General features: G+C 39.1%; 2 protein-coding genes and 1 long non-coding RNA gene across 12 annotated transcripts; 1 reads left to right on the top strand and 2 right to left on the bottom strand.

Annotated features, from left to right (window-relative positions):
• The first annotated feature begins 7,560 nt into the window (after positions 1-7,560).
• LOC135231563 (putative serine protease K12H4.7) lies at positions 7,561-84,675 on the top strand. Its single transcript, XM_064287390.1, has 9 exons — positions 7,561-7,766; positions 13,408-13,592; positions 38,536-38,768; positions 46,568-46,703; positions 64,448-64,562; positions 73,292-73,490; positions 74,678-74,768; positions 76,245-76,453; positions 84,534-84,675. The coding sequence occupies exons 1-9, from the start codon at positions 7,596-7,598 to the stop codon at positions 84,638-84,640; spliced, it is 1,446 nt and encodes a 481-aa protein (XP_064143460.1). The 5' UTR covers positions 7,561-7,595; the 3' UTR covers positions 84,641-84,675.
• Positions 84,676-159,684: 75,009 nt separating this feature from the next.
• LOC135231521 (uncharacterized) lies at positions 159,685-196,412 on the bottom strand. 2 transcript variants are annotated; one of them, XR_010322220.1, is made up of 3 exons: positions 195,871-196,412; positions 189,014-194,593; positions 159,685-162,001 (listed from the first exon to the last, which is right to left on the bottom strand). It is a non-coding gene; the product is annotated as an uncharacterized LOC135231521 (long non-coding RNA). The 2 variants fall into 2 exon arrangements; XR_010322219.1 differs by lacking the exon at positions 159,685-162,001 and adding an exon at positions 185,804-188,396.
• A 7,778-nt stretch (positions 196,413-204,190) lies between these two features.
• On the bottom strand, positions 204,191-509,674 carry DOCK10 (dedicator of cytokinesis 10). 9 transcript variants are annotated; one of them, XM_064286624.1, is made up of 56 exons: positions 509,537-509,674; positions 380,413-380,532; positions 365,597-365,686; positions 330,245-330,327; positions 318,026-318,098; positions 317,627-317,749; positions 317,235-317,369; positions 306,819-307,002; positions 304,928-305,037; positions 304,321-304,404; positions 304,047-304,202; positions 293,720-293,941; positions 293,410-293,532; positions 290,440-290,522; positions 284,709-284,831; positions 283,211-283,290; positions 281,158-281,345; positions 280,590-280,655; positions 278,241-278,333; positions 276,480-276,603; positions 276,168-276,289; positions 275,337-275,423; positions 274,846-274,938; positions 274,076-274,194; positions 271,736-271,805; positions 267,265-267,378; positions 264,426-264,497; positions 260,525-260,671; positions 255,104-255,187; positions 251,722-251,818; positions 250,130-250,174; positions 247,545-247,720; positions 247,302-247,418; positions 246,170-246,281; positions 244,838-244,959; positions 244,633-244,747; positions 244,473-244,539; positions 244,200-244,247; positions 243,556-243,657; positions 239,979-240,103; positions 238,040-238,152; positions 236,092-236,229; positions 235,045-235,227; positions 234,372-234,482; positions 232,935-233,150; positions 230,986-231,043; positions 230,566-230,664; positions 227,476-227,582; positions 225,310-225,432; positions 225,058-225,171; positions 216,746-216,892; positions 214,180-214,390; positions 211,589-211,779; positions 208,650-208,750; positions 208,336-208,474; positions 204,191-204,943 (listed from the first exon to the last, which is right to left on the bottom strand). In XM_064286624.1, exons 1-56 carry the CDS (start codon positions 509,657-509,659, stop codon positions 204,800-204,802), a joined length of 6,612 nt encoding a protein of 2,203 aa, XP_064142694.1. In that variant the 5' UTR covers positions 509,660-509,674; the 3' UTR covers positions 204,191-204,799. The 9 variants fall into 9 exon arrangements, with proteins under 9 accessions (XP_064142694.1, XP_064142697.1, XP_064142695.1 ...); XM_064286627.1 differs by having other exon boundaries at positions 304,952-305,037; XM_064286625.1 differs by having other exon boundaries at positions 380,413-380,529.
• Between the last annotated feature and the right edge of the window lie 27,970 nt (positions 509,675-537,644).

The following is a 537,644-nucleotide window of genomic DNA, read 5'->3' as shown; positions in this document are numbered from 1 at the left end:
TTTGAAGTTTGGCTGTCATGGACTTGTTCTAATTTTCTTCAGTTTCCACTTGAACTTGCATACGAGCAATTGATGGTCTTTTCTGAAGTCTTCCCCGGCCTTGTTTTGACCAATGACCTTTTCCATTGTCTCTTTTCACACGTATAGAACATTTGATTCCTATGTATTCTATCTGGTGAGGATGACATCTGTATTCAATATTTATGTTGTTTAACAAAGATATTTGTGGAGGCGGAGCCAAGATGGTGGAGTAGTCAGAAGCTTCCTGTGTTCCCATTAAAAACAAAGATCAAAAGAAAACAAGTTAATCTCTTGTATATGACAAGCTAGGAGCCCTGAACATCAAAGGCAAAGTTGAGGAATTGGACTGAGTGGCCGGGGCGGGAGAACCGGTTCAGAGGTAGAGAGGAGTTACCAGACCTGACTCAGAGGTAACCAGTACTCTGTAGGCCAATCCCACTGCAGCTGCAAGTGTGGTGAGGCAAGCAGAGGCATTCAGGACTTTTTTCCACATTGGCAGAGGCCAAATGGCAGAAGGTCTGCTCAACCCTCCAGAACAAGCCAGAAGCAGCCCACAATCAGCAAATAAGTACCTGGCTTTCCCTACCATGATCCAAAATACCCCTTCAGGAAAATCCTCTCACCCATTTACCTGCTTCCTTTCTGCTCTGCACTGGGTCAAAGCAGGCTGCATCATCTGGGCCAGGAAAAGAACCCTGCACTCACCCTGAGAAATTCTCCCAGCCTTGGAGGGGGAACGAATTGACAAACAGGGGAAAAAAAAATCTGTTGGCTCCCCTAATCTGGGAACTGAGGGCAGAAACAGCACTTTTGCCTAGGCACAGGAATAAGGGGTCTATGGACTTTGAATGTGTTCACCCCTGCATAGACTTGCTTGGGGCCATTACAACAACATAGGCCCTCACTAGCACAGAACAACAGGGTATATAAACGAAGTTCATCTGTTTTAGCTACAAGGTGGAAAGACAAATTCATGTCATTTGACACCACTCTGCCAATTAAGAAGGGTGCTCATCTACCCACATCAGGGGCCTGAGGACTGGTGGCTCCACACAAGGCACCTAGTTACCAGTGATTGGGGTCCAAGAATAAGTGGTGCCTCCAGGACCTTACAGCCACCAGCATTGGGTGCTCATAGTCTGGATGCAAAACATACTCACTACACAATATAGAGAACATGGATATACTTTCCTCACAGACACTCAGGGGTGGTTGTCAGCCACCAGCTCTGATCAGCGTGTGACCTCCCTACTGATCCCAAATACCTGTGCCTATACCAATTACTCCTGCTCATGTAGGGCTGTAGGTGAGAGCTTGAACCACACACATGGTGACTAGATACCTGAGATGAATTCATACAAGAAAAATAAATGTACTTCTGGGCTCACAGACCAAGTAATAGCAATAACAACCTGGTGACAAGAAGTTAGAGCTTCAAAGGCACCAAAAATCGAACTAGTTCACTCAGCATCCTATTTAGATATTTAAAAACAAAACAAAAGCTAGGACACAGTAAGCGAACATAAAATGAATAAATACAATAACTAACTGAAGCCTCAGAGAAAATAGTCGAAATCACATAAACAGGCAGGCCACAATGGCTTCAGAAACCTCCCAAAACAAAGAATCAAGAAATCTTCTGGACGAAGATACTTCCAGTTACCAGAGGTGGAATACAACAGATTAATATACAGAACTCTTCAAGAGATCAGGAAGGAGATGAGGCAAACCGCAGACCAGACAAGGAAGCACAGACAAACCATTACAGGAACTTAACAGATTAGACAAAAGCAAAATGAAAAATTTCATAGGCTGCAAGAATCAACAGGGACATCAAACAGACATGTGGCAGATTAAAAATAAAATTAGAGAATTAGACAATTGAGTAGAAAGTCATAAGAGCAGAACTGAGGCAATGGAACTCAGAATTAGTGAGATTGAAGATAAAGCACTTGACATCAACATATTTGAGGAAAGATCAGATAAAAGAATTTTAAAAAATGAAGAGACTCTAACAATTATTTGGGACTGTATCAAGAGGAATAACATATAAGTGATTGGGGTACCAGAATGGGAAAATAACAGAAAATACAGAGAAAAACGTTGAAGATTTCTTGACAGAAAACTTCCCCAAGATCCTGAAAGATGTGAAGATATCTGTTCAAGATGCTCACTGAAATCCACACAAGGTAGATGCCAAAAGAAAGTCACCAAGACAAGTTATAACCCAACTTGCCAAAAACAAAGATAAAGAGATAATTTTAAGAGCAAGTGGGGATAAACAAAAAGTCACCTACAAAGGAGAGTCAATAAGACTAAGCTGGGATTACTCAGCAGAAACCATGCAGGCAAGAAGGCAATGGGACGACATACATAAAGCCTTGAGGAAAAAAAAAAAATTCCAGGCAAAAATTATATATCCACCAAAACAGCCTCTGAAATATGATAGCAAAATTATGACATTTCCGGGCAAACAGAATCTCCTATAGCAATCTATAGACACAAAACAATCCAGATTCAAATTTCAATGGCATTTTTTTAATGAGATTGAGAAGTAAATCACCAACTTTATATGGAAAGGGAGGAGACCTTAGTTAAGCAATGCATTACTGAAGAAGAATAACAAAGTGGGGAACCTCAAATTACCTGATTTTAGAATCTATTGTACCTCCATAGTAGTCAAAACAGCCTGGTACTGGTACAACAACAGATACTCAGATCAGTGGAACAGAGTTGAAAATCCAGATGAAAATTTATCCACCTATGAGCAACAGATATTTGACAAAGGCTCAAAATCCTTAACTGGGGAAAAGACGGTCTCTTCAACAAATGGTGATGGAATAAAGGGATATCCATCTGCATAAAAATGAATCAAGACCCATACCGTACACCATGCAAAAAAAACTAACTCAAAATGGATTAAAGACCTAAACATAGAGTCTAAAATGATAAAGATCATGGAAGAAAAAAATAGGGACCGTGCTAGGAGCCCTAATGGAAATATAAAACCTTTGCTAATAATGCACAAACACCAAAAAAGAAACTAGACAACTGGGAGCTTCTAAACATCAAACACTTAAGACTTATCCAAAGATTTCACCAAAAGAGTAAAAACACAACCTACAGACTGGAAAAAAAAATTGTGGCTATGACAAATCCAACCAGTGTCTAATCTCTAAAATCTACAAGATATTGCAAAACCTCAACAACAAAAAAACAAATAACACAATTAAAAAGTAGGCAAAGATATGAACAAAGAAGACATTAAGGCGGCTAACAGATACATGAGGAAATGCTTATGATCATGAGCTATTAGAGAAAAGCAAATCAAGACTACAATATGACACCATCTCACCCGAACCCCAACAAGGCTGGCATTAATCCAAAAAAAACAAAATAATAAATTTTGGAGAGACTGCAGAGAGACTGGAACACTTATACACTACCGGTGGGAATGTAAAATGGTACAACCACATAGGAAATTGATTTTGAGCTTCCTTAAAAAGCTAGAAATAGAAGCACCATAGGATCCAACAATCCCACTCCTTGGAATATATCCGAGACAAATAAGAGCTGTCACAAGAATAGATATATGCAAACCCATGTTCATTGCAGCACTGTTCGCAATAGCAAAAAGATGGAAACAATCTAAGTTTCCATCAACGGGTGAATGGATAAACAAACTGTGGTATATTCACCTAAGGGAATGCTATGTAACAACGAAAAACAGTGATGAAACTGTGAAACCTCTGGGTAACATGGAGGAACCTGGAATGCATTATGCTGAGAGAAATTATTCAGTTGCAAAAGGACAAATATTCTATGAGATCACTTCTATAAGAACTCAAAAACAGGTTTTAAAACAGAAAAAAAACATTCTTTGGTGGTTACTAGTATAGGGAGGGAGGGTGAGGGGTATTCACTAACTAGATAGTAGACAAGAATTATTTTAGGTGAAGGGAAGAACAACAGAGTTCAGCCGAAGTAAGGACAACTGGACTAAACAAAAGCTAAGGCATTTCCTGAATACGAATAAACACTTTTAAGGACAAAGTAACAGAGGCAGGAGTCTGGGGACCATAGTTTCAGGGGACATCTAGGTCATTTAGCATAATAAAGTTTATTCAAAAAAAATGTTCTGCATCCCACAATGGTAAGCAGCATCTGGGGTCTTAAAAGCTAGTAAGCAGCCATGCAAGACGCATCAGTTGGTCCCAACGCACTTGGAGCAAAGTAGAAAGGTGAATACCAAAGACATAAGGAAAATATGAGCCTTAGAGACAGAGAGGGACGAATAAACCAGAGATTCCATCACCCTGAGACTGGAAGAACTAGATGGTGCGTGGGTACCACCAATGATCACCCTGACAGGGAACACAACAGAGAGTCCCAGATGGAGCAGTCTATAAGTGGGGTTCAGAACTCAATTTCTACTAAAATGACCAGGCTTGATGGTATCACTGAGACTGGAGGGAACCCAGGGGTCGTCGCCCCAGACTTTCTGTTATCCCAAAACTAAAACCATTCCAGAGGTCAATTCTTTGGACAAAGATTAGACTGTATTACTCAGTGCCGTCGAGACTGTATTATAAGACACTAAATGATACTGTTGAACAGTGTGCTTCTTGGCTCAAGTAGATGCATGAAACTAAACGGGTAGGTGCTGACTGGAGGTAAGATGAGAAGGCAGAAGGGGACAGGAGCTGGTTGAATGGACGAGGAAAATACAGGGTGGAAAGGTGAAGTGTGCTATCTCATAGTAGGGAGAGCAACTAGTGGAAACCCCAATCAACACTCCTTCCCCTCTTTCTTTGTCTTGCTAACTACAAGCTTGTTTTGAGCAGCATTTTTCAGGAAGTCGCAGCAGGTAGCGGCTCCATCCACTGAACTGGCCCAAGCTACACCTTGAAGCATGCGCAGATTGAAGAAATCACATCCTTCAACTGACCCCCCCCCCCTTTCCTGGACCGATTATCACCAGAAGAAATGCTATTTCCCAGTCTATGACTTTGCCCGATTTCATTTTAGAAGCGAGAGGTCCCACTACATGCACATCCAGCAGAAGATGATTTAGCATCCGGACCCCCAAATATGGGCATGGGAGGGCTAAGGGCGGGAAGTTCCTGGTACCAAACCCAACCCCTGATGCCACTGGAAACAAAAAGCTCCCCAGCCCCCTTAGTCAGCAAGCACGTGGCCTTATGGTTACTAGAACCCATGCGCTCCTTGTACGCGCAGACAATAAACTTGCCACTTTCTGTTTCCCTTGCAATCAGTGTCTGTCTTATTTAAATGCACAAATAAGGCAGGACAAGAACCCGAGTGGTGTTCGGTTGCAGTAGGGTCACATAACAATATGTGTATAAGTTTTTGTATGAGAAACTGACTTAAATTTTAAACTTTCGGTTAAAGCACAATAAAAAATAATAATGGATATACAAACTTGAGATTTTGAATAGAAAGAACTAAAAGACTTGAACATAAAGTTTCTTACTAGCAGTTCTCAAATGCTTCTGTGAGTCTATGAGCTTGTATGGAAACAGGACCAAAAAAATGCAAAGTATTTACTGCCCCATGATACAATCCAATACTAGAAGGGTCAGGGATCCTTAAGGAGAAAGAATTTACTGATGCTCTTAATTTACATATTTCCCTGCAGGGATCCACAGTAAACACACGTGGAAGCAGCAGTCAAGAAATCCAACAATGTATTGCAGTGGACAATTATGTTGCAAAAGCACTCGGTAATGCTTTGAAAATCAAAGCTGTCGTTTTGAGGACAAAGGTATGCCTGATTCAAGCCATAGTATTTTCAGTTACCTCATATATGTGCAAAAACTGGATAATGAATAAGGAAGACTAATGAAGAATTGATGCTTTTGAATTGTTGTGTTGGCCAAGAATACCAAATATACTATGGAATTCCAAAAGAACTAACAAGTCTGTCTTGCAATAAACACATCCTTAGGGCTCCTTGGAAGTGAGGATGGTGAAACTTCATCTCAGGTACTTTGAACATTTTATCAGGAGAGACCAGTTCCTGGAGAAGGACATCATGATTGGTAATGAAGAAGGGTGAGTGAAAATGTGGAAGACTCTCGACAGGCTGAACTGAACCAGAGGTTGCAACGATGGGCTCAAATAAAGCAAAGGCTGTGAGGATGGCTCAGAACGGAGCAGTGTTTCCTTCTGTTACATCTAGGATGGTTATGAGTCAGAAATGATCTGATGGCACCTAATAACAACAACAACTGCAAGGGTGTCTTTAAGTTCAGTTTCATTTCTAGGAGGTCTTCATTAAGTGGCAAAAGGACTGAAGCTTGTAATGTAAGGACTACTCTTCCATATAATTAAAATAATAGCGAACTTGTAAAACATAAGTCACAGGTAGCTTGCTCCTCAGAAGTCACAGGGGATGACAAGATTTTCTCATGCTACAGTAGACACATAATCAGGAAAGACCAATTTCTAGAAAAGGACTGCATCTTTGGTAAAGTAGAAAGTCAGCAAAATTAAGTTGAAACCCTCCATGAGATAGAGTGACATGTGACAGCAACAATGAACGCAAAGACACCAACAATTATGAGAATGGTGCAGGACCAGGCACTGATTTGTTCTGTTATACCTAAGGTCACAATGAGATAAAGCTTCAAACCCATCCAAGCCAATGGTGTTAATTATTCTTTGGGCTCTAGGCATATAAGAATGCCATTGAGAACTAAAGACACCATCTAAGATCCCACCTTTATGCAAATCCTTGCTCCATTTAAAACACTTCAGTTCTAAACTGGCATAGACATATGTTTACTTAAAGCCCTCCCAGACCATTACTCCTACGCCTTTCTCTCTTCTCTGACTTTCCTGTGCTAATGTCCCATTCTTAACTCTACTACAAGACATTCCAAGGCAGAAAAGCCATGGTGACTCTTATTTCTCCAGGAGGTCAGCAGGGTTTGGGAATCTCAGAACATGTTTATGTCAGTGGTGACATTGAAAAAGGGGAGGTGATGGTGGTGTTGATGAAGATTAAGATGAGGCAGCAATAGCAATACAAAGAAGTAGAGGGAACAGGAGAGTGAAAATGTAACCAGAGCTTCAAATGCTTACGTTTCTGCACAAGAATGTCCCACCATTTGGAATTCGGACTTTCCTCTGGTCATTCTATGTGTGTGGTCTTGGAGTCCTACCAGAAGACCCCACAAGCAACAAGGAAGAAAAAACAAGGAAATCATTCAATACAGGATGAGTTTCTCAACATCTCTCACTATCACCCTGTGCTCTCATATTTGGTGGATCTTGCAGCCCTGGGCACCACTTGCCCAGGGTCTTCACCCAAGTATATGGGGTGAAAAGTCACTAGTAGGCATCATTTCCCTTCCCCCATTTGACATTTTCTACATGAATGTCCCCATAACTTCTGAAGGTGGAGAAGATTGTACTACCGACATTTTTAGAGAGAGAGATCATCAGATAGCCCCAGGGAACTACTGATGCCTGTCATTCTGGCACTAGGGCGGGGAGCAATTGCAGTAGAAATAGTCCAAACTGTGGAAACTTCTTCCCACAGCACAACCATGGCCCAAGCTCTTGGGTGGCTGCTGCTGCTATTCTTCTGTTGCTCTGCTCATAGTTTTCTCTGGAGACGGACTCGTGGTGCCCATCAGACCAAAGGGATGCACCCAACTCGTTCCTTCCTGCAAAAGTTGGACCATTTTAGCAAAAATTCTTCACAGCTATGGCCACAGGTAAAAAATAATGACGAGCGTACGTGATGACAGGTAGGGGATAGTATTAGCTTGAGTCTTGACGTGGGTGCTGCAGAAGTCTGGAAGCTATAGAAAAGATGGGGAAGGTTTTCAGTTGCTGGGTCATGCAAATGGTTAAGTACTGAACTACTAACATGAAAGTTGGTGGTCCAAACCCAGCTAGAGGCACCTTGGAAGAAAGAACTGATGATTTCCTTCTGAAACATCACAGCCTTGAAAGCTCTATGGAGCCTACTACTTCTCTGACACTCATGGACTCCCCATGAATCAGAATTGATTTTATGACAACAGGTTTGGTTTTTTGATTTCAGGACCTTTCACTGAAGTAACACACCATCAATGAAGTTATGAAGGAAAATTTTCTGTTATTTTTGTTTGCTTTTGAGGTTGTATAGATTTTCTACAGAACTATTGCTGGATCTATAGAATTGATCAAAACCTAAATGAGCAAATTTACCTTCTACTGGCAAGTTCTTTCATGTAGAGACATGAAATGCCTGAATTTTATATTTTTTTAAATTCTTATTATGGTAGAAATTGTTGATGCCCAATGCTTAGATCTAATTATTCATATGGGGGTGGGTTGCAAAATAAGAATATTAATTTTCTTCATTCTTCATTTATTAGCTGAATATGAGTACAAAAGAAATTTCCATTATATATTATTTGGCTCCATGGTGACACAATTTGTATTGCAAAGACAGTATAAATGCTTGACTCATTCTCTTTATTTACTGGGTATTAAAAGGACATTAAGATTCTTGAATTTAGAAAATTACACAATCACTTATTTTCTATACCTTATATTACACAGCAGTCTCAGAATAATAATACCAGCACTGCCACCAACAATATAATTACTAAAAAAAAACAAAAATTAAAAATTTACTTTGCAGTGTATTTGTCTATGAGATTGATTCTATCTAAGATATACAGTTAAATTACTGACTTCTCAGTCACTCAGAGTTGGTCCTTTCTGTGTGGTTATGTGCTAATCACATACCATTTTTGCCCATTTATTTCACTTTATTATTTTTAAAATTTGTGTTTTAAATTCGATATTGTTTCATAATTATGTATTTATATGGTCCAAAATTCAAATGGACAGAAAAAGATATTTCAGTAAACTCGATTATGACTGGTTGTATGGAGGAAGACTCATTAACAACCTGAAGATGACACAAGCTTGCCTATAAAAAGCAAAGAGGACTTGCAGCAAATACTGGTAAGAGCAAAGACTACAGCCTTCAGTGTGGATTATACCTTGATATAAAGAAAACAAAAATCTACAACTGGACCAATAAGCAGCATCATGATAAACGGAGAAAAGATTGGAGTTGTCAAGGATTTCGTTTTACTAGGATCCACAGTCAACAGCCATGGAAGCAGCAGTCAAGACATCAAAGTATGTATTGCATGGAGCAAATCAGCTGCAAAAGACCACTTTAAAATGTTATAAAGCAAAGAAGAAGGAACAAATGTGTCTTGGAAAAAGTAGAGCCAGAAGACTCCTTAGAAGCAAGGATGGGGAGACTTTGGCACAGGTGCTTTGGATATGTTATTGGCAGGGACAAGTCCCTGGAGAAGGACATCATGCTTGTTAAAGGGTCAGAGGAAGAATGAAAGATCCTCAACACGACGGATTGACACAGGGACTGCAACAATGGGTTCAAACATAGCAATGATTGTGAGGGTGACACAGGAAAGGGCTGTGTTTTGTTCTCTAGTACATGGGGTCACTAGGAGTCAAAACTAACTCCACAGCACCTAGGAACAACAACACAAACAACAAGGCAGTATTAATCTTAGTGCATCTCTTTAAGATTTTAGAAAAGATGAAGTCCTTTTTGCATGTACCTTCCCACCTTTGCTCCCTTGCTTTCTTTTTTGTTGGCTATATTATAGCCATATGTTTCTTGTTTTGTTTGTAATTTATTTTATGTACCTTGCTGTGGTTCAGAGTATAAACAGTCAAACATACTCCAGTTCAGCAGTTTCTACAGGTCTAATTTAGCGACATTGATTCCATTCTTTGAGTTGTGCAACCATTCCCACCCTCCTTTTCTGGTTTGTTCCTCCTCCGTTAACATAAATTTACTGCCCCCAAGCTTCCTATCTAATCTTTAGGGTTTCTTTTGTAAGTTTGCTTCCAGGTATATAGACCTTAAAAAAGCATAACATTCAAGGCACACATACTTTAGTAGTAAAGCTAAATTATTATTTGTTTTTAGGAAGACTTCAGGGGATATTTTTGTTTTGAGGATTATATCAGGGCAAATATTTCAAGAGTTCATCCAGCCTCCATGAATCCAGCAATTCTGCATTCCACATGAATTTGAAATCCTGTTCTGCATTTTTCTGCTTTTGATTAGCATATGTTTTGAATTTTTGTGTTTTCTAACATTTCATTCTATTCAATAACAAAAACCTTTTGGTTGTTTTATGCTTAGTGTTGTTTGTAAACAGATAAATTTTTCACTCCCAATTCCTTTGTTAAAAACGATTATTAAAGACGGACTTACAATAATTATACCCTGGGAATTTTAATACTTGTGTGATATCTGAATGTTTAAATATACAATTCTTGCTTGTCAGTTTTCTTCCCTGAGTTAAACTCTCATCTAGCATTGCATGTTGCTATGTAGAACGTAGAAAAAAAAATGTTTTTTTTTTTTTTTTTTAGAGCCCAGCGGAATATATACCTTCTTACTTGGGACTTTTTACCTCAATGCTTGAGGGATTCTTTCTTTTTCTTTGCAGTAAATAAAATTTCCTGGGACTCATCTGGAGCTATGGTGGCACACGGTTAAGAGCTTCCAGCTTGAATCCACCATCTACTCCTTGGAAACCCTTTAGGGAGGTTCTACTCTGTCCTGTAGGGTCACTGTGGGTTGGAATCAAGTCGCTGGGAATGGGTTTGGGTTTTTGCGTCTTGGGAAACATGTTGGTACTGACAAATTGATACCAGTTTTTCCTGAGACACAGTCTATTTATTCTGTAACTTTTTTTAATAATGTATTTTTCCGAGCCTATATATTTACTTTTCTTCTTTAAAGTCACCTATTACACATACATGTTCAGTGTCTGTAGTCAATTACACTCAGCTAGTTTTAATTTTCTCTCTAATTCATTTTAAATACTTTCCCATTTATTTCTACTAGTTCTTCTCTAGCTTGACTTCCAGAGTCTTCATTTCTGTGAATAATTGTTATTTCTATAATAAGTTTATTTTTCCTTCTACTTATATTTTGAGCATGACCACTGTAGTTTTCAGCTCTTTATGTTATTTTTTTTCATTAAGTGTTCTGATCTCTTTTACAGAGAGTTGATTTTGCTTTAAATTCTCGAATTCTTAGGAAAAACATTGGTCACAGTTATGAACTGCTTGTCTATACTATTTTTCTTGCCTGAGAACCTTCTCTGTTGACTAGGCTTTTGGTTAACAGCCACTCTCATGCATAGTAGTTAGGAATGGCTAAAACATGCAACATTTATAGAGGGAATTTAGCAATATTTAATAAAATTACAGCCTATTTCGGAAACCCTGGTGCCATAGTTGTTAAGAGTTATAACTGCTAACCAAAATGTCAGCAGTTCAAATCCACCAGGCACCCTTTGGAAACTCTATGGGGCAGTTCTACTCTATCCTATAGGGTTGCTATGAGGAGGATTCAACCTGACGGCAATATATATGGTTTTTTTTTCAGGAATCTGTCTCAAGGATACACTAACAAAACTATGAAAAGATATATGCACAAACTATGGATTTCAGCAACATTTAGAATAAGAGCAGATGGGAAATAAACCAAATATTCATCAATAGAATACTAGTTTAATTATTAGGATATGTCTACACTTGAAAATAAAATGTAGTTGTAAACGAGAATAAGGAATATTTCAAAATCTTAATATATTGCTTTGTAATGATCTCCATGATATGATATTGAGTGAGAATAGCAGAATGGCACCTTAAGAAATGGCAGAAAAATTATATATATATGTGTGTGTGTTTTACAAAATAATGAACAAATATATAAAAAGGAAAAACGGTTACATACATGAGACAGAGATAAAAGCTTCTGGAAATAAAATGACCCCAGTTTTTCTGAATATTTTTTGCTTTGCAGATAAAGCTTTGGAACCATGTTAATATTTCCAATGAAACAATTAAAAATTCAATATAAAGTGAAAAAAAGTGTTAATTGTCTATTATGTCTGTGGCTTAGCTAGAAAGATTATCTTAAATGAACAGAGAGCTCAGTACTTTGACTTTGTATCTCTTGTAAATTCTAAGTATATATAACTCACTGCCGTCGAGTCGGTTCCGACTCATAGCGACCCTATAGGACAGAGTAGAACTGCCCCATAGAGTTTCCAAGGAGCGTCTGGTGGAGTTGAATTGCCGACCTCTTGGTTAGCAGTTGTAGCACTTAACCACTACGCCACCATACATACATGTAAAGAAATCAGTTTTCAATTATGATGCTGTCACTCTTTTTATTAATTGTATTTCAGGTGAAAGTTTAGAGAGAAAATTAGTTTTTCATTCAAAAATTTATGCACAAATTGTTTTGTGACATTGGATTCAATCCCCTCAATCTGTAAGCACTCTTGCTTTCCACTGCAGGCTCCCTTTCTAACTCAGCACTGAAGCCACCCATACTCTCTCAATACTGTTCTTTCCGCCTACCGTCATTTTGATTCCAACTCATAGCAACCATATGGGACAGAGAAGGACTGCCCCTCTGCGTTTCCTAGACTGTAATATTTATGGGAAGAAGCCCTGGTGGTATAGAGGTTAAGGGCGAGCCTGCTAACTGAAAGGTCAGTGGTTCAAATCCAGCAGCCACTCCTTGGGAGAAAGATCTGCCAGTTGGCTTCCATTTATCCCCAGGGGAAGTTGGTGGGTTTGAAACACCAACCATTCAGTTAGCAGCCTTGCACTTAACCACTGCAACACCAGAGTTCTTTTTAAGATTGCTCTTGTTATGCTAATGTGTATTACTATATATTATTATCATAAAGCAAATAAATAATTATGTTAATATTAGAACCCAAACTTCCAGAGTAAAATAGCTACAAGCATAAAATCAAACAGGAATCTCACATTCTAAATTTGAATTTGAAATATTAGCTTGAAATATAAAAAATGGTAGTGATGGTTGCACTTTGTGGATGCAATTTATACCACTGGATTGTGCACTTGAAAATGGTTGAAATGGCCGATTTGGTGTTGGGTGTATTTTACCACCAAACGTAAAAAATAAATTTGTCCAGCATGTAGGCAGAGACTTGAGCAATGACACTGATTTAAACAGGACCCCAGAATCATGGAAACCCTGGTGTAATGGCGATTAAGAACTAAGGCAGATAACCGAAAGGTCAGCAGTTTGAATCCACCAGCCACTCCTTGGAAACCCCATAGGTCAGTTCTTCTCTGCCCTATAGGGTGGCTATGAGTTGGAATTGTTTCAACGGCAGTGGGTTGGCTTTGTTGTTCTCAGAATCATAATTCAAATCTGACAAATGAAATTATGCTGCCATCTAGTTATCAGAAGCCACAAACAAGCTGCAAGGCCTGGTGAGTTAGTGACTTAGAAGAATATTTTTACTTTCACAGAGATATTTCATTAATGATGCCTTCTACAAACCTGGAGGGCCAGTATTTCTGAACATTGGAGGGTCAGAGACTGTCTGTGAATACTGGATATCAACGCATACTACCTGGGTTCCATATGCTGAGAGATTGGGCGCCCTCTTCATACTTCTGGAACACAGGTTTTACGGACACAGCCAACCAACAGGGTAAGTCTAAGCTTGTCTTTTTTTGTGCTTGTTCTCATTGTGGCTGTTCTCTCTTTTTCATTTAGGCAATGTTAACTCTAAATATGCTCCTCTTTGAAGAAGCTGAATATTTGAAAATTCAAATGATAAGAAAGAAAAACTGCACGTACAGGTTGGGGCTAGGAACAATGTTCTTGATAAAAAGATTCACATGAAATTTCCTTTAAAAAATGCACTCCTCATATTGTATAAATTCATTTTAAAACTTTTATTTTCCTGAACATGTTTAAACGAAATGGCATACTTCTTTTTTTTTCTTCTTCAATAAAATTTTATACCATGAAAAATATCCTCCTCGTGGAAAAGTGGTGACCATTTTGTTAAAAACACTCATCAAACATAATTGGATATTACATTAAATTTCAGCCTGCAGCGGCAGAGCAAGAAAGAAGAATGAGAACTGTTTTTGCCTCAAAAGCTTATTCTTGACACCTACTATTTTTCTCCCAGTCGAAAGATGTATTTTTAACTTACTTGCTTAAAATTGTAAACTATTCATTACATGAAGTTAAGCAAATAGAATGAAGATTAAAAAGTTCTTGAAAGGTTCTGAAAAATCCAATTTAATGTCAGAATCTTTTGTTGTCATTAAAATAAGGATTGCCTCTTATAAGCCTGAGAATGAGATTAATGTCAGTAATGTGATACTTTTTTTTATGAGTCAAAGTGGTAACTTTTATCATGACAGATTAACAATTACTGAAGGTTTCATAGGCTTCTATCTAACAATGACTCCACAAATGTGATTTTTGAATTGCATGTCAACTTAACTTTTGGTAATGAGGTGACCCTCCAATAATTCCAGCAGTTCGACATTTCTTCATTAGAAACTTTCATCTGAACATGTGCGTTAATGACTGTGTAATAGTCTACAAATACTTTTAAATCAAAGGTTTATTTACTAATTCGTCAAAGGAAGAAAACTACTGTTCAAGAATGGAATAACTTGTGTTTTAGCAAATAACTATAGCAAATAAATTGGTTGCTATCCAAGTTAACTTCATGTGGTATATTTCAGTAAGATGGTCATTAGAAAGAACGTACAATAGAATTTGGACATTGAGTGAGCAAATTCTGGGAGAGCCTAAGGATCTGAGAATTTGCTTTTAGAAATTGGAGTGAAATCCATGAGAGTATTCCCATAAATCTTATCTACATGTTTCCAGTTATATCGCATTGGCTTGATCTTAAACAGCAAGTCCACATCTTGCTGGAAGGGTGGCTAGGACACATAGTGTTTATTCTGGGCAGCCATGTGCCTAGCTGAAATCCAGGCTCTGATTACATAAAGATAAAAGGGAAAGTAAATATAAGGAGAAAATAAACAGGTTCTGCTGTAGCTTCTTAGTAGAAATGCTGAGCCAAGGTAAATGTTTTACCTCTTTATATACTTATTACACCAGGACAAATTGCTTTCTGAATGATTCTATCAGTCCATACTTCCACAGGTGGTTCAGGATAGAGCCTGCCTCATGACATCCATGCCAACAGTGAGTACTAAAATAAATCTTGCCAGTTTTGATAGGAGGGGAAAAATACTCATATTTGGGTTACTTTGATAATAAAAAGATAATAAGAAAAGGCTAATCATTTTCAAATATTTGCTGACTGTGTTTCTTTTTGTGAATATTCTATGTCCTTTGTCTAGTTTTAAATTGATAATCAGCTAGTTATAGCATCATGCAGGGGGTGGGGAGAGGGAGAATTTTTTCCTTAGCAATAAGAATTAAAAACATCGGAGACAGACCGAAGATGGTGGAATACTCAGAGGCTTCCAGCGAGCCCTCTTTACAACAAAGACACGAAAAAAAAAACAAGTAAAACTAGTATATTTGTGACAAGCTGGGATCCCTGAGCATCACAGGCAAGCACAGAAGAAAAACTGAGGGGCAGGGGGAAGAAGAGACCATTCAGAAGTAGAGAGAAGTTACTGGACCTGAATCGCAGGTAGCTCTCAGGCACCATTCCCAGAGTGGCAGCGGCGGGATGGTACAGGAGTTCGGCCGCAGTTTCCTCAGGGAGAAGCAGCCAGCCACACAGCCTACTCACAATTCCAGAACATGAGAAGAATGGCTCTCTCGGCAAAAGCTACATACGTCTGTATATTTTACAGCGCCCCACACCCCCAAGCTGGCTTCAGTGGCAGAATCCCTGGGCCTTAGATAGGCCCTGTTGAGCACCTGGAGCCATCCTCCCAGCCTTGGGGAAGGAAAAAAAAATTGCAATTGGGGGGAAAAGATAATTTGCTAGCTCCATTAACTGGGGGAGCTCAGGATAGAAGTGGCTCCTGTCCAGGCATAAACCTTCTGTGAACCTTGAGCAACTTTCCCTTCTGCATGGACCTGTGTGGGCCTATTTCAGGAGAAACGGCCCTTGTTGGCAAACTCCAACCATATCAGCTGTGTGGTGGAGAGGTGGGTGTTTGATATTTGACATGGCTTTGCCTATAAACAAGGTCCTCACCTACCCACATCAGGAACCTAAGGACTGGTAGCTCCATTCAGGTCGCCCAGCCACCTGCAACAGGGATTCAAAGAGAACTGGTACCTCCCAGTCCTTACAAACAAAAACTTTGGGTGCCCATGGTCCCTCTACAGAAGCCACCCACCTCCATGCTCTAGGGAACAGGGACACATTTTCCTCAGAGACACCTGGGGGTCAGTTCTCAGCCCCCTGCCTTGTTCAGAGCGGGACCCCCTGCTGCAATCAGATACTGGTATATAAGCCAATCACCCCCGGCCCTCTAAGACTGTAGGACAGAGCCTGTACCACACAATTGATGATCAGCTGCCTGGAAACCCGAGCTGAATTCATACAAGAAAACTGAATGGACTCCTAGACTGATATACCCGATAACTGCTCTAGCCAACTAGGGAAAGGACATCAGAGCACCAAAGGCAAAAATAATCAGGCTGGCTCACTTAAGCAACCCATGGGGGTATAAAAAAAAAAAATTTTTTTTTTTTTTTACCAAAACAAAATTAAGCAAGCGGCTATGATACAGTAAGCAAGCACAAACTAATACTATAACTTATAGATGGCTCAGAAACAACAGTCAATATCAAGTCACATAAAGAAACAGACCATGATTACCTCAACAGGCTCTCAAAACAAAGAATCCAGGGATCTTCTAGATGAAAGTGCATTCCTGGAATTACCAGAGCCAGAATACAAAAGTTTAATATACAGAGCTCTTCAAGATATCAGGAAAGAAATGAGGCAATACACAGAACAAGCCAAGTAACACACAGACAATGCAATTAAAGAAATTAGAAAGATTGTTCAGTAACATAATGAAAAGTTTAATAAGCTGGAAAAATCTGTAGACATGACAATCAGAAATTCAGAAGATTAACAATAAAATTACAGAATTAGACAACTCAATAGAAAGTGAGAGAAGCAGAATTGAGCAAGTAGAAGCTAGAATTTCTAAACTTGAAGATAAATCACTTGGAACTAATATATTTGAAGAAAAATCAGATAAAAGAATTTAAAAAAATGAAGAAAACTTAAGAATCATGTGGGACTCTATCAAGAGAAATAACCTACAAGTGATTGCAGCACAAGAAGAGGGAGGGATAACCGAAAACACAGAGAAAATTGTTGAAGATTTGTTGGCAGGAAATTTCCCTGATATTGTGAAAGATGAGAAGATATCTATCCAAGATCCTCATCGAACTTCACATGAGGTAGATCTTAAAAGAAAGTCACCAAGACATATTATAATCAAACTCGCCAAAACCAAAGCTAAAGAGAGAATTAAAGGAGCAGTGAGGGATAAACAAAAAGTCACCTGCAAAGGACAGCCAATAAGAATAAGCTCAGACTACTCGGCAGAAACCACGCAGGCAAGAAGACAATGGGATGACATATTTAAAAAACTGAAGGAAAAATTTGCCTGTCGAGAATCATATATCCAGCAAAACTGTCTCTTAAATATGAAAGTGAACTTAAGACATTTCCAGATAAATACAAGTTGAGGGAATTCATAAAAACCAAACGAAAACTACAAGAAATACTAAAGGGAGTTCTTTGGTTAGAAAATCAATAATATCAGGTATCAACCCAAAACTAGAATGCTGGGCAGAGCAAACAGAAGTCAACCCAGACAGGGAAAACCAAAAAAAAAAAGCAAGATATATATATATATATATATATATATATATATATATATATATATATATATATATATATATAAAGCTCAAAGCAAGGTAAGAGCGATGTTATTATATAAAACAAGACAACATTAAAACAGTAAAAAGCATTCATATGATTTTATCAATTGATGCAGAAAAGGCATTGGACAAAGTTCTACACTCATTCATGATAAAAACTCTCAGCCAAATAGGAAGAGAAGGAAAATTTCTCAACATAATAAAGCGCATTTATACAAAGCCAACAGCCAACATCACCAAAAATGGAGGGAGCCTGAAAACATTCCCATCGAGATCAGGAATCAGACAAGGATGCCCTTTATCACCACTCTTATTCAACATTGTGCTAGAAGTCCTAGCCAGAGCAATTAGGCTAGATAAAGAAATAAAGGGCATCCAGATTGGCAAGGAAGAAGTCAAAGTATCTCTATTTGCAGATGACATGATCTTATACACAGAAAACCCTAACGAATCCTCCAGAAAACTACTGAAACTAATAGAAGAGTTCAACAGAGTATCAGGATACAAGATAAACATACAAAAATCAGTTGGATTCCTCTACACCAACAAAAAGAACATCTAAGAGGAAATCACTAAATCAATGCCATTTACTGTAGCCCCCAAGAAGATAAAATACTTAGGAATAAATCTTACCAGAGATGTAAACCCAAAAAACCCAATGCCGCTGAAAAGACTTATAAAAAGAAAACTACAGTACACTTCTGCAAGAAACCAAAAGAGACTTACCTAAGTGGAAGAACATACCTTGCTCGTGGATAGGAAGACTTAACATTATAAAAATGAATGTTCTACCAAAAGCGATATATACATTTAATGTAATTCCGATCCAAATCTCAATAACATTCTTTAATGAGATGGAGAAACAACTCACCAATTTCATATGGAAGCGAAAGAGGCCCTGGATAAATAAGGCATTACTGAAAAAGAAGAACAAAGTGGGAGGCCTTACTTTACCTGATTTTAGAACCTATTATATACCGCAACAGTAGTCAAAACAGTCTGGTACTGGTACAACAACAGATGCATGTACAATGGAACAGAATTGAGAATCCAGACATAAATCCATCCACATAGGAGCAGTTGATATTTGCCAAGGCCCCAAAACAGTTAAATGGGGGAAAAGACAGTCTTTTTAACAAACGCTGCTGGCATAACTGGATATCCATCTGCAAAAAAATGAAACGAGACCCATACCTCACTCCATGCACAAAAACTAACTCAAAATGGAACAAAGATCTAAATATAAAACCTAAAATGATAAAGATCATGGAAGAAAAAGTAGGGACAACTTTAGGAGCCCTAATACATGGCGTAAACAGTATAGAAAACATTATAAAGAATGCAGAAGAAAAACTAGATAACTGGGAGCTCCTAAAAATCAAACACTTATGCTCATCCAAAGACTTCACCAAAAGAGTAAAAAGACTACCTACAGACTGGGAAAAAGTTTTTAGCTATGACATTTCTGATCAGCACCTGATCTCTAAAATCTACAGAATACTGAAAAATCTCAATTGCAAAAAGACAAATAACCTAGTTAAAAAATGGGCAAAAGATATGAATAGACACTTCACTAAAGAAGACATTCAGGAGGAGGAGGCCAAGATGCCTGACTACGTAGAAGCTACCTCGGATCCCTCTTGCAACAGAGTCAGAAAAACAAGTGAATCGATCCCATACATGACAATCTACAAACCCTGACCACCAAACACAGATTTAAAGAGTTGACCTGAGTGACAGAGACTGAGAACGAACAACCACGGGGAAGCAACGACTGCTTTCCAAGCCTGGAGCCAGCGTCCCCGTCAGAAAACCTTGGCGCCAGGCTTTGGACTGGGCACAGGAGAGCTGAACACGGCATCCTGAGATGGCGCAAACACGGGACGCAGCCCTAGACCCCAGAAGTGACCTCGGGGGAAGCCTAGCCAGTGCACGCAGGCGGCGCAGTGATGCAGCTCACAGGAAGAGAAGTCACCGGGAGGCAGCGACTGATTTTGGAGCCTGGAGTGTGGCGTCCCAGGCGGGGAACCTTGGCGCTGGGCTTTGGACTGGGAGCGGAGGAACTGACCACGGCTTCTGAGACAGCACAAGCACAGGACGCCAGCCTGACCCTCGGGGGCAATCTCAACCCAGCCAATGCACACAGGGTACACACCCCTCGGGAATCTCAGATAAAACAGTCATCGCCAAACAAGATAAGCAACTTTGTCTATATTCCGGGGTGCTACTCTCTCCTATTTATCTGATCCCTCCACTCCCGTTCCCAGGTGGCTTCATTAACATTGGAATTTCCTGGGCCCAGGGAGTGAAATGCTCTGCGTTTTTTTGTTATTGTTTTTGTTTTGTCTTTTCCTAACCCATTCTCCTGGCCTGAGAGAAGCAGCTACAAAAAACACAGGGACCAAAAATCCTTCCCTAATTGGAATAAAAATACAGAACCAAAAGAACATCGAAGAGGAAATCACCAAATAAATACCAATCACAGTAGCCCCCAAGAAGATAAAATACTTAGGAATAAATCTTACCAAAGATGTAAAAGACCTGTACAAAGAAAACTAAAAAGTACTAGTGAAAGAAACTAAAAAGGACCTACATAAGTGGAAAAACATACCTTGCTCATGGATAGGAAGACTTAACATAGTAAAAATATGTATTCTACAAAAGCCATCTATACATACAATGCACCTCTGATCCAAATTCCAATGACATTTTTTAAAGTGATGGAGAAACAAATCACCAACTTCATACGGAAGGGAAAGAAGCCCCAGAGAAGTAAAGCATTACTGAAAAAGAAGGAGAAAGTGGGAGGCCTTACTTTACCTGATTTTAGAACCTATTATACCTCCACAGTAGTCAAAACAGCCTGGTATTGGTACAACAACGGGTGCATAGACCAATGGAACAGAATTGAGAACCCAGATATAAATCCATCCACATATGAGCAGCTGATATTTGACAAAGGCCCAGTGTCAGTTAATTGGGGAAAAGATGGTCTTTTTAACAAATGGTGTTGGCATAGCTGGATATCCATTTGCAAAAAAAGGAAACAGGACCCATACCTCACACCATGCACAAAAACTAACTCCAAGTGGATCAAAGACCTAAACATAAAGACTAAAACAATAAAAATCACGGAAGAAAAAATAGGGACAACGTTAAGAGCCCTAATGCAAGGCATAAACAGAATACAAAACATTACCAAAAATGATGAAGAGAAACCAGATAACTGGTAGCTCCTAAAAATCAAACACCTATGCTCATCTAAAGGCTTCACCAAAAGAGTGAAAAAAAGCATTCTACAGATTGGGAAAAAATTTCAGCTATGACATCTCCAACCAGCACCTGATCTCTAAAATCTATATAATTCTGTTAAAATTCAACCACAAAAAACCAAACAACCCAATCAAAAAGTGGGCGAAGGATATGAACACACACTTCACTAAAGAAGATATTCAGGCAGCTAACAGATACAGGAGAAAATGCTCTCGATCATTAGCCATTAGAGAAATGCAAATTGAAACTACGATGAGATTCCATCTCACTCCAACAAGGATGGCATTAATCCAAAAAACACAAAATAATAAATGTTGGAGAGGCTGAGGAGAGATTGGAACTCTTATACACTGCTGGTGGGAATGTAAAATGGTACAACCACTTTGGAAATCTATCTGGCGTTTTCTTAAAAAGTTAGAAATAGAACTACCATACAACCCAGAAATCCCACTCCTTGGAATATACCCTAGAGAAATGAGAGCCTTCACACAAACAGATATATGCACACCCATGTTTATTGCAGCTCTGTTTACAATAGTGAAAAGCAGGAAGCAACCAAGATGTCCATCAACAGATGAATGGTTAAAAAAATTATGGTATATTCACACAATGGAATACTATGCATCGATAAAGAACAGTGAGGAATTTGTGAAACATTTCATAACATGGAGGAACCTGGAAGGCATTATGCTGAGTGAAATTAGTTAGAGGCAAAAGGACAAATATTGTATAAGACCACTATTATAAGATCTTGAGAAATAGTATAAACTGAGAAGAACACATACTTTTGTGGTTATGAGGGGGGGAGGGAGGTAGGGTGGGAGACGGTTATTTACTGATTAGTTAGTAAATAAGAACTACTTTAGGTGAAGGGAAGGACAATACTCAATACACGGAAGGTCAGCTCAACTGGACTGGACCAAAAGCAAAGAAGTTGTCGGGATAAACTGAATGCTTCGAAGGTCAGCGGAGCAAGGGCGGGGGTTTGGGGACCATGGCTTAAGGGGACTTCTAAGTCAATTGGCAAAATAATTCTATTATGAAAACATTCTGCATCCCACTTTGAAATGTGGCATCTGGTGTCTTAAATGCTAACAAGTGGCCATCTAAGATGCATCAATTGGTCTCAACCCACCTGGATCAAAGGAGAATGAAGAACACCAAAGTCACACAATAACTAAGAGCGCAAGAGACAGAAAGGGCCACATGAACCAGAGACTTACATCATCCTGAGACCAGAAGAACTAGATGGTGCCAGGCCACAACCGATGACTGCCCTGACAGGGAGCATAACAGAGAACCCCTGAGGGAGCAGGAGATCAGTGGGATGCAGACCCCAAATTCTCATAAAAAGGCCGGACTTAATGGTCTGAATGAGACTGGAAGAATCCTGGCGTCATGGTCCCCAAACCTTCTGTTGGCCCAGGACAGGAAACATTCCCAAAGACAACTCATCAGACATGGATTGGACTGGACCATGGGTTGGAGAGAGATGCTGATGAAGAGTGAGCTACTTGTATCAGGTGGACACTTGAGACTGTGTTGGTATCTCCTGTCTGGAGGGGAGATAGGAGGGTAGAGAGGGTTAGAAACTGGCAAAATCATCACAAAAGGAGAGACTGGAAGGAGGGAGTGGGCTGACTCATTAGGGGGAGAGTTAGTGGGAGTATGGAGTAAGGTGTATATAAGCTTATATGTGACAGCGTGACTTGATTTGTAAACTTTCACTTAAAGCACAATAAAAACTATTTATTTTTTAAAAAAGAAGACATTCATGTAGCTAACAGATATATAAGGAAATGTTCACAATCATTAGCCATTAGAGAAATGCAGATCAAAACTACAGTAAGATTTCATCTCACTCCAACAAGGCTGGCATTAATCCAAAAAACACAAAATAATAAATGTTGGAGAGGCTGTGGAGAGATTGGAACACTTTCACACTGCTGGTGGGAATGTCAAATGGTACAACCACTTTGGAAATTGATTTGGTACTTCCTGAAAAAGCTAGAAATACAACTACTATACAATCCAGCAATACCACTCCTTGGAATATATCCTAGAGAAATAAGAGCCTTTACATGGTCTTTTTTTATATATATGCACACCCATGTTTATTGCAGCATTGTTTACAAGAACAAAAAGATGGAAGCAATCAAGGTGTCCATGAAAGGATGAATGGATAAATAAATTATGGTATATTCACACCATGGAATACTATGCATCGAAAGAGAACAGTGAGGAATCTGTGAAACAATTCATAACATGGAAGAACCTGGAAGGCATTATGCTGAGTGAAATTAGTCAGTTGCAATAGGAAAAACATTGTATAAGACCACTATTATAAGAACTTGAGAAATAGTTTCAACTGAGAAGAAAACATTCTTTTGTAGTTGGGAGAGGGTGAAGGAAGGGAGTATTCACTAATTAGATAGTAGATAAAACTATTTAGTTGAAGGGAAAGCACACACAATACAGGGGAGATCCGCACAACTGGACTAAACCAAAAACAAAGAAGCTTCTGGAATAAACTGAATGTTTCGAAGGCCAGCGTACCAGGGGCAGAGGTCTAGGGACTATGGTTTCAAGGGTCATCTAAGCCTATTGGCATAATAAAATCTATTAAGAAAACATTCTGCATCCCTCTTTGAAGAGTGGCGTCTGGGGTCTTAAATGCTAACAAGCAGCCATCTAAGATGCATCTACTGGCCTCAAGCCACCTGGATCAAAGGAGAACGAAAAAACCAAGGACACAAAGCAATTACGAGCCCAAGAGGCCGAAAGGGCCACGTGAACCAGAGACTACATCATCCTGAGAGCAGAAGAACTAGATTGTGCCCGGCTACAACCGAAGACTGCCCTGACAGGGAACACAACAGAGAACCCCTGAGGGAGCAGGAGGGCAGTGGGAAGCAGACCCCAAATTCTCATAAGACCAGACTTAATGGTCTTACTGAGACTAGAAGGACCTGGGTGGTCATGGGCCACAGAACTTCTGTTGGCCCAGGACAAGAACCTTTCCCGAAGGCAACTCTTTAGGCGTGGATTGGATTGGACAATGGGTTGGAGAGGGATGCTGGTGAGGAGTGAGCTTCTTGGATCAGGTGGACTCTTGAGACTATGTTGGCATCTCCTGCCTGGAGGGGAGATGAGAGGGTGGAGGGGGTTAGAAGCTGGCGAAATGGACACAAAAAGAGAGAGTGGAGAGAGAGAGCGGGCTGTCTCATTAGGGGGAGAGTAATTGGGAGTATGTAGTAAGGTGTATATAAGTTTTTGTGTGAGAGATTGACTTGATTTGTAAACTTTCACTTAAAAGAGAATAAAAATTAAAAAAAAAGAATTAAAAACATCCCAGGTTTATAGGAAACCATACTATGAAGGACACACAACTGAAAAATAAATTTCAAAAGTTTTACTTAGTTTTCTTATGACTGAGAAACTTAGGATTAAATAGTGCGTTGTCTACATGTAGCAGAAGAGAAGAGAGGGTGGAAAAGAGCATCAGTGCAATTTAATTAATACGTGTTTTTGTAAAGTTTAGCAAACAATTAAATCACTGTCATTTTAGCCCTTTCAAAAATGGGCTCCTCTCTGAGTCTGGGTGATAATGTGATAGTTGTGGTTCAGTTTGGTGGATGAAGAAATGAGATCATATGGGTATTTGGTGTTATTAGGTGCCAATTAGTTGGTTCCAACTCATATTGACCCTTTATACAACAGAAGCAAACACCAACCAGTCCTATATCTTCCTCACAGTCATTATTATGCTTGAGCCTATTGTTCGAGCCACTGTGTGAATCCATCTCGTTGAGGGTCTTCCCTTTTCTGCTGGTCCTGTATTTTACAAAGCATGATGTCCTTCTCTAGGAATTATTTGCTCCTGATAACATGTCCAAAGTATAGGAGACATAGTCTTTCCATCATTTCTTCTAAGAATCACTCTAGTTGTACTTCCTCCAAGACAGATTTGTTCATTTTTTTGGTAGTCCCTGGTATAGTCAATATTCTTCGCCAACACCACAATTCAAAGGTGTCAATTCTTCGGCCTTACTTATTCATTTTCCAGGTTTCACATGCATATGAGGGTATTGAAAATACCACGGCTTGGGTCAGGCATAAATTATCACTGGTTCCAAGTCCTCTTCTATATCTGGCTTGAATTTCTGCCAGTTCCATATTGATATACTGCTAAAGCCACCTTTGAATGATCTTCAGCAAAAGTTTACTTGCATGTGATGTTAGTAATATTGTTCGATAATTTCCACATTCAGTTGGATCACCTTTCTTGGAAATAGGTATAAATATGGATCACTCCTAGTTGGTTGACCAGGTAACTGTCTTCTAATTTTCTTGCTATGGGCAAGTGAGCAATTCCAGTACTGTACCCGTTTGTTGAAATATCTCAGTTGGTGTTCTCTCAATTCCTGGAGACTTATTTTTCACAAATGCTCTTGGTGAAGCAAGAACCTCTTCCTAAGTACCATTGTTCCTGATCATATGCTATCTTCTGATATGGTTGAAGGTCAACCACTTCTTTTCAGTATACTGACTCCGTGTTTTCCTTCCATCTTCTTTTGATGGTTCTTGTGTTTTTTAATATTTTCCTCCTAGACGCCTTCAGTAATCCAACTCAAGCCTTGAATTTTTTTTTCAGTTCTTTCATCTTGAGAAATGCTGAGTTTGTTCTTTCCTTTGGTTTTCTATGTCCAGGGCTTTGCACATGTCATTATAATACTTTACTGTGTCTTTTTGAGTCTTTCGAATTTTTTTTCCCCCTATGACCACCTTTCCTGTTCCCTATGCCTTCTAGTCCTTGCTCCTGGGCTATTGTGCCTCTTTAGTCTCTCTCTTTTTTTCTTTTTTTAAATTTTATTGTGTTTTAAGTGAAAGTTTACAAATCAAGTCAGTCTCTCACACACAATACTTATACAGACCTTTCTACATACTCCCAATTGTTCTCCCTCTAATGAGACAGCCCGCTGCCTCCTTCCACTCTCTCTTTTCGTGTCTATTTCACCAGGTTCTAACCCCATCTACCCTCTCATTTTCCCTCCATGGCGGAGATGCCAACATAGTCTCAAGTGTCCACCTGATCCAAGACGCTTCCTCTTCACTAGCATCCCTCTCTAACACATTGTCCTGTACTATCTCTGTCTGAAGAGTTGGCTTTGGGAATGGATCTTGTCCTGGGCCAACAGAAGGTCTGGGGGAAATGACCACCGGGGTCCTTCTAGTCTCAGTCAGACCATTAAATCTGGTCGTTTTATGAGAATTTGGGGTCTGCATTTTTTTTTATCCCACTGCTCTCCTTCTCCCTCAGGATTTCTCTGTTGTGTTCCCTGTCAGGGAATTCATCATATGTAGCCAGGTGCAATCTAGCTCTTCTGGTCTCAGGCTCATAGAGTATCTGGTTTATGTGGCCCTTTCTATCTCTTGGGCTCGTAATTACCTTGTGTCCTTGGTTTCTTCATTCTCCTTTGATCCAGGGGCGTTGAGACCAATCGATGCATCTTAGATGGCCGCTTGCTACTGTTTATGACCCCAGATGCAGTGGGGTCTTAAACAGTGGGATGCAGAATGTTTTCTTAATAGATTTTATTATGCCAATTGACTTAGATGTCCCCGGAAACCACGGTCCCCAAACACCTGCCCCTGCTATGCTGGCCTTTGAAGCATTCAGTTTATTCAGGAAACTTCTTTAATTTTGGTTTTGTGCAGTTGCGCTGACCTTGCCTGTAGTGTGTGTTGTCTTTCCTGTCACCTGACGTATTTCTTATCTACTATCTAATTAGTGAATACCACTCTCCCACCCTTCCCCCTCTCGTAACCATCAAAGAATATTTTCTTCTCTGTTTAATCTATTTCTCGAGTTTTTGTGATAGTGGTCTTATACAATATTTGTCCTTTTGCAACTCACTAATCTCATTCAGCATAGTGCCTTCCAGATTCCTCCATGTTATGAAATGTTTCAGATTCCTCATTGTTCTTTATCAATGTGTAGTATTCCATTGTGTGACTATGCCATAATTTATTTATCCTTTTATCCTTTAATGGGCACTTTGGTTGTGTCCATCTTTCTGCTATTATAAACAGTGCTACAGTGAACGTGGGTGTATAAAGGCTCTTATGTCTCTAAGATATATTCCAAGGAATGGGTTTGCTGGATCCTATGGTAGTTCTGTTTCTAGCTTTTTAAGGAAGCACCAAATTGATTTCCAATGTGGTTGTACCATTTTACATTGCCACCAGCACAACCTCTCTGACATTTATTATTTTGTGGTTTTTGGATTAATGCCAGTCTCCTTGGAGTGAGATGGAATCTCGTTGAAGTTTTGATTTCCATTTCTCTAATGGCTAATTTATAGGGTCGCTATAAGTTGGAAAAAAAAATTTTTTTTATAAGTCGGAGTCGACTCGACGGCAGTGGGTACCAGGTGGAATGGCTAATGATTGTGAGCATTTCCTAATGTATCTGCTGTTGTTCTTGTTAGGTGCCGTCGAGTCAGTTCCAACTCACAGCGACCCTATGCACAACAGAACAAAACACTGCCCAGTCCTACGCCATCCTTACAATCGTTATTATACTTGAGTTCATTGTTGCAGCCACTGTGTCAGTCCACCTCGTTGAGGGTCTTCCTCTTTTCCGCTGACCCTGTACTCTGCCAAACATGATGTCCTTCTCCAGGGACTCATCCCTCCTGACAACATGACCAAAGTATGTAAGACGCCGTTTTGCCATCCTTGCCTCTAAGGAGCATTCTGGCCCCACTTCTTCCAAGACAGATTTGTTCATTCTTTTAGCAGTCCATAGTATATTCAATATTCTTCGCCAACACCACAATTCAAAGGTGTCAACTCTTCTTCGGTCCTCCTTATTCATTGTTCAGCTTTCACATGCATATGATGTGATCGAAAATATCATGGCTTCCATCAGGTGCACCTTAGTCTTCAGGGTGACATCTTTGCTCTTCAACACTTTGTAGAGGTCCTTTGCAGCAGATTTGCCCAACGCAATGCATCTTTTGATGTCTTGACTGCTGCTTCCATGGCTGTTGATTGTGGATCCAAGTAAAATGAAATCCTTGACAACTTCAATCTTTTCTCCGTTTATCATGATGTTGCTCATTGGTCCAGTTGTGAGGATTTTTGTTTGCTTTATGTTGAGATGTAATTCATACTGAAGGCTGTGGTCTTTGATCTTCATTAGTAAGTGCTTCAAGTCCTCTTCACTTTCAGCAAGCAAGGTTGTGTCATCGGCATAATGCAGGTTGTTAATGAGCCTTCCTCCAATCCTGATGCCCCGTTCTTCTTCATGTAGTCCTGCTTCTCGTATTATTTGTTCAGCATAGAGATTAAATAGGTATGGTGAAAGAATACAACCCTGGTGCACACCTTTCCTGACTTTAAACCAATCAGTATCCCCTTGTTCTGTCTGAACAACTGCCTCTTGATCTATGTACAGATTCCTCATGAGCACAATTAAGTGTTCTGGAATTCCCATTCTTTGCAGTGTTATCCATAGTTTGTTACGATCCGCACAGTTGAATGCCTTTGCATAGTCAATAAAACACAGGTAAACTTCCTTCTGGTATTCTCTGCTTTCAGCCAGGATCCATCTGACATCAGCAGTGATATTCCTGGTTTCACGTCCTCTTCTGAAACCGGCCTGAAATTCTGGCAGTTCCCTGTCGATATACTGCTGCAGCCGTTTTTGAATGATCTTCAGCAAAATTTTGCTTGCCTGTGATATTAATATTGTTCTATAATTTCCACATTCGGTTGGATCGCCTTTCTTGGGACTAGGCATAAATATGGATCTCTTCCAGTCAGTTGGCCAGGAAGCTGTCTTCCGTATTTCTTGGCACAGAAGAGTGAGCACCTCCAGCACTGCATCCATTTGTTGAAATATCTCAATTGATATTCCATCGATTCCTGGAGCCTTGTTTTTCACCAATACCTTCAGAGCAGCTTGGACTTCTTCCTTCAGTACCATCGGTTCCTGATCATATGCCACCTCTTGAAATGGTTGCATATCGACTAATCGTTTTTGGTATAATGACTCTGTGTATTCCTTCCATCTTCTTTTGATGCTTCCTGCATCATTTAATATTTTCCCCATGGAATCCTTCACTATTGCAACTTGAGGCTTGAATTTTTTCTTCAGTTGTTTCAGCTTGAGAAACTGCGAGCGTGTTCTTCCCTTTTGTTTTTCCATCTCCAGCTCTTTGCACATGTCATTATAATACTTTGTCTTCTGGAGAGGCCCTTTAAAATCTTCTGTTCAGTTCTTTTACTTCATCAATTCTTTCTTTTGCTTTAGCTGCTTGACGCTCAAGAGCAAGTTTCAGAGTCTCCTCTCACACCGACCTTGGTCTTTTCTTTCCTTCCTGTCTTTTCAGTGACCTCTTGCTTTCTTCATGGATGATGTCCTTGATGTCATTCCACAACTCGTCTGGTCTTCGGTCACTAGTGTGCAATGCGTTAAATCTATTCTTGAGATGGTCTCTAAATTCAGGTGGGATATATTCAAGGCCATATTTTATCTCGTGGGCTTGCTCTGATTTTCTTCAGTTTCAGCTTGAACTTGCATATGAGCAACTGATGGTCTATTCCACAGTCAGCCCCTGGCCTTGTTCTGACTGACGATATTGAGCTTTTCCATCGTCTCTTTCCACAGATGTAGTCAATTTGATTTCTGTGTGTTCCATCTGGCAAGGTCCATGTGTATAGTTGCCGTTTATGTTGGTGAAAGAAGGTATTTGCAGCAAAGAAGTCGTTGGTCTTGCAAAACTCTATCATTCGATCTCTGGTGTTGTTTCCATCACCAAGGCCATATTTTCCAACTATTGATCATTCTTCTTTGTTTCCAACTTTTGTGTTCCATTTACCAGTAATTATCAATGCATCTTGATTTCATGTTCAATCAATTTCAGACCATAGCAGCTGGTAAGAATCTTCTATTTCTTCGTCTTTGGCCCTAGTGGTTGGTACGTAAATTTGAGTAATAGTCGTATTAACTGGTCTTCCTTGCAGGCGTATGGATATTTTCACTGACAGTGTTGTACTTCAGGATAGATTTTGAAACCTTCTTTTTGATGATGAATGCAACACCATTCCTCTTCAAGTTGCCATTCCCAGCATAGTAGACTATATGATTGTCCGATTCAAAATGGCCAATACCAGTCCATTTCAGCTCACTAATGCCTAGGATATAGATGTTTATGCATTCCATTTCATTTTTGACAATTTCTAATTTTCCTAGATTCATACTTCTTAGATTCCAGGTTCTGGTTATTAATGGATGTTTGCAGCTGTTTCTTCTCATTTTGAGTTGTGCCACATCAGCAAATGAAGGTCCCAGAAGCTTTACTCCATCCACGTCATTAAGGTCGACTCTATTTTGAGGAGGCAGCTCTTCCCCAGTCATCTTTTGAGTGCCTAACAACCTGGGGGGCTCATCTTCCAGTACTATATCAAACAATGTTCCACTGCTATTCATAAGGTTTTCACTGGCTAATGCTTTTCAGAAGTATACTGCCGGGTCCTTCTTCCTAGTCTGGCTTCGTCTGGAAGCTCAGCTGAAGCCTGTCCTCCGTGGGTGACCCTGCTGTTATCTGAATACCGGTGGCATAGCTTCCAGCATCACAGCAACACACAAGCCCCCTCAGTACGACAAACTGACAGACACATGTGGGAATGTATCTGTTAACTCCCTGAAAGTTTTCATTCATGAGCTCTCTGTTCATGTATTTCCCCATTCTTTAATTGGGTAATTCGACTTTTTGTAGCTGAGTTTTTGCAGTATCATGTAGATTTTAGAGATCAGGCACTGATCGGAAATGTCATAGCTAAAAACTTCTTCCCATTCTGGAGGTAATCCTTCCACTCTTTCGGTGAAGTCTTTGGATGAGTATAGGTGTTTGAGTTTTAGGACCTCCCAGATATCTAGTTTTTTTTTTTTTTTTCCTGCATTGTTAGTAATGTTTTGAATACAGTTTAAGCCATTTATTAGGGCTCCTACCATTGTCCGTATTTTTTCTTCCATGATCTTTATCCGTTTTAGTTTTTATGTTTAGGTCTTTAATCCACTTTGAGCTCATTTTTTGCATGGAGTGAGGTATGGGTCTTGTTTCATTTTTTTTTTTTTGCAGATAGATGTCCAATTATGCCAGCACCATTTGTTAAAGAGACTGTCTCTTCCCCCATTTAACTGTTTTGGGGCCTTTGTCAAATACCAGCTGCTCATATGTGGATGGATTCTCAATTCTGTTCCATTGGGCCATGTATCTTTTGTTGTACCAGTACCAGGCTGTTTTGACTACAGTGGCGGTATAATAGGTTCTAAAATCAGGTAAAGTAAGGCCTCCCACTTTGTCCTTCTTTTTCAGTAATGTTTACTTATCAGGTGCCTCTTTCTCTTCCATATGAAGTTAGTGATTTGTTTCTCCATCTCATTAAAGAATGTCCTTGGAATTTGGATCACAATTGCACTAAATCTATAGATCACTTTTAGTAAGATAGACATTTTTATAATATTAAGTCTTCCTATCCATGAGCAAGGTATTTTTTTCCACTTACATAGATCTCTTTGGGTTTCTAGCTGAAGTGTATTGTAATTTTCTTTGTATAAGCCTTTTACATCTCTGGTAAGATTTATTCCTAAGTATTTTATCTTCTTTGGGGCTACTGTAAATGGTATTGATTTGATGATTTCTTCTTTGATGTTGTTTTTGTTGATGTAGAGGAATCCAACTGATTTTTGCATGTTTGTCTTGTATCCCGATACTCTGCTGAACTCTTCTATTAGTCTCAGTAGTTTTCTTGAGGATTCCTTAGGGTTGTCTGTGTATAAGATCATGTCATCTTCAAATAGAGATAGTTTTAATTCTTTCTTGCCAATCTGGATGCTCTTTATTTATTTATCTTGCCTAATTGCTCTGGCTAGGACCTCCAAAACAATGTTGAATAAGAGCAGTGATAAAGGGCATCCTTGTCTGGTTCCTGATCTCCAGGGAAGTGATTTTAGGCCATCTCCATTTGGGATGATGTTGGCTGTCGGCTTTGTATAAATGCCCTTTATTATGTTGAGGTGTTTCCCTTCTATTCCTAATTTGCTGGGAGTTTTTATCATGAATGGGTGTTGAACTTTGTCAAATACCTTTTCTGCATCAATTGATAAAATCATGTAATTCTTGTCTTTTGTTTTATTTATATGATGGATGACATTAATAGTTTTTCTAATGTTGAACCATCCCTGCATACCTGGTATGAATCCCACTTGGTCATGGTGAATTATTTTTTTGATATGTCGTTGAATTCTATTGGCTAGAATTTTGTTGAGGATTTTTCATCTAAGTTCGTGAGAGATATAGGCCTGTAATTTTCTTTTTTAGTGGTGTCTTTACTTTTTTTTTTTTTTTTTTTTTACCTGGTTTTGGTATGAGGGACATGGTGGCTTCATGGAATGAGTTTGGGAATATTCCGTCCTTTTCTATACCCTGAATTACCTTTAGTAGCAGTGGTGTTAACTCTTCTCTGAAAGTGTGGTAGACTCTGCAGTGAAACCGTCCATGCCAGGGCTTTTTGTTGTTGTTGTTGTTGGGAGTTTTTTGATTACCTTTTCAATCTCTTCTTTTGCTATAGGTCTACTTAGTTGTTCTACCTCTGTTTGTGTTAGTTTAGGTAGGTAGTGCGTTTCTAGGAATTCATCCATTTCTTCTAGGTTTTCAAATTTGTTAGAGTGCAATTTTTCATAGTAATCTGATATTCTTTTCGTTTCTGTTGGGTCTGTTGTAATTCCACCCATCTCATTTCTTATTCGGGTTATTTGTTTTGTCTCCTGATTTTCTTTTGTCAGTTTGACCAATGGTTTATCAATTTTGATGATCTTTTCAAAGAACCAGCTTTTGGTCTTGTTAATTCTTTCAATTGTTTTTCTGTTTTCTATTTTTTTTTTTTTATTTTATTTAGTTCAGCTCTAATTTTTATTATTTGTTTTCTTCTGGTGCCTGTGGGTTTCTTTTGTTGTTCTCTTTCTATTTGTTCAAGTTGTAGGGATAATCCCGATTTTGTCCCTTCCTTCTTTTTGTATATGTGCACTTATTGATATAAATTGGCCTCTGAGCACTGCTTTCTCTGTGTCCCAAAAGGTATTTATAGGAAGGGTTTTCATTCTCATTGGAGTCTACGAATTTCTTTATTCCATCTTTAATGTCTTGTATAATCCAGTTTTTTTTTTTTTTTTTAGCAAGTTATTGTTCAGTTTCCAAGTGTTTGATTTCTCTTTCCTGCTTTTTCTGTTATTGATTTCCACTTTTATGGCCTTATGGTCAAAGAAGATGCTTTGTAACATTTCAGTGTTTTGGATTCTGCTAAGGCTTGCTTTATGACCTAATAAGTGGTCTATTCTGGAGAATGTTCCATGTGCACTAGAAAAGAAAGTATACCTGGTTGCTTTTGGGTAGAGTGTCCTGTATATGTCTCTGAGGTCAAGTTGGTTGATTGTGGCATTTAGATCTTCCATGTCTTTATTGAGCTTCTTTCTGGTTGTCCTGTCCTGAAAGTGGTGTGTTGGTGTCTCCTATCATTGTGGAGCTGTCTATCTTACTTTTCAATTCTGATAGAGTTTGTTTTATGTATCTTGCAGCCCTGTCATTGGGTGCATAAATATTTAATATGCTTATATCTCCTTGGTATATTGTCCCTTTAATCATTATATAGTGTCCTTCCTTATCTTTTCTGATGGATTTAACTTTAAAGTCTATTTAAAATTAGTATTGAAATTGATATTGCCACTCCTTCTCTATTTTGATTGTTATTTGTGTGATATATCTTCTTCCATCCTTTTTTGGTTTGTTTTTGTCTCTAAGTCTCTTGTAAGCAGCATATAGATGGATCGTGTTTTCTAATCCATTATGCCACACTTTGTGTCTTTATTGGTGCATATAGTCCATTTACATACATAGTAATTATGGATAGGTATGAGTTTAGCGCTATCATTTTGATGTCTTTTTTTGTGTGTTGTTGACAGTTTCTTTTTCCCACTTAATTTTATGTGTTGAGTAGATTATCTTTATATATTACCCTTTCCTCATATTCATTGTTGTTGATTTTGTTTCAACCAAGTCTCTACTTTTTTCTTGTATTTTGTTTTGGTGTGTTACCTTAGTATTTACTCCTATTTTTTCAAAATTTAAACCTAACTTTTATTTCTTTATATCTCCTTACCTTCCTCTCCATATGGAAGATCTATCACTACATTTCTTAGTCCCTCTTTATTGTTTTAATGCTGTCTTCTTTGACATAATAACATCGCTGTTACCCTGTTTTGAACATTTTTTTTAGCTTGCTTTTTTTTGTTTGTTTGTTTTCCCTGTCTGGGTTGACTTCTGATTGCTCTGCCCAGTGTTCCAGTCTTGGGTTTATATCTGATGTTATTGATTTTCTAATCAAAGAACTCACTTTAGTACTTCTTGTAGTTTTGGTTTCATTTTTACGAATTCCCTAAACTTGTTTTTATCTGGAAATATCCTAATTTCATCTTCTTATTTAAGAGACAGTTTTGCTGGATATATGATTCTTGACAGGCAATTTTTTTCCTTCAATTTTTTAAATAAGTCATCCCATTGCCTTCTTGCCTGCATGGTTTCTGCCGAGTAGTCCGAGCTTATTCTTATTGGCTCTCCTTTGTAGGTGGCTTTTCGTTTATCCCAAGCTGCTCTTAAAATTCTCTCTTTATCTTTGGATTTGGCAAGTTTGATTATAATATGCCTTGGTGACTTTCTTTTGAGATCTACCTTATGTGGAGTTCGATGAGCATCTTGGATAGATATCTTCTCATCTTTCACAATACCAGGGAAGTTTTCTGCAAACAAATCTGCACCAATTCTCTCTGTATTTTCTGTTATCCCTCCCTCTTCTGGTTCTCCAATCACTCTTAGATTATTTTTCTTTATAGAGTCCCACATGATTCTTAAGGTTCTTCATTTTTTTTTAATTCTTTTATCTGATTTTTCTTCAAACATACTAGTCCCAATTGCTTTATCTTCAAGATAAGAAATTCTGGCTTCCACTTGCTCAAATCTGCTTCTCTGACTTTCTATTGAGTTGTCTACTTCTGTAATTTTATTGTTAATCTTCTGAATTTCTGATTGCTCTCTGTCTATGGATTTTTCCATACTATTAAATTTTTCATTACGTTTTTGAATAATCTTTTTTAATTTCTTCAACTGCTTTATCTGTGTGTTCCTTGGCTTGTTCTGCGTGTTGTCTCATTTCCTTCCTGATGCCTTGAAAGGTTCTGTATATTAATCTTTTGTATTCTGCCTCTGGTAATTCCAGAAAAGCACTTTCACCTAGAAGATCCCTTGATTCTTTGTTCTGAGAGCTTGTTGAGGAGATCATCGTGTGTTTCTTTATGGGACTTGAAACTGACTCTTGTCTCCAAGCCATCTATAAGTTACTGTATTAGTTTATTTTATATTCGCTTACTGTGTCGTAGCTTCTTGCTTTGTTTTGTTTTGATATGCCCAAATGGGTTACTTGAGTGAACTAGTTTGATTATTATCACCTTTGGAGCTCTGACCTCCTGTCCCCAGATGGCTAGAGCTGTTATCAGGTATATCGGTCTAGGAGTCCATTCACTTTCTTGAATGAATTCAGCTCAGATGTCCAGGCAGCTGATCATCAAGTGTGTGGTACAGCTCTGTCCTTTGGTCTTAGAGGACCAGGTATGATTGGTGTAGGTACTGGTATCTAGTTGCAGCAGGGGGTCACACTCTGAACAAGACAGGTGGCTGAGAATGATCCCCCACATGTCTCTGAGGAAAGTGTGTCCCTCTTCCCTAGAGTGTACAGGTGGGTAGGTTCTGTAGATGGATCATGAGCACCCAATGTTTTTCGTTGTAAGGGCTGGGAGGTACAGGCTATCCTTGGACCCTGTCGTGGGTGGCTGGGTGACCTGAGTGGAGATACCAGTTCTTAGGCCCCTGATGTGGGTAGGTGAGGATACTCTTTAACAGACAAAGCAATGTCAAACATCAAACACCCAACTCTCTGCTGCACAGCTGAAATGGTTGTAGTCTGCCAGCAAGGGCTTATTCTCCTGAAATAGGCCCACACGGGTCCATGCAGAGGAAAAGTACTCAAAGTCCACGGACTGTTTATGCCTGGACAGTAACTGCTTCTGTCCTGAGCTCTCCCGGTTAGTGGAGCTGGCAAATTATCTATTCCCCCAATTGCAAATTTTTTCCTTCTTCAAGGCTGGGGGTACGACCCTAGGTGCTGAAAAGGGTGTATCTCAGGCCCAGGGAATTCAGCCACTGAAGCGGTCCTGGGGGGGGGTGTGGTACAATATATGCAAATACTTAGCTTTTGCTGTAAGCATTGTTCTTTTCTGGTTCCGAAGCACGCTGTGTGGCTGGCAGCATCTCCCTGAGGAAACTGCAGCCAAAAGCTATTACCCACCCACCACCGTTGATCCAGGAATGGTGCCTGAGGGGTTCCTGCAATTCAGGTCCAGTAACTCCTCTCCTCTTCTGAACCGTCTCTTCCTCCCTCGCCCCTCAATTTGTTTTCTAAGCTTGCTTTTGATGTTCAGGGCTCCTAGCTTGTCATAAATATATTCATTTCACTTGATTTTTTGGCTCTTTGCTGTAAAGAGGGCTCCCTGTGAGTGTCTGTCTATTCCGCCATTGTGGCTCCACCTCTGGTTTTGTTTTATGGGACTGTCCAATCTTTGGCTGAATGGTAAACCTCAGGAATGACTTCATTACTCAGCTGAAAAGGTGTCCGGGTGCCATACTATAAGGGTTTCTCCATTTTCTGTCAGGCCAGCAAGTCTGGTCTTTCTTTTCGAGTTAGAATTTTTTCTACATTTTTTTCCAGCTCTGTCCAGTACCCTCTATTGTGATCCCTATCACAGCAGTCACTGATGGTAGCTGATAACCATCTAGCTCTAATGGACTCGTTCTGGTGAAGGCCATGGTAGATGTGGTCCATTAGTCCTTTGGATTAATATTTCCCTTGTGTCTTTAGTTTTCTTCGTTATTCCTTGATCCTGAAAGAGTGAGAACAGGGGAGCATCCTAGATGGCCACTCACAGGCTTTTAAGACCTCTGAGGCTGCACATCAATGTAGACTGTAGTACATTTTCTTTATAAACTATGTTTTGTCGGTTGAGCTAGATGTTCCCAGAGACCGTGGTCCCCATATCGTTCAGCCCAGCAATTCGGTCCCTCAGGGGGTTTGGATGTGTCTGTGGTTGAATGTCGACCAATTCTTTTTGGTATACTGACTCTGTGTATTCCTTCCATCTTCTTTTGATGCTTCCTCCATCATTCAATATTTTCCCTGTAGAATTCTTCAGTATTGTAACTTGAGGCTTGTATTTTTTCTTCACTTCTTTCAGCTTGAGAAATGCTGAGGGTGTTCTTTCTCTTTGTTTTCTAACTCCAGGCCTTTGCACATGTCATGATAATACTTTGACTTCTCAAGCATTTTGAAATTTTCTGCTCAGTTCTTTTATTTCATCATTTCTTCCCTTTGCTTTAGCTACTTGATATTAAAGAACAGATTTCAGAATCTCTCTGACATCAATTTTGGTCTTTCCTTTGTTTTCTTTTTAATTACCTCTTGCTTTCTTCATGCATGATGTCCCCGATGTCATTCCATAACTAGTCTGGTCTTTGGTCATCAGTGTTCAACATGTGAAATGTATCCTTGAGATGGTCCCTAAATTCAAGTGGGATATACTCAAGATTATACTTTGGCTTTTGTGGACTTTTTCTCAGTTCTCTCAGTTTCAAATTGAACTTGCACATGAGCAATTCATGGTCTGATTCGCAGGCAGCTCCTCGCCTTGTTCTGACTGATGGAATTGAGTTTTTCCATTGTCTCTTTCCACAGATGGAGTTAATTTGATTCCTGTGTATTCCGTTTGACATGGTCCACATATAAAGCCACCATTTGTGTTGGTGGAAACAGATATTTGCAATGAAGAAGTCATTTGTCTTGCAAAATCCTATTATGAAATCTCCAGCTTTGTTTCTATTACCAAGGTCATATTTTCCAACTATGGGTCCTTCAGCTTTGTTTCCAATTTTCACGTTCCAAAAGTGATCAAACGTGCATTCAAGCAGCATTGATAAATACTGGTGACTGGAATGCAAAAGTTAGAAATGATATGAGTAGTAACAGGCATTTGAAGCTCCTTCAGAGTGGTGACAAGAAGAAATTAAATAACTAAAATGAGACAAATGATAGCAATTATTGCTAGTTCCTGCATTTCTTTCTCACCGTCGACCAGATTATGCTAACTGAAATTTCAAGTTGGACCTGATATAAATATTCAACTTCTTTTCATAATATTCATTTTTTTTTACTTTATAGTAAAGCTGATATTAAGCCACACATTCTCTGCTTTGTTGTCACAGAGTGTTTTTATGCTTTCATTGTAGAGATCTGAGTACTGCCAGCCTCCGCTACCTCAGCAGCAGGCAAGCCTTGGCTGACATTGTGAACTTCCGAATTAAAATAGCAGAAAAGATGGGACTCACCAAAAATAAATGGGTTGCATTTGGCTGCTCTTACGGTGGCTCCCTTGCAGTGTGGTCGAGAATAAAACACCCTGACCTGTTTGCTGCAGCAGTGGGCAGCAGTGCACCGATCCAAGCAAAAGCTAATTTTTATGGTAAGTCCATCTATATATGGGAGTCCCCGAGTGGCAAAAATGGTTAACAACCTGGGCTGATAATCAACAGTTCAGATGTTCAAGTCCATGCAGAGGCACCTTGGAAGCAAAGTCTGGCAATCTCCTTCTGAAAAATCAGTCATTGAGAACCCTATGGGACACAGTTCTACTTTGATACATATGAGGTCACCATGAGTTGAAATCAACATGGCAGTAACAGGTTTGGTTTTTATGGCACATATATGCACATATAGTCTATATATGTACTATGCATATTTTATGTATATATATATTTATATATATATATATAAAAAATAGGAAAAACATCTGTAAGTTAGTGATTACTTAATCAAGCATGGCCCCATAACATAGCATCACTCAACTAGACTTGAGTCTATCTTCCTCCGCATATGATAGGGTCCATGAAAGATTCCTATGCTACCTACCATTGGTAGTTGGTATCCATATTTGCAACTATATGATTGGTGAAAGCTTCTTAATTGGTGGAAATGATGTGATAATTCATAGATTTTGATTTAATAGTGAAAGAATTCATGATTTAGCTTTTTCCAAAAAAGTTAACAAAAAGTTCTTTTTTTAAATGACAAAACTTACCTATTCTTTTTTATATTTTGACTTTTTTTTTAACCTTAAATGAAGTTTTAGAGAACAAACTAGTTTCTCATTAAACAGTTAGTACACATATTGTTTTATAGCATTCTTTACCAACCCCATGATATGTCAACACTCTCGCGACTCCACCTTGGGTTCCCTCCTAGGAGTTTTCCTATCCCTTCCTGCCTTCTCATCCTTGCCCCTGGGCTGTTGTGCCCCTTTAGTCTCATTTTGTTTTATGGACCTGTCTAAACTTTGGCTGAAGGGTGAACCTCAGGAGTGATTTCATTACTGAGCTTAAAGGGTGTCCAGGGACCATACTCTCGAAGTTTCTCTAGTCTGTACAGGCCAGTAAGTCTGGTCTTTTTTTGTGAGTTAGAATTTTGTTTTACATTTTTTGCCAGCTCTGTCCCAGACCCTTTATTGTGACCCCAGTCAGAGCAGCCAGTGGTGGTAGCCAGGAACCAGACATTTGTACTGAACTCAGTCTGGTGGAGGCCATGGCATATATGGTCCATTAGTCCTTTGGACTAATATTTCCTTTATATCTTTAGATTTCTTCATTCTCCCTTGCTCATGAAGGGGTGATACCAGTGGAGTATCTTAGATGGCTGCTCGCAGGGTTTAAGACTCCAGATGCTACTCACAAAGTAGAATGTAGAACATTTTCTTTATAAACTGTTATGCCAATTAAGCTGGATATTCCCTGAGACCCTGGTGCCCACAGCCCTCACTTTGGAAGTTAGATCCCTCAGGGAGTTTTGATGCGTCTGTGGAGCTTCCATGATCTTGTCTTCTTTAAAAGTTGTTCTGGCTTCCCCTTTATTGGGCACTGTTTTACCCTTTACCAAAGTTACCACTTATCTATTGCCTATTTAATGTTTTTCCATCCCCACTCCCTTGTAACCATAAAAGATTGCTTCTTTTTGTCTGTAAAATTTTCATGAGTTTTTGCAGTAGTGGTCTCCTACAATATTTGTCCTTTTGTGATTGAACTTATTTCACTCAGCATAGAGCCCTACAGATTCATCCATGTTATGAGATGATTCACAGATTCATCATTGTTCTTTATCATTCCATAATACTCCATTGTGTGTATGTACCATAGTTCATTTATCCATCCCTCTGTCGATGGGCGTCTAGGGTGTTTCCATCTTTTTACTATTGTGATCAATGCTGTAATGAACATGGTTGTGCATCTGTCTCTTCGTGTGATGGCTCTTATTTCTCTAGGATGTATTCTAGGAGTGGGATTGCTGGATTATATGGTATTTCTATTTCTATCTCTCTAAGGAAGCACCATATTATTTAGCAAAATGATTGTATCATTTTGCTTTCCTACCGGCAGTGCATAAGAGTTTCAATATTACTGCATCCTTTCCAAAATCTGTTATTTCCTGTTTTTTTTTTTTTTTGGTTTGTGCCAGTAATGTTAGGGTGAGATGTTATCTCAATGTGCTTTGATTTTCATTTCTCTACAGGCTAGTGGTCACAAGCATTTCCTGTTTTCCCCTCAAATGTCTTTTTTTTGGTGAAGTATCCGTTCATTTCCTTTGCCTATTTTTTAATTGGATTGTCTTTTTTTTTTGTAGAGATGTTGGATTTTCTTTTATATTTTAGAGATTAGACCTTTGATTTGTAATAGTCAAAAACTGTTTCCCAATCTGTAGGTTCTTGTTTTACAATTTTGAAGTCTTTTGATGAGCATTAAGTTTTTGATTTTTAGAAGAACCCAGTAATCTAGCTGATATTCTGAAGTTTCTTTGTTGTTGGTTATGATTTGTATCCTGTTAATGCCATCTATTAGGGCCTCTAGTGTTGATTCTATTTTTTCTTCTCTGAACTTTATAGTTTTTGGCTTTACGTTTAGGTCATTGATCCATTTTGAATTTGTGTGTGTGTGCGTGTGTGCATGTGTGTATAGTGTGAGGTATGGATACTGTTTCAGTGTTTTTGCAGATGGACATCAGTTTTGCCAGCACCATTTGTTAAAAAGACTGTCTTTTCCCCCATTCGATGGATTTGGGGCTCTTGTTGCAGATCAGTTGACCATAGGTGGATGGATTTACAAATGGGTTCTCAATTCTGTTCCAAAATGGCCAATGTACCTGTTTTCATACCAGTACCAAGCTGTTTTGACTACTGTAGCTGTATAATAGATTCTGAGGTCCGGTAGTGAGAGTCCTCCTATGTCATTCTTCATCTTCAATAGTGCTTTATTTATCCAGGGCTTCTTCCCTTTCCATATAAAGTTAATGATTCGTTTTTTGTCTCTTTAAATAACGTTGCTGGTATTTGCTTTAGGATTGCTTTGTATTTGTAAATCACTTTGTATAAAATTGTCATTTTCACAATGCTAAGCCTACCTATCCATAAGCATGGTATGTTTTTCCATTTATGTATATCTCTTTTGGTCTCTTGGTGTAGTGTTTTGTAGTTTTCTTTGTATAGGTCTTTTCCATCTCTGGTTAGATTTATTCCTAATTATTGTATTTTTTAGGGTTACCATAGAAGGTATTGTTTTCCGGATTTCCTTTGCATCATTCTCTTTATTGGTGTATAGGAATCCAACTGATTTTTGTATGTTTATCTTGTATCCTGTTACTCTGCTTAATCTTGCTACTAGATCCAGTGGCTGTCCCGTGGAGTCTTTTGGGTTTTCTATGTATAGTCTCAAAACATCCACAAAGAGGGACAGTTTAACTTCTTCATTGCCAATTTGGATGCACTTTACATCTTTTTTCTTGCCTTACTGCTCTAGCTAGGACTTCCAACACGATACTAAATTGGAGTAGTGATAAAGGCCATCCTTGTTCCTGTTCTCAAGGTGAGTGTTTTCACCTTTTCTCCATTAGGAATGATGTTGACCGTTTTGCATAGATGCTCTGTATTATGTTGAGTAATTTCCCTTCTATACCCATTTTTTAATTTTTTATTGTAATTTAGATGAAGGTTTACAGAACAAACTAGTTTCTCATCACACAGCTAGTACACACATTGTTGTATGACATTGCTTAACTATACCTATTTTATTGAGTGTGTTTACCAGGAACTGGTGTTGGACTTCGTCAAATGCCTTTTGTGGGTCGATTGAGAAAATCATGTGATACTTTCCTTTTATTTATATGGTGGATAATACTGATTGATTTTCTAATGTTGAATCATCCTTGTACAACTGGTATGAATCCTACTTGGTTGTGATGTATTATTATTATTTTTTTTATATGATCCTGAATTCTATTGGCTAGAATTGTGTTGAGAAGTTTTGCATCTATATTTATGAGAGATATTAGTCTGTAATATTCTTTTTTTTTTGCCTGGTTTTGGTATCAGGGTTATCTGGCGTCATAGAATAAATTTGATAGTGTCTCTTCCTTTTCTATGTTCTGAAATAGTCTGAGTAGTACTGGTGTAAGCTGCTCTCCGAATGTTTGCTATAATTCTCCAGTGAAACCGTCTGGGCCAGGACTTTTTATTTGTTGGATTTTTTTTTGTTGCTTTTTCAATCTCTTCTCTGTTATGGGTCTCTTCTGATTTTCAACATCATTTTGTGTTATTTTGGTTAGGTAGTAGTTTTCTAGGAATTTGTCCATTTCTTCTAGGTTTTCAAATTTGTTGGAGTATAGTTTTTCATAATACCCTGTCATGACCCTTTTAATTTCATTTGGCTCTATTGTAATATCACCCATTTCATTTCTTATTTGAGTTCTCTCTTGTTTTTCTTTTTTCAGTTTGGCAAGTGGTTTGCCAATTTTGTTGATCCATTCAAAGAGCCAGCTTTTGGGTTTGTTTCTTGTCCTCTATGTTTTTCTCTTCTCTATTTCATTTATTTCTGCTGTGATCTTTATTACTTCCTTTCTTCTGGTGGCTGTGGGCTTCTTTTCTGTTCTCTTTCTGATTGTTCGAGTTGGGTAGCTAATGTTTTAATTTTGTCCCTTCCTCCTTTTTTGATTTGTGCATATATTGTTATAAATTGACCTCAGATGACTGCTTTTGCTGTGTCCTAAAAGTTTTGGTATGATGTGTTTTCATTCTTGATTGATATTAGGAATTTTTGGATCCATCTCTGATTTCTTCTATTACTGAGTGGTTTTTAAGCAGGGTGTTATTCAGTTTACATGTAATCACCTTTTTTCCTTGCTCTTGTTGTTAATTTTTACCTAGATAGCATTGTGGTCATCATAAATTGTCCCTTTTATCATTTATATAGTGCCGTTCTTTGTCTTTTATAGTGGATTTTGTTTTAAATGCTATTTTATGTGAGATTAGTATTGCCATTACTGCTCTTTTTTTGGTAATTGTTTGCTTGATATTTCCATCCTTTGGTTTTTAATAAATTTACATCTTTCTAAACTGTGCCTCTTGTAGACAGCATATTGATGGGTCCTGTTTTTTATTTTATTATTGTTTTTTTAATCTCTCCTATCACTCTTTGCCTCTTTATGGGTGTGTTTAGGACTTTTATATTCATTATACTTATTGATAGGTGTGAGTTTATTGCTGTCATTTTGCAGTTTTTTTTTTTTTTTTTATGTGTGTGGTGTTGAAGTTTTCTTTGTTCCTCTTCCTCTCCTGTACTAAAGTCCTTTTGTTTGTGGATTTTTTTTTTTCCATTTCTTCTGTTTTTGTAGATTTGGTTTTTGTGAGAGTTTATGTTTTCTTCTTTATATTGGTGACTAGGTTTGTTAACTTTCTTTGTGGTTACCTTGAAATTTACCCTTACATTCTCAGGTTTGAACCAGTCTATACCTTGCCTTCCTCTCCATTACCAAGTTCTATACTTACACTGTTTATTCCCTCTTTATTGTTCTGACATTGTGGTCATTACAGATTGAACTCTCTGGTCTGCTGTTGTAATTCTTTTGGTTTAAGATAGTCCTTAAGAGTATATTTCCTAGGTTGGTATCTGACTGGTACAATCTTTGTTTTTGGTTTAAGTTATAGTCATTACTATATGACTTGGTGATTTCTTTTGGGGCTCTACCCTATATGGGGTTCATTGAGCTTCTTGAGAGTCAGCTTTTCATCTTTCATGATATTAGAGAAATTTTCTGTCAGCAATTATTGAATAATCCTCTCTGTTTCTTCCATTTTCTTCCCCTGTACTGGATCTTTGATCACTTGCAAATTTTTGCTCTAGGTTGGATCCCACATAATTCTTGGAGTTTCTTCATTTTCATTCATACTTTCTTCTGATTTTTCCTCAGAGTTGTAACCAAGTGTTTGTCTTCAATTTCACTGATCCTGTCTTCCATGATTTCAAACCTGCTCCTCAGTCCTTCTATGACACTGTCCGTTTCTGAAATCTTGTAGTTTATCTTTTGGTTCTAATTGTTGTTTTTGTATGATTTCTAGTTGTGAATTTATTCTGGCATTTTGTTCCTTTATTATTTTACTGAATTCTATTTTTTGGTCTGTATTTTCCTTTAATTTGTCTGCCTTTCCCATAAATTTGTTAATTTTTTCCCTCATTTTGGTCTGCTTTTTACTTCAACTATTGTATAGCTCAAACATTAAAGATTTGAATTCCCTGTCAGGTTGTTCTAGTGCCTTTTCTTCTACTGGAAAGTCATCTGGTGTTTTATCTTGGACACCTATTGGAATAATCCTGTTCTTTTTTTTTTTTTTTAACATGTTTTGATATTGTCTGCAGTCTTCAGGTCATTTGGTACTGATGTTTTTTCATTTATTGATTGTAGATTTGTTTGTTTCATCCTGGATTTTTGTTTTATTTGGTTATGTCTGAGCAGGCAGGTTGTGCATTCTTTGTTGTTTGCTCCTCTGTGGGTGTGATAATTTTCACCTCCTTGTCCAATGGGCATGGCCATTAGCTCAACTATGATGCAGCAGGACAGGTCCAGCTGAAGGGGAAGGGCTGAAATTGTTTTTTTGTGGCACATAATAGGGCTGACAGGGCAGGCTGGGAAGCAATCCAGGGAAGTTTCTGGTGGGCAGTGCCTGTGCTGCTCAGGTTTGTGCTGTTCAGTGCACCGTTCAGGTAGGCAGCAAGGAAGTGGGAGGTTGTGATGTCTGGAGCTAAGATGGGTATGGGAAAGGGGAGAGAGAGAAGAGAGAAACAGGAGGAAAAAAAAGTGCTAAGGGAGCTTGCCATTGCAGTGGAGAGATGAGCATTAAATTGATTATTAGAAATAAAAAAGCAAAGCCCCCAGGGTCTCCAGTGGTGTGTTTGGGAGGTCAGGGAAGTACCTCCCAGGAAATGCAGTATGGCTTTACTAGAAGGGGTAGAGGTGTCACATAATGACAGATATTCGGGGGACAGGAAAAGAATGTAAATATAGAGAGATGGGGAACTGAGAAATGAAGAAAGATAAAAAGAGAAAAGAAATTCCCCTAGTGATTCCACTGACACGGCTTACCTGACCAGGGAAGTGGCTCCCTAGTCACACAGTACAGCCTAGCTAGAAAGGGCTCCCAAGCCACAAAAAAAAAAGAAAGAAAGAAAGAAAGAAAAGAAACAAACAAAACATAAAAAAAAAAAAAAAACCGAGAATCCCACCAGCATTGCAGTGCGGCCTGGGGAAGAAGCTCCCCGGTCAAGCAGCCCTTCACGGGTTTTAAGAAGAAGCAAAGATTGCACATGGAACCAGGTTTTAGAGAGAAAGGAGGGGAAGGTGGTGAGAGATTTTATGATAATGGCATTAGGATTTTTCCAATGGATAAAAACTCTTCAGTGGCGATTTGGGATTCTGTAGGCATGGTCCCATTAAAATGAATAAAGTGTAAAATTTCTATTGAATTTCTCTTTCAAAAATAAAACAACCCACCTCACCAAAAACAGAGATACATTCCAGATAATTTTCCTTAAATATTTGAACTTTTCAAATATAAACAGTTCAGGATTCTGCATCCTTGATAGAATATCATCTGGTCCAACGAATCTGAAATGTGTAAATTTGAAGCATCTTTCTACCTACCTAGTTTAAAGAGTAAAACCATGTCCAGTTCATTAGTAGATCAGGATTTACAGAGAGTGGTTATAAGTCTCTGTTTACTAGTGACTTTTCTTGGCATTCTGACAAAATCTGCTAATTTTGCAGTTTCTTAACATTGTCATAAATGGAGGTAATTGAAAACTCGAAAGAACCCTATTTTATAGTTACAGTTAAATTTTTATAGTTAAATATTACTGAATGTCTTTTTTTTTTTTTTTTTCTTATTCTTAGAGTACCTTGAAGTTGTTCAAAGATCTCTAACCACTCATAACAACAAATGTTTTCAGGCAGTGAAAGAGGCTTTTGATGAAATTACAAAGATGCTGAGACTTCGAAAATACTATAGTAAGCTTGAATATGATTTCAGGTAAGTGGATTGATTTGCCTGCAAGGGAGTCTGTGTCTAAATATAGTCTGGTATTTACTTGAAGATACATCATTTATGTCATTTTCTAACATGCTGTCGTGGATTGAATTATGTCCCCCAAAAATGTGTCCATCAACTTGTTTAGGCCGTGATTCCCAGTATTCCGCAGTTGTCCTCAATTTTGTGATTTTAATTTTATATTAAAAGATTAGGGTGGGATTGTAACACCAACATTACCCAGGTCACCTCCTTGATCCAAGGTAAAGGGAGTTTTCCTGGGGCCCGTCCTGCACTTCCTTTTATCTCTCAAGAGAAAGGAAGCAGAGAGTTGGGGGTTTCATACCACCAAGAAAGCAGCACCAAGAGCAATGTCCTCTGGACCTGGAGTCTCTGTTCCTGAGCAGCTCCTCGATCATGGGGAGATGGAGGATGAAGAACTTCTTCCAGTGCCTATAGAAAGAGAAACTGTTCCCTTGGAGCTGATGCCTTGAATTTGGACTTTCAGCCTACTTTGCTATGAGAAAATAAATTTTTCTTTGTGAAAGCCATCCACTTGTGTTATTCTGTTATGGGAGCATAGACACATGCATTGCATTGCATTTAATATGGCAAATTACCTAAAAAGATTTCTTCAGAATGTTAAAAAGCAAAGATGTCACATTAAAGACTAAGGTGCTCCTGACCCAAGATGTGGTGTTTTCAAAAGCCTCATAGACACGCGAGAGGTGAACAATGAGGAAGAAAAATCGAAAATGAATTGATGCCTTTGAATGTTGATGTTGGCAAAGAATATTGATTATACCATGGACTTCCAAAAGAATGAACCAATCAGTCTTGGAAGAAGTACAGCCAGAATGCTCCTCTCACATACTTTGTACATGTCATCAGGAGCTACCAGTCCCTGGAGAAGGACATCATGCTTGGGTAAGTAGAGGGTCAGTGAAAAAAGGAAGACCTTCAACAATTTAGGATGACCAGAATTGCAACAGTTGGCTCAAGCATAACAACAATTTTGAGGATGGCTCAGGAATGGGCAGCTTTTCCTTCTGTTGTAAGGGTAGAAATTGTTCAGAACCAACTGGATCTAACAGCAACAAAAACAAGAATTAAGGAAACCGTTGTTGTTTAAGATCTGGAGTAGAGATTTCCATGGTAGTGGTGGAAGTATTTTTTGAGTTTGTTTGCACAACAGAACAAAACTCTGCCCGGTCCTGTGCCATCCTTACAATCATTGTTACGCTGGAGCTCACTGTTGGAGCCACTGTGTCAATCCACCTTGTTGAAGATCTTCCTCTTTTCCATTGACCCTGTACTCTGCCAAGCATGATGTCCTTCTCTGGGGACTGATCCTTCCTGACGACATGTCCAAAGTATGTAAGACGCAGTCTCGCCATCCTTGCCTCTAAAGAGCATTCTGGTTGTACTTCTTCTAAGGCAGATTTGTTCATTCTTTTGGCAGTCCATGGTATATTCAAAATTCTTCGCCAACAACACAATTCAAAGGCTTCAACTCTCCTTCGGTCTTCCTTATTCATTGTCCAGCTTTCACATGCCTATGATGTGATTGAAAATACCATGGCTTGGTCAGGCACACCTTAGTCTTCAGGGTGACATCTTTGCTCTTCAACACTTTGAAGAGGTCTTTTGCAGCAGAATTGCCCAATGCAATGCGTCTTTTGGTGTCTTGACTGCTGCTTCCATGGCTGTTGATTGTGGATCCAAGTAAAATGAAATCCTTGACAACTTCAATCTTTTCTCTGTTTATCATGATGTTGCTCATTGGTCCAGTTGTGAGGATTTTTGTTTTCTTTATTTTGAGATGTAATCCATACTGAAGGCTGTGGTCTTTGATCTTCATTAGTAAGTGCTTCAAGTCCTCTTCACTTTCAGCAAGCAAGGTTGTATCATCTGCATAACGCGGTTGTTAATGAGTCTTCCTCCAATCTTGATGCCAAGTTCTTCTTCATATAGTCCAGCTTCTTGTATTATTTGTTCAGCATACAGATTAAATAGGCCTGGTGAAAGAATACAACCCTGACACACACCTTTCCTGACTTTAAACCAATCAGTATTCCCTTGTTCTGTCCAAACAACTGCCTCTTGATCTATGTAAATGTTCCTCATCAGCACAATTAAGCGTTCTGGAATTCCCATTCTTCACAGTGTTATCCACAGTTTGTTATGATCCATACAGTCAAATGCCTTTGCATAATCAATAAAACACAGGTAAACATCCTCCTAGTATTCTCTGCTTTCGGCCAGGATCCATCTGACATCAGCACTGGTATGCCTCGTTCCATGTCCTCTTCTGAAACCATCCTGAATTTCTGGCCGTTCCCTGTCGATATACTGCTGCAGCCGTTTTTTAATGATCTTCAGCAGAATTTTGTTTGCATGCGATAGTAATGATATTGTTCTATAATTTCCACAATTGGTTGGATCACCTTTCTTGGGAATAGGCATAAATAAGGATGTCTTTTAGACAGTTGGCCAGGAAGTTGTTTTACATATTTCTTGGCATAGAAGGGTGAGCACCTCCAGTGCTGCATCTCTTTGTTGAAACATCTCAATTGATATTCCATCAATTCCTGGAGCCTTGTTTTTCGCTAATGCCTTCAGAGCACCTTGGACTTCTTCTTTCAGTACCATCAGTTCCTGATCATATTCCACCTCTTGAAATGGTTGAATATCAACTAATTCTTTTTGGTATAATGACTCTGTGTATTCCTTCCATCTTCTTTTGATGCTTCCTGCATCATTTAATAGTTTCCCCATGGAATCCTTCACTATTGCACCTCGAGGCTTGAATTTTTTCTTCAGTTGTTTCAGCTTGAGAAACACCGAGCGTGTTCTTCCCTTTTGGTTTTCCACCTCCAGCTCTTTGCACATGTCATTATAATACTTTATTTTGTCTTCTAGAGAGGTCATTTGAAATCTTCTGTTCAGTTCTTTTACTTCATGAATTCTTCCTTTTGCTTTAGCTGCTCGACATTCAAGAACAAATTTCAGAGTCTCCTCTGACATCCACCTTGGACTTTTCTTTCTTTCCTGTCTTTTCAGTGACCTCTTGCTTTCTTCATGGATGATGTCCTTGATGTCATTCCACAAATCATCCGGTCTTCGATCACTAATGTTCAACGCATCAAATCTATTCCTGAGATGGTCTCTAAATTCAGGTGGGATAGACTAAAGGTCATATTTTGGCTCTCGTGGACTTGCTCTGATTCTCTTCAGTTTCAGCTTGAACTTGCATATGAGCAATTGATGGTCTGTTCCACAGTCGGCCCCTGCCCTTTTTCTGACTGATGATATTGAGCTTTTCCATCGTCTCTTTCCACAGATGTAGTCAATTTGATTTCTGTGTGTTCCATCTGGCGAGGTCCATGTGTATAGTCGCCGTTTATGTTGGTGAAAGAAGGTATTTGCAATGAAGAAGACGTTGGTCTTGCAAAATTGTATCATTCGATCCGGCATTGTTTCTATCACCAAGTCCATATTTTCCAACTACTGATCCTTCTCTTTGTTTCCAACTTTTGCATTCCAATCTCCAGTAATTATCAATGCACCTCGATTGCATGTTTGATCAATTTCAGACTGTAGCAGCTGATACGAACTTTTTGAGTCACTTAACTTAAAAAAGTGAGGGTCAAACAAATATGTTAAAATATGTTTTCATAGAGTCATAGAATAACTAGAGTGTTATGAATAGTAGGCATACTGTAACCTACATGACCCACAAATGTATAGTGTTTTTTCATATGCAGGTTCTGAGTCTCTCCTTGTTGTTATTATTAGGTGCCTAGAATCGGTTCTGACCCAGAGTGACCCTATGTATGACAGAAGAAAACATTGTCTGGTCCTGTGCCATATTCACTATCATTGCTACAGTCCCTGTATCCGTCCATCTTCTTGAAAGTCTTCCTTTTTGTCATTGATCCTCTTCTTTACCAAACATAATGTTCTTCTCTAGAGATTGGTCGCTCCTGATGACATGTCTACTAAGCAAGATGAAGCCTCATCACTCTCAAATCTGAGGAACATTCCGGCTATCTTTCTCTAAACTCATTGCCATGAAGTCAATCCAGACTCATATCCAACCTATAGGTCTCTCTCTAGACATACTGATTAAGAATCTCAAAGGGAACAGATTGAGAATCTGTATTCTTCCTCTGGTTAAATACACAAAATATTCATCATATAAGTTTCGTATCTTAGTGCAATTGGTAAAAAGATTGAAAATTTTGGTAGAGGTATTCTCTACACTGCATCTCATGTCTGCCTCTGGGTTTGTTCACATGTTGCTCCCCATTCTGGAACCTTCTTTCTTTTCATCCTACCAAGATTCTATCTCCTGATTAAATTCTACCTCCTGACTAAAGTAATAGTGGACATCTATGTGCCTAACACTGTGCTAATGTGAGGGAGCTCTTATTCTCCTCCCTGTTATAAAGCCAAGGTCAGGAAGGCTTGGAGAAATGAGGTGGTTGTTTTTCTTGTTAGCTGTTGTTATTATGCCCCTAATTCCTGGCAATCTTCTGCACAAAGGAATGCAAAGCTGCCTGTTGCTCTGCCTGTTGCTCAGCCGTCCCTTTGTTATACATGAGCCCTGTTGTTGTAGTACTGGAACAATCCATCTCCCTGAGGGTTTTACTACTAACCCCCTACTTTTACAAGCATGATGTACTTCTCCAGAGATTGATTCCTCCTAATAACAGGTCCAAAATATGTGAGACGGGGTCTCACCTTTCTTGCTTCTAAGGAGCAATTTGGCTATATATTTTTCAAGACAAATATGTTCTTTTTTTTTTTTTGGCATTTCATGGTATATTCAATATTCTTCATCAACACCATAATTCAAAGGTATCAAATCTTCTTTGATGTTCCTCATGCTTTGCTCAGCTCTCACATGCATATGAGGCGATTGAAAACACCATGGCTTTGTTCAGGTGGACCTTAGTCTTCAAGGTGACATCTTTGCTTTTCAAAACTTTAAAGAGATCTTTTGCATCAGATTTGCCCAATTCAATGTGTCCTTTGATTTCTTGACTGTTGCTTCTATGGGTGTTGATTGTGCATCCAAGTAAAATGAAATTCTTGGACAACTCCAATCTTTTCTCCATTTATCAAGATGTTGCTTATTTTTCCAGTTGTGAGAATTTTTGTTTTCTTTATGTTAAGGTGTAATCCATACTGAGGCTGTAGTCTTTGGTATTTGTCTGTAAGTGCTTCAAGGTCTTTTCACTTTCAGCAAGCAAGGTTATGTCATCTGCGTAACGCAGGTTGTTAATGAGTCTTCCTCCAATCCTGATGCCCCATTCTTCTTCATATAGTCCAGTTTCTCAGATTATTTGCTCAGCATACAGACTGAACAAGTATATTGAAAGAATACAACCTTAAGAAACTCCTTTCCTGATTTTAAACCGTGAAGCATCCAATTGTTCTGTTCAAACCACTGTCTCTTGGTCAATGTACAGGTTCCACATGAGCTCCACTGAGTGCTCAGGAACTCCCATTCTTTGCAATGTTATTTGTAATTTGTTATGATCCACAGGGTGGAAATCCTTTGCATAACATATAAAACACAAGTAAACATCTTTATGGTATTGGCTGCTTTCAGCCAGGATCCATCTAACATCAACAATGATATCCCTGATTCCATGTCTTTTTCTGAATCCAGCTTGAGTTTCAGACAGTTCCCTGTCATTGTGTTGCTGTAGCTCCTTTTGAATGATCTTCAGTAAAATTTTACTTATGTGTGATGTTAATGATATTGTTCAATAATTTCTGCATTTGGTTGGAGCCCCTTCCTTGGGAATAGGCATAAATATGGATCTCTTTCAATCGATTGTCCAAATAGCTGTCTTCCAAATTTCTTGGCATAGATGAGTGGACACTTCCAACACTGCATCCATTTGTTGAAACATCTATATTGGTTTTCTGTTAATTCCTGGAACTTTGTTTTTTGCCAATTCCTTCAATGCAATTGGTATTCCATCAATTTCTGGAGCCTTGTTTTTCACCAATGCCTTCAGTGCAGCTTGAACCACTTCCTTCAGTGCCATTCCATCCTGATCATATGCTACCTCCTGAAATGGTTGACCATCCACCAATTCTTTTTGGTATATCGTGATTCTGTGTTTTTCTTCCATCTTCTTTTGATGCTTCCCGTATCATATAATATTTTCCTCATAGAATCTTACAATATTTCAACTCAAGGCTTGAACATTTTTCTTCAGTTCTTTCAGGTTCAGAAATGCCGAGCATCTTCTTCTGTTTGTTTGCTAACTCCGGGTCTTTCCATGTGTCATTATAATACTTTACTTTGTCCCACAGATCTGTTCTTGGAAATTTTCTGTTCACCTTTTTTACTTTATCATTTCTCCCATTTGCTTTAGCTCCTTAACTTTCAAAAGTATGTTTCAGTCTCTTTTGACATCCATTTTAGTCTTTTCTTTCTTTTCTATCTTTTTAATGTCCTCTTGCTTTCATCATGTATAATGTCCTTACTTATTCCAAAACTCGTTTGGTTTTCAGTCATTACTGTTAAATTTGTCAAATCTATTCTTGAGATGGTCTCTAAATTTAGGTGGGATGTACTCAAGGTCACACTTTGGCTCTTGTGGGCTTTTTCTAATTTTCTTCAGCTTCAATTTGAACTTGCAAATAAGCTATTGATGGTCTGTTCCGCCGTTAGCCCCTGACCTCGTTCTGATTGATGATATTGAGCTTTTCCAGTGTCTCTTTCCACAGACATAGTTGATTTGATTTATGTATATCCCACCTGGTGAGGTCCACATGTACAGCTGCCATTTATTTTCTTGAAAAAAACGTATTTCCAATGAAGAAGTCACTGGTCTTGCGAAGTTCTATCATGTGATCTCTGACATCATTTCTATCACCAAAGTCATGTTTTCTAACTACAGATCCTTCTTTTTTGATTCCAACTCTTGGATTAGAATGCCCAATAACTATCAGTGTATCTCGATTACATGTTCCATAAATTTCAGACTGTTTAAGCTCTGAAAATCTTCAATTTAATTGGCCTTAGTTGTTGTCATGTAACTGGTATTAACTCTTCTTCCTAATAGGCTTATGGATATTATCCTATCACTGACAATGTTGTATTTCAGAATAGATTTTGAAATATTCTTTTTGATGATGAATGCTATGCCATTCCTCTTCAAGTTGTCATACCCTGCATAGTAGACAATATGATTGTCTGATTAAAACAGTTAAATTTAGAGAAATATTTGTAGTTGGCTTCTGATCTGATATGAATTCTATTTGAGAGCTTTTAAATTCTCCTAAGTGGAAGTTGGAGCCTGATTGTGCAGTGGTTAAGAGCTACTGCTACAGTGGGAATTAAATACCTTGGCCAGACAAAATGTGTGAATTGTCAAGTATTCTTGAGAGATTTCTGCTAATGATAAGATGTGGTCATTTTAATTGTCCTCTTTTCTTTCTTTCCATTTAACTGATTTTTATATGAGTTCTAATTTACCTCAGCCCACATATAGATTCAGAAAAAAGTTAGCTGTAATGTATATTACCAGTTTTATGGTCCAAACATCTGATGCTTTTAAAATCATCCAGAAACTTTTTGTTTCACATTGACCTTTGAATATTTCATAAATAAGTTGGCAAATCTAGGAGACTTAAATATCTAATTTTTATTATATTTAAAAAAACTGAAAACTAGTGAGTTCCTTGGAATTTTTATTAGAGTGAATTAAATTGACCAAGTCTCTTTTCTCCCAAGTGCATAAATGTATTATTAGCTAAAGTAGGAATTGAATAATATTAATTAAATTGTAGATTAATGGCAGCAAACATGCAGAAAAGACACACAACTAAAATTGGCAGCACACATGCAGAAAAGACACACAACTAGATTTCTTAAATTCTTATACATATTTTATTTGGGGTTGAGAGGTAATAAGAATTTGTGGGTTATTGAAAGTGGTCTCTCTTAAATAACAATTTAGGAAACTTTTCTGATCCCTTATACATTTTTTTATACATAGAATGGAAAACCCTGGTAGTGGTTAAGAGTTTGGCTGCTAATGAAAAGTTCAGCAGTTCGAATCCACCAGGCGCTCCATGGTAATCATATGGGGGAAGTTCTATTCTTTCCTGTAGGGTCATTATGACTTGGAATCTACTCAACAGCAACGGATTTGGTTTTGGCTTTTTATACATGGAATATATTTAGTTAGATCCCGTTATTTTTACAAAATCTTTTCATGAATTAAGTTTTATTTCCAGAAAGATCAATCTCTCTAGTCTTGTCTTTGTAAACTGTTGTCAATATATATTGCTAGATGGTCTCTATAAGTTTTTGGTGTTGTTGTTGTTAGGTGCCATCAAGTCAGTTCGGACTCATAGCAAACCTATGCACAAAAGAAGAAATGCTGCCTAGTAGTGGACCATGCCTAACATCATTGTTGTTCTTGAGCCCATTGTTGCAACCACTGTGTCAATCCATCTTGTTGAGGGCCCTCCTTTTTTTCGTTGACCCTATACTTTACCAAGTATGCTGTCATTCTCCAGGGACAGACGTCTCCTGATAATACGTCCAAAGTATGTAAGAGTCACTCCATCCTTGCTTCTAAGGAGCATTCTGGTTGTACATCTTCCAAGACAGATTTGTTGCGTTTTTGAAAGTCCATGGTATGTTCTATACTCTTTGTCAATACCACAATTCAAAGATATCAATTCTCTTTCTGTCTTCCTTACTCATCATCCAGCTTTTGCATGCCTATGATGTAATTGAAAATACCACGACTTGGGTTGGGTGCACCTTAGTCTTCAAGGTGTCATCTTTGCTTTTCTACACTCTAAAGATGTCCTTTGCAGTAGATTTGCACAATGCAATAGGTCTTTTGATTTCTTCAGTATTGCTTACATGGGTGTTGCTTGTGGATCCAAGTGAAACGAAATCTTTGACAAATTCAACGTTTTATCCATTTACCATGATGTTGCTTACTGGTCCAGTTATGAGGTTTTTTTTTTTTTTTTTTTTTTTTTTTTATGTTGAAGTGTAATCCTTACTGAAGGCTGTGGTCTTTGACCTTCATTAGTAAGTGCTTCTTGTCCTCTTCACTTTCAGCAAGCATCATTGTGTCATTTGCATAATGCAGGCTGTTAATGAGCATTCCACCAATCCTGATGCCCCATTCTTCTTCATAGAGTCCACCTTCTCAGATTATTTGCTGAGCATACAGATTGAATAGGTAAGGTGAAAGGATAGAGCCCAGACACAAAACTTTTCTGACTTTAAACCACGCAGTATCCCCTCGTTCTGTCCAAACAACTTTCTCTTCATCTCTGTAGAGGTTCCTCCTGAGCACAATTAAGTGTTCTGGAATCCCCATTCTTCCTAATGTTATCCATAATTTGTTTTGACCCATAAAGTCTCATACTTCTGTGTAATCAATAAAATGCACATAAACATCTTTCTGTGATTCTCTGCTTTCAGCTAAGATCCATCTGATATCAGCAATGGTTCTATGTCCTCTTGTGAATCAGGCCTGAATTTCTGGCAGTTCTCTGTTGATGTACTGCTGCAGCCACTTTTGAATGATAGTCAGCAAAATTTTACTTCTGTGTTATATGAATTATGTTGTTCAATAATTTCCACATTCTGGTTGGATCACCTTTCTTGGGGTTAATAATAAATATGAATCTTTTCCAGTTATTGGCCAGGTAGCTGTCTTCCAATTTTTTGGGCATAGACAAGTGAGCACTTCCAGTGCTGTATCCATTTGTTGAAACATCTCAATCGATATTCTGTCAATTCCTGGACACTTGTTTTTTGCCAATGCCTTCAGAGCACCTTGGACTTCTTCCTTCGGCACCCTCAGCACCTGATCATATGCTACCACTTGAAAATATTGAATGTCGAAGAATTCTTTTTGGTATAATGACTCTGTGTATTCTTTCCATCTTCTTTTGATGTTTCCTGAATCATTTAATATTTTATCCATAGAAACCTTCACTATTGCAACTAAAGGCTTGCATTTTTTCTTCAGTGCTTTCTGCTTGGGAAATACTGAGCATGTTCTTCCTTTTGGTTTTCTATCTCCAGCTCTTTTCGCTTGTCATTATAATACTTTGTCTTCTCAAGCTGCCCTTTGAAATCTTCTGTTCAATTATTTACACCATCAGTCTTCTTTTGCTTTAGCTACTCAACATGCAAGAACAAGTTTCAGAGTCTCTTCTGACCTCTGTTTTAGTCTTTCTTTCCTGCCTTTTTAATGACCTCTTGCCTTTTTCGTGTCATTCCATAAATCTGGTCTTCAGTCATTAGTGTTCAACATGTAAAACCTATTCTTGAGATGATCTATAAACTAAGGTGGGATATACTCAAGGTCATACTTTGGCTTTTGTCGACTTCTTCTAATTTTCTTCAGCTTCAACTTGAACTTGCATATGAACAAAATGAAAATAAACAGCTGCAAACTTACTTTAATAATCAGAATATGAAATGCATGAGCAATGAGACTATGAAAACTGGAAATTGTCAATAATGAAATGGAACATATACACATCAATATCCTAGGCATTAGTGAGCCGAAAAGGAATGCTATTGGCCATTTTGAATTAGGCAATCATATGGTCTACTACGCTGGGAATGACAGTTGAAGAGGAATTGTATTGCATTCATCATTAAAAAGAACATTTCGAGATCTGTCCTGAAGTACTACCTTGTCAGTGATAGGATAATACCCATACTTCTATAAGAAAGCCCAGTTAATATGACTATTATTCAAATTTACACATCAACTACTAAGGCCAAAAATGAAGAAAATGAAGATTTTTACCAACTTCTGCAGTCTGAAATTGATTGAACATGCAATGAGAATGCATTGATAGTTACTGGTGATTGGAATGAGAAAGTTGGAAACGAAGAAGGATCTGTAGTTGGAAAATAGGGCCTTGGTGATAGAAATGATGCTGGAGATTGCATGATAGAATTTTGCAAGACCAAGGACTTCTTCACTGCAAATACCTTTTTTCACCAACATAAACAGTGACTCCATACATGACCCTCACCGGACGGAATACACAGGAATCAAATCAACTACGTCTGTGGAAAGGGACAATGGAAAAGCTCAATATCATTGGCCAGAATAAGGCCAGGGGTTTACTTCAGAACAGGCCATCAATTTGCAAGTTCAAGGTGAAACAAGGTCTCTATATAGGGCTCCATAATAAAAATGTAATGTCAAGGATTGGCTCAATTCCTTATTTACTTCTGCCCTTCTTTAGTTTCTTTATTATTAGCAGTTGTATTTTTCTCTGAGTACCCATTATGCTTAGAGCAAAGTGGAGGGCTCTTGAGAGAGGCTTCACAATATTTTGGAATGATGAATTCAAAGAGAAGTACTAGAATCGCTGTCAATTTTAATCCTCAGATATATTCAATTCAGTATATTTGATAACTAAAAATTATCACTAAGAACAGAGTGTGTGTATTTGAACAGTCCACCTAACAGACTACTCTTTTACTCTCATTATACTGTCCTTATTTAAAGCTGATTTTTTAGGTCTTATTTGGACGTGGGATAACCCCTGAATCCACCACCTTAACTTAGTAGTGTGATGTCTTTACTGCCTTAGTCATGGTCAGGAGACATTCCAGAAACTAAGAGTAGATGTAATCTCTCCTGAACCACATGGGTTAAAAGTAGAATGAGAATGATTTCCAAAAATAAAAAAAGTGGTTCTCTTCCCAGAATTGGGGGAATGGATGCTGTATAAGCAGAAATCTCTGATAACAATCAAAACATTAACAGATAATATTTATGAAGTACTTTATGTGGATTTTTTTTTAATGTGGATTGACAATTTAAGATGCCCACTAAAATACTAGACAATTACTGCTGAAGCGAAGAATGAATGAATGAATACAAAATTTCACGATCAGGCCATTGAACATTATAATGACATATTAGCAATATTACAACTATTATTATCGTTATTGTTAAAATCGACTGCTAAGAAATTTTAAATCTCTGTCCTCATTCAGTTGTAAGTTTTTATGGGATTTTTCTTGCCATTTATCCCAATAGTTTGTCTTTCATTCTTTGTGTATTTAAATAACTTAGCACATGCCTCTGTTTGTCCTGCAATTTGCATCTTATTTCTGGTTTTATTTTTCTGATTTTATCACAATTACCTGCTATCTCCATGTGCTCTCTTGGGTAAAGTGCCCAAGATTCTTCTTGCAATTTTAATTTGTATTTTGGTTGTTTGCACAGTCAATGGAGCTTTTTCACATGTATTCTGTATTTATTTCATAAAGGATAGCTTTCCACTACCACCCCACCCCACCGTTTGGAGTCTTTCTATTGCTTCTTAGAGTACCATTTAACTTTCCAAGATTACTTTTTCATTTAAAGTGGGGTCCAATGTAATTTTGCTATTTTACTAAAACTATTATACTTGGCTTTCATTTTTTTAATTAATTTTTCCTATTTTCACTTTCAATTAAACCATTTTTTTTTAAGTATCCTAAAATTTACAGCAAGGATTTCCTGTTTTTCTACTGAATTTTAACCTTTTTTCAAGGCAATTTAGTTATTCAAAAAATTCTCAAACTACTTTCCTGAAATCCTGAAGCTATATAAACTTCTATGTAAATAAACAGGCTCATTTTCCTGGGGAAATGTGATAGTTCTCATTAGAGTTCAGGTTTATAACCCATGAATGTTTCACAGCATTGATCTCCAAAACAATACTTGCTGAAGATTTGTGAACTGGTGTTTGGCTTGTCTGAGAGAAGGTGAAAGAGAAGTTTTTTTTCCATTAATGTGTCTTGATCTTTGGCATAATTCTGTGTGTACACTGGGGAGGGTTTCAGAAGATGGGGAAACAGACTGTGGACAAACTAATCATCTGTCCTGGGTCTGTCAGTGGTCACAAAATGATACAATTCTCATCAGGAGACACATAGTCTCTGAGGATTTCTGCTACTTGGGAACGTTATCATCTTAGGATGCGTGACCTCTCATCCCTCCCTCCCAATGCTTTGTTTACAAAGGCAGCACCCGCTCCTTTTCCAGATTTCCCCTATTTGGGAGATTGTTGTTGTAGTCTATCAAATCAATTCCTACTCATGCTAATCCTGTAAGACAGAGAGCACTGGATAGGAGCTACCCATTTCGTCTCATGTATCTACTTGAGCTAAGAAGCACACTCTTTGCGAGTGTCATTTTATGTGTTATGGTCAAGTCTAATCTTTGTCTGAAGCGTTGGCTTAGGGAATGGTTTTAGTTCTGGGCTAACAAAGAGCCTGGGGGCCATACCTACTGGTGTTCCTCCAGTCCTAGTCAGACCATTAAGTCTGGTCTTTTTAATAGAATTTGAGTTCTGTACCCTAGTTTTCTCTTGCTCCCTCAGTGACAGTCTGTTGTGTTCCCTGTCAGGTCTGTCATTGGTGGTAGCCGGGCACTATCTAGTTCTTCTGGTCTTAGGCTGATGGATTCTCTGGTTTATGTGGCCCTTTCTGTCTCTTGGGCTAATATTTTCCTTGTGTCTTTGATATTCTTCATTGTCCTTTGCTGGGATGCAATCTTTAAGAGAGCAAATTGCTGGGGCTTTTCTCCTGAAGAGCAGCTGGTGAGTTTGAACCTTTAAATTTTTCAGTTAGCAGTCCTGATCTTGAACATTGTGCCACAGGCCTACTTTTGGGACATGAGTGACACATTATGAATGTTGTCTTCCTCTTTCCCTTTGCTCAAGGAGAACTATAAATCTCCCTTTAATTTTTAGATTGAAATTTGTTTGTATTGAATCAGGATGTACAAAACCCTCATCAGGCAGCCACCTCTTCCTGTTCCTTCTTCTTTGGCATAAATTGTCTGACATAAAAAATAAGTCATTGAGATTTGATTCATCCCCTGTCCACTGTATGTTTACTAGGTTTCTGACACTTAGATTTTTCTTCTTCCTTCACAATTTACCCACACTGCTGTGTACTGCGTCTCCAGCTATCACTAACAGAAGTTATGGGCTTAGACATATGGCTCTTTTCCAAAGGCTGGAGCTGGGGGAGGAATTCCTTCTGAACTCTGTGCCATGGTAATAACTGCAGGGAAAGGCCAAGGTTCAGACACAATACGCTACTTGTAAACAGCAAGTCTTTGGATTAGAGATTGATGGAGGCCAGTGCTATGAAGCCAAAGGTTCTCAGAGAGGCAAAGAAGAGTTCAAAGGACTAGGGCCAGGATGTAATGGGTTAGCAGGCTTGAGATGTATGACTGGGTTAGATAGAATAAAGTGTCAGAGGCAAAATGGACAATCCTTGTGATTCTTCCCTATAATCTTAGAATTCTTCTGCATCTCTATTTCAAAGTTAGTTACTTGCTAATGTATTCTGTGAGCGTGCATATGTGTGTGCAGTAGTGTAGAAATGGGATCAATATATGTATATTGTTAGTGTGATTGGGAAGAGCATCAAATATCATTTTAATCTCAAATTACTATATATTATAGAGACATATTCCTATAAAAAATGAGTCTTCTGCGGTGGTTTCAGGGGACATCTAAGTCAATTGGCATAATAAAATCTATTAAGAAAACATTTTGCATCTCACTTCGGAGAGTGGCACCTGGGGTCTTAAACTCTATAGCAAGCAGCCATCTAAGATGCATCAATTGGTCTCAACGTACCTGGAGCAAGGAAGAATGAAGAACACCGAAGACACAAGGTAAACTATGAGCCTAAGAGACAGAAAGGACCACTTAAACCAGAGACTACATCAGCCTGAGACTGGAAGAACTAGATGGTGCCCAGCCACAACAAATGACTGCCATGACAGGGAACTAAACAGAGAAACCCTGACGGAACAGGAGAGCAGGGGGATGTAGACCCCAAATTCTAATAAAAAGACCAGACTTAATGGTCTGACTGGGACTGGAGGGACCCTGGAAGCCATGGCCCCCAGGCCCGTTAGCCCAGGACAAGAACCGTTACCAAAGCCAACTCTTCAGGCAGGAATTGGACTGGAATATTGTTGTTGTTGTTAGGGGCCATCGAGTCAGTTCTGACTCATAGCGACTCTATGCATAACAGAACGAAACACTGCCCAGACGTGCACCACACTTACAATCATTGTTATGCTTGAGCTCATTGTTGCAGCCACTGTATCAATCCCCCTCTCTGAGGGTCTTCCTCTTTTCTGCTGACCCTGTACATTGCCAAGCATGATGTCCTTCTCCAAGGACTGATCTCTCCTGACAACATGTCCAAAGTACGTAAGACACAGTCTCGCCATCCTTGCCTCTAAGGAACATTCTGTCTGTACTTCTTCTAAGACAGATTTGTTCATTCTTTTGACAGTCCATGGTATATTCAATATTCTTTGCCAACACCAAAATTCAAAGGCATCAATTATTCTTCGTTCTTCCTTATTCATTGTCCAACTTTCACATGCATATGATGTGATTGAAAATACCATGGCTTGGGTCAGGTGCACCTTAGTCTTCAAGGTGACGTCTTTGCTCTTCAACACTTTGAAGAGGTTCTTTACAGCAGATTTACCCAATGCAATGCGTCTCTTAATTTCTTGACTGCTGCTTCCATGGCTGTTGATTGTGGATACAAGTAAAATGAAATCTTTGACAACTTCAATCTTTTTCTCCATTTATCGTGATGTTGCTCATTGGTCCAGTTGTGAGGATTTTTGTTTCCTTTATGTTGAGGTGCAATTCATACTGAAGACTGTGGTCTTCAATCTTCACTAGTAAGTGCTTCAAGTCCTCTTCACTTTCAGCAAGGAAGGTTGTGTCATCTGTATAATGCAGGTTGTTAAGGAGCCTTCCTCCAATCCTGATGCCCCACTCTTCTTCATATAGTCCAGCTTCTCGGATTATTTGCTCAGCATACAGTTGAATAGGCCTGGTGAAAGAATACAACCCTGACGCCCACCTTTCCTGACTTTAAACCAATCAGGATCCCCTTGTTCTGTCTTAACAACTGCCTCTTGATCTATGTAAATGTTTCTCATGAGCACAATTAATTGTTCTGGAATTCCTATTCTTCGCAATGTTATCCATAATTTGTTATGATCCCCACAGTTGAATGCCTTTGCATAGTTAATAAATCACAGGGAAACATCCTCCTGGTATTCTCTGTTCTTGGCCAGGATCCATCTGACATCAGCAATGATATCCCTGGTTCCACGTCCTCTTCTGAAACCGGCCTGAATTTCTGGCAGTTTCCTTTCGATATAGTGTTACGGCCATTTCTAAAAGATCTTCAGCAAAATTATGCCTATGTGTGGTATTAATGATATTGTTCTATAATTTCTGCATTTGCTTGGATCACCCTTCTTGGGAATAGGCATAAATATGTTTTTTTTTTTTCCAGTCGGTTGGCCAGGAAGCTGTCTTCTGTATTTCTTGGCATAGACTAGTGAGCACCTCCAGTGCTGCATCTGTTTGTTGAAACATCTCAATTGATATTCCATCAATTCCTGGAACCTTGTTTTTTTTGCCTTCAGAGCAGCTTGGACTTCTTCCTCCAGTACCATCAGTTCCTGATCCTATGCTACCTCTTTAAATGGTTGAACATCAACTAATTCTTTTTGGTATAATGACTCTGTGTATTCCTTCCATCTTCTTTTGATGTTTCCTGCATCATTTAATATTTTCCCCATAGAAGACTTCGCTATTGCAACTCGAGGCTTGAATTTTTTCTTCAGTTTTTTCTACTGAGAAACACTGAGCATGTTCTTCCCTTTTGGTTTTTCATGTCCAGCTCTTTGCACATGTCATTATAATACTTTGTCTTCTCGAGCACAATACAAATTAATTAATTAAAAAAAAAAAAAGAACACCAAAGACACAGGGTAATTATGAGCCCAAGAGACAGAAAGAACCATATAAACCCAAGACTACACCAGCCTGATACCAGAAGAACTAGATGGTGCCCGGGTATAACCCATGACCACCCTGACAGGGAACACAACAAGGATCCCCTGAGGGAGCTGGAGAGCAGTAGGTTGTAGAACCCAAATTCTCGTAAAAAGACCAGAATTAATGGTCTGACTGAGATTAGCGTGACTCTGGAGGTCATGGTCTCCAGACCTTCTTTTAGCCCCAAACAGGAACCATTCCTAAAGCTAACTTTTCAGACAGGGATTGGACTAGACTATGGGATAGATAATGATACTGGTGAAAACTGAGCTTCTTGGTTCAAGTAGACATATTAGGCTATGTTGACATCTCCTGTCTGAAGGGGAGATGAGAGGGTAGACAGGGCCAGAAGCTGGCCAAATGGACATGAAAAGAAATAGAAGAGGGAAGGAGTGTGCTGTCTTATTAGGGGGAGAGCAATTAGGCGTATATAGCAAGGTGTTTACAAATTTTTGTATGAAAGTCTGACTCGATTTGGAAACTTTCACTTAAAGCACAATAAAATTAAAAATAAAAGAGTCTTCTGCAATCTTAGATTTTCAAAGAAAACCACTATCTCAGAATGCTCTCAGGATTTTTGTGATCCAATGCGCTGATTTAAATGAAAGCATTTTGATAACAGTAGTGCTACCTAAATGTTGGTTGGAATTATTTTCATAGACATAGTTTGAAAACTTAAAGTAGGAACCATAATTTATTTCTCCTTCCACAGTATAAATGTTCTGAAGAAATCTAGTATTAATTCATTTTGAATTATTTTCTGCATTTGGGTTTTGATGTTGAAGTAAAATGGAACTTCCTTTCTGTTTTCTTTCCCCTAGATTATGTAAACCTCTTAAACTTTACTCAGCAATGGACAAAGCCTATCTTGTAGAACATTTGATCATTCCTGTTGAGATCGCTGTTCAGCTTAATAGGAATGAAAAGAACGATAAGGTAAAAAAATGAAGAAAGAAGGGGGGGAGAACATACAGAGAAAGAAATAAAAGCTCACATAGGTATTCACTAGTTGTCTAACCAAAAAACCCAGTGCTGTTGAGTTGATTCTGACTCATAGGACAGAGTAGGACTGCCCCACAGAGTTTCCAAGGAGCGCCTGGCAGATTCAAACTGCCTACCCTTTGGTTAGCAGCTCTAGCACTTAACCACTACGCCACCACGGTTTCCACTACTTGTCTAGGTGTCATAAATTAGTTGTAGAGAAAGACACACATGGTGTGGGTATATTTTTAGACATTCAAACAATACATACAAGCTTCCATTCTGAGAATCAAACTAAATGGTAATACATGTCAGCTATCGGATTATTAATATGCTACAACTTCCTCTTCTTACTCATCTTTTACTCTACATACACTTGGAAACTCTTTAAAAAATGCAATAATGGATACACTGTAGGACAGAATACAACTATTTCAATAAATTATTTCATTTCCAAAATTTTAGAAGGCTGTCCCATTAAGTAGGATTATTCTGAGTCTGCCTATTTCATAGCAACAATTATAAGCAAATAGAAAAAAAAATGAAATTAAGCCTTATGTGGACTGAAGAAAAAGATATGGTGAATTTCAATACTTTGAATAACTCTCAGGAGCAGGAAATTTAAAAGAAAATTTGAATACGAAGATGATAACATTTCTAACTCTTTTGATCCAATGGATCACGGAATAAGGCAGATTTTGAAATGGAAAACTTGCAAACTTTGATATATCTAGAAAAAAATCACAACTTTTTTCGGAGGTTAGGGAAAGTTTTTTTTCTTTTTCTTTTTTTTTTCTGAGGAATGCCAGAGATTAAGGAACATGTCCAGAGACTGGGGTACCTAACGAAGGCAGCCTCACCTCACAGGTCACCCTGTTCTAACCCAGCATGGTTAACTGCCAAAAGTAGTAAGCAAGGACAGACTTCTGGTAGAAAAAGGGGATAAATTGGTTCATGACTTCCACTGATTTTTTTATACCTTCTTATTTTGAACTAAGTATGGACTCACAAGGAATTACAAAAAGTATACTGAGAAGTCTCATGTTTCTTTCATCCACCTTTGTCCAATATTAGCATTTTACTTAAATATAGTACATTATAAAAACCAATTGATATTGGCATAATACACTCAGCTAGATTACAGATCTTACTTGGATCTCACCAGATTTGCATACACTTTTTTGCTTTTTTTTTTTTTTTTTTGAGGGTGGTGGGGCTTGATAATTATAAGTTGAGAACATTGCACACAAGTTTCCAAAGTCAAAATAAAAATGTCTCTCTTATTTTTCCTTCTTCCCTCACAGTCCCTCTACCTCCTTCTAACAATGTTTCTTTCTTCTTCCCTTGCTTCCATCCTCCCACACTGAGTACCAGTGTAGTGCCAGCACTGTGCTATGTGTCTGGAAAGACTGGCAAAGACAGACAGCTGTGGCCATGCCCTCCTTCACTATTATCCCTCCCTTATTCTCATTCAGATTCGTGATAGTTTCCGGTCTGTCTTCCAGCCTTCTGTCTGCCCCCCAGTCCAGTTGTTTGTATACCAAACTCTAGGTTAATCTTCCTAAAACACACCTCTTATCTCACTACCTCTCTTGCTGAACAACTCTTAGGAAACTCTTTATCACGAACAGAATGAACTACTACAAAAGTGTTTAGTCTGCTATTATAGCAAGTCCCATTCTTCTAAAGTTCATGACTTATGTTCCAGCCAAATTCTACAATTTGCTGTTCTTGTATTCACATGAACATTTCCCCTCATGTTACTCTAGTCTTCTGGAATGCCCCCCCCCATTCCTCTTCCCATCAAAATACATTAAGTGCATTTCAAAAAGCACCCCCATGAAATCTCTCCTGATTACTTCAAACTGATGCAAACTCTTCTTTTTTTAACCACTGCTCCCCACTCCCAGCATTTTATGTGTGATCTTGTTGTATACGTGTTTTTTTCCATCTCATTTGGTGCTTTATGGGGACATTCCTGCTACTAGATCATACCCTTCTTTAGAACAGAGACTCCGTCTGGCTCCCATTCAGCTTTTCTTTTTTTCAGAGAAGGAACATTGGTTTGGGTCAAGATTTGATCTGCATGTCCCTCCTCCACAGTCTCTTTTTCTTGTTATCTATGTGACTCGTAGCAGAATATCACATGAAGTGGATATTACTAACTCCAAAGCTCTTGGGCCTAATGCATCTACATCATGGGGTATTGTAGTAGTTTCCTTGTACTACCTTAACAAAGTATCACAAACTAGGTGGCTATAAACCAAATAAACTTAATGTCTCACTGTTCTGTAGGCTAGAAGCCCTAATTCAAGGTGTCAGCTGGGCCATGAACTCTATGAAGGCTCTAGGGGAGATTCTTTCTAGTCTCTCTCAGCTTCGGGTAACCTTAGGCGTCCCTTGGATTTCAGCCTCATCATAACACCATCATTACATGCCTCTTTTCCCTTCATTTTTATATGTCTGTCTATCTCTGCCTAGTCCCATCTTTTATAAGACACCACCCATATTGGATCAGGACTCACCTACTTAGGCAGGACATCAAGTTAACTTATCTGATAACATCTTCTAAGATCCTGTTTCCAAACAAGCTCACATTCACAGAAATTAAAGGTTAGGGCTACAACCTGACATTTGGAGGGATACAATTCAACCCATATTAGGCATTCAATAATAGCATATGTGGAATGTCTAGGAAAGGAAATATTTGTAAAATTAAACCTTAAATTCTTGGTAGAAAATCATCTTTCTAAGAAGTGAAAAATAGAAATTATAATTATCGCTGACTTTGAATGAATTAGGAGTTTTTTGTTTGTTTGTTTTTTGGTTTAGTGATTATTTTAAGAAACCTAAAGCCATTTGGGTTCAGAATCCACTGAAAGCTGATGTCGTTGTTGGAAAAGAACTGCCCCTAAATCTTGGGAACACATGTTGGGAATAACAAGGCCAGGCTGGGGAGCAGAAATTCCCACTCCCTTTTCTCCCCCAAAACAATTATTAAGATCCTGAAATAATAGAAACATCCACGTCTACTTTCCTGCACCCATCTTCCTCCGCACCTGGATATTTTGGTTACACAGAAGAGAAGATGAGGCTCACACTTTCTTCCCTATTCTACTGGAAGTAGTTTGTGGAGAAAATTCTTGATTATTTCTAAAGGGTCATTCAAGGAAATGTTTGGCTAGTGATTTGTGATTTGTATGTATATCTGTTTTCTAATTTGGATATCATGCATGAGTTCTTTTTATTACTTAATAATTAATACTTATTTAGTAATTGACTCTATTTTTTTTTATGAGGGTATGCTATGCCCACTTTACACCAGAATTAAATTAATACTTCAAGTATAGTTAATTCCCTGTGATTTAATGTGTGAGTGTTAATTTCCTGCCCACCTTTCTACTCAACACAATGTAGAATTTCCTGACTTTGTAGCTGGTGTTCTTGGTCTCCAATTTGGGTGTCAGGAACTCTCAGCAAAGATAACAAACATTCCAGGACTTAGAAGTCAAGTATGATAGGCTAGCCTCCAATGGCCTGGAAAAGAGTTTAGAGGTTACTTTTGAGGCTGATAGTTGCTTTGTCAGGCCAAGATCATGGAATTTGATTGTTTGCAAATGTAAGGACTTGTATAAAAATCAGTTTGCCTAGAAATGAGCATCCAAGGGCCATGACCTATTCTATACTGTTAAAGAATAACCATAATAATGAGATAATGATATTAATAACAACTTCCACAGGCCAAGGGCTTATTCTGCCCCAGAATTTATACTAAGTAGTTTATATTTTTTCTGCTAGAAATTCTTACAGTATCTCTATGCTAGTCCTATATTACAACTGAGGAGCCCAGGCTTGAAATCACTTGCCCAAAGGCACAAGTCTACTGAGAGGCTGTATCAGAATTTCAGTGTGAGTTTCTCTGAACAAAACCTATATGTTGACTACTGTAATAATATATATGTTACATTTTCTTAACTTCTTTTTAAAAAGATTACAAATTAAGTTAACAAATTTATCATCATGGTTTTTCTTTTTTTTTTTTTCTCCTCTTCCTACATTTTCTCTTTCTTCTTCCTTTTTTTTCCTAAATGAAATGTTCATTCTATCATGAATAATATCAGATTTAATGATCAAAACTATGATCCAGCACTCTATAGGACAGGTACGTGTGTTTTATCTCATTTACTCTGATATACTCCCGTAAGTGAGCATTATTACATACACTTTTAAAGTTATGGACCCTGAACCTCAGAGAGGCCAAGTGACTGGCCTGTAGTCACATAGCCAAAATGAGGCAAAACCAAGATGCAAGACTGTTCTGCAGGTGATGGCAGGATAGTGTCTTCCTCAAAGAACATTTAAAGGAAGCTCACATGCTCATTAAAATTGAAAATTTAGTCTTCACAAGGCAGGTTCTTTCCCTCAGTACCTGTTGGCTTCATGATTTTAATGAATAAGACCCAGTAATTTCTTGAGGTGTGTTTTGGAGTTAGGAAGTGACTGGAAAGGCCTTGGTCGAGGGTAGATTTTCCTCTTAATGGTTTATTTTATTTTTTCTTTTTACAATTCCAAGATTTTTGTTGTTTATAAGAGACTTCATTCTACCTTTTGCTTCATGACTGAAATATCAAAATATACTTAGGAATATGTGGACTGGCAACTACACACTTAAAACCTTTACAGCATAGAATTTTCTTATGTAAAGATCTAGCTTTTTTTCCTGATAATACATTAAACTTAGATTTGGTAATATTTTATGTGCTATGCGGGAAGGTGAGTGGATTGAAATTCATGCATTTTTTGTTTTTTTTTTTCCTGGACTAACATACAACTCTAGTAAAAAAAAATTGATATTTAGATTTGCCTTTTGTAGAGCCTAGTAGAAAAGAGGAATATGTATTAATCCCTTGCTATCTAATGTGAGGCCGTGCACACAGATGATGCTCAGACAATTGTGGATTTTTCAAGGCTTTTTCCCTCACTCAAGCAAATGCTGCAAATCTATTCCTTGTTTTACCAGGGCTTTAGCTATGCCAAATCAAGCCAAATCCCCTGGAACGCCACTATATAGACCACATAGTGAGAGTAGGTTTTTCTTTCAATACCAGCATCTAAGAGAGTTCAGCTCTACTAGAATTTCTAAAATTGTGATGACCAATTTGCAGCACAGTTACCTGAAAGTCATGTTAACAATGCAGATTTCTTGGCCTCACTGCCAAACCAGGCATCAGGTCTTTAGGTGGTTTTTATGGAATTTAAACAGAATTTAAGACTCTATCTTCTTTACTAAGTGCTAATGTCCATCCTTTCAAAAAAGACAAAAAGCCAATTCCATTGACGTTGAATCAGTTCCGGCTCATAGCCACCCTATAAGACAGAGTGGAACGCTTGGCAGGAGAGCTCTTAGCCACTGCACCACCAGGGATCTCCGTGCCCCTCCCCATAATCTCACAATAGGGAAGTCCTATTAAACATGAGAAAAATGAGTTAAAAAAGAATAAATATTTTTCCTTTCTCACACTCATTTTCTCTAGCAACCCTTTCTGTGTTGGTATTCAGCTTCGTATTTTCTGTGCAAATGTAGGGTTTAATTAACTAGTTTCTGTGATGTTGATCTAACTCATAGTGTCTCCATGTGTGTCACAGCAGGATTGTACCCACAGAATTTCCATTACATGGTTGTTTGGAAGTACATTGCTAGACCCTTTTTCTGAGACACCTCTGGGTGGTCTTGAATCTCTAGCCTTTTAATTAGCAGTTGAGCTTGTTAACCATTTGCACTGCTCAGGAACTCCAAGTATGGCAATATATCCACTAAATCCCACTGCTGTCGAGTCGATTCCGACTCATAGTGACCGTATATGACAGAGTAGAACTGCCCCATACAGTTTCCGAGGAGCAACTGGGAGGTTTGAACTGCCGACCTCTTGGTAAGCAGCCATAGCACTTAACGCCACCAGGGTTCCCAGTATGGCAATAGTGAGAAAGGGGTTCCTAAATCCACAATTCACTACGTGTAAATCAGCATGCATATTTCTGCCAACAGATTTGACCTTCATCTACATTAAAACTTTTGTGGTTCTTAATAGGTAGCATATTTGAAATAAAAATGTTATTATTCCTTTAAAAACTTTTCTACACAGACCTTTAACCCTCTGAAAATGATAATCAACAAAAATGTAAGAGTTCCATACCTGACCACATTCTAAGATTAATAGATATTTCCAGTTTTTTTTTTTTTTGGTTGTTCGCTTGATTAAAAAAAATATGTATGTATATATACAAGGTGTTTATTGAACAACATGATAATCGTGATTAATACCATTGAACTGTATACGCAGATGGTAGAAATGGCAAGTGTTCTAATTTGTATACCCTTCCCACAATAAAAAAAAAGTGGAAGAAGAAATATGATAATTATAGTGAAAATAACGCTGCTTCTTATTGAAAGACCTTTGTTCCAGGCATTATCCTAAGGACTGCTTTCATTTAACCCTCACGGGAAACTTATGAGTTATTCTGATTAGCTTATTTTTATTGTCCACATGGGGCATATGAGCAAACTAACATCCAGAAAGTTAAGTAGCTAATTCAATGGCACACACCCAGGCTTATTGACCATCCTCTTAGACATTGCACATCCTTGCCACCACTTCTTCAGACATGTTTTTCCCCGGCCTACAATGCACTCTAATTTTTTATTTTTTAATATTTATTGTATGAACATAAAAACCTAACATGTGCCTCTCAACATTTTTCACATGTACAATTCAATAAAAAAAATAACATAAATATGTTGTGTAATCATCCCCAATATCATTGCCAAATTTTCCATCCCCATACGCAAAAACTCTGTATTACCTAAAAAATTATTCTCCCCTTTCTCTTTCCCTCTTTGCCCTGCAACCACTATTAAACACTTATCTCTATACCTTTTTCTGTTCTAGATACTTCATATTAATGAAATAACACAAATGCATTCTACTTCTATTTATTTAAACCTTATACCATCTTCCAGGTCCACCTCAATTCCTGCCTCCTCAAGAAGCTTTTCTCATGATCCTAGTCCTTACAAAACTCTCTCAGAATTCCCAGAGTGGCTCATTACTGTTTCCATGTTTTACGTACCTTGTCTTCTACTAGATCCTTAGTTCTAGTACACCTGGTACACCTTTTACACCTCTGACAGGTTCTCACTTTGCTCTGGCAAGTTACTGCATGCTTAATCAAAGCTTGTTTATTTGTTAACTCTTCCAAACCAAATGTCAACCTGAATACCAAAAGTCTTTGTTAAAGCAAGTGCTTCATGAGCTATGTGTCTTGCACAAGGGAGGTTGACTCACTTCTAAAAGACTGTGCAACCCATATAAGTGAGCTGATAGTTTTCAGGAGTTGATCTTCAGGCCAAGCCACCAAAGTCTATTTGTAACTTATTTGAACTGAAAGCAATCACTTAAAGCATTGAAAATAATTTTGGAGAGTTTGATTTTTCTTGCCAAGACCGCGGTTCAGCATAATAAGAATAAAAAGATGATAAGGTAAAAAATTAAGAAAGGGGAGGAGAACATATGGAGAAAGAAAGAAAAGCCCAAGTAGGTATTCACTAGTTGTCTAGGTGTCATAAATTAGTTGTAGAGAAAGACACACATGGTGTGAGTGTATTTTTAGAAATTCAAACAATACATACAACCTTCCATTCTGAAAATCAGACTAAATGATGATATCTGTCAGCTATCGAATTGTTAACATGCTACAACTCCTCATCTTACTCATCTTTTATTCTAAATACACTTGGAAATTCTTTAAAAAATAGAATAATGGATACACCGTAGGATAGAACACAACTATTTCAATAAATTATTTCATTTCCAAAATTTTAGAAAGCTGTCTCATTAAGTAGGAGTACTCTGGGTCTGACCTATTTCATAGTAACAATTATAAGCAAATAGAAAAAAATGAAATTATGTCTGGTGTGGGCTGAAGAAAAAGACATAGTGAATTTTAACACTTTGAATAACCCTCAGAAGCAGAAAATTTAAAAGAAAATTTGAATATGAAGATGATAATATTTCTAACTCTTTTGATCCAATGGGTCATGTAATAAGATTTCCATTTTGAAATGGAAAACTTATGAACTTTGATATATCTAGAAAAAATCACAACTTTTTTGGGAGATTAGGGAAAGTTTTTTGTTTTTTGAAGGGTGCCAGAGATTAAGGAACATGTCCAGAGACTGGAGTACCTAACCAAGGTAGCCTTACCCCTCAGGTCACCCTGTTCTAACCCAGCCAGATTAACTGCCAAAAAGAGTGAGTAAGGACAGACATCTGGTACAACAAGGGGTAAACTGGTCATGACTTGCATTGATTTTTTTATACCTTTTTATTTTGAACTAATTATGGACTCACAAGGAATTTCGAAAAGTAAACTGAGAAGTCTCATGTTCCTTTCATCCACATTTATCAAATATTAGCATCTTACTTAAATACAGTACATTATAAAAACCAACTGATATTGGTTCAGCAGTTAGCCAGACCAAGTCAACAAAGATCTTTTGTAACTTATTTGAATTGAAAACAATCACTTAAAGCACTGAAAATAATTTTGGAGCTCAATTCCATTTGGAGCTGACACCCATCCCATATTTATTGTCTTAAAGATAATCGGAATCTTGATTTTTGCAGGGAGAAAAGGTTTCATTCAGCATGGATGAAATTTGTGACATGATGGCTAACACCTCACTGGGTTCACCATACTATAGATATGTTGGAATTATACATTTCATATTCAAGACTAAACATTTGCCTTGCTTTGCTGCACATTACAGAAAGAAACTGGAATTCCTCTTGGACTCTTCCTTCAACCACCACAATCCTACAAAAGGTAAAGCGTTATCTGGTGAAAATGAAAAGTGACAAAATAACCAGAGCTAAGGGGTTACCTCAAGGATGGGAACAAAGAGTGAATGAGTCCAGGAGCTGGACATACACAGATTAAATCACTTTAGTAAAAGATTCAGAAATACCAAATCTTTAGGCTTGCAAGAAGCAGAAAACAGAAAAGTGACACTTAGTACTTTTCAACACTAATCTAGCATCACTGGAGCCAATGAAATACTTCACTCCACTTCAAATTCTATGTACAGCAGTTCTCCAAATGTGGTTGCACTCTGAAATGACCTTAACTGTTGCCGTCCAGTCAATTTCGTTTCATGGCAACCAATACATTACAGAACAGAGATGTACCAAGGTTGTCTTGGCTGTAATCTTTATAGGACCAGATCACCAGGTCTTTCTTGTGTGACATTGCTGGGTGGGTTCAAATTCCCAACCTTTAAGTTAATAGTCTAGTGAAAATCGTTTCCACCACCAAGGACCCTCTCTCTAACATTAGCCTGTTTGACATCCAATATAACTACAACTTCAAGCTATTTGTAGTATGAATAGTTCTTAATATGTTGAAGTAAATTGATCAAGGACGTGTGAATCCTTGACATAGCTGCTAGACTTTAAATGAACTGAACATCTCAGTTATTATCCACAAATTGATGAATTGATCTGTATCATCGACCAATATTGGTGACCTCTGGGGGAGAAGTTGTAGTTATAGCGTGACTGAAGAGGTGGAGATGGTGAGGCACAGGGGCATTGAGTGTGCATCTTTCCTTCAAGAAACTTCGTGGAGAAAGCATGTGACATCCTGAAGGGGAGTTAACTAGAGGGAGATACAGATAGAATGGAGTGTGCTCCAGTAGAAGCTGGAAACCGAGGGCGTAAAGAAGGACAGAATCGAGACGCTCATAGAGATGGTCCTGAGGGAATGAGATAAGATTACTTTAGGAGCATGTGTGGGGGGACCTTGCCAGAATCTCCTTCTCATTGGATGTAGTTTCCAGTCTTGCTCTGGTAATGTTGGATATGACTAAAAATATTAATAATGACATGATCAAATTTGTTTTGGAAAGTCACAAGCATCATGTAAATTAGTGTACTGAAAACTTTTAAACTTTTTATTTGGTAATTGACAAAAATTTCATTTCTGGTTAAATCAATTGTCATTCTGCTTTCCAGGCAGGCAATTCTTCTATCAGTCTTGCACTGAATTTGGGTTCTTTCAGACCACGGATTCAAAGAACCAGCCCTTCACTGGGTTGCCTCTCCGGTAAAAATTCTATTTTTAATTCTGTTTGTCACTACAACCATGATTGCAGGTTTTTCTTTCTTTCTTCCCCCCCCCCACCCACACTTGAATTGTTCAAATTGGCCAATTTCAAACTGGTAAAACTTGAGGTAGAAGTCTTTTGGATGGAAGTTTGAGGAATCAAAAATAATTCCAATAAGATATAGAATCTCAGATTTCCAAATCTAACTTAACTATTAGCTGCCAGGAAACACTCTACAGGTTTTAGAGAATGAATAAGAATAAATAAACTAGGAGCCTCAGTCTTACTTGCTGGCAATAGAAGCTCATTTTGTCTAATACTCTTTAACCAAGAATGTACTTTGTGTGTTTATTGAAAAATCCAATGAAGGAACATGGGTGACAGCCAAGTTGCAACTAAAGAAAGCAAGTTCTCCATCTCTTTTGAATTTTGGTTAGTGGAGGTTTGCTAGTTGTATGAAGCAAGACAGAAGACCCTTAGTAAACTTTATTCTCATTGTTTTGTGATCTTTTGTTCATATTTACTGGGTCTGTAGAGCAAGATATGATTCCTCACATGGAGCCTATATTTTCTCCTATCAAAGTCCAAAGGCTCGAATTCTCTAATGAGGCAAGGAGCTAGGACTTATTCTATGTCAAGTATATTAATTGAACCCCAATTTTTAAGAGTGATGTCTATGGCGAAGGTACCTGTATTGGGGCAAACACCTACTTTAGCCTCACTTCTTTTGGTGTCTATTTCACCAGTGGGGAGAGAAGGCCATCTACATTTTCAGCCCTTTGTTCTTTTGCATATCACTTTTGCTTCTAGGACACAGGAGGAGAAATCTTCCTTTTGATAGCTTCCCTTCTTTAGTCTCTTTTTGATGTTCTAAACCCTCAGGCTGGAACAACTAGAACTGGGTGGGTTCAAGTAGCCCTGGGGCCTGACTCTCTGCATTGGAGGTAGTCTCTCACTTTCACTTCCTCTGTGGTCTCTTCTTCTTTATCAGGCTGGCAGGCTACGCCTTCAGTTTTCTTCCTTCCACAGTGGTTACCAGTCCAAGTTCAAGTATGGACTTGGGAAGACAAAGAACAGGGTTTTCTGCTTTTTTGTTTTGAAGTCCTGGATGGAATCCAGAAAACAGCAGTCTGCGGTGTCTATAGTCTCCTCGCTAAGGTGGTACATGGCATTGACCAAGGTCCAATAGACATATACTCCGTTGGCCACATTCCTCTGTGTTTACTGAATCGAGGACCACATAGGAGGAAAGAAAGGCTGGACTTGGACAGATAGCTAGATAGCTAGCTAGATAAATAGATACATTTCCTTCTTAAACTGAAGAAACTCTTCTTTAGCTATTTTAAGTAACTCAGATTCTCAGGGGAAAACAAAACAACTAAATAAATAACACCACACTTTTTCCATAGATGTCTTTCCTACATTCCTCAGCCCTGATCTCCAGCACCTAAAATTTTGTCTCATTTTCTTTGCAGTTATTTTCTTCAACAATGTTCTGATTTCTTTGGCCCTAAGTTCAATAATGATTCACTGAACACGGGTATTATGTCCACCAATGCGTACTATGGTGGCTTCAACGTGACGGGAAGTAAAATCATCTTTCCCAATGGTTCGTTTGATCCTTGGCATGTTTTGGGAATCACAAAGGATATCAATAAAGATTTGCCTGCTGTCTTCATTAAAGGTAACACATTGTGAATAGTCAAAGGCCTATAAATAGGATGAAATATGTCAGAATACCATAAGAAATGAAAGAAGCTAAAGTGTTGCAGTGGTTGAGTTCTTGCCTTCAATGTGGGAAAACAGGTTCGGATTCCCTGACAATACACATTATGTACAGCCACTACCAGTTCGTCATTAGAGGCTTCTGTGTATTATGATGTACACGTTTGAAAGGATCTTCCAGATTAAAATAATCTCTTTATAGAAATCAGCCAATGAATACCCTAGGGATCACTATGGTTTGATCCGCAACCAATCACAGGAATGGCACAGGACCAGGAAGCATTTAGTTCTGTTGTGTATGGGGTCTCCAAGAGTTTGGGGCAGGCTTGACTACAGCTATCAATAACGTTAAGAAATTGCTTTTGATGTTGTTATTGACAAAAAGCACAAAATACTTCTAAGCAGGTGATAAGTAGTTCATTTAGTCTTCACTAGTTTTTCAACTTCTGCCTGGCATCCAAAATAGAACACATTAAAAAGTACTAATTAGCATAGACATCTAATGTACCTATAAAATTAACCATTTGAGTACTATTGGCCTTGTGTTTTTTTTTTTTTAATAAGAAGTGTATGTGGTTTCATATAATCAAGTGATATGAGGGCATTTTCTTTTGTGAATTTAATTGATCATTAAAAGAAGTTTTGTCTAAGGTCTCTGAACACTAAATAAATCAGTGACCACCAGCACAACAGCTTGGTTCTTAGAGTAGTAACCTTACTTGGATCACACCATCTTTTCATGTGATCCATTTTACCTGCTGAGGTAACTGAAATTAATTTTAAGATAATCTCAATAATCTATATATAGTACTGGATAAAATGTGTATTTTCATTGCAAAATAAAATCTGCTATTTATTATGCTAATATGACATTTACAGAAGCCTTCACCATGAATTTCAGCTTAAAAACTCTCAAACTTTAATATGAGAATATCAAAAATGCCTTTGGATTTAGTGATCTTGACCTCTCTCATTGAGTGTTATTCTGGATGAGTCAGTAGAAGTAAGGATAAAGCACACTGAAATAGAGGAGATGAAGAAACAGAAACAGGAAGCTTAAACACCTTGACTGTGAGGAGTGGAAGAAAAAAAAAAAAAAACCTGCTGTTGAATGGAATAGGATTAAGGAGAAAGATGTCACACTGAAGGAAAGTCAGGAAAGGAAAGCATCCAGAAACACATGGAGGACCTGTATTCACATGTGGCTCTGCTTTAAATGGAGCAAACACCTTAAGTACGAGGGAAAACACAGTAGGTTTATAGTCTTAGTGGCAGGAATTTGAGAAAGTTCCTGGGTTGGAGTTACCTTTCTTACAATTATCCAACCCAAATCAAGAATACTGTCAAATTCCTGCTACCTGGCTCTTAAGCTTCTCTGTAACTTTTCCTGGAATAGTTCAAAAGACATCTAAGCAGTATCTATCTATTCCCACTCCAGCTAACCCAAAGTTCTCTCATTCACATTGTGTGTGTATGTATGAGTGTATATGACGCTAGTAATCAATTTTTGCCCAAAAGTCTAACTTACAAGAAGGTGGATGAGGTCATTTTGGTTTTCTAATGAAAACAGAAGGCACTATCGCTATGGTATCTCCTAGAGATGAGATCCTAACACCCATTCTGGGTGGGGAGGCTAATGCCTTACCCAAAACTCCTAATAGTTTTGCTCCTTTTGTTTTGGTGACTACAAATTGAGTACCAAGACAGTCTCATGCCCCTTCTTGTTATTGTAAAGAGGACACAGCATGAATATGATCCCAACAGGGACAAGACTGATACTTTGTTCTTGTTTTCTTGTTTCTTAATAGATATCAAGGATGAGATCCTAGCTTAATGGAAAATTACAGTTCTTTTAGAGATTAATTAAAATGTCAAGGAGATAGGTGGTAGGATATTTTCAATACCTTAATTAAGACAAATGAGAAGAAACATGATTTAAGCAAGTTCTTATTCCATGAGAGCAGGTCAGGGAGATTTAAGGGTTAAAGGGTCAGTGTTGCTTCCAGGATCATCAAACTTTAGAAGATTTTCCAGTTTTCTGATCTCTTCCTGAAAGTATCCTTGCCCTTTCCCCACCAAGACCTATCAGGTAATGTTCAGATCTGAGTCACAATCCCATGGATATACCCAGGCAGGAGGTGCTCACTGTAGCTGTGACATGGGCACATATATTTCCTGCATACTTGCTTTGACTGCCATTTCTTTCGTGTTTAAGAGTGGGTGATGTATAATGTAGTAATAGAAACCATGAAGTTTGTCTTGAAATAAAGTATATTATGTATCACACATTATATATGTTAATCACAAACTTTATGGCTAATTGCCATTGAATAGGCTCCAATTCATAGCAATGCCATGTAGAAAAGAACCATTACGATTGCTAGCATATTCGAGGCTAGTGTTGCCTTCCTATCCGGGGGGCTCATCTTCCAGTACTGTATCAGACAATAACTCTATTGTGATCCATACAGATTTCATTTGCTACTTTTTAGAAGTAGATCATCAGGCCTTTCTTTCTAGTCATACTCTGGAAGCTCCATCGAAACCTGTCCTGCATGGGTGACCCTGCTAGCGTTTTAAATACCTCTGGCATAACTTCCAGAATCTTAATAATATGTAAGCCACCACAGTATGATAAACTGACTGACAGGTGGTGGATTCTGTATTTGTAGGGCTATATTATTCAATAAGATGGTAAGTATAAAATATTTAGTATACAGCCTGACATGTAAAAATTGCTCACTGATTGGTAACTCTAAGAAAGAACACTTAAATAACTTGGAATAGGCAACCATAGCATATAAAGGGCACTAGATGCCCTTTCTTACGCGTAGAATTATTTTACCACACGAACACAGAACTTTTGTATTCTACTTCTGAATTAATGCAGAACACTAAATTTTACAATGATTCTACTTATTTTTAAATGAATCTAATGTTATTTGTACCTACCAAAAACCAAACAAACCCATTGCATCAAGTTGATTCTGACTTATGGCAACCACACAGGACTGAGTAAAACTGCCCTAGAGAGTTTTCAAGGCTGTAAATCTTTACGGAACCAGACTTCCATGTCTTTCATGCATGGTGCCACTGGTAGTTCAAACCTCTGACCATTTGGTTAACAGCCAAGCGCTTTAATCACTGCACCTCCAGTGCTAGCCACCATTTTTTCCAATGCTATTTAATAAAAGCATAACTTGAGCTATACATCTGAAGACCGTATAAAAGTTTCAAGTAAATACAAACACACACACAAATGAAATTAACTTTGAAAATATATTTTATTTAACACAATATATTCAAAATATTTTCATTTCAACATATAATTAATTTAAGAGGATAGTTAACATGATTTTTACTTTTTTTTATACTAGAAAAAAAATCCAGTGTGTATTTTATGTAAGGCACAAGTCAATTTGGATGCACCATATTTCAATTAATCTATACCCACACGGAGTCTGTGTGAAGAATGGGGCATAAGGATTGGGGAAAGACTTCTTAACAAATTGCGATATGCAGATGATACAACCTTGCTTGCTGAAAGTGAAGAGAATTTGAAGCACTTACTGATAAAGATCAAAGATTATACCTCAACATAAAGAAAATTCAGACTTGAACCACTAAGCAACATCCTGACAAGTGGAGTAAAGACTGAAGTTGCAAAGGATTTCATTATACTTGGATCCACTATCACCATCCGTGGTAGTAGAAGCCAAGAACTCAAAAGGTGCATTCCACTGGACAAATCTGCTACAAAATCTCTCTAAAGTGTTAAAAAGCATAGCTTTCTCTTTAAGGGCTAAGGCGTGTCTGACCCAAGCTATGGTGTTTTCACTTGCCTCGTATGAATGTGAAAGCTGGGCAATGAATAAAGAAGACCTAAGAAGAATCCATGCCTTTGAATTATGTTGTTGTCAAATAGTGTTGAATATACCTTGGATTGCCAGAAGAATGAGCAAATCTGTCTTGGAGAAGTATAGCCCCAATTCTAATTAGAAGCGAATGTGGTGGGACTTTGTGTTACATACTTTGGACATGTTATCAGGAGGGTCCAGTCTCTAGAAGGGACATCATGCTTGCTAGAGGGTCAGCAAAAAAGAGGCAGACCCTCAACAAGATGGACTGACACAGTGGCTGCTACAGTGGGATAAAACATTACAACACTTGTGAAGATGGCACAGGACAGGGCAGTGTTTCTTTCTGTTGTGCATAGTGTCACTACAAGTCAAAAGTTTGTCAGCGGCACGTAACAACAACAAGATAGCCACATGTAGCTCATGCTGGCTACCTTATTGAAGAGTGTAGGTCACACTTTACATATGGAATCTCATTATATCCTCCTAACAATCAAGGGTAATTGTTAACACATTTCACATTTTATAGATGAGAAAATGGATCATAAAACTAATAAATCTGTTGCTGTCTAGTTGGCCCCGACTCCTTATCATTCCATGTGTGTCAGAGTAGAATTATGCTCCATAGAGTTTTAAATCACTGATTTATTTTGAAGAGATAGTCAGGCCTTCCTTCTGAGTCACCTATGGGTGAATTCGAATTTCCAACCTTTCTGATGCTACCATACAAGAACTCATACAGACGTTAAGACAACCAGACTAACACTCCCATTGTAATAAGTAGTAGGACCAGTATTCAAAGCCAAGGAGTCTCACTAGAAGTTTTGTTCTTTAACCATCGTGCCACCTACCTTCCAAGTTTTTTGGAGATATAAGTTCTTATGATTTCAAAAAGACCTCGGAAACCTGACAAAGCTATAGCAAATCCTTATTTTTCAAGGAACTTAGTAAGATGGAGTGCTCAGATTCATTCATTTAAAAGCATTTATGGAGGGTCTACTTGTGCCAGATGCTGTGCTGGACATTAGGGGTTTCAGGGTATACACAGTCACTGCTCCTAAGAGCTACTTATCACACATGTTTACAGACATTGATCAAATACCTACACAGTAATCTTTCCCAGGTCACAGATATCTAGACAGAATTGAGAAAGCAAAGGGGAAGTTTAGATTCACCCTCTAGGAAACAATCTCTCTGATCGCTGTGACTGGATCTTATTCATTTTTGAATCCATGGTGCCTGCTATATGGCTGATGTTCAGAGACTATGTGCTGATTGAAAAATTATAAAACTGAAGTTTAGAGAACCCAGCAAGAAGGTCAAAGTCTTATCTTCAGTTTCTTCACATTAGTGGGAAAAAAAAAAAAAAGCTCACTTCTCTATAACTAGAAAAGAATTTGAAGTACTGAGTCAAATTTTGTAGATAAATATGCCTTTTCCACTTTACTTCCATTTCCACATCTCTTATCATCCCATTTCTAATTGGTCTTGTATTCACTTAGTGTTTTGTGCTCATTGAAAATACAGTTTTATGACTCATTATATTAGATAATAAAATCAAGTTGGTATAATAACCTACTTTTTTTAGAATGTCATTATTTATTCTTAGAGATTCATTATTTCAGTAAGCATCAGAACTATCTTCTCATATTTTGGCATGTTCGAATTTGGCCATTGGTCAAAATTAAATGCTGTAAGTCAGTTGAGGCAACTGAATGATTGAGAATCATTATAATTTTTATTCAGGAGGCAGGAGGAACAAAGTGGGGCTGTCATGGTAGAACAGTAGTAGCTACGCATGTCAGCCTGGAGAAAGGTTGTTCCTTTCGTTGTTGTATAATAATAACCAGTTCTGGCTTCCACTCATGTCACCCCCGTGTGTTTCAGAGTGCTGCTGTGCTGCAGAGGGTTTTCAATGGCTGTGATCTTCTGGAAGTAGATCACCATATCTTTCTTCCAAGGCATTTCTGGGTGGACCTGAACTGCCAATCTCTCAGTTAGTAGCCCAGCACTTAACGGTTTGCATCACCCAGAACTCCTATGGTTGCAGGGTGTCATTGTTTTTGTCTATGTTCACACATGATTACAGTGTGTCTTATTTCTGCCTGATCTCATCACAGTCATGGTGTCACCTCATCTGAACTTGAAATTCTGTGAAATTGTATATGTTTATAGGAAACCCTGTAACCATCTGTCAGTTGTGAGGGGCTTTGCTTATTTCTCTACAGACAAAAGTCTTACCTTTCCTGCACTGTTTCCCTCCTAACCTGCTAGGGAGCCACCTCTATTAGTTTCTTGTTCATCTTTCTGGTATTTCTTTTTTCGGCAAATTAAAAAAAGAAAAAAAAAAAAACTCACTGCCAATAATTTGATTCCAACTCATAATGACCTTTAGGACAGAGTAGGACTTTCTCAAAATGTTTTCAAGACTGTAAATCTTTATGGGAGCAGACTGCCACATCATTTTCCAGCAGAATGGCTGGTAGTTTCAAACTTCCCACATTTCGTTAGCAGATGAGTGATTTAACCACGGTGCCACCAGGGCTTCTGCTTTTGGCAAATACAATCAAATATATTCTTATCCCTTTGTAAAAAAAGGGTATATACACTGTCCTGCACTTTCCTTGTTTCTCTTGCCAATATACACTGGAGACCTTATCATCTAAGTATATAGAAGTCTTCCTTATTATTTTTTTTTTTTTTTAGTGAGTGAATAGTACTCCACTGTCTGGATGTGCCATAGTTATTATATAATTTTACCTTCTTAAAAGAAAATAAGGAGTTCTGGTGGTGCAGTGGTTAAACACTCAGCTGCTAACCAAACGGCCAGCATTCAAACCCACCAGCTGCTCAGCAGGCAAAGATGTGGTGGTCTGTTTCCTTAAAGGTTTCAGCCTTGGGAAGCCTATGGGGCAGTTCTACTCTTTCCAAAAGGATTACAATTAATGGGAATCGCCTTGGCAGCAAGGAAATTTGTGGGTAGTAGCAAATACATCTTGCCCCTAAAATAAATAATGCCGAATGGATGGATGCTTGGAATCCCTGAGTGGGGCACATGGTTATGTGTTCGGCTACTAACTGACAAGTTGGCGGTGCCTCAGAAGAAAGACCTGGCCATCTGCTTTCCAAAGATCATGACACTGAAAACCTTATGAAGCACAGTTCTGCTCTGAAACATATGGGGTCACCATGAGTTGGACTCTAAGGCAAATGTTTTGTTCCGTTTTGTTATGTTTTTGTTTTGTTTGGATGCTTATTCATGAAACCCTGAGCTTATATTTAACAGCATTTGCTACATAATCCAGCGTGTAACAGACCTTCTGGTGATCTGGGTTCAATCCTTAGCAATGTTCTTGACAAGTCACTTAAGCTCTCTGAGGCGTACATTCCGTATCTGCAAAATGAAAGGTTTGGCAAATACTTAAGTCCCCATCAAATTTTGTCTGTTTGATCTTGTGCTTAAGTGTTATATGTTTACCAATCCATTCTTCTAAAGGAAAAAAAAAAAAGCCCTGATTTTTTAACATCTGCTTATTTATGTGGTGGAAATACTCCCATCAAGCCCAGTTTCAAGCTCACTGTGTAACAACTAGCTTGCAGAATATCTGAAAATGGAACAATTGGCTCTTGGACTATACACTGCAGCTCCAGTAGACTGCTGGGAGAACTCCCTAAAAAGAAACTCACTGAGATTCAGGCAGTGTAACTTCTTCAGATGGAACTTAAGTTATATCACACTTGGATTGAACAAAAAGGAGACTAAAAGCATTATTCTCTAAATCTACTACCTTAATCATTCCCAAACACATTCATTAATTTGTATCACAAGAAGATTCTATACACTTAAACAGTAACTCACTTTAATAAATATCTTATATTTACCATTTCTTAATCTACAAAAAAGCTTATGTCTTTGATTCAAAGCCCATTATATTAGTAAACTAATTCTCTTTCTTAATTATGGCTGCACATTTTAATCACCACTTAACCAGCTTTTGAAAGTTACTGATACCCGCCCCAGTCCCAGACTAATTAAATTAGGACCTCTGAAGGATGGGGGTCTGGTGCCGGTTTGTTTGAACAGCGTTCAAATTGGTTCTAGTGTGTAACTGGGGTTTAAGAACATTTGGTCTTTGGATGCTTGGCATGTACATATTCTGACATTTATCTTTCTCTTTTTAGGTGCAGGACATTGTGCAGACATGTTCAAACAAGATATTGATTCACCTGAACTACTTGAAGCACGAGAAAAAATCTTCCAGATTCTACAACAATGGCTAAAGCAATAGATTTCTCTGAAAAATAAATACAACAGAACCTGAAATCTGGACTCCCATTTTATTGCTCAAATGTAAAATGTCCTACAAGGGTAAAATTAGAGCAGACCATCTCTGTAGGATTTAAGTTAGTTTTGTTTTCATGGAAGGCCATCTTGTTCCTCCTTTCTTGGTGACCTTGAGAAGGAGCAGATCATTCAGCACGCAAGAAATAATTACCCTGGAGTGCCAGGTGCAAAAATTCAGTTGGTTGCCGTGGGGATGGAAGCTGTACAATCTATGTTTTCCAGGACAATCTCTATTTCATCAACTCTTATTCTTTTTCGTAAAGGCTATTCATAACATGCAAATTTAAATGTTTTGATTCCTTTTAGATACCTATTAATACATAAACAAGACAAAATACTTTCCCACATAATGAATTTTTATCTTTGTTTTAAAAAATTTAGGGATAGACACAACTTGAATGAATTTGGAAATTAAAAAAAAAAATTCTTGAGGCAGATGCAAATCTCTTTGGAAAAACTGGCTCCACCAACCAACCTTTCCTGAAGTCCCCTAGTGCTTAAAAAATGGTTCTGCTGTGCCTAATATAAATTAAAGTTAATCTCAACATGGAAATTACTATAGCTCTCATCTGAGATTTCATTATAACTTCTGTCCAAATTAGCTTATTTTCAATTCATCTGAGGAGAACTTCATATAGCGTTACATGTCTAAAACTTATTTCAAAGGTATTATTATTCAGTCAAGATGGTATCTTTTTTTTTTTCCTTAAAAAGAACATGAGATGCTCTTTTTTTAGTATTTTTTTTATTGTGCTTTAGATGGAGGTTTACAGAGCAAATCAGTTTCTCATTAAACAAATACTATACATATTGTTTTGTAACATTGGTTGTGAACTCCTTGAAAGGTCAGCACTCTCCCATTCTCAACCTTGTATTCCCCATTACCAGCTTTCTTGTCCCCTCCTGCCTTCATGTCTTTGTCCCTGGGATGGTGTGTCCATTTAGTCTCATTTTGTTTTATGGGTCTATCTAATCTTTGACTGAATGATGAACTTCAGGAGTGACTTAAGTTCTGAGTTAAAAGGGTATCCAGGGGCCATACTCTTGAGGTTTCTCCATTCTCTGTCACACTAGTAAGTCTGTTTGTGTGTGTGTGTGTGTGTGTGAGTTAGAATTTTGTTCTACGTTTTTCTCCAGCTCTGTTCAGGATCCTCTATTGTGACCCCTGGTGGTAGCTGGGCACCACCTAGCTCTGCTGGACTCAGTCTGGTGGAGACTGTGGTACTTGTGCCCCACTAGTCCTTTGGACTAATCTTTCCCTTTTGCCATTGATTTTCTTCATTCTTCTTTGCTCCAGATGGGGTGAGACCCGTGGAGTATCTTAGATGGCCACTCACAGGCTTTTTAGACCCCAGATGCTACTCACCAAAGTAGAATGTAGGACAATTTCTTTATACACTATGTTATGCCAATTGAGATAGATGTTCCCTGAGACCATGATCCCCACCCCTCAGCCTAGTAATACAGTCCCTCAGGGAGTTTGGATGTGTCTATGGAGCTTCCATGACCTTGTGTTGGTCGAGTTGTTCTGGCTTCCCCCCCCCATTGTGTATTGTCTTACATTTCACCAAAGTTACCACTTATCTACTGTCTGTTTAGTGAGATGTTATTGATCTCATTATATGAGTAGCTCTTTATTAACTCCATAAATTGAAGTTTAGTTATTAGTAATATTAATGTGATAATATTGGTTTCTTAGTTTGGTGAATGTATTATCAGTTATTAATATTAGGGGGAGCTATGTGAGGAGTCTCCCGCATGTCAATCAGTTTCTCCTACTGTGGAGGCTTGTGTGTTGCTGTGATGCTGGAAGCTATGCCACTGGTATTCAGATACCAGCAGGGTCAACCATAAAGGACAGATTTTAGCTAAGATGGACTAGGAAGAAGGACCCAGCAGTTTACTTCTGAAAAGAATTAGCCAGGGAAAGGCTTATGAATATCAGTTGAACATTGTCTGATATAGTACTGAAAGATGAGCCCCCCCTAGGTTGGAAGGCACTCAAAAGACGACTAGGGAAGAGCCGCCTCCTCAAAGTAGAGTCGATCTTAGTGATGTGGATGGAGTAAAGCTTTAGAGACCTTCATTTGCTGATGTGGCACGACTCAAAATGAGAAGAAACAGCTGCAAACATTCATTAATAATCAGAACATGGAATGTATAAAGTATAAATCTGGGAAAATTGGAAATTTTCAAAATGAAATGGAATGCATAAACATCAATATTCTAGGCATTAGTAAACTTAAATGGACTCGTATTGGCTATTTTGAATCGGACTATCATAGAATCTACTGTGCCAGGAATGACAACTTGAAGAACATTTCGAGATCTATCCTGAAGGACAACAATGTCAGTGATAAGATAATATCCGTACGTCTACAAGGAAGACCATTTAATAGGACTATAATTCAAATTTGCGCGCCAACTACTAAGGCCAAATATGAAGAAACTGAAGATTTTACCAACTTCTGCAGTCTGAAATTGATCAAACATGCAATAACAATGTATTGATAATTACTGGTGATTGCAATGCAAAAGTTGGAAACAAAGAAGAAGGATGGGTAGTAGGAAAATATGGCCTTTGTGATGGAAAAAATGCCAGAGATTGAATGACAGAATTTTGTAAGACCAATGACTTCTTCATTGCAAATACCTTTTTTCACCAACAGAAAAATGACTATACAATGGACATCACCAGATGGAATATACAAGAGTCAAATCAACTACATCTGTGGAAATAGAAGATGGAAAATCTCAATAGCATCAGTCAAAACAAGGCCAGTTGCTGTCTCCAGAACAGACCATCAATTGCTCATATGCAAGTTCAAGTTGAAACTTAAGAAAATCAGAACAAGTCCCCGAGAGCCAAAATATGACCTTGAGTAAATCCCACCTGAATTTAGAGACCATCTCTAGAATAGATATGACGCACTCAACACTAGTGACCTAAGACCAGAGGAGTTGAAGAATGTCATCAAGGACATCATACATAAAGAAAGCAAGAGGTCATTGAAAAGGCAGGAAAGAAAGAAAAGGCCAAGATGGATGTCAGAGGAGATTCTGAAACTTCCTCTCAAATTCCTCAAAGCAGCTAAAGCAAAAGGAAGAAATGATGAAATAAAAGAACTGAACAGAAGATTTCAAAGGTTGGCTCGAGAAGACAAAATAAAGTACCATAATGACATGTGCAAAGAGCTGGAGATAGAAAACCAAAAGGGAAGAACACACTGGGCATTTCTCAATCTTAAAAAACTGAAGAAAAATTTCAACCCTGGAGTTGTGATAGTGAACGATTCTATGGGGAAAATAGTAAACAACACAGGAAGAATTAAAAGAAGATGGAAGAAATACACAGAGCCATTATACCAAAAAGAATTAATCTATGGTCAGCCATTTCAACAGGTGCCATATGAATCGATGGTACTGAGTAAAGAAGCCCAAGCTGCACTAAAGGCATTTGCAAAAAAACAAGGCTCCAGGAACTGATGGAATATCAGTTGAGATGTTTCAACAGATGGATGCAGTGCTGGAAGTGCTCGCTTGTCTGCAAAAAGAAATTTGGAAGACAGCTACTTGACCAACCTACTGGAAGAGATCTGGTTTATACCTATTCTCAAGAAAGATGGTCCAACTAAGTGCGGAAATTATCGAACAATATCATTAATATCACATGAAGGTAAAATTTTGCTGAATATCATTCAAAAGTGGCTGCAGCAGTATATCGTCAGGGAACTTCCTGTAATTCAGGCCAGATTCAGAAGAGATATTATTGCTGATGTCAGATGGATCCTGGCTGAAAGCAGAGAATATCAGAAGGATGTTTACCTGTGTTTTATTGGCTAAGCAAAGACATTCAACTGTGTGGATCATAACAAATTATGAATAACATTGCAAACAATGGGAATTCCAGAACACATAATTGTGCTCATGAAGAAACTGTACATAGATCAAGAGGCAGTTTTTCAAACATTACGAGGGGATACTGAGTGGTTTATAGTCAGGAAAGGTGTCTGTCAGGGTTGTATCCTTTCACCATACCTATTCAATCTGTTTGCTGAGCAAATAACCCAAGAAGCTGAACTACATGAAGAATTGGACACCAGGATTGGAGAAAAACTCATTAACAACTGGAGTTATGCTTGCTGAAAGTCTAGAAGCCTTGGAAAAAAAAAAAAAGGAAGCACTTACTAATGAAGATCAAAGACCACAGCCTTCAATATGGATTACACCTTAACATAAAGAATACAAAAATCCTCATAGCTAGACCAAAAAGCCCCATCGGGATAAACCGAGAAAAGATTGAAGTCGTCAAGGAACCGTTTTACTTGGATCCACAATCAACACCCATGGAAACAGCAGTCAAGAGATCAAAATACACATTGCATTGGGTGAATCTGCTGCAAAGGACCTCTTTAAAATGTTGAAAGACAAAGATGTCACTTTGAAGACTAAGGTGCACCTGACCAAGGCATGGTATTTTCAAATGCATCATAAGCATGCAAAAGCTGGAAAATGAATAAGGAAGACAGGAGAATTGACACCTTTGAATTGTGATGTTGGAAAAGAATATTGAATATACCATGGACTGCTAAAACAACGAACAAATCTGCCTTAGAAGAAGTACAACCAGAATGCTCCTTAGAAGCAGGGATGGTGAGGCTGCGTCTTACATGCTTTGGACGTGTTGTTGGGGGGATCAGTTCCTGGAGACGGACATCATGCTTGGTAAAGTACAGGGTCAGAGGAAAAGAGGAAGACCCTCAACCAGATGGATTGACACACTGGCTTCAACAAGGGGCTCAAACATAACTACAATTATAAGGATGGTGTAGGACCGGGCAGTGTTTCATACTGCAGTACATAGGGCCACTATGATTCAGGACCAACTTGACAGCACCTAAAACAACAACATGAGAGAAGTATATGGAGTATCTCTGTATTATCTTTGCAAATTGTATGTAAACCTAAAATTATTTTAAAATAGTTTGTTAACAAATAAGTTGTGGTCATTAATTTTAATGGATTAATTTCTTAATTGTAGTGGATATTAAGATGTATTATACTGATTGTGTTACATTGTCAATGAAAATGTTTTGGTGAACTTTTGCAATTCTGCCTTTGCTTTGGAATTTCATACTGGATTTTAAGCACATTCTAATAAATAATGAAAACTGACACATTCTGGACTGTTTTTACCCACTCATTACATCATCTATAAAATCTAGAAATGTCACAATTTTTTATTTTGAACAAACCAATATGGAGATTTAAATGGCAGCATTAACCATCTTTGAAGCATTAAATTTATTAATTTCAAATGTCTGATACACTAATATTGCATATGATTTACTAGAAGTCAAATATTTCACTTTTTTTGTTTTGTTTGTTTTTAAGATAATCTCATTGAGTTTAGGGTGACATATTTGCAGTAAACTCTTATTTATCCTCATTTGAAGCAAAACTTCCTTTTCTTTTGTTCCAAATTCTCAGGGCAAAGAGTCCTAAAAGTTAATCTGTGTTGCAAAGGGATAGACTATAACTTGGTATTTAAACCCATGGCCATCGAGTAGATTTTGACTCACAGAGACACTGTAGGACACAGTAAATAGGCCCCATAGGGTTTCCAATGCTATACTCTTTATAGAAAACTATTTGTCACATCTTTCTACCTGGGAGCAGCTGGTGGATTTGAATTGCTGACCTTTCATTTAGCAGACAAATCCTGAATCGCTATACAGCAAGGCTTCTTCCTTAAATATATAGAAATGGCCTATATCTAGTGAATTTATATATGTGTATATATATCCACTACATGTTTGTAAGTTTGCTCTGTGGTGGCTTGTATGTTGCTTTGTCACCAGTATTTCAAATGCCAGCAGGGTCAACATTGGTAGACAACTTTCAGTTAAGCTTCCAGATTAAGACAGAGTAGGAAGAAGGACCTGACAGCCTACTTCTGAAAACATTGGCTAGTGAAAACCTTATGAATAGCAGCAGAACACTGTTTCACATAGTGCCAGATGATGAGCCCCTCAGGTGAGAAGCACTCAAAAGATGACTGGGGAAGGGGTGCTTCCTTAAAGTAGACTTGACCTTAATGACATGAAGGGAGTCCAGGTTTTGGGATCTTCGTTTACTGGTGTTTCATTACTTAAAATGGGAAGAAACAGCTGCAAACATCCATTAATAATAGGAACGTGGAATGCACAAAGTATGAATGAAAAGCTTCAAGTCATCAAAACTGAAAAGGAACACATAAACGTAGGTATCCTAAGCATTAGTGAGCTGAAATGCATTTGTACTTGCCATGTCGAATCAATCATGTGATCTACTATGCCAGGAATTTTAATCGAAGAGGAATGGTGTCTCATTCATCATCAAAAAGACCATTTCAAGATCTATCCTGAAGTACAATGTGGTCAGTGATAGGATAATATCCATACACCTACAAACAAGAACAGTTAGCACTACTGTTATACAAATACACACCAACCAATAAAGTTAAATATGAAGAAATTTTTCCCGACTTCTGAAGTCTGAAATTGACCAAAAATGCAATCAAGATGCATTAATTACTGGGGATAGGAATGCAGAAAAAGGATCAGTAGTTCAAAAACATGGCCACGCTGATGGAAATCATGCTGGAGATTGCATGATGGAATTTTGCAAGACTAATGACTTTTTCATTGAAAATACCTTTTTGAACAACAAAAACAGTGGCTATACACATGGATCTTCCCGGAAGGAATACACAGGAATCAAATTGACTGCATCAGTGGAAAGAGATGATGGAAAAGCTCAATTTCATCAGTCAGATCAAGGCCAGGGGCCACCTGTGGAACAAATCATCAATTGCTCACATGGAAGTTCAAGTTGTACGTGAATAAAATTAGGACAAGTCCACAGAAGCCAAATACAGCCTTGAGTGTAACCCAACTGAATTTAAAGACCATCTCAAAAGCAGATTAGATACATTGAACACTGATGAACAACAACCTCATGAGTTGTGAAACGATATCAAGGACATCGTACATGGAAAAAGCAAAAGTTCATTAAAAAGAAAACAAAGAAAGAAAAGACCAAAATGGATGTCGGAAAAGACTCTGAAAGATTCTCTTGAACTTAGCATAGGTAAATCTAAGGGAACAAATGATGAAGGAAAAGCTGAACAGAAGATTTCAAAGGGCAGCTCAAGAAAACAAAGTATTATAAAGAAATGTACAAAGACCTGGAGATAGAAAACCAAAAGGAAGAACAACATTGGCATTTCTCAAGCCGAAAAAAATGAAGAAAAAATTCAGGCCTTGAGTTGGAATATTAAAGGATTCTACAGGGAAATGTTAAATAATGCAGGAAACATCAAAAGAAGATGGAAAGAATACACAAAATGCACTGTACCAAATATAGAGAATACATTGTACCAAAAATAATTGGTTGACCTTCATCCATTTCAGGAGGTAGTATGTGATCAAGAACCAATAAAGGAAGATATCCAAGCTGTAGTGAAAGCACTGGTGAAAAACAAGGCTCCGGGAGTTGAGAGAATACCAACTGAGATATTTCAACAAAAAGATGCTGCACTGGAAGTGCTCACTTGTCTATGCCTAGAAATTTGAAAGACGTCTACCTGGCCAACTAACTGGAAAATATCCACATTTGTATCCATTCCATACAAAGGGGATCCAACAAAATGTGGAAATTATTGAATGATATTATTAATGTCACACACAAGTTAAGTTTTGCTGAAGATCATAGGAAGTCGCTTACAGTAGTACATCAGCCCGGAACTGCCAGAAATTCAAGCTGGGTTCAGGAGAAGAGGGAACGAGGGATATCATTGCTGATGTCAGATTGATCTTGGCTGAAAGCAGAGAGTACCAGAAAGATGTTTACCTGTGTTTTATTGACTATGCAAAGGCATTTGACTGTGTAGATCATGACAAGTCATGGATAATGTTGTCAAGAATGGGAATTCCAGAACACTTAATTGTGCTCATGAGGAGCCCCTACTCAAAGCAAGAGGCAATCGTTTCAACAGAACACGGGAATACTATATTGTTTAAAGTGCGGACAGTTTTGGGTCAGGGTTCTATCATTTCACCATACTTATTCAGTCTGTATGCTGAACAAATAATTCCCAAAGCTGGATGATATTAAGGAGAATGGGGCATCAAGATTGTAGGAAGACTCATTAACAACCTGAGATATGTAGATGACACAGCCTTGCTTGCTGAAAGTGAAAAAGACTCGAAGCTCGTACTTCAGTATCAATTACAGCTCAAATGAAGAAAATAATAATTCTCACAACTAGACCAGTAAGCAATATCTTGATAAACAGAAAAGATTGAAGTTTTCAGGGATTTCATTTGACTATTCCCACAGTCAATGCCAATGGAGGCAGCAGTCAAGAAATCAAAGGACACATTGCATTGTGCAAATCTGCTGCAAAAGTTCTCTTTGAAGTGATAAAAAGCATAGATGTCACCATAAGGACTAAGGCGCACCTGACACAAGCCATGGTATTTTCAATTGCCTAATATTTAATATTCAAGCGAAAGTTGGACAATTAATAAGGAAGACTGAAGAAGAATTGATGACTTTGAATTGTGGTGTTGGCAAAGAATATTGAATATAACATGGGCAAAATAAAATTTTTTAAATCTGCCTTGGAAGAAGTACAACCAGAATGTTTCTTAGAAGCAAGTATGGCAAGACTTTGTCTCAGATATTTTGGACATTTTATCAGGAGGGAACTGTCAATGGAGAAGGACATTATGCTTGCTACAATACAGGGTCAATGAAAAAGAGGAAGACCCTCAATGAGGTTTATACAGAGCCTGCAACAACGAGCTCAACCACAGCAATGACTGTGAGGGTGGCACAGGACCAAGGAGTTTAGTTCTGTCGTACCTAGGTTTGCTATGAATCCAAATCCACTTGATGGCAACTAACAAAAACATATATGCACACACATATATATGTCTATTAATTAACCTAAGGTTTAATTTTATGTTATTTGTTTTGTTTAACCTAATATATCTAAAACTGGACCTATAAACAATGTCATGTTAAATGGAGAAAATAATGAAGTTGTGACAGTTAAGACTGTGTCAACTTGGCTGGGCCTTGATTTTCAGTGTTTTGGCAGTTGTATTATATTGTAATCACTTCCCTGTTGAAATTTGATATGTGATCACCCAGTAATAGAACCTGCTGAGTGGTACCAGCGGGGCTGGGCCTGTGGTGGCTCACTGCCACCTCAGCCTTCATCTCTCCACCCTCCATCACCTACTTACTTCCTGCCCCCCTTGCCAAGGATTTTGGCTTGCTCTGGATTCAGCAGCTGCCTTTTGTCGTCTGACCTCTGGTCCTTGGGACTTGAGCTAGCAGCTTACCTGTCAATCTTGGGATTCGTGGATCTTCACAGCCTGTGAGCAAGAGTCCAGCTCCCTGATCTTCCAATCTTAGTTTTGCCAGCCCCCGAAGCTAAGTGAAACAGGAGAAACCTTGCGATCTTGCTTGCCCATCTTGGGATTTGACGGCCTTCACAGCGTGTGAGCAGGAGCCCTGCTCTCCTGCCTGTGGATCTTGGGTTAGCCAGCTTCTGCAGCTTTGTGAATTGATAAAGGCCTCCATCCTGATGCGCGGACTTGGAGCGTTCAAGCCTCTACAATCACGTGAGCTGTTTCCTTGATATAAATCTCTCTCTATATACATTTACACGCGTTACTGGTTTTGCTTCTCTAGAGAACCCAGCCAAAGACAGAAGTTGTCAAGGTTTACTTGGATCCACCATCAATACCCAGGGAAGCAGCAGTCAAGAAACCAAATGATATATTGCTTTGGGGAAATCTGCTACAAAAGACAACTTTAAAATATTAAAAAGCAAAGATGTCACTTTCAGAACTAAGGTATGCCTGACCAAGCCATAGTATCTGAAATCATCTCGTAGGTGTGCAAAAGCTGGGCAATGAATAAGGAAGACAGAAGAGGAATTGATGCCTTTGAATTATGGTGTTGATGAAGAATATTGTATATACCATGGACTGGCAGAAGAACAAACAAATCTGTCTTGGAAGAAGTACAGCAAGAATGCTTCTTACAAGGGAAGATGGTTAAGACTTCATCTCACGTACTTTGTGCTTGTTACCAGGACTGCCCAGTCCCTGGAGAAAGGCATCATGTTTGGTAAAGTAAAGGGTTAGTGAAAAAAATGAAGAACCTCAAGGAAGTGCACTGACACAGTGGCTGCAACAATGGGGCTCAAACATAGCAGCGATTTTGGGAATGGCTGAGGACCAGGCAGTGTTTTCGTTCTCTTGTATATATGGTCTAGATGACTCAGAAATATCTCCATAGAACCTAATAACAACAACAAACATATCTAAAACCTCCATTTCGACATATAAACATATATAGTTAATACAAAATTATTGAGGTATTTTACTTTTCTTTTTCTTAATAGTAAGACTTTGATACGGTATGGGTTTTACATTTAAAGCACATCTCAGTTCAGATTAGCCACGTCTCAAGCCCTTCATAGCTAGTGGCTACTGTACTGGATAGTACCACTCTAGGAATAGATAGGAACGTTCATTCTTTACTAGCTTAGGAGACAGAAAACTCATATTGAGACAATTCAAGAGCATTGCACTGAATTGAAATTAAGAGGAAATCCATGTTCTGAAATATCTTTGTATGTCCTTAAAAAAAATCCATATGTACACGTATAAAACTGATTTTTTCATGAAAGTTTACATGGCAAATTAGTTTCCCATTTTCCCATTTAACAATTTGTATACATATTGTTCAGTGACATTGGTTAGATTTTTCACATTGTTATCAATCTTTTCAATATTTTCGTTCAGGTTATTCCACTTCCATTAATCCTGCTTCTCTGCCCTTCTAACTTTCTCACCTCTGCTTTAGGGTAACAGTTGACTGGTCTCATCGAGTTTTTTTTTTTTAATAGAAGGGCAGTTATCACTGGTGATATTGATTATTTTCTGACCTGATCTGTTTTGCTGAAAAGTGACCTCTGGGAGTTGTTACAGTTCATCATCTAAAGGTTGTCTTAGGGTGAATATCTCAGAGGTTCCTCTAATTTCTACCAGTTCAGTAATCTGGACTTTTTTATTTTTTAAGAATTAGAAATTTCTTCTACAGTTTTCTTCCCTTCTATTTGGAACCATCTATTGTGTCCCTGGTCAGAATGGTCAGTAGTGGTAGCTGGGCACCATTTAGTTCTGTTCTCAGAGAGATGAGGCCCTGATTCATGTATGCAATTTATCCTGTAGACTAGTTTCTCCTTTAAGTCTTTAGTTGTCATCTTTCTCTTTTACTCCAGACAAATAAAGACCAATAGCTGTAACTTAGGTGGCCGCTCACGAGCTTTTAAGAGCCCAGACACTATTTACTATACTTGGATGTAGGCCATAAACTTCATGAACCATGTTGTGCTCATGGAGAGTATAGCCCTAAAATTTCAAATCCCTATAAATCATTCCTGCCAGGTGTTTGGTTATATACGGGAGGTATCTGTGGCCTGTGCCCCCATGTGCTTTATTATATATATTTAATCTACATGCAGCACACACAGTCATATTTATATCTATGCCTACCATTACCAAGAAAACCAAACCCGTCATCACTGAGTGAATTCCAACTCACAACAACCATATAGGACAGAGTAGATCTGCCTCAAAGGGTTTCAAGGAGCAGCTGGTTCATTCAAACTGCAGATCTTTTGGTTAGCAGCCAAATGCTTAACCAATGTGCCACCAGGGTTCCCTGGATGCCTACAGATACAGCTAAATATGCACACGTATATATAGACATATATCTTGCTGTATGCATATATGGATATATATCTACCTATGTAACCACTTGGAAACCCTGGTGGGGTAGTGGTTTAAGCGCTACAGCTACTAACCAAAGGGCTGGCAGTTCAAATCCACCAGGCGCTCCTTGGAAACTCTATGGGGCAGTTCTTCTCTGTCCTATAGGGTCACTATGAGTCAGAATCGACTCAACACCTCTGGGTTTAGTTTTTGGTTTGGTATGTTTATATTCATATATATTTATGTTTATATTTAATTTTTTTGGTTGTTAAAGCTGTTCTTGCCAAATCATATACGTTACAGCATTTACTAATAAGGCCCCTTAATTTTGTCTATTTCTTATTGCCACCTTTTACCTTGATTAAGTTGTGCACACATCACACACATTCAGAATTGCCTTTCCCATCACCAAAAGTAACAGGTGTCTTTGAATTTTGTTCAACATTTTTGTCTAGCTCTGTCCTGGATCCTCTATTGTGATCCCTTCCAGAGCAGTTGGCAGTGATAACCTAGCACTATCTAGTTGTTCTGGGCTCAGTCTGGTGGACTTTGTGGTAGTTGTGGTCCATAAGTCTTTTAGACTTACCTTTCCCTTGTGTCTTTCATCTTCTTCATATTCCTTTGCCCCAGCAGGGATGGGACCAGTAGAGGTACACTAGATGCTGGTCACAGGCTTTTAAGACATCAGTTGCTACTGACCACATTCAGATGTAGAACATTTTCTTTATAGACTATGTTATGCCAACTGAGCTAGCCCCAGGTCACCCTTATAACTCAGTACTGAAGTCACTCTAGTGGTTGATTTTCAAACAAAAATAAGACATGACTATAGGGCCAACAGTAACACATATGAGGGATGTGCTTCATAGTTCAAAGATGTATAAGAGACTAAAGGGCACATTAGCCAAAACCCAAAGACAAGAAGGCATGAAACTACAGGGAAACTGAAGGAATGGATGCTGGGAATCTGGGGTGGAGAAGGGGAGAGTGTTGGCATATTACAGGGTTGGCAACCAGTGTCACAAAACAATTTCTGTATTAATTGTTTAATGAGTAACTAATTTGTTCTGTATGTTGCTGTTATTGTTGTTAGGTGCTCTTGAGTCAGTTCCGACTGATAATAACCCTTTGTAAAACAGAAGGAAACACTACCCAGTCATGTGCCATCCTTACAATCGTTTCTATGCTTGAGTCCATTGTTGAAGCCACTGTGTCAATTCATTTTGTTGAGGGTCTTCCTCTTTTTCTCTGGCCTTCTACTTTACCAAGCAACATGTCCTTCTCCAGGGGCTGATCCTTCCTGATAACATGTCCAAAGTATGTGAGACTTAGTCTCGCCATCCCTGTTTCTAAGGTTCATTCTGGTTGTACTTTCTCCAAGACAGGCTTGACCCTTCTTTTGGGAGCCCATGATATATTCAAAATTCTTCACCAACACAATTCTAAGGTGTCAGTTTTTCTGCAGTATTCCTTATCCATCATCCAGCTTTCCCATGCACATGAGCTGATTGAAAACACCATGGCTTGTGTCAGGAGTACCTTAATCTTCAAGATGATATCTTTGCATTTCAACAAATTAAAGAAGTCTTCTGCAGCAGATTTGCAGAACGTTAAGCCTGTTTTGATTTCTTGACTCCTGCTTCCATGGGAGCTAATTATGGATACAAGTAAAATGAAATCCATGACAACTTCAATCTTTTCTCCATTTATCAGACTGTTGCTTATTAGTCCATTTGTGCAGATTATTGTTGTTTTTTTTTTATGCTGAGGAATAATCCATACTGTAGGCCACGGTCTTTGATTTTCCTCAGTAAGTCCTTCACGTCCTCTTCAATTTCAGCAAGAAAGGTTGTGCCATCTGCATATAGAAGGTTATTAATAAGTCTTCCTCCAATCCCGATGCCCCCATCTTCTTCATATACTCCAGCTTCTCAGATTATTTGTTCAGCATACAGATTGAATATGTGTGATGAAAGGATACAACTCTGACGTACACCTTTCCCGACTTTGGAGTACAAATTATCCACTTGTTCTTTTGGAATCATGGCTTCTTAATCTATATACTGGTTCTTCATAAGCACAAGCAAGTGTTCGAGAATTCCCACTCTTTGAGATGTTATCCATAATGTGCTGTGATACACACAGTTGAGTGTTTTTGCATAGTCTCCACTAAATCACTATAAAAAGTGTCTGCTGTCTAGAGAGTGATCCCCTCTCCCTATTGTTCCCATCCCTAGTAACCACCAAAGAATATTTATTTCTATGTATAAAGATTGTTATCATTTTATACAAGTGATATCATCCAATATTTATCCTTTTGTGCTTGACTTATTTAACTTAGCATAAAGTCCTTAAGATACTTCCATGCTATAAGATGTTTTGGACTCATTATACTTTATGGCTGCATATATCCCATTGTAAGTACACAGCACACATTTTTTATCCATTCTTTCATTGATGGGGGTTTAGAGTGTCTCCAGCTTTCTCTTTTCTTTTTTTAATTGTACTTTAGATGAAGGTTTACAGAACAAAATAGTTTTTCATTAAGCAATTAGTATGCATATTGTCTTAAGATATTGGTTGTCGACCCCATGACATGGCAACCCTCTCCCTTTTCAACCTTGTGTTCCTTATTACCAGCTTTCCTGTCCGTTCCTGCCTTTCAGTCCATGCCCCTGGTTGTTTTGCCCCTTGAGCCTTGTTTTGTTTTATGGGCCTGTCTGATCTTTGGCTGAAGGGTAAACCTCGGGAGTGACTTCATTACTGAGCTAAAATGGTGTCTGGAGGCAATACTCTCAGGGTTTCTCAAGTCTCTGTCAGGCCAGTGAGTCTGATCTTTTTTTGCCAGTTGGAATTTTGTTCTACATTTTTCTCCAGGTCTGTCTGGGAACCTCTATGGTGATCCCTGTCAGAACAGTCAGTGGTGGTAGCCTGGAACCATCTAGTTGCACTAGACTCAGTCTGGTATAAGCCCTTGTAGATGTGGTCCATTAGTCTTTTGGACTAATCTTTCCCTTGTGTCTTTAGCTTCCTTCATTCTCCCTTGCTCCCGAAGGGGTGAGACCAGTGGAGTATCTTAGATGGCCAGTCACAGAATTTTAAGACCCCAGAAGCTATTCACCAAAGTAGAATGTAGAACATTTTCTGTATAAACTCTGTTATGCCAGTTGAGCTAGATGTTCCCTGAGACCATGGTCCCCACAGCCCTTGGCCCACTAATTTGGTCCCTCAGGGAGTTTGGATGTGTCTATGGAGCTACTATGACCTTGCCTTGTGCAAATTGTGCTGGCTTCCCCAGAATTGAGTACTGGCTTACTCTTCACCAAAGTTAAAAGAAAACCCAGTGCTGTCGAGTCAGCACTTATCTATTGTCTATTTAGTGTTTTTCCATCCTCACCTCTCCCCTCCCTCATAACCATCAAAGATTGTTTCCTTTTACGTGTAAACATTTTCATGTGTTTTTATGATAATGGTCTCATACAATAGTTGTCCTTTAGTGATAGACTAATTTCACTCAGCAGAATGTCCTCCAGATTCATCCATGTCATGAAATGCTTCACAGATTCATCATTGTTCTTTATCATGTAGTACCCCATTGTGTGTATGCACCATAGTTTGTTTATCCATTCTTCTGTTGATGGGCATCTAGGTTGTTTCCATTTTTTGCTAATCTGAACAATGCTACAATGAACGTGGGTGTGCATATTTCTATTCTTCTGATGACTCATATCTCTAGGATATATTCCTAGCAGTGGTGTTGCTGGATCGTATGATATTTCTATTTCTAGCTTTCTAAGGAAACACCATATCGTTTTCCAAAATGGTTATATCATTTTACACTCCCTCCAGAAGCACATAAGAGTTCCGATGTCCCCGCAGACTCTCCATCATTTGTTATTTTCTGTTGTTTTTCTCTTTTTTTAAATTTTCTGATCCCTGCCAGTAATACAGAGGTACATGTTATCACATTGTGGTTTTGATTTTCATTTCACTAAAGACTACCAGGAAACCTTTGTGGCTGTGGTTAAGAGTTACAGCTGGTAACCAAAAGGTCACCCATTCAAGTTCCCCAGATGCTCCTTGGAAGTCCTATGGGGCAGATCTACTCTGTTCTTTAGGATCACTGTGAGTTAGAATCTATTGGATGGCAATGGGTTTAATGGCTTATGATCATGAGCATTTCTTCATGTGTCTGTTGGCCTCTTGTAAATCTTTGTTGAAGTGTCTGATCATTTCCTCTGCCCATTTTTTAATTGGATGTTTTGTCTTTGTTGTAGAGGTGTTGGAATTTCTTATAAGTTTTAGAGATTAGACCTTTGTCCTTATTTGTAATAGCCCCAAATTTTTTCTAAGTCTGTAGTTTCTCTTTTTACTCTTTTGATGAAGTCTTTTAATGAGCATATGTGTTTAATTTTTAGAAGGTCCTTTTTTTAGTTATCTAGCTTATCTTCTGGAGTTTGTCTGTTGTTGACTATGGTTAGTATCCTGTTAATGCATGTATTAGGGCCTCTAGCACTGATCCTATTTTTTCTTCTATTAACTTTACAGTTTTTGGCTTTACATTTAGCTCTTTGACCCATTTAGAATTAGTTTTTGTATATGGTGTGAGGTATGGGTCCTGTTTCATTTGTTTGCAGATGCACATCCAGTTTTGCAAGCACCCATTGTTAAAAAGGCTGTCTTTTTTTTTTTTTTTTCCCATTTGATGGACTTTGGGCCCTTCTGAAAGATCAGGTGACCATAGGCGGATGGATTTATATTTAGGTTCTCTATTCTGTTCCATTTGTCAAAGTATCTGTCCTTCTAACAGTACCAGACTGTCTTGACTACTGTAGCTGTATAGTAGGTTGTGAGGTCAGGTAGTGTGAGTGCTCCTACTTTTTTTTATCTTTAATAGTGCTTTACTTATCCGAGGTTTCTTCCTTTCCATATAAAGTTAATGATTAATTTCTCCATCTCTTTAAAGAATGTTGTTGGTATTTGGATAGAGACTGCCTTGTAGTTGTAAATTGCTTTAAGTAGAATTGTCATTGTCACAACGTAGAGTCTACCTATCCATGAGCATGGTATGTTTTTCCATTTATGTAGAAGTCTTTTGGTTTCTTGCAGTAATGTTTTGTTGTTTTCTTTGTATAAGTCTTTTGCATCCCTGGTTATATTTACTCCTAAATATTTTATTCTTAATGGACTATTTTAACTGATATTGTTATTCTGATTTCCTTTTCATTGTTTATTGGTGTATAGGAATCCAGTTGATTTTTGTACACTTGTCTTATATCTTGCGATTTTGCACAATCTTTTTATTAGTTCCAGTAGTTGTCTCAAACAGTCTTTTGGGTTGTCTGTGTATGGTATCCTCTCATCCGCACATAAGGGCAGTTTAACTTCTTCATTACCAATTTGGATGCCCTTTATTTATTTATTTGTGTGTGTGTGTGTGTGTGTGTTATTGCTCTAGCTGGGACTTAATGTTGCATAGAGTGGTAATAAAGAAACCCTTGTCTTGTTTCTGTTCTCAAGGGGAATGTTTTCAGCCTCTCTCCGTTAAGAATCATATTGCCCAATGGTTTTGCATAGATGCCATTTACTATGCTGAGGAATTTCTCTTCTATCTTTATTTTATTCCTTGAATACCTGGTATGAGTCCTACTTGGTTGTGGTGTATTTTTTATTTTTTTTGATAAGATGGTGAATTCTATTGGCTAGAATTTTGTTGAGAATTTTTTTCATCTATGTTCATGAGCGATATTGATCTGTAACTTTCTTTTTTTTCTTGTCTTTTTGTCCTCTCCTGTTTTTCTTTTGTTAGTTTTGGCCAGTGGTTTGTTGATTTTGTTGATCCTTTCAAAGAACCAGCTTTTTAAATTTTTTTTATTCTTTCTATTGTTTTTCTATTCTCTATTTCATTTACTTCTTCTCTGATCTTTATTATTTCCTTTTTCTGCTGGCTGTGGGCTTTTTTGTTGTTGTTGTCTTTCTATATGTTTGAGTTGTGTAGCTAATATTTGATTTTGTTTCTTTCTTGTTTTTTTGATGTATGCATCTATTGCTATAAATCGACTTCTGAGGACTGCCTTTGCTATGTCCCAAAGGTTTTGGTATGATGAGTTTTCATTCTCATTTGATTCTAGGAATTGTTTAATTCCATCTCTGATTTCTTCTACTACCCAGTGGTTTTTAAGCAGGGAGTTATTCAGTTTCTGTGCAATTGATTTTTTTTTTCCTTGCTCTTCCTGTTGTTAATTTCTACCCTGATGGTATTGTGGTCAGAGAAGATACTTTTTGTTATCTGTATGTTTTGTATTTTGTTGAGTGTTGCTCTGTGGCCTAAAATGTAGTCTATTCTGGAGAATGTTCCATGTGCATTGAAAAGAATGCATAGTTTGTAGCTGTTGGGTGCAATGTTCTTTATATGTCTACAAGGTCAAGTTGACTGATTGTGCCCTTTAGCTCTTCTGTACCTTTGTTGAGCTTCTTTCTAGATGTTCTGTCTTTAATCAAGAGTGGTGCGTTGAAGTCTCCTACTATTATTGCGGAACTGTCAGTTTCTCTTTTCAGTGCTGTTAGAGTTTGTTTTATGTACGTTGGAGCCTTGTCATTGCATATATAGATGTTTGTTATGGTAGTGTCTTCATGATGGATCATCCCTTTAATCATAATATAGTGCCCTTCTGTCTTTTATGGTGGATTTTTTTTTAAAGGCTATTCTATCTGAGATTAGTATTGCCACTCCTACTTTTTCCTGATCACTGTCTCCTTGATATATTTTTTCTGCCCTTTGATTTTTATACATTGATGTGTTTGTTTCTAAGGTGTGTCTTTTGTAGACAGCATATTGATGGATCCTGTTTTTTTTATCCATGCTGCCACTCTCTGTCTCTTTATGAGTTCATTTAGGCCGTTTGCATTCAATGGAATTATTAATAGGAGTCAGTTTATTGATGTTGTTTGTAGTGCTTTTATTTGTTTGTTTGTTTATTTATTTATTTATTTTGTGGTGCTGACATATTCTTTGTTCATCATACTCTCCTGAGCTGAATTCCTTTTATTCATGTTTTTTTTTTCATTTCTTTTGTTTTTAGAGATTTTCTTTTTACTGAGACTTCTTGTTTTTCTTCTTCATTTTGAAGGGTCGATTTGTTAACATTCTTTGTGTTTACCTTAAAATTTAGCTTCGTCTTCATAGGTTTAAACTTGGTATCGCCTTTCCTTCCTCTCCCTTAGAAAATTCTATACCTACACCATTTATCCCCTCTTTTATTTTTCTGACATTGCTGTCATTTACAGACTAACCTCCTTGGTTCTCTGATGTAATTGTTTTAATTTGGGATAGTTCTTGAGAGTTCATTTCCTAAGTTCATATCTCTCTGGTACACTCTTGCATCCTAGATTTAGGCTGTAGTCTTAGGTTATTTGTTCTCAGACATTAGGACTCCCTCTAATAGTTCTCGAAATTTTTGTTTGGTTTTTCCATGTTACCTTACTTTCTGTTCATCTGGAAATGTCCACATTTTGCCATCATATTGGAATGAGACTTTTGCAAGGCACATAATTCTTGGTTTGAATATACATATATATATTTTTTTTAATTTCAAGATTTTATATATGGCATCTCATTGCCTTATTACCCGTATGGTTTCTGCCCAATAATCAGATCTTAGTCTTATTGTTTCTCTTCTGTATGTAACTTTTTGTTTGTCTTGAGCTGCTGTCAGGATTCTTTCTTTGTCTTTGATTTTAGCATGTCTGATTATGATATGCCTTGGTGATTTTCTTTTTGGATCTATTCTATACAGGGTTTGTTGAGCTCCTTGGATGTCCAACTTTTGATTTTTCATAATATTAGGGGAGTTTTCTGTCAGCAACTCTTTAATGACCTTCTCTGTACTGTCTGTTTTCTCCCCCTGTTCTGGAACTCCAATCACTCACACACTTTTGCTTTGGATTGTATCCCACACAATTTCAGGGTTTCTTCATCCTTTTTCCTGATTTTTCCTCAAACACAGTTGTATCCAACAGTTTATCTTCAATTTCTCTGTTCTTGTCTTCTATCATTTCAAACCTGCTCCTCAGCCCTTCTCTGACACTGTCCATTTCAAAAATGTTGTTTATCTTTCTAGTTTGTAATTGCTCTTTTTGTATGATTTCTAGATCTGAATTTATTTTGTCATTTTGTTTCTGTATTATTTTCCTCAATCGTTTCAAATTTTTGTTGTATTTTCTGTGAGTTTGTGTGCCTTTTCCATAAATTTGTCTACTTTTCCTCATGTTTGGTTTTAACTTCAACTCTTGGCTGATTCTCAATATTAGAAGTTTGAATTCTGTATCAGGTAGTTCTTGTGCTTTTTCTTCTACTGGAAAGTCATCTGGTATTTTATTTTAGATGTTTACTGGAAATTTCCTATCTTTGATTTTTTTCTTTTAAAGTTTAGATATTGTCTGCTGTCTTCAGGACAATCAGTTATTTTCTTCATTAATTCGTTGTAAATTTGTTTCTTTTTTGTTTTATTTGGTTGCAAGCAAGCGGGCTGTGTGTTCTCTGTTGTTTGTTCCTCTATGGCACAATATTTTTTCACCTCCTTTTCCAAAGGGCAGGGCCAGTTCCTCAGGTATGGTGCAGGAGGGCAGGTCCAGTGGTTGTTCTGTCTCCTGCTGGGAGATCCAAGAAGGTGCTTTCCCATAATCTCTGGCCGCCCATTTCCAATGTGGGCAGGGTGAATCCAAGCAGCACAGACCTGCACTTCCCAGACAGCTGAGCTACCACTGCCAGCTAGGAAGTGCAGAGGTAGAGCAAGTGGAGGAGAAGGATGGAGTGTGGGAAAGCATATATCAGTGTTTACTGGGTGCTCTGTCTCCTGCTTGTAGCTCTATGAAGCTGCTTTCCCATACTCCCTGTCAGCTGTTCTCTGACAGGAGTCCAAGATGGTGAATCTGGTACTTCACTGAGTTCTTTATCTCTTCATTTGACTCATAAGGTTCCAGGATTGACATTTGTCTCTGTTTTATTTAGTTTTTTGTGTCTTTGCTGGGGAGGGACAGTGTTGGGTTTCTGACTATAGTGCTATTTTGGCTCTGCCTCTTAAACTTTTTCTGTCGTGATGCTGTCCTATTTATTACAGGATGTTGTCTGATGTAGATTTCCTTTCTAAAGGATTCCCTTTAATATTTCTTGTATAGCTGGTCTAGTGGTGACAAATTCTCTAATTTCTGCTTGTCTTGAATGTCTTAGTTTTGCCCTCATTTTTGAAAGACAATCTTGCTGGATATATGATTATCTGTTGGCAGTTGTTTCTTTTTAAGTTTTGTATATGTCATCCGATTGCTTTCTTGTTTAAATGGTTTCTGATGAGAAATTGGTCCTTAGTCTTATTCAGGGCCCTTTATATGTGATATTTTGCTCTTTTAGAGCTGCTTTCAAAATTCTTTATCTTTGGTTTGGGAAAGATTTCTTATGGTATGCCTTGCTGAATTTCTTTTGAAGTCTATCCTTTATGACATCCATTGAGCTGCTTGAATGGAAATTGTCTTATCTTTTATGATATGTGGGAAGTTTTCTGCAATTATGTCTTCAAAAATTTGACTGTGTGGATCATAACAAATTATGGTTAAAATTGTGAAGAATGAGAATTCCCAGGAACACTTAATTGTGCTCATGAGGAAACTGTACATAGATCGAGGCAGTTGTTCGAACATTACAAGGGGATACTGAGTGCTTTAAAGCCGGGAAATGTGTGCATCAGGGTTGTATCTTTCACCATACCTATTCAATCTGTAGGCTGGGCAAATAAAGAAGCTGGACTATATGAATAAGAACAGGACATCACATTTGGAGGAAGACTTATTAACAACCTACATTATGCAGATGAGACAACCTTGATTGCTGAAAGTGAAAAAGGCTTGAAATACTTACTAATGAAGATCAAAGACCACAGCCTTCAGTATGGATTACACCTCAACGTAAAGAAAATAAAACTCTTCACAGCTGGACCAATGAGCAACATCATGATAAATGGAGAGAAGATTGAAGTTGTCAAGGATTTCATTTCACCTGGATCCACAATCAACAGCCAGGCAAACACCAGTGAAGAAATCAAATGACACCTTGCTTTGGGTAAATAAGCTGGAAAAGACCTCTTTAATGTATTAAAAAGTAAATATGTCACCTTTAAGACTAAGATGCGCCTGACCCAATGCATTGCATTTTCAATTACATCATATACATGGGAAAGCTGGACAATGAATAAGGAAGACTGAAGAAAAATTGATAGCTTCGAAATGTGGTGTTGGTGAAGAATATTGACTATACCATGGAGTGCCAAAAGAAAGAACAAATTTGTATTGGAATAAGTACCGCCAGAATGCTCCTGAGAAGTAAGGATGTCGAGACTGCTTCTTACATAGTTTGAACATGTTGTCACGAGAGATCATTCCCTGGAGAAGGACAACATGCTTGGCACAGTATGCAGTCAGCAGAAAAGAGAGAGGTCTTCAAAAAATTGGATTGACACAGTGGCTGCAACAATAGCTTAATCATAACAATAATTGTAAGGATGGTTCAGGACCAGGCAGTATTTTGTTCTATTGTGCATAGTGTTGCTATAAATCAGAACCAACTAGATGGCACCTAACAACAACAACAACAACAAGGTTCTCTCTTTACTCTTTTGGTGAAGTATTTTGATGAGCATAAGTGTTGCATTTTTAGGAGCTCCCAGGTATTCAGTTTCTTTTCTGGTGTTTCTGTACCACTAGTTACGGTTTGTATACTGTTTATGCCATGTATTGTTGTTGTTGTTGTTAGATGCTATCGAGTCGGTTCCAACTCATACCGACAGTATGTACCACGGAACAAAAAATTGCCCTGTCCTTCGACATGCTTACAATCGTTGTTATGCTTAAGTCCATTGTTGCAGCCACTGTATCAATCCATCTCATTGAGGGTCTTTCTCTTTTTCACTGACCCTGTACTCTCCAAGGATAATGCCCCTCTCCAGGGACTGATCCCTTCTGAGACCATGTCCAAAATGTGTAAGACACGGTCTCGCCATCCTTGCTTCTAAGGAGCATTCTGGTTGTACTTCTTCAAAGACAGATTTGTTCATTCTTGGCAGTCCATGGTATATTCAATATTCTTCGTCAACACCATAATTCAAAGGCGTCAATTCTTCAGTATTCCTTATTCATTGTCCAGCTTTCCCATGCATGAGATATGATTGAAAACCCCAAAGCTTCGGACAGGCGCACATTAGTCTTCAAGGAAACATCTTTACTTTTTGACATCTTAAAGACGTCTTTTCCAGCCAAATGCATCTCTTGATACCTTGACTGCTGTTCCCATGGGTGATGATTGTGGATCCAAGTCAAATGAAATCCTTGACGACTTCAATCTTTTCTCCCTTTATCATGATGTTGCTTATTGGTTCATTTGTGAGATTTTTGTTTTTCTTTATATTGAGGTGCAATCCATACTGAAGGCTGTGGTCTTTGATCTTCCTCAGTAAGTGCTTCAAGTCCTCTTCACTTTCAGCAAACAAGGTTGTGTCACCTGTATAACCAGGTTGTTAATGAGTCTTCCTCCAATCCTGATGCAGCATTCTTCCTCATACAGTCCAGCCTCTCAGATTATATGCTCAGGATAAAGATTGAACAGGCATGGTGAAAGGATACAACCCTGACAAACACCTTTACTGACTTTATACCACGCAGTACCCCCTTGTTCTGTTCGAACAACTGCCTCTTGATGTATATACAGATTTCTTATGGGCAAAACTAAGTGTTCTGGAATTCCCATCCTTTGCAATGCTATCCATAATTTATTATGATCTACACAGTCAAATACCTTTGCATTGTCAATAAAACACAGGTGAACATCTTTCCAGTATTCTCTGCTTTCAGCCAGGATCCACCTGACATCAACAACAATATCCCTGGCTCCACATCCTCTTCTGAATCCAACCTGAATTTCTGGCAGTTCCCTGTCGATATACAGCTGCAGCCATTTCTGAAAGATCTCCAGCAAAATTTTACTTTCATGTAATATTAATGATATTGTTTGATAATTTCTGCATTTGTTTGGATCATCTTTTTTGGGTATAGGCATAAATATGGATCTCTTCCAGTCGGTTGGCCAGGTAGCTGTCTTCCAAATCTCCTGGCATAGACAAGTGAGCACTTCCAGTGCTACATCCAGTGTTGAAACAACTCGGTTGATATTCTGTCAACTCCTGGAGCTTTGTTTTTCTCCAGTGCCTTCAGTGCAGCTTGGACTTCTTCCTTCAGTACCATGGGTTTCCGATCACATGCTACCTAATAAAATGGTTGAACATTGACCAATTTTTTTTTGGTATAATGACTGTGTGTATTCTTTCCATCTTTTTCATGCTTCCTGCATCATTTAATATTTTTCCCATGGAATCCTTCACTATTCCAACTCGAGGCTTGAATTTTTTGTTCAGTTTTAGAAATGCTGAGTGTGTTCTTCCTTTTTTGTTTTCTATCTCCAGCTCTTTGCACATGTCACTATAATACTTTACTTTGTCTTCTTGAGCCACCCTTTGAAACCTTCTGTTCACTTCATCATTTTTTTCTTTTGCTTTAACTACTCAACATTTAATAGTGAGTTTCAGAATCTCTTCTGACATCCATTTTTGTCTCTTCTTTCTTTCCTGTCTTTTCATTGACTTCTTGCTTTCTTTATGTATGATGTCCTTGATGAAAGAACTATAAGGTAAAAAAAAATGAAGAAAGAAAAGGAGGGAGAACATACGGAGAAAGAAAGAAAAGCTCAAGTAGGTATTCACTAGTTGTCTAAGTGTCATAAATTAGTTGTATAGAAAGACACCCATGGTGTGGGTGTATTTTTAAAAATTCAAATAATACATACAAGTTTCTGTTCTGAGAATCAAAGTAAATGATGAAACATGTCACCTATCGAATTATTAATTGCTACAACTTCCTTGTCTTACTCATCTTTTATTCTGAGTACACTTGGAAACTCTTTAAAAAACAGAATAATGGATACACTGTAAGAAAGAATACAACTATTTAGAAAACTTTTTCATTTCCAAAATTTTAGAAAGCTGTCCCATTAAGTAGGAGTACTCTGAGTTTGAACTATTTCATAGTAACAACTATAAGCAAATAGAAAAAAATGAAATTATATCTTGTGTGAACTGAAGAAAAAGACAAGGTGAATTTCAATACTATGAATAACTCTCAGAAGCAGGAAATTTAAAAGAAAGCTTGAATATGAAGATGATAACTTTTCTAACTCAATCCACTGGGTCATGGAATAAGAGAGATTTTGAAATGGAAAACTTGTGAACTTTGATGTATCTAGAAAAAATCACTTTTTTGGGAAATTAGGGAAAGTTTTCTTTTTTTTTTTTTTTTGTGAGGAATGCCAGAGATTAAGGAACATATCCAGAGACCGGGGTACCTAACCAAGGCAGCCTCACCCCACAGGTCACTCTGTTCTAACCCTGCCAGGTTAACTGCCAAAAAGAGCAAGCAAGGACAGATATCTCGTAGAACAAGGGGATAAATTGGTTCATGAATTGCATTGCATTTTTTATATCTTTTTATTTTGAACTAATTATGGACTCACAGCAAATTACAAAAAGTATACTGAGAAGTCTCATGTTCCTTTCATCCACTTTTATCCAATATTGGCATCTTACATAGGATCATTATGAGTCAGAATCCCCTCGAAGGCAATGGGTTTAGCATCTTACACAACTATAGTCCATTATAAAAACCAATTGATATTGGCACAATACAGTTAGCTAGGCTACAGATCTTACCTGGATCTCCCCGGATTTGCATGCACTTTTTTGGTGCAGCGGGGGTTGATAATTAAGAGTTGAGAATATTGCACACAAGTTTCCAAAGTCAAAATGGAAGTGTCTCTCATATTTTTCCTCCTTCCCGCACCATCTCCCTAACTCCTTGTAACACTCTGTTTCTGTCTTCCTCCCTTGCTACCATCCTCCCACACTGAGTACCAATTTAGTGCCAGCACTGTGCTATGTGGCTAGAAAGATTGGTAAAGACAGAAAGCTGTGGCCATGCCCTCCTTCGCTTTTATCCCTCCCTTACTCTCAATGAAATTCTTAATGGTTTCTGCTCTGTCTTCCAGCCTTCTGTCTACCCCCCAATCCAGTAGTTTGTATACCAAATTTTAGGTTAATCTTCCTAAAACACACCTCTTATCTCGCTGCCTCTCTTGCTAAACAACACTTAGGAAACTCTTTTTCATCAACAGAATGAACCTCTACAAAAAGTGTTCAGCCTGCTATTATAGCAAGTCCCATTCTTCTGAAGTTCATGACTTACGTTCTAGCCAACCAAAAAAAAAAAAACTACACCCACTGCCATGGAGTCCATTCCAACTCATAGTAACCCTACAGGACAGAGTAGAACTGCCCCATAGAGTTTCCAAGGAGAGCCTGGCGGATTTGAACTGCCGACCTCTTGGTTAGCAGCTGTAGCATTTAACCACTACGCCACCAGAGTTTCCATGTTCTAGCCAAATTCTACAATTTGCTGTTCTTGTATTTGCATGAACATTTCCACTCATGTTACCCTAGTTTTCTGGAATGCCCCCCTTCCTTGATCCCCTCAAAATACATTAAGTGTATTTCAAAAGCCACCCCCCATGAAATCTCTCCTGATTACTTCAAGTTGATGCAAACTTTTTTTTTTTAACCACTGCTCTCCACTCCCAGCATTTTATGTGTGATCTTGTTGTACATGTACTTTTTTTCCACCTCTTTTGGTGCTCTATTGGGACATTCCCACTGCTAGTTCATACGCTTCTTTAGAACAGAGACTTTGCCTGGCTTCCATTCAGTGTTTCTTTTTTATCCAGAGGAGGAACATTGGTTTGGGTCAAGATTGATCTGCATGTCCCTCCACCACAGTTTCTTTTTCTTGTTATCTATGTGACTTGTAGCAGGATATCACATGAAGTGGATATTTCTAGCTCCAAAGCTCTTGGACCTAATACATCTACATCATGGGGTATTGAAGTAATTTCCTTGTACTACCTGAAAAAAGTATCACAGAGTGGGTGCCTATAAACCACATAAACTTAGTATCTCACTGTTCTGTAGGCTAGAAGCCCTAATTCAAGGTGTCAGCTGGGCCATGTACTCTCTGAAGGTTCTAGAGGAGATCCTTTCTAGTCTCTCTCAGCTTCTGGTAACCTTAGGCATTCCTTGGATTGCAGCCTCATCATAAAGCCATCATTACATTTCTCTTTTCCCTTCATTATTACATGTCTGTCTGTCTGTGGCTATTCCTCTCTTTTATAAGACACCACCCATCCTGGATTAGGACTCATCTACTTAGGCAGGACATCATGTTAACTTATCTGATAACATCTTATAAGACCCTACTTCCAAATGAGCTCACATTCACAGAAATCACAGGTTAGGACTGCAACCTGACATTTGGAGGGACAAAATTCAACCCATAATAGGCATGCAATAATAGTATGTGTGGAATGTCTAGCAAAGAAAATCTTGGTAGAAAATCATCTTTCTATGAAGGGAAAAATAGAAATTGTAACTATGGCTGACTTTTAATGAATTAGAGGTTTTTTGTTTTTTTTTTTTTTTTTTTTGGTTTAGTGATTAAGAAACCTAAGACCATTTGGGTTCAGAATCCACTGAAAGCTGAAGTCATTAGTGGAAAGGAGCTGCCCCTAATTCTTGGCAAACATGTTGGGAATAACAAGTTCAGGATGGGGAGCACAAACTTCCAATGGCTTATCTCCCCAAAAACAATGGCTAAGGGCCTAAAATAACAGAACCATCCACATCTACTTTCTTGTATCCATCCTCCTCCACATCTGGATATTTTAGTTACACAGAAGAGACGAGGGCCACACTTTCTTCCCTATTTGGACTTAGTTTGTGCAGAAAATTCTTGATTATTTCTAAAGAGTCATTCAAGGGAAGGTTTGGCTTGTGATTTGTACATCTCTTTTCTAATTTGGATTTCATGCATGAGTTTTTTTTATTACTTAATAATTAAAACTTATTTAATAATTGACTTTACATACATTCTTTTAATCTTTATAAGGGAATGCTATGTCCATTTTTCACCAGAATTAAAATAATATGTCAGGTACAGATAATTCTCTGTGATTTCATGTGTAAATGTTAATTTCCTGCTCACATTTCTTCTCAACTCAATGGAGAATTTTCTGACTTTGTAACTGGTGTGCTCGGTCTCCAATTTGGGTGTCAGGAACTCTCAGCAAAGATAATAAACATTCCAGGACTTAGAAGCCAAATATTATGTGTCTAGCCTCTAATGGTCAGGAAAACAGCTTAGAGGTTACTTTTGAGGCTGATAGTTGTTTTGTCAGGCTGTGATCATGCAATTTGATGGTTTGCAAATGTAAGGGACATGTACCAAAATAAGTTTGCCTAGAAATGAGCCTCCCAGGGCCATGACTTATTCCATATTGTTAATGATTAATAACAATAATAATGACGTAATGATATTAATAACAACTTCCACAGGCCAAGGGCTTATTCTGCCCCAGACCTTATACTAAGTGATTTATATTTTTTCTGCTAGAAATTCTTGCAGTATCTCTGTGTTAGTCCTATATTTCAAATGAGGAGCCCACTCTTGAAATCACTTGCCCAGAGATAGAAGTCTATTAAGGGGCAGTATCAGAATTTCAGTGTGAGTTTCTCTGAATAAAACCTATATATTGACTACTGTAATAATATATACATTACATTTTCTAACTTCTTTTTAAAAAAGATTACAAATTAAGTTAACAAATTTATATTTGTGGCTTTTCTTTCTTCTTTTTTTTTTTCCTTCCTCCCTACCTACTTTTTCCCTTTCTTATTACTTTATATTTTTTTTTCTAAATTAATTGTTCACTCTATCATGGAAAATGTCAGAATTAATGATCACACCTATGATGCAGCTCTCTATAGGACAGGTGCATGGACTTTATCTCTTTTTCTCTAATATTCTCTTGTAGGTGGGCATTGTTGTATCCACATTTAAAGACATGGACCCTGATCCTCAGAGAGGCCAAGTGACTAGCCTATAGTCACACAGCCAAAATGAGGCCGAGCCAAGATGCAGGACTGTTCTGCAGGTGATGGCAGGATAGTGTCTTCCTCAAAGAACCTTTAAAGGAAGCTCACATGCTCATTAAAATTGAAAATTTAATCTTCACAAGGCAGGTTCTTTCCCTCAGTACCTGTTGGCTTGGTGATTTTAATGAATAACACAGAATGATTTCTTGGGGTGTGCTTTGGACTTAGGAAGTGACTGGAAAGGGCTTGGTCAAGGATAGATTTTACTCTTAAAGTTTTTTTTTTTTTCTTTTTACATTTACAAGACTATTGTTGTTTATAAGAGACTTTATTCTACCTTTTGTTTCATGACTGAAATATCAGAATATACTTAGGAATATGTGGATTGGCAACTACACACTTAAAAACTTTACAGCATAGAATTTTCTTATGCAAAAATCTAGCTTTTTTTTCTGATAATACACTAAACTTAGATTTCGAAAAATTTTATATGCTATAGGGGAAGGTGAGTGGAATGAAATTCCTTTTGTTTTCTTTCTGCTGAACTAACATACAACTCTAGTAAGAAAACTGATATTTATTTTTGCCCCTTGAAGAGCCTAGTAGAAAAGAGGGATATGTATTAATTCCCTGCTATCGGCTGTGCACACAGATGATGCTCAGACAATTATGGATTTTTCAAGGCTTTTTCCCTCACTCAAGCAAACACTGCAAATCTGTTCCTTCTGTTAACAGGGCTTTAGCTATGCCAGATCAAACTAAATCCCCTGAAATGCCACTACGTACACCAGGTGGTGAGGGTAGTTTTTTGTTTCAATATCAGCATCCAAGAGCGTTCAGATCTACTAGAATTTCTAAAATTCTAAACAATGCAGATTCCTTGGCCTCACTGCCAAACCTCTAGAGTGGGAATCAAGCATCAGGTCCTTAGGTGATTCTTATGCAATTTAAGTAGAATTTAAGACTCTGTCTTCTATACTAACTGCTCATGTCCATCCTTAAAAAAACAGACAGAAAGTCAAACTCATTGATGTTGAATCAGTTCCAACTCATAATGACCCTATAGGAGAAAGTAGAATGACCAAAAGGGTTTCCAAAGAACGGCTGGTGGATTTGAAATGCAGACATTTCATTTGGCAGCAGAGCTCTTAACCACTGCACCACCAGGGCTCTCCTTACCCCTCCCCATAATTCCACAGTAGGAAAGTCCTATTAAAGGTGAGAAAAGTGATTTAATAAAGGGTAAATATGTTTGCTTTCTCACACTCATTTTCACTAGCAACCCTCTCTGTGTTGGTACCCAGCTTCAGATTTCCTGTGCAAACATAGGGTTTACTCAACTAGTTGCTGTCATGTCGATCCAACTCATAGTGTCTCCGTGTGTGTCACAGTAGGACTGTACACGCAGGGTTTCCATTAAATGATTGTTTGGAAGTACACTGCTAAACCCTTCTTCTGAGACACCTCTGGGTGGACTTGAATCTCTAGCCTTTTAATTAGCAATTGAGCTCATTAAACATTTGCACTACCCAGGAACTCCAAGTATGGCATGGGATTCCTAAATCCACAGACAATTCACTAAGTGTAATTCAGGAAGTATAATTCTGCCAACAGATTTGACCTTCATCCACGTTAAAACTTTTGTGGTTCTTAATAGGTAGCATATTTGAACTAAAAAATGTTATTGTTCCTTTAAAAAACTTTTCTACACGGGCCTTTAACTCTCTGAAAATGATAATCAACAAAAATGTAAGAGTTGTATATCTGACCACATTCTATGGTTATAGATATTTCCAGTTTTGTTTTATTTTTTTAGTTTTCTTGCCAAAAAAAAAAAAAAATGGTGTTTATTGAACATGATAATCATAACAAATATTAATTACATGTATATGTAGGTGGTAGAAATGGCAAATGTTCTAATTTCATACCCTTACCACAATTAAAAAAAGAAAAATGGAAAAAGAAATATAATAATTATAATGAAAGTAATGCTGCTTCTTATTGAAAGACCTTTGTTCCAGACATTATCCTAAGGACTGCTTTCATTTAATCCTCCCAGCAACCTTATCAGTTACTCTGAGTAGCTTTTTCTTATTGTCTACATGGAACACATGAGCATACTAAGGCTCAGACAGTTAAGTAGCTAATTCAGTGTCACGCATCCAAGCTTACCGGTCATCCTTATAGACAGTGCACATTCTTGCCACCATGTCTTGAGACATGTTGTTCCCCTTGCCCAAAATGCACTCTAGTTTTTTAATTTTTATTGTTGTAAAAATATAAAAACCTTACATTTGCCTCTGAACATTTTTCACATGTACAATTCAATAAAAAAAAACAAGAACATTAACCATGTTGTGCAACCATCACCAATATCCATTGCCCAAATTTCCATCCCCATAAACAAGAACTCCATGTTACCTAAAAAATGATTCTCCCCTTTTCCTTTCCCTTCTTGCCTATAAACGCTATTAAACACTAATCTCTATACCTTTGTCTATTCTAGATACTTCATATTAATAAAATCATACAAGTGCACTCTACTTCTATTTATTTGAACGTTACACCATCTTCCTTACACATCAATTCCTACCTCCTCAAGAAACTTTTCTCATGATTCTAGTCCTCACAAAACTCTCTCAGAATTCCCAGAGTTGCTCATTACTGTTTTCATATTGTACGTACCTTGTCTTCTTAGACTAGATTCTTGACACTCACCTTTTACACCTCCCACAGTTTCTAGCACTCATCTGGCAAGATACTGCATGCTAATCAAAGCTTGCTTATTTGTTAACAATTACAACCAAATACAGATCTGAATACCAAAAGTCTTTGTTAAAGCAAGTGCTTTTATGAGCTATGTGTCTTGCACACGGGGGGTTGATTAGCTTCTAGTATACTCTGCAACCCATACAAGTGAGCTGATAGTTTTCAGTTTCAGAGTTGATCTTCAAGCAAAGTCACCAAAGACTATTTGTAACTTATTTGAATTGAAAGCAATCACTTAAAGCATTGAAAATAACTTTGAAGCTCAATTCCATTTGGACCGGAAAGCCTTCCCATTTATATCTCTTTAACGATAATTGGAATCTTGGTTTTTGCAGGGAGAACAGGTTTCATTCAGCATGGATGAAATTTGTGACATGATGGCTAACACCTCACTGGGTTCACCATACTATAGATACATTAGAATTATAAATTTAATATTCAAGCATGAATATTCTAATTGTTTTCCTGCACATTACAGAAGGAAACTGGAAGTTCACTTGTACTCTTCCATCGACCACCACAATCCTACAACAAGTAAAGCATTATCTGGTAAAAATGAGAAGTGACAAAACAACCAGAGCTAAGGGGTATCCTCAAGGATGGGAACAGAGAGTGAATGATTCAAGGAGCTGGACATACACAGATTAAACTACTTTAGTAAAAGATTCAGAAATACCAAATGCTTAGGATTCTAAGAAGAAGAACACAGAAAGGTGGCCTTAGTACTTTTCAACACTAGTCTAGCATCATCAGTGCCAACGAAATACTTCACTCCACTTCAGATTCTGTAGAGAATAGTTCTCTAAATGTGGTTGCACTCTGAAATGACCTAATCTGTTGCCGTCCAATTTCAATTCATGGCAACCCCATGTGTTACAGAACAGAAACGTACCATATGATTTCTCGGCAGTAATCTTTATAGGACAAAATCACCAGTCCTTTCTTGAGTGGCACTGCTGGGTAAGTTCAAATTGCCAACCTTTAAGTTAGTAGTTGAATAAAAATCATTTACACTGCCCAGGGACGCTCTCTCTACCATTAGCCTGTTTGGCATCCAATATAACTACAACTTCAAGCTATTTGTAATATGAGTAGTTCTGAATATGCTTAACAAAATTGATCAAAGAAGTGTGGATCCTTGACATAGTTGATAGACTTTAAATGAACTGAACATCTCAGTTATTACCCACAAATTGATGAATTGATCTATATCATCCCACCAATATTGGTGACCTTACTTGCTGGCATTAGAAGGTCATTTTATCTAATACTCTTTAACCAAGAATGTACTTAGTGTGTTTATTGAAAAATCCAATTAAAGATCATGGGTAACAGCAAAGTTGCAACTAAAGAAAGCAAGTTCTCTATCTCTTTTAAATTTTGGTTAATGAAGGTTTGAGAGTTGTATGAAGCAAGATAGACAACCCTTAGTAAACTTTATTCTCATCGTTTTACGATCCTTTGTTCATATTTACTGGGTTTGTAAAGCAAGATATGATTCCTGACATGGGGCCTATATTTTCTCCTATCAAAGCCCAAAAGCTCAAATTCCCTAATGAGGAAAGGAGCTAGGACTTAGTCTATGCCATGTGTATTAAGTTGAACCACAATTTTTAAGAATGATGTCTATGGTGAAGGTACCTGTATTGAGGCAAACACCTACTGTAGCCTCGCTTCTTTTGGTGTCTATTCCACCAGTGTGGAGAGAAGGCCATCTACATTTTCAGCCCTTTGATGCTTTGCATATCACTTTTGTTCCTAGGACACAGGAGGAGAAATCTTACTTTTGATTGCTTCCCTTCTTTAGTCTCTCTGATGTTCTAAACCCTCAGGCTCAAACAACTAGAACTGGGTGGGTTCAAGTAGCTCTGGGGCCTAACTCTCTGCATTGGAGGTAGTCTCTCACTTTCACTGCCTCTCTGCTCTCTTCTTCTTTATCAGGCTGGCAAGCTGTGCCTTCAGTTTTCTTCCGTCCACGGTGGTTACTAGTCCAAGTTCAAGCATGCACTTGGGAAGGCAAAGTACAGGGTTTTCTGCTTTTTTGTTTTGAAGCCCTGAGTAGAGTCCAGAAAACAGCAGCCTGTGGTTTCTATACCCTCCTCGCTAAGGTGATACATTGCGTTGACCATGGGTCCGATAGACAGGTACTCTGTTGGCCACATTCCTCTGTGTTTACTGAATTGTGGACCTCATAGGAGGAAAGGCTGGACTCACAGAGAGAGCTAGATAGATAAACTGATAAATTTCCTTCTTGAACTGAGGAAGTCCTTCTTTAGCTATTTGAAGTAACTCAGATTCTCTGAAGAAAACAAAACCACTAAATAAATAACACCACACTCTTTCCATAAATGTCTTTCCTACATTCCTCAACCCTGATCTCTAGCACCTAAAATTTTGTCTCATTTTCTTTGCAGTTATTTTGCTCAACAATGTTCTGATTTCTTTGGCCCTACGTTCAATAATGATTCACCGAACACGGGTGTTATGTCCACCAATGCGAACTACGGTGGCTTCAACATGACGGGAAGCAAAATCATCTTTCTCAATGGTTCCCTAGATCCTTGGCACCCTCTCGGAATCACAAAGGATATCAGAAAAGATTTACGTACTGTCTTCATTAAAGGTAACACATTGTGAATAGTCAAAGATGTATAAATAGGATGAAATATGTCAGCATGTCCTGATAAATGAAGGAGGCTAAAGTGGTTCAGTGGTTGATTTCTTGCCTTCGTTGTGGGAAAACAGGTTTGGATTCCCTGATAATACACATTATGTACAGCCACTACCAGTCTGTCATTAGAAGCTTCTGTGTATTATGATGTACAGCTTTCCATGGAGCTTCCAGATTAAAATAATCTCTTTATAGAAATCAGCCCATGAATGCCCTAGGAATCACAATGGTTTGATCTGCAACCAATCACAGGAATGGCACAGGACCAGGAAGCATTTAGTTCTGTTGTGTATGGGGTCTTCATGAGTTTGGGGCAGGCTTGACTACAGCTATTAATAACATTAATAAATTGCTTTTGATGTTGTTATTGACAAAAAGCACAAAATACTTCTAAGCAGGTGATAAGTAGATCATTTAGTCTTCACTAGTATTTCGATTTGTCTTCTGGCTGGCATCTAAAATAAAACACATTAAAAAGTACTAATTAGCATAGACATCTAATGTGCCTATAAAATTAACTATTTGAGTACTATTGCCCTCATTTTTTTTTTTTTTAATAAGAAGTGTATCTGGTTTCATATAATCAAGTGATATGAGGGTATTTTCTTTTGTGAATTTAATTGATCATTAAAACAAGTTGTATTGTCTAAAGGCTCTGAACACTAGATAAATCAGTGTCTACCAGCACAACAGCTCGGTTCTTAGAGTAATTACTTTACTTGTATCACACCGTCTTTCCATGTGATCCATTTTCCTGCTGAGGTAACTGAAATTAATTTTAAAATAATGTCAATAATCTGTATACAGTACTGGATAAAATGTGTATTTTCATTGCAAAATAAAATCTGTTCTTTATTATGCTAATGTGATATTTACAGAAGCCTTCACCATGATTTTCAGCTTAAAATCACTCAGAATTTAATATGAGAATGCCAAAACTGTCTTTAGATTTAGTGGCCTTGACCTCTCTCATTGAGTGTTATTCCGGATGAGTCAGTAGAAGTCAGGATAAAGTACATGTAAATATAGGAGATGAAGAAACAGAAACAGCAAGCTTAAACACCTTGACTGTGAGGAGTGGAAGAAAAAAAAAAAACCTCCTGTTGAATGGAATAGGATTAAGGAGAAAGATATCACACCAAAGGGAAGTCAAGAAAGGAAAGGGCCCAGCAACACATGGAGGACCTGCCTTCACAGGGGGCTCTGCTGTAAATGGAGCAAATAACTTAAGTACGAGGGAAAACACAGTAGGTTTATAGTCTTAGTAGCAGGAATTTGAAAAAATTTCTGAGTTGGAGTTACCATTCTTACATTTATCCAACCCAAATCAAGAACACTGTCAAATTCCTGCTACCTGGCTCTTAAACTTCTCTGTACCTGCTCCTGGAATACTTCAAAAGACATCTAAGCAGTATCCTTCATCTATTCTCACTGTAGCAAACCTGAAATTTCTCTCATTCACATTGTGTGTGTATGCATGAGTGTATGTGATAGTGTGTATGAGGCTAGTAATCAACTTTTGCCCAAAAGTCTATCTTATAAGAAGGTGGACGAGGTCATTTTGGTTTCCTGATGAAAACAGAAGGCACTATCGCTATGGTATCTCCCAGAGATGAGATCCTAACATAAATTCTTGGTGGGGAGGGTAATGTCTTATCCAAAGCTCCTAATGGTTTTGCTCCTTTTGGCGTGGTGGCTACAAATTCAGTACCAAGAAAGTCTTCTTGTTATTGTAAAGATGACACAGCATAAATGTGATCCCAACAGGGGCAAGGCTGATACTTTGCTCTTGACCTTTTCTTGCCTCTGCATAGATATCAAGAATGAGATCACATCTTAACAGAAAATTACAATTCTTTTGGAGATTAATTAAAACATCACGGAGATAGATGGTAGGATATTTTCAATACCTTAGTTAAGACAAATGATGAGAAACATGATTAAAGCAAGCTCCTACTCCATCAGAGCAGGTCAGGGAGCTTCAAGGTTTAAAGGGTCAGTGTTGCTTCCAGAAGCATCAGACTTTAGAAGATTTTCTAGTTTTCTGATCTCTCTCTGAAGGTATCCTTGCCCTTTCCCCACCAAGATGTATCAGATAATGTTCAGATCTGAATCACAATCCCATGGATATAGCCAGGCAGGAGGTGCTCACTATAGCTGAGGCATGGGAACATACAATTCCTGCATACTTGTTTTGACTACCATTTCTCTCATATACAAGAGTGAGTAAGAGTATTATGCCATAATAGAAACCATGAAGTTGGTCTTGAAATAAAATATATTATCTATTACACATTATATATATTAATCACAAACATTATGTCTAGTTGTCTTTGAGTAGGCTCCAATTCATAGCAAAGCCATGTACAAAAGAACCATCATGCTTACTGGTATGCTTGAGTCCAGTGTTGCCTTCCAATCCAGGGAGCTCATCTTCCAGTACTGTATCAGAGAATAACTCTATTGTGACCCGTAGAGATTTCATTGGCTACTTTTTAGAAATAGATCATCAGGCCTTTCTTTCCAGCTTAATATATATTCTGTCCGACACCTTCCTTGTTTCTCTTACCACTGTAAACTTTCCATTTCTCTTACCACTGTACACTGGAGATCTTTCCATCTGAGTACATGGTAGTCTTTCTTATTGTTTTTCAATGGGTGAATAGTACTCCACTGTTTTGGTGTGCCATAGTTATTATACAATTTTACCTTCTTAAAAGGAAATAAGGATTTTTGGTGGTGCAATGGTTAAACACTCAGCTGCTAACCAAAAGCCTGACATTCAAACCCACCAGTCGCTCTGCAGGGAAAGATGTGGTTGTCTGGTTCTTTAAAGATTACAGGCTTGGAAACCCCATGGGACAGTTCTACTCTTTCCAAAGGATCACAGTTAATAGGAATCGACTTGGCAGCAAGGAAATTTTTGGTTAACAGCAAATACACCTTGCCCCTAAAATAGATAATGCTTGGAATCCCTGAGTGGCACACACAGTTATGTGTTCGGCTGCTAACTGACAGGTTGACGGTGCCTCAGAAGAAAGACCTGGCTATCTGCTTTCCAAAGATCATGCCATTGAAAACCTTATGGAGCACAGTTCTGCTCTGAAACATGTGGGGTCACCATGAGTTGGACTCTAAGACAAATGTTTTTTCCATTTTGTTATGTTTTTGCTTTGGTTGGATGCTTATTTGTAAAACCCTAAGCTCATATTTGATGACATTTGCTACATAATCCAGTGTGTAACAGACCTTCTGGTGATCTGGGTTCAATCCTTAGAAATTTTCTTAATAAGTCACTTAAACTCTCTGAGGTGTAGGTTCCATATCTGCAAAATGAAGGGTTTGACAAATATTTAAGTCCCCATCAAATTTTGTCTGTTTGATCTAATGCTTACACGTTATATGTTTATCAATCCATTCTTCTTAAGGAAAAAAAAAAAAAGCAATGATTTTTTAGCATCTGCTATTTTCATGGTGTAAATACTCCCATCAAGACCAATTTCAAGCTTCCTGTGTAACAGCTAACTTGCAGAATATCTGAAAATGGAACAATCAGCTCTTGGACCTGTACACTGCAACTCCAGTAGACTGCTGGGAAAACTTTCTAAAATGAAACTCACTGAAATTCAGACATTGTAACTTCCTCAGATGGAACTTAAGTTATATCACACTTGGATTGAACAAAAAGGAAACTAAAAGCATTATTCTCTAAATCTACCACCTTAATCATTCCCAGGCACATTCATTAATTTGTAGCACAATAGGATTACATAGACTTCAACAGTAACTCACTTTAATAAATATCATATATTTACCATTCCTTAGTCTACAAAAAAGCTTATGTCTTTGATTCAAAGGCCATTATATTAGTAGTAAACTAATTCTCTTTCTTAATTATGGCTGCACATTTTAATCAGCTTTTAACCAGCTTTTGAAAGTTACTGATACCCACCTCCACCCCAGACTAAACTAAATTAGAACCTCTGAAGAGTGGGGGTCAGGTATTGGTTTGTTTGAACAGGGTTCAGAGAGGTTCTAATGTGTAGCTGGGAGTTAAGGACATTTGGTCTTTGGATGCTTGGTATGTAAGTATTCTGACATTTATCTTTCTCTTTTTAGGTGCAGTACATTGTGCAGATATGTAAGAACGAAAGGATATTGATTCAGCTGAACTAATTCAAGCATGAGAAAAAATCCTCCAGAGTCTACAAAAATGGCTAAAGCAACAGATCTCTCTGAAAAATAAATGCAACAGAACCTGAAATCTGGACTCCCATTTTATTGCTCAAATGTAAAATGTCCTACAAGGGTGAAATTAGAGAAGTCCCAAAAGTCTAATTCCTCTCTGTAGGATTTAAGTTGGTTTTGTTTTCACGGAAAGTCATCTTGTTCCTCCTTTCTTGGTGACATGAGGAGGAGAAGATCATCCAGGACACAAGAAATAATTACCCTGGAGTACCAGGTGCAAAAATTCAGTTGGCCACCATCGGGATGGAAGCTATGCAATCTGTTTTCCAGGAGAATCTCTATTTCATCAATTCTTACTGTTTTCAAAAATGGCTATTCATAACATGCAAATATAAATGTTTTGATTAATTTTAGATACTTATTAATACACAAACAAAACAAAATAATTTGCCAAATGATTAAAAAAAAATGATAAACCATTGGCCAAACTGACAAAAAAAAAAAAAAAGGAGAGGAAGCAAATAACACAAATAAGAAATGAGATGGGCCATATTACAACGGACCCAACTGAAATTAAAAGAATCATATCAGATTACTATGAAAAATTGTACTCTAACAAATTTGAAAACCTAGAAGAAATGGATGAATCACTAGAAACACAATACCTACCTAAACTAACACAAACAGAGGTAGAACAACTAAATAGGCCCATAACAAAGAAGAGGCTGAAAAGGTAATCAAAAAACTCCAAAAAAAAAAAAAAAAGCCCTGGCCCTGACGGCTTTATTACAGACTTCTACCAAACTTTCAGAGAAGACTTAACACCTCTGCTACTAAAGATATTTCAAAGCACAGAAAAGGGTGGAATACTCCCTAACTCATTCTATGAAGCCAGCATATCCCTGATACCAAAACCAGGTAAAGACGCCACAAAAAAAGAAATTTACGAACTATATCCCTCATGAACTCTGATGCAAAAATCCTTAACAAAATTTTAGCCAATAGAATTAAACAACATATCAAAAAATAATTCATCATGACCAAATGGGTTTTATACCAGGTATGCAAGGATGGTTCAACATTAGAAAAACAATTAATATAATACACCATATAAGTAAAACAAAAGACAAGAACCACATTATTTTATCGAATGATGCAGAAAAGACATTTGACAAAATCCAACACACCCATTCATGATAAAAACTCTCAGCAAAATAGGAATAGAAGGAAAATTCCTAACCATAATTAAGGGCATTTATACAAAGCCAACAGCCAACATCATCCTTAATGGAGAGATTCTGTAAACATTTCCCTTAAGAACGTAAACCAGGAAAGGATGAGGCTTATCACCACTCTTATTCAACATTGTGCTGGAGGTCCTAGCCAGACAAATTAGGCTAGATAGAGAAATAAAGGCATCCAGATTGGGAAGGAAGAAGTAAAATATCTCTATTTGCAGATGACATGATCTTATACACAGAAAACCCTAAAGAATCCTCAAAAAAACTACTGAAACTAATAAAAGAGTTCAGAAGAGTATCAGGTTATGAGATAAACATATAAAAATAAGTTGGATTCCTCTACACCAACAAAAAGAACATCAAAGAGGAAATCACCAAATCAATTTTTCCCGAGAAGATAAAGTACTTTGGAAAAGTCTTACCAGAGATGTAAAAGACTTATACAAAGAAAACTACAGTACAATTCTGCAAGAAACCAAAAGAGACTTATATAAGTGGAAAAACATACCTTGCTCATGGATAAGAAGATTTAACATTATAAAAATCTCTATTCTAGCAAAAGCAATCTACAGATTTAATGCAGTTCCAATCCGAATTCCAACGACATTCTTCAACGAGATGGAGAAACAAATCACCAACTTCATATGGAAGGGAAAGAGGCCCCAGATAAGTAAAGCATTATTGAAAAAGAAAAACAAAGTGGGAGGCCTTACTCTATCTGATTTTAGAACCTATTATACCGCCACAGTAGTCAAAACAGCTTGGTACTTGTACAACAACAGACACATAGACCAATGTTGAGGTGTAATCCATACTGAAGGTTGTGATCTTTGATCATCAATAAGTGCTTCAAATCCTCTTCACTTTCATCAAGCAAGGTTGTGTCATCTCCATAGCACAGTTTGTTAATAAGTCTGCCTTCAATTCTGATGCAGTATTTTTCTTCATACAGTCCAGCCTCTCATATTATCTGTCCAGCATAAAGATTGAACAGGTATGGTGAAAAGATACAACCCTGACTCCCACCTTTCCTGACTTTATATCACGCAGCATCCCCTTGTTCTGTTTGAACTGCCTCTTGATCTATGTACAGATTCCTCATGAGCATAATTAAGTGTTCTGGAATTCCCATTCTTTGCAATGTTACCCATAATTTGTTACAATCCACAAAGTCGAATGCCTTTGCATTGTCAGTAAAACACAGGTAAACATATTTCCGGTATTCTCTGCTTTCAGCCAGGATCCATCGGACATCAGCAATGATATCTCTGGTTCCGTATCCTCTTCTGAATCCAACCTGAATTTCTGGCAGTTCCCTGTCAATATACTTCTGCAGCCGCTTTTGAAGGATCTTCAGCAAAATTTTACTTTCATGTGATATGAATGATATTGTTTGATAATTTCTGTATTTGGTTGGATCATCTTTCTTGGGAATAGGCATAAACATGGATCTCTTCCAGTCGGTTGGCCAAGTAGCTGTCTTCCGAATCTCCTGATATAGACGATTGACTGTTTCCAGCGCTGCATCCATTTGCTGAAACATCTCAATAGATATTCTGTCAATTCCCGGAGCTTTGTTTTTCACCAGTTCCTTCAGTGCAGCTTGGACTTCTTCCTTCAGTAACAGCAGTTTCTTATCATATGCTACCTCTTGAAATGGTTGAATGTCGACCAATTCTTTTTGGCATAATGACTGTGTGTATTCTTCCCATTTTCTTTGATGCTTCCTGCATCATTTAATATTTTGCCCGTGGAATCCTTCACTACGGCAACTCGAGGCTTGAATTTTTTCTTCAGTTCTTTCAGTTTGAGAAATGTCAAGTGTGGTCTTCCCTTTTGGTTTTCTATCTCTAGCTCTTTGCCCATGTCACTGTAATACCTTACTTTGTCTTCTCTAGCCACTCTTTGAAATCTTCTGTTCAGTTCTTTTACTTCATCATTTGTTTCTTTTGCTTTAGATACTCGACATTCAAGAGCAAGTTTCAGAATCTCTTCTGACATCCATTTTCGTCCTTTCTTTCTTTGCTGTCTTTTTAATGACCTCTTGCTGTCTTTATGTATGATGTCTTTGATATCATTCCACTACTCCTTTATTCTTCGGTCATCAGTATTCAACACATCAAATCTATTCTTGAGATGTCTCTAAGTTCAGGTGGGATATACTCAAGGTCATTATTTGGCTTTCATGGACTTGTTTTAATTTCTTCAGTTTCAACTTGAAATTGCATATGAGCAATTGATGGTCAATTCCGCAGTTGACCCCTGGTCTTTTTCTGACTGGTGATATTGAGCTTGCCATCATCTCTTTTCACAGGTTTAGTCAATTCAATTCCTGTTTTTCCACCTACTGTACACATGGACCTCACCATATGCAATTTCAAGTTGAAACTGAAGAAATTAAAACAAGTCCATGAAAGCCAAATAATGACCTTGATGTTCAATCAATTTCAGACTGCAGAAGTAGGTATAAAATCTTCAATTTCTTCATCTGAGACCTTAGTGGTTGGTGCATAAATTTGAATAATAGTTGTATTACTCGTCTTTTTTCTAGGCATGTGGATATTATCCTATCACTGACAGCATTGTACTTGGGAATAGATCTTGAAACATTCTTTTTGATGATGAATGCAATACCATTCCTCTTCAAGTTGTCATTCCCACCATAGTAGATCATATGATTGTCCAATTTGAAATTACCAGTACCAGTCCATTTCAGCTCACTAATGCCTAGGGTATCGATGTTTATGCATTCCATTTCACTTTTGATGATTTCCAATTTTTCTAGATTCGGAATTCTTATACTCCAGATTCTGATTATTCCTGGATGTTTACAATTGTTTCTTCTCATATTGAGTCCTGCCACATCAGCAAATGAAGGTCCCAAAAGCTTGACTCCATCCAAGTCATTAAGGAGGGAGCTCTTCCCCAGTCATATTTTGAGTGCCTTCCAACCTGGAGGGCTCATCTTCTGGCACTATATCAGACAACGTCCCCCTGCTATTTGTAAGGGTTCACTGGCTAATTCTTTTCAGAAGTAGACTGTCAGGTCCTTCCTAGTCTGTCTTAGTCTGAAAGCTCAGTTGAAACCTGTATGCCTTGGGTGATCCTTTTGGTATCTGAATACCAGTGACATAGCTTCCAGCATCATAACACGCAAGTCCCCCAGTAGGACAAACTGATAGACATGTGGGGAATGCCATGTATTAGGGCCCTAAAGACCTAAATACAGAATCTAAAAAGATAAAGATCATGGAAAAAAATAATAGGGACAACTTTAGGGGCCCTAATGCCATTTTTCTTCCATGAACTTTATCTTTTTAGATTTTGTATTTAGGTCTTTGATCCATTTTGAGTTAGTTTACAGTGTGTAGTATGGTCCCTGTTTCATTTTATTACACACTGATAACCATTTATGCCAGCACCATTTGTTAAGGAGACTGGCTTTTCCCCATTTAACAGATTTTGAGCCTTTCTCAAATATCAGCTGCTAAAAGATGGATGGATTTACGTCTGGGGTCTCAATTCCCTTCTATTGGTCTACATGTCTGTTGTTGCACCAGTACCAGGTAGTTTTTACTACTGTGGCTGTATAATAGTATCTAAAATCAGGTAGTGCGAGGCCTCCTACTTTGTTCTTCTTCTGTAATGCTTTACTTATCCAAGGATTCTTCCCTTTCCATACAAAGTTGGTCATTTTTTATTCTTCTTGTTAAAACTTTTCTTGAATTTAGATCAGGAATGCATTGTATCTGTAGATTGATTAGGGTAGAATTGACTTTTTCACATCGTTGAGTGTTCCTATCCATGAACATGGTATATTTTTCTACTTACTTAGGTCTCTTGGTTTCTTGCAGTAGTGTTTTGTAATTTTCTTTGTACAGTTCTTTTACATCCTTGGTTAGATTTATTCCTAAATATTTTTTCTGGGGGCTGTTGTCAATGGTATTGATTCAGTTATTTCCTTTTTGAATTCTCTTTGTTGGTGTAGAAGAATCTAACTGATTTTTGTATGTTAATTTTGTATCTTGCTAATTTGATGAAATCTTCTATTAGTTCCAGTAGCTTTATTCTTAATTCTTTGGGGTTTTCTGGGTATAAGATCGTATCATCTGCGAATAGAGATAGTTTCACCTCTTTCTTACCAATTTGGATGCTCTTTAATAATTTTTCATACCTTAGTGCTCTAACTAGTCTCTCCAGCACAATACTAAATAAGGCTGGTGATAAAGGGCATCCTGGACTGGTTCTTATTCTCAAGGAGAATGCATTCAATCTCTCTACATTAAGAATGATGTTGGTTGTTGGCTTTGTATAAATGCCCTTAACTCTGTCAAGGAATTTCCCTTCTTTTCCTATTTTGCTGAGCGTGTTCATCAGGAATGGACCTTGGAGTTTTCAAATGCCTTTTCTGGGTAGGTTGATAAGATCATGCTTTTCTTTTATTTGTGTGCTTGATTATGTTGATTGATTTTCTAATGCTGAACCATACCTGCATAGCTGGTATGAGTCCCACTTCATCGGGATGTATTATTTTTTTGATATGCTGTTGAATTCTATTGGTTAGAATTTTGTTGAGGATTTTTGCGTCTATGTTCATGAGGGTATTGGTCTGTCTTTCTTTTTTTCATGTTGTCTTTGCCTTGCTTTTGTATCAGGGTTATGCTAGCTTCATAGGCTGAGCTCAGGAATGTTCCTTCTTTTTCTATGCTGTGGAATTGTTTTGGTAGTATTGCTGTTAGCTCTTCTCTGAAAATTGGGTAGAATTCTCCAGTGAAGCTCTCTGGGCCAGAGATTTTGTTGTTGTTGTTGGAATTTTTATTATTATTATTACCTCTTTAGTTTCTTCTTTTGTTATGAGTTTGTTTAGTTTTTTTACCTCAGTTTGTGTTAGTTTATGTAGGTAATGTGTTTCTAAAAATTTTTCTATTTCCTGTAGGTTTTCAAATTCTTTGGATTACAATTTTTCATAGTACCCTGTAATGTTTTTTTTTTTATTTCAGTTGGGCCTCTTGTGATATTGCCCATCTCATTTCTTATTCAGGTTGTTTCCACTCCTGTTTTTCTTTTGTAATTTTGGCCAGTGGTTTGGTAATCTTTTCAAAGAACCAACTTTTGCTCTTGTTGATTTCTTTCTATTGCTTTTCTATTCTCTATTTCATTTATTTCTGCCCTAATTTTTATTATGTCCTTCCTTTTGGTGTCCGAGGGCTGCTTTTGCTGTTCTATTTGTTTGAGTTGTAGGGTTAATGTTTTGATTTTGGACCTTTCTTCTTTATTGATGTGTTTATTGCTATAAATGGAGCTCTAAACACTGATCTGCTGTGTCCCAAAGATTTTGGAAAGATGTGTTTTCCTTCTCATTTCATTCTATGAATTTTTTATTGCATCCTTGATTTCATTTATAGTCGTGTAGTTTTTGAACAAGGTGTTATTCAGTCTCCATGTATTTAATTTTTTTTCTTGATATTTCTGTTATTGATTTCTACTTTTATGGCATTATTATCAGAGAGAATGCTTTGAATTATTTTGGTGGCTTAGATTTTTCGAAGGCTTACTTTGTGGCCTAAAGTGTGGTCTCTTCTGGGGAATGCTCCATGTGCATTGGAAAAGAATGTATGCTTTGCTGCTGTTGGCTGGGCTGTTGTGTATATGTCTATGAGGTCAAGTTGGTTGATTGTGGCATTGAGATCTTCCGTATCTTTACTGAGTTTCTATCTAGATGTTCTGACTTTCACTGGAAGTGGTGTGTTGAAATCTCCTACTATTATCATGGAGGTGTGTATTTCTCTTTTCAATGCTGTTAGAGTTTGTTTGATGTATCTTGGAGCCCTGTCTTTGGGTGCGTATATGTGGTTATGTCCTTCTGGCCTATGTGCCCTGTAAACATAATATAGTGTCTTTCCTTAAGCTTTATGATGGATTTTGCTTTAAAGGTTACTTTATTGGAGGTTAACGTTGCCACTTCTGTTCTTTTTTGGTTGCCGACACCCATGGAAGCAGCAGTCAGGAAAGCAAATGATGAATTGCATTGGGCATATCTCCTGCAAAAGACCTCTTTAATGTGTCAAAAAGCAAAGATTTCACCTTGAAGGCTAAGGTGCACCTGACCCAAGCCATGGTGTTTTTAGTCATTTTATATGCATGCAATAGCTATATGATGTACAAGGAAGACTAAGGAAGAGTGACTCCTCGAATTGTGGTTTTGGCGAAGAATGTCAAATATACCATGGGCTGACAAATAAACAAACAAATCAGACTTGGAAGAAATACAGCCAGAATGCTCCTTAGAAGCATGGATGACAAGATTATATCTCACATACTTTGGCATGTTATCAGGAGGGAACAGTTCTTGGAGAAGGACATTATTCTGGGTAAAGTAGAAGGTCAGCAAAAGAGCAAAAGTCCTTCAACCAGGTGGATTGACACAGTGGCTGCAACAATGTTAGAATGGCTCAGGACAAGGCACTGCTTTGTTCTGTTGTACATAGGGTCACTAGGAATCGGAATCAACTAGATGGCACCTGACAACAACAGCATGACAGAGACCATGGGATCATTCAGTAGAATAACAGAAACTCAGAACTTCCCTTTTGAATGTACCAGTTAGCTGTTAGTTCATTTCTCTTGCCATATTTCTGAGCTCTTCAAGAAATTGAAATCAAGAAATGTTGTGACAAATTAAGCTATTTAAGAGCTGTGTTCTCCATGATTGACGCCACTAAGACCTTCAAAGTGGTAGCTCCAGAACACTTAATTGTGCTCGAGAGGAACCTATATGTAGGTCAAGAGACAGTTGCTCAAACAGAACAAGAGGATACTGTATGGTTTAAAGTCAGGAAAGGTGTATGTCATGGTTATATCCTTTCACCATACTTATTCAATCTATATGCTGAGCAAATAATCAGAGAAACTGAACTATATGAAGAAGAATTCGACTTAAGGATTGGAGGAAGACTCATTAACAACTTTCATTATGCAGGTAACACAACTGTTCTTGCTGAAAGTGAAGAGGTCTTAAAGCACTTACCAATGAAGGTTAAAGATCACAGCCTTCAGCATGGGTTACACTTCAACATAAAGAAACAAAAATCCTCTCAAGTGGACCAATAAACAACATCATGATAAACGGAGAAAAGACTGAAATTGTCAAGAATTTCATTTTACTTGGATCCACAATTAACACGTGTGGAAGCAGAAGTCTAGAAATCAGAAGACTCATTACATTGGAAATATCTGCTGCAAAAGATCTCTTTGAAGTGTTGAAATGCAAAGATGCTACCTTGAAGACTAAGGTGTATGAATATATATGTATATGCATATACATACCTATGTATATTCACATATATATTAAGAGGGTATACTTTTTAAGGACAGAGAATCTCAAAACAGTCGTAGATACCTTAGTCAGTAACTGCAATTTTCAAATGTCCTAATCTGCCACCTTTTTTAAAATTAAATATTGAATATTCATTCTGAAAAACACAAAATTACAAATAAAGGTTGCTTTTACATTTAGGGGCTGAGAGTAATTTGACAATCTCATGCCTTTCTTGCTTCTATTCTAAATGTATGTTCCTACTGAAAATTTGACATTTCTCCCTGGAGAGCCTCAGCACAGAACTGTGGAAAAACCACTTCTCCCATGACACCTAATCAAGTACCATTCACACAAGGTAAAATCAGCAAATATGTTACTAAAGATTTTGTCCCCTGTTCAATCAATGTCATCCACTCCACTCCTTGTAACAATGGAGCTTCAGCCATAGTTTATCAACCGACTGCTTGGATATACCTTTACATTTGATCTGTATAGTAGTGAATGTTGGCCTCATTGAAATCAGGTTTGGCAGCTGAATTATCCCAAAAGTAGGGGAGCTGAGTTTCAGGCTTCAGGGTTTGCAGACCCATCAAAGCCCAGATATACTGCTTAGCTGAAAGACACTACCCACTTCCTAGGTGAAGGGCAATTTTAGTGATAAGTCATTTCCTGTGTTTCCCTTCTTTGAATTGTCCTTAAACACCAACCATTCCTGCCACCAGCACGTCCTCTCTTACTATCTTTGACTGTACAAATCCTATACAACCTTCCAGCTTTAGATAAATTCCTATCTCCTCCCAGTCTCCTGTAATTACTCAACCCCACATTGCAGTCAAAATTCCCATCAGAATTCCCATCAGAAGCTACCTTTCATGTGTTGTTGTAAGGTGCCCTTGAGTCAATTTTGAATCGTAGTGGCCCCATGTGACAGAGTAGAACTGCCCCATAGAGTTTTCTTCTAGGCTGTAATCTTGTGGAAACAGATCTTTCTCCGGTGGAGACACTGGTTGGCTTTTAACCACCAATCTTTAGGTTAGCAGCAGAGCCCTTAAACACTATCTATTACATTTGTTATTATACACCACCATGTATTATTTGTTATGTTAGGACTCCCTTATGGAAACCCTGGTGGCGTAGTGCTTAAGAGCTATGGATGCTAACCAAAAAGTCAGCAGTTCAAATCTACCAGGTGCTCCTCGGAAATCTTATTGGGCAGTTCTACTCTGTCCTAAAGGGTCGCTAAGAGTCAGAATAGACACAACCGCAATGGGTTTGGGTTTTGGGTGTTGCAAAAGGTTAATAACTCAACTACTAGGTAAGGGTTTGCAGTTCAAACTCACCCAGAGGCGCCTCAAAAGACAGGCCTGGCGATCTGCCTATAAAAGGTCACAGACTTGAAAACCGTATGAAGCAGTTCTACTCTCCACACATAGGATTATCATGAGTTTGAATTAACTTAATGACAACAACATTCATTATTTTATGTCCTGTCTTTTCATCTAGCTTGGTTTTCCCAGGGGCAGACATGCTGTTTATGCTTCTTTTATGTATCCAACTAAATCTAGCATAGTCCTGAGAATATAGGAAGTGTGCAAATTTTTGTAACTTCAGGAACTTTTTAAAATAGATTATTCACTCAAAGGCAAAAAGCCCAGGGACTTCACACCACTGTTAAAACAAACTTGCGTGTGTGAGAACCTTGTCTCTCACAAGGAAATTTTCAACTTTTTTTTTTTTTTAACCCAGCCACCTAACTTACTAAGATGAGTCGAAACTTTTTTTTTTCATGTTTTGTAAGGAAAAAAAAAAAAAAAATGACAAGAGACAGCCTTGTACAATTATCTTCCTGACATGAATTTAAGAATTTGTATTTTATTTTAATACAACCTATTTTATTTTAAATATATTTCTATGTTGAATAAAAGCGGTCACCCTGACACTTAGAACAAGTTTCAAATTTAAATTTAGTTTAGTTTTGAAAGGCAGTTCTGTGTATACATTTTTAGATTTCTTAAAATTGAGGTATAATTTACACACAGTAAGTTTTACTCTTTTTAGCGTATGGCTCTGAGCTTTAACATATAAGGATGTTTGAAAACTACAATCACACTCCAGACACAGACTGCTTTTATCACTCTCATGCCCTGAAAGTTCCACCACCCTTTGGCAGTTAATGCCTTCCCACACCCCCAGCCAATCACCGATGATGTTTCTATCCCTATAGTATTGATATCCTGTAGTGTTCTACTTGGAATCATGCAGCATGTAGTCTTTTGAATCAGTCTTCTTCTTAGTATAATGCATTTGATATTCATCCATGTCGTTGCATGGATCAACAGCTTTTGTTTGTTATTTTATTGTTATTACTGAGTATCTACATTCTTTTAAGGATAATGGGAATCTCCTTTACAGGGAATGCCAAGATCTGAGTCACTAATGATGACCTAAGTACATCAGTAGTGACTTGTATGTAAGTACATGAGTGCAATGACCAATGCCTCTATTGGTTCACCGTATGACAGATCTGTAGCTGCTGTGAGTCAAATGTTTGAAAAGTATGGTGTCGCCTGCCAGGACCCAGGTTACAAGAAATTCGTAGAGGGACTGACTGGACCTTCTTGGGAAGGGTGAAGTTCCAAGAGGAGGCACAGTGTTGTCTGTTGACATTCAAAATTTTCACTTGGAGGGGAGGAAATGTGAGCATAGGCCATTGTCATGGATTGAATTATGTACCCCAAAAAATGTGTGTATCCACTTGGATAGGCATGATTCCCAGGATTGTGTGGTTTGTTCTCTATTTTGTGATACATAATTTTATGTTAAAAGGATTATGGTTGGATTGTAACCCTACACACTTACTCAGGTCACCTCCCCGATAACAATGTAAAGGGAGTTTCCCTGGGGTGTGGCTTGTACAATTTTATATCTCTCAAGAGATAAAAGGAAAAGGAAGCAAGCAGAGAGTTGGAAAGCCCATATCACCAAGAAAGCAGCCCCAGGAGCAAAGTGCATCCTTTGGACATGAGGTTCCTGTTCTGAGATGCTCCCAGACCAAGGGAAGACTGATGACAAGGTATCTTCCTCCAGAGCCATCAGAGATAGAAAGCTGTCCCCTGTAGCTGACACCCTGTATTTGAACTTGTAACCTACTAGACTGAGGGAATAAATTTCTCTTTGTTAAAATCGTCTACTTGTGATATTTCTGTTATAGCATTATTAGATGACTAAGACAGCCATCAACACTGTGCATGAAACATTCCTCATTCTCGAATTATGAGAACTGATTAAGTTTAGTGAGGAATTACTGAAGAACCAGAAGGTAAGTGCGTTTGAGCAGGAGGAGGGAGTGAAAGGGGGTGTAGGACATGAAAAACACTCAAATGCCCAGGGCTTAAGGAAGCAGAATCAAGAAAAATAGCCGTTTAGGGCATATCAAAAATGTGTTGTTATCAGTTAGCCTCCTGAAACAAGTTATCTTGTTATTCCATCTGAAGTTCCTTGCAGAGATTCCCTATCTTGACTACCACACTGTGGAATCTCAAAGGGAGCTTTTGAAAATTATACAAATGCCTGGGCTTCACCCCAGAGAATTAGCCTTTAAATGAATTTAGAATCATCCTAGGAGGAGGTATCTGTTTTCTTCTGTGCGTGCTCATTCTTGCCTAGTACTCCCAGGGTAGACTACATCCCAAGCAGTCTTAGAGGAGCCCTATACCCTTCCTATGAATGGAGGGAACACTGTAGCCGAAGAGTGTATAGTGGCTCCTGACAGCGTTTTGGTATATTTTAATTCATTCCTGGTGACTGTGTATGACCATACTTCAGAGTCTCCAGCAGTGTGAAGATTACACTGCAGACAGTTTTCTGAAGAAATAGGCTTAAACGAAAGAAGGTTTCTTAGGTAGGGGGAAGGTTAAGTCTTAGAGTCTGTTTTTTTCTCATTCCAGACTGTTTTCAGTCTGAGGCTGAAGATTGTGGCTGGTTCATATTTGTAATACCAGTGCCTGAAATGAAGTTTGGCACAAATAAGAAGTTACTGATGTGGGTGGAGTTACTGAAAAAATGATGACCTTGAGAAACGTATTTCTCATATTGAAAAGAAGGTTCATTATCTAATTACCAAGTCCTTGTTTTGTCCAGTTATGCTTAACACTAGTTTCTCATAATCAGTTGCAGTCATGTCGATTTTGACTCATGGTGACTCCATGTGTGTCAGTATAGAACTGTGCCCCACAGTGTTTTCAGTGGCTGATTTTTTGGATGTAGATTCCCAGACCTTTCTTCTGAGGCAACTATGGTGAACTCAATTCTCCAACCTTTTGGTTATTATCCTAGCCCGTTAAATGTTTGTATAAGGCAGGACTCCTTAGTTTCTCTCAACCAAAAAAAAAAAATTGTTGTTGAGTTGATTTCAACTCACAATGACCTAATGTGTCAGAATAGAACTGTGCTCCAGAGGTTTTTCGAGTCTAAGACCTTTAGGAAGCAGATTGTCAGGACTTTCTTCCAAGGTGTCTCTTGGTGGATTTGAAACACCAACCTTTTCATTAGTAGCCCACCACTTAACTGTTTGTGCCACCCATGGAATTTAGTTTCTTATACAGTGAAGTGCAATTTAACAAGTCAAATACGGTAGACACTATTAGCACACAACCTGTAGGTACATAGTTATGAGTAGTAAATGTAAGATATGCATATATATATATATATATATCCCAGACTGTTGTATGGGTAACAATATTAGTGTGCACTACTATAAACCCAAAACCAAAATAAACCCAGGGCCGTCGAGTAGATTCCGACTCATAGCAACCCTATAGGACAGAGTAGAACTGCCCCATAGAGTTTCCAAGGAGCACCTGGTGGATTCGAACTGCCGACCCTTTGGTTAGCAGCCGTAGCACTTAACCACTATGCCGCCAGGGTTTCCTGCACTAGAGTAGTTTAATTGCACATCACTATCAAATGTATAGGTCCACTATGAGTCGGAATCGACTCAATGGCAAAGGGTTTTTTATTTTTATCAAGTTACGGAAACTCTGGTGGCGTAGTATTTAAGTGGTATGGATGCTGGCCAAAAGGTCAGCAGTTCAAATCCGCCAGGCGCTCCTTGGAAACTCTACGGGACAGCTCTACTCTGTTCTATAAGGTCACTATGAAATGACTTGAAGGCAGTGGGTTTGGCTTTTTGGTTTTATCAAATGTACAGATGAAATGTAAATCTATAATTATGGAGAAAGCAGTTAGGAAGTTGACAGGGTAACTTTAGTCTCAATGTGTGTGGCCCATGTCAAGACAGAGAAACTAAATATTCTATCTAGGTAATAGGTAGAAAAATTTTTAAGACCATGTCTCAAGGATGCCTATTCTTAGAAAACTCTATCTCCAAGACCCTTGTCCCAGTTACCTAGAGCTTCTATAACACCACTAGTAAGTGGCTTTAAAGAAAAGAAATTCATTTTCTCAGCACTGAAGGCTATATGTCCAAATCAGTGTCTCACCGAAGTCAATTCTTTTATCAGTAGCCTTGGGCATTCCTTGGTTCCTTGGCATTCAATGGTTTGTGGATGATCTTCACTAAGCATCTGTCTTGTCCCTCTGTGAGTCTCTGTGTCTCTTCTGTTTTTTTTTTCAATAACTCAGAAGGGAATAAGTTTAGAATTTATACTACATTGGTATGACCTCAGTAGCATAACCAAAGAAAGATACTATTTTCAACCAGGATCCCATCCACTGGTACAAGGTTGTTGCTGTTAGGTGCTTGTCATGGATCGAACTGTGCTAACAAAAATATGTGTCAACTTGGTTAGGACATGATTCCCAGTATTGTGAGGTTGTCCTCCATTTTGTGATTGTAATTTTATGTTAAAGAGGATTAGGATGGGATTTTGACACCCTTACTAAGGTCACATCCCTGATCCAATGGAAAAGGAGTTTCCTCAGGGTGCGGCCTGCACCACTTTTCATCTTACAAGAGATAAAAGGAAACGGAAGCCAGCAGAGAGGGGAGGACCTCATACCACCAAGGAAGAAGCACCCATGAGGAGAGCTCATCCTTTAGACCTGGTGTTCCTGTACAGAGAAGCTCCCAGCCTAGGGGAAGATTGAGAAGAAGAACCTTTCTCCAGGGCCAATGGAGAAAGGAAGACTTCCCCTGGAACTGATGCCTTGAATTTGGATTTCTGGCCTACCAGACTGTGAGAAAATAAATTTCTCTTTGTTAAAGAAGCCATCCACTTTTGATATTTCTGTTCTAGCAGCACTATATGACTAAGACAGTGCTGTTGAGTAGGTTCCAACTCATACCTACCCCACAACAGAACTAAACACTGCCCAGTCCTGAGTCACCCTCACAATCATAGTTATACGTAAGCCCATTGTTGCAGCAAGTGTGTTAATTCATCTTGTCATGGGTCTTCCTGTTTTTCATTGACTCTCTACTTTACCATACTCGGCACTGTAGACCATATGATCGTCTGATTCAAAATGGCCAATACCACAATCAGCTCAATAATGCCTAAGATATCAATATTTATGCATTCCATTTCATTTTTGACAACTTCTAATTTTCCTAGGCTCATAATTCTTAACATTCCACATTCTAATTATTAATGGATGTGTGTAACTGGTTCTTCTCGTTTTTTGAGTCATGCTTTTACTAAACCTGGGAATGTGTTCAGACTTGCCAATTACATGGACACAGGTCTTTGAGAAAGAGAAAATCATTTTATTGCAATGCACAGAGCAAGGTGCTGGGAGGAAGTTCCTCAGGTCCAGCTCCCTTAGCTACAGGAAAGCAAGATGGTGGCCACGCAGGCATACTGAGGAGAAGGCATTCTAGAAGACAGCCAGGAAATAGGAGGTGACATGGTTCTTGTCAGACCTGTTTGTTTGGAATAGGGTCTGGGTGATGGTTTTCCTTCTGATTTATTCCACTGGTTGAAGTCAATTAGCAGTCACAGCTGGCCCTTCTGAGCATGCAGGTTGGGCCAAATCTGGCTTGGGCTAGTCTAGTGGAAATTTACTGGCATTCCTAGGGTCAGGTTACAGTGACATAGCAGCAAATGAGAGTTCTGAAAGCTTGAATCCAACCACTTCATTAACTCTTCCCCAGTCATATTTTGAGCATCTACCAACCTGAGGAGATGATCTTCCAGCACTATATAAAACAATGTTTTGCTGCTATTCCCAAGGTTTTCACTGGCCAATTTTTTTCAGAAGTAGACTGCCAGTCCTTTTTCCTAGTCTGCTTTGTCTGGAACCCCTGCTAAAATCGGTCTACCATGTGTGCCCTGCTGGTATTTGAAGTACTGGTGGCATAACTTCCAGTATCACAGCACCATGAAAGCCACAGAGTATGACAAACTTAGAGACATATGGTGAACTTTCAAGTTAATTACTTGACTTTAAATCCATTTTTTAACGAAAGGTTGTTAAGGCTTATACTCAGTAGAGGTTTGGCATGCCAGCTTTCCCAGCGAAGAGCATGCTGGGAAAAAGGAGTGAGAAAGCTCCAGAATAATGTATTATATTAATATATTAAGACATCTATATATGGAGCTGTGACCCAGAGCACTGTGGTAGGGATGAAGGAGCTGACAACCCCTAACCAAATCCCTAAGGAAGCATACCCAACATAACTCAGATATAACCTCATAAGTCTGAGGCAAGAGCCTTGGCCAGGATGAGGTAGACAAGGCCAACCCCTTAGGACAGCACTGTCCAATAGAAGTATAGTGAAGGGTACCTATGTAATTTTAAGATTTCCAATAGCCACATTAGAAAATAAAAATAAATAGATGAAATTAATTTTAATAAATTTCAATTAATTCACTAATCCAAAATAGGATTATTTCAACATATAATCAAAACAAAGAGATATTTTACATTGTTTTTCATCCACTAAGTCTTTGAAATCTAGTGTATTTGTAGCACATTTTGATTCAGACTAGGCACATTTCAAGTGGCTGTATTGTGATTATATTGACATATAGTCAATAGCCACGTGTGGATAAAGCCTGCCTTATTGGACATCTCAGCCTTGGGAATTAGGGGCTGGGTTTAACCAGCTGGTTGTGGTGTGAAGCCAGGCTTCTCTGCAGATAATGTCATGGCACAGATTTTTCTTGCAATTCTGTAGTTTGCAGTATAGGTAGTTTGTCAGGGAAAAAAATACGACCACTTTCAGGCTACATTCATCAGAAAAACCCCAGATCAAACGTGTTATGGTGCTCCAAATCACTTCAACTGAGAACTACTCCAGGTGCTTTCTGCAGATTTGACCTTGTTCTAGAAGCCACAGTCCTGTGTTAGTCAGGTGGAGGGCAAATCTGGAAGGACTACATCAAAACAAACGTCACTGAGCCTCCTTTAGACTGCCAATCGATATTTATTCCATTAATTTGATTACAGTGAAAAACATTAATCAGTGAGAAAAATGTGTCATATATTTGTGATACTCTATTCTCGTTAGAATGCTGTTGCTGTTAGTTACTGTCACGATGGCTCCAAATGGTGACAGTTTTATGTACTACAACATGAAATAACCCAGTCCTGAGCCATCCTCATCATCATTGCTGTGTTTGAGTCCATTATTGTGGCCATTGCATAATACCTTCCAACCTAGGAGGCTCATCTTCCAGCACATATCGGATGATAATCTGTTGTAATCCATAAGGTTTTCATTGTAGTATATCAAAAAGCCTTTCTTCCTAATCTGCCTTAGTCTGGAAGGTCTGCTGAAACTTGCCCACTATGGGTGGCTCTGCTGGTATTTGAAACACCTGTCTCATAGTTTTCAGCATCATAGCAACATGTACGCCACCACAGTACAACAAACTGACAGAAAAGTGATGACCCATTATAATAAGCATTCTTAATCCAATTTTATTGTATTTAAACTTCGCAAATTCCATTTGAATTGGGTTTAACTGAGGCCACACCACTGAGACATAGAGAAAGGTCATTGTGTAGCATCTTCCTAAAATGCACATGATCTTTTCTCATTTGCTTTATCTTTTTTTTCATTTTTCTATTTTATGTTGCTACAAAAATTTAAATTAAGAACTCAAAAACTTCATTACCATTAAAAGGGAAACACTAAACAACAAAACTTGAATGGAGGCCAGACATTGTAGAGAAAATAAGGAGTTTATGGTGCACTTGTCCACCTCTCTTATGGGCCAGCTCTCGTCTGATATTCTTGGTGCAAACAGCCAAACCCTGGAGTTGTTATAATAAGTCCCCTTACAAAATTAATTTATAAGCAAATCTTTCACCATTACTTCTGGGTAAATCATCAGCATTCTATTTGTAGCTTGCTTCTCTCTATTGATTGAGAAACTCAAATACTGGAAATAGCAGTTCTTTTGTGCAAAAGGCTTACACTAAAACCACAGCAACTATTTTGCAGTGCTCATCTGAAGACGACATTCCCCACAACTCAAAATAAAACAGACATACAGCTAATAGAAATAATGTCATGTTAACTCTAAAAGCAATGTAAATCTTTTATATGTTGAAAAAAGTACTAGGGCTAGAGAATTGTCACAACAATTGTTATTGTTGTTGTTAGGTGCCATCAAGTCGGTTCAGACTCATAGCAACCCTGTGCACAACAGAACTAAAATGTTGCCCGGTCCTGAGCCATGCTTAAAATTGTTGTTATGCTTGAGCTCATTGCAGCCACTGTGTCAATCCACCTCGTTGAGGGTCTTGCTCTTTTCCACTGACCCTGTACTCTGCCCAGCACGATGCCCTTCTCCAGAGACTGATCCCTACCGACAACATGTCCAAAGTATGTAAGACACAGTCTCGCCATCCTTGCTTCTAAGGAGCATTCTGGCTGTACTTCTAAGACAGATTTGTTCGTTCTTTTGGCAGTCCATGGTATATTCAATATTCTTCACCAACACCACAATTCAAAGACGTCAACTCTTCTTCGGTCTTCCTTATTCATTGTCCAGCTCTGACATGCATATGATGCGACTGAAAATACCATGGCTTGGGTCAGGCGCACCTTAGTCTTCAAGGTGACATCTTTGCTCTTCAACACTTTGAAGAGGTTCTTTGCAGCAGATTTACCCAATGCGACGCGTCTTTTGATTTCTTGACTGCTGCTTCCATGGCTATTCATTGTGGATCCAAGTAAAATGAAATCCTTGACAACTTCAATCTTTTCTCCATTTATCATGATGTTGCTCATTGGTCCAGTTGTGAGGATTTTTGTTTTCTTTATTTTGAGGCATAATCCATACTGAAGGCTGTGGTCTTTGATCTTCATTAGTAAGTGCTTCAAGTCCTCTTCATTTTCAGCAAGCAAGGTTGTGTCATCTGCATAACGCAGGTTGTTAATGAATCTTCCTCCAATCCTGATGACCCGTTCTTCTTCATATAGTCCAACTTTTCATATTATTTGCTCAGCATACAGATTGAATAGGTATGGTGAAAGAATACAACCCTGTCGCACACCCTTCCTGACTATAAACCAATCGGTATCCCCTTGTTCTGTCTGAACAACCACCTCTTGACCTATGTAAAGTTTCCTCATGAGCACAATTAGGTGTTCTGGAATTCCCATTCTTCACAATGTTTGTCGCACAATAGCAACATTATATATCATTTATGCCTTCGACATTCTACATACCATGGATTAAATTCTTCTCATCTGTTACCGACATCGCCTCTGCATTGTGGAGAACCACCTATCCCTGGAGACCACTCCTATGTGGTGGTCACTGTTTTTGTAGGACAAGATGTTGGCTGTATAATATTTATTCCTTTTCTTCTTTTTCTTTTTCCCAGGTTGAACTTTTCACTGCTTCCTTTTAACTATCCAGGCTCTAGAATCCATAATTTTTTTTTTGGTAGGTGGTGATTTGTTATATTAACTTTATTGAGTTATACTTTAAACTCAATCTAATGCCTATTATTTAAAGCCTATTTTTCCATGAAGTCTTTAAAAATCAGCTTTATTTTGGAATTACATAGAATAAAATTTTCCAATATTAAGTCTCTAATTCAATGAGTTTTGATAAATCTGAAGCTATATAACCACCACCATAATCAAGATCTAGAATATTTCCATTACCCCTAAAATTTATCTTATAGCATCCTTAATATTTCGTAGTATTTTCTAAGAGTCGACAGGAAATATTCTTTGCTAAGCATGGAAGCAGTAACAGGGGATACTGAGTCATTCTATTTTTAACAGTTAGACAACTAAATAGGCCTTATTCAGATACTCTTAGCAGTAAAGAGTAAAGAATAACTGAGGGTCCTAACATCATATTTATTTTCTAAAATTATTATTAAGACAAACATCTACTTCACTCCTGGAAGGAAGAATTACCTGAGCCAATGATTGAAGAAGTCAGAACTTCTCACTTGAGGTCTATCTTCAAATAGCTATATAACCTTGAAGTTCTGGAGAGACAGAATTAAAAGACTGGGACACAAGAAACATCCCTGCAGCCAATTCTCATATACTTCATCCTTCTGTGTCTCTCAGCTTGTGTGTAAACAGGACCAGAAAGATGCAAAACATTTACTGCTCCAGGATACAAATCAAATAATAGGGAGTCTGAGTTCCTAAAGGAGAAAGTTTTTTGCTACTTTTAATTTACAGGGAGGGCTTGATGTCCACTTAAATATTTTTCGTATCTAGATTCAGTAACCAGAGACCAGGTCTGAAACTTACGGTATAATCACTACTTTTCCATATAATTAAAATAATAGTGAACACATAAAATATAAGGCGCAGCTACAATGCTCCTTAGAAGCAACAGAGGATGATGAGACTTGTCACACTTACTTTGGACACATCATCAGTAAAGACCAACTGCTAGAAAAAAACATCATGTCTGGTAAAGTAGCCGGTCAGCAAAAATTAGGAAAACGCTCCACAAGATGGAGTGACATGTGGCTGCAACAATGGACTCAGACATACCAAAGACTGTCAGAATGGTGCAGGACCACGTAACATTTCTTTCTGTTATACATAAGATCATCTTGAGTTGGAGCTTCAAACCAAGGCAGTCTGGCATTCAACTCAGTGGTGTTAATTACTCCTTGGGCTCTAGGCATGAAAAAATGACATTGAGCACTCAGGACACCACCCCTGCTTTCCACCTCCATGGGAATCCTTGCACAGTGTAAAACCCTCCAGATCTACACTGACATAGACACTGAAAGCCCTCCCAGACTACTCCTCATGTGTCTTTCTTACCTCTCTTTCCTGTGCAGATGCTGTATTCTTAACTCTTCAACAAGACATTCCATGGCAGAAAAGTTATGGTTACTCCTTATTTATTCAGGAGGCCAACAGGGTTTGGGCATCTCAGGACAGGTTTATGGTGGTGGTGACATTGAAAAAGGGGTGATGATGGTGGCGGTAATGAAGATTAGGATGAGAGAGCAATAGCAACACCAGTTTTACAGAGAGTGAATTACAGGGAACAGTAGGGTAAAACCAGGACCAGAGGTTCAAACGCTTGGGCTTCTGCACAGAGATGTCACTCCATTTGGAATTTGGGCATTCATTTTGACCTGTCATTCTGTGTGTGCAGTCTTGAAGTCCTATCAAAAGATCCCACTAAAGGCAAGGAAGCAAAGACAAAGAAATTGTTCAGTAGAGGATGAGTATCTTAGCATTTCCCACTCTTACCCTGGGCTTTCACCCTTGGTGGTTTGTGCATACCACAAGCCCAGTGTTTCCACCTTAGTAAGTAAAAGCCCCTAGCAGGCATCTTTTCCCCTCTCTCATTTGACCTTTTCTAGTGTGATGTCCTCATAGTTTCAGGAGGTGGGAAAGATGGGGTACCTATATTTCTAGGTAGGGAACCATCATGTAGCCCCAGGGACAAATATTCAGTAGGGATGCCTGTCAGTTTTGCACCATGGCTTGGGGAGTGGTTGCAGTAGAAATAGCCCAAACTGTGGCAACTGCTTCCCACAAGATGATCTCTTGGGTGGCTGCTGATGTCACTGTTGCCGCTGCTCTTCTGCTCTTGTGCCCAGAGTGTCCTCCGGAAACAGACTCAAGACGACTCATTATGCAAACTGAAGAACCCTTCTGGTAGCTGGTTCCCGCAAAAGTGCGACCATTTTAACCAAAATTGTTCCTCATTCTGGAAACAGGTAAAAAGTAGAGACCAAGGCAGGTCATGACAGGTTGGGGATGGTATGAACAATTTGTATCTATTTGTTTCATTTTATTGGTTTGAAAATTGGTTTTGTAAAATTTAGTTTTATATTATTATTATCTAAAATATTTATATAGTTCCAAAACCAAATTGACAAAACAAGATATTTCAATAAACTTAACTTTGACTGGTTATATTATTATTCTTTGTGCTTCTCTTAATGACTTGATAGAAGATGAAAACCTTCGTCTATTTGCATTATATCTTTCCACGATTTCTTCTTTACTTTCCTATTTTTGTTAATGATATTATAATCTACGTTTCTTTTTTTGTTCATAATATATTTTCTTTTTGTTAAGAATGTCGTTGCTGTTGTTAGGTGCCTACGGGTTTGTTCCAGCTCATAGCGACCTCATGTACAACAGAATGAAATACTACCTAGCCCTGCGCCATGCTCACAAACACTGGTATGCTTGAGTCCGTTGTTTCAGCCACTGTGTCAATCCATCTCAATAAGGGTCTTCCTCTTTTTAGCTGAACCTCTACTTTGCCAGGCATGATGCCCTTCTCCAGGAACTGGTCCCTCCTGATAACATGTCCAAAGTATGTCTCACCATCTTTGCCTCTAAGAAGCATCCTGGCTGTACTTCTTCCAAGACAGATTTTTTAGATCTTTTGGCAGTCAATGACGTATTCAATATTCTTTGCCAACACCATAATTTAAAGGCATCATTTTTTCTTTTGTCTTCTTTATTCATTGTCCAGCGTTCACATGCATATGATGCTATTAAAAACAGCATGGCTTGGGTCAGGGCAACTTAGTCTTTAAGGTGACAGCTTCGCTTTTTAACGCTTTAAAGACTTTTTTTTGCAGCAGATTTGCCCAATGCAATGCATGTTTTGATTTCTTGACTGCTGCTTTCATGGGTGTTGATTGCGGATCCAAGTAAAATGAAATCTTTGACAACTCTCTTTATCATGATGTTACTTATTGGTCCAGTTGTAAAGATTTTTGTTTTCCTTATTTTGAGGTGTAATCCATACTGAAAGCGTGGTCTTTGCTCTTCATCAGCAAATGCTTCAAGTCCTCTTCATTTTCAGCAAGTAAGGTTGTGTCATCTGTATAATGCAGGTAGTTAATGAGTCTTCCTCCAATCCTGATGGCATTTTCTTCTTCATATAATCCAGCCTCTTGGGTTATTTGCTCAGCATACAGATTGAATACGTATGGTTAAATGATACAACCCTGATGCACACCTTTCCTAACTTTAAACTGTTCGAATGACTGCCTCCTGATCTATGTACAGGTTCATCATGAGCACAATTAATTTTTCTGGAATTCCCATTCTTCAAAATGTTATCCCTAATTTGTTATGAACTACACAGTCAAATGCCTTTGCATAGTCGAAACACAGGTAAAATTTTTAATAAAACTCTGGTTAAACAGGCTAGAGTCAAATGTACAACAATTCAACAGTTTCTACATGTACAATTTAGTGACATTGATTCCATTCTCAAGTTCTACGACCATTCTCTCTCTCCTAAGTTTTTCTTCCTTCATTGACATAATCTCACTGCTCCCTAAGTTTCCTATCTAATCTTTTGAGTTGTCATCAATTTGATCCCTCATAGGTAGATCTTAAAAGGTCATAATGCTTAAGGCAGACATGCTTTACTGGTTAAGCTAAACTGTTTTTTGGTTTTAAGAAAACGTCAGAGGATATTCTTGGTTTAAATTTTAAGGATTATCCCAGGGTAACAGTTTCAGGGGTTCATCTAGCCTCCGTAATTCCAGAAATTCTGGTTTCCATGAAAATTTTACATTATTTTCTGCATTTTCTCCCTTTTGATCAGCATACTTTCTAATTTTTATATTTTGTAACATTTCATTCTATTCAGTTATCATAACCTCAAGGTTGTTTTAAGCTTAGTGTTTTATATAAATATATTAATGTTCACTCCCAGTCTCTTTCTCACAATAGCTTCTTAAACATTTATGAGTCATAGTCTTTGAATTTTAATGCTTGGGTGATGTCTGAATGGCTATATATACAATTCTTGCTTGTCATTTTTCTTCCCTGAGTTTATATGCATTGCTAAACTCTCATCTAGTATTGCATTTTGCTATGTAACAGGTTGAGTCCAGCCAAATATATACCTCCTTACATGGGACTTTTTACCTCAGTGCTTGAAGGATCTTTTCTTTTTCTTCAAGGTAAATAAAATTTTCTGGGACTCATCTTGATGTTGATGAGTTAATATCAGTTTTTCCTGATACACTGTATTTATTCTATAACAATTTTTTGGATTATATATATTTTTCCAATTCTATATATTCATTTTTCTTCTTTAAAGTCACCAAATACTCATTTTTTGAGTGTAAATTGTCTATTTTACAGTCTTAATTTTTTCTCTAATTCAATTTAAGCACTGTTTTTCATTTATTTCTGCCAATTTTCCAGCTTGTCCTATAAATTCTTCATTTTTGTGAATAATTTTTTATTCTTATAACAAGTATATTATCCTTCTACTTATCTTCTGATCATGCCCACTTTAGTTTTCATTTCTTTATGTTATGTTTTTAATTAAGGGTTCTGATCCTCTTTACCCCGGTTTTACATAAATAATACACTCCTATGTTTGTTTACCAACGCTCCCTTCCTCTCCTCAAGGGATTTTTGTAAACATAATATGTTAATTTTTTTTTTTCAATTGGCATAGTGACACTTAAGAAAATACCCCACAGGAGAATGGCACAGTTGGCAAACAAACATAAAAGAAGCTATTATTTGCAAAAAAATATAGTAAAGAGTTGATTTTTCATTAAGTTCTTGAATTCTTAGGAAAAACGTTTGGTCACAATCATGACCTACTTCCCATACCATTTTTCAAGTTTGATAACATACTCTGTTGGCTAGGCTATTGGTTAACAGGTACTCTAAAACATAGGAGGTAGGAATGAAAAAACAGTACACTTTTTAAGAGGGGAATTTAGCAAAATTATATCCACTTCAGGAATCTATCTCAAGGATACAGTAGCAAAAATTTGAAAAGATATATGCACAAACTATTCATTGCAGCAACACCTAGAATCAGAACAGATGGAAAATAAATCAAATCTTCATCAATAGAACACTGGTTTAATTATTATGTAATACCCACAGGAGAAAATACCATGTAGCTGTAAAAGGGAGTCAGGAACATTTCAACATCTGTACACACTGCTATGTAATGATTTCCAAGATATGATATTATGTGGAAATAGGAGACTGGCACCTTAAGGAAAGGTAGCATCTATAGAGCACTATAGACAGATGCACCATGCCAACTCTCTACAGCAAAGACTCAAAAAGCTAAGTAAAACAAGTGCAAACTTGAATCCCAGAACCCTCAGTATCAAATGAAGTGGTAAAGAACTAGATCAAGATCCAAATGGAACAACAACAAAAAAAAAAACCTGATGGAGAACAGAAAACAAGAAGAGCTATGGAGTGGAGGATCCGTGCTAGCAAGTGAGACACAGCTTCACTGTCTTGGACTATAGCCAGCAATGACCCTGAACAGGGAGTACAGGAAGGCAACATCACAGTGCTCCCAACAGGAGACAGAACACCCTGTAACAAGAGAAATAAGCTTTCCTACTCCTCATCCTTCTGACTCGTATGCTGCCCTTACCACTTCCCAATGGGCCACACTGTGCTGCTCGGCTGGAGAGACACCAGGTTGTCACAGCCCTGGGTCTTCCCCAACCCCAGCAAACAGCTCCCATTGCATCATTTTTTTCTTTCCCTTTCTTTTTTTCTTTCTTTTTTCTCCCTCCTATTCAGCCCCTTATGCCACCTCCACCCCTTTCTGATGGGCCACCCTCCGTAGCTTTACTAGAGAGCCCCCTGCACACAGCTGGCCTGGGGCTGCCTGACCCTCACCCACTGGCTTCCACTGCACCAGTTTTTTCCCTTCTCTCCATTTTTTTCTCCCTCCTGTGTAACCACAGGTGCCACTTTCACCCCTTCCTGATGGGCTATGCTGTACCACTTGGCTAGGGAGCTGCCAGACAACAGCTGCTCTGGGTCAATTCCACCTCTACACACTGGTTCCTAAAGCACCATTTTTATTTCTTCTTCTTCTTTTTTTTTTTTTTTTTGATTTTTTTCCTTTATTCCTCCCACATAGCCCCATGACTTACTGCCTTGGCTAGAGATCCTCTGCCCCATGGCTGCCCCAATGCCACCTCACTCCCAATCACTGGCTTCAACCACACTGCCATTCTTTCTTTCTTTTTTGCATTTGTTTCTTCTTTTTTCTTTTCTTTCTGCCTCCCACCTAGCTCAGTATATCCCAACCCTTCCCTTCCTGGGGGTCCTCTAGTCTACCCCATCACCACTCACTGGCCACCACCATGCTGCCAGAGTTTTTAATTTTTTTTTTCTTTTTTTTTTTCTCCTCTCTTTCTTATTTTTCCTTCTCTCTCCAACCTAGCCACATACATCACCTCTCCCCGTACACTGGGTACCACCACAGTGCCACAGCTGGAGAGCCACTGGCCCAGTGCTACCTTGGGTCTGCCCCACCCACTTCGCTGCCACTTATTTTATATTTTTTTCTTTTTCATTTTTCTTTTATTTCCAACTCCCACCTATCCTCTTATGCCACTTTCTCCCATTTCCAGGCATCCCCAGGTCCACCCCACCCCACCAGCTGACTAAACCTTTTTTTTCTTTTAACATTCCCTCTTTTTCTCTTTCTTTCCATCCACCTAACCCTGCATGCCACCCATCTTGCAATTGTCCCTATATGTGCTACCATGGCTAGAGCATCCACAATACTCAGGCCTGCCACAGCACCAGGTTCTCACTGTCCCCCTCGCCACTTGACTCACTACTGAATGATGGGAAGTGAGCCTGTACCACCACCTGTCTGACATTCCTGCCTATATGGCGAAGAGCAGTGAATGCTCCCACAAGGCGGGCCAATATCAGGAGGTAGACAGTGCTCCCATAATCCACCCTCAGCCACCTAGCCAAACAACTGTAAAGGGACATGGACTCATCCTGCCTGTTGCTGTCCTGCCTATCTGGACAAGGTAGTGAGAACTATTGTGCCCACAGATAAGCAACCAGCAAAACATGCCTGGCCAATCTACCCTGACATTTCAAAACAAAACAAAAGAACTAGGACAGAACAAATGAATGTACAATCAATAAATAAAGAATAACCTTAATGTCTCAGAGACAGCAGACAATATCAAAACATAAAAAAGTGGGACACAATGGCTCCAACTAGTGACCAAAATCAAGAATCAGATGATTTTCCAGTAAGAGAAAAGAAACTAGCTGACATGGATTCAAAAGACTAATATTTAGGGCTTTCCAAGAAATTAGGAAAAAGATCAAGCAAAATACAAACCAAGCCAAGAAAAAAATAGACAAAATCATGGAAAACACAAAGCCTATGAAAACAAAGCCCAGCGAAGGAAAACACAGAAAAAGTAATAGAATAATTCAGGAAAATAATGAAAGAAGAAAATGCCAAAATAAATAAACAATTAGAAACCATACAAAAACAGCAACTAGAAATTCAAAAGATTAAAAATAAAATTTCAGATATGGAAAACTCAACAGAAGATTTTAGGAGCAAAACTGAAACAATGGAAGACAGAATCAGCAAGATTGAAGCCAAATTCATGAACACCACTCTAAAACATCTGCTTGAGGAAAAATCAGAAAAAGAAATAATGAAATCTAAGAATTGTTTAGGATACAATCAAGGGTAAAAATATGAACATGATCAGAGTTCCAGAACAGAAGGAAAACTCAGAAAGGATTACTGCAGATTTGCTGGCGGAAAACTCCCCAAATATCATGAAAGACCAAAAGCTGACCATCCAAGAAACTCAATGAAACCCATATAGGATAAAAAAAAAAAATAGGGCCTAAAATAAAGTCACCAAGACATGTGATAATCACTTGCCAAAATAAAGACAAAGACAGAATTCTAGGAGCAGCTTGAGCAAATTGAAAAGTCAGTTATAAAGGGGAAACAATAAGACTAAGTTTTGATTACTCAGGAGAAACTCTAAAGACAAGAAGACAATGGGATGACATATATAAAACACTGAAAGATAAAACTGCCAAACAGTAATCATGTATCCTGCAAAACTCTTTCAAATATGATGGCAAAATCAGGACTTTTTCAGATTAGCACGAATTAAGTGAATTTGCAAAAAAAAAAAAAAAAACTTACAAGAAATATTGAAGTGGGTCCTTTCGTTAGAGAACCAGCAACATCAGACAACAACAACAAAGGGACTCTAGGACACAGGACAGCATCATCTAGATCCCAATCTATGTAAAGAAATCTCAATAATAAAACAATGTTAAAAGACTTAAAATAGGGAAGGAGAAACATCGATCTGTAAGTGATGACTATATCAAAAGAATAAAAAGGGGTATAAATGGTGTAGATATAGAACTCTCAAATGGAGAGGAAATCAAAGTGATATTGATCTATAAAACACTGGCTCAAACTTAGTAAGATAAGGGTAAATTCCAACGTAAGCATAAAAAAAGTTAACAAACTTACTCATCAGAATAAAAAAGAAGAAAAACGTAAAGACTCAGTAAACACAAAATCTACAACAAAGAAAAGAAAGTCCACAACCAAAAGGATTTCAGCACAGAAGAGTAAGAGGAACAAAGAAAATATCAACACCACAAAAAAGAAACACAATGTGACAGCAATAAATTCATACTTATCGATAATCACACTAAATATAAATGATTTAAATGTACCCATAAAGAGACAGAGAGTGGCAAAATGGGTTAAAAAAATTATGACTCATCAACATGCTGTCTACAAGAGACACCTCTTAGACACTAAAACATAAATTTATAAAAAATGAAATGATGAAAAAGTATTCTTTTCCAAAGCACATGGAACATTCTCTAGAATAAACCACATTTTACACCACAAAGCAACCCTCAGTAAAGTCCAAAACATCAAAAATAATACAAAGCATTCTCTCTGATTACAACACGATAAAAGTAGAACTCAACAACAAGAAGAGCAAGGATAAAAAATCAAATAGATGGAAACTGAATAAGACCTTGCTTAAAAACTAAAAACAAATGTGTAATAGGAGAAATCAAAGAAGAAATTTAAAAAATTCTTAGAATCAAATGAGAATGAAAACACATCATACCACTACCTCCAGGGCACAGCAAAGGCCTTGCTCTGAGGACAAATTATAACAATAAATGCACACATCAAAAAAGAATAATGGGCAAAAATCAAAATGTTACCCCTACCCTACAACTGAAAAAAATAGAAAGAGAGCAAAAAAAAAAGAAGCCCACAGTCACCAGAAGAAAGGAAATAATAAAGATTAGAGCAGAAGTAAATGAAATAGAGAACAGAAAAACAATAGAAAAAATCAAGACCGAACGTTGGTTTTTAGAAAATATCAGTAAAGTTGACAATCCACTGGCCAAGCTGACAAAAAAAAAAAAAATGGGACAGGAAGCAAATAACCCAAATAAGAAATGAGATGGGGGACATTACCGCAGACCCAACTGAAAGAAAAAGGATCATAACAGAATACTATGAAAAATTGTACTCCAACAAATTTGAGAATCTTGAGGTAATGGACAAATTTCTAGAAATAATCTACCTACCTAAAATACACAAACTGAGATAGAAAATATGAACAGACCCATAATAAGAGTTTGAAGAGGTAATAAACAAACAAACAAATAAATAAGCTCCCCATTCTAGGGGGGGAAAAAAAAAGCCCTGGCCCAGATGGCTTCACTGGAGAATTCTACCAAACGTTCAGAGAAGACTCATACCAGTAATACTCAAGCTATTTCAGACCACAAAAAGGAGAGGGGGGAATTACTCCCAAATTCATTCTATGAAGCCAGCATAATCCTGACCCCAAAGCCAGGCAAAGACATCACAAAACAAGAAAATTACAGGCCAATATCTATCATGAATATAGATGAAAAAAGTTCTCAGTAAAGTTCTAGCCAATAGAATTCAACATCGCATCAAACAAAAAAAAAAGATATGCCACAAACAAGTGGGATTCATACCAGGTATGCAAAGTTTGTTCCACATTAGAAAATCAATCAACATAATCCATCACATAAAGAAAAGAATCACATAATCATCTCAATCAACACAGAAAAGACCTTTGATAAGGTTCAAAACCCATTCTTGATAAAATTTCTCAGCAAAATTGAAATAGAAGGGAAAATCCTCAACATAATAAAGGAAGCCTTTTTTTTTTATATATACAAAACTAGGAAACCCTGGTGGCATAGTGGTTAAGTGCTATGGCTGCTAACCAAATGGTCAGCTGTTCAAATCTGCCAGGCACTCCTTGCAAACTCTATGGGGCAGTTCTCTGCCCTACAGAGTTGCTATGAGTCAGAATCGACTCAACGGCACTGGGTTTGGTTTTGTTTTGCCATACAAAACCAAGTCAACATCATTCTCAACAGAGTGAGGCTGAAAGGATTCCCCTGAGAAAGGCAACAAGACAAGGATGTTGTTTATCACCACTCCTATTAAACTTTGTGATGGAAGTCCTAGCCAGAGCAATAAGGAAAGAAAAAGAAACAAAGGACATCCAAATTGGAAAGGAAGAAGTAAAACTATCACGATTTCACAGAAGATACGACCCTATACAAAGATTTCACAGGAAAACTACTGGAGCTAATAGATTCTGATTTTAAACCACACAGTATTCACTTGTTCTGTTCAGACAACTGCCTCTTGTTGTCTATGAACAGGTTTCTCATGAGCACAATTAAGTGTTCTGGAATTCCCATTCTTCACAATGTTATCCATAATTTGTTATGATCCACGCAAACGTCTTTGCATAGTCAATAAACATCTTTTTGGTATTCTCTGCTTTCAGCCAAGATCTATCTGACATCATCAATGACATCCCTCCTTCCATGTCCTTTTCTGAATCCTTCTTGAATTTCTGGCAGTTCCATATACATTTACTGCTACAATCATTTGTGCATAATATTCAGCAAAATTTTACTTGAATGTGACATTAATTATATTGCTTAATAATTTCTACATTCTGTTGGATCAACTTTCTTTGGAATGGACACAGACATGGATTTCTTGCTATCAGTTGGCAACATGGCTGTCTTCCAGATTTCTTGTACTAGATTAGTAAGCTCCACCAGTACTGCTTCTATTTGTTGAAATTGGTATTCTGTCAATTCCTGGAGCTTTGTTTTTCACCAACGCCTTCAGTGCAGCTTGGACTTCTTCCTTCAATAACATCGGTTCTTGATCATATGCTACCTCCTGAAATGTTTAAATGTTAACCAGTTGCTTTTGGTACAGTGACTCTGTGTATTCCTTCCATCTTCTTTTAATGCTTCCTGATTCATACAATATTTTCTCCATAGAATCCTACAAAATTGCAATTCAAGGCTTGAATTTTACTTCAGTTCTTTCAGTTTGAGTATGCTGATTGTGTTCTTCCCATTTGGTTTTCTAACTCTAGGTCTTTCCACATTTCATTATAGTGCTTTGTCTTCTCAAGCTGCCCTTTGAAGTCTTCAGTTCAGCTCTTTTACTTCACCATTCTTTCCATTGTCTTTAGCTACTCTATGTTCAAAAGCAAGTTTCAGAGTTTCTTCTGACATCCATTTTTTTTCTCTCCTATCTTTTTAATGCCCTTTTGCTTTCAACACAGATGTCCTTTCACTAATGACTGAAGATCAGATGTGTTGTGGCATGACATCAAGGAATGAAATAATATGCAACGATAAGGAACAATGATGAATCTGTGAAATATCGCACAACGTAGATGAATCTGGAGGGCATTATGGTTAGAGAATGAACTCAATCACGAAAGGATAAATATTGTATGAGACCACTATTATAAAATCTCAAGAAAAGATTTACACACAGAAAGAAACAATCTTTGATGGTTATGAGGGAGTGAAGGTTTGGGGAAAAGAAATCTCTACCTAGATAGTAAATAAGTTTCAACTTTGGAGAAGGAAAAGACAGTACACAATATAGTGGAAGTCAGCACAATCTGACCAAGGCAAATTCATAGACTCTTCATAGTGTTACCAGATCTGCAGGTCTTGCTAAGGCACTACACTGAGGCATGAGTTGGGCAAAGATGAAAGAAGAAAAACTTAATTTGGTTGGCCAAGTAAAAATGGCTCCTCAATCTGCAGGCACAGGGGTTTATATACGGGAAAGAAACAGGGTAGGAGTGGGCTCTTCTTCAAGGCATGTTCAGGGTGTGTCCGGGGCACGGGTCATCAGGATTGGTGGACAGCGCCTGTAATGATGCCGATATCATCAGATCAGCCAGTGCAGTAGCACTGGGGAGGTCAGTGAGGGAAAATGGTGACTTAGCTCCTCCCAGCTGCCATTCGGTGGTTTCCCACCTCATTCCCCCCTTTTCTTTTCAGAATTAGGATTCCGTATAAGGTCCAAATCCTGGGCCGGACAGGGTCATGGACTGGAGGTCATTCTTCTGTGACTACTTTATGCTGGCTAGGGGCACTGGCGTAGAACTGGGCTCTGGCTGTAACTGATTCAGGGGAGATTGAGCCATATCCCTATTATAACATCATCTGCAGATGGAAATTTTGAAGCCTGGAAGACACAAATTTTACTAAAAGGTTAAACAAACAAAGGCTGAATACAAGCAGCAGGACAACCGTGATTTATGCACAGAGCTAGTTAACAGTCAGTCATTGAGCCCAGAAGGAAACAAGCACAAGGTAATATTAAGCCAGAAAATAACTATCAGTAAGGCTAAAACAACCCACACAGCCACCAGGGAATGAAAATCGGCTGGCACAATTGTCTATGTTGCCTGTTTCCTCTTAAACAACCACATTAAACCCTCTAAAGGCTAAGTCTCCCAATTATCACTGTGTTGCCAGTTCTCACTGTTTCGTATGGTTTTTTGGTCGATATCAGGATTGGGAGCTGGTTTGATGCGAGCGGTGGATCCATGCTCCCTTTCTGATGAACTTGACTTCAATGGGAGTAAACATCAATACCTCAAAAGGTCCCTTGCATTTTTCTGCCAGGTCTGCAGCATTCCAGGTCTAGACATATATCCAGCTACAGGCTTTAAAATGAGGAGAGGGACTTTGGGTTGTAGAAGAATTTGCCATGTCACCTACCTGTGAAGAGAGTCAAGTACCTCCACCACAGAATACAAATATTGTTTAATAGCTAGCTGGCCTTGCTCATGCATGTTCTCAGCCTTCAGGGTGTTTTCAGGATCCAAAGTATTTAGGCCTTCCCAGAAGTTATGGAGGACGGGACACCAGTACACAAGCTAAAAGGGTCTTACCTTAAGTTTGGTTCAAGGACCAACTCTAATCCTGAACAGAGCCAAGGAGAGGGACTTAACCCAAGTAATTTTGGTCCCCTGGCAAAGTTTGGCCAGATGGGTTTTAATAGTGTGGTTCATTCTTTTACTTTCCTATTGGATTGGGATCTTCATGCGCTGTAAAGACACCACTTAATCCCCAGTAGTTGGGCTACAAGTTGTATGACCTGAGCAGTAAAGCGTGTTCTATTGTTACTGTCGATGGTTTGGGGAAGGCCAAACCTGGGGATGATGTCTTCCAGCAGTCTTTTGGAAACTTTTGTAGCCTTTTCAGTCCTGCAGGGGAGTGCTTCAACTCAGTTGGAAAAGGTGTCTACAAGTACCAGCAGATTACACCTGTAATTAACTGGAGCCCAGGGCATCTCGGTGAAGTCTATATGCCAATCTTGCCCAGAACATATCCTCGGTAGTGCATCCACTCTGGTGGCACTGCCAAAAAGTTCTCGGGGTTGTTTTTCTGACAGGTGACACATTGTCTAGTAACATCTCTGATAATAGCCTGCAAACTCTGGTTGACAAAATGTCTCTTTCTCCAATCATACATTGCTTCCATCTGTAGCGGGTAACCTCATGTAGGTGCTTTAGGATGCCAGGGATCTATGCTGCGGGATGAATATCCTTGTGCAGGACCACTTATCTTTTTCTTTTTTTTTTTTTGAAGCTCCCACTGACCTGCCACATAAAGGTCTTTTTCACTGTAAGCAGGGTCTTCCATGGCTTGTGGTAGGCTAGGGTATGGAAAGAGGGCAACAACTACCACTTTGGTCATTGTTCTTGTCACCCATTTGACCTCTAAGTTGGCACTTTGTTTGCCCTGGGCCACTGCTGTATTCCTCTGCTGATGTCCCTCAGTGTACCACAGCCAGAGAGGCCAGGAGTAACGTCACCTCAAGAAGCTGTAAAATTTGTTGACCATGTTTGATTTCCTTACCGGCCAAATTCAAAAGCCCCCTGTACTCCCACAAAGCCCTGTGAGCACGTAAAACTGAAAATACATACTTTGAGCCCATGTAAATGATCACTCACTTGAACTTGGCCAGCAGCGAAGCCTGGATCATTGCGACCAGCTCAGCCGTTTGGGCCAAGGTTCCTTTTGGGAGGGTGTTTGCTTCAAGGACCTCAGTGTGGCTGACAATTAATTGCACAGCCCACCCTCCATTGGTCACACTCTATGAAGCTGCTCCCGTTCAAGAAGATCTCTAAGTCAACATCCGCTAGAGGATGATCTTGTGGGTCCGGGCAGCTGGGATAGACTGGGTCCACTGTCTGGACACAGCCATGGTGGATGCGGTCTTCCAGGGGCTGAGTGAGGAGAAGGGTGGCCAGATTTAGAGAGTAAGCATATTGGACCAACATGTTAGGATTATCATCCAGAAAGGCCTGATATTGAGTTGATTCTGGGATAGCCAGCGATTCCCCCCCTTTGTTCCATTATACTGCGTACTGAATGAGGGGCATGAACTCGAACAGTCTGACCCAAAGTTAGCTTCTCAGCTGCCTTCAGGATCTGTACAGTGGCTGCTACTCCTTTAAGGCACGCTGGCCATCCACAGGTGACGGGATCCATGGTTTTGACGAAGTAAGCTACTGGTTGCCGCCAGGAGCCCACATTTTGTGCAAGGACTAAGTGTAGCTCCAGTATCAACTGAAAATTGAGTTTGTGAGCCCTGATTGCAGAGCAGAGCTCCTGGCTGGCTTGCCAAAATATGTTACCAGACCTCCAGATCTTACTCCATGTGAGACCGAGGCACGAGTCTGGCAAAAATGAAAGAAGAAAAACTTTATTTGGTTGGCTAAGCAAAGGAGCTCAAGGGGACCTGCGTTGTCAAGAAGGCCCCTCGATCAGCAGGCACAAAGATTTATAAGGGAAGGAAACAGGGTAGGGGTGGGCGCTTCTTCAAGGCATGTTTGGGGCATGTCCAGGGGTGTGGTATATTGGGATTGGTGGACAGCCCCTATAATGATGCTGATGTCATCAGATTGGCGCAGTAGCACTGGGCCCATCAGTGAGGGAATATGGCAGCTTAGCTCTGCCCAGCCACCTTCTGGCATCTGCCTGCCTCACTCGCTATCTGGTGGCTTCCCATCTCAATAGATACATCCAAGCACCCTAAGGGACTGAGTTACTGGGGCTGAGGGCTGGGGACCATCATGGGTCTTCTAGGTCAACTGGCATAACATAATTGATACAGGACATGTTCTACATCCAACTTCGGTGAGTAGTGTCTGGGGCCTTAAAAGATTGCGAGTGACCATCTAAGATACATCTACTGGACCCATCCTATCTTGAGCAAAGGAGAATGAAGAAAACCAAAGAAACAAGGGAAGTGTTGGTCCAAATGACTAGTGGACCACAAGCACCACAAGATCCATCAGCCTGAGCCCAGAACAAGTAGCTGGTTCCTGGCTACCACCAACCACTCTGACAGAGGTCATAACAGAGGGTCCTGGATAGAGCAGGGGAAAAAAATGTAGAACAAAATTCAAATTCACACAAAAAAAGACCATACTTACTGATCTGACACAGACTGGAATAACCTCCCAGACTATGGCCCCCAGACACTCTTTTAACTCAGAACTGAAGCCACTCCCAAATTGACTCTTCAGGCAAAGATTAGACCAAACCAAGCTGTTGAGTCAATTCTGCTGGTGGATTCCAACTGCCAAACTTAAGTGCAGTCAAACACTTAAACACTAGTGCCCCTAAAGATTAGGCAGTTCTCTAAAACAAACAATAACACACATGAGAAATATACTTCTTTGTTCAATCATTTATACACTACTGAAAGGACAACACCTGCACACAAGCAATGACGAGACAGCATGAAGGGACAGGAAAAATGGACTGATATAAATGGGAAACCTGGGGTGGAGAGTGGATGAGTGTTGACACAGCACTGGGATTGCAATCAGTGTCACAAAATAATTTGTGTATATATTGTGGAAAAAGAAACTAATTTGCTGTGTAAATTTTTACCTAAAGCACAATTAAAGAAAAAGCAAGTATGAACTAATGCAAAAAAAAAAAAAAAGAGAGAGAGAAAAATGAAATATATAGACAGGTACTTTAAAAAAAGTGATGAAAGAATAAATAAAAAATTAGTAAAAATGGTTACATAGAATGAGAGAGAGATAAAAGGTTTAGGAAACAGTAATGACCTCGGTTTTCTGTGAATATAATTTGCAGGTTTAGTTTTGGAAACATGTTAAATGTTTCCAATAAAACAATCAAAAATTGAAAATAAGATGAAAGAAATGAAATTAACTGTCCATGAAGTCTGTGGCTTAACCAGATAGAATTTTTTAAGTGAATAAAAAAGTTAATACCATTTTATGTCTCTTGTGGGATAATTTCTAAGGACACACACAATTATAAAGAAATCAGTGTTTTCAGTAGTTATACTATCACTTTTAATATTGTTGTTTCTGTGTGTCACCGTGTTAATTCCAACTCATGGTGACCCTATAGGACTGAATAGAAATACTCCGTAGTGTTTCCTAGGCTATAATCTGTGTGGGAGAAGGTCACCAGATCTTTTCTCCTGAGGAGCAGCTGGTGGGTTTGAACCACTGACCTTTCAGTTAGCAGCCAAGTGCTTACCATTACGCCACAAGAGTTCCTTTTAATATTGGTATTGTTGTTCTAATGTGTGTATTACTCTATATTATTGGTATAAGTGTAAAAAAATATATTGGTATAAAGCAAATAATAATTATGTGAATATTGTTAGGAGCCCAAATTTCCAAAGTAAAAAACCTACAAATGTAAAATCAAATAAGAATCTCACATTCTAAATTTGAATTCAAAATATTATCGTAAAATGTAAACAAATTAGTGATGGCCGTACACTGTGTGATTTATGCCACTGGATTGTACCCTTGAAATGGCTAAAATGGTCAATTTTATCTTTTGTCTCTTTTACCACCAAAATCAAAACTAAATTTGTCCACGTGTAGGTAGAGTCACTTGAGCAATGCCACTGATTTAGATCGGACCTCAGGACCATAAGCCAAATCCAACAAATCAACCTTTGCTGCCACCCAGTTATCAGAAACCACAAACAAATTGCAAGGCTTGGTGAGTTAGTCACTTAAAAGAACATTTTTACTTTCACAGAGATATTTCATTAATGCTGCCTTCTATATACCTGGAGGGCCAGTATTTCTGATGATTGGAGGGTCAATGGCTGCCAGTAGACACTGGATGTCAAGGAATTTTACCTGGATTACATATGCTGAGAGACTGGGTGCCCTCCGCTTAGTTCTGGAACAGAGATTTTATGGATGCAGCCAACCAACATGGCACATTTAAGGGTTTTTTCTTTCTTTTTTTTTTTTTTAGCTGTTCTCATTGCTGTTGCTGTTCTCTCTCTTTTTAATTTAGGCAATGTTAATTCTAAAGATGTTCCTCTTTCAGGAAGCTCAATATTTGCAAATTCAGATGATAAGAAAGAAAAGCTGTAGGTGAAGGCTGGAGGTAGGAGCAACATTCTTCATAAAAAGATTGTACAAAATTTCCTTAAAAAAAAACTATTTCTTAAATACTCTAATTTCATGTTGAAACATTGTTTTCCTGAACATGTTGAAGCAAAATAGTATATCTATTAATTTTTTTCTCCAGTGGAATTTTATACCATGAGAATTACTCTTCCCAGGGACAAGTTGTATTTTGTAAAAACAACTCAGCAAAGGTGACTGGATGCCATATGTAATTTCAGCCTGTGGTGGTAGGGCAAAAAGCAAGAATAGGAGACCTAGTTCTGCCTCCATAGTTTATTCTTGCCATCCACTCTTTTTGATTTCTTTCCCTCCACTAGGAAAATATATTTTTTGTGTTACTTGCTTAAAATCCTAAACTGATCATTATATGAAGTCAAGCAAAGAGAATTGTTTAAAAAGTGTTTCTGAAAGTTGTGGGAAACCCAATTTAATGCCAATGTTTTTTATCCTCATTAAAATAAGAAGTAAGGCTTGCTTTTTACAACCCTAAGAATATGATTAGTATCAGTTAAGTGATACCCTTATTAAATAAGTCATAATTCTTAGTACTTTTTATCATCACAGATGAATAATTACTGGAGGTTTCATCCGTTTCTTTCTAGCTGTGACTCCAAAATATGATTTTTGAATTCCAAGTCACTTAACTTTTGGCAGTGAGGTGACACTCTAGTAATTCCATCCTTCCACATTTCATTAGAAACTTAGATTGTGTGTGTGTTATAATGTTATAATAGTTATAAACATTTTTTTAAGTCTGGCCTTTACTTACTAATCTCTCTAAGGAAGTAAATTCTTTCTTAAGAATGAAATAACTTGTGTTATGGCAAATAAGTATAATATAAATCTTTTTAGCTATCCAAAATTATTTCCTGTGGTGCATCACAGTAAGAGAGTGTTAGAAAGAACCTACAATAGCATTTGAACTCTGATTGAGTAGTTTGGGAAGGGTCTGAGGATATGAAAATTTGCTCTAGAATTCGTACTTAGAAAATGAGTGGAATTCTACATTTGGATATTTCCATAAATCTTATCTACAGTTTTCCAGTTACACCCCACTGGCTTGATCTTAATCAGTTAAGTCCACATCTGGTTAGAAGAGTGGCTGGAATATATAGTGTTTATTCAGGGCAGTCGTGTGCCCAGCTGAAATCCAGGGCTTTCATTACCTAAAGATAAAAAGGAGAGGGGATATAAGGGGAAAATTAATAGATTCTGCTGTAGCTTCTCAGTTGTAGAATTGCTGAACCAAGGTAAACTTTTTGCCTTTTGAAGCCCTTGTTACATGAGGACAAATTGCTTCTGGAAAGATTATACCACTCAATATTTCCACAAGTGGTACAGGAGAGAGCCTGCCTCATCATATTTATGCCAATTCTGAGTAAATACAGACTACGAAAATAAATCTAGCTAGTTTAATAGGAGGGGAAAAATACTCACATTTGTGTGACTTTGATAATATAAAGGGCTAAATGTTTCAAATATTTGCTGGTCGTTGTGTTTCTTCTTTGTGAATATTCAATGGTTTTGTCTACATTTAAATTCATAATCAGCTAGTTATAGCATCAGGCAGCATCGAGAAGGAGATTTTTTTCTTTTAACAGTAAGTATAAAAAACATCTGAGGTTTATAGGCAAGCTTGTTATGGAAAAAAAAAAAAACACTGAAAAGTAAATAACAAAAATTTTACTTAGTTTTCTTATGACCGAGAAAGTTGTATTCGAATGGGACTTTGTCTAGATGTAGCAGTAAAACAGAAAGAATGGAAAATAGTATCACTACAATTAACTATGTGTTTTCTTGATATCTTGGAGACATTAAATCACTGACATGTTAAAACCATAAACCCAGTGCCATTGAGTCAATTCTGACTCATAGCGACCCTAGAGGACAGAGTAGAACTGCCCCATAGCCCTTTCAAAACTGGTCTCCTCTCTGAGTCAGGGTGATAATGTGATAGTTGTGGTTCAGTTAGGAGAAAGGACACCAAATGGATGGTGACAGGCATTTGAAGTTCCTTCACAGTGGTGGCAAAAGGAAATAAACTAACTAAAATGAGACAAATGGTAGCAATTATTGCTAGTTCCTGCATTTTTGTGTCACTGTCACCCAGATTATGCTACTTACAATTTCAATTTGGACCTGGTATATAAGCACTCAACATATTTTTATAATATTCATTTTTTATAGTCAAGCTGATGTTAAACTGCATATTTGTCACTTTATTGTTGTCACAGAATATGTTTATTCTTTAATTGTGGTGATCTGAGTACTGCTGGCCTCTGCTACCTCAGCGGCAGGCAAGCCTTAGCTAACATTGTCAACTTTCAAACTAAAATAGCAATGAAAATGGGACTCACCAAAAATAAGTGGTTTGCTTTTGTCTGTTCTTATGGTGGCTCCCTTGCAGTGTGGTCAAGAATGAAACACCCCAAACTGTTTGCTGCAGCAGTGGGCAGCAGTGTACCAATCCAAGCAAAAATTAATTTTTATGGTGAGCCTATCTATAGATGGGAGTCCCTGGGTGGCACAGTCAATGTGTTTGTCTGATAACCAAAGGTTTTGGAAGTTCAAGTCCACAGAGGCACTTAGAACAAAGGTCTGGCAACCTACTTCTGAAAAATCAGCCATTGAAGGCTCTATGGAGTACATTTCTACTCAGACACACATGGGGTCATCTTGAGTTGGAATCAACTCGACAGCCAGTGTTTTGTGTTTATGGTATGTATATGCATATGTATGTATAAGACCAAACCAAACCCGTTGCCATCAAGTCTATTATGACTGATGGTGATCCTGTAGGACAGAGTAGAAATGTCCCATAGGGTTTGCAAAGAATGGCTGATGAATTAGAACTGCCAAACTTTCGGTTAATAGCCAAGCTTTTAACCACTGCACCACTTGGGTTCTGTATATATGTGAATATGATTGGTCATAGCTTCTTAATGGGTAGAAATGATGTGATAAGTCTTAGCTGTGGATTCGATAGTGAAAGAATTCACAATTTCGCTATTTCCAAAGAACTAAAAGAAAAGCTCTTATTTTTGAAGGACAAAATTTCCCAGTTCGAAGCTGCCTTTCAATTGTCCCTCCTCCTACCTGATTTTAGAAGAAACCATTTATAAATAATGGCATTAGGGTTTTTCCTGGTGGATAAATACTCTTGACTGGCAATTTGGGCTTCTGCATACATGTCCCCATTAATATGAGTAAAGTATAAAATTAATACTTACATTTTTCTTCCAAAAGCACAAGCAACACCCCATCACCCCCAGAAAACAAAGACATTTCAGGTAGTATTTCTTTTAATAATTGAACTTTTCAAAGGTAAGCCCTTCAGGTTTCCGTAACCTTGATAGAATCTTATCTGGTCTGATAAATCTGAAAGGTGTAAAATTGAGGCATTTCTCTCCCTACCTTTTTTAAAGAGTAAAACCGTGTCCCAGTTCACTAATAGATCAGGACTTGCAGAGCATGGTTATAAGTCTGTTTACTAGCGACCTTTCTTGGCATTCTGGCAAAATGTTTTAATTTTGCAGTTTCTTAACTTTGTCGTGTTATAAAATAGAGGTAATTGCAAACTTGAAAGAATTATATTTTATAAATGACTACAATTAAACCATACTAAATGCACTGACTTTTTTTTCTTTCTTTTTCATGTTCTTAGAGTACTATGAAGTAGTTAGTAAAACCCTGGCCACTCATATCAGGGAATGTTCAAAAGCAGTGAAAGAGGCTTTAGGTCACATTGTGGTGATGTGAACATTCCAGAATCTTCCAAAAAGTTTAGGAAGGATTTCAAGTAAGTGGATTGGTTTGTGTATGAGATGGTCTATGCCTAAATAGAGTCTGGTATTTACTAGAATTTACACCATTAGTGTCATTTCCTTACATTGATGCTACTTATCTGGGAAGAAAGGGAGATCTTGAATCATTTGGTTCCTTTTGGAAATTGTTGATATTGCCAGTTTCTTGATCATTTAAGAGGAGTGGCTGAGGCCAGTGTGGATGTTTTTAAATCTGGTGGGAGTGCAGATCAGAGGGCAGGAAAGAGTGGGCACCCTTGAACACTTGCCCCTGGAGGAGGAGGGAGCAACCAAAGAGGAGAGATGGACAGGAAGACAAGCCTTGCCATTTCCATGAGCTAAAACATAGTGAGTTTTTCTACAGGATTTGAACTACTAAAGCATAGAATGGTATTGAAATATTTCAAAAACTGAGCAAAAATGTTTTTATGTTTAGATTTCTTTCCCCCACCCCTTGAATAACGATGACTTTATTAAGTTCTGGACTAGAGGTTTCCATGATAGTGATGAAAGTTCTTCTTGAGTTATTTAAACTTAAAAAAAAAAGTTAAAGTCCAAAAATTATGTTAAAATATGTGTTAGCACTCTCATAGAATAGCTAGGGCACCATGAATGGTAGTCTTAGTGTACTCCACCTGAACCAAAGATGTGTGGTATTTTTTAATGTACAGACTCCTGAGTCTCTCCCATTGCTGTTGTTAGGAGCCATTGAATTGGGTCTGACACATAGTAACCCTGTGTATAACAGAATGAAACTTTACCTGGTTCTGCACCATCCTCACAATTGTTGCTGTTTAAGCCCATTGATGCAGCCATTGTCTCAATCTGTCTTATCGAGGGTCTTCCGTTTTTATGCTGACCCTCTGTTTTACCAAGCATAATGTCCTTCTCCAGAGATTGGTGCCTTTAGGTGACATGTCCAAACTAAGCAAGACTAAGTCTCATCATACTCACTTCTAAGGAATATTCTGGCTATATTTGTCTCCCTAGACCAGCTAAATCAGAATCTACAGGAGAACAGAATTGGTTATCTGTATTCTTCCTGTGGTTAAATACACAAAATAGTCATTATATGAGATTTCATATCTTCTTAGTGCAAGTTGGAATGTTTTTGTTGTTATTAGGTCCCATCAACAGATTTCGACTCATAGTGATCCTATGTACAACTGAAGGCCCAGTCCTGTGCCATCCTCACAAGGTTGTGCATGGGCCCATTATTGCAGCCACTGTGTCAGTACATCTCTTTGAGAGTCTTCCTCTTTTTTCTGACCCTCTATTTTATCAAGCATGATGTCTTTCTCCAGAGACTGGTCTCTCCCGATAACATACTTAAGGCGAAGTTTTGCCATCTTTACTTACAAGGAGCATTGTGGCTGTACTTCTTCCAAGACAAATTTGTTCATTCTTCTGGCAGCCCATTGTATATTCAGTATTCTTTGCCAGTATTCTTTGCTAATGTAAAGGCATCAATTCTTCTTTGGTCTTCCTTATCCACTGTCCATCTTTCACATATGTATGAGGCAATGGAAAATACCATGGCATGGGTCAGGTGCACCTTAGTCTTGAAGTTACATCTTTGCTTTTTAACATTGTAAAGAGATCTTTTACAGTAGATTTGCCCAATGCAATGTGTTGTTTGATTTCTCAAATGTTGTTTCCATGGGTTTTTATTGTGGATCCAACTAAAATGAAATCCTTGACAACTTCAATCTTTTCTCAGTTTATCATGATGTTGCTTATCGGTCCATTTGTGAGGATTTTTGTTTTCTTTATGTTGAGTTGCAATCCATACTGAAGGCTATAGTCTTTGATCTTTATCAATAAGTGCTTTAAGTCCTCTTTATTTGCAGCAAGCAAGGTTGTTTCATCTCCATATCTCAGGTTGTTAATTCGTCTACCTCCAAACCTGGTGTCACATTCTTTTTCATATAGTCAGCTTCTTAGATTATTTGCTCAGCATACAGATTGAATAAGTATGGTGAAAGTCTATAATCCCGACGCATACCTTTCCTGACTTTAAACCATGCCGTATCACCTTGTTTTGTTCAAACTGTTGGTCTATGTACAGGTTTTGCAAGAACACAAATTAAGCGTTCTGAAATTCCATTCTTTGCAACATTCTCCGTAATTTGTTACACATAATTTGTTATGCTACCTCCTTAAATGTTTAAACGTTGACCAATTCTTTTTGGTATAGTGACCCTGTGTATTCCTTCTATCTTCTTTTGATGCTTCCTGCATTGTTTAATATTTTCCCTGTAGAATCCTTCAATATTGCAATTCAAGGGTTGGATTTTTTCTTCAATTTTTTCAGCTTGGGAAACCCTGGTGGCATAGTGGTTAAGTGCTACAGCTGCTAACCAAAAGGTTGGCAGTTCAAATCTACCAGGCTCTCCTTGGAAACTCTATGGGGCAGTTCTACTGTGACCTATAGGGTCACTATGAGTCAGAATCAACTCGAAGACAATGGTAATGGTAAAGGTAATGGTAATGGTAATGGTAATGGTAATGGTAATGGTAATGGTAATGGTAATGGTAATGGTAATGATAATGGTCTTTCAGCTTGAGAAATGCTGAGCACCTTCTTCCCTTTTGCTTCCTATTTTTAGGCCTTTGCAAATAACATTATATACTTTGTCTTCTCAAGCCACGCTTTGAAATTTTCTAAGAATGTTCACTTCTAAGGACCATTCTGGCTATATTTCTCTGCCTAGACCTACTGAGTCAGAATCTGCAAGGGAACAGACTTGGGGATCTGTGTTCTTCTGGTTAAATACACAAAATATTCATTATATGAGGCTGGGTATCTTCTTAGCACAAGTTGGTATAAAGTTTGAAAATTTCAGTAGAGCTTAGCTCTACACTACATATCATTTCTGCCTCTGGGTTTGTTCACATGTTTCTCCCATTCTGGAAAATCTTCTCCTCTCATACTACCTAAATCCTAACCATTAGTTAAAACCTTGATTAATTCTACCTCCCGACTAAAGTAATAGCTGACAACTATGTGCCCAGCACTGTGCTAATAAGCCATCTTCATGATAACCCTGTAAGGCTACTGTTCTAATGCCATTATAAAGTCAAAGACACAGAGGCTTGGAGAAATGACGTTGTTGTTGCTATTAGCTGCCTTTAGTAGGCCCCTGACATTTGGCAACCCCGTTCACAATGGAACGTAAATCTGTCTGCTCCTGCCCCATCCCCCGATCTTTTGCCAATGTTATCATTGTAATCCATAGAATTTTTATTGGCTGATTTTCAGAAGTAGGACACCAGTTGTTTCTTCCTAATCTTGTTTAGCCTGGAAGTTCTGCTGAAGCCTGTTCAGCATCATTCAACACATAAGCTTCCACTGACGGACAGGTGGTGGTTCCACATGAGGTGTATCACCTAAGATTTGAACCCAGGTCTTCTGCATGGAGGGTGAGAATTGTATCATTGAACCGGCGATGCCTCTCAGGGAGTAGCTAGTCTAACATTACTCTGCAAGAAAGAGATAGATATGGGGCCTGAACACACTCTGTCTCCCAGGGACCTGTGTCATACTCTACATAGACCACCTGCCTTGTTCAATGCACTGTCCAGCTCCAAGCATCTCCCTTTTCTCTCAGTCGCCTGGAACCCACAGTCCAAGCTCCCAAGTGAGTAATTATTTATGGTCTATCTATTTTTGTCCAGTTAGACCTCCAGCCTGGCAAAGGCAGGGACCATTTTCTATAGGCCCACACAGTAGACTCAACCACTATTTATCAACTGGTTAGACTTGGAGAAAACATGTGAATTGTGAAAATGCCAAGATGGTTTCTTGTTGAACTATGGAATACCTGCAGCAAAAGAAAGTATCAAATTCAGCTTCATCCTTTGCTCTAGAAATACTTCTTCTTCTTTTTTTTTCTACATGAATTTAGGGATGGGGAGGTGGTCAAATAATGCAAATCTCAACTGAAAGAGTCCCATTTCCCAATGTCCATATTCAGCATCTTGGAGATTTTGGCACATGCCTCTGGGACTACTATATATTCTATGGGATTATGGTGACCCAGGAAATATAAAAAATTGTGGTCATGCAAAATCTTTTTGGCTCAAATCAATTCCATATGGTAGAACATTATAAGATCCTTTGTAGGGTATAGTTGCACTCTAATGTGGTCCATGGATTTGCTGATGTAGTCACAATTTTGAGTTAGATCATTTTATAAGCTGGATGAAAGAAAGTGCATTTTTCTTTTGTCTTAGGAAAATTACTCTGTTTTCATTTATCAGTACCGACCCTATTTGCTTTAAGAGTAATATTATCTTCAACATTAATTAAATTAAATTTGGAGAAACATTTTTAGATGGCTTCTGACCTGAAGTGAGTTTTATTTGAGGGCATTTAAATTCTCCTAACTGGAAATTAAATACATTGGCCAGACGAAACGTGTGCATTGTCAAATATTGTTGGGAGATTTTTCCTAATGGTAAGATGTGGTCATCTTACCTGTTCTTTTTTCTCTCTTCTCATTGAAGTGATTTAAATGTAATGTATGTTACCACTTTCATCCCCTGAAACATCTTAAGCATTTGAAATCATTCAGAAACTTTTTTCTGTTCACATTGTCCTTTTGAGTATTTCCTAAGCAAGTTGGGAAACCTAGGATACTTAAATAACTTATTTATACTTATTTTTAAAAACTGAAAACTAGTGAGTTTCTTAGAATTTTCACAATGAGTTAAATCAAAGTCTCCCAGGTGTAAAAAAAGATTGTTAGGTAAAGTGGAAATTGAATGCTATTAATTTAATTATAAACTAATGGCAGTAAACATGTAGAAAAGACACAAATCTAGATTTCTTAAGGTTTTAGCTTTGGTTTAGGGTTTAGAGGTAATATGAATATGTAGATTATTCAAAGTGGCTCCTGTAAATAACAATTTAGAAAACGTTTCTGACCTTTTATACATGGAATATATTTGGTTACACCCCATTAATTTTATAAAATTTTATTCAGAAATTACACTTCATTTCCAGAAAGCCCGGTCACTCTAGTCTTGTCTTTTCAAACTGTTGTCAACACCTATTGCCAGATGGTCTCTTTTCAGGGCCCCATATAAGGAATTTAAGCTCCAGTATTGGCAAAAGCCCTTATTTGCTTCTGCCCTGCTTAATTATTAGCAATTGTCCTTATTCTTTTAGTGCCTGTTATCTACAGAGCAAAGTGCATGGCTCATGAAAGAGGCTCCAAAATACTTTGGAATGATGAATTCACAGAGAATTACTAGAAGGGCTCCCATTTTAATCCTACATGCATTCAATTCAGTATATTAGATGGCTAAAAATTATCTGTGTATCAGTCAGAACTCAGTGTGTATTTGAGCAGACCAGCAGGAGACCAGACTGCCAACAAACTAATCTGCCCTAGGCCAGTGTCCCCTAAAGGGTAGACTTCTCAGCATGACACAGACAATGTTTGAGGATTTCCTGATACTTGGGGAGTTATCATATCAGGATGCATCCCCTGCCTCATGTTTTATCTGCAAAAGCAACACCCACTCTTTTTTCCAGATTTCTCCTATTTGTGAGATTGTTGTTGTGTTCTGTAGAGTCAATTCCAATTCATAGCAACTGTATGAGATGGAGTAAAACTACCTCAAAGGGTTTTCTAGCCTGTAATCCTTAAGGGAGCAAATTGCCGGTTCTTGTCTCCCACAGAGCGGCTGGTGGGTTCCAACTGCTGACCTTTTAGTTAGCAGTCCAACCATTGCGCCACTAGGGCTCCTTTGTGAGTGACACATTATGTATATTGTTTTCCCTTTCCCTTTTCTCATGAAGAACCCTAAGCCTCCCTTTAATTCTTAGACTGAAATACGTTTGTATTGAATCCGATGTACAAAATCTGTATCAGGCAGTGCCTTCCTTCTATTCTGTCTTCTTTGGATCCTAAATTTCTTTCACATAAATGACATCATTGTACTATGTTTCATCCTCTGTCCACTAGGAGGCATTCTCAGTCCTCACTGCATGTTTACTAGGTTTCTGACAGATTTTTCTTTGTCACAATTTACCCACACTGCTAGGCACCATGTCCCGAGCTATCATTAACAGAACAGATGGGCTCAGAGATAGGGCTCCTTTCCCAAGGCTGGAGCTGGGGGAAGAATTACCACAGAACTCCGTGCCATGCTAAGGACTGTGGGGAGACACCAAGGTTCAAATACAACAGACTACTTGTGGACAGCGAGTTCTTTTGATTAGAGTGCTGTGAAGCCAAGGGTCCTGAGGCAGGCAAAGAAAAGGTCAAAGGACTAGGGCCAGGATGTTATTGGCTAGTGGGGTTGAGATGTATGACTTGGCTAGAGTGAATAGTGTCAGAGACAGAATGGAAAATCCTTGTGATTCTTCCCTGTAATCTGAGCCTTTCTCTGAGTCTTTATTTCAGGGTTAGTGACACACTAATGTATTCTGTGTGTGTGCATAACCCCCCAAAAAAACAAACCCAGTGCCATCGAGTCGATTCCGACTCATAGTGACCCTATAGCAACCCTATAGGACAGAGTAGAACTGCCTCATAGAGTTTCCAAGGAGAGCCCGGTGGATTTGAACTGCCGACCCTTTGGTTAGCAGCCATAGCACTTAACCACTACACCACCAAGGTTTCCTGCATGTGTATAGTGGTGTAGAAATGGTATGGATTTATGTATATTGTTGTCCAGTATGATTGGGAAGAGCATCAGATATCGTTTTAATCTGTATTAATTACATATTATAGACATGTATTCCTTAAAAAATTAGTCTTCGGCAATCTTAAATTTTCATAGAAAACCATTGTTGAGAATGGTCTCCGGATTTTTGTGGTCCAATGGGTTGATTTGAATGAAAACATTTTGATAACAGTAGTGTTACACAAATGCTGGATGGGATTATTTTCATAGATGTATTTTGAAAACTTAAAAGTAGGGACTATAATTTGCTTTCCTTCCACAGTATAAACATTGTGAGTAAATCTAGTACTCATTCATTTTGGACTGTTGTCTACATTTGGGTTTTGAAGCTCAAGTGAAATGGAACTTCAGTTGTGCTCTCCTGGTTCTTTCACATGGCCTATGTAAACCTCTTAAAATACACTCAGAAATGGACAGAGCCTTTTTCCTAGAAAGACTGATTTTTTTGCATCCAGTATTCAGAATAAAAACATAAAAACTCTTAAGGTAAAAGTCTTAGTTATCTAGTCCTACCATAACAGTAATACCAGAAGTGGTTGGCTTTAATGAAGAGAAATTTATTTTCTCACAGTAAAGTGGGCTAAAAGTCCAAATTCAAGGTGTCAGTTCCAGGAGAAGGATTTCTCTCTCTGTCAGCTTTGCAGGAAGGTCCTTGTCCTCAATCTTCCCCTGGTCAAGGAGCTTCTCAGGTACAGGGGCCCCAGGTCCAAAGGACACTCTCTGCTCCTGGTACTGTTTTCTTGGTGGTATGAGGTCCCCAGCTCTCTGCTTGCTTCCCTTTCCTTTTATCTCTTGTAAGAAACTCCCTTTACATTGGATCAGGGATGTGACCTGGTAAGGGTGCTACAATCCAACCCCAATCTTCTTTAACGTAAAATTACAATCACAAAATGGAAGACAATCACAGAATACTGGGAATCATGGTCCAACCAAGTTAATGCACACATTTCTGGGGGGACATAATTCAATCAATGACAGTAAGAAAATGAAGAAATAAGTGTGGGGGAATTATACAGAGAAAGAAAAATATAAATAAGAAAAGCTGTAGTAGGCATCCACTAGTTGACTAAAATATACCTGGTGTGGGTGTTTCTTTAAAAATTAAAATAATACATAGAAGCCTCCCATCTGAGTGTCAAACTAAATGATGAAATATGTCAGCTACTGAATTATGTTAATATCCTACAGTTTTCTGTTCTTACTCGTCTTTTATTCTGAATATACTGAGAAAAAAAAATGAGAAGCTCTTTCAGAATAATAGAATAATGGATGCACTATAGGCCAGAATTCAATTATTTAATTATAGTATTTTTATTTCAAAAGTTTTAGAAAGGTGTCTGTTTAAGAATGAGTACCTTTTTTTTTTTTTTACCCAGAACCTAGCCTATTTTATAGTAATAAGTACAGATAGAAAATAATTGAATTGGGTCTTGTGTGGACCAAAGAGTAAGGCATAGTAAATTTGTCATTTGAATAACTCTCAAATGCAAGAAATTTAAAGAAAATTTGAATACAAAGTTTTTTTGTTTGTTTTAGCTTTTTTGATAGACTAGGTCATGGACTAAAATAGGTTTTGAAATAGAAAACTTGTAAGCTTTGATATATCTAGAATACATAGCAAATTTTTTTGGAGATTAGGGGGAAAATATTTTTTGAGGAAAATCAGAGATTAAGGAACACGTCCCTGACACTCTGGTCCCTAATCAAGCCAGCCTAGCCCACAGGTCACCCTGTTCTAACCGAGCCTGTTAAATTGCCAAAGAGACTAAGTAGGAGAGATGCCTAAGAGAACAAGGGGATGAAATTATTTTGCAACTTGCATTGATTTTTTTTTTAAGCTTTTGTATTGAACTAATTGTGGACTCACAAGTAGTTACAAAAAGTATACTGAGAAGTCTTGTGTTCCTTTCATCCACCTTTTCCAATATTAATATATATTTTTTTATAACTATAGTACATTATCAAAACCAATTGACACTGGTACAATACAGTTAATTAAACTACAGATCTTACTTGGGTCTCATCAGTTTTTACATGCACTCATTTTTTTTTTTTTTTGAGCAGAGGCGGGTGGGCGCCTGAGAATTATGAATTGAGGATATTGCACACAAGTTTCTGAAGTCCTAGTGGGCAATGTCTCTAATATTTTCACTCCTACTTTCCCTCTCTTTCTCCTCTGCTCACATTTTGTCTCTCTTTCTCTTGCTTCTATCCTTTCACAAGGAGTAACAATTTAGTGCCAAGAACTGTGCAGGGGAAGATTGGTAAAGACGGACAGTTGTGGCCACGCCCTCCTTATTGTCATCCCTCCCCTATCCTCATTCAGATCGTTAATAGGCCTTCTGATCTGTCTTCCAGCCTCCTGTCTCCGCTTAACCCACTCCTTTTTATAAAAGTGCTAGATTAATCTTACTACAGCGCAATCCTTATCTCATTGCTTCTCTTGCTAAAGAAGAACCCTTAGAAAACTCTTTTTCATCAACAGAATGAACTACTAAAATGAGTGTTCAATCTGACCTTATAGGAAGTCCCATTCTTCCAATGTTCACAACTTATGCTCCAGCCAAATTCTACAATTTTTAGTTCTGTTACTCACCTGCACATTTCCCGTCATGTTACTCTAGCCTTCTGGAATGCTCCTCCCCTATGCCTATTCCCAACAAAATGCATTAAGTGCATTTCGAAAGCAACTTCCCCCATGAAATCTCTCCTGATTGCTCCAAGCAATGTATCCTCTTCTTTCTTGAACCACTGCTCCCCACTCCCAGCATTTTATTTGGGATCTTATTGTATAAATATTTTTCTCTGCCTCATTTGGTGCTCTGTGGGTACATTCCTGCTAATAGGTCATACCCTCTTTTAGAACACAGACTCTGCCTGACTCCCATTTAGTTTTTCTTTAGTATATGGAGGGAGAACATTAGTTTGGGTCAAGATAGATCTCCACATCTCTCCACCACAGTTTCTGTCTCTTGTTATCTTGTTATCCATGTGACTCATAACAGGATACCCCGTGAGGTAGGTGTTACTAGTTCCAAAGCACTTGGGCTAATTCATCTACATCATAGTGCATTGTAGTAGTTTCCTAGTGCTGCCTTAACTAAACACCACAAAGGGTGTGACTTTAAACAACAGAAACTTAGTGTTTGACAATTCTGTATGTAGGCTGTAAGTTCTAACTCAGGGTGTCAGCTGGGCCATGTACTCTCTGAAGGCTCTAGGGGAGATCCTTTCTTGTCTCTCTCAGCTTCTAGTAACCTTAAGCATTCCTTGGCTTGCAGCTGCATCATAACTCTGTCATAACTCTGGCTGTTTTCCTTCTGTCTGTGTCTCTCTCCTCTTTTGTAGGACATCACTCATCTAAGATTAGGACTCACCCTAATCTGCTCACTTTGTAACTGGTGTTCCTTGTCTCCAATTTTGCAGGCAGGAACTCTCAGCAGAGATGACAATCATTCCAGAACTTAGAAGCCAAATATTATATGGCTAGACTCCAGTGGTCTGGAAAATAGTTTAAAGGTTACTTTTGAGGCTGATAGTTGTTCTGTCAGAAGGCCTATGTCATGCAATTTGACCCTTTGCAAATTTAAGGAACTTGTATCTAAATAAATTTATCTAGAAATGAACATCCAAGGGCTTTGACCTGTCCCATACTGTTAATGAATAATAATGAGATACTATATTAATAACAAGGGCTTATCCTGCCTCAGGCCTTATAAAAAGTAGTTTATAATGTCTGTCCTAGAAATTCTCACAGTGTCTCTATGTTAGTCCTATATTACAAATGAGGATCCAGGCTTCAAGACCTCAAATCACTTGCCCAAAGACACAAGGCTAGTAAGGGGCTGAGTCAGAATTTCAATGCAAGTTTCTCTGACTAAAACCCATGTATTAATTACTGGGATTATATATATTACATTTTCTAAACTTAAAAAAAAAGACTCCAAATTAAGTAAACTTCATCCTTACTTGCTTTTCTCTTTCCCTTCTTCACTCTCCCTCTTTTCTTTCCTTCCTTCCTTCCTTCCTTCCTTCCTTCCTTCCTTCCTTCCTTCCTTCCTTCCTTCCTTCCTTCCTTCCTTCCTTCCTTCCTTCCTTCCTTCCTTCCTTCCCGTGCTAAAAGGGGTTTGTACAAGACACATGCTCAGTTCCGTAATTAGTATGTCATTGTTGTTGGCAGGTGCCACAGTATGTCATTATGTCATTAACAAACCATTTTTTTCTTTTTAAGAATAACTGAGAATTGACTTTTATAACTTTCAACAAGTGAAACAAGAAAAGTCAACCATTTTTGTCCAAATCCATTTTTTGGTGGACATGATATTTCAGTTGGTTATTCCTACATGAAAGGATGTCTTGAAATCAATAACTTGGCCAGTAATAGAAAGTCAGGCTGTCTCTCTACCTCCCATAAATACAATCCTGCCCTTCCTTCTGGGCCAAACCTCTTTGAGTATCTTTTTCATTCCCTTACATATCTTTCTGAAATTTTGAATGATTTTTTATTATTCCAGCTCCTCAAAGTTAAAGAGTTCCATAATCTAACCATGTTCTATAGCCAGTAGTTAGTTCCCCTTTTTTTCTTGTTTTATACTTCCTCTTGACCGCATGAGAAAATAACATGGTGATGGTTGGACAACATGATGACTGATCATAATTAATGTCACAGAACTGTATGTGTGAAGATTGTAGAATTGACACATGTTCCGATACCTATATATGTACAATAATAAAATAAATGGAAGAAGAAATATAATAATTATGATAATAATAATGCTGCTTTTATTAAATGCCCTCTATCCTAGTTTTTTGTTTTTTTTTTTAATCCTAGGCACTCTCCAAAGAATTGATGTCATTTAATTCTCAGAGCAAACTTATGAGTTTTTCTGATTGGCTTATTCTTATCGTCCCCATTGAGCACATGAGCAAACCGAGGCTCAGACTATTAAGTAACTAATTCAAGGTCACACATCCAAGCCTGTCTGATCATCCTTTTAGACACTGCACATCCCTGCCACCACTTCCTCAGGCACCTTGCTCCCTTTATCTAAAATGCACTTTTCTTTTTTAAATTTTTTCTATTGTAAAAACATAAAGAACACAACATTTTCAATTTAACATGTTTCAGGTGTACAATTCAAGAAAAGCAATCTATTTCAATCATATTGTGCAACCATCTCCAATATCCGCGGCCAAATTGTCCATCCCCATTAGCAAATACTCTATATTACCAAAACAATGATTCTCCCCATTCTCTGCCCCCTTGCCTCTGGTAATCATCATTAAACTCTGACCTCTATACCTTTGTCTATTCTATTGTTGTTGTTGTTGCTAGGTGCTGTTGAGTCAGTTCCCATTCATCTAGCTCCCATGTACAAAAGAAAGAAACACTACCCAGTCCTGCTAAATTCTCCTGGTCTTTGTTATGCTTGAGCCCATTGTTGCAGCCACTGTGTCAATCCATCTTGTTGAAGGTCTTCCTCTTTTTCACTGATCCTCCATCAAGCATGGTGTCCTTCTCCAGGGACTGATCCCTCTTGATAACATGTCCAGAGTATGAGAGACATAGTCTTGCCATCCTTGTCTGTAAGGAGCATTCTGGTCGTACTTCTTCTGAGACAGATTTGTTCCTTCTTTTGTCAGTCCATAGTATATTCAATACTCTTTGCCAACACCATAATTTAAAGGCATCATTTATTTTTCTGTCTTCCTTATTCATTGTCCAGCTTCCACGTGTATATGAGGCAATTGAAAACACCATAGCTTCCATCAGGTGTACCTTAGTCTTCAAGGTAACATCTTTGGTTTTTAACACTTTAAAGAAGTCTTTTGTATCAGGTTTGCCCACTACAATACATCCTTTGATTCCCTAACTGCTTGCTGCTTCCCTGGTTATTGATTATGGATCCAAGTAAAATGAAATCCTTGACAATTTCAATCTTTTCTCTGTTTATCATGATGTTGCTTATTGGTCCAGTTGTGAGGATTTGTGTTTTCTTTATGTTGAGGAATGATCCATGCTGAAGGATGTGGTCTTTGATCTTCATCAGTAAGTGGTTTAGTGGTTTAAAGTCCTCTTCACTTTCAGCATGCAACATTGTGTCATCTGCATAACACAGGTTGTTAATGAGTCATCGTCTAATCCTGATGTCCCATTCTTCTTCATATAGTCCAGCTTCTTGGATTATTTGCTCAGCATACTTTGTATTAGTGAAATCATACAAATGTACTACTTATTTCTATTTATTTAATCTTACACAATCTTCCATGTCTACCTCAGTTCCTACCTCCTCAGACACTTTTTCACATGATTCTAGTCCTCACTGACCTTTCTCAGAATCTCCAGTGTAGCTCATTACTCTTTTCATATTTTATGTATTTTGTCTTTTTTGTCTAGATCCTTCCAAAGGGTTGGTTGTCATCTTTTACACCTCCACAAGACAGTAGATGCTGAATTAAAGCTTCCTTATTTGTAAATTCTTCCAAGACATAAACCTACCTGAATATCAAAAGTCTTTGTTAAATCTAGTGCTTTTGTGAACTATGTGTCTCATACCACGGATGTAGACTGTCTTCAAATAGATTCTGCAACCAACTCAGGTGAGCTGATATTTTTCAGGAGTTGCTTTCCAGGCCAAAGTAACCAAAGAATATTTGTACCTTATTTGAATTAAAACCAATCACTAAAGTATTTAAGGTAATTTTTGAAGCTGTATTTTATTTAGAGCTGAAAACCATCCCATGTATATTCTGTCAAGGATAATTGGAATCTTAGTTTTTGCAGAGAGAACAGAATCTCATCAGGTTTGATGATCTTTGTGACAATGATGACTAACATCTCACTGGGTTCACCGTATAATAGCTACACAAGAATTATAAGTTTAATGCACAAGAATGTAAATCTGGCTTGCCTTACTGCAAATTACAATGATTTCCTGGAAGTCTTGACTTTCTGTTCCTTGAATAAGAAAAGTATTGTAGCAGGTAAAGTGTATCTGCTGAAAATGGAAATTTTCCTTTTGAGGTTGAGAAATGTGAACAAAAAAAAGTGCATTAAACGCTCTGCAAATTGTGAGCCTGCATTAAGCTTTCTGAGAAATTACCAAAGAACCTGAGGTAAGGGTTTTACTCAAGGTTGAGAAGATAGAGTGAATGAGTTGAGGAGCTGGGAATAGACAGATTAAATCATTTTAATAAGGGAGGCAGAAATACCACTTAGTCAGGATTACAAGAAGCAGAATAAAGAAAGGGGACACTTACACTTTTCAGCATAATTGAGCATCATTGATGTCAAGAAAATATCTCACCCCACTTTAAATTTTATATAGAGCAGTTCTCAAACCTGGTTGCACTCTAGAATGACCTAACCTATTGCAATGGAATTGAGTTTGACTGATGGAGACCACATGTCTTATGCACCATAGGGTTTTCATGGCTATAATCTTTATGCAGGGAAACAGATTTCCAGGCCTTTCTTCTGCAGCAATGCTGGGTGGGTTCTAATAGCCAACCTTTAGGTTAGTAGTGGAATGCAAACCATTTTCATCATTCAAAGAACTTCTCTCTTCCACTAACCTGTTTGAAATCTAATAGAACTACAACTTCAAGATATTTACAATATGAATAGTTCTTTAGTTTGTTAGCAAACTGGCTCTAAGACATGTAAATCCTTTATATAGCTGCTAGACTTTCAATGAACCAAACTTTTAAGTTACCATCCACAATTTGATGCATTGATTTACTCAGTCTGTCAGTAGTGGTCACCACTAGGGAAGAACTTGCAGTCACAGTGTGACTAGTATATGTATATGGTGAGGTACTGGGGCGTCTAGTGTGCATCCCTTCCTTAAGAAGCTTCTTGCAGGTAGGGTCTGGGAGGTCCTGAAAGGGAGTTAACTAGAGGAGGATGCAGTGAGAATGGAGAATGTTCCCAGCACAGAATGGAAATAGAAGACAGATGTTGGGACAGACCTGAGGTGCTCATATAGATGGTCCTAAGGGGAACCATGGTCCTAAGGGGAACAAGAAAGGGTTAGTTCACGGGCATGTGGGGTCTTCACCAGTATTTCCTGCCATTCTTGATGTGTTAATGTTGAGCATTACCAAAAATAACATTACTTGACTGCTACTTCCACGAACATAGATTGTGGATCCAAGTGAAATGAAATCCTTGACATCTACAATATTTTCTCTGTTTAAAATGAGGTTGCTTATTTGTATGGTTGTGAAAAAAAATTTTTTTTCTTTATGTTGAGATGCAATCCATACTGAAGTTTATAGTCTTTGATTCTCACCAGTAAGTCAGCATATAGCAGGCTGTTAATGACCCTTCCTCCAATCCTGATGCCAAGTTCTTCTTCATGTTGCCCAGGTTCTCAGATTCTTGGCTCAGTATACAGACTGAATAAGTATGGTGTAGATAGAACTCTGACACAAACCTTTTCTTTTTTTTTTTTTTTTAGATAGAACTCTGACACAAACCTTTTCATGCAGTATCACCCTGTTCTGTTCAAAAGACTGCCTCTTGGTCTGCATGAGCTCAATTAATTATTCTGAAATCTCCATTCTTTACAATATTATCCATTGTTTGTTATGATCTACACAGTCGAATGCCTTTCACAGTCAATAAAACACAGGTAAACATCTTTCTGGTATTCTCTGCTTTCAGTCAAGATACATCTGACATTAGCAATGATATCCCTCATTCCACATCTTCTTCTAAATCCAGCTTGAATTTATAGGATTTCCCTCTCAATGTACTTCTGCAATTATTTTTTAATTATCTTCAGCAAAATTTTACTTGTGTGCAATATTGATGATATTGTTTGATAATTTCCACATTCTGTTAGATCACCTTTCTTCAGAATGGGCACAAAAAAGGTTAGACAGGTAGCTGTCTTCCAAAAATCTTGGCATTGCAGTGATGCAACTGTTTAATGAAACATCTCAATTGGTACTCTGTCAATTCCTGGAGCCTTGTTTTTCTCCAGTGCCTTCAGTGTAACTTGGACTTCTTTTTCAGTGCCATCGGTTCTTCGTCATATTCTACCTCCTGAAATAGTTGAATGTTGGCCAATTCTTTTTCATAAAGTGACTCTGTGTAGTCCTTCCATCTTCTATTGATACTTCCTGCTTCATTCAATATTTTGCCCATAGAGCCTCTCGAAATTTCAACTCAAGGCTTGACTTTTTCTTCAGTTCTTTCAACTTGAGAAATTCTGAGCATGCTTTTTGCTTTTAATTTTCTAATTCTAGGTCTTTGCACATGTCATAATACTTTATTTTGTCTTCTGGAGCTTCCCTTTGGAAAAGGCCATTCGGCTCTTTTATGTGATCATTCCTTCTGTTAACTTTAGCTACTCTATGTTGAAAATAAGTTTCAGAGTCCTTTCTGCCATCCATTTTGTCTTTTCTTTCTTTCCTGTCTTTTTAGCGACCTTTTGCTTTCCTTATGTTTGATATCCTTTATGTCATTCTGCAACTTGTCTGGTCTTTGGTCATTAGTTTTCAATGTGTCAAATCTATTGTCGAGATGGTCTCCAAATTGAGGTGGGATATACTCAAACTCGTATGCTAGCTCTTGAAGATTTGTTTTAATTTTCTTCAGCTTCTACTTGAACTTGCATAGGAACAATTGAAGGTCTGTTTCACAGTTGGTCCCTGGCCTTCTTCTAACGTGATACTGAACTTTTCCACTGCCTCTTTCTACAGAGGTAGTCGTTTTGTTTCCTGTGTTTACAGTCTGATGAGATCCACCTGCATAGTCACTGTCTGTTACTTCAAAAAGGTATTTACAATGAATAAGTAGTTAGTCTTGCAAAACCCATTATGCAATCTCTGGGGGCATTTCTATCACCAAGGCCACATTTTCCCACTACTTATCCTTCTTCTTTGCTTTCAACTTTCACATTTCAATCATCAGAAATTATCATTGCTTCTTAATTGCATGTTTGATCAATTTCAGACTGAAGAAGTAGGCAAAAATCTTCAATTCCCTCATCTTTAGCATTAGTGGATCTAGAGGATAAATAGGAATAAAAGCACTTGTAGCCTCAACTTTCTTGTTGGCATTACAGGGTTATTTTATTTAGTGCTCTTTGATCAAGAAGGTCCTTTGTGTGTTTGTTGAAAAATTCAACTAAGGAACATGGGTTCCAGCAAAATTGCAAACAAAGGAGGCAAGTTGTCAATCTGTTTTGAATTTCAGGTTAGCCAAGTTTTGATGGTTGTATGGAGCAGGACAGAGCAACTTAAGTCAATTATATTCTCATTGGTTCATGATTTTTGTTCATATTTACCAAATTGGTAGAGCAAGACATGGTTCCTGATTTCTAGAATTGTCCACTAGAAACAAATCTAATAAATATGAAGAACTTTAAAGGCAACTGCATGCTTAAAATTATGGGCAGGGCATTATTTATTTGTATGTGAGTATATAGTGTGCAGATGTGTTGTACACGAAAATGCACAGATATTATAATATGTAAAAAATATCTTGGAGAGAAAAACCATGACAAACATATAAACTTGGGGCAAAAAGAGCATGAATTGGAGCTTATAGTTTCTCCTTTCAAACTCTGTAAACCCTCAGATTCCCTAATGAAGAATGGAGTTATGACTTAGTCCAAGTCAAGTGTATTAATTCGTTCACACTTTTAAGAGTGGTCTCTATGGTGAATATAATTTTATTGGGACAAACAGCTGCTATAACCTCAGTTCTTTTGGTGTCTATTTCACCAGCGTAGAAAGAAGGTCCATTCACCTTTTCAGCCCTTTGTTCCTTTGCATATCTTTTTTTTTGTTCCCAGGACCCAGAAGGGGAAATCTTGCTTTTTCTTTGGCTCTCTTCTTCAGTCTTTCTTTGGTATTCCAGACACTTGGAGCTAGATCGACTGGCTGTGGGCGGGCTTGAGCAGCATTGGGGTGTGCCTGTCGGCACTGGACACAGTCTCTCTTTCGCACTGCCTCTGTGCTCTCTTCTTCCTTAACAGGCAGGCAGGCTATGCATTGAGCTTTCTTCCCCCCACAGTGGTTCCTACTGTACAAGAGTGTAGAAGTACTAACAGGTACAAGACTGGGCTTGGTGGGAAGGCAAAGAATAAACTTTTCTGCTTTCCTTGTTCTGAATCCCTAGGTCGTATCGAGAAAACAGCAGCCCGTGGTGTCTATAGCCACCTCACTAAAGTTCTACATTGGGTTGGCCAAGGATCCAGAAAGACAAGTACTTTGCTGGCCACATTCTTCTGTTATTAACTACTAGAGAACCACACAGGAGGAGTTGTTGGGCTAAGAAAGAATAGATAGATAGGTAGATAGATAGATAGATGATAGATGGAGAGATAGATGGATAGATGATAGGTGGAGAGATAGGTAGGTGGATAGGTAGGTAGATAGAATGACAGGTAGATGACAGGTAGATAGATAGATCATAGATAGATGATGATGATGATGATGATGATAGATAGATAGACAGACAGACAGACAGACAGGTAGGTAGATAGATAGATAGATAGATAGATAGATAGATAGATAGATAGATGATAGATAGATAGATAGATAGATAGATAGATAGACAGACAGATGATAGATAAATAGATGATAGATGATAGGTAGGTAGGTAGATAGGTAGGTAGATAGATGATAGATAGATAGACATACATACAGACAGATAGATAGATAGATGATAGGTAGATAGACAGACAGATAGATAGGTAGGTAGGTAGATAGATAGACAGATGATAGGTAGGTAGGTAGATAGATGATAGATAGATGATAGACAGACAGATGATAGATAGATAGATAGATAGATAGATAGATAGATAGATAGATAGATAGATAGATAGATAGATAGATAGATAGATAGATAGGTGATAGATAGATAGGTGATAGATAGATAGATAGATAGATAGATAGATAGATAGATAGATAGATAGATAGATAGATGATAGATAGGTAGATAGGTAGGTAGGTAGATAGGTAGATGATAGATAGGTAGATAGATAGATAGATAGATAGATAGATAGATGATAGATAGGTAGATAGGTAGATGATAGATGATAGATAGATAGACAGATAGACAGACAGACAGACAGACAGACAGACAGATAGATAGATAGATAGATAGATAGATAGATAGATAGATAGATATAGAGAGATGATAGGTAGGTAGGTAGATAGGCAGGTAGGTAGGTAGATAGGTAGATGATAGATAGATAGATAGATAGATAGATAGATAGATAGATAGATAGATAGATAGATAGATAGATGATAGATGATAGACAGGTAAGTAGGTAGGTGGGTAGGTGGGTAGATAGATGATAGATAGATAAATAGATCGATAGATAGATAAATGATAGAGAGATTGATAGATAGATGATAAAGAGATAAGTTTGTTCTTGAACTGAAGAAAACTCTTAGCTATTTTAATTAACTCAGATTATAAAGGAAAACAATTGAAAAACAAACAAAGTACCCCACCACACTCTTTCTTTATCTGTCTGTCTTACATGCAGTCTTATTTATTTAGTGCTGCTATAACATAGGAAACCCTGGTGGCATAGTGGTTAAGAGCTATGGTTGCTAACCAAAAGGTCGGCTGTTCGAATCTACCAGGTGCTCCTTGGAAACTTTATGCGGCAGTTCTCTCTGTCCTATAAGGTCACTATGAGTCATAATCAACTGGAGAGCAACAAGTTTTTGGTTTTTTGGCTATAACATAAATACCACAAAGTGGATGGCTTTAACAAAGAGAAATCTATTCTTTAACAGATTCAGGGGCTAAAAAAAACCCAAAAAACCCAGTGCCATCAAGTCAATTCTGACTCATAGAGACCTTGTAGGACAGAGTAGAACTGCCCCATAGAGAGTCCAAGGAGCACCTGGAGGATTCAAACTGCCGACCCTTTGGTTAGCAGCTGTAGCACTTAACCCCTATGCCACCAGTGTTTCTGGTTCAGGGTCTAGAAGTCCAAATTCAGGGCACCTGCACCAGGGGAAGGCTATCTCTCTTTGTCAGCTCTGAGGGAAGATCCTTGTCATCAGTCTTCCCCTGGGTCTAGGAAAATCTCAGCTCAGGGACCCTGAGTCCAAGGGACATGCCCTACTCCCAGCTCTGCTTTTTTGGTGGTAGGAGGTCCCCCTGTCTCTCAGCTTGCTTCTCTCTTTTATATCTCAAAAGAGATTGACTCAAGATACAACCTAATCTTGTATATTGAGTCCTGCCTCATTAACGTAACTGCCTCTAATCCTGCCTCATTAACATCATAGATGTAGGATTTACAACACACAGGAAAATCACATCAGGTGACAAAATGGTCGAAAATCATACAATCATGGCCTAGCTGAAGCTCTCATTTTTTGGGAGACAAAATTCCACCCATAATACACTCTTCAACCCTGCTCCTCAGAACCTACAATTTTGTCTTATTTTCTTTGCAGGTATTTTCTTAGGCAATGTTCAGATGCTTTTGGCCCGATTTCAGTTACGTTGCTTGGCGTGTTATAGCCACCAACATGTGCTATGGTGGATTCAAGGTAAAGGGAAGGAAAATCATCTTTCTCAATAGCTTCTTTGACCTTTGACACTTTCTGGGAATCAGAAAGGATATCAGTAAAGATTTGCCTACTGTCTTCATTAAAGGTAACACATTGTAAGTAGTCAAAGACCCACAAATAGGATGATATATATCAGCATGTAATAAAAAATTAAGGGGCAATGATGAGTCAGTGTTTGAATTCTCATCCTTGATGCTTGAGAACTGGGTTGGATTCTCAGCCAATGCACCTCATGTACAGCCACTACCTGTCTATCAGTGGAGGCTTGTGTGTGTTTTGATGCTAAACAGGTTTTGGTGGAGCTCCCAGACTAAGGTAAACTAGGAAGAAAAGTTTGGTGATCCATTTCCAAAAACCAGTCAATGAAAACCCCGTGGATCAAAATGATCCAATCTGCAACCAATCACGGGGATAGCACAGGATCAGGGAGTATTTAGTTCTATTGTGCATGGGGTCACCATGAATTGCGGGTCAAGTTGACCACAGCTAATAACAACATTAATAAATTGTTTTTGATATTGTTATTGACAAGAAACACAAAATAGTGCTAAGCAAATGATAGGTAGATCATTAAATCTTCACTAGTATTTCATCCATTGCTGATGAGTCGATTCTGACTCATAGCAACCCTAAAGGACAGACTAGAAAAGCTCCCTAGGGTTTCGAGGGAGCAGCTGGTGGATCTGAACTGCTAACCTTTTAGCTCACAGTATCTGTTAACCACTGAGCAACCGGGGCTCCACAAAACAAGGGAATACTGCATGGTTTAAAGTCAAGAAAGGTGTACATCAGGGTTGTATCCTTTCACCATACCTATTCAATCTGTATGCTGAGCAAATAATCCAAGAAGCTGGACTACATGAAGAAGAACAAGGCATGAGGACTGAAGGAAGACTCATTAACAACCTGCAATATGCAGAAGACACAACTTTGCTTTATGAAAGTGAAGAGGACTTGAAGCACTTACTGATGAAGATCAAAGACCTCAACCTTCAGTATGGATTACACTTCAACATAAAGAAAATAAAAATCCTCACAACTGGACCAATAAGCAACATCATAATAAACAGAGAAAAGATTGAAGTTGTGAAGGATTTCATTTTACTTGGATCCACATTCAACACCCATGGAAGCAGCAATCGAGAAATCAAAAGACACATTGCATTGGGCAAATCTGCTGTAAAATATCTCTTTAAAGTGTTGAAAAGCAAAGATGTCACCTTGAAGACTAAGGCATGCTGACCCAACCCATGGTGTTTTCAATCGCCTCATATGCATCCAAAAGTTGGACAAAGAATAAGGAAGACCAAAGAGAATTCACACCTTTGAATTATGGCATTGGTGAAAAATATAGAGTGTACCACGGGCTGCCAAAAGAATGAACAAATCTGTCTTGGAAGAAATACAACCAGAGCGCTCCTTGGAAGCAAGCATGTGGAAACTGCGTCTCACAGACTTTGGACATGTTGTCAGGAGGGATCAGTCCCTGTTGAAGGACTTCATGCTTGGTAAAGTAGAGGGTCAGCAAAAAAGAGGAAGACCCTCAATAAGATGGATTGACACAGTGGCTACAACAATGGGCTTAAGCGTAGCAATAATTGTGAGGATGATGCAGGACCAGACAGTGTTTAGTTCTGTTGTGCATAGGGTCGCTATGAGCCGGAGGCGGCTTAATGGCACGAACAACAACAACACTATTTCTCCATCTTGCTGGCATTCAAAACTAATCAGCACAGACAACAAATGTGCATATAAAATGAACTGCTTGCCTAATGTCCTTGATTTTTTTTTTAAAGAAATTTATGTGGTTTCAGAAAATCAAGTGAGACGAAGTAATTTTCTTTGTGAATGTAGTTACTCATTAAAATAAGTTATTTAGTCTCAGGGCTCTGAACACTAGATAAATAAGTGCCCAACAGCACAACAGCTTGGTTCCTTGGTTCTTAGAGCAGTAACTCCACTTGGAACACACAATCTTTCCATGTAATCCATTTTATGTGTTGTGGCTACTGAAATTATTTGTAAAATAATCCCAACAATATATTTTCAGTACTGGATAAAACTTGTATTCCTACTGCAAAATAAAAATTGGCTGCTTATTCAGCTAATGTGATATTTATAAAAGCCTTCACCATGGTTTCCAGCTCAAACCCCCCTTGAAGCCTTAAGACTTTGTCAATGAAAAGTAAGACTCTTAAACATGCAAATTTTAATGTTTTTAAAAGGTTTATTAAATTATAGAAAAAGGGACCACATCTACCACAGCCTCTGTCAGACTGAGTCCAGTACAACTAGATGGTGCCCAGCTACCACCACGAACTACTCTGACAGAGATCACAATAGAGGGTCCCGGACAGAGCTGGAGAAAAATTTAGAACAAAATTCTAACTCAAAAAGAAAGATCAGACTTGCCGATCTGACAGAGACTGGAGAAACACTGAGAGTATGGCCCCTGGATGCCCTTTCAGCTCAGTAATGAGATCACCCCTGAGGTTCACCCTTCAGCCAAAGATTGGGGTGCACCAGCCCTGGGGCAGGAACTGGAAGGCAGGAGGGAACAGGAAAGCTGGTAATAGGGAGCCCAGGGTTGAGAAGAGTGTTGACACGTTGTGGGATTGTTAACCAATGTCATAAAACAATGTTTGTACTAACTGATGAGAAACTAGTTTGCCCTGTTTAAACCTTCATCTAAAGCACAATAAAATATATATATATATATAGAAAAAAGCCTCAAGGAATAGCATTCTCTAAGTCTACCACCTTAATCATTCCCTGAAATGTTCATTTGTTTGTAGCACAGAAGTATTGCTTAGACGCAAGCAGTAACTCACTTTAATAAATATAAAGTTTTTCCAACCTTGATCTACAGAGAAGCTTACTTCTTTGATTCAAAGCCTGTTATATTAGTAAACGAATCCTCATTCTTTATTATGGCTGCACATTTTAATCAACTTTTAGCCAGCTTTTGAAAATTACTGATGCCCAGCTCCGCCCCAGACAAATTAAATCAGAACCTCTGCAGAATGGGGCTCAGGTAATGGTTGGTTTGAACAAGATTTCAGGTTGTTTTAACATACAGCAGGGGGTTAAGGATATCTGGTCTTTGGATACTTGGTATGTAGGTGTTGTGGTATTTCTCTTTCTCCTTTATAGGCGAAACACACTGTGCGGACATATACAAACAAATGGATAGTGATTCAGCTGAACTAATTCAAGCACGAGAAAAAATCTTCCACATCTTACAAAACTGGCTAGAGCAATAGATCGATCTGAAAAATAAATACAACAGATCCCCAAATCTGGCCTCCAATTTTATTGCTTATTTTATTAAAACCTCCTACAAGAGTGAAAGTAGATCAGACCAAAGTGTAGTTCCTCTATGTAAGAGTTAAGTTTGGTTTGTTTCCATGGAAGATCATCTTGTTCCTCCTTCCTTGCTGGTCTTGAGAAGCAGCAGATCATCCCAGCACACAAGAAATTAATTTCCGTGGAGGACCAGGTGCAACTAGTTAGATAGTTACCATGGAGATGGAAGCTGTAAGTCCCGGGTTTTCCAGAACAATTTCTGTTTTATGACTTCTTATTCTTTCCAATAAAAGTCATTTGTAATATGTAAATGTGTTTTGATTAATTTTAGATACACATTTTTACATAAAAAGGAAAAAAGTAGTTTGTCAAATAATGAATCCTTGTCTTTGTTGAGAAAATTTAGGGATAGGTACAACTTGGCTGAATTAAAAAAAATAATAATCTTGAGGTAATTTAGAATCACTTTGGAAAAACTGGATCCATCAGCCTGCCGTCTCTGGAGTCCTGTAGCTCTTAAAAAACAGTGCTGCCATGCCTAATATAAATTAAAGTTACGTTCAACATGGAACGTACCATAGCTCTCATCTGAGATTTCATTTTACATCCTTTCCAAATTAGTTTATTTTCAATTCATCTGAAGAGAAATCAATGTAGGACTACTTGTCTAAAACTTAATTTAAACTTATTAGTTAGTCAAAATGGTAGATTTTTTCCCTTTAAAAAAGGGTATTCAGTGTGCTTAATCTCATAGTTTAGATACTTTTTAGTTACTCCATACAGTTGATAATTTCTGAAGAAAATATTGGACAATACCTTTAGTATCACATGCAGGCAAAACTTTGCTGAAGATTATTCAAAAGGAGCTGCAGCAGTATATCAACAGGGAACTGCCAGAAATTCAAGCTGGATTCAGGAGAGGATGTGGAATGAGGGATATCATTGCTGATGTCACATGGATCCTGGCTGAAAACAGAGAATACCAGAAAGATGTTTACCTGTGTTTTATTAACTATGCAAAAGCATTCAACTGTGTGGATCATAACAAATTAGGGATAACATTTTGAAGAATGGGAATCCCAGAACACTTAATTGTGCTCGTGAGGAACCTGTACATAGATCAAGCAGCAGTCATTCAACCAGAACAAGGGGATACTGTGTGGTTTTAAGTCAGGATAGGTGTGTGTCAAGGTTGTATCCTTTCACCATACCTACTCAATCCATATGATGAGCAAATAAATCTGAGAAGCTGGACTACATGAAGAAGAAAAAGGCATCAGCATTGGAGGAAGGCTCATTAACAACCTGAGTTATGCAGACAATACAGTCTTGCTTGCTGAAAGTACAGAGGACTTGAAGCACTTACTGATGAAGATCAAAGACCACAGCCTGAAGTCTGGATTACACGTCAACATAAGGAAAACAAAAATCCTCACAACTGGACCAATAAGCAACATCATGATAAAAAGAGATGATTGAAATTGTCAAGGATTTCATTTTACTTTAATCCAGTATCAACACCCATGAATGGAGCAGTCAAGAAATCAAAAGATGCATTGCATTGGGCAAATCTGCTGCAAAAGATCTCTTTAAAGTGTTGAAAAGCAAAGATGTCACCTAGAAGACTAAGGTGCACCTGATCCAAGGCACAGTGTTTTTAATTGCCTCATATGTATGGGAAAGCTGGACAATGAATAAGGAAGATGGAGGAAGAATTGATGCCTTTGAATTGTGGTGCTGGAGAAAAATATGGAATATACTACGGACTGCCAAAAGAACGAACAAATCTGTCTTGGAAGTGGTACAACAAGAATGCTCTTTAGAAGCATGAGTGGTGAGACTACATCTTACTTACTTTGCATATGTTATCAGAAGGGATCAGTCCCTGGAGGACATTATGTGTGGCAAAGTAGAGGTTCAGCGAAGAAGAGGAAGAATCTCAAGGAGATGAATTGACACAGTGGCTGCAACAATGGGCTTAAGCATGGCAGCAATTATGAGGATGGCACAGGACCAGGCGGTGTTTTGTTCTGTTGTACACAGGGTCACTATGAGTTGGAACCGACTTGACAGCATCTAACAACAACAACCATGCAACTAAAGTTTGTTGTTTTACTTCTTAGGTGCCACCGACTTTGTGGTACAACAGAAGGAAACACCGCCTGGTCTTACTCCATCCTCACATTTATTGCTATGTTTTAGCTTACTGTTGCAGCCACTGTGTCAATCCATCTCCTTGAAGGCCGTTCTCTTTTTCACTGACCCTCTACTTTACCAAACATGATTTCCTTTTCCAGAGACTGGTCCCTCCTGATAACATGTCCAAAGTACCTGAGACAAAGACTCACTATCCTTGCTTCCGAGGAGCCCTATGGCTGTATTTCTTCCAGGACAGACTTGTTCATTCTTCCAGCAGTCCATGGTATATTTAACATTCTTTGCAAATACCATAATTCAAAAGGCGTCAATTCTTCTTTGGTCTTCCTTATTCATTGTCCAGCTTTCACATGGTATATCAACGCTTGGGTCAGTTGCACCTTAGTCCTCGAACTGTTATCTTTGCTTATTAGCACTTTAAAGAGGTCTTTTGCAGCAGACTTGCCCGTTACAATACATCCTTTGATTTCCTGACTGCTGCTTCCATGGGCACTGAATGTGGATCCGACTAAAATGAAATCCTTGGCAACTTCAATCTTTTCTCCCTTTATCATGATGTTGCTTATTGGTCCAGTTGTGAGGATTTTTGTTTTCTTTATGTTGAGGTGTAATCCATACTGAAATGATCTTTGATCTTCATCAGTAAGTGCTTCAAGTCCTCTTCACTTTCCACAAGCGAAGTTGTGTTATCTGCATAATACTGTTTGTTATTGAGTCTTCCTTCAAAACTGATGTAGCATTTTTCTTCATATAGTCCAGCTTCTGGGATTATTTGCTTAGCATACAGATTGAATAACTACCGTGAAAGGATAAAACCCTGACCCACACCTTTCTTGACTTTAAGTCACGTAATATGCTGGGTATGACTTTGGTCTACTCAAATGACTGATTCCTGCTCTACGTACAGTTTCCTCATGAGTACAATTAAGTGTTCTGGAACTCCCACTCTTCAAAATGTTATCCATAATTTGTTATGATCCACACAGTTGAATGCCTTTGCATAGTCAATAAAACAGAAATAAACATCTTTCTGGTATTCTTTGGTTTCAGCTAAGATCTATCAGAAGTCGGCAATAATATTCCTTGTTCCAGCTCCTCTCTGAATTCATCCTGAATTTCTGCTTTTTCCTATCAATTTACTCCTGCCACCACTTTTGTATGACCTTCAGCAAAATTTTACTTGCATGTTATATTAATTACATTGTTCAATAATTTTCACATTCCGTGGCATTACCTTTCTTTCAAATAGGTACAAATACGGATCTCTTTCAGTTGACTAGCCATGTCTTCCCTATAGACATATGGATATTATCTTATCCCTAATGGAGCTGTACTTCAGGATAGATCTTGACATGTTCTTTTAGATGATGAATGCAATCTCATTCCTCTTCAATTTGTCATTCCTGACATAATAGACCATATGATTGCCTGACTCAAAATGGCCATTAGCAGTCCATTACAGCTCACTAACACCTAGGATACTGATCTTTATGCTTTCCATTTCATTTTTGATGACTTCCAATTTTCCTAGATTCATGTTTCCTATGTTCTACCTTCCCAATTATTAATGTATGTTTGCAGCTGTTTCTTCTCATTTTGAGTTTTACCACATCAGCAAATGAAGGTCCCGAAAGTTTGGCTCTATCCACATCATTAAGGTCAATTCTACTTTGAGGAGTCAATTCTTCCCTAGTTGTGTTTTGAGGGCCTTCTGAGTCGGAATCAACTCGACTGCAGTGGGTTTTTTTGGCTTCTAACCTAAGGGGCTCATCTTCTAGCATTATATTAGACAATGTTCAACTGTTATTCATAAGTTTTTCACTGGCCAATTTTTTCAAAAGTAGATTGCCAGGTCTTTCTTCCTAATCTGTCTTAATCTGGAAGCTCTGCTGAAACCTGTCCTCCAAGAGTGACCCTGTTGATATTTGAAATACTGGTGGCAAACCCAGTATCACAGCAAGATGCAAGCCACCACAGTATGACAAACTGATAGGTGAGTGGTGACTGTTGCTTATACTAATTCTTTAAAATTCACTGTGTGTCACATTGACAAATGTTGTGTTACCTATAATTTTACAACAATGTATATATTTTTTTAAATCCAGGGAAGAAACATTTATCATTTTTCTAATCAGATGCTAAATTTTCATTGGAATTACTTAATTCGTATTTAGATTTCATGAAATTGACAGTTGAAAAGTAGATTCACATCCAGAATCATTCCAAACATGCTTAACCTGACTTGCTGTAAGGGACTGGCATTGGCCATTTTGAATCAGACAAGCATATGGTCTAACATGCCAGGTTTTGGCATAGTACTCTCTGATGATCTTCCAGCACAGAGGAGTATAAAGCAAAGCCCTCACAGTAACCTACCAAAAGCCCTGTCAGACAGTGTCTCAGTTTCACTCTAGTTTCCTCTGCAACCACTGCCCTTACTCTGCTCCAGTCACACTAGTCTCTTTGCCAGGTAAGTTCCTGCCTTAGCACCTTTGTCCTGGCTGTCTGTGTGGCTGAAAATGTTTTCCCCTATATATCCGTGTAGTTAATTTCCTAGTCTTCTACATCAGCTAGTAGAAACTGTCTCTACCTCCCAGGATGAGTTAGCAGTGCTGGAATGTAGGGGGTGTTTGGCTCTTCCCAGGCCCAAGGGCAAAGTTTTAAAAATGGAGGTTAGCAGCATTTAAAAATCAACAAACAAAAACAACAAACCAGTTGCCATTGAGTTGACTCCAACTCATGGTGACCTCATGAGTGTTTTGAGTAGAACTGAACTCCATAGTGTGGAACTCAACTCCATAGTGTTTTCAAGGGCTCTGACCCTTCAGAAGTAGGTTGCAAGACCATTAGGATGCCTATTTTTCAGGCAATGAGGAGTTGGCAACAAGTGTTTTCCTTCTATCCTCCTCAAATAAGTGATGACACAGCATTTCCTTTTTTTGTAGACATAAAATTGTGCCTTGCTAGAATGTGGTGTGTAGGTTGGCTTATGGACTTCTTATCAGTTTTAGTCAATGACAGGGAATGGTCAAGGACAGAATAAAACTTAGGAAGTCTGTCTGGATCATCACCACTCGAGCACATTTCCTTCTATGTGGAGGTGCCCGATTGCCTTATCCTCTCAGACATACATAGTAGAAAAAAATGTCATTTACATGAAACCTTACATTTTACTTTTCAAAAGTCATATACCCTGCTATTATAAATTATTTAAACAGCTGCTCACAAATTCTACTTTTGCAGCATTTCTTGAGAATTGATTTTTTCCTTGAACTTGATACTTAGCTATTGTCAAAGTGATTTCCTAGGTGGCCAGAAGCATCTTGTGTTACAATAAATTCAGACTTAGGACCAGATTTGACATCGGCTATCTCGCTGTTATTTTGATATTGGTGTTTGATACAATGGCAGAGTTGTGTGGAAAAGTAGGCAGAGACCAGAAGCTTTTGATGAATATAGCATCCATGATGCTGATAAGTTTCTTAGAAGGATATGTAAGGATGCCATAGGTCAACCCACATTAAAGAGCATAGCTGCCTCCCTGTACAGCCACATGGGAGATGATCGTGGCCTTATTAGCTTTGTGTCATGAAGGGACTTTCAAGGAGACAGGTATGGAGAGAAACATCCACATTTGACATGCCTAAGAATTTCAGGGTCTCCTAAGATGGGCGTATGCTCAACACATTTGAACAGCGTGTCAAGATACTGGGTCCTAACTTCTGCTCTGTCACTAATTTGTTATTAAATCTTACTCATAAAATATAGGCTGGCAGAAACTACAAATCAAATGTCTTATACAGGGAGGCAGGTAAAATAAATGAATAAAAATACTGAGTTTTGCAACTACTTAGCTCCAGCTTATTGTTACCACCAAGGAATGTAGGTCTAATGTTTCTAGTTCTTCAGACTTTCCAAAAGAATCTGGAAATCCAAACTTTCATATGAAATCCCAATTTTTAAAGATGGGCAACTAGTTCAACATTTTACAGTGCGGGTACAACAAACAAAAGGAGAAGGATTGAGTCTCTTGATTTCCAATGTGTGTGGCTTCCAGTGGGCAGGCTCTCTCATTTTCCCGCTGAGAAACAAAGGTCCAGAAAAGTTATATAGCTTGCCAAGGTCAACTTGCTTTAATAAACATTTATCTCCAGACTAGGTATTCTGTAATAATAGAACTGTATGATCTTGCAGCTGTAAGACCAAGTAATTCCTCTTTTTCTGGGCCTGAATCTTCATCTGTAAGGGGAACATAAATACAGAGATCTCCTTGTATAATTGTGAAAGTAAATTAATTTACAATGACAAATTCACTTAAGTGGTTTGAAATCAGTAAGTTTTTAATAAAGGTTACTTGAAGGGTGGAGCCAAGATGCTGGGCTAGTCAGACACCCCAAGCCATCCCTCTGCAACAAAAACCAAAAAGAAACCCAAACCCACTGCCATCCAGTCAATTCTGACTCATAGCGACCCTACAGCAAAGACAACCTACCCCCCGCCAAAAAAAAACAGGTAGAACAGGTAGATGCAAACATCAATCCTGGTACCCAGAGCTTTAAAAGAAAGGATAAAGTATTAGCTCCGAAGCCACTGAGAAGAAGAAACTAACGGAAAACAACCAAGGGGATACGGAGTGAAGGTTTCCTGCTAACCGGCAGAGCACAGCGCTACCATCTTGAGATAAAGCCAAAAAACCTCACACAAAGAGCACAGACAGGCACCTTCACAGAACTCCCAATGGAAGATAGAGGAAAGGCATGGGCACACCCAGAGCGAAGTAAGGTCCCATTTTCTGGCTGCAGTAACCAGAGGAGCAAGCTCCTTCAACCTTCACCCTTCTGGCGAGTAGTGGCAAGAACCGCCCCACCCCTGCAGCCTGGACTGCCTGGGACCACAGTGCAAACCCACTCTATCCCCCCTGCCCCCCTCCGCACCCCCGCCCCGCCCAGGACCTAGTCCTGTCCACCCCCCTTTAATCCTCCCTATTGCCTCTCTCTTCCTGACCGCCACACCCCGCTGCACTGCAGCCAAACAACCGAGCTCTGCACTCTGCTCTGCCTGCCAGTCAGGCTGCATCACAGCCAGGCCACAGGGTCCTATGTCCACGCCCAGACTCTCCCTGCAGGCTCTGCACTGCTGCTCTGCAGCTGAGCGTTCCGGCCCCCGATTCTGCCTCTTTGCTGGCTCCATCCCGCTGTCTTGCAGCCAAGCAATCCGTCTCAGTGCCCATGCCCCTTCCCCTTCTCTTGGCTCCACTCCGCTGCCCCTAGTAACCCGAGCCATGACCCCACCTTCCCCGCTGGCTCCGCACCACTACGCTAAAGGAGGTGATCTGGCCCCATGCCCTTGCCACCTCCCTCCCTGCGTGCTGCCTCCGCTGCCCCGGACCACACTTCTCCCTCCCCGCAGGCTCTGCCCCACTGCACCTCAGCTGAGCGCCCAGGCCCATGACCCTTCCTCCTTAGTGGCTCTGCTCCGCTGCTCCACAGCTGAGGGCCCTGTGCCCACACTCTTACCTCCCGGCCTGCTCCACCCTGCTGCCCCTGAGCTGAGTGCTCAGCCCAGGCTCTTCACTCCCTGCCTGCTCTGCTCCTCTGTGCTGCAGCTGGACAACCCAGCCTCAAGCCAGAGGCCCTCTCTCCCAGCTCTGCCCTACTGTTTCACAAATGAGGAACCTTGCCCTGCACCCCTCCCCCACCGCAGGCTCTGCCCTACTGCTCCGCAGCAGAGCATCCTGACGCTTGATCCTCCCTCCCTGCTAGCTCCATTCAACTGAACCACAGTTGAGCAACCTAACCTGGTGCCCCTCCCTACCCAACAGACCTGTACAAATGTCCTACAGCTGAGCATCCTGGACCCCTGCCCTTCCTACCCACCAGCCCTTCCCCACTGCATCACAGCTAAGCAACCCGCCCTGCCCATCTGGCTAAGATGGGGAGAGCTAACATGCCCATAGAGGAAGCAGCAACAAAGCATGGCTGGCCTGGCTGCCCAGACAAACCAAAACAAATAAGCAGGACTAAATAAACAAACGTAGGATCAGTAAAAAAAAAAAAAAAGAAAATACATGAATGTCTCAGAGACAGCATACAGTATCAAAACATAGAAAAAAGCAGGGCAAGATGGTTCAAATAAGCAACCAAATTAAGAATCAGATGACCTTCCAGTACAAGAAAAGGTAGTGTAACAGCCTGATAAATGGCACTCAAAAGACTAATATTTAGGGATCTCAAAGAGATTAGGGCCCGCAGGTCTGTCAGTTTGTCCTACTGTGGGACCTTAATGACATGGATGAAGTCAAGCTTTTGGGACCTTCGTTTGCTGATGTGGCATGACACAAAATGAGAAGAACCAAAGCAGATATTCATTAATAATAGGAATGTGAAACATATGACGTATGAATCTAGAAAAACTGGAAATCGTCAAAAATGAAATGAGGCATGTAAACATCAATATCCTGGGCATTAGTGAGCTGAAGTGGCTGGTATTTTTCATTTTGAATCAGAAAATCAAATGGTCTACTATGCCAGGAATGACAAACTGAGGAGTGACCTTGCATTCATCACCAAAAGGAACATTTCCAGACCTACCCTGAATTATAGCATTGTCAGTGATAGGATAATATCCGCACACCTACAGGGTCTAATAATAGACTATTATTCTAATTTACACACCAACCACTAATGCCAAAAATGAGGAAATTGAAGATTTTACCAACTTCTGCAGTCTGAAATTGATCAAACGTGTAATCAAGCTGTACTGATAATTACTGGTGATTGGAATGTGAAAGTTGGAAACAAAGGAGAGTGGCTGGTACTTGGAAACTATGTCCTTGGTGATACAAATTATGCCAGAAATCACATAATACAATTTTGAAATACCAATGACTTCTTAATTGCAAATAACTTTTTTCAACAACATAAATGACGATTATAAACATGGGGCTCACCACATAGAATATACAAGAATCTTTGGAAAGAGACAATGGAGAAGCTCAATATCATCAGTCAGAACATAGCCTGGGGTTGACTGTGGAAAAGACCATCAATTGCTCATATGCAAGTTAAGGTTGAAGCTGAAGAAAATTAGAGCAAGTTCACAAGAGCTAAAACACGACCTTGAGGATATTCCATCTTAATTTAGAGGCCATCTCAAGAATAGACTTGATGCATTGAACTCTAATGACTGAATACCAGATGAGTTGTAGAATGAGATCAAAGGCATCAAACACGAAGGAAGCAAAAGTTTGCTGAAAAGAAAGAAAAGATCAAAATGGATGTCAGAAGAGACTTTGAAACTTGCTCTTGAATGTCGGGTAGCTAAAGTGAATGGAAAAAATCATGAAGTAAAAAAGAGCTGAACAGAAGATTTCAAAAGGTGGCTGGAGAAGACAAAGTAAAATATTATAATAAAATGTACAGAGTCCTGGAATTATAAAATCAAAAGGGAAAAAGACACTCAGTATTTCTAAAGCTGAAGGAACTGAAGAAAAAATTCAAGCTTTGAGTTGCAATATTGAAGGATTCTACAGGGAAAATGTTAAACGACCCAGGAAGCATCAAAAGAAGACGGAAGGAATACAGAGTCACTGCAGCAAAAAGAATTGGCCGATGTTCAGCCATTTCAGGAGGAAGCGTGTAATCAAGAACCAATGGTACTGAAGGAAGAAGTTCAAGCTGCACTAAAGGGAATGGTGGAAAACAAGTCTCCAGGAAATGACAGAAAACCAACTGAGATATTTCAACAAACAAATGCAACCCTGAAGGTGCTCACTGGTCTATGCCAAGAAATTTGTAAGACAGCTTCCTGGCCAACTGACTGGAAGAGATACATATTTGTGCCCATTCCTAAGAAAGATGATCCAACAGATTGTGGGAATTATCTATCAATATTAATACCACACACAAGAAAAATTTTGTTAAGATCATTCAAAAGTGGTTGCAGCAGGTACTTCCAGAAATTCAAGTCAGATCCAAAAGAGGATGTGGAATGAGGGGTATCATTCCTGATGTCAGATGGATCTTGGCTGAAAGCAGAGAATACCAGAAAGATGTTTACCTGTATTTGATTGGTTTCGCAAAGGCATGCTACTGTGGGAATCATAACATATTATGGATAACACTGGAAGAATAGAAATTCCAGAACACTTAACTGTGCTCATGAAGAACCTGTACGTAGATTAAGAGGCAGCCGTTCGAACGGAACAAGGGGTACTGCATGATTTAAAGTCAGGAAAGCCATGTGTCAGTATTGTATCCTTTGGCCATACTTATTCAAACTGGATGCTGAGCAAATAACCTGGGAAGCTGGACTATATGAAGTGGAATGCAGCATCAGGCTTGGAGAAAGTCTCATTTACAACCAGCGATATGCAGATAACACAACCTTGCTTGATGAAGGGAAGAGGACTTGAAGCACTTACTGATGAAGATCAAAGACTACAGCCTTCAGTATTGATTACACCTCAACATAAAGAAAACAAAAATCCTCACAACTGGACCAATAAGCAACTTCGTGATAAAGGGAGAAAATATTGAAGTTGTCAAGGATTTCATTTTTCTTGGATCCACAATCAATGCCCATGGAAGTATCAGCCAAGAAATCAAACAATGCATTGCACTGGGTCAATCTTCTGCAAAAGACCTCCTTAAAGTGTTGAAAAGCAAAGATGTCTCTTTCAGGACCAAGGTGCACCGACCCAAGACATAGTATTCTCTGTTGCCTCATATGCATGCAAAAGCTGGACAATGAATAAGGAAAATCTAAGTAGTATTGACGCCTTCGAATGATGGTGTTGGTGAAGAATGTTATTTACCCCATGGAATGCCAGAAGAACAAACAAATCTGCCTTGGAAGAAGCATTGCCAGGATGCACATTAGAGCATTTTATTTGTCCATACTCCAAAGGATTAGATAAAAGTTATATTATGAAGTTCTATAGGTGAAAAAAAAGGAGACTCCGTATCTTCAGGGGAATTCAGGAAGATTGTAGATTGAATTTGTTAGATATTACATAATCATGCTAGTAACAACACTGGAAACAACACTGGCTTAAACAAGATGATTTTTTAAGTTTTTTCCTTTTTTTTTAATTTCCAGAAATAGGCAATCTAAGGCTGGCATGACAACGATCATCTTGAACTCTGACTTCTATCTTTCTCCTCTGCCATCTTTAGTGTGTGTTTTCCTGTAATTTCCCGTGATCCAAGATTGCTTCCAGAACTCAAACTCACGTACCAGGCAAGAAGGAGAAAGTAGGAACAGCAAAAAGGGCCTAGACCAGCTGCCTACTATCTTTTAAGAAGCTTTTCTGAAAAGTGTCATCCAACAAATTCACTTATGTCTCAGTGGTCAGGTCATAATCACAAAGACACAGCAAGATTGATTAAGAATTATTGTCCTTTGGCATGTAACATACATTCAGTATATCAAATCAGGGTGGTGTTACTAAGAAAGACGGGAAGAGCAGAAGATGGGAAGGCAACTAGCCATCGCTGCCACATATGCTAATTTCAGAAGTAATGCGAACAAAGCACCTCTGATGGAAATGAACATAAAATCAAATATCAGCAAGAGGTAAACTGAAATGTCTATAGATGTTAATGTAAACACATCTCAAGAGGGAATTCAAATACAAAATGTAAGTCGCAATGGGTTGAAAATATGGACACCAGAACGGCCAACAGAACCCCAGAAGAAAGGAAGTTAGGGAAAAATTTCTTCTCTCAGGGCTTGACACATATAGTTCTTTCTTGGAAGAGAGGTAAATGTTGTGAATATTTCAGTTTAAGGCACCACTGAGAGGGAAAAGGATACTTCTTTTGAAATAAAACAAATTTGTTAAAGTGTTTCCCAACAGGCATTATCAGATTCAGCTTGAATAAAATGTTTTTAAAATATCCATTTCAGGTACACTTGACTCCGTATTCACTCTTCAGCCTTCTAGTGATAAAATTTCCTTTCAGAATAGACTTCCTCACCCTCCAGGAGAATATAATAAAGACAACACAAATATTTGGGTTCATTCATAACATGTATCTCATTGTAAAACTACTTTGACATTCAGGCTAAAAACCACTGTTGTGTGAATTTTCCTAGAGTGAGTCATAGTTGCGGATCTGAGTTTCCTAAAAACCAAGCACTTAACCTGTAATGAAAAGGGAATAAAATCCGGACTGATGCTTTTGATCTTATTCACTGCTTGATGGTGGGTTCTTAAAAAGTAGTGAGTTTTCCAAAAACATACTTCAGAAACTCAGTGTTGGAAGAGGTTCAAGGACCATGCTATGTTGACAAGGTTTTCAAATGCCTGGTTAGCTTGCTTGGGCAGAATATGATGCTGCTAAGAACAAGATCACTGATTTTAATCTTTGAGTCAATGATTTTCACTCTCACTGTCATCCCAGGCTGCTCTCAGCACCACAACCAGGTTCCTGACAAATCCTTGTAGGCGTTCGTATAAAAGACTCAGAAAAGCCTGGGGAGATCTAGTAGGGAAACAGCTACAATTTGTCAGATTGGTTTAATTTGATTTGTAAGACTTTGCTATTATTTCTTATTTACAAAAAAATATTAAAGGAAAAAAAAATCACATTGCAGAATATAGGTCCCTTTGAAATAAAAAGAACTCATTAACTTCCATGTGAGTAAATCAGACTTCCTTATTCCATGGGTGACTCTCTTAAGGAAAATATCCTGGGAATCCCACTGTCTTATTTAAAACTTCAAAAAAAAAAAAAAAAAAAACACATGCACACACATACAAAACAAAACAAAAAAACTCACCAAAACTGGGTTTAGTAGATATAGTTGCGTTGCTTTCAATGAAATACAAGAGAGGTCTTCAGCTTCAAAAATAAATATCCTTTATGACTAGAAATTTATTGAAGAAACAATGATACTATAGTTAAGGAATTAATATTACATAAAATGATGTAAGAAGTTAATGAGCAGATTCCCCTGGAGAGTCCCTGAGACTTCTTGGTGTTTGTCGCTAGTTGCCGTCGAGTTGATTCCGACTCATGAAACCCCTATGTACTCTAGAATGAAACATTGCCCAGTCCTATTTAAAGTATTTAAAGTGCTATTTAAAGTTATTCTTTGTAAAACCAAACCTGCTGCTGTCGAGTCGATTCCCAGTCATAGCCACTCTATAAGATAGAGTAGAACTGTCCCATAGGGTTTCCAAGGAGGGGCTAGTGAAACTGCCAACCTTTGGGTTAGCAGCCAAGTTTTCAACCACTGTGTAAAGGTTTGCTCAATTACTCAGTCTTAATCACCACTATCTTCTCCAAATGACCTTAGCGAACCCCATATGGCCATGTTTTGCTCTATCTCTCACTCCTTAGCCTTTGAAGATTAATCCTATGTGCTCACTGTGGAGTTTCTCTTGATTTCTCCCGTAACTCACCCTCCCCTGCCCATTCTCTCTCCACATTCATTCCCTCTTTATTTATCACTGAGTTTATTTCAAGAAGCCATTCAAAGTAAAATACTACACATAGTTTAGAGAAAGGAAATACAAATATTAAAAAGAATATAAAATAAGAACTTGGTATCTTGGCAATTCAAAATCAGGTTACTGTTTTATATTGTTTTCTACAGAGCAATTTTTAGATTTAATTAGCCCTGGTGGTGCAGTGGTTAAAGCGCTAGGCTGCTAACTTAAAGACTGGCAGTTGGAAGCCACCAGCCACTCTGTGGGAAAAAGATGTTGCAGCCTGCTTCCATAAAAATTTACAGCCATGGAAACGCTGTGGGGTTGCTCTGAGTTGGAACTGACTGGACTGCAGTGAGTTTGGTTTTTGGTTTTAGTTAATTAGCAGAAGGTTGGTCCCTGAGTGGTGCAAATGATTAAGCACTGGACTACTTGCCGAAAGGTTGGCACGTCTTTGTCCTGTGGAGTGCCTGGTGGGTTCAAATCAACCTTTTGGTTAGCAGCCAAGCACTTAATCTCTGAGTCACCAGAGAACCTTTAGGTTAGTAGCTGAGTGAAAATTGTTTGCGTCACCTTAAAATGTGTTGTTGTTGTTAGGTGCCTTAGAGTTGATTTTCTACACTAAGCCATCCCCTGTGACAGAGTAGAACTGCCCCATAGGATTTTTGGTTAAGCATTTCCATTTCTGCAGTTGGAATTCACCAGCCACTACTTCCTTGAAAACCCTGTGGGGCAGTTCTACTCTGTCCTATAGGGTTGCTATGATTTGGAATCCACCTGAGAGCAACAGGTTTTTTAAGCTTTATGGGAGCAGATCTCCAGGCTTTTCTCCCAAGGAGCCAATGGGTGGGATTAAACTGCTTACCTTCCAGTTAGCAGCTGAGTGATTAACCAGCTTAACAAATCCAAATGGGGAAATGAGGAGAGATGAGCCAAGATGCTGACCCAAAGATCCAGGAACCAAAAGAAGTCGAGGCCAAGGCAGGATGGGGCAAGGAATGAAGCTGGGAGTGATATCTTGGGCCAAAGTTCAGTTCCTCAAAGGGCATTTTATTTACATTTTAAAATAAAGCAGTGGGCTCTTTTTAAGGGAAAACATAAACACTGTGAAATGAGCCTTGAGGGATCAGAGTTCTCATCCACAATATCCTCTTATCACTTCTGTGTACAGGACTTTTAAATGTGTTCCAAGCCCTATCCTCCCTCCTCACTATGATTTGGTAACATTGACCAGAGGATTTTCAAAGTAGAAAGGTAAAAACTCAACTAAATGTTTCCTCCTTTGATGGCGGAGACTCTGGCGTGGCTGCTGAGGATGAATATAAGGTGGTTATTCTCTTGCTTGTCTTCTGCGCCTGGAGCAGGTCAGTTTGGATGGATTGCTGCTTTTGGAGGCTGGGGGGAGGGAGTGGGTCAAAAGGTGGAATCTGTCAGTGGTCCCCAACCTGGGTCAGTATCAGTCCTAGCTTGATGGAATACAGATCTGCCAGGATAAGCTAATAACCCTTCAGTAACAATCTCTGAATCTCAGGGACTTAAACTTATTTTTCACTCAGGCTATATGTGCAACAAAGTTTGGTGATGGTGGTGGAGGTCGGGAGTCTTTGCTCTTTGCGGTCATTCAGGAATTCGGAGGGATAGAGGCTGTGTCTCCATGTGCTTCTAAGATAACTGCATTAGGGGAAGAGATCGGGCTGAACCACGTTTTGATTTTAAAGCCATTTCCTGAAAGTGACACATGTCACTTATGTGTACATTTCACAGGCTAAAGGACGTCATGTTCATTTCTTGTCAACCGCCATTAAGGAGGCCTCTGACTCACAGAGACCCCATTTACAGGAGAACAAAATGCTGCCCTGTCCTGTGCCATCCCCACGATCACTTGAGGATCAGACCATTGGGATCCACAGGGTTTTCCCTGGCTGATTTTGGAAGTAGATCACCAGGTCTTTCTTTCTAGTCTGTCTTAGTATGGAAGCTCTGCTGCAACAATTTGGCATCATAACAACACGTAAGTCTGCATTGGGATGGCTGTGCCTGAGGTGCATTGGCTGGGAATCACGCCACAGTCATGCCCAACTTCAAAGGACACAGGAAAGTGCAATCCCAACAGAGTTCATAGAGTGTAGAACTGGAATATCTGTGAAGAGCCCTAGTAATTACCCAAAACTCCCAAGATCTGAACTTATTGTATCTGCCCAAATCATTCTAATATTCTCCTAGATTTGGAAACTACTGGCCTGTCTAGTTGATCTTTGCAGAAATTCCCAGCTGATTTTTGAGTCCTTTGCCTGACTTCTTCATAAAGCATCATAAGTATTGGATATAGAATTACACTCAGTAGATGTCCAATGAACCACTGTTAGCAGCAACTCACCCACCCTTCATGAGAAAACAAATGCAAAGTAACTGTATTTTTTATTTCTATTAACAACAACAAAATACTTCCATACTTCCAAGCTCTGTTGCTTTTAAGAGACATATATTACAAATAAAGGAACTCCACAAACTTTAAAGATCAGAATTTATCAACACTTTTGTACACAGACACAAATATTTTAATATCACGGTATCTGAAATGTTAATCATATAATTTTAGTACTGTCATAAGTCTTAACTAAAAAGATTCTTTTCAATTTGGTAAAAATCATATATTTTACAATCTTTTATTTACATTTGAAATATGCTTAAATGGTACAAAAACATTCACTTTAACCTTTAAAATATGTGTACTAGGACTAGGTATCGAACATGTAATAAGTGACAGCAAACTTAGGGTTTGCTTTTGAGCTACACATTCATTGGAATTTCATGACAAATATTCAGCTTGGCTTGCTCAATGCCACTCAAAGAAAAACATCACAAGGAATGTGCAAATCTGGAGGCTGGCAAAATTCTCAAGCTAGCGAGGTAAAAAATATATATATATATTAACACCATAAAAACTTCAAATAAATTAAATCTATCTTTCTCTTCCCCGAGATTAACTGCAAATTCAGACAGTTCTCTTAGAAGTGTGTCAAATGCTGCAGACTCAAAACCTCAGCACTAGGTGAGACAGAGACGGCAGGCAGGGTCGGGGTTGCCTTGCTAATTGCCCGAGTGCAGGTTCGCTCCACTGCGCGCTTTGATGGGTCGTCCCTGTATGTAATCTTCACCCAGGACAAGATGAAACGGAACAAAATAGAGAAGTTAGTATTGATATTCCCAAACTCAAAATTAACACCTACACTAAAAACAAACAAACAAAAAAAAAAAAACCATTGCCATCGAGCCGATTCCAACTCATAGCGACCTTATAGGACAGAGTAGAACTGCCCCATACAGTTTCCAGGCAGTGGCTGGTGAATTCAAACTTGGGACCTTTTGGTTAGCAGCTGTAGCTTTTCACCCCTGAGCCACCAAAAAAAAAACCAGGGCTCCTTTATTCCCCATGGGAATGTGCGCATTTAAAAATTGCTCTCTCAAAGTGGGTTCTGCAGACCTTTTTTTCCCAAGCCCACGTGCAAGTCATTTTGGCAAGGCTGAAGTAGTTTCACGATACTCTTTAGCTATCAGATACAAAATTGTCAGTGTTTGAGTGAGCCTTATAAATGTATCTGAGCAATTCAAAGTAATTTTACTGTTCTAAAAGTTTATACATTATGTTGTCAAATCTACCAAAAAGGTGAATTAAATGAAATCTAATTAAGAAAAAGAAAAAAATCTGGAAATATAAGGAAAAAAAAATCTTGACCTACTTTTACTTTTGAAAATATTACCATGCCTAACTAAATACTTTCCTATCAGATCTGTTTGCATAACGACATCCAAACACAATAACAAAAGCAACAGCAAAAATTCCAGGTACCTGAAAATGTATATTGTAGAGAAGAAATTTTATAAATATTTTCAGTTGCTAGTTAGGAAGATTTTTCCACTAACTTTGCACATTACCACCCTGTGCCACGAGCTTTAGTTCGCCCCTCTTCTAAAACTGAATTGTTCTTGTCCTTAGGAGTGCACCCAGCATCCAAGTATTCTACAGTACCAAAAAAATTCCTCTTAGGATCAATGTCACGAGACTCTGCATAAATAACCTGGCTAATTATGTGTCCAAAGGGAATCTGAAACACTAAGAGCAGTACGCATTTGCATCTCGACTGCTCAGCACCATAGTAGAGCAAGTCTCTTCCTACTTATACATTTTTTCAAAGGAGCCCTGGTGGTGCAGTGGTTAAGCGCTCGGCTGCTAACGGAAAGGCTGGTGGTTAAAATACATCTTGCGGCTCCACAGGAGAAAGACCTGGAGATTTGCTCCCATAAAGATAACAGCCGAGAAAACCTCATGGGGCAGTTCTGCTCTGTTACATGGGGCGGCTATTAGTCAAAACTGACTCAAGGATACCTAACGACTACAACAACGTATGTTTTTTAAAATGTATTTATATATATATATCCATAAAAATAAAACCACTGTAAATAGAGTCGATTCCGACTCATAACGGCTCTATAGGGCAGAGTAGAACTGCCCCATTGAGTTTCCAAGGAGTGCCTGGTGGATTCAAACTGCTGACCTTTTGGTTAGCAACTGCAGCACTTAACTACGCCACCAGGGTTTCCATTTATATATATATAAAATTTTACCTTTCTTAGCCAAATGATTTTTCTCTACCCTTAATCACCTGGTCTTTTTCTTTGTGTTCTTATTTTAGCACTTTGGGGTGTAGTGTATCTTTGCTTTCAGTACAAATGAGTTCAGATACATTTTAGAAGTCAGTGGAACATGCACTTTGTTATTAAAAGCTAAGATGTTAACTTTAGTTTTAATCAGTAGGTTCTTTTTGAATTGGCCTACTGTGAAATGGAAAGTCGTTCTAATTAAATAAAAGTTTAGAGAACACTAACCACTATGGAGATCTCTGGGAAGGATGAATAGCTAGGAAGAGAGAGAGAAAACACAAGGCCACAGAGGACAGTGTAGATGTAAGGGAAGAAAAACATACCACTCTTGCTTACAGTACTGAGGGAAATACTAGACACAGAGGAACAGAAGCTGTACAAACATGGACCACGACAGAGCTGCCAGGAAAAAAAGAGAAAAACATTTTCAAGATCAGATGCAATTCACAGCTGAACACGAGCATTACTTCGCCATCTTTCCCAACGTTCAGAATCACCGTTTGTTCTTTTTGTTTCACTGTCAGGTTTGTGATTTCCCCCATGGTATCAAGGCATCTCTCCTGAGTATTTTATTCCCATCACTCGTTAAAAAGCCCAAACCTATCTCCACTAGGAATCTCATCTGGGAAGAATCATTCTCTCAGATACAAGTCAATAAACCTTTTCTTTTTCTATCTACTATAAACCCATTGCTGTAGTGTCGATTCTGACTCATAGCGACCCTATAGGTCAGAGTAGAACTGCCCCATATTTTTCCAAGGAGCACCTGGTGGTTTCGAACTGCTGACTTTTTGGTAAGCAGCTTTAGCCGTTAACCACTAGGCCACCAGGGTTTCCTCTATACTATATAGAGACTTAAAAATGGGGGTGGAGGAAATGGAGGAAAAAAAAAAACAGAAAAGTATTTGGGGAAATGCAATTAGAATAAAGGGTCTGTACAACACATTTCATGTTTTGTGAATGAGTGTTAGAAGTGCTAGCCACTAAGGAAAGGAAGGGGAACTAATATTTCATAAGGGACTACAACGCACGAGGCATAATTAGGAGATTGGTTCGAGTTCTCCACCTCCATTATTCTGTATGAAACACATCTAACTCCTGGAAGGGACCATAGGTGATGAGATGTTCAGGTAAAGTGTGAGGATTGATGGATGCTGGAAAGTAGGTCAAAGAAACAGCACTTGACTTTTGACCACTTGACTCTCAGCACTCCCAAAAGTACTGTGACAACTGAATACCCGTGTTTTGTTCACAGCCCTACAGAAAATGCTGGATACATGCCAGAAATCATGGCTGATTTGCTTGTGGGGTGTGGAGTTATCCCAACTCCTTACACCTTCAGGAGGCCCAATCTTGTTAGAGGCTTGATGGTGAATTGCCATGACCCCATCTTGGTATTGTTTCTGAGTATGCAGAGACCCCTAGTGCCAAGACGTGGAACTCACTGTGGAAGGAAGTCCATTCCACAACAAAACTAAGAGGTGGAGGTAGGAGAGGGTTTGTGAGGTCTTCAAACAATAATGACAGGAGTGGTAGCACATCCTAGTGGGAATGCCTCCCAGTGTTCCTAGTGTCTATGAAGACACATCTGTTCTAGAAACTAAAGTGCATGTGATTCGAATATACACCTCTGAAAACTTCAGTAAGCATTGGGTTCCATCGTCTTTTTATACAGTCCCTCCTACCTTCTGATCTGTGTTTTGAGGCAAGGAGCGTTGTGCATGAGGCACAGAACAATTCAGTAACATGTTCTTCACTTAAGGTACAGTGATTTCAGCAGCAGCAAGAATGTAAGAGACTCTTTCTCATCCTTCTTACACTAGGGATGAAATGGACCCTGTCCATTCACTAACTGCTCTGGCCACACCAAGGAGGGCCTTACCTGCTCATTCATGACCGAAGAAAGTTCGCTGAGCATGTCCTTATAGTGGGACCTCAATTCTTCCTGGTACTCCAGCTGGTCCTCCTTGATGAGGCGCTCATTCACATCAAGGGCCTGCCCACACGCATCTGCAAATTGCCTTTTGTGACAGCGATAAGTAAATTAAAAACCAGCCATAGAAGAGGCAACTCGAAGTTGGGTTGCCAATATACTCTGCTCCCAAGAAGTGGGTTGGCTGGGCAGCTTCCCAGGGAATTCATGGCTCCCTGTCTGAAGAAGCTCAAAAAAAAATATTCCAACAAAGAAAAGCTTACCTGAAGATTTCCTTCAAAAGCTTTACTTGGTTGTCAGGGTATTTCTTTGCATTGGTTTCTTCAAGAAAAGCTCGTGCGTAGGCCATTGGTCCAGCGTTAACCTGTTGCGGAGAAGAGTATAGGCTGAGGATGAACCCATCTCCTCCATGGAACCTTCTCTGGCCTTCACAGCCAGGAGTAGCAACTGTTTGCACCAATCGTGTGGCATTGCTTCCCTCACACTACCTTGAGGCCTATTGATTTGTGTGCCTGTCTTGCCTGCTGTCATCTTGTTACTTAATAAGCTACTAAACTCATTGCCATCCAGTTGATTTTGGCTCCTAGTGACCCTATAGAACAGAGTAGAACTGTCCTATAGTGTTTCCAAGGCCATAATCTTTATGGAAGCAGACTACCATATCTTTGTCCTGTGGAACAGCTGGTGGGTTCGAGCCACCGACCTTTCAGTTAGCAGAGTGCTTAACTACTACAGCACCAGGGCTCCTTCAATAAGGTACTAAAACCCAAAAAACCAAACCCCCTGCTGTCGAGTCGATTCCGACTCATAGCAACCCTGTAGGACAGACTAGAACTGCCCCACAGAGTTTCCAAGGAGCACATGGTGGATTCGAACTGGTGACATTTTGGTTAGCAGATGTAGCTTTTAACCCCTATGCTACCAGGGTTTCCAATAATGTATTAGGGGGTTAAATACCAGTTGCTGTCAAGTAGACTCTGAGTGCATAGCGACCACATGTGTGTCAGTCAGAGCAGAACTGTGATTCATAAGGTTTTCAATGGCTCAGAAGTAAATCACCAGACCTTTCTTCCGAGGTGGCCCTGGGTAGGCTCGAACCTCCAACCTTTCGGTTAGCAGCTGAGCTCAGTAACCCTTTGAACCACCCAGGGACTCCACTACAGGTGTATCTGAGCTGTAAACTTCACTGCCATCCTTCCCAAACTTCAGTCACTTCCCTACTTCACATCTTTGCCATATCTGCATACTGACTAAGCTGTTACTTGCATAGTATCTTTGAAAAAAGACTCACTTTTACTTACTTAAATACGTTTATTTAAATTAATATCTGTGAAATCAAATGTTTGATGTGCTGTTTTTTTTTCTAATAACATTAAAATAAACAGGTAAGTACCAATAAAAGGCATTTGACAGTGGTAGTGGTATATGTACCGCCCTGGGGATGACTGTTCTACACTATTCTACTTGGCAATCTCCTTTAAAGGAATTTATGCCCAAGGACGCACTTATAAGACTGGCCAAATGAATGTGCAATGCCAGGGTCTATTTTATGCTCACACAATAAGTAGACTCACACTCATGGAGTCGTCTATATCACTCACTGTGTAAAACCTTTTAATTTGGCTTCGGGACTTGGGATATATAAGGAAAAAGAAGAAAGAAGCTAAGACTGTTTGAGCAGTCTTCAGATGCCCGTGACCACAGGGACTGCCAGTGCTGTGGAATGTAGCAATGGTACTGGATGTGTTCCTTGGCTCCACCAGATCACCTTCTGCACTCTCCTCCACTCAGGTCTGTGCTCATGGAGGCTGTCCTTTATAGACTATAAGAATGGCTCCCAGGCCTGCTGGCTTTTTGCTGAGATCAGCCAATGGGGGTTGCAAACAAGAGGTGGGTGGGGAAGAGGAGAGGGAGGTTGGTATCAGGATCAGCATTACTGATTTTTCCTTTTGCCTCAGGTGCCCGTACAGCTTGGCAGGGCCATGTGAGTGATCCTGTCTTTATTTAAAATATTAATATTTTGTTCATCACGATTTTGTGTGTGTGTGTGTGTGTTAATGTTTGATTTTTTAAAATGATGTATCAAACTATTATTTATCTTGATTATTGAGTTTTGGGGGCCTCATCCTAGTCCAGGACTTGGTCAAGGTATTCAGCCCCAGAACCTCCTCCTTATAGCCATTCAGCAAAAGCCACACCTGTCTGTCATCAGGTAGCTTCCATTAACCCTCCCCTCTTCTCGCAGCTTCAGGTCTAGGGGTGGTAACAGCTCTGCAGTGTTGTGCTAATCCCTGCACCAGCCCTTGTTGGCTTTCCTAAATGCTGCTCATACTTTTGCAAATTGTTTACTCTCAGTCCCTCCTGGAAGTTGACATCTGGTTCCTGGCAGGACCTGACAAATAAACACTCATGTCCATTTTATGAACTAGTAAATATTTTCAGGATTTGTTTTTGAACTGTGTTAAAAATGGCATGAGGGTAGCATCTGACCACCTCTAACTTCACAAGGGGAAGGAGAGAGGAGACGTGCCTGACTTCTGTCTCATAGGGATTGGCCTTGGACTGCTGATATTGATTCTCCTGCCCCCTTGTGAAGTTAGAGGAGGTCAGGTGCCGTCCTGATGCTGTATTTATAAACAGCTTTATAAGGCTCTTAATGACAGATACGCACGAGTATGATATGTTTCTTCTTTCAATTAATTCACTCATTGGAATACAGAACAGAGTTTTTCCAGAGAAGATGGGGTAGGAAGATTGAGGAAAAAGAAATTTTATGTTAGATCCTGGGTGGCACGAGCAGTTTGCAATCAGCTCCTAACTGAAAGGCTGGTGGTTTAAACCCACCCCATGGCTCTGCAGAAGAAAGGCCTGGCAATGTGCTTCCACAAAAGATTACAGCCAAGAAAACTCTTTGGAGCAGTTCTATTCTGTAACACATGGGGTTGCCATGAGTCAGGGGCTGACTCAGTGATGGCTAACAGCAACAACAAACTTAAGAAAGGCAAATGTAGAAAGGTGTTTGATACCATCAACATGCATTTACAACAGATTTTTTAAAGATCCAGATAAAAGTGTTGGTGGTATCGCAAGCAGAAGAATGTTTCTTATAGCCTTTGTTTAAGAGGAAAAAAAAAAAAATCCAAGAGTGTTTTCTACCAAGTCTCAATTAGCCACGTGCATCTCAGGTGTGGGCCAGGCTCACCTTCACGCTGACACTCCCTTGGAGTTTGAGCTGCAGTCTGATCATGTCCACTTCTTCCATGGTGCAAAGCTGATTGAGCTCGGAGACTTTCTTGGACATTTCATCAATGGCCACTTCAATAGGATTCAGTTCTGTGCTTGACTGGCTGATGACTTGTATCCTCTTTTTCACGTAGGGGAACAAGTGACTCGCTGCACGAAAGCAACACAAGGGAATTCAGCTGTTGAGCATTACTGAAGAGTCAAGGATTTCCCCAACTCTCAGAGGATCTTGTGACTTTCCATTGCATGTAGCCCATTCCATCCCGAGTGTTATCTGTGTTCGTGAGTTATTTTTTCTCCTACGTGCCACACTCTCTCACACCTCCTAGCTTTTGCCCCAGCTACTTTAGCCGGACATGCTCTTTCCCCTTAGCAAGTTGACATGTACTTGTTGTCAGGGCTGGGCTAAGACCTTTAGAGTCTCTCAAGGCTAAAAAGATTCTAGCTTTTACACCAACATGTCATTCAAATAAAAGCTGCCCTGAACCACAGAAAGGAATGGTTGACTATATACTGCATTACATGTCTTGGAAGAAGTACAGCCAGGATGCTCCTTAGAAGCAAGGATGGCAAGACTTTGCCTCACGTTTTCTGGACATGTTATCAGGAAGGACCGGCCCCTAGAGAAGGATATAATGCTTGGCAGAGGGTCAGCAAAAAAGAGGAAGACCCCCAACAATATGGGCTGACACAGTGACTGCCACAATGGGCCCAAACACAGCAATGATTGTGAGGATACGGCAGAACCCAGCGGTGTTTCATTCTGTTGCATACAAGGTTGCAATGAGTTGGAACCGATTTGGTGGCACCTAACAGCAACAAGATATGGCACCACTGGTGGGGCAGTGGTTAAAGCGCTCAGCTGCTAACTGAAAGGTTGGTGGTTCAAATCTACCAGCCGATCCTGGGAGAAAGATGTGGCAGTCTGCTTTTGTAAAGGTTACCCCCCCGCAAAAAAAAAAAAAAAACCCATTCCCATTGAGTCGATTCAGACTCATAGTGACCCTGTAAGACAGAGTAGAGCGGCCCCATTGGGTTTCCAAGGCTGTAAATCTGTATGACTTGATGGCAGTTGGTTTGTTTGTTTGTTTTGGGGCATCTTTCTCCCATGGAGAGGCTGGGGGTTTGAACTACTGACCTTTTGGTTTGCAGCCAAGCGCTTTAATCACTGCACCACCAGTACTCCCTCTGTAAACACAACAGCCTTGGAAACCCTATGGGGCAGTTCTACTTTGTCCTATAGGGTCAGTATGAGTCGGATTTGACTTGATGGCAGCGGGTTTGTTTTTGGTTTTAGTATATTTTACAATAGTTTTGTTTAAAAAAAATTATTACTACAAAAGTTCTGGATGAGTTTAGTGAAGTCAGATGTTTCTCATAGTTTGGATGTCATGGCTCTCCCTATGTCTATGGTATAGCCCACTACTGCTCATCTCTCAAGATGGCTTAGACAGAATTTTCTCCAGAATCTCCTTCCCCATCTGGGTGTCTTAGGAGCTCCTTCTGTGTGTTCTCATTTCATCCTCATGCTGTGCTCACTTGAAATTCCTGATTCACTGGGCTCTTTCTCCTACCAGACTGTGACACCTTGAGGGCAAGAATCATGTTTTATTTATTTGAAATGCCAGCATCTACAGTGGTGCCTAAAACCTAACAGACACTTGCTGAATGTTTGGTAAGTCAACAAAAGGACATCTAGCTCCTAGAATAGATCTCATTAGGGCTGGAAGGGTTGTTAGAGATCATTGTTTGTGTTCATTTCATAGATGAGGAGCCTGAATCCCAGAGTGGTTGGCTTCAAAGCACACAATTATGAGAGATGCTAACTCTCAAGTGACTAAGGGTAGATTCAGGGAGAGAGCAGAGAGGAGGGGAAAGTTCAGAGTGCCTTTCCCAAAACACTGACAAGATGGCCCTGATGATGGTAAGATCTAAAGGGAACCCATAAACTCATTGCCATCGAGTCAATTCCAACTCATAGCGACCCTAAAGGACAGAGTAGAACGGCCCTATAGGGTTTCCAAGGAGCGCCTGGTGGATTTGAACTCCCAACCTTTTGGTTAGCAGACATAGGTCTTAACCACTATGCCACCAGGGTTTCCATCTAAAGAGAAGAGGTGGGTAAAGAAACTCTATTGACAACTTTCCGTCTGGTTGACTTCTCAAGGGTCTCACTCTGAATACAGAATAAAAACCAGTTGCCATCCAGTTGATTCTGACCCAAGGTGACCCCATGTGTGTCAGAGTGGAATTGTGTTCCATGGGTTTTTCTATGGCTATGATTTCTTGGCAGTAGATTGTTAGGCCTTTCTTTTGAGGCTCCTTTGGGCAGACTCAAACCTCCAACCTTTAAATTAGCAGCTGAGGGTTTTAATCATTTGCATCACCCAGGGACTCCTAGTACAGCATAAAGAGGAGAATCTGCTCCTCCAGGCACACATTTGAAAGTTAGCACATTTTGGATATGTTTTGATTTCCACCAATCTAGCCTAATAGAGGGACCTGCCTTGAAGGAAGTGCTCAGACCTGCCGCTCTGCGGCTGCACCTACTTGTCAGGACCGTCCTCCGCTTGCACTGCTCCTCCACTCCACCATGCTTCTTGCCTGACAGCGTAAAGGGCGTCTCAAAGACAAAGCGGTTGATGTTGTGATGCATTTCAAAATCTGTCTTCCGGTCCTCTAATTCCTTTTCCTCAAAGAATGGTGTGACATAGGTTACCTGGATATAGGCATATTTTGGGTCCAAATCCTTGGGGTTGACCTGGGTTAACACATTATGGGCAGAGAAAGAGTGGTGAGCTATGAGGTACTTCTGAAATCATGGCAGAACACTCTGCATTCCCTTAGCTAGCATCCCAAGGAGGCTGTTCCTTGCCCTTTGTAGAAAAATGGGCAACCATATAATTTCAGGGCTGGAAGGGACCTGAGAAAGGGCAACTGGCTGGCCTGTGGTCTAGCAGATATAACAAAAGTAGGATAGGAGCCAGCTCTTCAAGAAGCTGAGACTCTGCAACATAAGCACCCCATGTTAGCCTATTTTTGAATCTTCGTTTTCTCTTCTGTAACAACTGTCTAATCACCTTGGTCCAGAATACAAGCTTCTTGAGAGTAGAAATATATCTCTTTGTCCCTTTAAGATTAAGCCATAGACCTAGACTGGGGCCATGAGGTTGGGGCTTAAAATGAGGAGGGAGGTTATTTGTCTATTCAATGTATTATCTGATTAGTCCATCACATGGTTGCAAATACTTTTATTTCATTCGCTCAAATTCCTTTTCTCATTTGCAACAATTCATTCTATATAATGATTTTCTAACTATTTTAGTGGTTAGATATGAGAAACAGCAAGGAAGATAGGCTAGGGATTCCAAGAATAAGCTAAGACATTGCCTTCAAGGCTGGAAGAGATGATTTTTAGTCCCTTTTTTTGCCATACCTTGGAGAATTTTCAAATTCTCTTCTCTCTCTACATCCATCTACCCATCCAATTCCACTGCCTGTCCAATTCCAGAGATTTGAGGAAGCTCATGAACTTATTTGTGATGCTAATTAATACATTCCATTTAATAGTAAAAAAAAAAAAAAAGAAATGGAGGTTCAGAGTGGTCAGATAATTTCTCCAAGATCACCAGTGATGAAATGGTGGAATGGAGACACCAGTTCTTCTGACATCAACTTTGGTATTTTTGTCACTTCACCAGGAACTCTGTATATACGTTCTACTTAGGAATGCCACCACCAGAGTGGTTCTAGCTCTTGTCTCCTTTGATAGAAAATGTTCTTGCACTTTTGAAGCTAAGAAGAAGAATGATGAACTCATTTCCGACAACTTCTACCCAAACCCAATGATGTCATGCCTACACCTTTCCAAACACCGTCTTTGTAAAAGCAAACGGGGAAAAAAGTAGACCTTCTTTTTGGCCCAATAGATACCTATACAATTGGATACCAACCAGCTTTTCCACTTCTGTCTCCTGTCACACTCTTCCATCCAACATGTGCTCTAAAGTTCTGCCATTCTCTAAGCATGCCTTCCCCTTTCATTTATTCCTGCCCTTGCAGATACTGGTCCTTCTCAGAAAGCCCTTTGCTTCCAGAAAACACCTTTTCATTCCTCAATTCCCAGATACCACTTCCTCTGGAAAGTGTTGCCTAATCAAGAATGAGGGGTACAGGAAAGCTACTGCCCTGAGCTTCCCCTGTGCTAGTTGGACAAGGTCTCTCTGGTGATATTTCATTACACTTTATTTCCTTAGCTTTTTATACACTTCCTTCTCTTCTTAGCCCCATGTGAACTGTAGGCTCTGGAAGAAGAGAAATCAGAAAAAACAAACCCTTTGTCATTGAGTCAATTCCTACTCACAGTGACCCTATAGGACAGAGTAGAACTGCCTCACAGGGTTTTCAAGGAGCAGATGGTGGATTTAAACTGCAGACCTGTTGCTGAGCAGCCTGAGCTCTTAGTCACTGCACCACCAGGGCTCCTAAGGAAGAGACTCCATGTAATCCCAGGCTCCTAGTTCTGTGTATGGCATGCAGTAGATGCTTAACAGAGACTGGTTGAATGAAATAAAAGAGATTAGAAGATTCTGAGTAACCTAATCAGAGGATGTAAACATTTGCTTTCTGGAGCCATGAGGCAGTTAATAGAATGCTCACAGGTTAATAGAATGTAATCGGTAATTTAGCTACTATCGTAGAAGACAGGTTTCCAAAATTGTATGATTTTAAAGTGCAGAAAGATCTCTCTGACTGGGTAAATTCTTTCAACTTGCTAGTTCCTCCAATTTCAGACTGAACCCAATCACTTTAAGGCTTTCGTTGCTATTCAAACACAAAGAATCTCTGGAGAAGTCAAGAATTTAGTCACTTGTTTCTAGGAAACATTACTCAAAGAAACACATACTAACACTTTTGTTTTCTGACAAAATGACAACATCAACAAACTAACCATCCAATAAAAAAGGAAACAAATCAAAACAAAACAAAACTCCCAACTAGTTTAGGTAGTTTACTTTGCAGGCAGGCAAAATATTAAAATTTCATTAAAAGTAGTTTAAACATTAAAGAATCAAGTCGATTCTAGGCACTTGCATGAATGTTGACTTTCCTGTACCTTGTTGGAATCCTGGATGATCTTCACATTGTCTACTCCGAATTTATCTGCATACAGCTTCAGCAGCCTTTGGGAAATCTCAGAGAGACCTGTTAGCTTCGGCTCTTTATAAATATACTCCTTGCCTTCTTCTTCGTCAAAAAATCCCTATGGAAGACAAATAATGAAGCACCAATTTTATGAGAAAAATGCAACTACACATCACAAGTCAAACAAAAACCATTCCCTTAAAAAAAAAATCCATAATGTTTTGGTTGCCATCCAAGCCCTTGACTGTTTTTAGCACGCTGTAAAATTCAAAATCAGAAGAGACTGATGTAAAGAAAACAAAATATCGCGTTAGAGTCAGGCATTCGTGAGAACCTTCCCTAGTTTGGCCAAATGATCTTATGAAATACCTTATGCATATTTTCTCTACTTGGGGAAATCAAGGGTAATGCTGCTTGCACATATTTTGGGGGAAGAGTGCCCTCATGTGGTAGCCTAGGGTAGAAGACAAAGTTGGGAGTAATTTCTGGCATTATTCAAAGAGCAGTATGATTTTTAATAAAGCACTCTAAAAGTCTTTGAAACTAGCATGGGAAACACTGTAAAGAATGTAAAGGTAGTAAAAGTCTTTGAAACTAGCATGGGAAACACTGTAAAGAATGTAAAGGTATCTAAGTAAACCACTATTTATCCCACACCATCTTAGAAGAAAACCACAATGCTCAGTATCATTGTCATAATAGAAAGTACATACCTTATGCTTCCAAATATGGCTATTTAAAAAACAACTTTACATCCTTATGTCTTCAGGGATCTGATGTAACTTAAGTATATATAATTTCATCATTCAATTTACCAAGAGATCTTTTTACATTCTTGCAAAGCTAGATCTTAAAGTATTAAAAACTGTAACCATGTCACTATTTTGATTCCATAGGAAAAAGTGGTTTTTGTCTCCTTTAATTTACGGGGCTGTTTTTAAAATGGAGCCCTCGTGGTGCAGTGGTTAAATGCTACGGCTGCTAACCAAAAAGTCGGCAGTTCAAATCCACCAGTCACTCCTTGGAAACCCTATGGGACAGTTCTTTCTACTCTGTCCTGTAGGGTCGCTATGAGTTGGAATCTACTCAATGACAACTTGTTTGGTTTGAAGCAGGGAGAAGGGAAGTTCCCATTATCAAAGGATAACTAAGTGAGGCAACGTTTATCGTGCCTTCTCTCTGAAGAGACATGGAAGTACTTTTCCTGTGGAATACATGTGGCCTCAGCATGCTAAATTAAGGGAGGAGGTAAGAATTTAAGTACGCCTGGTTTCTTCTGACAGCTAAGGTCATCTTCAAGGAAACAGTTATTGAGATCTGGGTGAAGTTACTGGAGGTCAAAAAGAAATTTAGCTTACTTTTTGTTCTTTATCATTTCTGAGTGTTGAAAAAGCTCCACTTTATGTAGAAACATTAATAAAATGTTCCAATACTGTGTTGTTCATAGCTAACATGAAAAAAAAAATTTTTTTTTTTTTAATATGAAGCCTTTTTTTTTTTTCTTTAATATGAACCAGGAAACCCTGGTGGTTAGTGGTTAAGTGCTACAGCTTTTAACCAAGAGGTCGGCAGTCCGACTTGACGGCAGTGGTTTTTTTTTTCTTTTAATATGAAGCAGGAAACCCTGTTTTTTTTTTTAATATGAAGCAGGAAACGCTGGTGGCGTAGTGGTTAAAGGTCGGCAGTTCAAATCCACCAGATGCTCCTTGGAAACTCTATGGGGCAGTTCTACTCTGTCCTATAGGGTCGCTGTGTCATAATGGACTGGATGGCAACAGGTTTGTTTGTTTTTTTCTTTTTTAATATGATGCAACCTATCTAAGAACAATGAGTAAAACTTACATCCCTGTGGTGCTCTATAAATGTAAAGTACTTTCACCCACGTAAATTTAATCTTCACTAACCATATACTTTGTATCATAAGTGGGTTCTAGCTGTCTATTTGCAGAAGCCAATGAACATCCTGAATGAGGTACCTTCCCCATCACCATTCTTGTCAAGCAGGTAATTGTCTTTTCCTTGCGTGTCTCAATAATAGACTTTGGGCTTTCTGAAGGCAGGGGGGTGTCATGGTCTTGTTTTATGTCGCATGCCCCACGTTTTGCACAGTGCCTGATCTTTAGAAGGATACTCTGTATTTGTTGAATGAATAAACAGATGACTGAAATAGTTCTTAGTGGGCATATATCTTCAAAAGGTATGTCAGCACCAGGTGTAACAGAAAAACATTCCCTTGCTTTTTAATGAAGGTGCTTTTCCTAAAAAAATACAAAATAGAAGCAAATAAACAATTTCTTTGAGAAATGCTCAAGAACAAGCACAACTGATGATGAGTACCTTGACCCCAAACTTCTAAAACGTGACGTATCATATTGAAAACCTGAGAAGCAGCTCCCTACGTTCATCTAGACTTGAGGGGTAGTGAGGTCCCACCCCATTCCCACTTGGCTTCCTGTTGCTAGGACATTTCAATAACAGTCTCATGGAATTTTGTCTGATTCAAGGTCAGAGGTTAGTGGCTGAAATTGACAGAAGGACATATCAGCGAAATAAAACTTCTCAGGCCATCAACCAGAATCCCCATAGGGCATTATCTAAAGCAACATTTACAACTTCAATTTCAATGAGAGAAATGCCTCCAAGTTTCAGGAAAATATGTTCCTCACCACAGTGTAAAAACTAACACAAAGAGACATTTCCACTGTGAATTCTTCCCCTAACAAATTTCTGAATCCAGACTTAGCAGAAAATGAGTGGTAGGAGTCAGGTTTCCATTGTCATTTCTATGGCTTCTGCGGCCTTGGTCATGATCTGTGACTTTGTCCCCACTCCTTGTTCTGTAGGATGGGACAGCTCAGACTCAGAAATTTGCTGGGAGTCCTTCAGGACACTGCCTCGTCCTCAATAGGTCCTTGATGATGTTAGCTACGGGGATGGTGATGATGTTAGCTATGGGGATGGTGGTGATGATGATGATGAATAATAAGGATAACAAAGATGAGGAAAAAGACTGTGTCAGTAAAGCAATCTTGAATTCTGGCTAATAGGGAAACAGCCTGAGTTGCTCATCTCAGTATTTTGATTGAAGATCTTTTATTAGAAAGAAAGAGTGATTAGAACTCCCCCCCCCCGCCAAATACAAATGTAAACCTATTGAGATTATTAAGCAAAATAAGTAAGAAGGAGCTGGAATAGAAGAATGAAGAATCTAATCTGCTGTCTGCTTGGATCTGTGGAAAGATCTTTTATCTACTGGCAGTTCTAAAAATGTGTGGAATTCATGCTTATCTTTTACCCTGGGGAAACCATCAAAGAAGCAAAAGTAACTCAGTCACAGGGCACTATCTTAAGGAAGGCTTCAATCTCTGCTTTGTCTTTGGAGTAAATGACTTGTAAACAGGGGCATGGCCTGATGACCCAGGGGCAGCTTCTCTTTAGCTTTAGCCCCAAGGTTATGCGTTGACTGCACTTCAAAGGCAGCAGGAAATGTGACTTCTGCAGTTTGCCTTGCTAGTTTGATTTTTTAAAATGCCCTTTTCCAAAGCAATGAACGCCCTCTTCTGTTGCCTTCTGGAAATGACATGTTCTAGTTAAACAACCGTCCTCTGTCTGTGGTGCAGTGGTGAAGAACTAAGGCTGCTAACCAAAATGTGAGCAGTTCAAATCTACCAGATGCCCCTTGGAAACTCTATGGGGTAGTTCTACTCTGTCTTATAGGGTCGCTATGAGTAGGAATCCACTCGATGGCAATGGGTTTTGTTTTAGTTAAAAAACCACTTTGAGTTAATAGAGCTAACAAGCATGGAGTACAGAATTTCAAGGCAACACATTATGATAAAAATGTACTTCAACACCTTGACAACCCAAATTACTGACTCTTTCTTAGATGCTTCTGTAGGTGTTGAATATAAATGTAAACCCAATTATGATGCTTCAAAATAATAATAATAATAAAGTATCTGTAATAGTGACATTCAGATAGGCAGGGAGCCAGAAGGGTATATTGCATCTCAAAATGGAGGTGGTAGTTTTGCAAACTAAACATGCACCCTTCCTTTTCTTCCCTCCCACCCCCTCCCTGCCATCCTTTTTCCATCAAGATTCTGAGATGGAGAATCATGGATCTCTATCCTTTGGTGAACAGGATAACAGTCTCCCATGCCTTTCATTGAATTAATTCCAGGGCATCCAGTCTTTGAAGATATTCAGTGAGTATTCCCTTGCTTCTTTCATGCTAAATACCAGTGCAGCGGATGTTTGATCATGATTGCCATTTCATTACTGTGGAAATGAGTACGTCAGGGACACCGTGGGGGATGCTTTATGTAATCAGCTCTTTTAAAATTTTCGTAGCCAATGATGCCACCTGCTGCTTTAGAAATGTCACGTCATGCAAGACGTGCACTTGTCAAGTTCCTGCAATGCAAGGGCACTTTTCAACTTGTTTTCTAGTATCTAGCTCATGGCAGACACAATTAATATTAAATATCATAATCGAGACTATAAAATAAAAACACTAGTCCCACGGGGTGCTAAAATATTTACTCAAAGACCTATGTGGAAGAAAAGAGCTGATTGTAAATTATATTCCCATAATCTTTGTAACAGGATAGCAGGAAGTTAATGTGGATATTAAGAGGTGCATTTTACAGGGACCCAAAGTGCTATCATGAAAAAGAAGTTATTTCTGTGTGTGGGGATTATGATAACCAAATAGCATCATCATTGGAACCTTTACTCTGTACATGTTCTGTGGAACGGGCAAGCCTATTGGATATTTATCATCCAGTGTGAAGTGGTGTGTGCTGTTTGCTCCTGGGGAATACCATAATTCACACTCCCGATTTGGTGTCTTGGGACAGGTATTTGAATGTCATTTGAACAATGATGATAGAAGCTCTAATTTGCTGCTTATTGAGGCAACCTCCATTAGTTCCACTTGTTCAAAAGCAGCTGGGGGTTGATCTTAGAGGGTACTGTGTTTAGGCCTGTTCTCAAGTCTTCAGATTTAACATAACGCTTTGCCTTTTAAGTTCAGGTTGCAATTTTTTATAAATGACAATTGAGAATACTGGCAGAATTAAAAAAAAAAAAAGGCATACAATCAGCACACTTTACTGAGGAATATGGAAAAAGAACAAAGTTAGGTCATTTGAAAGTGGTTCTCCCCCCATTCTCCTCCCATTGCCTCCCTCAGCCCCTTTAGTACAGGGGTAGTCAAGTATTCTTTTAGTAGGTGAGTTAAGGAGCCAGGACCCCAAAGTTATCAATGAAGGTAGAAAATATCGGTATGGTATGGAAGTGGGAAGGACTTCAGAGAATTACAAAAAAGTATGTGCCAGGCAGACACTCAGAGCTGAACCTGGATAGTCAATGTCTTGATCTTGAAAGAACTTTTCTTCTCAGCTTAATCAACAACAGTTAAATTGAACCATATAAAGTTGCCAACTTTGTAAGTTTAAAAAAAAAAAAGGTTGGTATGGTTCATAGTACCACAAAGAAAATCCTTGGTCTGAAAGCTCTCGGTGCTGGCAGCTTATTTCTCTGCCTTGGCTCGCTCTTCAAATTTATTATATCACTACTTTCTGCCTTTCTTGTGACTTAACCTGGTACACTGGCTAAAGATTTATTCTACTGTCTACCTTTTGTGTTGGGACTTGCATTTTGACTATTCCCATTACTTCTGACAATGCTTAGAGATCTCCACCATAGAGTGCCCCCTCTTTCCAAGATACTCCCTTGAAAAAGGGCAGGTGCCTTTCAGGACTCTCGGAAGTTACACCTCGACAGCCACCACTCCAACTTCTGAAATTCTGACTACCATGCTTTTCTTGCTTTTAGGGGCCCTGGTGATACAGTGGTTAAAGCACTCAGCTGCAAACAAAAGGTAGGTGGTTCGAACCCATCAGCTGCTCTGTGGGAGAAAGATGTGGAAGTCTGCTTCTGTAAAGATTTACAGCTTTGGAAACCCTATGGGGCAGTTCTACTCTGTCCTATAGGGTCACTATGAGTCGGAATCAACTGGATGGCAGTGAGTTTTGTTTTTTTGGCATGCTCTTCTTATTAAACTGCAATTCATACTGTTTTGAAATGAGCAGGCAATCTCTGCTACTGAGTCTACTCTTTATATATTTCAGATATGGGATACTCATATTGATCTCTGTATGTGTAAACTTCAGACTATGTCTACCTTTGCATAGACAGATAATACATATGAAAAACAAAGGATACATTTTTGTAATTCTGATAACTGGAAGAAACCCAATTTAGTTCAAGAAATGCAGAATGACTCCAAAATGAATCGAAGCACGATTATGTCACCCTTTGGGTCAAATGTTGATTTGCACAAAAAGGTTATGATTCAGTACAACCACATGGAGGGCTGTGTGAGGATTATTAGAGCATGCAAATGGAGAGAGGGAGAGAGAGAAAACTTACCACAGCCTGGAACCATCAAGACCAAAAGAAGAAAAGAGTAAACACCTGTATTAAAAACTAGTTGGAAAGCAGTGTGATTTGTTTCAGCCTGTTTAACAGCCTATATCTTAGATGTTGACTTGGAGAAAACATCAGGTAAGCGATCTAGCTTTCATGACCATGGGTAATGAAATCATATGACAGTTCATTACTCTCATTGGAAAGATGGCTTGAACATTTGTCGAGTCAAGCATTGGTGAGCCAAACACACACAGTATGTGCCACTTTGGTGCTGTTCAGTCAGCCTATGGCCACTTCCCTTGAAACTCTGTCTTTCCCCTGAATTCCTAAACTCCCATGCCCTCTTTCTGATTTTTTTTTTCTTGTTAATATTTTGCCTCACACATTGTTTATTTTCTCCTGTCCTGCAGATTCCTGTATTTCTCTCTCTCAGTTATACATACTATCACTTCAGATAGTTCAGATTCTTTTCCTTGGATCCAGAAAAAATGTCTGCATTTTCTCTAGACTGTCTCTCCTGATCTCTGTGCCTCACACTGCTAGCCTTCTCTTTCTCCACAACCCCAATGTTCATGGGCAGTGAGGAAGATCTGAGTAGGATAAACTTATTTATGGTAAGGTGCTGTTCAGTGACTTTCTTTCCAAGGTAAATAACAGCCGTCTTTATTACTTCAGAAGTTACTTTTAAAGCTGCCTTTGGTGATTGTTGAGGGAGGGAAGATGTTTTTCAAAAGAGTTCAATGGAAATGATATAGAATGACCAAGCTTGATTGGACTCCTTCAGCTTCACCTTTAAAAGACTCTAAGAAGAACAGGAAGCTATGTGCAACAATGCCTTTACATGAGGGGAAAGCAGGGAAGTGAGGGGTCTGAGAGCCATTCCAACTGTGAAAATAAAAGAACAGAATTCTTATCCACAAGAGTAATAGCTTGAAACAGATCTGCTCAAATGTAATAACGTTACAAGCTTTCTGAAAAGAAACAGAATGGTTGCTGGGTTTATCACATTTAAGGCAGTGCTGAAAGACATTCCTAATTAATCTATAATAGGTTCACTTTGGAAACCCTGGTGGTGTAGCGGTTAAGTGCTACAACTGCTAACCAAAGGGTCGGCAGTTCGAATCCGCCAGGCACTCCTTGGAAGCTCTGTGGGGCAGTTTTACTCTGTCCTGTAGGGTCGCTATGAGTCAGAATCGACTCGACGGCAGTGGGTTTAGGTTCACTTTCAGGCCAACGCTAAGGCTAGTTAATATTTTCGATCTTGATCGTAGCTTACGTGGTAACCTCAGAAAGATAACCTTACGATGACATTGACTGGCAACACAGGAAACAGAATAACCACATAGTATTGTGCCTAAAAATTGTGGCAATTTGAAAATAGAAGAAAAGAAATTGTACGATTGTAAAGTCAAAAGTTCCCACCTTTGATATGGTGGAGTCCCAATTTCTTGATTTCTTAGAAAGCCATTGTTATGGAGAATTTAATTTCTTAAAATACTTCCAATTGAATTTCCCTTTGATATATGACATAAAGCTATAGGTAAATATTTTTGGGTGGACTGGGAAGTAGAGGATGATGGAAAATAAGGCTATGATAGTGTCCTCTTACTCCAAGAAGTTAGGAACCACTGTTCTTAGCTCTACCTGTACTAAGGCCCAGGGATTTCTCTGTCCATTTGTCTTTCTGTTTAGTACATTCCTGGGAGCAAACATATAGACAATCACACCCAGACTAGTGCTCAGATACACTCAGGCACACCCAAACCCACACACACGCCAGTCCACTGTCTCACAAAGAATGGAAGACAGCATCCAGCTGCCCAACGTTGCTTCTAGTGAACTTACCTGCCCATAAAAGGCCACACGATAGTAGCGACCAAACAGCCGCTTCTCTGAGTTCACCACCTCTGCAACTTTTAGATAGGACCGATGAATGTCATAGTAGAGATCCGATAATTTCTGAAACCATAAATTAAAAGGTTTTGTGAAGATGATTCTGACATTAAAATAGGGAGTACCTACTTTTGGAAATTGTAAGTAATTCACCGGTTTAAAGTAGGATATTTTAACTAACTTCTCGGTGTTTTTGAAACATACTTTGAAGTCTCTCTGCTTCTCGAAGACAGCAATGATGGGTTTGTTGACATCAGCAATGAGTTCATATCTCTCAGACTTCCAAAGAAACTCCACACACATATACAGCTGCTCCACCAGGATATTCTGCAATTTCCCAAATCAAAATGAGATTTTGCATGGTTAGCATTGTGGCTTGTAACTGACACTGGTTTTAAAGCTGCTGCATTGTCAATGTTCTTTCTTACTGGGACTTCTGTGCTCTGTATCTTGGTCATGGAGTTCCTGGTGGTGCAAAGAGTTAAGCACTTGGCTACTAACTGAAGATTTGCTAGCTCAATCCACCCAGAGGTGCCTTGGAAGAAAGGCCTGGTGATCTACTTCCAAAAGATCACAGCCATTGAACCACTGAAAACTCTATGGCATGCTGTTCTACTCTGACACATGGGGTTGCCATGAGTCGGAATCAACTCGGCAACTGTCTTATTTTTTTTTTTTCCTATTTGGGTTATTAGCATTTATTCAGAAAGAGCTCTTGGCATTGTCTTGGATTCTTCTCTTTCCCTCACTACTGTCATTTAACTAGTACCCCAAAGTTGATAGGAGCCCTGGTGGCACAGTGATTAAGGACTCAACTGCTAACCAAAAAGTTGATGGTTCAAAACCATCAGCCTATCCATGGGAGAAAGATGTGGCAGTCTGCTCCCATAAAGACTACATCCTTGGAAACCCTATGGGGCAGCTCTACTCTGACCTATGAGTCACAATCCACTCGACGTGGTATTCAAGGAGCTCGACAATCAGGCACCAACCTCCCATTCACTGTTTTCTTTTTCATTACCCTGCCATTGACTTTGCACTTTGATCATACCATGCAGCTCCATTCTTCGAATACTCTCTCACCTCCATGTTCCTGCTTGTGTTGTTGCTGTACCTGTAAGAGCCTTCTTCTCCCATTTGACCCTTTTAAATCCTGTTGAATGTCAGGACCCAGCTCAAAATCTGGAGAGTTTTTACTTATGTCCCATCGATCCCCATTCCAACCACTTTCATGTAAAATACCCCACTGCCCTCAAGTCAATTCCGACTCATAGCAACCCTGTTCATGTAAAATAATAATAATAAAAATTATTCCCCTTTTAATTGCAACCATATACAATACCTGGATTTATAGTTACTGGGCATCTGTCTCTTGCTTACCTACGTCTCACTCCAATATCTGTCTTTCTCAAGACCCTAAACTCTTTGTGAGCAGGAATTAAGCCTTATTTGTCTTTGTCTCCCCATCCCTTAACTCAGTGTTTCACATATTCCCATTGCCATTGAGTCGATTCCGACTCATAGCCTCACATATACTAATGGCTTAATTACTGTTGAATCAAATAACATTATTTATGCTCTGAAGCAAATGGATGATATTGTTGAAAATATTTTCAACAAGATGTTTTAAGAAAAGGTTCTTAAGCATGATTTGAAATAGTTGAAATAAATACGTGTGATTGCATTTACTCTGTTTATTTGTAACACACACCAAATTATTGCAGAACTATATGAAAACCTTCATTAAAATCCACCCCTAAATCTGCTTTCTGTATCTTATTTTCTACCTATGTAATATTATGATTTAAAAAAAAAAAATAGTTCATGTAACATTTTATTTACTCGATAAAGGGCGCTTTATTTTCTTCACCAGAATTGTTGCTAAAGAATTCCCAATAGAAAAATGGCCACTGTTTGTATACCAGAAGGTTTCCTGCAAAACTAGTGAGTCTTTCTGTCCAATTGCATTTGCAACTACATTTGCGAATGCATTAATAAAAACAAAACAAACCAAAAAGCTGTGACAGAATTTCAGCATCTCTTAATCACCTTGCTCAAAGACTAGAGGTTGTACATCTTCTAGAAAAGCTGATCATATACAAACACATTTGGGTAAATTCTTTGCAAAGTAAAGACTGGTTTAAATTTTCATTGAAAACTATGCTCTGTCAATGGAGTCTAATATCTGTTAATCTTGGCTTAATTTTAGCCTGCCTTTCATTTGTCTAATTAATTCATATTGTAGAGTAACTTTTTCTGACTTCTGAATAAGTTTTCTTTCTTCCTTTTTCTTTTTCTGTTTAGCTTAATGTCCCAATCCAAAGCCTATTTTTACTCAGTTACTATGTACTAGATAAATTTTGATCTAACCTCATTGTATGGTGTATCCTGCATTCCCGAATCTTCTTTCATTGCTCCTTCTTCTTTTATATTTGGTGTAATGCTCAAAAAAGCTGGCCAGCCCATTGAGAACATGCCTGGAGAGGATTAAGAAAATACATAATTATTATTCCAGCTAAATTTTGCTTGGGTTAGATAACGCCTTTCTTCAGGATGTTATAAGCAGTAGTATTATAATCTCACATAGTGGGATGGTTAGATTGTGATTGTTGATAAATACTCTTTGCCAGTGTTTCTGTTTTTATAATCTTTGTATCATTTTCAAGTAGCATACTTCCTGTAAGGATCTGGATGAGATCATGGACAAAACATGGGCTTCGTAGGTAGACCCCATTCCAACGTACTAGTTTAATTAACTTCTCTGAGCCTGTTTTCCTCATTTGTTAAACTAGAGACATACTATCACCTCAAGGTGATGGTTGAAAGGGTTCAAAATGATAATATTTAAGAAAACACCTGGCACCATCAATGTACTATATAGACAGTACTCAATACTCATTAATCTTCACTCTTTAGCCTTATTCAGGAAATTTCTCAAATTTTCTCAGCATGTTGGCCACCAAGATTAACAAAGGCCTGGCTCTACAGATTCATGAAAGCATTTGATAATAGGTAATGTTCCCAGAGGAGGGATCAGAGATGAATGACTAGGAATATGAGTTGTTGGGAAAACAGGCTGGACCTTTGAACTGTAGCTCCAGCACAAAGTAACCATGAGCTCTGGAGCAGGTTATTTACTTTTCTGGATGTCAGTTTTCTCACCTGTAAAAAGGAGGTGGTAATAGCACCTAACTCACAGAATTACCATTGGCCACTAAATGAGGTCTTGCTGATACAGTGCTTAGAGCAGTGCTTGCCATCCATGTAGCAAGGGCTTTTTAAGTGACTGCTAGTACTTTTGTGGGATGTTCCTATACTTATTTAATAACCTCCTCATTGGGTATGTAACTAAATTATCACTCCCAAAACACATTATAAATTATAATAATTATTACACTATCTTTTTAAAATTTCCATTTTTCTACTTTTTCATAACAATAGAGCTTCAGTAATTAAACATGTATTAAAAGATATGAGAATTGACTGTAAAAGGAAATGCCACAACATACTTCTTGCTGGGGGATGATCTTTTATTAATATGACTGAGGTAACTATACTTTCTGGAGTCTCTTTTATTCTTATCATGTATACTTTGTAGCAAAGGAATATTTTACTCTTCTGATTCAAAACACCATAACAAAGTTACACTAAGGACTTAAAATATTTGCCAGTGAGCTTCAGATATATGTCAATAGATATGAATATGTACTAATGCATCATAAATAATCACTTTCCTTAATTTAAAGTTTATTAAATAAATACATCCCTTTCTCAATGGGCATATTATATTCCAATATAAACTTATGTTCAAAAGTGGGTACTTTACCATTTTTGAATATTAAGGGTTCATACAGCTTGTTGGGGCATAAGTGTCCACAAGTTCTCAAACGGACACCTGGTTTTATCAAGTTTCTTCAATTTTGTTTTAGTTAGAATTTGAAATAGTCATTATGGAACTTTATGGTCTCCAATTATGATCGAAAGTAGTTGGAAAGGAAAGGCACATTAAATAGAACAATCATGTTTTTGATGACTTGCCTTTAAAAATAAAGCAAAATAGCGTGGGACTGGGCAAGGAAGGACCTTGCTTTTAGAGTGGGCATCAGCCATGTTGTTCTCCTGAGTCCTCACACAAGTGACCTCATTGTCTCATGGTTCACTTTGGGTCATTTGAATCAAACGTTTTATTTGAAAAATCCACTGCACTATGCACTTACTTAAAAAAGTGACCAATTATGTTTCCAAATTATTGCAATTAAAGTTTATTTATGTTTTGTGTAAGTTTTTTGATTTTAACATATATGGGTTTATTTCTATTGTTATAAAATGAGTTTCCACTGTGTTTTGAAAGCTAAGATAGTGTCATCAAATACGCTGAAGTTCATTAGCGCTTTTGGTTTGATCAAGATTTTGCAAGAGAATGGAGATCAAATATGTTAACTATACTGCCAATTTTTTTTTTACAAAGAGAAATTATTGTTATCGAATCTTTTTATCAGACATTAAAAATAGAATTCTTTGAATGAAAGAAAATCTATACAATAAACCATTATAGGTTGGATTGTCAAAATCAGTGTATGCTTTTTTAAAAATTAAAATGGAAAATGTTGATTATATTGTCCTACATACTGTACTATAAAGAGGCAGATTATCCAATAATCAGGATAAGCACGGCCTTGTGCCTACTTACTAATCTGTGTGAATAGTTTCACATGGTTTGCACCACATGCACGGCCTTACTCGTGAGAATTTACTGAAAACCACGTGAAACTGTTCACACAGAGTAGCAAGAAGCACAAGTAAGGCCATGCTTACCTTGCTTACTGGGTAATCTGTCCCTGTCAGGGGCTGTAAATTTGAAAAGAGGCTTTGAATCTGTAGGAAGATGCTGTGGGATTGGGAGAGAGTAAGATGCCAGCCATGCCTAAAAGTAGAATCTTTGATGATGTGAAAAAATGTGAAGTTGTTCACTACAGATTAATAAGTAAGCACGAGTAAGCCCATGCTTATTTTGTTTATTGGGTAATCCGCCTCTAGTACTATATTGATGTTTCCATTTTTTATATCCTTTATTTGGAAAAGCATTTTTATTATATTTGCAAATTAAAATGGATTCCTCTTGCAATATTAAGGATACATCAATTTCAGATTAAAATCCCAAGGGCAGACCAGCATGTGAATTGATAGCAAAAGATGGTCACACCTCCTAATCCTGAACATTGGTTACCATGCAGTTGTATTTTCAGAGAACTTTCCAGTCATCTGAACTTCATAAATTTTGGACAGGATTTCTGAGTGGCAGGAGCTTAAGGCTTTTACAGAGTAAGTCATGTAGGTCTGAGATAGTTTTTTGTTTCTAGGAATACACTTAAAAAGATTGGGTTAGAGTCAAATTTAAGTAGCAACTTGATTTCCTCAGAACTGTTACATGGGGCCAATGAGCATGGTTAGACCACTCACTTCCTCCACCGGGAGTTGTTAGTAATGGGTGGCTATCACAGGGGTGGGCATCCTCCAGGAGCATGGATGGTGTGCAAATCTTTTCCATTTTCCAGTAACCTATGGTAGTGCAAGATGAGGTTAGAACATGGCTACACGTTTGGGTTAATACAAGCTTATTAAACTACAAGTCATTCACCAACAGAGCATTCTCATTTTGAACTAAGACGCTAACCATCCAGTTGGTCTTGCTATACATGAAATGTGATCACACCACAATGGAGTTAAAATTTAACATGATGACATAATTAGAAATATCTACGAAAGTAAAAGTGACTTCCTAAAATATTAACTGAGATGAATAAAATCCAAAATAAATAAATTAAGTTAGGTTCCACGGTGTTTATTTTTGGACTTTTTCTCCTTAGGTGATCATCTTACCCTTTCTTTTCAGGTATTCTGCGATGAGGGCAGCTATATGGATGTAACACATAGCAGCCTGAAATAAGACAGAAAACCAAGGTGTTAAGGCAAAGGCATACGATGCATTACACTAATTTTATCTAATTAGAACTAATCTTTCAAGGTGAGTTAATATTCCATGTCAGAATATATGGAAGGATCCTTTGGAATGATAGGATTAAAAATAAGAATCAGTTATATTTCAGGAAAAAAAAAATGATGAATATTTGGAAATTTTTGTTTGTTTAGTAGCAGAACTGTTTAAGCGTTCTTCTGATAACTGAAAAGTTGGTGGTTTGAATCCACCCAGAGGCACCTTGGAGGAAAGGCCTGGCAATCTACTTCTACAACATCACAGCTATTGAAAACCCTATGGAGCACAGTTCTAGTCTGACACACATGCGGTCACCATGAGTAGGAATAAAACTAACGTCAATTGCTTTGGTTTTGGTTTGACAATCCTAAGATAGTCTTCAGAGGGGTGAATAAGTTGGCCTAAAGAATTTGCCCACAGAATTATCTTTCTTCTTTGGTAACTAAGACTATAAAGTTTGTTTGTTTGTAGCCATAGTTCTTTTTTCTTATTAAAATCTACAATCGCTAGCATCTGGATCTAAATTAGAAGTAACAATGGGATGCCTTCTTACATTTTCTACTTCTAGTCATGGCCCCTCTTCAAATTTCAATTGCCCTTAAAATACTTTCCTCACACCTTGGCACTTAATTAAAGAGTGTGACCTTCTAATGTAGCCTGTATGTTCTTAATCCCCAAATTAAATAATATGGGTGGTATTTTATTTTTCTCTCCTATTTCCTATGAAGCCTTGGACAGTGTTGAGGACATACTAGAAACTTGACTAGCAGAAGGTTCAATGGAACATCAGCTTTTGCTTTTTGTACTTTTATGGAGGAACTCCACCATTTTTAGGACATTCCAAGGAAACTGGAGTTTCTCATTCTTGTCCTCACCAAACTATAGCCAAGCCAGGCCTCTGCTTGGCTCTATTTCCATGTCAGAGTGTCTAATCACCACATGTGTTTAGAAGAGCTCCAGACAAATTAATCTCTTTGCCAAAGTGGCATAATTCTGAGAAGAAGGGAGAACTTCCCACTTGGTACCCAGAAGCCACCTGGGTACTATGAATTGCTGGATATAAATCCAACCAATATTTAAACTGACATAAAAACTTACATGCTGATTTATAATCTTCACACAGTGGTCTCTCCCCATGTGGCTGCTAGGAGTGTTTATGTTTCCATTACCCTTCAGACAAGCTGCAAATGAGGACTGATTACCCCGGCTGAGTTTTACTTACCAGAGTGGCAACCTTCCCTATTCAATTTTTTTTTTTTTTTAGTTTTATTTTGGTAAAATATACATAACAAAACATTTGCCATTTCAGTTATTTTTACATGTATAATTCAGTACCATTAATTAAGCTCACCATATTGTATGACCATCACCACTGTCTCCAATTTTTTTCATCATAGAAACTCAGTATCCCTTAAGCAATACCTCCCCAATCCCCCCATCACCATTTTTCTCTTTTACCCACCACCCACCTGCTCAATCTTAATTGCAGGGAAAAATGTTTTAAATACAGAATAATAATTTATATAACTCTTAATTTCCACACACCCTTATGACCATTTTCCATCGCCTCACGTTTTTAACATTTAGTTCTACATTGCATGTCTTAAAATTACTGTTGGCACCACACTGATTCTGGTCTTCATTTGATGTCAGTTACTTGGAGTCAGGTGCCCTTAAACCTACATGCAAATGTAATGTGCGTGATTTATAACTGGGTCACATCTGAATTAGTGGAAAATAGACTAACTTTTATAATTCATGCTCTAAATGAAAATCCGATTGTCCTTATATGAAGGACAATGCTGAGGAAGAATAATGAATCTTTGCAAATCACCTCTGATAAGTCTCCGTTTCTCGCGTGAATCTTGGCCATACTTTCCAGCCAGGTCCTCCGTAGCTCAGGGGTGCTGGCATAGGAGTTCGCCAGGCTGTACTGGAGATCTACCAGCATCTCAGGGTCTTTTTCATGCTCCTTCATCTGTGCAGTGGCCATTAAAACAGTCCTTATACGTTTAGTTAGGTCTTTCACTTCTGCTGGGAAATTGCTGTTCTTTGGAAAAGAGAGCGCCTGGGTCATTACCTCTTTAGAATTCATATGTCAATTTACTTAAAGTTTTTTATGCTATTAATTATGACTTGGACTGCAGTTTGGTGCATTCTAAATATCATGAATAAATATGTGCATTCTATATGTATGCATTCTATGTATTGTGATTGTTGTTGTTTTACACATAGCAAGGTAAGAATTGCAGTAGACACTACTTTTTGTCTTGTAGCCCATCTTATTCCACTAATAAAAAAAAAAATCGAATAGCATCCTAATTTTTCTTAAGACTCTAACCTCCCTGACTCTAGTTCATGTGATTCAAATGGGTCTGATTCCATTCCCAGGCACCACAAATGACAAGTTACACTGGCCTGGCCATACTATTTTTTGATCCCCCAGAGCTCCCAAAGGGCAGCTGGTGGGTCTGAACTACCAGCCTTTTGATTAACAGTCAAGAACCTTAACCAGTGTGCAACCAGGGCTTCCATGGGGAGAGGCTTCATGCAAATGCAATAACCACAAAGGGAGTTGAGCTGAGAAACAGAGACAGAGGTGAGAATAGAGGAGTGGAAGCGGGGAGGTGGGATCTGAAAATATTTGAATGCTGGGTCCAGCCATTCCTGAAGCCAGGTTCTAGTCTGGACTTTTCAGTCTAATGACAAAGGAGAAGTCTACAAAAAGTGCTAAAAGAAAGATAAGCTGAATCTGGGAAAGAGAGGGATTATAAGTAAATCACTGTATTTCTATAAATATATATATATATATATACACATACATATATATGGTAAGTCTTCCTGTTACATATCACTCATCCACACGTATTAGAAATTCTACTTAACAGAAAGCATTAGAGATAATTATCAATTAGCAATAAGCAAACGTATTGAATACAAGTGCTCAGTTAAAGTGCTAATAAACAAAACATAGAATTTCAGATATTTTGTTGTTGATTTTGTTTTTGGTGTTAATTTGTGACTTAGAAGACCCCATGTGCTACACAGTAGAACTGCTCCATAGGGTCTTCTTCACTTTAACCTTTTTGGAAGCAGATTGCCAGAGCTGTTTCTTCCACAGTGCTACTGAGTGGGTTTGAACCGCCAATCTTATGGTTACCAGCCGAGCACAAACCATTTGCACCACCCAGGGACCTTTATGACTTCTTACAAAAAGAATCTGTGTCAGTTTATTCCTGTCTTTAGCAAAAGCCCACAAAGCGTTTCTTACTTTCATTTGCTTGTCACCGTTAGCAAAATTATTGGTAATTGCAAGGGAATGTTGAAAACGAGAGCCTCCAATTCCAGCATCAGCTATTAGCTGGCTTACAGCCTTGATGAGCTGGAAGAGAAAAAGAAAACAGGAACCCTCAAAAGAAACTCTTAGATAGTACCTTTAAAGAAACTCATTGGATTGAATTAATGTTAATTTCTCCCTATAGGTCCACTGAATGACACCTGCATGTATTACATCTTCAGAAGGCCATGTAATCTTGGGCTTTTCTAATAGGGCTTTTCTAATAACCTCAATGATGGCATATCTCTCAAATAGCTAGGGAAGGCTAGGGGTGTCTTAGCAGTCCTTGAAGAAATGCTTTTATGCCTTTTGGACTTTGTTGGAATTTGGCATCCTAGCACTAACCATGGTTTCCTGAGGTACGCATTCTACGTGATTCTCTTTTCTTGGCAGCAGTAAGGAAATTACTAGTAGGGCCAGGGCATCTGCTGATTTCTGCTCAGCTGTGCTGTTCCTCTAAATAGGAGCTGAGTATGATGGACATATTTAGGGAGGAATCTGGTGGAGGGGTTGGCAACAGGTTGCCCTAGGCACAGCTGGTGTTTGTCAGTGCTGAAACAGAGCAGTGGCTTTCATAAAAGCATTCATGAAAGTTGGCAGTACGTACTTGTAAGTGGGATCGGACAATGGACTTCTGCTTGTTAAATTCAAAATTCTTCCTCATGAAAAAGTACAGAAGTGCTGAGGCTTCCATCTGAGTTGACCGTGACCTGTGGTTACAGCATTTTAGGACTTCGTAACAGAACAATCCACAGAGGTCTGCCGGCCCTTGAAAGAACGCTGAAGGAAACTACGGAAATGGAAGCATGGGTTCAGTGAGCAGCATGCCTTCACGTCACTCTCTTCATTCTCATATTTTTAAAATTCCCTAGAATCAAAACCCTCTTCTTTTTTTAGCCTAGTCTCTTTCTTCCATTTATAAGAGGGATATAATTTTACTGATCAAAGTTTATGTTAATATTTCTCTTTTCTTCTTAGAAGTAGTTATGTTCTTCTTTGTTAAGTATCATTTGTATCAATAACTGATGACAACCCATGCCATTGAGTTGATTCCAACTCATGGTGGCCCCATGTTTTACAGAGTAGAACTGCTCCATAGCAGTTTCTTGGCTGTAATCTTTACACAAGCAGATTGCCAGGCCTTTCTTCTATGGTCCCACTGGATGAGTCTGAACCCCCAACTTTTAGGTTAGTAGTTGAGCACAAACCATTTGTGCCACCCAGGGAGCTAAATGATAACTCAACAAAGTGAATGAGAGGCTTAAAATGATCTATATTCACCAAACATTGTTAGAACCATAGGTATCATTTACAGGTGTTCTGAAAGGTGATGGCTGCATCTACTTTAATGTGGAATCTTTAACTAACCTGGCATGAATAGACATGCCAATCAGTGCTGTACATTTTAGCTAACTCTATGCCACAAACACTGAGAATGCAATGAATGGGTGACCAGATGCTAATTTTATTCCTTTTTGGTACTTAAGCAGATGGGCTGTCAAGGTTATGAATTCATTTTGAGACCATGAATCAAAGTCTTTTAAAACAAAAATAGAAGGAACCAAACTTTTCCTCCATCCCGAGAGATATGAGGGTTGATATGTGTTCATTATCCTCCTTAACTGAGCAGCACTAGGACCTGGAGGACCCTTACCTTACAAACAAACAGTCTCAAGGAGGCAAACACGTGTTTCAGCGCTATGGCTGACTGGTTGACTTGGAAAAAGAGCATGTAGGTATCAAAGACCCTTTTCATCATTGAATTTTGGCAGTCCGATTGCTGGAGTTGCCTCTGGAAATTAAGCACAGAAATTATTTAAGATAAGTGTTAAGAACAACTGAATTATTTTAACGAATATTTATTGTGAGCCTACTATGTGATAGCCACAATCTTAGATTCTGGGAAAAAGTACTGAATAAGAAGTCAAAGTCCAGGTTCTCAATAAAACATACATAGCAGTGATTGAAAAAAAAAAAAAAGACTAAGAAAATGGAGCAAAACGACATGATAAGAAGTGACTGTTTTGGATAGATAGGATGGTCAGCAAAGACCTCTCTACTAAGGAGATGCATCATGAGTGGAGGGAGCCCTTGCAGGGGAGATCTGAGGGAAGGACTAACAGCTAGTGCAAGAGCCTCGAATTGGAAAAGAGCTTGGGAGTTTGAGGAAAAAGAAAAGCAGAGGAGCCGAAGCATTGGTGGGGTTGGAGATGAGGTTCAAGAAAGGTCGGGTCCTTATAGGCCTAATAAGGCCTTTATGATGTGTGAGATTTGAGGGATGTTTCCATGGAGTAATAAAGAATCAAAGGCCAGTTTTTGCTTTTTCTACCCCCATGCTGACATTTCACATGCAAGTAGGGCTTTCTTGGTGTAATCTTGCTGTTTGGTAGAGATCCTGTACTCAATGGTCCAACTTGTCTGGCTCAATCCGTAATGTGCTGGCCTGACTCTGTGAGCTGATTTGAGGGAGTTGTAAGTTTTTTTTTTCTTTTAACAGCTCTATTGAGGTATAATTGACATACAATAAGCTGCGCATATTCAAAGTACAGTTTGATAGGTCTGACATAGGTATACTCCATAAAACCATCACTGCAATCAACATAATGAACATATCCATCACCCCCAAAAGTTTTCTCATGTGTTTTTGTAATCCCTCCCTACCACCCCTCCTCCACATCCCACTAATCTGCTGTTTTGATAGTCTGCATTTTCTAAAATTTTATAAAACGGAATCAAGCAGTATGTCTTCTTTTTGTTTGGCTTCTTTCACTCAGCGTAACTATTCTGAGATTCATCCATGTTATAGCGTGTCTCAGTACTTAATTCTTTTTTATTGCTGAGCTACGCTTCATTGTGTAATACTTTTGGTTTATCTATTCGTCAAATGATTGACATTTGTGTTGTTTCCAGTTTGGGCTATGACAAATAAAGGTGCTATGAACATTCATGTACAAGCTTTTATATGGACATATGTTTCATTTTCTCTTGGGTAAATAATGGCTGGATTGCATGAGAGATGTTTGCTTAACTATTAAAAAAAAAAAAAAGAAAAACAACAGCAACAACAACTGCCATATTGTTTTCCAAAGTGTTTATACCATTGTGTATTCCCACTGGCAGTGAATGAGTTTTTCCACAACCTCATTAAAACTTAGCATGGACAGTCTTTTTAATTTTAGCCATTCTGATAGGTATGTAGTGGTATCACTTCACCAAAGAAGATATACAGATAGCAAACAAGCACATGAAACTCTTCTCAACATTATTAGTCTTTTGGATCTAGCTGTAAAATTAACACAGAGCACACTCTGTCTCTCTCTTAAGATTGAAAATGTATAGTCACATTCTCACTCAGCCCAGCTTCCTTGATAGCTAAGCAAGAGAAATTAAGAGGAATGTCTATTATTTGATGATAGTGAAAGACACACATGCGTGTATCAACCAGCCAACTTCCCTTAAAACCTAAATCTAATGTTTAACATGTTTTTGTGTGTTTAACTGATTTCCTAAAACATTTTACAAATACATCTTCACTTCACGTGGCTGCTTTTTCACCCCACATTTTATTGCCATTTTGGAGAAAACGTTATGATCATACTCACCTGGTGTATCTGGGTGAAGAGGGATAACAGGTCTAGAATAGTGAGGCAAACCTCCGTAGCTATATTGGCCTCAGTATCCACATGGTGCACAATGTCTATTTCATTGGAGTTGCCTAGAAAAGGAAAAAGAAAATGCGCATATAACTTCTAAGACAATTCTTTGTTCCTTAAAAAAGGATTTTTTTTTCTAATACAACATATGCAGCTTACTGATATTTCAATAAATAATTATTAAATCAAAGTGCTTTTATTTGTTCAATGTCCTTACTGGTAGAATCAAAACCACTAGACAGTCCTTAGTTTCCCCTTTTCATATGTCAGCTGTAGGGCTTCCAAAGGATGGTCTATTTCCCATTATTTCTTAGTTCTTTTCCATTAATTTGGCCATTGGTAGGCCCATATTTCTTCCATAATCAGACTTGGTTAAGTACCATGCTCCAAGGGTAAAAGACTAAATGTACAGTCTCAGTGGACAGTATGCATTAACGGCTCCCTTGGAAAGGCACAAAGTAAATTAACAGGTTAAGGCATACATTCAGGCAGGTTACTCAGTGGGTCATGTGTTCATGTTGTTGTTGGGTGCCATCGAGTCTGTTCTGACTCATAGCGACCCTATGTACAACAGAACAAAACACTGCATGGTCTTGCGCCCTCCTCAAAATCGTTGCTATCTTTGAACTCATTGTTGCAGCTACTGTCAGCCATATCTTGAGGGTCTTCCTCTTTTTCGCTGACTCTTTACTTTACCAAGCATGATGTTCTTCCCCAGGGACTGGTCCCTCCTGATAATATGTCCAAGGTACATGAGACGAAGTGTTGCCACGCTCGCTTCTAAGGAGCGTTCCAGCTGTTCTTCTTAGACAGATTTGTTCGTTCTTCTGGCAGTCCATGGTATAATCAATATTGTTTGCCAACATCATAATTCAAAGGCATTAATTCTTCTTTGGTCTTCCTTATTCACAGTCCAGCTTTTGAAACATATGGGACTGAAAATATCATGGCTTGAGTCAGGCGCACCTTATTCCTCAAAGTGACATCTTTGCTTTTTAACACTTTAAAGAGGTCTTTTGCAGCAGATTTGCCCAGTGCAACACGTCATTTGATTTCTTGACTACTGCTTCCATGGGCATTCATTGTGGATCCAAGCCAAATGAAATCCTTGACAACTTCAATCTTTTCTCCATTTATCATGATGTTGCTTATTGGTCCAGTTGCCAGGATTTTTGTTTTCTTTATGTTGAGGTATAATCCATACTGAAGGCTGTGGTTTTTGATCTTCATCATAACTGCTTCAAGCCCTCTTCACTTTCAGCAGGCAAGGTTGTGTCATCTGCATATCACAGGTTGTTAATAAGTCTTCCTTCAATTCTGATGCCATGTTCTTCTTCGTATAGTCCTCGTGTCCATAGCTAATAACATTTACAAGCTGTGAAACACTGGGCTCCATCTTTCCTCATTCATGAGCTGGAATGTGTGCACCTCCTGTATTCAAGATGTAACACTTACTGCTTCTGGAGAAGGGACAAATTTATCCTCTTCCCACCAGGTAGACAGTAATAACCTAGTTGTGACAGGCCTCCATGAACCAAAAAATCAAACCAGTTGGTCTCTGAGAGAAAACCCATGTAAGTCTTCCCATTATAAAAAGTCACTCTTTTCCAGGTATAATATTCTTACGCCAAGAATATTATTGTGGAAATTTTGCCTTTTGAGCTATTTTCTCCTCTTCCCTGAAAGAGCACTATATTTTTGTTAAGTACACTGTGATGACTTCTACCATAAGAAACATGCCCAGGGTTACAACAAGACTTAAAAGCATGGTTTCAGCATTTAAACAACAATCTTTGGATTTCTGGAACACTATAATGCATTTACGCCTTACACATATCTAAAGGAAAACTGGTAACTGCCTTGTTTCTATTACTTCTGGTTTACTTACTGGTCATGGTATTGTCTAACATCTGTAAGAGTTTTGGGTTAGAAAGTGCATTTTTGCCTCGAATTATAGGTAAAGTTTGTGATCTGTGCTGCTTATGTCCTTCATGACTGGTAGTGGCATGCATCCTGAAAATTAAATAAGAAACAGGGTTAGAGTGATCTGGGGATGTCATAACCAAAGTTCATTCAAATACTCTAGATTTAGTCAAATAAAAAAAAAGTTTTTTGAATAGAAACTTTTTATTGAAAGGGTTAATAATAGCAGACATGGCAAAAGGGACTTTTAAAAATACTTTTGGAGAAACTTTATTTAAGCTAAAATAGGGTTCAGAAGGATAATATATAGAATGACACACAATTTAAGTCTGTTCAAGCATGTTCATTATTACTTAATAAAATCATACTACTCCATGAAAGTTCTTTACTTGCAAATGTTTTTACAAGGAAAGGCTATTAGAAGTTAAGATGGCTATAGGTTGATCAGGAAGACACAGTGGCGGACACATTAAAAAATGCAATATTGTATACAGCTCACTTATGTCAAATTCTTTTTAAAGAGTTAAAAAAAATCTGGCATAAAACAACAATTGCTTTCCTATTTCTTTGTATTTGGAAACTCCTCATGATTCATTTTTCTGTTTGTGGCACGTCTGCAGGGGGAGCCAACACGTGCTCATTCATTGTAAGGAGGTAGTTGAATGGTGTCTGAGGCTAAGAGCTGCCTCTTTCCGAGGGTACCAACAGTGGCCTATAATGGCTTCATTTTCAATGCCCCATGGCATTTCTAACTGGGAAAACTAGCCAATGTTTATCGTGGAAGTAGGAATTGCAGTCGACTCTCATTACTTGTGGTACTTAAGTTCTATAAAGGCGCTGCAACCTGACTTAGCGAACAGTGAACCATTACTCTTGAGGATATGGGATTAGGGACTTGTGAGCCTCTGGTCACAACATTTTCATCAAGTGATCAATATATAATCTTGTTTTATTTCTGTTTGTGTGTTTCTGTTTAAAAGCCATCTTATTTAATATTGTTCATTCATTAACATTGAACTCACTGCCAACAGCACTTTAACTTAGTCCTGAATGAAGTTTATCTAACACATGCATTTTCTCCCTAAGACACATCATAGCCTTCTTGTGCTTAGGAACACTAGCCAGCACTTCAGCACTTTGCTTCAGGGCCATTATAAGCAGCAAAATCACCATCAAAAAGCACAAAAATGTAAAAATGTGGCACTAAACTGATTGTAAAAACAATACTTGTTTACTGTATGAGAGCTGAAATGAGAAGGCACAGTGTCAGCTTATTTGACCTCAGCATGGTAAGGTAGAGGGTCAGTGAAAAAGAATAAGATCCCCCACAAAATGGATTGACGTGGTGGTTTCAACAATGGGTTCAAACACAGCAATGATTGTGAGGATGGTGCAGGACCAGGCAACATTTCGTTCTGTTGTGCACAGGGCTGCTATGAGTCGGAAGCAACTCAACAGCACTTAACAACAATATGCACGTATCTGTGAGTGACGACAAAAGCCCCACAAGCAATGATTTTGGAATTACAAATAAATTTTCGTGAGTAGGTGAATGCACAAATACAGAATTCATATATAATGAGGTTCGACTATACTTTCTGTTTCCAATTTTAAATACTGGAATTTAAACTACAATTTGGGCAAGGTAATAGGTTAATAATTCTTGGGATATTTGCTGTCATGTAAACTACTCATAAAAATAGTTCTGCGAGGGAAGCAAGGAAGAGGAGATCCCTGAGGAGGCAAGTCTAACAAAGAGGCAACTGTTATCTTTGTCACATTCTTCAAATCCTGTTTGGTTTTGGGTTAATCAAAGGGTCTAGATGAGCTGAGACCCTGGAGTTCTTACTTTGATCTCAGTTGCCAGGAGAGCCTGCATCATTCTGAAGCTGTTAGGAATAATGAGTTCTGGGATATATGGCTTGGACCTTAGAGATTGCTTTATTTCCAGGTTTTGAGTCAAGTTCCATTTGCAACTCCTGAAGAAAAAGCCCAGGTTTCTAGGAGATAAGGGGCAAGAGCAACTAGGACCTGTCCAGATAGTCCAGGGGGACCTTGAAATCTAATCCACAAGACATCTACAGAACTGAAGTGGCCTCAGGGTTTAATAATTGTTATTAAATGTGGAAAATTATTCTTTACATTCCTCTATTATAGTACAGCTATAACAGCTATGGCTGTTAACCAAAAAGGTCAGCAGTTTAAATCCACCAGGTGCTCTTTGGAAATTCTATGGGGCAGTTCTACTCTGTCCTATAGGGTCACAGTGAGTCAGAACTGACTCGACAGCGATGTGTTTTTTATTATACTACCATTTTCAAAATACGCCCATTTCATATTTTCCTCTACTTTATCACAAGAGAGCAATTTTGAGAGGACCTCATGGATGAATAGATAAAAATTATTTTTTAATTTATTGGCTATATACCACTTTATTTCTTTCTAAACTGTTTCTAAAATATCACCATTTTCATATTATATATTATGATAGTAGCTTTGGGAAGAATAAATCAGACTGGGCAACATTTTAGCAAAGAATTAGTACTTACTAGACCCAGAGGAACTTTAAGATAAGATTTCAGGGCAAATGCTTCCCATCAGGTAGGCTACTGAAGGATGATTCCAGGGCGTATTTGGTAGTCAGGTCAATTTAATAACTAGGAAATCTAAAGTGAGCTTAACAATCGTGCATACTTCCTCTTTGCCTTTTGACCCTTTAAAAACAATTGCTGTTTTAAGCACATTGCTAAAATATTACAATTACTGAAAATGAATGGGGAGGCATGACCCCACACTTTGTTCTGTCACCAGATTAGTAAACATTAAAAGAGGCATTTACTAAAATTATGTCTCCCTTTTCAGGTTCAGTTAAATTCAAATATTTATTAACCCTCATTCTATGAAAGGCACTGTGCTCTGAGTTGCATGTAAATAAGGCATACCCCCTACCCTTAGGTCTTTACTAGCTAGTGGGCAGATAAGGAAGTATCTAAGAAGTTTCTTCAGATAAACATATAGAGGTATTCGAAATATGCATCTGGTCTGAGCACACACACACACATGCTGATTCAGTTCTCATTATTCACGACAGTTCTGTTTTCTAAGGAAGAGTCCCTGGATGGTGCAAACAGTTAACAAGCTCAGCTGCTAACTGAAAAGCTGTAAGCTCGAGTCCACTCAGAGTGGCCTTGGAAGAAAGCCCCGGCGATCTACTTCCAAAAAAAATCAGCCTTTGAAAACCCAGTGGAGCACAGTTCAACCCTAACCTGTGGGGTCACCATGAGTTCGATGTTCTAGAACGTCCCCCGAACACTGAATTAGTAAGTACCAAGCTAGCCTTATTTGATCTCAGCAGGGAATGCTGCGCCCCACTCTGCTCATGAGCAAGTCCAAATGACCAGATAAGCTCCGTGGGTATTGATTTTGGGATTACAAATAAATCTTAGCGAGTAGGAAAATTCGAAACTACAGAATCCATGGATAATGAAGACTATATCGAACACACACACATAATTTTAAATAGCAAACAAATGCAACATTACCATTGTGTCAAGAGACCTGATGTCTGGCAGGAAGGATTCGATCCTTTGAGGGTTCCATTATTCTGGGTGGATTGTACAAATTTAAAGGCAGCAGCGATTTTCCTGCAAGGAAAACTGAAGTTTTAATCATAGCTCAGTGTTTACAGTGTATATAAAAAAGACAATTGACAAGGAAATTGTTGAGCAATGACATACTTCATATTTAATGAAAAATAAAAGTAAAACTTCTTCTAGAAATGGGGAATTTGGGTTTTGTGAAGGGGCTTTGGCCTTTTTTGTCTCTCATAAGGTTTGGCCAGGTTATTTCTGTGTTTGTTTGTTTATTGGAAATATTTTCTTCAACAGGTATCTTCTAAACTATATGCATACAGTGATAGATAAATTAGTTCAGAGAATACATGAAATATGATTTCCCTTTACAAACACGTGTTTTTGTGGTTTTCCCCTTATATAAACATTGCAAGGTCTAATATGAACATAAGGCAATCTTCGAACTTCTATTTGTCAGGTGAGGTCAACCTAACCATTCCTATTTGCATTTTAAGACTTCTACCATACGTGTAAATGTCTAACCTGATACATGAATATACGTCATAATTATTTTTAAAAGACAAGTTTATTCTGGTGAAATTTAAAATATTTACCTTACTATATTACGTTTTCCTAAGTATCGGAAATTTTGAAGACAAACACTAGAAAGAAAAAAGGGTCAAGTTCAATTATTCATGCTCTTTTATCTCTATAAACTGTTCATTCAAATATATTAAATAAAATATTATATTTTCTTTAAAACTTTTATGAGTAATTAAAAAAAAAGATAATTCATCATACAGGTACTTAGAATGAAGAGCGGTATAATGAATTATTTTCAAGGTTCTAGGGAAAAAAAATGTTATCTGATCAACTCTAAAACTCACTCCAAGATGCTGAAGAAGTCGGACACCTCTGGACTGGGTGCTCTTTGCCAATAGGCGATCAGAGTCTCTGAAAGGAAACACCGACTTGCATGAGACGCTATGATATTCAAAGTGTTATTTTTCTTTTTGAAAATTTATTTTTTGTAAGAGCTCTCTTTACCCTCTGAAATCGTTTTAATAATGTGAAGAAAACACATAAGAAGACTCCGGGTTTCTGCTTGATCTAACTTGTCAAATCGAAGGGTTGAGCCTATCAAAGACAAGGGTCTTGGGATCTATGGAATTAAAAAGCAAGAAGGATTGAGTAAGACGGAGAAATGTCTGACTTGTAAAAATGGCGGATAAGTTTTTGGGGAAAGTTATACCTTTTCACAGTTGTCAGTCTTCTCACTGTTCTTTTCATTGGTACTTGGATTGGAGTCGAGGCTTGCTAATGATGCTCTGGAATCGGCATGGTTCACTGTAGAAATAGCTATTGATGAAAATGCTGTAACACAAGCCACAGCACACACATGGTAATGAGATGTATGAGCACAAAAAAAAAAAAAAAAAGTAAAATGATAAACCAAAAAGATGTTCATTATTGACGTGGTAGAAGTGTTGTGGAAGATTAACATGAGACTCTATGGTTGCATTAAGATACGCACCATTTTTTGTATAGACGAATCCTGGTCAAAAGGGGGAAAATGCAGAACAGAATTTAAAATTCTCATAAAATCCACAGACTTTTTGAATCCATGGAAGCTGGATGAACCCCCAAAACTGCCCTGAGATAATAGGTAAACCTTAAACCAAAAATATCCCCTGAAGTCTTCTTTCAACCAAACAATATTTAGCTTAATTAGTAACATATGTCTGCCTTGAGCATTGTGTTCTTTTAAGAATTAACTGTATGGGATCAAACTGACAACAGCAACTCCAAAAATTAGATAGGAAACTTAGGGAGTAGTGAGTTTATGTTAACGGGGGAGGAACAATTCCGAAAAGGAGTGTGAGAATCGCTGCACAACTTGAAGAATGCAATCAATGTCACTGAATTGTACATGTAGAAATTGTTGAAATGATGTATGTTCTACTCTGTATGTTCTCAAAAACAATAACAAAATAAAATGAATAAAAAAGATATGCATTACTTTAAGAATTATTATAACAGTGATGTCAGCATTAAGGACTTTGGAAAATTTAGACCATTATAAATGGGGGAAAAAAAAGTAACACCTGTTCCCTTTGTTTCTTTAAAAAAGCTTTTTTAAGAAAAGCCATTTCCTGTTTTAAAAATCCTTTAATAAAAGTTCATAAGGATACTTTTGGGGAAGGAGTTTCAACTTTTCACAGTCTAAGAAATTAAAGTGACATTTCCAAAATAGTTCTTAAAAATATGGTTTGAAGTTGAAGAGCTATCATATTTTAAAAGGTCGGATGCAATGAAAACTTAAAGACTGTGTCCAGAATGAAGCAATTTGTTAACATCCAAGTAGATTGCTCCTTAAGCCAAGTAAAAAAAGACGACTACCTCAAATCACTGGATGGCATTCTAAGAAATATGTAAAAAGCACTATTTAGCTGTATAAAGGTAGTATACTTTACCATATAGGTTATTCATGATGAATTATGGATTGGGTAAAAAGCACAATGATATACACAGTGTAAACACGGATGAGTGTTAAACACAAGTGTTCTCAGAAGGTCTCATGTACCTGCTATCGAATTTAAAACATCTTTGGAGAATGATGTATCCACAGAGTTTGCATGCTTCATAGTTGTCTGGGTTTGAAATCCTCCATTGGTACTTAGGTCATCTCTAGACCCCTGTATTCAAAACAGAAGAGAGACTAATGGAAACCACAATACGTCAACATTGAAAACCCACTTATGCATTCTTCATTACATTTCCAATTAGATGATACTTAACTTGATCTTTTATATTTTAGCAAAGCTCTTTTGCCAAAGTAGGCAGTGAAAATGAATATAGTCAAAACCATACTCTTAGCCACAATTTGATCTCTTATGTGATTTTTTTTTTTAAAACAATGCAATAGAAACTATCTTTTAGACAGAGACTAAACAGCTTGAATGCTTATTGATACATCCATGGGTTATATTCTACATTTTTATTTTTGTGGATTATATTACATATATTACTATGACTAACAACTAGATTTTAAATACTTATTATATGCCAGGCTCTATGACAAATATTTTCCATGTTACAATTAGTCCTCATGATAATCCTGGGATGTAGGTATTTTATTCCATTTTATAAACAAGAAAATGAAATCTTAAAGAAATTGGGTAACTTAAAGTCACACAGATAGTAACGGAATGTGTTGGGATTTGGAAAAAAAATTCCAAAGGCTATCTCCTAACTGCTGGATGGTAATATTTTCCACAGTTACTGCATTCAGCGTGGTGGTAATTTGTCTGGGTTTTGAATACAGTGGGATGTTGTGTGGTCCTTATGACAACTCATTGGAGGAAGGATGTCAAACAGGCCGCTCCCAGGGCTATGACTGCAAATAAATCACTTGGCTACACCGATATTAGGTGGGCATGAAGGCACTGCAGGAACGGGGTGGGGGCATGAATGCAACAGAGGCACTTGGTAAAACTGGGGAGATGTGGAAGGTGGACAGAAAAGGGTGAAAAAAAAAATATTGGAGAGATGGGGTAAGAGGAAGGTGACCAAACTAGAGTAAATGACACCGATGCAAGAGTGTTGTTTAATACCTAGTTTGCTCACATTTGGGGGAAAACAGTCATCCAAGGCAAACATATAACAAAGGCAAACTCTTTATTAAAATAATATTTTGAAATAGGATGCAAAGTTACCTGATTTGATGTATTAATGGCAAAAGGATACAGGTCCTTCAGGTAAATCCTTGGCATATTGTCCAGAAGCATGCCATAGAGGGGCATATATAAACTTGCTATCTGGGCCTGTTTTTCCTAGGTGAAATGGTCGCCAAGAGAAATGATTCACATAAAAATCAATAAGCTTGTAAATTTTATGTGCATTTAATGCAGTGAGCCATTAAATAGTGTTTAGGGAAAGAAGAACAGAAGATCACTTACTGGTTCTCTGTATCGATCATCAAATGAATGCTTAGCCATCAGATTTTTTAAGACAGCTAAAGCTAGGTGCCTGATATCTTGGTCTTCCTGCAGAGCAAAGCCAACTTCTCGGAGCAGAATTCCGATTAAGAAGTGTTTGCGGCAAAATTCATTTGTGACTGAATATTCGGGCATATCTTTGGGAGAGAGAGTAAAAAACTCAAGTTACTGAAAATCAAATGATCACTTTTAAATTAAGACATACTTATCAATCGACTACTATCAACCCATCCCATTACCAGGAGAGATTCAGTACTACAGTCTTGGTACAGAAATAAGACATGTTTTGGGTCCTCAATGAGTAGTCAATAAAAAAAGTCAATAAGATAGGTTAATATGCTGTGTGTTGAAACACAAATACAAATCATATATGATATTAACTGTTAAATTCCATAAAAGCAGGTAGCATACAGTGTTGCTGGAATTCAGAGGAGAAAAATAAATTTTCCATTTGAAGTAAGCAGGAAATATTACTGGGCCAAAGGTTTAGAGGTAGGCCTTTGAGGATGGGTAGGGCTTGGAGATACAGAGATTTGTGAGAGCAGATGAAGGCAGTGGGCAGAAGGTGAGTAGGAAAAGGGGTAGAGGTTATGATGGCACAGAGTTCTGAAAGTCCAGGTATGTGAGGGATTAGTAAGCACAGAGGCCAAAAGAAGAGTGATGAGAATTCAAGCTTGAGAGACAGGTAGGGGCTAGATGATGGAGAGACCTAGCTGCAAATTCCCTAGCCAGTGTTCAGGTTCCTCAACCATTTTCATTTACTTCTGTAGGAAATATCAAGTCACTGGTTGCTTCTGAGATTATCGGTTCAATTAGACTTGTGCTTCATTAATTTATTAAAATGGTGGTAGTATTTAAATTAATTTGACTGTAGGGAGATATAGGCGACAGTTACAACACAGGAGGCTGCAGCCATGGAAGAGAGGAGAAGTGAAGAAATGGAGCCTGGGCTGGGGTGGTAGGAACTGAATGGTGGAAGTAAACCCTCCAGGACAAGATGGCTGAAGAAGGTGAGGGAAGAGAAGCGGGGGCCTGCGAAATGTTAACCATGAATTACGGAGAAACCAAAAAACCCATTGCCATCGAGTCGATTCCGACTCATAGCGACCCTATAGGACAGAGTAGAGCTGCCCCATACAGTTTCCAAGGAGCTCCTGGGGCACTTGAACTGCCAACCTTTCGGCTAGCAGCTGAACTCTTAACCACTACACCACCAGGGTTTCCTTATGGAGAAAAGAATGTTAAATTTTCTAGTAATAATGGATTTATTCAGAATTGTTCGATATGCTTCATATATACTTATATATTTATATATATATGAAACTAAATATAACTATAAAACCAAAACCAAACACATTGGCATCGAGTCGATTCCAACTCATAGCAAACCCTGTAAGACAGAGTAGAACTTCCCAGTAGGGTTTCCAAGAAGTGGCTGATGGATTTGAACTGCTGGCCTTTTGGTTAGCAGCCGAGCTGAGCTCTTAACTGCTGCACCACCAGGGCTCCAGCTATAACTAACTATAACTATATAACTATATATATATAAAAAAACAGTTGCAGTAGCATTACAGCTCATGACTCCAACTCATGGAGACTCTATGCGTGTCAGAGTAGAACTCTGCTCCATAGGGTATTTAGTGGTTAACTTTATGGAAGTAGATAATCAGGCCTTTTTTCTGAATATATATAACTAGCTCCCACTTACAGAACATGTATTGTCTGCCAGGACTGGGTTAAGTATTTTATACACTTTGTTCCATTTAATCTTCAAGACAACTTGTAAGGTAGTTATGATTAGTATAATGAACTAGAATATTCCAGTTCATAACTGACCTGGAACAAAAAAAGCTATTGACTTTTTCCACCCACCAAGATGCCACTGACTGTGGAAGTTTAGGAAGCATGAGATCAGTGGTCCAGTTAGACTTATGCTGTATTAATTTATTAAAGGTCAAAAGGCTACAGGTTAAAAAAAAAAAAAAAAACTTTCTTAGTGAAATAGTAAGTAATATCAAAGGGCTAGAAATGGAACAAAATTTTTAAATCCCCAGTCGAGGGCTGGAGAAAAAAAAGTTTATCCAGGCTACTTTAAGTATTTAACCTGTTTCAGGTAAAAAGAAACTTATATGATACTAATGATCTCAATCCTAAAAGGACAGCTTAAATCAAGCTTTGGTTTTTCAAAAGAAACATACCAAAGAAAATTAGTTACATTGAACATGTGAGTCATATAAATTTTAGATGCTTTGGGGAATTCAAAAATCTCAAATGCTGGAGAATAAAATATGAAACAATATAAATTATGGAATCATCAACTTATATGTGAAAGAAAAAAGTTCAATCAACTTTCTGGATATCTTGACTATATGATATTAAATATGTTGTTATTTATTAGTGCCTGGAAACTGGAAATTTATAGACACAGCAAACATCTCTCATTGGATTTCTCAGTATCCATATTCATCAATACTATCGGGTTATGATACAATTATTAATATTTAGATAATAAATATATAATAATAGAATAAAATATCGTTATTTACCTGATGCATGTAACTCTTGAATTGATTCTGATGGTGTCAAAGGATCTAGATTTCACATAGATAAATGAAAAGACTGAATATATACATACTCAGATACACACATATACTTATTAACTAAGCATTACTTATACTGGAAAATTAAAATGTATTGTTCTAAAATGTTAAGTGTGTCTCTTCAATATTCCTTTGTTTTCCAAGAAGAAAGCCTTTATGTTGTTTGTTTTCCTAAAAAGGAGTGTCATATACAGAATTACTTTAATTCTTAGCTTTCCACAGGAGCACCTAAGTTTTATTTTTAATTAGAAACTTGCTTGCTATGAAAAATATTTTAATTTTCACTCTTTATAATATCAGATCCACAAAGGCATTATCAGGTCTTGTTCTGAACTACTGACAGATAGCTAACAATTTTGGTATCAAAGTAAACAAATTCAGTTTTGGTTCTCTTGAGTATCTTTATCAGCTTAGTTAACCTAGCAATAACTTCGTACTAGTTTGTAAAACACAACCACATACAAATACAAAACCAAAATCTAAATATTTTATTGTTCAAAATAGCCTTTCTTCTCTATTAAGTCATTTTTATTAACTGCTTCAAAAATTAGAAAAAATGGAATAATATATATAGTTATGTTTAAGATTAAAATGGTGAAATTTGCATGGGCTTGATAACTGACTCAGCCTTCTGTTCCCTCCAAATATTTAGTGTAAGCTATTTTTTTTATGATAGCATAAAGTGCTGTGTCCCATCTTTGTTTTTGCTTTTCATTAAACCTACTGCTTGTGAATAGCTTGTGTTGCTCATTGTCTGCCAGGACCTCCATATATACATGAGTATACTGCTGTTGCTGTCGGACACTGTCCAGTCCTTTCTGACTCATAGTGACTCAGTGTGACAGAGCAGAACCACCCCATAGGCACACATGCACGCACATATGTATATCATTTTTTAAAAAAAGGAATCAATGAAAATATTTTCTGTGGATTATTTAAGCTACAGTAAGCACATGAAGCCCCAGCCTTACCTGCATCCCAAACCTCTCCTTCTCCTTGGTCCCCAGGTATCAGCATCTGCAATGCTGTGATCTCTCTCTCATTCCTTTCCGTCCTCTCTCCCTTTTTCCCTCCCTCCCTTCCAAGGTACCAGATTTCTTTATCCAACTCATTTTTAGTAACTGCATTCTAACATAACTGAACACATTAACTGGTAATTTAAAATCAATTTATAGTCATAAAGTATAGCTTTTCCTCCCTGTAATTATATATTTCAAATCAAAGGAAAGCTATCTTTTGTGGGGCCAGTATGGTGAAAGACAGTATGGCTCCGGGTTAAAATTCTTTGACTTAGAATGGTCAGTTTTATAATTTGCTTGGCCTTAGAGGCAAAACTTGACAAATGTAGAGTGGTCTTCATTATTGCATGCCGGTGACTTCTGTATTTTAACCTAATTGCCTGGGTCTGAAACTGATACATACCTTCAGATAAAACTATGACTGGGAAAATGGAAAACAACAACAAACAAAAGACAAAGCAAGCAAACTCAGAAAGTGTTCTTTTTGTAGGAACAGAAGAAATTTCTGAGAATTACTACCTGGAATATTTGCTGATCGGATGGGGAGACACAGAGGAATAAAATGTTCGTGCTGACATACTTCTTGAAGAAAATCAAATTTATATTGGGATAAGGTCTGAAAAAGAGGAAAACCAGATGACTATTATTTACACACCAAGAAGTCTAATAACAAAAAAGTTGCACTTGAATCTTATGTGTAAAAAGATGTAGTTATTATTTGTGTGATCATAGGGTAATGGTGAAGTTTAAAGGTTTCCACCCCCTCCAAAGTGGTAAATGTAGTTAGGTTCCCTAGTTTTAGAAACTGATTATGGTCTCCTCAGGGAATGATGCCATTTGTAACTGACATTGAGCTGCTGTAAGACACAATTCTACTGAGTCATGTTTTTCACTTGTTTTAGTTTATATCATAGCATGTGTACTCTGAGAAAAATACTGCCTTGCCACATGCACACCAGTTAGCAGTTGCCGTTGAGTTGATCTGACTCATGAGGACCCTGTGTGTGTCAGAGCAGAACTGTGCTCCAGAGGGTTTTCAATAGTTGATTTTTTGGAAGCAGATTGCCAGGCCTTTCTTCTGAGACACCACATGTATGGCATTCTAAAAATACGCTCAGATCATAAAACAAATCAGGACAGTCAACTCCTTTGGTCAAGAGCAAAGGAAAACAATGGTGCAGAAACTCCTTAATTAGAGTGAATCTCTCACTGCATGCCATTTGTTCTCAGGACACATGATTTAATTACACCTTCTTCTTCCCTGCCCTTCCAAACAGGTCTGTCTTTTCAGTAATGTTTAGATTAGGAAAGTGATCAGTGGAGTCCGAGCATAGTCTATGACAACTGTCATACATGTTTCAAAAACAACCATGTAAGTTGGAACAATGAGCACCCTCATATGTTTTCTGTTTTTGCTCTTGTGTACTCTAAGTAATCATTTTTAATTCTAAGCTAGATTATCTTCATTATATTTACTAATATTCGTCTTAGATATTTAAGGATTACATTTCATGGCAATATCAGTCATTTCAAACAAGGATAGCATTTGACATAATCCTTTGTACCTAAAAATGAACAAGAATATAATTAAATGTTAATGATTCTTCCATGGAAATGGTATAACTGTTTAGTCTTTGAAAACATACATACCTTAAAACCAAAACCATATCTTAGGTCTATGATAATTATATCTAAATGGGAATTTTGCTAATTTCATCCATAATAAAGCATTAAGGAAGACTATCCTTTCAAAAAAGTATTTAAAGTAAGAATTGGATTCTCAAAATCAAATAACATTTAATCTTGTAGCACCCCACTCTGGTCAAAAGTGAATTTGCACTGTCCCAAAAAATGATGTTCAAACTCCTAAGCATGACATGAAAGGTTATTAAGATCATTGTTTATTTCTGGCCTCTCTACATCCATTATTCTTTCCCAATACTTGTCTCTCATCACCCAGATAATTTTCTTTATCCCCTCCCTAATGGGTAAAAATTATTGGAAAACTATTATTTCAGACTCTCAACCAGATGGATTGACACAGTGGCTACAACAATGGGCTCAAGCGTAACAACGATTATGAGGATTGCACAGGGCTAGGCAGTGTTTCATTCTGTTGTACACAGAGTTGTTAAGAGTCGGAACCAACTCAACGGCACCCAACAACAACCACATCTTTCTGGAGATGTGGTGGCACAGTGGTTAAGTGCTGGGCTGCTAACTAAAAGGTCAACAGTTTGAATTCACCAGCCACTCCTTGAAAACCCTATGGGGCAGTTCTACTCTGTCCTATAGAGTCGCTATGAGTTAGAATCAGCTCAATGGCAATGGGTTTGGTTTGGTTTTATACTTCCTTCTGAAAGGTGCCTACGAGTTGGAATTGACTGGATGGCAAGGAGTTTCTAGCCTTCCTCCTAAGGAGCCCTGGGGGCACAATGGTTAAGTAGTCAGCTGCTAACTGAAAGGTCAACAGTTCGAGCCCCATCAGCCACTTGGCAGGAGAAAGATGTGGCAGTTTGTTTCTGTAAAAACTTACAGGTTTGGAAACCCCGTGGGGCAGTTCCACTCTGTGGCAATATACACAATCATTTGCAATTTCTACACAAACAGTTCAGTAACATTGGTTACATACTTCACATTGTGTCACTATTCTATCTCTACCCATACTGTTTCATCAACATTAACTTAGGCTCTCTGCCCCTTACATTCTTATCTGTGCTTTATTTTATACTCATATAGATAATTCTTTATACGAATGCTATGTTTGAGGCAAACATTCTTTATTAATTGGTCTAAACAGTAGTTTAATGGTGGTTTCATTCTACAGTTTTGGTTCAAGGTTTAAAGGTTATTTCTGGGTATTAGATTTGCAGTTTCCCCAGTCTCAGTGGATCCAGTAAGTCTGGTTCCCATATGAGTTTGAAGTTCTGTTCCATACTTTCACTCCTTTTGATCAGGATCCATCTACTGGGTCCTTGATGAAAACATGGAACATAAATCTTAAGCAACATGTGGAGAGGGAGAAAATGGTCCCAGCTGCATTTGTTTTAAGCAGCAGCAACACCACTGTCCCTCCTTTGCTATTATTTCTGTGCTTTGGATCTGGGTTGGCTCTTGCTCTTTGCCAAGCCTGATTCTCCAACTATTTCATCAATGTTATTTATTCTCAATACCCTTCCAATGAATTCCCTTTTGCTCAAATTGCAGTCAGTTTCTATTGTTTGCAACCCAAAGAACCTTAACAGATACAACAATTTTCATGATCTGGCCCATTTCCAGGGTTATTTTACACGAGGGCCCTTCCAACATGTGCCATACTATAGCTTAATGGTTCTCCAACTTGAGAGTGTGTAACAATCTCCATCAGGTCTTGTTAAAACCCAGATTTATGGACCCCACCCCCAGCCATTTTGTTGCCAGGTGATGTTGCTATGTTGGTCCAAGAACCACACTTTGAGAACCACTGTTCTGGATTCACCATTCCTTCTCCATCTTCCCATCCATACTCCCGACGTGGGCAGGGGGACCAACAGTCCCAGCATTCCCAGGACTGAGGGGTTTGCAGGGAAATGGGCCTTTCAGTGCTAAAAGCCAGGCAGTCCCTGGCATACCAGGACCACAAGAATTGTAGTTGACAAAAAATCGCTCCTTTCACTGACTGCAGGAAATAAAAATGTGAATGTGAATATGTCCATTCCATTCTCCTTTGTCTCCCATTAAGGGAGGGATGGGAGACTTAGCCGATGAACCATTTTAAAAGGCTGCCTCTCCTTGGAATAGGGATTATTTTCTGATATAGAAATGGATAGGTTAATATTTTAGGAAGATAAGCACAGAAACCAGTTTATTTATTCAGAATACCACACGTCAGGAAACAATACCTGCTGTACCTGGTTCTTACCTTGAGATCACCCGAGGAGAACATGCTGGTGTAATTGTTCACCATCTTAAACACAAACCCGCGGTCCATAAATGTGAAGCAGCGCTAAACAAAGGACAAAAGTCTGAAGTCACACATTTTTTACTTCAAGAATAATGCAAGATTTTAGAAAAGATGATTAAGTAGATTGAATTAGGATAAGATTTTAACTAAATGTGATGTATATTAAATATTTTAAAAATCTCTAAAACATGTTTAAGCATTTATCCACATGGGCCAACTAATACAAATACTGGACACAGTAAACAAACCAGGAAGTTGCAAGCATCTATCTATTAATTTTGTAAACCATCAATTGGAGCTTTCCAAGCAAATATTATAATCTTCTCCTTTTTTAAAAAATAATAAATTACTTTCTTTAAATAGTTTTATGTTTACAGAAACATTGAGAAGAATAGTATAGACCAACCCCACTGCTGCTGAGTCAATTTCGACTCATAGTGACCCTATAGGACAGAGTAGAACTGCTCCATAGGGTTTCTGAGGAAGGCCTGGTGGATTCGAACTGCTGACCTTCTGGTTAGCAACCGTAGCTCTTAATCACTACACCACCAGGGTTTCCAGATAGTATAGAGAGTTCCCATATACCCTGTCCTCCCTTGCACGCAGTTTCTCTGTTATTAATATCTTGCATTAGTAAGGTAGATTTGTTAGAATTAATGAATCAATGTTGTTGTTTGTTGCTGTCAAGTTGATTCTGACTCACAGCGACCTCATGTGACAAAGTAGAACTGCCCTATAGGGTTTTCTTGGCTATAATCTTTAAGGAAGCAGGCTGTCATATCTTTCTCCTGCAGAACAGCTGGTGGGTTCAAACCACTGATCTCTTGGTTGCAACCAAGTGCTTAACCATTGGACTATCAGTTCCTTCTAGTTTCTATAACCAAAAAACAAACCCGTTGCCACTGAGTCAATTCCAACTCACAGGAATTCTATAGGACAAAGTAGAACTGTCCTATAGGGTTTCCAAGACTCTAGTCTTTATGGGAGCAGATTGGCAGGTCTTTCCCCCATGAAGACAGTAGGAGGGTTCAAATCACCAGCTTTCCAGTTAGCAGCCAAGTACTTAACCATCGAACCACCAGGGCTCCTAACGAACAAATACTGATATATTATTATAAACTAAGAGGAGACCTGGGGGTGCAATGGTTAAGTGCACAGCTGCTAACTGAAATGTCAGTAACTGAACCCACCAGTGGCTCCAAGGGGGGAAAAAAAAAAACCTGACAATCTGCTCCCACAAAGATTACAACCTAGAAAACCCTGTGGGCAGTTCTACTGTGTCACATGGGGCAGTTATGAGTCAGAATCAATTAGACAGCACACAATAACAAAAACAACTTTATAAACTAAAGTCTATAGATTACACTAAGGATCATTCTTTGAGTTGTACAGTTCCATAGGTTTTGAGAAATGCATAGTGTCATGTATCCACCATTACAGTGTCATATGGGATGGTTTTAGAGCCCTAAAAATCCCATGTTCCACTTATTTATCCCTTCCTCTTTCCTTCCTTGGAGCCCCAGTGGTGCAGCGGTTAACAGCTTGGCTGCTAACCAAAAGGTCAGCAGTTCGACTCCTCCAGCCACTCCTTGGAAACCCTATGGGGCAGTTCTACTCCGCCTTATAGGGTCACTATATGAGTCAGAATTGACTCAACAGCAACGGGTTTGATTTTTTTGTTTGTTTTTTCTCTCCTTCCTAAACCCCTGGCAACGGGTGATCTTTTTACTGTCTTTATAGTTCTGCATACTTTGGACATTTTATCAGGAGTGACCAATCCCTGGAGAAGGATATCACGCTTGCTTGGTAAAGCAGAGAAAAAGACGAAGACCCTCAATGAGGTGGATTGACACAGTGGCTGCAACAATGGGCTTAAGCATAACAATGATTGTAAGGATGGCACAGGACTCGGCAGTGTCTTGTTCTATCGTACATAGCATCGCTATGAATTGGAACTGACTCAATGGCACCTAACAACAAAATAGTTTTGCCTTTTCTGAAATGTGGTATAGTTAGAATCGTGCAGTGTGTAGCCTTTTCAGACTGGCTTCTTGCATTTAGCAGTATGCATTTAAGGTTCATCCATGATTTTTCATGGTTTTTTTCCATGATTTTTCAAGGCTCATTAGCTCATTTATTTTCATTCCTAAATAATATCCCATTGTATGCATGAACCACTCTGGAGCTCAGTCCTACTCTGACACACATGAGGTCACCATGAATTGGAACTCCCTTGACTGCACTTGGTTTCGGTTTATACACCACCACCACCATCAGCTTTTGCATAAATAAACTCCAGGAAAACACGCACTTATTCCAAAAGAACAGAGCACTTAAGCTAAATAGAGTAGATATGAATACTTTCTCTTTTCCAGAGACTAGTTTATACATCCTTTTTTGGTGTTTACAGAGAAATTACTTTTTTAAACATATCTTTCCAACACTTATATAAGATGGTTTCTGAATTATTTCCAAAAGCTAGCTGAAATAAAGTAGTCATTACTCAGGTGAGCAGACAAAAAGATATGGCTGTAGGAGCAAGAAAAAAGAATCAGAACGAAGCTTCCTTTGCTGCCACCTGCGTAAGAAGATAATCTAGACACGCATACTCAGGTAGAGAGAGTTGTGACCCACAGTGGCCGTAAAAAGAATAATCACTAAAGGTACATATGTAGTCATGGATCTTCTCAAAGGAAAGGTCTGGTGATCTGTTTCCCTGAAGGTTGTTGTTAGGTGCCGTCAAGATGGTTTCAACTCATAGTGACTCTATGTACAACAGGAAGAAACATTGCCTGGTCCTGTGCCCTCCTCACAATAGTTGTTATGTTTGAGCCCACGGTTGCAGCCAAGAAACCCTGCGGAGCAGCTCTACTCTGTAATACAAGGGGTTGCTATGAGTGGAAATCAACTCAACAGCAATGGGTACGTTCTAAACGAGGACATTTTTATATGCCCAATACACTGGTGCCCAGATATTCTGCTCTCTTGATCCTTGGAAAACAGTCATGGCACCACTATGCTGTTGTAATCATATTTCAATTGTAAAATACCAATGATGACTAATTCATAGTATTTGATTATTAATGCAGAATGAAATAACTAAAAGAATTAAAAGCCTTTGAAGCCACAATTGGGCAAAAAACTATGATCAGATTTCTGGGAATACAAGAGATTTATAATGGCAAAATCTGGTGGTGTAGTGGTTAAGAGCTATGGCTGCTAACCAAAAGGTTAGCAGTTCAAGTCCACCAGGTACTCCTTGGAAACCCTGTAGGGCAGTTCTATTCAGTCCTCTAGGGTCGCTATGAGTCAGAATCGACTCAGTGACAATGGAATGGGTTTTGTTTTGTTTTGTTTTTAACGGCAAAACTGGGAGTGGGCAATGTTGAGCAGCTGAAACTTCACAGTTGCTGTATTCATTAGAAATGCACCACAAGATGACATGCAACTTTATATTTTCAAAAATCACTTTTTTTCTTCCTTTTTCCTTTTCCTTCTAGTTTAAATGATTCATCTAACAGACTTCCCAAAAAGTCTTAAAAAATTTGTAAGTCAATACCAATAAACAGTAAGTTAAAAAAAAAATGTGTTTATGAGGTACTCTATACTGGAGCATCTATTAAACTAATGCTTCCATTTATTAACTTTTCATATAAGTATTACTTTCAATTTGTGGAGCCCTGGTGGTGCAGTGGTTAAGAGTTTGGCCGCTAACCAGAAAGGTCGGCAGTTCGAATTCACCAGTTGCTCCTTGGAAATCCTATGTGCCAGTTCTACCCTATCCTAGAGGTCATAAGTCGGGATCAACTCGACAGCAATGTTCTTTTTTTTCCAATTTGCAGCCCACGTGACCTACATATCTGATGGATCATATTGTTTCAGCCCCTATTGTCAATCTGTGTTCTTTCTCTGCATATTTTCCAAAGTCACTGGTATCACAATTTCCTTTTTCATCTTTGACATTTCTCCTTTGCCCTCACTTTAGAGATTAATTTATGTACCACCACTACCATCACCTCCATGGAAAATATTCATTTGCTTTAACAATCCCTGAGCATTAAACCCAAATAGGGCAGATATGGGGTCTTTTCCATTTCTTTTTTAGAGACTTGCTTATGAATCATTTTTTGAAATTTAGAGAATAGTACAGCCAGGGTTCCTTTAAAGACATTTTGCTTACGAATTGGACAGTATGTAGTTTTTTCTAAAGTTCCTGTTAAGTCAAGCATTCCAAAAACCTACCATAATACCATAGATGGTGTTCCCATATTGTACTTGAAATATGGCAAAAGACAACAGTATATATATATATATATACATTTTTTTTCCTTCTTCTTCTACCCTCTTTTCCCTCATCCCTAACTATTCTCTCCACTTCCTGGAAGCAAGGGAGAATCAAAATTAAGAGGTTAAACATTGAAGAAAAACTTAAATTCAAGCTGAGAAAAAAGTATAGCATATAATTTGAAATTGTTTCAATACATTAAAAAAGAAATGTGGCTGGGTTGAAGCCCACCAAATGATGACTCAGGCTAATTTCCTACCTCCCTCCACAGCCTCTTAACTTTATATTATTAGCTTTTATTTATAAATTCTCACACCCACCCAGTATGTTCTAGTGCCTCCCACAAAGAAACAAGTTCAAGTTTATAGGAGTCCAGAGTTGGACAAAAGAAGGAAGAGAAGAAAAACATTATCTTTTTAGTTGAGTACATTATCTGTTAAATGATATTACAGTTCTAAACATTAGCTTTTTTTTTTTTTTTGGCTTTACATTTATTCTTTAAAATGAATGCCTGCTATCCAAAGAAATATAAGTAATTTCCATATATATCCAGTTTAATAAGTAGCTGCTCAATATTTTAATTGATAATTTTCCTTTCATGTGATCACTGCATTATATTTTCATTGTATAAACAGGAGTTGAAGATAATATAGCAAAAATGCTAAATTCCCAAAGGTTTTTCTCAAAGTGGCTATTTGGCACCATTGCTTAGTGTTATAGCCAATCTGACATCATTCCAAGGACAGAAACAACTAAGAGAATAATATTGCTATAGCACAGCATCTCCTTTAGGCACAACATTATATAGAATTTCATTTTTTTTCTTTAAAAATATTTTAAGTACTATGACTTGACATCACTAAAATAACCACTTTTATTTAACCTTGGTCTTTCTCCCATGAGACTCCCAATTGGGAAATACAAAGATTAAGATGTATTTCAAGCATGAAAGATGGAGAGATGAAAGCACTCATCTGATAGTCCTGGTTTTGACTCTTGATTATACATAAAGACGTGGATTTACTAAGATTTGGAATATCTCACATCCACTAAATTAGGGGCATGAGTAGACTTGTTATCTTACATGACCGTACCTTAAGAAATCTGGCAACGCTGTGGTTTGCCCTTCTTGTTTCTTCAACTGCATCTTTGTATTTCCAAATCACATGGTCGCATAGAACCATCACGAGGTTGTCCAACTCATGTTGGTAAGATTCAGGAAATCTCTGAGCCCGGGAAAGCTAAGGAAAGAATGGATTATTTCTTTATAATATGCCATTTGAAATATTAACTCTGAGGGGGCAGAACTAGATGACTTATTTAATATGTTGTCAAGTAGAAATGGAGTCCTACCGAAAACTTGAAAGCAATAATAAAATACAAGTCCTTATAATTTCCAGGTCATAATCGCCATCATCTTCATTCGATGTTCCATTCTATTGTGCCCAGTACATTTTTCACTAAAAATTTTATTATATATTCATTTCAAACTATTCAAACAATATAGAAATGTACAAAGTAGAATGTGAGCATTTTCTATGACCTTGAATAACTTAATTCCCTTCCCCATCTTCTCAGGGAATAACTACTATCAATTCTCTGTTTAATTTAAACATCAATTATTTTGATGTTTGTGCTCAGAATCTCAAATAAACAACTACAGTGAATCAATGGATGAATAACTGAATGAGTGCTGGTATTGGTTTGAAATGCCCTGTAGTAAGGGGTAAGTTCCTAATTCAATGGTCACAGCTCATGGAATTTGGAGATCATCCTAATTCCATGGTCCCAGCATATGTCGCAGTTAGCAGGCACCAGTGGGACACCACATTCAAGGTACTTTTCACATAAGATTCAGAACAGCTTAGCTGTTGAGATTATATAACCATCGGTGACTCTATCCCCTGAGAAAATTCTAAAAATGCAAACCAGTTGCCCTCAAGTCAACTCTGACTCATGGTGACCCCATGTGTGTCAGGGTAGAACTGTTCTTCTTAGGGTTTTCGATGGCTGATTTTTCAGTAGATCTCCAGGCCTTACTTTCAAGGTGCCTCTTGGTGAACTCAAACCTGCAACTTTTCAGTTAGCAGCTAAGCATGTTAATTGTTGGCACCACCCAGGAAACTCCATGGGTCCCTAAAGACCACTCTCAGGTCCAGGAATCCATCCCTCCCCTTTGGACTCCCGCACATGAGGAGGAAGTTGCAGGCAGCTGAGTTTTCCATCTCAGTCTCCACTTCTGGAATTGACATAGCCTCTTTGCAAGAGATGGATATGATTCATTCATCTTTACATGTTGTCTTTCAAAACTAGATCCAGACACATTTCACTATAGACATAAATGCAGAATTCCGAGTTAGGCTCTAAATTGTGAGGATCCTGCCATCCATGCTGCAAGAATAAAAGCTATGAAGGCTGAGGTTACAAGAGCTGTATAAAGCAAGTAGTAATTTAAGAGCCGTTTGATGGTGCCAGGTTTTATTTCTTATTGTTTTTAAGCTAGTTTACTAGGCTATCACTGTATAGGTATTTTGAGAATCTCAGGTCACACCTGGTGCATATTTAAAGTTTATTGTTGAAATCAAGTCAAATTGACAACAAATAGGCCTGACTAACTTAATAACATATCTTATTCCACACCTAAGAATATTGCTCCAGTCCATATTCTAGAGGCTACCAGCTTTGAGCAGAGTCTGAGCAGGAAAGGGCTATGAAGCTGGTCTAGGGTACAGTGCAAAACTCCTGCTGCTTGGACTCTATACAGGGAGATCTCCTGGGGATGGAGGTGTTAGTAAGGTAAAAAGATGCCATGAGGAATTTGTGGCAGCCCTAGTGGGGTAATTACAAGGCCAAGCCCTGGGGTTGTAGGTCTAGGCCATGGTCTATCTGCAGTGAAAAATTATACATCATTTCCTAAATAGCTCCTGGCAGGTTACCAGGCTTTGGGAGAGACAGAATGCTGATGATGGGACACCATGTGACCATGTATCCAGAATTTTCCATCATAAACTGTGTTCTTTCAGACCTACAGAGTCATAAAGTCGAATGTGCTTGTCAGCGCTTTGTTTTTGCTAACTATCGTCAGGCCGGTTTTTGACAAAGAGCAGCCCCAAGAGACAAAGCAGAACTGCCCCATAGGGTTTTCTAGGCTCTAATCTTTATGGGAGAAGATCGTCAGGTCTTTCTCCCATGAAGCCACTGGGCGGGTTCGAACCAACAACCTTTCATTTAGCAGCTGAGCAGTTAACTGTTGTTCTACCAGGGCTTGATGTTGTTGCTGGGTGCCATCTAGTTGATCCTGACTCATAGAGACCTTATAGGGTAGAACAGAACTGCCACACAGGGTTTTTCTAGGCTGTAATCTTTATGGTGCACATCAGTCACTAGGTCTTTTCCCCTGTGGAGCCACTGATGAGTTCGAACTTCCAACCTTTTGGTTAGCAGCCTATCACTTAACCATTGCACCAGGGCTCCTCATTTCACCACCAGGGAATGGGCAGGTATCCCAGTCCCTCATGTGATCCACCATGGTTGCTCAAGTGACCCCTTCAGCTTGCACCTATGGCCTTATTGGTAGGTGGGTGACTGTACGATCTGTTGAAGGAGAAGTGAAACGTCTGTGTTTTGTTTACAGATGAATTGGCTTGGTATAGAGAAGCAGGTTGAGAATTACATTATATTACAGCTACACTCAGAGGCAGCCTTTTGAGCAGTAACTGTTAATTCACTTTGTATGGAAAAAGAAGTGGCCCAAGGAGAATATATATGGACTATAGGGCAGTGGCCCAAAGGCCTGGTTTGAGGAATCTGTGGATTGGAAAGAAAAGAACTAGGAAACAAGAATCGGGGAAGGCTAGGGTCAATTCTGACTCATAGCGACCCTATAGGACAGAGTAGAATTGCCCCATAGAGTTTTCAAAGAGCGACTGGTGGACTTGAACTGCTGACCTTTTGGTTAACAGCCTTAGCACTTAACCACTATGCCACCAGGGTTTCCAAGGCTAGGGTAGAGGCATATATATGCACATATGGGATTCGGAACAAAATGTGAAGAGATGAGAGTTGAGGGTAAGGGGAATCATGAATGGATAATAGCAGAGGGAGGAAAATGATGAGTACTACATACAGTACTGATGGTGCAATGATTAACAGCTCAGCTGCTAACCAAAAGGTCGGCAGTTTAAACCCACCAGCTTTTCTTGGAAACCCTATGGAGCAGTTCTACTCTGTCCTATAGGATCGCTGTGAGTTGGAATCAACTCAATGGCAATGGGCTTTGGGACGTAGAGTCCTGGAACCAACTGCGGTGACTGAGGATATATTTTACCCAGCTCTCCTGCCTCTTCTAAGTTTCCTCTCAAGGAGAAAGGCCCATGGGAACTGTGGAATAGGCACAGATTCCCAAAATTGTGCAATACGTGGTGCAATAGTGGAAACCATGAGTGTGCACAGCTCAGATGTTCCTTCAAGACAGAAGTTTCTGGAAGGAGTGTCATTAGCTGCTATCTATGCCTTTGGGATCCACTCAAGCATTCATATCCAGGCCACACTTCTCAGGTTGCTCCCATCAATGGTGGAACATGTTGGGTATTAGAGCCAGGCTATTTCTGCCACACACAGGAGTCGTCTAATGCATATCCTTTGCTCTTTGGCTGCCCATTGGCCCGATTAAAACTTACCTCATGGTGAGGGTATTTCTAGCCAGTCCTCCTTCCATCCCCCCTCTTTTCAGGGTGTCAGACCTTCCTTTGTTTTGTTTTGTTTTGTTTTTTCCCATTCCTTTTATCCTTCCCAGCCACTTCCCCCAATAAATCTTTTGTGCTTCTAATTTGGTCCTGGCATCTACTTCTGAAGGACCTGTACTAACACGTTTCCTCTACTTAAAAAGCAAGTAACAAAAACTGCTAAAGTTTACAAAACAAATAAAAACAGAACTAGCAAGAGTACATTCATCAGCATAACTGTTGGAAAATATGACGTTACCTATGATCTTACCTGAATTTTACTTGTGTCAATCAAGTGCTGTGCCATTGATTTTAGGATAATTGCAAAGAAGAACCAGGAATGCTGTTAGAAAAAAAAAAAAAAAAAAAGGACAATCAAAAATGTATTCTGCTATCATAAAACAATGATAATTCTATTCCTTACAATTTGTAATATTACATGGCCATCTTAAGATGTGTCCTTTGAAACTAATGCATCATAACCCAGACCCAGTGCCGTTGAGTCGGTTCTGACTCATAGTGACCCTATAGGACAGAGTCAATCGTATATCCTCCGGTATATCAGGATGATCTTTATTAAAGTTCCAGTGGTGAATATAAATGCTGGATAGTTCAGCTCCTCAACTGTCTTAAAAACATTTGAAATAAACAAGGTACTTGTTTACTCAACATGGCTGACTAACATTAAGGCCTGTTATGGATTCAACTGTGTCCCCCCAAAATACGTGTTATAAATCCCAACCTCTACGCCAATGGTTATAATCCCCTTTGGGAATGGATTTTCTTTGCTGTTTGAAAGAGGTAGGATTAGTGTAGGGTGTACCTTGAGCCAATCTGTTTTCAGATACAAAAGAGACGGAACAAGCAAACTAGGAAGCAGAGATGGAGGGAGAGAGATGCCCAGACACATGAAGATTGTCCGAGAGCAGAAGCTCAGCAGAGAAAAGGAGCTTCCTCCAGAGCCTATAGAAAAAGAAAGCCTTCCCCTAGAACCAGCACCTTGGATTCAGACTTCTAGCCTCCTAAACTGTGAGAAAATACATTTCTGTTTGTTAAAGCCATCCACTTGTGGAATTTCAGTTATAGCAGCACTGGATAACTAGGACAAGGCTGCTGGAGGCAACAGTTTGATGAAATCCTTATTCACTGGGAGTTCTTTTTGTTTCACTTAGTTAAAGAGAACTAATCAAACCTTTCTGTATTGACATAAGTCACAGTAGACCCACTTTTGACATTTGCAGGTCCCAGTTGAGAGTGTAAATGGAAGGTCACATGTCTAAATATTTAAAAGTTGAAAGTGAAACCAACACAGTATTAAATAAAACATGTTCTACCCTACTACTCTGACAAATATAACTTCACAACAACTTGAAATTCTGTACCAGAAGGTGGGGGCATGGGAGAGTATATCCCTAATCATCCCCTCTCTTCTCGCCTAGACTCTGTCCTAACCCTCAGGAGCTCAGAGCACATGCTGCACTCAGCCTACACATCCAAGTGGTTCCCACAAACCAACCCTCTGCAAAGAGCCTCCTTCTTGGGTCTGGAGTTGCACTCAGGTATCAAGACCTGCCCTCTGGAGGACAGGACTAGGAAAGAGGTCTAAGCTGGCCCTGGAGTGAGCCTGGAGATCCTTTGGGCAGGGGATCCTAAGGACCCACACAAAGTGTGTGGTCTAGAAAGGAAGGTAGGTAAATTTTCCTGGTTGTTCTCACACATCCTTCATCTGCACAAAACTTCAGTGGCTCCCAATTTCACTCTGAGTGGAAACCAAGCCCTTACAGTGGCCCGCAAGTCCTTAGACCACCTGTCAAAGCTCCTGGGGCTTGTCTGACTTCATTTCAACCCCTCTCCTGTCTGTTCACTTGGCTCCAGCCACAACGGTTGCCTGTCCCTCCTCCATACACGCCAGGCTGCTGCTGCCTTACAACTTCATACAGGTCTTCCCATCTACCTTTAATGCTCTACCCCAAACGTCCACGTGACCAGCTCCCTCACCTCCTTCACATTTTTTGCTCCAGTGTTATCCTCTCCACGTGATCTATCCTCACCACCCTATTTAAGAGCACACATTTCACCCTTCACATTGGCACTCTGTTTCTTTTCCCAAACTATATCTCACTTTCTAATATACAGTATAATTTACTTTTCTAATTATGTCCATAGTTTATTGTTTTAACCCCTAGGAGAATGCATGCTCCCCAAGGCAAGATCTTCATTTTGCTTGTGATACATCCCAAGTGCCTAGGATAGTGCCTGTCACTTAGGACACATAGGAGCCTATTTGTTAACTAAACTGAATGGATATAGTCCCAAGGCTATTTTAAATGAACATATTTGCTCGGCCTAGGATAATTTTGTTTTAGTGAACTCATGTTGTTATTTATTGATCCTGGCTTCCCTTTCCAGCTACTTACTAATTGTTTGTCTCTCAAATCATGAGAAAATTAAATTTAGCTTGGGACTCAATTTACCATTCAATAATAATGTAAAGTTATCTTTTTACATGCTTCTTACCATTTCTCCTTTATGTTCCTATATACACAAGTGTTTCAACTTTTCAAGGCCAAAGAGAGGATGTTGTTCTCCATTCTCTTTGTTGTCAATATATTCACTAGAACAGTGAATTACTTTCCCTCTTACTGTACCTAAGAAACCCAACCAACTTTATTTATGCTATACTTAGTGTTTCTTGCATGTTTCTAATTCATTTTCAGTGGTCATTCATTCCACCTTTAGGTCAAAAGTTTTAACTTGGGCTCTTTCTACTTTTTTAGGGGAGCCATTCTCTTGAAATAGACCCCCTTTACTTCATATTTTTATATGCTCTAGTTTCAATCTGAAGCTTATGCCAGAAGCTACAAGAGAAATGATCTATAAAAATCAATTAATCCTATCAATTTCCAGCATCGAAAGTGATCCATCCCTAAAAAAAAAAATGACCACCTTTTAATTCTTTTGACACAATAGCCACAACGATGAACTCAAGTATACCAACAATCATGAAGATGGCACAGGACCAGGCAGCGTCTTCTTCTGCTATAAACAAGGTGGTCATGAGTCAGAGCCAACTCAATGTCAACTAACAACAATAACAACAAATTTTTTACCTTCAGGACATGCTTTACTGTTGTTGAGTCATTCGATTTCAAAAGGCCAGTCACATTTTTAGCCAGTTCTTCATGTACAGTTCTCTCCTTGTATGTCCTGGTCTTGAACACGAACTGAAGGAAATCCAAAAAGTAAACAAAGTTAAATACTTTTTTTAGAAAAGCTTCAAAAAATGGTACACTAATAACTCACATCTCAAAATTATCTGCTCATGCCAGATTTTGTCATGAAATAAATGAAGGCCCAATGATAAGAGTAGGACACACCTGTTCCTAGTTAGCACTTTGCACAGGTAGGATCTTGCTCACCTAAGCTCTCCTTGAAACTCTTTTCATAGACTTGGAGAGGCAGAGTCAGAGAGCAATTAAGCAGGTTCAAGGAAACATGGAGAGCTTTGACCCACCTACTTATAGGACACATTTCCCCTTCTCCTTCCTTCCACTGGTAACAGGTGGCATGGTAGCAATTCTTCATCCTGAAAGGGGTAGAGCACCCACTCAAATAGCCAAGTGGGGAAAGCGGGTGCCTTCCAGAGGCCAGCAGGGAGCTCCCCAGCAAGCCCAGCATCTACCATCTCATGCTTAGACACATCTCTCAAGGGTTTCATGAACATTCGCTGTCAGTAAGAGAACAAATGCTGCTCACTATTTTGGCCTCAAAAGATTGGTTTTGGCATACACCCCTGAGTGCATGCAATGGTTTTAGTTTTCAGTATTTCTCTTTATCTTTAAGGATATCAAGATCAATTTATGCACACACATGCATTTCAAATATAACAGGATTATTCTGAATTATATTATTTTACTTATGAGCTGGCTTATTTTAAGGAAGGGAATTTTTTCATCATATTCATAATTCAGGCTTCATGGTAATCAAGAGTGAAGGCTGGCAAGGAACTGGCACAATGCTGAGGGATGTTCCATTTGGATCTAGAACCAGTGCTTTGATCTTTATAATACATTGGCATCTAAGTTATCCTAGTGGGGTTCAACTTCAAGCTCATCTCAGAGAAGAACAAATTGAATAGATATATGAAACTAGCTAAAATCAAAGAGTAATATGATTTTCCCCCAATTCTGACTCATGAGAACAAATTCATCATCACCTATCTAATCCTATGCATGGCTATTTAACCCCAAAGGCATTTTAACAAACCCCAAAATGTTTTTATTTTTTAAATTTTGGCTAGCCCATGTCAATGCCACAAAACACTGTAAACCTTGGCATAATTAGACTTTAGACACACATTGTTGAAAAAGACATGGTGTCTGTGTGCATTTCAGATACTGTAGATGGGGTGAGTTAGCAGCATTTAGCATCACTGAACTTGGAATGGTGTTTGGTTTATTTCTGAATAGATATCAGTTATATTGAGTATCACATATTTCAAGGACATCAAAGCACGGATTGGTTCCAGTTCATCCATTTTCATTATACTCCTAGGTGGGTGAGTGGGTGGGGGCTTCACGTCTATTTATATGTTGAAAAAAATTTTTCCATCTTGGGTAAAAAAATCAGACTCCTTGGTCAAGGTCAGGCTGTCCAACACGTACTGCAACAGGAGTCGAATCACAGAATCCTAATCCAATCACAGGATCCATTGGGTCCATCCCATCTCATGTCACAGGTGAGAACACTGAGGTCCAGAAAGGCTGATGGCTCAAGGTAACTATTTAGCCCTGGCCTAGAATTCTGCCTCCCATTTTCCAGATTAGTGCTCTTTCCAGAGTAAAATGCTAGTTAAGTTGTCTATAGGCTGAAATTGCTTCAGATATATTAAAATATGTTTTACAAAGCTCTTAGGAATTGTTATAAACCTAAAATTCCACCAGATAAAGTTCTTGATTTGAACCACTTTAAAGCCAACCAAATAAACAATCCTCTCTATATTTTTTTTTTAAAAAAAAAAAGAAAGAAATGGACTTGTAAGGATATTTTAGAAGTCCTGGTTAAAAACAAAGGCTATACCAGGATGCACTTCCAATATGCCTCTCCAAGAACAGCACAAAGAATCTGAGAGCTAATCTGAGGTGCTATGAAGATCTAGCCTTGGCTCTCACAAAAATAGTCGCAATGCCAGCGGACTCATAATGTAATTTTCGATGATTCTCCTGGAATGAAGTAAATAAAGCATTTGTTGCAAGGGAGGTGCCAGTGTTTAAGATGGATCAAGGAGGGTTTTTCCTTCTCAGTTACCTTTGGAGACCGAATTGGAAAAGTAGTGCAAACATCGAAAGGGTAAAAGTTTTCCAGATGATTCTATGGAATGGTAAACTCATCAATACCCTGTCTTAAACAGACAGGAAATTAAAAAGGCATTTGTAGGTGAAATTGGCTCTCTGCAATTGATAGGTAGATCATAATGAGTAAAATTATACCATAACTAAATTACTGTTAAGTAATGGATTATTTTTGGCATGCTGGGCTATTTTAAACAAGGGCACACACTCATACTTAAGAATTGGGGAAGGCATTCACAATTTCTGGCAGGTAGAAAAATAGATAGAAATGAAACTGTAGTAAAAAAAAAAAAAGAATATTCTTAGACCATGTCACAGAGAGTTTCATTCCAGAATGCAATTAGCATTGGGAGCTTATCATAGGTTTCTAGCACAAAAGACCCAAATTCTTCTCTAATCACCTTTCTACACATCCAGAACATATGAGACCTTCCCTTTAATTAAAAAAAAAAAAAGAAGAAGAAGTCTATGTCTTAAAAGGGTTTAGTCTATGCATAGAAAATAAAAATTTAGGTCCTCTAAGTATTAGAAAGAGTCCCTGAGTGATGCAAAAGGTTAACATGCTTAGCAACTAAATGAAAGGCTGGAGGTTTGAGTTTGCCCAGAAGTACTTCGGAAGAAAAACCTGGTGACCTACTTTTGAAAAATCAGCCACTGAAAACCCTATGGAGCAGTTCTACTCTGACATACATGGGATAGCCGTGAGTCAGAATTGACTTGAAGGCTACTAGGTTTTGTTTTATGTATTAGAAAGTAATTTGAGGTACTCTTATTTATCACAGGAGCCCCAGTGGCACAGTGGTTAAGACTTCAGCTGCTAACCAAAAGGTTGGCAGTTTGAATCCACCAGCTGCTACTTGGAAACCTATGGGGCAGTTCTACCCAGTCCTATGGAGTCTCTGTGTGTTGGAATCGAGTTGATGGCAATGGGTTTGGTTTTGGTTATTTATTTTAGGTTGGCTCTTTTCTTTTCATTCAAGAAGTCTGACCTTTAGGTAGAAACTACGAATGGGCAAACATCATCACAAGTTCATTGGCACTAATTCAGAGGCCAACTGGCAATGAGAATAGAAACATGTCCAAGTGAACACTTGACGAGGGACACTGGAAGAAGCAGTGCACACTGATGGGATGGATGGGCAAGTGGTTCATGCCAGAAGGTAAAGGACTTAACATACCAGAAGCAGGTACAAATATACAGTAACTGGGAAAATGAAAGAATGCCTGAGAAAACAATAAAGAGAGCTAAGAAAATGTTACAGAAGAAACACAGAGCATTCAACAAACCAACAGAAAAAATCTTCCTTAAATTCACACAGGAACTTCATTACCTTGTAATACTGACTTCAAAAGGAAAACATTTTGGTTTTCTCCTCTCTCCTTTTCTCTCCTCTCTCCCCCCATATAGTTACTTACATATTTACACATTATTTAAACGTTTAACCAATACATCTTGCTAATTAATGTGAAGAGATGGAATTCTAAATAACTAAGGGAAATGTTAAGGGCCCTGGGTGGCGCAAGCAGTTTGCACTCAAATATTAACCTAAAAGAAACCCTGGTGGCATAGTGGTTAAGTGCTACGGCTGCTAACTAAGATGTCGGCAGTTCAAATCCACCAAGTGCTCCTTAGAAACTCTATGGGGCAGTTTTACTCTGTCCTCTAGGATCGCTGTGAGTTGGAATTGACTCTATGGCAATGGGTTTGTTTTTTGGGGGGTTTACTAACCTAAAAGTTGGCTGTTTGAACCCATCCAGCGGCACCATGGAAGAAAGGTCTAGAAATCTGTTTCCATAAAGACAACAGACAAAAAGATCCTATACTAATAACCAACGGTCGTTGAGTCGATTCCAACTCATACTGAGCCTATAGGACAGGGTAGAACTACCCTATAGAACAGAGTAGAACTGCCCCATAGAGTTTCCAAGAAGTGCCTGGTGGATCTGAACTCCCAACTTTTGGTTAACAGCGGTAGTACTTAACCATTACACCACCAAGGTTTCCAGAAGATGCTACAGAGCAGTTCTATCCTGTCCTATGGGGTTGCCATGAGTCAGAATCAACCTGAAGGTAATTTATTTATTTATTTTTTTAAAGGAGAATGTTTAGTATTACAGCAGTGGGCACCGTCCAGCTAAAAGGAGAAGCTTCTCACTTATTGAAGAAAGGAGATGAGACAAAACACACAGTCATGGGAATATGGCCAAAGGTCAAGTGGCTATTTCATACCTTTATGTAAGACTGGACAGAATGGTCTAGCTGCTCTTCATGGCATTTGGCCACAATGTCGGTCAGAACCCTGGAAAAGCAAAACTCTTTAGTAACTTTTTTAGAGAAGGCAGAAAAACATCACTTTAGTTTGTCATTAGAGTGCTTGGTAAACAGGGTACTTAATAATTACTGAATGAATAAATGAATCAATCAATCAATTTCAAATCCTCACCCTCCATACATATCATATACTATCAATAGTATCTATCAGCCATTTAAACCTTGAAAACTTCTAAGCACTAAGATATAAGTAATGTCTTATGGCTACAATAAAACTTTCAAAACTACTTGCCTGAGTTCAATGTACTAACTAGGGTCTGTGGGTTTGCTGACACTGCCTTTTAGAAAAGAGATCAATTTCAGTAACGGATTAAAAACTTAAGACTCTTAACCATTAATTAATTATCATATTCCATTTTAAAGGTTTTTTTTTTTGACTTCCGACCTCTGAGCACTACTGTATTTTTATGCAAATAATGCTCACTTTCTACATCTGTTTGCAAACCATATCCTCCACTCGTCCCTTGCAAGGTATTTTCTTAACCACGTTATGCTAATTTTTTTACAGCAACATGTAAAAAAAATTTTTTTTCATTGCGACGCTTATGAAAATACCTTTGTGGGGGTTGGGAGGATGCGGTTGGCAAACAAACTCTTCTGGGGTAGATTATTTGCATAAAAATAAGGTATATGTTCTTTTGGAAAAAGCAATAAGGTTAAGAAAAGAGTCTCCTGCCCCATTTTCATTGGGTTAAGGTTTCTAGTATTAGTGGTGGAACAGGTTGATTTTTTTTTTTTTTTTTTTCACATTGATACTACCAGTTGCTCCATGGCTGCAGTGCTTAGGAATATCTCAGAATTTCAACAGATCTATCAGCTGAAATATTTGAGAGTCTTGCCAATGCAGACACATATTCATGCTGAAAACAGTGTCCGTTGAAGGTAAAGTTGGAGGCTTATTAATCTGGGGCCAGAATTGGCTGGTAGTGGGGCCTTTAGAATTATTATTATTATTTTAGTTTTCCAGCACTTCAGAGGCTTTATTTTAAAAACTAGCCTAAAAACTTGATTCCAAACAGGGAAATAATATGTCTATGGGTTAGGAAAAATACTGGGAAGCATTTCAAAGCAAAGAACAGTGCTTTTTTGTTTGTTTGTTTGTTTTCCAGAATGCTACGACTAATATTTTTTGAAAATGTGGAATATAAAAAAATATGACTCAGTAATTAATTCAGATCACTATCTCTATAAAGAGGAAACTGTGTTTTCCAAAGTCACAAAACAGATGAATGATTTTGAAAGAATTTAGTACATATAACCAAATTTAAAGTGAAAGCAATTCAATAACAAGTAAATATATATTTTTTAAAAAGATAAAGTTTAGGGAGGATGTAAAATAATACAGCCCCTTGGAAAAATAATTTGTCGGTTTTTTAAAAAAACTAAACATGCAACTAACATACCATTGAAGAATTGTTCTCCTGGGCATTTATTCCAGAGAAATGAAAATTTATGGTCATACAAAAACTTGGATACAAATATGTACAGCAATTTTATTCAGAATAGCCAAAAACTACAGGTCCTTCAATTGGTGAACAGTTAAAGTGTGGTACAGCCATACCATGCAACTCAGCAATTAAAAGGAAGGAACTATTGATGCACATGACAGCCTGGATGAGTCTCTAAGGACTTACGCTGAGTGAAAAAAGTCAGTCCCAGAAGATTATAATATTATTCCCTTTCAATAACGTTTTTGAAAAGATAAAATGATAGACACAGAGAACAGATTGGTGGTTGCCAGGGGTTAGAGAGGGAGTGGGTAAGAGGCGGGTGGAGGTAGGAGGAAAGTGGTGAGGTTATAAAATGGCAACAGGAAGGGTCCTCAGGCCCATGAGGATGACAGTGGTCTGTACCTTGACTGTATCAATGGCAATACCCTGGTTGTGATATTGTAACATTGTAACATAGTTTTGAAAGATATTAGTATTCGAGTGAGGTAGATAAAGGGTACGTGGGATCTCTCTGTATTATTTCTTACCACTGCATGTGAATCTACAATTATCTCAAAATAAAAAGGTGAATTAAAAAACACACAGGAAAAAGAGAGGTCTGGAATTTTAACAATAATAATAAATGGATTAGAAAGTAAGGATTCAAGAGCAAAGAAATACTTAAATATAAGACATGCATTCAAAGGAAACATAAGGATGCACCATTAGACTGCTGTTCCGTTATAACCAAAGTTTTGTGTAACCAGAGATTATAAAACTCTTATTCTTAATGTCATGTTATGGATACCTGGTCACAGGTGTACTTATTTCATCTTCCTCATTCTGTACCAGGACCTTGAAGAGCTGATTGAAGATTATAGGTAGAAAACTCATGATAGCATGAATCTTTTCCACATTCAATAAGTTCTGTTGTAAATTCACAGGGGAAAAAAATAAATAAAAGGACACTGATTAAATTTTAAAAATTAAAGCCTGTTCTACTGATGTTTTTCAGAAGTTGAATATGAATACTGTAAAAAAAAAAAAAAAAAACAGTTGCCATTGAGTTGATTCCAACTCAAGGCAACCCCATGTGATGTGTGTGTCAGAGGAGAACTGTGCTCCATAGGGTTTTCAATGACTGATTTTTTGGAAATAGATCACCAGACTTTTCTTCTGAGGCACTTTTGGGTGGACTTGAACTGTCAACCTTTTGGGTAGCAGCTGAGCGTGTTTAACCATTCACACTACCCAGGCACTCCATGAGTACTTCTCCAAATCATTCAGCATGGCATATAGGCATGGTAGTAACATGGCAAGGCCTCTCCATTTAGTTGACTAATTTCAAATAAATTGATTTAATTTTATTTTGGTTAAAATTGTTCTTTGCTTGTTTCTGCAACTAACAGAAACTTTTCAGGAACTGTGAAATCAAATTGTTTACTTCCTAAATCAATAAGGTATCTAAAATCTCCAAGAACAATTACGTTTTCGTTTGCTCGTCAATGGAAAATGTAAGGGTCTCTTTTGCTCATTTCTACCTTGGAGACCCCTAAGTCTACTTACATGTCATCTTACCTTACAAGAGCGGATAAAATTCGAGGTAGGTGATTGAGACATATCTTTCTCTCTTTTTTGACACTCTTTAAAAAACGTGTTCACATGTGGATCCTAAAACAACCCAAAAAAGAAAGTATTTATTCCTGATGATACACAATCTTTGTTACAAATAATCACCTTGATGGGATGTGGGCTTTTCTGTAGGAGAGACGCCTCGATGTGGAAGTGCCTTATCAAAAAGTGACAAAGTTGTGCTTTTCACTAAATGGTCTGGCATATGGAAGGTTCAACCTCAATTACCAAGCTCACTTTCTCTCCTATTTACTTCCCTTAGGTTTTATTCTCCTTCTCAGCCACATGACAATGGCTTTCGATCACTCGCTTTTCTAACATCCGAGTTAAATGGTTAGTTTCATCATGTAAATATAGCAGACAACTAACGATTTTCTGCGCTAGAAAAGATGCTGATATCCAGATGCTGAATTAATGGGGGAAAAAAATCTACTTACCTGAGAATTCACTGTTGATACAACAAATGTTGATACTTTGAAAAGTGGTTTGCCACCATCAACCCATTTAATGTCACTCGTACTGTGCTGCAAAAGAGTTTGTTACTGTCACTATGGAAATTAGAAATAAAGAAAATAAATAGGTTTTCTGTCCTGATCCATTAATTTTCCATTACCACGGAAGTGGAGGAAGCCCTGGTGGCATAATGGTTAAGTGCTATGGCTGCTAAGAGGTCGGCAGTTTGAATCTATCGGGTGCTCCTTGGAAACTCTATGGGGCAGTTCTACTCTGTCCTATAGGGTCACTATGAGTTGGAATTGACTTGAAGGCAACGGCTTTGTTTTTGTTTTTTATGAAAGTGGAAAATAAAAGGTGCAAATACATTTGGCTGTATTGGTAAATGAGGCCAATGTACTATCAGAGTGCCATTTTTAATAGATCATTTCTAGTGGCCATAAACTAAAGGTTTGGAATTTTATAGGTACACTTGATTCATAACTACACTGGACAAATAGACTACGATTGTTGGGTTAATTTAAAAAACAGAAAAATTAACCTCATGTCATATGTTGTTGTTAGGTGCCATGGAGTCGATTTCGACTTACGGTGACCCCATGTGGCCGAGTAGAACTGCCCCCTAGGATTTCCTAGGCTGTAATCTTTATGGGAGCAGATCCTTGGGTCTTTTCTCCCACAGAGCTACTGAGTGGGTTTGAACTGTCAATCTTTCAGTTAGCAGTGGAGCACTTAACCATTGCCTCACCAGCATTCCCTTCCATGTCATTTAGCTGATGCATTTTCTTTCTCTTAAATTATATATTACTCAATACCTTTCCGCTGGCAGAATCTTGAAAGCTTAAATAATTAGGAGGCAGGCTTGTTGCTACTGGGATATTATACTCTTGAGAAGCTATCTGATCATGTCTCTTCAGAGGAAGCCAAGAATACCCAACTGCAAAGAGATAAGAAAGAGAACGCTTCTGATTATCAGCCTCCACAGTAAGGAAAAAGCAAAGTTATTTGTCGTTTATGAATACTAAAGCTCACAAAAACTTTCAATAAACCGGAGCATTTAAAACATTCTCCCACTCAAGTCAAACCGATGAAGTGTAAAGCTAACTCAGATTGCTTCCTGCCAGTACCTGATGTTTCCAGAGCTTCCTTCTTTTTGGCGTTAGCTTTTGCATTTATGTCACAGGTGACATGATAAAAAGAAAACAAAACATGGTGTTTCTCATGGAGTTGTGTTGGTAGCTCAATTTTTACCTGCAATGAAAGAGATAGTAACTGAACTCAGATGAAAATTGTTTGTCCAGGGTAAGGGCAGGATGTAGGACTGGCATCTTTGCCTTTTAAGAAAGATTTATGGAAGTCTAGTGACTGGTGTTTTCTAATGATGTGTCCAAAATTAGTGGGTCCAAGTCTTGCCACCTCATGTCTAAGGAACATTCAAATGTTCCACATTGCTGTTTCATCAATGTTCCTTTAATTTGATTTAAAATGGTTAATGTGCAGAAAGCGTGGTTGACAAAATAATGCTCCCTTACTGCAGAAAAGACGTTTACATCCTAATCCTTAGACGTGTGACTTTGTTTCCTTCCACGGTAAAATGGACTTTGCAGATATCATTAAGTTAAGGATCTTGAGATGGGGAGATTATTTACCGTGGTGGGCAAATGTAATCACAGAGTCCTTGTAAGGGAAAAGCAGGAAAGTCAGAGCCAGAGGAGACGTGAGGAGGATGGAAGCTAAGGTCAGAGTAACACAACTGCCGGGAGGGGGCCATGAGCCCAAGAATGTGGGCGCCTTTAGAAGCTGGGAATGACAAGGAAATGGACTCTCCCCTAGAGCCTCCAGAAATCACTCAAACCTGCTGAACCCTTAATTTTAGCCCAGTGAGACCCACTTTGTACTTTTGACCTCCAGAACTGTAAGATAATAAATGTGCATTGTTTTAAATCACTAAGTTGTGGTAATTTATTATGGCACCGATAGGAAACTAATACAGAAAGGGTGACATTTTTAATTCTAGCCATCATATCAGCCAGGCCCATGTTGTCCTATTTAGATGATCAGTACTTCACAATATGACACAGCAACAGGTTGCATTGGTTCAGACTTTACGGTTAGAAATTAAATTTAAGCACTGTAATCGGCTGGTCTGAAGCTGTTGGTAATACAAACTAATGTGTGCAGTAAAAACTATTGACTCAATGATATTTTAATACGTATTATAGAGGCATGACGAAGCTTCAGGCTGTGCAGTCACATGAATCCTGACTGCCAGTTACTGGTAGGTGTTTGGCAAAGTTGTTTGACCTCTCTGAGCCTCAGTTTTCTCATCCTTAAATAGGAACTTAGTACCAACTTTTCAGTACTGCTGTGGGAATTAAGTGAGAAAACGTGTGGACAGTGTCTGGTTTAATGATCAATAAGAAAGTCTTGGGAGTTAGCCAGGACAGGTCTTACTCCCATGTCCACTTAGATGTGATGGTCCAGGCACACTCAAGCTCACGCAGATCATAATCAATGGTGATGGCATGTAGCTAGTTCTTTGCTCTTCCTACCATAACGTGAAATACTGCCAGTGTTTGGTAAAAGCTATGTAACGTATTCTTTATTATACTGACTGGTGAAAAAGAAGGAAAAATGAGTTTCACTTAAAAAGAATAATATAATAGCAACAGTACATTTTTAAAGGCCAATCCTGTGCTAAAGTACACAAAGCTGCAACCTACTCCTAGAGCAACTATCCATTAATACAGTTAATAAATCTTGGCTAAGGAAACACCTGCTAAGGCATGTCCTCAGTCTAAGGTGTGGTTATCGTGCATTATTATCTCATAAACTTGGCCACCTTTCTAGAAGCTGCTAATGGCAGCTGGGGCCTGGCTCTCCCTTACCTCATCTGAGAAATCTGGGTTCTGGGAATGGTGCAGAACTGCTGTGTAGGCGGCCGAGGTGAAGAGGGGTCCTCCAGGTTTGCCATAAATACACTGTTTAAAAAAGTCACACATTGAAAAATTATGAGAATCTGATTTTAGCTGAGCATGGAAAAGGGCCACAAATCTCCAGTTACCAACCCTGGGGCAAAGGTGAATTTTGTGCTTACTTGCCAAGCTTAGCTGACATCTAATTAACCTTGAGCTTTTTGTTTCCTACTAGCCCATATTTGAAGGAGCACTGGTGGTGCGGTGGCTTAAGCGCTTGGTTGCTAAGTGAAAGGTCGAACCCACCAACCATTCCATGAGAGAAAGATACGCCAGTTACTTCCTTAAAGTTTCTTTCTTTTTTTTTTTTTTAACTTGATATTTATTATACAATGGGATGCTTGGCTAAAGAAAATCTGGAAGTGTTAATTCATGATATTGATACTACATCATTGCTGAATACCTGAATCAATTCATTCTCTGGCTTTTGATTATTGTTGTTGTTAGCTGAGGTGGAGTTGGCCCTTGACTCATGTCAACCCCATGTACAATGGAACAAAATGCTGCCACGTCCTGTCATCACCATGAAGGTTTGTGGATCGACCATTGTGATTCATACGTTTTTCACTGGCTGGTCTTGGGAAGTAGAGCACTAGGCCTTTCTTCCTACTCTGTCTTAGTCTGGAAGCTCCACTAAATCCTGTTCAGCATCAGAGCAACACTCAAGCCTTCACTGACAGATTGGTGGTGGTTTCCCATGAGATGCACTGGCCAGGAATTGAACCTGGGTCTCTCGCATGGAAGGGTAGAATTCTACCACTGAACCACCAATGGCTCAATGGCTTTTGATTACTAGGAGATAAGGATTAACTTTTTCCAGGGGGATCCTCGCATGATCCTGCAGAGGCACACAGAATCCAACTTTGACCTAATGTTTAAGGCAATCAGTTCTGGGCAACTGCAGGACTTGGTTGAACCTCAACCCCTAACAACATTGTCTCCAACCAGGAATGTTGAGCCAGCAGGACAGGTCAGGTGCCAGGTCCCCTCAACATTATGACTGTATCCCAGCCCCTAATCAGGCCAGAGGATGTGAGATTTCACCTTCCAAATCATGCAGCTTAAAAGCCCACTAAAACTCAGGCTGGGGGTCCCTCCTCTGGAATCTGACATCTGGCCCTGCTGTATCTCTCTGCCATGCTTTAGAATGCAATGAAAACGGGACCCACACACCTGCAACTGCCCATCTTTCCTAGAATTTTCCCAGAAGCACTTGCTCTAGCAGGCCTGGAGAGTTTGCCATCAGGCCAAATCTAATTTGCTTCACAATCACATTTTACTTTAATTTTTTTCTCCTCATGCTAAAGCTGCTGGGGCGCTTGGTACCTGCTGATGTTAAAAGTGGCTCAAGAAAATTTTAAAGAGCTTTTCCTCTTAACTCTGTGTGATTCGTTCTACCAATCTTAAACCAAATTACCATTCTTCTGAATAATCCAACAAACTTCTTGGTAGCAAAATCAGGGTAACACAATCAGTACAAGATAGAGTGCTTTAAGAATTTAATTCAGATAATGGTGGTGGCTAGTTAGAAATTAGAATTATGCTTTCCTATCTGTTTCCTCTGCTTTACCCAGACTGGGAAGACCAGGTCATGGGCCCGATGAAAATAATCTTCCTTCTCTTTTCACAGCTTACTTTTTGTTGCATGAAGTTCTTAAAATAAAAACAGTATATATCAAATATGAGCTCTAAGGATTGCCATCCAGTTGCAGTCTTATAGGTTAAAAGATCAGAGTGCCTAAAAACATCAGAGTTTTATTGATCTTATTCAATCATGTGATCAACAACCAGAGTGATTTTCCAGGCCGAGTTGCTCATTCTTCAGGCAGAGGGCACTAACACCTTCCATAAATGTGATTATCCTTCAGGTCCATTCCATCTTCCATGAGGCCAGAATGCAGCAACTCTCTGCACAGACCACAGGAAGGCGAGCTGGCACGTGCCTTTTGAAATCAGGCCTGCTGATTCAAGAAGCGGGCTAATCTATGGAAAGGACAATGACTTCCAGAGAGGAATCTCTGCATTTACTTCACACTAGAACAGTTTTCTGTTATCTACACCACGAAAAGCTAAGCAGAACCAGGGGACAGCCATTTCTAATAGATTTAGTTAATGATGGCTATTAAATCAGGTCTGTTTCAGAAAATCTAAAACAAATGTATGAAGTTGGTCCCCTTTCAACCACAGTGAAATCAGAAGCTCCTCAATGGTGGAAAGAACCTATGCGCTCTCCTGCCGGGTCCCCTTGCTGACTTGGCTCACCTTCACTGGCTTGGCACCTTCTTCATCGGAGTTTTTGAATTCAACGCACACGGTTATATTTCGTGCCTGAAATTGCAATGGGGGAAATAGGAGTTGTAATTTCCTATTAAATAACACACACACACACAAAACCCAAGTGCCTAAAATAAGTAGCATCAAATTGAGTCTGAACAAAGCAGAATGCCCAACATTTTCTTGTGACATTATCTATAGTGTTCAGAAATTGCAGAAAGATCGGGGAAGAATTTTTTTTTTTTTTTAAAGGAAGAAAAAGCTCATTTTGAGAGTGAAAAGCATGCTATTTTCAGAGTATATTTAGAAACCAGAAGTTGCCCAGAACAAAAATACTTAGGGCTGGTTTCAGAAAGGAATATTAACATGCTACAAATCTGAACATCTTTAAACATATCTAAGGTGAAACCCATCATTGCCCTTTAGGTAGCTTTTTTTTTTTTTTTCCAAATGGTTATCTATTCTCAAATGTTGACCTACAGTAATTTATATTTTCACTTTCAACAAACCATCTTATATGGTCTAAGCGATGATATCTCAGAAACTTGTATCATACCTTGTTGAAACATTTCTGGCTATCATACTTGAGGTGCTTGGGGTAAATGTAAATTTGATTTTTGTATACTCTGTAGGGACGGCAATACTTGGATGAGTCATAAACAAATTCTTCCACCTCCACTGTGGGTTCAGGCTGAGCCATCACATTGAAAGGCTTGACAGGGATAAAGGACGATGTTACACAGTCTTAAAAAATCAGAAAATAAAAGTTCGTCATCCAATATGTTTCTCTCTTTTTTTTAGTGAACAATACTTAACATATTTTAAAATTAATCCACTCAGAATAAAACTCTATAATATCATTTTGTGCTAAATCATGCTAGAATGGAAAGTTTGTAGGAGGCAGGCATGAAAGATAAACAAGCATTGTATTTATTATCAAAAACTGATGTCTCAGAAAATGGGTAAATCTTTTGCATGGGTTTATAACTATATTCTTCTTGTATTAAGCTTCATATAAAAAGTAATTTTAGCTAATGATCCTCTGAACATACTAACCGGATATTATACAACAAGGATTAACACACTGGCCTTTCCTATAACACTATAAATATGATGCAGATATTGATATACAGTAAAACAAAACTTTGTCAAAGGGTCTACTATTGATAGTTCCAAATGGGTTAATAGTTAAGTTTTCCCTATGAAATCATTTCGTAGCATGGGCTTGAAGCACCTTATGCATTACTGAATATAACTTATTTCATTTTCTCTTCAGTTTTTACAGTCGTTTAAAATCTAACCTTGTAGGAACAGCCTAAGAAAAAAGAAAGAAAAGACCATTAAAATTTTTTATCTCCAAACTCCCATCACTAAATAATTAGGAGGCTGAAGTTGTGGTACTGAAAGGTAGCAAATCTATCTACTTTTTTTCAGCCCATCTGGAATCTTCCTGCCTTCAGAAAAGCAAAACGATTAGCTATATATGCTCAGGAATCCAATAACAGGTTTTTGTTTTTTTTTTTTCAGAAATCAATTACAATAGTTTTTATTGTATGTTCAAATTTCTCTAATGTTCTACAATTCTCTCAAAGAGAATTATTTTAGCTCTCTGTTTTGTTATTTTTTCTGACTGTAGGTAATAAAAGCCACATTCTCCTAATTAGGTAGAGGAAATGGCTGAGTTTATCCTCTACTTTTTCATGCCAATCAATACAAAAATGATTTGGAGTCATGGCTTATGTTACAATGCTTATTACATTTCATATTAAAATATTTGTGGAAAAATTGCAAGAACGGAAAACTTAAGAGTACTAATGGTAATCCAAATATCCTGTGATAATAATCTCCCTATTTGTAGTTCAATACTGGATGTCTGTATTTGTCCTTTGCATCGCTGAGAAAGTCACCAAAAGGCCTAATCAGAAGTAGCGTAGCAAATCAAAAAAAGACAAAACAAAAAACCAGTCCCACCATTTGAGAAATAAACTATGAAACTCATTTATTTATAAGTTAATAAATACTCCTGCAATTTTTAAAAATCTACTGACACGGACAAGACTATTGATCATATCCTGAAAAAGATACATATACTCTCTGTAATAACAGAGTCTCAACATATTTCAGTTATAATTATTGCATGGTCACTTGGGTGGCTAAACGTTGCCCAGAGTAACTCTTCGGTAACACAGTGTGGAGCCAGCCCTATGTTTTGAATAAGAGAAACTGGGCAGAATATAGGTTCTGCCAGTACAGGTTACTGGTTTATTAAACTATCTGAACCTGACTTTACTCTTTTGAAACCCTCTGGGGTTTTGAGAATGAAATGATATAGTTTAACATCTTGCCAGAACAAGGTACATACCAGATAAATGGTAGGTTACCCTGAATATAGTTCTTGTGCTATAATACTTAAGAGTCTCCCTTAATGGGGAAAAAAGGAACCCCACATTTCTAAAAGATGATGAATTCCACTTACATAAATATTTGGAAAAAATACCTATCTAATCAACCAACCAACCAATAAAAAAAAACAAAAAACAATATACCAACCAAAAAAACCCACTAAATGTTCAAAACTCTACAACCAAACCAGAACATCATCATCGTACTTGGATGCTCCAAAGGAACGTTGTCAACAGCAATATCCAGGCTTCCAGGGATAGTCTGCGTTTTGCTTACTCTGTCAGCTCTGTGAAAGTATGCCAGCACAGAAACACACACACACATACACACACAATGAATTATTCTAATTCTCAAGGAAAAAAAGTCAACTATTAATTCTGAGCTTTTACACAAGCAAAGAGTAGACCACAAATAACCTTGTGAATGATTCCTTTCAGCTCATTTAACTTTGAGAACCAGTTTGATGAAGCAAAAAGGAGCCTCTCCATGTAATAACTGGTCTTGTAGAATCACAAAGAATCAGATTGGCTCAGGGCTTCCTCCCAAGTTCCCCTCCTAACCCTTATTTTGCTTCCTAAGGTTTATATTTTTTTTCCGGAACAAGAAAGAACATTGGAAAATTTCCTTTCTAGTTAATAGAACCTTATCCTCTACTGAATCTACAGAACATATTAATCATGCATGTTTCATAATATTATATTAATTTTGTTTTGAATAAACAAAATTAATAGGAAGTTGTTTATTCTTAGATGAGAGAGACAAATAACATTTAGAAAGGGGCGAAGGGCACAAGACTAATGTGTGCGTTAGTGGACTACGAGTTAAGATATGTAGCTTGTCATGAAGCATCATCTCATCAGATGTTGGAGGCATGGCGATTCATTTTAAAAAAATGTGTAGCTTTCATGGATTTCTTCTCTTATGAATAATTGCTTTTGTCTTTTCCAAAAGCATTTGGATGACAAAAATATTAGGAATTATTGTATTCACAGCAATACAATTTTTCTTTGGAGTTTTAAAACATGAACCTACAATCCTTTAACACACCTCCTACTGAGAGGAGTCAATGTCTCTGTCCCTTTAATCTAGGTCATGTGACAATGGAATATGGTATAAATGCTACTGTGATAGTTTCTGAGTCTTGGCCTTAGGAAATTGGCAGCAATCATGTCCTGTCCCTTGGGGTGTCTTATTCTTAGAACCTAGCCACCATGCCGTGAGAAAGCCAAGGTGTCTCCTGGAGAGGGCTGCGGGTCCACAGCTCCAGCTGGGCTCCCAGCTGACAACCAGGACAACTTTCCAGTCAGTAAGTGAGCCATCTTGAAAGTAGCCATACCCTGGCCCCCAGGTAACCAACTCAGCCAGTGCCATATGCAAAAGAGTCAACTTTCCTCACCTAGCCATGTTCATGTTGTGGATTCAGGAGTAAAGTAAATGCTAAGTTTTGAATTGGCTTGTTACTCGGCAATAGATGACTGACAGAGTTTAATGTTTCACACTCCCTCCATATAATTCTGGCAAATTTACTCTGTGATACCATTTGGGCATGTGTGAGGTCATGTGAAAAACATTTTCTTTCTGGGGGAAATTGGACACTTGAAAATCGGGTAATCAGGTAATTTTTTATGCAAAGATAACAAACCAAGGATAGCTACATAGCTTATTTATGTTGACTTCAAGAGTATCCAAAAAAAAAAAAAATACCTTCTGTAATCGGACACTAGTTTAAGTAGGTCCTCAGTTGATATCTTGCTACTTTCTTGTCTATATAATGGTGAAAATCTGGAGTCACTGTCCACATTTCCCTGGTTGTCCTTAAATATTGATCTGAAAGAAAATGATATTTATTAATGGTGGTATTTAGATATTGTTTTTGGAGTTGTGTTTTCAGAGATGAAGTTGATTAAATTTCCCATTTAAAATGGAATAAACTCCAGGAACTTATAAAAAGGCAAGCAAAACTCTTAGAACACATGTTTCATTTGCACACTATATTTTTGTTATCTTTAATTTCTTTTCAACTCTGCATCTACGTGACAACAGCCCATTAGCCTATTATTTTTTTTTAAATGCTGTCTCACATTTAGTAACTAATATCAAGATTTTGGTGTATTAGTGCAGTGAGGAAGAATAGAAGCAACCATTATTCTTTTTTGTTATTTCCTCAAGACAACCTAAACCTAGACATGACAGGGTTCCTTTCAGCTTGGACTGCACCATTAGGGTTTAGTGGAGCAGGTATTAGATGTTGCGTAGGTGTTGGAGAGGGGCAGACTCCTAAAACATTTTCATGGAAATAGATGTGCCCATGTCCTTTCAGGACACACCTAAAGATAAAATGGAGGACACACGAGGCAGAAACTTATTTTAAGAGAACACCATGAATCCCAACAATTTATTTCCTGCTTGACCCATTTTCTTGGAATTATATAGAAGAAAATACATAAACTCTTTGTTCAAATAATATGGTATGCTCTATGTTTACATGTCACTTTTTGTTCTTCCTCAAACTTATCATGCTCTGTGCCAGTCAAACAAAAATTAGACCCCATGTATAACTGCTCTTTGTGTAATGTTAGGCAAATGTTGAATTTCTACTTCTGCTAACTTAAGGGCCAAGACTAGGACCTTGTTACTTGTTTTTTGAAATTAACCACACGTTTCAATAAACAGGCTGAAATGACCATTTAAACAAACATCTGATCACAGAGCCCTAGTATACAATAATATAAAAAATGGGCCAAGAAATGATGTTTTTAGACTCCTTAAGCCTGTTTCCTCATTCTTCTATGCTAAGTAATGAGGGGGTGGAGGGGGGAGCTTCCTTATCAAAAAAACAGTGGGGAGACAGAATGAAAATGTTTAACTTGAAGATGTTTTTATTTAAATATTATATAGGGCTTTTGCTTGAGTGAATAAAATGCTGAAACCAACATTTCCCAGCACGAAAGGAATTTAAAGTGAGCTTGAATAATAGTTTCTTTAATTAATCGATCAGTTCCAAGACCTCAACGAATCAGCATTGTGTAACTTGTTCTTGCTCTCATCCATAGCTCGGTTTGGAGAGTGTTCACTTCCATTGGAAACTCATCGTAAAGAGAACGAAGAGTACAGCACCATGGGAGAAGCGCTCTTCACAGTGCCATGTACTCTGTTATTGCTCCATAAATATACTAACTGGCAAGGAGAACAAAGAATTGACTCATTTACACAGATGGTTTTGGAATGGCGAGGACATTGTGCCTAGTCCCAACTGCCAATGTTGAGCAATAATCATTATATTGTGAGAGTCTCAGTATGACATTTGGGATCTGATCAAAGGAAATGTGGTATTTAGCCTAAAGGAAAAGAGGCTCAGGTGTCCCTGATACCTTCATTCAAAGCAGCAAGGATAAATGGATGTATAGAAAGAATCAGACATATCTTTCATGGCTGCAGCGGATAAAATATGACAGTGGCTGTCAGGCAGTTTTGAAATTTTTAAGAAATGAATTATCTAATCATTATGGCTATAAAAAGACCGAAGGGGTCTTTGTAAGAGACACATGCAAACAGAGGTTGGCAATCATTTTTTGAGAATGTTTTTGTCAGTATGGCAGCATCAGATCCGTCACACAGGGTGCCTTCTCTAAACCTAGAGTTAAGAATGAAATTTTTATTTTGTTCTAGTTTAATTTTAAAGAAAATTCAGTGTTGTCCACTAGTCCATTTAGAATGTCAAGGAAATAAGAGAAAGCAAAACAAAAACACTAAGTAGGCCTGACTTAGTAAGATTCTGGGGTGATTTGCATGGAAAGGTAGTTCATAGGTGGTGCAGATGGTTGAGCACTCATCTACTAACCAAAAGGTTGGCAGTTCAAACCCTCCCAGTGGTGTCTCAGAAGAAAGACGTAGCGATCTGATTCTGCAAGGTCACAAAAGCCATGAAAACCCTATAGAGCAGTTTTACTCTGCAACACACGGAGTCACCGTGAGTCAGAATTGACTCCGCTGCAACTGGTTTGGTTATGTGTGGAAAAGAGTTCCATGAACAACATGACACATTTGTGTTACCTTTCTCCCAAGTCAGATGTAACCATCTGTGTGTGTTCTTGATACCTATCCCAAAGACAACGTTTTCACTGTAAGTAAGATGGCACTACAGCTGGTGCCAAAAATCAACACATGCACGAAATTAATTTCGGATAAAATGTTGTTCACAGTGATGAGCATCTGTGTGTACTGAAGTGGGTGGTATGATGAGATTTGGATAAAAATATGGTCATAAGTTAAATGATCGGCTCTACTTCTTCTGTGACAGTTGATTTTAAGGGGCAGTGGGTTTTTAATGTTTTAGGGCTCACTCAAAACTATATTGCAAAACGAACCGCAATCTAGAAACCAGAATGAAAAGGTAGCCACAGCAGTGTCAGTAAAGTACTGAGGTGTGTCAGGAGGCAAGCTTTGTCAAGATAACGCAAGTCACAACAAGTTTCCCTCTGATTCTATCCACATTTGTTTGAAGCAGCATGTACACTGTGAAGGGGAAATTAAAATATTCTTTGGTTGAAGCTTGTACTTTTTGCGGTTAGATAAACCAAATGGCCTAATATGAAATCTTTTGAACTGCACTGCTAGCCATTTTTCTCCATTGCCAGAGATGTTTCAGTAAGTGTACATCATATATTCACACACATAAATTGGTGATGTATATATACTGTTTCCTAACCTACAACCAAACCACTAATCAGGTACTAACAGCGTGTCACTGTGGCATTGCTGGCTTTCCTGTCCTGGGAATAATTATCATCAGTAACATTGTCAACCTCCTGAAAATCATCGTCTGTCTTTTTCTACCATATTTTATTTAATAACTTCGGAATAGAGTGGTTATCTCTTCTTCTCCTAAGTGCTCAGGTTATTTTAATCATGGACAATTCTTTTACTTCTTTCTTCCACATTATTCTTTAATGCCCTAGAATTAGCAGAAAGGGGAATTATTGAGGTGAATATGATCTTCACAGGTGACTTTTAATAATAATATTAGAATAATGGCTTATAGTAACAGCTATATTTTGTTTGGTAGATATCTGTGCTCATTAATCCTTGTGACAGTAAATTATGTATTATTATTCCTCTTTCATAGATTAAAATAAAATTGAGGTAACAACAGATTAAATAACATGCCCAGGTTCACTTGGCTAGCAAGGGATAGAGTTGAATTTTGAACCCAGCTCTGTCTGGTTCTGAAACCTTGGAACAATGTTGGATCTTACCGAGAAAATGTTTGCAATTTTGCTATATTTGAGTATTTCCCTTTTACTAAGGGCCATCTTCCCTTTACTTGCTCCAGCAGCTTTTCTATTAAGAACTGAGAATACTTAACAATAAAGAGATGTTTGATCAGTGAATTATAGCTAGTTATCCTTTATCTTAAAGCTTAAGAGAAATAACAGTGATATTCATCATAAAGGATTCAATGTATCTAAATAACACCTTTTTCATTTGGGATATCCTGGCCTTAGTTGTCCCTGTAGAAAGAGATAGAAAAAGAGAGATAAAGGGATATTTAGGATTTACTTTATGTCAAATGCTTTTGCATCTGAGCTTGCACATGAGCAACTATCATCAGCTCCATTTATAGATGGGGACTCTGAGACTTAGAGAGGAAACACCCGGAGTCACCACCTAATAAGTGGTGATCTGAATCCCATTTGGCAGACACCAGGGTCTAATCTCTTTCTCCCTTGCTACAGTGCTACCTACAGAAAATGAATGTTTTTGTGCAAACTTCCACATTTCTGTTCCTTGGGTCCCTCCAATCTGCAATTTAAATAGCAAACTCAAAATTATAACAAATATTGATAAGATTACTCTGCACATGCTTACCCTGGGAACTGGTAAGATCCCAAAATGGCATAATCAACAGGTTTATGCTTCCAGATTTTAATGTTATGGCTATTGGGTCAATGTTACCATGTTACCAATATTTAAATAAATATTTAATAAGGTGTGGTGCCATTAATTACTTTTGTGTGTGGCCTTTCTAACTATGGTTTTGTGACTCCCATCCAGGTGACTGGATGAGGCTGTGTGATAACGTAATTGTGGCCCACCAAGGGGATTGGTTTGTTTTGCCTTAAAAGAGAGCCAATTCCAGAGCAGAGAGAGGGAGCCCACCACCACTAAGGAAGGAGAGACCAGCTGGAGAGACCTGGCAGCAGAGACCCGGCAGAAGGAGAAGGCATGGTGGGTTTCCCCACCTACAGAGAGAAAAAGCTGAGTGCCCTTGAGGAGAGGGCCTGTAAGCACTGCTGGGAAGAGACAGTCCTGATAGAAGAACTGTATCCTGAGTGTTGTTGTACCTGAATTGTAACTGTTACTTCCCTAAAAAAAAAACCATAATTGTGAATAAGGTCTGCCAGTTCTGTGTGGCCATTGCAATAAATTATCGAACCCAGTAGAAAGTGCTGTGGAGGGACAGTTGGTGTCAGAATTGATAAAGATGGTGGAAGGAGGAGGCATGTCTGACCCCCGCCTCATAGGAATCAACCTTGGGCTGTTGATCTTGACTCTCCTTGCCCCTCATGAAGTTGGAGGAAGTCAGACACTGTCCCCATGGTGTTTTTCATAAGGCGTTTTATCCAAATTATATATATGTTTTATATATATATAGTTTTTTTTTTTTTTCATTTATTCAGTTTATACATTGCTGACCTTTTTTCCTTATAAGTCTATGCCAGGCTTTTCTTCCTTTACAAAATTATTATACTGATAAAGATACAAAGCAGTTGAGGAGTACGAAAATAATAATGATGTTTAAGCAGACACAGAAAGCATATGTTTTCTTTACGTAAAAAGGTTATACCACACGTCCAGGTGGATGATTCTACCATCGGTGTCCACATAACACAGCATTTCTATCAAAGAGTCAACTAACTTGTATTGATACATTTGGCTATGTAAATCAGTACGAAAATCAAAGAGTGTTAAATGACCAAATTGATGGTTTCATATGGACATCCATATATACACCTGTGATCCACATACAGCTGAAAACATGCAACTACATAAGAATTCACGCTGTATTCACCTGAATTTTATGCACACCAGCCTTAAAGAATTGATGTAATTTCAAGGGTTTGTTGAACCAAACAGACATTATAAACAAACTCTGGCTTTGATTTGATATATACCAAGAACGCACAGCATGCCCATATGTACATGCGTGGCACACATACCACCACCTCTGTCTATAATAAACTGTCTTGGTAAACGGTTTTGTGATATGTAAGTGTCTAGGAAGCTCAAGGTATTTATGGTGATGAACACATTAGCATTCTTCTAGGCATGAGTACGTTAAAAATAACCACTAATACAAAGGTGTTCAAAACTGAACCTTACCATGCAGACTACATGTGTATTCTGTTGGCTGCAACTGCCAAAATCAACCTACCTCACGGCCCACGCAAATGGCATGCGGTATTTCCCCAGTTTGCTGCAGAATTGCTTGTTGGATTTTAGTATCTTCTGTGCATACTAGTAAAAGTAAACAAAAATACTGTTTAGAACATCACTTTATAAACTGTACACGTAAAATCATGATGACCATTTTTTCAAATGATCTCATGTTGAAACTCGGTAGAACTCTGTCTTACTGGCCCACAAATTTACCTCACGGAATCAAACTATATCCTCTGTGTTCAAAACAATTGTTTAATGTTTTTCTTTCATTTTAGTCTGGAAATTCCAAATGCAAAACTACCCTTGTTCTGGAATATTAGCTTTTTTTTTTTTCCTCCCCCGTCTGATTTAAGAGACCTTAAAATTTCAAATGAAAAGTTTTATCTACACACATATAATCTGCCCTATGTTTTCTTTTATTAATGTGGAGGTCAGCAAACTTGTTCTCTAGAAGGTCATGTAGTAAATATCTTGGGCATAAAGGACCATATGGGGTCTGATGCAGGTGCTCAACTATGTTGCTGTAGCAGGAAAGCAGTCACAGAAAATACACAGATGAATGAGTGTGGCCGAGTGCCAATAATACTTTATTTACAAAAATAGGAGGCAAGCCAGATTTGGTCTGTATATTTTAGTTTGCTGAACTGTGAATTAAGAGTCTCTTACAAATTTTTAAACACTGCCCTAAATGGATGCACATGCTCAAATTCAATTGCTATAACATATACTTTGTATGGAAAATATGTTAGCATTGTTGTTAGGAACCATTGAGTTCCTAACATAGTACCCTATGTACAACAGAATGAAACAGTGCCCAGTCCTGCACCATCCTCACAATTGTTGCTGTGTTTGAGCCCACTGTTGCAGCCATTGTGTCAATCCATCTTGTTGGTCTTTTCCACTTTGGCTGGCCCTCTAACGTTACCAAGCACAATGTCCTTCTCCAGGGACTGATCCCTCTTGATAACATGTCCAAAGTACTTGAGACAAAGTCTTGCCATCCTCACTTCTAAGGACCATTCTGGCTGTACTTCTTCCAAGACAGATCTTTGTTCTAATCGAAGTTCATGGTATATTCAACATTCTTCACCAACACCATAATTCAAAGGCATTAATTCTTCTTTAGTCTTCCATATTCATTGCCCAGCTTTCACATACATAGGAAGCAAATAAAAATATCATGGCTTGGATCAGGTGCATGTTAGTCCTCATAGTAACATCTTTGTTTTTGAACACTTTAAGAAGGTCTTAGCAGATATGCCCAGTGCAATACGTCATTTGATTTCTTGACTTCTGCTTCCATGGGCGTTGATTGTGGCTCCAAGTAAAATGCAATTCTTGACAACTTCAGTATTTTCTCCGTTTATTGTGATGTTGCTTATTGGTCCAACTGTGAGGAATTTTGTTTTCTTTATGTTGCCATATAATCCATACTGAAAGCTGTGGTCTTTCATCTTCATCAGTAAGTGCTTCAAATCCTCTTCACTTTTAGCAAGTGAGGTTGCATCACCTGCATAATGCAGTTGTTAATGAGTCTTCCTCCAATCCTGATGCCCCGTTATTCTTCATATAGTCCAGCTTCTCAAATTATTTGCTGAGCATACAGATTGAATGAGTATGGTGAAAGGATACAACCCTGACCCACACCTTTCCTGACTTTAAACCATGTAGTATCCCCTTGTTCTGTTTGAATGACTGCCTCTGGATCTATGTACAGGTTCCACATGAGCACAATTAAGTTTTTTAGAACTCCCATCCTTCGCAATATTAACCAAAATCTCTTATGATCCACACGGTTGAATGCCTTAGTATAGTTAATAAAAACATAGGTAAGGATCTTTTTGGTATTGTCTGCTTTCAGCCAGGATCCATCTGACATCAGCAATGACACCCCTGGATCCATATCCTCTTCTGAATCTGGCTTGAATTTCTGGCAGTTCCTTGTCGATATATTGCTGCAATCACTTTTGAAAGATCTTCAGCAAAATTTTACTTTCATGTGATATTAATGATATTGTTCGATAATTTCCACATTTGGTTGGATCATCTTTCTTTGGAATAAGCAAAAATATGGATCTCTTCCAGTCAGTTGGCCAGGTAGCTGTCTTCCAAATTTCTTGGCATAGACAAGTGAGCACTTCCAGTACTGCATCCATTTGTTGAAACATCTCAATGGCTACTCCATCAAGTCCTGAAGCCTCGTTTTTGCCAATGTCTTCAGTGCAGCTTAGATTTCTTTCAGTACCATCAGTTATTGATCCATATGCTACCTCCTGAAATGACTGAACATCAACCAGTTCTTTTTGGTACAGTGACTCTGTGTATTCCATCCATCTTCTTTTGATGCTTCCTGCGTTGTTCAGTATTTTGTCCATGGAATCCTTCATCATTGCAACTTGAGGACTGAACTGAATTTTTCTTCCCTTGGGTGTTGTTATATTTTACACATATTTATCTATCTTATTTTATTACTTAGTTTATCCTAATCATTGTCTGGGTCTTAGTAAACTGCATTTATATACATGTTTTATGACACCTAGATTTTCATTATTGTTAGTAATTTGATTCTCAGGCTTAAGACTTTATCCACATTTAAATTTATTTCAGGAGTCAGGAATTGCTGGGTCAAAAAGCATAAGCCAAAAATGTACAACATAAAAATGATGGATATTCATTTCACTAACAATTGAATGGAAACCCTGGTGGCACAGTGGTTAAGAGCTATGGCTGCTAACCAAAATGCCAGCAGTTTGAATCCACCAGGCACTCCTTGGAAACCCTATGGGGCAGTTCTACTCTGTCCTATAGGGTCGCTATGAGTCGGAATCAACTCAGTGGCGGTGGGCTGGGTTTAATAATTGAATATGTCAAGGCTTATATTTACCAAACAGATCATTAAAAAGCAGTGAGACTTCATTTCTTGAAAGCATTGAAATTATTTGTGAGAAAGATTATGCATTACCTTATTGGAGTCTGGATTCTTAATATAAGGTTCAGCACCACTTGCAATGTTTCCCATTAGTACTTTTTCGATTTTGGCCACCAAAACAATTTCAGAGTGTGGATTGCTTACAGAAAATATAGCCTATGGAAAAAGAAAGGAGACAGTAAGCATCTAAGACCCCATATTGAAGGCATTTTAAAAATTCACTGTTTTTTTAAGGACAGCTTGAAGGGAATATTGCTTTGTAAAATTGTCCATCTTATGTGACCTATGGGTTAAGAACAATGGAACCAGCATTTTCCACCCTATTATAGATCAAATGAGCAACCTGCTTTGGAAATTTTAGCCATTCCTCTGGAAATCCCTTGATGTAAGGCTCTTCTGATTGTGGTGGAGTGAGGGTGTCAATGTTGCCATTTTCCAAAGCCATGGGAACCCCTGAGATCATCTGCCTGACGGAGGTGTGGTTTAGATCCACATGAAAATCTGCAGAAATCTTCCTGCTGTCTCTGAGGTCATAAAGTGCCACACTTACAAAAAAAGGCTCAATCTGCAAGAAAAAGAAAGAACAGATGGTGTTGAAATGAAATCATTACCTGTGCAACATCCTCTCTCATACATTCTTTAACAAAGCAGTAAATAAAGTACACGCGGGAAGCAACTTCCCCTTGACTCCGTGAGGAGTACCTGGAAATCTTTTCCTCCAGCAGGTGCCTCAGATCCTAGGACTATGTTTCATTGGTATTTCCACTCTAGTTTCTCCACAAAGCAATCTCTTGCATATGTTGTACTATATGCACTGCAATACAAATATCTGTAGCTATTTCCCCTAGGGTCTCAAAAAATACCTGCCACCACAGTCTCCCCAGGACCCTGGAAATCTGTAGTAGAGTCCAAGAAGTTTCTAGACTGCACTTTGAGAAACACTTCATTAATCCAATGACTTCTCACCTTTCTATCGTAGCTTGAGAGCATAACAAGAATATCTAATATTTATTTGCTATGTACCTGCCATTGTTCTAGAAACTTTCAATATGTTATTGTTAGTTGCCGTTGAGTCCACTCCAACTCATGGCAACCCCATGTACAAGAGAATGAAATGCTGCCCTGTCTTGTGTCATCTTCACAATCGTTAGCATGTTCAAGTCCGTTATTGTGGCCAATGTTTATTTTGAATGCCTTCCAATCTAGGGGCTCATCTTCCAGCATTACATCAGACAATATTCTCTTGTAATCCACAGGGTTTCCACTGACTAATTTTTAAAGAAATAGATCACCAGGCTTTTCTTCTGTCTTAGTCTGGAAGGTCTACAGAAATCTGTCCACCATGGGTGACTTTGCTAATATTTGAAATATCAGTGGCATAGCTTCCAGCATCACAGCAACATGCAAGCCAACACAAAAATGAATTCTGAAAGTGGGCATACAGTCATTTCTGGGATATTCCAGCTGCAGTTAGATATACAAGTTTTGATCCCAGTCATGGAAACTGAGCTGGAGATGTGCACCTGGTAATTTTTGCATGTGAGTTCTTGTTTATGCCATGAGAAAAAGCGAAGGGGGTCCAAATGGAATCCTGGGAAATGTCAACATGCAAAGGACAGAGAAGGGGGTAGGGAAACAGCTGGTCAAGGATACTGAGGAGCGGAGAGAAATGTACAAACTGGAAAAAAAATAAATGACATCACAGTATCATAGAAACTAAAGAAGAAAGATTTAATATAAATGGTCATCTAGAACAAATGTCAAATAAAACAGAGAGATTAAGATGAGGACTTAGGGACTCCTCTGTCTGTCTGTCTGCCTGTCCATCTATTTGCCTGCCTGCCTGCCTGTCTCACTCTCTCTCTCTGTCATCTACCTATCTACCTATCATCCATCTATCTATCATCTATCTATCTATCTATCTATCTATCTATCTATCTATCTATCTATCTATCTATCTATCTATCATCTATCTATCTATCTATCATCTATCTATCTATCTATCTATCATCTATCATCTATCTATCTATCATCTATTTATTGTCTTCAGGTTCTAAAGATGGAATAAAAACATTTTCATTTACACTACTTAATTTTGAATTGTGGAGCCCTGGTGGCAAAGTGGTTAAGAGCTCAGGCTGCTAACCAAAAGGATGGCAGTTCAAATCCACCCAGCCACTCCTTGGAAACCCTATGGGGCAGTTCTACTCTGTTCCATAGGGTTGCTATGAGTCGAAATGGACTCCAGGGCACAAAACAACAACAATTTTGAATTGATGGCTATCATATTTGTATTGTGTGAACAAGTAAGTTACGTAAAAAGACCACACTATTGGGCCAGTTCAACATTACACAGACTCACACATGCTGTGTTGAACGCTTAGTGGGTATCTCATGTCCTTTTAAATGTAGCAGCATGGGTAGTTTATAACAGGGGTATTAATGCAATTCTCTGATATTGGCAATACTTGCCAGCTCCCTTACTGCTAGAAATATAAGTCCACATATCAAATGAAATCCAATTTTTTTTCTTTAAATACAGTAATTGCAAAGTAAAAATTTTATATTTTACTAATTTAGGAAAACTCTTGGTTTGTGGTAGTGGTAATCAATCAAGAGATAATAAATGCAAAAATTATGTAAAAATAAGTGAGATAGGAGTTGAAAACACATTCAAGGTCAAGGTGAGATTCTTATTATTTTTCCTGAATTGTTACATTTTGATTTTCATCTCTGCTTAGTGAATGGAAATAAATTACCTACATTGATAATCCATCGGAAATTAGAGCTCACACTGCGATTTGTTTATTTCTTCCAATCCACCTTTTTAACTTAAATGTCAAATCTTTTCAAATGTCTGGGCTTTTCAATAAGGATTTGGTTAACAGAACACCTTTAAAACCTAACAAATTAAGTCAGAATATTTCTTATGTTTAGAATTCCATTTCTTAAAAAAAAAAAAAAAAAAAATTCAAGAACATGAAATTTTAAACGTAGCTCTGCTGTGAAGTAGCTTTATTAGTTCAGCTTTTTGGAATCAATTCCTATTTTCAAAGAAACATTTTATATTATAAAACCGGAAAAAATAAAAAGTTTTCAATTTACTGACAAAAAAATTACATGCTGTCAAATATTGTTTCCTCGTCACAGAAACGTTCTTTCATGGAGTCTTTTTAGAAGCTCATTCATTAAACGCAGCAGTTGGCTCTCTGGCAACCTTGAGGAATAGTTCATTTAAAATCATGCTTACTGTACTAAAGACAATGAGTTTAAAAATAGTTATATTAATAAAAGAGCATTATTGAATAAGTACACGAGGATTAAAAAAAAATTGTTAAATATCAAACTCTTGTTGAGTTAAGGTAAAGCTGTTTCATTGTTTTTTTGTGTTGTTTCTAGGCAAAATAAAGGAGCCCTGGTGGTGCAGTAGTTAAGCTTAGGCTGCTAACCAAAAAGTTGATGATTCGAATCTACCAGCTGTTCCATGGGAGAAAGATATGGCAGACTGCTTCCATAAAGATTAAAGTCTTGAAAACCCTGTAGGAGGAAGGCAGGACCAAATGGGGTAATAGTCAGATGCTTCCTATGGTCCCTCTTACTACAAAGACCCAAAAAAATAAGTGAATCAATTATGTATGACAATATAGGAACCCTGAACATCAAAGACAAAGTTGAGGAGTCAGACTGAGTGGCAGTGGGAGGGAGAGACAGTTCAGAAGTGAAAAAGAAGTGCCAGACTTGAGCTTGCTGGCACACTACAGGCTGGATTGGCTGGCACACTTGGGCTGAGGCAAGCAGTAGTGCTCAAGATACCTTTTACCGTGTTGGGAAACACTGGGCAGCAAAGAGCCTACACAAGTCTCTGGAGCCAGGGGGAAGCAGTGCTGGCTCTGTGAAAGTTAGGTGCAAGCATCTAACTTGCTGTGAAGGACCAAAATAATTCCCCTCCCTCTCTGGGACTTTCATAGGAGGAAGAACTTCTTTTCCTCTCACTCATTCCCCTCCCTGCTCAGATACCAGCACAGCAGTATTCAACAACTACCACACCCCTAAGCAGGAAATAGGAGCACTCAAGCCAGTCTGGTGATTTTAGGGAAAAAACAAACAAAAAACCCTACCAATTCCTCTAAACCCAGTACTCAGGACTAACCACATGCAAACCAATCTTTTGGCTTTAAAAAATTGCTATGCCACCTAAGCCAGGGGCTCAGGGCAGGTATTGCCCCTTTGCCTACGCACAGGCATAAGGGATCCACCAACTTTGAACACCCTCCAACCCTGCCTAGATCTGTGTGCACCGACTCAACAGTATAGGCCCTCATTAGCAGAGAACAACAGGGTACATACCTGAAGCCCATTTTCAACTGCAACAGCCAAAGGGGAGTGGCAGACTCCTGACATTTGACACTGCCCTACCCATTAAGCAGGGTCCTCACCCACTCACATCCGGGGCCTGAGGACTGGTAGATTCACCCACTCACATCCGGGGCCTGAGGACTGGTGCCCAAAGTTTGACTGCAAAACCCACCTACCTATGTTCTCCAGGGGACAGGGACACGCCTTCATCCTAGGCACTCAGGAGCAGCCATCGGACCCCTATCTTGCTCAGCACATAGCGCCCTACTGCAGCCAGATACCTGTGCTTGCTCCAGTCACCCCTACGTAGTCCTGCCCATCTACGACTATAGGTGAGACATTGCACCACACGCTCCATGACCGATGACCTGTATACCTGACCTGAACCCACACAAGAAAAGTAAATGGACTCCTGGGCTCACACACCTAGTAGCAGCTCCAACCACCTGGTGACTAGATGTGAGAGCTTCAAAGATGCCCATAACCAAAGTAGTTCACACACCCAGCCAATTTGGGCACATCAAAAGAAAACAAAACAAAAAGCTAGGACTCAGTAAGCAAACATACAATAAATAAACATAAGAACTTATTGATGGCTCAGAGACAACAGTCAATATCAAATCACACAAGGAAGCAGATCAAGATGGCTCCAGCAAGCAACCAAAACAAAGAACTAGGAAACATAGAGAAAAAGAAGTGATTGGAATTACCAGAGGTAGAATTAAAAAAATTAATATACAGAGTTCTTCAGGAGATTAGGAAGATCAGGTAAAACTCGGACCGAGCCATGGAACACCCAGACAAAGCAATAGAGGTATTCAGGAAAGCCATAAAAGATCAGAATAACAAATTTAACAGGCTTCTAGAATCCATAGGGAGGCAGTAAATAGAAATCCAAAAGATTAACAGTAAAATTTGAGAATTAGACAACTAAATCACAAGTGATAGGAGCAGAATTGAGGCAATGCAAGTTACAATTAGTGAGCCTGAAGATAAAGCACTTGACACCAAATTATTTGAGGTAAAATAAATAAAAGATTTTTTTAAAAAGGGAGAAATCTTAAGAATTATGTGGGATGCTATCCAGAGGAATAACTATAAGTGATGGGAGTACCAGAATGGGGGGGGGGGGAAGGATAACAGAAAATACAGAGAGAATTGCTGAAGATTTGCTTGCAGAAAACTTCCCAGATATTGTGAAAGATAAGAAGATATCTATCCTAGAAGTGCATCAAATCACCAAGACATATTATAATCAAATTTGCCAAAACCAAAGATAAACAAAGAATTATAAGAGTGGTTAGGGATAAACAAAAAGTCACCTACAAATGAGAGTCAGTAAGACTAAACTCTGACTACTCTGCAGAAACCATGCAGGCAACAAGACAATGGGATAACATACATAAAGCCTTGAAGGAAAAAAAAAAATTTTTTTCCAATCAAGAGTTACATATCCAGTAAAACAATCTCTCAAATATGAAGATGAAATTAAGGGACTTCCAGATACACAGAAGTTAAGTGAATTTGTGAAACCCAAACCAAAATTACAAGAAATATTAAAGAAAGTCCTTTAGTAGAGAAACAACAGTATAAGATAACAACCTGAAGCTAGAACACAGGACAGAACAACCAGATAGGGAAGTCACAAAAAATAAGTCAAAGCTAAAACACTGAAAATAGGGGAACAAAGATGTCAATATTGAAATGATGACAACATTAAAACAAAAAAAGAAGGAATAGTGTAGTCACAGAATTTTCCTATGCACAGGAAATTAAGGCAATATCAAGAAATAAAAGATTGGCTTCCACTTAGAGAAATAGAGGTAAATTTTAAGGTAACTACAAAGGAAACCAACAAATTTACCCATCAAAATAAAAAAGAAGAAAAACCTAAAGACTCAGGAAATATAAAATCAACAATAATGAAAAAGACGAAAATACGTAAAGAAAAATGACTCAGCACAGAAAATTAAGTGGAACAAATAAACTTTCAACACCTGTATTCATTGCAGCACTGTTCACAATAGTAAACAACCTAGGTGCCCATCAACAGATGAATGGTTAAACAAATTATTGTTCATACACACAATGGAATACTACCCAAGGATAAAGAACACTGATGAATACATGAAACATCTCACAGCATGGATGAATTTGGAGAGCATTACGATGAGTAAAATTAGTCAGCTGAAAAAGTACAAATATTGTATAAGACCACTATTAAAAGAACTCAAGAAAAGGTTTAAACACAGAAGAAAATATTCTTTGATGGTTACAAAGGTTGGAGTGGGGGATTCACAAACTGGATAATAGACAAGAAGTATTTTAGGTGAAGGGAAGGTCAACATACAATACAGCAGAAGTCAGCACAACTGGACTAAACCAAAGCTAAAAAGTTTCCTGAACACAACCAAACACTTCGAGGGACAGAGTAACTAGGGCTAGGGTCTGGGGACTGTGGTTTCTGAGGACAAAGAGGTCAATTGGCATAACAAAGTTTATTAAGAAAATGTTCTTTATCCCACTTTGGTGAGTGGCATCCGGGGTCTTAAAAGCTTGCAAACAGACATCTAAGATGCATCAACTGGTCACAAGCCACTTGGAGCAAAGGAGGATGAAGAACATCAAAAGTGCAGAGCAGTACTCCAAGTCACATAAAAAGACCAGACTTAATGGTCTGACTGAGACTGGAAGAACCCCTGAATCCATGGCCCCAGGCTGCTCTGTTAATCCAGAACTAAAACCATTGGGGAAGCCCACTCTTCAGATGAAGATTAGACTGAACTATATAACATAAAATAAGACTGGTGAAGAGCGGGCTTCTTAGTTCAAGCAGATACAGGAGACCAAATGTGCAGGACTGGACAGGAACTGATTGAATGGACACAAGAAACCTGGGGTGGAAAGGGGCACTGTGCTGTTACATTATAGAGATTGCGAGTAATGTCAGATAACAATATGTGTATAAATTTTTGTATGAGAAATTAACTTGAGCTGTAAACTTTCAACTAAAGCAAAATTAAAAACAAAATAAGGCAAAAAAAAAAAAAAAAACCTATAGGACAGTTGTACTCTGTCCTATAGGTTCACTATGAGTCAGAATTGACTCAACGACAATAGATTTTCAGCCCTGGTGGTGCAGTTGTTAAGAGCTCAGCTGCTATCCAAAACGGTCAATGGTTCGAACCTATCAGCTGCTCAGCTTTGTGAAAAAAAGATGTGGCAGTCTGCTTCCATAAATATTACAGCCTTGGAAACCCTGTGGGGCAGTTCTACTCTGTCCTATAGAGTCATTTTGAGTCCGAATCAACTCAACAGCAATGGGATAAGCAAAATGAAATTACCTTTTAAAAAGTAATTTCCTAGGTTTTCCTGTTTTTTAAATTGTATATCAGCTGAAAAAAATAAAAATGAAAACAACACAGACATACAAAAGACTCCAAATCCACTTAATCCCCTGATAGATGTGAAAGTGCAGATGAAAGCTGCCCTCTAAAACTAGGCATGTTCTCTTGCCTGGGGAAACTGGCCCAAATACAAACATTTAGCTTCTGAATATGGGCCTCAGCACAACGAAAGCAATCCACAGGGAAGGAGTCATATGCCCTCGGCACTGAAATGAAAAGCCCATTACCCTTTAGTTCCAATTTCTAAACTGGATTTCTTAATTACACGTAAGGATGTGCAGGGTTAAAAAAAAGCAGCATCTATTTTTTACTTAATGAGTTGACTAAGTGGCATTCTGACTTGGATTATCCAAAGAGTTTCAAGAACCAAGTTTCTAGTGTTTTTATAAGTCTGCATGAAAGTTTGTTCTGATTACTCCTCCTAACACTTTTCACTCCATGGAAATTGTTCTTGCTATTGTCACCAACAGAGCCCTGGTGGTGCAATGGTTAAGAGCTGGGCTGCTGACTCAAAGGTCAGCAGTTCAAATCTACCAGCCACTTGTTGGAAACCCTATGGGCCAGTTTTACTCTGTCCTATAGAATAGCCCTGAGTTGGACTTGATGGCACCTAACAACACGGCTTAGTCACCAACATCCTTCATGTTGCCATATCTAATGGGCTCCTCTCTGGCTTCGTGTTACTCAGCTTCTCAGCACCATTCCACATAGCTGACACTTTCTCTCTTGGCCTTCATGGTCTACTCCCTCTGGAACATCTGTACCTCAATGGCCATTTCTTCCCCTCTATTCATCCTTTAAAGGTTTGGCTCCTTCTCTGTTTACAGGGATCACTTGATGATTCTCTCCAAATCAGTGATTAGGCTAGACATTCAGATTTACACCTCCATCCTTGGCCACTTCCTTGAGCCCCAAACTTGTACTGAAATCTGCTCAGAGATATCTCTATTTGGGTCTTTTCACAGGCCTGTTAACAAGCTTAACATGTCCGTAATGGAATCTTGCCCTTAAAAAATTGAATTTAATTTTCAAAGAGGTCAGGGACCTTGCTAACTTGTTCCCTACTTTTTCCCCAGTCTTTTTAAGAAGTTTCGACCACAGTAACCACAGTTAATAAAGAAATTGAAGAAAGAATAAAATTGTCTTCAACCACGCTCGTTCTTACATACCTAACCCAGTGCTGTCGAGTCGATTCCGACTCATAGCGATAGTCATGAACTATATGAGGAGGCTTCATTTCAGAGAAGGATTCTTACTGGTGACACATTTCAATGTTATACTGTATTATTTTTCAACAACAATCTAGCATATAACATTGAAAACATCATTGCCATTTTTGTTTTCATCTATGGTGTTTGCAAATTTTAAAGTAATTACTCACATATTAAGTTAACATTTGATGACCACTTACTATGCACCGTCCACTGTCTAAGTACTTTCCATAGATTACGTCATTTAACCTTCATAATGACCATTTAAAATAGTAAATGTTATTATCCCATTTAGAGAAGAGAAGACCGAGGGTAAGCCACTTGCCCAAGGCAGCACAACTGTTAAGTGGTAAAGCCAGGCAATCTGACCCCAGTGCAGCACCATCTCATTTGGTCCACAGGCTTGCACCATTATTTTGCTGTGGGTAGGTGGCTCAAAGGATCAATGAGGTGCCAAAAGATAAGAAGTGCCTAAAGTAAACGTTAAAGACTTCTGAAAGTGCTAATGCTTTCGGTCAACTCCTCGCCTACTCAACTAAGAAAGCTAGTTTCACTACAATATAAATAGAGGGGTACAAAGGATTGTGCATGCAGTTTATAATGCAAACTCTATGCTGTCTGTAGGCTTCTAAAGCAAATGTGGCTTACAGTGAGGATCTGGAAATAAGTTTTATTCTCTGAGGTGAAAGATGACAATTGAGGGATGAATAAAAATTTGAACAGACTGCATTGGATTACAGAAAAATATTAAGAGAATCTTTTTTTATGGTTAGATTGCTGGTGTTTTTATTTTTCTCTTTATAGTTCAACATTTAGTAATGTTTAAGAAACCCTGTTAACACAGTGGTTAAAATCTAAGGATGCTAACCAAAAGGTCGGCAGTTCAAATCCACCAGGTGCTCCTTGGAAACCATATGAAACAGTTCTAATCTGTCCTATAGGGTCGCTGTGAGTTGGAATCCACTCGATGGCAATGGGTTTGGGTTTTGGCAGGCTTACAAAATACCACAGACACACACACACACTTACAATCAGTAAAGAACTGTCCACCAACATACTAAGAAACAATTCCCAAGGGAGCTCATTTAGTAGAAAAATGAATCTTCTGTGGATTCATGAAGCACTATAGTGTTTTCCAAAATCAGCGTAGCACGTTCATAATTTCTGCCATCTATATGTACCACTTGTACTATTATTTCTTCAACATTATTCTAATATTTTTACTCAGTTCACTATTTTGCCTTGTCCTAACCAATAACATGTGTGAAATCACAGGGTTGATTTGTTGGTGTAAATTTTTTGAAATACACGTGTAAATAAACACATAAATTATTAAAACAAAAATGTCAGTTTAAAAGCCATCTCGAGTGCCACCAATATGACACAAATAATACCTTGGGAAACTCTGAATCACTAGGCTGATTTTATAGAAAAACAGCCATACAACATAGTCCCTTTGATGCTGACTCTTTAGAAGGGAAGTTGTAGGGCAGTAGTATTGTCAATTCTCCTTCAGAACTTGTGTTCTTTTTGTAATGTAGAAATATAAAATATACAGTCAATCTTACTCCCACTGGTCCCCTAAATAGTGAGAAAGCAGTGGCGGGAATTAGCAGGAATCGGAAAAAAAGCTTTAGACCAGAGTGGCGTTGTGAGGCTGGCTGTTGTCATAAGACGTAAAAGAAGAGAAACTTACATTCGTTACTGGATCATTTTCATTCTCGGTAACACATCCCTGAAGATTTAAATTGAGAGCTTTACAAATGATCATGATTCTCTTGGAAGCTTTTTCTTCAAATGGTTTGACCACAGACTCAGGTTCTAAAATATCCTTTTTCTGAAGTTTCAAGTTCTAAGAAAATTTTCAAAGTTTTAGTCATCAAACAGCCATCATACAAAAAGAAACTGTAAATTATGAATTACAATTGTATTGATCAAGTTTGTCTATTTAGAAAAAAAGTCCAACTTACATCTATATCTGGATCCAGCGAGAAGAGATTCAATCTCTCCATGTTTCGAGTCATTCTGACCGTTTCTTCGGTTTCTGCGAGGTACTACAGAGAAAACTGCATTAGTCTTTGGGATCTAAATGTCCAGATACGTACAGCCCACCTCCACCCCCATGGCCAGGAACCTGCTGCTATTAGGTGCCACAGAGTCATTTTTGACTCATAGCAACCACATGACAAAGTAGAACTGCCCCAGAGCGTTTCTTGGCTGGGAACTTTATGGAAGCAAATTGCCAGGTCTTTCTCCCGTCAAGCCACTGGATGGGTTCAAACTGTGAATCTTTTGGTTAGCAGCCAAGCACTTAACCATTTGTCCCACCAGGGCTCCTGGCCAAGAAGTAGTCCCTTAGTATCATCACTGTTTTAACATCATCCATTAATACTCGGCAAATCTTCTAAAAATATGCTTTTATTTTCGAGTGTTATGTGCATATTAAGTAAAACACATAGATTAATGGAAACTTTTAAATTAGTTTCCCAGTCTCAATCTTAAAAACAAAACAAAACAAAACAAAAAAACTATCTTTTCTGCACAAGCACAACTAATAAGTGGTTAAAATTCACTTGCAGAGTAAAATGCCAGCTTTATTACTTTTGCAAAGTCTGGGTGTAGACTGCTTTCTGAAGACTCTGTTTCTTCTGGCGTGCATTCACAAGCTGTAGAATTATCCAGCGAATCTTGAAAAGATACACCAAGATAGATTAGTAAGTAATACTCACGAGGCATTCATTTTCTAGCTTGTGACATATCAAAGCTGGGTTAGACTTGAGAACTACTAGGGACTTCAGTGAGTCGACACTTTATTTGGTCCTGACTCCAATATGCCACATTGTTAGGAGATCTGGGCTGGAAATTAGACCCCCTAATGATCATTTTGGGGTTCTTTCCAAGATACCATCCTGTGTCAATAGGAACTTCACATCCTTATAATACATTTATACTTGGGGTTGTCTTGACTTCCTTTTCCAATGCGTACTAAACTTTTCCTAGATATGTCTACATTTTTGGTAATAATGGCTCTCAGATCATCAATTAAAACCCACATTCTAGTTTCAGTCACTTAAACTTTCTCTGTAAGACCCTGCAAATAGTAATACTCTAGCTTATTATTATTAAATCGATCATCAACATAAAACACCTTCTAGCTGTTGCGTTGATTCCAACTCAAAGCGACCCTGCAGGACAAGGTAGAACTGCCCCATAGGATTTCCAAAGAATAGCTGGTGGATTCGAACTGCCAGCCTTTTTGGTTAGTAGCCTGAGTTTTTAACCATTTCGCCACCAGGGCTTCAGTGTTAAAATCAGCCATAGTTTCTTCCTTATTACCCCATGACTCTATACTGTATAGCATTTGATTCTTAGACTACTATAACTTAAAGACTCTTTGGTTTCTAAGGCACCAGGAGCTTACAAAAAATGTTTAAAAACAGTTTTATTTGGGGGAATGAATGGCTGCTGGTGGTGAAACTCTTCCACACAGCTATAACTCAGTATTTCTATAGTTTCTCTCGCTTTATCTTTCTCGTTCTCTTGTCTTTGCCCCAAATGAGTTAGAATCTGATGAGGGAATTGGACTAGGCAGAAAAGAAACATTTTTATCTTGCAAAAATGGCTAATCTCACACATAATCTTTGGAACTTTCACAGGCAAACTGATACCAAAAAAAAAAAAAATCCCCGCTGCCATTGAGTCATTTCTGACTCATACCAATCCTATAGGACAGAGTAGAACTGCCCCCATAGAGTTCCCAAGGAGCACCTGCTGGATTCGAACTGCCAGCCTTTCAATTAGCAGCCGTAGCACTTAACCACTGTGCCACCAGGGTTTCTTTGAACTGATAGCAGTTTGATCAAAAAAGCAAAAATGAAAGATGCCTCTTAACAGAAGTGATGCATATTTAACTTTACAGAGTAGAAGTTTCATTAATTAAATTCAATAAAAAGCCATCTTACCAAAATACCCGCTATAAGGTAACATCTCATCAGACATGGGTACATTTCTGATGCTGCTAATAAACGATTTCCAGCATTATTTGTGGGTTGACAGCCTCAAATCATTGCCACCAGTTGCTGCTGAGTTCAACTCATGGAGACCCTGTACGTGTCAGAGTAGAACTGCATACCATTTGACTTTCAAGGCTAATTTTTTAAGTAGATTGCCAGGCCTTTCTTCTGAGGTGCCTCTGGGTGGACTTAAACCATCATCCTTTCAGTCAGCAGCTGAGCACATTAACCATTTGCACCACCCAGGGACCCCAAATCACTCCCGGTCAAATAAAAGCATATACCTTTTTGTGTTGACCCTACTATTCAGCAAGTGTAAAGATTTAGGGGTGATTTCCTAGAGCAAATAGCTCAGGGATGTATGAGCTAGACCCGAAAGCTCCCAGCAACTTAAGTGAACCAAAATGCAGATCTGAAACTTGGCAAAGGAAGGGAGGTGGTCTCTGTGCTCTCACCCAGCCCCAGATCAGTGAGCTCTGTGCTCCTCCTCCCCTGCAGGGTCCCCTCAGGACTGATTTGCAGGATGCGGTTGAGGGTGTGAATCCATTCGTCCATATCTGACTCGGTTTCTGCTGCCAGCACAAAATAGGTCAGGTCGTTCATTTTCAGTTCAAAGGCGTATTTTCTTAGTCTGTTATTCTGTGATATAAAAAAGAAAGAAAACAATTTTTGAGTCACTTGCCTATGGGACGCACGCCAGATAATAAGCCTTAGAAGCAAGAGGCATTTTACATGGGGTTGGGGTTGCAAAGGGTTTCCATACAGGCAGGTGACATAAGGAACACCTCCCAAAACAGGACAAAACTTTAGGTGAGTATGAATCATTTTGTTTGGTTTCTCTCAACTATTTTCATACTAAAAGGTATTTTATTTAGGTTTTTGTTGATGGGATAGGTATCCTGGTTCAAAAATTTTATCCTCATGCGTGTAGTCAGTATATTCTAAACATCTTCAAAAAGTTGCTTTCAGTTGCTGCTTTACTTTCTCATCTGATGTTCTGTCCGGGATTCACTCCAGTTGGGTTTCTGCCCTCATCACATCCCAGAAGCAGCACCTGCCAAAGTCCCTAACAACTGCTATGTTGCCATACCATCCAAAGGACATGTTTACCTCCTTATCTTACATGACCTTTCAGCAGAATTAACAAAGGAGCCATTTCTTGCTTCTTGAAATCCATCTTTCATCTGGTTTCAATGGCCACACTCTATTCTATTTTTTCTTCTACCTCCTCAGCCACCACTTTTTAATCTCTTGCTGGTTCTTCTTTCTCTTTTGAGTTCTACTTGCATCTCCAGCTCTGCCCTATAGATCCCATTCACTTTTTTAGGGGATATCAGTGAAACCGATGGCTTTAAATACCATCCATATGCAATGATACCCAAATTCCTTCTCTGGTTCTGGCTTCCTCACGAGCCTCCAGGCTCTTTTCTCACTTGACATCTCTACTCTCCCCTTGGCATTTTGTAACCAGCCACAGGCCTCATTACAACTCCTGAATGTACTCCATTCACCTACTTGTTGCTGACCCAACGCGTGAAACAACTTCCCTGCCACATGCACGTACAAACAGTAGGCACAATTCCTCTTCCGTAGAGGCAAGACCTGGATGGGTAGATGGATGGCTGGATGGTGAGCTAATGCATGCATGTATGAATGAATGAAGGAGAGGCCAGGTCCCATTGAGGAAGGGCCCCAGTACACTGCCAAATATTTAGACTGTTAATCTTTCTCCAACCTTTCCCTAAAGGGATCAATGGCCTTTTACAAGAGATTGTTCATTGGGGAACATAATCAGATTTTTCCAGAATTACTGGATACTGACTCTGAACTGATACTAATTTCAGGAGACACAAAACGACAATTTGTCCCACCAGTCAGAATGGGGGCATATGGAGGTCAGGTTATTAATGGAGTCTTAGCTCTTGTTCGTCTCATAGTGAATCCAGTACGTCCCCGAACACACCCTGTACTGATTACCCCAGTTCCAGAATGCATAATTAGAATAGATATACTCAGCAACTGGTAAAAACCCCAAAATTGGGTCCCTGGCAAGCGGAATAAGGGCTTTTATGGTAGGAAAAGTCAAGCAGAAGCCATTAGAACTGCCCCTATCTAGGAAAATAGTAAACAAAAAGCAATACCACATTCCTGGAGGGGTTTCAGGGATTACTACCACCATCAAAGACTTGAAGTATGCAGGAGTGATGATTACCACCACAGCCCCTTTCAACTAGCCTATTTTTTATGTAGCCTGTGTAAAACACAGATGGATCTTGGAGAATGACAGTGGATTATCCTAAAGTTAACGAGATAGTGACTCCAATTGCAGCTGCTGTTCCAGATGTGGTTTCATTGCTTGAGCAAATACATACATATCCTGGTGCCTGGATACAGCTATTGATCCGGCCAATGCCTTTTTCTCAATTATGGTTTTGTAGGAGCAGTTTGCCTTTAGCTGGCAAGGACAGCCCTCTGTCAAAATTTAGTCCACAGGGAATTTAATCTCCTTTCCCTTCCACAAGACATCATGCTATTCCATTACATTGATGATACTTTGCTGATTAGACCTAGTAAGGAAGAACTGTCAATGACTCTGGACTTACTGGTAAAATATTTGTGTGCTAGAGGGTGAGAAATTAATCCTACAAAAATTCAGGTATCTTCCAACTCAGTGAAATCTCTAGGAGTCCATTGGTATGGGGCGTGTTGAGATATTCTAAAGCGAAGGATAAGTTGTTACATCTGGCCCCTCCTACAATTAAAAAGGAGGCACAACACATGGTGGGTCTCTTTAGATTTTGCAGGCAATATATTCCGCATTTGCATGTGCTACTATGGCCTATTTATCAAGTGACTCAAAAAGGTGCTGCTTTTGAGTGGGGCCCAGAACAAGAGAAGGCCCTGCAACAGGTTCAGGCTACCATGCGAGGCACTCTGCCCCTTGGGCCATATGATCCGGCTGATCCAATGGTGTTTGTAGTGTCAATGGCAGATAGAGATGCTGCTTGGAGTCTTTGGCAGGACCCTGTTGGTGAATCACAGCGCAGACCCTTGGGATTTTGGTGTAAAGCCAAGCCATCTCCTGCAGATAACTACTCTCCTTTTGAGAAACTGCTTTTGGCTTGCTACTAGGCCTTAGTAGAGTCTGAGCACTTAATATGGGACACCAAGTCACCATGCGGCCTGAGCTGCCCATCATGAACTAGGTGTTGTCTGACCCAGAGAGTCATAAAGTCAGATGTGCACAGCAGCACTTCATCATTAAATGGTAGTAGTATATAAGAGATCGGACCTGAGCAGGACCTGAAGGCACAAATTGCATGAGGAAGTGATCTAAACGCCCGTAGTCTCAACTCCTGTCATATTACTTGCCCTCTTCCGGTCTACACCTATGGCCTCATGGAGAGTTCCTTGTGTTCACTTGATTGCGGAAGAGAGAACTCATGCCTGGTTTACAGATGGTTCTGTGCAATATACAGGCATTACTCAAAAGTGGACAGTGGTGGCACTTCAGTCCCTTTCTGGGATCTCCCTCAAGGACAGCAGTGAAGGCAAATTCTCTCAATGGGCAGAACTTCAAGCAGTGCACCTAGTTGTTCACTCTGCTTGGAATGAAAAACGGCCAGATGTGTGACTGTATCCTGACTCATGGGCTGTGACCAATAGTTTGGCTAGATGGTCAGGGACTTGGAAGGAACATGATTGGAAAATTGGTGACAGGGAGGTATGAGGAAGAGGTATGTGGATAGAACTCTCTGAATGACCAAAGAAGTGAAGATATTTGTGTCTTATGTGAATGCTCACCAAAAGGTGACCTCAGCAGAGGGGGTTTTAACTATCAGGTGGACAGGATGATACATTCTGTGGAAACCAATCATCTTCTTTCCCCCAGCCACTCCCATCTTGGCCTAGTAGGCTCATGAACAAAGTGGTTATGGTGGCAGGGAGGGAAGTTATGCATGGGTTCAGAAACATGGACTTCCACTCACTAAGACTGACTTGGCTACAGCCAATGCTGAATGTCCAATCAGCCTGCAGCAGAGACCAACAATGAGTCCCCAATGTGGCACCATTCCTTGAGGCATTCAGCCAGCAACCTGGTGGTAGGTTGATTAAATTGGAACACTTCCATCATGGAAAGGGCAGAGTTTTGTTCTTACTGGGATAAATTCTTACTCTAGATATGGATTTACCTTTCCTGCATACAATGCCTCTGCCAAAACTACCATCCGTGGACTCACAGAATGTCTTATCCACTGTCATGGTATCCTACACAGCCTCAGATCAAGGGACTGGCTTCACAGCAAATGAAGTATAACAATGGGCCCATGCTCATGGAATTCACTGGTCTTACCATATTCTCCAACATCCTGAAACAGCTGACTTGATAGAATGATGGAATGGCATTCTAAAGTCACAATTATGGTGCCAGGTAAGTGGCAACACTTTGCAGGATTGGGGCAGTGTTCTCCAGGAGGCTGTATATGCTCTAAACCAACGTTCAATATATGGTGTTGTTTCTCCCATAGCCAGGATTCACAGTTCCAGGAATCAAGGGGTGGAGATGACAGTGGCACTATTTACCATTACCTCTAGTTACCCACTCATAAAATTTTTGCTTCCTGTCCCCATGACCCTCCTTTCTGTGGGTCTAGAGGTCTGTGTTCCAAAGGAAGGAATGTTTACACCTGGAGACACAACACAGATCCCATTGAACTGGAATTTAAGAATGCCACCTGGGCACTTTGGGCTCCTCACGCCTCTGGATCAAAAGGCAAAGAAACCAGTTATCATATCGGTTGGTGTGACCGACCCTCACTACCAATGGGAAATTGGATTGATGTTGCATAATAGAGGTAAAAAAGAGTATGTCTAGAATACAGGATATCCCTTAGGGCATCTCTTAGTACTACCATACCCTGTGATTAAAGTCAATGGAAAACTACAGCATCAGGACATCAGGACTGGAAGATTCATTAACAACCTGCAATATGCGGATGACACAACCTTGCTTGTCGAAAGTGAAGAGAATTTGAAGCATTTAACCAATGAAGATCAAAGACTATAGCCTTCAGTATGAATTACACCTCGACATAAACAAAAATCCTCACAACTGGACCAATAAGCAGCATCATGATAAACAGATAAAAGACTTAAGTTGTCAAGAAATTCATTTTACTTGGATCCACAATCAACACCCATGGAAGCAGCAGTCAAAAAATCAAAAGACGCACTGCATTAGGCAAATGTGCTGCAAAAGACCTCTTTAAAGTGTTGAAAAGTGAAGATGTCACCTTAAAAACTAAGGTGCACCTAACCTAAGCCATGGTGTTTTCAATTGCTTCATATGCATGGGAAAGCTTGGTGATGAATAAGGAAGACTGAAGATTTGATGCCTTTGAAGTGTAGTGTTGGCAAAGAATAATGAATATACCATGGACTACCAAAAGAATGAACAAATCTGTCTTAGAAGAAGTACAACCAGAATGTTCCTTAGAAGTAAGGATGGCAAGACTACATCTCACATACTTTGGACATATTATCAGGAGGAATCAGTCCCTGGAGAAGGATATCATGCTTCGTGAAGTGGACGGCCAGCGAAAAAGAGGAAGACCCTCAATAAGATGGACTGACACAGTGACTGCAACAATGGGTTCAAACATAACAATGATTGTGAGGATGGCTCAGGACTGAGCAATGTTTCATTCTGCTGTATACAGCATTGCTATAAGTTGAAACTGACTCGATGGCACCTAACAACAACAACAACAACAAATACATATACTTGGGATATACACATATATAATGTATGTAGGTATGTATATATATCCCAGGATAATACAAATCTAAATATCCTTAGTCCTAGGATGAAACTGAAGAAGCAAAAAGTTAAAGTTCTTCTCCAGATTGGGAATACCAAACCTACCGTCATCAAATCGATTTGGAGTCACAGCTAGATTGGGAATGCAGGGGGATAAAACATATCTAACACTGTTTGATGATGTTAAGAAAAAGTGGAAAACTACTATTAGACTTTCTTTTTTTTTTTGACCAGGAGCTAGGAAACTGCCAACCATAATCCCCAAGGTCTCTAAGCAAGCTGGTTGAGAGTTTCTCTCCTCTTGATATCACCCCTGAAATATATATCTAAGATTTCCAGAGATTATTCTTAGGCAAACACAATGACAAAGATTGGATCTGAATGAGGCAAACGAAAATGGCCTCATCACTAAAGAGCTTTATGAGCTTAAGCTCCCTGAAGAATGACAGGTGGCAGGTAGCACTTTCTGAGGTAGTCTTTGTTCTTCTTTTCTGCTTTCTTCAAGGGAAACTGGCAGTGATTCTTGACAAAATAGGTCTGACTCATTCAATTCATCCGCTCTGTGCTTTTGTGTGTACATGTTTCGCCTTCAGGCACATTTTGTGCCAGAGAGCTTACTAAAGCTATGTTAAAATCACAACTTTCATTCAGAATCCTCTTGACAGGTGCGAAAACTTGTAATTCACAAAGAGTTATAAGCAAATACATATAAACTGGGGCTCACACATCACTTAAAGACTGACCCGAATGTCAGTCTAACCAGGTAATCCCAAGAAGCTAGAAGTTCCTGCTTCTATAAAGGATAGAGTTCTGGATAAAGAAGAATATAAATGCAGGAATACAGAGGTCAACCTTTTAAACTACATAATTAAAGTTGAGTGTCACTGGGCTGGGCCATGATTCTCCGTGGTTTGGCAGTTATGATGTAGTTTGTAAGTCGTTCAATGTTGTGATTACCTCTGTGATGAGATTTGATGTAACATGATCACCTCTATGATGGGATCTGCTGTGAGTAGCCATCAGGTAAAGGGGTCTCCTTGGGCATGTGGCCTGCATTGAATATAAGTGGACATTCTGGCAAGGCTTGAGGGCTTTTGCTCTCTCTGGATCCTGCAAGTGGCTCCTATTCATCTGATCACAGGTTCTTGGGATTGAGCTAGCAGCTTACCTGTGGTCTTGCCTGGAGATCTTGGGATTCGTCAACCTTCACAGCCTATGAGCAAGAGCCACTCTGACCTGCCAATCTTGGATTCGCCAGCCCCTGTGGCTATGTGAATCAGAAGTCTCTATTCTGATCCATGGACTTGGGACATTCCACCCTCTACAATCACATGAACCATTTCCTTGATATAAATCTCTATATGTATTTACATGCTTTACTGATTTTGCTTCTCTGGAGAACCCAGCCTAAGACGACCACTAAGGTATGTGTCAAAATAAATTCTATGACTCTTTGAAGAAGACAGAAATTATATATTAAAATATACCTCTGAAAATTTCATGGATAACAAAAGACTACAATGACACTTCCTAAAAAAATGAAGGCTCATTGGCCAGAACAAGCTTTGAAGTACAAGAAGAGAAGAAAATACTTAAGTTTTTTCAGCTCAATGGCTATAAAATCTTTGAACTACTGCTAAATCTTTAGCTCATGATTCTAAGGCCAAGAGTTTCCTTTGTGACCAACAAAAGAAAACCATCTCCATCCTCCATTAAGATCCTTATTGCCCTTTCCATATGGAAATTTGGCAACTGTGTTAAAATGTAATTATCTTTCACTTCTACTGGAGTGCTCAGCAACACTTAATTAATTCTTTCCTTATAAAGTTCAGCATTATTACTTTTGGGAGGAATTCCAGATTTTAACAGATGAACTATCCAGAAATAGGTCAGGCCTGGCCTACGACCAGAAACAAGAGTTTTCAACCTAAATGATCCAGTGACTTATTGTAAGATTTGTGGCAAGATTGTCAAAACACTTGATTGCTTTTATTTTTACATAAAAGGGAATAAAAATCAAAACTCATAGTCACTGAGTTGATTCCAACACATGGTGACCCTATAGGATGGAGTAAAACTGTCCTATAGATTTACCAAGACTATAATCTTTCCAGTAGACTGCTACATCTTTTTCCCACAGAGTGGCTGGTGGGTTCAAACCACCAACCTTTATGATAGCAGCCCAGTGCTTAACCACTGTACCACCAGTAAAATGTTTTAAGAGCAAGATAACTAAATGAGGCCTATGAAATTATTCTGCTTGCCTTTGCCATAATGGTCCATGTCACACTGAATACTATGGACGATAGTTTAAAGATGGTGAGCTTATAGAACAGCACTGTCTGTTAAAAACATTGTGTTTTATTCTACACTTAAACCCTTGAGGATCAGTGTGATTCTTGTCTTTGAAGAAGTCCTCATCTTGGAAGAAAAACAACGTGGATGTACACTGTAAATTTACAGTCTCATTATCAACTGATCATAAAGATAACCTTTATGGAGTTCATACTTTGAGCTACATAATACTACATAATGACTTATATAATGTTACTTTATTGAATTTCTTTGTGATTCTGAAACAGGGTAATTTTGCCCCCCAAGGCACATTTGGCAATGTCTGGAGACATTTCGGTTGTTACAAATTAGGAGGGGCGCTATTGGCGTCTAGCGGAGAGAAGCCAGAAATGCCACTAAACATCCTACAATGCACAGGACTGCCTCCAAAACAAAGAATTATCTGTCCCCAAATGTCGACAGTGCTGAGGTTAAGAAACACTGCCTTAGCTTTATGATATTGGTACTACCGCTATTTCCATGTTAAAGATAAAGAAACTGAGGATTAAGAAGACTAAATAACTCATTTCAGAGTGTACAGCTAGTAAACAGCTGTGACTAGAATCAAGCCTAGGCATTTGGACCTTGGAGCACATGCTCTTAACCATTATGCTAAATGGCCACTTTAACTTTAGAATACTAATGGACTCTACGGGTTAAAATGACCTACAGCTAGGCAAAGCTTCTACAGTGGATCCAAACCAAATTTTCACAAATCAAATAACTTCATTGAAAGTAATCACATTCATTGTAGGTTGGAAATCTTTTTACTTATTTTGAGATTTTTTTCACTTAAAAGAATCCATAAAATCCAATGCTTTCAGAATCATGAAGACAGTGAAATCACGGGAATTAAAAGAAGCGGAAAGTCAGAGGTTATGGTGTTTGTTTTGTTCATCTGGTGTTTCGTTTTGTATAGAATGTCTGATGTTAGACTGGGAGGGCCAGTTGGTTACACACAGGCCACCTTGAGTAACAGAACAGTCTTAATGAGAACAATGGTGACATGAGATTTAATTCATCACCTCTCCAGCAAGAGTCAGTCTAGCCCTCAATAAAAATTTAGGCTGCCATAAACTTGCCCTCATCACCCAACCTCAGAGTTAAATTCAATTGGGCTCTACATAAATTACGTTCAGTTATCAAGACTTCTGGAGTCCTTGGTGGTGCAAATGGTTAAGTGCTTGACTAGTAGCCAAAAAGTTGGTCGTTTGAACCCATCCAGAGGTGCCTTGTAAGAAAGTCCTAGTGATCTGCTTCTGAAAGGCTACAACCTTCAGAATCCAATGGAGAAGCTCTACTCTGCACACATGGGGTCAACATGAGTCAGAATCAACTCCACAGTAATTGGTTTGGTTTTGGTTTGATCATTCTCAGCTGTTTCCAAAGTGATCAGGCCCCTGCCTAACTTTTCTATCCCCATCTCCTTCCACTCTCCCCTCTGCATGCTGCAGACACACACGGTCCTTTTCCTCTTCTCCCTGAATTTACCAGACTCACTCACGTCTGAGGACCTTTGCACGTGCTGCCCCTATTCATTTCTCAGGCCTTAGACCAAATGGTCTCTCCTCAAAAATGCTTTTTTTATTTTTTAAGTATTATTATTCCTTTCTATATAATTTCTTTCCAAATAGAAGGATAAATCTGAGAAGCTGGGTTACATGAAGAAGAACACAGTGTCAGGATTGGAGGAAGACTCATTAAGGACCTGCAATATGCAGATGATACAATCTTGCTAGTTGTAAGTGAAAAAGACTTAAGGACTTATTAATGAAGATCAAGCAATACAGCCTTCAGTATGGATTACATGTCAACATAAAGAAAACAAAAAATCTGCACAGCTGGGCCAATAAGAAACATCATGATAAATGGAGAAAATATTGGAGTTGTCAAGGATTTCATTTATTTAGAGCTACAATCAACACCCATGGAAGCAGCAGTAAAGAAATCAAACGATGTATTACATCGGGCAAATCTGCTGCAAAAGACCTCTTTAAAGTGTTCAAAAGTAGACAGTGAATAAGCAAGACTGAAGAAGAATTGACGCCTTTGCAGTATGGTGCTGGCAGAGAATATTGCGTGCATGGACTGCTGGAAGAACAAACGAATCTGTCTTGGAAGAAGTGCAGCCAGGATGCTCCTTATTAGTGAGGACAATAAGACTTCATCTCATGTACTCTGGACATGTTATCAGGAGGGACCAGTCCCTGGAGAAGGAGATCATGCTTGGTAAAGCATAGGGTCATCGAAAAAGAGAAAGGCCCTCATTGAGGTGGACTGACACAGCGGCTCCAACAATGGGCTCAAGCATAGCAATGATTGTGAGGATGGCACAGGACCAGGCAGTGTTTCATTCAGTTGTACACAGGGTCACTATGAGTCGGAACCAACTTGATGGCACCTAACAACAACATTCCTTTCCAACCTCACTCCTCATTTCTCCCTTCCATTCCTTTTATTTTCTTTATTCCAAATTTCACTAATTGATTCCATTCTGTTTACTTCTTTGCTTGTTTCCTGTTTCTCTTCCTCTATTGGAAAGAAAGTTTCATAAAAGCAGGGACCTAGGCTACCTTGTACTCCACTGAATCCCTACAGCCTGGAATGATTATTAGCTCATCTGAGATACGCCATGAATGTTGAGTGAGCAATTGATGAGTGGATGAACACATCTTTCAATTAAAAAGCCCAAGGGGGCAAAGGGATTTCAACTCACCTGCACCACACCTGTACAAGAATCCAAAAAGATGCAGCCTTTGGGTTCTTTGGAGATTTTTTCATCTTTGTAAAAATTCATGATGTAGGAGTTGTCTGGCAACTGAGTCAGCTGGAAGTAGCGCTTTTTGAAAGACTAAATAAAGGGAAAAACGCAAAGAGGTTGTTCCAATTGCAGCATACTATTATTCATGGGAATCAGAATTTTTCTCTTTCCTTCAGGAAAGCTATGTTTCTGCGACATTATTCTAGAGAAGAGCATCATATGTCCTCATAAATAAAATATGACATAAAATACCAGCTTAATGCAAATGGCTCTCCTCTGGGCTGTGACCGAAAGTGGGGTGTCAAGAAAGGTGACAGAAACAAAGATGAGTCTTGATGTCTCCTTACCCGAACAGTAACGGTATTGTTCACGGTGCTATTAAAATTCCCTTTGTAGAGCCAGCCAGACTTGAACACTCCGGTTCCTCCCGCCCCGCCACCGCCCTTGGAAGATGAGTGGGATGTTGTATCCTGTACAAAAGGCTTCATTAGCATCAAAGCGATTTCTTTCGTGAATCCCAGATCCCAGACACTGCACTTAAAAACGAGACTCCTTTCTCCCTCCCTGACTCATCTGAAATACTCATGTTCAATTTCCAAACAAGCATCACTCATTTTGACTAAAAGCCCTAACACAACAGTTATTGCAGCTGATGGAAAACCGGCCAGAATGAGAACCACTTTAGGGAAACACAGGAATAAATTATCCTCATGTTTTAAACATTGGACTTTCAGCAATGTACTTACTTCATCCTTATCGGCATCTTCATGGTCAACCTCGAAGGAATGTGAAGGAAGTTTCTCTGGTTTGTATTCTGCTCTGATATTGAAAAAAAAAAATCCAATTTATCATGAGACACTGCTTTCATTTTCTGCTGTTCCAGGGGTAACAATTATTGCACCCAGCTTGTTACAATTTTTTTTTAAATAAAATAATGTAATTAGTGAGGGTTCCCTTTCCTTTGAAAGTGCTAACTTTTCCACACCCCATTATATCTTATTTCCAGTAAATAAATCTCCCATTACTGGTTTTCTTGAATTCAATTAAGACATGCAGGGCAGTTTCGTAAGTTTGGTACTCTATATTTTCTTTGTTCATTATTTTGAAGTGTAACATTAAGTGGTGACATTTTAATTACCTTTTCTGTTTCCTTTAATATGTGACATATGTGACACACTCAAGGATACAGAGCGTGATACATTTGAAGAGCCTCAACTCTCAAGAACCATGCTCCTGAGAACTACTTTGTGCTCTGGTCACTAGGCGGCGCTGTTCCCTAACCACAGCCTCCAGTCAAGGCTGCGCCAAAATGACTTAGAGGCAACTGGGTTCCTTTGTGCATTTCCATGGCAGCACAGAAACTCCCAGAAACCCTGGCGCCATAGTTGTTAAGAGCTATGGCTGCTAACCAAAAAAGGTCAGCAGTTCGAATCCACCAGGTGCTCCCTGGAAACCACCTGGGGCAGTTCTACTCTGTCCTATAGGGTTGCAATGAGTCGGAGTTGATGGCAAAGGGTATAGAAATGCCTAAGTCACAGCATCACTGACCAGGCCAGAGTAGCAAGACTGTACATTTGGCTCTACAAATGGTAAAATGAATCAGAAATAAATTTTCCTTGCTATAGTTCTATTTTATAACCAACGTTTGCCTGGAAATCAGAACACACCGCCCCTGGGTCCAGGAATTCTTTGATACCCAGCTATCTGGCACCTTTTACTATATAAAATCTGACATGTAGAAAATTCATTGAATGTTCGCTTTCTTTAAGATGAATTGTATTTGTGTAGAAACAACCACAGAATCTATTGAGAAAGAGGAGCAGAAGTGCGTTCAGTATTCCCATCACAAGCCATTTCCTATACTAACGGTATTCCAGATAGGAAAATGAATAACCAAGGACACTTTACATATACTTATGCATAAAATTACCATACTGTGCATTTCCATAGGGAGTAACGAATGGTTTTACAGTACTTTTTTACCCTCCCTCTGGAAGGCAAGAAAACGCCCATTCCCAAGTTACTTCAAGGAAAGTTACAGCACTAAAGTACCATTGTCTTCACTGTTAATTTATTGAAAGCCTGAGACAGAGCCACATTCTTCACCTCTGACAAGAGCATGTGCCCTGAAACATCTGTGAAGGCATCCTGGACACTACAGAATTGGGTATGATCTCTCTCCCCATATGCTCTGTATGCAAGTCTCTTGTGATACCTGGTTCTGTTATTTGGACACTTGTCTTGGCCCTCCATCAGATTATACATGTCTTTAAGTCAAGGACTCTAACCAACTCCCATCTTTATCTCACCCTACGTTTTCAATTCCTATCACTATAGATGCTTAATAATGTATTTGTTGATTGAACCAGTGATAGGCATGATGCAAAAGAGTACCACAGAAGTGAAACAATTTGTAATGGCATAACCTAGCAGATCTTTTTTTGAGAAGGCATCTTGGTGATTTGTGTGTGTGTGTGTACGTGTGTGTGTGTCAAAACCTTAAGAGGTATCACTGTCATACAAAGTAGATTAAAACATATTTTACTATTGTAACTTTATAAGTTCGACTTAATGAAAGTTTTTTGTTACCAAAATCAGTAAGAATAGCAAAGCTCTTCTGAGGAATACAGCCCTTGACATTGAGTGTTAAGGGTGATATCTTGGGTCTCATATTCAGTCCAAGTTCCAATTTATTTTGGTTGCAGCCTTGATGAGATTCTAAGACTCATAGATAAGTAGTTACAAATGGTAACAGTCTTACTTAAACAGCCAGAAGCTTAAAGAAAGTGTAGTAGGAAATGGGCATTTCAATGTTATCTCCATAATGGCACATACAAAGTACTTAATAAATGAAAATAAATGGCTGTATGTACATGGGCATGTACTATCATCAGTCAAAATCAACTCAATGACAATGGGTTTTTTTTTTTTTTTTGGTTTATTAACATACAAGGTGATCATCCTCATCCATAACTTATTTACAACAGGTTCAAAAATAGTTTAAAATATAAATACCAAGATAGCAGAGGTTTTATACCAAAGTCTAGATATGTATCAAGTTGCATGTTGTTTTTTATTAAATTATAAACATACATATGAGTTTATATATCAGACATTTGCACATCTGCACAAATACTGGGGACTCTACCTTCTGGTTTAATATTACCATTTTACAGAGAAGAAATTTGAAGCCCACAACCAGTTGAAACCAGTTGTCATCAAGTGGATTCTGACTCCTTGTGACTCCATGTGTGTTAGAGTAGAACCATGCTCCATAAGTTTTTTTTTTAATTATTATTATAGTTGTAAAAATATATATAGTACAACATTTACCAATTCAACATTTTTCAGGTGTACAATTCAATGATATCAATTAATCATGCTAAACAACCATTACCCATAATCATTGCCAAACTTCCCATCAAACAACTACCTGAACAACTGCTTCCCCTTTCCCCCTCCCTCCCACCTCTTTGGCCTTGATACATTTGCCTAGTCTTGTTATTTCATGTGAGTTCATAAAATATTTGCCCTTTTGTGATCAACCTAATTTCACTCAGTAAAATGTTTTCAAGGCTCATCCATGTTTTAGTATGTATCAAGACTTCATTTCTCTTTATAGTTGAGTAATATTCCATCATATGTATGTACCAAACTTCACTGATGGACATTTATCTGTCCACCTGTACTTCACTGATGGACATTTATCTGTCCACCTGTACTTCACTGATGGACATTTATCTGTCCACCTGTACTTCACTGATGGACATTTATCTGTCCACCTATACTTCACTGATGGACATATTTATCTGTTTCCACCTTTTGGCTATTGTGAATAGTGCTACGATGAACATTGGTGTACATGTGTCTATTTGCATCCCTGCTTTCAAGTCTCTCGGGTATATACCTACGAGTGCAATTGCTGAGTCATTTGATATTTCTATGTTTAACTATTTGATGAACCACCAAACTGTCTTTGACAGCGGCTGTACTGTTTTGCATTCCCACCAGCAATGGATGAGAGTTACAATTTCTCCACACTCTCACCAACATTTGTTGTTTTCCTTTTTTTATCTTAATTATACTATTGGAAGTGACATGGTATCTCGTTATGATTTTGATTTGCATCTCCCTAATGACTAAAGGGGGGCTCTGGTGACACAGGGGTTAAGAGTTACAGCTACTAACCAAAAGGTCTACAATTCGAATCTACCAGCTGCTCCTTGGAAACCCTATGGGGCAGTTCTGTTCTGTCCTACAGGGCTGCAATGAGCCACAATCAACTCGACAGCAATAGGTTTGGTTATTTTTTTATTTACTTTTGTTAATGGCTAAAGGAGCCCTGGTGGCATAGTGGTTAAGGGCTCAGCTGCTAACCAAAAGATTAGCAGTTCAAATCCACCAGCCGCCCCTCGGAAGCCCTATGGGGCAGTTCTGCACCGTCCTATAGGGTTGCTATGAGTTGGAATCAACTCTACAGCTGCCAACAACAACAATGGTTAATGATGTCAAGCATCCTTTCATGTGCTTGTTGGCCATTTGTGTATTTTCTTCAGTGAAATGTCTCTTCAAATCCTTTGCTCATTTTTTGATTGGGTTATTTGTCTTTTTGTGGTTAAGTTTCAGGAGTTCTTTACATATTCTAAATATTGAACCCTTCTTAGATATATGATTCCCAAGAATTTTCTCCCATTCTGTAGACTATTGACTTTGTTGTTAAAATTCTTTGTTGAAAAAAACTTTTAATTTTGATAAAGTCCAGTGTTTCTTTTGTCTTTTGTTGCTAGTGCTTCTGGTGTTGAATATAAGAATCCATTATTAAAAGCTAGGTTCAAAGCCATGCCCCTATTTTTTCTTCTAGGAATTTTGTGATTTTCTTTCTTTCATTTAGGCTTTTAATACATTTTGAGTTAATTTTTCTGTATAGTGTGAGGTATGAGTCCAGCTTCACTTTTTTGCATAGGGTTTTCAATAGCTGATTTTTTAGAAGTAGATCACTAGCCCCATCTTTTGAGGCACCTCTGTGTGAACTTGAACTGCCAACCTTTTGGTTAGCAGGTGAGTGCATCAATCTTTCGTACTACCCAGGGACTATAAACCCCACAGTGGGTACTTAATCATACAGTGGAAGAGTTGGGATTAGAAGCCATAATCTGAAATTATAACTTGTGTATTTTTTGTTGTTGTTAGCTGCCATCAAGTTGACCCTGACTCAGGGTGAGCGCACACACAACAGAACTTGGATTATTGTGATCCATAGGGGTTTCGCTGGATGAGTTTTTGGAAGTAGGTCAGCAGGCCTATCTTCCTAGTCCATCTCAGTCTGGAAGCTCTGCTGAAACCTGTTCAGCATCATATCAACATGAAAGCCTCCAGTGGCAGTGCGTGAGGTACACTGGCCAGGAATTGAATGTGTGTCTCCTTTATGGACAGCAAGAACTCTACCAGTGAATGACCACTGCCCCAGGCTCTCTGCTTTAAAGATTGTTAAAAGATTAGCACCTCTGGCTACTGACTTGAACACTCTTCCCCAAAAGGGCACTGTAAAATCTGTATAAACCTTTGGGATCTTGAGATAAAGAGCTCATCAGGGACCCTACTCTCTGGTGTTTGAACCAAACATTAGCCCTGAATCTCATTTCTACAGCAGAATTACCTCTATCACACATATAACGGGCACTGGGATGCTTGATGGAGCCCTGGTGGCATAGTGTTTAAGAGCTTGGCTGCTAACCAAAAGGTCAGCAGTTCAAATCCACCAGCTGCTCCTCGGAAACCCTATGGAGCAGTTCTACTCTGTCCTATAGGGTCCTTATGAATCAGAATCAACTCAATGCCAGTGGGTTTGGGATTCCTGAATGCCCCATGGGTTATGAGCTGTGAGCTTTGGCACAAGTTACTTACTCTTCAAGTACTCGAGTTTGCTCTATAAAATGGGGTAACAGCACCCATGTCCTAGGAGTATGAGTGTTAAATGGGTTCATGTACTATGGCACCCAGCACAAGAAATGTTCTTTTATTTATTTATTTTTAAATTATTCTGTTCAAATTCAGCCCAGCGTAAAACTAATCACACTTTATTCCATGTTCAGCCACAAAATTTACTATATGAAATTTTCTTTATATCAAATCAGCTGTGGTTAAAAAAAAAAAAAAAGGCATATATTTCTGCATTTTACCCAGTGAATTAATAAAATCAGTGGCCTCTTCTATTTTAATGTGTTCTTGTCTCCTGGCAACTCCAAGCCCTCTGCTGATTTTTATTCCTAATGTGAGAAAGTTTTATGGTTTACATTCTAGCCTGAAATCATGTCGCTCCAATATCTTCCTGTGAACACACACTTTAAAAAAGTGGGCTTCATAGAGCCAATAACCACACAATTTTAAATGAAAAAAAAAAAAAATTACAAGGAGAAAAATGCATTTCTTTTTTTGTTTTTTTCTTTTCCATAACTGTAAATTTTTATTTTGTTGCCTCGGAAACATATGAAAAGAAATGAAGGATTCATACTGGTAGCAGACACAGGAAAATTCATTTAATCCAGGTGATATGGCAGTGATTTACTTCTAATAGCCTCAGAACAGGGCTTCAAATGGGTTCCTTCTGGTTCGAACTCCTGCTGAGAATTTGCATTTTTAACAAGTTCCGAGGCAATGCTAATGGTGCTGCTGAGGGACCAATTCTGAGAACCACTAGTAGAGCAGAGGTTGGCAAAATTTATTACATATAAGAATCGCCTGGAAATCTGGTTAAAATATAGATTCTGATTCAGTATATCTGAGGTGGAAATGCAAATTCTCACCAGCAGTTCTAAACAGAAAGAACCAGTTTGCAGCCCTGGCTCAGAAGGCCCAAAGAAAATTATCTGTTTCCACTACTGTCCTAAATATGTGATGTCCTTAAGGAGGAGTGCTTAGGTTTGGAAAATAGTTTTTAAAAATGTTGCTACACCGTGTTACAGTCTTCATTATTCCAGGAAATATGCTAGAGAGTTATACTCTAGTACATCTGATATTCGTTTTGAAAATATACAAGTTATTACACCATTTCACTCTGTGGCAGTCTTATTCTTCCCCTTCTTGGTCAACTTCCACTTCCTTCATTAAAGTAAGGGAGATTCTCAACGACATTTCAGTTACTTTCGTAATTCTTCTCAAGGGATCTGACCTTTCTATGCTCTACGGAAATCCCAATTCAACAATGATATTCAGAGCCTATTCTTTCTGGAAGTGCTTTTCTCTATTGTGTTAACAGAGGGAGAATACTGTTAATATGTTCATTGTTAATTTTAATGAATAAAAGAAGATGACAGTATTTGGGGATAAAGTCACTAAAGGTCTTGACAGGGTTAAAGAAAGTGAGAAGGTATTTATTCAAAAGGCCAGCTGAATACTGCCTTCTACATTCTCTCACTATGTACAAAGTCGTCCACCTGCTTGCACCCCGTTCCCCAGTTGTAACCACTTCTCAAGCTATTTTCAGAAAGAGGCAGTCCTGAAGTTAAAAAATGCTTTGCTTTTCCATTATGCCTACCATAAAAAGTGTGTGATTAACACCCAGATATTCTGAAGACAATAATTACTCATGAAGGCCTAGCCTCGGATGGGGCCTTCCCAACACAAACTTACCAAAAATTATCTATTAGGAGTGACCCAAGTCTGAAGGAATGTTCAGAGATTTGGTAAAAGCTCATTCCACTGTTTTGCTATTTTGGAAGAACTTTTTTTTGTTCCCCACAGTGAAGCAACTCTAAAAGAAATGGCCTCCTTCCTTCTTGTTCTTCTTTTCTCACAACTACGATCCATTCTTTAAAGAGTTGTTGTTGTTACTGCTGTTAGGTGCCGTCGAGTCGGTTCCGACTCATAGCGCCCTATGCACAATGGAACAAAACACTGCCAGGTCCTGAGCCATCCTTAAAATTGTTGTTATCCTTGAGCTCACTGTTGCAGCCACTGTGTCAATTCACCTTGTTGAGGGTCTTTCTCTTTTCCGCTGACCTGTACTTCGCCAAGCATGATGTCCTTCTCCAAGGACTGATCCCTCCTGACAGTATGCCAAAAGTATGTAAGATGCATCTTATCATCCTTCCTTCTAAGGAGCATTCTGGTTGTACTTCTTCTAAGACAAATTTGTTCGTTCTTTTGGCAGTCCATGGTACATTCAACATTCTTCGCCAAGACTACAATTCAAAGGTGTCGATTCTTCTTCTGTCTTCCTTATTCATTGTCCAGCTTTCATATGCATATGATGCAACTGAAAATACCATGGCTTGGGTCAGGCGCACCTTAGTCTTCAAGGTGACATCTTTGCTATTCAACACTTTAAAGAGGACCATTGCAGCAGATTTACCCAATGCAATGCGACTTTTGATTTGACTGCTGCTTCCACGGCTGTTGATTGTGGATCCAAGTAAAATGAAATTCTTGACTACTCCAAATAAAACGAAATCCTTGACTACTTCAATCTTTTCTCCGTTTATCATGATGTTGCTCGTTGGTCCTGTTGTGAGGATTTTTGTTTTCTTTATGTTGAGGTGCAATCCATACTGAAGGCTGTGGTCTTTGATCTTCATTAGTAAGTGCTTCAAGTCCTCTTCACTTTCAGCAAGCAAGGTTGTGTCATCTGCATAGCGCAGGTTGTTAATGAGTCTTCCTCCAATCCTGATGCCCCATTCTTCTTCAGATAGTCCAGCTTCTCATATTATTTGCTCAGTATACAGACTGAATAGGTATGGTGAAAGAATACAACCCTGATGCACACTTTTCCGGACTTTAAAACAATCAGTATCCCCTTGCTCTGTCCAAACAACTGCCTCTTGATCTATGTAAAGCTTCTTCACAGGCACAATTAAGTGTTCTGGAATTCCCATTCTTCGCAATGTTATCCATAATTTGTTATGATCCACACAGTCGAATGCCTTTGCATAGTCAATAAAACACAGGTAAATATCCTTCTGGTATTCTCTGCTTTCAGCCAGGATCCATCTGGCATCAGCAATGATATCTCTGGTTCCATGTCCTCTTCTGAAACTGGCCTGAATTTATGGCAGTTCCCTGTCGATATACTGCTGCAGCCGTTTTTGAATGATCTTCAGAAAAATTTTGCTTACATGTGATATTAATGATATTGTTCTATAATTTCCACATTTGGTTGGACCACCTTTGTTGGGAATAGGTATAAATATGGATCTCTTACAGTCAGTTGGCCAGGAAGCTGTCTTCCATATTTCTTGGCATAGATGAGTGAGCACCTCCAGCGCTGCATCTGTTTGTCAAAACATCTCAATTGATATTCCATCAATTCCTGGAGCCTTGTTTTTCGCCAATGCCTTCAGAGCAGCTTGGGCTTCTTCCTTCAGTACCATCGGTTCCTGATCATATGCTACCTCTTGAAACGGTTGAACGTTGACTAATTCTTTTTGGTATAATGACTCTGTATTCCACCCATCTTCATTCGATGCTTCCTGCATTGTTTAATATTTTCCCCATGGAATCCTTCACTGTTGCAACTCGAGGCTTGGATTTTTTCTTCAGTTCTTTAAGCTGAGAAATGCCAAGCTTTTTCTTCCCTTTTGTTTTTCCATCTCCAGCTCTTTGCACATGTCATTATAATACTTTACTTTGTCTTCTCAAGCCGCCCTTTGAAATCTTCAGTTCTTTTACTTCATCAATTCTTCCTTTTGCTTTAGCTGCTCGACATTCAAGAACAAGTTTCAGAGTCTCCTCTGACATCCATCTTGGTCTTTGCTTTCTTTCCTGTGTTTTCAATGACCTCTTGCTTTCTTCATGGATGATGTCCTCGATGTCATTCCACAACTCGTTTGGTCTTCAGTCACCAGTGTTCAATGCGTCAAATCTATTCTTCAGATGGTCTCTAAATTCAGGTGGGATGTACTCAAGGTCATATTTTGGCTCTCATGGACTTGCTCTGATTTTCCTCAGTTTCAGCTTGAACTTGCATATGAGCAATTGATGGTCTGTTCCACAGTCAGCCCCTGGCCTTGTTCTGACTGATGATATTGAGCTTTTCCATCATCTCTTTCCACAGAGGTAGTCAATTTGATTTCTGTGTGTTCCATCTGGCGAGGTCCATGTGTATAGTTGCCGTTTATATTGATGAAAGAAGGTATTTGCAATGAAGAATTCGTTGGTCTTGCAAAATTCTACCATTTGATCTCCGACATTATTTCTATCACCAAGGCCATATTTTCCAACTACTGATCCTTCTTCTTTGTTTCCAACTTTCGCATTCCAATCACCAGTAATTATCAATGCATCTTGACTGCATGTTCGATAAATTTCAGACTGTAGCAGCTGATAAAAATCTATTTCTTCATCTTTGGCCCTAGTGGTTGGTGTATAAATTTGAATAATAGTCATATTAACTGGTCTTCCTTGTAGGCATATGGATATTATCCTATCACTGACAGTGTTGTACTTCAGTATAGATCTTGAAATGTTCTTTTTGATGATAAATGCAACACCATTCCTCTTCAAGTTGTCGTTCCCAGCATAGTAGGCTATATGATTGCCCGATTCAAAATGGCCAATACCAGTCCATTTCAGCTCACTAATGCGTAGGATATTGATGTTTATGTGTTCCATTTCATTTTTGATGATTTCCAATTTTCCTAGATTCGTACTTCATACATTCCAGGTTCCGATTATTAATGGATGTTTGCAGCCGTTTCTTCTCATTTTGACTAGTGCCACATCAGCAAAGGAAGGTCCCGAAAGCTTTACTCCATCCACGTCATTAAGGTCGACTCTATTTTGAGGAGGCAGGTCTTCCCCAGTTGTCTTTTGAGTGCCTTCCAACCTGGGGGGGGCTCATCTTTTGGTACTATATCAGACAATGTTCCGCTGCTATTCATACGGTTTTCACTGGCTAATGCTTCTCACAAGTGGGCTGCTGGGTCCTTCTTCCTAGTCTTTCTTAGTCTAGAAGCTCAGCTGAAGCCTGTCTTCCTCTTTGTCTACTTTCTCTCTCTCTCAAAGAGTAGACTAAATGATCTTTTATAATGTTAAACCAGAGCATGTCATGGCCCTGGTTAAAAACTTCTAAAGGCTTCCTGTTGCAATTAGAATAAAATCTAAGCTCTTCTTCAGGGTCTACATGTTCCCTTGTCTATTTCCATGTTTTTTTTTTCACCTTGCTAATCCCCTCTATCCCTGGGTGGTACCAATGGTTAACACTCTTGTTACTAACTAAAATTTCATGGTTTTAGTCCACCCAGAAGTGCCTTAAAAGAAATGCATTGGTGATCTACTTCAGAAAAATCAACCACTGAAAACTCCATGGCGCAGAGTTCTACTCTGACACACATGAGGTCATCATGAGTCAGAATCGACTCCATGGCAACTGATTTTTTTGTTTGTTTTGTTTTGTTGGCTTTTCTCTCCTTAGCTCTAGCCAGTCTGATTGTGATTCTGCTCAATCATTCTGGTTCCCATCTCAGCGCCTTTTCCCCTTTGCTCTTTTCTCTGTTGGGAATGTTTTTTCCTAGATCACAGAGCTGGCAGCTCCTGTTCATTCAGATCTCAGCTCAAATGCCACCTTCTCAGAGAGCTCTTTCAAAATCTCTCCTTCAAAGTCTGTGCCCAGGAGTTGAAAGCAGGGCTTCTGAGTACCCACATCTGGAAAAGATGTTTCTGGGGGCCAAGAGATCTTGGAAAGTGGTGCTCAATTTTGAGACATCTGTTTATTACAAAATTGGATACACATGTATATCATCTCAATGTTTCACTTGGTAAAGTGTTAATAAAAAATTTTGACTTTTCAGTGTTTTTCTAGATTGATTACGTCATCTTAGTTTGACTAGCCACTGAGTTGGGAGATTTCAGTTCAAAGAAGTTCTTTGAATTTGAGCAACCCCAAGCCCACCCAGAAATATTATTTTTAAAATTTTTCCATTTATTTAGTAAATTATATGCCAGGCACTGTTTTTACTGAAGGCGATTCTGCAAGTAAAAGTCCCTGCCCTTTGGGGTTTTTTACTTAGGTGGGGAGTAGACACTAAATAAATGACTTCTTCAGTGCAGACAGCCAGGCAAGCTTCCGTGGAGGTCACATTTGAGTAGGTGCTGAACAGAATCACCTTCTCTTACAGGCTTTATGTTCCCAAGAGTTAGAGGAAAAAAAATGTTTTCCTTTTTGCTGTTAGACATATTTCACTTCTTGAGAGGTTATTTTCATGATTTTTCACATCATTTTGTGAAAATACATGAACCAAACTGTTGCCATAGAGCTGATTCCAACTCACGGTGACCCTGTAGGACAGAGTAGAACTGCTTCGTAGGGTTTCCAAGAAGCCACTGGTAGATTCGAACTGCTGACTTTTTGGTTAGCAGCCAAATGCTTAATCACCCTGCCACCACGGCTCTGAAAATTACAGGAAACACGTGGCAAATCTCAATGCTACATATAAAATATTATCAGAAAAAATTATTTTGTCCAAATTATACTTTTCCAATCCGCTTGCAAGGAGCCTTGGTAGTACAACGGCTAACCACTTGGCTGCTAACCAAAAGGTCTGCGGTAACCCACCCAGCGGCTCTGAGGGAGAAAGACCTGGTGATATCCTTCCGTGAAGATTACAGGCAAGAAAACCTTACTCTGTCACATGGGTCACCATTGGTCAGAATCAACTTGACAGCACTGAACAACAACAATCCTTTTGCACTTGCTATTGAAAATAAAGCTCACAAACGAATAATATAAAGGTAATCTAACTTTAAGACTTCGGGCACAAAACCAAATATGATATCTACATCTCATTTCAAACTCTGTGAGCAGAGAAACTTATATCTTGTTGAACAAAATGTTCTACCGTGAATCTTATTTATAAATTTAGCAAAATGCACTTTGATGCTAGATTGATGTACATGTATTCAATGGCAGAACTTGAACAGAAAACACACATATACATGAAAAATCCCATGTAGTACTCATAACAGCTTCTTACCGTGGTAACTGCCGAATGTCTCCGGAATATTGTTCATATTTGTAGTTTACCACATGCCACTGGGAGCTATAAAATTTACAAGCCTGAAAGAAAGCAAATGACAGTTAAAAAAAAAATTATTAAAAAAAATCAGCTGTCCTGGTAAAAATCACGGTGAATACAGTTCTTCATAATCTCCAAGGTGGTATTAAGGTGACTATGTTAGTGATTTTAAGGTAGGTAAGTTTTTTTAAGGGAGTTGCTTTTTATAATCATTTTTCACTTTCCAATAAAATTAAAAACTAAACCTGACCAGGCTCATGAGTTGGGAGGAGGATCCATTTAACATCTTTATTCTATTTTACTCCATGAAGGAAAGCCTAATTTAATCACCTGCTGAATCACACTGGAAATATTTCTAACCTCAAGTACAGTCATGCTTCAACTTTCCTTGGCAACTCTTTCCATTATCTAACAGTTCTGAGCAGTGAAAGATATTCTTCTTATTTATATGTAATCATTTTATCATAATTTGAGCCCATTTCTTCTCATTCTTGCTTCAGGAACTAATCCTTTTCGTTTTTATTTCACCCTCCTTGTCACCCTGGAGCTAGTTTTTCAGTTTTATTTTCCCGCCTTCTGAGGGCTGCTTTCTCCACCATTATTCATGGAAAATTTTCTAAAGCAAAGTTAATATGACAAAATCATTGTCTTATATTGATAGGTGATGGCTGATTTTGAAGTGTTTATTGATGGCAAATATCTCCCAAACACCTACCAGGCACCTAGTACAATTGATAATGGGAATTCCACTGAATGGCTTTTAAGAGTCCTTTTAATCCTACAATTCCATGATTCTGTGGATTAAACAGCTATCAATAGGACTGCAAGGCAACCTTGTCGTCTAGCATTTGTGGAGAAAAGGAAGAAAAATAAACCTACTGCACTGTGAGGAATAAAGGTCTATGATTCTCTTTGTGACCAAGTAAGGGAAAGGCAAGGAATCCTTGATTTAGAAGAAATCATTCAAGGTGCAGAACTGCTGCAGCAAGGAAAGAAAAATGGGGGATGGGGGAAGAGAACGGCCCAGACGGAAGCATAGAGAAGTTGATGGCGAACATGGGGTAAGGGCATATGGTTCAAGATGCACAGAAAAGGCTGGGAAGGGGCTGGTGTGTCTTGGGTCTTGTATCCATTCTGGGTTTCTCAGGCCTTGAGTTCTCACAGCACCTTGGCTTTATTTGTTCAGAGAAGTACCCACACATAAATCTGAGCCTGAGAGCAAAACAATGAATAGGACCACGACAAAGATAGGCACAGGAGGGTGGCAGAAGTGAGTAAAAGAGTTTAAAAGTAATAACAACAAGAAGACAAAACCCTTATGCAGAGAACAGTAAAGGCAAGAAAAAGCGGAGAACTGGTAGTGACTAGAATGGATTGAGAAGAAGGGGCGTGTGAACAAAATTTAATATTTAGCTAAAATAAATTTATTAACTAGGCAATTCCAGAGCCAATTCTGCAAATAACATGTTTCTGGAATTGGAAGGAAATCTAAGTCTTAACATGTTCCTTAGCTAAAAAGTTCTATCTTCATTTTAGATAAAGGTTCTAGGAACCTAGGCAAGTGGCATAAGCCCACGGCACCCCAAATCATGGAGCTAGAAGTTTCATGATTATCATTCTTTCTCATGCTTGCTCTCTCTTACTCCCCTTTTTACATATCTTGAAGTCAGATCTGAAATGAAAAAGAATACTTTTTTAAATGGAAAACAAAAAGCCATAAACCCATTTTTCATATTTGGATGCATTCCTTCTCAATTAAATTTTCTGGTTCACAGTTTTACCTAGTTCCTTTCTAAGTATACATCTAAGATTTTGATTTTTTTTTTATTTACTTAATGACTTATCCTAGAGATTTTTACACTTTCTTTCTATATTTTAAGGCTGTTTTAAGTAAATAGAATAAAATACCATATACTAATTTATAGATAATGCTGGAAAGAATGGGCATTCCAGAACACTTAATTGTGTTCATGAGGAACCAGTACATAAACCAAGAGGCAGTTGTTCAAACAGAACAAGGGGATACTGAGTGGTTTAAAATCAGGAAAGGTGTGTGTTAAGGTTGTATCCTTTCACCATACTTATCCAACGTGCATGCTGAGCAAATAATCTGAGAATTTAGACTATACGAAGAAAAATATGTCATCAGGATGGGAGGAAGACTCATTAACAACCTAGGGTTGGCAACCATGTCACAAAACAATATGTGTATTCAATGTTTAATGAGAAACTAATTTACTCTGTAAACCTTCATCTAAAGCACAATTAAAAATATATATATATAAAGAATAAATTTTCTAAATAAATTAGATTTAACCTATAATTCACATTCATACTAGTTAACAATAGCTTGTTTTTCTTGATTTATACAGGTAGAGTTTTGGAGAGATGTATTAGTTCTGATTAGCAAAATTCTTGTATAATCATTACTTCAGAATTTGTCTGCTGGGTTTCACATATCAGGTGGTGGGTAGTTGAGGACCAACGCTGGACTAGATGACCCTTTAGAGTTCTTCTAAATCTGAGATTTCTCTGAGTCTGTGAAAGTCAGGGCATTTTACAAACACGTAAATGTTTCTCCTACATAGTTATGGCATTTTGGAATGCTACAAACAGAAAATTATTCTCTATTCTTTGTTTCAGCCCACACAGTCACTCTAAGAACATCATTAAGAACTATTATAATTATGACAACAACTCTTCTTTGTCCAGAACTAAGCTGTAATGATCTATTGCAAACTTAGTCATAGGCTACAACTCTGCTTGTTATGATAAGGCAACAAACCAACCTGTTCCCATCAAGTCAATTCCAACTCATAGTGATCCCACAGGACAGAACAGAACTGCCCCATAGGGTTTCCAAGGCTGTAATATTTGTGGAAGCAGACTGCCACATCTTTCTCCCACGCCGACCTTTTGGTTAGCAGCCAAGATTAACTGTTGTACCATCGGGGCTCCTTTACAGTTTCCCTTCTAACTACCTAGCCCAAGCACCAGTTCCAAAATACCAACTCCTTATACCCTTTAACGTAGAAGGAGCTACATACAGTCTGCTTCAAGGGCAAAACTATGAATTTTGAGCAAGAGCTTTACAAGCTGGTTAATTTTTCCAGACAGTGATCCCCTGATTCACATCTCGCTCATTTATTACATTTGTAAGACAAGCTTGTCACCTCTGTGTGTACGAGCTTAGACCCAAAAAAGCTGGCCATTGTCACCAGGGTCGAAAGCTTTTATGCCATTAGGATAAGTGTTTCCTAAACTATAATGCATCCATGAATCATCTGGGGTTGCTAATTAAAATACAGGCCCCTGGATTCCACCCAAGATCCTATGACTCTGAATCTGTAAAGGGGGGCCCAAGAATCCACATTATAAGGAGTACTGCAGGTGATTCTCAAGGAGGTGGAAAAATGCTGCTCCTTCACCAGGCAGAATCTATCATTTCACATAACTGGCAACAAGGTTGGGTCCTTGTTTCACTGGTTTGCTGATGAGCTAAGAAATCTGAGTTCTAACTTCACACAGCTGACTCTCAAAGCTAGAATTTTCCCCCAGCTTTAACGCAAATGTTTTTGTTGTTAGTTGCCATCAAGTAGATTCTGACATAGTGACCCTATGCATATGAGAACAAAACATTGCCCAGCCCTGCACCATCCTCATGATGATTGGTTCAAACAATATTCTATGTGATCCATATGGTTTTCATTAACTGATTTTTGGAAGTAGATCACCAGGCCTTTCTTTCTACTCTTAATCTGGAAGCTTCCCTGAATCTTGTCCACCAAGGGGGGCCCTGCTGGTATTTGAAATATGGATGGCTTAGGCTTCCAGCATCATAGCAACATGCAAACCACTACAGTATGACAAACTGACAGATGGTGGTGGTTTACTCAGATAGAAACAGCCTTTTAAAGGAACATATTAATTTCAGCACAAGGTTTTATTTATAGTAGGCATTCAATCTATATTTGATGAATGAATAGATTGTCCATAGTATTTTTCCTTTAAAAATAACTAATCATGAAATTTGAAATTTCTAAAAAACTAAATACTTCAGAAAAGACTGAACAACTGTACAGGCTTCCTAAAATATATAAAGAAAACATTTCCTTTTTTTTCTTTTCCTCTACTCTTCACAGACACCACTTATCTGACAGTTTGCCATACTGTGGTAGTTTGCCTATTACTGTGATACTGGAAGTTACACTACCAGTATCTCAAATACAAGCAAGGTCACTCATAGAGGACAGGTTTCAGTGGAACTTTCAGACTAAGACAGACTAGGAAGAAGAACCTGGTGGTCTACTTCTGAAAAAAATGGCCAGTGAAAACTATATGAATAGCAGCAGAACACTATCTGGTATAGTGCCAGAAGATGAGCCCCTCCCCGGGTCAGAAGGCATTCCAAATACAACTGGGGAAGAGCTGCCTCCTCAAAGAAGGGTCAACCTTAATGACATGGATGGAGTAAAGTTTTCAGGGCCTACATTTGCTGCTATGGCACAACTCAAAATGAGAAGAAACAGCTGAAAACAGCCATTAATAACTGGAATGTGAGATGTGCAAAGTATGAATCTAGGAAAACTAAAAGTTGTCAAAAATGAAATGAAACAAATTAAGATCAATATCTCAGGCATTAGTGAGCTGAAATAGACTGGTACTGGCCATTTTGAACTGGACAATCATATGGTCTACTATGCCAGGAATGACAAAATGATGAGGAATAATACTGCATTCATAGTCAAAAAGAACACTTCATGATCTACCATGAAGTACAATGCTGTCAGTGATAAGCTAATATCCATTCACCATTCACCTACAAGGAAGACTGGTTAATATGACTGTTATTTAAATTTACACACCAAACACTAGTATCAAAGATGAAGAAATGGAAGGTTTTTACCAACTTCTGCAGTCTGAAATAATAAAACATGCAATCAAGATGCACTGACAATTTCTGGTGATTGGAATGCAAAAGTTGGAAACAAAGAAGAAGGATCAGAAATTGGAAAATATGGCCTTGGTGAAGGAAAGACGCCAGAGATTACATGATAGAATTTTACAAGACCAATGACTTCATTGCAAATACTTTTTTCAACAACATAAATGGTGACTATACATGTGGACCTCTCCAGATGGAATACACAGGAATCAAATCTTCTACATCTGCACAGAGACTATAGAAAAGCTTGATATCATCAGTCAGAACAAAGGCAGGGGATGCATGCAGAATAGATCAATTGTTCATATTCAAGTTCAAGCTGAAGCCGAAGAAAATTAAAACAAGTCCACAAGAGCCACCGTATGAACTTGAATATATCCCACCTGAATTTAGAGACCATCTCAGGAATAAATTTGACGCTTTGAACACTAATGACTGAAGACCAGACGAGTTGCGGAATGACATCCAGGACATCATACCTGAAGAAAGCAAGATGTCATTAAAATGACAGGAGAGAAAGAAAAGACCTAAATGGATGTCAGAAGACACTCTGAAACTTGCCCTTGAATGCTGAGTAGCTAAAGGAAAAAATGATGAAGTAAAAGAGCTGAACAGAAGGTTTCAAAGGATGGCTTGAGAAGACAAAGTAAAGTTTTATAATTTAATGTGCAAAGACCTGGAGTTAGAAAACCAAAAGGAGGAACATGCTCAGCATTTACCAAGCTGAAAGAACTGAAGAAAAAAATTCAAACCTAGAGTTGCAATATTAAAGGATTCTAATGACTGAATGATGCAGGAAGCATCAAAAGAAGATGGAAGGAATACACAGAGTAACTGTGTATGATAAATAACTGATCAACATTCAATCATTTCGGGAGGTAGCATATAATCAAAAAGTGATCGTAAAGAGGAAAGAAGTCCAAGCTGCAGTGAAAGCACCGGTGAAAAAGAAGGCTACAGTAGTTGACTCAATACCAGTTGAGATGCTTTAACAAATGGATTCAACTCTGGAAGATCTCACTCGTCCATGCTAGGAAATTTGGAAGACCAGCCGACTGGAAGAGATCCATATTTGTGCCCATTCCAAAGACGGGTGATGCAACAGAATGTGGAAGTTATCCAACAATATCATTACCACACGCAAGTAAAATGTTAATGAAGACAATTCAAAAAGAGTTGCAATAGTACATCTACAGGGAAATTCCAGAAATTCAAGCCAGATTACGAAGAGGATGTAGAACAAGGGATATCATTGCTGATTTTAGACGGATCTTGCCTGAACAGAGAGAATACCAGAAAGATGTTTCCTGGGTTTTATTGACTATGCAAAGACATTTGACTGTATGGATGATAACAAATTACGGAGAACATTGACAAGAATGGGAATTCAAGAACACTTCATTATTCTCTTGTGAAACCTGTTCACAGACCAAGAGGTTGTTGTTGAAACAGAACAATGGGATACTGCATGTTTTAAAGTCAATAAAGGTGTGCATCAGGATTGTATTGTTTCACCATACTTACTCAATCTGTATGCTGAGCAAATACTCCGAGAAGCTGGGCTATATGAAGAACAGGGCATCAGGGTTGGAGAAAGGCTCATTAACAACCTGTGATATGCAGATGACACAATCTTGCTTGCTGAAAGGGAAGAGGACTTGAAGCACTTACTTAAGATCAAAGACTACAGCCTTCAGTATGGATTACACCTCAACAAAAAGAAAACAAAAATCCTCACAACTGGACCAATAAGCAACATGATGGTAAATGGAGAAAAGATTGAAGTTGTCAAGGATTTCATTTTACTTGGATCCACAATGAACACCCATGGAAGCAGCAGTCAAGAAATCAAACAATGTATTGCATTGTACAAATCTGCTGCAAAAGACCTATTTAAATTGTTCAAAGGCAAAGATGTCACTTTGAGGCCTAAAGTGGACCTGACCCAAGCCATGGTATTTTCAATTGCCTCATAAGCACATGAAAGCTGTACAATGAATAAGAAAGACTGAAGCAGAATTGATGCCTTTTAATTGTGGTGTTGGCAAAGAATATTGAACGTTACATGGACTGCCAGAAGAACAAACAAATTTGCCTTGGAAGAAGTACAGCCAGAATGATCCTTAGAAGTGAAGATGGCAAGACTTCTCATTTACTTCAGACATGTTATCAGGAGGCACCAGTCCCTGGAGAAGGACATCATGCTCCGTAAAGCAAAAGGTCACTGAAAAAGAGGAAGACCCTCAGTGAGATGGATTGACACAATGACTGCAACAGTGAGCTCAAACATAGCAAGAATTGTGAGGATAGAGCATGACTGGCCAGTCTTTCGTTCTGTTGTATGTAGGGCTGCTATCAGTCGGAACTGACTGGAAGGCACTTGACAAGAACTACAACACTCTTCAGGGAACCATCAGAATCAATTCAAATTGTGTTAGTACCTCAAACAGCAATTTGAGTTTGGCAATGCAATTTGTCTATCTCTTTAACACAGTGATTATTAGATTCTGGATACAAAGTAAAAAAGCAGGTAATAATAGATGGCTTTTTTTTTTTTTTTTAGATGCAAAAGTATTTTTCTTTCTGACTGTAGAGGTGTATCTAATTACACTCTTCCTTTCTTGCCAGAGAGATAAATGCAACCACTAAAGGTGCTCCTTTTGGCCCTTAGGCACCACTGGGATCCGTTTTGTATTTGTAAAATAATAGCGGCAATTTTCATATACATGCTATTCTTTACAAAATTTAGAAGTAATTGTGGCTATTGTGCAAATGTTGAAAATGCAGCATCACGAAATGAAGCGAATTTAGACAAATTATATATTGCAAAGGCACCTGGGTAATTTATTGTCCAAGCTAAGAGAGTGAAAGCAGACACTATAAACCACGACAACAGGTGAAACATGGGATGCTTCCTGTGATTCTGAATATGTGGTCACCTTCTGCAGGAACATTCTAGAAAAAAGGTGCTAAAAACATTCTTTTTCTTCCATTGAGTCACATTATGTGTTGTCTTTTTTTAATACTCTAATTTCTACAGAGGAAAACAAGTTGGACAGTTAAGGATTTTTCAAAACTTATACTAAATAACCTAGTTTTAGTTTTACTAGGTTTATACAAATAGTAAGCTTGGGCAAAATAAACACTGTAAATATAAGTACGACTCTCTTTTAGAAATCATGTTGTTGTTAGGTGTCATACAAAAGGACAAAATACTGTCCGGTCCTGCATCGTCCTCACAATCATTGCTGTGCTTGAGCCCATTGTTGTAGCCACTGTGCCAATCCATCTCATTGAGGGTCTTCCTCTTTTTCACTGACCCTGTACTTCATCCAAGCATGATGTTCTTCCCCAGGGACTGATCCCTCCTGATAACAAGTATGTGAGGCAAAGTATGTGAAATGAAGTCTCACCATCCTTGCTACTAAGGAGCATTCTAATTATACTTCTTTCAAGAAATCACAGTACAATCCATTTAATGGATTTTGAGTCTTATTTTTAAAAATATTACTCAATATTAGATATATACATAAGGATACATGCAGAATAAAAAAAAGAATGTCATTTCATACGCCAACCATAAGTTAAAATTAATTTAAAACTATTTTGTAAACTTCGAATTATAAAAGAGCCTGAGTTGTCATTCTAATATCTTTACTCATTATAAATTGGGAGTGAACCAAGATATTTGGATTATGTTTTCAAAATGTGTTCTATTAAAGCAGTTGAACAAACTGTCAAATTAGACTTTCACGTAAATCATACCTGTTTCTGACCAGGGATCAAACGGTAATTTCCCAGCTAGTTTTCACAAGCCATTTGTCAGAACCTGAATAATAGATGGTACTAAAAAACCTTAGTAATATTATGATCTAATCATTCTTCTCATGTAAGGCATAAAACCTGGGTAATAATTCAAAGCAGCTTAAGGTTCAAACAAAATGGACCTTTTTTTTTCAGTTCTCCCACTCTAAGCTCTTCAGCATATACATCTGAGTTATCATGCCTACCCACAAACGTTATACGATGATTTTTATTGTGGAGAAGCGGAAGCCAATTTAGAATTGGAAAATTTTTCATTTCTGGAGACAAGACAATTAGTCTAGGGATTCTCGTAAACAGAAAATAAGTTTCTTCAGTGTTGTTAATCTTAAATGCCTAACTATTCTGCTGTAAAACATACAACCATTTTGTTTTCAACTTTTTCATCAGTCCCCCCCGATATGCTTTATCCTAATGCCAATAAAAAATAAACACGTTATCATTCACCTTAATCTATTTTAGTGCGTTTGTTACCATTGGTACTACAGTGTAACAAAATGGGACAATTCATTTTTTTACAAGAATGATAGAAATAAAATCATTGTATATAAATAGCTAGGCCAATTACAAGACAACATATTTTGATACTCTCATTTTTCCGTTAAAATTTCGATATCTCCAAATTAGTATGGCTTTACTTATAAATTTGGAGCCCTGCCTTGTGTAAATGGTTTATATGCTCAGCTGCTAATCAAAAGGTGGAGTTCACCCAGGAGCACCTCCTTAGAAAGTCCTGGAAATCTACTTCTGAAAAATCAACCATTGAAAACCTTATGGAGCACAGTCTTACTCTGGCCCATATGGGGTCGCTATGAGTTGAAACTGAATCAATTCGACGGCGACTGGTTTTACTTAGAAATGTATCTTTTAAAAAAAAAAAAACCTGTTGCCATCAAGCACTCCGGCTCATCGTGACCCTATAGGACAGAATAGAGCTGCCCCATACGGGTTCCAAGGAGCAGCTGGTGGATTCCAACTGCCAACCTTTTGGTTAGCATCTGAGCTCTATGAAAATTTTTTAACCTCCAAAGACTTTCACAAATTAAGAGCCTCATTCTTCAGAACAAAAACAAAATGCAAAAAAAAAAAAAAAAAAAAAAAGTTTTCGATGAAAATAATTGTATTTGGAAAGCATTATGTTTTTTTTTTTTTTTAATTCGGGGATTTTTATAGTTGCATTTTCCGCAATTACTTCAGGAATTTAAATTGTTCATGTAATACTGATGTCATATCATAGTTAAGAGTTAGTTCTAGAATGAGAAATGCCAGGCTTACTGCGCTCCAGTCTAAAGTTAATGGATGTATTAGAATCACTCACTCGACGCCTAACAACTCAGAACCAGAAAGTAGCATTCCTTTTACTTAATTTATTTATACATGCAAAAATCCCAAGAGCATTTATTGAAAGCCTTATTCTCATTTCTGGGTGACTTTCTGTGTATTTTTCTGCACATTAGACTCAAAAAAATGTGTATAAAGTCCACTAAACAAAGGCATTTTGGCTAGCAGAACAGCTTCTTTATCAACACACATAATACGCAGTCCACGATTACACACAAAACATATAAAATGATTTTAACTCTGAAAGTAAAAAAAAAAAAAAAAAGATTCACTGGTTTCCTGTTTTCTTGAGACAAGATAAATTTTATTCTAGTTAGATAAATTTCTTTCAGTTAATAAAAACAGGCAAGGTGAAATACAATTGGCATCATGACCAATGCCTCTCTCAACTTCCCCCGTCATTTTTTTACTATGCCTAGGTCTGGAGCCCTGGTGGCGCAGTGGTTAAGTGCTCAGGCTGCTAACTAAAAGGTCAGCAGTGCGATTTCACCAGCCGCTCCTTGGAAATCCTATGGGGCAATTCTACTCTGTCCCATAGGATCGCTATGAGTTGGAATCAACTGGACAGCAACAATTTTTTTTTTTTTTTAAGGACTAAAGCTCTTTAAAATCTCTTTTACTTCCCAGCACTATGTGATTTCTACCTTGTTGATGATGCTAGCTGCCATCAAGTCAGTCCCAGCTCACAGCAACCCCATGCATGATGGAATGAAACACTGTCTGGTCCTTTGACATCCCCACGGTTGGTTGCATATTGGACCACTGTGATCCATAGGGTTTTCAGTGGCTGATTTTCAGATGTATATCATCAGGCCTGTCTTAGTCATCTGGTGCTGCTATAACAGAAATACCACAAGTGGATGGCTTTAACAAACAGAAGTTTATTTCCTCACAATAAAGTAGACTAAAAGTCCAAATTCAGGGCATCAGCTGCTGGGGAAGCCTCTCTCTCTGTTGGCCTTCTCATCAATCTTCCCCCAGATTAGGAGCTTCTCTGCACAGGGACCCCCGGTCCAAGGGACATGCTCTGCCCCCAGCATTACTTTCTTGGTGGTATGAGGTTTCCCACTCTCTGCTTGCTTCCCTTTCCTTTTATCTCCTGGAAGATAAAAGGTGGTGCAGGCCATACCCCAGGGAAACTCCCTTTACATTGGATCAGGGATGAGACTTTAGTAAGGGTGTTACAATCCCACCCTAATCCTCTTTAACATAAAATTACAATCACAAAATGGAGGACAACCACACAATACTAGAATCATGGCCCAACTGAATTGATACACATGGATATAATTCAATACACAACATGCTACCCATCGGCCCCCCAAAAATCACATCCTTGCAACATGCAAAACATATTCACTCCATCATATCACAGCAAAAGTCTTAACTCCAAGTCCAAAATCCAAAAATTTCTCTTTATCTGTGAAACCTAGAATACAAGTTATCTGCTTCCAAAGGTACAATGGCAGAACAGGCACAAGCTAGACATTTCCATTACAAATGGGACAAACTGGAGGGAAACAAGGGATAACAGGAACCAAGCAAGTCAGCAAGTCAACAGAACACATTACATTAGCCTTCAAGGCTTTGAAAATAATCCCCTGCTCTTTGAGACCATTTATACAATCGCCCTGCCCTCTAGACTCTAGGCATTGGCCACACTCTCTAGATTCTGAGTGGAGGCCCCTGGGCCCTGGGCTTAAGCTCTGCCTTCCAGTCCCACTGGGACAGCAACTCTGCTCTCTTGGCTTTAGGCCCACCATTCTCCTAGTCCCTCTGAGTGGTGACTACACCCTTAGAAATGCCAGAGGCCATGGCTCCACCCTTTGAAACCCCTGAGGTCATGGCCATAGCTTTTGAGGCTGAGGCAGCTTAGCTTCTTGTGCTCCTTGTCTCTTTAGTTTCTACTTCCCGGTTTCTTAGCCTCTCAACTCTTGGGCCTCATGCCCACATCTGTCTTGCTCGGGCAAGTGTTCCAAAGCCCTGTAGCTCCACCAATAAGTGCTTGGAGGCACCCCACCACACCAGGAAGCCTCCTGCACACAGGCACTCAACTTAGTGGGTTGGCTCTAGCGCTGTCTCATGCAGGTCTCCTGGTTCTGCTGCTGCAGCTTCTCAACCATTGCAGGTTCTCTACTGCTTCTGGTCCTTTGCCACTGCTGCTCCTCTATCCATTCACAGTTTCAAAACCGCTTCCACATTTTAGGTACCTGTTAGAGCAACACCCCACTCTCTCGATACCAAATTCTCTCTTAGTCAACTAATGCTGGTATATCTGAAATACCACAAGTAGATGGTTTTATCAAAGAGAAGTTTATTTCCTGGCAATAAAATAGGCTAAAAGTCCAAATTCAGGGCATCAGCTCCAGGGGAAGGCTTTTTCTCTCCATCAACCTTCTCATCAATCTTCCTCAGCCCCTTTCTGGGACCTTCCTGAAGGACAGTGCTAAAGGGAAATCTTCCCAATGGGCAGAACTTCGAGCAGGGTATCTGGTTTTTCACTTTGCTTGGAAGGAGAAACGGCCAGATGTGTGACTGTATACTGACTCATGGGCTGTCGACAATGGCTTGGCTGGATGGTCAAGGATTTGGAAGAAACATGATTGGAAAATTGTAGACAAGGATTTATGGGGAAGAGGTATATGGATAGACCTCTCTGAATGTGCAAAAGAAGTGAAGATATTTGTGTCTTATGTGAATGCTCACCAAAAGGTGACCACAGCAGAGGATGATTTCAACAAGCAAGTGATTAGGATGATGCATTCTGTGGAAACCACTCATCCTCTGTCCCCAGTTACTCCCATCATTGCTCAATGGGCTCATGAATGAAGTGGCCATGGTGGCAGGGATGGAGGTTATGAATGGGCCCAGCAACATGGACTTCCACTCACCAAGGCTGACTTGGCTACAGCCAGTGCTGTGTGCCCTATCTGCCAATAGCAGAGACCAACACTGAGTCCCCAATATAGCACCATCCCTTGAGGTGATCAGCCAGCAACCTGGTGGCAAGTTGATTACATTGAACCACTTCTATCGTGGAAAGGACAGTGTTTTGTCCTTACTGGAACAGACACTCTGAATATGGACTTGCCTTCCCTGCATGCCATGATTCTGCAAAACTACTATCCATGAACTTACGGAATGCCTTATCTGCCATCATGGTATCCCACACAGCATTGCCTTGGATCAAGTTACTCATATCACAACAAATGAAGTGTGGCAGTAGGCCCATGCTCATGGAACTGACTAGTTTTACCATGTTCCCCATCATCCCGAATGAGCTGGCTTAAAAGAACGTTGAAAAGGCCTCCTAAAGACACAATTACAGCACCAGCTAAGGGCTAAGGGGCAATACCTTGGAGGGTTCGGACCTCCAGGAGGCTGTATATACTCTAAACCAGCATCCAATATATTGTGCTGTGTCTTCCATAGCCAGGATTCATGGGTCCAGGAATCAAGGGGTGGAAATGAGAGTGGCACCACTTGCTATTACCTCTAGTGACCCACTTGCAAGATTTTTGCTTCCTGTCCCCATGACCTTATGCTCTGCAGCTCTAGAGGTCTTAGTTCCAAAGGCAGGAATGCTCCCATCTGGAGACACATCACTGATTCCATTGACCTGGAAGCTAAGAATGCTACCCGGCCACTTTGGGTTCCTTACGTCTTTGGATTAACAGGCAGAGACAGGAGTTATCATACTGGCTGGTATGATCGATCCTGACTACCAAGAGGAAATCAGATTGACATTACATAATGGAGGTAAAGAAGAATATGTATGGAATGCAGGAGATTCCTTAGGGTGTCTCTTAGTACTACCATGTCCTGTGATTAAAGGCAATGGAAAACTACAGCAACCCAGTTCTGACATGACTACTAATGGCCCAGACCCTTCAGGAACGAAGGTTTGGGCCACCCACCCCCCCACCCCAGGCAAATAACCATGACCAGCTGAGGTGCTTTCTGAGGGCAAAGAATGGGTGGTGAAAGAAGGTAGTTCTAAATACAAGTTACGGCCACATGACCAGTTACAGAAATGAGGACTATAATTGTTGTGAGTATTTCTGCTTTGTATGCGTGCATCAGATATTTTTGTTTTCTTCACCTAGAAAATATAAGACGTAAACAGGGCTAGTGTGTTTTTGGTTTATGTGTGTTAGTTGTATCATGTTAGGTGCAAGTATGACTTTGTAATTGTGTTTATTCAGAGATTATGTATGGTTTGGGAAGATGTGTACATGTGCCAAATTGACAAGAGGTGGAATGTGATGGTTAAGATTGTGTGTCTACTTGGCTGGGCCATGATTTTCAGTGTTTTGGCAGTTGTAAAATGTTGTGATTACTTCCCTGTTGAAATTTGATAAGTGATCATCCCCATGACAGAATCTGCTGAGTGGTATCAGTGACGGTGGGGCCTGTGGCAGCTCACAGCCCCATCAGCCTTCATCTCTCAGCCCTCCATCACCTACTTCCTTCCTGCTCACCTTGTCAAAGTTTTTGGCTTGTTCTGGATTCAGTAGCTGCCTCTTTTTGTCTGACTTCCAGTTCTTGGGACTTGACCTAGCAGCTTACCTGTCAATCTTGGCATTTGTTGGTCTTCACAGCCTGCGAGCGAGAGTCCTGCTCCCCGACCCACTGATCTTCAGTTCACCAGCCTCTGCAGCTATGTGAATCAGGGGAAACCTTGCAGTCTTGCCTGCCCATCTTGGGATTCATCGACCTTCACAGTCTATGAGCAGGAGCCCTGCTCACCAACCTGTTAATCTTGGGTTGGCCAGCTTCTGTGGCTTCATGAATTGGGGGAGGCCTATATTCTGATTCATGGACTTGGGACATTCCAGCCTCTACAATCACGTGAGCTGTTTCCTTGATATAAATCTCTCTCTATATATATTTGTATGCTTTACTACTCTAGAGAACCCAGCCTAAGACAAGGCCTTTCTTCTTCGTCTGTCTTAGTCTGGAGGCTTCCCTGAAACCTGTTCAGCATCCTAGCAGCACACAAGCCTCCACTGACAGGCAGGTGATAGCTGTGTATGAGGTGCATTGGCTAGGAATCAAACCTGAGTTTCCTGAATGAAAGGTGAAAATTCTGTCATCAAATTACCAATGCCCCCATGTTTCTACCTTAAATATTAATAATTTTCTCTTAAACTGTCAGAATGACATTTTTCTGGGTCCAAATGGAGAAGAGGAAGAGGAAGAGAAAAAAAAATTATTTTCAATATTACATGCATTTGATCATATTGTTTTTCATGTTTACATAACTTTGCTTCTTAACAAGCTAAGCAATATTTTGTAACATAATTTAAATATCAATAAACGGTCTACTGAATTATTTTCAACTTTGGTGTGCACAGGATATTCTGCCTGAAGAGTTTCAATATGTTTACTGCATTTGCTTTCAAAGTGCCTTATAGGTAAAGGGACAATATGTTTGCTAATACCTTGTTTGATAGGCAATGCACTCCACATCTTTTCGGGGTTCAATCTACTGTAATCAAGTGGTGTTCATAGATTTCTGAAACTGCTCTCGTAAAGACCACCAAGAAATTCTGAAATACCAAATCCACTGAAACCTTATAGTGACCCTTCTTTTGCATTTTATAGTGTTGCCCCCTCCTACTTTCTCTCCTTATTGACCCTCTCTCTTTCCTTCAACTCTGAGAAAACAATTTCTTCTTCAATTCTGAGAAAATGATTTCTTCTTGTTCTCTTCTTACCTCGTAATTCTACTCCCTTTGCAGAGCCCTCTTTACCAGCCCCTTAAATGAGGGGTATATCAGGGAGCTCTTCTCTGCTCCAGCCTTCCTGCTTTCTCGAGCAAGCTTTTTCAGAACCAAAGCTTCAAATTTCAAATCCAGAGTAACTCCATACACCTTCCTCATACATTTACCCTCTTCTTAGATATCTCTCTGCAGGTTGTGAACTGAGGTTATCTTATCTGCCTCATCTATTCCTGCTCCAACAATCTGTGCTTTCTTCTGAGCATCTTACTTAAACTAATGACACAACTATCAAATTCTGTCAATTCTCTCTCTTTAATAGCTACTGTCAATTCTATTTCCTTAATGACACTCCTATAAATATTGTCTTCTTAATAGCTGTCAATTCTATCTCCTTAATGTCTTTACTATCACCAGAATCACACTGCCGTGTTAGTACAGGTCTTTATAACGGCTCACCTGAGCTACTGAAATAACTAGTCCTCAATCTGTCCTACTTTTTTTTCAGTCTTAGAAGACAAGCTAACCGATGCATTCCCTAGTCTGACTTCAGCTATTTTTTTCTAACCAGCCGATCAGACCTTACTTCTCTGTCTTAAGGTAATACTCCAGTAGTGCCTTTGATGCACTTGTTAGGTTGTATTGCAATAACCTGATTTCAGGTCTGCTACTTCCTGCCTGGTGGTGAGCTCCTTGAGGTCGGGGGCTGCATAATTCCGTATGGTATCATCAGTCTAGTAAGCGATAAACGTGGAATAATGAACAAGTCCAACTTTTCATCCAATGAACAACATTCTTTATTGCATACACTTTGAATTTTAATACAATGTGATCCACAGTAGCAGTCAATCATTTGGAAAGGAACTTCATAATAAAGAATTTAACTCTTTAAATGATATAGTAATTAATTCCACTGAAATGAATTGAGAGTAGCAGATTTTGTATGGACCTAAAGAAGCAGTGTGCTTATGGCAATAAATTCACATATGCTATGTCAACAGTAAGAATAATCTGATAATTAGGTAGGAAATTGACAAGAGAAATTTAAGGGCTGAAAGGTGTTTCCTGGACCTTTATAACCATTATTATTTACCTTTAAAATTAACCTTGTGATCACGTATAATTTTGCCATGTGCAGATAAATCCACTGGAACAGCCACCACTAGGGCTTGTGTGGGATTTTGCCCTTGTAGTGAAAGGGGTAGGAGTCCCTGGCACAGCCTTGAAAACCTATGGAGCAGCTCTACTCTGCACACATGGTATCATCATGAGCTGGAGATAGCAACTAATAACAATAACAACTGCCAGGAGTTTACTCCCTGAACAAAGATAGACATTTCTTGATACTAATACAAAAATTAAGAATGCAGGTTTTGACCATGAAAACAAAGAATTTATTTGATCTTTCTGGGGCATGAATATTCCCTTCTTCTTCAACAGCATCTGCCTTAATGAAAATGGATGTCAAGCTTCACCTAATAGCTGATTTGGATTTATTCGAGCTGTATTTTGTCCCTAGTTCCTGATTGTCTCCTTGGATAGATTTACATCAACATTTCTCAAAGGTGTTTCTCACAACACTTGGGGAAAAATGGATAGAATTTCTCCATGCTTCATACAAGATTCCCTTCTAAGACAGTCTCAGTGGATATTAGCAATTTAAAGACTCTGAAAATGTGTGTGTGGAGTGTGTGTGTGTGGGAGTGTGTGTGTGTGTCAGACTTCTGTAATCGGCCTGCCAACCTGGCCTTTATCAGAACATTTTTCATTTATGTGAAATTGGTTTCTGCTCTGATCTCAACCATGAATTTCTGTGTCTTTTAGTGTGAATTTTCCATGAAATTGTAGAGATTTAAACAGTCTTTTCTCTCTTGGAAACCCTGGTGGCATAGTGGTTAAGTGGTACAGCTGCTAACCAAGAGGTCTGCGGTTTGAATGTACCAGGTGCTCCTTGGAAACTCAATAAGGCAGTTCTACTCTGTCCTATAGGGTCACTGTGAGTTGGAATCAACTTGACAGCAATGGGGTTTTTTTTTTTGGTTTCTCTGTTTATCTTAATTCTTATTTGTATTTTCTATTCAGTTCTGGGTCCTGTTTTGATTATTCTCTTTGGGAGAATTCCACTACATCTGGTTTGGAACTCCTGCAAGAAATCTGAGCTTTTCCTTGCCCCAGGAACCTGGTATTGTTTGGATGAGATAGTACATAATTATTGTGTGTATGTAAATATAGGTGTAGATACACATACAAATATTTGCTTATATTCTTTTATTGTTGTTTCCATACCTTTTAAGTCCCTGAGAGTTTAACACCTTGAACAAAGTGAGGCTTGGGTTCCTGAATCCAGAGTTTTCTCCACACATCATTATTTTACTCCGATAGAGGGGCTGGCTACTGACACCATCGAGAGCTTTTATGGAAACAGTAACTTACTACCTTAGTACTCTTGTCAGTAAATCTCTCAGCAATTCAGCTCAAGTGGCCTCTAGACTCTTGTTCCCTCTTGAGTCACTGTACTGTTCTCAATTCTCTGCTCTCTCGTCTCCTTTTGTTGACAGAGACCAAACCAAGAGCTTAGTTTTAATTAGCGTGCTGCACTTCTGGCTTTATGTTAGCCCTCTCTGTATAGTAAAATGAAAACTTTGCTATAGAAGTTTTGCTTATGAAGTCCACATCCTATTTCTGGATCCTTTAATTGCCACCCTCCCCTAGTGGGAGGAAGTAGTGCTTGCCTTATTACGGCAGTGTTTCTTTTTTTTTTTTTTTACAGTTATAGATGTGGATTTTATGCCACTTAGGAGGTTCAGATAAAGACAGTGCCCTCCATTTGATATTTTTCAAGTGTTTGCATACCATTGCTATATTTGCTTTCAGAAACACAGCACTAGTATTATTAGCAGCCCTATTTAAAGGTGGAGATACTGAGGCAGAAAGGTTAAAATGTAGGATAAAATGAAGGACATATTCTCTTGTGCATAGTGAAAATGCTCTCATCAAGTCCACTTATTAAGCACATGGCTTAAAGGAAGCTCTCAAAGGTTCATATACTAGAGACAGCTTAACAAAGTGGAAAACAACATGGAGCAAGCAGTCCCAGGGATCAGGGCCTTTATTCTGGCTCTGTGTGAATTGGGGCAAGTTTCTGAATCATTTAGAGCTCATTTTCTAGGCTGTAAAATGAAGTGGGAATACCTATGTCACACAGTGTTCAAAACTACACATAGATGCACCATTTTACTCATCTATAGCTTAACATTATTTGGAGCCTTGGTGGTGCAATGGTTAAGAGTAACAGCTGCTAACCAAAAGGTCGGCAGTTCGAATCCACCAGCCCCTCCTTGGAAACCCTATGTGGCAATTCTACTCTGTCCTAGAGGGTCGCTATGAGTCGGAATTGACTCGATGGCAATGAGTTTTTGGTTTTTATAGCTTAATGTTAGCATAACTGCTAAGTCTTTAAGTGGATACATAAATTAACCTATAATCTTGTGTGAAAAAAATATTTAACCTTACACTTAATAGATAAGGGAGATAATAACAGATCGAACAGAAAAGGGAGAGACCAATCATTTTATCTAACCCCCACTAAAAATATTGTCCAGATTAAAAAAAAAAAAGGAATGCCCAATTGCCTTTCAAAAGAGGTTGAGAGTTGTCAAAGTAGAATGACGTGAGAGATAATGAAACATTATTATTGACTTGGATGTGTTTAAACTAGATTGTTTTCAGTTTGCTTCCTAGCACCATGGTATTTATCCTTGACACCCCATGTGGAGCCATAGGACATATTAACACAAGGTGGACCAGGAAGGTTGCTTAGTGCAGCAAACACTGTAAGGGAAACACATATTTCTAAAAAACCCTATAAACCTCAGCAAATTCATTTCACTGCTGGCTTAATCTGGTTTCAAAATCCAGTCAATATTTCTCAAAGTGTGGTCCATTGACCACATGTAGTACAGTCACCTGGATGAAAATTACAATGGGGTTATTAGGGTCAAAAGTGAGAGAAGTATTCCTTCTAGGTGGTCACTCTAGCAAAGCAACATACTGGCAGTTAGCATTGTGGTTACGAACCAAGGGGATACTAGGGCTTGACAGCATTGGTCCAGGCACTGGATCTGTCTCCTTTTACTTGTATGATGCCAGGCAGATCTTTCAATCTTTCTATAGTTTCCTTGAACTCAAAAGCTGATAATGATGATGAGGATGATGATAAAGGGGGAGGCTGCTGAAGGAGGAGAAGAAAGAGAAACATATGCTTGTACTTACTGCACGTAAAGGGTTTAGAAGAGTATCTGGCAGGCAGTAAGCAGTCAATAAAGGTTAGCTGTGATTATCAGTTGAGACCAAGACTTCTTGCCAGTATAATTCTATGGGGTCATTTCTCAGTCTGGATCTAGCTCTCTGGTGACCTTTTTTTCTGTCTACTGTCTCTGTTGCTATTATTGTTAGGTGCCCTCAAGTTGGTTCCAACTCATATGCACATGAGAATGAAACACTGCCCGGTCCTGTGCCATCCTCACCATCATTGTTACGCTTGAGCCCATCGTGGCAGCCACGGTGTCAATCCATCTCCTTGAGGGTCTTTCCCTTTTTCACTGACCCTCTACTTTACCAAGCATGATGTCCTTTTCCAGGGACTGACCCCTCATGATAACATGTTCAAAGCATGTGAGGCATAGTCTTGCCATCCTTGCTTCTAAGGAGCATTCTGGCTATATTTCTTCCAAGACAGATTTGTTTGTTCTTTTGGCAGTCCATGGTATATTCGACATTCTTTGGCAACACCATAATTCAAAGATGCCAATTCTTCTTTGGTCTTCCTACTGTCTCTAGGACTGGCTATTCACGTTCCACTATCATCACATATTTTTAACTGGGGTTTTGTTTCTTCTTATTTTATAAGGCACAGTTTTCACCTTATCTCTGTCCTCAAAAGCACCAGTGACAAAGAAAATCTTCCCAGGCTTCCTCCTTCTCTTTATTTTATTTCTTTTTTAGACCCATCCAGTTGAGAAAAATATGGCAAGAAAGTTCGTTTCTATTGCAGAAGAGAGCTGAATGCTCTGTTCGGAGCTTTGCAACATGAAAGTTTGGCAGATACCTGGGATCTAGTATAAAAGGCACAGTACCTGGTTTCACCTTGGAGTGGTTCTCAGGAGAAGTAAGAAGCTAAAGGTGGAAGTGAGAAACGGAGGAATAACCCCAGACTGCAACTAGCTGAAGGGGAATTAAGGTGGGAATGAAGGGGTGCAATTTTATCAAGAGGAAAGCAAACTTTGTGGTCAACCTGTGCTTAGCTGAGGATGATATTCCTAGAGAATTATAGAAATATAGGGCTCAATCTGGACATTTAGAGTTGCTATACAAAAACTCATGACAGTAGCAACAAAACTGATACCCTAAAAACAAACAAATAAAAAAAAAAACTAAAGATTTCCTAAGAACTCTAGAAAAGTTCATCATGTTTGGTAAAGTAGAGGGTCAGCAAAAATGATGAAGACCTTCAATGAGATGGATTGAAAAAACAGCTACAACCATGGGCTCAGACATACCCATGATGACGAGGATGGTACAGGACCAGACAATGTCCAGTTCTGTTATACATAAGGTTGCCATGAGACAGCCGTCTTGAAGGCAACTGCCAACAACAAGAACCTTCAAACAATCCTTGGAAGTCTCCAGTGTTGTCCTGATCTGCTTTTCAGGCCACCCCTCCCCTTGGGAGAGCAGCTATACTTGAAACCTTGGTGTGATCCAGAGATTGGGGGGCAGGGATTCTGAATTTCTTCCAGGATTTAGGATGTGAGCTGACTGATCCTACCTTTAGGTGTGAGGGGAAGAGCTTGCACTCGGGAAAGAGAGAGAGGAAATGGTCCCTACAGCGGTCCCTGACTTGGCAGTTAAACGTTAAGCCAAGGAAATGATCCCTACAGGAGTCCCTGACTTGGGAGTTAAACGTTAAGCCATCAAAGCGTTCCAACCCACAGAAAGTCAACAAAAGGAAAGGAGGTACCACAAGAAAGACGTAAGGGGGAGGTAAGAGAAAAGGGTATAAAGCTCTAAGAAAACAACTGTACCGGGACTCTTAGACCCTTTCTCTCTCTGAGTAGCCCGCATGATACTCCATGGTCAAGTATACTTTCGCTATTAATCCTCTGCTAACTGATAAACCTCTGCTTGCTTGGCACTATTTGTCTCAGTGTTCGAATTCTTCCCTACACCAAAGACAAGAACCGAGGCTATTCTCCAGTAATATATGCATGCTAGGGAACCTTGGTGACATAGTGCTTAAGAGCTGTGGCTGCTAACCAGAAGGTCAGCAGTTCGAATCCACCAGGTGCTCCTTGGAAACCCTATGCGGCAGTTCTACACTCGTTTTGGTTTTCTAGGCATGCTTGACAATTTGCAATGAGGAGGTGGTAAGAGGCAACAGCCAAAGCAGGCTGACATCCAGTCCCAAGATCTTGAGGACCCACAGTAGAGCTAAGAACCCCTAGTTCATGTAATAACAATTTTTCAAACCCATAAGAGAATTGTTGAAAAGCTGGAAACGCACATGTGCCCAATATACCCAGAAAGAGGGCCAAAGAACTATGAAATTAAAAGTCCCTCTTGGAAACCACATGGGGCAGTTCTACTCTGTTCTATGGGTCACTATGAGTCGGAATCGATTCAACAGCAACAGGAACGGGAAGTCACAAAAACATTTAAGAATCTATGGTAATTATAAAAAGGATTAAGAAACGAGTATGTGGGATGAATTTAATTGGCTTCTAAGACTGGCGGACAAGCCCAGAAGAAAGAATGATAAAGCAAAACACATATGGGATTTTTATTTTCCCCTATATGACATTTTCATTATCAAACTAAAACAATACAAAGACTACCTATGGACCTGAAAAATAATGTTGGACTTTAACTTTTAGACATAATTTTAGGAGGTAGACTCAATTTGCATCCAATTCTAACAGCATTTTAAAATATATTCTAACTCTTTTTTTTTTCAAAATATTTTTTAATTACATTCATTTGAGGTCACGGTAACAATACAGAATCACATAAATCAAAAACCAATTTCTCCCTTTCCCTTATACTCTTAAATATGTATTAGATAACATTAGGAAGATCACTTTATGATCACTTGAAGGAGGGTAAGAACACTTGTTAAACATGATAAAGGCATGCCAGAACCAACATATAACATCGTACTTCGTAAATCATCAAAGATACTAAAGGCCTTCCACTAAAATCAAGAATAGGACAAGATGCTCAAAGTTAGCCTTATTATTCAATATTGTTTTAGATCAAAAAAAAAAAAAGACAAAATCCAAAGAAGCAATATAGTTATTAGAAAGAAAAAAAAGGAAATTTTCATTGTTTGCAGATGATATGACTACATACCTAAAGATTTAATAAGAATTATCAAAATTGAGAATGAGTCCTGGTAGGGCAGTGGTTGAAGCACTCGGTTGCTAACCAAAAGGTCCACCGTTCAAATCCACTAGCCTTTCAGTGGGAGAAAGACGTGGCAGTCTGCTTCTGTAAAGATTTACGGCCTTGGAAATCCTATGGGGCAGTTTTACTCTGTCCTATAGGGTTGCTATGAGTCGCAATTGACTCAAAGGCAATGGGATTATTGGAACGTGAGAGTTTAGTAAACTAGCTATAACCAAAAAACAACAACAAAAAACCCATTCCTGTGGAGTCTATTCTGACTCATAGTGAACCTACAGGACAGAGTAGAACTTCCCATAGGGTTTCTAAAGAGCAGCTGGTGGATTCAAACTGCCTACATTTTGATTAGCAGTTGAGCTTTTAACCACTGTGCAACCAGGGCTCCAAGCTAGCTATACATATTCAAAATCAGTAGCTTTGAAAAAATATTAGCAACGGACAGTAAGCAAAGGAAATTGATTTTTAAAATCCCATACATATTTGTAACAAAACTGTAAAATATCCCCAAATAAATTTAATAACAAAGTTAAACATTTATGAAGAAAGTGCAGTATTTTATTGAAGAACACACGAGAAGTTCTAGTCAAATGTTCCTAGTTAAGAACTGAATGTCATAAACATTTCAAATCCTTTCCTAAGCTAACACATATATTTTCTTTTTTTTTTAACTTTTATTCAGCTTCAAGTGAACGTTTACAAATCAAGTCAGACTGTCACATACAAGTTTATATACACCTTACTCCATATTCCCACTTGCTCTCCCCCTAATGAGTCAGTCCTTCCAGTCTCTCCTTTTGTGACAATTTTGCCAGCTTCCAACTCTCTTTATCCTCCCATCCCCCGTCCAGACAGGAGATGCCAACACGGTCTCAAGTGTCCACCTGATACAAATAGCTCATCAGCATCTCTCTCCTACCCACTGTCCAGTCCCTTCCATGTCTGATGAGTTGTCTTCGGGAACGGTTCCTGTCCTGGGCCAACAGAAGGTTTGGGAACCATGACCGCCGGGATTCCTCTAGTCTCAGTCAGACCATTAAGTATGGCCTTTTTGTGAGAATTTGGGGTCTGCATCCCACTGATCTCCTGCTCCCTCAGGGGTTCTCTGTTGTGCTCCCTGTCAGGGCAGTCATCGGTTGTGGCCGGGCACCAACTAGTTCTTCTGGTCTCAGGATGATGTAAGTCTCTGGTTCATGTGGCCCTTTCTGTCTCTTGGGCTCATAGTTATCGTGTGACCTTGGTGTTCTTCATTCTCCTTTGATCCAGGTGGGTTGAGACCAATTGATGCATCTTAGATGGCTGCTTGTTAGCATTTAAGACCCCAGATGCCACATTTCAAAGTGGGATGTAGAATGTTTTCATAATAGAATTATTTTGCCAATTGACTTAGAAGTCCCCTTAAACCATGGTCCCCAAACCCCCGCTCTTGCTTCGCTGACCTTTGAAGCATTCAGTTTATTTCGGAAACTTCTTTGCTTTTGGTCCAGTCCAGTTGAGCTGACCTTCCATGTATTGAGTATTGTCCTTCCCTTCACCTAAAGTAGTTCTTATCTACTAACTAATCAGTAAAAAACCCCTCCCACCCTCCCTCCCTCCCTCGTAACCACAAAAGTATGTGTTCTTCTCAGTTTATACTATTTCTCAAGATCTTATAATAGTGGTCTTATATAATATTTGTCCTTTTGCCTCTGACTAATTTTGCTCAGCATAATGCCTTCCAGGTTCCTCCATGTTATGAAATGTTTCACAGATTCATCACTGTTCTTTATCAATGCGTAGTATTCCATTGTGTGAATATACCACCATTTATTTATCTATTCATCCGTTGATGGACACCTTGGTTGCTTCCAGCTTTTTGCTATTGTAAACAGAGCTGCAATAAACATGGGTGTGCATGTATCTGTTTGTGTGAAGGCTCTTGTTTCTCTAGGGTATATTCCGAGGAGTGGGATTTCTCGGTTGTATGGTAGTTCTATTTCTAACTGTTTAAGATAACGCCAGATAGATTTCCAAATTTAAAATGATACAAAGTGGTTGTATCATTTTAAATTCCCACCAGCAGTGTATAAGAGTTCCAATCTCTCTGCAGCCTCTCCATCATTCATTATTTTGTGTTTTTTGGATTAATGCCAGCCTTGTCGGAGTGAGATGGAATCTCATCGTAGTTTTAATTTGCATTTCTCTAACGGCTAATGATCGACAGCATTTTCTCATGTATCTGTTAGCTGCCTGAATATCTTCTTTAGTGAAGTGTGTGTTCATATCCTTTGCCCACTTCTTGATTGGGTTGTTTGTCTTTTTGTGGTTGAGTTTTGACAGAATCATATAGATTTTAGAGATCTGGCGCTGGTCGGAAATGTCACAGCTGAAAATTCTTTCCCAGTCTGTAGGTGGTCTTTTCACTCTTTTGATGAAGTCTTTAGATGAGCATAGGTGTTTGACTTTTAGGAGCTCCCAGTTATCGGGTTTCTCTTCATCATTTTTGGTAATGTTTTGTATTCTGTTTATGCCTTGTATTAGGGCTCCTAATGTTGTCCCTATTTTTTCTTCCATGATCTTTATCGTTTTAGTCTTTATGTTTAGGTCTTTGATCCACCTGGAGTTAGTTTTTGTGCATGGTGTGAGGTATGGGTCCTGTTTCATTTTTTTGCAAATGGATATCCAGTTATGTCAGCACCATTTGTTAAAAAGACTATCTTTTCCCCAATTAACTGACACTGGGCCTTTGTCAAATATCAGCTGCTCATATGTGGATGGATTTATATCTGGGTTCTCAATTCTGTTCCATTGGTCTACATGCCTGTTGTACCAGTACCAGGCTGTTTTGACTACTGTGGCTATATAATATGTTCTAAAATCAGGTAGAGTGAGGCCTCCCACTTTCTTCTTCTTTTTCAGTAATGCTTTACTTATCCGAGGCTTCTTTCCCTTCCATATGAAGTTGGTGATTTGCTTCTCCATCACACTAAAAAATGACATTGGAATTTGGATCGGAAGTGCATTGTATGTATAGATGGCTTTTGGTAGAATAGACATTTTTACTATGTTAAGTCTTCCTATCCATGAGCAAGGTATGTTTTTCCACTTAAGTAGGTCCTTTTAAGTTTCTTGTAGTAGTACTTTGTAGTTTTCTTTGTGTAGGTCTTTTACATCTTTGGTAAGATTTATTCCTAAGTATTTTATCTTCTTGGGGGCTACTGTGAATGGTATTGATTTGGTTATTTCCTCTTCGGTGTTCTTTTTGTTGATGTAGAGGAATCCAAGTGACTTTTGTATGTTTATCTTATAACCTGAGACTCTGCCAAACTCTTCTATTAGTTTCAGTAGTTTTCTGGAGGATTCCTTAGGGTTTTCTGTGTATAAGATCATGTCATCTGCAAATAGAGATAATTTTACTTCCTCCTTGCCAATCCGGATACCCTTTATTTCTTTGTCTAGCCTAATTGCTCTGGCTAGGACCTCTAGCACAATGTTGAATAAGAGCGGTGATAAAGGGCATCCTTGTCTGGTTCCCGTTCTCAAGGGAAATGCTTTCAGGTTCTCTCCATTTAGAGTGATATTGGCTGTTGGCTTTGCATAGATGCCCTTTATTATGTTGAGGAATTTTCCTTCAATTCCTATTTTGGTTAGAGTTTTTATCATAAATCGGTGTTGGACTTTGTCAAATGCCTTTTCAGCATCAATTGATAAGATCATGTGGTTTTTGTCTTTTGTTTTATGTATATGGTGGATTACATTAATGGTTTTTCTAATATTAAACCAGCCTTGCATACAAAAAAAAAAAATACCTGGTATAAATCCCACTTGGTCATGGTGGATTATTTTTTTGATATGTTGTTGAATTCTATTGGCTAGAATTTTGTTGAGGATTTTTGCATCTATGTTCATGAGGGATATAGGTCCGTAATTTTCTTTTTTTGTGATGTCTTTACCTGGTTTTGGTATCAGGGAGATGGTGGCTTCATAGAACTAGTTAGGCAGTATTCCATCATTTTCTATGCTTTGAAATACCTTTAGTAGTAGTGGTGTTAACTCTTCTCTGAAAGTTTGGTAGAACTGTGCAGTAAAGCCATCCGGGCCAGGGCTTTTTTTTCTTGGGAGTTTTTTGATTACTGTTTCAATCTCTTTTTTTGTTATGGGTCTATTTAGTTGTTCTACTTCTGATTGTGTTAGTTTAGGTAGGTAGTGTTTTTCTAGGATTTCATCCATTTCTTTTAGGTTTGCAAATTTGTTAGAGTACAATTTTTTGTAATAATCTGATATGATTCTTTTAATTTCAGTTGGGTCTGTTGTGATTTGGCCCATCTCGTTTCTTATTCGGGTTATTTGTTTCCTTTCCTGTATTTCTTCAGTCAGTCTGGCCAATGGTTTATCAATTTGTTAATTTTTTCAAAGAACCAGCTTTTGGCTTTGTTAATTCTTTCAACTGCTTTTCTGTTCTCTAATTCATTTAGTTCAGCTCTAATTTTTATTGTTTGTTTTCTTCTGGTGCCTGATGGATTCTTTTGTTGCTCACTTTCTATTTGTTCAAGTTGTAGGGACAGTTCTCTGATTTCGGCTCTTTCTTCTTTTTGTATGTGTGCGTTTATCGATATAAATTGGCCTCTGAGCACTGCTTTTGCTGTGTCCCAGAGGTTTTCATAGGAAGTATTCTCATTCTCGTTGCATTCTATGAATTTCCTTATTCCCTCCTTAATGTCTTCTATAACCCAGTCTTTTTTCAGGAGGGTATTGTTCATTTTCCAAGTATTTGATTTCTTTTCCCTAATTTTTCTGTTATTGATTTCCACTTTTATGGCCTTGTGGTTTGAGAAGATGGTTTGTAATATTTCGATGTTTTGGATTCTGCAAAGGTTTGTTTTATGACCTAATATGTGGTCTATTCTAGAGAATGTTCCATGTGCGAGCTAACACATATATTTTCTACAGGACTTTTTGTAGACCTGATCTCAATAATTTTCATATTAGTACTGAATATGATTTGTCAACATTTTTCTAAATGAAGAGATGCCCTCTAGATAATAAGACTTCCTCTAAGGCGACCATAAACAAAATATTATGGTACTGATGTCACACATTATTTTTACCAGTAAATGTGGAAACAGTACATTCAGATATCCTGATGTTATCTGAAAATATTAACAAATCTGTACTTTTTTCTGCCTCCTTAGGTGTCATAATTCAATGTGGATTTTGGGAAATAAATATGAAATAATGGAATTGGAAAAAAAAATCAACAAGTATTTTTATGGCAAAAGATGATCTAGATTGAATAATACAACATACAATATGTGTGATGAAAACAAAACACATATGGGATTCTGACTGTACGACAGTACAGTATGTAAAAGCTAGCTTATATTAATACAAATATTTTTAAGAGTTAAAAAAGATTTTGCAATTGTATGTAATTTTAATTAAATTCTAATTCAGACATACCACTTCCTCAGAATTAAACACTCCATTGAAACTCCATTACTTTCAGTTTGACCTGGGCTGGGCTAAAGTCTGTCATTGTGAACCGTCTTCATTCATTCATTCAATCATTTATTCATTCATTTGATAAACAACTACTAAGTAGTTGCTATGGACCACCATGGTGAACACAGAAGGAGCTGGTCAAGCCCAATCCCCCCCCCTAAATCAACCTGTAGTCTGATTGGGCAAGGAAGTACTTTTATAAGCCTCTTATACACCAAATGAATGCAAGTAGACAATATACTAACAGACTTTTATCAGTCCCTTTAAAATGTCTACAGTGTCTTTACCATCAATTATTTCCATAGTAAGTACTTGAAAGAAATGTAAAACACCTCTTAAAATAGAAACTCTATGACCCAGAATGCCCACATAATATGGCTTTTCCTATAACTCAGTCCAAGTAAGTGAAATAACAACAATGTCTCTATAAAGAGTTCTACAGAGGTGCAGCCAAGATGGCGGAATAGACAGACACTTCCGGTGAGCCCTCTTTACAACAAAGAACGGAAAAATCAAGTGGATTAAGTATATTTATGACAAGGTAGGACCCCTGAACTTCAAACGCAAGCTTGGAAAACAAGCTGAGGGGCGGGGGAGGAAAAGACAGTTCAGAAGTAGAGAGGAGTTACAGGACCTGAATCGTGGGGAGTCCACAGGTACCATTCCTCGAGCGGTGGTGGCGGGTGGTACTAGCCTTCGGCAGCAATTTCCTCAGGGAGAAGCAGCCAGCCACACAGCCTGCTCACACCTCCGGAACCAGAAAAGAACGGAGCTCTCGGCAAAAGCTAAGTACTTGCATATACTTTTCCGCCCCCTCCCCCCCCGCTGGCTCCCAAGCTGGCTACAAAGGCTGGCTTCCCTGAACCTGAGATAAACCTTGTTGAGTGCCTAGAGCCATCTTCCTAGCCTTGGAGAAGGAATAAAATTGGAATTTGGGGGGAAAGATAATTTGCCAGCTCCACTAACCGGGGGTGCTCAGGACAGAAGCAGTTCCTGTCCAGGCACAAACGGTCTATAGACTTTGAGAACCTTTCCACTCTGCATGGACCTGTGTGGGCCTATTTCAGGAGAATAGGCCCTTGTTGGCAGACTCCAACCATTTCAGCTGTGCGGTGGAGAGGTGGGTGTTTGATGTATGACATTGCTGTGCCTATTAAAAACGGTCCTCACCTACCCACATCAGGGGCCTGAGGACTGGTAGCTCACTCAGGTCACTTAGCCACCAGCAAAAGTGGTCCAAGGATAACTGGCACCTCCCAGTCCTTACAACCAAAAAAATTGGGTGCCCATGGTCCATCTGCAGGATCCACCCACCTGTACATTCTAGGGAACAGAGAAACGTTTTCCTCAGAGACACATGGGGGACGCTTCTCAACCCACTGCGTTGTTCAGAGTGTGACCCCCTGCTGCAACCAGATACTGGTATCTACACCAATCACCCCAGCCCCTCTAAGACTGTAGGACAGGGCTTGCACTACTCGCTTGATGCTCAGCTACCTGGACACCTGAGCTGAATTCATACAAGAAAAGTGAATGGACTCCTAGACTGATATACCTGATAACAGCTCTAGCCACTGGGGACAGGATATCAGAGCTCCAAAGGTGAAAATAATCAAGCTAGATCACTTAAGCAGCCCATTTGGGCATATCAAAACAAAACAAAGCAAGAAGCTACAACATAGTAAGCAAACATAAAATAAACTAACACAATAACTGATAGATGGGTAGGAGACAACAATCAATATCAAGTCACATAAAGAAACAGACCATGACCACCTCAAAAAGCTCTCAAGACAAAGAATCCGAGGATCTTCTAGATGAAAATGCATTCCTGGAATTACCAGAGGCAGAATACAAAAGATTAATATACAGAACCCTTCAAAACATCAGGGAAGAAATAAGGCAATACGCAGAACAAGCCAAGGAACACACAGATAATGCAACTGAAGAAATTAAAAAGATTATTTAGGAACACAATGAAAAACTTAATAACCTGGAAAAAACCATAGATAGACAGCAATCAGAAAATCAGAAGATTAACAAAAAAATTACAGAAGTAGACAACTCAGTAGAAAGTCAGAGAAGCAGATTTGAGCAAGTGGAAAGCAGAATTTCTGAGCTTGAAGATAAAGCACTTGGCACTAATATATTTGAAGAAAAAACAGATAAAAGAATTTAAAAAAAAATGAAGAAAACTTAAGAAGCACATGGGACTCTATCAAGAGAAATAATCTACGAGTGACTGAAGTACCAGAACAGGGAGGGATTACAGAAAATACAGAGAGAGTTGTTGTAGAATTGTTGGCACTAAACTTCCCTGATATCGTGAAAGATGAGAAGATATCTATCCAAGATGCTTATCGAAATCCACATAAGGTAGATGTTAAAAGAAAGTCACCAAGACATTCTATAATCAAACTTGCCAAAACCAAATGTAAGAAGAGAATTTTAAGAGTAGCTAGGGATAAATGAAAAGTCACCTACAAAGGAGAGGCAATAAGAATAAGCTCAGACTACCCGGCAGAAACCATGCAGGCAATGAGGCAATGGGATGACTAATATTAAAAACTGAAGGAAAAAAGTTTTCAGCCAAGAATCATATATCCAGCAAAGCTGTCTCTCAAATATGAAGGTGACTTTAGGACATTTCCAGATAAACAGAAGTTTAAGGAATTCATAAAAAAACAAAGCAAAACTATAAGGAATACCAAAGAGAGTTCTTTGCTAAGAAAATCAATAATATCAGGCATCAACCCAAGACTAGAACGCTGGGCATAGCAAGCACAAGTCAACCCAGACAGGGAAACCAAAAAAACAAAGCAAGCAAAAAAAAATGCTCAAAACAGGGTAACAGAAATGTTATTGCATAAAAGAAGACAACATTAAAATAATAAAGAGGGACTAAGAAATTAAGAAATGTAGTCATAGATCTTCCATATGGAGAAGAAGATAAGGCAACACAAAGAAATAAAAGTTAGGTTTAAATATAGAAAAAGAGGGGCAAATACCAAAAACAGCTAAAGACACCACAAAAAAAGAAAATTACAGAACCTGTATCTCTCATGAACTTAGATGTAACAATCCTCACAAAAATTCTAGCCAAAAGAATTCAGTAACATATCAAAATTGATTCACCATGAGCAAATGGGATTCATACAAGGTATGCAGGAATAGTTCAACATTAGAAAAACAATTAATGTCATCCACCACATAAATGAAACAAAACACAATAATCACATTTTATCAATTGATGCAGAAAAGGCATTTGACAAAGTTCAACACCCATTCATGATAAAACTCTCAGCAAAGTAGGAATAGAAGAAAAATTCCTCAACATAATAAAGGGCATTTATACAAAGCCAAGAGCCAACATCATCCTAAATGGAGAAAGCCTGTAAGCATGCCGCTTGAGATCAGGAACCAGAAGAGGATGCCCTTTATAACTGTTTTTATTCAACATTCTGCTGCAGGTCCCAGCCAGAGCAATTAGGCAAGATAAAGAAATAAAGGGCATCCAGATGGTCAAGGAAGAAATACAAGTATCACTATTTGTAGATGACATGATCTTATACAGAGACAACCCTAAGGAATCCTCAAGAAAACTACTGAAACTAATAGAAGAGTTCAGCAGAGTATCGGGATACAAGATAAATATACAAAAATCAGTCGGATTCCTCTACACCAACAAGAAGAACATCGAAGAGGAAATCACCAAATCAACACCATTTACAGTAGCCCCAAGAAGATAAAATACTTAGAAATAAACCTTACCAGAGATGTAAAAGACTTATACAAAGAAAACTACAAAACACTTCTGCAAGAAACCAAAAGAGACCTACGTAAGTGAAAAAACATACCTTGCTCATGGATAGGAAGACTTCACATTATAAAAATATCTATTCTACCAAAAGTGATCTACAGATTTAATGCAATTCCGATCCAAATTCCAATGACATTTTTTAATGAGATGGAGAAACAAATCAGCAACTTTATATGGAAGGGAAAGAGGCACTGGATAAGTAAAGCATTACTGAAAAAGAATAACAAAGTGGGAGGCCTTACTTTACCTGATTTTAGAACCTATTATACCGCCACGGTAGTCAAAACAGCCTGGTACTGGTACAAAAACAGATACATGCACCAATGGAACAGAATTGAGAATCCAGACATAAACCCATCCACATATGAGCAGTTGATATTTGACAAAGGCCCCAAAACGGTTAAATGGGGAAAAGACAATCTTTTAAACAAATGGTGCTGGCATAACTGGATATCCATCTGCAAAAAAATGAAACAAGACCCATACCAAACTCTATGCACAAAAACGAGCTCAAAATGGATCAAAGACCTAAATATAAAATCTAAAATGATAAAGATTACGGAAGAAAAAATAGGGACAACGTTAGGAGCCCTAATACATGGCATAAACAGTATGCAAAACATTACTAACGATGCAGAAGAAAAACTAGATACTGGGAGCTCCTCAAAATCAAACACCTATGCTCATCCAAAGACTTCACCAAAAGAGTAAAAACACTACCTACAAACTCGGAAAAAGTTTTTAGCTATGACATTTCCGGTCAGCACCTGATCTCTAAAATCTATATGATACCGCAAAAACTCAACTACAAAAAGACAAATAACCCAATTAAAAAATGGGCATAAGATATGAACAGACACTTCACTAATGAAGACATTCAGACAGCTAACACATACATGAGGAAATGCTCACAATCATTAGCCATTAGAGAAATGCAAATCAAAACTACAATGACATTTCATCTCACCCCAACAAAGCTGGCATTAATCCAAAAAAAAAAAACAAAATAATAAATGTTGGAGAGGCTGTGGAGAGATTGGAACACCTATACACTGTGGGCGGGAATGTAAAATGGTACAACCACTTTGGAAATCGATTTGGCGTTTCCTTAAAAAGCTAGAAATAGAACTACCATTCGATCCAGCAATCCCACTCCTTGGAATATATCCTAGAGAAATAAGAGCCTTTACACGAACAGATATATGCTCACCCATGTTTATTACCATTTACAATAGCAAAGAGATGGAAGCAACCAAGGTGCCCATCAATGGATGAATAGATAACTAAATTGTTATATTCACACAATGGAATACTATGCATCAATAAAGAACACTGATGAATCTGTGAAATGGTTCATAACATGGAGGAATCTGGAAGGCATTATGCTGAGTGAAATTAGTCAGTTGCAAAAGGATAAATATTGCATAATACCACTATTACAAGAACTCAAGAAATAGCTTAAACAGAGAAGAAAATATTCTTTGATGGCTATGAGAGCAGGGAGGGAGAGAGGGAGGGTGAGAGAGAGGTATTCACTAATTAGCGAGTAGGTACTTTAGGTGAAAGGAAAGACAACACACAATTTTCCAGATGAGGTCAGCACAACTGGACTAAACCAAGAGCAAAGAAGTTTCCTGAATAAACTGAATGATTTGAAGGCCAGCATAGCAGGGACAGGGGTTTGGGGAACATGGCTTCAGGGGATATTTAAGTCAATTGGCATAATAAAATCTATTAAGAACACATTCTTCATCCCACTTTGGAGAGTGCCATTTGGGGTCTTAAACGCTAGCAAGCCGCCATCTAAGATGCATCAATTGGTCTCAACCCACCTGGAGTAAAGGAGAATGAAGAACACCAAGGATACAAGGTAATTACGAGCCCAAGAGATAGAAAGGGCCACATAAACCAGAGACTACATTAGCCTAAGACCAGAAGAACTAGATGGTGCCTGGCTACAACCGATGACTGCCCTGATAGGGAACACAACAGAGAACCTCTGAGAGAGCAGGAGAGCAGTGGGATGCAGACCCCAAATTCTCATAAAAAGACCAAACTTAATGGTCTGAGACTAGAATGACCCCAGTGGTCATGGCCTCCAGACCTTCTGTTGGCCCAGGCCAGGAATCACTTCCAAAGCCTACTCTTGAGACAAGGATTTGACTGGACAATGGGCTGGAGAGGGATGCTGGTTAGGAGTGAGCTTCTTGGATCAGGTGGACACTTGAGACTATGTTCGCATCTCCTGCCTGGAGGGTAGATGAGAGGGTAGAGGGGGTTAGTAAGCTGGTGAAATGGATACAAAAAGAGAGAGCGGTGGGAGGGAATGGGCTGTCTCATTATGGGGAGAGCAATTGGGAGTATGTAGCAAGGTGTGTATAAGTTTTTGTGTGAGGGACTGACTTGATTTGTAAACTTTCACTTAAAGCACAATTAAAAAAAAAAAAAAAGAGTTCTCGAAAATTTCTCAATGTGGGGATTTTACACAAAGACAAAAGAAGGAAAAAAAAAAAAAACACCACAATTTGAATAGAAACCAGATAATAAAAACTACTTAACGGGAAGATGGAAAGCACCTATAGGTGATGAAGGCTGGAAGGCACCAACTAATCATAGTCATTGGAATTCTCTGAATAATAACAGTAATACTGTAATGAATCAGAGCTGCCTGAAGGGAACCAAAAGATTTATAAATAAAGGAACAGAATCATCGCATTTACCTCTTTCACCAGTAAACTTTCTGCTTTGTTTGCTGCATCTTCGGGCACTGTTGAGTACAATGTTCGGATATCCCAAGACACGGTGGCTGTCTGAGAAGAACAAGAAAAATCAATTAAGCCCTTCAACTTCAAAGCCTTGAGCAGACCACCGAACTGCAAACACAATACGGAAGCTATTTTATGGCCTCACATTTAAGGATAACAGAAGATGGAACAGAGAAATTTTGTAGTTCTGACCAAGTTAATCTCTAGGGCAGGAGATGCAAACATTCCTTTACCACTACCGGCGTTATCACAATTACCATTTTACCATTGCAGTTTACAATTTTAAGCTCAGTTTCCCTCCCTACAGAAAACAAAAATTGGTGCATCTATATATTTTGACTTTAGTGTATTTCTACTGGTACCTTTATTTTATATTTGGCAATGCTGAAATCAATATGAAGTGAAGACAACTTCAAAAGTCAGTGTTATTTTAATCCTCTGGTAAATATCTTTTTGAATAACCAAAGAATAAACATGGCCCCTCCGAGAAGCTCTGTGTGTGTGTGTGTGTGTGTGTGTGTGTGTTTGTATAGGGGGTATGTCAAGGACCACAACTGAGGGTGGGAAGGAAGAAAGGATGCTTGGTAAATCTGTACCTGAAAAAAATACACCACATTTTTGTTCCTATTTTCACTGAAACAAAATATTTTCCAACGTCAATGTCTACCAAACATTCTATTGAATGAACACACATGAACTAAAAGTATAAAGTACCCCTTAGAATACAACTTCCAAAACAGAATTTCATGGATTGTCTCCTCTTTACAGACCTTTAACTCCATCCCTAAAACCTGTTGCCAAAGAGTCAATTTCGATTCATAGCGACCCTATATGATAGAGTAGAACTGCACCATAGAGTTACCAAGGAGTCCCTGGTGGATTCGAACTGCTAACCTTTGGGGGAGCAGCCACAGCTCTTAACCACTACGCCACCAGGGTTTCCTGACTCCATCCACCTAGGGAGAAAGGGATGTGCTAACACAATAGGCTTCCATAACCAGCCATCTGCTTCCTTTAGTCTGCACTTCTCGCCATTTCAGGGTCACTAGGATGATGAATCTGTTAACATCCATGGTACCAACCCTATGACCTGTTATATTGCACGTCCCCAATAACTACGAATGGTTCATCAGGATTTCTAAAGCACAAATTAAATTTATTTAAACTGCTCTAGATGAAGGCCATTTTTCTACCCTAAGTTGTTGGAACAGATGAAACTCAGGAACAATCCTTCATTTCAGAGAAAACAGGTAGGACAGGGTCAGGTGATTTAAGTCTCCTGAGGTCACAGCAGCCACTGCAGCCTCAACCACCAAGTCCCACCATCATCCCCTTGCTTCCAACCTAGCCTCTCGCTTACTTCAAATCTCCCTTCTTCTTACCCTGAAGTCAGCTCCACAAGGGAAGGCATTTTGTCTGTTTTCTTCACTGGTTCAACCTCAATGTCAAGTAAAACAAAATAGAACAAAACCCGTCGCCATCAAGCTGATTCCGAGTCATAGCAACCCTATAGGACAGAGTAGAACTGCCCCATAGAGTTTCCAAGGAGTGGCTGGTGGATTCGAACTGCTGACCTTTTGGTTAGCAGCCGGAGCACTTACCCACCATGCCACCAGGGTTTCCAAAGCCAAGTATGGTGCTTAATTACTTGCTAAATTTGTTGAGTGTGTGTGAGCGTGCCTGTGTGAGTGGGCTTTGTGTTTCTGTGCGAACATGTGGTATGTGAGAGTGTTATTGTATGTGTGGTTTATGAGTGTGTTGTATTTGTGTGCCTATGTGTGTGCATGTCTGTACAAGTACGTATAAGTGGGTGGTGTGTGACTGTAAGTCACTGTGAGTGTGCATGTGCGCAGATGTGAATATGTGATTATGAGTGTTTATGTACGTGAGCGTGTGTGGTGAGTGTGTCTGTGTATGTATGTGGTTTGTGAGAATGTACATGTGTGGTATCCCTTGTGTGTTATGTGTGTGACTGTGAGTAGTGTATGGACGTACATGTGTGTCTGTGGGAGTCTGTGTTTCTGTGTGTACAGTAGGTGTGTGAGTGGTGTTTTTTTTGTGTGTGTGTACGCCTGTCTGCATGAGAATGTGTGAGTGGGTGGTGTGTGATCTTCAGTCTGTGTAAACATGTGCATGTTGGGGAGCATGGGGTTAGACATAGTGAAAGAGGAAGAACATCATGTGAATCCAACAAGATTAGAAAATGAAAAATAATCAGAAAATTATGTCCTAGATACAATAAAGAGCCCTGGTGGCACTGTGGTTAGGAGCTCAGCTGCTAACCAAAAGGTTGGCAGTCCAATCCACCAGCTGCTCCTTGGAAACCCTACAGGGAACTTCTACACTGAGCCGGAATCCACTTGATGGCAATGGGTTAGATACATTAAACCAAACCAAAAACCAAACGCTTTGCTGAGAAATCTATTCATGGTGACCCTATAGGACAGAGTAGAACTGCCCCATAGGGTGTCCAAGGCTGTACATCTTTAAGGAAGCAGACTGTTGCATCTTTCTCCCTCGGAGCTACTAGTGGGCTTGAACCACCAACCTTTCAGTTAGGAGCTGAGCACTTAACCACTGTGCCAACAGCACTCTCAAACCCATGGCCATCAGTTCAACTCTGCTGATCCTAAGCCACTGTTGAAAACTGAGGTCCCTGGGTAGGCACATTTGCCACAGGATTTGACTGCAGTGGGGTGAATAGAGTTTAGAAGTGCTGCCTAAATAATCATGGCTGCCTAGCCAAAGTGAGAGAAGACAGGCACACCGAGCAATTGCTTCTTATGTGAAGTAGGGTGAGTCCAACCCAGGGCGTATAATTTAGATTCTACATTTTCAATTCCTTTTGAATTTCCTCCTTTGAGTTGCTTCTTTTATGTTACTCACTCTGACAGAAGGTAAGCAGTAATTAAAGTCCACTGAAAAGTTTGGAGTAGAAGATTAAAAATAATGCCTAAAATGAGCTTTGGGGGTTATTGCTGGATTTTAATTATCTGGGGATAACTTTGCTTCCTGTTTGGACAGATAATTCACAGAAACTCTATAACTTGCTTGGTTTCCAGGAGACGTTACATATTATAATCTACTGGCAAGATTAGGGACATTTTTTCTCTAATTAAAAAAAAATTCTACATTATGGCCATTATTTTATAATGACAATTTTATACAGAAAGAGACACAAGATATTTCCCTCTCTTATTATCCTATCGCATTCTTGCCTTTTTTTTTTTTTTTAATAATAGCTGCTCTAAAATAACTTTGGTGGAGGACAGAACGACATGGTTCAAAATTAAGCTTCCTGTTCAGTTACACTGTAAGGCCTACTGTGTCACCAAGATTACACTCTGTGGGATAATATAAAAAACAGACGAAACCCATTGCCGTCAAGTTGATTCTAACTCATAGCGACCCTACAGGGCAAAGTAGAACTGCCCCATAGAGTTTCCAAGGAGCGCCTGGTGGATTCGAACTGCAGACGTTTTGTCTGGCAGCAGTAGCTCTTAACCACTATCCCATCAGCGTTTCCAATTATGCACGAAATGGCTGGGGAAAATTACTTCTAGCTATGAAATGATGCTGATTCTTTAAAAAACAAGACAACTGTGGCTGAATCACACTCATGTAACTGATCAATCTAAAAATTTATTCTACTGCATGTGTGCATTTATTGTACATCTAATACCTTTTATGGAAACCCTGGTGGCATAGTGGTTAAGAGCTACAGCTACTATCCAAAACATCAGCAGTTCAAATTTACCAGGTGCTCCTCGGAAACCACATAGGGCAGGTCTACTCTGTCCTATAGGTCACTATGAGTCGGAATCGACTCGACAGCAATGGATTAATACCTTTAACTGAATACCCAAGGTATAAGACAAGGGATACATACATAATGGGTGCCTATAATGGCTATTGATCTTAGTTCGATCATGTTGTAGTACTAGTGCATTTCCCTGAAAAAGCACAAGGCCTCTATAAAGCTTCAACTTTAAGAATTGTGGCACTTTTAGATTTCTCTACTGTGTCTCTGTTGAAGCAAAAATAAACAGATTAAAGAAGAAGAAATGTTTAAAGAGTCATATTTGTTAATGGTATTAATATGGTTACAAAGAATTTCTTTTCTGAGAATCAGATGCTTTCAGACCACGACAAATTGCCTTGGCCACAACAGACTTCCTGTTCTATTTTAGAAACCCCTTTGCTCGACAATTAGTATAGCTCAATAGCATGAAACGGATCTGGGGCTGCACTGGAACCCAGCCTAGCTCCTCTTCTAGTGGTAGAGTTTTCTATGGGGTCTATTGTCCAGAGATGAGGCACTGAGAAATAAAATCTGTGGTGAAATGATGCACGCTGGCCTGCATTTGTAATTGCAGGTCCGTGATATTGAGACATCTTCAGCTGCAGCCCTGTCACTTTCTGGTTCCTTCTCTTTTGTGGTGAGTAGTCTTTGTGGTTATGTCACAGCCCCATTCCGCTGGCTAGCATGACTAATGATGACTTCATTCTAAGCACATCAGGGCCATTTCTCAATTGGCCAACAATTAGCCAAAAGCCACTGTCAACGTCTAAAATAAAGGCTGCTTTTTCCAACCCTGGGGCTGAGAAAGGCTTCCTTGGACAGTGTTTTAAGTTCTAGCTGCTCAAAAAGAAGGACAAAAGTGATGGTGCTTACTGTAATCAGTCAGTCCTCACAACAGGGAACTACTAACCACCACTCAGCAAGCAATTCCTATCTACGCAGGTGTTTAAAAATGATTGTCATGTAAATGTCTCAGATTCAGGCACTCTTATTCCCTTGTATTCTATTAGAGTAGACATTTAAATGACATTAGTTGCTTGGAATTCTTTTTTTTTGCCACAGTCAGAAAAATACCTTTGTTGTGGTTTTATTTTTTAAAATACACAAGAATGCCATTTTAATATCTTCATTGTGCTTGAAAAGAGAAGGTCCTTCTTATTTTGCCAAAGAGAAACTATGTCCAAAATGCACAATTAGAGAGCTGTGGCCCATAACTGGACAGTTATCACCCCGAAAATAATTCCATCCACATTAGCAGTCATTCCCCATTCCTCTTTCCCTCAGCCTGTGTGGCAAACAGTGATCTACTTTTTGTGTCTATGGATTTTTCTATTCTGGACATTTCATCTATGGAATCATACAATCTGTAGCCTTTTATTCTTGGCTTCTTTCACTTAGCACAATGAAAGTTTCAGGTTCACTGTGCTAAAGGTTCATCCATGTTGTAGCATGTACCAGTATTTCGTCTCTTCTTATTGCCGAATAATATTCCATTGCATGAATATACGACATCCCGTTTATTCACTCATCAGCTGATGAACATTTAGGTTGTTTGCACTTTTTGCTATCATGATTAATACTGCTGTGAACATTCACGTATAAGTCATTGTGCGGACATACGTCACTAGTGTGATCTTGTCTACAGAGAAGAGTTTTCACACATTCTTACTGAATTAAACACTCCAGGATCACTTCACTGCAGTACTAATCTTCTAATGGTGTCACTCACTGCAGCATTCATGGAATTAATATTCCTTCACATTATACACCTTATATTTCCAGCAAGTATTCAGTAAAAAGTGTGCTGTTTAGACAGAAACTCTAATAACACAAGAGTCAGGTTTGATTCCTGTCCTCACAGTTGTTCTACAGCCTTGGATAAGATCCTTTCCAAATCTAACCTTCAATAGCTGGTGAATGAGAGAAACATTAGAACTTAGAAGTTAGTTAGACAAAAACTATTACTTAGCTTTTAAGTTGCAATTACTGTGTTCCGTGTGAACTCTGAGCCATGTAGATTCTGCCCCTCAAGCTCAGAAGCCAAGGGTTAAAAAGAGGTTGAGATTCCTATAAAATGTTAAACTGTCTCAGTAACAGATGCAAGCAGAAAAAAATGAAAACTCATGACCTTTCTGCTTTGCAATTTAAAACCTATTAAGGTCTTTCTGCTTCCTCCCATAAAATGACCCATGCAGCTGAATCTGGAAGTCTCCAGATGCCAGATGCTTTTTATAGCTAAAAACATACTATGAAAAGAACAAGCCACTGGTACGTCATGAAATCCACCACTCATCCAGTCTTAACAGTAAGCCACGAAAGATTCTACCAGAGAACACTAGAGCTCTGATACTAGACTGGTGATATGAAGATGGGATTTGAAAAGCTCATGGAACTCTCCTGACAGGCTATTTCAGTCATGCAACATAGACTTTTGACTTTGAAAATGGCACTGCCCTTTTCAAGTTTCAGGTAAAGGCCTGAAACCTTTCAAGAGTCAACACTGATTCTTGTTCATATTGGTGTCCTTGATATATGCTTGGCTCACGGAAGGTATTCCATGAAGCTTAGTTGAAACAGGGCAGCTTGGGTAGCACTGAAATATCGGTAACAGAGTGGCCTGTCCATTGTGGACAGCATTCCTAGTTTGACCACTGTATTTTCTTATTTACCACTTTGTACCTCCCATAAATGATTCCAATTCAGGCTTTCTGGATCTTTTTCTCAGCAAGAAACGCATTTCTGACTGTCTCATTTTTTATCCTGCTATTTAGAACCAGTCTCCACTTCAGCTGCATGGTTTGATAATATGATTCAGTGTGTCCTTCAAACGTGTTCTTTTACCCGAGCTTTCTTTTCCCACTCTCCTTGGCTATTTTCTAAGCCATATTTGGGTGACTATGCTCTGTATTTTTTTGTCTTAAGTTCTGTTACCATCAACTTAAAAAAGAATAATGAGAAAAACAAGAGTAGCAAATATGATTAGTATAGTAGTATTTGGAAACCCTGGTGGCATAGCGGTTAAGTGCTGCCACTGCTAAACAAAGGGTTGGCAGTTCGAATCCGCCAGGCACTCCTTGGAAACTCTATGGGGCAATCCTACTCTGTCCTAGAGGGTAGCTTTGAGTTGTAATTGACTTGACAGCACTGGGGTTTATAGTAGTATAGGTTTTTGGAATGAATGGGTTAACAAATGCAACTATATGGCTTATTCCTAATGAATTATTACGATACAGGTGGTGCATAAGTCCAAGCACCTGGTCCCAGAACCCATGTATAAGGAGGGTAGTTTCTAGCAGGTATACCAAGAAAAAGGAAAACGCTTCTGCTTCAGTCCCTTCATCTGGACAATCTTCATTGAATGCCCATGAACCAGACATTGTGTTGGGGGGGCACCTCAAGTGTGGATGTGAACTGATCTCTCCCTTGTCTAGGAATAGAAAACAAGAGAATGAGCAAGTGAATAGCGACTTTAAAGTGTTACATGGAGGAAGCTAGCCTTTGCTAAATATCAACTATGTGCCAGGCACTGGGATGAGGATTTGGAGAATGGGGATCATGATCTTAGCGTGGCTTTTTTAAGGTGACATGTCCAACTGTGTCAAAGAGGAAAGTTTCATATTGATGATCATTCTCCTTATTAAAGAAAGCCAATTACTTCATTCTCTTCAGTTCTAGGGCTTCCATTTCAGAATGGTTCTTAACAGTTCTCAAATGATTAAACTTCTGCTCAAAACAATAACTGTGTGTTCCTCAAAGCTACTTCATAAAATTAATATGCACTTTCAACCTGTTTCATGCCCAATCCTGCTCTAGTTGCCAAGGATCCAGCAATGGTCAAGACAGAAGAGATTTCTGTCCTTCTGGAGGCTATGCTCCAATGGCCAGAAAGAGGCAATCGAGGAGGAAACAAGCAAAACCAGATCTTCCTAGGTAGCGATAAGTGCTCTAAAGAGAAGCAAACAGGGTGATGTGACAGAGTGACCTGGGTGGCAGTGAGCTAATGCAGGTGGGAAGTCAACAAGGCTTCTTTGAAGAGGTGACATTTGAACTGAGTCCTGAAGAGAAACAGGACCAGCTGTGCAGAGAAAGTAAAGGCCCTACAGGGAGGTGAGCTTGGCAAGTTTGCGGAACACAGAGAGTGCTAGGTATCTGTGTGGCAACCACAGGGAATAGGACCAGGAGATGGGTTCGCATAGACAGCTAAGAAGCCAGATGACAGGGACAATGGAAAAGAGTTGGATTTGATTCTCAAGGCAACAAGAAGTCAAAGAACAGCATAAGCAGAGGAGTGCTATGATCCGATTTGTATTTCAAAAAGTTTCCTTTGGACCTTGGTTTCAGGGGACATTTAGGTCAATTGGCATAACCAAATGTATTAAGAAAACCTGCATTCCACTTTGGAGAGAGGTGACTGGGGTCTTAAATGGTAGCAAGTGGCCATCTAAGATGCATCAATTGGTCTCAACCCACCTGGAGCAGAGGAGAATGAAGAACAACAAAGACATATGGTAAAGATGAGCCCAAGAGACAGAAAGGGCCACATAAATCAGAGACTCCATCACCCTGAGACTGGAAGAACTAGATGGTGCCTGGCTACCAACAATCACTGCCCTGACAGGGGACACAACAGAGAATCCCTGACAGAGCAGAACAGTGGGATGCAGATCTCAAATTCTCGTAAAAAGACCAGGCTTAATGGTCTGAGACTAGAGGGACCCTGGAGGTCATGGTCTCCAGACCCTTGGTTAGCCCAAGATTGGAACCATTTCCAAAGCCAACTGTTCAGACAGGGATTGGACTGGACTATAAGATAGATAATGATACTGGTAAGGAGTGAGACTTTTGGCTCAAGTAGACACATGAGATTATGTGGGCAACTCCTGTCTGGAGGCGAAATGAGAAGGCAGTGGGGGACAGCAGGTGGTTGCATGGACATGGGGAATGCAGAGTGGAGAGGAAGAATGTGCTGTCTCACTAGGGGGAGAGCAGCCAGGAGTACACAGCAAGGTGTGTATAACTTTTTGTATGAAAGACTGACTTGATTTGTAAAATTTTCACTTAAAGCACAATGAAAAAAAAACAGTTTCCTTTGACTCCTTGTGTGAATGAGTCAATGTGGGGCAAGACAGAATGCAGGAAGACCAGTTAAAAGACCACTTCTTGGGTCCAGGCAAAAAAGAAGGATTGTAGTTTGAGACTAGGAAACAGAGTGAAACATGGATATGCTGATGCCCGTGTTTACAATATAAAAATACTGCCTTGGTAAAAGAGATAATAATCCCATTTTCAGTGTATCATGTACCAGGTGAAGGCCCTGTTTCTTGATACTCCCTAACCATATGTATTTTGAATGAGCTTAATGTTTCATCCATATTAGGGCATAAGCTCCTTAAAGGCAGGGCTGTGCTTTTCTTGTCAGCCTCACTCCTCTAGGAAGTGCTGTTCTATATTCGGCACCTCGTGGGTGCTGAATAAATATTGATTAAACAAACCAAGTAATGAATCACATCTGCTGCAAGTGTGGGAGCTTGGTAATGTGGAGACATGGAAGTGAGCTACATTCTCCAGTCTGCAGGGCAGAACTGGACTAACAACACTTGGAGGGAGGGTGGGGGGTTTGAAACCATTGCCCCTCCTCCCACACTGCAATTCCCTCGGATTGGGGTGGTCATTCTATTACTGCTTCCTACTGGGGGAGTAGAGACCATCCACACACATCCAAAGAAGCCTGACCTACTGTTCAAGGATGAACTCGGGGAATGATATACTTGCCAAGAACTTGCCTTCAATGCAACACCCCTACCATGTGACATGGGCTGTAGATGGAGCAGATAATGGCAGGGGAAACTTAAAGAAGGGCCTTATTTCACAGAGAGCAAGAAAAAATACTTAATGCAGTTGTTGTATTCTATAGCAGGGTCAGCAAACTTTTTCAGTAAAGGGTCAGGCAGTAAATATTTTGGGTTTTGCGGGTCATATGTCTCTTTCAAAACTATTCTAACTCTGTCACCACAGCACAAAAGCAGTCATTGACAACAGGTAAATGTATGAGTGCCACTGTGTTCCAATAACACTTTAATTACAGATACTGAAATCGGAATTCCATATTTTCACATGTCACAAAATATCTTTCTTTTAAAAAAATACTAATTTCATTCTTGGCTCACAGGCCATACAACAGCAGGGCACCCATGAGCCATAGGGAGAACAATTTATGTTAATATTCAAATCTAGTAATCTTGTAAGGTAATAATATTCAAGACTATGTTTTTGTTCATCAGTTGCTTAATGTCATTTAAAGTTTAGCCTCTTGTAGGATATGACACTTTCTGAAAATAGGGATCGTTGTTTTTGTTAGTTGCTGTCGAAGCAGACCCTGACTCCTGGTGACCCCACGCACATGCACAACAGAACAAAGTTCTGCCCAGTCCTGTGCCATCCCATGATTGGTAGTGGGCTGGGCCATTGTGATCTATAGGGTTTTCATTGATTAATTTTTGCAAGTAGATTACCAGGTCTTTTTTCCTAGTTCGTCTTAGTCTGGGAGTTCCACTGAAACCTATTCAACATGACAGCAACACACAAGCCTCCAATGGCCGATGGGCGGTGGCTGCGTGTGACGTTCATTGGCCGGGAATTGAACTTGGGTCTTCACATGGAAGGTGAGAATTGTACCACTGAACCAACACTGCTTCCTCATAGGGAATTTTTTTTTTTTTTTTTCTAGTGCCATCGACTCTTGGGGATAGTTGGCATCAAATAGTTCTTGAGAATGTACTAACTGGGAGCTACTCTTCTAGCTGGCTTCCCAGATTTCTTTGCCCCCTGCAATACATTCTCCATCCAGAGACCAAATGAACTTTAATGATTGCAACGTGATTGATTATTTTTGGGTGGGGCCTTTCTAGCCATGGTCTTGTAACTCCCACCCAGGTGATTGGGCAGGACTGTGTGATAGGGTAATTGTGGCCCACCAAGAGGATTGGTCAGTTTTGCCTTAAAAGAGAGCCAATTCCAGAACAGAGAGGAGGATTCTACCACCTCCAAGGAAGAACAGTCAGGAGCAGAGATTGTGTCCTTTGGACCTGGGATCCCTGCACTGAGAAGCTCCTGGAAGCAGGAGACGGAGAGAGCGCGAGCAAGCTGTAACCCTGAAAATGGTGAGAAGTGGTAGCAGCAGAGGCCCAGCAGCAGGACATGGAGTGGTGGATTTCCCGGTCCAAGAAGAGAGAAAGCTGAGGGTCTTTGGGGAGAGTCCCAGAGCTAGGGAGAGGTGTGCCTGCGAGCACAGCTGGGAAGACACTGTCCTGATAGAACTGTATTCTGAGTGTTCCTGAGCCTGAGTTGTACTTGTTACTTCCCTAATAAACCCCATAATTGTGAGTATGGTCTCTGAGTTCTATGTGGCCATTGTACTGCATTATCAAACCCAGTAGAGAGTGCTATGGGAGGGACAGCTGGTGTCAGAACTGGTAAAGACAGCGGAGAGAGAAGGCATGTCTGATACCCGTCTCATACGAATCAGCCTTGTGCTGTTGATCCTGTTCTCCTCCCCCTTTGGGGGGTTGGAGGAGGTCAGACACTGCTTCTAAGCCATTTTAACAATAGTATTCACAGATCACTTGTTCCCTTTCTTGAAACACTCGACTTCCCACTCGTATTTAGAATAAGATGCAAATGCCTTATCCTGGTCCTTGCCCAACCTCACCCTGACCACTCTCTCTTCAAGCCTCACACCCATCTTCAATCTCAGAGCTGCTCCAGGACCTCTGTACCATTTATTCATTCTATCTGAAACACTCCATCCCCAGCTTTTAGCATGGGGAACAGAAATCAGGACCCAGATCGCATGTCACCTCATTCTAGGTGCTATCTTGACCACCAATTCTATCTTAGTTCTCTAATGTTGCTATAATAGAAATGCCACAAGTGAGTGATTTAACAAACAGAAATTTATTTTCTCACAGTTAGGGGGCTAGAAATCCAAAACCAGGGCACCAGTTCTAGGGGAAGGCTTCTCTCTCCACTGACTCCGGGAAAAGGTCCCTGTCTCTTCAGCTTCTATTCTTTGGCTCCTTGGTGATCTTCATGCAGCATGTTATCTGTCTTCCCCCAACTCTGCTTGCCTCTGTGTGCCTAATTTGCTCTTTTTATATCTCAAAAGAGATTCACTCAAGACACACCCTCCACAAATACTGCCTCATTAACATAACAAAGATACTCCACTCCCAAATGGGATTATGACCACCGGTACAGAGGTTAGGATTTACAACATGTATTTTGGGGGGATACAATTTAAACCATAACACAGTGCAAAGTAGTTTTTTCCCCTCATAAGTCTCTATTTTACCTCCCTGTTTTTTATTTCCTCATAGAACTGATCTTTTTCTGAATTATCTTGTTAAGTAATTCAGTTACTTATTTTTTGCCTGACTCCTCATTAGAACAAGGCAATTTCTGTCCATTGACTGCTATCTCCCCATTCTTAGAATAATGCTACCATACAGTATTATATATTCACATTTATTAAATGAATAAAGGAAGGAAATAGTTACAGGTGTGCTATACAGTGACATACTCAAAATTGTGCAAGTATTTTATCCCAGTTGGGAATGAAGGTAACTGTGTGTGGTAGGAGTGGGGTCATGGGGGGAAGGAAGACAGCCTTGAAAGATGGGACCAGAGAAGCAGGAAAGCACGAAATCCTGGAGAAATCCTTGGTCCATGCCAAGGTGTTTGTAGTTTATTCTGCAGGCAAAGGGGAACCACAGAGGGTTCTAAGGAGGTAGGTGGATAGTAGGGTTCTGTGTATTTACTGGAATGTTCATGTGGACAAAATAAATGTTATGTTATTACATGTTCTGTTTACACAACCATTTATCTGTCATCTTGTTATACTGTGGTGGCTTGTATTTGTTATGATGCTGGAAGCTATGCTACCAGTATTTCAAATACCAGCATTGTCACCCATGATGGGAAGATTCTAGTGGAGCTTCCAGAGTAAGACAGACTAGGAAGAAAAGCCTGGCAATCTACTTCCAAAAATTAGTCAATGAAAACCCAATAGATCACAACAGAATACTGTCTGATATAGTGCTAGAAGGTGAGCCCCTAAGGTTAAGAAGGCACCACAATAGCCACAGCAATAAACTCAAACATGTTAGTGATCGTGAAGATGGCACAGACCTGGGCAATGTTTCATTCTGTTGTACATTAGGTGGCCATAAGTTGGAGCCAACTTCACGGCCGCTGACAACAGCAACAATTATGCCACTAACAAGCAGGGACAATCCCTAACTTAAATGAGCATCGAAAGATGCCAAAAAATGAATTCAAATTCAGTGAAAATGTTATATTCCATCTAGACTCCTTCACCCTCTTGTTGAGCTGGGGACCCTTCAAGTAGCATTAGACATATTTCTGTGTGCTAGTGCTAGAAGAAACGACACTTCAAATTTCAAGCTGGTTTATGACATTTGACAGAAAGAGGCTGCTCACCAAGGTTTACCTTTAGTCTAAAAAATGAAAACGAGGATGTGGAATTAAAAAAAAAAAATGTGGTTCAACTTTGTGCTTGCAGTTCAAGCCCCGGTGGCCTAAACCAACCAAGGAAATGAGGTTTCTGCATGAAATAAGCCTCTCTTAAAATGCGCCAAACACTAAAATTGGAGCCATTAAAAAAAAAAAAAAAAGGCAGAATAGAAGAGTTTCTCTTTTCCTACCTATAAATTTGTCTCCTTTCTTCAACCATTTTGCATACTTGGAACAAAAAAACATTAATGTTCATATACCTTCTTCTTAATTACTCCATGAAGGTGAAAAAATAACCATTTAGAATCCAGAAGCCAGATCTTCCCCAAAGGTAAGAGTGGAACCAAAGTTTGAGGCTGTTTGGGATGGCAGCACAGCTACCAAAGCCCTGTTCCCCTTCGGAAGCGTCAGCGAACAAGGGCTGTTTCACAGGGTGACCATGGAGCTGCCTTCTCACCTGCTTTAGATGTTGATGTTTGTGACATCTGAAACTACCTTTTTCTTTTAGGAAAAAACTAGGCTAGGTTACCAGTTGTCCATTGAGGTCTCCCTTTACATAGTTAGATGTTTGCAATTTAAATGTTTACGATGAACACAAATATTAGTATTGAATATTTGCAACACTTGGGTGCTCACCGTCCATAGCTTTATACTGTGTGTTTTCAAAACTAGTTTCCTTTTTATTCAGTCTTTCTGCCGCCCTCAGGGGCATTCTATGTGATGGTAAGCACTGTCCTAAAAGGTTCATGTCTAAGATCATAAATCACTCCATGAATATCTGTTTGCCTACTTATATTTGCCCCTTCCAGTGTCAGTATCTCCTTATAAGATGACCATTAAAATTAAGAATGACTTTTAAGATTTGCATTTTTTGTGCCAATAAATCACCACATTTGGTGTCAGTTGGTTCCAGTTGCTTCAAAGTTTTCAGTTAGAAATGACCTGAGGGAGGGAGTGCTCTGAGTCAAGTTGATTCTGACTCACGGAGACCCCATGTGTTGCAGAGTAGAAATATGCTCCATAGAGTTTTCTTGGCTGTAAATTTTATGGAGGCAGGCTGCCATGACTTTCCTCTGTGGTGCCACTGGGTGGGTCCAAATTGCCAACCTTTTGGCTAGTAGATAAGCACAAACCATTTACGCCACCCAGGAGCCCAGGTAAAATTTTATCCAGGTAAAATCTAACTACTGCCTGGGACATGAGTACCAGCTGGAACCAGGCAGCATGCTCTGCCACTCCTGTCCCAAGTGACCACTGAGTCACTGACCCTCTGACCCATCCAACATTAGGAGGTCCTTGGATACTTTCCATTGCTGATAAGGACTCTCACTGAGGCAGCACTGAAACTACATGGAAAGACAGCAACCCAACTATGGAGGATCTTCAAACACCCCTGGGCCCCTCCTGGACTTAGATGGTCTGAGAAGAGGACACTTACTGAGAAGTCATCACTGGGGAAAAACAGGAGCTCTCGAAGAGGATGGTTCCCATAGGTCTTCTCAAGTTCTTCAATGACAGTTTCATAATCCAAAGGCTCGAGAAGCCTAGGCTTTTCCTGCTGTAGAAAAAGAAAATATAATCACTTACTCATATAGTCTCAAGTCTTCTCAATGCCGGGTTGGATTTAATTTCTTAGCATTGCACAGGCTTTGACATTGCATCATCCCTTCAGTGGAGTCACAGAGCTGTGAAGCCTTTAGGGTAAAGCCACATAACTATTATTTCCAGATCTGAAATAATACGAGAAGATCCTGAAATACTTCACATTTCTCTCACTAATTCAAGCCATTCGAACTGAGCCCCAAGGCTTATGGAAACCAAGTCTATCACCTTCGTACAAGAGCTCTTTATGTAGACATTATTTTTGTGAACATGAAGAAAGGCCTTCTGCTTACGTGCTATAGTGCTGTGAAGGTCATCATTTTTGTGGCATTAGACACTTCCTTCTGAGTTTTGCTAGGGTTGATTTTAAAATATTGGCATCCTCCTAGCAACTCAAGTACCACAGGCTGTCTTAGTTGTCACTGAAGCATGGATCCTGTGTTAGGATTAATTACTTGGCTTTAGCCTCCTTGCCGCTACAGAGAGAAGCTAGATAATTCTTTAATAGAACTGAACAACACAACTATTATGGATCTAGTGTGGTGAAAATGGAGAAGAGTTTGGAAAAGTAGCCAGATAACACACTGCATTCGAATTCTGAAGTCATGAGGAAAGGCACCCCCTCTCAAAGTAGCTGGCCATGGAGCCAAAGAAATAAATGCAAGTGGGAGAAGGTATGATTGTTGCACACAGGGTTGATGTGTTTGTTCCAAACTGTAGAGAATTCATAAATTGAGAAAAATGGATCCCCCAAAAAAGAATAAAACCTTACGAAATAAAACGGAGGACACAATCTGAGTCCCCTAGCCCTTTGATGAAGCACTTAAGCAACCTAAATGAAAAGTGATGGCTCTCTGAGTTAATTTTGGGCTACTGGCAACTACAGCAGTCACCATAAAAATATGGATGCTGCCATCGAGTCGATTCTGACTCATAGCAACCCTACAGGACAGAATAGAACTGCCCCATAGGGTTTCTAAGGAGCGGCTGGTGGATTCAAACTGCCAGCTTTTTGGTTAGCAGCCGTAGCTCTTAATCACTGCACCATCAGGGCACCATTTATGTAAAACAAAACATATACAACCAAAAACCAAACCCATTGCCATCGAGTAGATTCCAATTCATAGGGATCCTATAGGACAGAGTAGAACCGCCCCACAGTGTTTCCAAGGAGCACCTGGTGGATTGGCACTGTTGACATTTGGTTAGCAGCCGAGCTTCTAACCACTGCACCACCAGGTTTTGTTTTGTTTTACATATATATATGTGTGTGTGTGCGTGTTTTATTTTGTTTTACATAAATGGCATCAACAGATGCCTCCCACCAATCTCACCCTTTGCCAGGCCTCAGCATTCTGAAAAATGCAGATTTGGCTTTGATTTCTAGGCCTTCTTGGAAGGGAGGAGCTCAGCAACTTTCATTGACATTTTAATAATGGCTAATGGGCTCCTCAAAGTAGCAGCCAATGTTTATTTTGATGATTTTCCGAATATAAAAAATAAAACAGAACAAAATGTGAATACACTGGGAAAAGAACAATGATCTCCATATACTTTCTGCATTAAAAAAAAGCCCATTTTACAAACACTTAAGTAATAAACTAAGGACAAGGTAAGGTGAGTATTTTCTTCAGAAGGACCCTTCAAGGTAAGGTTGCTAGATTTAGCAAATAAAAATGCAGGACCCCATACAATAGTTAGGACACACTTATACTAAAAAAATGATTTATTGTTTATCTGAAACTCATATTTAACTGTCAGTCCTGTGTTTTATCTGGCAAACCTATTGCATGGTCATCTGGGCCAGAGAGTTCATTTGAGAGCTAAGGAAATAGGGACAGAAAGAATAAATTTAATTTCCCAGCATAATCTATTTAGAGAAGGAGCTGTGAAACACTCAATATTTTGAAATGGAAGATACAGAAGCAGTATACCATGACTTTGATAACTAAAACAAAACAAAAACTGTCCTAGAATTTCTGCCTTTTAAAAAGGAAAAACAGACAATATCTAATAAGCACAGTATTTATCAAACTTTAATGTGTAAAGGAATCACTTGATTCAACAGGTCTGGGCTGCGGCCCTAGATTCTACATTTCTAGAAGGTCTTGGGTGGTGATAATGCTGCTGGTCCAGGAACCACACTTTAAGCAGTCAGGGTGTAGAGTCTGAGCTTTCTATAATCCAGAGCTACTTTTCATGCTTCTGAAGTCTAAAAATGACCAGTGGGGTCCAGAATGCTTGACACAAAAAGTTCTTGAATAGAACAGTAGAATCCTTGCCTTTTAAGACTATTATCCTTTATAGGTTTAAGTTCTACTTCCCTATTTCCTAGACAAAGTTTAGTTCTAAAGATCACAAATTGTTAGCTCAAAGGGCAAATGCAGGCAGGAGTTTGGTTTTTGCTAGAACATCTAGTTTGTTTTATTTTTACTTGAAAGTCTTTAAGTAGTTGAATTTCAGTCTAGTCCACCTACCAAAACCCATTGCGATTGCGACTCATACAGACCATATAGAACAGAGTAAAATTGCCCCATGGGGTTTCCGAGGAGTAGCTGGTGGATTTGAACTGCTGATATTTTGGTTAGCAGCCGAACTCCTAACCATTGCACCACCAGAACTCCTGTCCAGCTACAGGGTTTAGTAAAACTTATCTATTACCTATGAGTCGGAATCAACCTGACGGCAATGGCAATGGGGTTCCTACAAAGTCACACGTTTTGTTATTAACCTACCTCTGAAAATCTTTGAGTCTGAAACCCCTGGCTTATTCTGAAGAAAAAGAATTTTTATTCTATTCTAATGACTGTATGTGACAAGCAGCAAACAAAACCAAATGCTCAGTAAAACCCTGTCAGAAAGATACTATCTCTGCCACAGATTGGGTTGTTTACCTCTCTTTCCCTCATAAAGCTTCTTCACTTTTAAGCGTATGATGCCCTTCAACACTTGAAGCAACAGCCCATAACGTGGCTAACGCTTTTCCCTGCCCACCCCTTCCTCACACCAACATGAGTATGATTACCAGAGTGCAGATTTAGTCTGTGTTTCAATTTATAGATATAAAGGCAAATTGACATATGGATCTCGTAAGATGCTTTCTACAATCTGGTCCTCGCCATCTTTTTAATTCTATCTCCCATTTATCCCAAACTTGGACATCAATAAACAAGCTGGGGACAAGCTGACCTCTAAAGAAGATCATTTATTGGGACCCAAAACCACCTAAAATTAATTCCACCAAAATCCGTACAATAGGCCAAGCAGAGCTCACAAGTCATGGGTTATTAATAGAACCACAGAGAAACTAAATCCTAAATTCTCCTCAATATACTCAATAAAAGGCATAACCTGCCAACATCTGTTGGAAGGCATATTTTTATCCATTCCTATCAGGTTATGACATAGGACTCAATTAATGAATGACACTTACCAGGCCTTTCTTGTTTTAAATGTCACAAGGAGGTCATTTTGACACGAGGCCACAAAACCTTGCAGATCTGCTTAATATTATTTATTAATATTTTGCCTTTGGGGAAATATATTAATTAATTTCTATTGTTCCAAGGAATTTGTTAATCCAGGTGTCACTTTCAAGATAGTGAATGTTTCATAATTTTGTGGGTATGTTTAAAAATAAAAATACCAGTGATCTATACCATAGCACCAAGAGCCTGGGATTTGGCAAAACTTGCCACTAATGGTTTTTGCATCTGTAACAGGAATAATCCAAGTTAGACAACCAGTAGTTCTCTTAGGAGTAAGGGAATTATCTGCTCAGTGTTTCACTCAAAGAGATAGATGTATTCAAGGATGGTGGGATCAGTTAATTTCTCACTACCGCTCCTTGCAGAGATGTTGAGTGAAACTGGGAACTGAGCAGCATTGATTTACAGCTTTAACAATGGTTAGGTTGTCCCTCCTGAATTTAATGTGTCTTTTTCTTTTGGAAATGAACCAACTGGGATGAGGCATGTGCCAAGATTACCCTGAATTGGATTGAATTTTTATAGTGCTTTTTACTCTTGCTCTATTTTTCAAATGAGTAATGAATTTCATTAGCTATTCTAGAATCACTCCAAGCATGGGAAAAGGCACCGAGCAGTACCTGTTATTATGCAGTAGCTTTGGTGTTGCACCACAGTGGTTAATAGGTCCTATTCTCTTTATACAGTATTAAGAGATTTGCTGGTCCGGTTCCCCAAATCCACAGCTCTCCTCCAAGTCAACTTCAAAGCAGAAGAATGGGCTCCTGTCACAAACACAAATGCTTTCTCCTCTTCTACTTACCCCACAACTTCTCATGGAAGACCAACACAATATCTAAGCCCTGGAGCGGTGAACCTGTCATTTTGGTAATAGCCAGGGTTCCCAAGAAATGTTTAATTGGTTTAAAGTAAGCAGATGTCCTTGCCTAAACTAAAGATTCTAATTTCAAGAATACAGTGTTCCTCTACAAAGCTCTGAGTTATTTTCGTAATTAGAATTCAAGATCGAATGGGTGAAGAAATCACATGGAAGAAATAAGCACCTGAAGTATGCAGCATTGAAAAAGTAAATGATTAAATCACCAACCTAGACCTTTCTCTAGATTATAAGTACAGTCTAACTATGGAGTGGCCTAGGCTACCCAGCCTAGTTTTACAGAAGTCCAAAGTACAAGAGATGGAGCAATTACAGATCCTCCAGGTTAATATGCAACAGGGAGCATAGCATTTCCTCTAGAGCCAGAATACCTGGGGTTCAAGTCCTGCCATTGCCACTATGAAATATGAAACGTTGCATATGTTAATTAAAATATCTGTGCCTTAGTTTTCCCATCTGTAAAATAAATGCCTTAATAGAGCCTACCTCATAGGATTAAATGAGGTAATATTTGTAAAGCCTTTAGAATAGTACGATACCTATAGTACTCATTACATAAGTGTCAAATAGATAAAGCGCATGGGTTTTAAGTTTTCACTAGTAATGGATTTAAATCACCTGCATTATACAGTTAATATGTACCAAGGACAAACAGTAGGCACTCAGTGTGTACTTGTTGAATAAATAAGTTTATAGCATTTTATCCCAGAAGTTCCTTTTCTAGGACTCTATCTTAAAGAAACAATCAGACATAAAACTCAAGATTTACATAAAAGGATATTGTTGCAGAATTGTCTTTGTGACAAGATGAAAATAACACATTCACCTTAATCTAAGAGGGTGATGAAAGACAAGCAGGCTTCTGGAGGCTACATCCAATAAGTGAAGAGGCCAAAAGCACCTGTTTAAAAAAATGGTCTATCTTTGGCTTAAGGTTTAAAGATTATCTCAGGGAAGTAGTTTAGGGGTTCATCCAACTTCCATGGCTCCAGAAAGCCTGTATTACTTGAGAACTTGAAATTCTATTCTGCATTTCCTGCCTTTTGATCAGGATTCTTCTGCAGAATCTTTGATCAAAATTTCAGTAACGGTAGCCAAGCACCATCTAGTTCTCCTGGTCTCATGGCAAAAGAGGCAGATGTTCATAGAGGCAATAGCTACCATCCCATTTCCTCCTCCTATTTCTGACTCTCCTTTTTCCTCTGTTGCTCCAGGAGAACAGAGACCAATTGTGCTACCTTGTCTAAAATCAAAAAGCAGTTTAACTTAACTAGTAATGAATGTCTGCCTTGAGCATTGTGGCTTTTTTTTTTTTTTTTAAGATCTATCTATATGGTATCAACTTGACAACAACAACTCAAAAGATTAGACAGGCAACCTAGGGAGCAGTGAGTTTATGTTAATGGGGAAGGAACAACTCAGAAAAAGACAGTGAGAATGATTGTACAACTCAAAGAACGTAATCAATGTCACTGAATTGTACATGTAGAAATTGTTGAATCGGTTTATGTTCTGCTCTGTACATTTTCAACAAAACAAAAAAATAAATAAATTATATTAAAAAAAGTGCTCTATACTTTTTCAGAGAACTTTGTGTACCGGAGAGGGAGACAGGTTTAATGCTGTGACGAGCTTTTGGAAAAACAATGAAAATTGAACAGGGGTTGGAGTAAATCAATGAATAATTGTGTCATAACTGCTATGATTTCTCCTTGCAACTTTTTAATTCTCTAGTAAAGTAAGTTAAAGCACAACATCTTGCATATGCTTGGCTTTCCTGTGGAAAACATGAGTAGGCTGGGACCATGATCAAGATGGGAAGCATTGCTACAACAGGAAAGACAAAGAAAGGCACCTCAGAAGGAAGGAAGTTCAGAAGTTCATCTTGACCATGGATCTAGATTCACACATATTATGATATTAGAGTTTGAATCCAGAATACCTAATTCTCTAAGGGGTTAGCAATGGGTGAAGGGCAAAACCAGCTAAAAAAATGGAAATAAGAAATCACCAAAAATAAGGAAGATAAGGAGGGCATTGTGGCATAGTTCATCCTAGAAAACATAACATACACGTTAAAAATGAGTTTTTTGATGTTTGTAATAATAAGCAAAATTGCTCTTGTATTAATGTTAAATAAAAATGGGAATAAATATTGCATATCCAGGACAACTGCCCAAGATTTAAAAATTGAAAGAAAAAAATAGTAGTCATCTATATCCAAATACTATCAGTTATGGTTATTTGGGTGGTGGAATAATTAGCTTTTTGTTATTTTGACTTTTCTGTATTTCCCAAATTTTCTCTAATGAACTTGTATTGCTTTCACAATGGCAAAAAAAAAAAAAAAAAAGGAACGTGGCCTTCCAAAACTCTTCTGTCTCCATAGAAATCCTGGGGAGTTATTTTATTTTAAAATTGTTTACCCTGAAAGTTCACTAGAGAGGGAGCTTAGAAAATCACACTGGGGACTTAACAGAGAAGTTCAACTACTAACAGCTTCAAGTAATCAAAAAAAAAAGAAAAAAAAAAGATTCATAGAACACTGGGGAAAGAAGACCAGGGAAAACAATTACAGATCATGTGTGTGGTTCTAGAAGCTCATGTTAGCAAAACAGGGAAGCACAATGAGCAAGTCATTAACCAAAGTATTTTTAGTCACGTAGGTAACCACAAACATCTGGTAGGTAACTGAAATACCTAGGTGTATCAATCACTGCCACAAATGATTAGATATCAGAATATCTAGTTGGAAGTTCAGGGTCTTTTACTGACCAAAATCAAAAGCAAACCTGTAGCAATTGAGTGGATTCAAACTCATGGCAGCCCAGTGTGTTACAGAGTAGAACTGCTCCATAGGGTTTTCTCGTTATAATCTTTGAGGGAGCAGTTTGCCAGGCTTTCTTCCGTGGCACCACTGAGATGGTTCAAACCACCAACTTTTAGGTTGGTAAACTAAAAAGAAAAACAAACCTGTTGCCATCAAGTCGATTCTGACTCATAGCGACCATATAGGACAGAAAACTATCCCACAGGATTTCCAAGGAGCAGCCGGTGGATTCAAACTGCCAACTTTTTGGTTAGCACCTGAACTCTTAACCACTGTGCCACCAGGGCTCCTAAAGTGTCCACCTAGAGATTGGTACCTGATTGCAAATCATTCAAGTCACTCAGGGACCTTCTTTTACCTACCAGCTACGTGATTTGGGAAGCCTTCATAGTGCAGTAGTTAAGCACTCAGCTGCTAACCGAAAGGTCAGTGGTTCGAACTCACTAGCCACTCCGTGGGAGGAAGATGTGGCAATCTACTTCTGTAAAGATTACAGCCTTGGAAACCCTACGGGGCAGTTCTACTCTGTCCTATAGAGTCAGGATAGACTTGGTGGCAAAGGGTTATGTGATTTGGATGAGTCATTAAAGTCTTCTGAGACTTAGCTTATATTGAGGTTGTTGTTTTTAGCGCCATCGAGTCCACCTTGACTCACAGTGACTCCATACACAATGAATTCAGATCGTTGTGATCCATAGGGATTTCACTGGCTGAATTTTAGAAGTAGATTGTTAGGCCTTTCTTCCTAGTCCATGTTAGTCTGGAAGCTCCACTGAAACCTGGTTAGCATCACAGCAACAGGCCAGCCTCTGCTGACAGACAGGTACTGGCTGACTTCGAGATGCTGAGGTAAGTGTGCTAAAAGGCTACTTGCTGCTTACAGAAGTGTTGGTAGAAGATCAAGGAGGTGGAGTATGTGAAAGTGCTAAACAAACTATGAAATGCCATATGAATACAGATTTTTCTTTATTTGAAATTTACCCAAAGTGTTGTACCCCAAAATATACCAAAACCAAGTCAAAGCAACCAACCTATTAAACTTCACCCATTGCCTCATGTGATAAATTGTATTTATATCTATTATCTAAATTTTCTTTTTAAGAAACCTGAGTGCAATGGTTCTAGTGGAGGCAAAAGAGGTAATAATATAAACAAAGTCACTTAAGTATAAAAAGACAGCTTCTCCTCCATGAATCTCCTGAATCGTATCAGTCTGCTCTACTCCCCATAAGGAAGAAGAGGACAATCTACCTAATTATGTAGATCAGTAGATGAAGTGCCTTGGAAAGTCTTTCATTTTCCTTAAGAAAGAGCCTAAAAACTGTTTTTGATGTATTTACACTGGCAGCTCAAAAGAAAGGGATTAAATTCAAACATTCATTTAGTATTAGTTTAGGATTAAATTTATCAGCTTTTCAAATATACTTATCAGAAGAGCAATCAAATTTGTAGATACTTAGAATTTATTTTTTTGTAGCTTTAATCTACCCTCATACAAGGCAAGGTTTATCAGCACTGAGGAATTGATAGGAGTCCTGAGCACTAATCTGGGAAGACGGGTTGATGGAACTGGGAAGGAAGAACAATTTCTAGAGTGAATATCTTGTGTTTAGGGACCACATATTTGAGTTCTAAATTGTTAAGTGTAATTAGGGAGCCAAGCCTTGGTTTACCCACTCTTAAGGTTACTCTAGCTTGTGATCTGCACTAGTCCTCTTGGTTCTCCTTTTCAGAAATGCATATCTTTTCAAGAAACACTTACTATGAAAAGAGTTTTGTCCCTTACCTTTTCAGAAGTTTTATATTCTTTCCGTGACATGCAATGATGCAAGGCAGACTTCCTCAATCTTTCTCAATCACTCCCTGTTGTTTCTAGATAGCCGAATCTTTCTTCTAATTTGAATATGCATAACAGAATTAACCCTATATCTCAATGCCTTCTTCAGCTTACAAAACTATTCATCTCAGTTAATGACACAGAGAAACAAACAAAAATAGATATTTACTTTAGGAGCAATCAAGTAGGCTATATTGGAGCATGACATGCCAGTTGTTTAAAAATTCTTTTCACATCTTGGCCTATAGGCAAGCAAAGAGCTAACAGTGACGATCCACAGGGTCTTTAGAGAGACCCTAAAAGGAATTCTAGAAACCCTGGTGGCGTAGTGGTTAAGAGCTATGGCTGCTAACCAAAAGGCTGGCAGTTCAAATCCACCAGGTGCTCCTTGGAAACCATATGGGGCAGTTCTACTGTGTCCTATAAGGTCTCTATGAGTCAGAATTGACTCGATGGCAATGGGTCTGGAAAAGGAATTCCAATCTTGCAATCTCCAAAGCAAATTAGAAACAACACAGCTGTTAACTAATTTCAGTGTTATCAAGACGACTGTTTGAACTTTAGAAGAAATAAAAGATCTAAGAAACACATGGATTCTTTAGACCTTAACTTAACCCAGGACCCTTTGGACTTCATGCTGCTGGAAGGGAACCAACTTCCACACGATTCGTGTTTAAAACAAATGAGAAAATTGGATAGAGTTAGTGCAGCTGGATCTACAACCACAGCTGTCAGCCCTTGGTCTTGTGACAGACTTAATTCAGCCTTTCATCAGAGGGAGTGTTCAGCTGGACAATCTCTCAAATGTTTGAGCTACAGAAAGCGAGGTGAACTTTTCCTACTCAAGAGGAAATGATTGAACAGGAAATAAGCCATATTATGCTGACCCTTTAACCTTCTCTCTGTTTGAGCCACACAGTTTCAGGAGAATGGAAAAACACTAGCTGAATCAAAGTTAAGAACTATACAGCTGGGCAAGCTCAGATTAGGCTGAATTTGGAAATGGTTCCCTTGGTAACAAAGTCAGACATAGATCTCAAAAGACATCAACCAGTAGTAACTCTCTAAATGTCTTAGTCCATTTTAGTGATGACCTAAAGGAGGCTTACCTTGGTAAACTACAAAGCCCTTTTCAAATAGAAGGAACGATTAGTCACCAGATTCCACATAAGCATTATCGTTCGAAAAATTAGAACATTTTATTTTGTTAACCTTTAATTTCATTAGGGAAACCAACGACACAAATAAGCTTGATAGGCTTTATGATATAAGATGTACTCTCCAACTGAATTCAGACTTCGGAGGTCTTATTTCCTTTTTAAGTAAATTTAGAATCTGACCATCTCTCTCAAAATTCATACTTTTTTGGGGGGAGGTGGGATATGGTAAAAAAAAAAAAAAAAAAGACTCTTTTTCAGTCTCATACTGGTACTTATAAAGATGTAGAAAATATCCAAAATCTAAATCAAATTAAATTGCATGTCTCACTTAGTTTTTTAGAAACACCTGAAAAACAATAAATATCACTAAAAATACATCACAACCCAATTATCAGTCTGGCCTCAGAGAAATTGCTCGGGATTACAGATTAATTTATATGAAGTCGGTAATGAAAGCTGCCCCCAGTTTAAGCTCTGATGCTATTTTAGTGCTTTAGCAGTCACACAAATGAACTTTGACTCACAGGTCAAATTCAGTTTGTATGTGTGTAGACACACATATGCATGTACACACACACATACACATAGAAATGTAAATAATTTAACAACACACACGCATCCTATATTTTCAATAAACCACCCCATGATGACAGCTAACTTTTTTTTTCACCCTGGGACATGTGAAATTGAATATACATAGTGGATTTTTGTTGATTTATGGTCTACTCAGCACCCATTCTGATTTCTTTTCTTTTTTTTTTAGTTAGTATTTTAATTAAAACTAGAATTTTAATTTTCTTTTGAGGGTTCACTTCTCTCCCCCCTCTACCCATATTAGGAACAGCCTTAGCAGGGCTGACAATTAAAGGGCCCTGCTTCCTGCGGCCAAGTGTATGTGACCTGAGGAAGGCCCATTCAATGTTTCCCTCCAGAACTCTGAATCTTGGATGGAGTGATGCAAAAATAGGGAAAAAGGTTGGAATTTGTTCATTTCTGGGTTTGCACTCTCTCAAGACTGTCTATTAGTTCCAACCACCAAGACCACCCTGCTTCCTGCTTTTTCCAAAGTGCTGTAATTCTACTCCTGGTTCTTTTCCAAGCCTGTCTTTCTATCTTCTCTTCACTTCTCTGGATTGTTTGTTTGCCAAAGTATGTTCCTTCTCCTTGCAACTACAGAACTCTAACACAACATAATGGGAAGAAAAGACAAACAAAAAAAAGTTGAGTTCAGTCTGCCTCTTGGTGGCCCCATATGTTGCAGAGTAGAACTGTACTCCGTGGGGTTTTCAAAGGTGTGACCTTTTGAAAGCCGACTGCCACGCCCTTCTTTGGAGACACCTGAATGCATTCTCACTCACAACCTTTCAGTTAGAAGTTGAGCACTTAACTGCACCACTCAGGGACTCCAAGGCGCAGCACTACAAGGCGCAGCACTATTATAAGTACTATTGTCTCTTCAGCTTATGTTTATTTGGAGTGGAATGGTCTTAAAAGAGAACCTCCCTTAGCCAATGACTCCTATCTTTGGTGGGCAGGAATTTAAGTTTAGTAAACTCATGTATTAAACCCTGGTGGTACCAACGGTTAAGTGCCCAGCTGCTAACTGAAAGGTTGGCAGTTCCAAGTCACCCAGCTGTTCCACAGAAGAAAGACCTGGTGATTTGCTTCCATAAAGATTATAGCCAAGAAAACTCTATGGGGAAGTTCTACTCTGTCATATGGGGTTGCTATGAATCCAAATTGACTTGACGGTACATAACAATAACACTTGCGTATTACTAATTTATTCCAACATCCTCTCATACAGTTAAAAGTACATCAGATATCATACAACCTAGGAATGGGAGACTTAAGTACCTTCTTGGTTTTCCAAGGTAATACACTTAGCGCAGCTAACCTTATCTTTTCCAGTAGCACTGACACATTCAACTCATCACTCTCCTATGACACCAGAACATCTAGAAGTCAGAATATGAGTTTAGATCTATGTTTGGCCCTCAGTGCTGACAATGTCATAGACTAGAATTTTGCTCCTCTTAAGAGATCCTGGGTTGTATTAGAAGTGCTGGCATATCCCTATGGTATACCATAGGCCAGGCATTTCTTAGCCATTACTATTAGCCCCAGATCACCTTCCTTCATTCTGCCACATTATTCTTAAGAGTCACATTTTCTGTATTTGTTATATTAAACTAACTCATAAATGTCTGCTTATTGAAACAGCAAACACCAAAACATTTAATAATAGTAGCAATAGTCACAACCATTTTTTTTAAATAATTTATCTCATAAATGCTAATAATGGTTATTATTTTTCTACTACTACCATCATGATGGAATCTCTGGTGGTGTAGTGGTTAAGAGCTACAGCTGCTAACCAAAAGGTCGGCAGTTCAAATTCACTAGATGCTCCTTGGAAACTGTATGGGGCAGTTCTACTCTGTCCTATAGGGTTGCTATTAGTCAGAATCAACTTGAAGGCAATGGGTTTTTTTTTTTGGATTTTTATCATGATCACATGGCATCATGATCACATGGCAAGAACCATGATAAGTATTTAACACTTTCTCTCACTGAATGGAAACCCTGGTGGCATAATGGTTAAGGGCTATGGGCGCTAACCAAAAGGTCGCTGTTCAAACCCCCAAGGCACTCCTTGGAAACTCTATGAGGTAATTCTACTCTGTCCTATGTGTTGAAATTGACTTGACGGCAATGGGTTTGGTTTTTTCTTTCTCTCTCTTTTTTTTTTTTCTCATTGAATATCCTTATCAACCTTTGAAAAGATTGTCATTACTTTATTTTATAGATGAGGAAACTTGGTCAGCAACTCAGCAGTAGAACTGATACTTCAACCCAGCTCAAACACTGAAGACTTTGTTCACTCCACTCCACTAGCACAGAAGATGGCTTTGCAGAAATTGAAAAGCGGATTTTTTTTTTTTTCCCCTTTTGGTAAGATTCTGGAATAGAGCTGTCATTTAGGGTATGATTCTTGGTTCATTTATGAGGATCTGCAATGAAGGACTTTAGAAGCAAGGGGCCCGTGTGAGATCACTGGGCATCTCAGGGAAGGCAGGGGTAAGGCCAGGGGACAAAAGAAAAACATATATATAATATATATTTATAAATTGTTGTTGTTAGGTGCCATCGAGTCAGTTCCAACTCACAGTGACCCTACAGGACACAGTAGAATTGCCCCACAGAGTTTCCCAGGAACAGGGTGGATTTGAACTGCCAACCTTTTGGTTAGCAGCTGAGTTCTTAGCCACTATGCCACCAGGGCTCTATTTATAAAAGGGTAAGGAAAATAAAGAAAAGTAAATGTAAGTGTAGAATTAGAAACCACAGGATGAATGCTAGATAACGTTTGTGTCAAGAACCACAATGGAAACTGCCACCCACAGAGAGAATATCTATACTCAGAAGGTTTTGTCCCATAGCCACCATTCCAGGAAATAAAGAGGTGTTGCGATCATGGCCTTACTTCCTATCCATTTTGGTACTTCTCCTCTCTAACAAGGGGTCCACTTCATGCTCAGATAGTTGTAAACTGGTAGTCACATAGGTAGGCCCCATCTGGGTTGGCAGACAAGTCAACTCTCCTCTGCCTTGCTTCTCTCCTGGTTCAAATCTTCCTCCTCCTTCATCATCAGCCTTAAGGAAAATAAGGTCATTCATGGTTAAGCTGCAGGTACTCTCCTAAACCCATTTTGAAAGTGGCTTCTGAGCTAGCTGCTTTTATTTCTACAGCCCCTACACAGAATCCTCTGATTCGTGTGCGCCCAGACTCTTTTTTTTTTTTTTTTAGGCCAGATCAAGTTTCCATCCATACTTTTCCATTTTTGTGGTCTGGATTGAATTCAGATCCCTGGTTTCTCTTGGGAAACCCTGGTGGCATAGTGGTTAAGAGCTACAGCTGCTAACCAAAAGGTTGGCAGTTCAAATCTACCAGGTGTTCCTTGGAAATTCTATGGGACAATTTTACTCTGTCCTACAGGGTTGCTATGAATCAGAATCGACTGGACGGGCAACAGGTTTTTGTTTTTTTTGTTTTTTTTTTTTTTGGTTTGGTGTCTATTGCTGCTTTGCTTTCTTCAACCCATCCATTTATAGCTTTCATTCCTGCCTTCAGTTGTGTTTCATTCCTAATTTGGTCTCATTTCACAGCTCTTGGACTTTCAAGGACCCAGAGTTCCTGAGACACATCCTTGTAACTCCTTAAATAGCTAGCGGCCCTGTGAACATTGGCATGAAACGAAGGGCAATGATAAGGAATGAAACACAGATGACCAGGGAGGAGGGCTGTTCACACCAACAGAGATAAAAAAAACTGAGGAAAGACAACAGCACAATACAATGCAAAACCAAAGGGAGGTACGGTAGAGGCATTCCAATCCTCTGTGTATAGTCTGCATTTTCATGTATCTATTTTTTATTCAGTGCTAATGGAAACCCTGGTGGCGTAGTGTTTAAGTGTTAAGGCTGCTACCCAAGAGGTCAGCAGTTTGAATCTACCACACGCTCCCTGGAAACTCTGTGGGGCAGTTCTACTCTGTCCTATAGGGTCGCTATGAGTCAGAATCAACTTGATGGCAGTGTTTTTTTTTTTTTAAATTAAGCGCTAACTGAGCAGTACTAAAGAGAAGAAGAAGAATTTTCACATGCATCCAAAGTCCTCTATATACATTGAAATCCTGCAGGTTAATGAGCCACAGGCCTATAACAACTTAAAAATAACAAATCACATTTATTTAAATAAGTTTCACATTTTTTTCTGACTATGCAGATGATTGATATGATAATTCAACTTAATCGTGTATTTAATCTTTCCAAATTAGGACATGTAATTTAGGAAAGAAATTATCTTTTTATTGACTTCATATGGACCAGAGATCATACTAAATGATTTCGGTGAAAAAAAAATTAAAAATAGAAAGCTAAAAAAAAGCAAATCATCAACTGTACAACACTATATATATTTCAAAAATTAAGGGAAGTAGTTCCACTCGATGGTTTAAGAAGTTTCATTTTCCTTGCACTCTTCTTCTAATGCAATTACATTCTTTCACATTGCTTGCTGTCTGTGATAAGTGGATTAAAATATGTGAATGCATTTCCTAGAAAATACACTTAAAAATTGGATTAATAAGAAGCTCCTCCAAAATAATTAAAAATCCAACAGAGTAAAATATAGAGGTTCAAACAGCACTTTGAAAAAAAATAGCATAAACCAAACTGTCAACCTGGGTCACGAGGGCACAAGGGTTGTGTTGCATACTTCTTAGGGAGTCACCGAGTTCTGGATAAACTTTCTATATTGCTATGAAATTAAACCACTACTAATTTGCCTTGGACCAAGAAATGATTTGTTGAGTTCAAAATCCACCTGATCGAATTACCACATGAAACAACAATCCAAACCTAGGTATATACCCAGAAGAAGCAGAAGCAGGAACTCAAACAGAAACCTAAACACCAAGGTTCACTGCAGCACTTTTCACAATAGGCAAAAGGTATCAACAACGAAAATGCCCATCAACATATGAATAGATAAACAAAGTATGGTATATACATACAATGAAATATCACTCAGCCATAAAAAGAAATGAAGTCCTGATGCGTGCCACAACATGGATGAGCCTTGAAAACATGTTGAGCAAAGTAAGTTAGCTGCAAAAGGACAAATACTGTACCATCTCACTTATATGAAATAAGCAATTACATAGAAACCAAAAACTAACAGTGGTAACCAGGGGTAGGAAAAAAAAAAAAATTTTTTTTTTTTGGGGGGTAGGAGGGAGGGGGAAATGGGGAATTTGGCAGTGAATTTATGTTAATAGTAGTAAAATAATTTCAAAAAGGATAGGGAGAATGGTTGTACAACTTGAAAATGTAATCAATGTCACTGAATTGTACATTTAGAAATTGTTGTATTGGTATGTTTTGCTGTGTATGTTTTCACCACAAAAAAAAAAATCATTACAAAGACATATAATCTATGATAATTATCTCCAATAATCATTATATTTCCTATAATTTAATATATGAGTATTATCTGAAAGTTAAAAAAAAAAAATGTTTTTGTTTTCTCTAACCTAACTTTAGGCCTCATCTTCATTTGTTGGACATTTTGTCACCTAAGGTGCTTCTTCCTTCCAGCCTACTGAGTCAGCTCTGAAACCAGCCTATGGATGTTGGTTTAGATTTCAGAAAGGTTAGATCAGCGTGCTGTGGAAGGCGCAATCTACTTTTGAGTGGGCTTCCGGTAAGCTGGTCTCAGGGAGGAGGAAGAAAACGTGGCATTTCTGAGGTAAAACCCATTGACACATGGAGCTATCTGAAACCCCCGAGCACTCAGCCTGATGCAGTGGAGAACTGTGTCTACTCAATGGCTTTGTCACTAACAAAGGCTCTCAGGAGGAAGATGTCACCTATGGCCCAGTGGTTTCAACAGTCACCAAAAAGGCATGCCCATTACAATTGTGCCCCACTTTCCTTGCCTTTGGAAATAGAAATGTTTTACACGATTTTAATAATACTACATAGTATTTATAACTCTTTACAGTGTTCAAACTGCATTTAGAATGCACATTATCAAATTTAATACATATAAACAATCTTAAGGGAGGACAGGAATCATTATGAACACTTTACAGAAGATGAAGCTGATTCTCACAGTGATTTAAGTAACCTGTCCAAGGTCACAGACTGCAGGTGGGTAGATGGAAGAGTCAAACAGAATGACCCCAAAACATGTGTTTCATAGCTTAGGGCTCTAACTACTCATTTCACTTTCTTGGATTCTGTTTTCCAAAATGAAAACTACGTCTCACGGTAACGCTTAAGGATGAATTCAACAATCCCTTACTCAAAAGAAGAGAACCTGCAAAAGTAGATATGCCTATCTTACACAGACCAAAAGCAGGCAACAGTAGCAGAAAAGTCCCCAGTGTCTTTCCTAGAAGAAAGCTAATCACTCTATGAATGATCTTAATTAAATGTGAATGCATTGCTACTGAACGCTGTGGGAAAACACTGCGTCCTGACTGGCTGCCGTCCCCATAGTACTCAGTAGCAATACGTTTCAGATTCAATTAAGATCATTCATAGAGTGATTAGCTTCATTATATGGTGAGACGCATGGGCCTGTTCCATTGTCAATACTGTATGTGTGGTCTGTGTAAGACAGATACGTTCTTCTCTTGTGGGTTGTCTACTTTAATGGACACACGAAGAAGTAAATCTCATGGTGACATAACCCTTGGTAATTCTAAATTCTATTAAGATACATGTAGCTATGCAGCACAGAAATAATGTTTTTTGTTCGTTTGGACTGTTCTAAAGATGAAAATAATCCCAAGCCAAACAAGCTTTTCAAACAGCTTTCCTTCTTAGCAGACTGATGGTAAACAATGAGGTTCTTAGGAGACCAGTAGAGAGGACAAGACCGGGCTCCTATTTCTGGCCAATGGGGAATAAGAACTTAGGCCTAGGACTCTGCATATTACAATTACAAAATGCCAAGTGGGAAGACTCGAGCTATGTCCATTGGGGCAAATTTGAGATGCCCGACTATGCGTGTTTCCCTAAGAAAGGCATCACTACTGAGATAGAAACTGACCGACCAAACAACATCCAGGCACCAACCTCATAGGCCAGACCTTTGATAAGTTCTATTCACATTAAATCGCCACCAGATAGACTGTAAGTATAAAGAAAACCACTATTAACGGAAAGGACTGAGTGACTGCTCATTAATTTGACAATTCATACTGATTCAATGACTATTCAAAAATAACCACAATGTCATTATATACATATAAAAAAAAAAAACCAAACCCATTGCCATTAAGTCAATTCCGACTCATAGCAATCCTATAGGACAGAGTAGAACTGCCCCATAGAGTTTCCAAGGAGCACATGGTGAATTTGAACTGCTGGCCTTTTGGTTAGCAGCCACAGCACTTGACCACTACACCACCAGGGTTTTCATACACATACACTACACACATATAAACATTTCTTTAAAGGCACGTCTGTTTTCAGATTAAAGAGTTTATAAGAACCAAAGATTCTTTAACCCTAGGGAAACCATCCTCAAACAGAGCCAATTAGACATCTTTGTTTTTCGCAGTTGGGGAGGGAGTGCCGCTGGCATCTGGTAGGCAGAGAACAGGTATGCTGCTAAACATCCTACAATGTACAGGGTAGCCCTCTACAACACAGTATTCTCTCATCCAAAATGGCAACCCTGCCCAGGTTGAAAACCTGCCCTAGAATAAAGTAAGCCATCTGCAAAATGAATATTCTTGTAAGATGAGCTACCTGATAATGTTGTTACAGCCATTATCTTATAAAGTATGCCTTTCACATTACATGTGAATCACTGAAGTGCTTCAGCAAATGGCTCTGATATTCAACTGTTGGTAATTTTAACAGATATAAATTTAGAGCCCTATGATAAATACAAATCTCCAGAGCTCTCATTCGGTTCGTAAACAATAAGGCAGAAATGTTTTTTAACAGTCACAACCAAATCTCTTTAACCTTTAAAACTCATCAGTGATTACTTTTACAATACTTATTTCCAAATTCTTTAATATTTTGGATTGTTCTTTCTTAGAATTTTAAAATAAATACTTTAATGGTATCTGATCAAAGTAGAACAGTTATATTTTTTAGAAACCCAGTTACAGACAGGTCACTGGTTGGAGTCTTAAGTTAGGCAATTAACTGTAGGCTTTCCTTTAATAAAGAGAATGCTCAAGAAACTGTAATTTGTGCCCTCATATTAAGATAACTTAGGAAATTTCCAAATATTCTAGTAATGTTTTAACTATTTAAATGCCCTATTGATATGTTCAAAGAATTATACATAGTTTGAAAATGATGTGACTTCAACAAAAATATTATAAGAGGACATTTACAAGCCAAATTCAATGTAGCTTCTACTCCATACAGGGTTCTGCCCAGGACTGGATGTTAGAATACCACCCCAGAGCTAAATGTTTTTTAAAACAAGTTTTGAAGGAAAGGTGGAAAGCAAAAGACCGACATTTGGATACCTACGGAACTAAATCTGTGGATTTCTTCTGGGTTTACTCTCCTCACTGTTCGTCTCTTCTTCCAAAATTCACTGGACTCCCGTTTAAAAACTTTTCCTCGGAAACTCATTGTACTGCTGAAATTCGAGTCAAAAATAGTTGAAATTATCAATGTCTTTAAACTTTTCTTTCTGGAGCTCCACCAGACGGAACCAATCTTTCTTCTCTGGTGAAAAGGGGAAATGTTCATGCTACGTTAACATAACTGAACAGAAAGGAAAAAAACTGACAAGTTACCACTTCCTGTGAGTGCCTAACTACCAGCTGTTCAGATACTGCTCTTGTGTGTATATTCTCCCTAATCACCTGTTTTAAATTAAGACAAAAGCGACTTTGGATGTTTAAGAGAACTGCTCACAGCTAAGTAAACCATATGATACAGAGACATCCAAAGAACCAAATCAAGAGGGAGTCAAAGAACTTATTTATTAGAAGGCTCCATGTCTGCCGCTAAAATCAGCCATCCAAATTTTACAAAACTGGCTAGGTCCCAAACGTAAGCTGTAATAATATCCTGAGGTACAAGAATTCCATTTAAAGCGGTTGCTCATGTAAGTGTAGATTAAATTAGTGGCCTTCTAAGAAAGGCAATCAGGGTACTTAGAAAAAATATTAAAATTCAATTTATAATGGTTACCTAAATAAATTATATTTTGCTAATATTTATTCTCCATCACCCATCTGTCAGTTTGTCGTACTGTGGTGCCTTGCATGTTGCAATGATGCTGGAAGCTATGCCATCAGTATTTCAAATACCAGCAGGATCACCCATGGTGGACAGGTGTCAGCAGACCTTCTAGACTGAGACAGAGTAGGAAGAAAGGCCTGATGATCTACTTCTGAAAATAAGCCAATAAAAATTTCTGGATCACAACAGAATATTGTCCGACATAGTGCTAGAAGATGAACCCCCTAGGTTGGAAAAAAAAAAAAAAAAGGTTGGAAGGCACTCAAAATTCACAGTGGCCAAAACAATGGACTTGAACACCCCAACAATTGTGAAGATGGTGCCGGACTGGGTAATGTTTCCTTCTATTCTACATGGGGTCACCATGAGTCAGAAATGACTTGAAGGAAACTAACAATACTTAATATTTAATATTAGTATTTAATATTAATGTTTAATACATTGGCACAGACACCTTCAGTCTGTATGTCAGATGATTACAAATCACAACATAATTCACTCCCTAAGCTTCAAGTCTTTGCTCGTTTTCCTAATGGAGCTTTTAATACTGCAAGTCTCCCCTGAAACCCACCTGAACCCTCCTGCCTATTTTCTCCCTCTCCATAGCACTACCACCATGTGATACTACTAATATATTTTACTTATAGTCTTTCTTCCCTCATTAGACTCGGTGTTCCATGAGAGTAGAGATTTTCATCTGCTTTTTTCACTGTGTCCACAGTGAGGAGAACAGTGCTGGGCACCTAGAAGTCTCTCAATATGTATTTGTTAAACTTAACGAAAGAATGAATGAGGACCTTACATTATTGGGTTTAACAATGAACCTTGTCCTATATGTATATTGTACTTTGAAATATTAGCTATTGATTAAGAACTATATAGCTTATAAAAATATAGAATACAGAGTCAACTTTTTTTTTTTTTTTTAACAAAAGTTGGGAGGCCACAAAACTAGGAAATAATTTATTAGATTAGCTATCTGAAAGATAGGCTCTAGAAATGACTGTTTTGGTCAGAACCGTTGGTTCTAGAAAAGAGAATCATTCAGTTCCCTTCAGATTTGGCTTCTTCATCTGTAGGATAGTCCTACTTAATAGTGTTGCCCAGACAGAGATGTTAAAAGAACTATTGCTTGTCCAGGATGCACCATACAGGTTATCAAAATGGTTCAAGGAACATTTTCGCTGAGGACAGACATATATGGCCACCTGCATAGAAGAAGAAAGTCCTACTGGATAGAAGAAGAACATTCTACCAACTCTTCCCAAGAGAGTCCCAAGGAAGAGCTACCACGAAGTTAATACATACAGAATAATTCTGCCCTCTCTTCTTACATCAGAGTGTCAGTGCCAAGACATTTATTAAGGGCAACTTTGTGTAAGGCACTGTATTAAGTGCACTGTGAATGCAAAGACAAGTTGTTTTACCAGAAGAACTGTTTATGTGCAAAGAGTTCTCGATATCCTGTGAAATTTTCAACTTTCAGAAAGAATAGTAACGAGGCTGGGTAATGAGCTCACAAATTTCATTCATGCTTAGCTGACGTCAGAATTCTGGCTTCAGACAGAAAGGGGGAGGGTGACAAGAGTGGGGAATAATGAGTAAATATGTTGTGGTTTTTGTGGAGGTTCTTGTTTCAGAGCCTTGTCTTCTCCTTCTAGTGTTCGACACACTTCTGTTGTAATGGTGCAGATTGTATGATATAAGACAGTGTTATGGGTTGCGTGGTCTCTTCCAGGAAAAGGTATATTTATGTCTTAACCCCCACTACCTGTGAAAGTGATCTTATTTGGAAATAGGGTCTTTGCAGATATAATTAGTTAACATGAGGTCATCTTGAAGTAGGGTGGGCCCTAGTCCAACATGACTGGTGTCCTTTCAAATATAGTAGAGGAGACACAGAGATACAGACACACAAAGAGAAAGACATGTGAACACAGAGAGATGCATAGAGAAGGTGGCCATGTGAAGAGAGACAGAAACTGGAGTAATACACCTAAAAGGCAAACAATGCCTGGGGCTACCAGATGCTGGAAAGGACAAGAAAGGATCTTCCCCTAGAGACTTCAGAGGGAGCATGGCCCTACTGACACCCTGAATCTAAACTTCTAGCCTCCAGAACTCTTTCTGTTGTTTTAAGCCATCCAGTTTGTGGTACTTTGTTATGGCGGCCCTAGGAAACTAATATGAATACCCTTGTGGATTTTTCCTAACTTCCTTCATGTCTTTAGTCAAATGTCTTCTCCTAAGTAAAGCCTCCCTTGGCCATCAATTTAAAACTGTGACCCTCTCTCCCAAACTCCTTCGATCCCATTCTCCTACCTTCTTGTTGTCGCTGTTTTTCCATGGAGAAAACAGACTAAGACACTTTCATTTCAGTCTGAGGAGTCATTTCAGCAAGCACAGTTCTGATGTTGTATTGAAGGTGGCAATCCCCAGGGAAACCCTCATGTACCCAGATAATTCTAGTAACACTGGGTTGACTAGATGTTATCTGCTCATTAATAACCCTTTCCCTTTATCACCTCTGCTTTTTACAGACACAGACCATTCCCTTTTCCCCAATAAATTAGATTTAGCTGAAACATATATATATACATACACACATACATAATATATACACATATATACATATATATACACTCCAGACTTGAGCCACTCTCTGCCTTGTCATGCAGTGGCTTGTGCCAGACAGGTGAATGGGATACTGACCATTCCTTGTCTAAGCATGGAGACTCCAGTATCTTCTTACAGAAGACCATCAGAAAAATAGTAAGATGCTATAAAAAGGAACAACTGGAGAGGTAAAAGACATCATTTTTCTGTACTTGATTTCAGCAACCAACCAAGAAGTTCATGGAGCTGAAGTCTGCTTGATCAATGATCATTGGATATTTAGAAATTTCCACCGTGTTTCTTTATCCCTAAACAGATTTCACTCTCTAAGAAACTCTTTAACATCTTTAAGATGTGTAGGTACCTGGCGAATTCTCAGATTTTATTTTTTTCCTTATATGTTACCATGACAGTCTTCCTCTGGACCATCTGATTCCTGGGATAAGATGATGTATCCACTCTAATGGTTGAAAAGAGTCTTTTACAACCCCCTTTGGACCACGGACTTAATTGAGAATCTAGTGAAAGTTAGGGGCCCACTCCCCAGAAAAATGGAAGTACTCAGAAAATTTGCATGTGTGGTCAAGGGCCACAAACCTTTGAAGCCATCCATGGACCCTCCTGTCAGGATCCCCTAAGTCCCCAAGAATCATAGTTTTAGATGCTAGACACACTGTCTCATAACGAAGCATTCAACAATATTGAGCAGCTCCTAAGTGACTTCCTCCTCTTTCTTATATTTGCATCTCTTTTCTTCTCTATTCCTGTTTAGGTGCCACAGTTCTCTATCCTGCAATCCCCCTGACCCCTCAACTTCTGCAATACAAGAAGGATTCACTTCTCCCTTTGCTTAGCTGTCGGCCTTGGCTTCCTTAAATACTGGCTAAGGGAGGCAGTGCTAGGCAGCAGGCAGGAATGTATCTTGGTCCTGTGGTAGGCAGGGTTTTAAGATGGTTCCCAAGACTTCTGGCCCCTGGTGTATGTGCCCTGCATAATCCCTTCTTGAGCACAGTGGGACTGTGAATATGATACCTTTTGCTCTAATGTTGGGTTATGCCATATGAAAAAAGGTGAAAAAAGTTTGCATGGAATTCAGCTTTCAAAGAGGTAGACTGTTAATTATCAAAAGGGAGATTATCCTGGATGGGCCTGACCTAATCAGTCCCTTAAAAGAGACTGGGCCCCTCCTGATGAAAGGGATTTGACGCATGAGACAAATTCTCATACTGGCCTTGAAGGAGCAAATATCCATGTTGTAACAGGGTCTCTGGAGGGGACTACATGGCAGGAAGCTGCAGGTAGCCTCTAGGAGCTGATGGCGGCCCCTCGCTGACAGCTAGCAGTTCCTAAATCTCATTTTTACAGCTACAAAGAGCTGAATCCTGAAAACAACCACGTAAGATTAAAAGTGTATCCGCAGCTTCTTATAAGACTGTAGCGCCAGCTGAAGCCTTTATTTCAGCCTGGCAAGACCCCGATCAGAGAACCCAGCAATGCTATGTTACATTTCTGATTTACAGAACTATGAGATAATAAATGTGCATTATTTATACTACTAAGTTTCTGGTCATTTGTTACCCCATAGTAGAAAATATAGCTGCCAAACAACTAATACTCTTATGTTGTCCCCATACTTGTTCATAACTTATTTATTTTTTATAAAACAGAGTTATACACATTGTAAAGTTCATTAATTTCTTTTCATAAAATTATTCTGTAATTCTATAAGAGGTGTATTGAGTATGCTTCATCCCTCCAACATGTATCTTCTGCAGCATCGCTCTACTCTAACCAAAGGAATTTCTTAGCTTTTAAGGACTGAAGTGATTAAATTGGGTCCACCCAGATGAATTATGATGTTGGCAAAGCATGTTGAATATACAAGGCACTGCTGGAAGAGCTACTCTGTCCTATAGGGTCGCTATGAGTCGGAATCGACTCGACGGCAGTGGGTGGCTAGAAGAGCAAACAAATCTGTCTTGGAAGAAAGACAGCCAGAATGCTCCTTAGAAGCAAGGATGGAAAGAAAGACTTCATCTCATATACTTTGGACATGCTGTCAAAAGGGACCAGTCTCTAGAAAAGGGCATCATGCTTGGTAAAGTGGAGGGTCACTGAAAAAGAGGAAGACCCCCAACTAGATGGACTGACACAGTGGCTGCAACAATGGACTCAAACACAACAAGACTGTGCAGATGGTACAGGACAGGGCTGTGTTTTGTTCTGTGCCTCATAGGGTCGCTCTGAGTTGGAACTGACTTGACAGCATGTAACAACACCAACAACAGCTCAGATGATCCAGGATAATCTTCCTACCTTAAGTTTACAACCTCAATCACTTCTGCAAAGTCCCTTTACACTCGTACTTAGATTAGTATTTAACTGAATAACCAGGGTATGGAAATCTTGGGTGGGGGGCATCTTTAGGGTTCTTTCTACCACATAGTCTTATTCTGGACAACAGCTGGTTTTTGTATTTATCTTTTAAAAATAATTTTAACATAAAAAATGTACTGAGAATAACAAAATATATTAAGAAAACATTCTGCAACCCACTTTGGTGAGTGGTGTCTGGGGTCTTAAACTCTAGCAAGCGGTCACCTAAGATGCACCAATTGGTCTCAACCCACTGGGAACAAAGAAGAATGAAGAACACCAAAGACATAGGTAAATATGAGTCCAGGAGACAGTAATGGCCACATAAACCAGAGACTACATCAGCCTGAGACCAGAAGAACTGGATGGTGCCTGTTTACCACCGATGACTTCCCTGACAGGGAATACAACAGGGAATCCTCGATGGTGCAGGAGAACAGTAGGATGCAGACTTCAAATTCTCATTAAAAAAAAAAAAAAAACAAGCTTAATGGTCTGACTGAAAGTGGAGGGGCCCCAGAGGTCATGGTCCCCAGACCCTCTGGTAGCCCAAGACTGGAACCATCCCCAAAGCCAACTCTTCAAACAGCGATTGGACTGGACTATATAGACAGAAAATGATACTGGTGAGGAGTGAGCTTCTTGGCTCAAGTAGACACATGAGACTACGTGGTCAGCTCCTGTTTGGAGGTGAGATGAAAAGGCAGAGGGGGGATAGGAGCTGGTTGAATGGACACAGGGAATACAGGGTGGAGAGGAGGAGTGTGCTGACTTATTAGAGGGAGAGCAGCTAGGAGTACATACCAAGGTGTGTACAAGTTTTTGTATGAGAGACTGAACTTGATTTGTAAGCTTTCACTTAAAGAACAATAAAAAAAGAATGTGCTGAGAAGAGGGTAGGTGAGGAGGTCACTCTTGGCTTTTGAGTGTGGTTCCCACTGAGCAGTGCAGTGGGATCCAGGTTGCAGTGCAGCTAAATGAGTGAGAAGAAATACAAATTGGGTTTATAGATCATGTACTAGAAAAGAAAGCTGGCAGTGAAATAAAGGTGAGAAATAGAATAGTAGTTGTGGGAAGGGGCAGCAGAACCAAACAGACAAAACTGGGTGAGAAGAAGAGGAATGAGAATGGAGAAGTCACAGGAATATGTGTTGTTAGGTTGTTGCCGGGTGCCCTTGAGTTGACTGCCACCCAGCAACCCCATGTGACAAAGTAGAACTACCCCATAGGATGTTCCAGGCTTTAATATACAAACACAGAAAACAAACTAAGGCAATAAGCTAGGAGATCATCTTTAAAACGTTCAATTATATGTGCAAATAATTGAATAGGCTGTACAATGTGCAAACGACATCATCTCCAAATCTATGAAACCAGAGGGCAGAAACTTGGCTTTCTTTGACAATGCATCTGAACCTACTGAATAACAATTACCCAAAAAGTACCATGAGGAATTTAGAGTAATTGAAAACTCGATGGTTAAGGTTTAGTAAAGTACACACGATGTCATACTTGAACCCACTAATCCCAATTTAAGCAACTGGCAGAGTACTTCCTATTCATTTCCACCTGTCTCTACTCACTACTTCTTTGTTCCATGTTTATCTTTTAGTTTATTTCACCTGTTAGCTTCTCAGCAGTTGGTGTGATCACCTCTTCATTGTTAGATAATGTTTTCATAACTCATTTCATCTTATTTTTTTCTCTTCTGTTTCCAATAGGTTTCCACTTGGCCAGTAGGTTTAGTTTGCTGCTCAGCCATCCCTCCCAGGAAAAACAAAAAATGAAGCTGGCCTGCAGCGCATCTATGGGTTTAGCTCACCATTGTGCACCTTGTGTAAAGGAAGTAATGCAGCATGTAGCTACTTCCTCCACCACTGTGGTCTCTCCTGATTCTGGCCCCTGTGAAAGTGCTCTGAAAGTGAGTAGCACTGACGCATACTATTTCCTGCTAGAAAGGTAAACCCAATAGAACAGCTGCAAGGTACCAATGAGACAGCCTTAGATTCCTCTGAGAGAACTGAGGTAAACACATCAGAACCTCTTTCTCTAAACGTAGAGCTTTCAGTGGACAACAGCTATGGAGCACAACAGTTTTCCCTGTCAGCTGGCCCCCTAGATGCACATAGCATTGCATTTAGTATTAAATATTTAGAAACTTGATGGAAATCAATGACCGCCATGCAGTATAAATTGCACTGAGGGAGACTGTTAGCCACAGCGACAACAAATAAAGACAGATAGCAGTTGTGTACGTGTGGTGTGTATGATGAGTGTGTTTTTGTACATACAAAGAGGCATAAATTATCTTCACTGCTTTAAAATAATTTATAATTCTATTCATGGCCCTTCAGATATATCAATTTATAATGATATTTGCTTATATTGTTGAATTAAAATAGGACCCAGGAGGTAAAAATTATAATTTAATCAGGATTTGATGAGTGAGGGAGATAAGGAGCTAATTTCTTACAGATTAATTCTTTAGATTAATTCTTACAGAAATCAGTGAGCCCATTTTAGAATCTAGTAGCAATCAGGGAAAGGGTTATACTTCTCGTCTTTTCAATAATGGACTTTAATATTGGTCACAGACTCCCATCTACAGAAAGAAAAATTGTAGCCCAGAGATACTCATGTATCTCACCAATAGGTATCTTAATACGATATTTAGAAAATGAGAGACACTCATTTCAGGGTTTACTGTTTTCTCAGTCTACTGATGAGTATTTAGATACTTAAGGAGCCCTGCTGATGCAAGTGGTTAAGGGCTGGAACACTAACTGAAAGGTTGGCAGTTCGAACCAACCCAGCAGCTTCATAGGAGAAAGATCTGGAGATCTGTTTTCATAAAGATTACAGCCAAAAAAGCTCTATGGAGCAGTTCTACTGTGTCACATGGAGTTGCTTTGAGTAGGAATCGATTCAGCAGCACCTAACAACAACATTTAGGTACTTACCTCGAAGTTTTTGCTGTTTTACAGTAAAGGCATCTAACCATCTTCAGGAAGACATGTGTATTTTAATAATTCCAGCTTCAACCTGGTCTACTGTAAAACAGGAAATCTCTAACAGGCAAACTTGCATTCTTAGAGAGATTAGGTTCTAGCTTACACCCCTTCGACTCAATCCCCAGACCCAGGGATCATAATGACAACAGCAACAACCAAAATACCACAGCTAGGATTTTCCAGGCTTATGTTTCATACTAATATATCCAACTGGATTGTTAATTTTCTTTAAAAAGCTGCAGAGCTAATTTTTTACCTAGAATATATCGTTGTTTTCCCATCAGGAAAAAAAAAAAAAAATCTTTCACTGGAATACTATTTCTCTCTTTAAAGAAAACTGAAAGGTATCCTAGGCTGAGCCAGATCATTTCTTCTACAAACAATGAAGTGAGGCACAAAAATATAGCCTCCCTGAAACTGGGAGCTGAGAGGCTCTAAATCAACGCTGTTATCTTTTATCATATACGGACTGTGCCCAACGGTCATTTTCCCAGAGACAAAGGCTTCGCTTGCTGGCTTGGATTTCACTCCAGCTTCCAAACACTGGCAAAGTTAACTACAGGCCACAGTTATCTCTTTTAAAATAAAACAAGACCCTAAAATTGCCCTCCTGTATTCATTCCAATTGCTAATTACCTAGCTTTCAATATGAATGTCATCCACTGTTAATAATTACCCTGAAAATTACATTGCACACAAGTTTTATGGGGAGGCCAAAAACCAAAAAAAAAAAAACTAAACCCACTGGCGTTGAGTTGATTTCAACACAGTGACCCTATAGGACAGAGCAGAATTGCTCCATAGGGTTTCCAAGAAGCAGCTGATGGATTTGAACTGCCGACCTTTTGGTTAGCAGCCGAGCTCTTAACTACTGCGCTACCAGGACTTCATGCTGAGTCCAAGGTCTTTTAAGTCGGTACTGGCACCCTTATCAGTGAATCAGTGGAGCTTCAATGGAAATACTGGCTAAATTATATAACATCAGGATTATATATGTTTCATTTTTGTGGTGATCTGTTTACTGCAGAAGAATGTGTCTTTACAACAGAGCAATAAAGCATTTTCGCTAAGTAATTCTCATGAGGAAACAAATTGTCATGTAAATGCCAAACCCTGAGTGCCCATGCAACCAGCCTTTGTGATCCACAGTTGGTTGCTAGTTGATCAGACTGTTAGCCTAGGTACAATCTCTGCAGCCAGCCAGCCCCACAAAACACATTTTTAATGGCTACAAAATGCATTTTTGTTTGTAAGGCCTCCATCAGGAGGAGATGAGGCTAACATAATACTTTAAGCGTTTATGCCTTGCATTATGGAAATTGGAGAATAATGGAAGGGTCTTGACTTCTCAATCAAGAGCTCCTTTGTGCATTGCTGAGAATTGCTGGATTTCTTTTATTTAGCTGTGTACAGTGCAGTGAAGTCTTGACCTTTGGTTGTGCACTCAAGGTCCTCAATTAAAGGACACATTAACCTCTTGCTATCTGCCATGCAACTCACCAGGCAGACAAGAAGGGCTAAAACAACAGGAAAACAAGGACTAGATAGCTCTGATAAGGGTGCCAAACAAAAACCAAATCCATTGCCATCGAGTCGATTCTGACTCATAGCAACTCTACAGGACAGAGTAGGACTGCCCCATAGGGTTTCCAAGGAGTGGCTGCTAGATTTGAACCGCTGACCTTTTGGTTAGCAGTCAAGCATCTAACTACTGTGCCACCAGGGCTCCAATAAGGAGTATCTATTTAATTGGGTCTATGAGAATGGGTTTTCCAGGATGGTAATGGAATAGGCTGTTCAGCCATGACATGAACAGGACCTATACCATTTTTCTCTCTTCTAAACTTATTCTTGACTGCTTAGTTCCTTTTTCCTTGTTCAATTTTTACTAATGACTAATGTCCTTTTCAGACTGTAAAAACAAAATGATATGATCTAAGAATGTCTTATGACCACCAAAATCACCCCAGGAGACCAGTCACCCCTTGGGCAGATGAGATGATACCTTGGGATCATAACCATTAAAACCACCCCAGAAAGACCAGTCATCTACTGGGCAGATGAGATGATACCTTGAGACCATGATCATCAGAACCACCTCAGGAGAGAACGACATTCCACAAGTTCCTGAAACCCATGATTTTGCCCTATAAAGCTTTCAGCCAGTCTCCATTTGGGGGAGACAGGCTTTGGAGGAGATCATTCCCCTCTGTCTCCTGTGTATCAATACACATTAAAGCTCTTGCTACTCACCTCATCCCTGTCTCAGGAATTGGCTATCTGCAGCAGGCAGCTCTGACCCACAAAATTGCGGTAACAGCAAAGGCTTTGGCTCACTTACTTTGGACATGTCATCAGGAAAGACCAATTGCTAGAATTGGACATCATGATTAGTAAAGGAGAGAGTCAGAGAAAATAAGGAAAACCCTCAATGACAACAGTCATTTTTAGAGCCAATCCTTCTCATATCTAATCCAATAAACTATCTCCTAGTTTTGCGGCCTCCAGACTTTTTTTTTTTTAATTTTTACTATGCTTTAAGTGTAAGTTCACAAATCAAGTCAGTCTGTTATATAAAAATTTACATACACACTTTGCTATATACTCCTAGTTGCTCTCCACCTAATGAGACAACACACTCCTTCCCTCCATTCTCTCTTATTATGTCAATTCGGCCAACTTCTGACCTCCTCTGCTCTCTCATTTCCCCTCAAGACAGGAGATGCCAGCATAGTCTCATGTGTCTACTTGATCCAAGAAGCTCCTCCTTCACCAGTATCATTTTCTGTCCCATAGTCCAGTCCAATCCCTGTCTGAAGAGTTGGCTTTGGGAATGGTTCCTGTCTTGGGCTAATAGAAGGTCTGGGGACCATGACCTCCCAGTTTTTTTTTAATCTCATGTGTAGCAGGAAAAAAAAAAAAAAAATTGAGCTCGCTCATAAACTGTACTTATTTATAAACTATACATTTCTTATAAATAGATAATATTTCAAAGCACAATGTTAGGTACAAAGTTCATTGTTAAACACAATAATGCAAGTCCTTCATTCATTTTTCATTAAATTTCATTAAATTTTTCATTAATTTTAATAAATTTCATTAAATTTTTCATTAAATTTAATAAATATATACCAAAAGCCTTTTGGGTGCTGGCACTGTTCTCGTCACTGATGATGCAGTGAACAAAGCAGAAAAAAATCTCTACTCTTATGGAGACTTAGAGCCTAGTGGATGAAGCACACCATAAGTAAAATAAATAAGTAAAATTCATACTGTATCTTATGGTGATAAGTGCTCTGGAAAGAAAGAAAACAGGAAAGAATGATCAGGTAGGTTTCAAAGGAGAACTGCAGTTTTACAAGCTCCAGTGAGAAAATTAGCCAGTGAAAACCCTATGCAGCACAACAGAATACCATCTGATACAGTGCTGGAAGATGCATGATGATACGCAAGACCAGGCAACGTTTCATTCTGTTATACATAGGGTTACCATGTGTCAGAGCTGGTTCAGTGGCAGCAAACAACTAATGACATCACACTGCCTGGAAAAGAAGCAAAGCCAGAATAATCTTCAATAACAGCATGTTTTTATCTGAAGGGGTAAGCTGGTCACCTAGGCAAAGGAGCAAGAAATTGGATATAACGATACACATTTTAATGGGTAAAGTTGTATCTCAGCTATCTAGTGCTCCTATAACAGAAATACCACAAGCGGATGGCTTTAGCAAAGAGAAGTGTATTTTCTCAAATAGGCTAAACGTCCAAATTCAGGGTGTCAGCTCCAGGAGAAGGCTTTCTCTCTTCCTGTCAGCCTTCTCATCAATCTTCCCCCAGACTAGGTTCTTTTCCGCACAGGGACCCCAGGTCAAAAGGACTTGCTCTACCCCGGGCACTGCTTTCCTGGTGGTATGAGGTCCCCCTTGTCTGCTCCCTTCCCTTTCCTTTTCATCTCTTGAGAGATAAAAGCTGGTGCAGGCCACATTCCAGGGAAACTCCCTTTACATTTGCTCAGGGACAAGACCTGGGTAAGGGTCTTGCAATTCCACCTTAATACTCTTTAACATAAAATTACAATCACAAAATGGAGAACAACCACACAATATTGGGAATCATGGCCTAACCATGCTGACACATATTTTGGGGGAGACATTTCAACCCATGACAAGTTGGGAGTGTGCTATTTACCTTTGTGCTTTAGATAACTGAGCTGTGTTTGATTTCTGGTTTTCCTACTTACTTGCTGGGGGCCTCTGGCAAGTTACCCAACCTCTCTGGACTTCAGTTTCCTGATCTGAAAAATGAGGATAAACATAGTACCTATCTCATTAGGGAGCCCTGGCGTTATAGTGGTTACAAGCTTGGCTACAAACACAAAGGTCAGCAGTTTGAATTCACCAGACACTCCCTGGGAACCTCATGGGACAGTTCTATCTGTCGTCTAGGGTCACTATGAGTCGAAAGACTTGATGGCAACGGATTTGGTTTTGGTTATCTCATTAGGTGTTGTGAGGCTTAATAAGAGAACATTTATACAAGTGCATGGCACCAACCAAAACCAAACCAAACCCATTGCCATGGAGTCCATTCAGACCCATAGAGACCCTAGAGGACAGAGGAGAACTGCCCCATAGGGTTTCCAAGGAGTGGCTGGTGGATCTGAACTGTCAGACTTTTGGTTAGCAGCCCTATCACTTAACCACTGCACCGCCAGGGCTCTAGTGCATTCATTGAGCATTTTACTATATTCCAGTGCATGGCACAATGCCTGGACTATAGTACAATGCTGAATGAATGGTAGCTGTCTGATTGTGAGGCAACTCTGTTGAAGAGGTGGTCTTAAACAGGCTTGTATGGTATGTGTATTGGAGAAGGGTGCAGGAAAGTCCTAGCTTTTCGGGCACTGAGCATCAACAGGGGAGAGATGGAGGCACACAAAGGACACCAGCTGCTTTCAAACTTTGAAAGCAGCCATGACAGGGATAGCAAATTCTGAAAGTCAAAGGAGTGGCCAGAAGACCCTTTGGGCTTGGCTGTGGGTCATCAGGTTAAATAGCCCCTCCTCCCATGCACATTCAGTCCCTCTCCAACTGATGTCTTTGTGCTCATTGCATCTTGCAGCACTGGCTATTTCATCTTAAATCCTTGTTGAGCACAACAACAAATGCTTCCAATTATTTTATTTCTGTCATCCCCCTTCATCCCACACCGAAGACCCATATGCCAAGAAAGCTAAGAAAGCCAAGATTTAACCAATATCATACACTTTGTAAAAACTTTTCATGGTTACTTTTCTGCCTAAGCGAAGACTGTAAATTCCCAGATCCCTAAACAGTATCGTATTTATGTCTGAGCTGCATTGGGGCTCCTACTGGCATGTGGCAAATACCAACACTGTAATTACCAAGTTGATGTCACGAACAGGAGAAAAGGCACTGCAATTGCTTTTTCTCGGTCTTCCACTTCTCCCTTTCCATAACTTTCCAAGGTCACCGAAAGGTATTCAAGTACACTGACAAGGAGACATTTAATCTGGCTTTGGTCTCTTTTGCAAGGGTGTCATACATTGGGAAGGAGATCTCTTACCTAGATTGCATCAAACTACCTTTGGCAGTATTTAAAACGGGCATCCCTCTTGCTTTGGTTGGCACTAAGGGTCATATTTTCAGAAACCACTTTTGAATTTGTGCTCATTTCTTATCTCTGAGTGTCCATAACTACTGAGTGAAGACTGCTATCAGTAAGTAACCTTTTTTTTTTTTTTTTTTAAGGCAGAGCACATCTGTGTTCACAGTGAGAAGGACATTAGATGGCAGTCAGGAGGCCACCTTTATTCAAGAAAAATACATTCACCGATGAGCTGAGTGACCTTGGGCAAAACAATAACTTCTACGGTCCTCTCTGTCCTAAAGCTCTTCTCATCTCTAAAATTCTATGTTTTTAAATACAGCAATTTGATTTTCCATCTTCAGATAGACTAAGGACTGGGCCAAGAGAATAGCTTTTATTTTTTTAATGTAAAGTGCCAATTGGAAATGAAAGACCATCTGGAATCAAAGCACCCCTCTCTCAACACCTGGTCCAGACACTCTACCCCAAAAGATGCCCCTCGTTTTTCATTGGTTGCTCGATTTCATTTCATAAGTAAACAGCTAAGCCTTCTCGCTAGATGACACTACCCTTGACATGGTTTGTAAGCAAAGCATTGAAAAGAATGTTGGCACTGTTTTTACACCCACTTATTTTGCTAGAATTATCTTGATTAAATCTGAAAATTCAGATTTTTTTGTATGTGGAGTTACTTCTGGCTTGTGTACAGGTGCAAAAAAAAAAGCCAGCCCTGAAAAAACAGCCCTTTGAGGAAATACTTGATGTTTCATTTTGTCCCACTCTGCTCTCTGGATTGATTTTATGTGTCCATGGCCAATGCTGAGTCTTTGTATAAAAGCCTGAGCTTTAAGTATGTCAGGAGAGAAGGGCACAGTTAATACGGCCCTGACACTTATTCTCTGCACTCTTGTTGTGGTAATGGTACTTTACTTTTCCAGAAGGGAACATGTCCTCTACCCCCTTCACCTCCGGTAATACCCAGTCTTGGTAGCGTGTCAAACAAGGTGCCGGCCCACATCTAGACCTACCCGACCAACTTCCCTGAGTTTGAGCTGTAAGAGGAATGATACAGGGCAGGAAAGAGGCATGGTTTATGCCTAGAACAGGGCACTGAACACTGCACATTGGTTCCTGGGGCCCTGCTCTGCCCTGTACCTGCTAAGCAATGCTGTTGAGCCCCCACTTCAGTCTAGTGGGCTACACTTTGCTCCTCAGTTCCCTAATTTACCAGTATCAGTTGCCATTCAATCAACTCCAATGCATGGTGATCCTATGTGTGCCAGGGTAAGACTGTGCTCCAAAGGGTTTTCAATGGTACATATGGGTGGACTTGAACTTTCTACCTTTCAATTAGAAGCTGAGCACCTCAACCATTTATGCCACCCTGATTCAGCGAAGATCAATTTCTGTTTGGGGCCCTGGTAGTACAGTGGTTAAGAGCTCAGCTGTTAACCAACAGGTCAGCAGTTCAAATCTACCAGCTGCTCCTTGGAAACCTTACAGGGTTCTATGCTGTCCTATAGGGTCATTATGAGTTGGAACCAACTCGATGGCACCTAACGACAACAATAACAACACTATATAACATTTGGAAACATTTATTTTCTCTGTAAATAGTATAGCTATTACGCTAAATATTGAGGATAGCCAGAAAAATAAAGCATGTCATTTGCCTTTACAGAGGTTACAGGTGACAATTTGGCAAATGTTGTAAAGGAAGGGAGGTTTGTATTAGTAAGCACTAAAAAGCAAAGAAAAAGCTCATCACCTCTCCTTCCAAATATTCTTTGATGTGACTTTATCTAATTAATAGTATTACCATCCACCTAGAAGATAAAATTGGGCACCTGATACTCAGGTTTAATTCCTGTTATTCCTTATCTCCTGAGCCAAATCATCACTCCAACTTAATCACCGTTTTTAATCACCATTCTCACTGCAAACCTTTCTAAAGCCAGGTTTGACCACATTATATTTTCAAGCTCAGAAGCATTAAATAGTATCCCCTTTCTCTACACTAGTTTTTCTCAAAATATGTTCTAGAGTTTTATGATGTGTGCTGTCAGTGTTCCAGATGAAAGACTATCAATATGAAAATAAACTTGAGAAACACTGAACTGAACCAAGTTAAACTGTCTTACATACTTTGGACATGTTGTCAGGAGGGATCAGTCTCTGGAGAAGGACATCACACTTGGCAAAGCACGGGGTCAGCGGAGAAGAGGAAGACCCTCAGTGAGGTGGATTGACACGGTGGCTGCCACAACGAGCTCAAGCATAACAACATCGTAAGGATGGCGCAGAACTGGGCAGTGTTTTGTTCTGCCGTGCATAGAGTAGCTATGAGTCAGAGCCAACTCGATGGCACCTAACAACAACAAACTGGCCTCCTCACTGAAGAACTCCCCAGAGCTTTAGGTTTCCAACAAGCAAGGTGAATGTCTCAGTGCGAGGGAGGGTATAGTCTCTAATATTTCCCACACTTATTTGTTTACAGAAGCATTTTCTTCAAAAGCACACCTATTATTCATGTAACACAGTTGCGGAAGTTGTCTACGCAACTAGCATAAGCAGTGAGATGCCTTGGCAGACAATTAAAAATGGTTTAGCAAGAAGAGATGGCAGAGGTGTCTTCTCCAGGGTAGACAGAAGTTTATGTGAGGATACAGGAAACTCTGAACTAGGGCAGATGCTAGGTCGTGTTGATGCTAAAACAAGAGATGATGGCATGACACCTAGTTGACAGACCTCTACACTTGCCTGACTGCTTGCCTGAGGTAAAAGCCCGTTGCCATTGAATAGGTTCTGACACATGGCAACCCCTGGTGTGTCAGGGTAGAACGGTGCTACATAGGGTTTTCAATGGCTGATTTTTCTGAAGGAGATTAGCTCGCCTTTTTTTTAAGTTCCTCTGGGTGAACTCAAACCTCCAACCTTTCAGTTAGCAGCCGAGTGCATTCACCATATACAACATCCAGGGAATCCTCCCTGGAGTGAGCCCTGGGCAAATTACCTCTCTCTTCCAGGATGGACTTTTCATAACAATATGACCGAGATATTTGTCTCTACATATTGTGCACATTTGCTAGGGACAGCACACTTTAAATAAATAAACTGATTTTCCTAAAATGGGCAACAAAGGTGATGTCTATTCAGGTATGTCCCTTTGGGTTTGTTTACTGGGCTTCTGAGAAACCTCAGCCTAACAGGATGAAGCATGGATGAATTTTCATGGTTGTGGAGTAAACACTGAATAAGCACTGTCATCAGCACGGAAAATAATTCATGACCCAGTTAAGTAGAAAATATGGAACATCTGAGTCCTCCCTCCATCCCTCCCACCCGCCTCCCCCACCCTTCATTGGTGGTATTTCTAGTCTTATTTGTAAACAGATTTCTCAATGGATTTGTCGATTTTGATACATTAGTATCCACATCTTCTACTTGCATTCTGTTGCTGAAAATTAAATTAAACATCGGGTATTTATTATCACATTCCCCTTTTATTATTTTATAGTCAAGAAAGGATAGCCTGACTTGTTATAACTCCATTGTACCTGTGGAAATCTTTCTGAATTAGAAGCAGAAGTGCCCATTTCTTGAAGTCAAAATATAATCCTTAACCCTACATTTATATTAACATCAAAATCATTTTCCACTCAGGTCAGCCAAACATATTGTAAAGTATTATAGGCAGTGTAGCTGTCACTGGTTCCTTAAAGCGAAACACAGAACTAATGTGGAACTCAAATAAAAATTTTACAAGAGCAGCCTATGACTCAACTGGGTCCCACAATTGTTTTTCTGCCAATAAAAAACCAAAAACCAAACCTGTTGACGTCGAACTGATTCCAAATCATAGCGACCCTATAGGACAGGGTTGAACTGCTCCATAGAGCTTCCAAGGCTATAATCTTTATGCAAGCAGGCTGCCACATCTTTCTCCCTCAGAGCAGCTGGTGGGTTTGAACCACCAACCTTCTGGTTAGTAGCTGAGAGCTTAACCACTGTGCCACCAGGGTTCCATTTTTCAGCCAAGAGAGTGTATTAAGTTATTTGAATAAGTTGTCAGCACTTAAGAATTGGGAGATTTTATATGACATTCCTGGTTACTAGCTTCTCTTGGAAAATTCAAGATTTGACCATATTGACACAACCTTTTGACATGGAAATAGCTAGTCCATGCTCAATAATGGCCAAGCCTTCTTTGATAAGCTATGTTGATCACCACACCTATTTGCCTCCTTGTCTAGTCTTCACTTTGTTCCCTGCATGGCTTCCAGGCATTTGAGTTTGGGCACTGTCTTAGTCATCCAGTGCTGCTATAACAGAAATAACATAAGTGGAATTTATTCTCTCACAGTCTACTGGGCTATAATCCAAATTTAGGGGGCCAGCTCCAGGGGAAGACTTTCTCTCTCTCTGTTACCTCTGGAGGAAGGTCCTTGTGATGCATCAGTCTTCCCTTGGTCTGGGAGCATCTCAGCACAGGAACCTCAGGTCCAAAGGACATGCTTTGTTCCTGGCACTGCTTTCTTGGTGGTATGAGGTTCTCATGTCTCTCTGCTCACTTCTCTCTTTTATATCTCAAAAGAAATTGGCTTAAGATACTACCTAATCTATTAGACCTTATCTTGTTACATCATAGTGATAGGATTTACAACATATTGGGAAATCACATCAGAAGATAAAGTGGTAGACAATCATACAATCATACAAGGGAATCATGACCTAGCCAAGTTGACAGATATTTTTGTGGGACACAACTCAATCTATGACAGACACCTTCACTTAAAGTCACATTTACGATAATCTCTTTTAGTAAGGCTACTGTGACTGGTATAAGACTTGCTTGATCCTTCTACATTGGACAATAAGCCTAAAGATTGCTTGTTGTTGTTGTTGTGTGCCATCGATTCTAACTTATAGTGATATCAGAGATTGCTACTGCCCATATATTTGCAGCTAAGCTAGTGCTGTATCAAAATGAACAATTTACCCCTGAGGATTCGCCAAATATGAATAATGTGCCAATATTATTTAATGTAGTAACAAACATATGTTTGTATTCCAATATTTCAAACCAGAATCTTGCCTTCTTGAGTGTATGGCCAAGAGAATATTTGTCATATTGATTAAGTCATAGAAAGCCTCATCCTGCAGTAAATTCCTTCTTTTATTTTTTTAAATAAAAACTAATTTTGATCGAGTCAGCTCCTATGAGAATTTGACGTGAAAATCTTATACTTCAACACCTTTTCACGTAAATGATGGGAATATGATGCTAAGCAAAACTTCTAAGAAATGAAAAGATATTAAAGAAATCATTTATTCAAGTAGTAATTTTATATTAAGAATCAAAGATAAGAAGAGTGTTTATATGAAAGATTACTCATGATATTACTAAGCTATGTGTCTACAAATTTAAAATAATGCCAGTTGCCATACAGTGGGCCTAGAAGAGGGAGCTGAAGCCCAGGGCTGAAGGGCCTCCACTCAGAATCTGGGAAGTGTGGCCAATACTTAGAGTCTGGAGGGCAGGGACATTGTCTGAATGGTCTCAGAGAACAGAGGATTATTTTCAAAGCCTTGAAGTCTAAAGTAATGTGTTCCGCTGACTTGCTTGGTGCCTGTTATCCCTTCTTTCCCTCCAATTTCTCCCATTTGTAATGGAAATGTCTACCTTGTGCCTGTTCCGCCATTGTACTTTGGAAGCAGATAACTTACATTCTAGATTTCATAGATGAAGAGGAATTTTTGGATTTTGGACTTGGAGTTGATTTAAGACTTTTGCTATGATATGATGAGGTGAATGTGTCTTACATGTGGTAAGGATGTAAATTTTGGGGGGCCAAAGGGTGGAATGTCATAGGTTAAATTGTGTCCCCCAAAAATATATGTATTAATTTGGCTAGGCTATGATTCCCAGTATCGTGTGGTTGTCCATCACTCTGTTACCTGATGTGAGTTTCCTATGTGTTGTAAATCCTGTCACTATAAGGTTAATGAGATAGATTAGCAGCAGGTATATTTTGAGATATGAATGAGAGAAGAGAGCAGGAGAGACAGGGGGACCTCATACCATCAAGACACTAGAGCTAGGAGAATAGAGTGTCCTTGGGACCTTGGGTCCCTGCTCTAAGAATCTCCTCTACCAGGAGAAGACTGATGACAAGCACCATCCTCCGGGGCTGACAGAGAAAGGAAGCCTTCTCCTGGAGCTAACACCCTGAATTTGGACTTCTAGCCTATAAGACTATGGGAGAATAAATTTCTCCTTGTTAAAACCATCCACTTGTGGTATTTCTGTTATAGCAGAACTAGATGACTAAGACAATGCCCAACATACTTTTTTTAGAAATACCCAATATCAGGGAAAGGAACTTAGCACTTGAGTTGATCATTTTCCCCCCTATTCCATAGAAGAAGGATGACATATAAATAATCTCCAAGGCACTTTATACCTTCTAAAATCCTATTATGTTATGGGAGTATAGTTAAGAAAACTTAGCAAATGTTTTCATTTCTTCTCTACATTAATTCTTGAAAAACTAATGGAAGACTCGTCTCCTTTCTTCATATACGATCCCTGTATCAGTAATAAAGGACGCCCTGGATGGCACAAGTACTTAAGCACTCAAATACTAGCCAAAATGTTGGTGGTCGAACCCACTCACAGGTGCCTCAGAAGGTAGGCCTGGTGACCTGCTTCCCAAAGGTCTCATCTTTGAAAACCCTATGGAGCAGGTCTACTTTGCACTCAAGGGGTTGCCATGAGTCAGAACTGACTTAACAACAGCTAACAAATAACAATAACAAATAGTGATAAGTCATGATAAAATAGTCTTTTGAATAATTTAAGGACTTTATGGAACTATTTCCAGATATGCTATTGTTGCATTTTCCTCATGCTTTTTACGATGGTCAAGAGACTGTGCCAGGCATCATAGTCTCTAGCAACTAAACAGTCCCTTTGGCATTTCTCCTGCTAATGTCAGAAAAGATTACTTACTAATGTATTTATCCCAGAAAGCTCTCCATCAAAGCATCAAGACCATTTTCTCTGCTGTTGCACCATTTCCACAACCATGGCTTTCCTCCTGGGATGGCCTAGATCAGGCAGGATATCATCCCTCACCGTGCCTAACCTCTCTGCCATTTGGGCACCTTTCTGATCTCTCTGTCCTCACCACAAACTATACAACTTTAAATTGTCCTAGAAGTATAATCCAAATATGCCAAGGTTTTTTTGTTGACAACTTTTCTATAAAATGACAAATGCTTATAGCTTAGCTTCATTGTTCCAATAGGCAGTTGGACTGTTCACCCAATTCTGCCCTCCATTAGAAAAGAATGCATGAAAACATAGATAAGCATGAGAAGGGTGAAGAACATCCAAGAGAATATGCTATTCCTCCTAGCTTTTCTTAAACCATGAAAGACAAGTAATTAAAAAAACTGAGTTAACGTTAACAGAAGAATGTCTTTTTGTTGTTGTTGTTGTTTAATTTCAAAAATATCAACAACAAAAGCAATAATGATAAGAGGGGTCAGAAGGGTAAAAGGGTTATGACGAATCTGAAATTCTCCAGTGCAGGTTCAAGCCAATTTTTCTTAAATTATTTTGATAAGATCAGTAACATGAACAATTTCCAAGTGCTCAGACTTGGACTTACTCCCTTTGCTATAAAAGTTAACAAGGTTGGTCTTACATGTAGGGAGCACAGGTCACCCATGGTTTAAATCAGGAAAGAACTATTTGGCTCTCAAAGGTCTCTTTCCTTATTCATACTCCTATATGTTTTCTAATGACTGGGAAACGATCATCAGAAAAAAAAAAATAGCATTCACGTCCACTGTAGAAAAAAAAAATAAGACAGAGAAGTTTCAAGAAGATAAGGAGGCACTTGGAATGTGTGTGGTGGGTGTGGGAAGGGGGAATCCAATGAGATGTTTCTAGACAATTTGATCTAGAATTATCATGCTTTTGTAATTAGGTACGAAGTTCATTTGCACCAAAGGACAATTTCCTACATATTATATTATATTTCCAAAATATCTATTTATAATTTTATATTCAAAAGGAAGACTAAAATAAAAAATGCAGAGGGTTAGATCATGCTATATCTCTTGTGGGAGTTTTCCTGGGTGAAATTTAGAAAATTAACTGTGTTTGGATGGGTGTGATAAAAAAAAAAATGCTATAGAATTTAAAATATAAGCTGTTACAATAAGAAAGGGCATTTGATAACCAATGAAAATTCAATGTCTTTCTTTTTCTAAATGCCAATGACTGTTTTATATAGGCTGACTTAAAAAAGAAAAATAATACTCTTTGAAGTATTTAAAAATAGATTCCACCTGAATCTTTCTCCAATAATTTCTTCTTGAGGACTTAAAGAAGCATAGGAACCATGGGGTCAAGAATATTAAAATTATTATTTTCCCATAGACTTAACTTCTGGCCTTTAAATACGTTTAAGAAAAGGTGATTAATGGTCTTGAATACCATCAGAAAATTAAAGTTAAAATTTTCCCCTTTGGCAACATGCCCTCAAAAATTGAGAACTCCTTCCCATTCATTTATTTCTTTTACTTCTCCCTTCAGCCATTGGACCTGGCACAGGGAAGAATGGAACTGTTATAAGAATTCATGCTTCACAGACAGAAGGCTAGAAGATGGCATATACAGAACGGTTAAGGGTAGAGACGAGGACAGCAATGCTCATATATATTACCAAATTATTTGTAGTATGAATGGCCACAGCAAAAATGCTTCTCTCTGATGGTGTATATCAATATGTTACATCAGATAAAACAGAAACTCTTTTTGGAGGAAGATAAAATTCTTAGTGATCAACTTTTTAATTCCTTGCAAAAATATTAGTAATTATTAGGTTGACTTTTCTGAAAAATTCAGGCTCTGATGATGTGCATTTTCTCAATAGCATAATCATTCGACTTTTTATGTGTACAGAGTAAATGTCCTGTTCAGTGACAAATATTTAACCTCACAGTGTGGACAAAGATCAAGGAAGAGTTCCAGGGTGGAGTAAATGGTTAAATACTCAACTACTAGCCAAAAGGCTGGTAGTTTGAATCTACCAGAGAAGCCTTGGAAGACAGGCCTGGCCATGTGCTTCTGAAAAGTCACAGTCTTGAAAAGGGTATGGAAAAGTTCTACTCTGCATACACGGGGTAGCCATGAGTCAGAATCAACTCCACGTCGACTAACGACAACAACACAAAATTCAAGGAGGCCTGGTCGGAATCCTAAAAGTACCCAAATTTCATGTTGTATGGGAGACAGAACAGAACCTAGCATGGAGGAAGCATTAAGTAAATGTTGGCTGATTGAATATTCATATATACGAGACTGTAATTTATTTTTCTGGTAGCACACAATCCAGCCCTTCTGGAGGAGTCCTTGTCTTCCTTATCCCTCTGTTGAACCTCATGGCACTGTCTTTTTCTTCTTTGTGGTACCTTTATTTCTCTCTGGGCTGGATTCAAGTACAGGTCAAACGCCCAATGGCTGTGGTATCTTCTTAGACAGTGAGCTAGTTGCTTAATTAACATCTATCTCTTAGAGTGCTTAGTTTCAGGTCATGAACACAGCACAGGCTCTGCAATTATTAAGAATTTAATTGGCTTCCCTAATACTTTCATACAGCACATTTACCTCTGAAGCCTAAACCATTCTGTTTCTCATGAACTGACTTAAAGATGCTTAAAGAAGAAACTTGAATTGTACCCATTTATGCAGAAAAGGCCAGACGGCAGCATATAAAACTTAATAATATCTTCTTTTTTCATAAGATTATGTCCAGGAAAATAAATTTTGGTTCAACCATGTTTCCGACATTTAAAAAAAAAAAAGTGCTTTTCAAAGAGCCATGTTTAAATGCCAAGTGGAATGCTACTTTTGGAAATTGGAATGTATTATTAACTATGCCACTGTGGCTTCCAGTGAACGTAATTACTTACTATCTATAGCAGAATTGAACTAATTGATTAACATTACCCTTTTTTTTTTTTCTTTTTTGAAAACACAAGTGGGCCCAACAGACTCTCTGATGCGTTCAGATATTTGGCAAATATTGTAAACTGCTCAGTCTATGTACATCATCCATCCATAGCCCACTCTTTCCCTCAAATTATTTTGAAAGACATTTCTGAAGGTCCTGCATATATCTGATAACTGAAAACCTATGTGAGCAGCTAGGAAACATACTCTCACTATAGAAAGACAGCCTAATTTTATAAAATCGTGGCTTCTCTGCATTCACATACTATTATGAAGATAGAAAATAACTATCACGAAACATCCATGGTCTGTTAGGAGTTTTAAGAAACAGAGCTTCTACCGTTATCCAATCGTAAGTTCTAAAATGTAACTCCCAGGGCAACAAAAGGGAAATGTTTGCTTATCCCTATTTTCTAGCAATCTTAAGTCTTTATTTCCTCCTTCTGGAAATCAGTAAGGCTACTACTGCCTCTGGTATGTGAATCTCAAAACTGACCATGTATTTTTAAATCTGATTAACTAGCGCACGTTGTCTCCAAGAAAGAGGAAAATAACTCTCATTTTAAAGGTGCAGAAAAGTGCTAAGTGTGACAAAGAGTATAACCGTCTATAATACAAGATTTTAGGAAACAGAACTTAACACTTGCTGGGTTTATGGCCAATTATATTTTATTGAGGCTGTGAATAAACATGGAGAAGCTCTTCAGTCCCAGCTAACTCATGGTTATAAAGTTAAATACCCTATCCTAAAGCAGATCGTCAGGTAAAAAGGGAGGCTTACATCTAACTGCATATGTGATGAAAGAGACAGGTATTACCCACACCTTTGGAAACCCTTAGTTCTAAAATAGTATAGGCGCTAAAACAACTAAGAGTTCCTTCAGTTCTCACCAAATGGCCTTGTCCGCTGGGTACCACACACCAGGATCAAACGGATAAAGTTCAGTCTATCTTCCAGACTTACCCAGTGTTAGGAAGTTTGCCTTCTTATGGCTTGATCATCTCCATAATAAGTAGATATTTCATTTTAGGGCTGATGGCTTGGCAATGGGCAGGATATGCCCAAGGTCTCTTTTGCATTATTCTGCAATCAGGATTCTGCAGTTGCCATCTGATTTGTTGACCACGGCAGAGAGCAGCTTAATTCAGTGACTGTAAAAAGCCTTCTTACCAAATGACAGTAGGAAATTAACCAAAAGCTGGCTCTGTATCCACATACGCAGGGTCATGGTCATATTTAACTTTGTGATTAAAAAGACTGATCTTGGTAAGCAACATGCTAAGTGTCATATGAACCCATTTGTAAAAAAATAAAATAAAACTCTATATGTATGGAGTCCCTGGGTGGCGCAAATGGCTAACGTTCTTAGCTGCTAACCAAAAGATTGGCAGTTTGAGTCTACACAAGACACTCCTCAGATGAAAGCCTTGGTGATACGCTTCAAAAAAATCAGCCATCGAAAACCCTATGGAGCACATCTCTACCCTGACACACATGGGGTCGCCAGAAGTCACAAGCGACTTAATGGCAACTGGTATGTACATATAAATAGTGGCTATTTGCAGAGACTTGAGTGGGGTATGAGTATGTATGTAAGATCTTAAGGAAAATCCCTCAAATATTTTTATTTTTTACATTATACTAATACGCTTTTAAAATTTTTTCAGTGTGTACTTTTTATATTTTAAAAAATATAAAAAAGAAACAGTGAGAGGTCTTATTCCATTTCAGTTTTTCACACTTCTGCACATTCAATTTTCCAATGCCTATTTATTATATATTTCGGAAAACATCTACATAGAAACCATTAGCTGAATTTTGAAGTGATTCATCGAAATCTCTAGTTTTCAAAGGAGAGTCAGATAACAGATAACCTCTGGGAAAATAAAACAATGTTGAATTACAACCAGGATGATGTACATAAAAGGGAATTTGCTGGAAAATCAAGAGTGTGCATAACAAAAAATGCCAAGAGAAAGCTAATAAAAGATGTTCAGCATTTTTACTGAATGAAATAACGTCCATGTGGTATTTAAATAACAGCACCAGAAAATACCTCAAAGAACTAAGAATAGTTTAAACTTTGGATCCATAAAGCTACAAGAAATATCAATCTACACAGAAAATATCCGAGGCAGAGCAGATTCTGGGGTTAAGCAGACACACCTGTCTGTTTAGAAGGGCTTTGTAGGAGAAGGTTGAGGGCTGGGTCTCTTCTGGATATACACAATCTTTAATTCACGAACCATCAGCATTCTTGTCAACAGCACAGGCAAAAAGGGGACAAAATACGGTAGCCATGATGAAAGGAGAAACATTTTTTAGAAACTAAAAACCAGAGTAGGCCCAACAGTCTTCACTTCCTGCAACCTTCTCAGCCCTTACTCTGAATTTTCCACTTACTGTGTGGACCTTGGATGTGGCTTCTTTTAACCCATTTGGTCTCTGTAAAATTATGATAATCAGATATTTACTGTAAGAAGGTAAGAGATTGAAAAAAATGACATCCACTAGGATTTATGAATTTCATCCTTACTGGCTTTATCTTTAAAAAGTTCAAAAATAACAGATTTAGTCTTAACTGGTTAAATAAAGCAGTAGATTACACCCCCACCCCCATACACACACACAGGGTTCCATTTACAAATCTGGTTACCAGGCTAATGTAATATCACAGACAAGTGTTTATCCAACTGTGTAGCTACATGGCAGGCTCATATGGACACATTAACTGTGTATACCAGTTGCCACTGAAGTGACTCCAGTTCATGGTGACCCCAGGTGTGTCAGAGATGAGTTGTACTCCTAAGGGTTTTCAATGGCTGATTTCTTGGAAGTAGATCACTAAGCCTTTCTTCTGAGGTGCTTGTGGATAGACTCAGACCTCCAACATTTCCCTAACCATATGTACCACCCAGAGACTTCATTAACTGTGCATACACACGCATAAAGGGCCTGAATGTTTACAAACGACACAAGGTTTGAAGGTTTCTTTAACTGGCTGCTAACCAGAGGCATAGACATGCACATGCATACAGATGTAACTACAGAAACTTCAACCAGAGACAGAAGTCTGCGAGAGTAGACTGAAAAGTACCAAAAAAAAAAAAAAAAAAAAGCCCATTGCTCTCTAGTTGATTCCAACTCAGAGTGACCCTATAGGACAGAGTAGAGCTCCCCCATACAGTTTCTCCAAGGAGCGCCTGGTAGATCTAAGCTGCCGGCCTTTTTTTGGTTAGCAGCCATAGCTCTTAACCACTACAAAGTAGAACTTGTCAAATCCAGGCAACGACACCTGCAGAGAAGCTGTTTCTTCTCCAGACCCCAGGGCAAAGCTGGTCAGTTCTATAGTTTCTTTACTTGCCTGTGGTCTCAGTTTGAGACTACTCTCATTGCTTTTGCCAAGAAAGTTTTCAAAACATGGAGTTGTTTGAAGCAATAGCAGCCCACTCAAATGGAGGTAACAGGTTTCTTTCTGTATTTTTCACTTACTTAGTGATAACATAAACCCACAATCTCTTTCTCTTTTCAATCTCCAAGTCTTCTGAAGACTTGATAATCTTTAATGACTTTAACCACATTTGTAGTGAAAAACACATTCCCCAATAACAGATCTGAAAAACATCTGAAGGAGAAGTTGGATGATTCCCAAAGTGCTTACTGTTGTGATGAAACCATGGACCGTCCATAATTTATTTTGGTTATAGCTGGATTTAAAAAGATGAAGAAGCCCTGGTGGTACAGTGGTTAAGCACCCCACTGCTAATTGAAAGGTTGGTGGCATGAACCCATTAACCACTCCGTAGGAAAAAGATGTGGCAATCAGCTCCCATAAAGATTATAGCCTCGCAGCAGGGTCCTGTAAGCTCCATGGATGCATCCAAACACCCTGAGGGAGTGAATTGCTGTGCTGGGGGCTGTGTGGGGACCATGGTCTCAGGGAGCATCTAGCTCTGTTGGCATAGTACAGTTTATAAAGAAAATGTTCTACATTCTACTTTGGTGGGTAGCGTCTGGGGTCTTAAAAGCTTATGAGTGGCCATCTAAGATACTCCACTGGTCTCACCCACTCAGGAGAAAGGGAAAATGAAGAAAACTAAAGACACAAGGGGAAGATTAGTCCAAAGGACTAATGTACCACAACTACTACAGCCTCCACCAGACTGAGTCCAGTAAAACAAGAGGGTGCCTGGCTACCACTACTCTCTGCTCTGACAGGGATCACAATAGAGGGTTATGGACAGAGCTGGAGAGAAATGTTGAACAAAATTCTAACTCAGAAGAAAAGACCACAGTTACTGGTCTGACAGAGACTGGAGAAACCCTGAGAATATTGCCCCCAGACACCTTTTAGTTCAGTAATGAAGTCACTCCCATGGTTCACTCTTTGGCCAAAGACTGAACAGGCCCATAAAACAAAACAAGACTAATAGGGCACACCAGCCCGAGAGTAAGGACTAGAAGGTGCGAAGGGACAGGAAAGTTGGTAATAGAGAACCCAAGGTCGAGAAGGGACAGTGTTGACATGTCGTGGGATTGGTAACCAATGTTACAAGCAAAAAATATAACAAAAACAGAAACAGAAACAACAACAAAAGAAGACTACAGCCTGGGAAACCCTATAGGGCAGTTCTAGTCTGTCCTATAGGGTAACCGTAAGTTGTAGTAGACTGGACGACAATAGATTTGGTATTTTTTTTTATTGTTTTGTTTGTTCAAAAAGATACATTTAAAATCGGACTCTTTACTCCCCAGTTCTCCAAAATTGAGCATTTCTAGGCTGCTAATTAAGACAACATTTCATTGGTATATTTGCCTGTCAGTAAAAACAAAAGTCTCCAAAACCTATCACATCAAACCGTGAAGATGTGATACCACCCCAGTCCCATCAGTTACAGATCAGCCATTCCCCACTCAGTTTTCAGAGCTAAGAGAAAGAAATGGATATTAAATACAACCTTCAACTCAAAACCGAGCAACATGCTTTTTCAACCACATGGGCACAAATGAGCAACAGATGAAAAAATGGACTTTTTTTTGTAATAATTTTTATTGTGCTTTAAATGAAAGTTTCCAAATCAAGTCAGTCTGTTACATATAAGCGTATATACACCTTACTACATACTCCTGTTTACTCTCCCCATAATGAGTCAGCCCACTCCCTCCTTCCAGTCTCTCCTTTCGTGACCGTTTTGCCAGTAAAATGGACATTTTTAAGGAACTGAAAACCCGAGTCTGAGAATGACATAGATTGAATTGTCACATTGTTTTAAAATGGCACGAAAGAAGACTAGTTTTAAAGCCAGCCTGACAAAAGTACCCTGGAACAACCACGTGCCACTTTGATTTGAGGAGAGAGGAGAAGCCATTTCACAGTTCATATCTCTTCCCACTTATTTAGTGCCTCCCTGGCCTCCTACATCTCTCTTTGCCCTTGGTCCCTGTCTCCGCCCTTTGGTCTACTTTCAATGGCTCCCACTGGAGTATATCACTTGGTTCAATGTTTTGTTTTTTTTTCCACTGAGTCTCCCTTTTTTCTTTTTTAAAGAATTTACGCTAAAGAGATATTTTAGGAAAAAAATGCTGATAAATGACCAGATGAATCTATATTTCCTTTTCACTTCACAGATTGCTACTTCATATTTTGATGGCTCATAATTCTTGTTTACTGAATGAGCCCCTTACTTAACACTCTAGTTTCCTTATCTAGTGAAGAATAGTCACGCATACCAAAATGTCTTCTTAAAATTGACACAAAATAATAAAGAGTATGCATCTACTTACGAAAGTCATTACGTTAATTCCTATGACGCAGGTGGGCTGTAGGTATTTTCCTCATTTTACAAATGAAAAAGAGGAGCATTTCCTTCGTGAACTACATATTGTGCTAAGCCCTATTCCTCATTTTTTCATTTCAACTGCATTTTACTTTTTTTTTTCATTTGAATTGTCAACAGCATTATGAGGAATTATTGCCATATTCCAAATCATGATACTGAGGCTCAGAGAATTCAGGGACGTCTCCCAAAGCCCATGTTTCTCAAATGGCACAAGTCTGACATTGAAACCCACACTTTGCATCACCCGTTTCTGTTATGGCCCAGCATTTCAGGATTCAGATTTCTTGCAAGAACAAAGACATACACCCATTCTGAAAGTAGAATCACCCCGTCTTCATCTCTAGTCTATGTAATCTTTTTATTTATTTTTATTTTTTTGGTCCATTGCCAACTTGATAAGGATAACATTCCCCCACTTTAGAAGAATTTCTAGGGATAGGAGAAAAAAGATGAATTTTTAAATCATCACAAAATCTCATATTAATGTAAGTCCTGGTCTCGCCTGTCTCTTCCCCACTCCTTTAAAGAAGCTGAATGAAATTTGAAGGTACTCTTGTGAGTTACTGAATTCGTGCATAAACTGAGTAAAATCTAGGAAGACTACTGATTACGTAGTGAACCCACTGGCAGGGATGCTGATAAATAACCAGATGAATCTATATTTCCTTTTCACTTCACAGATTCCTACTTAGTATTTTGATGGCTCATAAGACATGGCTTCTATTGGTTCATTAGTTCATCAAATCTTTTACGGGGTATCTATTTGTCGAAGAATCAGATTCTGTAATCTTGAATTCCTAAGTTTTTTAACTATTACAAACCTTTATATAAAAGAGTCTATTTACATCAGAAACCATTGATATAACATTAAAATGACAAATAAGATACAGTCTATTCTCCATCTCTAAGTTAATAACTTCAGTTGTCTCTACAGAACTTAAAATGCATGCCACTATACAACAATATTCTTTTAATAAACAGTGAAAACAAAAAGAAATCAAAAGCTAAAATTTTAAAAAAGGAACACTCAGTAGATAGCAAAAAAGAGAAACAAATATATTGTCTGAATAATTTATTTTTGTGAATAATCTATTCAGTAAGCGTTACAAAGTTCTGGTAAATAAGCTAACCTTGAATTTTCATTTCCTCACATTCTATGACCATTGGTATCGAGTTGATTCTGACTGATAGCACCCTACAGGACGGAGCAGAAGTGCCCCATAGGGTTTCAAAGAACAGCTGGTGGATTCAAACTGCCGATCTTTTGATTAGCAGCCAAACTCTTAACCACTATACCACCAGGGCTCCCACATTCTATGAAGCACAAATTAAGTTTCCTTTCAGCAGTTCAATTCTTTTTCCTAAAATATCTCTTTAGCATAAATTAAATTTGTGGGTTTTCCTCAGTTTCAACACAAGAATAAAAGCAATAATAACGGCTAAATCTTAGTGACTTTTTTCTAAGTGTCAGACACTCTTATAGGTTCTTAACTTATGTTCACTCATTCAGTTCTTAAAATAATCCCATGTGATAGTATGGTAGTCAGAATAATGCTCCCCAAGGATATCCACCTCCTAATCCCCAGAACCTGTGGATATGTTATTGTCATGGATTGAATTATGTCCCCCACAAAATGTGTGTATCAATTTGGCTGGACCATGATTTCCAGCACTGTGTGGTTGTTGTTCATTCTGTGATTGTAATTTTATGTTAAGAAGGATTAAGGTAGGATTGTAACACCACCCTTAGCCAGGTCACATTCCTAATCTAATATAAAAGGAGTTTCCCTGGAGTGTGGCCCGTATTACCTTTTATCTCTCAAGAGATAAAAAGGAAAGGGAAGCAAGCCGAGAGTTGTCGACCTCTTACCACCAAGAAAGAAGCACTGAGAGCAGAGAATATCCTTTAGACCCAGGGTTCCTGCGTGGAGAAGCTCTTAGTCTGAGGGAAGATTGATGAGAAAGACCTTCCTCCAGAGCCGACAGAGAGACAAAACCTTCTCCAGGAGCTGACGCCCTGAATTTGGACGTTTAGCCTGCTTTACTGTGAGAAAATAAACTTCTCTTTGTTAAAGCCATCCACTTGTTGTATTTCTGTTGTGGCAGCACTAGATGATTTAGACAGCTATGTTACATGGCAAGGGAGAATTAAGGTTGCAGATGGAATTAAGGTCGATAATCAGCTGATTTGGAGATGGAGAGTAATCTGAATTATCCAGGTGGGTCCAATGTAATCACAAAGATTTTTATAAGAAAAAGAGGGAGGTGGAAGATCAGGGCCAAAGTGAGGTTTGAAGATGTTACACTGCTGGCTTTGAAGATGGAAGACTAGGACAAAGAGTCCAGCAATGAAGTTATCATTCTCTATATGGCTGAAAAAAGAAAGAAAATTAATTCTCCCCTTCCATTGTTATTGAGATGATTCTGACTCATAGTGGCCATATAGGACAGAGTAAAACCACCCCACAGAGTTTCTAAGGTTGTAATATTTGCAGAAGCAGACTGCCACATCTTTCCCCCATGGAGCAGCTGGTGGGTTTGAACCGCTGACCGTTCAGTTGGCAGCCGAGTATTTAACCACCATGCCACCAAAAAAAAAAAAAAAAAAAACCAAACCCGTTGCTGTCACACCAATGCCAACTCATAGCAACCCTATAGGACAGAGTAGAAATGCCCCATATGGATTCCAAGGAGTGGCTGGTGGATTCGAACTGCCACCCTTTTGGTTAGCAGCTGAGCTCTTAACCACTGCGACACCAGGGCTCCACTGTGCCACCAGGGCTTCTTAAATTCTCCCTTAGAGAATTTCTTCCCATAAAGAAATGAAACCCTGCTGATTTTGCCTACTGAGACCATTTTGGACTTTAACCCTAGGAACTATAAAATAACAAGCAAATGTGCACGGCTTTAGGCCATTAAGTTTGTGGTAATTAGTTACAGCAGAAATAGGAAACTAATACAGTTGTTGTTGCTGTTAGGTGCCATCGGGTCAGCTCTGACTCTTAGCGACCCTATGTAGAACAGAACAAAACACTGCCAGGTCGTGTGCTATCCTCATCACTGCATCAACTGTGTCAATGCATCTCCTTGAGCATCTTCCTGTCTTTCACTGACCCATTACTTTACCAAGCATGATGTCCTGCTCCAGGGACTGGTCCCTCCTGATAACATGTCCAAAGTACAGGATATGAAGTCTCACCAGCCTTGCTTCCAAGAAGCTTTCTGGCTGTACTTTTTCCAAGACAGATTTGTTCATTCTTCTGGCAGTCCATGGTATATTCAATATTCTTCACCAACACCATAATTCAAAGATATCAATTCTTCTTGGGTCTTCCTTAATCATTGTCCAGCTTTTGCATGCTTATAAGGCAAATGAAAATACCAAATCAATGGCAGTAACTCTAAAGCATAGTTGAGAAGTTTAGAGGGGCAGTGAGTCTAGGTTAATCATGGTGAAACAATTTGAGATTGTTGGTACAAAGCAAAGAATGCAACCAATATCACTGAACTATACGCAAAAAAAAAATTATTTTGCATGTTTTGGTCTGTATATTATCAACAACAACAAAGAAAAACTTATGCAGCAACAGCCCTAGTGGAGCAATGGTGAAGAGCGTGGCTGCTCACTGAAAGGTTTGAAGTACGAACCTACCAGGTCCTCTGTGGGAGAAAGATGTGGCAATCTGTTCCCACAAAGATTTACAGACTTGGAAACCCTATGGGGCAGATCTACTCTGTCCTATAGGGTCTCCATGAGTTCAAATCAACTCAATGGCAGTGAGTTTTGTTTGTTTGTTTTGATTACACACCACAGTTCTATTCTAACACACATGGGGCAACCATGAGTCAGAACTGACTTGATGGCAACTGTTACTTATTTTTTAATTTCATTTTCAGATTTCAGCTCAATTGCCACTTCCTTTAGGGAATCCTTCCCTGACTGCTTTGCTGCTTTGAGGTCGAATCTTCAACAGATACGGCCTTACGGTACAATGTAACTCGTTTGAAGCACTTATCGTGATTGCAGCTTTACAGTGGTTTGTCATGACCGCAATTTTACATTGGTTTGATTCCTGAGAGTTGCCTCTACCCAACTGAAAGCTCCATGAGAGCAGGACGTCAGCTGTCTATTCCACTTGTGCTGATGAAATATAAGGTGCCGGTGGCTTTCAGTTGTCCACTGTGATTCTGATGCTGGACAATCCAACTGCAACAGATTCACTTGGTGCATATTGAATTCGGCGCGTGTGGCCTTAAAGAATAAAATACATTCCAGCAGAAGATGGTAGATTATGGGAAATGAATTTTTTAAATCCCAAGCTTTAACCTCTATCTAAATCAGCCCCATGAGAGCAAAATCTAATACAGTAAAACTATCCAGAAGAAACCTGACGAAACATGAAAGAAATACTGTTTTCATATTTGGTTTCCCAAAACATGTATTTTATCCTCAATTATATTACTCAGTGTTTACAAGATATCATTACATTGAAGCCTGTGTTTGGGGATAAGTCTAAAACCCACTCTTCTAGAAATCAAGGAAAGAAAAAAAAAAAAAACAGAAACAAGCATATCAGGCTTTTTCTATACTTATGTTTAACGGGACTTTTTATTACCAGTGATTTTTCTGTATCTATACTTCTTCTGGAAACCCCGGTGGCATAGTGGTTAAGAGCTACGGCTGCTAACCAAAAGGTCGGCAGTTCGAATCCACCAGGTGCTCCTTGGAAACTCTATGGGGCAGTTCTACTATATCCTGTAGGATCCCTATGAGTCAGAATCGACTCGACAGCAATGGGTTTGGTTTGGTTTTTTTGATACATCTTCTAGTCATACAACTATATAGCTCTGCTTGGTAATACAATATTTTTAATCTTTACACTAGGAACTCCCCCAAAATACTTCTTTCCAGTAAGAGCATAATGTTCTACATACTAGCTGAATTTACAATTGCTTTCGGTTTGTTTCTGCATATTCCCAATCCACCCCCTCCCACGCACACGTACACACTCCCCCTTCCTAATTCTTTCTCTCTCTCTGTCTCTCATACACACACTTGATTTATTCCACCATTCCTTATGAATGTGGTCGTCTTAAATTTGAAAAATTTCTTTTTAGATTTTGTATATTTTTTTCCTTGTTCCTGATCATTTCTAAACTTCGCATAATTTGGAGGACTAGGCAGATCCAAGATGATCTGAACAAGATGATGCTGGATGTAATTTGAGTTTAGCATGCCTTTGCCTCAAAGATTTGTGTTGCTAATTACAAAGCCTCAGATCATATTCAATTAATTCTTTTACCCGTGGGTGGAGAAGTAATTTATTTGTCTATTTTCTGTGGTTTTGGAATTCAGCTCAAAAGCAGCTCACAAGGACAAATAACTGTCAAAGCTTCTCAGTGCATTTCAGCGCCATGTTACACTCATCTATGGGAGAACATGGAAAGTCACAGTCCATTCATAGGCCGCCTTGTATATTCATGTATTCAAGATTCAACCTCACTAAAATGAAATAAGAGCACAAACTCAGGGCTTAGAGTCTGGAAGCTATTTTCTCCTCCCGTATCTATTCAAAAATATGAAACTGGGCAAAACATGTTAAGCTTTTTTGCTACTTAAGTTTTATAAGTTTAGAATATTTATTATAGGAACAAAAAAAGAGATCATTTTATTTCTTTTGAAGTAGTTTCCATAGTAAATCCCTCTCTGGTTTTAGTCAAAGGACACATAGGTAAACTAATATATGTTCCAAAGATACAGAAGTATTGTTTTCATAAATAATTCATTTCCCTCATTAGTTTTCTCCCTTGTCCCAGGTTTTCAAAGTGGTTGGCCAGGAAGGAAGGATTACTCTGCTTATTGTACAGGAGGGCATCCAAATGTGGAGATTTCTTGAGGGTCAAAATGTAAATCAAGTAGAGGCTTGATAACACCCTACCAGCTTCTCCTTTCTGGCCTCACTCACTCTACCACCATTCTCAAATGGATACAGAATAAACACAGTAAAACCCCAATAAAACCACCTACCCACAGCGCTGAGTGCGTTACCCAATGGCTAAGGAACTCTCATTGGCACAGCGGCCTACAGTGGATCCCTGGTACTGTAAGCTAGTACACCTACTTGCAAGTCTCTGTTGCTATATAATTACTCACTGTTTACAATGTGGCTCCATAAACGTTCTGGTGCTTCCAACAGACAAGACAGGTAATAGTCCTCATCTGATAGACTTGGAGACTCAGAGAAATAAATAGGCATGTCCAGGTCATACAAGCTTTTACTAAATGACAAACTGGAAAATCTGATACCAGGCCTTTTACTTCTAGCATCTAGAATCCAGTACTGAATCACAAGAGTTCTCAGATACTCAGGTGGAAGAAGAGGCACCTGGGAAAAGTCCAAATTCTGCACCATCTAGTTAGGCCAGGACAGCAAATACATTGTAGAGGTCAAAGTTAAAGAAAAGAACTTTCCTTTATGGCTGAGTCCACATCATTCACCAGAATAGGGGCTGGCAAACTTTTTCTGTAAAGAGTCAGGTTGTAAATATTTTAGGCCACATAGATTTTCTTGTACATTCTTCTTCCTCCTCTTTTTTTGGGGGGGAAGGGGGCGTTATTTTGTTTTATAACACTTTAAAATTGTGAAAATCATTCTTAGTTTGCAGGTCATACAAAAACAGGCTGCTAGCAGAATCGTACCAGCAGAGTGTGGTTTGTTGGCCTCTGTACCAGAGAATTGGACCCGGCAAATTTCAGAGTGCCTTTGGGGCAGTAACTGGAACTATCTTGCTCTGAAATGTTTATCTTGTAAGTGCACATCCTTCACTCACATAAGGAATTTCACCTCCCTGACTAACCACAAGTTCGTTGTATTGTTGTTAGGTGCCGTCAAGTCGATTTTAGACCCATGGGGACCTTACGTGACAGAGTAGAGCTGACCCCATAGGGTTTCCTAGGCTGTAATCTTTACTGAAGCAGATTGCCAAGTGTTTCTTCCACGGAGTCACTGGGTAAGTTCAAATCATCGACCTTTAGGTTAACAGATAAGCACTTAACCATTGTGCCACCAGGGGTCCAAGACTACAAGTTTAGGCTATTATTATTGTCCTTTGTCTTTGAGCAAAACTAAAGACAAGCCACACTTGGGTTGCTATGTTCACTAGACCCCTTGCATTAAATAATGTAACATTTCTAGTTTCTACTATTTCAGACATACCCAAATGCTCACTAGTTTTAATGTGCTCACTTTTGAGTTGAGACCTGTGAACCTGGTACGTGGAAGTTGGTCGAATAGCCCATGAGTGAGCTAAGCAGGCTACCCAGCACTTGTTTCTCATTCTTCTCTCATGTCATGTCTGCCTTATGGTCAACCAATAACTACTCTCTTCATTGCAGGGGAAAAAAGCTTTGAAAAAGAACCCAACATCTAGGGTTGGTGATGAGTGAAATGGCCTAAGAAATTATAGACTGAACCAGAAAAGTAACGGATATACATAGTCAATGTCTAAGGACTTTACCATGATATGTTACAAAGGAATTAAGAGAAAATAATTCATATGAAGGTATCTGTTAAGTCTGTCATCAGAGCAAACATTGGTGAGTGAGAGATAAACTAGAACTTTGAAGGAATTTCTTACTTTTTTCCAATTAAATTTAACAGCATTTTAATAGCAGGCCATTGTAATATTCTCAGATGTAAGGATTTATATAACCAAACCAAAAACAAACCCAGTGCCGTCAAGTCGATTCCGACTATCCCTTGTAAACGCCAAGGATCTACAACACTTAATTTTGATGTTTAACAAGTCTCTCCACTTTGGACTATACAGGTAAACTAGAGTCATGCCTAAAGCTATCTCTGCAAGAAGACTCAGAACTTGGGCTACAGGAACGAGAACCTTTGGCACAACCTTCCGTAATGAAATACTGAATGCCAGAGCCTTTGGAAGGACATCAACATGATAAGCCCTTATATTCATCTAGGTAATTTTTCACCTTCTTACTACTCCTGGCCATTTCAGTCAATGGTTAAGTGGGCAGCTTTATCAATTAAAATTTTCATATACTTATTCAACTTAATAAATACTTATTCAACTTCTAGTCATTATAAAAGAATTGTTCTGGGCATCACTGGGGCATCCATCAGACCTAGTTTCTGCCTGATGAACGTTTAAGCAGCTCTTGTGGTGCACCGGTTAAGTGCTTGGCTGCTAACCAAAAGGTCAGTGGTTCAAACCCGCCCAGCCACTCCATGGAGGAAAGACCTGGAGACCTGCTCCCTTAAAGACAAGAACCTAAAAAACCCTATGGCAGCAGTTCTACTTTGTCACATGGGGTCACTGTGAGTTAAAACTGACTCAACAGCACCCAACAATTATAATATGCAGGCTTGTATCTACTGCTGATATTAGGAAAATATATAAATAGTAAATACACGTAGTGGAATAGAGGCTAAGTGCTACAGCTGCTAACCAAAGAGTCGACGGTTGGAATCCACCAGGTGCTCCTTGGAAACTCTATGGGGAAGTTCTACTCTATCCTGTAGGGTTGCTATGAGTCGGAATTAACTCTACAGCAACGGGGTTTTTTTGAAGTAAATACGGAGTCCTGGTGGCAGAGCTGTTAAGTGCCCAGCTGCTAAACGAAAAGTCAGCAGTTCGAATCTACCAGCCATTCCTCAGAAACTCTATGGAGGCAGTTCTACTCTTTCCTATAGGGTCACTATAAGTTGGAATCGACTTGGCAGCAATAGGTTTTTTTGTTTGTTTGTTTTTTATGTAAAGAAAATACACAAAAGTTCAATTAAATAGCTCAAAATATGTTAGAAGGCAACACATGATTAACCGGAAAATGGATTTGCACGCTCTAAGTGATAGAGAAGATTAGAAAAGAGACATCATTATCCATTCATCAGTCATTTATTGGTATTTGCATCATGCCAAGCACTGTATCTCCTCTCCAGTCTGTTCCTCAGAACTCCAGACTCATATATCCACCTGTCTACTTGGCATCTCCTTGGATAGACCTGGCGTGCATTTTAAACATAACATATCTGATAGTAAACTTAGGTTCTCTCACCAAAACTTTTTCTCCTGTACCTCCACATGTGAATGGCAGCTCAGTCCTTCTGGTTGTTCAGGTAAAACAAGAAAATGTATAGTCATTCCTGATGCCTCTCTTTCTCTCACACTTTATATTCAATTTGTAAGCAAAGCCTGGGTTCTGCTTTTGAAATATATCTAGAATGCAACCACTTCTCACAACCTCAACAAGTACCCTCCTGGTCTTTTTCTGGGATCACTGTAATAGCTTCCTGGCAAATGGTCTCTCTGCTTTAACCCCTGACCCTCTGCAGCCATTGATCCTGTCACTCTTCTGCTAAGACCCACCAAATTAAAGAAACTGCAGTTGACATAGCACTTACTATTCACCAGGAGTCCCTGGGTGGTGCAAACAATTAAGTACTCTACTATTAGCTGAAAGGCTGGCAATTCAAACCCACCCAGAAGTACCTGGAAAGAAAATCCTGGCAATCTACTTCTGAAAGGTCACAGCACTGACAACCCTATGGAGCAGTTCAACCCTGCACACATGGGGTCACCATGAGTTGGAGCTGACTCAAGAGCAACTAACTACAACACCCATCCACCAGATACGGTTCAAAGATCTTTATAAATATTAACTTGCTGAATTCTCCCAATAATCTTACATGGTAGGTACCACTACTCTCCCTCTTTTATCAACGAGGAAACAAAAGCATAAAGAGTACAAGTCATTTGTCAATATCACACAGCTTGCGAGTGGCTGTTAGGACTCAAACTCTGACATTCTGGCTCCACTGTCCATGCTGTTGACTTCGTATGCCTGCACCCTCCAATGCCTTCCCTTCTCAGTCTTGGAAAAAGCTCGAGTCTGGATGATGGCCTGTGAACCACGACATGCTCAGGCTCCCATTACCTTGCTGATTTCTCCTTCTACTGCCCCTCTGTTGGCTCACTCAGCCACACTGCCCTCCTCATTCTTCTTCAGACACTCCAGGCTTCTTCTTGCCTTTAGGGCCTTGGTCCTGGCTGGTCCTCCTGCTGAGATATTTCCCTGCAGCATATGGCATGGCTCACTTCCACAACTCCTTCAGGTCCTTCCTCGAATGTCATTTTTTCAGTTAAAATATCCCTGATACCCCTACAGAACATCTCACTAACACATCCAGGCATTATTCAAGCCCTTAGCATACACATTACTTCATTAAATCCTCACAACAGTTCCAGGTTGATGGAATTATTATCCTCATGTAACAGATGAGGAAAAGGAGCCCAGAGAAGTGAAATAGCACGTCCAAGGCCACATAGCTGGTAAGTTATGAAGTCAGGACTCCAACCTAGATGCTCTGACTCCAAGTCCAAAATCTTACCAAAAAAATCAATCTACGAAATTTGGTGACTAGTGGATATAGGAAGATGAGAGAGAAAAAATAATCAAACTTTGTTCAGAAGCTTAGAACAGAGTGAGAAAACAATAGAACCATTAGCAAAAAATAAGAACATCAAGATGAAAAAAGGAAAGCAGATGAGTTTAGATTATCATTTGCAGTGAAATGTGGTCCAAGTTCTTCCTCCATCAGAATCATCCGGGGGTGCTTGCTAAAAGTGCAGATTCTAAGGCGCCATCCCAGATCTTCTGAAGTAGGATCTTTGGGACCAGGAGCCCAGGGATTTACATAATAACTTCTAGGTGATCTTGAACCACGCTAAAGTTTTCAAATCACCTTCTTGGAAGGCAGGGAAAGTTTTCATTGACTTAAATTTGTACACTAAGCATCAAGATAACAAAAATCCTTACAACTGGATCAATGAGCAACATCATGCATGATAAATGGAGAAAAGACTGAAGTTGTCAAGGATTTCATTTTACTTGGATCCACAATCAACAGCCATGGAAGCAGCAGTCAAGAAATCAAAAGACACATTGCATTGGGTAAATCTGCTGCAAAGGGCCTCTTTAAAGTGTTGAACAGCAATGACCTCACCTTGAAGACTAAGGTGCGCCTGATCCAAGCCATTGCATTTTCAGTCGCATCATATGTATGTGAAAGCTGGACAATGAATGAGGAAGACGAAGGAAGAATTGACGCCTTTGAACTGTGGTGTTGGTGAAGACTATTGAATATACCATGGACTGCCAAAAGAACGAACAAATCTGTCTTAGAATAAGTACAACCAGAATGCTTCTTAGAAGCAAGGAGGGCAAGACTGGGTCTTACATACTTTGACATGTTGTCAGGAGGGATCAGCCCCTGGAGAAGGACATCATGCTTGGCAAAGAACAGGGTCAGCAGAAAAGAGGAAGACCCTCAACGAAGTGGACTGACACAGTGGCTGCAACAATGGGCTCAAGCATAACAACAATTTTAAGGATGGAGCAGTACCGGGCAGTGTTTCGTTCTGTTGTGCATAGGGTCGCTATGAGTCGGAACCGACTCAACAGCACCTAGCAACAACAACAACAAAGCATCACAACCGTAATACAGCATTTCCATAACAACAACATTTGCAAAATGTGGTATCACTTTAAAACCTTGCAATTTAGGAGAGGGATCTTTGATAGTTTTATTCACTGGTGGATTCCAAATGCCTAGAATAGTAGGTGCCTGGCCCAGAGTGGGCCTGCAATAAATAATTGTTGAATATGTAAATTTTGGAGTTTACCCAGAGGAAACTTTCAAGATGCACAAGGCCTCTGTCTGAGCACATTTTATTCTGAGTGGTCCAAGAGTCCTATCAAGCTTCTCATAAAAAAATCAGTTCTATTAGTTGTATCATTATTTCCTTTGGTGAGGAGACACAGTGGAAAGTACACTGGCCTTGAAATCATTGATCAAAGTACGATTCCAGGCTCCAGCATTTAGTCACCATGCAATGTTAATAAAATATTCAACTTTCCTGAACCTCCATTTTCTTCATCAGTCATTTCTTCATCACCTGATTTAATGTCAATAAAGGTGTCATATAAATCAAAGGGTCCTTGAAAATATATTGCTACTAGGCGAAATAATTATTTTTTTAATTTCTAAGTTACTTTGAAATTCAAAGCTTTTTTTTTTCAAATTCCTAGCTACAAAATTTTAGTCTAATTAATAAAATTAGAAAAAGAAATGATTGTTTTAACGACTGATACAGCAGGAGCAATACACATAGCTATAGACTGTGTTCCTATCATTAGCAAGAGTTGGACTAGGTAAACAAAGGTCTCTTTGATTTAATCTCAAACTCTTTTTAAATTTAATTTGTGGAACTTTATGGGAATGATGGGTGTGAGATTATTCCTACTTAGTGTTTTCCCTTGTAATCACAATCCAATAGTTCAAGAAAAATATTGCTTTTTAAAAAAAGCAAATATTGACTTGCAGAAAAAGTTGGAATGTTATAGTTTAGTAATTGTCACTCAGAAGGCACAGCCTAAGCCAAATGACTTTCATATGGAAGAAACTTTTAGGCTAACAGGTATTCTTCATTCATTATTCACTACATCCTTGATATCTGAACACTGAAATGGAAGAGAAACAAGTCGATTGTGCTGAAACCACCTAGACTTCAATGCCTCCCCTATTTTGGAAACTTTAGCATGCTCTCTTCATCTCGGTATGGCATTTCAGTGACTCAGCAGATGTCTCCCTAAACTTAAGGTAAGGAAAGACTTTATCCTCTAAGGTATTCTTGCTGAGGAAATAGATTCACAAGGAAGGAGTAACGCTGCGTATTATTTTCAAAGTACAGACGAGAAAGCAATTTGACAAGTGGAAAGAAACAGCTTTCTATTAAAAAATAAAATGTGTTCCAAAAAATTCTCCCTATTTTATTCTGATTTTATGCTGAAGCATCTTAGAATTTTCCACTGCAGTCAGAAGTAAAAGCCCCCAAAACCCTGACATTAGACATCTAGTTACTAACACCTGATTGGATATACCTCACACACAGCTCTCTATTTTGGCTCTTCTTTCAAATTAGAGTTATAAAAATCACTTAATTACACAAAACTCCAATTTTTTTTTCCTTTTTTTCTGCATAAACATTAACAGCAGCATATAAAACATTAGGCAGAAGGGACCCTCTAAGAGACCAATAAACTGTATATTTTTGCGACAGCTCAAAGAGAAAGAAAATCAGCTCTTCCAAAAAGGGAAAGAGTTCAGAAAGATTTTCCCCAAACAGCAAAACACAGTAGTCAACTCTTGGTTACATGTTTCTTTATATAAAGCTGAACACCAAAACCCCTAAACTGCAACCTCTCTGTAATAACAGGACAATCAACACCTGAGGCTGTTTTGCAACGGGTACTATACCATTATGATGAGGGTTCTGGGTCTACTCATTTCATCGTCGCTTTCCAGAGGCAAAATTTCATGGGAGGGTTCCTCCTGGCGTCGTCTACAAATGTGTGGACAGCTCCTTTGGACCACAGAGCGAAAAGCTTGAAGCAGAACAATGCTGGCAGTGCAGCCCATCGCTGCATCCTGGAGCCTACAAAATAACTTCTATGTTGATGCTATGTTTGAAAAACAGTGGCTCCTTGTCCCTGAAAACAGCCTACATTGCAGCTGCTGCCAGTTCACTCTCCAATCACTTCCTTGAGCTCTGATCATCTGATCACGGCCAAATAGCTGGGATGCAGAGATGGGAAAGATTTGATCAACTGAAACCGAACGCACTCCGGAATATGAGAGCATTCTGCACAGGGAGTTATTTCTCAATTCATTTTGAGAGCATGTTTCCGGCTCATTACAACAATTCTCTTCCATCCTACGTTCAGAGGTCTGAATCAGTATATCTTTCCAATTCAGATACTCAAATAAATCACTCTTTTTCAGATGTAACCACTGAAAAGTCTGGCTTTACAGGGACCTTGTTCCAAGGCAAATAAGCATCCTCTAAGGAGTGAAGATGATGGTTGTTCAAAAATGTAAATACTTTCTCACAGAAATCTTGCTAGACACCTCACTAAGTGATTGGGGTTTTCCTTTTCCTTGCTCCTAAGTTCCAGAAACACAATTAGCTCGCCTGCAATGTAAAGTGCGTGGAATCAAAATGATTATCAAAAGTATGCACGTGTTAACCAAACCCATGCGAGAGACATCGGTGTTCCCCTGCGATTTCCCTTCAACAGTACAGTTGTTGTCTTCCCACACAAGCAGCTGTGCAGCCTAATACATTTTTATATTTACATAGGCGGCTTGTGAGGCTGAAAATATCTCTATTACTTAGGTCATCCAGTGATCTCCGCCAAGCTGACCTCTTAGAAAACACAGCTGTAAAGCGTTTTAACATCCTATCAATAAGAATTCAAGTTCAGGAAGGACTCTGAGGTCTTTAGTAGTTAAGAGCCTAGTATGTGACTCCTGCGAGAGTAGGCACTTAGGAGGGAACTGAAGAGATGCCTAGAAATCACGTGGGTTGCTTGGAATGGCCTCAAGATCTAATGGTCCACTGTAAGAGAATAGGACATTAGGGGATGCTTGCACTAAAAATATCTCACGGAAAATGGATTTTGCTTACAAATGAGGAAAGTATGAAATCCCCAATAGGATTTTCAATGTCGGGATTTTTCTGTCAAGCTAACCTTTCCAGTGTTACCCTCGGAGACTCAAAGAAAAAAAAAAGTTTTCTTTGATTTCCGGGTGGTTCAGTATGGAGTGTGCTGCAGGAAGTTTGGGGAAGTTGTTTTGCTGTAAGGTGTGGCCATTCCAGCCCCAGTAAAGTTGCTTTCGCAGAAGCTTCTAGCACTGTGCTCAAATAGGCATTAATTGCTCAGTAATCTGTCACAACACAGCATCGTTTTAATTGGTATGCTTGCCAGAGAAGTAAAACATGTTTGTTTGGTTTTTTTTTTTTTCTTTTTCTTTTAAGAGGTTCTTGTTGCCCATAGTTTTTCATCTCTCTCTGTTTTGAGAAAACATTTTAGTGCTGCTGGAAAAGAAAAAAAAAACGCTAATGGTGCTGGCAAATCCCCTAACTCCCTCCAGACCTTTGTCAGAGTGCCCGGGTGCTAATCTAAACCATTTTTACTCCAAACAACTAGGGCATTTACTGAAGAGAGGCTACGATTGAGCCTGTCTGGTTGGTTGTACTGAATATCTATATAAGTGGTGTCCACCAGAGACAAAGTACACAAACAGCTTCCATGTTTGTGAATGCATCTTTTCAAATATGATTGCTCCTTTGGCTCCCATATGCCAATGCCCACTCCCATAACCCATTACTCTCCAACTGCTTTCTTAGGTTCTGATCCTCTGCTCATGATCACATAGCTCAAATGCACCAATGGGCTGGCTAGAGGCACTTAAATATTCTGTTGGGGGAAGGGTCTGCCTCTACATCTCCCACTCTGGAGGGCTAAATAAAGGCCTTCGGGCCCAGAACATTCTCTGATAAGGAGGCTGAGTACTGGGTCTCTTTCTCATGTTTTTCTCCTTACCAGAGAAGTCTTCTCCCTGTTCTGGGCCTATAGTAAACTTTCTCTCTCTTGCTAATGCATGGGCACCACATGGCACCTGGCCAACCCCACTTCTGTATCTGTTCCTGGTGGGGAGGGAACAAGTATCCACTGTCTACAGTCTACACCAGGAGAGGGGTATCTATAGGTGTCTGTAGGACATCTGCCTTGCACCGGCCATATGCAAGGGAATCCTGCTGGCATGGAAGACAGGCGCACACTAGGAAATCTGATCTCACTCTGTCCCTTCTCTAGGTACATGTTAGTCTATGCACAAGTGGGAGTATGTTTCTTTTGTTGGCGATCTTGAACCCTGATATACACATTCCACCAGCTCCAGTCTGCAACTGGACTGGAAGAGGGATCTCTCCACTGCACACCACAGATTTGGCAGACAAGAAGCAGTTCACATCCCAAACTCCTTTCTAGCCATCTCTCTCTAAATCTGGCTAACCTCTGGGGTGGCTTTTCTAGTCAGATATTCTGGCAGACGCCAAAGTCTTTAGGGAAGCAAATGAGATGCATTCTAGCTATTAGATTCCTGTTTTCATAGATCCCCTGTTTGCCTCTGAGGAATTCGCTCCTATTATTGATGAGCTGCTGAGGGACTCTCAATATCCCTCCCCCATCATCAAGTTAAGGCAACTTTCAAGGATTAGTTGTTTGGATATTCAATTTGCACCAGTTAATAGATATGAGACAAAGAGGATTCAAAGCAGGGAATAAGAGTTGGGCATCTTTCCCAAAATTTTCTTATGCAAAATTTCAAACATTCAGGAAAGTTGCATGAAAAGAGGCTGGATTCTAAGCTTGAAGTTTTACATAGTAAATTCACCTGGGGTTGTGGTCAGGGACTCATAGCCCCCAGAATCAACTTGACAGCAATGGGTTTGTTTTTGGTTTTGGGATCAGGGAGGAGGCAGAATCAACCCTAAAAGTGAAGGCCATTTACCTTCATATTAAGCATACATGGTGATACACAGCAAACATTAACAAAAATGAGGTGTAAACATTTCAGCAGGTGTCTGCTACTGTCAGGTGAACTATTAGTAAAATGAATCATTAATTTGGCCTTCATGCATCAAAATGTGCAGGGCCTGACTAAACAGTAATTTTCAGAGAATTTCCTTTGCTTTCTCCTCTGCCTTATTCCCCTGAGTGTTATTTCAAGATTCAATAAGGTATTTATTAAACATAAAACCTAGACACACAATTTTTAACTTCATTTTGTAGAGGAGAAAGGAGTACCACTAGCAACTGGTAAGACTAAATTTTCCCAAGAAGTGGTGGGAATTAGATTTTACTCTCCACGTATGTGTGTATATAACGTCCCCGGTTGGCACAAAACAGTTCATGTTCAGCTAGTAGCTGAAAAATGAATCCTGATGGTGCAGCGGTTAAGTGCTTGACTACTAACAGAAAAGTTGGCACTTCTAACCCACCCAGCAACTCCACAGAAGAAAGAACTGACAATCTGCCCCTCTAAAGATTACAGCCTAGAAAATTCTACAGGGAAGTTCTATTCTATCACATGGGGTTGCTATGAGTCAAAAATTGACTTGACAGCACCTAACAACAACAACTGAAAGTTGGTGGTTACAACTCACCTAGCAGTACCATGGAAGAAAAGAGCTGGTGATGTACTTCCAGAAAGATTACAGCCAAGAAAACCCTATGGAGCAATTCTACTCTGTAACACTTGGGCTCACCATGAGGCAGAGTCGATTCAATGGCACAAAAATGAAAACAACATATATTTTCACACACAGACATACATGTTATGCCACTTATATAAAAAAAAATTATATACACACACATATATCTATATACATGTCTATATCTCCCTCTATATACATAGATATACATATATATTCCAAAAAAAACCAAACCTGATGCTGTCAAGTCTATTCCGACTCATAGAAATCCTAGGGCACAGAGTAAAACTGCCCCATAAGGTTTCCAAGGAGCAGCTGGTGGATTCAAACTGCTAAACTTTTGGTCAGCAGCCATAGCTCTTAACCACTGCATGTACACACACACACACATATATATATATACACACACATATATATATACACCAAAACCAAACCCATTGCTGTAGAGTTGATTCTGACTCATAGCGACCCTATAGGACAGAGTACAATAGCCCCATAAGGTTTCCAAGGAGCTTTTGGTGAATTCAAACTGTCAGCCTGGCTAGCAGCACACACACACACACACACACACATAGTATCATTCACTGATTCACCCAGCATTTATGAAATCCTGAATCCACGTACAGTGGAAAAAAACTTGCTTGTCTCATAGTAGAGATGGCCATGCTGTGTAGATATGAAGTAGCCTTCATGTGGATAAGAAATGGAAGGAGGGGTGGAGGGAGAAATTATTGACAAGTTAAGATATAGCCTGGGAGAAAGATAAAAGTAGGAAGAAAAAGTAAGGTGTTTTGGAGAGTGAAAGGAGGGCAGAGAAAAAAGGAAGAAGGAATGAAGGCACAGAAATAAGAACGTTCCCAACAATATTCCTGAATGCTAGGAGGTCCTCTGCACCTATCTCCGGGGACTGCTCACTGGACAGTAGGCCGTTCATCTCTTTTAAACCAGTCCTGAGAAATGAATTTAGATTTTAGAGTAGTTTTCTGAAAATGCTTGGCCTAACAATCATTTGACCCTAGATATTTTTTTTTTTTATGGATATCTCTACAACTGGAATAATACCTCCAAAAAAGATCTTTTTATCATGGGCCAAGGAAATGTATCTTTTATTTAAATAAATAATGTCTACTGAAAGTATAAGAACTTCCCAGCTTTGTTAAATTATGCAAGATCAATATTTCTCAATCTGTCTAGAGATGTAGACTGTGTTCATTTGGTCTGTGCTTGGTCAAGATGAAGCTCATGTCCTTCTCTCACCCAAAAGACCTGGTACATGTGCCCATTGGGCTTCTGAGTCTTTTCCTGATGCATAACGGCAGGCCTGTTTGGACAGGTAAGGTTTTCTTCCATTTTCTATAAGGTGTCATGTACACCAAAAAGGCACTGCTTATAACAATAGGTTGTCTTGTAAAAACAAGGTGAGCTTAGAAGAAAATATTTTAGCAGAGAAATGAAGCATAACAAGATCAGCCATAATTGCTTTTTGGGTGCCCCTAATTCTACCCTGAGTGGCACAAAACATTAAGCACTCAGTTTTTAACTCAAAATCTGGTGGTTTGAACCCACCAAGAGTTACCTCCCTCAGAAGAATGGCCTGGTGATTTACTTCCAAAAGGTCATTGCCATGAAAACTCTATGAAGCACAGTTCTACTCTGAAATACTTGGGGTCACCACCAGTCAGAATCTACTTGACAACAACTGGTTTAATTCTTCATGCTATGGCCTGGCTGCTTAAGAGGAAGTACAGCCAGAATTTCCCTAAGAAGCAAGGATGATGAGACTTTGTCTCACTTAGTTTAGACATATCATCGGGAAGACCAATCGCTGGAGAAGGACGTCATGCTTGATAAAGTAGAAACCAAAACCAAACCCATTGCCATCAAGTCAATTCTGACTCATAGGGACCCTATAGGACAGAGTAGAACTGCCCCATAGAGTTTCCAAGGAACACCTGGTGGATTCAGACTGTCAACCTTTGGGTTAGCAGCACTTAACCACTACACCATCAGGATTTCCTGATAAAGTAGAGGGTCAGCAAAAAAGAGGGAGACTTCCATGAGTTGGACTGACACAGTTGCTGCAACAATGGGCTCAAGCATAACAATGATTGTGAGGATGGTGCAGGATGGGACAGTGTTTCGTTCTGTTGTACACAGGGTCGCTATGAGCTGGAGCCTACTCAACAGCACCTAAGAACAACAACAGGATATTGGTGGGAGAAGAGTAACTGAAAAGACAAAAAGAGAGCTGAGCACATAATCATTCCATAACCAAGCATAACGCTGCCATTGCTAGTGGTAATAATGGAGTCTTGGTCTCCTTCCCCTCAGCCTTCCAGGCTCAGCATAAACATAACACTGCTGTGGAGAAGCTTCCCCTCACAGCCCCAAACTCAGTGCCTATCACTGCACTGTGGGTTTCCTTCCTAACACTGACATCAATTGTAGTTACATTCAGATTGGTTTAATTTTTAAATTATCTGTGTTTTCCCTCTGTGTAAGAGCTGGTGTTTATTTTGTTCACTAAATACCCTGGCTCACCATAAAATAATTGCACAGTGTATAATAACAATAACATCTGTGATAATAAAATGATGATGCAAGCTCTTACATATGTGTCAGGAACAAGCTCAAGTCATTTTACATATATTAATTCATTTAAACAGCTCTCAATGAGTTGGTGCTATTGTCATCCCCATTTTACAGTTGAGGAAACTGAGGCCCAGAGCAGTTAAGTGACTTGCTCACAGAATCCGAGCTCATAAGCAGCATGGCCAGGACTTGAATTTACTAAGTCTGACTCCAGAGTCTGAGCTTTTAAACAATTCTAAATGCCAAATCTATGCCAAGTAAACCTTGCACCTTTTAAGGGTAGCTTTATACCAGAAAAATCCTTGGCATACAAGAGGGTGTAGTGAGACAAACCTGGAACACCCCCTTCGAAAGCCAGTATGTCCCTCGTAAAAGAGTCCCCAGCTGGCACAAATAGTTAAATGCTCAACTAAGGATCCAAAAGTTTGGCCAGTCAAACCCATCCGGAGGTGCTTTGGAAGACAGGCTTGGCGATCTGCTTGCAAAAGGCCATAGCTTTGAAAACCCACACCTGTATACCTGAAGGCCACCATGAGCTGGACTTAGCAACTAACAACAATAACAATATCCCTTGTAGAAAATTTTCTGATATTTTCTTGGGTACCATTTCCAGTAGGCAGCTAGCAGTCGTAAAGATTGTTTCAGGGTGAGGATTTAAATTGTATTTTGATGGCAATTTAAACCATTTTAAAATGTAATGAATTTATAGTTTGTTTAAAATGTGTTGCTTCTACTGTTTGAAGTATTCACTGGCAGAGATGACTCAACTATTGAAATTGTTTATAAAAGCACATATTTGGGATACAGAAATGTGGTTGGTTCCCGTTTTAACTCTGGTGCAACATCTGCCCCTAAGTGACATGTTAATTAACACCCAAATGTCCCCATCAAAGAGGTTACTAGGCTCAGCCAGAAGTAGGCCAACACCCCAGGACATCTTTGAGCATGGGTAGGCCTGTCTGGGCTCCAAGAGGAAGGAAGACCACTGCTGCAACCTGCTGACTCAGTTGGAGGCTGGCCTGGTGTCCTTGAGAGTCTGCTGGCAGCTTGGACACATGGCTGCTGCAAAGCAAACCAGTCACCGGCCTTCTTTATTTAGGTAGTGTGAGGATCTAGAGTTGACCAGAAAGCTGACGTGAGTGTGGCTGCCTCATGATTGATCAATCAGGCCATCAATTGTGATCATTGCTGCACCTTCATTCTCAATCACTGGGGCTATTCTACACAGAGCCAGGTGATGGGACCTGGAAAGACCCAGGAAACAAAGGATGAGGTGTTGGAAAACTCCATCAACTTATTTAAGCTGTAGCACAGCCTTTACATGTTATTGTTAGTTGCTGTTGAGTCATTCTGACTCATGGTAACCTTATGTACAACACAAGGAAACATTGCTCAGTCCTGAGTCATCTTCACAATCTTTGGTACGTTTCAGTTCATTGTTGCGGCTATTGTGTCAATCCTTTTCACTGAGAAGGTTCTCATTTCCCCTGACCTTCTACACAGGAGACTTTACTTTGGGGCTCAAGAAAGATTTGTAGAATAAATGAATCGGTAAATATATAACAAAAATCAAATAATACTAATAGATTCTTAATACTGTTGGGCTTCTTTGTAAATTTTCCAGAGGCCCAAAAATTGTTCCCAAACTAAAGCAACCCAAAGGAGGAGAATTTCCATAGATTAAAAATGACTGGGATTTAACCCCAAATCGAGGGACACCAGGTCACAGAATTTGGCCATTTTCCAGATCAAGATTGGTGAGAATCTTTTTCCTGGTCTATTTTCAAATGGCTAAGACTCCTAAGTGTAAACTAATCCAGTGGCTAGAGGGAGTTAATCAGTGCCTTCTTGTCAAAAAAGCATAAAACACAAAACACTGAAAGAATTCTTCGACCCGAGGCCTTCTTACCTTTGAACTGCTTGCACCTTTGCCTCTCCTGGGGCTACCGCTACTCACAAACTGGGTTTAAGTTTATTTGGGTAGTAACCCATAAACTCTTCTTCCCACATCTGTGATTGGTAGAGATATTGCCTTTTAATTTCTGTCTTCACTTTCACTTAATTATAGTGGCACCCTCTTTGCAGGCGTCTTTCCCACATGCTGACATTTATTGAGTGGTACAATTAATCACTTTGGAAACAGACACATCGTTCTTTCGCTTTAAAAAGCCAAGTGCCGATGCCAAGCCCGCCTTTATCTCCATTTTCCTACCTTTGGCATAAGTGCAGCTCAAAGGCAGGTTATTCTTTTGTTGTTATGTTTCAGTGTATCAGAAAATTATCTTCTGTTAGTCTCTAAGGCAGCTTCCCTGAGGAGCAGCTACCTGCAGAGGGATAATTTAAATGTTCCATTAACGTCATACCTTACCTTTCTCAGGCTCCTATTTTTGACTGAATTTTCCTCAACTCATAATAAATCATTCTAGTTCTTAAGGAGTACAGTATAGGGGCAGCAGAGTGTACTGTGGAGCATTACACAAAGACTCAGGAGGCAGACTGCCAAAACAGAAGCCCCGGTTGAACCACTTTCTACCTGTTAGACTTTGAGCAAAATGTTTAAGTCTCAGTTTACTCATCTGTTAACCTGAAGAGTACTCACGTGTGTACTCTAAGATCTATGTCAAGTGTTTGGCACTGTGTCAGACACATGGTAAGGATTCAAGAAGTGTTATTTATTACTAGAAAAGAGAAGATCTAAAGACTCTCGTCACCATTCATCTATCAGTTTGTCATACTGTGTTGGCTTGTGTGTTCCTATGATGCTGGAAGCTATGTCACTGGTATTTCAAATGCCAGCAGGGTTGCTCATGGTGGACAGTTTTCAAGGGAGCATCCAGACTAAGACACACTAGGAAGAAAGGCCTGATGATCTACTTCCAAAAATTAGCTAACGAAAACCCTATGGTCACAAGAGAACGTTGTTCAACTTGTTTGCTTTGGACATGTCATCAGAAAGGATCAATCACTGGAGGAGGACAGCATGTTTGGTGAAGCAAAGGGCTAGAAAGAGCAAGAGTGACCCTTGGTGAGATGGATTGGCACAATAGCCACAATAGATGGACAATAGTGAGAATAATGCAGGATCGGACAATGTTTCATTCTGTTGTACGTAAGGTTGCGATCAGTCAGAGCTGACTCAATAAAAGCTGTCTGTCCGTCTGTCTGTCTGTCTATCCATCCATCCATCCACCTATCCATCCATCCACCTACCCATCCATCCATCTACCTACCCACCCACCCACCCACCCACCCATCCATCCATCCATCCATCCATCCATCCATCCATCCATCCATCCATCCATCCATCGACTTTCAGACATCACTCGTTTTCTCTCTCCCCACAAAATGGTAATTTTTATCTCTGACCTTTCCTCACCCAGGGACACAGAATGTTCCCTGAGTGATGGGGAGATTAGGGTGTCTGGCATGCTTCCTCTGCGCTTTGACGTGAGCCCCCATGGTAACATGAGACAAGTTACATAAACCCTTACCATGAGTAAACATATTTGAAATAACATAATAATACCTCACTTATCCAGAGGTCACTCATTTTGTAACCTCAAATATTCTGATCACAGCCAGGTCCTGGGAAGCAATAGAAACAACTTCTGCAGAGCCAGAAGGAGAGGGCATAAGATCTGTTCTATGAATCTTATGCTGATGGCTTGGAGAAGATGTCTTCATATCTTTACCACCTACGGTCACCTTGTGCAGGGTTCTAAAGACCTTACTGAGCTCTCAGCTTGTAATGGCCTTCAATCAAAAGCGATATCATTCTGACCTGCCCCCACCCAGTGGGACTAAGAACCAGCTGATCAGAGGGGTGCCTCTGCTGAAGCAGTAGTGTGGACAGCTGTCTGGCTGCTTCTTCAAGGAGTCATGGTGGGCAACAGCTGTCAGGCCAGCCCTCCAGGACTCAGCCCCCAGATGGGGCTGGAGGCTGTGTATCTGTGTCAGAGATGAGGGTGCACTATTCCAGCCTGGTACCCATCATATGATCTAGAGCAATGAACATGAACATGGGCTCTGGAGCTGAAGAGACCCAGGTCTGAACCCTAGCTGTGTTGCCTTGGAATGTCACTTTAATTATCTGAGCCTTTTCCCTCAATTATCTAACTGGACTAAGATCACCTCTTTCACATTGTCCTTATAACAAGATGCTATGTGTAAAACACTGGCATAAATAGTAGATGTTATCACATTTCACTATTATTATTAATATGACTATTATTATTATTATATTTTCATTATTATTCTGAGTAAATGCTAAAGAGGGCAAGTAACTGCTCTACACACCAAGGGTCAAACCCAAGACAGTCATGTATACACAGTTACTCAAACATAACTAGGTACTTGGCACTAGCATGAAACAGCAAGGTTTAGAATGAAGTGAAGCAGGAAGTGTCGTTGGCACAGAGTACATGGCCATGTCAGGCAAACTTAAAGGTTCCAGCCACCCACACAAAACAGGACAGTCTGAAAAAAATAAAGGGATAGAAGAAATCAATATCCACAGTATCTGGGACTAATCCATACCGTAAAGGGCAATATAAATTGCATTGTTCTAGCCCGGTACAATAAAGAGCGATCACAACGGTGGCAAGGATGCATTAAGGAAAAATCAAATGATGTCCAGTGGCCACAGTTTAGGGAAGAAGAGAAATCTGTGAAACATTCTAGATAAAATTTCCATCAATGACTGCTTTTAATTTTTAAAAGTCTGGTAATTAAATAGGGATAAGTTATATTATCTTCAGGAGCCCCAGGGTGACACAAACAATTCAGTGCTCGACTACTAGCTGAAAGGTTGGAGGTTCAAACTCACCCACGGATACCTTGAAAGAAAGACCTGGAGATCCGCTTCTGAGAGCCTTGCAAACCCTATCGAGCAGTTCTACTCTGCACACATGGGTTTGCCATGGGCCAGAATCCGACTTGACAGCAACAAACAACGGCAAATGCTATCATCAAAAGTTAGCCGTGTAAAAATATTTTCAGAGGATGCTGGATAAATGCACTATTAACTGTACTTGCACTCCTTGTCCTTTTTTATTTTTTTCTGTTCATTTCTCCCCCATTTGAATTGTGGCAAGAATTAACCACCCACATACAGAACATTCCCAGTGAAATCTAGTTTACAATAAGCACGACTTGCTTTGCAAACATAAAATGGCAGTCTTTACAAGTCATTTAAATGCATTCTTTCCTAACCAATTTGAAGTATGAAAGGATGTTGACAACCTGAGCAAATCTTAACTTTACATTCTTTGCCAAGACACAGGAGAGTGGCCCACCATATCATTTTAGGGTTGGTGCACAGCACCCAGCACGAGGCTTTTGAAAGGAAATGAGGACAAGCGGAGGTTTAAACCCAGCAACGATAGGAGGGGCAGGGCTCTACTCAAAAGACTAACTTGATAAGATAATGTTGAGCTTCTCTTTAAAACCTAAACTGCAGGACGTGGAGTCTCAAGGTTGTTGTTCCTATTATCTACAATTTATCCTGCTGACAATCCGAGCCACCGCACACGAGGAAGCGTGCCATCCTCATTTCACTGTGATGTGGTGGAAAAAGCAGCCGAGGTGGTCTGGGCTCAACACTAAGTATCACTTTAGACAAGCTCTGTGACCCCTCTCTGGATATACATCTGCTCATCCACAGAAGGTCAGAACAGACCTTCCAGGTCTGGGATCCAACAGCTTTATCTAACCACACCAGTCAAAGAGAATAGCCATGGCCAATGCCTGGACTTTGGGGAAGAGGTAAAGAGAGGAGAGTTGTTACTGGATTACACCACGTTCTTCTACCAATATTTGTTGACTAGATAATAGGATTATAGTGAACGTCGCAAGCAGTGTTGCAAAAGAGGTAAGGACACTAAAGAATTAGAAGGAGAGGAAAGAATGAGAATGAGGTGGTGGAAAGGGGACCAAGCAAACCCATTTGCTTTGCTTGGAGACTCAATCATTACCATGTAAGAAGCCAGTAAGACTTTTTCTTACCTACCCCGTCCCCTGACCCAGCCCAACAGATAACAACCATTCCAAATAGCTTTAACGTGTACACAGCTCTGCCCTGAAAAAACAGTCTGTGGTTCAGGTCAAGGAAAACAGTAATAAGAAGACCCAACCTGTCTCTCTTTGAAGGTATGATCAATCACTTTGCTGTTCCAAAACCTGAGTTTGTTGTTACCTGGATTGGTAATCCATGGCAAGTGACATTTTGAGCTTTGTTCCCACATCAGTAAGATACGGATAATACATTTATAACCTTACCTTACATGAGGGTGAGAAGTAAATGAGATAATCCAAATGAAGCACTTAACACAGTGCCTGGGACATCATGAAAACCCAGTAAACTGAGAAGCTCTACTATTTATGAACACTGCTCTGGAATTTCCATAGATTACAGCCACACGTCAAGCAAGTCAAGCAAGTCAACCGTGCCTTTCACTGCCGGGTGGCATTAGCAATCATGGAAAAACATAAAATGTCTTAAATCCAAGAAACTGCTGGGCTCCCGGCATTTTAGAACAGAAGAATGCAAAATGAGAATACAGGATGTTCAATGTTTACCCTTTAGGCAAATTATTGTCATCCTGTTTTCTGTTCAAGAGCAGAAATGAGTTGGAGGAAGACTCACATATCATAACCAAAGGGAATTGAATTATGATTATAGAAAAGTCACCGCCCACTCTAACCCCCACCCACAGAGATGCAGGTACTCTGCTGTGCACTGGTGGACAGGCTACGTACGCTCTGCACAATCTTACGGTAGTTTGTTCATCAGCCTAGACTCTTCCTTTTTTAGAGGGTACGGCACTCAGGACAAGAGTCAGCTGGAGCTCAGGTGGCTAAGCTGCCAGAAGGGTACCTGCAGTCAACATGGAGATTTTCTCCAGGGCTGCTGGATTTGTGCAAGTGAGATTCCAGCCACCATGGTAGTGTTCCTTCTACACTGAAAAGTCTTTAAAGCTGGCCATTTACAAATTGCCCAAGTCTGGCTGCATGTTCTCTTGGGTCTTTAGACACATATGTGCAATGAGGATCTGACTTTATCACATTTCTCAAATGGAATGTAAACTATTTTAATGCAATCTTAATAAAGGTTTAATCCCTACCCAACAGAGAGATGGAGAGAAAGAATTGCCTACAAATATGCTTTGGCTTTTAATACACAGTCTATCCCTATAAATTTATGAATAAAAATAGTGACATTCCAGATCATTCTGTAAGTGATTTAATACATAGAAAGATTTGTTTTTAAATAATAGCCTACCAATTTATATTATGACAACCTTTATAGAAGTTAATGGTGATAGAAGTTAAAAGTATAACCTTGTAGTCACAGGTAGTATGTATACTGGTTAAGATGGACTCCAGGATAAGTCATCTTGAATTTTAAAGTCTGATGTGTCTCTTGCTAGCTTTGTGATATTCAGCCAGCAAGTCACTTAACTCCTCTTGGGTGTCATATTTACCTCAGGGAGTTACTATAAGAATTAAGCGAGATAATATACATAAAAGGCTTAGCATGGGGCCAGACACAACTAATTTATCAATAAGTGCCAAGTACTATCTATCACCCCTTCCAAAGAGTGGGAAATGCTGTCAATAAGCCTCCACCTCTATTTTCTCTTATAGCTTATTGGGTGCCGAACACAATGATAACCAAAATATGCCCACAAAGAAGATTATTTCTTCCTAGAAGCTTCTCTCTTAATATAACTTGATACATAATCATCATTGGTCAGTATCTGTTGAGGGTCTCCTGGGAAGAGGTCACTGGTAGATGTTAGTCCTGCGTGGGTAGACAAGATTTTCATCCCAACTGTCAGTTTCAGGGTATATGCTACATCATTTTTCTACCCACTTTCCATAGTCTCCTTCTAACTTACAAAGCAAATTCACACACATACAATATGTACATAAATCTGTGTATTTATATATTGCTGAGTAGTACAACACCCCAAAACTTAGTGGCTTTCAACAAAAACTAAACATGTCTTATCTCTCACTTTCTGGTGACCTGCTCTTCTCATTTTACAGATGAGCCACATAGAAGTTAAGTCCCTTATCCACTGTCGCTGATTAGTGGTTGAGCCAGGACTTGAACATAGAGAGTCAAACTCAGAGCACCAGCGTTTCACCACTGGGATTAGATTTGTGTTCACTAGTCCCCTTGAATTTTAAGTTTGGACAGAAGCCTGGCTTTTCAGGATTCACTTCTATTACTAGCTTAGTTCTGATTTTTTGTGTCAAACCAAGCAGCTTATTCTTTTTCATCCCCCTTTGGTTTATGAGGGATGAAAGTCACCCTAGTGGCCACTAGGCCCCACTGTGCCTGGTTGGAGGCACCGGATAAAGGGTGAGCTTAAAAACATGTGGCTGTTGTAGACATGAAGATAAATCCCCAGAAGGAAGACTGGTGGCCAAAGAGAGTGGAGAACCCAAGGGAGCATCACAAGAGCAAGTAGGATGGATGTGCATGTGTATGTATGTATGTATTTGAACATGTGTGCATGTATACATTTTACACACATATGTGTGTGTGTGAATGTGTATATGCACATGAATGTATGCATGTGTGTGTGAACATGTGTGAATACATGTGCATGTGTATGAACAGTGTGTATATATGTGAGTGAACATGTGTATCTGTATGTGTATATTTGAACATGTTTCTATGTATAGCTGTTTCTGAACATGTGTATATGGGTATATATACACATGTTTGAACATGTTTACATGCACAGATATTTGTGAACATGTGCATACATGCATGTACTCTTGTGTTGTGTGTGCAAATGTGTGCACATGTATGTGCGTGAATGCATTATATGTGTGAACTGTGTGTATATATGTGAGCACATGTGTATGATGGTATATGTGTCAACATGTATATACGGGTGTATACATGTGAACAAGTGTGTATGTATACACATATATGTGAATGCATGTGTGTGTATATGTATGTGTGACCATGTGTATGTACACACATGGGGATCTTGACAACATTTGGCCAAACACAGGTTATTCCAGCTATCTTTTCTCTAGGTTTCCACCAATGCATATTTCAAAAGCTGTGAAATCCTCTGCCCTCAGATCTCCTAGTGATTCCTGAACATGTTCCCATATTTCAATTCCCAGTCCTCCCACCCTAGCTTCAGTTCTTATTACTTTCATTCTCATGATTCACTGAGATTCCGAGAGCTAGGCAAAGATGGCCAGAAAAAAGCTCATCTACTTCAAATTTTATTAGAATTATGTCAACTATAAGTTTTTTCTTTTTTCCGCCTATATTTTCCTTAAATGTTTGCAGCTGTTACTGCTTGTCTGCGACTGAGCGTTAGAAGCTGAATACCAATGAATGAATAAGTAGCAAGCAAACACTAACGAAGTGATTCAGAAGCATCTGGGTTTTCTTGGCTCTGCACCTTGGCATTATTTGTATCATGGTTCTTTTTAAATATTTACTCACACCATGCCCACATTCTCCTCAGTGTCAGAGGCAAGGGAAGCTTTCTCTTCCTCAGCCCAATCTCTGTGCTCTGGTCTTTTTCGGGTCTTGCTCCATCAATTACTTCTCTCCCCTCCCCTTGCTCCTTCCCCGCAGCAGCATAAAAGCCTCTCCCAAGATGAAATAAACAAAAATAAAACATCTTTCCACCCAGAAATTTCTATAGCTGCAGCACCCTCTTGCCTTCGCTCATAGGCAAACAACTGGGAAGAATCATCCAAAGAGTTTATGCCTTTCCTGCCTATCCTCCCATTCACTCAACCCAGGGTGATCTACTGCAAGCTCTCCACTGAAATCCTTCCATCCAAGGCCACCAATCAGCCTTGCATTGAATTTTATCTCAGAAGAGATGTCTGAAGTCCTTAGATGTATTTTTTCTCTCTTACCAAAGTATTGCTCTTAAAATTTCATTCACAGCATTAGATTTCTTGTAAATTCCCTTCTTCGATGGCTGCTTTAGCACTGCTATTCCAGTGAATGAGGTCCAGCTTACTTCCCTCCCTCTCTTCCTCTTTCCTTTTCTCCCTCCCTTCCTTCCTTCTTTTCTTCACGTAATGAATAATTACTGAGTACTAGTCCGTGTGTCTGTGTTGGGGCATCATCCCAGCCCTTGGGGATATAGCAATGAATACAAGACACACAGGTCATATCCCTTCAGAGCTTCTTACATTCTGGTATAAATCTCAAATACAAGTATGATTCCTTCTCGAGAGAGTATCACCCACAAACACCATAATGGTGTTTTTGTGTGTACTTCTTAATCTAAAATGAGCATTGTCTGACTTAACACTCTTAATGCCAGATAAAGAAAATAAAGCCCAAAGAAGTAATTTACCCCAGGTCCCCAAACTGACAGTATGCAGCAGAAACTATTAAAAGTTATGTACAGAATCCCACAACCAAAGCAAAAAATCAAACAAGGTGCTGTCAAGTCGATTCCTACTCATGGCAACTCCGTGTGTTTCAGAGTAGAACTGCACTCCATAGGTTTTTCAATGTCTGTAATCTTCATGGAAGCAGGTCACCAGATCTTTCTTCCAAGGCACCTCTGGGTAAATTCAAACTGCCAATCTTTCAGTTAGTTGTTGTTGTTGTTGTTAGGTGTCATCGCCTCAGTTCCAACTCATAATGACCCTATGTACAACAGAATGAAACGTTGCCCGGTCCTGTGCTGTCCACACAATCATTGTTATGCTTGAGCCCATTGTTGCAACCACTGTGTCAATCCATCTCCTTGAGGGTCCTCCTCTTTTTCACTGACCCTCTACTTTACCAAGCATGATGTCCTTCAGGGACTGGTCCCTCCTGATAATATCTCCAAAGTGAGACAAAGTCTTGCCATCCTCGCTTCTAAGGAGTATTCTGGCTGTACTTCTTCCAAGCCAGATTTGTTCATACTCCTGGCAGTTCATGGTATATTCAGTATTCTTTGCCAACACCACAATTAAAAGGCATCATTTTTCCCTAGGTTTTTCTTATTCATTGTCCAGCTTTTGCATGCATACAAGGCAACCGAAAATATTATGGCTTGGGGTCAAACGCACCTTGGTCCTCAAAGTGACATCTTCGCCTTTTAACAATTTAAAGTGGTTTTTTTGCAGCAGATTTGCCCAATGCAATACCTTGTTTGATTTCTTGACTGCTGCTTCCATGTGTGTTAACTGTGGATCTAAGTAAAATGTAATCCTTGACAACTTCACTCTTTTCTCCATTTATCATGATGTTGTTTATTGGTCCAGTTGTGAGGATTTCTGTTTTCTTTATATTGAGTTGTAATCCATACTGAAGGTTGCGGTCTTTGATCTTCATCAGTAAGAGTTTCAAGTCTTCTTCATTTTCAACAAGCAAGGTTGTGCCACCTGCATAACACAGGTTGTTAACGAGTCTACCACCAGCCTTGATGCCCCTTTCTTCTTTATATAGTCCAGCTTCTCGGATTATTTGCTAAGTGTATGGACAGAGTATGGTGAAAGTATACAACCCTAAGGCATACTTTTCCTGATTTTATGTATTATAATGAAATATTATTTCAGTTAGTAGCTGAGCATTTAACTGTCTGCACTACCCAGGGATTCAAAGCTCAGCTATGTATTGCAAGCTTTATGATGTGGGATACAATAGTTTCCCTCTGATAATTCTTCAGAATGACTCTATCATGATGTCACCAGGCACTGAGGCAGTAATTGTTCAATCAGTTGGTAACATTTCATTAGAAAATCACAGTATATCAAAAGGTAAACATGACTTTCAAATTTATATACAGCTGGCCCCAAGAAACATTCATAGCAAGTTCTCTGAAGCTACAAAGGCTATGTATTATTATTTATAAAACAGCACTGGGAACTACTCAAGTCACACACACACACACACACACACACACACACACACACACACACACACCCTACTACCTTTACAGTTCATAGAAAACTGACTCCAGTCTCACTGCTGAGGTTTCTAATGGTTTCCATGGGTGGTTTCTAAAATACAAGAAAAGATGCACTGAAACTCCTCATGACCTTCTGGAAACTCCTAGTGTCTAGAAATATGTATTCTGTTTCTTAGAGCAACGAATGGAATGTGCTTTTCATGTGTGAAAGACCAAAGGGTGAGTGACCTAACAAGGAAAAACAACCCACTTTTCAACTGAATTGTTTTGAACTTCTCCTGTCCAAACCTCATGGAAAGCAATCCTATTAGGCAACCAATAGAATTTCAACATGTTCCCAGCGCCCTGCGTGTGTGTGTGCCAACAAGAGCACAATAGGAAGGGACTGAGAATGGTGACTCCATAAGCAAGCCATTGTTCTGTGTCTTTCACTCTGGGAAAAGTGGCCCAAATCATGCTCTAATTATTCCTAGAGAGAAAAATCAGTCATCAGAAACTGTTGTGTTAATTTGGTACTGAAAGGGTTAACCTCCTGAACTGGCAGAGTGCTGTTTTGTGTCAACAGCAAGAAGCCAAGGATTATGATGGGCAGTGGTATCCTCTCAGTTATTTTAAAGTTACTGGTTAGCCAGTAATGGTAGAATAGTAGTAGTCACAGTAATCTTTCTGGGTATGTGTATTTATCCAACAAGTACATTAGAAGCCAACAGTAGGTGCTGGGACTTTGGTATGCCACAGGTGGAAAGAGGTATATTGGAGACAACAGAATTCCTACAATAGAAATTTATTCAAGGTATTGTAGAAGGACCAAAACCAAAGCCAAACCCAATGACGTTGAGTGATTCCGACTCACAGCGACCCTAAAGGAGAGAGTAGAATTGCCCTATAGGATTTCCAAATAGCACCTGGTGGATTCAAACTGCTGACCTTTTGGTTAGTAGCCAAAGCTATTAACCACTATGCCAATTAATTCAGCCAAGGGCGGTTAGGTATGGCTTCCTAGAGGCTAAGATATTTGAGCTGGATCATAAAGGATGAATGAATGACATGTGGGAGGAAAACAATGAGAAAGTATTTCAAACGTGAAAGGTTATGTTCCTAGTGAAGGCATCCAACTTTGGACCATCAGACCCCACTTCCTCTCATTAGGCTGAAATCTCCCTATGTAAGCGATGCCCCACTGTGAGAAAAGGCCTGAAGTTCAAACAAACATTCATTCTCTTCACCATGTCACCCTGGTGCCCACTGTGAGAAAAGGCCTGAAGTTCAAACAAACATTCATTCTCTTTACCATGTCACCCTATAAGAAAGAGCAAACTGACATCCTTAATACTATTTAATCACATTATCATTTCCTCAAGCTTTGATTCCTAAATGGCAACACTGAATGAATATAGGCACAGACCAAACCTTGTAGCAACACCACCACCACCAAGCTTTTTCAATGAATTTCTTAGGCTCCTTATTGACAGATATGAAAGAGAGTTAGTTACCCATGTATTTATTTGGCCTTAGTGGCTGAGATGCGGTCAACCATTCAGTTCTTTTTAACTAGTGAGTTTATTGAGACACAGAAAGTGTTTCAGTGAATCACAGTGTGACAGTGGCCAGACCATCCCTCAAGGAGTTGGTCAAAAGCCAATGACTCCCAAGCCCCTCTGAAGAAAGAGGCCATGTATTCCCTGTTTGAAATGCTCAAAGGCAACTGGGGCCTCATATCTCTTCATCAGGTTTAATCATAACAGATTTCACTATTAAATGCAGTCAAGGCTACCCAAAGTACATATTATAATGACAAAACAAAGGAGTTATTGAATAATTTTAAAAAATGAAGAAAAAGATTAAAAAAAAAGTCTTGATCATGTCCTATATGCTCAACATTCTTTCATTTAATCTGTGATGTAAGCATACGATTGTCCTTTGCATTGGGTAGAATGGTGGCCCCCCAAAGATATGTCCCCATCCTAACATCTGAACCTGTGAATGTGACCTCATTTGGAAAAAGAGTCTTTGCATATGTTATGGAGCTAAGGATCTCAAGATGAAATCATCCTAGATTATCCAGGTGGACCCTAAATCCAATGCCAAGTGTCCTTACACAGAAGAGGAGAAAACAGAGAGAAGCCCATATGAAGATGGTGGCAGAGATTGGAGTTGTACAGCCACAAGCTAAGCAATGTCTGGAGCCAGCAGAAGCTGGAAGAGGAATGAAGGACTCTCCCCTATAGCCTTTGGAGAGAGTGAAGCTCTGCCAACACCTTGATTCCGGCCTGAGAAATTTATTCCATGGGAATAAATTTTTGTTGCTATAAACCATGGTAATTTGTGGTAATTTGTTGCAGCGATACTAGGAAATGAATGCATCCTTATTTTAAAGTTGAGAAGTCTGAAGCTCAAAGAAGTTAAATAATTTCCCTGGGTCACACAGCTAGTATTAACCTATGGTGGGGTCATGTTTGAACTCGTATCTTTCGAACTCAAGAACCTGTGTATTCAAAGTACGATAGCACAGGTTTGGCTAAACTGAGCCTGGTTTTCCTAGGAAAGGCCCAAGAATGTGGAGAGTACCATGTTGCAGGGCTTCAGGGCAGCCTCTTACAGCAGCTTCCTGCCTCCAGAATCAATTGTTTGCATTAAAAGAACCATTAGGGTTTGGAGTTTGCCATCAGCATTTCCTTCCATGTGCGCCCTATTTCCCAACTCAGGGACAAAGATTCTTCTACACTTGGCCCCCACAGGAGCAGTCCTGGCCTTGCTTTATTTCTCTAATCTTATGCATGATCGTCTTTATTCATGCTGGGCAATAATACAATGGTGAATGAATATTAAATTAAGTCTATAAAGAGCCTGAAATCAATCAAGGCTTTCATGAAACTAATTTTAGAAAAGAGGCCGTTAGATACATTACAGTCTATGTTCTCTTTAGAAAAAAAAATTTCTTTCATCACAAAATAGAATTTTTTTTACCTTCCATGTCAGGGTAGTACAGCCTCCAGAAAAAAACCTACAAGTCTCTAGTATTTTATATAGCGATTTTATATTCCAAGTAGAATAAGCCACTACTGCTATCCCCTATACATGAGAAGGGCAAAGTGCATTCGATTCTCTATGGGCCACCAGACAAACCCTCAGTGAAACAAGAACATAAATTCAATAATCGGGGGATTCAGTGAAGGTGAAGAAAAAGTCTTTAAAACATGTAGAAGTTTGGCCATTCCAGTTAGAACTTTTACTAGAGTAGAGTTGACTGAACCAATGTCAGTCATTCGTGCGGCTCCATCTTGATTTTTGCCAAACTCTTATATTTTATTTGCTAGTACTATTTAATAGGTCTCTATTTAATAGGTCTCTAGGTGGTGCAAATTGTTTACACTTGACTGCTAACCTAAATGCTGGTTATTTAAGGCTGCCCAGGGGAAGAAGAAAAGCCTGGCAATGTGCTTCCATATGTATTACAGCCAGGAAAACCCTATGGAGCAGTTCTACCCCATAAAACACGGGGTTGCCATGAGTCGGAATCAACTAAATGACAATGGGTTTGGTTTGGTTTTTATATACTCAGTATTTTTAAGTCAAAAACTTACATTTTCCATAAAATAAAATTGTTTGTTAAAGTAAAACCTTAACCATAAACAGAATACTAGTATCAATTTTCATAAACAGAAAAATAGAATGTAACATTAAAACATAAGGACCAAAATAAATAAGCACTGTCATTCAATTCTAGTTTGATACTATCACCTCTGAAAGCTTCAAAGCCCAAGCCCATTTCCGGGAGGAGGGAGAGGACAAGTGTTAGACTCGTGTTAAGGACACCAAGACTTTATCCTTGATGCAATCAGAAGAACTGAAAGAGAACTGAAAAGAAAATACTTCTCCTAGTGTGGTTTAATGTTATTTAAAGCTGAATCTGAAACCCCCTAAAATAACATCCAGTACAATTAGTGGTATGCATTCCACACTTTGGCCAACTACTAATATCTAACAATTTTTATGGTGGCGGAATAGGTAAAGTAATTTTACATGCACAGCAAATACAATATATGTATACTTTAAATACCTGATTAATATAAAATCCATCTTCACTTTTTTCCTCACCTTTACCTTGTGAACTGGTTTCTATACCTTCCATTTGTTGCCATCTTGGTTTGAATGTCATGGCAACTATAAATCTAACTGGCTTTCTCAGCTGCAATCTTTCTCTTCTTGATTAAGCTTCCAAGTGCATTCATATCACAGCTTTCCTTAAAAACCTTCAAAGGCTTCCTCAAGTCCACCAAATGATTCAAATGAGGACCAATGCATACGGCCCTCATTAATCCAACTTTCATTTACTAGGTAAATATAACCATTTACTTTCCATTTACTACAAATTGAAGCATTCTACCATTTATGGTTTTGCTCCTGTCATTCTTTGCACTTAGAGTCCCTCTCGACACTTCCAGTCAAAATCTCACTCATTTTTCCAAAACTAGCTCAAAAGGCACATTTTCTGAGTCCCCAAGGTAAAAGTTACTTCTCTTTCTTCTGCATTCCTTCCTATTTCCCCTATTATACCCATCATTCACTTCCTGGTATGAGTTATTTCAGTACATTTCTTGTTTGTTTTGATTAATTTTAAGATTTGGACAAAGAAGAAGAACAGGGAAGAGATGGGTTTGCTGCTTAGAGTTGAGGAAAAATATTGATGATCAAAGTTGATCTCTCATGTTGCTTCTGTCTTCTCAGTATCAATGATCTGAGCCTAAAAAGAGCAGAGTGAACTTTGGAAACAAGGAATTGAAGACCCTGGCTTTAAATACAGTACTAGCAGTCCTAAGAACTTAAACTCTGAGCTCATGAAATTACATTGTGGTTTATTGAGAGAACCTACCCAACTGCTATTGGGGTCTCTAAGACTGTATAGAGACAGCCAGAAGACCGGACATGCAAAAATGTATCACAGAATTTGTAAAAGGAATATGAGGCAGATTCTGTAATCTATCATTTCATTTTATCTTTATCTCTAGCAAATTTATAGAGTGGATATTAACAGAATGACTTCTCAGCCTCGGATTCATTAAGACCATACCAGTTCCACGTTTTGCTTCCTTTTACCTTGGCCTGAGGTAGAATGAATGTATACATTTTATAAAGGCATCTGACAAGACCTCCAAGATGGTCTTGTAGACAGCAAGGAGAAACACAAACTGGATGATAAACCAAAACCAAAAACCCACTGCTGTAGATTTGGACTCACAGTGACACTAGAGGACAGAGTAGAACTGCCCCATAGGGTTTCCAAGGCTGTAAATCTTTATGGAAGCAGACTGCCACATCTTCCTCCGAGGACTGGTGGATTTGAACCACTGACCTTTCGGTTAGCAGCTGAGTGCTTTAAACACGGCGACAGCGACAGCAGTGCTCCTATATTGGATGATATCATCATTAAATACATTCCTAAACTGTTGAACTGCTTATTTCAAGGGTGTTGATGAATAAATTGCTGTCATCCTGGAAACCACTCTAGCAACAAACATCAAGGCTCCCTCTTGGCTCTGGTAAACTAGACATATTCATAAATGTAATGTGTAAATAGTCCATGGGGGCATTACAGTTGTGGATGACATGAAGTTAGAAGCAGAAATAATAAGTGGGTGGACATAATCAGGATCCAAAGTTAAGATGCTTCAGTGAAGATTAAAAGATGATTTCAGTTAAAAAAGAAAACAATTTCACAAGGATATAAAGGAGAAATGTGGTTTAACAATGCATTTGTGGAAAAGACTTGGGCATCAGGATAAACCAACATGTAATGAGGCACCTAATATTAAATTGTATTAGCAGAAAAACAGTATTTAGAATAAAGGAAGTTGCGATTTTCCATCTTCAAGCTGGTGAAACTTTCAATCTTGTATTCAGTTCTGAGTGATAGTGTAGGAAAGATAAAAAAGTGGAACCACTCAAAGGAGAATGAAGAAGACACTGAAAACGTGCTTATGGAAATTCTGAAGAAAGGTGACTAGCTTGGAAAAATTAAGATTCTATCAGGCATGACAACTGTTTTCAAAAACTTAAAAATGGTCACGTAGAGAGAATTATGTACCGAATTGTGAGTGTGGCTCATGATACGGCATCCCAACTTTGAGAAACTCTACTTCCATTTAACCATTTTTGTGGCAGGGTGGGACAAAATAAAAATAAAGTAACTTTCCATGCAAAGCAAATACAATACGCTCAATATGACCCAAAAGAGTAGAGTTAAAGCCATCGCTGGAAATTAATGGATATCAAGTATGACTCAATATAACAAAGAATATTCTAGAAATAAAAGCTGTACTCAAAATGGAACTAGTCATTCTGTCATTCATTCAACAAACATTTCTTGAGTAGAGACTCTTTGCAACACATAATACTAGATTTTGGGTAGCTGACATGTTTTCCTCTGAGCCAGTACTAAACCAATACCATATGCTGACTTTCCGAGAATATTAATATTTAAGAAGATAACATAAAAGATACATGGTTTGGAGTTTTCAATAACATCTGGCCTTTTTAGGGTACCTTCTATAGGCTGGGTTTTTGTTTTTCTGTAGGCTAACCAAAATTTCACTTGGGTAACTACCTAAATTTAATTTGGGTAACTACCTAAATGTCCCTTGAATTAGCATTTGGGAGCATTATTCTCAGTCCCTCTACCAAACTGTACAGTACTATTGCTATGTTTCAAAGACCACAAATCACAGAACTGGTAGAATCTTGAAAAAGTCAAGACCAACCGTCTAATCATACAAATGAGGAAACTGAAATCCAAAGGGGAAAGTACCTTCTATAAGTGGCATATCCAAAATGACAGCAGAGGTCCACTGAATCCATTCCCAGCATTCTTGCTAATACTCCACAATCTGTCCCTACTATTCCACAGGTTACTGAGTGTTGACACAGAGATAGGCTAGAGCTGACCTGAACAAACAGAAACACAACCATGGTCAACACACATTATCGCCTCCTTCTGTAGACTGTCACGTTTGCCATAAAGCTTAAACAAAATACGTCCAGTAGGTCATGAATTTATCATGTTTAAAATACAGACTCTACCGCTGATAGATTTACTAAAATATTTCTATCTTGTAATCTAAATGACTTCAACCTCACGTGGTATTACAGGGCCAGCAGCCAACACTGGAAAGAGCATCAGGACGTGAGGATATGGCTCCCTCTAGGGAGAACGATGTGAAAAGCAAGGTCGACTAGTAAATAAGGGGTCACAGATGACTAGGTTGAAATACTTGTCAAAATTTCATGTTCCCTATAGATTTTTTTATAGATAGTTTTCAGCTATAAAGAAGTAGTAGATTTTTAGCTAGTTTGTAATATTCTAACAGAAACAAAATCATTGAATGAAAATATTAAAAATAGCCAATAATAACCTCTGTGAGAGTAAAATGTAGGCAGGTAAGTTGTCTGAGCACTAAAATACTCTTGGCTGCATTTCTGCATTGGTAAAATTACTTAGAAAAATTTCCCTCTTGGAGATTTCAAACACAAGAGCATAAAATATCCACTGTATCCATGTATTTGCTTCAGCCAAGTAAGAGGAGACTGCTTTTGCAATCATGCTTCACGTAAAAGATTTATTGACTCTGCCCCAGTGCCTCCTTGCAAATCTCATTTCACCTGGTGGCTCCTAGTGTGATGAGCTGAATGTCTGCAGAGCAGAAATATAGATGGAAGGGTGTGAAGAGAACAAGAGCCAAGCCAAACCCTAAAACTATATTCAAAGTTTGCTTAAAAAAGGAGAACTCTCCAACAACTAATTAACTCCAACTGGCCACTTGAAAGACCTGCTTACGAATATTCATTTTGACTCAACGGTATGCTTGAGTTCTACTCACACTTAATGATGTGGTGTAACTGCCCCAAGCTGCTGTGGTTATGACTTCAGAGACCGAGAAGGGCCTTTATATTTCCCTCCTCCTGCTCAGCTGAGGCATTAGATTCATTTAACAGGTATATATTAGTTAGCTATTGCTGAGTAACAAACCACCCCAAAACTCAGCAGCTTAAAAAAAACACAGCTCTTTCTGACTGCCATAAGCCTATGGGGTGACTGGGAGATTCTTCTGGAATTGGCTGGAATTGGCAGACACTCACGTGTCTGCAGGAAGCTGCGTATCAGCCAAGCAGCTCTGATGCTCACTCGGCCTTGGCAGGGACAGCTAGGCAGACTGGGCTGGCCTCCATATGTGAAATTTTCCAGCAGCCTCCCTATATTGCCTTATGACAAAGGCAAGGAGCAAGACAGGAAGCCAAAACAATCAAGAGATTTTTCAACCTCTGTTTGTATAGAGTTTATTACAAGCTCATTGGCCAAAGCAAATCATAAGCGCAAGTTCACAGTCAGGGTGAGAGGGCACTGCCAAAGGGCTGGGCAGTGCAGAAATAAGGACCATGAATACACATGGACAGGAGGCAGAGTCTTATATTGTTCACCTAGAGAGAAGGCACACAAAGAAAATACCACAAAGGTGTCATTCACTGGTACTAAAGCCTGATATCAGTTTCTTTGGAAAAATAAAATTTGAGAAAGGGAAGCAGCACCAGGAAAGCAAAAGAAAGAGGGAGCCGGGAGGAAGGGAGGGGACAAATCAGTAGTTCTCAAACTTTACTGCCCATCAGTATTACCTGGAGGGTTTGTTAAAACACAGAGTGCCAGACCCTAACCCAGACCCCTGATTTAGTCAGTGAGGGGTGAGGCCTATTAATTTGCATTTCTACCAAGTTCCCAGGTGATGCTGAAGACCCTGGTGAGGGACCAACTTTTGAGAACCACTGTTATAGAAAGCCCAGGCTGGGTTTAGGAATGAGCTTCAGCTACTTAACAGTTTGTTCCATTATCAGTTCCGCCACTTCAGCTTTCAGTTGTAGTCAGACAGTTCATACAATTCTTTGAGTCATCATTTTTAAAGAATGAACTGGAGTTGGAAATAGTGATTTAACCTTGATACAAAAAAGAAAACAGAGTGTGTCATTGGAGAGTCATCAACTAATCCAGGATTAGAAACAGAACTTGCATAGTACTCAATCTGCAGATCTTTTCATCCAAAGAAGCATTTGTTGTTGCTGTTAGGTGCCATGAAATCAGTTCCGGCTCATAGAGACCCTATGTATTAGAGAAGCATTTAGCCTGTATTAAATGGACCAGCTAATAGGTGACATAGCACATCGAGGGTATACTAATCCCAACATCCTCACAGCTCTAAGTCAAAGAAAATGTGAGCAAGAGGCCTGCTATCTTCTTGACTGATGAGTCAAAGGCTTAGAAGGAACACATGAAAAAATATTTCAGAAGTAAGCTGCCTGACTAGGAAACAAACTTGACTTACAACTCTGAAATGCTTCTTGTGATGAAGCAAAAGTAGTGATACAAGATAGCTCAAAGAACGTATGTGTATCGTCGAAGTTCTTTCATGGCAAATCTCACCACGTGATCAAGTTCAAAGAAGATTTCATGTCAATGAAGATTATTACAAAAAAAAAAAAACCTATATTGTGGCCATTGCCAAAAAGGACTGTGGCTTTACACGTAGAAAAGTCAGAGGTAATGCTTTCCTTCCATTCTTCTGGGAAGAAAAATTAAAATGTCATAACTGCCACATAACCAAACCTGCTAGAGTTATTCATGTCAGAAGGTTTCAGCTTCTAAAAGTGACTATCTTTTATTAGTTAGAGATGCAAAAGGTTAGAAAACCGAGGGCTTTTACAGAGGGAGAAAAAGGAATAAATGAAGTTAAACTGTCTTAAGGTTCTTAGATTGTGAGAGATGTACTGCTTTACTTTGTATTTACTGACTAACGAATATAATAAGTCAGGGTTTTCAAAGAGCAACTAGTGGATTCAAACTGCCAGTCTTTTGGTTAGCAGCCAAGAACTTAACCCCTGTGCTATCAGGGCTCCAACTGAAGAATAAATACTGAGAACTCTAGAGTAGTATCCAATTCCGTAGCTACTAGCCATGTGTGGCTACCGAGCACTTGAAAAGCAGCTAGTTCAAACTACGATGTTCTGTAAGCGTACAATGTACCAGATCTGGAAAATGCAGCACAAAGAATGTGAAATATCTCATCAATATGTTTTTATATTGCTTACGTGTTGAAATGATTACATCTTGGGTATATTTGGCTAAATACAAATACTTGGTTACTTAAAAGAAGAAAATCAATAGCTTAAAGAACAAACACCAAGCTAACTTAGCTCTTAAAGGGTGTTCAGTACTGAGATGGGTCTCCCCGGCCAAGTTAAGGCTAACACGAGGTCTGCAGTTACACATTCAGAACACGCACAACTTTCCCACATCATCATCATCATCAATGTTGGAAGCTGTATTGTAAATGAATCCATTAAAGCCGAAATGCACTCATTTAGTCCTGATCTTAGGAAGCCCTGGTGGCACGAAGGTTAAGCGCTTTGCTGCTAACTGAAAGGTTGGCGGCTCGAACCCACCCAGGGGCTCCACAGATGAAAGACTGGTGATCTGCTCCCATAAAGATTACAGCCTAGAAAACCCTATAAGTCAGTTCTACTTTGTCACAGGGGGTCACTATGATTCAAAAATTGACCCCAAGGCACCTAACAACAACCTCTATTCTGATCTTCCAAAGAACACAAAATAGTTAGAAGATTTACTGTCCTTCAGCAAAGAAACTCAGCCAAGTCAAGCCCAGAGCTAGGTGGGGTGGAGCTGAGTGAAAGGAAGACTTAGGGACTCACAGAGGCATCTGTCTACAGGTGGGGTAGTCACAGCAATATGCAAATTGACACAGGTGCTATTAAAAAAAAAAAAAATTAAACCGAAATGCTAGGTGCTAAAAGTGAGGTCTAGCTTCTCTCAGCTACAGCAGGAGCAGAGAAGGTGCCCAGAGTCAAAACTGCCTGAGCTGCTTTTTGGAACATGGCCCACCGAGACCACCTCCATGCAGACATGCATCTGAATGACCAAAAAACCAAACCAAACCCGTTGCTGTCAAGTCCATTCTGACTCATAGCAGCCCTGTAGAACAGAGTAGAAGTGCCCCATAGAGTTTCCAAGGAAAAAAATGGATTCGAACTGCTGACCTTTTGGTTAGCAGCCATAGCTCTTAACCACTATGCCACCAGGGTTTCCATCTTGATGAGAGCTCCCTTGTATTACACTATCTGGGAGAAGAAGAATAACAACAAAATCCCCTCCTAAATTTATGGCGGGAGGAGAACTTGAAAAATGGGTGCATACTACTATCAGTGATTATTCAATTTGATATATAACCACCCCATGTCTCCAGATTTCTCAAAATGGGAAAACTAATAAACTAATTAGAATTCCATAATAAACCAATTTCTGTTGAGTTGACTCCAATTCATGGTGACTCTGTGTGTGTCAGAGTAGAACTGCTCTCCATAGGGTTTTCAGGGGCTGTTATATTTTTTTAGAAATAGATCACCAGCCCTTTCTTCTGAGGCACCTCTGAGAAGACTCAAACCTCCACAACCTTTTGCTTAGCAGCCAATCACAGTAACCTTCTGCACCACTTTGGGACTCCTGAAATGAACTATAAAACCGAAACCAAAGCCATTGCTGTTGAGTCAACTCCCACTCATAATGGCCCTACAGGACAGAGTAGAACTGCCCCCATAGAGTTTCCAAGGCTGTAGATCATTAAGGAAGCAGACTGCCATATCTTTCTCCCTTGTAGCAGCTAGTGGGTTCAAACCACTGACCTTTTAGTAAGCAGCCAAGTGCTTAACCACTGTGTCACCAGGGCCCCAATAGGAAGTGAGAAAACATCACCTTTGACCACACAACTGGGAAACATAAGTTGAGAACACTAACTCAACTTGCCACAGGTTGCACCACATGTCCTGGGCTCAAGGCTCTCTGCCGGGTTTCTGGACCTCTGCTCTGGACCAGACCATAACGGACAGTAATCAGTTAGCCTACGGCTAAAAATATCCTAAATTATCTCTTCGTTAAATAAGGTGGTTTCAAAAGCATTTGGAGGTGTGTACGACAATTAGTCAGAAGGAATACTTAAGTCATTCAAAATACGTATCTACATTCATTTTATTTCAGTAATAATTCCATACTAAATTCTGCTGGCCTTCCCTTTATTTTAAAAGTAAGAAAGAGGAAGATGACCTTCAAATTATTTTATCTACTTGTATGACAACATCTGTTTTCTCAGTCCTATACTCAGCTTTCAGGAAAATAAGTGCCAATGGAAGTTGGCTTTTCTATCAGATAGTCAAAAACAGATATTAACAAAAAAGCTAATACACATAGGTCCTTAGAGTTAACAAGGCATTTCTAGTTAACAAAGCTTTTATCACATTAGATGCCATAACTTGAATAATCGTGAGCATTGACTGTATAACAGATACAATGCTAAACATTATTTGCTTTTTCTTAATCTTCCCAAAAACTCTACATCAAAAAAAAAAAAAATGTTGCTGTTGAGTCGATTCTGACTCAGAAGACAGTGCAATTATTACTCTTATACTCTTATTTTTAGAGATAAGAAAATCGAAGCTCAGAAAGGTTTTGTTAGCTGTCTAAGGTCACACAGGCTCTAATATTCATAAGGCTTAGTTGTGTATCAAACCATTTAGAAATATATTTTCCTGGCTATATTTGTTTTTGTGTGCCATCAAGTCGATTCTGACTCACAGAGACCCTATATGATAGAGTAGAAATGCCCTACAGGCTTTTCTAGGCTGTAAATCTTTACAGGAGCAGGTAGCCAGGTCTTTTCTCCCATGGAGCCACTGGTAGATTCAAACAGCCTACTTTGTGGTTAGCAGCTGAGTGCTTAACCACTGTGCCACCAGGGTTCCTTTGATTAACTACAGCAGGGTCAAACCATAATGAGGTCCTAATTCATACTTTGAGTTAATTCATATTCAGGAAACTTTACAAATAAATTCCTTATTGAAATCAAGCCACATTTCCTCTTACCACAAATGTATGGAGTTTTCAATACCCTGATGAAAAATGGAAAATATTGGACAATAAGCATCATCAAAACTCCCTAAATGTAAAGGTCCCTGATCACTTAAAAGCACACTCATTCGCGCTTGAATACTTAAATATGCTATGAAATGTATGCTGAAGCTTACTGTATCCTAAAGTATTCTGTCCCCAAAATGGCTCCAGAAGAAATAGAATTAAAACCCATTCATCAATCTGTGTTTCTCTCAACTGGTGAGAACATAAGCTGAAAGTACATGATTCCCATATGAATGCAATGGTGTTGGTCTGATTCAAAGTGAAGTGGAGAATTGAGATTAATCAAGATAGATTCTCAAACTACCTAGATAACAGCCCCTGCAACCCCTTTACTGTTCTTGGTTTGCGGCAACCTCACCTACCTGTGCCTTGATATTACATACTTAAGAATAAGCAAGTGATGACATCCTACAGGTTAATGCTGATTGTTGAGAAAAGAATTTACAGTCTCCTTTGGTTCTCATCAGTTCAACCACTGCCTCTGCAAGACCATCGGTCATGGCATTGACTGAGACAGAAAATTCAGCTGAGGCTAGAGAGCTGTGTACGTGTGTTCATGAGAGAGAGACAGACAGAGAGGACAAGAGAGAGAGAATAAGGAAGGAAAAAAAGCACTAGTAAGTGAGGAAAAGTACATAAGTAGCTTAATAAATACTGAGCTTTCCAAGCATTTATGAGGAATCACAGTGGCTCAATGGTTAAGCAGCTCAGCTGCTAACAGAAACGTCAACAGTTCAAACCCACCAGCCGCTCCAAGGAAGATGTGGCAGTCAGGTTTTTGAAAGATGACAGCCTTAGATATGCTATGGGACAGTTATATTCTGTCCTATAGAGTCACTATGAATCGAAACTGACTCAAGGGCAATGGGAAAGCATTTACAAGCTTTTTATTTCTTTTTTCCCTTCTCTGTCAACTTTAGAAAGCTGCCACTTAGATGGAGCCACAATTGAAAAATCTTTGGGAAAGAGGTCTGTCCAGTTCCTCTTATGAGGTCATTATGCAAGCCTCTTTTTGGCGGACTCATCCCTGTTGGTTGAAGTCTCTTCCTCCAGTGCTCATCTGCTGATGGTGCAAACCTAGGGGGGTGACATGCTCCCGGTGATGGATGATGGAGCAGTGCCCAATGAAAGAACCACATTGACCTCTTCCGGACAGTTTGGCTCAGCTCAGCCAGGAGACTACACAGCATGACAGGATGTCCTGCTGGAATGTCATCAAACTGCAGGAAAATTAAACAACAGCTTGACATTGAGAAATGAGTGTCCAATCCCCCTACCCAGGACCTCTTGGTTCCCAGCATAAAAAGGTTTCTTCTTTTAGTGAAGCTGTTCTGTTGTAATGGTTGTTGTTGTGTGCCGCCAAGTCAATTTTCTACTCACAGCAACCCCATGTGACAGAGCAGAACTGCCCCATAGGGGTTTCAAGACTGTAATCTTTACAGGAAGGACCCCTGCTGGCACAATGGTTAAGCACTCTGCTGCTAACCGAAAGGTCAACAGTTCAAACCCAACAGACGTTCCACGTTAGAAAGATTTGCAGTCTGTTTCTATAAAGTTTACAGTTTGGGAAACCCTGTGGGGCAGTTCTGTTGTCCGACACGGTGGCTGTACAACTCGGTATTGACTCAGCCACAGTGGGTTTGGTTTTTTGGTTAATCTTTACAGGAGTGTGTAATCCCTGGGTGGTGCTAAAGGTTAATATGCTCAGCTGCTAGACACAAGGCTGAGGCTCGAGTCCACCCAGAGGCACCTTGGAAGAATGGCCTACTGATCAACTTCTGAAAATTCAGCCATTCAAAACCCTATGGAGGCACAGTTCTGCCTTGACACACATGGGGTGCACATGAGACAAAAATCAATGGCAACTAGAAAAAAAAATATCTTGAGCAAATTATTTAACTATTCTCTAGCAATTTCTCTTGTTGGGTCAGACTGAGCTGCCTGTTCCACCCCTGCTAGTGCCCTTTCATCTATTATTCCTTAAAGGTCTTTCTCCCATGGAGCCGTTGGGTGGGTTCCAACCACCAAACTTTCTGTTAGCAGCTAAGCGCTTGACTTTCGTGTCACCAGGGCTCCTTGTTTGTAACAGGAGTCTGTTTGTTTGTTTTTTTTTTAAACATACTGCAACATATAAATAAAACATTTTTCTTTTTATTTTTCCCAAAGCATAAGGAAAGTAGTCAAAGCATATATTTCATTATTCTCACAATAATGCAGCTTATATTTTTCAAGAAGTCTTTTTCAGATTTCTTTATATTATTTCCATGTAATCAGGAGGAAATTCATTTTTTGATGGCTGATTTAATTGCATACTTTCTTTGCATTCGTTTTCTTCGTGTGCTCTGGAATTTTAATTTGCAGACTAGTCTTGAGTGACAATAGGCTCCACCCCACTCCCCATTCCCTGGTCTGGCGGCCCCTATCACAGGGTGACAGGAGATGTCTCAGGTCCAGGCAAACAGGAAGCTCAGCCAAGGCAGAGAGGGTACGTTGTAGCAATGAAGCTCTCAGGAATGGACTAGGATGGCTGCTTTTTTTCAGCCTTTTTCAGGGACAGTGGAATCCCATTCTAATCCCTGCTTTCAAGTTTAGAGCCTGGTTTTAGGCACCCACCTTGAATGAGGTAAATTTAGTACCCATTATTCCAGATCCATCATCTAACTATTCCTTGGTTTCAGTTCCGCTTACTGCTTTGTGTTTCTGTTCTATTCCTAGTACGTGAAGATATTGGTCCTGATTGTGGACATTGGATTCCTTTCCAGTTTTCTTTCAATGAGCTAATTTATCTTGATTTTATAATTGGTGGGGACAGGTGTCATAGATTGAATTGTGTTCCCCCATAATATGTGCCCACTTGGCTAGGCCATAATCCCCAGTACGGTGTGGTTGTCCTCCATTTTGTAATTGCAATTTTATGTTAAAGAGGATCCAGGTGGGATTGTAACACCTTTACCTAGGTCATATACCTGATCCACTATAAACAGAGTTTCCCTGAGGTGTGGCCTGCACCACTCTTTATCTTACAAGAGATAAAATGAAAGGGAAGAAAGCAGAGAGTTGGGGACCTCATACCACCAAGACAGCAGTGCCACGAGCAGAGCACACCCTTTGGACCCAGGGTCCCTGTGTGGAGAAGATCCTAGTCTGGGGAAAGATTGATGAGAAGGCTGACAGAGAGAGAAAGCCTCCTCCTGGAGCTGACACCCTGAATTTGGACTTTTAGCCTACTTTACCGTGAAGAAATAAATTTCTCTTTGTTAAAGCCATCCACTTGTGGTATTTCTGTTACAGCAGCACTAGATGACTAAGACAATAGGAAAGGCGGGGGACTCTGAAAATGTCAACTTTTAAGACCATTTTAACTACAAATGTCTCTCAAACTCTCTAAACTTATTTCCCCATCAAAGAGTTTGTGCAAGGATTAACTGAGATAATGTACTATTAAAGTGTATGATCTGGCCTGTTGTGCCTGCTTCACTTACAGCCAGACAGCTCTAACAGGTCTGGGTAACACGTTTATCACTAGTATATAATGAGCTTCTTAAAGGTCTTACTATGTCCTTTTCTATATCAAATATTTAAGTAAATATGAAGAAATTAGTGATCTAGGTGTTAATTTTTTTCATTTCCTAATGGCCTTTTACATCACATAAAAAAAAAAAGTTTCTTAAATGTTATGCTCAAAATCAAATCCATGATCCAAGAATTTCATTTTTAGGAAATGGCAAGAGTGGATGGTTGATCATCTGGTCCAGCTTTGGGCCCCCGCCCTGCATCTCTGAAGGCTGTGCCGTTAGGAGTAAGCCAGGAAGGCCAGTCTAGGAGAGAATTAACCACTCAACTTTAATTTCTGAAGACGGCTTAGATACAAGAATAAATCCCCCTGCTCATGCAAGGGGTTACATGTTTTATGGAGAGAAAGAGAGAAATAAAATGACATTTTGGCAGAAGGGGGCAGGGAGGAGAAGAGAAAGAGAAAGAGAGTGATATTTAGCAGTTTGACACGGTACCTATTTGGATAAAAAAAGACATCAAAAATAATTATTTAGAATGACTACTTTTCCAGCCTGTCCATTTTGTTTCAGATTTCTAAACTGAGTAATTTTTTAAGGCTTTGTAAAAAAAAAAAAAAAAAAGGAAACCCTGGTGGCGTAGTGGCTAAGTGCTATGGCTGCTAACCAAGAAGTCAGCAGTTCAAATCTGCCAGACGCTCCTTAGAAACTCTATGGGGCAGTTCTACTCTGTCCTATAGGGTCACTATCAGTCGGAATCGACTCAATGGCAGTGGTTTTTTTTTTTTTGGTTTTGTAAAAAAAAAAAAATGTAGATGGCACCGTCTAGCCAAAGATGCCAGTAACTGGCGTGATATGCCTAATATTAACAAAGGGAAAACATCAGAAATGCTGGCCTTACTGACTATTTTTAAGCTGGTTCTCCTTTCAGATGCCCACTAACAAAATTAGGTTAATCATTGATGAAATCATCTAGAAAATTCAATCAAACAAAACCTTGTGTTGACTGAGTTATCCAAGTAATCCTGGTTTGGACCATAATTCTATTTATAGTTGCATCTGTTCTTCGTTACCCTTGCCAACAGAGAACGGAGACCACAGTCTGGTTGCCAGCCCCCATTCCCTGCCTCTCCATCAGTTACCCTGCTGGAATAACAGAAATTCACAGTAATGGCAAGAGTAGCCCCTAGGAGAGAGCTATCCCCTACACACCTCCTGTTGGACTGGATTTTCAGTAAGAAAACTTGAGCTTTCAGGGATATTACACCTACATGGCAATTTGCTTTCCAATTTCTGTATTCATGCATTTCAGAAGAAAAGTACATCCCATCAGGAAACATTTTTTTCATAATCTTTATTTTTCAAAAGGTATTTGGTCTTCTCTGCTTAATTCTGGCAAGAGCCCTGGTGGCAAAACGGTTAAGCATTCAGCTGCTAACCAAAAGGCTGGCAGTTTGAACCCTTGGGAGAAAGTCCTGGCAATCTGCTTCCATAAAGATTACACCCTAGGAAATCCTAGGGGAGTTCTAGTCAGTCCCATGGGATCACCCTGAGTGGAAAATCGACTTGACTGCACCTAACAACAACAACATTTTATTCTGCATATCAGATCAATCACAGGAACGAAGGGTGCAGTGGTTAAGAGCTCGGCTGCTAACCAAAAGGTCGGCAGTTCGAATCCACTAGCTGCTCCTTGGAAACCCTATGCAGCAGTTCTACTCTGTCCTATAGGGTCACTTGAGTCGGCATCGAGTTGATGGAAATGGGTTTGGTTTTGAGTTTCAGTTTCTTCACAGCTGGAAGGGAGAAACCCTGACCCAGAAGTTGGTGTAGAGCGTGCTGCCACTCCCTGCAGGATGGAATTAGAGGGTTAATTGAAATAAGCAATGTACAGCCCAGCTTAACGATCACTCTCTCCCCAGTACAGAACATTCAGTTGATTTCCCAGAAGGGTAACAAATTGCCACGGAAGTTGGGGGAGTTCTAGAGCTTTCCAATCTGTCATGTCAATGTATGTAAAGCTCTGTTACCTACTAGCAACCATCTATTTTTGAATGAGTCTACATTTTCAAAACCTTTCTTTTTGAACTGTTCATAAAATTTGAGAGATTATGTAAAGAGAGAAAATAGCCTTACTGGGTCGGAACTCAGGGGAGACCAGTCATCTAAAATTTTGTTCGTTAAGGTTCTCTACATGAACAGCCCTCCAAATATCAGGACCCCCCGACATCATGTGTGGGATTGTGAATGAGTAAAGCCTGTCACCCTGACCACATTATGGGTCGTTTCCTGAACAAATACAGAGAAATGTCTCACTCCCAGAATAATACAGGCTCTGGGGTTTCCAAAATCTGAACCAGACTCTGATGGTTAACTAAAAGATGACAACTGTGAACACGGGGGTAGGCAACTTCAAAGCTCGGGACTGAGTGGTTTCATTTTTTTCCCCTGGCTATGATAACAAATCCTCAAGCAAGCCCCACTCCAGTGTACCATGTCCCTGCCTGTTTTTTTTCTTTCTACCCACTTTGAATATTGCTGGCATCTAATCCTTCCTGGCTTCCATGTGGATACAGCTGTTCGATGGCTAGTATATTGTGTCAAACACAGTGGCCTGGCCCACATTTCTCTTACACCAAGTCTTCCATCAGAAGCAGAGGGTTTATTTCTTCAACACTGAAAGCTCCTTCATGAATGCAGCCCTTACTTCTGGCTGTGGTATGAGGCTGGAATCTGTGGGTGAACAATAGCTTGAAAGTTTTCGATATTCAATTCTATATCTGCAAAACAAAGTCTACTAATTTCACGATTACTAAGCTAACAGGAGCAGCCAGAATCTGAGCATAAATTGGGCCAGTTCCCATGCTTCTCTCAAGCTATGTGACCAATTGACAAAGCTGAACCACCAAACTGAACTGCTTACTACATGAGTGTAAAATATGCATATTTACAGTTCATATGTTGTTCGTGTGCATAATTCTTTATGAATCTAGCTTGCAGCCAGAGACGCAGACTTAACATATATATAATTATTTGTCTAGGTAGAACATTTAACTCCAGGGCTTTTTATAATTTGAAACTGACAATAGTTTAATGCTATTATTCTTTCCCACTCTAGAAGACTCACATTAACAATGATTCATAAGTGAATAGTCCTGAAATCGAGATTGAAGTATATAACATTTTTAAAAGGGGAGTCATAACAATTATGTGTACTTGACATTTTCTTGGGAGTAATACACACATTTAGTTCATCTGTTGTCAATATAGTCTGTAGAGCAGAACAGATGAGTCACAGCAAAGACCAAGATAAAATATGGTGAACACATTGGTAAAGCAGAAAAGAAATAATGACTTAACCATGAAGGAAAGAATCTGTTTTCTGGCAAACAAGGTAACCCAGCAACATATAATATTTTAGAAACAACTTTCCTCTCTAGTCTATCCATGGTGATTTTTCTTTAAAAAAATCATTCTTTATCACACCATTTGGGTGAGCAACAATGACACTAATGGCTATGATGGATTCTGAGGGTTTCTTTCCTTGAAGTAAACAAACAAACGAAAAAAAAAAACCACTGCCGTCGAGTTGATTCCGACTCATACCGACCCTATAGGACAGAGTAGAACTGCCAACCCTATAGGACAGAGTAGAACTGCCCCATAGAGTTTCCAAGGAGCGCCTGGAGGATTCGAAGTGCCGACCTCTTAGTTAGCAACCATAGCACTTAACCACTACACCACCAGGGTTTCCCTCCTTCAAGTAGAGGTAGCTAGTTTAAGATCTAAGAGGCAATTTGTCCAAAGTCAATCATGAGATGTTGCAACTTTCTCAACATGAGATGGATGAGACAACCCTTGCCACCATTTAGAACGAGCTCCATGTTCAGAAATCTAGCTTCTGACATACACTGGAGTATTTCATCCTAGTAAGGAAAAGGGAATTGGTTTAAATTCCCAAGAATCTATGCAACTCCTGCACTTGTGTGCAAGCAACTTGATAAACATGAAAAAATGCACATGTGACACAGAATACTGTTTACATGTTGAAGAACTTCTGCAAAGATATAACAAATTGGCATTTGGCTTGAGGAACTGGACTATGGAAAAGAGTTGGGCAACAATCAAAGGAGTTTGCTGATGGGTGTGGAGAGAGTTGGAGAACTTTGTTTTGTGCAAAACAACCAGTGGGGACAGGAACCATAACTGTCTTGTTCAACAGTACATCTCCAGTGTTCGTCAGGGGACCTGGCTAGTCATAGGCAGTTGGTTAAATTAAAAAACAAAAACACAATTGCCGTGGAGTCAATTCCAACTCTTAGGGACTCCTTGTGTGTCAGAATACAACTGTGCTCCATAGGGTTTTCTTCCTTTCCTTCTAGGTGCCTGTGGGTGGACTCAAACCCCTACCCTTTCTGTTAGCAGCCAAGTGAGTTAACCATTTGCACCACCCAGGAATAATCAGGAACCTTTCATTTGTAATAAAGTGAAGCAGGTACTTCTGGTTTCTCACCCCAATCTGTGCTTCCACCAACCCCAGGCCACCTGTTCATGATCGATTATTTTCCCCCTCGAAGCTGCTCTTGCTGTTTATTTTAAACTGATTTTATCTGTAAAAAACGTGTCCCTAAGAAAGTGGGAGAAATGTGGGGGAAAGAGAAGCTCAGGGAAGGATTTGTCCCCTCCAGGGCTGGAGCTTTGTTCTATTTTGTGGGGGAGGCTTGCACATGGAGCCCTTGCAGCAGCTTCCTGTAACAATCACATGTACTAGCAGTTTCAGCTACTTGATTTGCAATTTCAGCTTTGTGAATTTGCAATTTAACTTCTTAGGCGAGAGGGTAGAAAAGTCATTAGAGTTTCTGTTGTTGCTTTGTTTATTTCTTCCTGGCTATTCTTTAAGACATGCAAATTTGAGCATCAGTATTGGTGGCTAAGTGCTATGGCTGCAAACCAAAAGGCTGGCAGTTCAAATCCACCAGGTGCTCCTTGGAAACTCCATGGGGCAGTTCTACTCTGTCCTATAGGGTCCCTATGAGTCAGAATCGACTCCACGGCAACGGGTTTGGATTTGGTTTTTATTCTTCAGTATTTTTTAAGACAACTCCTAGATATCATATCATCATGTCAGTGCAACAAAGCTGACATAATTCCTTTGAAACACCTGATTCAGTTTTACAAATGCAAACACAGGACCCAAGCATTAAATGATTTAAATTGTTCTACAAAACAATAAATACATACAATGGACTTTTGTACAATTGTTTTTCTATTTATTAAGTGGCAGGAGAACACAGAATCAAGTTGGACTCCATACTCAATAACATTATTTTGCGTTTTTCCTAATTATGCATTTCTCCCACTATGCCCTCACACGCATACAAACACACACAGTATTTTGCAATATAGTGGCTAAGATTGCAAGTCCTGGAGTTTGAATCTTAGCTCTATCATTTACAGTTGTGTAACCCCTGGGTGCTAACAGAAAGGTTAAAGGTTTGAGTCCACCCAGAGGCAACCTGGAAGAAAGGCTTAGCAATCTGCTTCTGAAAAATTAGCCATTGAAAACCCTATGGAGCACAGTTCTGCTCTGACACACATGGGTCCCCTTTAGTCAGAACTAACTCAATGGCAACTGGAAAAAAAAATCATCTTAAACAAGTTACCAAACCATTCTCTACCCATTTCTCTTGTTGGGTCAGACTGAGCCACCTGCTCCACCCTGCTGGTGCCCTTTCATCTGTTATTCCTTAAAGGTTTAGTGCTACCAGCCAGCAAGACCCATACAACTCGGTTGCCCAAACCAGCTCCAAGTCACCATAACCATCAGTGGCAACCCTGTGACAGCATAAATAAGTCTTTCTTCTACATCAAATTCACTCCCACAAACACCATTTTCATACAAGTATAGAATTTAACTCTTAACCTAAACTTAAGGTCAGAAAGAATTCAAAAACCTACTAACAGTAAAAAGACAGGAAAGAAAGAAAAGACTGAAATGGATGTCAGAAGAGACCCGGACACTTGCTCTTGAACATCTAAGCAACTAAAGCAAAAGGAAGAAATGATGAAGTAAAAGCACTGAACAGAAGATTTCAAAGGGTGGCTCAAGAAGACCAAGTAAAGTATTATAATGACATCTGCAAAGAGCAGAAGACAGAAAACAAAAAGGGAAGAACACACTTGGCATTTCTCAAGCTGAAAGAAGTGAAGAAAATATTCAAGCCTCAAGTTGCAATAGTGAAGGATTCTATGGGGAAAATATTAAACGACACAGGAAGCATCAAAAGAAGATGGAAGAAATACACAAAGTCATTATACCAAAAAGCGTTAGTTGATGTTCAACCATTTCAAGAGGTAGCATATGTTCAGGAACCGATGGTGCTGAAGGAAGAGGTCCAATCTGCACTGAAGGCATTGGAGATAAACAACATTCCAGGAACTGACGGGATATCAATTGAGATGTTTCAACAAATGGTTGCAGCACTGGAAATGCTCACCCGCCTATGTCATGAAATTTGGAAGATAGTTACGTGGCTAACCAACTAGAACAGATCCATATCTATGGCTATTCCCAAGAAAGGCGATCCAACCAAATGTGGAAATTATTGAACAATATCATTAATTCCACACGCAAGCAAAATTTTGCTCAAGATCATTCAAAGAGAACCGCAGCAATATATTGACAGGGAACTGCCAGAAATTCAGGCCAGATTCAGAAGAGAACGTGGAACCAGGGACATCATTGCTGATGTCAGATGCATTCTGGTTGAAAGCAGAGTATACCATAGAGATGTTAACAAGTGCTTTATTGACTCTGCTAAGGCGTTTGGCTGTGTGGATCATAAAAAATTATGGATAATATTGGGAAGAATGGAAATTCCAGAACAATTAATTGTGCTCACAGGGAGCCTGTATATAGACCAAGAGGCAGTTGTTTCGACAGAACAAGGGGATACTAAGTGGTTTAAAGTCAGGAAAGGTGTGCATCAGGGCTGCATCCTTTCACCATACCTATTCAATCTGTATGCTGCACAAGTAATCCAAGAAGGTGGAATATATGAAGAACAGAGCATCAGGAATGGAAAGACTGATTAACAACCTGCGTTATGCAGGTGACACACCTTGCATGCTGAAAGTGAAAGGGACTTGAAGCAGTTACTGATGAAGATCAAGGACCACAGCCTTCAGTATTACACCTCAACATAAAGAAAACAAAAATCCTTACAAGTGGACTGATACGCAACATCATGATAAATGGAGAAAAGTGAAGTTGTCAAGGATTTCATTTTACTTGGATCTGCAATCAACACCCATGGAAGCAGCAGTCAAGAAATCAAAAGACGCATTGCGTTGGGCAAATGTGCTGCAAAGGACCTCTTTTAAAGTGTTGAAAAGCAAAGATGTCACCTTGAAGACTAAGGTGTACCTGACCCAAGCCATGGTATTTTCAATTGCCTCATATGCACGCAAAAGCTGGACAATAAATAAGAAAGATCGAAGAAGAATTGATGCCTTTGAATTGTGGTGTTGGTGAAGAATATTGACTATATCATGGACTGCCAAAAGAACGAACACATCTGTCTTGGAAGAAGTACAACCAGAATGCTCCTTAGAAGCAAGGATTACGAGACTGCGTCTTACATGCTTTGAACATATTGTCAGGAAGGGTCAGTCCCTGGAGAAGGACATCATGCTTGGTAAAGTACAGGGTCAGCAGAAAAGGGAAGGCCCTCAGTGAGATGGATTGACACAGTGGCTGCAACAATGGGCTCAAACATAACAACGATTGTGAGCATGGCACAGGACCGGGCAGTGTTTCCAGTGTTTCGTTCTGTGGTACATAGGGTCACTATGAGTCGAAGGCACCTAACAACCACAACAACAATATAAAAACTATGTATTACCACCAGAGACTGTTCCAGGAAAAATTCCGAGACTTTAAAATTACCACCTGCCTTTTAGGCTGAACGTTCGATACAACTCAAATGCAATGCTCTAGATGATTTTTATACTGTATAATTCGGTTTGATTTAAATAAAATACCATTTGCACAAGAAATGCTCAGGGCCAGGAAACTCTGTGGCCCAAAATAGCCCTTCGTCCCCTAGGTTCAGGCAAAAGTTTGAGTAATTGGAATTTTCTTAAGTAGGGACACCTGCTTGCATTTATTGTCATGAATCTCATTATGAGAATTTTATACGGGATACTCAGGTAGTGAAGAATCAGGCCCATAAACTTGGTGATAGCTGTTCCTAATTACCCACATGAGGATTCTGAGAAAATGCTAACAAAACTTTAAAATGCAACTGAATTTCTCGAATTTCCTCCTGCAAAACAACTTGCAATAATCATCTAACGATTCATTTCTGACATACCAATATGAATACAGATCTCTCGAATACAGTCAAAATTGACAGTGTGAAATGAAAACCTGAATGGCCAATAAAGATTTAAAAAAAAGCTCTACCTTGTTTACGAACAGGACAATGCAAATGAAATTAGCAATGTGACACCATCTTACAGATACCAAACCGGCAACAATCAAAAAGTTTGACAAGAAATGTATTGTCAAGGAAGTGGTAGGAAGAAACTCTTTGACATGGCTTATGAGAGTGGAAAGCGGTATGGACTTTTTGGAACACGACCCGGTAGTATTTATAAAGATGAAGAAAAAACACACCCTAGGGAAGTCCCTGCACTTGCGCACTTAGAGATTTATAAGACAGTGTTTACTGAAGCATTGCTTGTAACAGCAAAACACAAAAACTAAACAAAATGGAAAAGACCTAAGCGTCCCCCCACAGTTTCGGGAAAGTACCAGCATTTTGATGCTAAAATTAGTGGCAAAAGTATGAGGAACGATAAGGAAGTCTCAGAGGATCTCCCCAGAAGAAGTTATTATTGATTACCTACGGAAACTTTACAGAGGAGAAACCTGGCAGAGGCCACCATAACTAAGTGACCAGTAATGGGACACACAGATAGGGCAGTGATGGTTCAGTGAAAGAATTCTTGCCTTGCATATGAGAGATTCAGTTTGATTCCAGGCCAATACATCCCATGATCAGCCACTATCCATCTATCCATGAAGAGCTATGTGTTGCTATAACGCTGAACAGATTTCAGAGTTTCCAGACTAAAACAGATTAGGAAGAAGGCTTGGTGAATCTAATTCCAAAAATCAGTCAACGAAAACCCTATGGATCACAGCAGTCCAGTACCAGGCCGCGTTTTGTTCCACTGTGCGTGGGGTCACAATGAGTTGGGGGGCCAACTCAATGACAACTAACAACAATGGGGCAAACTGGCCTCCTGATATGATGAAGTATGGATACCACATCACTTCTGTGATATACCTGCCAAGACAGCATAGCCTGAATCTAATCATGAGATGCATCTGTCTAAAACCAAACTGAGAGCCATTCTATAAGGCACCTGACCTGTACTCTTCAAAATGTCAAGGTCAGGAAAGACTGGGAAACTCTTCTAGACTGAAGGAGACTAAAGAGATGTGGCATCTAAATGCAAGGCAATTCTGGATTCTGGGCCAGAAAAAGAAAATTGATGATTCCATTGGAAAAATCTTAATAAAAAATGAATCAAATATTATATCAATACTATTTTTTTCATCTTGATAGTTATATAAGACAATGTCATCATTTTTAGAAAATACATGAATTATTTGGAGGTAAGGGGCATCGTGTATGTGATTTATCCTCAAATATTTCTGAAAAAAATCCATTTCTGTGTGTGTGCATGCATACATGTGTATTCAGAAAAAAAGAAAGAAGATAGTTTTAAGAGCGGTAAAATGATGTTAGAGGAATCTGAAGAAAGAGCACATGATAATTCTTTTGACTCAATTTTACAACTTTTTTTGTAAATCTGTTTTTCAAAATAAAAAAGTAAAAAGAAATCCAAGAGAATGATGAGCCCAAAATTTTGATTTGTGGGGGGAAAAAAAAAAAAATTTTTTTTTTTTTAGGGAAAGGGGTCCCTAAGTTGTGCATATGGTTAACACAATGAGCTGCCAGCTGAAGGGTTGATGATTCAAATCCAACCACAAGTGCCTCAGGAGAAAGGCCTGGTGATCTATTTCCAAAAAACCCACCACTGATAACCCTATGAAGCACAGTTCTACTATGACATATGAGGTTGCCATGAGTCAGAATCAACTCAACGGCAACTGGGAGAAAAAAAAATCATCTTGCGTAAGTTACCTGACTACGATACAGTCCTTTCTCCTTTAATGTCAGACTGAGCTGCCTGTTCCACCCCTCCCGGCATCCTTTCATCCGTTCACTGGGACCGGGACCGGGGTAGGGAATGAAGGAGCATGGGATTGGGAGGAGCCCACTGAGGTCAGCAAAGGTGCTGCTCATGTGTATTTCATAAACTGGGAGATAGTTCAAAATTAATAGTTCTATTTTATTCTTTCAGCCATAAATATGCTTTTATATTCTTTTATATATATAATATGTCATAACTTACAAAAAGAACAACAACCTAAGAGGGACATTTGTCATGGAAGGGAGGTATCAGTGCAAGTCAAGCTTACTAGGATTTGATCTGTTCTCAGAGATCAGAGAAGGATTCCTTGAGGAAATGACAAGAAAGAAGACATCTCAGTATGAATGGCGAGAGGAGCATTCTGGGCCAAGGAAAGATATAACTCAAAGGCCTATGGCATAAAGGCACATGTTGTATCCCAGGCACTCAAAGGTGGCCACTGGGGCGTTGTTGACCCAGCAAGCCAAGGAAAGCTGGGACTAGGAGCTACGAAATCAAAACTTCCCAGGGCTAGTACTGGGGCAATTTCGTATGTCTCCACATTTCTCCCAGAGTATTAGAGAATTAAAAATATGTAATAATTTATTATAACTCACTGCAACCAGACAAAATATTTAAAAATCACAGAAATGTTCAAGAACTGAAAATTCCAGTGAGAAATGATAGGGCGTGCACTTCAAAAAAGGAAAGAATCACTGGCCTAGAAGGCAATTTTTCCTCATACGTCATTTCATTGAAAGGCAATAATTAAAATGGGTTGTTTTGAAAAGATTCTGAACCTGTTTCATTTATTCAAAGACATTGGACCAAAATGCCTGGCTATTGTTTCCAATGCTGGGCAGTATTTAAAGCATCTAATTCAAAAAGAAAAATATAAAGCCATATTGTTCCTCTGTCACTGTTATTTGTAATGCATTTCCCCCTGCAAAAATGACAAGGAGTGCTTAGATTATTTAAAGGAACTATAAATATGCATCTACTTTCATCCATCCAACCGAGAGCCATTTATTAAGCTACAATACGACTCTGTGTATGTCCTATGCAGTGATATAATAAGTAAATTACAATAAGAACTAATTAGCATACTCAAGAAGCGCTCTGGAAACAAGAAGTCTGCCTATGGACTCAGGGGAAGGTAAAAGTGAGGCCAAAATTGAGCTGGGTCTTGAAAGGCAAGTGGAAGCTAAACAAGAAGAGATATAAAGAACCATATTCTAGGCAATTGGTGGCATAAACATGCATGACATATTTGGGAAATGACCAGAAGCTTCAGTGGCTGTGGTGTGGAGAGAGTGAGCAAAGAGCTTACTAGAAAGTGAGGAAGAAAAATTAGGTTCTAACCAGATGATATTTAATCCATTGGGGGCAGTAATCGAAACCCATTAACAGCATTTAGGTAAAGAAGTATCATGAGCAGAGCTGTGTGCTCACAAAATAATGCAGGCAAAATTGTGAAGGGTGAGTTGCTGTGTGAGAACAGAGACAGGAAATTCTACTAGTTGGAAGACTAGAGAGGAACCACAAGGACATTGCAAAAGACAGTCTGGGTGAGAAATCTTGAGTAACTTACCCAGATCACTAAAATCAAGGAGACATTTGAAATACTAACGAGGAAGAATTGCCAGCACTTGGGGCATGAGCCAATTTGAGGTGGCAAAGAGTGGAAAAAATTAAGCACAGTTTCAGTTTGAAATTAACTGGATCAACTGAGATACAAAACTCAAGCCAAAAAGAAAAAACAGGTGTATGCAGCGAGAAAAACACTTAGATATGGATCTTGTATACTTTGAAGCAACCAAGGGACTTCAAGATGGAGATACCAGTGGGCATTAGATATACAGCTTGGAGTATTGATAGAGCTGGACATATTGGTGTAGATATAAGAGCTGACTGTGTGAGAGAATGGATCACCTAGGGAGAGCTTAGGGGACAGAAGAGAAGAAGGCCTAAGGCTAAGCCTCTGGTGAACCCATCAATAAGGGGTCCATTTTCCCTCAACGTATTCTATAAAGTGAAAATATACCAAGGAATACTTGGTCCACTCTTCGAAGACCAAAAATATACAAAATTTCTACTTATTTGTGACTCAAAGATGCCATTTTCAATAAAACTGCCAGTGTCAAAGGTTCATTTTATCTTGCTTAATAATGGTTATCAAGCCATATACACAAATGGTAGACAGGTTATCCAAAGCTGGTACACAGAATGCTTGGTCCTGCCCACCAGGTTCCTCAGTACACATTTGAAGAGAAAGTAGTTCAGTGTCTGGTTGGTCTGAGATCTACCACAGATCAAAGCTACTCTGATACAAACAAAATGATGAGCCTAATCAGAGGAAGTCCCTACAGGCAGAGTTCAGCATCACTCAGAGTGAGTCCCAGTACAAATTCAGTTTTGGTAGGAGTCTATTGTCTAATGAGTCAGAGTGATATTCATTCTAAGAGTATCCCAAGAAAGTGGCCAAAGAGGTGAGCAATATTCTCCTTGACCAGGATGAGAACAATGACAATGAAAATGAATGAAGCTTATAAAAACTCTTAAACAAGTTATCATCTGATCCTCATGACCATTTTGTTTCTGCCCATTTTAGAAGTAAAAAGCTAAGGTTTATTAACTTAATCAAGGACATACAACTAGAAAGGATCAGGTTTTCAACTGACTCGATGGCAACAGAGATTTTTTCTTTTCCTTGTCCTACAAAAGACTCCTGGTACAAAAGTTTCCTCCACTTTGCACTAGGGTCAGGAACCAGTGCTGAGAAAGGATTTGCTCCTTTAAAATAATCCTTCTGAGAGTGTGGTTGTAGTTGTTGAGGGCCGATGAGTCAGTTCCAACTCATAGCGATCCTATGTACTTAACAGAACTTAACGCTGCCTGACCCTGCACCATCCTCACAATATTTGCTATGTTTGAACCCACTGCTGTAGCCACTGTGTCAATCCATCTCCTTAATGGTCTTGTTCTTTTTTGCTGATCTTTTACTTTTACCAAGCATGATGTCCTTCTCCAGGGACTAGGACCTCTTGATAACATGTCTAAAGTATGAGAGACTAAGTCTCATAATCATTGCTTCTAAGGAGCCTTTGGGCTGTACTTCTTCCAAGACAGATTTGTCTGTTCTTCTGGCAGTCCATGGTATATTCAATATTCTTCACCAACACCATAATTCGAAGGCATCAATTCTTCTTTGTTCTTCCTTATTCATTGTCCAGCTTTTGCCTGCATATGCAGCAATTGAAAATACCATGGCTTGGTGCGCCTTAGTCCTCAAGGTGATATCTTTCCTTTTTAACACTCGAAGAGGTCCTTTGCAGCAGATTTGCCCAGTGCAATAATACATCATTTGAACTCTTGACTGCTGCTTCTACGGGGTTGATTGTGGATCCATGTACAGTGAAATCCTTGACAACTTCAATGTTTCTCCATTTATCATGATGTTGCTTATTGGTCTAGCTGTGAGGATTTTTGTTTTATTTATGTTGAGGTGTAATCCATACTGAAGGCTGTGGTCTTTGATCTTCATCAGTAAGTGCTTCAAGTCCTCTTCACTTTCAGCAAGCAAGGTTGTGTCATCTGCATAACGCAGGATGTTAATGAGTCTTCCTCCAATCCTGATGCCCTGTTCCTCTTCATATAGTCCAGCTTCTCAGATTATCTGCTTGGCATACAGATTGAATAAGTGTGGTAAAAAGATGCAGTCCTGATGTACACCTTTCCTGATTCCATGAAATTCAGAATTCTCCTCTTGTTCTGTTTGAACAACCTACTGCCTCTTGGTATAGATACTGGTTCTGCATGAGGACAATTAAGTGTTCTGGAAGTCCTATTCTTTGAAATGTTATCCATAATTTGATATGATCCACACAGTCAAATACCTTTGCATAGTCAATAAAACACAGGTAAACATCTCTCTGGTGTTCTCTGCTTTCAGCCAGGATCCATCTGATATCAACAATGTTCTCCCTCATTCCAAGTCCTCTTCTGAATCCAGTTTGAATTTTTGGCAGTTCCCTGTTGATGTACTGTTGAAGCCAGTTTTTAATTATCTTCAGTATAATTTTACTTGCATGTGATATTAATGATATTGTTGGATAATTTCTGCATTACACTGGATCCCCTTTATTTGGAATGGTCACAAGTATAGACCTCCTCCACTCAACTTGTCAGGTAGCTGTCTTCCAAATTTCTTTTCATAGACGAATGAGCGCTTTCAGCATTGCATCTGTGTTGAAACATCTCAATTGATATTCCATCAATTCCTAGAGCCTTGTTTCTCGACAATGCCTTCGGTGCAGCTTGGACTTTATCCTTTAGTACCATTGGTTCTTGATCACATGCCACCTCCTGAAATGAAAGAACATCGACCAATTCTTTTTGGTACCATGACTCTGTGTATTCCTTCCATCTTCTTTTGCTGCTTCGTGAGTCGGTCAATATTTTGCCCATATAATCCTTCAATATTGAAAGGTGAGGCTTGAATTTTTTCTTCAGTTCTCTCAGCTTGAGAAATGCCGAGTGTGTTCTTCCCTTTTGGTTTTCTAATTCCAGGTCTTTGCACATTTCATTATAATACTTCACTTTGTGTTCTTGAGCTGCTCTTCGAAATCTTCTGTTCAGCTATTTTACTTCATCAATTCTTTTCGCTTTAGCTACTCTACATTCAATAGCAAGTTTCAGAGCCCCTTCTGACATCCATTTGGGTGTTTTTTCTTTTTCTTCTTTTCTGCCTTTTTAATGACATTTTGCTTTCTTTATGTTGATGTCCTTGATGTTATTCCACTACTCCACAACTCGTCTGGCCTTCGGTCATTAGCATTCAATATGTCAAATCTATTCTTCAGAGGGTTTCTAAATTCAGTGGGATATACTCAAGGCTGTATTTTGGCTCCTGTGGACTTGTTTTAATTTTCTTCAGCTTTGATTTCAACTTGCATATGTGAAACTGATGATCTATTCCCCAGTCAGCCCCTGGCCTTGTTCTGACTGTGATATTGAGATTCTCCATCATCCTTTACAATAGATAGGGTTGATTTGATTCCTGTGTATTCCACCCAGTGAGTTCCACATATATGTTGTTTCTGTTAGCTGCTGTTGAGTTGGTTCTGATTCACAGTGACCCTATGTACAACAAAAGAAACCAGTGCCCAGTCCTGCCCCATCCTCATAATCTTGGTTATGTTTGAGCCCATTGTTGCAGCCACTGTGTCAATCTATCTCCCTGAGGGTTTTCCTCTTTTTTACTGACCCTCTACATGTTGTCCTTCTCCAGGGACTGGTCCCTCCTGACAACATGTCCAAAGTTTGTGAGACATAGTCTCACCATCCTTGCTTCTAAGGAGCATTCTGGTTGTACACGTGTATAGTCACCATTTATGTTGTTGAAAAAAGGTCATTGGTCTCACAAAACTCTATAATGCAATCTCCCTTGTTTCTTTCACCAAGGGTATATTTTCTAACTACCAATCTTTCTTCTTTGTTTCCAACTTTTGAATCCAATCACCAGTAATTACCAATCCATCTTGACTGTGTATTTGATCAATTTCGGTCTGCAGAAGTTGGTAAAAATCTTCAATTTCTTCATCTTTGGCATTAGTGGTTGGTGTGCAAATTTGAATTATAGTTGTATTAACTCATATTCCTTGTTTGTGGTAGATCTCTAAAAGTTTCCACACCCTTATCACAAGAAGCTATGAATATGTCATGTTGCTAAAGAATATTAAATATACCGTGGACTGCTAAAAGGGTGAACGCATTAATCTTAGAAGAAAAAGAACTAGAATGTTCCTTAGAAGTGAAGATGGCAAGACTTAATCTCACTTATTTTAGACACATTATCAGAAAAGACCAATCACTAGAAAAATGGCATCATTCTTGGTAGAGGGTTAGCAAAAACGAGAGAAGCTCATGTGAAATAGACTGGCTCGATAGCCACAACAATGGACTCAACCATACCACTGATGGTGAAGATGGAACCGGACCAGGCGCCTCTTCATTCTGTTATCACTAAAGTCATTAAGAGTTGGAACTAACTTGGCTAGAGCTAACAATGACATGGAAAAAAGGATTTTGCAAATGCGATCAAGCCTAATGACCTTGAGGTGGTATCTGTGCATGAGGTGCACCGGCTGGAAATTGAACCTGAGCCTTCTTTGTGGAAGGGGAAACCCCTACTTCTGAATGACCGCTGCCCAAGGTTAAGGGCAAGCATACTATTTAATTAAGATCCTTTAAAGGCAGTGGTGTGTCAGGGTTAAGGCTAATGCACTTTTACTGGAATGAGCCCACATGGAAATATATGTAAAATTCTAGACTTTCATTTTATGATACTAAATTACACTTATTGTCTTAGACAATAAGTATAGAGTTGATGGAGAAAAAGCACTGAGTCTGAGATTATCCCATTGCCTTGTTCTATGACCTTGACTATGTCCACTTAAACCCTTCTGTGACTCAGTTTCCATATCTATTTTAGACTAAATTTTCTTCCAGGTCTAAACAGTTATGATTGTTGGATATCAAGAATGTAGCATAAACAATTTCTCTCCTTATTTACAACATACATTTCATTTGGAGTTGCTAGAATTCTCAAAACAAAATTTATCTTACACATATAATACACATTCAAAATGTAAACATTCAATACTAGCTCAAAAGTTGTGTCAAAGGATATTTTTGTGAGCAGAAAATGGTTTCAAATAAACACACCAAAAGTTACCAGTGGGTGGTGGGATTATGGCTGATTAAGAGTCTCTTCCTCATTAGTTTTTATATTTTAGGAATTATGAACCCAATAAAAATCACAAAAGTTTAAAGAGCATAGATATAAAAAGAGGCTATTAAATGACCGTCTGAGTTTTAAAAAACACATACGTCAGAGACATTACAATACTCTAAAACAGTGTCATGACTCAGGAAAACTCTCTGACCCTTGAGGAAAGAAGTCGAGTTTTTAAGAACTGAAATAGCATTCACTGATAAAATCATGTCACTCTGGTGATTTATTAAGTGTTTCCCTGAAAATATAAACCGCCCGCCGTCATGGGACTGGGTAAGAACTGTTGTCACGATCCTGGGGCCCACACTTCCTGAACTTTAATCAATCATTTTCTTCGCCCAGCTCAGCATTTTCTTCTGCCTCTGTCGCATGACTGCTAACATCAGTGGGAATGACAACAGCTCCCTGACCAAACAGTGAAGCCTGTGTGCACTACACAGCACCCACAGGAGAAGAGCTGGTGTTGGAAAAATGATTGTACACCTGCTTGGCTGAATCTTGTTCCCTCAAGAGTCTAATTTCATGCCCATCGATATTTAAAAAAAAAAAATCTTTGAGTAGCCTTTTTGTGGGAATCTTGAATTCAATTCAGTTCAGTTCATTTCAATTTACAACTACTGAGAAGATTACCTAGAACTTTATCGCCAAAGTATTTCCTCGTGAGCATACCTAAGAATTTCTTCACTGGACACCAGAAGCTGAGATATTCTTTCATATGCCCAACCTATCCATCCATCATCTCCAAATGTGACATTATTTCTTACATTTAACAGACAGTAAGCACCTACTATGTAGCAGGCAGGTTGCTGCCCAGTAATGTTGTTGTTGGCAACTGCCATGGAGTTGGCCACCAACTCACGGTAGCCCCAGGTACAGTGGGATAGGATCATGGTGATCCATAGGGTTTTCACTGGCTGATTTTCACATGTACATTGCCTGGCCTGTCTTCCTAGTCCATCTTAGTCTGGGAGCTCCACTGAAACCTGTTCAGCATCACAGCAACACGCAAGCCTCAGCTCACAGATGGGTAGTGGCTGTGCACGAGGAGTAATAACTAGGAATTGAACCACTGTCTCTCACACGCAAGGCAAGAATTCTACCACTGAACCACCACTGCCCTCACAGCTCCGGGAATGTGCAGTCAATTACCACATTCCCTTTCTTGAAGGTCTCTCAAGCTATTGGAAATATGAGGGCAAAACAACACCTTGTCCTTTTGATCTAGGGACAAAGAAAAAAAAAGTTGCTGTCAAGTCGATTCTGATGCATGGCGCCCCCATGTATGTCAGAGTAGAACTGTGTTCCCTAGGGTATCAATGGCTGAATTTTCAGAAGTAGATCACCAAGCCTTTCTTCCAAAGGGCTTCTGGGTGTACTCAAACCTCTAACCCTTTTGGTTAGCAGCTGAGCACATTAATTATTTTGCATAACCCAGGGACTCCAGGTCAGGGATAAATGTCACCTAAGTTGTGGGCAACTCTGCCAGAGATCAGGCTGGCTACAAGTGAAGTAATAAAAAGGCTATCTCTGGCACCACCAGGCCCCCATTTTTATGCCCTTGTATCTTAATAGATCAGGGCCCTTCCCAAGGAACACCTGCTTAGGAATAGATTCACATGTTAGAGTGAATTTAAGTCCATCATCAACTAAGAGGTCGCCTGCTAACCAAAAGTTTAACAGTTTGAATCCACCAGCCGCTCCTCAGTAACCCTATGTGGGCAGTTCTACTCTGTCCTATAGGATCCCTATGAGCCGGAATGTACTCAGTAGCAACAGGTTTGGGTTTTTTTGTTTGTTTTTGGTTTATCATCTTGTATATTTAAGGGTGACATCCAAATGCAGAATAATTAGGTATCAGGTTAACTAGAAGGACTATCCAGGCAGAGGGCTGAAGGAAGAATCTGTGGTATTTAGGCAAGTCCGAAATCACACCAGGTTAGGAACAGATCATATTGTGTTTCTCAGGTATGAGAAGGGAGGAGTGTGATAGTTCAGACTGTGTGTCATCTTGGCTGAGCCATGATTCTCAGTGTTTATACGTGATCGCCTCCACGATGGGATCTGTTCTGAGTAGTCAATCAGTTGAAAGGGAGTTTCCTTGGGCATGTGGCCTACATCCAAATATAAGTGGATGTTCTGGCTTTTGCCCTCTCTGGGTCCTGCAAATGCTGTTCATATGATGGCCAGCTCTTGGGACTTGAGCTAGTAGCTTGCCTGCCAATCTTGGGATCCTCAATCTTTACAGCCTGTAAGCAAGAGCCTTGGTCTCTGACCTGCCTATCTTGGGTTCATCAGCCCCTTCAGCTATGAGAATCAAGAGAAGCCTTGTGGACTTGCCTGCCGATCTTGGGATTCATCAATCTTCACAGCCTATGAACAACAGCTCCGCTCTCCAGCCTGCCAATCTTGAGTTCACCAGCCCCTGACGCTACAGTAGAAGCCTCTACCTGATCCATGGACTTGGGATATTCCAGCCTCTACAACTGCGGAGCCATTTCCTTGATATAAATCTCTATGTCTATTTATGTGCTTTATTGGTTTTGTTTCTCTAGAGAACTCAGCCTAAGACAAGGAGGTAAATGAGGCAGAGACAAAGAACAGCAAACAAAAAAGTTACACAAAGGGTCTTGTTGATTTTTTCATGGCTGGGAGAGGAACTGGAACTGGGAGGCAGTTCAAACCCTTCCTCCACTGGTCTACATTCTAATAATGTAAGTGTTCTGAGGGGCTCGGCAGAGGCCCTAAACCAGAGAGCTATAATTAGAAGGATTCAACATGGGAACTGGAAAGCAAGCTCTCTTCAAAGAGATGGGTCTTACATTTCTCTGCAGGATGAGAAGGACAGAAAATTGAATTGCGTCCTTGCCTCTGAGCTCCCTGAGGTTGGAAGAACTGGACTTGCCCAACTCTTGCCACCATTGTTTTCCCTTCTGCCAATTTCCATACCACTAGCTCCATCCTTTGGATATGGAAACAGCCATTCCCTTCATTATCCCCTCAAAAAAAAAAAAAACACTTTATGCTAATATTTTCATTGCTGAAAAATACAAATTTGGTAGTTGAACATTTGGACCAATTCTTTCAGTTGGTAAAATCAGATGTCTAAATCAATAATGATATTATTAAAATGAATAAGATTCTTATTTCAATCCTCTTTGAAAAACCTCTTAAGAAGGGTCAGAACTCTCCAAAATTTAAAGGCTAAAGGGTTTTAGAATTCTTGGTGTCCAACTCTCTTGTTTTAAAAATAAGGAAAACTAAAACTCAAAGAAGCTGAAAGACTTGGCTATACATCCTGGAAACCACTATTTCCTAATGATAAAAAGATGCATTTTTCACATTCATTGGATAGCAACCATATAACGACTTCTGAATTCAAATACTGCAGTTAATGAATGAACCCTACCTGTTAGCACTCAGATGGGTACTGAAAGAATCTTAACTGTGTATGTTGGCATGCCAATTAATTTTATTACTAGCAGTTTCACAAATTTATAGCTATATGTATATAAATATGTAGTGGTTAAGAGTTCACCTGCTAACCAAAAGGTTGGCAGTTCGAATCCACCAGGCACTCCTTGTAAACTCTGTGGAGTAGTTCTACTCTGTCTTATAGTGTCGCTATGTGTCAGAATCAACTCAACAGCAAAAGGCTGGTTTGGTTTATATAGATATGTGGAGGCCTGGTGGCACAGCATTTAAAGCACTCAGCTGATAACCAAAATGTCAGCAGTTTGAACCCAACAGCATTCCACAGGATAAAGATGTGGCAGTCTGCTTCCGTAAAGATTTACTGCCTTGGAAACCCTATGGGGCAGTTCTACTCTGTCTTTTAAGATCACTATAAATTGGAAATGACTCATCGGCAGTGGGTTTTGGTTGGTGTATATATTTATATATATATATACATTTGAAAACAACCTGGAATATGTTCCTCCTTTAAAAAAAATACAGATTTTTAAGTAAACAATCAATGTAAAAGCATAAATGTCTTTAAATACTAAATCTGCCGCCGTCAATTCCCATCTTTGAATTTTATTAAAAAAAGTTACCGATTCACGACATCACTTTCATTTTTTCAAAAGTTACTCAGCTATACTCAGTTACCATTTTCTCATTCTTAATAGCTGTGACAAAGGGACTTTTCAGAACTAATCAAATAAGGAACGGGTGTTCAAGAATAATTTAACTATCATATTTCACTGAAAAATAAATTTTGTTAAGTTTTCTGTTAGCTTGTTTGCTCTGTCAAATGATTCAAGCCTGTGTTCTTTTTACAGAATGTGTGATTTGAAAATAAAGGCCAAAATTCATTGGTCATTTGGACAGCCTTAATTAGTCATTGAAACTGGTAATTACTGAAATAATTATACGAAGAAAAGCTCATTGTGCTAATCATAAATGGTGTCATCTTTTCCAACAGCCCCCACTGCAGATCCCATTGTTAAACTCTGCCATTCTGGTATTTCATTTAAATTACAGAGCAGTCTATCCTCCCAAATCCTACATGTCAGGAGAGGAGGTAGGCTGAAATTGGATGAGAAAAAACTGACTATTTTCACATTGTAGCAGAACGAATTAAAGGAACTTTTGATATTTTGGGGTCCATTAATTCTTTGAGTCTCAGAGGCAGACATTTCCACTTGAATCCAATTGCAAAATATTAACGTTTTCTAAGGCGAGTGTTTTTCTCTATTGCCACTAATTTAACAGCATTTATTCGATTTTATTATTTCTACATCATTTAATATAGGTCAACATGTCAAGTCCAGCAAACACAAATTTTTATTTCCAGTCCACTGACCCTGCTGTGAAAGATAAGAGGCAAACAAGTCTCACCTCAATTGGAAAAAAAGAAAAATCCCTCATTTGTAAACACTAACACTAAAATCAAGACTACAAAAGACAATGTCACCGATGTAATCCTGCAACCCAACCACACCATGCTTATCTTGCCAGAAATATATTTCTATAGAAGGAGAAGAATCAAATGATGCCCATTTCAGAGCTGAAGGAGCCTTTGTTTGCAAAGCTTAACCCGCTCAGTGCCAGTTCTGTCCTTGGGATAGGACTGAGCACTAAGATAGTATCCAAGGATGACGGCACACCCAATATTTCACTTTCCTGAGATATCAGAAACTAAAAATCAGTAAGCAGAACAAAGCTAGCCATAGCTTTTCTTCTTCTGTTAAGAAACTCTTTAAAAAAAAAAAAAAAATTCCTACCAAAAGAACTCTGAGGTTTCTTTTACTCTTGTTCTCTCTCATGGATGCTAACTGCATGTTTAATGAGGTCCTCAGTCATTCCCAACTGGTGGAACTGGTAGCCAGTATAGTTTAAGAACACAGACTGTGGCACCAGATTGCCCGTAGGTGACCCCTGGATTCGCCATTTCCTAGTATTTCCTGGGGCAAGTTTCTGATCTCGAAACATCCCTTCCCTCATCTACAAAGTATGAATAAAAACCATTCACCATAGCGTAGCCATGAGGAGTAAAATAAATTGGACAAGTAAAGTCCCTGGCACATAGGACATATTCAATATATTTCTGTTATTGCATTTCCAACCCTCACCAATCTTTCCAAGTAGACTGCGAAGAAGACAACTCAAACAACATCATTGTCAGCTACTGACAACCTGGAAATCTTGAAGTCATGATTCCACTATGATTTCTCACGAGTTGTGACTTCAGGTCACTCTCCTAACTTGCCTTCATCACCTCATTTGCAGTGAGATTTTTTTTTTCCGTACTTATATATAGAGTAAATATAGTATAAATGTAGTGAATAAAGCAAGTTCCTTACTCTCATTGAAATTTAAGATTCTAAGGCAAGAAGGCTGGGAAGGACAATAAACCAGCAATTAAAAAAATGAGAAGATCACCTTAGGTAGTAGTAAGGAGCCCTGGTGGTACATCGGTTAAGAGCTTGGCTGCTAACTGAAAGGTTGGCGGTTCAAATCCACCCAGAGGCTCTTCAGGAGAAAATCCTGGTGATCTGCTTCCTTAACCCTTTCAAGACCCAATTATTTCCTGCTTTGAATTTTTTGTTGATACCATGTGTTTTTATTAATGGAAGCATACTGAATCACTGAGTATTGTTGAATTTTTGGTAGGTAGTATTTTTTTTGTTTGGTTGGTTTTATTTGCTTGTTTTGCCTCTTCCAACAATCCTACCCTCTAAGTCCCAAAGGGAGTCCTGGTCGCTCAATGGTTAAGAGCTCTGCTGATAACCAAAATGTCAGCAGTTCGAATCTACCAGCAGCTCCTTGGAAACCCTATAGTTCTATTGTGTCCTATAGTGTTGCTATAAGTCAGAATCGACAGGAGGGCAATAGGTTTTAAGACATACCTTGTCCCACTAATCCTACTCCGGATGCCCTCCAGACTCCAAAGGGACATATGGTGGCACAATGAAACATTTACAAAATTTCTCTCCTACCAAAAATGCACACACCTCATACAACACCCTATAGAAACAATAATTTGCAGCACACACCTGTTTTTTTTTTTTTTTTTTCAGTTTCAAAGAGTCATAAAGCCATCTGCCTTGTGGTAGCATGCACTGTCAGTAGGAAAGCAGCTTCCCAATGAACCTGAGAGGCAGAAAAAGTAGGTGGGCAACCATATATCCCAACAGGCATGAAAACTCCATGGGGCAATTCTCCTCTGTCACATGGAGTCACTATGAGTCAGAATCAACTCAAACGCACTCAACAACAAGAGCTATGAAAAAATAAAACAGAGTAATGGTACAGAGAGGGTGGACATAGAGAAATGGCTGGAAGAACCACTTAAAGTTGGCGATCCAGGAGGACTTCTTCAGGGATGAGGTAGAGAAGCCATGAGGACTCTGGGGCAGAGAAAATAGCAAACGCAAAGATCCCCTCATTTAACAGGTCAGGAAACTGAGGCTCCAAAGAGTGAAGGGACTTAGCAGAGTCAGATATCCAGGTTTGGAATTCTAGTTTCCACGCAGGCTCTGACATTTCCTACACCAACTCCCGTTCACTAAAATCCAGTATGGCCAAATTGTTAGAAGTTCATTATGGAACTCCTGACCTTTTGGCCATATGGGATTACATATATGGAACTCCAAGTTGGATAGCCAAGGAAAGAGAAGCTCAGGATAAGTGGTGAAAGACAACCAAACAAAGGGGCCATGGATCTTTAGCTCCATGCTATCCAATCCTAACGGCATTCAAATGCAAATAAGATAAATTCTTTTTTTCTGGGACTTAATGACTGTGAGAGATAAGCATCTTCATGATTTTCTAATTCTACCCATCATGTTTTCTGATACAACCAATTACTTTCTAAAAAAAAATAAGCATATATTAAATTATGGCAGCAATATAAATCCTATAAAGCATCAAGGAATCATCACTATTGCATGTCCTTCAAGAGCTGAGGTGGTTCTGTTTTAAAATTCTCTGATATAGGAAGTAACAAGTCATCTCACCCTGAAGCACATCTTTGGGGCTACAACACAGGGTGAGAACTTCTGCAGATTTAGAATGTAAGTATTTCCTGTACAATATGGAACTTTTTTTTTTTTTCCTTAACCTAGAAGCTTAATTTAAATTCACGCTACAATTACCATAATAGGCAGAGGAGAAAATATAATGTATGTAAGCAAGGGGTTTCCCTAAAGTCATTTAGCAATGAACTAAACCCCGTTTTCATTCTTGGGTGGTCTAAACTTTATCTCTGGCTCAAGCAAATCTTTCAAAGATGTGCATGGTGAACTACAATGAATTGGCCTCTGATACAATTGCCTTTACCTGATTATATGCTGCAAAAATATGGCTGAAGATGTAGTTAATTTTTGTGTTTCTCCAACTTTAAGATGTATAGGTTTCACCTGGGGTTCCCGTTAAAATGCAGATTCTGATCTAGTAGATGTGGTGTAGGTCCCTGCATGGCTCACAGTGTTTCCAGCAGTGCGGAGGAAGAAAGTCCTGGTGATCGTCTTCTGTAAGATGATAGCCATTGGCAAACCCTACGGAGTAGCTCTATTCTAACACACACGCACTTGCCATAAGCTGGAATCGACTCAACGGCCATGGGTTTGGGTGCGGTAAGGTCTGTGATTCTGCATTTCTAATCAGCTCCCACCTGTTGCTCATACTGCTGGTCCACTCCGAGTGCAGAAGGTCTATCAGCATACCTACTGCCATTTATGAAAAACCATAGGAAAAATTTTTGTCTCTCAGGGCTCAGAACAAGTGAAAACTGAACATCTCTAGAGCAAATCATTTCCTTTTGTCTTACAGACATCTTAAATCTCCTGGCTGATTGTGTTTTCCTCTATAACTTTGCCACTAGGAAGCACCATTAGCAAGAATATAGGACTTAGTGTTACCTGTTTTATCTGTTGACGCTACTCCACAGACTTACTCTTGATTTCACCTAAATTTCCCAATTTGCTTCTTTAGCCCCTTACTCACCGTCTTAGTTATCTAGTGCTGCTATGAGAGAAATACCGCGAGGGATGCCTTAAGAAACAGAAATTCAGTCTCTAGCAATCTAGGAGGCTAGAAGTCTGAATTCAGGGTGCCAGCTCCAGAGGAAGGGTTTCTTTCCCTTTTGGCTCTGGTGGAAGGTCCTTGCCACCAATCTTCCCTTGGGTCTAGGAGTTTCTCAGTGCAGAGACCCCGAGTCCAAAGGATGTGCTCTTCTCTTGGCTCATCTTTCTTGGTGGTATGAAGTCCCTCTCCTCTCTATTCAATTCTCTCTTTTATATCTCAAAAGAGATTAACTCAAGATACAACTTAATCCTGTAGATTGAGTCCTACCTCATTAACATAACTGCCTCTAATCCTGTCTCATTAACATCATAAACCAAACCTGTTGCCACTGAGTCGATTCCAACTTACGGTGACCCTATAGGACACAGTGGAACTGCCCCATAGGCTTTCCAAGGAGCAGCTGCTGGATTTGAACAGCTGACCTTTTTGGTTAACATCATAGAGGTTAGGATTCACAACACATAGGATAATCACAACAGATCACAAAATGGGGGACAACCACACAATGCTGGAAATCATGGCCTAGCCAAGTTGATATACATTTTGGGGGAATACTGTTCAATCCACAACATATATATATTATTATATATATACATATCTTTTGTTATTGCTGTCGTCTTACATTCACCTTTGTAAGACACTCAGACTATCTCCTTAGAATAAGACAGAATGTGAAAAGAATCATCCCAACACAAAACAGTTAAATTGAAATATCTGCTCAAGGACACCTAATGTACTGGGAAATTTCCGGCATGTGGTGAAAAGATTGAGGAGGGTGAAGCAGACAGTCCTAGAAGAGAAGTGGAAGTGAGAAGGCATAATGCCACCACCTTTCACAATTTGCTTAAGGCCTTGCTGGACAGTTAGACTGACTGGGAAGGGCTGACTGAGTTATTTTAAGGACTTAACAACTGAGCTTCCAGTTGCCTTTGGAAGATCTGTTATTAAGGCTACCTCCAATGGTCTCTGTTCATCTCAGAGGAGTACTAAAGAGATCCCTGGAAGCTACCCTGAAACACCAGAGGGAAGGACAGGTCTCTTGTTCCTTAGGTAGAGTTACGTGATCAGAAGACAGCACCAATCAATCAGTATCTACTTGCCACGTCCTCCAATTTGGAGATGCTGTCGGAAGCAGCTACAAAACTAGAAGGCAGTCCCCTCTCTCTGCTAGTTACTGTTCAAGAGGCAACAGAGGCTCCATATCAGACACTTTGAGCAAGATATTTAACCCCATGAATCTCAATGGCCTTTTCTGTGATTTACAACAACAATAACTATCTGATAGGATTGCTCTGAGAATTAAATGAAATAATGTATATAAAACACCTAGCATGGTGCCATGCACTTTGTTGGCTCTCAACAAATGATTTATGATAATACAACTATTACTGTTCTTGACCTATGCTAGGTCTTAGAGAATATGGTTGTGGAAGGGAAGGGAGCCAAAAACCATGCACGTTGACTCCTTCTTTCATTTTCTGACCATTCTAGAAGTTTTATGGGTCCCACTCATGTTACTATTTACTTTCAAACTTACTTCTGCAATGCCCTTGAGGAGTCAAAAACATTAGCTGATACAATCAACATTCACACTTGATCTTGTAAACTAGGCGAGTTTGTGTTGGCTTATTCCCCCAGCAAAGAGGTCAAGGAATTTTCCTTAGATGAAAACATAAACTTGGGATTTGTGCTAATGGGTAAACACCCTTGTTATGAAGAGCTCTACCCAAAAAAATAAAAGAAAGAAAGACTGTTCTGTGAATGCCAAGCAAACAGGCCTTTACTTTGCATATTGCTTTCAACTTTGGGCACTGACAGTAAAACAAGTGTTTCAATTTCATTCAGTATCATGTTCATCTTTTCATTTCTAACACATGACTTCTGAGAAATTCCAGGATTTAGATCCCCACTCATTTTTTTTAAAACCCTTCCTACTCTCAACTATTTAAATGTCACAAAGTTCAGAGGGGACAAAATTCTTCCTTCTAAGAATTCCTCATGCTCATGGGGACATGTTTACATATTCATGACTTCTCAATCAAAGGTCTTTGGTAGGTCAAAGGTTCTGCTTCTTATTCAAGGCTCCCTAAAATATCAAAAGTAGTATTATTAAGGAACAGAGGAAGTTAGAAAACATCAAAGAGAGGATACGGACTTTTGGGGATTACTGAAATAAATAACTTTCCTCCCTTAACTTTTACCATTTCTGGGTGGGTAAGAGAAGAAAAAACTTACTGTTAAGCACAATCACTTCTGGCAATATATTTCCTCTTCAAAAGAATAACAAAATTAGAAAGAATTCAAAAATGAGTTCCAATAGTAGTAGAGTAAGTATCATACAGTAGCTAAACCAAAAAAAAAAAAACCAAACTCATTGCGGTTGAGTCGATTCCGACTCATAGCAACCCTATAGGACAGAGTAGAACTGCCCCACAGAGTTTCCAAGAAGCGCCTGGTGAATGTGAACTGCTGACCTTTTGGTTAGCAGCCATAGCACTTAACCACTACGCCACCAGAGTTTCCACATTAGCTAAAGAGGACGTGTAAATAAATGGTATGTTTCTGTCTCAGAAATGCCTAAGAAGTCTTTAGGTGAAAACTGACCAAATGATTATTTGGTCTTTGGTAGAATTGCCTCTGTTCTTCCCTCCCATCACCTGGCCCCTCTTCAGCTGTCACCCATCATATTTCCAAATTCTTCCATTGCTCTGCCCCACCTCATTACATTCCATAAGGACCCTGGGTGGTACAAATGGTTAACATTCTTGGCTACTAATGGAAAGGTAGGAGGTTCAAATCCACCCAGAGGTGTCTCAGAAGAAAGACCTAACAATCTACTTCCAAAAGGTCTGAGCCATTGAAAACCTCACGTGCAACTGGAATCCATCCAGTAGCTCCACAGGAGAAAGATCTGACAGTCTGCTCCCATGAAGATTAACCCATTGCCATCGAGTCAATTTCGACTCACAGAGACCCTGTACAACAGAGTAGAACTGTTCCATAGGGTTTCCAAGGCTGTAAATCTTTACAGAAGCAGGCTGCCACATCTTTCTCCCGCGGAGTGGCTGGTGGGTTCAAACCTCTGACCTTTGGGTTAGCAGCCAAGCACTTTAACCACTGTGCCACCAAGTCTTCTTCCCATAAGATTACAGCCTTGAGAAACCGATGGAGCAGCTCTACTCTGTCACATGGGGTCACTATGAATCTGAATTGATTCCATGGCACCTAACAACAACATCCATCTACCTAATCAATCTATCTACCTACCTACCTACCTATCTAATCTATCTATCTATCTATCATCTAACTATCTAATCTATCTTCCATTCCCAGAGTCCAAAACTACCTTGTTAACCTGACAACAACCTCGTCCATCCTTATTGGATCGAGTAGAGTTCAAACCCTATGGCAGGCTCTCTGTAATGTTCTGGAGGATTGTGGTCTCCCACATAACAGGGATTTCTCACATGGCCACCACATAAATTCAGCAGTGAGATCACACTTCTCACGAGGCACTTCTTGTTCCTCTCACATATCTTTTAACAGCCAGCTTGCTCCAACAGACACACACAATTCTACCAGCCTGCATGGCAGTGGACAACCCGTAATCTCCCCCCGCTCCATCCTATTCTTTTTCTCCCCTGCCAACCAGGCCTTGAGGATTTGAAAGAGAAAATATAAAGACTCTTATGAGATTGATAAATTTAAGCTAGGCTTAAACTCCACCACATAGTCCAATTATGAGATTTTAGGTTCCAAAGGGATGCTCTGCCCCCAGATAGCCACAGAGTGTGGTAGCCAACTCAGAGGACTTACTGTCTTCCTGTTTGCCCTCAAGAGTTAACTAACAAGATGGAATGTGAAACACACGTCTTCTTGCTGCCAAAAGAGCTGCCAAATCTGCCTGCATAGATGTGTCAGATCCCATGAAATGTCTTGGCAAAAGCTAGTTCAGGAGTGTTGGCCAAGGTGCTGAAGGGCAGGAGGTACATACACCTTTACTAGTGAATATCTACCCCCACAGCCCTCTTTTTAAGACATTGAACTCATTCATTTTGGCAAGCTACCCTAGGATTTCAAATCTGATGTAATTTTAGAGAAAATGGTGAATGTGTTTATGTAGAGGGTTATCTGGGATATGCATTTTTTATAGAAATTCCAGTGCTACAAAAATTCTAGGACAGCCCACTTAAAACCAGAACAAAAATAAAAAACACAATTTTAAGCTGCTTATTCCAACTGGATACTAATTATTTCTTTTGCACTTCTCTTCCAGACCATTATTGAGATTCGCTAAAATGAATAAACTGCAAAAAAAAAAAATGTTATTGTAAAGCGAACAGCAGGGGATGTCAAAGCCACAATCCTGAATGATCACTCAAAAGCCAAAGTATTTTCTATGTATGTCTGACGATTTTCTCATTGCCTCTTCTCTTACTCATATCGACCTTTTTCCAAGTGTACTCGGCAGTTTGTCCTACCTGCCCTGAAAATGTGCAGACTGGTATCAGAGTCACATGCACCCTCTGCTACAGGGTTGGGTAACAGTTGAATCACGCCTGGGTAACTGCAAACTGCAGCCAGTGGCAAGGGGAAGAAGGCACCCTGGCCACCACCTCCTTTCATACTGCAATTGCCCCCACCCTCTGGGGCATCCGATGCCTCTTCCCTCTGCCAAGCAATTGGCTTCCGTTGTGTTCAACTTTCTGACCTCTGGCTTTAGAGAAAAGTCCTGGCTGTGGGAACTGGCTCTGGCCAGCTCTTGGCTCCCTCTTCCCTGGTGACTGGCAAGAGTAACACTTTCTTTGACAGTTTAAAAGAAGCTGTTTAATTTCTCATGATATTTCCTGGCAAAAAGGAAAATGAAACACAACGCGGAGCACTGGTCTTGCTGTAAGCCCATTCCTGTTGGCTTCCCTTTCTCACTAGGGTTGATTTTCCCTCACACCACCCCCACTACTTCTGTTCTGATGTGTGACACCTACGAACGTCTGGAGAGGCACAGATATGATTTGGGCATCAAAAAGACAGGACTGCTGTTGCCCCTGGGATTTCCCGCGGAAATCACCCAGCACTTGGAAGGCACTTCAATAAGGAAGTAACCAGCAAAGCATTCTTGGCGGGAGAGTCCAGTGAAACATCTTAGAAAAATACCAGAAACCACTGGATACTTAATGACCCACGTCTTCCCCAGCCTGTTCCTCCAGCCCTTTCTGGAACAGCCTACAGTGGTTTGTGGATTTTTATCCCTATGGTGGGAGGGTGGTGCGAAGTCCATTTATTTCAGTGGAGTTCCCAGCTCTGGCCAGGGAGTGGACCTAGGAAATCATCCTCTCCCCGCTGTGCACTAGTCTCAGGGCTGAGGGGGAGGGAAAATACCTGTGGACCGAGAGGTTCCATTCTGTCGACACGTCTCCCCCTGGCCCCTGGCACCCCTACCATCCAGCGTGACTGTGACTCGAGGATTCATTCCTGCTTCCAGTCACATCCCCAAACCGCTTCTGTCTCCCGCACAGCTGCCCCTCTGCGCGCTCCGCATCCCTAAAAGCTCTCCCACTCTTCCTGCATCGGTGGCGTTGCCTCGCGGAGGTGGCGCTGGAGGCGCCGGCAGAGGCGGCGGGGAGGGGACCCGAGAGAAGGGACAAGGAAACAGCAAGGCTGGGGTGTGTGGCCTTGGGACCCTGGCCGCCCGCAGGACGCAGCAGGCGCGGGGGACGCACCGACTCACCCGTTGCTGCTGCCGGCTGCTGACGGCCACCGCGGCAGCGGACGCGGCGCTGTGCCTGAGCTCGGCCGCCTGCCCGGGTCTCAGCAGGCTTCGGGTGAACCTGCGGGTTCGCTCGCCGGCCATCGCCGGCCGCGCCGATGGCCAGGAGCGCGCGTCCCGCCGGCCTTCCCGCCGACCTCTCTACCCACCGCCGCTCAGGAAGCGGAACTCGGCGCCTTTCCGCCCCTCTTCCTCGCTCAACTCTCCAGAGGCGGGTTTTCCTCTCTTGCACCCCCACTCCCCCACCCCTTGCCTTTGCTCCAGCTTCCGACGACTTTCCAAACTCTGCGCTCTTGGGCGCGCTCGGCCAACTCGGTAGGCGGCCCCGGCCCGGCGGAGGAGCATCTGCAGCGGGACTGGAGACGCGCGTGGGGCGGCTCCAGCCCGCGCCGCCCACCCGGCTCAGCTGGCGGGCCAGGGCTGCCCCGCCACCCCCAGGGAAGGGCAGGCGGCAGGGAGGGCGCAGGGCTGTCGCCCCGGGGCTCGGGTGGGGCTGCCCACCTCCCTCATCCTCACTAGGAAGCTTCTGGAGGGCTGGAGGGCTCTGGTCGCATTCGCTGATGTGGCCTCTATTTTCCCGCGCTAGCGAATGGGCAGAACTCCAGTTACTCTTCCACCCGGGGAAGTAGTCAGGAGCGCATTAAGGGTCTGGTGGCTGGGATGCCTGCAGCAACCCCCAGGCCATCGTTTTTAAGTCTCATTTGCCCAAAGTTTTCCCTGAAGGCTGTGGAATAAATTTCCAGAGACATTCATTCAGCCCCTAGGAGCCTGAATCCACTCCATGGCAAGGGGTTTGGTTTGGTTTTTCATGCTAGCTCCCAGTGTTCTGGGAACTGGGGATAAGGAAGCGAATTGGCAGCCCACCTCAAGGCTACTGTGGGGCTGATATGTTATCTGGGTGGTGGGGACAGACAGCAAACAGCCAAGTAAAGAAATAAAGGAATGCAAATGAAAGAGCAAGACAATTCCAGATAATAATAAGAACTAAAAAACAGTAAATCAGGGTCATGTGGTGTAAGAGACTGGAAGTGGGAGATTAGATAGGGTGAGTAGGCAAGAACTGGCTTGGGGGCTTCTAGATAGTGTGGGTGAAGTATGGGGGTAGACTTATATTTGTGTCCTTGTTCTGCTCCTACTGTTGCTACACAGCCATTTGGCCTGCATTTTATCTCCAGCTTTCTGATTAAAGTCTTCTAAGCATTCTCATCCTGAGTCACACCCAGAGTGTTCTCCAGCTCAGTGTTGCGCTACGTGGGTGGAAGTCCAGCCCTGGCCCCTAGGACACCAGTTTGAAGAGATTTGGGACAGCCGCTCCAAGTATTTGGGGTTTTTTCTTAAGAGACTTTTATAGATCTGTGACCTTGACATTTTTCCAAAGCCAATAATACGGTTTTAACACAAAGTCATATTTGGGTATAAAGTAGCCTTAAGTGGCTGATAAATGTAGTCAAGCCCATGCTCTACTTTATGAGATTTGTTGTGTGGAGTTGACTGTAGCTCATGGTGACCTCATGTACAATAGAAGGAAACATTGCCCAATCCTGCATCATCCTCGCAATCACCAGCATGTTCAAGTCCATGCTTGCAGCTACCGCACCAATCAATTTCATGGATGGTCTCCCTTATCCTTCTTGGCCCTCTAGTTCATCAAACTTAATGTCCTCCTCTAGTTATTGATCCCTCCTGATGGTGTGCCCTAAACAAGCGAGTCAGACAACATTATGATCCGTAGGGTTTTCACTGGCTAATTTTTGGAAGTAGATGGCCAGGTCTTTCTTCCTAGTCTGTCTTAATCTGGAAGCTCTACTGAAACCTGTCCACCATAGGTGACCCTTCTGATATTTGAAATACTGGTGGCATAGCTTCCAGCATCATAGCAACACGCAAGCCACCACAGTATGATAAACTGAGTTTCATTACAGCACATACCAGAAATCATCCTGGGCAGAGGCACTGAATGATTTGTGATGTGCCAGCCAAAACCATCAGCTAGCTCTGTGATATCCTACTTAGCAAAACACTGTATTTTGCTTTAAATTCTTTCACATCAGCATGCAATATGGGGCCAATGTCAGCTTAAAGGCTAAACAAAGTAGGTGGTTGCCTCTGTGGTGGCATTTGAAGACCTCTGTGGGAACCAACCCATCCAGTTCCACCCACCTAGTAAGTGCTCCCCTGTGGTCATGTCTTTAAATGCATATTCTCTTGGGAGAGAAAATACCTGAGGAACTTTTGAATGAACTTGATCTTCCCAAAAAGAGGTATCTAGTCTTTCTTCCTGGTCTCAGAACAGTGCCTGGCACACAGTGGTGCTCAGTAAATATTGGTTTACAAATGCCTTTCCCTAAGGCTCAAACAGGGCAGGTGCTGTGAGAGAGCTTGGAGAGTCTGAGGCAGGGAAAGACACAGAAGGAAGAGAAAGAGAAGGCTGTAGTCATCGAAGATACATTATCATGTGCTCTGGGTATGGCAACTGGCTGATCCAAACACTGATTAACGCTCACAACCATTCTTTAACCATACTGAGTAACCAAAATCACCTGCACTTCCTTTATTACTATTTGGTTTACTTTTTCAAGCTTCAGGGGTCTCCCAGAGCACTGGTGTGCCAGGAGTAAGATGTAGATGTGCTTATTTGCCCTATCATACCCTGTGGGCTGTTAATCCCATGGCCACATTGAGAAGAAGAGAGGATGTAGGTATATCTGCAGAATCTTTCCCACCCAGGAAATTGCCATAATGAGGCCCCAATGGGGCTGTCCTCAGCCCTTGAAAATCCTGTAGGTTTCAGTTAAGCGCCCTCACTGGGTGCCAAGGAGAATGAGCTGGGTCTTCCCCATTCTCACCAGGGCATAGACTCACACATTCTCTGTTACAGAAACAAGACTTCAGTTCTGCTGGTTTGGGACTCTCTGACTCTCCTCTGGTCACCCATCTCTCGACTACCTGGAGAGACTTGGTTAAGATGCTTTGTAAGGGCAAATCGACGAAAATGTGAAGAAAGTTAAGTTTTTTGGCTCATGTTTTTTTTGGACTCCACCCCACCCCCACCCCTTTTTAATCACCTCATTCTTCACCTCCTTCTGCTGCATTCTGCACCCAGGTTTTTCATTTTTAGAGATACCATTATAGCAACATACTCATCCTGATCTCCACTCCACACAGGCCAGTTAATTAATTAATCAAATGAATCCTCAGAGGTTTCTAATACTGTAGGATAGTGGTAGAAAGACATGCTCTGGAGTCCAACTGCCTGATTTGAAAGTCCCAGCATTACTTCTTCCATAGGCAGGTTATTAGCCTGTGTTACAAACTGGTAAGCCCTTGAATACTAGCTGAAAGATTGGCAGTTTGAAACTACCCAGAGGTGACTCAGAAGACAGGCCTGGCGATCTGCTTCCAAAAGGTCACAGCCTTGAAAACCCTATGGGACAGCTCTACTTTGCATACATGGGGTCGCCATGAGTCCGAATCGACTCAATGGCAGCTACTAACAACAACAACGAGCCTCATTTTCCTGATCTGAAAAATAGGCATAAGAAGAGCTATCTGAAACTGAATGCTTCGAAGGTCAGCGGAGCAAGGGCAGGGGTCTGGGGACTATGGCTTAAGGGGACTTCTAAGTCAATTGGCAAAATAAATTCTATTAAGAAAACATTCTGCATCCCACTTTGAAGTGTGGCGTCTGGGTCTTAAATGCTAACAAGCGGCCATCTAAGATGCATCAATTGGCCTCAACCCACCTGGATCAAAAGAGAATGAAGAACACCAAGGTCACACAATAACTATGAGCCCAAGAGACAGAAAGGCCCACATGAACTAAAGACTTACATCATCCTGAGACCAGAAGAACTAGATGATGCCCGGCCACAACCGATGACTGCCCTGACAGGGAGCACAACAGAGAACCCCTGAGGGAGCAGAACAGTGGGATGCAGACCCCAAATTCTCATAAAAAGACCAGACTTAATAGTCTGACTGAGACTAGAAGAATCCCAGCAGTCATGGTCCCCAAACCTTCGGTTGGCCCAGGACAGGAACCATTCCCGAATACAATTCATCAGACATGGAAGGGACTGGACAATGGGTTGGAGAGAGATGCTGATGAAGAGTGAGCTACTTGTATCAGGTGGACACTTGAGACTGTGTTGGCATCTCCTGTCTGGAGGGGAGATGCGAGGGTAGAGAGGGTTAGAAACTGGCAAAACGGTCATGAAAGGAGAGACTGGAAGGAGGGAGCAGGCTGACTCATTAGGTGGAAAGTAAATGGGAGTACGTAGTAAGGTGTATATAAGCTTATGTGTGACAGACTGACTGGATTTGTAAACTTCCACTTAAAGCACAATAAAAATTATTAAAAAAAAGAAGAAGAAGAAGAGCTATCTGGGTGGCAGAGCTACCGAGAAGGTTTAGTGTAAATTTCATAAAAAATGTCCAGCACATAGACTTCAATAAATGTTACTGTTACTAGGCTTTTAGAGAATGTAGGGGTTTTGGGGGGTTTTGTTTTGTTTTGTTTTGTTTTTTTACATCTTTCATGTCCTTTGATACATTCGATTTTCATAAGAACCTCTGTGGTGAGCAGGACAGGTATTATCCATTTTATAAGCAAGACTACAGATGTCGCAGGCATTCTAGAGACGATGCCTTAATCCAAATCAATGATTCTGGTATTTCATTACCAAAAATAATAAAAATATACTCCTTACATTGTAATATTCATTCATTATTAGGTAATGATGTTTACTAATAACATGTGCTTCAGTTTGGAAAGCAGTTCCACATATATTATTTTACTTGAATGTTAATATATTGTAAATTGGTGCTTAGTTTACCTAGCCTACCCCTCACTGTCTCTGAAATTCTGGATAGATCACTAAGAAGGAAGCTGCCAAAACCATGGCTCAGACATTTTTGGAATCAGTGGTAACAAATTTTGCTCCAAACCAAAAAAAAGAACCAAACCCACTGCCGTTGAGTCGATTTGGACTCATAGCGACCCTATAGGACAGAGTAGAGCTGCCCCATAGAGTTTCCGAAGAGCACCTGGCGGATTTGAACTCCCGACCTCTTGGTTAGCAGCCGTAGCACTTAACCACTAAGCCACCAGGGTCCTCAAATTTCGAGTTGTGGTATTGTTCTGTATTTTCTAGTATTTAGAATTCATACACTGCAACAAAGTTTTAAGAAGTTCTAATTCTCTTCATTTAAATTGGCATAGACCAAACTGTTATATTAGAAAGAAAGAACACTACTCAACAGACATAGATGGAGTGAATAGGATGTCATGTTATACTATGGCGGAACAAAGCTAAGCAAATTGTCCCTGCCTCCAAATAGCTAAATTTCAGACAGGAGGTTGCTTCTAGAACATTATTGGTGGTGTACGTGGTGGTAATATTTGGGAGATGGAGTCTGTCAGCTAGGGCTTAGTGTAACATTTTATATTCTTATGGCTCTTTTAGAAACCCTGATCACGTAGTGGTTAAGTGCTATCAAAAGGTTGGCAGTTCGAATCCACCAGGTGCTCCTTGGAAACTCTATGGGGCAGTTCTACTCTGTCCTATAGGGCCGCTGTGAGTCGGAATCAACTCAATGGCAACAATTTTTTTTGTTTTGTTTTTATGGCTCTTTTATAAGATTGAAAAATTATGGTAAATATTTCCCTGTTCTCTAATACTAAGAGATAAGTAAACTACTGAATTTATACACAGTGGTTGTTTGATTTAATATTTCATAAACTACATTTTTCTTCACCTTGCCAAAGGAATATTAAAGAGCAACAAGAAAAATATGGTTCGGAAGGTATGGTACTTATGGCGATTTGTTAGTCCTTGCCAGAGCTGGAGCCATTTGACAAAGCTGAATGCCTTCATGTTGTGTGTGGGCAAAGGGATTCAATTTCATGCGTATTTGTTCTTATGTTTAGAAGACTGATCATGCCTCCAAAGAAAATTACACTTAAAGTAATATGAATTGCATGTGAAACTCTCTGCCAGGCTACATATTTTGCCCACTATTCACATACACATAAAAGGTTTCTATAAGGTGGAATTGACTCAGTGGCAACAGGTTAGATTTTTTGTTACACACATAGAGTGCAATACTCTGTCACTATTACCAGTTGTCAACCAGTCGGTTCCAAATCATGGTGACCTCATGTATGTTAGAAGAGAACTGTGATTCATACGGTTTTCAGTGGCTGACTTTTTGGAAGTAGATCAACAGGCCTTTCTTCCCAGGTTCCTCCGCCTTGAACCTCCAACCTTTCAATTAGCAGCAGAGCACAATAACCACTTGCAACATCAGAGACTTCCTACCGCTCTTAGCCCACCAAAATCCTTAGGTTGTATCTCACAGGGAGGTATATGGTTGAAAGCAAAGAACACATTCAACTGGATACCAGTCTCTGGGTTCCTATCCTGTTTTGTCTTTAATTTACTGTCTGGTCTTAGGGAATTAATATTCTTTATTTCTCCCTGTGAAAGTTACTCAGAAGCAGATTTCAGTTTGATATGGGGAAAAAGGCAACCGTTACTAAATATAGAATGGGGATTTTGTGAGGTCCCCTCTCACAGAAGAATCTAAGCTCACTTGTTGATCATCTTTCAGGAAAGTTTCTGCACTGACTAACCCACGATGACTTAAATAGATCAAAAGTCCCAAACAAATCTAAAACACTCTAATTGTAATCACCAGTTTTCCTTTGAGCTATTTATAAAGTATCTGTTTTGCTACTGCCAGGTTATCCGTGGCTAATCTCTTGAAATTTGCTTTTGTTGTATGAGTAACAAGTCTTATTGCTTTATTTTTCAATTGTAATAAGCACTGGTTATAATAATTTCATCATAGAGAAGAAATAAATATGTAAAAGTCACTTAAGAGTCTAGCTTTTACAATTGAATTATATTATAATAAAATCATGACAGAAGATTGGGAAATAACTTTACATATCATTTGTTCCATTTAACAATATATATATAAAAAAATAAATAATTAACCTTTGGAAGAAAAAAGACCAGAGAAATAAAAATGTCTATGTGATGAAAATGTTCTTTATTTTAAAAGAAAAACATCATTAATTTTCTCATACTCCTATGTGCCTGCTGCTTTTCCCTGTCAATAATGCTTAAAACAATTCTGAAACGGTCTACCATTATTTCATACTAAATAAACTGAGGCTTACAGAATTAAACAAACAAACAAATTGCCTTTGAGTCAACTCTGACTTGAGGAAACACATATGTGTCAGAGTCAAATTGTGCACTATATGGTTTTTAATGGCTGATTTTTTTGGAAGTTGATTGCTAGGCCTTTCTTCTGAGACACTCTCGGTGACTTGAACCTCCAACCTTCTGATTAGCAGACAATCACCTTAACCGTCTGCACATCCCAGGGACTCCAAATTGTTTATTACCAAACCAAAAAAAACTGGTTGCCTTCGAGTTAATTCCAATTCATAGTGACCCTGTAAGACAGAGTAGAACTGCCCCATAGGATTTCCAAGGCTATAATCTTCATGGAAGCAGACTTCCACTTCTTTCTCCCAAGGAGCTGCTGGTGGGCTCAAACTCCCAAACTTTTGGTTAGCTGGCTGGTACTTAACCACTGCACCACCAAAAAAAAAAAAAGAAGACGAACCCGTTGCCGTCGAGTCAATTCCAACTCATAGCAACCCTGTAGGACAGAGCAGGACTGCCCCATACAGTTTCCAAGGGGCACCTGGTGGATTTGAACTGCTAACTTTTTAGGTAGCAGCCATAGCTCTTAACCACTATGCCACCAGGGTTTCCACTGCACCACCAGGTCTCCTTAAATTGTTTATTAGCGGTTGGTTAATATTAAACTGTTAGCTCTTGGAAGAATCAGTGCAACAAGACTAGTCTGTGAACAAGACTAATGTCAGTTTTTTTTTTTTGACTCATCTGTGCCCTGCCTCGGAATGCAATGGAAGCTAACCCACGTCATTTGACTAAATTTCTTGCATGCATAATTAAACTCTTGTGCTTGTGTTACTCTTCATATCTCTTCTTCTGCAGGGCCTTGTTAACTCTAGACATCGACTATTCTCACACAAAAAAATATACTTTTCTCATAACAGAATCATAAAATAATGATTTCTTTTATTTTTTAAACAGTGCAACATAAAAATATATCCGTTTTCTAATATTTCATTGAAAATTTTGCATCTATACCCATGAGTAAAATTGGTCTACTTTGTTGTTGTTGTTGTTGTTGAATTATTAACTTTATTAACATTTTGCCAGGAAGGTTTTCTGGCTTACGAAATTGGATTGCAGAGCTTTCTGCCTCTTTCCATGGTCTACAATAATTTAAATAACATCGGGACTATCTTTTCTCCAAAGGCTGGATAGGATCCAGCTGTGGCACCATCTGGTCCTGGTGCATTTTTTCTTTTTTTTTTGAAATGGGAGATCTATAATCACATTCCAATCCCTTCCATGGTAATTATCCTATTCAAAATTTCCACATTTTATTTTAATTCTTAATAATTCATATTTTACTAAGAAAATCACTTGCCTTTTCTAGGCTTAGAAATATTTGCTTTAGAATTGCATGTAGCATTATCTTATATCCCTCTTTGGTATATCGTTTTCAATTTTATTATAAAAGATTTAAACTTGCCTGAAAAGAATCAAGATTAGCACAATGAACACCCATATAATGCCAAGCTAGACTCAAGCATTTTAAATTAGAGAAACCTTGACCCTTCAACTCTAAATGAATTCAGCATTTATCACCAAAAAGCAAGAACATTCTCCTACATAATTACAGTATCACTTAACACACTGAACTCAATTAACAGCAGAACTCTAATATCTTTTATCACTCAATCCACATGCAAATTTCTCCAGTTGTCCTCAAGTTGCCCTTCGTTTTATAGCTGATTTGATGGATCCAGGGTTTAGTCGTTGAGGAAGCATTGGTTTGGTTGTGACTTCTCTTGTCTTTCATTTATACTCATTCCCCTCCCCCATTTTGTTCTTGACATTGATTTATTGACTAGACCAGTTGTCTCACAAGCTTGTGTCCTCTTGCTGACATTTACCTTGTTTCTTTTTTATTTATAAGCTTTTTTAATTTTTTTTTTTCCTTAATCAGTAGCTGGATTGCTTTTTCCATTCTGAATCTTGAATTTGTTGTTTTCCTCTTATCCTTTATTGAGCCTTCAAGGGGCATTATGTGTTATATTAGTGTCTTCAAAGAAGATGTTTGTTTTTTCATTAACAGGATGGTACTGTCTTAATCAAGACAAGACTTTCAGATGCTATAGAAGAAAAGATAGTAATATTTAAATACACAAAAATTTAAATGCTCAGCATGGCAAAAGAAATAAGCAAGTCAGTAAGCAAATGCCATAACTGAGTAAATATTTGTAATGAAATAATCAATAAAGTCCAGTATTTTTAGTATACAAATATCTCTTTTATCAATTAAAAAGTAAAATACTGAAAATGAGCAAATTCCTAAAAGAGCAATTTCAAATGAAGAAAAAAAAGAAAAGAAAATCTATGTGAACTCACTCACTCACTCACTCACATTTTTTGTCCATTCTTAAATTGGGTTGTCAGGCTTTTTCTTATTGATTTTAATGTGTGTATTATTGGAGTCCATTGTGAAATATACACAATGTGTTGTTTTTAATGTAGCATGTTGCTATTGCCTTTGTTACCAAACACAATGGACTCCCTGCTTGAACTCTAGTTAAGAATAACTAAGAGTCAACTGGATTTAAAGCAGGCATAGTTTAATATCTGCAATGAGTAGGAGACAGGGAGATCACTCTCAAAGCATTGTCATTCAGAATGGGCTGGGAGAAGTTTTATACTATGCAGTAAAAAGGCAGTTATACATACTCATTAAACTTCTGGGAAATAGCATGCATATTTAAAAAAGGGGTTGGGTCAGGCTTTTGGCAGGAAGTGACAGGTGGACCTCTCACTTCTGAAATGGGCCTGGCTTCTATCTGGTGACATGTGTCCGGGGTTTTTAGTTCCCTGACAAGAGTTTCTTGGTTCCTAGGCAGGACTCGTTATGAGAAGAGGACATCCAGCAGTCAACCAAGCTGTATCTGTGCCTACGCAGGATTCTGGTTTTAGTTGGTTTGCTTGAAAAACAATCCTAAGAGGAAGCATCATGGGAAATCTGGTTGCTTATTGTTTAAAATTTAGCCACAGGTTGAGATACCCGTTTGCTCATGTCCAGCCTATGCCATATCTTGTTTGCTTTGGAATTTTTTACAGCCTTTGTTCACAAGAGGGTTAATTTTACCTCAGAACCCCAGACCTGTCTCACCTTCATATAATTAAGAGAATGTTCCACCAACTACATGGTTAAAAAATATCAAGTCATGATTTGTTTTCCAGAAGAGATAGTGGGTGTATTTTTGTTTTCTAATAGGCAGCATAAGAAAGAAGCATCTTGATGCTTACAACGTTTTTCAAAGCATTAATTCCATACCCTGATTAGGTGGGCAGAAGACAGTTGGAGAAAATATGTTTTTGGTAGACTGAGTTGATATAAAGAAGCTTTTCATCTCCAGGAAATGCCTCTTTTAAAAACCTGTCTCGGCTGTCACTGCCCTTCTTTCAGTCATGTGGTTTTGGTGTGTACTTTCATTACCACGACCCCATATCCTGTGTATCTACCATGTTTGCTTCTGCCCTTGCTGTGGCAAAAACAAGTGAAACAGAAATGTAACACCATTGCCTGAAACTCAGTTTTCTAAAAGAGGTAAGGCAGAGCCAGGAAGACAATGTAAACCGTCCATGCATTCTCAAAGCCCAAAACATAAATGGCAGATGGACTGGTCTTGATGACGTCTATTCAAATAAAAGCCATTGGATTGTTGCTCTTCCCTACACAGCCATTAGAATGTATTAGTACAACTAGATTAGGGATTTTCATAGCTTTATCTTCTAATAATTTCTCGTGTGTAGGTTTTCACATTTGTTTCTGTTCTAAGCTAATCATGAATACTGTTCCTTTACTCCTTGTTTGTTTATTTGCTAGAGGGGCAAAAGGAAGTAAAATAGCTATTTTTACAGAACTCTTAGAAGCAGTAGGAGAGTTATTGTGCAACTAATAAGAAAAAATCCTAATAAAGTCAAGATTTTTTTTGTATTTTTTTAAAGGGTGCTATTAGCATCGTCATGTACACAAAGCTCAAAGCTCACATTTATAAGAGGCCTTTCTCACTTCTGCCACATAGCTTCCTTTCTGTTACAGAAACGCTTGGATTACAGCTGCATAAAAAGCACATGAGTATGTTTGTTACTTGAAATTCAGTTAAATATTCAATAAAGACGCCAGGTTTTCACTACCCTTTCCTGCTTTCATTGGATTCAATATTTTTCCACAACGTTGATCAATTTGACATCATTTACCCATGAAGTCCAAACATAGTGGTATGTGAATCTATTTAATACTTTTTAACTAATTTGTTGGGTATGTAGTTATTGAGTTCACACTTGGGGCAGGGGGAGAGTACCTGATCTATATATGCTGAGTCATGGGGTAAAAGCTGCAGGAGCTACACAGCCCCATTGAGAATAAACAAATAAATTTCATGGACTGTAAGAGCTAGGAGTGGTCACGGACATGATCTAAACCATGTTTTTTATGTCTTGTTTTTGTTGTTGTTGGTGGTGTTTACAAAACAAGAAGTAAAAGCCCAGATGCTAGAGTGTTGTGAGTAAGATCAGCTAGTTAGTGACAAAATGGCTTGGTGGTAAAGTGAGAATTTCTACCCAGATACACTCCCAATTCAGTGTTCATTCCAATATGCCATGTAGCCAGAAATATAAAAGGGAAAAAAAATCAAAGGCTTATGACATTAGATTAAATTTTATTCCTTTGAAGTATTCTATCTGTAGGGCCAACAAAAGTGAGAGAAACCCTCAATGAGATGAAATAACACAATGAATGCAACAAGGAACTCAAACATACTGATGATTATGAGGATGTTGCAGGACCAGGCAACGTTCCACTCTGTTATATATTAGGTTGCCACGAGTTGGAGATGACTTGACAGCAACTAACAACAACAACAACCTACAGGGTGATAGGTGGGCCCAGGGAGAGACATCAATATCTGGACTTCTCTTCTCCCCCTATTTTTGCTTGGCCTTTTTCATATTTCAAGATACAGACTGAAACCATCTTCTTTAGGATATCTTTTCTCCTTCTCAATCTGTTAGAAGTTCCTCCTACATTGTCAAATAACACCCTGTTATATGGTAGCTTTTTGTTCACTTGTCCTCTATTAATAATAAACCAGTTGGGGATGGGGCCTGGGGACCAGGGTTTTAAGAGACATCTAGCTCAATTGGCATAACAAAATCTACTAAGAAAATGTTCTGCATCCCACTTTGGTGACCAGTGTCTGAAGTCTTAAAAGTTTTGAAGCAACCACCTAAGATGCATCAATTGGTCTCAACCCACTTGGAGCAAAGGAGAATGAGGAACACCCAAGACATGAGGAAAATATTAGCCCAAGAGACAAAAGGTCCATATATACTAGAGACTCCATTAGCCTGAGACAAGAAGAACTAGATGGTACCTGGCTACCACCAATAACCACCCCAACAGGAACACAACAGAGTCCTGGACAGAGCAGGAGAAGAGTGCAGAGCAGAGCTCAAATTCTCGTAAAAAAACTTAATGGCCTGACAGAGACTAGAGGAAACACCGAAACTATGGCCCCCAGATGCTCTGTTAACCCAGAACTAAAACCATTCCAGAAGCCCACTCTTCAGAAAAAGATTAGACTGGACTATAGAACAAAAAATAACACTAGTGAGGAGTGTGCTTCTTAATTCAATCAGATACAGGAGACCAAATGGATGCCTCCAGTCTGGAGCCAGGATGAGAAGGCAGGAAGGAGCAGGAACTGGTTGAATGGACACAAGAAGCCTGGAGTGGAAAGGGGGAGTATGCTGTCACATTACAGGGATTGCAACTAATGTCACATAGTAATATGTGTACAAATTTTTGTATGAGAATTTAACTTCAGCTGAAATTAACTTTCACCTGAAGCACAATAATAATAAATAAATAAAACTAATAAACCAGTTATCATCAAGTCGACTTCAACTTATGGCTACCCCATGCATTTCAGAGTAGAGCTGTGCTCCATAGGGTTTTCAGTGGCTGATTTTCTCTGAAGTAGATTGTCAGATCTACTTCCAAGATGCCTCTGAGTGGACTCGAACCTCCAAATTTTCTGTTAGGAGCTGAGGTTGTTAACCCTTTGCACCCTCCAAATTAGGTATGAATATTCCCACTTTACAAGGAGCTCTGGTGGCGCAGTGACTAAAGCACTTGACTGTTAATGGAAAGGTCAGTGGTTTGAGCCTACCAGCAACTCCACAGAAAAAAGATGAGACAGTCCAATCCTGTAAAAATTTATAGCCTTGAAAACCCCATGAGGCAGTCCTGCTCTGTCCTATAGGGTGGTTATGAGTTGGAATTGATTCAGTGGCAGTGGGCTTTTTCGTTTTATTCCCCTTTTATGGATGAGAAAAGCGAGGCTCAAACCAGGGCTTTGAACCGGTTCTTCCTGGTTCAATAATGGCTGAGGAAGAAACACTGGAACAGACCTGAAATTTTTTAAAATTTGAATGAACTGGAGCCATAACTGAAACAGGAAAAATTACAGGTTGAAGCCCTGCTAGAAACTTAATCTCCCTCTTAGAAAACAAGAGCAGCATACAAGTTGCACAGCAGCCAAATCTCTTGCCCATCAGATTTTGTGAAGTTAGAAATAGCAGTGCCCCACACAAAGATGGCTGCTGACCGTGCTGCTTTCCTCAATTTTGTTAATAACCCAGTCTCACACATCAGGTTCCTGAATGGGCTTATTATGCTTATTATGCCTTTTCTGAGTCTTCTATTCCAGGGCTTCAACCTGTAATTTTTTCTGTTCCAGTTATTGTTCCAGGCCATCCACATTTTAAAAGTTTGGGTCTGTTCTGGTTTCTCTTTGTGGCCATGATTGAACCACGAACTAGTTTGAAGTCCTGACTCAGACAGATTAAGTAATTTGATCAAGTTCATAGACCTAATAAGCAGCAGAGCCATGACAGGAAACCATGTTTGTTAGACTGTAAGTCCAGGCCATTTCTGTGTACTACGCTGATTAAATTCAGGGTCAGGTAACTGAGGTGGTGAATTAAAGAATTTAGGGATGGTATTAGAGTCTCCGGAGGTAGGAAAAGTACAAAAGCTGAAAGGTTCTGTGTGGTAGATACAGTAAAATCTGCAAAATTAGGAACCTATATAAGGCAGAAACCTGTCAGAGAAGGAAAACTCAAATATTATCCACTAAAACAAGTGATAGAAAAGTGGTAAGACTGCACCCTATCAAAGGCAGGAAAATTGCGAGGCCCAGAAAAACAAGGCAGGCTCATCGAGTTCCAGCTCTCCCAGGTTTCACTGTACTAGATTGGTTCTCTCATAATCCATTTCACTCCAAAGGTTATAAAGCTAAAACTCACAGTCCCCAAGCTCTGTTGCCTCTAGGATTCTGGTGGAGGGAGTAGCATGTATATACCACAGCTACCATAAGGGTTAGTTGTGAATATAGGGTAGCAGAACCAGAGATTGGTTATCAAAGTTAGAAACAAGAAAATTTCATATCTTGTTATTAGGTGCCATCATGTCACTTCTGACTCCTAGAGACTTCTTGTGCAACAGAACACAATGCTGCCCAGTCCTGTGCCATCCTCATAATCGTTGTTATGCTCGAGCCCACTGCAGCCAGTGTGTCAGTCCAACCGGTTAAGGGTCTTCCTCTTTTTCAATGACCCTTTACTTTACCAAGCATGATGCCCTTCCCCAGAGACTGATCCTCCTGATAACATGTCCAAAGTATGTGAGACATAGCCTCACCATCCTTGCTTCTAAGGATTCCAAGACAGATTTGTTTGTTCTTTTGTCATTACATGGTATATTCAATATTCTTCACCAACACAACAATTCAAAGTGTCTATTCTTCTTCTATCTTCTTTATTCGATGTCCAGCTTTCACATGCATATGAAGTGACTGAAAACACCATGGCTTGAGTCAGGCACACCTTAGTCTTCAAGGAAGAATCTATGCTTTTTAACACTTTAAAGAGGTCTTTTGAAGCAAATTTGCCCAATGCAATGCATCCTTTGATTTCTTGAGTGCTGCTTTCATGGATGTTGATTGTGGATCCAAGTAAAATGAAATTCCTGACAACTTCAATCTTTTCTCCATTTATCATGATGTTGTTTATTGGTCCCATTGTGAGAATTTTTTTTTTTTATCTCTTTATGTTGATGTGTAATCCATACTGAAGGCTGTGGTCTTTGATCTTCATCAGCAAGTTCTTCAAGTCCTCTTCACTTTCAGCAAGCAAGGTTGTGTCATCTGCATAACACAGGTTGTTAATGAGTCTTCCTCTAATCCTGATGCCCCATTCTTCTTCATATAGTCCAGGTTCTTGGGTTGTTTCCTCAGCATACAGATTGAATAGGTCTGTGAAAGGATAAACCCGATACTCACCTTTCCTGACTTTCAACCACACAGTATCCCCTTTTTCTGTTCGAACAACTGCCTCTTGGTCTATGTACAGGTTCCTCATGAGCACAATTAAGTGTCCTGGAATTCCCACCCTTTGCAGAGGATATACAAGAGGCAAAAATCATAGAGGAATCTGAGGTCAACATAAAAAAGAGAAAGGAGTCAGGTGTCAGCATTCTTGTCAAATTGCTGATTTCCCATTAAATTTCTGCACAATGAATTTTAGCATCCATTTATCCAGCAAACATTTCTTTAATACATACCATTTTAAGTAACTGTTTTAGGCACTGAGTATAGAGAAGTTCTGTCCACAAGGAAAAAAATAATAGATTGTAGGGGTATAATAAAAATCTACAAAAAAATAGAGGGAGTTACTAGCTCCCCTATACAATCAAAGAAGTTAATAAAAGAAAATACATTAAAGTCATAACAAAATATAAAATAAATTATTAAATGTTGTTAAATATATCACTACAGACCCAGCAGGAATTAAAGAGACGATGAGGGATTTTTATGAGAAAATCTGTGGTAAAAGCTTCAAAATTTATATGAGTGGAAAAATTCCTCCAAAAACACAGCATATTAAAATTGACTCAATAAGAAGTAGAAAGTCATGATAGTCCTGAAACCATTAAATTGGTAAAATCAGTTATTGAAAGAAGAGTCCAGGTCCAGTTAACTTCTCATTCCTACCTAATTAAAAACAAACAAACAAAAAATACACAAGATCTTCCAGAGAATCAAAATAAAAGCTTCACACCCAGCTCTTCTTATGTGGCCACCACAACCTTGATATCACACCCAGAAATGATGGTGTGACAACATAAAATTATAGGTCAATTTTGAATAGAGGTATAAAAATCCTAAACAAAATGTTAGCAAACAGAATAGAGAAACACACACACACACATACATATAGAAGTTTAGTTTATGCTAGAAGCATGAGGTTGGTTTAGCAGATGAAAATGAATAAGTATATTTTTCCATACAATAAAGGAAAAATAAATCATATGAACTCAATGATGCAGAAAAAGCATTTGATAAAATTATAGATTTCATGATTTAAAAAAAAACTCTTTATAAACTAGTTAAAAAGGGAAATTTCTTAATCTGAAAAGGGAATCTGTATTGAAACAAAGCAATCACCACCAACAACAGTAAAATAACTAGAGAAATCATAACTTAGTGGTGAATCAGTATTTCTTTGGGATTAAAAGAAAAAAAGACAAGCTTTCCCATTGTTAGGGTTACAAATTACTAATTACTAAAATTAATGAGTTTTCTGGATGCAAAACTCACATAAAAATCACTAATACATATATAACAGAAGCAAACACACACACACAAGAAGACATCATTTTAAACAACAGAAAACATTTCAATTACCCATGAGTAAATTAAACAAAAAGATTGTAAGGCACCTAAAGAGAAAAATATAATTTTTTTAATAAGGCTTAAATGGAAAGATATGCAGTATTCATATTTGAAAGTTTGGGAAATTTAACATTGCAAAGGCATCAATTGTCCCCAAATTGATTTATTAGATTTTTCCATTATATGGGAAAAAAAAAGAACAAGAAAAAAAAAAAAAAGCTTACTAGGCTTTACTTCTCCTGCAGAATTTGGCTTTTTTGTAGGTGCTTATAAAGTTCTATTTCAGTCCTGGTTGTGGTTTTTTCTGGAAGCATCTTTGATTCCATCAGTTTATGGTATCCTTAATGCTTCCAATCAAAACTGTGAACTAGAAACTGAAATTATCACCCTGGAATAATAAAGTAAGGAAAGTTGCACAGAGCAGATGATGGTTTGGCAATTATCAACAAAATTGATAGATCTTCATTTTTTTTCCCAAAATATATAAATCAGTTGAAATGTATTCAGTGTAAGACACAGAAAATTCAATCAAAATGTGCAAAAATAATAAAAAGGATTTTTTGTTTTAGTAACCAGAGGAAGGTCCAGATGTAGAGCTCGGCTGCTAACCAAAAGTTTAGCAGTTCGAATCTACCAGCTGCTCCTTGGAAACTCTATGGGGCAGTTCTACTCTGTCCTTAGGGTTGCTATGAGTTGGAATTGATGGTAGTGGATTTGGTTTCGGTTTGATCAGGTTTGATTTAACTTTATGATTAAAAGATCAAGTTTTTTCTGGTCCTTTGCTTTGCTTTCTGCCTATCGTCTTCCATATATCATTTTCTTTTTATGACCAAATTCAAGCTACAACATGTTGTCACTGAAAAGGGAATAGATGCACACAATTGACTCCCATGAATTGGTGCAAAACCAACTCTAACACACCACCTGTTGAAACCATAGGTAAGAATTCAAGCATCTTTGAGTTTGTTTATCCTGATCTATACAGGTCATTAACTATTACGTGTTTTTCTTTTCTATGTTATTGATTTAATTGTAAGGAGTGGATATTCTCGATTGTGATAAGAGTGGACTTAGGGAAAATTCCTTTTTTTTTCAAGGAATGTCAGGGTTAGGTTAATTTTAGAAATGCATTATTGACAGAAAAGTTTTACATAAAAGATCCGCTGATGCCACTTCAAAATAATAGCTAGTCGGTTCTAAAATTTACATTGCATTTCACAAATAGTGTGTTTCTACCAGGGCTTTGCAGGAATTCATTGCTGCTCTCTGTATCCATTATAGAGTCTTAAAACACTTCTGCCTTAGAAGACAGGTATCTCTACTTTTCTATCCGTTATTTAATTCCACTAATTTTGTTTTTTCTTTCAGGGGTATTAGAGAAACTTGAACCATTTAATGTTTCAAGACTTAGCTGGTATGTGGCATAGTGGTTAAGTGCTACAGCTGGTAACCAAAATAGCAGTTTGAATCTACCAGGAGATCCTTGGAGGCCCTGTGGGGGCAGTTTTAGTTTGTCCTATAGTGTCGCTATGATTTGGAATCAACTTGATGGCAATGGGTTTGGTTCTATGTTAGTTATTTATTACCCCAAAACTTAGTGGCTGAAAATAAAACCAACCCATTTCCATCAGGTCAATGGCAACTCATAACAACCCTATAGGACAGAGTAGAAATCCCTACAGAGTTTTCAAGTCTATAATCTTTACAGGAGCAGACTGCCATATCTCTCTCCCATGAAACAGCTGGTGGATTCGAACTGCCGACCTTTTGGTTAGCAGCTGAGTGCTTAACAACTGTGCCACCAGGGCTCCTTTGCTCAAAACAACAGTATTTATTATCTCACAGCTTCTGTGAGTCAAGAATGTGGGTTCAATTTATGTGGGTGCCCTAGACTGAGGGTCTCTCACAGCACTGCAATCAAGGTGCCAGCTAAGATGGGAGCCTCATCTGAAAATTCAAGTGGGGAGGAATCTGCCTCCAAGCTCATGTGGTTGTTGACAGGAGTTAGTTCCTTGCAAGTTGTTGGACTGAGGGTCTCAGTTCTTTGTTACATACTGGTAGGAGACTGCTTTCTGTTCCTCGACACATAGGCCTGTCTAATATGACTTCTTGCTTCATCAAAGACAAAAAAGGAGTCTCCTAGCAAGATAGAAGTCATTGTCTTATGCAACGTAATGACAGGAGTGATATCATCTTTGCTGTATTCCGTTGGTTACAGGCCAACCCACACTCAAGGGGAGGGAATCAAAAAAAGATATGAAGACCAGGAGTTGAGGATTATTGGGGACCATCTTAGAGTAGAAGAATCTTTGTAAATAATCTTGAATGAATAAATGTATATTGTTAAAACTTGATTTAGATTAACAGCAATTTGAGAAAAGTGTTTACACAACCTAAACACTCTACAGTGTTTAGGTTCTATGATAAAATATTTTCCACTAGTGTATTTCCATTCTTATTAATCAGCCTGTTTGCTGCCTTTATATAATGCAAGGAAGTTTATAAAACTTTCGAAATATCTGAAAGAGAGGGAGGTGGAGCCAAGATGGCAGAATAGACACTCAGGCAAGCCATCTTTACAACAAAGACCCAAAAAAATAAGTGAAATGCATATATTTATGACAAGCTAGGAGCTCTGAACATCAAAGGAAAGCTTAGAAAATTAACTGAGGGGCGGGGGAGGGAGACACGGTTCAGGAGAGGAGACGACTTGTTGGACCTGAATAGCAGGGAGCCCTCCGGCACCATTCCTGGGAGTGGCAGTGGCGGGCTGGTACTAGCGTTTGGCTGCAGTTTCCTCAGGGAGAAGCAACCAGCCACACAGCCTACTCACACCTCAGGAATCAGAGAAAAATGGCGCTCTCAGCAAAAGCTAAGTACTTGCGTGTATTTTATCATACTCCCCCACCCCAAGCCGTCTTCAGCAGCTGACTTCCCTTGGCCTGAGATGGGCCCTGTTGAGCACCTAGAGCCATCCTCCTGGCCTTGGAGAAGAAATGAGTTTGCAATTGGGGGAAAAGATTATTTGCTAGCTCCACTAACCGGGGGTGCCCAGGACAAAAGCTATTCCTGTCCAGGTATAAATGGTCCATGGACTTTGAGTACCGTTCCCCTTTGCATGGACCTGTGTGGGCCTATTTCAGGAGAATAGGCCCTTGTTGCCAGACTCCAACCATTCCAGCTGTGCGGTGAAGAGGTATGGGTGTTTGATGTTTGACATTGCTTTGCCTATCAAACAGGGTCCTCACCTACACACATCAGGGGCCTAAGGACTGGTAGCTCTACTCAGGTCACCCAGGCAGCCATGACAGTGTTCTAAGGATAACTGGTACCTCCCAGTCCTTACAACCAAAAAAATTGGGTGCCTGTGGTCTGTCTGCAGAACCCACCAACCTGTACACTCAGGGAACATGGGCACGCTTTCCTCAGAGACACGTGGGGGAAGATTCTCAGCCCACTGCCATGTTCAGAATGTGACCCCCTGCTGCAACCAGATACCAGTACCTAAACCAATCACCCCGTCCCTCTAAGACTGTAGGGCAGAGCCTGTACCACACACTTGATGATCAGCTACCTGGACACCTGAGCTGAATTCATACAAGAAAAGTGAATGGACTCCTAGACTGATATACCTGATAACAGCTCTAGCCATCTAGGGACTGGACGTCAGAGCTCCAAAAGCAAAAATAATCAAGCTAGCTCACTCAAGCAACCCATTTGGACATATCAAAACAAAACAAAGCAAGAAGCTATGACACAGTAAGCAAACAAAAAATAAGCTAATACAATAACTTATAGACGGCTTGGAGAAAACAGTCAATATCAAGTCACATAAAGAAACAGACCATGATCACCTCAACAAGCTCTCAAAACGAAGAATCCAGGGATCTTCTAGATGAAAGTGCATTCCTGGAATTACCAGAGACAGAATACAAAAGATTAACATACAGAACCCTTCAAGACATCAGGAAAGAAATGAGGAAATAAGCAGAACAAGCCAAGGAACACACAGATAAAGTAACTGAAGAAATTTAAAAGATTATTCAGGAACATACTGAAAAATTTGATAAGCTGGAAAAATCCATTTACACACAGCAATCAGAAATTCAGAAGATTAACAATAAAATTACAGAAGTAGACAACTCAATAGAAAGTTAGAGAAGCAGATTTGAGCAAGTGGAAGGCAGAATTTCTGAACTTGAAGATAAAGCACTCGGCACTAATATATTTGAAGAAAAATCAGATAACAGAATTAAAAAAAATGAAGAAAGCTTAAGAATCACGTGGGACTCTATCAAGAGAAATAACCTACGAGTGATTGGAGTACCAGAACAGGGAGGGATAACAGAAAATACAGAGAGCATTGTTGTAGATTTGTTGGCAGTAAGCTTCCTTGATATCATGAAAGATGAGAAGATATCTATCCAAGATGCTCATCGAACTCTACATACGGCAGATGTTAAAAGAAAGTCACCAAGACAGATTATAAACAAATTTTCCAAAAGCAAAGAAATGGAATTTTAAGAGCAGCAAGGGGTAAACAAAAAGTCATCTACAAAGAAGAGTCAATAAGAATAAGCTCGAACTACTTGGCAGAAACCACGCAGGCAAGAAGGCAATGGGATGACTTCTATGAGGCATTGAAGGAAAAAAATTGCCAGCCAAGAACCATAAATCCAGCAAAACTGTCTCTCAAGATTGAAGGTGAAATTAGGGCATTTCCAGATAAGCAGAACTTTAGGGAATTCATAAAAACCAAACCAAAACTACAAGAAATTCTAAAGATAGTTCTTTGGCTAGAAAGCCAATAATATCAGGTATAAACCCAAGACTAGAACACTGGGCAGAGCAATCAGAAGTCAACCCAGACAGGGAAATCACAAAAATAAATCAAAATTAAAAAAAAAAAAGCTCAAAACAGGGAAACAGTGATGTTATTTTGCAAAAGAAGACAACATTAAAACAATAAAGAAGAACTAAGAAATGTAGTCATAGATCTTCCATATGGAGAGGAAGATAAGGCAATACAAAGAAATAAAAGTTAGGTTTAAATTTAGAAAAATTGGGGTAAATAATAAGGTAACCACAAAGAAGACAAACTATTCTACACATCAAAATAAAATACAAGAAAAAAAATAGAGACTCAGCAGAAACAAAATCAACAACAATGAATATGAGGAAAGGACAATATATAAAGATAATCTACTCAGCGCATAAAATTAAGTGGGAAAAAGAAACTGTCAACAACACACAAAAAAAAAAGACATCAAAATGATAGCACTGAATTCATACCTATCCATAATTACTCTGAATGAAAATGGACTAAATGCACCAATAAAGAGACACAGAGTGGCAGAATGGATTAAAAAACATGATCCGTCTATATGCTGCCTACAAGAGACACACCTTAGACTTAGAGACATAAACAAACTAAAACTCAAAGGAGGGGGGAAAAATATATCAAGGAAACAACAATCAGAAAAGAGCAGCAGTGGCAATATTAATTTTTGACAAAATAGACTTTAAAGTTAAATCTATCATAATGGATAAGGAAGGACACTGAATAATGACTAAAGGGACAATATAGCAAGAAGATATAACCATATTAAATATTTATGCACCCAATGACAGGGCTGCAAGATACATAAAACAAACTCTATCAGCATTGAAAAGTGAGATAGACAGCTCCACAGTAATAGTAGGAGACTTTAACATACCACTTTCGGTGAAGGACAGGACATCCAGAAAGAAGCTCAATAAAGACATGGAAGATCTAAATGCCACAATCAGCCAACTTGACCTCATAGACATATACAGAACACTCCACCCAACAGCAACCAAGTATATTTTCTTTTCAAGTGCACATGGAAGCTTCTCTAGAATAGGCCACGTATCAGGTCATAAAGCAAGCCTTAGCAGAATCCAAAACACTGAAATATTACAAAGCATCTTCTCTGACCATAAGGCCATAAAAGGAGAAATCAATAATAGAAAAAACAGGGAAAAGAAATCAAACACTTGGAAACTGAACAATATCCTTCTCTAAAAAGACTGGATTATAGAAGACATTAAAGATGGAACAAAGAAATTCAGAGAATCCAATGAGAATGAAAACACTTCCTCTCAGAACCTTTGGGACACAGCTAAAGCAGTGCTCAGAGGTCAATTTATATCAATTTAATGCACACATACAAAAAGAAGGAAGGGCCAAAATCAAAAAATTATCCCTACAACTTGAACAAATAGAAAGAGAGCATCAAAAGAAACCCTCAGGCACCAGAAGAAAACAAATAATAAAATTAGAGCTGAACTAAATGAAATAGAAAACAGAAAACAATTGAAAGAATTAACAAGACCAAAAGCTCGTTCTTTGAAAAAAATCAACAAAATTGATAAACCATTGGCCAAATTGACAATAGAAAAATAGGAGAGGAAGCAAATAACCCAAGTAAGGTATGAGGTGGGTGATATTACAACAGACCTAACTGAAATTAAAGGAATCACATGAGATTACTATGAAAAATTGTACTCTAACAAATTTGAAAACCTAGAAGACATGGATGAATTCCTAGAAACACTAGCACAAACGGAAGTAGAGCAACTAAATGGACCCATATCAAAAAAAGAGACTGAAAAGGTAGTCAAAAATCTCCAACAAAAAAAGGCCCTGGACCGGACGGCTTTACAGCAGAGTACTACCAAACTTTCAGAGAAAAGTTAACACCACTACTACTAAAGGTATTTCAGAGCATAAAAAGGCACGGAATACTCCCAAACTCACCCTGTGAAGCCACCATATCCCTGATAACGAAACCAGGTAAAGATACCAGAAAAAAAAGAAAATTACAGACCTATATCCCTCATGACCTTAGATGCAAAAATCTTCAACAAAATTCTAGCCGATAGAATTCAAGAGCATATTAAAAAAAATTATTCACCACGACCAAGTGGGATTCATACCAGGTATGCAGGGATTTTTTTTTTTTTTTTTTTTTTTATGCAGGGATGGTTCGGCATTAGAAAAACAATGTAATCCATCATATAAATAAAACAAAAGACAAGACTCACATGATTTTATCAATTGATGCAGAAAAGGCATTTGACAAAGTTCAACACCCATTCATGATAAAAACTCTCAGCAAAATAGGAATAGAAGAAAAATTTCTCAACATAATACAGGACATTTATATAAAGCCAACCAAACCAAAAAAAACCAAACCCAGTGCCGTCCAGTCGATTCTGACTCATAGCGACCCTATAGGACAGAGTAGAACTGCCCGATAGAGTTTCCAAGGAGCACCTGACAAAGCCAACAGCCAACATCATCCTAAATGGAAAGAGCCTGAAAGCATGCCCCTTGAGACTGGGAACCAGACAAGGATAACTTTTATCGCTGTTCTTACTCAGCACTGTGCTGGAGGTCCTAGCCAGAGCAATTAGGCAAGATAAAGAAATAAAGGGCGTCCAGATTGGCAAGGAAGAAGTGCAAGTTTCTCTATTTGCAGATGACATGATCTGATACACAGAAAACCCTAAGGAATCCTCAAGAAAACTACTGAAACTAATAGAAGAGTTCAGCAGAGTATCGGGATATGAGATAAATATACAAAAATCAGTTGGATTCCTCTACACCAACAAAAAGAACATCGAAGAGGAAATCACCAAATCAATACCATTTACAGTAGCCCCCAAGAAGATAAAATATTTAGGAATAAATTTTACCAGAGATGTAAAAGACTTATACAAAGAAAACTAGATTACACTTCTGCAAGAAACCAAAAGAGACCTACACAAGTGGGAAAACATATCTTGCTCACGGATGGGAGGACTTAACATTATAAAAATATCTGTTCTACCAAATGCGATCTATAGATTTAATGCAATTACAATCCAAATTCCAATGACACTTTTAAATGAGATGGAGAAACAAATCACCAACTTTATACGGAAGGGCGTAAAGGGTATATCCCCGGATAAGTAAAGCATTAGTGAAAAAGAAGAACAAAGTGGGAGGCCTTACTCTACCTGATTTTAGAACCTATTATACTGCCACGGTAGTCAAAACAGCCTGGTACTGATACAACAATAGATACGTAGACCAATGGAACAGAATTGAGAATCCAGACATAAATCCATTCACATATGAGCAGCTGATATTTGATGAAGGCCCCAAAACAGTTAAATGGGGAAGAGACAGTCTTTTTAACAAAAGTTGCTGCCATAACTGGATATCCATCTGCAAAAAAATGAAACAAGACCAATACCTCACTCCATGCACAAAAATGAGCTCAAAATGGATCAAAGACCTAAATAAAAAATCTAAAATGGTAAAGGTCATGGAAGAAAAACTAGGGACAACGTTAGGAGCCCTAAATTTATGGCATAAACGCTGTACAAAACGTTACTAACAAGGCAGAAAAAAAAGTAGATAACTGGGAGCTCCTTAAAATCAAACACCTATGTTCATCCAGACTTCACCAAAAGAGTAAAAAGATTACCTATACCTATAGACTGGGAAAAAGTTTTTAGCTATGACATTTCTGATCCACACCTGATCTCTAAAATCTACATGATACTGCAAAAACTCAACTACAAAATGACAAATAACCCAGTTAAAAAATGGGGAAAAAAAGATATGAACAGATTCTTCAGTAAAGAAGACATTCAGGTAGCTAACAGGTACAAAGGGAAATGCTCACAATCATTAGCTGTTAGAGAAATGCAAATCAAAACTACAGTGAGACTTCACCTAACTCCAACAAGGCTGTCATTAATCCAAAAAAACACAAAATAATAAGTGTTGGAGAGGCTGTGGAGAGATTGGAACTCTTATACACTGCTGGTGGGAATGTAAAATGGTACAACCACTTTGGAAATCAATTTGGCACTTCCTTAAAAAGCTAGAAATAGAACTACCATAGGATCCAGCTATCCCACTCCTTGGAATATATCCTAGAGAAATAAGACCTTTTACACAAACAGATACATGCACACCCACGTTCATTGCAACACTGTTTACAACAGCAAAAAGAGAGAAGCAACCAAAGTGCCCATCAACAGATGAATGGATAAATAAATTATGGTATATTCACACAATGGAATGCTATGCATGGATAAAGAACAGTGATGAATCTGTGAAACATTTCATAACATGGAGGAATCTGGAAGGCATTATGCTGAGTCAAATTAGTCAGTGAGCTCAAGAAATAGTTTAAATAGAGAAGAAAATATTCTTTGATGGTTACAAGAGGGGGCAGGGAGGTAGTGTGGGAGAGGGGTATTCACTAATTAGATAGTAGATAAGAACTACTTTAGGTGAAGGGAAAGACAACACACAATAGAGGCAATGTCAGCACAACTGGACTAAACCAAAAGTAAAGAAGTTTCCTGAATAAACCGAATGCTTTGAAGGCCATCGTAGCAGGGACAGAGGTTTGGGGACCATGGTTTCAGGCAACATCTAAGTCAACTGGCATAAGAAGATCTATTAAGAAAACATTCTGCATCCCACTTTGGAGAGTGGTGTCTGGGGTCTTAAATGCTAGCAAGCGCCATCTAAGGTGCATGAACCCACCTGAAGCAAAGGAGAATGAAGAACACCAAGGACACAAGGTAATTACAAGCCAAAAAGACAGAAAGGGCCACATAAACCAGAGACTACATCAGCCTAAGACCAGAAGAACTAGATGGTGCCTGGCTACAACCAATCACTTCCCTGACAGGGAACACAACAGAGAGCTCCTGGAGGAGCAGGAGAGCATGCAGACCTCAAATTCTCATAAAAAGACCAGACTTAATGGTCTGACTAAGACTAGAAGGACCCCAGTGGTCATGGCCCCCAGACCTTCTGTTGGCTCAGGGCAGGAACCATTCCCAAAGCCAACTTTTCAGACAGGGATTGGTCTGGACAATGGGTGGGAGAGGGATGCTGGTGAGGAGTGAGCTTCCTGGATCAGGTGGACACTTGAGACTCTGTTGTCATCTCCTGCCTGGAGGCGAGATGAGAGTATAGAGGGGGTTAGAAGCTGGCGAAATGGATACAAAAAGAGAAAGTGGAGGGAGAGAGTGGGCTGTTTCATTAAGGGGAGAGCAATTGGGAGTATGTAGCAAGGTGTATGTAAGTTTTTGTGTGAGAGGCTGACTTGATTTGTAAACTTTCCGTTAAAACACAATTAAAAAAAAAAAAGAGATTCTGATTAGATTTTAGAATGAACGTCCCATTAGACCAAAAGCTAGGACAGAGACTTTCTCAAATTCGCAAATGTTTTTTTCATTTTATTCCTCCTTCCCTCGAAAGTATCTTTTAACATTAATGGAAGAGAAAAAGAAGGAAAGGGCTGTAGGGAAAGTTCTGCTCCAACCATGTCCAGAAGAGCTTGGTCACCAGTTTCCACAGTCATTCTGGCAACTGAAGAACAATTGAAACCCAAGGCTTAGTGTGCTGTATGTCAACGTTTTCTGAACCTTGGCTACTGAATCCCCAACACACACACTTTCTCAATCTCTTTTTCTTTCACAGTTGGATGAGGAGGGTAATTTTTATATTCTTTGGCAGAACTGCTGGAATATCCAAAACCAAGATGTTAGAAACTTATCCTACTCTTGGATTCCACACACCTTGGCATCAGCCAAATTATCCTAAATGATTATTGAGGTAAAATATAATCTGGCAGTACTTGTGCTTTCCTAAATAGCTTTAAAATATGTTCAGAAACCATTTCGGAGAAACAAATGGGGAAATGTGTAAGTTTGTAATGGCAGATTTAACCATTTTGTGAGGAAGATAACTGATTTTATTTTTCAGATAAATTTACATTCAATGGCAGGGGATGTGAGAGGAATCATGTATATAGTCTTTAATCAAGTTCCTAAGGGCCTTGCAGTGGTCCAGTATCCCCTCAGCCACCTCCCACTGCCGCCCATGACTTACGAAATGAGTGACCTTGAAAAAGTGACTTAGTCTCGCTTAACTTCAGGATTTTTCTTTTCCTCTGTCTCCAAAATGACAATTCAAACTCTCAGGATTGTTGTTAGGTTTAAGTGATGTTAAATCCACAAAACACATAATGAAGTGCTTTATCTATAAATGCTGGTTGTATTGTTAAAATTCAAGAAGGTAATGCA

This window comes from Loxodonta africana, chromosome 6, assembly GCF_030014295.1.
Source record: "Loxodonta africana isolate mLoxAfr1 chromosome 6, mLoxAfr1.hap2, whole genome shotgun sequence".
In the NCBI taxonomy this organism is placed as follows: domain Eukaryota; kingdom Metazoa; phylum Chordata; class Mammalia; order Proboscidea; family Elephantidae; genus Loxodonta; species Loxodonta africana.
Note: the sequence above shows the minus strand (reverse complement) of the source record. Positions and strands in the feature narration are given on the sequence as shown.

Excerpts from the sequence above, each read along its gene's own strand:
- LOC135231563 (XM_064287390.1), top strand. The coding sequence starts at position 7,596 with ATGGCCCAAGCTCTTGGGTGGCTGCTGCTGCTATTCTTCTGTTGCTCT. Across the intron at positions 46,704-64,447 it reads AAGCTTGAATATGATTTCAG|ATTATGTAAACCTCTTAAAC; the intron begins GTAAGTGGATTG and ends TCTTTCCCCTAG. Across the intron at positions 74,769-76,244 it reads TTCACTGGGTTGCCTCTCCG|TTATTTTCTTCAACAATGTT; the intron begins GTAAAAATTCTA and ends TTTTCTTTGCAG.
- DOCK10 (XM_064286621.1), bottom strand. The coding sequence starts at position 400,065 with ATGAACATTTCCCCTTTTCACCAGAGAAGAAAGATTGGTTCCGTCTGG. Across the intron at positions 235,228-236,091 it reads TGAGACTGTTTGTTTGTAAG|TTTCCTTCAGCGTTCTTTCA; the intron begins GTAAGGGTCCTC and ends CCATTTCCGTAG. Across the intron at positions 204,944-208,335 it reads CTTCGGTCATGAATGAGCAG|ATTACATACAGGGACGACCC; the intron begins GTAAGGCCCTCC and ends TCCTGGGTGAAG.